Raw genomic sequence first — 517,283 nt, forward strand, 5'->3', positions numbered from 1 at the left:
GGCACATGGCCTTCAGGGGTGCTTGGTGGTCACCCTGACCTGACTACTTTGCTGGGTCCTGCCCTGGCCCCTCTCCAAGCCTCAGCCTCCTCTCCTGCAACAGATAAAGTGGGTCAACAGGGGCCAAAGTCCCGCTACTCTTCCCTGCCTCCCCAGGAGCCTGGTTTGCTGTGGGAGCTTCAGGCACTGACGGCCCCCTGCACGCCCGCCTGGGATGGGCTTCAGGTTCACGTCCGAGCTCAGGGACCCTGATTTTCACAGGTGACCACAAGTGCCTTCCCCTGGGTGTCCCGCCGACCACGCACTTTAACAACCATTCAGGGGCCGTCAAACCTGCTTCCCCTTGGGACCTCTCCATGTGCCAGGGCCGTGGGACCCATCAGCCTTCAAGTGCTGCCACCTAGGGGCTAATCAAGAAGCTGCCAAGGCTCAGGTCTGAGCCCTTTGGACATGCTGTAATCAAACATTTATTGAGCACTTTCTGAGCCCGGGCACCAGGCCAAGCCCTCTGCACAGCTCTCCACACCGGATCCCCATGACAACCCCAGGAAGTAGCACTATACAAGCCCCACTGTACACATGAGGAGCCGGCTCAGAGAGGGGAGGTGACTTGTCCGAGTTCACACAGCAACTCCTGGGACTGGAAGCAGCTCTGACGCACAGCTGCACTTCCACCATGACACCTGAGTGCCTCCCAAACGCCTCCATTGCAGCGCTGGCTGGGAGTCTGTGAGGAGCCGTGGGGAAAAGGTCCAACAGAGGACTCCGGACCACGCCCCACCATGGAGGGCTGCCTGGAGGAGGGTGGGCTGACCCCTGGCCTAGACCAGCCAGACCCTGGGCGCGCAGGCATGGCCTTCTCACTCGCCAGCTCCGCCCAGAAGCCACAGGCGGCCCCGCTCCCAAGCCCAGAATGCCACGGGGCACTGTGGCAGCAGAGGGGCAGCGGAGGGCAGTCCAGGCCAGGCCAGACACTCCAAGTGGATTTCTGCCCACAAGGCTCCAGGCGCTGGCTTGAGGCCAACCCACAGGTGCAGACACCATGGGTCCCTCGGTCACTCGGAGGCCTGGATATAGACAGGCACAGCGAGCATGGCACAAGGGCCCTCGGCCCCGGCCTGCAGTTCGGCCAGTGCCAGGTTGGAGCCCAGGCCCTCAGGGTGCCCAGGCACCACCAGCTCAGGGTCCCCGCCTACCGTGCCACCCACCACGATGGACAGCACCGCGTCTGGCTCCGCAAAGGGCGTCTTCCCTGGGGCAGCCTCGGCCACCGGCCCAGTCCCGGCATCCTTCAGCTCCTCCAGCCCCAGCGTGTCGGGCAACGAGGTCCCCACTTTGTGTCCACTGGCACCACCGCCGCCGCCGCTGCTGCTGCTGCTGCGGGGTGCTGCCCTCCTCCGGGGAGGCCGCCGGGCTTGCATGTCCTTGTCCTTTGGGGGGCCCAGGCGGCAACGATGGTCCTTGAGGTATTTGTGGCGGGAAAAGCCCTTGGCGCAGCCGGCACAGCGGAACTTGTAGTTGCCAGTGTGGGCGCGCTGGTGCTCAGCGAGGTGGGCGCGGCGGCTGAAGGACTTGCTGCACATGGCGCATTTGTGGAGTTTCATGCCTGGGGAGGGAGGGGAAGTCGATGGGAGGCTCCCAGACCCTCACCCTGCAATGGTGGCCTGCGCTGGGAATACCATCCAATCTCCTGCACCGCTGGCCGGGCTCCCCTCCACCCATCCCCGACCTGCTCCTCGCCACACTGTCTGTGCCAGCCACACTCACTCTCCTCAAAGGCGCCACGCTGGCTGCTGCCCCGGGGCCTTTGCACTTGCTGTGTCTCTCTGCCTAGAACAGCCTGCCTGAGCTCTAAACCTTGGCTGACTTTGCCAGGTCACCATCATCTCTCACTCCGGCCTGCTGCCTCCCCTGTGCCCTCGGGCCATTCCCCACAGGGCAGCTAGAAAGGTCTTGCTAAAGCCCACAAATGGTCGTGACCCTCCTGCTCCACACGCATCAGTGAAACCCAAGTTTCCTGTGAAGCCTGTTGCTAATCATCCCCCTCACCTCTCCGCCCCAACTCCTCTCTCCCCCTGCACTGTGCTCCACCTCCCTTCCACTTTTCCTGTCTCAAACACCCCCGGCCTCCCCCTGCTAGCACGTGCAGCTCCCTCTGCCGAGAAAACTATTTCCTGGCCCAGAACTCAGCTCTCGTGTCACCTCCTCCGGGAGCCCTCTCTGATAGCCTCGCTTTCATTCTCTGTCCCATCACCCTGTTTCCACCCTTGCACCCAGCATACAGGGCTACTATGTATCTGCTTATGCACCATCTGGTTTTGTTCTCTCCCCAGGGGCAGCCCCACTGTCTGATGCGTGGAGCTTCTCAAGACTTGCTCTGCCAACGGCTCGTGGCTCCTCCGCGGCCATGGTGCAGTCACCCCCAGCCCACACTCACCAGGGGCCAGCCACCTTTCAAAAGCCTTCCAGCTCCTTAGCCTCCTGGGAATGGAGGCTCAGAGAAGGGCAGCGACTTGCCTGAGGCCATCCAGCAGGAGGGCAGCAAGGCCAAGACTCAGCCCCAGTGGCCGGGTTTGGAAAGCAGTAGAAGATGGCCCAAGTCCTTGGGCCCCTGCACCCATGTGGGAGACCTGGAAGCAGCTCTGGGCTCCTGACTTCAGCCTGGCCCAGCTCCAGCCGCTGCGGCCATGTAGGGAATGAACTAGTGGATGCAAGTCCTCTCTCTGTCTCTCTCTGCCTCTGTTACTTTGCCTTTCAAATAAATAAAATAAATCTTAAAAAAAAAAAAAAAAAAAAGGAAAGGAAAATTTCCTTCTATCCAGAGTACAGGAAAGTGGGGAGTGCTAGGAGACCCCTGCCCGGCCAAGGAATCCTCCGGCCACACCTTGGCGCCAGCTGGAACCTGATCCCCTGCACTCCGGATCTGCATCCCTTAATACCAGGCACCACGGATGGTCAGCTGCCCCCTCGGCCTGGGCGGCCGCGTCTGCTCCATTGCTGTGCGCCCCAGCTGGCTCCAGCCACACGAGTGCTAGTCTGCCGGCCAGCTGGGATGCTCCAGGCAGGGACCGGACGCCTCGGGGGTGTGTCTGCCCACCCCAGGGAGCCTGAGCTGAGCTCTTACCAGAGTGGGACAGGATGTGAGCCTTCAGCTTGTCAGGCCGGTTGAACTCCTTACTGCAGCCAGTGTGAGTCCTGGAATCCAAAGCCACCGGTCAGGGGCAGTCACCACACTCAGGACCCCCGCGCTGGCCCCTCCGCTCGGCAGCAGGGTGGGGAGAGAGGCGGGCAGGGGCCAGGCCAGGATGACGGGAGAGAGGCCTTTTGCTCTCGGGCCCGACGTCCTTCTGTGCCACCCACCCTGGCAGTCCTCCTGGAGCCCCGCCCCCAGCCCCCTCCCCAGCCCCTCGGTGCGGCCTCTACTCACGAGAACGGACACTTGTATTTCTTGAAGGGCTCGTGGATCAACATGTGCCTCTTCAGTTTGTCCTTGCGGTTGAACGCGGACTCACACACCGAGCACTTGTAGGGCTTCTCTCCTGCAGGAGACACAGTCAGGGAGGGCGGGGGTCCCCTGAGAGCGAATCACGGGGTCCCCAGGGCCCCTGGCACAGCAGCTCCTCTAGGGAAGTGTTGGGGGTGCAGAAATAGTCTGTCTCGTTGCTTGTGAGTTTTTAAAGAATTATTTGAAAGACAGAGAGAGAAAGAAATCTTCCACCCACTGGCTCATGCTCCAGATGCCCACAACAGCTGGGGCTAGGAACGGACGCAGGTATCTGGGGAGTGGACCAGTGGATAGATCAGGCTTCTCTCTGTCTCTCCCTCTCTCTCTGTTGCTCTGCCTTTCAAATAAGTAAATCATCTTAAAAAAAAAAAAAGTAAAAGTTTATCATTATCCAATTTTGTCGGTAGGAAGTTCAGAGGTGCGCTGTGACTTGCTCGTGGTCTACAGCCTGCGGCTGGGGGAGCGCAGACCCTGGCCTGGCAGTTCTCCAGAGACTGCTAAGCTACACCAGGTCTTCCTGCTGCTGAACCATCCTGGGGGCTGCGGGAGGAAGGGCAGCTCCGACCTGCTGGGGCCCAGGGCCGCCTGAGTAGGCCTCCAGAAACCCAGGGAGGGACCTGCACAGCTCCTGTGCGGCCACCGCCTGCCCTTCGGAGAAGGCAATTCCAGGGCAGATCTGGTTTCCTGCCTCTGTTTCCCCTCTATTCTCCCTGCGGGATGAGTACAGGACTCTTGAAAAATGCCAACCCAGTCGGTTACAGGAGTCTGGTCCTTACCACGGAATGTTACGCAGCTATTAAAAAGGTGAAGGTCAATTTGTGTCCCCTGACTTGGAGACTTCTCAGACAGACTGCTGGGGGCGGGGGAGCTGGCGTGGCGCAGCGGGGTAAGCTCCTGCCTGCAACCAGCATTCCGTTTCGGAGCCACAGTTCACGTCCTGGCTGCTGCACTTCCGATCCAGCTCTCTCATGTGCCTGGGAAAGCAGGGGATGATGGCCCAAGTACTGGGGCCCCTGTCACCCACACAGGAGACACAGATGCAGCTCCTGGCTCCTGGTGTCACCTGGCCTAGACCTGGCTGTTGCGACCATCTGTGACATTACCAGCAGGTGGAAGAACTCCCTGTCACCCTGCCTTTCAAATAAATAAATCTAAAAAAAAAAAAAAAAAAAAACCTGCCAGGGGGAAAAGAAAGATGTAGAACAGCTTGAACAGCTTGCCAGTCCTGTTTTTGTTAGGCAAACATCATCCCCACACACCCCGACCCCTGCGGCAAAGCCCTGGCCACGTGCGTTTGTGTAAACCCCAAAGAGGCAGGCAGGAGGGTGGGGAGTGGGGACACCAAACTGTCACTAGCAGCGAGGCTGTGCGGGGCTAACGTCTCACCCTACGCTCTGTGCTGCTTCCATTTTTACAGTAAGTACATAGCACTTCTGAATAAGTTTTAAAAACTAGAGAAATTTGGTAATGTTTATCAAAATTACCATCCATAGGCTTTGCTTATTTCTTACAGTGATAAAATAGGCCTGAAGTACAGACACCTGTTTTGCACAGCTTCAAATGTCCAGTTCAGTGGCACAGAGAGCAGCGTTTTGGGCCCCCATCACCACCATCTGCCCCCAGAGCGGTTTCCCGCAGACCGACTCAGGAGACTGCAGCCCAGCAGTCGCGCGGTTAGGAATATGCACTACAGATAACGCTCCCCGGAGCCTGCCAAGGAACCTGCAGAGCACTGTGTGCACAAACCAAAGCAGAAAATGAATTCAGGGAACAGAGGAATACTATGCAGCTGTGAAAAAGAATGTGCTGTGAGGGAACCTCTTCAAAGCACACCAGCTGCTCCTTTGTGCTGAAGTAAGCAACTATGTCATCCAGGTGCGAAATAAAGCTAGACTAACCCGGACAGACCACTAACAAAAGTTACCCTTGGGGAGGGGAATCAGAAGTATTTTGAAAGGGCTGGTGCTGTGGTGTGGTGGGTAAAGCCACCACCTGCAACGCTACCATACCATGTGAGAGCCAGATTGAGTCCTGGCTGCTCCAGTTTTTTTTTTTTTTTAAGATTTTTTTTTTATTATTTACTTGAAAGTCAGAGTTACACAGAGAGAGAAGGAGAAGCACAGAGAGAGAGAGAGAGAGAGAGAGAGGTCTTCCATCTGCTGGTTCACTCCCCAGATGGCCATAACAGCCAGAGCTGCGCCGATCTGAAGCCAGGCGCTTCTTCTGGGTCTCCCACATGGGAGCAGGAGCCCAAGGGCTTGGGCCATCTTCTACTGCTTTCCCAAGCCATAGCAGAGAGCTGGATCGGAAGTGGAGCAGCCGGGACTAGAACCGGCGCCCATATGGGATACCGGCACCGAAGGCAGTAGCTTTTCCCGCTACGCCACAGTGCCGGCCCCTGCTCCAGTTCTGATCCAGCTCCCTGCTAATATGCCTGGGAAAGCAGCAGAAAATAGCACAAGCCCTTGGGCCCCCGCACCCACGTGGGAGACCCAGATAGAGTTCAAGAATCCTGGTCATTGCAGCTATTTGGGAAGTAAACCAGTAGATGGAAGACCTCTCTCTCTCTCTTTCTCACTCACTCAGCCTTTTAATTAAACAAATACATCTTTTAAAAATACTAGTTTGCAAACTACCAATTATAAGTTACAATCTGTTGGTGGCTGTTTTAAAAATTAAAATTGAAGGGTGAGCACCACAGCGTGGTGGATTAAGCCACCACCTGCAACATCAGCATCCGACATCAGAGTGCCTGGTTCAAGTTCTGGCTGCTCCATTTCTGATCCAACTCCCTGGAAACAGCAAATGAGGACCCAAATATTTGAGGGCCCTGCTACTCCTGTGGGACATCCAGCTGGAAATCTTGGCTCCTGGCTTCAGCGTGGCCTAACCCTACCTACTACGGCCATTTGGGAAGTGATTCTCTATCACTCTGCCTCTCAAATAAATAATAAATCTTTTAAAAAAATCAAAATTGTGGGGCCGGCAATATGGTATAACAGGTTAAGCCTCTGCCTGCAGGGCTGGCATCCCATACGGGAACTGGTTCCACTTCTGACCCAGCTCTCTGCTAATGCGCCTGGGAAAGTGGTGGAAGATGGCCCAAGTGCCCAGGCCCCTGTTCCCATGTGGGAACCCATGTGACACCTGGAGGAAGCACCTGGCTCCTGGCTTCAGCCTCGTCCAGCCCTGGCCGTTTTGGCCATTTGAGGGGTGAACCAGCAGATGGAAAATCTCTCCCTTTTTCCTCTTTTCTCTGTAACTCTGCCTTTCAAATAAATTTAAAAATTAAATTAAATTAAAATTGAACAGGACAGCATTGAAAATATTGCTTTTGTTAAACTTTTATTTCAATACGCTCTGTGTATATATATATATATATTTCCTGGGTTGCAATATGAAATATTTTTAATCACAGTTAAAAAATTAAAAAATACTATTCATCTGAGAGGAGGGAGGATTTGTTTTAATTAAGTATGCTTTTGTTGTATCAAGAATTTCCTCAATATTTAGATACTCTTCAATGAAAAAAAAAGTTCATTAAAAGTTTTAATTGATAAAAAGCATTTAAAGGTAAAACGTCAAAGTGTTTCAACTGAGGAGCCAAGGAAACAGGGTTTGGTACAGGTGCGAATCCAGGGCCCAGGGTGGTCCGAGGGTGCCGAGTGCCGAGGGCACAGTCCAGAGCCCCCCCACCTGCCTCCAGCTGTTCATCTCTGCTTGGAGGTGGTGGGGACCCCACGTGGGGGAGGGAGGCAGGGGAGCAGGAGGCCGGGAAGGAGAGGAGCAGAGGTGGGCGGGCACTGGGGAGCGTGGCAGGAGAGGGCCAGGCAGAACGCCAGAGAAAGGAGGCGGCGAGGGCTGGTACCCACCTGAGTGGATGTGAGCGTGCAGTTTGAGGTAGTGCTCCCGCCGGAAGAATTTCTTGCACACCTGGCACTTGAACCTGCCCCCACTGCCATGGGTGGGCAGGTGGCGCCGCAGGTACCGTTCGCAGGGAAACACCTAGGGGACGAGACGCAGCTGCTTTCAGCTCGGGCTCACCAGGCACCCCTTCCCTCGTCACCTTCTGAGCGTAAGGGGTCCCTGGTTTCCAGCCCCTTTCTGTCCACCAGGGCCAGCGCCACCGCGTCAGCCAGCCTAAACGTCCTGTTCCGAGCTCCTGCCCAGGACAGTGTTCTCACACACAGGGCCTTGCTCTCTCAGCCTGGCAAACTCCTCCTCCTCCTCCTTCGAGGCCCAACTCAGGTGTCACTGCTTCTGGGAAGCCTTCCCTGATGCCCAGGTGCTCTGCCAGCCAAGGCAAGCTCTGCCTCTGGCTGTCCACCCGGCCACTGTGAAAGTCAGCATTGGCCCACAGGTTACAGCTCTCTACTTACGCCGGAGACTCCAGAGGGCAGAGGGGGCTCTTACCCCCAGCACAGGGCCTGAGTCGAATGACTGACAAGCAAAGGAATAAAGGGAAAAAAATGGAGACATCACTAAAGAAATGAGTGGGAAGGTATTAAAACGCTGGAAAACACAGGGGCCAACATCTCTTTCCCACCCACGCAGCACAGAGAAGCGATAAAGGGCGCAGACCCAGCCACCCCACGTCCTGGCCCCATCATTTCCCAGCTGGGCCATCTTTCTGTGCCTTGATTTCCCCGCCTGTAGAACAGGGATAGTAACAGCCCACCTACCCTCGGGGGCGAAATGAGTCAATTCAGGTAAAAATGCTCACATTCGATTTGTGGCACCTCTTACTCAGACCACAAATTCCAAAGTCCAAAACGAGGCTGTATAATTGGAAACATCTAGAATGATGCCCAAGTGAAGCCAGGGCTGTCTCGGAAAGTGTGCCACATCAGGTTGCAAGAAAACCAGGAGCTGAACACACGAGCGAGACGTGAGCAGCACAATCTAGGCTGCAGGGGACGCCAGGGGACCCATGGCCCCTTTTCTGCCACAGATAAATTAAAACAACAAAGAAAGGTGGCGGGGAGTCTGGAGATCAGTGGGACTTTCATGGTGTCAATCAATTGCACCCTGCAGACAGGATTTAAATGAACTTGACACAAATGACGAGGCTTCATGACGATGGAATATGGAACACTTCCTGGATGGCAGATGATATTGGGAACAGGCTTTTGGGAGCGCCTTTGGGGCCATGGAAAAGAACCCAAATAACAGGGACAATGACGCACAGGGAAGCAAGGAGGCCGCTCATCGGCCCCCGGGCAGCCACTGAGCCCTGCACGCCCTGTGTGGGAGCGGAGGGAGGGAGCAGGCGTGCACCCCGAGGCCCTGGGAGAGGGGCGGCACCCACCTTCTGGCAGTGCGGGCAGGGGAAGTTGTGAGTGGCCGTCTGCAGGTGGTGCTCCAGGGCCCCGGGGGTGGAGTACCTGTTGACGCACTTGACACACCTGGGGGGAAGGAGCAGGGCAGGTGAGGGAGGAGACCCAGCAGCCAGGGAACTGTGCCCCCCACCACACCCCCAGTGCCCAGGCCCAACCCTGCAGGCAAAATCCTATTTAATTCATTCTCTAATCTGTCCCCTTGGCTCACTTGCCACTACCTCCATCCTCATCACCATCATCACTCATCCGACATGTGCGGTAACCCCGACACTGGCCTCTCTGTCAGCATCTGCCCACTGTGGTCCATCCACCACTGGGCAGCCAGCGGAGACTTTGAAAATAAAACCGGGGAGGGGGAGCGGGGGAGGGGGAGGCAGGTAAAGCTGCCGCATGCAGTGCGGCATCCCACATGGTCACCAGTTCGAGTCCCAGCTGCTCCACTTGCTATCTAGCTCTCTGTTATGGCCTGGGAAAGCAGCAGAAGATGGCCCACATCCTTGGGCCCCTGCACCCATGTGAGAGACCTGGAAGAAGCTCCTGGCTCCTGGCTTTGGATTGGCGCAGCTCCGGCCATTGCAGCCATTTGGGGAGTGAACCAGTGCATGGAAGACCCCTTTAGAGCTCTCTGCTTCTGCCTCTCTGTAACTCTTTCAAATAAATAAATAACTCTTGAAAGAGAGAGAGAGAGAGAGAGAGAGAGAGAGGGAGAGAGAGGGAGAGAGGGAGGAAGAATAAAGAAAAGAAAACCAGGAGCCTCCGCTGTGGTGCAACAGGCTAAGCTGCTGCCTGTGATGCCGGCATCCCATATGGGTACTGGATGGAGGCCCTGCTGCTCCACTTCCAATCCAGCTCCCTGCTAATGGGCCTGGGAAAGCAGCAGAGGATGAGCCAAGTGCTTGGGCCTCTGCACCCACGAGGGAGACCCGGATGAAACTCCAGGTTCTTGGCTTTGTCCTAGCTCAGCTCTGGCTGTTGCTACCATTTGGGGAGTGAACCAGAAGATGGAAGATCTCTCTCTCTCTCTCTCTGTAACTCTGCCTCTCAAAAAAATAAATAATAATAAGTAAATAAATCTTGAAAAGAAAAGAAAACGGGGGTGGGCATACAGCGTGCAGCTGAGATGCCGTCACCCATGCTGGAGTGCCTGGGTTTAAGCCCGGGTTCTGACTCCTGACTCTGGCTTCCTGCTATTGTGCACCCTGCGGGGCAGCAGGTGATGGCCCCACGGCAGACCAGGACTGAGTTCCAGGTTCCCAGCTTCGGCCTGGCCCAGCCTCAGCTGTTACGGACACTTGGGATATGAACCAGTAAATGGAAGATCTGTCTGTTTCTCTGCCTCTGAATGAAAATCTAAAAAAGTTTTCAAAAAACGAAAACCAGTCACACTGTTGCTTACAGCTCCCCAGCAGGAGTGCCAGGCCTCTACCTGAGCCTCGCAGACCTCATCTGCCCCCACCCCCCACCTCACCCTCTGCCACCTGGGCCTCCTGCCACTCCTTGACACACTGAGCTCATCCCACTTCAGCACCCTTGCACTGTGTTCCAGTACCTGGAACACTCTTCCCTAGGTCGCCCAGGCAGTAACCTCTCTTCCTGTCTCAGCTCAGATGCCACCTCCTCAGAGAGGCCCTCCTCGGCCATCTCAGGTTGTCCCCAGGGCCAACCTCTATCGAGTCACCCGGTTCTATCTTCTTCTGAGCACTTATTCTCTGGAATCATGTATTTGCTCACTTGGCTATGATCTGTCTCCCCCAGTAGTGAAGGGTCACATCTTTCCTGACCACAGCTTGGTCGGAGCACTGGTGGGAATCCGTTACAGGAAGGAGATCTGGGCCCGGCTGCCTCCTGTGATCCTACATCCTCAGCTACAGAGTGGAACAGGACTCCCAATGGACCGCCTTTCATTCATACGTAAGATGATCACCGAGCCAGAGGACACTCCTGTACCAGATGCGGTCTTTCTTCTCACCGCTGTGACGGCAAAAGCGCCTTTAAAACAGCAGTTCCAGGCCAGGAGCCACTAGGAAGGGAGAGAAGGGGACCATCTCCAACAAGGGACAGGAGAGGACAGTCACGGGTAGGCGGGTGAATCGTGCTGAACACAGAAACACGAGCCCTGTTTGAACCCAGGAAACCTCGGGCAGGCTGCACCTGCGGCACCACACTAGGACACCCACACACTAAAAGCCCCAGAGGGCAGGAGAGGAAGAGGAGTCGGGTGGGAGGGCGGCCCTCCCACGGTGGGGTGAGGCAGGACAGATCTCCCGGGTTTCAAGGGGACGAGGAGACAGGTTGCGTGGTGCAGCAGTTTAGCAATAGCCATGAAAATTAAAAAGCCCTGCCAGTGACGCCACCTTAACCAGGTCACCCAAAAGGTGGCGTCCCCAGCGATGGGACAGGTCAACACCATGTGTCTCCCGAGCTGGGGCACAGAGCAGGATACCGCGTCACCTCTGATGATCCCGCCCCAGGCGAAACCAGGCCATGCCAACCCCAGGACGCGCTCTGTAACTCGTCTGTACTCGTCAGTAACGCCAAGGTCGCGACACACAAAGGCGGCATGAGGAAGTGTTCCCACATAAAGGAGGCCAACCTGAATGCGACATGTGGCCCGGGGGTGGCTCCTGGGCCAGGGAAAGCAGGTTCCACTTTTTCTGTAAAGGATGGTATTGGGAAAACCAGAGACTTGTGAGTAGGGCCTGCAGATGAGCTAACAGAACTGTCCTGCTGTCACCTCCTGATCTTGAGAACCCCACAGTGCTTACGTAAAAGGTTACTCTTGCTTCAGGAAATGCACACTGAGCGGGCACCGTGTCTGCAGGTCCCTCTCAGTCGGCTGCGGCACGGTGCTACAGCCGGGAAATCTGGGTGAAGGGCACCTGTGGGAATTCTCTGTCCCATCTGTGGAACTTCTCTGGAAGTCTGGAATTATGCTCAAATAAAAAGTTTAGAAAGAACACTTCTGGGGGCCGCTGCTGTGGTGTGGTGGATAAAGCTGCCACTGGCAGCACTGGCACCCCTTATAGGTGTCAGTTCGAGTCCCAGCTGCTACACTTCCAACCCAGCTTCCTGCTAATGCATCTGGGAAAGCAGCAGAAGATGGCCCAAGTCCTTGGGTCCCGATACCCACATGGGAGACCTGGAAGAAGCTCCTGGATCCTGGCTTTGGTCTGGCTCATCTCCAGCTGCTGTGGCCATTTGGAGTGTGAACCAGTGGATGGAAGACCTCTCTCTCTCTCTTTGTCTCTCCCTCACTCTAATTCTGACTTCCAAATAAATAAACAAAATCTTTAAAAAGCTTTACAAAAAGAAAGAATACTTCTAGATCAAGACTGCTGGTGATATGAGGAAGTGAGTCAGGGTGGATGGAGACCCCACGTGCACAGAGCGGTTATTTTGTGAAGTGGGTTATTAATCTTTTTCAGGACCCCCTTGGGTCTCTGACCCACAAAATCACTTCTAGGAACTGGCAAATGAGCAAAGATGCATGCCTGAAGTTGTTCCCTGCAGTACCGTTTATAATAATGACAAACTGGAAGCAGCCCAATTATCCAGTAATCAGGGAGGTTTAAATAAATCACCGCACATCCGTGTGCAACAGAATCCTGTGGAGCCGCTTCCCAGAGCGAGGCGAGTCTGCGTCATGGAAACACAAACACGGCCACGCTACAGGTGTCAGAAGCGTCAGTGCCAGTGCACATGCAGCCATGAACTTGCTGTCTGCCTGTCTTGTGCAGCAAACAATGGGGTCAGGCATTTCAGCACACCCAGCAAGGGCTGGGGGTCACCCGACTCCTGATCTGTGTGTCTCAATGTCGCAGAGCCAGACCAAAGGACAGAGACCCAGAGGGTACCAGTGTTTTCTTCAGGTAACAGCATTTGGGTTTTCACGAGGGCTAAAAACCCTTTTCTCTGTATGGAAAGTGGACAATTTTCATTAAAAAAAATCAGTATTATTTTTAAAGGAAAAACAAGCTGGCACAGGAATAGCGGCACAGAGACTGCACTTCAGCGCTTTGGGAAGATGCGTGAAAGCAGGCCAGGGCGCCCCGGCCCGGGGCCTGGGTCTCTAAGATGCCACACACCTGCTCAGATGCTGCTGCGGGAGACCAATGCGCGCGTTGCTGAAGCCACAGTTATTCCGGTTCTCTACTGCACGCAGTGACACCAGTATCTAAACAGTACGATAATAATAATTGCAGCAATCACATTTATTGGGCCCCTACTATGACCCGGGCACCGAGTCTACATGGCTCGTACTTGATCTTTACAAATATTCCAATAGGGCAGGCACTAAGGTGACCCCATTGCACAGATGAGAAGATAGAGGCCAACAGTGGACAAATGCCCTGCTCAACAGAGCCCTTTCTGTTACCTACGGCATCATTCCCGCCTCAGGCTGCCCAGCTGGTATCCTGGCCCGCCTCCTACTTCTGGGCCAGGGCAGTAGCACATCACAGCAAGCACTGCCTCCCACGCATTCACGTTGGACGCTCCAGGTATTTACTTATCTGTGAATCCCAGAAGCCTCCCCCAGGATGGGAGGGGGCCCCATCAACAGAGGTGACCAGCCAATTCCCTGCAGGTACAGGTGCGCCCAGCAAAGTAGAAGCCATCCTAACACGAGAGCACTCACGAGGGAACTGGAACGAGTCCCCAAACTCTGCACCGCACACCGGGCTTTGTGAAGCAGCGGCCCCCAGATGACAGGCGGCACACGCAAGGATGCGTGAAGTCACGAAATCGATGTTGCATACACACAGCTATGGCCATCGCCAAGGGAGGGGCTGGAAGAGGGGCCGGGAGACCACCAAGGGAGAGAGACCAGACAAGGGCGACAGCAGGATCGAAGGCTCCAGGGGGAATGCCCGGAAGATCTTAAAGATGGAACGCATGCGCAGACCTGCGGGGGCCTGCTTCATTCCTGCCAGAGACGCCCTCTGCACAGCTGCCATGAAAGAACAAGGGAGAAAGGACAGCAGAAAAAACAGCCCCGCAGAAAACCTGCACGCGACAGCCGTCGGAGTACAGCTTCCACTTTAACCCAAGCGACAGGTGGTGTAATGCAAACCAATCTTGGCTGTATGATTTTCTGCTTGCATTTATGTCCTTGTTCCTTCCTTTCCCATCCTAAGAAAGCAGTATACTGTGCCGACTGTCACCTAAACTTGACAGCTAATAAGATAAAACAAAAGTCTGAATCTTTCATTTTTTTTTAGTTTAGAAAAAATATATACCGAAACTTTTTGCTCCTATGTATGAAGAAATGGTGCTTTCTCCTTTAAGATAAAGTTGAGGGCCGGCGCCGTGGCTCACTAGGCTAATCCTCTGCCTTGCGGCACCGGCACACCGGGTTCTAGTTCCGGTTGGGGCACTGGATTCTGTCCCGGTTGCCCCTCTTCCAGGCCAGCTCTCTGCTGTGGCCCGGGAGGGCAGTGGAGGATGGCCCAAGTGCTTGGGCCCTGCACCCCATGGGAGACCAGGAGAAGCACCTGGCTCCTGCCATTGGATTAGCGCGGTGCGCCGGCCGTAGTGCGCCGGCCGCGGCAGCCATTGGAGGGCGAACCAACGGCAAAGGAAGACCTTTCTCTCTCTCTCTCTCTCTCACTGTCCACTCTGCCTATCCCCCCCAAAAAAAAAAAAATAATAATAATAATAATAAAAAGATAAAGTTGAGGGGCCAGTGCTGTGGTGCAGTGGGTTAACGCCCTGGCCTGCCGTGCCAGCATCCCATATGGGTGCCAGTTTAAGACCCAGCTGCTCCTTTTCTGATCCAGCTCTCTGCTGTGGCCTGGGAAAGCAGTACAAGATGGCCCAAGCCCTTGGGCCCCTGTACCAGCGTGGGAGACCCAAAGGAAGCTCCTGGCTCCTGGTTTCAGATCAGCACAGCTCCGGCCATTGTGGTCATCTGGGGAGTGAACCAGTGGATAGAAGACCTCTCTCTCTCTCTCTGCCTCTCCTCTGTGTAACTCTGACTTTCAAATAAATAAATACATCTTTTAAAAAAATAAATAAATAAAGTTGAAGGACAAGCTAAGGAGAGCCAAGATCTTTTCCTCCACCAGTGCCAACGGCCAGAACCCACTCTGGTGACACAGACCCGAGCCTCAGGCCAGTCTCCTGTGGGGCGTCTGGTCCTGGGGCATGAGAACCCGCAAGGCCCCGGAGTGCGGGGCTCCCTGCCTCCCCACCGCCTGCCCGCCCCGGGGAGACGCTCACTTGTAGACAGTGCTGTCCTTGCGGGAGCTGTGCTGCGGCAGGAGGCTGTGGGAGTACTGGTGCACGCCCAGGTCGTACAGCGAGGGGAAGTCCTTGCCACAGAGGTGGCAGCGGTAGCTCAGCTCCTCCTGGTGGCTCTTGATGTGCTCCAGAAACGTGTCGAGCTTCGGGAAGGTCTGCGCGCAGCTGGCCACCACACACTTGTACACCTGGAGGGGAGACGTCGGGGCTGGGGAGGGGCAGCACAGCTGCTGTCCGGCAAGCCTGGCCCAGATCCTCACCCGCCTCTAAGGTGTCACTGATGGGCATCACGGGTTTTTGCCAGGTGGAGGAGGTAACCCCAACGGCACGGGCTTTGTCGTCCGAGGACACCCACCACACTGCTTCTAACTCCACAGACTGACTCCGGGCTTCCTCTCCCCGGCTGAGTCACCCACGGTGCAGACATCCACTCACGTCCTGCACTCAACCGGCTTTGTCCTCCTTCCACTTCCCCCACTAATGAGTTAAGTGGAGTCCTGAATCCCGTTAGGAAGATCCTTTGTACATTTTTATTATTTTGAAAACGGTACTTCGATTCGCAGTGTAGACTCCCAGCTGTCTACACAACATCACACACTCCTCCTTCCTAACAGGCGAACCCTGCTATCCCCCGGGGGCCACCTGCCTGATTGCACTCTCAGTCCCTTTGGCTCCCTCGCACCTGGAGTCAGCTGCTGGCCCCTTGCTTGCCAAGGATACATAGGCAGCAGTCTTTGGGGACAGCATCATTCCTGGAACAAAAAGGCAAGATCTTTCTAGGGAAAATACCTTCTGCTTTTGGCATTTGACCTGACCAGAATACAGATGTGATAGAAAGAGATACAGTGGCCACTCTGCAACCCTGAGGATGAATGGTAGCGCAGACAGCTAAAAAAAAACCCGTGAGTCCATGATAACATATCTAACCTGCTACACAAGGCCATCACTGCCTAATTATGGGCCTCTTTATGACAGGAGGGAAAGAAACCCCCTCGAGCTAGTTCTCTATTACAGTATTTGCAGCACACAAATGCGTGCCTAAGTGACAGAAACGCACTGGCTGTGGGATGAAGGATCCACAGCAGGCTTCCAGGATACATCTCCTCGCTCCCAAAAGACACAGAAAAGATGGCCCCTTTTTTGCTCGTGGGTAGTACCAGGCCTGGACCACCATGCGAGGACACAGGTGAGGCACCAACAGAGAACAATGCAGAGATAGCAGAGACCAGAGATGCAAAGACACAGGTCCCTGCTGCTGGGCTGTCAACCTCGCTCAGCACTTTAGCCAGGTGAGACAGCAAACATTCCGACTGTGCAAGCCAGCGCGGGTGAAAGCTTTCTGTGACCCGCCCCCAGGTGGTCCTACCTGAATCCCATCATCCCCCACTGGGAACCCATCCTAAGGAAAAGGATCTGACTGGCTGACTGCTGGCACCTGCCAGGAAGCACCCAAGACCTGGGTACCAGCCAGACGTCATGACTGGGGCGATCGTGGCCCCCAAGCCCGGCACCCACCTACCTGCTCGTTCTTATGCTGGGTCATGTGGGACTTGAGCTGGAAATAGGTGCTGAACTTGTTGGGACAAAACTGGCACAGGTAGGAGCTGTCGATGAGGACCACCTGCTTGGTCTCCAGCTTGTCCCCCTCATCTTCGGCTGCCGCGGGCAAGGCCTGTGGCTGTGGTGCACTGGACAGGGTCTGGCCCAAGCCTATGGAGAAAGCCAGGGAGAGAGGGCTCTAAGAGGGGCCAAGGAAGGGCAGCAGCAGCAGCAGGAGCCGTTCTGCGGGAATTCACAGAACACCTGTGCTCTGCGTGCTCCTCCGTGTCCAGCCTGCCACCGCCACGCACTCAGCGCTGACTCACGTCCAGCTGGCGTGATGCTGGCTGAGACGGCCATCACCTCAAGTCTGGTCCCCCACCCCCACCCCTGGCCTTCGTCCTAACTAGTCATTTAATTCACGGTCTTTCCTGCCCCAGGCTGCTCCTTGCTCTTCTTGTGGTGGGGAGTAGGGGGGCCCTCTGACCTCACCCCGGGAGGCCCAGGGGCCTGGCACACGGTGGGTCCTCTGTGAACACTTGCTAAAAGCATGGCGAACCTTTGGTGCTAGGTACTACAGGAGTTTCAAAAGAAATGGAGCAAACCGTTTCTTCTCTAAGGAGCTCCCAAGAACACGGAAGACACACAGCAGAGCCAGTTCCAAAGGGAAGAGCAGCTGGGAGGTGGGATAACAGTGGTCCCGTGCTGCCTGCCCAGCTAGAGACCCCCTCCGTGGGCTGGTACATGGCTGGCACTGCATGGAACTGCACAGAAAGGGCTTAGGCTCTGGTCCTGTGCTGTTCAACACAGCGGCCAAGGCCACGAGTCTCAAAAATGGAGCCATTCTAAATCCAGAAGTGCTATCAACATAGATTTGAAAAAATCAGTACACAAGCAGGAGCTTGGCGTGGTGGTTAAGATGCCCCCATCCAGGGCCAGCGCTGTGGCACAGTGGGCTAAGCCTCAGTCTGTGGTGCCGCCTCCCATATGGGCACTGGTTCTAGTCCCTGCTGCTCCTTTTCTGATCCAGCCTCTCTGCTGTGGCCTGGGAAAGCAGTGGAAGGTGAGTCAAGTCCTTGGGCCCCTGCCCTGACGTGGGAGACCTGGAAGAAGCTCCTGGCTCCTGGCTTTGGATTGACCCAGCTTCAGCCTTTTGGGGAGTGAACCAGCAGATAGAAGATTCTCTCTCTTTCTCCCTCCCTCTCTCTCTCTCTTTTTCTCTACTTCTTCTCTGTAGCTCTGACTTTCAAATAAATAAATAAATCTTTAAAAAAATTACTGCTGGGACCAGCGCTGTGGTGCAGCGGGTTAACGCCCTGGCCTGAAGCGCCGGCATCCCATATGGGCACCAGTTCTAGTCCCGGCTGCTCCTCTTCCTATCCAGCTCTCTGCTATGGCCTGGGAAAGCAGTGGAAGATGGCCCAAGTCCTTGGGCCCCTGCACCCGTGTGGGAGACCCGGAAGAAGCTCCTGGCTTCGGATCGGTGCTGCTCCGGCTGTTGTGGCCATCTGGGGAGTGAACCATCGGATGGAAGACTTCTCTCTCTCTGCCTCTGCTCTCTCTGTATAACTCTGACTTTCAAATAAATAAATAAATCTTTTTTAAAAAAAATTACTGCTTCATAGATTTTTTTAAATTATTTATTTGAAAGGCAGAGTGACATAGAGAAAGGGTAGAGGTGGAGATAGATCTTCTAAACAGTAGTTCACTTCCCAAATGGTTGCAACAGCTGGAGCTGGGCCAGGCTGAAGCCAGGAATCTGGAACTCCATCCAGCTCTCCCACACAGGTGGAATGGGGCCAGGCATTTTGGGCCATCTTCTGCTGCCTTCTCGGGCACATTAACAGGGAGTCAAATGGGACTCATAGCTCCAGCTCCTGGCTTCAGTTCCCTGCCAGTACAGATCTTGGGGGGCAGCAGGGGATGGCTCAAGCACTTGGGTCCCTGCCACCTGTATGGGAGACCCGGATGGAGTTCTAGGCTCCTGGCTTCAGACTGTGCTACCCCCAGCTGTTGTGGGCATTTGGGTAATGAACCGGCAGATGGAAGACCTCTTTCTGTCTCTGTATCTCTTTCTCTCTTTCTGGCTCTCAAATTTTTAAAAATAAAAATAAAAATTATTTCTAAGAGAGGAGCTTCAGGCTCAACAACCACCACACATACACACATAAAGATAGGTGGTGGACTAGTGATGGCTGCTGTGGGTATAGGAGCAGAGACACCGTGTATCTGTCATCCTCCCTTTCATCCTATGGCCCATTTTCTGAAGTCAACTGAAGAACGGAGATCGGGGGGTTACTCGAGGCCACACAGCCAGCAACAAAACCTGGGAACATGCAGAGGAGAGGCGAGGAGGAACTGCGTTGCCTACTTCCACCCACCTGTGTTTTCCTCATCCTCCTTCTGATTAGGGTTCAAGGCCATGACCTGAACAGTCACTGAGTTTCGAGAAACGGTGCCGCCGCTGCGCCCTGGAGGCCACACCTTGTGGGTCTGCATGTGCTTCTTGACGTTGGACTTCTGGGCGAAGGCGCGGCCGCACGCGATGCACTGGAAGGGCTTCTCCCCCGTGTGGCTGTGGGGACAGTGCCGGTCAGTGCCCTTGGCCTGCAGCTCACAGCCACCGAGACTGCAGGGAGGCATCCGCCCGACGCTGCTGGCCACCACCTGACACCACAGGGCCACATCCTCTCGCTGCAACGGGCAGCCCAGGAGGGACAGACCCTGGGCTCCTGACCAGAGTACTGAGCCGCTGAATGACCGGGCCCTGGGGCCCCTCCTACCACCAGGCAAGGCAGCTCCTCGCATTCAAGCTCATTTCAGTGGGACTCCGGCCGCTCAAACAAGAAAACCTCCTGGCTAGCACAGCACCTGAACCACTGGTTGACATTTTTCTTAAAATAAACTCACTTTTTAAAAACTTAAAATCAGGGGCTGGCACTTTGGTATAGTGTGTAAAGCCACCAACTGCAGTGCTGGCATCCCATATGGATGCCGGTTTGAGTCCTGGCTGCTCCACTTCCAATCCAGCTCTTGCTGTGGTCTGGGAAAGCAGAAGAAGATGGCCCAAGTCCTTGGGCCCCTGCATCCACGTGGGAGACCCGGAAGAAGCTCCTGACTCCTGGCTCCTACGCAGCTCCGGCTTTTGCAGCCAATTGGGGAATGAACCAGCAGATGGAAGACTCTCTCTCTCTCTCTGCCTCTCCTTCTCTCTAACTCTTACTTTCAAATACATAAATAAATAAATCTTTAAAAAAATCATTGTAAAAGGAAGCTTTCTATTGTTATTTGATATGGAAAACCACTTGTCATATCCACACAATAACCCAAAAAGTGCGGTAATTATAAAACACTGTTACTAAGATCCAGAGCTGCCCTAGGGCCTGTGTTGTGGCACGGCAGGTAAAGCTGCCACTTGTGACGCTGGCATCCTGTATGGGTACCAGTTTGTGTCTCAGAGGCTCTACTTCCGATCCAGCTCCCTGCTAACAGCCTGGGAAAGCAATGGAGGATGGCCCAAGTGCTTGGGCCCCTGCACCCACATAGGAGACCCGGATGAAGCTCCTGGCTCCAGCCTGGCCCAGTGCTGGCTGTTTTGGCTATTTGGGGAGTAAAATAGCAGATGGAAGATTCTCTCTCTCTCTCTCAAACTCTTTCAAATAAGTAATCTTTAGGAAAAGATAAAGAAAGAAAGATCTAGAGCCTCGGTGCTTGGTGGGGCCGACCCCAGCAGGTGGGCTATTTCTGTGTAGATTTGTGAGAACGCAAGCCTGGGTCCCAGCTACACCAGCCACACCCCATGTGCTCGGCAGCCACATGCAGTTGGTGGCTGCCACACTGGCCAGGCGGATGTGAACGCTGCCATCACTGAAGAGGCCTGTCACTCAACAGGCATGTAGGCTGGCGGTTCTCAGCTGAGGCCAGTCTGGCCCTGCGGGGCACACCCGGGATGCCTGCAGAGACGTCCGGCTGTCACAGCTGTGGACCAGGGCCTGCTGGCGCCTGATGGGGGCAGGTCAGGGGCGTTGCACGGCAGCTCCCCCCCACCCCCTGCAACAGCGCCAAGGTTGAGACGCCCTGGTGTAGAGAGGAGCTGTGCCCCCTTGCTCTCCCGCTCTCTGGGACCGGGGCCCAGTGAACACGCGGGCGGCGCTGCAGATGGACTAGTACCACGCTGCAGCTCTCTCCTCCGACCACCAGCAGGGCAGCACCAAGGGCGTAATCTCCTTGCAGCGTTTAGAACTTGTCCCCACCACACCCACGAGCCACCTACAGTCGTCCCGGGTGCTAGAACACGGATCAAGTCCAGCCCTCCACTTCACAGATGTAAACACTGAGGCCTGGGGGGGTGGGGTGTTCCGGGCACTCTGGGGGGCAGAAGCCTGGTGTGAGTGAGTGCGCACAGCTCGGGCAGCTCTGCTGGCAGAGCCCGGCAGAGATAGGACGAGGGCAGCCCTCCCACATCTGCAGGGACCCTCTCCGCTCAAGCACCTTTCCTGCCCGACCCTGACCTTTCCACAGCTCCCACAGGTCCCTCCCACAGCGGCAGGCCTGGACCCCAGCACGGGACAGATGGGGCCGTGGCCAGCAGCAGGCTAAGTGGGCTGAGAAGGGAGCCTCCTTCCCCTGCACACAGCCCCGCCCCATCACGCCTGGGTACCTGCGGATATGCTGCTGCAGGTCGAAGTTTTTGGTGAACGACTTGTCACAGTACGAGCACTTGAGCTTCTGAGCCTTTGGCTTTCCTGCAGCTGAAAGACAAAGCGGGAAGAGAGGGATGGTGAGGCTGGGGGCACCGCTGAGGGTGCCGCGGGCAGCCTGTGACCACTCCATCCCCGACCTGGGGCCACAGAGCCCTGACTCCGCGAAGTCTACCTCCTCGTCCAGACAGGCGAGAGGCAAAGCTGAGCTTCCAGAAATACCTGGGGAGGAAAGGGAGCAGATGCCCCGGCTGGGGGAGCAGGGCCGATCTTAAAGGCTGCCTCTCCGCTGTGCACTGCAGCTCTGTGTCTCCCAATTCCCGCCACCCTCTTCACTCTCCCCACCCAGCTGCTGTGGGAACCTTGCTAATCTTAACGGACCTCAAGTGTGGTCCCACCCCAGGACCCGTGCACCTGCAGCACCCCCTTGCCTGGAGTGCTTGCCCCCAGATACCCACAAGGCTGCTTCCCTCTCCTCCCCAGAGGGACAAGTAGCGCTGTTTTCCGGTGTCTTCCCAGTGATCCTAACCCTGTTGATGTTCTTCCTCCAAATACTGATTTATTCTCTGTTTCTCCCACTAAACTGTGAGTAACCAAGGGCAGAACAAACCAGGGACCTAGAGGCAAATGCTGGGGCCTGACACAGAGCCTTGCACACAGATGCTCAATGCCTACGCGTGGCAGGAAGGGAGGAGGAAGGGGGTGCTGGCAAGCCTCTGAACAAGTCTCACTTCCTCTCCCCTCCATTTACCCCGCCCCCACCCCATTCTTAACATCCCCAAAGGGACAGCAGATACCGATGCCTGCCCAGCTAATCCCCACCTCTCCTTCTTCATCCCTGACAAAACTCCTACCTAGAGGAGTATCAGTGTTCCTGGCTAAGGGAGACATGTCCCAGTTTCCTCTGCAGTTGGAGATGGCCATGTGACTAAGCGTTCACCAATGAGATAGAAGCAGAAGTATCGTACGAAACTTCTGAGGGATGGGAGATACCCCTTATATCCCTCCTTTCTTCCTTCTTCTTGCTACCTGGAATATGAGACTGACGACCAGAGCTCCAGCAGCCTTTTTATAGGAAGAGGCACACTCATAAGGAAGCCATGCTCCAGGCACGGTGGAACAGAAAGGCAGAAGAAACGTGGGTGCCTGGTGGCCATGCAGTCACATGATCCCCAGGCCATCCTCTGCGGGCCTCATGTTATACATGAGAGAGACACCATTCTGCCATCTAGAAGTCACTGCTATTTTAGGTCATAGAATACACACAACCACCGCAAAGGGAAATGGGAGCCGTGCGGCCTGGGCGAGGCAAATGCTGAGAAAAGCAGCCGGGTGAGGCCGGCGCCCACCTTCTGTGGCTCCACCGGCACCTTTAGCCCGTCGGCTCTTCAGCGCTGGCGGGGCCTCAAAAGAGGCCACTGCACCCCCCGTGGCGCTGGTCATGGGGGCAGCAGGGTTTGGTCCTTTTGGCTTGAACCCCTGCTTGCCGGGGCTGTACACTGGGGGTGCTGGGTACACTGGAGCCTCCACGCACTGGCTTGGCACCTGCAAGGACAGCACGGTCAGGAACGGCCCTGTGAAGCGGGAGAAGAGCTGCCCAGCCAGGAGGCCCTCACTGTGGCCCTGGGTGATCTCAGCCACGCCCCATCTGTACCACCAGCCTAACCCCGCCCCCGGTGCAGCCACCCCAGTCACTCCCAAGACCCCTTTGGACTTCACATGGACAACAGGACGGAGGCAGCTTTGGAGCCATGCGTGCGTGGGTTCGAATCCTAACTACCACTTAACCCCTGTGTAACCTGGGCCATCTTCTGTCTCAATGTGCACATCTGCAAAACGGGGCTATTTACAGACTCCCTCCCATGGGGTCGCAGTGAGGATTAAATACATTAAACAGGTAAAGGGCTGAGAGCAGTGCTGGCACACAGCAGTCACTTAAGAGCCATCAGCTGTTCCTGCTGCCATTATTTCTGCTGTTAGTGGCAGCGTGTTAGCACGAGAGCCAGGCGGTAGAGGTTCTGTACCCTCGCCAGCCACTCCGCTTCAGGACACCACCAGACGTCACAGCAGTAGGTTTGCCTGACCCACAGCTGAGAGTGAAGCCGTAAGAAATTACCAAATGCATTCTCAGCCTTTCAGACCCAGCACGGGGCTGACACCATGGCCCTGCAAAGAATCCGCTTAGCCACCCATTCATTGGTCACACATGGGTCTCCCTGGGCTCTCCTGCCCCAAATCCCACGTCCTGGCTCAGCTTTATTTTTCTCTCCTTAGGCTCACCATGATCTAAGGCGATTCTTTTACTGATTTAATTTATCCATTGCCTACCCGTTCCAAGCGGGCAGGGATTTCTGTCTGGCCTGGAGCAATGCTTGGCACAGAGCGGGCACTCATTCAGTATTTGGTGAACGAAGGAATTCACAGACGCGATTGTGGGCGCCTGGCCTGGCACTGGGGGGCGCTTCCGCTGGCTCCCGCCTGCTGGCTTTCAGCTGGGTTCCAACATCCCTCCGCACCGACCCCAGACCCGCGGGGGATGGTGGGGGGGAGTCTGCAGCCACAGCCCCTTGCCTGCACGGTTCTGAACACAGGTGAGGCTCTGCTCTGGAGAATTCTGGCTGAGATCCAGAAGGCAGAAGGGAGGCAGGGAAGGTCCTCCTGCGGCAGCTGTGGCGGGAGACGGTGGAGCAGCCATCGCGGATTTGCAGTGCTGCCTGGCTCCACTCGCCTCGGGGCCACCACCCGGGGGGCCGAGGGCCGCTGCAGCCTCAGCAACAGAAGCCTCCAGGCTCCGCACCTGCCATGTCCGGGCTCTCTGGACCAGGCCACAACACTGGACCGAGAAACCAGGGGCAGCCCCACCCCTGGCCTTGGTTCCCCCCACCCTTCTGTCAGCTTTGTAAGCACGCAACTTCCTGTAAGAGATCCCTCAGTCGGAAGCACCCAGCATGGTTTCTACTTCCCTGACCAATGAAAAGTTTTTCCCTTTCAATAAGAAGTCTTCATATGAATGAATGAATTTCCCATCGCTCAGGGCACTGCTAGAGTCTGGGATGGCCCCCAGGTTAGGCTCTCCTCCTTCACAGCCCTGCAGGGACAGTCCCATTTCACGGGGGAGCAAACTGAGGGCATGGGTCCCATTTGAGACAGCTATTCCAGCTGCACAGGCCAGCGCCTCTGCCAGTGCTCAGTGAGACTCGGTCCGTCAGAATGCACCTTCATCTGCATGGAGGACAGACGGCAGCCGCTGCCCATCTCGGCACCCACTCGCTCACTTCTGTAGGAAGCCGGCCCGGTCTCCCAGGCGAGGACACACCCGCTGCGGGCTCTCAGAACACCACATGCTCTGTGCTGGGATCTTCACCCACCCCACCCAGGCCCTCGCTGCACACAGATCCACCTGACGCCCAAGAGCTGCATGGCTGGATTCCAGGGTGAGCCTGGAGCAGTCACCTCAAGAACAGGCAGGCTGGGGGCCGGCGTCGTGGCGTGGCAGGTGAAGCCACCGCCTGTGACGCCCACATCCCGTATGGTTCGTGTCCCGGCTGCTCCACTTCCAATTCTAATGGCCTGGGAAAAGCGGAAGGTGACCCAGGTATTTGGGCCCCTGCCACCCACACGGGAGATCTGGATGAAGCTCCCAGCTGCTGGATTTGGCGTGGCTCAACCCTGGCCTTTGCTGCCATCTGGGAAGCGAACCAGGGGATGGAAGATCTCTGTCTCTTCCTCTCTCTCCATAACTCTGACTTCAAATAAATAAATAAATAAATAGGCAGGCTGTGTCAGCCATAACCCCTCTCTCCCATGCTGGTTCTCTGAATTCAGTGACCTGAGCGTGACCTTAGCTCAGAGCTCATCAGCAGGGATTGGTACACTGATGGTGGAGTGGCCCGAGTGCGTCACTCCTCCCCACACCTCGCTTTGCAGTGTGATTTTCACATCAATTTCACCATCCCCTGGATGGAAGCGGCCTGGGGACCCACTCTGGCCAAGAGAAGTGACACCGTGTCACTTACAAGCCTAAGCCTCAGAAGGCCATCAGCATCACAGCCTGCACTTTGGCAATTCTGCCGTGGCAGGATGAGAGCCACGCGGAGCACAGTCAAGTCATCCCATTGGTCCCAGCCAGGCCGCCCCAGAGCAGCCAATAGTCAGCCAGTCACCAGCCACGATCAGCAGAGTTATGTGGCTGACCACCCTAAACATGGGGACAATAAATGCTCTTTGCTTGACAGAAGTTTTATGGATATTGCTTATGTAGAACAGCTGATACTTGGCTTGGTAAAATGTAGGAGGCCCAGGCACTTGTCAGTTAAGCCAGCCCTCAGGATGCCTGCATCCCACATCTGAGTGTCCGAGTTCTGAGTCCCAGCCCTACTCCCAGCTCCAGCTTCCTGTTCATGTGCACCCTGGGGGCAGCAGGGGAGGGCTCAAGTAGCTGTGTCCCAGCCACCCACATGGGAGATGTGGATTGATCAGCCTGGCCAGCTCCGGCTGTTGAGGGCATTTAAGGAGTGAACCAGCAGATGGAAAAGCTCTCTCCGTCTCTCTGCCTCTCCAGGAAAGAAATAAAATCTAAGCATCTCTGAGCACCACCCTGCAGGCAGCGTGTGTTTCTGCTATGAGCTGGCGCTCACGCCACCTTCCCATGGCTTGTACTTGCTGTCTGCAGGTGCGACGCTTCTACCCACGTCCCCTGCTCCCAGGCAGGGCAGGAACTGGGGCTGGGTTCGCTAGCCGCGGCATCCCCTGCACAGTGTCTGGCACACAGCTGGTGCTCAGCAAATGTCCAGGTGGCCCATGATGGACACCAGCTGTCACCCCGACCCTGCCCCCCACTTCCTGCCTCTGCTCACCTCCAGGGGCGGGTAGGGCTGCATCCCCAGAGCCTGGATCTCCACAGTCCCAGCCCCGGCCAGGGGTGCTGCAGCACTGTACACCTCCACCACGCCGTTCCCACCAGGGTTGGGCCGCCCGGGAGGGCCCAGGCTCTGGGGTGGGGGGGGCGGGGGCTGTGGGGGTGGGGGCGGCGGCAGAGGCGGCGGGGGCGGAGGCGGTGGGGGTGGCTGGGTGAGGTAGCTGGGCACGGAATGCATGTTCAGGCTGCTCTGAAATCAGAAGAGAGAAGCGATCGTTAGAGCCTCTGGGTGCCAGCTGTCTGGTTCGCCAGCAAGCACACTGACCCTAGAGGGACATTCGGGCTCGCCAGCTACTCACAGGGCAGCTCAGAGGACAGGGCTGGGCGGCGGCAGGGGAACAGAGTCACGGGACAGCTCAAGGAGGTGTCCGCTTGGGGCTGCTACTCCTCTTCTCTAGGAACTCAGCAAACACGGCCCAGCTTGTGCAGGAGAGGGTTTGTGGGAGGGGACTTTAAAAGGCTCAGAGAAAAATGTGCATTTCGAAAAAAAACTAGACAGGGATTTCAAACTTTTTTGTATCCAAACAATCTTTCCATTCCATTTTCCATGAACTTTTGAAGTCCCCTTGTAGAGCAGGCCTAATGTTGCCACCTTGAGAAGGGCTGGTTGACAGCTGGCACTCGACTGGCAGCTGGGGCTGGGCCTGTAGGACATTCCTTTGTTGAAAAGGAGGCTTTGCCCTCTGGGAGCAGGGACCACACTGTCCCAGCTCAGCCGGACTGTCTGTACACATTGGGTAGCTTCTGGTGAGGGCCCGCTCCTTTACCGCGTCTGCAATCTTGTTCGCAGTGGCTGGTGAGCGGACCCCAGCCCCCAAGCAGAGAGCCCGTGCGTGTGCTGCCCTGTGCTGTTTCTGCAGCCTCTCCCCACTTCCCCAGGAGCCAGGACTTTGGAGTCCTCCGGATCCACACGAGGTGTTATTTCCCCCCGCAGGTTTTGCTCTGTGCGCCTCTGCCCCAGGGAACAACCGCATCTTTGTCTTTCTAGAGACTCACTACACATGGGGGTGATCGCGGACCCCGAGAACACAGCCACTGGCTTCCAGAAACGTATCATTAAAGACCACTGTGCAGACGGGCAGAGCGATCTGTGCGTGAATGGTTACTCCTGCGGCTCCCTAACAGCAAAGCCCGGCAGTGACCCGAAGGAAACCCCTGTGGCTGCTAAAGTGAAGACGCTGATCAGTATTCCACAAACGGCTGCTCTTCACTGTTGCTCTGTGGTTCCGTGAGTATATTCGAGAAAAAAACCTGGGGTGGCAAAATCTACTGCAGGAAGAACCCAGGGGCACAGCGAGGAGACAGAGACTTTCTGTACTGAAAAACCCCAAGGAACCACTGTGTGCTTTCTGATGTTTTTCTAACGGACATGTCTTTATTAACAAGATCACCGGGCTGTGCCTGTGAGAGCCCACGTGCTCTGGGTCCCTACTTGAATGTGGCAGCTTGCACACCTGCAGCAGAGCTGGCCAAGGGGAGGGCTGACGGCCCCTCCCACCACAGGGCACGGCCAGGGCCAGGGCCAGGCCCCGGTTTTGTGCAGGATTCTGAATCCACAGCAGTTAGCATGGAATCAAGGGCACGGGAGAAGCCGTCTGCCTCCTTACCTGCACAGGCGGGGAGCCCTGCGGCATGGACTGCTCCAGGGACGTGAAGGCCGACATGGCAGACATGAGCACGTCGTCGCTCACCAGGATGTTCCCCTGCACCAAGGTCTGGATCAGCGGGGATGGGGGCACCGTGATGTACGTGGAGATCTGGACATCAAGACAGTGAGACAGGAGGTGGGGGAGGGGCGACACGAGGCTCTGCAAAGAAGCTGAGGGCAATGTTGCAAAAGAGCCAAGTTCTGGGGTCCCACAGGCCTGGGTTCCAATCTCACCACTGCTGCTCTCTGCTGTGTGACCCTGGGCAGGTCACTCTACCTCTCTGAGCCTCCATTTAATCATCCACCAGACGAAGAGTAAGTCACTATTAGGCACATCCCCTGAGATCTGGCAGTAACACTTCTTGGTATGTGTCCTAAAGAAACATTCACACATGCACCCAGGAAGCCGACCAATCTGAGGACTGCACACAGCCTTGTCTCTAATAGTGGGAAACTACATAAACTATACAGCCACCCAAAGGAGGATGGATTAAAAAACAGTGCAAAGGAGTCATGCGATTGAGTACGACGCAGCAGGAGGCAGGCGTCCGACACAGCAATTAAGTCACCACTTGGGACAACTGCATCCGTACAGGAGTGCCCCTAGAGCCCTGGCCCCTCCACTTGCAATCCAGCTCCCTGCTAATGCACCCTGGGAGGCAGCGGATGATGGCTCAAGTACTTGGGTCCCTGCCACCCACTTGGGAGACCTGGACGGATTCCTCATTCCTGGTTTCGGCCTGGCCTAGCCCTGGCCATTCAGGCATTTGGGGAGTAAATTAGCACATGGGAGATCTCTCTCTTTGTCTCTCTGCCTTGCAAACAAGTTTTAAAAGGAAGGGAGGGCGGTAGGGAGTGAGCATCAGGTACCAGTGGCTGCTGCGCTCCGTGGCTGTAAAGGGCACGTGGCTTTGTTCCCAGTTCTCTTCGCTGACAGGCCCTTGGCATCTTCCTAGCGCACCTATCTCCACTGAACCCCTAGGCATGGAGCAGATGAAATCCCTGTTCCAGATTGCGATGTCTCTGTCCTCCCAAGCAAGGGCAGCCCAGGCAGGTGGGGAGATGCCCCAGGTTAGGCCGGGAAAGGCAGCGTGGATTCAGCTCACTTGTGTGCTGACAACGTCACACGAGTTAGGCTGTGATGGAAAGTGGGAAACACATCCGTGTCCATCCACGTCACTGGGGCAGGGGGTTTTGTGTTGGCCCCGAACTGATCACTTTTCTTTAAATAAATAAAAAAAAAGACGGAATTACTGATTTGGAAGGAAGAGTAACAGAGAGACAGGAGAGACAGGGAGACAGACAGACAAACAGTGACCTTCCATGCACTGTTTTACTCCCTGACTGGCTGCAACAGCCAGGTTGGAGCCAGAAGCCCAGAACTGCAGCTGGGTCTCCCCTGAGGCTGGCAGGGGCCCAAGTACTTGGACTACCTTCTGCTGCCTTCCCAGGTTCATTACCAGGAAGCTGAATTGGAAGCAGAGTAGCCATTGCAGCACAACGCTGGTCCCCCAACTGCTTGCATCCCCCCCACCCCAAGCAATCTTGTATTTAATGAGTACAAATTTCATAAGTACAACTTTAGGAATACAGTGATTTTTCCCACCATACCTGCCCTCCCACCCCCACTGCTATGTTTTAAAGCGATTTGGTTTTTTGCCCAGGGCTCTGAGTGGAGATTTCTCTCTCCTTCTCTCATTCATTTACTTGAAAGGCAGAGAGACTTGGAGAGAAAAATGAGCTTCCATTTGCTGGCTCACTCACCAAGTGCTGGCAATAGCCAGAAATGGGTCAAGGTGAAAGCTGAGATCCAGGAACACAACCCAGGTCCCCCAACTACTAGAGCCATTCATTTCCTGCTGCCTCCCAGGGTCTGCATTAGCAGGAAGCTGGAGTCAGGGGCTGGGCATCAAACCCAGATGGGATGCAGGAGTCTCAACTGGTACCTTACACACCAGCCCAGTGTCCACTCCTGGAGCTGCATTCTGGACTGAGAACTCTAAAAGCTCTCAGCCTGGCCCTCTGCGCTGTCCTCCACACGTGGAGACACATGTCATCTCCACCATCACCAATGCCACTTAAAGGTCCAGGGTATCCCAAATCTAGCACGTCCAGCTACACACCTGATATCCCCAAAGCCTTGAAGTTTTCCCCGCTTCGGCTGATGGCCACTCCAACTCCAGAGTCACCCTTGTCTCCTCCTTATCTCACACCCGTCGCCCAACCGATCCACACCTTCAACGACACCTTCCGAGTGTTTCTCAAATGTCACCCCTCCTTGCCACCTCCATGGCCACCACCCTGGCTTTCTCCCTTGCACTCATCAAATGATTCTCTGTACAGTAGCAGTGACCTGGCTACTGTGTACCTCAGACTATGATTTTCTCTCAGACCCCCTAGTGGCTGCCATCTCCCTCCAAGTAAAAGCCCACAGGAGGGGCCAGCGCTGTGGCGCAGCAGGTTAAAGCCCTGGCCTGAAGCGCCGGCATCCCATAAGGGCGCCAGTTTGAGATCCAGCTGATCCACTTTCGACCCAGCTCTCTTCTATGGCCTGGGAAAGCAGTAGAAGATGGCAGTCCTTGGGCCCCTGCACCCGTGTGGGAGATCTGGAAGCTCCTGGCTCCAGATCAGTGCAACTCTGGCTGTTGCAGCCATCTGGAGAGTGAACCAGCGGATGGAAGACCTCTCTCTCTCTCTCTGTCTCCCTCTCTCTCTCTAACTCTGACTTCCAAATAAATACATCTTAAAAAAAAAAAAAGCCCACAGGGCCCACATGATGTGCCAGGACCCTCCTGCTGCTTGTCTGACTTCATCACCTCCCACCCTCCTCCCCAGCCACTCTCACCTCAGGGCCTTTGCACACGCTGATCCTGCCACCTGAAACAATCTTCCAAACCAGCTGCATCACTCACTCCCTCACTCCCTCACCTCCTTGGTCTCCTCTTCACAGAGCCCTTCCACAGCACATATGCCTGGCTTTCTGCATTTAACACTGTGAGGGAAGAACATCTTCATACATTTGTTTGCATATGACTGACTGCACAAGGGTGGTGATGTGGGTCTTGTCCAGTGCCATACCCCTAGTACCAGCACACGGCAGGTGCCCAAGAAAGACTTTCTGAATGGGTGCACAGACAGATAAAGGGATGGATGAATACCTGACGATTGGCAGGAGGCGGGGCCTGCTGGACCACTGCGGGCGCTGCCGAGGGCGGCGTGTAGATGCTGTTGGTGGCCAAAGAGACTGTGGCCAGGGCCGGGGCATTCCCCGGGCACTGTTCCCGCTTGTGGGTCATAAATGCCGGCAGCGCATTGAACTGCTTCTTACACTTCCCGCACAGGAAGACATCCTCATCATCTAAGGGTTGCCAGAGTAGCGGGAGGGCGCCGCAGAGAGAGTGGAGTCGTGGGGGAAAAAAGGCAAGAATAAGTCAGAGGGCATCGCAGTGAGGAGCAGGACACCTGTGCTGACCACAGGGACGGCAAACGTGGATGGCATCTTGTGGCCTGACATGCTTCTGGGCTTCCCAGGAATTTTCAAACCACACACAGGCACCTGCGGGGAGAGCCAGCCCTGGGAAGCCAAGCGGCATAGCAGGTAGAGCCGCTGCCTGCAGTGCCGGCATCCCATGTGAGCACTGCTTCGAGACTCGGCTGCTCCACTTCCTATCCAGCTCTCTGCGATGGCCTGGGAAGGCAGCAAAACAAGGCCCAAGTCCTTGGACCCCTGCACCCACGTGGGATACCCGGAGGAAGCTCCTGGCTTCAGCCAGGCCCAGCTCTAGCTGTTGCCACCATTTGGGGAGTGAACCAGCAGGTGGAAGATCCCTGTCTCTCCCATTCTCTCTCTCATCTGTAACTGCCTTTCAAATGAATAAAGATAATTCTTTAAAAAAAAAAAAAAAGACAAAAAAAACACCTCAAAGCCAGATGTTGAGCCCTCTGTCCCTAGTCTGGTTCTCAAGGACACACAACTGCTTGTGGAATGAATACTAGACACAGACTCACAAAGGGACTTCCTTCAGTCCCTGGCCCTCTCTGGGGTCTCTTGCCCCAGTCTGTAAACTGAAGAAACCCATGCTCTGTTCTCTCCTTAGGGAGGAGGCTGGGAAATGATTTCCAGGGCAAAGGCTCCAGCGCTGCCCAGCATCTGAGCTCCTCACTGCTCCCTGCATCCTGAGCCCATCTCCCCATATCCAGTAAGTAGCAGGGAGAGGGTGTCCCTAGAACCAGGCAGAGCAAGGCGTGAGCCTAAAGATCCAGGCTGGTGACCAAGCCCTCAGGGCAGCCCCACCTGTTCCTCCCAGGGAGCCACTCACTTCACTGGGGCACCCGACAGATACCCACCCAGCGGCTGGATAGCAGCAGGTGTGCTCACGCTCTGGCCTGTGGGATCAGGGGCCGCTCCTTGGCCATCCAACAGCGACTGGACAGCCAGAACAGTCTGATTGTCCATTCCTGGAAAAGAAACACAGCCTCTGCAGATGGGTCCAGCATCCTGCTCTGGCCACACCCTCACAAACCAGACCCACCAAAACACGACCACACCAAAGCCAGGTGGCTGTGCCCAGCGACATTCTCTCCCGCCTCCACTGTAATTCAGCCCGAGGTCTAAGGTCTGGGGCTGGACATGTGGTCCCAGGATACAGGTTACACTTGCCAGCCTCCCCACCAGCTGGAGATGGACTACATCCTGGCCACACGGATGGAAGGGAAGGCATTATATGGCAGCTACTGGGAAGTTTTCTTAAGGCTGCCTGGTACAGACCCCTTTCTCTGCCCCATTTCCATTCTGCTTCCTGAAACAAGAACACAGTGGTGGAGACCCTACCCAGCATCCCTCAAGAGGACAAAAAGCTGGAAGGATCCTGAGAACCAGATAGAACACAGCCGCCTCGCCGCCCTAGACTGTTTTCCCCTGGGCTTTCACATGAAAGGAATAAGCTTCCAGGCAGGGCGGTTCCTGCAGTGGTGAAGACGCTGCCCGCGGTGACCACAGCCCGTACTGGAGTGCCTGGGTCCACGTCCCAGTGGTGACCACAGCCCGTACTGGAGTGCCTGGGTCCACGTCCCAGCGGTGACCACAGCCCGTACTGGAGTGCCTGGGTCCACGTCCCAGCTCTGCTTCCCCTGCCAGCTCCCTGCGGACGCACACTCCGGAAAGCAGCAGGCATAGCTCAAGCAGTCGGCTCCCTGCAGCCCATGTGGGAAGATCCAGATTGAGTCGTGGGTTCCTGGCTTTGGCCCCACTCAGCCCCAGCTGAAGTGAGCATTTGGGGAATGAGCCAGCAAATGGAAAATCTCTCTCCACCTCTGTGTCTCCGCCTTTCAAATAAATTTAAAAAGTCAGGGGCCAGCGCTGTGGCGTAGCAGGTAAAGCCACCATCTGCAGTGCCGGCATCCCATACGGGCGCTGGTTCAAGTCCCAGCTGCTCTACTTCCAATCCAGCTCTCTGCTATGGCCTGGGAAACAGTGGAAGATGGCTCAAGTCCTTGGGCCCCTGCTCCCACGTGGGAGACCCAGAAGAAGCTCCTGGCTCCTGGCTTCAGATCGGCGTAGCTCCAGCCGTTGCGGCCAACTGGGGAGTGAACCAGCAGATAGAAGACTTCTCTCTCTCTCTCTCTCTCTCTCTGCCTCTCCTCTCTCTGTGTAACTCTGATTTTCAAATAAATAAATAAATAAATCTTAAAAAAAACCCTGCATTTTAGCATGTGGGTACAAATATGTACATAAATATACATAGAGCATTTATTCATAATAGTAAAAAACTGGAAACAGTTCAGATATCCTTCAATGGGTGAATAAACTGTGGTATATCCATATTATGGAATACTATTCAGCAATAAAAAGGAACAATCGATTGACAGACACAACAACTTACATGAATCTTCAGGGAATTTTTTAAAAAAAAATCTTTACTTATTTATTTGAAAGGCATAGTTACAGAAAGGCAGAGGCACAAAGAGAAAGAAAAAGAGAGGTCTTCCATCTACTGGTTCACTCCCCAAATGGCCACAATGGCAAGAACTAAGCCAATCTGAAGCCAGGAACCAGGAGCCTCCCCCAGGTCTCTCAAGTAGGTGTAGCGGCCCAAAGACCTGGGCCATCCTCCACTGCTCTCCCAGGCCATAGCAGAGAGCTGCGTCAGAAGAGGAGCAGTCAGGACTTGAAATGGCGCCCACAAGAGATGCCAGCACTGCAGGCGATGGCTTCACCCACTACACCACAGTACAGGCGCATCCAGGGAATTTTTTAAAATATTTGTTTTCAGGGCCAGCGCTGTAGCACAGTGGGTTAAGCCTCTGCCTGCAGCACTGGCATCCCATATGGGTGCTGGTTCAAGTCCTGGCTGCTTCACTTCCAATCAAGCTCCCTGCTCATGGCCTGACAAAAGCAGAAGATGGCCCCAGAACTGCCCCCTGTGTGGGTGATCCAGCAGCGACTCCTGGCTCCTGCCTTTGGCCTGGCCCAGCCCCAGCTGTTGCAGCCACCTGGGGAGTGAACCAGTGGATGGAAGATCTGTCTCTCTCTCTCTCTGTAACTCTGCCTTTCAAATAAATAAATAAATCTTTAAAAATAAATTATATATATATATATTTACTTTATTTGCAAGTCAGAAAAACACAGAGACAGAGAGATCTTCTATCCACTGGTTCACTCCTCACATGCCCTCAACAGCCAGGATTGGACCAGGCCAAAGCCAGGAGCCAGGAACTCTATCTGGGTTTCCCATGTGGGTGTTGGGACCCAAGGACATGAGCCATGACGTGCTGTCTTGCGGGAGGTGCATTAGCAGCAAGCTATATTGAAATGGAGGAGCCAGGACTCCAACGAGGCTCTGATATGGGAAGTGGGCATCCAAACAGGGACTTTGCTACTGCAGCCGACGCCTGCCATCTACAAGATCACATACTCGCCTTCATGTCACGTTCCTGGAATGACGAATTTTAGAAACAGAGACTAGAGGAGTGGCCGCCAGGCCCCAGGAAAGACGGGAGAGGGAAGGGACTGTGCTGTGTCCCGACTGGGAGAGAAGTGCTGCAGGTCTGGGGTAGGCAGGATACAGGATGCGAGGGGTCCCCCTGAATTACTCACAGCTGCACGTGGGTCCACAAGGAGAAAAGGGATTTCAGAAAAGGGTAGTTTTCCAAAAACTCAGCCTAAAACTGGACTCCAATGAAACGGTCATGCCCCACCCCACATCTGTTCCTTTTGTAGTAACCCTAACCTGGAAGAACCACTCGATGGTCCCCTCAACCTACTGCTCCCCTCCTCCCATCTCTGGGCCCCCCATAAGTGTATCCCACTCTGCCTCCCAGATGCATCTCTAAGCCACTGCCTTTGTACCCCCACAGCTGTCCCCTGTCCCAGATCCCCACCAGTTCTCAGCGGGACAAGCCAGCCCCCGCCCCCGCCCCCGCCCGGGTCTATCCCTGGAGCTGCCAGGGTGAACTTTATAAAACATAGATCAGATTCTGCCGCTCCCCCGCTGCGAGAAAACCTTTTCTGAGCTCCATGATGATACCAAGGTAAAGTTCAGCGGCTCCATCAAACCCGCGGAGGCCCCACCGCTCACTGCTCAGAGAGAACTTCTGTGCATCCCAGGGGACCGCGCTCCCGCCAGGGCATTGCAAACAGTTCCCACCACCTGGGTCAACGTGACGCCCCCTTCCCCGACACCTCCCCCTCCACCCCCCCCCCCCCCGCCCGCTGCCCTCTGCTTGCCCGGCACCCTCACACGGACCTAGGAACTGACCTCTCACTCTGCTCCTTACTCGACACAAGAACACACTGTGGGAATGAACACCGAGGGGCCCAGCAGCCTGAAGAAAGGCCTCCCACGACCTCCTGTGCTCCCAGAGGGAATGGCCGCTGGCCCCTGCTGGCCGTCCTCAGAGCACAGGACACCAGCTGAGGTCATCGTCCACCATTTTCCTCTTTCTACAGCTCTCATTTCTATAGTTGCTTGCTCTATAATTTCTCTGTCACCAGCACGCGGGGAGCAAGGACCACGTCTGGCTCAATGAGCAGCCTTGAAAGGAACCCCTGCAAACAGAGGAGGCGCCCCCATCTCTGGGTGAGAACTGGGATCCTGGGGGCCGGCGCAGCAGGTAAAGCCACTGCCTGCAGTGCTGGCATCCCACATGGGTGCTGGTTCCAGTCCCGGCTGCTCCACTTCCGATCCAGCTCTCTGCTGTGGCCTGGGAAAGCAGTAGAAGGTGGCCCGAGTCCTTGGGCCCTTGCACCTGCGTGGGAGACCCAGAAGAAGCTCCTGGCTTTGGATCGGCCCAGCTCTGGTTGTTGTGGCCATCTGGGGAATCAACCAGTGGGTGGAAGACCTCTCTCTCTCTCTGCCTCAGCCTCTCAAATACATACATAAATCTTTTTAAAAAGAACTTCGATCCTCCAGGAAGTAGAGTGGCTAAGATCTGCTAGGGGGTGCAGGACTCACACCTCGGCAGCAGCCACGGGTCCAGCCTGCCTGCTTACAATCCAGCTAAAAGCTCATCTCACCACACCCTGTCTGCCCCTCAGCGCGTCCTCTGCGCCACTGCCCTCAGTCCCAGGCCGCCTTCCTCTCTGCAGGTGCACACGGAGCCACTCAGGGTTTGCCCACAGTCCCCTGAGCCTGATCTTGTCCAGCCTAAGACAGCAAGTCGGCAGCCAGTGTTTGCTGGCTTGGGTCTAGCCGCCAGCCAGGCACAGCACTGGTGCCCGTCGTTTCCGGATCTGAGTGTGTAGCTCGGTGCACACAGCAGGCGTCCAGTGTTTGCTGGTTTGGTCTGTGAGCTCTAGGACCCGGTTTTGCACACAGGTGGCGCCTGCTCTTCATTGATCTGAATTTAAAGCACTATGTCCCAGCACACAGGGCTCAACAGCAGTCCTCTCTGATCAGGACAGCTGGCTCAACGGCTCACGCCGCCAAGGCCCTCTGCTTCTCGCACTAGTGTCCCCCTGGGCCGACGCCCTGGTGGCGGCTGTTCCAGGCCCCGGCAGCCCGCGAACCCCCTGGGCTGTTCCCTCCAGGGCACCCCTCCCACGCCGGCCCCAGGTCCTAGCGGCTCGGCTGTTCCGGTCCTGAGCCCCCTCCCGCTGCACCAGCCCTCGCCGGCTGTTCCGGTTCCGATGCTCCCCGCCGGGCCTCAGCGCCCAAGGCTGTTCCGCTCCCCCCACCCCCGCCGCTGAGCCCCTTCGCCGCCGCTGTTCCGGTCCCGCTGCCCCCCTCCCTCGCCAGGCCTGGGCTCCCGCGGCTGTTCCCGCCCGCGCCCCTCCCGCCCCGCGGCTGTTCCGGCCCCGGCGCCCTCCACCCCGCGGCCGCCGCGCGCCCTGGGCCCAGCGCTGCGAGAGCGCGGCGGGAGGGGGCGCACCGCGGAACAGCCGCCTCCCCCGGCCCCGCCGCCGCTCACCCTCCAGGGCCTCGAAGATCGTCTGCGCCATCTTGGAGCCGCCGCCGCCGCTGCTGCCGCCACCGGAGGCGAAACAGGGCTACGCGAGCATTGTGGGAGCCGCCGCCGCCGCCGCGACGGTGGGGTCGGGGCCGCCAGGGGGCGCCCGGGAGCCGCCGCCGAGCCCCCGGCCCCGGAAACCCAGGCTGGGCTTGGGGGACCCCCAGCATTGGTGGACTTCCCCGACCTAGCGCCTGGGGACCTCTGACCCCACCTCACTTGAACCTCCAACCTTAGGCCGACCCTATATCCGCCGCGAGGAGGCACCTGCCAGCCCACCCACGCCTCATCACACACGACACTCCCCGCCATGCCGCCGCGGCCAGCCCCCCAGCCCCGCGTCGCCGCACCTCCCCGTGGCCCTCAGCTGTGCGTGATGGGAGCCCCGCTCCTCCTCCCTCCTCTCCGTGACTCGGCTGTGCCCGGCCTCAGTGCCCGAACATTTCTCGGGGTTTGCCCCCCATGCTGTTAACCCGTATTTCCCCTTCACACAGACCACCCCTTGCCTGTCAGGGCCCCTTTTTTCTGTCACATAAACCCCCAACACCCACCTCAGCCAGCCTCCCCGGGGCCCCATCCTGGTCTCCCGGGATCCTCCCGCACCCCATTCTGCTACCCCGTGTCACGCACACCCCACTCTCATCTTCATTCGTGTCCCTTCGGCTGCTCATGGACAGCCTGGAATGCACCAAGTCCTAGGACGCCTCCTATGGAGTTAGGGGTACAGGAAGAAGACAGAATCTGAAAAATGAATGGTGGCGTCTAATAGTGCTTTCCCTTTGTGAACACTGACCACTCCATTCCCGTAAGTTGCCTCATAGACCCTCTACCTGGGAACCCCCTCCTGGCCCTTTTGTGCCAGGGAACTCGCTGTCCTGCCTTGGACGCAACCCTTGTATACCCTACCGCTCCCTGCTCCCCAATCACCCCTGGCTCTATGAGCCCTGAGCAAGTGTCCTCCACAGAAAACCCATTTTAATAAAATGCCTTATTGGGGCCGGCGCGGTGGCACAGCGGGTTAACACCCTGGCTTGAAGCGCGGGCATCCCACGTGGGCGCCAGTTCTAGTCTTAGCTGCTCCTCTTCCAATCCAGCTCTCTGCTATGGCCTGGGAAGGCAGTGGAGGGTGGCCCAAGTCCTTGGACTCTGCACCCACATGGGAGACCAGGAGGAAGCACCTGGCTCCTGGCTCTGGATTGGCGCAGCTCCGGCCATTGTGGCCAACTGGGGAGTGAACCAGCAGGTGGAAGACCTCTCTCTCTCTGCCTCTCCTCTCTCTGTGTAATTCTGACTTTCAAATAAATCTTTAAAAATAAATAAATAAATAAAATGCCTTATTTATTTGATCACACAGAGTGATCTTTTCATCTGCTGGCTTACTCCCCAAAAGGCTATATAACCAGGGCTGGCCCAGGCTGAAGCCAGGAGCCTGGACATTTGTGTCTTCCACGTGGGTGACAGTGACCCAAGGATTTGGTCATCATCCACTGCTTTCCCAGGCACATTAGCAAGGAGATGGATCGGAAGCTGAGCAGCTGGGACTGGAACAGACACCCATGTAGGATTTACATGGTCGCCAACATTCCAGGTAGTGGCTTAACTTGCTGTGCCACACCAACCCCATAACTTTTTTTTAATCATTCAAGTAATTAATTAGTATATCCATATTCATTTAATCCATTTAAAATATTGGTTGAGGAGCAGTTAGTGCAGCAGTTAAGATCCCATTTGGGACACCCACATCCCATATTGGATTGGCTGCCTTCAAGTCCTGGCTCCTCCATTCCAGCTTCCTGGGAGGCAGTAGGTGGTGGCTCAAGTACTTGGGTCCCTGCCACCCACAAGACAGACCCAGATTGAGCTCCTGGCTTTGGCCTGGCTTTTATGGACATTTGGTGAATGAACCAGTGAATAGAAGACCTCTCTCTCTGTGTGTCTCTCTGCTTTTCAAGTAAAATAAGTAGGGGCTGGCGCTATGGCGTAGTGGGTTAAGTCGCCTTCTGTAGCACTGGCATACCATGAGGGTGCCAGTTTGTGTCCACTTCTGATCCAGCTCCTTGCTAATGTGCCAGTGGAGCATGGCCTAAGATCTTGGGCCCCTGTACTCATGTCGGAGACCTGAATGAGGCTCCTGGCTCCTGGCTTCAGCCTGGCCCAGCCCCAGCTGTGCGGCCATTTGGGGAGTAAACCAGCAGACGGAAGGTCTGTCTGTCTGTCTCTCTCTCTCTCTCTCTCTCTAACTATACCTTTAAAATAAATGAAAAATAAATATTTTTTAAAAAAGTTAATAAGATGTTTAAAAATACAGTACAAGTTGAGTACCTTCTGTGCGCCAGACACTCATAGATGGAGGAGATATGACCACGAATAAAAAGACCGTAATTCTTGCCTTCATAGAGTCATAGTCCATCAGAAAGATAGGCTGTAAATGAAAAAATGTTCTGTGACTTTAATTTTTTTTTCTGGGAGGATAAGCTACTTTTCTTTTCTTTTTTTCATTTTATTTGAAAGGCAGAGGGACAGAGAGATCTTCCATGCTTGGTTTCATTCCCCAAATTCTCACAGCACCCAGAGGTCAGCCAGGCTGAAGCCAGGAGCTGGGAGTTCAATCCAGGCCTTCCATAAGGGTGGTAGGGAGCTCAGGGACTGCTTAAGCCATCACCTGATGCATTAGGAAGCTGGATCAGAGCTGGAGTAGCTGGGACTTGAACCAAGCACCCTGATACGGGATGGTGGAGTCCCAAGTGGATACTTAGACCCTGCACCAGACACCTAACCCTAAAGGTACTTCAGGCAGGGAGGGTCTCTCTGAGGAAGTGGACCTGATACATGAGATGGAGTCAGCTGTGTAAAAAGGGAACAGAGACAATAGCAAGTACAAAGGCCCTGGGGCCAAAGTGAAAGGTCAGGAATTATAAAGGGGGACCGGTGTTACAGCTGGTAGGCCACTGCCTGGGATGCCGGTCTCCCACCTGGGAATACAGCCTGGCTCTGCGCGGCGATGCCTCCCCACACACAGTAAGTTCTTACCTGTTCGCTAGGCCTTCTGCACCTGCTGTCCTCGCGCTCTTCCTGAGATGTGGTTCCCAGAGCCTACCTGGAACAGGAGGAACTTGGCCTTCTGCTTCCCTGAGACGCTCTTCCTGCCTCACATTCTCTGCTGCCCTGGGCCCTCCTCTGTCATTCGGGGACAGAGCAGGAGCCCTGTGAGCAGGGGGTGCCGAGTTCACTCACAAGGCTTCCTGGGAATTGTGTGACTGAGGGGACAACCCGACAGGCTTCAGGGTCGTAGAGCCCCCCACCGGCAGGCTCCCCAGCCAGTGCCCCCTGCCCCTAACTCTCCACCCCTTATGGTCATTTCTTCATCCACCAAACTCTTATCAGTCCCCTCCCATCCCCTCAGGGTCACCTGGTTGGCCCTGAAAAGAACCTAAGGCCAGCCTAAAGACTTGGGCACTGCTGAGTAAGTCATGTAGAAACGCCAGGCACAGGGCCAGCAGAAAGGAGGGAAATTCTGAAACATTTCCACTGCCTGCCCAGTGCTCCAGCCGCGCCAGGAGAGCTAACTTCTCCGTGGGGAGGGGGAGTGATGATCAGCTCAAAGGAGACCCCCCCAGCAGCAGGCAGGGCAAAGTCAGGGCAGACGCACACACACGGCCAGGCTGCACGGGACTGTTACAGACGCCTGTTCCTGAGAACCTATGTGGATGTCACCACCCCACCCCCACCCCCACCCCCGGTATCTCAGACTGACTGTGCTCAGAGATGGGGCCTTTATTTTTATTTTTATTTTTTTATTTTTTTATTTTATTTTTGACAGGCAGAGTGGACAGTGAGAGAGACAGAGAGAAAGGTCTTCCTTTGCCGTTGGTTTACCCTCCAATGGCCGCCGCGGCCGGCGCACCGCGCTGATCCGAAGCCAGGAGCCAGGTACTTATCCTGGTGTCCCATGGGGTGCAGGGCCCAAGCACTTGGGCCATCCTCCACTGCACTCCCTGGCCACAGCAGAGAGCTGGCCTGGAAGAGGGGCAACCGGGACAGAATCCGGCGCCCCGACTGGGACTAGAACCCGGTGTGCCGGCGCCGCAAGGCGGAGGAGAGATGGGGCCTTTAAAGAGTGATTAAGACCACAAAGTTTACAGGTGGGCCCTAGACTGGTATTTTCTTTTCTAAATTAATTACTTGAAAGGCAGAGCAAGGGAGAGAGCGTTTCCATCCACTGGCTCACTCCTCAGATGACGGCAACAAGCAGGACTGGGCCAGGCCAAAACCAGGAGCCAGGAACTCCATCCAGGTCTCCCACGTGGGTAGCAGGGGGTCAGGTATGTAGGTCATCTTCTGCAGCCTCCCCTGGCACGTTAGCAGAGAGCTGGATGGGAAGAGGAGCAGTGAGGTCTTGAACCTGTGCTAATATGGGGTGCTGATGTTGCAAGCGGTAGCTTACCCTGCTGCACCTCAGTGCTGGCCCCGTGACTAGTGTTTTTCTAAGAAGGTAAGATGAGGACACACACAGAGATGGGAGCGACCATGTTGGGATACAATGAGAAGGTGGCCATTTGCAGCCAAGGAGAGAGACCTCAGGAGAAACCAAACCTGCTGATACCTTGGTCTTGGACTTGTGGCCTCCAGAATCGTTTAAATACATTCCTGTTTAACTGCGCAGTCTGTGGTATTTTGTTATGCATCCCTAGCAAGTTCATATAGTGATTAAAATCAAAGACTTTGGAGCCAGGGAGCCTGGATTCGAACCTTGGCCATTGCTTACTGAGTCTGTCATCTCTGACAGGGTACTTTGCTTTTCTGTGCCTCAGTTTCCCATGGAACCTGCCTCATAGGGTGCTAGGAAGATGCAGCGGCCCCTGAAGCATCCAGGAAACAATCGTGGTGCCCAGGAAGCAGTCCTGAGGTGCTCCTCACCTACATGTCAGTCCTCTGGGCAAAGTTGAATAAACAGAGCCTGCCCTGAGGAACTGAGGTGAAATTGTTCAAGTGTCGCCAGGCACTGAGTGTTCCCATTATGGCTTCTCTTTAGCCTGAGCACCTGTGAGGAATCCTTGCGAGAAGAAACTTACTCCCAGCGCAAGTGAAAGGTAGAACCCAGGAAGAATTTGCGGGGGTGGTTCCCAAATACCCAGTGCCAATGAGGGCCAAGTGTCAGGGCTGAGTGACTCACTCTTCAGGGTGATACTTGTACAAGTTCTGCTAGGGGCGTGGCAGGCCTCCCACGAGGGTGGCAGGGGCCCAGTACTTGGGCCATTGGCTGCTGCTCTTCCCTGGCCTTTAGCAGGGAGCTGGATCAGAGGTGGAGCAGCTGGGACTCGAACCAGTGCCCATATGGGAGGCCAGCGTTGCTGTCGACAGCTTAACCCAGTACGCCACACCACCAGCCTCCTATCTGGGATTCCTTGATCCCTGGGATACAAAAGGACTCATCAATGGTCCCAACGTCTCAAGGAAGCAGTTTTAAAAGTGCCTCTTTCCCATTCCTTGAACTGCTCTGCTCAGCTCCAAAGCCATCTTTTCTGCAGCTCCCTGGCTCGAGGCACGGGGTGTGCAGAGGCTCAGATCACACCAGGCTGAAGCGTCCAATCCCTGCGCGTCTCGGCTGACTGCGAGCAGATTGCATTTCAAGACTCTTCACTGTGGACATGCCCTGAACTTTCACTTTCGTGCTTCCTACCTTGTGTGGTTGCTGAACTGAAACCCGCAAATGCCCTCATGTCCTAAGAGGCTTCGGCGCTCCGAGATTCATATCTTTGTGTTAGCAGTTACCAGCTTAATAATCAGCCTGATCACTACTCAAGTGTTTAAGTATCACAGAGCTTTTAAGAGAATACTTTTGTGTATTATCTAGAATAGTCACTGTTTTCAGTGACAAATTAGACTACCATTATTTAAAAAAGAAAAGAAAAGAAAAGAAAAGAAAATTCAGTTCCAGTGATAAAATACACCCAATATTCTCTTCTTCTCCGACTTTTGACAACAATATTGCAGGTAGATACGACATGGCCAGAATACCAGAGGTGGCCCTCACAAGTCACAGCCACCACTCCATATGTAGCAGTCACCCAACAGGAACCTCACACAGTAACATAGTATGTAAATGTCACCCATCCATGGCACAAGTGCTTGGGCCCTGCACCCACATGGGAGACCTGGAAGAGGCTCCTGGCTCCTGGCTTCGGATCAGCGCAGCTCCAGCCGTGGCGGCCATCTGGGGAGTGAACCGACATAAGGAAGACCTTTCTGTCTCTCCCTCTCACTGTCTGTAACTCTACCTGATAGATAGATAGATAGATAGATAGATAGATAGATAGATAGATAGATAGGAGGCAGGGGCTGATCTCGCGAGGTCGTCTGTCGCCGGCCTTGGGAAGGAGTTTGTACTTTAAGTGGAAGCCGTTGAGGGTGCCGTGGGATTTGCGCTCCGAGAAGATCTCTGTGATAAGGACTGCACGGTCGGAATTGTCCTGTGTAAAGACGAAACCCGGTCTTCCCGGTGTCACCACCTAAAAGTCACCCATCCCAGCTCTGAGGAGGGTGGCTCCTCTCCCAGCAAACGCCCTTTCTGCCAAGTCCACAGGTGACACGCCTCCCTCCGAACCCGAGGCGAGGGTGGACACACCCCTAAGGAAACTGCCTTATGATTGGACAAACCCAGGCGTGTGACTTTCTTGAGACGTCAGAGCCCACTGGGATTGGTTAGAAGCTCTTCCTTCGCTCCCAATCAGACAGGTATTCCGAAGTGCGAGAGAAGTCTCATTCGCTTCGTAGACGGTTGCGTTCTGTGATTGGCTTTCCTTGTGTGTGTGACAGCCGATTCAGCCTATGGGAGCAAAGCCGAGGCGGCGCTGCCCAGGCACTTTGGGCAGTGCAGCAGGAACCAGGGGCTGTCAGTGCGAGTCCAGCTCCGTCCCTCAACCTCGCGCGCGTCCCGCGCTATGGCCGCCCCGCCGCAGCTGCAGGCTCTGCTCCTGGCCGTCAACACGCTGCTGCGAAAGCGCCGCTACCATGCTGCTTTGGCTGTGCTTAAGGGCTTCCGGAACGGGGCCGTGTAAGTGGGACGTCGGGCCGGCAGGGGCCGAGGGGCGGGCCTGGCATGGGTCGGAGGTGCCAGTTCGAGGCCTGGCGCCGCCGCACTGGGCGCCCTTGAGCAGCGCTCGCATGCTCCTAGGTCTCACTGTGCACCATCCGTGCAGCGGGAGCTGGGTTTTGGGTACCGGGCACCTTGCCCGGTCTGATCTGGGGCTTCCACCGTGCTGTTTCTGGGTCCTCCGTGTTTTACAACCGAGCCTCTCCGTGCCAGCTGCTGTATTCCTTCATTTGGGTCTGGTTGACGCCGCTTCATGGTGTACCCTTGGCCCTGTCAGGCCTCCATGGCCACCTCTGCATAGCTGGGAAACTGGACTCTGACTCTGGCCTCCAGCAGGCAGGTGGACGCCTCTTGCCTAGGCTCCCCACATGCCGCTGTCCATGGGCTTCCATCCTGCGTCTCACGCCTCATCTGTAGGACTCCAGCGCTAAGTCCCCATGTGGCACCGGTATGTCTGGGCGTGACAATAGTTGTAAAAGAAGCTGGGGAAACTGATCTCACCCTGGCCTTCATACCTGCAGGACGGGAAGTCTGGGGGTCTTTTTGCCTGGGTGATGCCTGGAAGGGGGCTTGGCCTCCTTTAAACCTCAAGCAAGCATTGATTGAGGACCCAGTGTGCCAGAGCTGGGGACAGAGCCACCCAAGCCTGAGAAGGCCCCGTGTCTCCCTGCAGCCAGCATCCTCATGGCAGCAGGGCTCAGTGGTGAAGATGTGGACTGCCCACTGCCTCCCACCTGGGAGGCCTTGGGGTCGTCATTTCACCTCAACTTCTGTGGCATGGGCAGGACGAGAACACTGATGCTATCAGATGATTGGCAATGTGTGCGAGATGTTTAGCACAGCACCTGTGTGTGTTTAACCGTTGGCTGTGTTCCTATGTCACATTCACCTGATGTCCACCTGGATTACCCCCTCACCTTTTTTAAAAAATATTTTTTAATTTATTTGAAAGGCAGAGTTACAGAGAGAGGAGAGAGAGACAATCTTCCAACTGCTAGTTTACTCCCCAAATGGCTGCAACAGCCAGGGCTGGGCCAGACTAAAGCCAGGAGCTTCTTCTAGGTCTCCTCTGTGGGTGCAGGGGCCCAAGGACTTGGGCTATCTTCCACTGCTTTCCCAGGCCATGGCAGAGAGCTGGATCGGAAGTGGAGCGGCTGGGTCTCAAACCGGCGCCCACTGTCTCAAAGCAGTGGGTCTCAAAGCCGGCACCGCAGGCTGAGGCTTGACTTGCTACACCACAGCACCAGCCCCACTCCCTCACCTCTTTGAGGACTCTGCTTAAGGGTCATTTCCTCACTGAGACCCTCCCTGAACGCTCCACCTGATGTTTCTCTGTAGTGTTGTCAGCATCTGACACTAAGCAGTTCAGTTATATATCTTGTTTTTATAATGCGTCTCTTTCACTACAAAGTGAGCCTCATGAGGACAGAAATTTCTCTGCTTTGTTGCTCAGTGTATCCCCAGTACCTAGCATATAATAGGCTCTCAAATAGTTGTTGAATGTATTAGGAAGTGTGCATGGTGGGAGTTGCCATTGTTCCATTTTCTGGATGACTAGACTGTGGCTCAGAGAAGTAAACTCATTTGCTCAGGGTCACGTCCCTTGGCCTGGGTTGGAGCCAGGATTCAAACCCAGGGCTGCCCAATCCCAAGGCCGAGCTGTTGGCTTCCATGGACACTCAGAGTCAGGTAGAAGCTGGTTCCGGCTGAGTCTGACCAGATCCTATCAGCCACTCCTGGTGTGAGCAGGGTGCGGTGGACCCTGAGATTATTACATCAGCGGCCCCTTTGCCGGGTATTCACAGGGCAAAGTAAGAGGGAATAGGAGCCACATAATCCTGCCGCCAGCGGGCATTGCCCAATGTTGACTTTGTACACCCGTCCCCACTCCAGCTCTCCCTGCACCTCCCGTGGGCCTTCCAGGCCGGGGCAGGCGCTTTCTGCAGTCAGGCCCTTGGGCTGCAATCCCAGTTGCTTCATTTTAAAAGCTGAGCGGTCCTTCGCTTCTGGCCTCGGTTTCCTCTCCTGCACAATATAAGCGACAGGCATCCATGCAGAGGTGCTCTCGGGCAGTGTTCCCATTGCTGGCTAGTGCTGAGACGCTGTGCTCGTCTCTGTGGATCTCGAGTTCAAGAGGAGAGACTGACAACTAACCGACTATACCACGGGTGGGTATTTGGCTTGGGACGCCCACATCCCACGTTGAAGTTCCTGGGCTCAAGACTTGGTTCCTCTTCCGATTCCAGCGTCCTGCAAATGTGCACCCTGGGAGGCAGCAGGTGGTGGTTCAAGTACCTGGGCTCCTGCCACCCGTGTGGGAGATCTGGGTGGAGTTCCAGGCTCCTGGCTTTGGCCTGGCCCCGCCCTGGTTGTTGTGGGCGTTTGGGGAGTAAACCAATGGATGGAAGATCCCTCTCTGTCTGTCTCTGTCTCTCTTCATTCCAAATAAAAATTAAATAGTTAAAAAACTGTAAACCATCATGACAATACCAGGTGATCAGGATGCTTCACAGAGGAGGTGATGGTGACATTTTTGAAGGAGGTGATGGTGACGTTTTTGAAGGAGGTGATGGTGACATTTTTGAAGGAGGTGATGGTGATATTTTTGAAGGCTGCTTGGAGTTTGTCAGAGAGAAAAGGGCATCCAAGGTAAGGCAATGGCTTGAACAAAAGCCCAGAGGTGGAATAGAATATGCTGACTGTGATCTGCTCAGGGAGACCAACATGGATGACTGAGATACATGACCTTTGTAAAAAAAAATTTTTAGATTTATTCATTTATTTGAGAGGCAGAGTTACAGAGAGAGGGAGAAAGGGAAAGACAGAGAGAGAGAGATCTTCCATCTGTTAGTTCACTCCCCAAATGTCTGCAACAGCTGGAGCTGGGCCGATCTGAAGCTAAGAGCTAGGAGCTTCTTCCAGGTCTCCCACATGGGTGCAGGGGTCCAAGCACTTGGGCCATCCTCCACTGCTTTCCCAGGCCGTTAGGGAGCTGGATCAGAAGTGGAGCAGCTGGGACTTGAACCAGTGCCCACATGCGATGCAGTTGCCACAGGCAGAGGCTTAACCTACTATGCCACAGCGCAGACTACAAACTTTGTATATTTTAAGTTACTTTGATATTCACCTCTACATATTTTATTTGTTTATTTGAAAGACAGAGTTATGAGGCCGGCGCCGCAGCTCACTAGGCTAATCCTCTGCCTTGCGGCGCCGGCACACCGGATTCTAGTCCCGGTCGGGGCGCTGGATTCTGTCCCGGTTGCCCCTCTTCCAGGCCAGCTCTCTGCTGTGGCCCGGGAAGGCAGTGGAGGATGGCCCAAGTGCTTGGGCCCTGCACCCCATGGGAGACCAGGGTAAGTACCTGACTCCTGCCATCGGATCAGCGCAGTGCGCTGGCCGCAGCGCGCCAGCTACGGCGGCCATTGGAGGGTGAACCAATGGCAAAAGGAAGACCTTTCTCTCTATCTCTCTCTCTCTCACTGTCCACACTGCCTGTCAAAAAATTAAAAAGAAAGAAAGAAAGAAAGAAAGAAAGAAAGAAAGAAAGAAAGAAAGAAAGAAAGAAAGAGTTATGAGAGAGGCAGAGAGAGAAAGATCTTCCATCTGCTGGTTCACTCCCCAAATGGCTGTAATGGCTGGGGCTGGGCCAGGCCCCAACCAGGAGCCAGGAACTCCATCAAACCACCTCTAAGTATTTTAATATGCATTTATAAAAATAAGAGCATTCTCCCATGTGGCTAAATTATGCTGACTGCATTGAATAAATTAATGCTAATTCTATAATAGTGGCTGTCACCTGGTCGGGAGTCACATTGTCCCCGTCGTCCCACGAAGGTGCTCTACAGGTAGTTTGTTCAGGCCGAGGCTCTCCGGAACATCGCGCTGCACTGTGATGATGTCCTGCAAGTCCTGTCTAATCCAGGCATCCCGTTTCCCAGGAGTGATGCTGTGAACAGGAGAGTGACCTGCTCCCGTCTGAGTGTGAGGGCTTCAGGGAGGGGCTTGGCAGGGGTAGGGAGTTTGGGGTACTGTTCAGAGTGCGTCTGGGGTAGAAGGAAGGCCCTTTTTTTTTTTTTTTTTTTTGACAGGTAGAGTTAGACAGTGAGAGAGAGAGAGACAGATAGAAAGGTTTTCCTTCTGTTGGTTCACCCCCCAAATGGCCACTATAGCCAGAGCTATGCTGATCCGAAGCCAGGAGCCAGGTGCTTCCTCCTGGTTTCCCACGCGGGTGCAGGGGCCCAAGCACTTGGGCCATCTTCCACTGCTTTCCCAGGCCACAGTAGAGAGCTGGATCAGAAGAGGAGCAGCCAAGACGTGAACCCGTGCCCATATGGGACGCCAGCGCTGCAGCAGAGGCTTAGCCCACCATACCACAGTGCCGACCCCTCCTGTTTAAATTAGCTAACACATTTACTAAAGACAGAAAAGGTTAACCGGCGCCTCGGCTCAATAGGTTAATCCTCCACCTAGCGGCGCCGGCACACGGGGTTCTAGTCCCGGTCAGGGTGCCAGATTCTTTCCCGGTTGCCCCTCTTCCAGGCCAGCTCTCTGCTGTGGCCCGGGAGTGCAGTGGAGGATGGCCCAAGTGCTTGGGCCCTGCACCCCATGGGAAACCAGGAGAAGCACCTGGCTCCTGGCTTCGGATCAGCATAGCTCTGGCTATAGTGGCCATTTGGGGGGTGAACCAATGGAAGGAAGACGTTTCTATCTGTCTCTCTCTCTCATTGTCCATTCTGCCTGTCAAAAAAAAAAAAAAAAAAGGTTAGATGCTAAAGCTTCCTGCCTGCCTCATCGCTGTCACAGTCCCCTCACCTGGAGGCCACCTCTTATTCATTCTCACGTGTCTTCCTGCAGAAACAGGAACCATGCAAATACCTATACTCCTCCCTATATTTAGTTTTCAGATTTTTATTTATTAGAGAGAGTTCTCCCAACTGCTGGTTCACTCCCCAAATGCTCACAACAGCCAGAACTGACCCAGACTGAAGCCGGGAGTCGGCACTGGTTGGAGTCCTGACTGTTCTGCTTCTGATCTGGCGTCCCTGCTAATTCTCCTGGGAAGGCATTGATGGATACGCCTACACCCACCTGGGAGACCAAATGGAGTTCCAGGCTCCTGGCTTCAACCTGGCCCAGCCCCAGCTGTTGAGGCCATTTGGGGAGTGAGCCAGCAGAGAGAAGATCTCTCTTTTTCTCTCTATCAATCACTCTGTCTTTCAAATAAATAAGTCTTTTAAAAATGTTTAATGACTTTAAAAGCAATGCACAGGCTGGTGCTGTTGCTCACTAGGCTAATCCTCTGCCTGCGGCACCGGCACACTGGGTTCTAGTCCCGGTTGAGGTGCTGGATTCTGTCCCAATTGCCCCTCTTCCAGGCCAGCGCTCTGCTGTGGCCCGGGAAGGCAGTGGAGGATGGCCCAAGTGCTTGGGCCCTGCACCCCATGGGAGACCAGGAGAAGCACCTGACTCCTGGCTTCGGATCAGCACGGTGCACCAGCCGCAGTGTGCCGGCCACAGCGGCTATTGGGGGGTGAACCAATGGAAAAGGAAGACCTTTCTCTCTGTCTCTCTCTCACTGTCCACTCTGCCTATCCAAGAAAAAAAGCAACGCACAGATAATTTTGGCATTGTAGAAAAGTTGTGGTCTTGTAGGCCGGAGGACCCTGTTAATAAACTGCGCTGTAGTATATCCCCCCAGCCTGGTGTTCTCATGCACTTTACAAAGTCAAGGTCCTCCTAGGTAGAATATTTGGAGAGAGGTACATTTTGAATAGATAGAAGGAAATACGTGTTACTTAGTGACTGTTTTAAGAATTCCCACCTCTGCCTCTGGCCCAGCTCCCTGCTAATGCTCCTGGGAGCTACCAGATGACGGCTCAAGTACTTGGGACCCTGCCACCCATGTGGGAGACCTGGATGGAATTCCTGGATCCTGGCTTTGGCCTGATCCAGACCTGGTTATTACAACCATTTGGGGAGCAAACCAGTGGATATAAAATCTCTCTCTCCCCCTCTCTCTGTCACTCTGCCTTTCAAATAAAATAAAGAAATAAAAAGACAACAACAAAAAGATGGACCAAACTAAAGGTAGAACCTCCCAGAAATTACTTTCCTTCGTGGATCATTTAGGACTATACTGGAAATCAGTCATCAGTCATCTATTGAGCACATACCGTATGTCAAATACCGTGCAGGGCACCAGGGACTGTGCAGGGGAGAAGCCAGACTCCCAGAGGCCACAGCAGCGAGTGAGCCGTGAGACTGGGAGTGAAAAGTGATGAACACATCACCTGGAGCATCCCAGCTGGGACCAGGGAGCTGAGGGAAAGGAGGCTGGGCAAGGAGTAGGCACAGGGGACTCAGGCACAGGGAGCGGTCTGGGCCAAGGTCGGGAGGTAGAGAGGAAGCTGGTGGTCAGAGGAACCCCAGGAAGGCCAGGGGAGCCGGAGCAGGATTCAAGGGGCACAGGGAGAGGTGAGCAGGGGCCAAGTCCTGTAGCACAATTTTTTCTTTTAGATTTATTTACTAGAAAGGCAGAGAGAGAGAGAGAGAAACAGAGACATCTTTCATCCGCTGGTTCACTCCCCAGATTGCTGCAACAGCTGGGTCTGGGCCAGGCCAGTGCCGGGAGTTTCTTCCTGGTCTCCTGTGTGGGTGCAGAGGCCCAAGCAGTTGCGCCATTCTCTGCTGCTTTCTCAAGAGCATTAGCAAGGAACTGGATCGGCAATGGAGCAGCTGGGCCTCAAACCGGTGCCCATATGTGATGCTGGCATCGCAGGAGGAGGCTTAACTTGCTCTGTCACAATACTGGCCCCAAGTGGTTTTGTTTGTTTGTTTTTTTGACAGGCAGAGTGGACAGTGAGAGAGAGAGACAGAGAGAAAGGTCTTCCTTTGCCGTTGGTTCACCCTCCAATGGCCACAGCCTGGAAGAGGGGCAACCGGGACAGAATCCGGCGCTCTGACCAGGACTAGAACCCCGTGTGCCGGCGCCGCAAGGTGGAGGATTAGCCTAGTGAGCCGCAGCGCCGGCCGTGTTTGTGTTCTTGAAAAGATTTATGTATTTATTTTATCTATTTGAAAGGGAGAGTTGAGGGGTGGAGAACAGACAGAGAACGAGGTCTTCCATCTGCTGGTTCACTCCCCAAATGGCCTCAATGGCCAGAGTGAGGCCAGGCAAAAGCCAGGAGCCTGGAGGTTTTTCCCAACCATGGGTGCAGGGCCCAAGCACTTGGGCCATCCTCCACTGCTTTCTCAGCAGGGAGCTGGATTGGAAGTGGGGCAGCCAGGACTTGAATCCATGTGGGATGCTGGCATCGCAGGTGGCGGCTTAACTGGCTATGCCACACACACCGGCCCCAAATTTATGATTTTAGAAGGAGAATCTGCCTGCAGGGGGACCATCAGACGGAGCCAAGGGAGCAACTCCACAAAGCCAGTTGAGCAGGAATGGTGGTGACCTCTTACCCACGTCATCTCCTACCGCTGAATCACAACCAGCGCCCCAAGACTTCACCTCCCTTTTACAGATGGAGAAATGGAGGCTCCGCAGAGTGACAAGCCCGAGGCTGCACCACCAGGAAATTTAGAGCTGGAATTTGAATTGAGAGCCAACTGCGAAGCCAGCATTACTTCTCCAAAAGTGGTGTTGGCGCGAGGGGCGGGAACAAGGGGCTGCAGGGAGCAGCCAGGGCAGGGGGAACTGAGCGCCGCGATGCCCTGGTAACTGCCTTCCTCTGTTCCTACAGCTATGGAGTCAAAATCCGGGCCCCTCACGCGCTGGTCATGACCTTTCTCTTCAGGAGCGGCAGGTACGTGCCCTCTCGGGATGCCCTGCCAACTGGGACAGAATGGGGTCAGCTCCCAGGGCCGGGGTGGTTGCAGTAGCTCTGTGGCTGGATCTAGCCTGTCCCCATCACACCTCTGACCCATTGCCTCTGCCTAGAATATGCCCCTGGCTCCCCAGAGTCCTTCCAAAGATGCCCAGCTGCCCAGCCCGGCCTTCTGCAGCCTCGCCTGGGCCGTATCCGTGCAGGGTGCACCCCCGGCTGCCCGTGGCACCCTACAGAACCTGCCGCCAGCCCACACACGTGCCCCTGCAGTGCTCAGGCACCGCCCCTTCCAGGAATGCCCTTTCCTCTCCCCCCTGCTTTTATTTCCCTCCTGGCACCCACACCTGTTCTCTGAAGAGCTCATTGTCTGGGAAGCTGTCCCTGACCTCTAACACTGCTCAAGGCACTTCTGGGAAAATGTCTTCTCATGGAAACAGGTGTGGAGACGCACCTAGGGCTTAGAGGAGTGGCACTCGGCCAGAGTTAACCTTCAAGATTTTCCCTTTTGTTCTTGGTTCTAGTATTCATTTTGGTTTTTAGTGCTCTGAATTTTTTTTTAAAGATTTATTTATTTGTTTGAAAGGCAGAGTTACAGAGAGGTTGAGGCAAAGAGAGAGAGAGAGAGAGGTCTTCCATCTACTGATTCACTCCCCAGATGGCTGCAATGGCCCGAGCTGTGCCAATATGAAGCCAGGAGCTTCTTCTGGGTCTCCCACACAGGTGCAGGGGCCCAAGGACTTGGGTCATCTTCTACTACTTTCCCAGGTCATAGCAGAAAGCTGGATCAGAAATGGAGCAGCAGGGACTCGAACTGGCTCCCAAATGGGATGCCGGCACAGCAGGCGGTGGCTTTACCCTCTATGCCACCACTGTGCCGGCCCCTGAATTTTTTTTTTTTTTAATCAACTCATTCATTCAGGACAGCAAGGAACAAAACAAGCCAGCACTCTCGGTCCTCCCAGAGCTTATGGTCTTGCATGGGGTAGTGGAAAAGAAACAGAAGGAAGGTGTGTGGTGCCTTGGAAGGTAATAGACACAGCAAAAGGCAAAACAGGAGCAGGGATATTAGGGGAGGGGAGTGGAGGTGGGGGAGGTGGGGAGGGCTGCAGAGTTCAGTGGGCGTGGTCTCTGGGGGGGTGACATTGAAGTGAAGCACTGTGGGGGGGGGGAGTGCAGGAATGCCGGGTGCAAGGGTCCTGAGGTGGGATCCTGCCTGGTGGGTGTGAGGAGGCTGGAGCAGAGGAGTTAAAGGGGAAGGCAGACAGAGGGGAGACTCAGGGCAGTACCTGGGATTCGTCCTGCCCAGATTAAGCTGTGACGGAGTCTGGCTTTTCCTTTAAGGGAAGCAGGAAATCATAAGGAGGTGCCCGTGTCTGACTTTGCTTTTAACAGTGTGAAGGTCAAGAATTTAGGAACAGGTTGGTGTGGTGAGGGGAGCACACGGGCAGAAGTAGGTGTGCAGTAAGTGGGGTGTTGTGACAGTGGATTAAGCTTGCGACACTGGAGTCCCATATCAGGGTGCTGGGTCAGTTCACAGCTAATGTGCCTGGAGGGTATCTGCATTTCAAATAAATAAATAAATCTTAAAAAAAAAAAAAGACTCAGGTGAGCAATAGTAGTGGCTGGGACCTTGCTGGTGGCCGTGGGGTGAGGAGTGTGGCCAGTCCCTGGGACCCCTTTGAAGGCAGGGTCCTTAGTGACATTGACAAGCTCAGGAGTTCACAGGGAAGTCTAGCATTCTTGCAGAGAACTGAGGGGCGAGACCCAGGCCGCCACCTGGTGGACTGCCACAGGGCCGGGTGGCCCCCAGACTTCCGGAGGGCACTTGGGTTTGCCTTCTCCTTGCTGCCCCCTAGTGGTCTTGAAAACATCAACTGAATCACCTGCTGTGCTCACCTCTCAGGATAAAGACAAAACTCAGCATGACTCCACTTCCGCCCCCACCCCCCATCTTTCTCTGTGACAGTGTCCTTTGTTGTCCAGGTCCCATCTGTCCCCGGGCCCCCGGGTCCTTCACGGGTGCTGAGTACCCTCTTGACTTCATCGACTCCTCTTCATTCTGCAGATCCCAGGACCGTCTCTTGTTAAATGAAAAATTTGGCCCTTATAGTTATTTATTTCCTTAATTTTTATTTATTTGAAAGGCAGAGAAATAGAGAGGGTGAGGGCAGGGGGAGAGACAGAGAATCTCCCACTTGCTGGTTCACTCTCCAAATGCCTACAACAGCCCAGGCTGAAGTCAGAGCCTGGAACTCAATCCAGGTCTCCCATGCGAGGAGCAGGGACCCAAGCATTTGGGCTGCCACCTGCTGCCTCTCAGGGTGTGCTTCAGCAGGAAGCTAGAATTAGAAGTGGAGCTTGTTCTAGAGCCAGGCACGCCAGTGTGGGATGAGGGCATCCCAAGCAGTGTCGTAGCCGCTGAGCCATATACCCGCCCTGTGATTAGTTCACGTTCCCTTCTCCCTCAGATCCTCCGCCCCGTGAGGGCAGCAAGCAGATTTGTTTTTTCTCCAAATTGAATCCCAGATCCAGCACACAACAGGGACTCACTTACTCATTCCTTCACATATTCACTCAAAATATATATATATATATATATATTTATTGAGCACCTACTGTGTTCCAGGCCCCATTCTGGACCCTGAGGATGAACCAGCCAGATCTAGGCACTACTCTGTGGCAGCTTCCACTGGGTGGGGCAGGGGTAGGGAAAGACAGTGCCGGAGCATCTGCATGACAGGTGGTGACGAGGGCTGCAAAGGGAACGAGAAGCAGGGTAAGGGGACGGGATGTGATGGGCATTCTTCTGTGTGGAGAGGTCAGGGAAGGGTTCTTTGAGGAGGTGGCATTCAGTCAAGGTCCAAATGTGGTCAGCGGGCAGCCCTGAGGACAAAGTGGACAGAGGCTGCGAGCTCTTTGCCTGGTGCAGCGGGCCTGCACTCATGGGGGCTCCCTATGTTTGTGCAGCCTCCGGGAGAAGCTACGGGCCATCCTGCAGGCCACGTACACCCATTCCCGGAACCTGGCCTGCTTTGTGTTCGCCTACAAGGGTCTCTGTGCCCTGCAGTCCCGCATGCAGGGCAAGACCCACCAGGTGCACTCATTCCTGGCTGCCTTCATCGGGGGCTTCCTGATATTTGGAGACAACAATAACATCAACAGCCAGGTAAAGCTCGCTGACGTGGGCTGGGGGCTTGGACGCGGTTCAAGTAGAGATGGGGGGGGGGATGAAGACAATGAGCCCCTGGCTGTCTGCCATGCCTGAGCTCCCTGATCCACCAGGCCCTGTGTGACCCTGGGAAATTCACTTCCTCCCTCCTTTTCCCCTTGGTAAACCAAGCAGCTTGTTGGAATTCCATGGCTCCTGTAACATGTGTGCTGCTCTCTGGCATAAAAATTTAAAATTTTCTTTTCCTTTTTTTTTTTTTTTTTTTTTTTTTGACAGTACAGTTATAGACAGTGAGAGAGAGAGACAGAGAGAAAGGTCTTCCTTCTGCTGGTTCACCCCCCAAATGGCTGCCACGGCCGGCGCTGCGCCGATCTGAAGCCAGGAACCAGGTGCTTTCTCCCAGTTTCCCATGCAGGTGCAGGGCCCAAGCACTTGGGCCATCCTCCACTGCCTTCCCAGGCCACAGCAGAGAGCTGGACTGGAAGAGGAGCAACCGGGACTAGAACCGGCGCCCATATGGGATGCCGGCACCACAGGTGGAGGATTAACCAAGTGAGCCAGGGCGCCGGCCCCTTCTTTTCTTTTTTCTTTAAAAAAAAAAAAAAACTTTATTTTCACTTTATCTGAAAGGCAGAGAGACAGAGAGAGGTCTTCCATCTGCTGGTTCACTCCCCAAATACCTTCAACAGTTGGGACTGGGTCAGGCTGAAACCAGGAGCTTGGAATTCCATCTGCGTCTCCCACATGGGTGGACCGTAGTACCTGAACACACTACTTCCCAGGTATACATTAGCAGGAAGCTTGATCAGGAGTGGAGGATCCAGGACTTACTCTGATATGGGAGCACATGTCCCCCGGGCAGCTTAACCACCACACCACCCATGTACCCCAAAGACTTAAAATAAAACCTAACAACTCTCTGTAGTGAAATGTAGATAAAATGACCTTAAAGTAAGAGTTTCATAAAATAGTACACTCAAAAGCTTGTCTCTAATCCTGTGACTCACCCTTTGACTGGGTTCAAATTCCATTTTTTTTTTAATTTTTAAATTTTTTTAAAGATTTATTTTATTTATTTGAAAGACAGAGTTACAGAGAGAGGTAGAGACAGAGACAGAGAGAGAGAGAGAGAGAGAGAGAGAGAGGTCTTCCATCTGCTGGTTCACTCCCCAAATGACCACAAGGCCAGAGCTGAGCTGATCTGAAGCCAAGCTTATTCCGGGTTTCCCATGCGCATTCAGGGGCCAAGGACTTGGGCCATCTTCCAATGCTTTCCCAGGCCATGGTAGAGAGCTCGATCGAAAGTGGAGCAGCCAGGACATGAACCGGCACCCATATGGGATGCTGGCACTGCAGGCCGCAGCTTTATTTAACCCACGGCACCACAGTGCCAGCCCCACCCTTTTTTTTTTTTTTTTAAGATTTATTTATTTACTTGAAAGTCAGTTCCACAGAAAGAGAAATAGAGGCAGAGAGAGGTCTTCCATCTGCTGGTCCACTCCCCAGCTGGCCACAATGGCCAGAGCTGTGCTGATCTGAAGTGTGGTTCCCCCATGCGGGTGCAGGGGCCCAAGGACTTGGGCCATCTTCTACTGCTTCCCAGGCCATAGCAGAGAGCTGGATTGGAAGTGGAGCAGCTGGGACTTGGATGGTACCCATATGGGATGCTGGCACTGCAGGCGGTGGCTTTACCCACTATGCCACAATACCAGCCCCTCAAATTCCTTTTTTTGTGAAATGGTGATGAGTGATGAAGCTAATGCTAGTTGCTATTTTTTTAACATCCTTTTGAAAAGTGAAAAGCTGGTAATCCCTCTGTTTGTCTCCACCAAATTCCTTAAATATTGTTAAATTACACCAATAATTTTTATTTTCATGTTTTAAAATATGCACACAAGGGGCACAGTAGGTTACGCCTCCACCTGCAGCACCTGCATCCCATATAGGTGCCAGTTCTAGTCCCGGCTGCTCCATTTCTGATCCAGCTCTCTCCTATGGCCTGGGAAAGCAGTAGAGGATGGCCCAGGTCCTTGGGCCCCTGCACCGATGTGGGAAATTCAGAAGTTCCTGGCTCCTGGATTGGCTGAATTGGCTCAGCTCTGGCTGTTGTGGCCGTTTGGGGAGTGAACCAGCAGATGGAAGACCTCTCTCTCTGTCTCTCCCTTTCTCTGTCTGTAACTCTACCTCTCAAATAAATAAATAAAATCTTTTTTAAAAAATGCACACAGGGGCCCGTGCTGTGGCTCAGTGGGTTAAAGCCTTGGCCTGAAGTGCCGGCATCCCATATGGATGCCAGTTCGAGTCCCAGCTGCTTCACTTCCGATCCAGCTCTCTGCTGTGGCCTGGGAAAGCAGCAGAAGATGGCCCAAGTCCTTGGGCCCCTGCACCCATGTGGGAGATCCCAGAAGAAGCTCCTGGCTCCTGGCTTTGGATCGGCACAGCTCCGGTCATTACAGCCATCTGAGGAGTGAACCAGTGGATGGAAGACCTCTGTCTCTCTGTTTCTACCTCTCTCTGTAACTCTGTCTTTCAAATAAATAAAATAAATCTATTTTTAAAAATGCACACAAATTAAACAGTTTATCAAAATTCGCAGGATGCAGTGAAAGCAATATTTGGGGTATCCATAGCATTGAATGCATGTACTAGTGGAAGAAGATCTAAATCAATCAGAGCTTTCACCTTAGGAAATTTTTTTTTAAAGATTTCTTTCTTTATTTGAAAGGCAGCGTTAGAGAGAAGGAGGCACAGAGAGAGATCTTCCATCCACTGTCATTCCCTACACTGTTGAGGCTCGGCCAGACCTAAGCCAGGAGCTTCATCTGGGTCTCCCACATGGGTACAAGGGCCCAAATACTTGGCCCGTTGGCTGCTGCTTTTCCAGGTTCATTATCAGGGAGCTGAACTAGAAGTGGAGCAGTCAGGACTCGAACCAGTGCCTGTATGGGATGCCAGCACTGCAGGCAGTGCCTTAACCCAGACCACTTTAGAAGAGGAAGAGCAAACTAAATCCACAGGAAGCAGAAGCAGCAATAAAAATCAGAGCAGAAATATATGAAATTGGAAACAGGAAATCAAAAGAAAGTCAGCTAAAGGAAAAGCTGGTTTCTTGAAAAGACAATGAAATCGATAAGCCTCTAGTAGCTCCCTAAGAAGAAAGGGGAGGATTTACCACCTTCACAAATGAAATGGGGCCATCGCTACAGATCCCCTGGGCACTAGAAAGATAATAAAGAAACGCTGTAAGCAACCATGTGGTCACAAACTTGATAACCTACATCCTTGAAAGACAGTCTGCCAAAGTCATCTAAGAAGGCAACAATCTGAATAGTAGACTGTCCACCAGGTAGGCACATCGGTAGGTGCTCGGAGATACGCTGAAGTCAGATAGTAAGTGAACAGGACAGTCCCCAGCCCAGCCCAACTCTCAAGCCACGGTCAGAGCCAGTGACTGGGGCAGCCGTTGTGGCTCAGCAGATGGAGCCACCGCTTTGCAATGCCTGCATCCCATATCTGAGTGCCTGGCTCAGGTTCCGGCTGCTCTGCTTCCCGGCCAGCTTCCTGCTAATGCGTCCCAGGGAGCAGCAGATCCTGGCCCAAGTGGCAAGCCCCTGTCACTCATGTGGGAGACCAGGATGGAGTTCCTGACTCCTGGCTTCAGACTGGTCCAGCCCTGGCTGTTGTATCCATTTGGGGAGTGAGCCAATGGATGAAAAACCTCTCCTCTCTGTCTGTCTGTCTCTCTAGCTCTTTCTTTCAAATAAGTAAATGCACCTAAAAAAGGAAAAGAGAAACTGCCAAACTTTTCCAGAGTGACTGTACCATTTTATGTTCCCACCAGGAATTTACAGGTGATCTGGTTTCTACCCACCCTAGCCAGAATTTGATTTATCACATTATTTACTTTAGCTATTCTGATAGATCTATGTACAGTGCAGTGCTAGCTCACTGCGGTTTTAATTTGCATTTTCCTGATGGCTAATGATGTTGAACGTCTTTTCATGCGCCTTTTTGCCATCTGTGTAACCTCTTTAGTGAAATGTCTCTGTGTATCTTTTGCCCATTTTCTTTTTTTTTTTTTTTTATTTTTTAAGGAAAACAAATTTCCCAAGTACAACTTTCGGAATAAAGTTATTCTTCCCACCATATCAGCCCTCCCACCTACACTCCCACCCTCCTCCTCCTCCCTCTCTCCTTGCCAGTCCTATTCTCCATTAAGATTCATTTTCAATTAACTGTACACAGAAGGCCAATTCTATACTAAGTAAAGATTTCAACAATTTGCACACACACACAAACTGAGAACTAGTTTTGCAGTTAACTCTGAGTACAATTCACTGAGGACAGAGGTCCTGCATGGGGAGTTAGTACACAGTGATTTTTGTTGTTAACTTAACAATTAATACTCTTATTATGACGTCAGTGACCACCTAAGGCTCTTGAAATGAGCCTTTTAAGTCCACAATCTCTGTCAGTATTTGGACAAGGCCATAAACAAAGTAGAAGTTTTCTCCTCCCTTTAGATTAAAGTATATTCTTCTTTGATGGCCACTTCTTTTCACTGGGGTCTCACTCATAGAGATCCTTCATGTAGGACATTTTTTGCCACAGTGTCTTGGCTTTCCATGCCTGAAATGCTCTCATGGGCCTTTCCGCCAAACCAAGAGGCCTTAAGGGCTGATTTTGAGATCACAGTGTTACTTAAAACAACTGTCATTCTATGAGTCTGCTATGTGCTTTTGCCCATTTTCTAATGGGATTTTTTTTTTTACTATTGAGTTTTGAGAAATTTATTTTAAAAGATTTTTTTTTTGACAGGCAGAGTGGACAGAGAGAGAGACAGAGAGAAAAGTCTTCCTTTTTGCCGTTGGTTCACCCTCCAATGGCCGCCATGGCTGGTGCGCTGCGGCCGGCGCACTGCACTGATCCGAAGGCAGGAGCCAGGTGCTTCTCCTGGTCTCCCATGGGGTGCAGGGCCCAAGCACTTGGGCCATCCTCCACTGCCTTCCCGGGCCACAGCAGAGAGCTGGCCTGGAAGAGGGGCAACCGGGAAAGAATCTGGCGCCCCGACCGGGACTAGAATCCAGTGTGCCAGCGCCGCTAGGTGGAGGATTAGCCTATTGAGCCACAGCGCCGGCCAGATTTTTTTATTTATTTGGAAGGCAGAGTTACAGAGAGAGAGATATCTTCCATCTGCTGATTCACTTCCCTAATGGCCACAACGGCTGGAGCTGGGCCCATCTGAAGTCAGGAGCCAGGAACTTCTTCCAGGTCTCTCACATGGGAGCAGGGGCCCAGGCACTTGGGCCATTCTTCGCTGCTTTCCCAGGCCATTAGCAGGGAGCTAGATCGGAAGAGGAGCAGCTGGGACTCAAACAAGCACCCATATGGGATGCCAGCACCGCAGTTGGTGGCTTTCCTGCCATGCCATAGCTACGGCACCGGTACCCAAGAATATTTTTTTAAGGTGTATTTATTTGTTTGAAAGACAGAGTGACAGAGAGGGAGAAAGAGAAGGAAAGGGAGAGATCTTCCATCCTCTGCTTCACTCCCTAAATGGCCACAACAGCTGGGGCTGGGCTAGGCTGAAACCAGGAGACTGGAACTCCATTCAGGTCTTCCACGTGGGTGGCAGGGTCCAAGCACTTGGGCCATTGTCCACTGCCTTCCCAGGCACAGTAGCAGGCAGCTGGTTTGGAAATGGAGCATCTGGCCGGCGCCATGGCTCACTAGGCTAATCCTCCACCTTGCAGCACCGGCACACCGGGTTCTAGTCCCGGTCGGGGTATGGGATTCTGTCCCGGTTGCCCCTCTTCCAGGCCAGCTCTCTGCTGTGGCCCGGGAAGGCAGTGGAGGATGGCCCAAGTGCTTGGGCCCTGCACCCCATGGGAGACCAGGATAAGTACCTGGCTCCTGCCATCAGATCAGCGCAGTACGCCGGCCGCGGCAGCCATTGGAGGGTGAACCAACGGCAAAAGGAAGACCTTTCTCTCTGTCTCTCTCTCACTGTCCACTCTGCCTGTCAAAAAAAAAAAAAAAAAAAAAAAAAAGGAAATGGAGCAGCTGGGTCTCAAACCAGCACTCTGAGGTGGGATGCAGGTGTTGCAAGCTGTGGCCTAACTCACTGCATCTCAACGCTGCCCCCTTGAGAATGTTTTGAAATATTCCAGATCCCAACACTGTCAGATACAGGTTTGTAAATATCTCCTCCAGGTCTCTCGCTTTTCTTTCCCTTCTCTTCATGTGGGCTTCCACAGAGAAAAATTGTAAGTTTTTGATGAATTTTTTTCCTTTTATGGATATATTGTTGGTGTCAGATTACTTTTTGCTTTGAACCACATAACTGTATTTTTTTAATTTCTAAAGAAAAAGTAAAATAAAGCACATAAGTAGGAATATTAAAATGTCCACTATATCCCACTTGCAATCATCTTTTTTTTTTCAAGACTTATTTCTATATTTATTTGAAAGGCAGACTGATAAGGATAGACAGAGATCTTCTATCTGGTTCACTCTCCAAGTGCCCACAGCAGCCAGGGCTGGACTAGCCAAAGCCAGGATCCAGGAACTCCACCCAGGTCTTCTAGGTGAGTGGCAGGGGCCCAAGTCCTTGGGCCATTATCTGCTGCCCTCCCAGGCACATTAGCAGGAAGCTGGGTCAGAGCTGAGCAGCCAGGATTTGAACCAGGACTCTGATATGGCATGTGGATGTCCCAGGCAGCAGCTTAACCCACTGCGCCACGAGGCCCTCTCCTCACTTCCATTCATCTGGTACGTCAACTTAGGAAAACCCTGAGCCGGCGCACAGTGGTCGCCCCAGGGCACAGGAGAAGCAGGAAGAAAGTTACCAGTAGCCGGGCCCTCCAGTAATCCCCGCTGTTCTCTCCCTGCAGATCAACATGTACCTGACGTCACGGGTCCTGTTTGCGCTGTGCCGCCTGGGCGTGGAGAAGGGCTACATCCCTGAGCTCAAGTGGGACCCGTTTCCGCTGCACACCGCGGTGGTCTGGGGGCTGGTGCTGTGGCTCTTTGAGTATCACAGGTCCACACTGCAGCCCTCGCTGCAGTCCTCCATGACCTACCTGTACGACGACAGCAACGTGTGGCACGACATCTCAGACTTCCTCATCTACAACAAGAGCCGCCCCTCCAAGTGACGCAGCCCGAGGTGCTGGCGGGGGCTCCTCCGCCCCACAGGCTCCAGGCAGTGGCGAGCTGTGGCTCGAGGTCTGGCTCTACCAACAAACCTTCCCAGAGAATTCTGACTTCTCAGAACCACGGCCTCACACTCCGCCTCGTGTTACCCGAGGGCTCCACTCGCCCGGGCAGAAGCACTGGTCTGCAAGTCCTGGGAGGTACTCGAGTGGCGGAGCAGGGGGCCAAATCGGGCCGAGGAGGCTCAGGCTTGGTTCCCACTGTGCTGCTAGGATCAGGGCAAAGCCACTCCCGCCTCTGGGCTCCTGGGCTCATCAAGCTCAGAGGAGGGCCCTGAGACCCCTTTCTGGTGGGTGCCTTCTTTCTCCACTGTTCTTATGTCATGGAGGGTGCTTTGCTGGTAGACCGTGGGTTACAGCTGCTTGTGAAAAACATGGCACTCCTCACTCAGGTGTTGTTTTCCTGCAGAATTTCTAGAGCCCCACTGTCCAATAGAAACACGTGAGCTGTACATGCAATTGGGATTTTTCTAGAAGCCACTTTAAAAAGGGTAGGAGGCAGCAGGTGACATAAAACTTAATTATAGGTTTTAACCCAGCATTTTAAAATGTCATCATTTTAACAGATAATCAGCATAAAAAAATTAAAGAGATATTTTACATTCTTGTTTCTGCTAAGTCTTCAAAATCAGAAGTGTGTTTTTACCTCCAGCACACCTCAGTTTGGACAGGTGCTCATAGCCACATGTGGCCAGTGGCCACCACGTTGGGCAATAAAGACTTGGAGGACTTCCGTCCTCACAGGAGATTCTAGTGGACAGTGCAGATTCGGAGCTAGGGCGCATGGGTTGGAGCGCCGACACCACCAGTGAGTAGCCTTGGGGCACGTTCTCAGCCTCCCCAACCCTTGGAGTCTCAGAAAATGAAAATAATTATTACAGCACCTGTTGGCCACACTGGACTCGTGCAGCCATAGCTGCTGCTCTTCTGCCGATTACTTCCACCTAGCGAGTTCTTCCTCCCCCTGGGCGCTTTCCGTGCCGTGTTTTTAATCCATGTCGTGACCTTGCAAGCATTTCTCATCCCTGTCTCACAAAAGTGGGAACTGAGGGTCAGAGAGGGAAGGTAACTTGCCCAAGGTCATACAGTGAACATGATAGCCAAATCAGGATTTGAACCCAGGCATATCTGATTTTAAAGCCCGTTTTTTCTTTTTCTTTTTTTTTTTTTTTTTGGTTTGTTTTTTTCAGTGCCTTGCTTTAAATGGAGAAAGCTAAGCCGTGTTATGGTGTTATGCAAATGTTTGCTAGTTATAGGATCTGGGCTGGAGAGGAGTGGGTGCACACTCGTGCCTCCAGGGACCTGTGGTGGTATAAATGGAAATATTCAGGGTGCTACACAGCAGGGTGTGATGGGGACGTGTGTGCCAATCTGATGTTTCTATTCAACCATCCCAGGACATTAAACAAGTCTCCAAGAAAATTCTGGTCCGTGACTTACCAACGTGAGACCCTTGGTCTAGTAGGAATACTTATTAATAGTCTTAGCGCACTGATCTCTTTTTATATCTCAGATGTTACTGATAGAATCGTGCATGTGAGTCACTGGAGATCTTACCAAGGTGTAGATTCTGATTCAGGGGGCCTGTGGTGGGTGGGGCCTGGCAGTCTGTTTGCATTTCTCTGCCCTGCTCCCAGGTGATGCGCTGAGGCTGGTCTGAGCCACACCTTGAGTAAGGAGGTGCTGGGGAGGATGTGGGGCCAACCACTATCCCATGTGACGCATGAGTCACAGAGCTGATAGGTAACTGAGGGGAGATTTTGTCTGATGTTGCAAGCTGTGTTCTCAGCCACAATGTTTGCCTGTAGGCTCAGAGTGGGCGACTTTGAAGATCTTTCGCTCAGTCTGTGGAGTTTGAGCTCTTGAGGTTTTGCGTTTGAGGGGAAATTTGGTTGTATGGCAGACAATGGGCGTGCCCTCCGCTTCCCCGCCATAACTCACCACTACAGCACACACCAGCCGGCTGCCGCCCTGTGTCCTGCAGCATGCAGACTCGCCCCTTGCCGTGGCCCCCGCGTCGCACCCTGCAGTGGGCCTGAAGTGCTGGGAATTTAACACGGCCCCCAGCCCTCAGCTGGGATAACTCAGAGACGCGCCACCCTGCTGATACCCAGAGCACCCCAGCAGACTTGAGCTTCTGTTGCCTACCACACCCTCCCCCTCCCTTCCTCACGCCCCAACCAGTGTGTCCTGGGCCCACTTGCATTCGAATCCTTGACTTAGGGTCTGCTACTGGGGAACCCAAACTACAACTGGCCTCCGGTACTGCAGGTAGACATGGCGGTTAGGGACGTTGGCTCTGGAGCCAGAGTGGCTGGGCTGGAGCCCTGGCCCCTCCGTTTCCCTGGACAAGCGACGTCACCATCCTGCGTTCTGGTAGTAATAGCAGCAGCCACCCAGGAGTGTCTGCAGAATTCAAGGGTGTGACACAGATAAAGTGAATGCTGTGGTCCCTTCTCGTACTGCATGGTGCAGAGGGCTGTGTGGTCTCAGAGCCGAGCGTGCCCTGCCGTGAGCCTGTCCTGCCCACCTGCTGAAGGTGCCGCCTTAGCCGCCTGCCTCCCGAAGTCGCACGGTGCCGCCGGGGGTTGGCGCCTCCACCGCCGACTGTCTCTGCTCTCTAAGAATAGGTTTCCCTCACAGATGGCATCTCTCTGGATGCTGCCAGAGCAGCTGGTGCCTCCAACTGCACACTCCAGGGAGGAAGGCGGGGTGGTCCTTGCTAGGAGCGGCTCTGGCTTCCAGCAGACCTGGGGAGGGCCCTGCTTGGCTCCTTCTGAGCTGAGCCTCCGTTTCCCAAGCTCTGTCAAGAAGCCCTGGGCTAAATGCCTCTCTGAAATAGCACAGTGGCTTTGCTATTGTTTTCATTTATCTATTTTCATTTTATTTGAAGGGCAGAGAGACAGAGAATCTTCCAACTGCTGGTTCATTCCCCAAATGTCCACAACAGCCAGGTTTGGGCCAGGTCAAAACCAGGAGCCTGAAACTCAATCCAAACCTACCATGTGGGTGGCAGGGACCCAAGAACCAGAGCCATCACCTGCTGCCTCCCAGGGTGCACATTAGCAGAGAGCTAGATTGGGAGCAAAGGAGCTAGAACTCAAACCCGGGCACTCTAGTATGGGATACAGTTGGCCCAAGTGGCAATTTAACCACCAAGCCAAATGCCTATCCCCCAGCTTTGTGGTTTAACCTGTGTGTTTATGTATTTTTAGAAGTAATTTCCCTACTTTTTTTTTTTAAAGGTTCATTTGTTTATTTGAAAGGCAGAGTTACTGAGAGATCTTCCATCTATTGATTCACTACCCAAATAGCTCTAACAGCTAGGGCTGGGCCAGGCCAAAGCAAGGAGCCTAAAGCTCCCGTCTGATCGCCCACAGGAGTGGCAGGGGCCCAAGCACTTGGGCCATCACCCACTGCTTTCTCAGGCACATTAGCAGAGAGCTGGATTGGAAGTGGAGTAGCCAGGACTTGAACTGGTGCTCACGTGGGATGTGGGTATCACAGGCATCAGCTCAACCCACTGTGCCACAACGCCAGCCCCTTAACCTGTGTATGTTAAGCACTTGCTATATGAAATCTTTTGACAAGTAGGGCTACAAGTCATTTTTAATCGATAATACATACAGAGGTCAGAATTCCAACAGTATAAAAATTGTACATGCGCTTCCAGAGGTGGCTATGCATGGAACCCATCTTTGTCTTACAAGAAACTTTGACCTTGCAATGTCCTTTCAATAATTTGGCATTTCCTCCTTCTTTCTGTTTGGTTTCTCTGCTGAACAAGCCAACCCAGAGTGGGTACCCTCCCCTACCAATGACCTTGCAGGATCCGTATGAAGATAAACCTCCCTAGGTTTCCAGAGCCTGGAAAGAGACCAATGCCCAAGGCTTAGGCCCCTGGAGTTTCAAGTGAAAAGGGAAGGCTGACACTGAAGTTAATTTGGGGCCCTTCTGCTGCTCCACTCCCAAATTATCACTCGTTAAGTGAACCCATGTGGGAGTGATGATTCACAGCCAAGTCGTCAAGAACTGCCGAGTCTGCTCGCTGCTCCGGCCTTGCACATCCGGGGCCCAGACGGGGTTGCGGCCGAGTTCACACCCTGTGTGAGTGCAGCCGCGTTTGTAAGAACCAGGCCTTGAACAGACACCTTCCTAGAACAGAGCACTGTGTGCCCGCCTCCCAGAAGGAACCCACATGCCCACAATCGGTGACCTCAGAGGGGTTGCGCTCTTGGACCAATTAAAGGGTATTTATAAGCGAGCCTTTCTTCTCTCCCTGTGACTTGCTACAGCCGCACGGGCACAGAGTGTGTCTCACTGCAACCTCCAAGAGCATGCGGGGCAAGTGGGGTGACGTTCAGCAGGAGCTGCCCTGCTGTGAGTGGGCCCGGGGGGGGGGGGGGCGCCGAGCTCTCTCCACGGATTGCTGTGAGAAAGGGCTTCCTGCCGGGAGCGCGCCGTGTGCTCAGAGCTGCTGCAGATGTCACAATTTAATGAGACAGAAACCAGGCAGCCTTGAAACTCAGGTCCCAGGGTCTGTGTCAGAAGCCTTTGCCTCTGAGGCGCGTGCTATGGCGTAGTGGGGTGAGCTGCGGCCTGGGAACACCTGTACCCTATATCTGGGTCCCGGCTGCTCCATTTGAGATCTAGCTCCCAGCTCATGTGCCTGGAGAAGCAGCAGAAGATGGTCTGTCTGCTCGGGCCCCTGCCACCCACATGGCAGACTCTCAGGGTTTCCAGGCTCCTGGCTTCGGCCTGACCCGGCCTTGGCTGTTGGAGGCATTTGGGGCATGTACCAGCAGATGGAAGATTCTCTCTCTCTCTCTCTCTCAAATAATGAAGCCTTGCCTCCTTTCTCTTCCAGGCGTCTCCCCTCCAGCCTCTCCCCTTGGGCAAGCTGGCTGTAAGCTGGCGGGAGGGCTCAGGGCCAGCCCACACGAGCTCTTTGAAGACTCTCCTCTTCAGAGTGACTTTTTTATGAGTGTGTCATGAACTTCTTTGGCATCCATCCTTCTCAGAATCTGTTCCAAAACCCATTAGATAAAATACATGGGATTACAAAAGAGACTAATTATATGGGACTTTGAAATAGTTATCAAAATATTTTTAAAATTTGTGATTTAATAATGTGTTCTTTTTTTTCCCACACATTAAATAACAAGATCTGGTGGCAGGACCAAAGCTGTTAGGGTGTTAAAGGCTTGACACGCATGAAGATTATCTCCATACCTGGAGCAGCTGTGACACCAAATGAAAATAGCTGTATGTGTCTTGGTGCCAGAGCCCCGGGTGCTGCTAATGGTCCTCGGCCTTGTTGCCTGTTCCCCCTCCCCACTAAGATTTATTGATTGATTTGAAAGGGAGAGTGTCACAGAGAGGGAGAGAGAGCTTTCATCCATTGGTTTATTCTCCATATGCCAACAACAGCTAGAGCTGGGCAAGGCTGAAACCAGGAGTCACGAATCCCATCTAGGTCTCCCACGTGGGTGGCAGGGGTCTAGGCCCTTGGGATATCATCTGCCTTCCAAGCAGGTTAGCAGAGAGCTGGATTGGAACCAGCATTCTAATACAGGGGATGCAAGGGGCCGGTGCTGTGGCGTAGCAGGTAAAGCCACCGTCTGCAGTGCTGGCATCCTGTATGGGCACTAGTTTGAGTACTGGCTGCTCCACTTCTAATCCAGCTCTCTGCTATGGCCTGGGAAAGCAGGAGAAGATGGCCCAAGTCCTTGGACCCCTGCACCTTGTGGGATACCTGGGAAAAGCTCCTGGCTCTGGCCATTGCTACAATTTAGGGAGTGAACCAACAAATGGAAGACCTTTCTCTCTGTCTCTGCCTCTCTGTAACTCTGCCTTTCAAATAAATAAATAAATGTTTAAAAAAAAATAGGGAGTGTGAGTGGCTAGTGTCCTAAGCAGCAGCTTAACTCAAAGTTGAAAGCAAGGTTTAATTTTAGTGTGAAACCAGTGAAAAAAGAAGCATAATCTTTTCCTGTCTAATTCTGTGCATTCATGGATCCCAGATTCAAGGCTCTGCTTGAGCATGGCCTTCCAGCCCCACCACACAGCTGCTCTCACGATTTACCAGCTCTAAGTGCAGGAACAATAAAAACAATAATTCATGGGGCTGGCGCTGTGGCGCAGCGGGTTAACGCCTTCCTGAAGCTCCAGCATCCCATTTGGGTGCCAGTTCAAGACCCGGCTGCTCCACTTCTGATCCAGCTCTCTGTTATGGCCTGGGATAGCAGTACAAGATGGCCCAAGGCATTGGGCCCCTGCACATGGATGGGAGATCCGGAAGAAGCTCCTGGCTTCGGATCGGCACAGCTCCAGCCGTTGCGGCCAATTGGGGAGTGAACCATTGGATGGAAGATGTCTCTCTCTCTGCCTCTCCTCTCTCTGTGTAACTCTAACTTTCAAATAAATAAATAAATCTTTAAAAAGAAAAAATTGGCCGGCGCCGCGACTCGCTAGGCTAATCCTCCGCCTGTGGCGCCAGCACCCTGGGTTCTAGTCCCGGTTGGGGCGCTGGATTCTGTCCCGGTTGCTCCTCTTCTGGTCCAGCTCTCTGCTGTGGCCCGGGACATGTGGACATGTGGAGGATGGCCCAGGTGCTTGGGCCCTACACCCGCATGCGAGACCAGGAGGAAGCACCTGGCTCCTGGCTTCGGATCAGTGCAGCTCGCCGGCCACAACCTGCCCGCCGTAGCGGCCACTGGGGGGTGAAAAAGGAAGACCTTTCTCTCTCTCTCTCTCTCTGTCTCTCTCTCTGTCTAACTTTGCCTGTCAAAAAAGAAAAAAAGAGGGCGCCGGATTCTGTCCCGGTTGCTCCTCTTCCAGGCTAGCTCTTTGCTGTGGCCAGGGAGGGCAGTGGAGGATGGCCCAAGTCCTTGGGCCCTGCACCCGCATGGGAGACCAGGAGAAGCACCTGGCTCCTGCCATCGGATCAGCGCAATGCGCTGGCCACAGCACACCGGCCACAGCAGCCATTGGAGGGTGAACCAATGGCAAAGGAAGACCTTTCTCTCTGTCTCTCTCTCACTGTCCTCACTGTCCACTCTACCTGTAAAAAAAAAAAAAAATCCCTGTATGCCAGTAGGATATGACATCTTGACTTGCAAAAAAAAAAAAAAAAAAGTTCATGTTGGCTGAGTCCTTAAATTTTTATTTGTTTATTTTTATTTAAAAGGCAGAGGAACAGAGAGAGATCTTCTATCTGGTAGTTTACTCCCCAAATGCCCTCAACAGCTGGGGTTGTGCCAAACCGAAGCCAGGGGCCAGGAACTTCATCTGGGTCTCCCAAGTGGGTGGCAGGGACCCAAGTACTTGAGCCATCTCTCCTGGCTCCCAGAATGCACATTAGCAGGGAGCTGGATCAGAAGCAGAGGAGCTGGGACTTGAACCAGGCACTTTGATAAGGGATGCAGGTATCCCAAACAGTGACTTCACTACTGAGCCAAATGGCCACTCCTGGCCAAGTCCTTACTAAGTGCTAAGTGATGCTGGAGGCCAGGATTTAGCAATGAAAGAAGCCAGTTCCTATTCACGTGGGCTACAGCCTGGGGAAGGGAGACTGACCAGTGGTATGCGAGTGATTCCGGAGTGTGATAGATTCTGGGATGCAGACACCACTGGGCAGTACTGTAGGGTGTCTGGGGAGGTGAGAGCAGAGGCTCTGAGATGGTAGGGTTGACTGTGAGTCCTGAATAATGAGGGGAGAACCACACAAAGCTATGGAAGGAGGGTGTCCCAGGTGGATCCTGAAGGCGTACGGGCTCTGAGGAGGGAATGGCTGGAAGGTTCCAAGGAGGTTCCCAGGAGGTGCAGGGGTGGGTTGCCAGACACGGGGCTGAGTAGCAGGCTGAGCCCCTTAACCAGGCTTCCGGGGCCAGGGCAGAAGGTTTGGGTTTTATGTAAGCGAGGTGGGCAGGCGGGCAGGGAAGTGCTGGATCTTTGAGAAGATCCTCTGGAGATCAGAGTGTAGGGGTCAGGCCTGCAGCATGGGCCCCAGTGAAGAAGCCACAGGTGGCCCATGTGAGAGACCATGACAGTCTGGGTGGAGGGGCGTTGGCAGAGGTAAAGAGGGCAGATTTGGGGGTATACTTAGGAGTGAGGTACAGTGACCCAGGGAATTGGAAGTGGGGTTGAGGGAAAGCAGTACAGTGACTAAATGCCATGTTTCCCATCTTTAGGCCTTGCCCCCAGCTAAGAAGCAGGCCCTGGTCTTGCCCACCCAGCCCCCCCACCTCCTCAGCCCCCCACTGCCCTCTTTGGCCCCTTTGGGGCCAGCCGCCTGCCCACTGGGCCCCTGGCATGCCGGGCTTTCCAGCTGGCCCTGATTGTTGTTACTCCCCGGGGAGTCATGGGAACACACTCCCCCTGCCCCCTCCACCCCGCTCTTCCCAGACAGGGCCAGGCCCTAACAATGCCCCCTCAGCCAGCCAGTGGCCTGGACACAATGCCCCTGTTTCGGTTCATTGCCAGCTCCAGGAGGCCTGCTGGGTTTCCTGGCCTGTTTGGCATATATATAACTCCGGCTTCCAGCAGGGAGTGTTTTGTTGTTGTTGTTGTTGTTTTAAAAAAAAAAAAAAAAGGGATCTCTGGCTCCTCCTCTCTGAATATCTTAATATATTATACAATGTCTTTCTCTTCCCATCCTGAGTCCCCCGCCCCCTGCTCCCCGCTCCCCGCCTGCATTTGCCATGTGCCTGTCAACCGGAGGACCAAATGCAGGTCAGCAGGTGTCAGCGAGAAAAGAAAGAAAAGCTGATCACTGCACCATGGCCAAGGCTGAATAGCACGAGGCTACTGCAGGGACTTCCCGCACTTTCCGTCCACCCTGCTCATCCCCTCCAAGGTGCCGTCAGAGATGTCATACCCTGTCATCTTGAGTCCCTAAGGAAGAAAAGAGCCACTGGCTTAAAAACGGACATTGCCTTGATTGCAGGCTGCAGGAATGTTACAACCGGGGGAAGAACGTCTTTGAATCAACGGAATATAGGGTCGTCTCATCTACACACTTCGTTGCTCTCCCAACATGTATTTTGTCCCGTGAGCTGAAAACTTTCCCACTCAGCACCCTAAGAGCAGTTGTTCTGATCTGTGGATGATCAGGCTTCATTCTAAATAGCAGCCGATCGTCACTCAGCACTCTGTGCGCCAGGCACTGCCCTATGCGCTTGAATACTCAGTGTGCCAAAACCCGAGCAGATAAACACCGTGATCATTATCATCACCATTTTACAGATGGAAACACAGAGCCCTCAGCTCAAAGGCCTCGTGGCCACGATGGCTGGCTTTCCCCTCCGCATGGAAAAGCAGGTTCCTCCTCAGAAATTTGGGTGATGCAGAGAGAGGAAGTTGCACCAGGCAAGCCTTGGAGGAAGCAGAGGGCCCCAGAGGGGCGGGGGGAGGGAGACTTACTTATCTCCCCGAGACCTATCCAATCACATTGGACCTTGGACCCCCTGGCCCCAACCCCACGGGACATATGGACAGCCTGGTGGCCAAGGACTTGGCCAAGGCCACCCAGCCTGGCTGTTGGCTGGCACTCAGCCCCGTGTCTTAGGTTTCACTGTGCACGCCCGCTAGCTTTCCCTATTCTTCTGTCTCCACATCTTTGGTGACCTGCAGAGCAGAGGGGCTGTGCTGCTACCAGCTGGTTCCTTGGCAGTCACAGTGTCAGAAACAGCGTGACCAATAGTAGTGCACGTTTATCGGGAGGTTGCTGTGTGCCAGGCACTGGACCTGAGGGGTCGCCACCTCAGATACCTGGAATGGCAGGACAAGTGCAGTCCCTGAGTGAGAGCCAGGGGGACTGTGGCGGCCTGACAGTTACTACCAGATACTACTGCTTTTTAAATGTATCTTTCCATACATTTTAATGTATTTTTGAGATATATATATTAAAGATTTATATTTTATTTATTTGAAAGGTAGAGAGAGTTATAGAGAGAGAGGGAGAGACAGAGAGATCTTCTATCCACTGGTTCACTCCCCAAATGGCCGCAACGGCTAGGGCTGGGCCTGATAAAAGCCAAGAGCCAGGGAGCTTCTTCTGGGTCCCCTAGTGGGTGCAGGGGCCCAAGCACTTGGGCCATCTTCAGCTGCTTCTTCAGGCCATTAACAGGGAGCTGGATCAGAAGTGGAGCAGCTGGGCTTGAACTGGCACCCACACGGGATGCTGGTATCTCGGACAGCAGCTTTATCACAGAGCTGGCCCCGAGATAATATATTGTTAGTTTACACTACAGTCAAAGGCTTAATGGCTATACTAAATAAGGAGGACATTACTGTTTTAAAAGAAAGCCAAGAAGGTGGGTGTTGTGACACAGTGGGTTGGGCTGCCAATTCGGAAGCCTGCATCCCATATCTGAGTGCCTGGGATCAAGCCCTGCCATGGCTTCTGATTGGGCTTCCTGCTAATGCACCTGGGAAGGCAGTGGGTGATGGCAAAAGTGTTGTATTCCTTCCACCTGTGTGAGACCCAGGAGTTCCTGGCTCTTGGCTTTGGCCTGGCCCAGCCTTGGTTGTTGCAGCCATTTAGGGAGTGAACCAGCAGATGGAAGCGCTCCCTCTTTCTGTCTCTCCGCCTTTCAAATAAATAAGTAATTTTTTTAAAACTTAAAAATGCATTTTAAAAAACAAAAATGTTCTCACTTATTCTCCAGATGAGGCAATCCACACCGCTCAAGCCAGTTGCTTCCCTAGGTCCTATAAGCAGGAAGTCTCAGGGTTGGGGTCTGCCTGACCCCAAAGACTCACCACTATGGTGGACTGCCTCCTGATGGGTGAGAGGCCTGTTGAGACACAGTGAGACCTGGCACAGCGACAGAACATCTCCAGGGACAGTAAACTGTCAGTCACTGTAGCGTCGAGGGCTCATTCGAGAGGAACGAGGAGTTGTAGATGCAAAACTCCCCGCCTCCCTCTGCCAGCACTGAACAATGGATGTCTCTGTGCCCCTTAATAAAATCAAGTCAGCACAGAATAATTTCTCTCAATTATGCATTTCTTATAATGAAGAGATACTCATGTTTGGAGATTTGTTTTAGAAGCTAAGAGTGTATGGTTAGGGAAGATGCTGTATGCGGAATAAATGGCTTTCAGTGACTTGTATCGCTTATCAGACTTCTTTTTTTATTTTTATTTATTTTAAATTATTTATTTATTTATTTATTTGACAGGTAGAGTTACAGACAGTGAGAGAGAGAGAGAGAGAAAGGTCTTCCTTCCGTTGGTTCACTCCCCAAATGGCCGCTACGGCTGGCGCCGTGCTGATCAAAAGCCAGGAGCCAGGTGCTTCCTCCTGGTCTCCCATGGGAGTGCAGGGGCCCAAGCACTTGCACCATCCTCCACTGCCCTCCTGGACCACAGCAGAGAGCTGGACTGGAAGAGGAGCAACTGGGACTAGAACCCAGCACCCATATGGAATGCCGGCGCCGCAGGCGGAGGATTAACCAAGTGAGCCACGGCGCCGCCCCATTTGTCAGACTTCTTAACAAGCATATTGTGTAGGTATATAGACGTCATTCTGTACTTTCCCACTGGACTGTGAGCTGCTTATAACTGTCTCCCATGCACCCAGCACACAGTCAGACACATCCTAGGTGCTCAGTAAGTATCTGGATTGAAGGAGTGAGGCTCAGAGGAGCGAATCTCCGTGCCAGGATTCCTGTGTACCCACGTGACTTAGCAGCCTGTGTTCCACTGCGCTGCCTCTTGGAAGGAACCAGGGAAAGGCTGTTTCCAGGCAGGGGATCATGGGCCCAGGAGCTTCCAGCCCCTTGCACTCCCAGAGGAGGGGGTTGGCGGAGGTGCTGACAACTGTGAACACCTGTCACTAAGCCGGACTCCATCATCAGATCTTTTGGAAGCCGCACTCTATCGTCACAACAGCCCTGAGCCCGGCTCTTGGATGGCAAGTATGGAGGGCAGGCCCCGGCTTCTGCAGTAGAGCAGGCTGAGTGCCCATCTCAGTTCTGCTGTGTGACCTTGAGTCCTGAGCGCCCCTCTCTGAGTCTCCCCCTTCCTGTATCACGTGGATAAACAAGCTTCACTCGCAGGATTATCGGGTTGAAAGGAGAGGGTGGAAGTGGCTGCCTGGTGACTGTGAGTGTTTCGGAAGCCTGTCAGCCTAAGGAGGACTGTTGACATTGAGAACGGCCTTATCGGGATCTGCCAGGCTCAGGGCCGAGGGACCCCATCCATCAGGCTTGTCTGCTTTTAAGTGGGCATTAATAGATCCAGAGAGCTCTTATCTCCTCCTTGGCTTCATGCTGGGAATTACGGGCTTCACTCCTTTTTGCTGCAGTAGGACACAAGGGATTGTGGGAAGGAAGGCATTTATTTCTCCCTCAGGTATGTAGTTGAATACGTTGGGGAAGGCAGGCACTTGGAAAACCATTGGCCTTGGCCTTACCAAACCTTTTTATCTAATTGGTAAGATCGTGATTTCCTCATCCTAAAATAAGAAGAAAAATAGCTCTTCCCTCTCCAGCAATTAGCATGCTGCTTACCTGTAGCAGGTACTCAGTATTTGTTGAACGACTATTGGGTATGAGAGGGTTTTCCCAGAAGGGTTATGCCTGGGGCAGGCATGGCGGCACCGCAGTGTAAGCCACACTCTGGATGCCTGCATCCCACACTGGAGTGCTTGGGTCAAGAATCAGCCACTCTGCTTCCAATCCCGCTTCTTGCTCATGCACCTGGAAGGCAGCGGGGGATGGCTCAAGTACTTGACTCCTTCCACTCATGAAGGACACCTGGGTGGAGTTCCTGACTCCTGGGTTCAGCCTGGTCCAGCCCTGACTGTTGCAAGCACATGGCGGGTGACGCAGTGGATGGAAGATCTCTTACTCAAATAAATTAATCTTTTAAAAAAAAGAGTCTTGATCATTGGGACCCTTTGGGAAGGTGTGGAGCAAGGAAACTGTCCACCGGAAGTGGGAATGTGCCAGCTGCCTGTGCTGTCCGTGCCTGGCTTGGCGATTTCGAATGAGATCTAGCGCTGAGCTTCTGCATGGGGGACCCTGGGGATGGCAGCACAGGGGACAGGCGGATGCCACGCCAGGAACCCGGCGGAGGCCAGTCTATCGCTGACTGGCTGCACCACCACCTCCCCCTGAACGTGCGGCCTCTTCGAGTACGGACACATTGCAGGATCTGCAATAGCATTTCACCAACCGCTTATCAGAGGGAGGAGAAATGCCTGCCCCTTTCCCAAACACCACTTTATTACAAAACATGTGCAAACCCGTATTCCCTCCGGCTCGTGGCAACCCTGGAAGGGGCCAGGGCAGGGTCTGCGGGCCCAGTTCCCAGACGAAGAAACCAAGGCCCAGAAGCATCCCCAGGAGCTGTGCTTTGAGGCGGCACCACGCATTTTGGTTAAACCAAGTTGTTCTCACCAGTGAGCACACACCTGTGAGCGCCCCTGGCATGAGGGTGTGTGTTGGGGTGGGGGAGGGTACTTGGTAAAATATAAACCCCTGGCTATTCAGAGACTCTAAACTGGCAGGGCCAGGGAGGCCGGGGTGCTTCTGAAGCCGGGGCACAAGGTCGACTCCGAGAACGCTGGTGGCCCCTGTCCTTTCAGAACCTCTCCCAGCGCCGGCTCGTGGACCAGTCCGAGCTGGGAGTAGCAATCACTGCAGCTCCCAGGCGGGGAGAGGAGGCAACTGCAGGAACAGAGGCCGCAGCCGGCAGTGGAAGAAGTGAGTAACTGACTCCGGAGGGCTCCCTGGAAGAAGTGGTATTTGACTCTTGTTTGTGTCCTAGCTACTTTTTGCTTGTGGGCCACGCTCACCAGGCAGCAGGCAAACTCGACAGTTAGGACGTCTTTCACATCTCTGTCCCCAGTGCAGACACAAGGCCAAATCGGCCGAGCTGAGCAGTGGGAGGTGCTGATGGAGGTGTCTCAGGGCCTCGGGATTAGATGTTTTCCCACGCCCGGCAGCCTCGCCTCTTCCCTTTGTGAGGTCTCTCATGGCCGAAACCTCCTCATGCTATAAACAGCTGCTACCTCTCTGTCCGCCGCCGCCCCTTACGGCCCCAGCCAGGGCCGCCACTAAGGAGGGGACCACAGAGGCAGCGCAAGCCGCAGCCGCGCGGCAACAGAACTGAGGCCCCCCGCACTTCCTGGTAGCCCCCTCGGCTGGGGCTCGGCGAGGAGTTTGAGGCAATGGCCTAGGTGGGGGCCGCCGAGGACAGGAGATGGGGCTGCATCTCTGGAGGGTGCACAGAGGAGGCGGCGGCGGTGTCTGCAGACCTGGGCTGAGGGTGGAGGGGCCCTAGCTTGAGGGTCTGGGGGCGGGTCACCAGGGCTGTGCTGACCGGAAAACGCGCAGGACCGAGGCCCCGCGGCCTAAGCCTCAGGAAAGAGGAATCAGCAGAACGGGGTGTGTCAGGGCGGGGCGGGGTCCCAGTCCGCACGCCTCCGGCGCGGACGCCCGTGCTGGGGGTGGGGAGTGCGAGCTCGCTGGGCACCGCCCCGACAAAGCCTGCGCGAGCCCCGCCCTGCGATTGGCCGCGCCACTCCGCGCCGCCGCCCCGTCCCGCCCTCCGCCGCCGGCCGTGCTCGATGCAGCCAATGGGCGCCGCCGCCGCCGCTTCCGTCACAGCGCGGACAGCCAATGGTGGCGGCTCTCGGCGGCTCGTGGCTCTTTCGCGGCAAAAAGGATTTGGCGCGTAAAAGTGGCCGGGACTTTGCAGGCAGCGGCGGCCGGGGGCGGAGCGGGATCAAGCCCTCGCCGGGGCCTGTCGCCATGGGCCCGCGCCGCCGCCGCCGCCTGCCACCTGGGCCACGCGGGCCGTGAGCGCCATGGCCGTGGCCCCCGCGGGCGGCCCGTGCGCGCCGGCGCTGGAGGCCCTGCTCGGGGCCGGCGCGCTGCGGCTGCTGGACTCCTCGCAGATCGTCATCATCTCCGCGGCGCAGGACGCCAGCGCCCCGCCGGCCCCCGCCGGCCCCGCCGCGGGCTCTCACGACCCCGACCTGCTGCTCTTCGCCACGCCGCAGGCGCCCCGACCCACACCCAGCGCGCCGCGTCCGGCGCTCGGCCGCCCGCCGGTACGGACTCCGGAGACGCCGGGCCGAAAGCCTGCCTGACGGCCCCGCGCGCACCCGGGCGGGTGCGGTGTTTGGCTCGCAGGCGGCGGGGGCGGGGGAGGGGTGGACTGAGGCGCCCGGGCTGGGCGGTCCAGAGCCTGGGTTGGGCCTCCGGGCCCCGCCCCGGGGTGCGTGGTGACCTCGGGCGGGTCCCTGTTGGCTCCTCAGGGCTGTGGGCCTGAGCGATAATAGCCCACGTGTATTCAGTTGGCGCTTACTGTGTGCCAGCCTGTGGCAGATTTCTCGCCAGCTAAATAAAACTCACAACCCCGCCGTGAGCTCGGAGTTGTCACCATGGCCGTCTGGGGGAGCCCGGAGAGGGAAAGTGACTCGCCCCTGGTCTCAGGGCTGCAGGTGGTCGGGCTGGGGTTTGAGGCCTGCCGGCTTGAGACCAGAATTAGGGGCGGGGCAGTGGGCAAGGCTGCCTAGGGAGGCGAGGCGGGCTGGGGACACTCCTGGGGCTTGACCCTTGGAGGGGGCAGCATGGAGGAGACCCTCCTTCCGGCCCCGTGCTTGACCGCCAGGTGCAGTCTGGCCCTGCAGGCCTCTGGGGACAGGCTCCCGGCTGGGAGGCCTTCTCCGCAGGGGCGGGGTGGCCGGGCCAGCTGCTGATCCCCTCCATCTGCCACCCTCCACCCTCCCAGACCCTGGTTGCCATGGAGCCTCATTAATCAGGCAGGCAGACCCCGAGCCTCTGTGGAAGGGCTGGGTGGGCTGGGCCTCTGGGAGCTGGCTGCCAGGAGAAAGGACGCCAACCAGGGAGGTCCCTTGGAAAGTCCTCCCCGATGAGCGAGCAGCGCGGTGCTCGGGACTGGCTCTTGTAGGGGAGCCCAGAGAGGCTGAGTTCCGGTGGGAGAAGGGAGTGGAGGTCTGGAGCCCGGACCTGTGGGCCGCGGGACAGGGTGTGGGGACCAGTTTGACGGGCACAGGGTGTGGGTGAAGGTGGGGCGGGCGGGCAGGCAGGCAGGGGCTGGCCGGGCTGGATGGGGTCTCAGCAGGGGGCTTGGAGCAGTGGGAGGGGCCAGGACTAGGAGTTCGAAGCTGCTCTACTGCTGATGGAAGTGTGGGTGGCAGCTGGTCCCCGAGGCGTCCTGCGAGGGCCCCTCAACCCCATTGGCACTGTGCCCAGTGCTGCCTTCCTTCCGGAATCACCAAGATGCTAATAATAATAACAATAGTGGCCGCCATTGTTTTGAGGATGTTTTGTATGCCAGGCTCTGTGCCAAGCACTTTACCCAATTAACTCATTTAACCCTGTCAGCAGCCTTCCCTGCACAGGTGGGAGGCTGAGGCCTCGAGGTGTTAGGACCTTCCCCACTCCGCTTGGTGAGTGGCGGGGCAGTGGATCTACCAAGCTGATGGAGGGTGAAGAAAGCCCTGGAAGGTCTTGGGGACCCTCCTCCTGAGAGCGGGGAGGGGGGGGGAAGGGTGTCCCAGGGGTGGGTCACCTGGCCTGTCTCCTGTCCCCCAGGGGCCAGCTTGGAAGCTGGGCAGGTGACAAGTGCTTAGCAGGCCCAGTACTGAAGAGACCTAACAGCCGGTGGGTGCTGAGCTGGGGGAGCGGAGTTCCAGGTGAGGGCTGTGGGCTCAGGGCTCAGAGGGGAGGCGTGGCATAGGGAGAAACGCCCTCCGCTCTGCCCCCAGGGCGTCAGGAGCCCGAGCGTGCTGAGTTAGTAAGTGCCCAGGAGTAAGTGCCCAGGAGGTGCTGGCATGGGCCACTATGGAGTTCTGCCCACCCAGGCCTTAGTGCCAGGAGGTGTTTTTGGGTGTGGGTGTGTGGGGAAGGGGACTGGCTCAGAAAGGCCCAGCATTTGTCCTCCACTTGCTGTACTGATATTTTTTTGGGAATTGTCCTTGAAATAAACTACAGACTTTGCTTCTTTACCAGTGACCATTCACTGAGCACCTGCTGTATACAAGGTTGTATACAGTTCAGCTGTTCCCCTTGACTCTGCCCCTCTAGCCACACCCCATTGTCAATGGCCATTGAAAAGTCCACGTTTTCCACTTTAATACATGTTTATCATAGAAAATGGCCAGCCTGTGAGGAGGTTCAGGGGTTCATTCAGCAGCCACTTGGTGAAGCCCAGTGCCCACCAGAGGTGGAAGCAGCAGGTGTGGGGGCAGGGGCAGCCGGGGCTGTGGCTTGGAGGTACAGACGTGTCACGAGCGAGGCTCCACAGAAGGTCGTGTGGAGAGGATTTGGCAGACGAGCATCAGGAGAGGTTTTTGTTTTAAGATTTATTTTGGGGCCGGCGCCGCGGCTCACTAGGCTAATCCTCCGCCTTTGGTGCCAGCGCACCGGGTTCTAGTCCTGGTCGGGGCGCCGGATTCTGTCCCGGTTGCCCCTCTTCCAGGCCAGCTCTCTGCTGTGGCCAGGGAGTGCAGTGGAGGATGGCCCAAGTGCTTGGGCCCTGCACCCCATGGGAGACCAGGAGAAACACCTGGCTCCTGCCTTCGGATCAGCGTGGTGCGCTGGCCGCGGCGGCCATTGGAGGGTGAACCAATGGCAAAGGAAGACCTTTCTCTCTCTCTCTCTCTCTCTCACTGTCCACTCTGCCTGTCAAAAAAAACAAAAAAAAAAGATTTATTTTAGCTTTTTGAAAGTTACAGAGAAACAGCGGTCTTCCATCCACTGGTTCACTCTCCAAATGACTGCAATGGCCAGAGCTGAGCTGATTCAGAGCCAAGAGCCAGGAGCTGCTTCTGGGTCTCCCAAGCAGATCCAGGGGCCCAAAGACTTGGGCCATCTTCTGCTTTCCCAGGCCTGGCAGAGAGCTGGATTGGAAGTGGGGCAGCTGGGTCTCAAACCGGTGCATGGGATGCTGGCGCTGCAGGCCAGGGCTTTAACCCACTGTGTCACAGCGCTGGCCCCAGGCGAAGCTCTCGAGCAGGGCAGTGACGTGATAGGACATGATGGCAGGCGGAGAAAGGACGCCAGCGTGAGCGTGGACGTGAACCAGCCAGGGAGTGGCTGCGGTGTGTGTTCCGGGCACCTGGATGTGAGGAAGGAAGCAGGCAGGGATTGAGGTCCCAGGTCAGAGGCTGGTGGAGAGTGAGGTCTGGTCTTGGTCAGGGCACATTTGAGTTGTCTGGCACAGTGGGGACAGTCACCACCCTCGAGCGTCTGTACTGAGCCAGAGGGCATGGAGGTGCAGAGTCGAAGTCCCAGCTCTGCCACTTCCTAGCTGGATGACCTTGGACATCCTTGAGCTTCAGTTGTCTTATCTGTCAAATGGGGCTTTTGTACTGACCGTCCGCAGGCTGGACAGGGCTAATGTACGCCACGTGCTTGCGAGCACCAGCTGCTGCCACGGTTCAGTCCTCAGAGGCCCGAGACAGGTGGCTTACCCGAGGGACTGTGCTCAGTGACTTAGAGCGAGGATCGTGCATCACACGGCTCCTGTGGGTCAGGAGTGCAGCACGCTTAGCCGGACACTTCTGCCTCAGGGTGTCTCGAGGTTGCAGCCGAAATGTGGGCCCTGGCTGTAAAATGGTGGAGCTGGGACTTGAACTCCGGTCTTCTGCCTTTTTGTGTCTGTCCTGTGGCAGGATTGTAATCGACCCACCCCCAGCCTGTGTCCCCTGGGATCTCCTGTACTCACAGTTGGGCATCTAGGTAAAGCCAAGACGGGCACCAAGCTCCCAGCCAGGTCTCCTTGGCCTCCCTCCTGGTTACTGGGCATCCTCCCATTGTTTTTGCTGCAGGTGAAGCGGAGACTGGACCTGGAAACTGACCATCAATACCTGGCTGAAAGCAGTGTGCCCGTCCGGGGCAGAGGCCGCCACCCGGGGAAAGGTACCCATGGAGCTTGGGGTTGGCAGGCCCTCTGACCAGGCCCAGGGTGAGGGTGTGGACAAACTCTGTGGCAGACTGAAGGCTGGCTGGTCAGGTCTGGGTCTGAGCCAGGCCTTGGGGGTCTGCCTGGCATGGCTTCCTCAGACCCTGGGGGCTGGGGAGTTCCCTGGCTGGAAAAGGAATGCGGTGGCTGGCAGGCAGCAGCCACTGGGCCTCTCTGCCTGGCCTGGCTGAGGGGGAGGAACCATCTGCGGGCCCCCACCCCCATTCCTGCTGCTTTGCATTGCCAGGGAGGCAAGCCTAGCTGGGGGGTGGGTAGTGGGTGCTGAGGGCCCTTGCCTGGTCTCCCCAGGTGTGAAATCCCCTGGGGAGAAGTCACGCTATGAGACCTCGCTGAACCTGACCACCAAACGCTTCCTGGAGCTGCTGAGCCGCTCAGCTGATGGCGTTGTTGACCTGAACTGGGCGGCCGAGGTGCTGAAGGTGCAGAAACGGCGCATCTACGACATCACCAACGTCCTTGAGGGCATCCAGCTCATTGCCAAGAAGTCCAAGAACCACATCCAGTGGCTGTAGGTACCAGTCTAGTGGGACAGCAGAAATACCTGGCCGTGGCAGCCCAGAGGAGCTGGTAGCAGCTCCACTGAGGCTCTCTGCACCCTCCTCTCGCAGTGAGGGGAGCGCTCAGAGCAGCGGTGGCTTCCCCAAGATGGCAGATGCTGGAGAGCGCACGGATCCTCCATAGGCAGCGCAGTGCAGCTCTGCGTGCTGTTCACCCACGTCGTCTCCATCCGGATCAGGGTGAAGAGCATGTCCGAGTCCCAGAAAGATCCCCGGGGCCCCTTCCAGTCTTTGCCCCTCCTCCTACCGCCAGGTCACCAGTGTTTGGCTTTGGTTGCCATGGGTGAGGTGTTTAGTACCCTTGCTCTTTTTATTTTTTTTAAAGATTTGTCTGAAAGAGAGCGTGTGCTTCCATCTGCTAGTTCGCTCTCCAGGTGGCTTTGGCCAGGGCTGGGCCATCTTCCACCACTTTGCCCAATCTGTTAGCAGGGAGCTGGATTTGAAGTGGAGCACCCAGGACACATGGGGTGCTGGCGTTGCAGGTGGAGGCTCTACCACTGTGCCACAGTGCTGTTCCCTAGGTTTATTTTATTTGAAAAGCAGAGTGACAGAGATGGAAGAGACATTTTCTAAGATTTTATTTATTTGAAAGAGTTATGCAGAGAGAGAGGTCTTCCATCTGCTGATTCACTCCCCAATTGGCCACAACAGTCAGAGCTGCGCCAATCCGAAGCCAGGAGCTTCTGGGCCCCCCTCGTGGGTGCAGGGGCCCAAGGACTTGGGCCATCTTCCACTGCTTTTCCAGGCCATAGCAGAGAGCTGGATCGGAAGCGGAGCAGCCGGGACTGGAACTGGCGCCCATATGGGATGGCGTCACTGCAGGCAACAGCTTTACCCACTATGCCACAGTGCTGGCCCCTCCTGCCCGTTCCTATTTTATTTCCCCCTCACCTCTTTTCCCCAGGCGTCCTGCTAACTCTCTGACACGTCTGCCTTTTCAGCCTGTGGCAGGTCATCCCATTTCACAGCATTTTTCCCTTTTCATGGACTGTGTGTCAAGTGCTCTGTGTGTGTCTGATGCATTCTTGTCCTTATACAACTTGTCATGTTCCGTAGTGGCTCCATCTGCTTATCCGGCCCCCGAGGAGGGACCTATGTGCGTTTGCAGACATCGAGGCCAGGCTTTAAACCCACACAGGCTGATCTGGAGCCCCCCTGAGGAGCCAGACCCAGAGAGGGGCAAGGGCTTGGCTGGGTCTCAGAACAGGCAGCAGCAGACCTGGTCCAAGAGCTGTTAACCCTTGTGGTCCTCCCCACAGAGGCAGCCACACCACGGTGGGCATCGGCGGACGGCTTGAAGGGCTAACACAGGACCTCCGGCAGCTGGAGGAGAGCGAGCAGCAGCTGGACCACCTGATGCACCTCTGTGCCACACAGCTGCGGCTGCTTTCTGAGGACTCTGACAGCCAGCGATATCCTTGGCTGGAAGCTGTGGGCCCCCCACGAGTGGCACTGGAGAGGCCACCCTGGGCCCTGGGAGAGCACCCGGGTTGTGGGTGCAGGTCCTGGCTCAGCACGTGCTGTGTCACTAGGCCAGTTACTTAACCTTTCAGCGCTTAGCTTCATCTATAAAGGACGTAATGTCCAACTCTGAAATCCGATTACGAAAGAAAGGCAGGTGTTAACAGTAACCATTGTGGCTTCAAAGGTACAGGCAATTTATTTTTCATTTTTGTAAGGAATTTCCTTAAAATAGGACTTCTTTTTAGTGGATACCCAAATTGTGCTTCTAAGTTTTGACTCCAAAATCATGGTTCAAAATAAGTTGGCCAGTAGCGGCCTGGAGTTGCACTGAGCGTTTTCCTAGGAGTCATCATTGCAGGCAGCCGCCATCATCCCCTTGGGATTGGAGGAGCTGAATGGTCCCATTGTACGGGAGTGGAAGCTGAGGCTCGGGGCAGGGAAGGGAGATCTTGAAAGTACCACATGCCAGGCCCTAGGTAGGGGGTTGAGCGGTGAGGACAGCAGAGAACAGGCAGCCACAGGCCTGCCTATGAGCTGTCTGGGTGAGTGGCCCCCAGAGGCAGAGGCCGTGTGTAGTCCTTGACTCCTCCAACCCTGGCCTACGTGACCTGCCAGGACCTTCGGAGCATTGTGGATCCTGCAGAGCAGATGGTCATGGTGATCAAGGCTCCTCCTGAGACCCAGCTCCAAGCTGTGGACTCCGCAGAGGTGAGACCAAGACAGGCTGGGCTGGGCTGTGATCGCCCGGGCCTGCGTTTACCCCGCCTGCCACCTCTACCCAGACCTTTCAGATCTCCCTTAAGAGCAAACAAGGCCCCATCGATGTTTTCCTGTGCCCTGAGGAGAGTGCGGGCGCGATCAGTCCTGGGAAGACCCCGACCCAGGGCGTGGCATCTGGGGAGGAAGACAGGACAGCTGACTCTGCCACCTTGGTTCCACCTTCGTCATCTCCTCCCTCATCCCCTGCTCTGGATCCCAGCCAGTCCCTTCTCAGCCTGGAGCAAGGTAGTTGAGGGGTGCGGGGTAGGGTGAGGTAGGGCAGAGCCCCCTCGTGAGCGTGCAGGCAGCCCCTGTGATGTTCCCCTGTCTTCCCAGAACCGCTGCTATCCCGCATGGGTGGCCTCCGAGCCCCCGTGGATGAGGACCGCCTGTCCCCACTGGTGGCAGCTGACTCGCTCCTGGAGCACGTGCGGGAGGACTTCTCCAGCCTCCTCCCCGAGGAGTTCATCAGCCTTTCCCCTCCCCATGAGACCCTCGACTACCACTTCGGCCTCGAGGAGGGGGAGGGCATTAGAGACCTCTTTGACTGTGACTTTGGGGATCTCACCCCGCTGGATTTCTGAGGAGGCTTCGGGGGGAGGTATCTCCTGAGATGCCCACCCTGGCTGTCTCTGCAGCCCCGGAGCCCCTTGCCTCTGGCCGTCCTCCCAGCCTGATTGGAAATGTTTAATTTATTCCCCTCTCCTATCTCCAGGGGCTTCTCGCTCTGGGATCTGGCTGTCGCCAGGAAGGGGGGATTCTGTTTGCAGTGTGTGTGTGCTTATCCCTGACACCCCCCACGTGTGTACCTGGGGTGCGTGTGGTGTGAGCGTGCATGTGTGCGTGGACCGGGGAATGAAGGTGAACACATCTGTGCGTGTACTGCAGACGCACCCCAGTGTGTCCACGTGTGTGGCGTGCGTCCGTGTGTGCGCGTGAGGGGGCTCGAACTGCACTTTCGGTCTCCTTGCTCCAGGGGCCCCACGAGGCCCAGGGCAGCCCCCTGCCCACAGCATCCTGTGTGCTGAGCGGGCCAGGTGGGAGCCCTTGGCTGTGAGGGTACAGGACAGTGAGCACTTCTGTCTTAAGGGTTTCCTGACCGAAGCTTTAATGGAGCGTTATTTATTTATCAAGGCCTCCTGGGTAGCCTGGGAATGGGCAAAGGGTCGGAGGGAGGAAGGCCTGCAGAGCTGACTCCCTGTCCCTGAGCAGAGACGGGGCCCTGAGCTGTTCTCACCCCGCCCGGAAGGAGCTGAGGCCTGAGCGATTTATTTATTGGGAAAAGGAGGGAGGGAGACAGACTGACTGACAGCCAGCCAGCCGTGAGTGATGGAGGGGGTGGCTCCTCCCCAGAGTCACTGCAGGTCCCCAGCCGTCCCCCAGGTTGGCCGTGAGCAGGGAGAGGGGAGTGAGGGATCTTCCCTGAGGGTGGGCAGGAGGGGTGAGTGAGGGGCCTCTCGTGTGGTCAGCTGGCTGCTCCGTCCCACCCTCCATCTGCACTTTGACTTGTTTCCTAACAGCTCTGTTCTCTCCTGCTTTGGTTTTAATAAATATTTTGATGACGTTTGGGCTGGGTCTGGGGACTCTGTACTGGGAGCAAGTCTGGCTGGGAAATGCCGTTCCCCACGTCCCTTCCTCGCCCTGCCCCGGTCAGTCTCGTTTGAGCCTCATGACTCCAAGAAAGGTGGGCATCTTCCTCCTAGCTAAAGATGGGTCCAGTAGAGAATCTTGTCCTGAGAAGTGACAAACCGCAGGGGGTAAGTGGACTCCTCCTTCGCCTGCCCCCAGGCAACTCACCAGTTGGCTGTGTTCATTCTGGGTAGTTGTGGGCCTTGTAAACATGCAGCAAAGAGGTCTTCCATCTGCTGGTTCACTCCTCCAAATGGCCACAACAGCCAGGTGTGAATGACTTCCCTTGGAGTCTCAGAGGCTGGTGAAGATTCGCACAGATGAGATCTGGGAGAGCTTCCTGGAAGGGGGGGGGGTGCTGGAATTGAGAACTGCAGGATGAGTGGGAGCTAATCTGAGTCACTCCAAGCAAAGGCCCTGGGGCGGGAGGGGCAGGGATCCTGAAACAAGGGATGGAGAGGGAAGTGGAGTGCTGTGCTTCTCTTGGTGGTGGGGGGGGGGCAAGGAGCTACTAGGCCCTCAGGGTCCTGTGCACTTGAACGCCCCATCTGCCTGCTGGGCGGAGACAGGAGGTGAATTCGAGGGTGGGGCCAGGATGTCCGAGGCCTTGGCCAGGTGGCGTCCAGTGGACCAGCTTTCTCTGAGCCAGTCCCAACAGGTTTTCCCAGAGGTCAAGCCCCTTGGGGGTGTGGCCCACTTGGTGTCACTCATGCTTCTGCAGTTTGCAATGTTTATCCCATAGTAGTCTGGGGCTCTCCCTCCGGGTGGGCATGCACAGCCCCTCGCTGTGGGCCTTCAGGGGAAATCATCTGCGTGGGTTGGTCCTGACCGCGTGGTGGCTGCAGCTCTGAGAGCCTCCTAGGGCACTGTCCCAGCCTGGGGGTGGGGGGCTTGCTGGGGCCGGGGTCCAAGCTGGCGCTGCTCCGGCCTAGCAGGAGGGGGTGGGGCCGGGGGTGTGGCCCTGGCCAAGCCAGCGCCAATGGGCGGGCTCCCGCAGCCCTCCGAGCCGAGCCGACCAGCGCCGGGAGGGAGCGAGGGAGCGTAGCCCAGCCAGAGGCGAGCGGCTGGTGGCGCCATGGCATGCGCGGGGCTGCTCACCGTGTGCCTGCTCCGGCCGCCAGCCCCCCGGGCCCCGCGCCCACCGGAGCCCGCGCCGGACAATAGGCCCGCTGGACATGCTCTCTTCCAGGACGTGAGTGGGGTGCGGGCTGGCTCGCGGGGTCTCTGCCAGTGTGTGTGTGGCTCTCTGCGTCTGTCGGTGTCAGTGTCTCCCACTCCGGGTCCCTTGAGGCCGTGCCCCTGCACCCCTGCCTGTCTGCCCCTCTGTCCCTCTATTGTGTCCCCACTTCTGTCCCTGCTGCCCCCATCCCAGACCCACCCTGTCTCTCTGATGGGGGTGGGGGGGACTGCAGCCCCTGACGGCAGGAGCAGTCTTGATGCCAGCCCAGTGGTAGACCCCGGCTGGGCTGCCCCAAGCCAGGGGGCATGGACACAGGAGGAGCCCCTCGTGACCCAGTGTCCCCCCCCTCCCCACTGCGCGTCCCGCAGGCCTGAGGCCGGGGCAGCCGAGTCCTACAGTTGGTAGGGGCGCCCACGCATGTCCTGTGGCCTGGGTACCCCTCCTGTGGGGCAGCAGGTAGCCCTGCAGTCCCCCAGGCACCAGTGTGGAGCAGCCTGGCTGGGCTTCGGCTGCACTCTGTACCCTTGGGCTGAGTACCTCAACCCCCGCCTGCCCCCACTCCAGCACCCCTCTTTGGGAGAAGCCACACCCCTGCCCCCTCCCCACTGCCCCCAGTAGTGACTCAGCAGCTTGACCGAGTCCTCCTGGCTGGAAGGGACCTGCCTCTTCCCCCTTCCCAGATGGAAAAACTGAGGCCTGGGGGGGGGGTCTGTCCTGGGTCACCCGTGGAGGCAGGGACACCACAGGATGTGGCCCCAGATGCCCTCAAGGCCATCGTAACGCCCCTGCCCCCGAGTATCTCCGGCTTCCCCACCCAGGCCACACTGGGCTGCTGTGTGACCCTGACCAGGGACAGGCTTCCAAGAGGGTTCCTTCCTGAGCACCCAGCAGGAGGGGCTGGCATTCGGGAGCTGGAGCTGAGGCTCTTGTCCAGGCTTTGGCCTCCCCCTGCTTGCCCGGCCAGCAAGGGCTGCCTGCGGCGACCTGGGGTCTAGTCCCGGGGACCTGTCTTGGTTCTGCTCTTTGCTGCTGGTGCTGTTCCTCTTCAACTCATTGATAAAATCCGCTCCCTTCCACCCTGCGCCCCCTTTGCATGAGTGCACACCCTCCTGTGCTCCTGCCTTTGCCTCAGACCCTCACAGCCACTTTCTAGGGAGGCGCACCCCTAAGGGGTGAACCCCAGGCTGCTCCCTCCATGGCTAGTGGGCCGCTTCCTGCGTGGCGGTCCTCAGTAAGCACAGGGAAACAGCCCGGAGAGGACAGAGACCATGGCCACACAGCAGAGCTAGGGATTCGAGTCTGGGACAGCTGCCCAGACTCCCTGAGCCGCATCTTGGCCATCTCCCCACACTCCCTCAAGCTGGGACGGTGCCATGGTCCAATGCATCAACTGGGACTTGGGCCAGCCTCTAGTTGTGGGAAGTGGATGTGCAGGAGCTGGCCCGGAGAACCCCCGCGGCCCCCGTGAAGCTGGGCCCTGCGGGGGAAGCGAGCAAGTGGTGTGACCTGCTGGGCGCTCTTCCTGTGCAGGCACAGCTCCTGCAGGGCTGAGCGGAGCAGGGGGCTGGGCCCAGGTTGGGCAGAGAAAAGACCAGGGGTGCAGCAAGGGGGCCCTCTTACCTCCCAGGCCCACTCACAGCTCCCACCCTGCCTTTGTCCTCCAGGTGTTCCGCAGAGCCGACAAGAACGGTGAGTCTGGCTTCCCCTGGGTCCCACCGTTGGGCAGGGTGGGGGGCTTCAGGCCCTGGGAGAGTTGGGGGTTTGTGGGAGCACAGTCTAGGATGGAGGCAAATCTGGGGAGGACCTGAAACGAGAGAGCCAATCAGCAGCCTCCCCAAGGAGGCGAGTGTGGTCTGGCCGTGCTGAAGGCCTGTGGGAGCGATGCTCATGCAGTGCCTGGCACAGTGACCTCGTGTTGTCCTCACAACCACCATCTGGTGGGAATTCTTCACCTCATGCCACAGAGGAGCAGAGGCTCAGAGAGGTAGAGCAGATGGCCTGACGCCACACAGCCTTAGGTTGGTGGGCCTTGAACCCAGGTCCGCGTGACACAGGGTTCCAGATTCCCCGTTTGAGGCACTTGGAAGGGTGGGAAAATGGAGACAAGGCTGTGGGGGACGTCACTCAGATGTCCGTTTCCACCTGACCCACATTCGGGCCCAGGGAAGGCCTGGAGGACCAAAGTCAGGTCTTCCTGTCCTGGGTCCGGGGCGGCTTCAGAAGCTGGCCTGAGAAAGCCTGGAAGCGAAAGCAGGGCCCCCCGGGGAGCCCCCACCGTGCCCGATGGGCCCGTGGAGGCTCGCACTCAGTCCCTCCACGGCGGAGTCCTGTCCCCACCCCTGTCCCTTCTCATGTCTCTTCACGCTGGGGCTGACCACTGTCCCAGACTGCACGGGGACGTCTGCTGAGAGACCAAACCCCCGGTGTCCTTGGCCGTCCCCTTTGACCACTCAGCCTCTGCTGACGGAGCCCAGCTTCCCTGGCCGGCTGCTTCCGAAGAGGCCCCGACAGCCAGGAGGGTTCCCTGCGCCTCCCTGTGGCTTCTCCGTGAAGGTCCGGGGCCAGCCCGGATGGATGTGCACCGAGCCTCGGCCCCAAGTGGCGTGTGGGCCCTGCCGTGCTGTCCCAGCCCGTTCGGTTCTCCGTCTGGCGAGCCTTTGTGGCGTCCCTGCCCAGGGCTGCACAGGAACTGCCCTGCCCCTTGGGTTCCTGCAAAGTGGGCCTGTTCCCTTCAGAGGGTACCGTTGGGTGCAGCCCCCTTGTCCCCGGAGGGTCTGGGCCCCTACTCAGAATCCTATCCCCGCTTAGGGGGCGGGGCCTGGGCCAGGAGGGCCTGACTCGCTCCCTGTGCCCTGCTCCCACCCTGGCCGCAGACGACGGGAAGCTCTCGTTTGAGGAATTCCAGAATTACTTTGCCGACGGGGTCCTCAGCGCGGGGGAGCTGCGGGAGCTCTTCAGTGGCATTGATGGGCGTCCTGCCGCGTGAGTGCGCGAGAGGGGGCTGAGCCGTGGGAGGACCGCGCCGTGGGAGGCCAAGCATCCCGACCCTGCCGCGTCCCCTCTGCCGCCGTTCCTGTTGGAGGATGCGGGCAGGGAGACGGGGAGGGGGGGCGCCAGGGCTCCGTGCCAATATTACCCATGTTCCTCCCCCTCCCCAGCTCCAGTCTTGCCCACTACACTGCCTCCAGCTGGGACCCCAAAATAGCCAGGCCTGAGTCACCACCCAGTGGCTCAGCCCCCCTTCCCCCATCCTGCAGGGACCAGAGGATGCCTGGGGACAGCTGGGCCCTGCCTGCTTTCCTCCCCACCCCCAGGGCTGCAGGTGCATGTGCACGCACAGACCTCCCCACGGGTGCCCCCCCTGCACGCTCGGCACGAGCGCGCCCTCCTCCCGCGCTTCCTCATTCTGGTGCACAGCCAGGCACGGCTGTGCCTGCCTCACTTCCCTCCGTCTCCGTAGGATCAGTCCCAGGCTCTGGGCCGGCGTTCAAGCCTCCTGAGACTTGGGCTAAAGCCTTTACAGTGCTCCCCCTCCCTCACCCACCAGACTTCTCCATTAAATTTATCCCTCAAGGCCAGCACCTCCTCCAGGAAGCCCTCCCTGACCTACCAGGCAGTAACCTATGCCTTCCCAGGATGCCTTTCTTCCTGCCTGTCCTTCCCAGCTCTGACCACTCCTCTCTGGCCTAAGTTCACATCTGTCTCCTCTGGCCTGAGACCCCCTTGAAGCCCCATAGCGGGTCTGTGCCTTTGTCCTCCCAGACCACTCGCTGGGGCCTAGTCCTCTGCCCACTGACCAGCTTGGCTGGGGTGGAGTGGAAGTCATGTCCTTGTCGGCTCAGTGGGGAGCTGGTAGGGCAGGGGATTGGCCCGAGTCTAGGGTCTGAAGGGCGCTTCTCTTTTCCTTGCAGCAACGTAGAAACGGAGAAACTGTGTGGTGAGTAGTCCTGTTGGGAGCTTTTGTGTCCAGGGGCCCCTGGCAACCGGGAGTGGCGAGGGCAGGTGTTCCGATGGGACAGCCTGGGCCAGGCTCAGGGGCCCAGGCCTGATTCCTGAGGGACCCCAGGCGGCCGCAGGGCAGGTTGGGCGGGTGGGTGGGAGGCTCAGGAAGGCCCTGAGCACTCCCTCCGCCCGCAGACTACTTCTCGGAACACCTGGGTGTCTACCGGCCTGTGCTGGCCGCGCTGGAGTCGCTCAACCGGGCCGTGCTCACCGCCATGGACACCACCAAGCTGGTGAGCAGAGGGGCTCCTGGCAGGGCGTGCAGAGTGAGGCGGGCGTGGCCGCTGCGCCGTGGCTGGGGCTGGGGAGCTGGAAGCCCGCGTTCCGAGGCTGGCTCTCTCCCCCCTCACTCTGGGCCTCGGTTTTCTCATGTGAACCAGAGGCAGTAGCAGAGCCTGCCACCGCGCATGCGTCGTGTTGGTCCCAGCAGCCAACGGCAGGGTTTTTGTTTTATTCTCTGCCCTGCTCCCAGCACCCAGGCCAGCGCCTGGCACACAGCAGGCTTCAGGGCGGGAGCTGCATGGGTGTGTGTGTGTGTGTGTGTGTGTGTGTGCAGTACTCACACGTGTCTGTAGGTGGCGCCCGCCGCAGCACGGGAGGAGGCAGCCGCGCTCCGTTCGTGCCCACATGTGTGTGCCTGTGTGGTTCCAGGCCCTTGTGTGGTGGCTTCAATAAGTCAACTGCCTTTGATGGTTCCTTTTAAGAAATAGCTCCACCCCCACTTACCCCACAGCTCCTACAAGGAGGGGAGCAGTGGGGAGGCCCAGGACTGTGCTCCATCCCACTTTTTATGGAAGGGGAAACTGAGGTTCTCAGTGGAATCACTGGGCAGGGGCAGGGCTTGTCCTAGCTGCGTGCAGGCGAGATCTAGTCCCCACCAAAGGTCTGCTTCCAAGGGGCCTGGCAGCGTGGCCACATGGTGGGGATGAGGGACACCAAGTGGGGGCATGCCTGCCTTGTTGCCGTGGAAATGGGGCTCCAGGGGTTTGGCTGGACTGGCGTTCCAGGACCTGGAAGTGGTTGCCGGAGACAACTGCTGGTGCTGCTGAGTGGGGGCGTGGCCTGTCCCCAAAGAGGACCCTGCCGGCTCCAAACGCTTGCCCATTCTTTTATCGGGTGCTCCAGGGGTGAGGCGCTGCGGCACCCGCCCGGCCCAGCGCCTGCAGCACCCCCTCCAGTCCAGACTCAGTCAAAGACTTCGTGCACCAGCCTGGGGCCACACTCCTGGTACATGGCCCGGGTCATCCAGCGGCGTCGGAACGAGTGCAGGGAGGCCACCATGGAGCCGCCTGTCCACACCGCGGTGCCCCGGCCAGGCCTGGCCACCAGGCGGGGCCTCAGGGCTGCGTAGCCGTGTCGCCGGCACTGCGCCTCCAGCTCCGCGTCCAGGCGCTCGGGGAAGCCAGGGAACAGCGTGGAGCCGCCAGCCAGGACCACCGTGCGGGCCAGCTGCGTGCGCAGCGTGGCCGGCACCTTCTGCAGGGCCCGGAAGGTCAGCGTGGGCAGCCCCGGCGCCGTCTGGCCCAGCAGGCATGGCTGGAAGATGGGCTCGGGGCAGCGGAAGCGCTCGCTGCCCAGGCTGAGGGAGCGCCCGTCGCCCACGCAGACGCTGGCCGGCCGCTGGCGGCCCGGGTCCCGGAGGTCAGCCTCGAAGTCCAGCGACACGTAGCAGCAGCGCTTCTTGAGCTGTGTGACCGCCTTGCGGGGCAGCGCCCCCGGCTGCAGGTTGGGGCTGGCCGCCACCAGCATGTCCCGCAGGTAGCGCGACAGCGTGCTGCCCGCCACGTCCAGCCGGAAGGTGGCCTCGTGCCACGAGTGGCCCGCGTAGATGGGCGTGGCGTGGCACACGCCCGCGCCCGCCTCCACCGCCAGCCCGCTGAGCGCGCCGGCCGAGCAGAGCGCCAGCAGCGCCGTGCTGGCCACGTGGCACGCGGGCACCGCCAGGGCCTCGAACAGCAGCTCGGCCGCCCTCTCGCGGCCCGCGGGCGGCGCCGACGGCGACTCGCTCACCAGCACGGGCCACTGCTCGGGGCACACGCGCAGTCTGCCCACCAGCAGGCGCTCCCACAGCCCCTCCAGCGCCTCCCAGTCCACGACCACGCCGTGCTTGATGGGGTGCGCGCGCGCCACCCCGCCGGCCAGCTCGCAGCCCGGCGCGCCAGGGCGCACCGGCCGGTCCCAGCTGGGCACCAGGCTGGAGCTCTTGAGCACGACGCGCGGGTGGCCCTCGCCCGCGAAGCCCGCCTTGGTGAAGCCCGAGCCGTGATCCACCACCACGGCTATGCGGCCGGGCGAGGGCGGCCGGCGGGCCCCGCGGCTCCTGGACGCCTGTGTCATCTTCGAGGCTCGGCCGTGCTCTTCGGCCTGGGGCCCTGCTCCCCGGAGGCCCCGCCTTTCACCGCCTGGCTCCGCCTCCCGAGCCCAAGTCCAAGTCCCGCCTCTTCTGGGCCGGCTCAGCCGTGGGCCCCGCCCCAGCGCCGCGCGCCGCTGCTTCCTGGGCTCCTCGCCGGCCGTGAGACCTGGCTCGCGTGGAAGGCGACAGGGCCCGCCGAATCCGTTCAGAGGCTGAGACACCGCCAGGAGGGCCGGAGCTGCGGCAGCGGGAGGGCCTGTGGCCAGGCCGTCCGGACGTGATTCTCGCCCTGGGGACCCAGCAGCCTCGTTCCGCTCGCCTGGACTTGGAGGATGAAGGTCCTGGTCCCGCGCTCGAGGAGGGATGGGAGAAGGAAGAACGTGGATTGGACGCATTGTGACCTCAGTCCTCGGCCCCTCCCCACGGAAGCTCCCGGCACCCTTCCTCTCCCGGCAGCTGTGTGGGCAAAGGGGGGTCCCACACAAACAGGCTGGTTCCTTCCCAAAGCGCTCTGCATTGTCCAGTGGGCCCTGCACCTTCGAGGCCTTCGACTCCCTGTGCAGCCCCAAGCAGTCCTCTCCCTCTGAGCTGTCTTCCTCCATCCCCTTGCACAAGGAGGAGGCCGCGTCTCGTGTCTGTGGGCGCACACTTTTTGGGACCACTTTGGTGGCCATTAGGAGGATGTAAGCTAAAGTGTGGGGTTTTTATTTATCTTTTAAAGATTAATTACTAGAAAGAGAGAGGCCTTCAAACCTACTGGTTCACTCCCCAAATGGCCGCAATGGCCAGGGCTGCGCTGATCCGAAGCCAGGAGCCTCCTCTGGGTCTCCCACACGGGTTCAGGGGCCCGAGAACTTGGGCCATCTTGTACTGCTTTCCCGGGCCACAGCAGAGAGCTGGACTGGAAGTGGAGCAGCCGGGACTCGAACCAGTGCCCATATGGGATGTTGGCACTGCAGGCGCCAGCCCCTGAAGTGTGGGTTTTATTGCAAGGCTCTGTATTGGACACCAAAGGCAAGGGCACAGTCAGGTGTCAGGAGCTAGGTCTGATCACAAGGCTGTGGGGAGCCAGGAGGTGCCCTGGCGATGCAGTGCAGCCCCAGGGAGGGCACTGGCGGGACTTACTTGGGCCGGTCCCGGGAGGCTCATTGCACGAGGAACCTGGGGGAGGTGAGAAGGCACAGTTCTGAGAATCCGCGGGTCAGGCCCCCGGACAAGGGCAGTGGATCGCATTGTGGGTGACACAGGCGTGCCTTCTGTAGGTTCTGAGGGGGCCGTGTGAAGCTGGTCACCAGTGGGGGGCTGGGGAGGAACCACTGGATCTTGCCCCCAGGAACTGTGCCAGGCGCCTCTCGAATGACTTAGCGAGCATCACCCTGGAGGCCGCGTGTGGCCATAGCCACCTGGAGGCCCAAGGGGGAGGAGTGAGGCTGGGCCTGCAGAGCGCCCTGGGCACTTCCTTGGGAGGGGGCAGCAGCGTGGGGCTCTAGAGCAGGGAGTGTGCTGCCCCGGACGGACGCGGGCAGGGCCGGAGGGGGCGAGGCCCAGGGGCGCCAACTCTCCTGGGCGAGCTCTAGACCCTGACCCTCCCCGCTTCCCCGGGATGGTGTCTGTTGGCTGGGGCCCTCCCTCTGCCTGCGCCGGGTGTCTTTGTTGTGGGCTTGCCCTGCCCGCCACCCTTGGGCCTGCAGCCCTGGCGCGGTAGCTTTGCCCGGCGCCCACCCCTCTCCGGCAGAGCTGGCAGCGGCCGCGTTGCTCTGAGCTCTTTATTGGGCCGGGTCTCTGGGCAGGGGGCTGCGCCGGCGGCTCAGGGCCGTGGGCGAGGGCAGCGGCGCCGCTTGCGTGGCCGTTCCTCGCCGGGCGCCGCGCTGGAGGCGGGCGGGCTGGCGTCGGGCCGCGGCCCGCTGCCGGGGGCCTTGGGCCCGCCCGCCGCGCGGCGCCCGTCTTCGCGCAGCCTTGCGTCCAGCAGTAGCAGCACCACCAGGATTTTTTTCATCTCTCTCTCGCGTGTGCCTTCGCGCCGCTCGGTGCCGTCGCCCGCTCCCCGCAGCATGGGCGCCGCCGCGGGGAAGCCCACCGAGCCGCGCGGCACGTCTTCCCCGGGCTGCGCTCCTGGGCCCGCGGCCGCCGCCTCGGCTCTCTGCTGCCGCTTGTCCAAGTGGAGAAGCAGCAGGATCTTGGCCTGGGGGAGGGGCAGGGCATGAGGGGAAGCACCCTGTACGGCTGCGCCCGCCTCCCGGGGACCCTCAACCACCTGGTCTTATCTCCCAGGACCTGTCTTCCCTGGCGGAAGTGGGTGGGGGTCCACCCTTCCCTGCTTGGCGCCAGGGACCCTCACCCAACCTGCCCACCGCGGCAGACCCCGGCCCAGCCCCGCTGGCTTACTGAGAGCCCACCCTCCCAGCCTTCACCTACCCCTCCTGGTCCTGGGCCTCTGCTCCTTTGAGGAGGGGGGAAGGGCTGGGGCGGTAGGGGGTTCCCCGTGCTACAGCCCCCAGTAGCTGGCAACCAGGGCTGACTCCCTGGCTGGCCTGAGGCACATCTGCCCAGGGTTGGAAGCCTGGGCACCTTCTGGCTCCCCGAATCCCTGGCCTGCTCCTGGGCCCAGTGCCCACCCCCCAGCACTCACACCCGGTTTCTTGCCCTTGAGGTGGCTGAAGAACTGTTTCCTCCCGGCCTCGTCCGCGTCAGGCGGGATCTCCTCGCAGGCCTGCGTGGGCGCTTTGGCCCGCTTCTGGGAACTGCTGTTTCCCATGGCAGTGCTGGTCACCACTGGGGGCCACGGCCCAGGCCACCTCTGCCCTGCCCGCCGGGGACCCTGGCCTAGCCTTGGCCTGGAGGCCACATTGTGACCTCATGGTTGACCTCACCACTCCAGGCACCCACTGGCAAGTCTGGGTTCTGTTTACTCTGTGACTTCTGGCCTTGGTTTCTCATCAAAGCTGGACTTGGGATCGCAGACGAGGGCCTCGGTGGGGAGTAGAGAGGAAATTCTGTGGTGTGGGCCTGGCTTCTGGCCTCCACTGACCCAAGTCTTCTCATCTGTGGAATGGGCTCAGCCGTGCTTCCTGGAAGTTGCTGCAAGGGTTAAGGGCAATTTCGTGTAGCAGTGCCTGGCGCACAGCGGGTGCTTGTGTCAGCTGGGCATTTTGGTTGCAACTAGGGGAAACCCGTCAGCCATTTTAAGAACCAAAAAGGGAACGTATGAGAGGACCTCCCGGGGACACATGCTACTGGCCTGTCGCAGCAGGGAGGCCCCAGCCCTCTCCGTCCCTGTCTTCCACCGGAAGCCTGGCCCAGGAGCTTCCCACCTGGTGCCTGAGCCGAGGCAAGTCGTGTGCCGGCCCAGGTTGCCTGTGCCAGTGGGCAGGGTCCTTGTTGGTGTCATTTCTGACAGCAGTGACGACAGCTCTAAGGGGTGGAGGACTTGTGTGCCAGGTGCTGGGCTGAGCCCCAAGTAGGACGTCCCTGACGCAGCCACTCAACGGCTCCGTGTCATGAGTGTTAACGTTCTTATAGATGGGGAAACTGAGGCACACGGAAGTGAAGGTAGCGCGGGAGTTTCTGAGAGTCCTGAGGTGGTCAGCTCCCTGACCTCTGCCCACCTTGGGGGGTGAGCGGTAATTCTTGTTGGGGCCAATGCTGGTGTGATGTGTGTGTGTGGGCAGCAGTCCTGGGTCTTGTAGCTGCGGCTCCTAGTACAAAGTTTATTGCATGGATGAATGAACAAGGATGTAGGTTCTGAGTCTGGGACCAGCTGGTAGGTGTGGGGTCACATGACACCGTGTGCCACACCCTGCCCTCGGATGGCCTGTGCGCACTGCCCTCCGCCCCACCCAGCCTAGCTGTGCGGGGGGCTCACTGGCCATAGCAATCCTGAAGGCGGTAGCCCCAGTGGGGAAGGGGCCTCGTGGTCCAGAAAGCCAGCTGGCCAGCGGCCTCTTGAGAGCCGGCCTCACACCTGCGAGCAAGGAAGGTCGCGGTGCCCGCTTGTGCCAGGTCTGCCTGCCCCCGTGCTCTGACGGCCACGAGGGAGCGAGCAGGAGGGCGGCTCCCCGCCCAGGCTGGGCGATGCCACAGCCCCTGTGCCCCGCAGGAGTACGAGCAGGCCTCCAAAGTGGACCAGTTCGTGACGCGCTTCCTGCTGCGAGAGACGGCGAGCCAGCTGCAGGCCCTGCAGAGCTCCCTGGAGGGGGCATCCGACACGCTGGAGGCCCAGGCCCGCGACCTGCGGTACGTGAGGGCCCTGCCAGCCCGGGTCCCACGCAGGAGTGCCTGCTGTCCCCACACTGCAGTGCCCTAGGCTTTCCCAAGCGGATGAAGCAAGCATGATTTTTTATTATTTATTTGAAAGGCACGGGGCAGAGACAGAGAACCTGCTTGTTCACTCTCCCAGTGGCCGAAGTGACGGGCTGGGCCAGGCCGAAGCCAGGCGCTTCTGCTGGGTCCCCCGTGTGGGTGTCAGAGAGCCCAAGGACTTGGGCCATCTCCCACTGCATCCCTAGGTGCAAAACCAGGGAGCTGGATTGGAAGTGGAGCAGCCTGGACTTGAACCGGTGCCCACATGGGATCGTGGCACTTTGCCACAATGCCGGCCCCTGAACTCCAGCATCTTGGAACTCACCTTCGTGGGCAGGGAGACCCTGAGGGACCGAGGGTGGCGGGCTCTGGGGCTGGGTGGTGGGGAGGTGGGCTGAGCCACCCCTTCCCTAGGTCAGATGAAGAGAGTGCTGAAGTGCAGAGCAGGCCCCGCGGCAGCCGGCGGGCAGGGCGCAGGGCCCTGAGAATTGTCCCTCGGTCGCCTACCTGGTCTCCTGGCTGCTCGGACACAGGTGTGCCTGCGGCGGGGTGGGTGTGGCATCCCCTGCACCCCAGGGCCTGCTCCTCCTGTTGGGCCGAGGGGGCTCCCGGCCCAACAGGCCCACGCCTGACCCCGCCGGGTTCCTCAGGACGCAGCTCGGAGGCCGAGTCGCAGTGGCGGCTCCAGGTCAGCCGTCTCCAGGAGCTCATCGATCAGCTTGAGTGCAAGGTGAGTGCTGTGCGACCGCTCCCAGGCCAGGCATGCGGGGGGGGGGGGGGCAGGGCAGGGGGGGCGGCCCGGCCTGGCCCACACTCGGTGTCTTTCACAGGCCCCCCGGCTGGAACCCCTGCAGGAAGAGGACCTGGCCAAGGGGCCTGGCCCGGTGAGGCAGGTGGCTGGGTGTCAGGGACGGGGGTGGGGTGGGGTGGGGGGGCTCCAAGGGCCCCCTGCAGTGCATGCCTGCCTCTCCCCCGTCCCGCTCCCCGCCTGGCTGGTGTTGGGTTTTGGGGTCACTGCCCCTCTGAGCCTCCATTCCCCATCTGTGTTGCTCAAAATCAGGTCTGGGCCAGTACAGATGGAAGCTGGTGGGGACAAACCACAGAAGAGGGGGACGATGGCTGGATCGTGGCAGCCACTTTAGAGATGGGGCGAGGAGGATGGAGTCAGAGATGTTGGGGGCCAGGTGGCGGCGGGAAGGGTGGGGTGCTCCTGCAGGCCGCACCTAGCCCCTCACCCTGCGCTGCGCCCGCTAACTGGAGCCTCTCTTGCCAGCACATCCTGGTGGCCCAGAGGCAGGTGCAGGTGGCAGAGGAGGCCCTGAAGGACTTCCACCGGGCCCTGTGCTGCTACATGGACTTCACGGGGGCCCAGAGCCGTTGTCTGCAGTGAGTGCCCAGCTGGCTGGTGGTGAGGGGGGCGCAGAGAAGGGGCTGGCGCTGGGCGTCCCGGGCTGGGGGCAGCACCACAGCAGCCCCGGGCCGGCCCGGCCATCTCTCTGGCCCTGCAGTGTGTCCGCCCAGAAGATGCTGGAGCAGGCCTCCTTCACCCTGTATGAGTTCTGGCAGGACGAGGCCTCCTGGAGAAGGTACGAGACGCCCACCAGGCAGCACGCCGCGAGCACGGGCCCTGCGGGGAACCCGGCCGCCCTCACTGCCTGCTCTCCCAGGGGCCAGGCGAGGTGCTGGGGTCCAGCACTCAGTCCTGCTGTCTCGTGCCACACCTGACGCCTCACTGTACCCCAGTGCAGTGGACACTGATGTACCCCTTTCTCATGGGAGAAATGGGCTCAGAGCCGGCGCGAGGAAGGCCCTGGGGTGGGAGTCCAGGGGCGGGGCGGGGCGGGAGGGGCCTGAGCCGGGGCTTCGGGCTCAGCCGGCTTCCCCGGGCGCCCTCCCCAGGCACCAGCAGGCCCCCTGCAGCAAGGCCTTCCAGCGCATCCTCATCGACCACCTGCGGGCTCCAGACACCCTCACCACCGTGTCCTTCCCAGGTGTGCTGCAGCCCCAGTGCCCGCCGCAGCCCGGGGCCCCGGAGGGCAGTGGGCCTGAGATGGCTGACGCCCACCTCCTGTCCTGCAGCCTCCTGGTGGGTCATGAATAACAACTGAACCCGACCTGCAAAAGCCAAGGGCCCTGCCTGCCTCCCCGGGAGCTTCTGAACGGGTCAACTCGGCACCCAGCCCGGGCCCGGCCAGCTGCTGGAGGCCTGAGCCCAGGGACCAGGGACCGGGCTGCTTGCTTCCTTTCTCCATCCGCGGATTCTGTTTGTAGCTTCGGCCTCCAGGGCACGCTGACTTGCACCCGGCTCAGGAGGCGTGGACTCTGGTCCCTCTGCCCCTGCCTTGCTGTGTGACCCAGGGCAGTCCCTTCCCACTTGGGCTGCCTAGCGGGTGTCCTGTTTCCTTCCTGCTGTCTTGGGACCAGGCTTCTGCTCTTCCCCAAGCAGCAGCAGAACCAGGGCTGATGCTCAGGGAACCCCGACCCCTGGAACCTCGTGCCCTGAGGCCGGGCCGGATCGGTCTGCAGCGTGGGGTAAGGACCTGGGCGTGCCCACCACCCTCCTGGGCTGGCTCCAGACTCTTCCAGCACCCATGCCTGCACCAGGCACCTGAGGAGGATCCTGGGTTGGTTTGCATGTCATCTGCATATCATCTGCATGTTCTCACCCCGTCCATTCTCAGGGCACTAGGGGAAGCCCCAAGGTGACCTTGTCAAGTAGCAATAATTTGGGCCCAGAGATGCCTGCTGCCCACAGAGACCTCTGAACCCTGGCCTGGACTCCAACTCAGAGGCAATAAAGGCAGTGGTCACCTCTGCGTCGCGTCCTCTTCCTGGGCAGGGCCGGAAGCTTTTCTTGAGCAATCAGCGACTCCCGTCTCGAGCCCCCATGCCGGCAGGGTGGTGGCCGGCGTAGCGAGGGCAGCCTCGTGGTGACACGGTCTCCCAGGCCTGCCAGAGGTCTGAGCTTCACCACACACTCGGCCTCCTCCGGGTCCTGGACACTGGGCAGAGTCCTGTCCCCTCACCCAACCTCCTGAGAACAACGGCCGAGTCAGGTGTAGCGGGGGAAGGGACCTACCAGGCACCTCCACAGGTAGTGCCGAGCTGTGTGCCTCCATGGAAGCACAGGTGGCACCAAGCCTGGGCTGGGGTGCAGGGTCAGCAAGTTTCCAGGCGCTGAAGGGGAGGAGAGCTTGCCCTGTGGACAGGGGGAGGCCGACGGGGCGGCTGAGGCCAGGGTACGGTGAGAGGGAGTTGGGGTGAAGCTGGGGACGTAGGGCCCTGAAGGGTGACTGGCAGTGGGCTGGGCAGTAAGTGCCCTGGTGGTAGGCCTCCAGCAGGGTCTTATTTCTTAATTGTTTGAAAGGCAGAGAGCACCCTACAACTGGGCTGGGCCAGGTCAAGGCCAGGAGCTGGAAATTCCATCCAGGTCCCTCACGGAGTGTCAGGGTGCACATTGGCACAAGGCTGGGATCGGGAGCAGAGCCAGGGGCTGGTACTGTGGTGTACTGGGTAAAGATGCCACCTGAACTGCCAACCTCCCATGTTCTGAGTCCCGGGCCCCTGCACCCACATGGGAGACATGGATGAAGCTCATGGCTCCTGGCTTGACTTGCCATTTGGGGAGTAAACCAGCGGATGGAAGACCTCTCTCTCTCTAAACTGCCTTTCAAAGAGCGGGGGGGGGGGGGGGCTGGTGCTGTGGTGTAGTGGGCCAAGCCTCCACCTGCAGCGGCGGCATCCCATGTGGGCCCCAGTTCATGTCCCAGCTGCTCCTCTTCCAATCCAGCTCTTGGCTATGACCTGGGAAAGCATTAGAAGATGGCCCAAATGCCTGGGCCCCTGCACCTATGTGAGACCTGGAAGAAGCTCCTGGCTTCGGACTGGCCCAGCTCTGGCCATTGCAGCCATCTGGGGAGTGAACCAATGGATGGAAGACCTCTCTGTCTCTCCCTCTCCCTGCCTGTAATTCCAACTCTCCTACCTCTCGAGTAAATAAATCTTAGCAAAAAAAAAAAAAAAAAAAAAAAGGCAAAGCAGAGCTGGGGCTTGAGCCTATGCACTCAGATGTGGGATGTTTTCCACCCCTCCTTTCATGTGAGAGCCAGAGACTGGAGTCAGAGAGACACAGACAGAAAGCCCCCATCCTCTGGGTCACTCCCTAAATGCTTACGACAGCTGAGGCTGGGCCAGACTAAAAGCCAGGAGCCGGGAACTTGCGCCATCATCCACTGCCTCCCAGGCCGCACGGTCAGGAAGCTGGATGGGAAGTGCAGCAGCTGGGATTGGCACTGACGCTGTAGCCCCAGCCCCAGCCCCAGCCCCAGCCCCAGCCCCAGCCCCCAGCGCTCCCCACTCTACACAAAGATGCTGGCACTCCTCGCGCTCAGTGCGAGGTGCCTGGCGGGCTCACCTGCTCCGTCCCTTGCCGGGCTTGGGGCTGCTGGGAAGATGCTGCGGGGGTGGGGGGCAGTCCGTCCTGCAGGGCCTCCTGGAGAGAGATCTGGTGTGAGCTCTCCAGGCAGACACGATTGTGGGGGGCAGGCGGGGTCCACAAGGGCACAACTGAGGAGTGTGGGGACACAGAGGGTGTCCCCAAGCCGGTGCCACGTGCCCATCTCCTCTCAGGAGCCCCACCCTGGGCTGACCCCAGTCCCCAGGTACCAGCCCCCTCTCACCCGCAACAGCAGCAGCTTCCCCGGGGTTCTCATCTGCACTCTGACCCCCTCCCACCCACTCTAACAATGCTGTCACGGCGACCACTAACCACACCTTTCACTGGCACCCACTCTTCAGCTCCAAGTTGCACTCGCATTAACAATGAGTGCCACCACCTACCTGTGCAGCCCCTCCCTGGCCCGTCCACTACTGAAGCCCCTCTCAGCCCTCCAGGGGTGGTCTGGCAGCCTCTCCCAATCCCTGCCCTGGGTCATTCTTCAACTGTCACCAAGCACCTGTTTGGTGGCAGGTGCTGGGGATGAAGAAAACATCCCAGGCTGCTGACAGCACCCAGGTCAAGTGCAGAGTCCAGAAGCCAAAAGAGCTCCAAGCTCCTTGGCCAGCTGCCGCGCCGACCCTTTCACCTACTCCCTGCACCTGCCTCCTCACACCTGCACCCGTGACTCACCTGCACACTCAAGCCTGTCCTGGGGGCCTGGCTCAGTGCCAGGCAGGTGCTGGGGAGAGCAGCAGGCTGAATGGAGGCCAAATATGCACACTGGGCCCCCTGGCCCAGCCACTGCGAAGGCGAGATGAAAGGACTGAGAGCTAAGTGTGTCTTTGGGACTTCCTCAGAAGAGCCCACTTGAGCAAGACCGTAGGCCCACAAAGGAGGGAGTCCTCAGTGACTTGCAGATGGACAGATGGCCAGAGCAATGCTAGGATGGCAGATCAGGCTGCACAAGGTGGAGCTCACTTGGGAGGCTCCCCAGAAGCCCCGGGAGAACGCTCGGGGCAGAGAAAGACGGTGCACCAGGGGAAGGCCACAGCAGCAGGCCCCGCTCCGTCCACAAGAGGGCGCTAGCACCAGGCAGTGACACTGACCCAGGCTTGGCGGGCTGTCTGGGTTTCCCCAATCTCCTGAGGGATGAACGCTGGGAGCATCAGTCCCCTTGAAACACCAGGGTGGAGACAAGCCTGATCATTTATTTCCCCTTCTGAGACACCCATCGATGGCTTCACCTGCACCCTCCCTCTGCCAACCTCCCAGAAGGAATGGCCCTTTCCCACTTTCCAGCTTTCGTTGTGACAAGGAGTCCCAGCAACACGTGTCATCTTTAGATGACTAATGGCGCCCTGAGCATTCCAGTGACTGTTTTCATTTTTGCCTTGCCACGCCCCGGCTCTGCCAGTTGCTTCCTCCTCCAGCACTTCCCTCCGAGGTCCCCCATGCCTGGAGCCCCCATCAGCTGATTTCTGTTCCTGCTAACCCGGCTCACCGTGGCCTGTGCCTGGAATGCTCTTTCCCAGACAGCTCATCCTAAGGTGGATACTGCCGCATGGGAAGCCGGGAGCGCCTGAGCGTATTCTCCCAGACCCCGGGAGCTGCTACAAGCCCGGCATGATCTTCACCTCTGAGCCCCGAGGGCGAGCAGACCTAAGGCCAGTCTCTGGCAATTCCTTTTCTCAAGCAGGGGCGCAGAGGGCCCCAGCTCAGACAGGTGGGTTCTACCAGGCCAAAGCCCTGCGCCTGCGGGGAGGGAGCCCCGGGGGTTCGCCCACTCGCCTCTGGATTCCAACTCCAAGTTCCTGGGATTCCTCTGCAGGTTTCCTCCTCGGTACCCAGCTACTTCTGTGGTTTCAGCTTCGTTTTTCCTGGCCCTCAGGGAGTTCCTGTGTGTCCTCTGTGACCTCAGCACTGCAGCTCCAACATTCATTACAATTTAGCTGGCACCTGAGAGCTGTGCGGTGCCGCTTCTGCGCCGCGGTGCTGTCGGGCTGGCTCAGCGGGGCGGGCGGACTGAGGCCTGCATCCAGCGGCAGACGGAGGCCCTCCTTGTCTTCCAGGGCCAGGGCACAGGTCAGCCCTGCTCCCTACTCCACACCTGAGCCAGGCCTCTCTCGCCTTCTAGGGGCCTGGGAAGCTGGGGGTCCCAACAGGTCTCTGAGGCAGGGCTGCTCCAGGCAGAGCCCACGATGGTGCAGGTAACAGGAGTGAGGCCTCAGCCCCAGGAGCCAGCCCGTCACAGATGGCTGCGACTCCACACGGGTGCACACCCGTGTCTGCACCCACGACAAGGCCATGGACAGCACTCCCCAGAGGCTGCTGGGGGCTACTGGGAAAGCAATGTGGACATGGTGCCAGGGTGCCGGAAGTGTTCAGCAACAGAAACCCCACTTTGGAAAGTTCACCGCAGACGCTGACTTCCTAAGTCATGCCGTGACTGCCCAACAGGAGGCGAGTTCAGAAAACCATCCAGCCATTATGCAAATAAGGCAGCAGGGACAGCACTCAGGAGTTAACATCAGTGTAAAATGGACACGCAGCTAGAGTTCTGGCTGTTGCTGGTGCTCGAGCACAGGCCCCAGGGTGGGCACGAGCGGCGGGGCAGAGGCCCGGCTCCAGGCCCCAGCAGCTTCCTGTGCCCAGAATCGCCGCCGTCACAGCAGCCCCAGGCCACGAGCACCGCTGTGGGCACGAGGAAGGGACACAGGTGGCCAGCCGGCATGCGGCGTGTGTGCCCCCGCCCAGCCCAGCCCAGCAGAGGCAGAAAAGGAATATAGCCTTTTATTGACTACTTTAAGTAGAACAAACTAAATACATATTTAACAGTTTTGGTTCGTTTATACAGTACATTAAATAAGTTATGCAGAGAGCTGAGTAACGAAAGTTCTATCAGAGTAAAATGACAAAGCACAGAAAACCCAGACGGCCGCGTCCTGCAGGGCTGGACACCCCCCGCCACTTCGCAGACCGCGTGGAGGCCTCCCTCTAGGTCCATTGTAGGCTTTCTTCAGGGCAGCCGGAAAGCCCGGGAAGTGGACCGGACGCCTCTTAGCCAAGCAGCTCTGCCAGCTGCTTGTCTGCCAACTCCAAGGCAGGGACAGGGCTGTCCCTAGCAGACACCAGCCACACATGCCCTATTTGGTATAAGCATCAGCGAGTATCCACTGGGCAGCCGTAGGCCTGACCAGATGGGGTGTGCAGGAGCCAAGGACGACGACGCGGGGGACACGAGGCCCGCCCTCGGGCCTCCCCACCCCCACCCCCGGCCGAGATGGAAAGGTCACTGCACTGGTGTCTTTGGAAATGCGCACGTCCACGCGTGTGGGCAGAGGCAGGAGGGGACGTTTTGGTTTCTCGAGGACAGACACCCAGGGGTGGAAGGCCCCCCCTGAGCAGCTCGGCCAGGCCCCAGGCCAAGGCGGGCAGCTCTCCTTCCTGCCAGCCGCCATCTGGCCCTTGTCAGAATAGCCCAGGTCCTTCTGGCTTTCCTCACATTTGGTTCAAGCATGCCACCACCTGGTTCTCTGCAAACAGCTAAAAATCATCGAAGAAAGTTGGCGGTGGTTACTGACCCGGAGCCCAGCTGGGAACCTTGGTTCTACTCCAGTTCTGAAGAAAGCCTCTGAGAGGTGTCCTATTTTCAATGGTTTCTCCAACCCATAATCCTTTCCGCGGACTCCAGGACAAGTGGCCAACTGGCCATTTTCCCGGCGTTCGTTCTGAAACACTCGCCACCGCCGCACGATGCCAGAGCGGCTGCTGCTGACGCCTCACAGAGCTACTGGGGGCCACGTCAATGCTGGGACAGCGTGGGACAAAACGTACACAGTCTGTTTGTAAGCATCTGGCCCAGATGGGCAAAGACGTCCACCTGTGCAGGGCGGCGCGGGCCTGTGCTGGGTGGATGTGTCCTGTTTCTGGACCTACAGCCTGGGGGACAGCGACAGCTTGGCTCGGAATGGTCCAAGAACAGACCCCCACCCCACCCTGTGCATCACCTGACCATCTGCTGGAGCGTCGGCCGCAGAGCTGGGGCCACTGTTGGGGAGCAGGTGCAGGCACGCAGGAAAACAGAGGACGAGCGAAGACAGCTCCCGCGTTGGCCACCTTTGATTCCTGCCGTCACCCCTCACTTGGGAGAAGACTGGAGGGTCCCGGCAGGCGGCGGTGAGCCCAGCATCGTGTGCAGACATGGCAGCAGGCGGGCAGTCAGGTTTGCTTTTGGGTTCCAGACCAACGTCAGGAAGCCTGCGACTGACCTGACACTCCCTGGACCACGAGGCAGCCTTTGCCTTTCCTGTCCACCAAACACTAACTGGAGAGGCTGGGCCTCGGGGCAGAGGGGGAGCCCGAGTGTCCATTTCCAACCCGGAACCTAGGGTGGCGTCAGCAGGAACCAAATATCGAGCAGGGAACCTGGACTCCCTCTTGACCCCCTAGCTAACGGGGGAAAGGATTCTTAAATCAGAAGAGGAAGTCTTGGACAGACGGCCTGTGATGTCTATGTGAACTCTGGCAGAATCAACCCAGCAAAGGCTCTGAGAGCAGAATCATGGTGCGGACCAGCACCCTGCTGTGTAGACTGGCACGAAACCGTGCTGGAATGGCTGCCCAGGCAAGCGCCAGACCTGCACGCTGCACGCAGACCGCAGCTGCAGAAGCTGACCTTGGGCTCTGGTACCGACTGCTGGGTTGTGTCTGGCGCTTTATTCCATCCATTAAAGCCTGAGCTCCCCCGGCTGTCTTGTGGCTACTCAAGACGGAAAACCTGCGTAGGTTAAGTCTAGGCTGAGAGCAGAGCCCCTGTAAGCCACCCTCTCACTGTACCAACGCGGGGCTCCACAAGATGTCTGGGAGACACCCCGCGTCTTAGGGCAACGTGGGTGGGCCCCACTGCGGGGCTGACTCCGCCCTGTTCGTCAGGCTGCCTCATCAACTGCTGGAGTTCACCCGGAGTCCACGTGCCCCGCTGCGAAGGAACACACTGTTATTTTGCTGTTCTCTCTCTGGGGATAGCTTACTTTATATGCAATGAAATTTTGAAACCTAGGTATTCTGAAGGTTCTTGTTCCAAGTTTCTTTCTAAGACTGAAAATCCTTGTTGAGAAGTCACCATGAGTGCGGAGCTGGCGGCTCGCGGGGCAGAGGGGTGCTGGGCCCTTGGGCTCTGGGCCCTGAGACTCTGAAGGGGAACAGATAGGAGGCATCCTGTTTGTCAGACAGCCAGGTAAGCAGCTGGGACACTCCTTGAAGACAGGAAGAAGAACTGATCAGGCTTTCCAGTAATGGCTCTCGTGTTTCACAAAACCTTTCTGAGTTCAAAGAGGGGAGGAACCCAACAGGTAACGTAAGAGAAGGAAGCTGAGACTGCTTGCCTGGTAATAAGCCATTGCAGTAGGTCTAATGACACGGAAATGTGAGGCCTGAAGGAATCTTTCAGGTGCGGTAGGGCCATGTAGATGAGACTGGGTGTGGCACATCCTACAGACACCGCAGTTCGTCCAGCAGGACCACCAAAGCAGGGCCCCAGGGCAGGCGATGCCCGAGGTCTGGGAGGTAAAGAGAAGCGGATCGAGAGGACAGGCGGAGGGGGAGGATCTGAATTTCCAAGGTGATGGGCTTGGGAATCTGGCGATGCTAGTGGCCGACATGCTCGGAGACAGCAGGCTCCTGCAGGCGTCTCCTCGCGGAGCCTGGTTCACGCACTGGAAACAGCACTTGGCACAAGCAAAATTAACTGAGAGAAAAAAATAGGTCCCAAGGTAAAGTGGCCAGTCAGGTGGCAAACTCTTGTCCAGAATCATCTGTGGTGCTTGGGGAAAAGGTACTCATTCTTTATTTGGGTGTCATTATTGAAATGGTGACTTCTTTCCTGTCATCTGAGTTTCCGGTCAAGTCTGCAAAGCAGGGCAGAGGAGGGCGTCCCGAGGGCCATGTTTTGCCTACTCAGGTCCCAGAAGGCCAACCTGTGTCACCTGCAAACAGTGGAAAGGGAGGCGAGGGGCCGCCTCCGTGCCTGCTGCGCCAGCTCAGCTGGGCCAGCACGTCCGACAGTCTGAGACTCAGGAGCGGGGGAGCTGGTGGCCCACACGGCATGCTGGCTATGCCAACTTCAGGCAGGGGAGGAACGAATCGGGGAATCCACGGAGGTGTAGGCCAGCTTGGGCCAGCTGCCTGTGTGCAGCTACAACGGCACGCTCGTCCCATCAAGTCCCAAGGGGTGGGGAGTGCTTGCCCCACGCTTGGACTTGTTCCTGTTCCCTCATCTTCTCCTGCTGGTGACCCCACAGCTCCACGCCTGGCGCAAGGGCCACCAGGCAGGCGGGCTCTGGGGCTCAGAGCCCATTGCTGTCAATGGCTGTCACGGAGGCAGGTGTCGAGGAGCGCGAGGTGGTTGCCGAGGTCTTGTCCAGGGCCGGGCTGGGCACGCTGCAGTCAGCAGAGCGGGCCGAGGAGCCCCGGGCCCCGGGCAGCAGCTGCCGGCTCTGGCTGTGGGGGCTCTGGCTGTGCAGGCTCTGGCCGCAGAGGCGGTGGTGCCGCTCCCAGTCCTTGTGCTGGCAGAAAGAGCCACAGTACCGCGCGATGTTGCAGCCGCTGCACGTCTCGCTGGCTTTGCGGCCGCAGTTCCAGCAGTTCTGCAAGACACGGCATTGGTTAGTGGCGGCGGGGACTGCGGGGCAGGCCAGTCACTCGCCACTACTGCCCGCTGGTCCTACCTCTGCTGCCATCTGTTGAACTGGGGGACACCCAGCCCCCTGCCCTGAGTCTTTCATCTATAGAACAGGAAAATACCAACCAGGGAGGGCTGGGGTGTGGTGTGTGCGTGTATGGTAGGCAGGGAGATGAGGGGAGTGGGTGAAAAGAGCCTGCCTGGCCCACCTCAGCCACAGACTCCACTTTCCCACTGGTATTTCAGTCCTGAGGCATCAAACTGTTCCAGGCTCACCCAAGCCAACGACTAAGAGACCACACGCCCAGGGATATGTCAGGATATGCTCTTGCAACTCCTGATGGATGAGGGGTGCCTCCGTTTCCCTTTCTTCCTTCTTTCTAACAGTGCTGAACTTTTAACGGTGTTTTAAGGGAGTACTGGGAAAACTGGATCATTTCCAAAATGTTCCAGTCAGGGAACGGGACGGGGACCAGAGTGGAGGCAGCTGCCATTTTCCCTCTGCCCTCGCTTCCTCTCACCAGCGTCTCAGCACGGATGGGCTGAGCACAGGAATATTTTTGGCATGCTTGAAGGGCCACTCAGAACTCAGGACCCTGGAAGTCCAGGTCAGGGAGTTTTGTTTGTTTTTAAACTGATTCTTTTTCTTTTTTTCTTTCTTTTTTTTTTTTGACAGGCAGAGTTAGACAGAGAGAGACAGAGAGAGAGAAAGGTCTTCCTTCCGTTGGTTCACCCCACAAATGGCCTCTACGGCCGGTGCGCTGTGCTGATCTGAAGCCAGTAGCCAGGTGTTTCTCCTGGTCTCCCACGCAGGTGCAGGGCCCAAGCACTTGGGCCATCCTCCACTGCCTTCCCGGGCCACAGCAGAGAGCTGGACTGGAGGAGGGGCAACCGGGACAGAATCCGGCGCCCCAACCGGGACTAGAAGCTGGGGTGGCGGCGCCGCAGGCAAAGGATTAGCCAAGTGAGCTGTGGCGCCGGCCTTTAAACAGATTCTTGTACTTTCCTAGAGGGAAGCAAGTGCTACTAGAGCTTGGACAAAACCACCAGAGGAGAGGGTACCACGGAGGACGCACTAATTAATACAGTGGAAGACCCGAGCCAGGGGAGGCTTGGTGTGAGTTGCAAGGAACAGCCCTGAAACCAGCAGAGGAAAGGGGCAAGGCCCTGCTTAGACAGCTGTCCCAGGTCCCAGGCACACAGAGGACACGTGTGCATGCATGCAGCCCCTCCCCACCGCGACAGCTCCATTAGGCTCCCATCAGCGTGTAAGCCCTGAGTTTCTGCACCCCAGGTCTCCAGGACCCACTGGGAAGAGGAGCGCCTTGAGCACTGACCACGTGAAGCTGTCAAAAGAAACCAGCAACCAGCTGCTGCTGCCCCTCGTCTTTCCTTCCCACCCCGCATGGACTCTGCAGGGGCAGAAGCAGCTGTGAGGCAGGCTGCAGCCCCACTGAGGGGAGCCAGAGTGCTGGGTTCCTCTGTAAAACACAGGACTAAAGAAGGCATCGGGGCCACCTCACCACTTTGTGGGCTATTCAGAAGGGAAATAGAGTCAGGGATGGACTTGCTTAAAGCTTTGCTTAGCAGCTGTGCAAAGTCTGGGCCCCAGACCTCTGGACACCCCAAAACTCAGTGCCCATGCTTAAAAATTCAAGAGCATGAGACAAGATTCCCAATGCAACAGGCATTTCAGGAAACACACTCTGGGGATTGGCACAAATTGACCCAACCAACATCGGAGGACCAAAAAGGAAACAAAAGTGACTCGGGTTCCATGAATAGTCTGCAAGCAAACCGCTTTGCTGACAATTTCATGCTCTGGAGTCTGCCAGGCTGCCTGTAAACGAGGCTGTGGGCGGGGCTGGTGGGGAGGAACTCGGCCGCTGCCCACGCAGGGCTGCCACCAGCACCATGGAGCCCCTCTCCTCTCCAGGCTGTGTGGCATCCCAGAAATGGGTCTGGGCATTAAACCCCGAGCAGGAGCTTATTCCATGATTTAGAAAATACACTAAAACAAATGAACAGCCTCCCGCAGGGCACGACCAGTGCACTCGCACCAGCACAACCAGGGCGACAAGAAGGCCTCTGCTTGCCGTCTTTGGCTTCTCCCTGACTTCCGTGGGTTTTCTGGGCAAGATAAGACAAGTGTTTATCACTGCAGTCACCCTTCAAAGCAGTGTCTCCGCAGCTGGAACATTAGACGTGGCCAAGTTAATAGAGCTCCTGGCCACAAGTCAGAGAGACGACTGCGAAGTTTCCCGTGGCCAGCAGGGGTCATCTGTTTATGCCAATGTTCTTCCAAGTGTGGCCCAGGGCCCACCTGGAGAGCACCTGAAGCTTGTCAAACTCACTGTGACCCAGCCCAGGTCTCTGACCTTTTTGTAAACCTCCCCATATGTCACTGTCAATTGCTGGGCTGTTGTATTTGCCAAGAAAACCAAGCTGTGGACAGAGAGTCCTATGTGGCCAAGCTAAGGGGCTCTCACGTTTTCCCTCCACCCCTTTGGATGGAGCCATTTCTTCAGAGAAGTGGCTGCTCTGTGTGACTGGGCCCTGCGCCAGGCTGGAAGTGGTTGACAACAGTGCACTGCAGTGTAAGAGCACTTCCACAACCATGAGTTCACCTCATCTCCCCACGAACTATCAGATCAACAGGAGAGGGGCTGTTATACCCATTTATTTATTTATTTATTTTTATTTTTTTTGACAGGCAGAGTGGACAGTGAGAGAGAGAGACAGAGAGAAAGGTCTTCCTTTGCCGTTGGTTCACCCTTCAATGGCCATCGCGGTGTGGCCGGTGCACTGTGCTGATCCGAAGGCAGGAGCCAGGTGCTTCTCCTGGTCTCCCATGGGGTACAGGGCCCAAGCACTTGGGCCACCCTCCACTGCACTCCCTGGCCACAGCAGAGAGCTGGCCTGGAAGAGGGGCAACCGGGACAGAATCCGGCGCCCCGACAGGGACTAGAACCCGGTGTGCCGGCGCCGCAAGGCGGAGGATTAGCCTAGTGAGCTGCGGCGCCGGCCTCTGTTATACCCATTGTACAGAGACTGAGGGGAAACTGGAAGAACTTCAGGTTCTAACCCCAGTACTAGGCTCCTTCCCATTAACACAGGGCCTCTCAACTCTGTGGAGCTCCCAGGAACATCTTGTGGATGCTGTGGAGGGAGTCAGCCATGCTGGTACAGCGTACTCTCACCCAAGGCAGTCTCTGTTCCATCCCTGTTTGGGAAAGCGAGTCTGCTGGGACAGGTGTGTACCTCACCTCAGGCCACTTCCTGCATAATTTAAAGTTGTATTTCCCTAAAAGCACAGTCCTATAAATGGAGCTGGGAACTAACCCTATGCAGCCCAGGTCTGGAACTCATGCTCCAAGCCAAGGGCTACACTCCTTCTTTGGAGAGCAGCTTGAAGACAAACACAGACCTGAGCAAACATCACGGCTCAACCTGGCCAGTGCTGTGGCTCACTAGGCTAATCCTCTGCCTGCGGCGCCGCCACCCCGGGTACTAGTCCCAGTTGGAGCGCCAGATTCTGTCCTGGTTGCTCCTCTTCCAATCCAGCTCCCTGCTGTGGCCCGGGAAGGCAGTGGAGGATGGCCCAAGTGCTTGGGCCCTGCACCCACATGGGAGACCAGAAGAAGCACCTGGCTCCTGGCTTCGGATCAATGCAGTGCACCAGCCATTTTGGGGAGTGAACCAACGGAAGGAATACCTTTCTCTCTGTCTCTGTCTCACTGTCTAAATCAGCCTATGAAAACAAACAAAAAAACACAACCCTAAAGAAAAAGCAGTTGGGGTTTGCTGAGCGGGAGGAGGGGGGCCTCCTTTCTCACATTTCAGTGTCCTTGCTGGTGTGATACAGTTGAGAACTGTGCTATTTCTGAAGGCCACTTGCATTCTCACACTGCCATAGGCAAAGGCTCCCTCACAGTGCCACGTGTGGAACTGCTATTTTAAAACGGATCATATGGGTGTCGGTCTGTGTCTTGGCTGCTCTACTTCTGATCCAGCTCTTTGCTATGGCCTGGGAAAGCAGTGGAAGATGGCCCAGGTCCTTGAGCCCCTGCACCCTCACAGTAGACCAGGAAGAAGCTCTTGGCTCCTGGTTTTAGATCAGTGCAGCTCCAGTTATTATGGCCAACTGGGCAGTGAACCAGCAGACGGAGGACCTGCCCCCCTGCCTTTCCTTCTCTTTCTGTGTAACCCCCTTTTTTTTTCCTGAAAATGGACCATTTGAACATTGTGAAAATACAATTTCTGTTCAAAAAAAAAAAAAAAAAAAAAAGTAAGTTCCTTAATTTCAAGAGAATGTCGTAGAGAGCTATACCTGTTTATAAAAACTGGATAATTTCTTGTTTTTAAAAACTGAAAGATAACTAAAATTGAAGTACAGAAAAATGTCCTTCAATTCTCCAGGACTATCTCAATGTTTTGCACGCACGTTTTTCTTTAAGTCTCATCATTTCTGTGCTCACTGTGGTGCACAAGTCTGCTGTACTGAGGCAACAGGAAGTCCTAGGCCAGGTCTCCCTGCCCTGCCACTTCTGACCGTAAGAGTATCCTGTGGCCAGGTGCCACAGGACCCAGCATGCTCTTCCCCCACTGAGGCTGCACGACAGGTAAAGTCCCCCCGCCACGTCGCTGCTTCCTAGCAGTCAGTCAGCAGGATGTACCCACCCCACAGCACAGTGACAACAAGAAAACACACACTGAGCTGGCTGCCTGGCACGTGGTAACCCACTCAGCACTGCACACCATTCTCAGGCAGTCACACAGTCTTTAGGGTGAGATTTGAAAACAAACCAACATAATGAGCACATATATAATATAATGTATAATACACACACACACACACACACACCCCACACACACGCACAAGTACATATAACAATAATGAGTCTTACATAGTGACAGTGTGCATAGTCCCAGAGTGACAGGATAGAAAGCAGCCGCTAGTTCAGGAGTGAACTGCTTCTCACTGTCCAGCGCATGAGAGGAAAATCGTGGGTGTAGCACCCACAGCTGCCCTGGCCCCAGCCCCAGCCCCCGGCCCCCTGAGCTCTGACCTCGGTGGACTCTTCCTGCTCATTGATGACCAGGAACGCATCCTCCGCAGCCTGCCGCTTGACATCCGCTATGGTTTGCTCCATTCGGGCTCTCTCCGTGGCAATCACTTCAAAGGCTTTTTGCTCAGCCTCGGCGACAGCCTTTTGTACTTCTGACATGGCCTGAATCTTCACCTTATTCACAGCTTCTTCTAGAAGAAAGTGACAGTAAAATCAACTGGCCGAGAACTCCTTTCCCTCCCAACCCACAGATTTTCTGAGAAGGGTCAGAGCTGAAAAAAGATGCGTTTCCTAGAAACGCACAGGATCACGTGTTCATTCACTCAACCATCTGTGGAGTGCGGCAGGCTGGGCACTGTGCTGGCTGGAGCTGTACAGGCGACTGGACATCGTCTGTGCACCTGTGACTGAGCAAGCGTAACAGTGCTTTAGGTGCCACCACCTAAACTCCAACACCGAGACAAGAGTGCCAAGGAGAAAAGTGGTCCCCTATGGAGGGCCGGGGAGGGATCAGGAAACATGTACGAAGCGATGGTGTGTGGAGGTCTGGAAAGCCCTGCATGCCAGGACTCTGGACTCAGCAGGAGCAGGTGGCACCAAGAAGGGGATAAACCAGGAGGATGCGGCTAGCACCGATGGGTCTGCTGTGGAGGGGCTAGAGAAGAGCAGAACCATGCATGGACCTTGGCGACACGAGGACACAAGGGCTGGCAGGGACACCCGGCAGAAGGCAGCGATACCTCCAGGTCATGCAGGTACCTGTGACCATGGGCAGGAAGCAACCTGAGACTAAACTCAGTGGAGAATTAGGAGCTGAAGACACAATGTAGGCAGCTAGCAGAGTCAGATTTCTAATCCCTGTGGTCACAATTCCGCCAGCTAGCTCCTGATCACTCCTGCCCATCCATGGCTACCACCTCATGTGGTCTCCCTGGAGGGGAGACTCCAAATAGCATGCTCTATGCAGCTCAGTGAACCTCAGCCCAGTGAGAACGTGCACGGCCTCTCACATAAACCCACAGGACTGGCCAGCCCAGAAGCCTCATGAACTCCCCAACAGCTCAGCTCGTCACATGAGCTGGGCTCAGAGGTTCCAGGCAGGTTCCAGGACCCTGAGTCAGCACTGCCCCTCTCACTGCTCCAGAGGCTAAGGATTCCAGGCTTCCCTACCCAATGCCCACACAGACCCACCGCAGACCACTGGAACCATCTTCCATGGGCTGCTCTGTGGCCATCAAGAAGGTGTTAAATGCCTGTGAGCAAGCCAATAACCACAATAACCATGCTCTCAGGTAATTTCTATCCTCTCAGTTTAAGCAGGAAGCAGCAAGAATCAGTTTGGAAACTATCTTACTGGATATCACCTAAGGTAACAGATGGCACCATAGCAAAGTGGTAATGCTTAACTCCCAATGAAGAAATATTTGTATTTGTATTTCTCAGAGCGTAATTTGCTCAAAGCTGAATGAATGTGAGCTAGGAAGAAAGGAAGCTGGTGTTTGCAGAGGAAGAGTGATGTGAGGTTTTTTTTTGTTCCCTCCATTTCCTATTCTGCCAGAATAGTCGGTCACCACTCTTCTCTATTCCTGAAGTCAGTCAATCTACCAAGGGCGGTCACGGCTAAGCCGGAGAGTGGCAGTGGAAGGAAGAACCAAGGGGTGTGAGAGCTGCACCTCGAGCAGACCTCAGCAGCCGTGGCAGCAGTGTGAGCACAGTGTGCACAGGTCCAAAGTAAGGAGCTCAGGCAGAGGTGAATTTAGCTAATGGCCCAAAAACAGCACAGATCAAACAGGCAAAGAGGAGCTGGTCGCCTCCTGCATCAGTATGAACCGGAGGGAGCTGCTGCAAGCTCCTGGCCTGTCCAGCAACAGGACAGGTGTCCAGGAGGTGTGTGGGGCAAGTGAGAGGAGGAGCCGCAGGAGCCTGGAGCTGTCAGGAGCAAGTTATGAGACACAGATGTGGCCACCACCCCTCTCCCAATCTGTGCTCTCCAATCGTGCATACGAGTGAGTGTTCCCCACCCACGAGCAGACACATACCCGTTTTTTTCCAAAACTCCACCGGTACGTAACCTGTTCCCGGCCTGCTGCTGAATTCCCGCTGAGAATCTGCAGGAGAGAAAAGGAGCGCACTGTCAGATGCCGCCTGAGATCAGGTTTATTTTATGCAACATATATTTTAAAGAAAAGATTATTTATTTGAAAGCAGAGTTACAAAGAGAAGGAAAGAAAGAGGTCTTTCACCTGTTGGTTCATTCCCCAAATGGCAGCAATAACCAGGGCTGGGCCAGGCCAAAGCCAGGAGCCAGGAGCTTCTTCCAGGTCTCTCGTATGAATGCAGGAAGCCAAGGACTCAGCTACCCCCACTGCTTTCTCAGGTATATTAACAGGGAGCTGGACTGAAAGGGGAGCAGCTGGGACTTGAATGGGCACCCATATGGGATGCCGGTATCATAGGCTGTGACTTATCACACTGTACCACAACACAAGCCCCCTATGCAACAATTTTTTAAAGATCCTTTTTTTTTTTTGGACAGGCAGAGTGAGAGACACTGAGAAAGGTCTTCCTTTTGCCATTGGTTCACCCTCCAATGGCTGCCACGGCCGGCGCACCGCACTGATCCAAAGGCATGAGCCAGGTGCATATTCTAGTCTCCCATGGGGTGCAGGGCCCAAACACTTGGGCCATCCTCCACTGCACTCCCAGGCCACAGCAGAGAGCTGGCCTGGAAGAGGGGCAACCGGGACAGAATCCAGCGCCCTGACTGGGACTAGAACCTGGTGTGCCGGCGCTGCAGGAGGAGGATTAGCCTATTGAGCCGCGGCGCCGGCCTAAAAATCCATTTTAACTGACATGGCAATTGTGTAAATTTAATTTTTATTTGAATGGGAGAGAGACACAAAGAGAGAGATCTTCCATCCACTGGTTCACTCCCCAAATGCCTGCAACAACTGGGGCAGGGTTGGGTTGAAGCCAGGAGCCCAGAATCAATCCAAATCTTCCTTGCTGGTGGCAGGGACCCAAGTTCTTGAGCCACCACCTGTTGCTTCTTAGGGTACGCATGAACAGGAAGCTGGAATCAGAAGCAGAGCCAGGACTCAAACCCAGGCACTCCAGTGTGGGACAGGCAAACCAACTTGTGCCTTAACTTCATCATCAAATGCCTGTTCCTTCTGCAACAATCTCACTCACCACTTAAAGATTCCAGCGTGTATGTTCACTTAGTGTGACAAAACACTCTCATAAAGGCTAAAACGCATGCATCAAGCACTAATATTTGGAAGCAGTAAGGTTAAGTGGTCTTCGCTTCCTACTTTTACCTTATCCAGACATAATTTTGTCCCTAAACATGTATATGTTATTAAGGCCCTCCCCCAAATCTAAGCTCACAGATATTTATGTACACGTATGTATGTATGTGCATGTTCTCAGCACACATAGGTGGGAAATATAATTTTTGCTTCCTGGCAACTCTTAAGCCCTGTATGTGACTTAAGGTGGTTTCTTGAGTTTCTTCAGGGGCAGACGTTTGGACCTACAGTAAAGCTATCTGAGTGCCTGGGTGTGACACCTGCCTCTGACACCTGACCCTAGCCTCCTGGTAGCCTTCCTGCAGATCCTGGTAGGCAATGATGACAGTACAAGCAACTGGGTTCGTGCTATCAAAGTGGGAGACAAGGATTGACTTCCTGGCTCCCAACTTAGTTCTGGTCTAGCTCTGGCTATTGTAGGCATTTGGAGAGTGAACCACTGGATGGAGGCTTTCTCTCTGATTCTCACCTCCACTGCCTTTCAGATGAATAAACGATACCTAATAGTATTGGGTTTTAAAAGAGTGTATCACTCCACAACAACAAAACAAACAACCCAGTTAAGAGATGGGCAAAGGACCTAAATAGACATTTTTCAAAAGAGGAAATCCAAATGGCCAACAGACACATGAAAAAATGTTCAGGATCACTAGCTGTCAGGGAATCGCAATTCAAAACCACAATGAGGTTTAACTTCAACCCAGTTAGAATGGCTTTCATGCAGAAATCAACAAACAACAAATATCGGCGAGAATGTGGGGAAAAAGGTACCCTGATCCAGTGTTGTTGGTGGGAATGTAAATGGGTAAAATTATGGAAAAAAGGGAAAAAAGGGAAGGAAAAAAGGGAAGGAAGGAAAGAAGGAAGGAAGGAATCCGGTCATTTGCAACAAAATGTATGAATCTGAAAAACATGAGACTTTGTGAAATAAGCCAATCCCAAAGGGACAAATATCATATGTTCCTGATCTGTGAGAACAAATAGAGTACCTATAAGGAAATCTGTAGAAGTGAAATTGACACTTAGAGAAGGGATGACTTGAGCTGCCCTTGTCTTGACTGTCAAGAAAGTTTTTTTTTCTTCACACTATTTGTTGAACTCTTTACTTAACACAGAGTTAATCCTATGTGTATAAAGTCAACTGAAAATAGATACCAGTAAAAAATAAGAGTGGGAATAAGAGAGGGAGGAATAAGTTTGTAACTATAAAACTGTATAGTTCTGCAGACACTCTTACTGACTTACTTCTAAGGGAGTACAGTTTAAAAACTTGTCATGGGATTCCAAATCCCATTAAGCTTGGTGGTATTAAGTGCTAAAGTGAATATATAGATAAGATTGAGTGTTAAAGGGATCATATAAATAGTATCAAGTGCCTGGTAATAATAGATAGAATTAAAAAGGAGAGAATGTTTCAACATGGGAAGTGGTCCACACAACAGACTCATATAATGACAATCACTTTAAGTAATATTTTGACCTCAGAATCAGCCCTTAAGGCTTACTGGTCTGGCTGAAAAGCACATGAGAGCATTTCAGGCATGGAAAGCCAAGATAGTGTGGCTTTCATGTTCTACATGAAGGATCTCTGTGAGTGAGATCCCAGAAGTGGCCATCAAAGAAGAATGTACTTTTCTCTAAAGGGGGGAGAGAATTTCTACTTTGCTTATGGCCTTTCCAAATACTGATGGAGTTCGTAGACTCAAAAGGCTTCTACAGCCTAGGCAGCTCATTTCAAGAGCCTCGGGTGGTCACTGAAGTCATACATAGAGTGTTAATTGTTAAATTAATTAATAATAGGAATCACTCTCCATGCAGAACTTCTGTCCTTGATGAGTTATATTATGAGAGTTAACTGTAAAATCCGTTCTCAAACAGTTTGTGTGTGTGTGTGCAAATTGCTGAAATCTTTATATGGCTGGGAGGGCTGATATGGTGGGAAGAATAACTATATTCCTCAAATTGCACTTAGGAAATTTGTATTCCTTAAAAATCAATTTAAAAAATTGTATCAAATACATATAAAATGTATCATTTTAAAATATATAGCTCAATAGCAGTACATTCACAGTAGTGTTGCAACCATTACCACTACCGAGCTCCAGAACGTTTTTATAACCACAAAACAGACCCATGGACAGCGTAGTGAACTTAACATTTGATGGCAGATGTCCTTTACATGAGTCTTTGCAGTCCAGGAAGGGCCACCACTATGGCCAACATGGGGAAAACAGATAAGGTTCCTGATTTATGTGGCTACCTGTCAACCATTTAGAAATGTTAAGTGTGGTGAGATTCATGAAATAAATACAGGGAAAGACGTAGGGCTAGAATAGCTAAAAGAACACAACCTAAGCAGCAGGCTAATTTCAACTGAGGCTTAAAAAAGAGAAGAGAAAGAGTCTGAGTATGTTGATAAGCCACCACCTGGCAATCAATGGCAGAATAAACATCTGCTTACTCATGAGCACTTGGGGAAGCCTGGACCAGCCAGGACAAAGCCATCACACTTTGTCTTCATATGCCCTGTGCATGTCCTCCACATGTACCAAGTGTGAGGGGAGATGCACTGAAAGCCTCACCTTACTCAGGATGGCCTGGGGTTAAGGATATTTTCTGTGTTTTTCCAAAAGCTAGAATTCTTGTTTTTATATCTCTAACACCAAAAGAGACATAATTTAGAACTTTCAGCTGGATCAGTGTGGAAACTCTCAAAAGTGATTACAACCAAATCAAAGGGGTCAGAAATGGGAGGACTAATGGTATAGGGGTCATGCAGGGGAATTCTTAATTCTTGGAGGAAGCACTTAAGGGTGAGCATCACAGTGGCTGAGGGAGACTGCACCAACCTTCCTAGCCATCTGCAGAGGAAAGTAAATGTGGAAAAACATAAAGAACAGGCAAACCCAGGTGAAGGGCACGTGCTGCTCTTTCAACATTTCTATATGTTCAAAAAACCTCAAAATACAAAAGTGGGAAAAATTATCTTTAAATAGGAGCCCATAGTGGAGAGTGGGAACAGGATTTCACACATTACTTTCATGTTTTGTTTTGCTTGAACTTTTTATAGGGGCCCAAGCACTTGGGCCATCTTCTATTGCTATCTCAGGCCAGAGCAGAGAGCTGGATTGGAAGAGGAGCAGCCGAGACTAGAACCAGTGCCCATTTGTGATGCTGGCTCGTGCTATTAATTATTATTATTTTTGTTTGACAGATAGTTAGACAGTGAGAGAGATAGAAAGGTTTTCCTTCTGTTGGGTCACCCCCCAAATGGCTGCTACGGCCAGAGCTACACTGATCCGAAGCCAGGAGCCAGGTGCTTCTTCCTGGTCTCCCATGTGGGTGCAGGCGCCCAAACACTTGGGCCATCCTCTACTGCTATTTACTAAAATCTGCAAGATCTGGGCCAGTCCAGTGTACCCTGGATGCTTTCTAGGCCACCTCTGCACTGTTGCTGGGGCTTTCTACCATTATCTCAGGGATTTGCTTCTTGCATGTTCTAAAAAACTGATTTGGTAAGGGCCAGCACTATGGCACAGTGGGTTAAGCCGTCTGTGGTGCCAGCAGGCCATAAGGGTGCCAGTTCAAGTCCCAGCTGCTCTACCTCTGATCCAGATCCTTGCTAATGCACCTGAGAAAGCAGTGGAAGATGGCCCAAGTGCTTGAGCCCCTGCATCCATGCAGGAGATTGGAGGAAAGATCCTGGCCCTCGCTTTGGCTTGACCCAGCCATTGCATCCTTTTGGGAAGTAAACCAGCAGAACCTCTCTCTGTAACTTTGCTTTTCAAGTAAATTCATAAAGTTTTTAAAAAAGCAGCAGATGTGCCCGGAAGGGCAGTGGAGGATGGCCCAAGTGCTTGGGCCCCTGCACCCACATGGGAAGAAGCACCTGGCTCCTAGCAGTGCCAGCTATGGCGGCCATTTGGGGAGTGAACTAACGGAAGGGAAGACCTTTCTCTCTGTCTCTCTCTGTCTGTAACTCTACCTGTCAAATAAATTAATTTAAAAAAAAATCTTAAAAAAGAAAAAAAAAAATAAAAAGCAGAAGATGACTTTGCCACCCACACTGGAAACCTGAGTGAAGCTCCTGGCTTCTGGGTATGGTCTGGCTGAGTCCCAGCCACTGCAGAGAGGCAGAGCCACTGAGAGAGAGAGGGAGAAACAGAAAGAAAGGTCTTCCATCCACTGGTTTGCTTCTGAGATGGCTGCAGTACCTGGAGTTGAGCCAATCAGAAGCCAGGAGCCATGAACTCCTTCCAGGTTTCCCACAAGGGCACAGCGGCCCAAGCACTTGGGTCATCTTCTACTGCCTTCCCAGGAATCAGCAGAGAGCTGGACCAGAAGAGCAGCAGCCAGGACATGTACTGGTGCCCACATGGGACTCCAGAGTCGTAGATGGAGGCTTAGCCTACTATGTGCCACAGCCCTAGACCAGAAATAAATCTTTTTAAAACAACCCTGCCTTCTAACTTTCAATTATGGTAACTGATGAAAAAAGTCTGTTTCTTTTGCTGGGTAGTTTACTCAGTAGACTAATTCAGTCCACTACTGCTCTACTTTTTGCAATTATGACAACAATCTACGTGAGTGCTTGCTCATGAGCTGGGTGACTTCTAATTTTCTTATTGTGGAGTCAGTGTTGTGGTGCAACAGGTTAAGTCACCACCTGCAATGCTGGCATCCCTTATGGATGCTGGTTTGAATCCTGGCTGCTCCATTTCTTCTTCTTTTTACAATTAATTAATTTTATTTATTTGAAAGGCAGAGTTAAAGAGAGGCAGAGACAGACAGAGAGGTCTTCCATCCACTGGTTCACTCCCCAAATTGCTACAATAAACGGGGCTGGGCTGGGCTGAAGCCAGGAGCTTCTTCTGGGTGTACCACGTGGGTGAGGGGGCACAGGCACATGACCCATCCTCTGCTGCTGGGATGGGGATGGTTTAGGTGTTGGGCCCCTGCGCCCATGTGGGAGACCTAGAAGAAGCTCCTGGCTCCTGGCTTTAGCTTGGCCCAGCACTGGCTATTGAAGCAATTTGGGGAGTGAACCAGGGGATGGAAGACCTCTCTCTCTCTGTAACACTACCTTTCAAATAAATAAATAAAAAAAAAAAAAGAAAAAGAAAAAGAAAAAGAAAACACTGCATAGGATGCCCACATTTCATATCCGAGTGCTAGGGTTTGCATCCTGGCTCTGCTGCTGAATCTAGCTTCCTACCTGTTAATACGCACCCTGGGAGTAGCAGGTGACAGTGGCTCACAGGGTTGGGTCCTTGCCATTCACTAAGGTGATCTGATTGAATTCTGTTTTTGGCTTTGGCTCCCTGTTTTGGTCTGACCTAGCCCTGGCTGTTGCAGACATTTGGGAAGTGAACTAGCGGATGGGAGATCTCTTATTCTTTGCTTTTCAAATTAATAAAAATGAAGAAAGAAATAAATGATGCTATCCAGACCTGCAGCTAGAACTCTCTAATGCTGTACTTGCCAAACCAGGGGGAACCATTCTCCTGTCTTCTGTGGTATTCTTGCTTTTCCTTATAGTTTTAATTTCTTCACGCATCTTTAAATACCAACATATGGGCTGGCCACGTGGCGTGGTAGGTTAAACCTCTGGCTGTGGTGTCAGCATCCCACACTGGTGCCAGCTTGTGTCCCACATGCACCACTTCCAATCACGCTCCCTGCTAATGCCCTTCGAGAGCACTGGAGGTGGCCCAAGTGCTTGGGCCCCTGCCACCGTGTGGGAGACCCGGAAGGAACTCTTGGATTCTGGTTTTGGGGAGGCCCAGCTCTGGTTGTTGTGGCCATTTGGGGAGTAAACTGGGGGATGTAAGACCTCTCATCTCTCCCTCTCTGTAATTCTGCCTCTCAAATAAATAAATATTTTAAAAAATCAATACGGGGGTGCTGCAAACAGTTTGTGAGAATGCCATTTGGGGAGTAAACTGGGGGATATAAGACCTCTCATCTCTCCCTCTCTGTAATTCTGCCTCTCAAATAAATAAATATTTTAAAAAATCAATACAGGGGTGCTGCAAACAGTTTGTGAGAATGGAATTAAATAAGTTTAATTCAAAAGAATTTGAAATCCATGGATATAAGCACATCCTGGTAACAGCTCCTCATATCTGGGTTCACATTCTGAATAGCATGTTGGATAGAAATCACGTTATTCCTATACCCTATAACAAACATGTACCATGAGAGCAATGAACATAAGATAAATGTGTATATACATAAATTTATAATATATACCAATAAATAGTGTTTTATTTTACACCCTCAGAAGACTCACAGAAGGTTCAGTTTAGCTTTTCCAGCTAAACTGAGAATGACAATATAATTTATCATCTTTGTTGTCTTCATTTTTGAGAGTGAGGGAGGAACTAATAATAATTATGACAAGACACAGGCATAAACTTGGTTGGACTTTCCCAAGAGAATCACAGAAGCTAAAGCTTTAAGCAGAGGAGGAGAAAAGTGGAGCGTGGGCACACAAAGGTTCAAATTAGACACCAGCAAGTCCACAATCTGGGCCAGAGAAGGGCTCATGTCTGCAGCCCATTCAGCCTCTGCTGTCTGCACCTACACACAGGCACTCACCAGCAATGGTGACCTTTAGATTCTAGGTAGTTACAGGAAATGTCTACAAGGCTCGGATGGTGAGGGACACCTGAAGATCTGCTTTGTCTGCTTAGGAAGTGTTCATAAAAGGAACTGTGCAACTCTAACAACCTGTAGTTGGCTCAAGAGCTCCAGCTGTGGGTGGGTTAATGCACTGTTAATATAGTGCACACAAACAGTTGACTACCAGTATCTGTACACACTACATTAACTCTGGCTTTGCTTAGTTTTTTCTCGCAGTCTTAATAGCAGCCATCTTCTATGGAACATGCTAAGTCTGCCTGGTAAACATTTGGGAACTTTAAGTGGGTGGGTAGGGAAGAGTCTGACAGTAGATGACAGTAGAGGCACACTCAGTTTTGCCTTTGGATAGGGTATTGTTGCTGGGTAAATGTGAGCCATTTCTGTGAGAATTGTTGTGGCTTCCTTGAAGTATCCTGGTTTCAGAGAGTAGCTGCTCATGTCTCTGTTGCTACAGGCTGGGAGGAGGATAGCTGGGATGATCAGCTTGGTACAGCAAAACCTATTGTATCATGCCACCAGCATGTGGTTGAACTGTGTTATTTTCCTGGATGGGAAAAAGAGGAGGTGACCACGTTTAGGCATACTGTGAAGGATAAAAGTGATGACATGAGAGTACTGAGTACATTCATCACATAGGGGCCTTCCGGAACTCCATAATCTAGCACCATCTTCCTTGTAATTAAAATAGAAAGACCCCTCCTTGCTGTTATCAGGTAGAATACAAAGACTGATGTTTCATGTGTGCCTCCTTCAAGACCACCCTCTTACCATTGTTGAGAGAATCTGTGCTCCCAGGGCTGTGCTGCCTGGAGACCAATTCTGTGCCCGTTTTCCTCATCTCTGTGTTTTCATTGTACCGTCTTTTCCAGTAGTTGAGTTCTTCACGGTCAGATTCCTGACAGCGCCGCAGAACCGCCATGGAGCGCCTTGTTTTCTCTACCATTTCCATAATGCAATTCAGTGCCTGAACAGGGCAAGTCAGGCAGATAGTGGGTAAGGAAATTCAAACAATGAACACTAAACATCAAGTATAGGGAAACACAAACTAAGGATGCAGGTTCAAGAATTTTATAGGCTTAGGGACGCAACTTTACAGTTTCTTTTAAAACACATATATTTAAACATATACAAAATTTAATTATTCATTTCTTAAGCTCTCAAGATAATGCTTTCTAGAGTCAAGGTTGCAGCAATGACATGATCTCTATAAAACAGTCTTATAAAGCCATGGTAAATCTGTCTAAATATCACTACAGCAGCTGATAAAGCTGCAAATTTTGTAATAATACAATCAAAGAAATATAGACTAGGAACAATTATCACTCAGGAAAGAAAGGTTGCTATGTGCGTATTTCTATATTCATGCTGAAAGAGGTGAAGCAATTTGCCAACCTCACAAAGACAGGAAGTGGCAAAGTTCAGACCTAAAGTCACAAACCTTTGTTTCTAACCATCACAATTCATGACTTTCCTTGGTTGATGACATGAAGTGATCATGCCACCAAAATAAAAGTTGGGAGTGCCTCTGAGGCTCTGGGAATGGTAGATACTTCAGTTTCTATTATAAGCAAAAGATGACTCAGCTCTGGCTATACTCATTTCAAGCTTACATGCTCTAGTTACTGTTACAAGTAATAAAGAGGGAAATCAGCATCTGTGAGGTTCTTACGTGGTCAAGGTGCTTCCATTCATCAGCCCATTCCCTTTCTGTCAGGCGGTGATCCACCAATTCATCTTGATAGCCTCCATTTAGACCTATCAGAAATTAAGAGATTAAAGATAGCAGGAAGAATATAACTGAACTGCTAGGGCCGCCGCTGTGGTGCACCAGGTTAATCCACTGCCCGTGGCGCTGGTATCCCATATGGGCACCAGTTCTAGTCCCGGTTGCACCTCTTCAAGTCCAACTCTCTGCTCTGGCCTGGGAAGGCAGTGGAGGATGTGGGGCAAGGCCAATGCTCCACAATCAAAACTAGAGTGTGGGTGTGTACTGGTACAACTACTTGCACAGCTGATTATTACCAATGTTTTCTTTTATTAATGATTTATTTATTTATTTGAAAGGCAGGTGAATGAGTGAGAATGACTGACTGACCTTCCATCTGCTGGATTACTCACCAAATGGCTGCAAAAACCAGGACTGGGCCAGGTTGGAGCCAGGAACTCCATTTGGGTCTCCCATATGGGTGGCAGGGGCCGCTGACAGATGCATCCCATATGGCCGCCAGTTCGAAACCCGGCTGCTCCACTTCCAATTCAGCTCTCTGCTATGGAAGATGGCCCAAGGCCTTGTGCCCCTGAACCCACATGGGAAACCAAGAAGCAGCTCCTGGCTCCGGATTGGTCGTTGTAGCCATCTGGAGAGTGAACCACCTCTCCCTCTGCCTCTGCTCAATACATATATAAATCACACACACACACACACGTGTGTGTGTATATACATATATTTAAATAATATATATTTCTCTGCTTTATGCCTCAAAACAATTGTGAGACAATCAGCAATTATTTAGTATTTCCTACTAAATACCAGTCCCTAATCTAAGTACTACAAGTCGTCTCTAAGAAGCTGCTTTTGTAGCATTTAATAGTTAGTCATATAATCAGTGAAACAGGAAAGCTGGGAATCCAAGTCTAGATAGTCTGGCTCCTGGCTTTGGTGTGGACCAGCACTGGCCATTGTGGCCATTTGGGAAGTGAATCGGCAAATGGAAGACCCCTCTTTCTGTACCTCTGCCTTTCAAATAAATAAATCTTTAAATTTTTGTTTTGTTTTGAGAGATAGTGAGACAGAGAGATCCATGAATTGGTTCACACCAGGGTTAAAGCCAGGAACCAATCCAAGACTCCCACTTCAGCGGCAGGGCCGCAACTACGTGAGCCATTACCACTGCCTCTTAGGGTCTTAGGCACTCTGATACAATACAAGTATGTCTCACCTGGTTAAGTCAAGTGCCTGCCTCTCCATGAACTTTTTAAAGCCTTCATAATTTCTAAAATTTGTGGTTTTTTTTAAAGTATATATATTAAAATAAACAAAACAGTCATTCAGTCATTTGAAAGGCAGAAGGAGAGATCTTCCATTCATTGGTTCAACCCCTCAAATGCCCCAAACAGCCACTTTGGGCCAGGCTAAAGCCAGGAGCAAGGATCCCATAGGGGTCTTTCCTGTGGGTGGCAGCAACTCAGTACTAGAATCCAAACATTTGCTGCCTACCTCCCAGGTGCATTGACAGGAAGCTGGTTAGGAAGCAGAAGGAGAGACAGAGGTGGGATTTGATCCCACTTGTTCTGATATGGGTATTCCAAATGACAGCTTTACCTGCTGTACCATAATAACTGCCAAATTTGTTCAGTTTCCATCTCATCTAACATTTATTTTTACATGTAATATTGTTTGATCTCATCAATAGGGAAAAAACAATGATGCTGTTATTTAATTTTTCATGAAACAGGAAGGAAATCCAAGCATTCAGCATGAATTTAAAGCGTTGCCATGCTGCGAACATCACTTACTAAGATTGTGGTGCCGTTCACGAACTTCTCGATGCTCCAGCATCTTACTGGGTTCTCGGTACAGGTGTGAAGTTGCAATATCCTCTAAGGTGTAGTGCTGCAGAGGAGGAGGAGTCGGATGGAACTGGCCCCCAGGGTTCATAAGTGGCACAGAGAGGGCAGGACTGTGCCGGGGAGCAGGACTGATGGTACACACTCTCTTGGCAGGAGGCTCAGGAGGAATTGGATCTCTTTCAAAGTTGTTCTCTTCCCTCCTGTTGAACCAGAAGTGCACATCTGAGCCTGACAACAAGTGTTCACTCAAGCATCCCCTGAGCACTACTTTATGTTCCATATTCTGCTACATAAAGACTGGAAGAAAACATGTACATGTGGCATGGCTTGAACTGTCTTCAGGTGCTAGGCAATCATGTCAACTGCAGATAACCACGCAGAAACCTCTAACCTTCAGGAAACAAAGTAAAGAGTAAGGAGACGACTGCATTTCCAGTATGAGAGGCATACATACAGAGGGGATTCCTGTGTTCAGAATTTTTTTTGTTTCATTTTAATTATTCAGAACTTTATTCTCATAAATATATTATGAGTAAGATATATTATTAACATCAAAGCATTCAGCTTCTACCTGGAGTCATTTTATTATGAAGGATCATGTTTACCAGTAATGTTTTAAGATCAAATTTGTTACCATGGAGGTGTTATAGGAAAGAAACAATTCCTTACACAGGATAAAAAAAGGCTCACTAATCCACTTGTGACTTGAGATTTTCAGCCATTCCACTTCAACTGTAATACATTTTCCACCATTGGAAAATATAACTTCCTTAATAACCCAAAGAATGCTGTGGTAACCACTTGTGAAATACCTATTTGGTCTTCCCAGCATAAATCCTAATGTCCTGGGACTCTTCAAAGTGGTAAACCTATTTTTGTATACAAGTGAACAAGCTGGTGGCTGGCAGCAACAAAGTAGTTTTAGGATGGGGGTGAGTAGAAAGATGAAGGTCTGGGCTTTCATACCTGCCTTCAACCTTAAGGACAGAAGATGAGCTGAAGGTTAGGCCAATCACCACCGACTAACAATTTAAGCAATCATTCAACCGGGCCTCCACAGAAACCTGAAAGGACAGAGTCTCGAGAACCTGCACACGGAGGGCATGGGAGCTACACGCCCCTTCTCCCACATCTTGCTGCATTGTACTCTGGTATCTTGTGAGACATCTTTTGGAATAAACCAGTAAACATAAGTGCAGTGAAGACTATAAGCCACTCTAATCAATGAATGGAGCCTGAAGACGGTGTTGGGGGAGTGCTATTTTATAGCCAGGTGATCTGAAGCACAGGAAAAAGCACCTATGAGGGTTGGTAACTGGCAGATCAAGGGAGGGGATAAGGTAGAGCTTTGGGGACTGAAGTCTCAATCCAGAATCTGATGCTATCTACATGTAGGCAGTGTCAGAACTAAATTAAACTGCAGGAGTTCCAGCTGGCATCTGTTGCCGAACTGACTGCTTGCTTGCTTTATGTGTGGACAAAAAACCCACCCCCATTTGGTCACACAAGTCTTCTGTGTTGACTGTTCAGAGAATTTTCTTATACTCCCAGAAGCAGAGGGGATCCATACAACTCTAGAATTTCTCACCATGGGTATGCAGACCCACCTGAAGGGTTTTTGAAAGATACTCATGTCTGGGAGATAGTCTTACTCCCTCTACTACTTCATACTGGGAAAAAGCAAAGCAAACCTTGGAAAGCCTGAAACATCGATTAGCTATCTGTAAGCATAGAAATCAAATTCCTGTTCACACACAAAGGAGAAGGTCACAGTGGTTCAAGAAAAGCAAGAACAAAGTCCTTCCTGCTCACCTCTCTGGACTGGGTCTCTTCCCGTTTCCATGCACCTCCATGAGCAGCTCAGAGGAGTCTGCCGGGGATGCGATACTGGTGTTGAGCAGAAGGTGTTCATGCTGAGCCAGGTACTGGGACGGGGTCTGCTTGGCGGCCCGGGCGCAGTGTAGCAGTTCCCGCTGCAGCAGGGGCAGGTTGGCCTTGAAGAGAAGGGGCAGTTTTCCCAGGGTTGTGCCCCATGCAGCCAGGATCAGCATCTCACAGGGCTTTCACAGAGTTAAGTCACATGAAACCAAAGCCCTGCTCTCCCTGTAGCTCTGATTCTCCAAAGTTCTTCATTATGTAGAGAGTCGCCTATGATACTGTACTAGAATTGCTATTGGACTCCTGTCTTCCCTAAAAAGCTGATGTAAACCTCCTTAAAGAAGGGGGTCATATGTCAGTAATGACGTGTAGAGCACAATTTGAATACATGTATTTTCAGAGACTGCCTACCAGGCAGTAAGAGCAATCTCACTCTTTCCTCCATCATTACAAATGCTGGTTTCTCTCTCTGGGATCCCTTCCTGTTCTTCAGAGTGCTGCCATGGAATTCCAACAGATTCTTGTGGAACACAGAGTTCTACAAAGGATTACTAGGAGAGAGATACCCTGTAAAGGGTAATTAACTATGGAGTGATACTCTTCCTTCAGAAAACTTTCAATGGGGACTAACCCTATGAAAAACCATATGCATTTTTAAAAAAAGATTTATTTATTTGAAAGGCAGAGTTACAGAGAGAAAGAGACAAAGAGAGGTCTTCTACCTGCTGGTTCATTCCCCAAATGGCTGCAATGGCCATGCTTGAAATCAGGGGTCAGGAGCTTCATTTGGGTCTCCCGTGTGGGTACAGGGGCCCAAGCACTCAGGACACCCTCCGCTGCTTTTCTAAATACATCAGCAGAGAGGTGGATCAGAAGTAGAGCAGCTGGGACTCGAACCAGCACCCATAAGGGCTGCTGGCACTGCAGATGGTGGCTTAATCCACTACACCACAATACTGGACCCCATGCCTCTTTTAAACTTCAGAATTCTAAATCCTTCATAAACAGATATTACTTTACCTGTATTGTTTTCATTAAAGAGGTAAGAATTTTGTTTTTTACCCAAACTTAAAAATATTTCAGGCTGAGCCTATAATAAAAGCTTTTATCCAAAAGGATGATGAACAAGTGAAAGGAGTTTTAATACAAACAAGTAGTCATCCCCTCAGAGAGGTTATCTTAGCAGGCACCATAACTAATGACTGCTTTAAAGCAGAAATAAATTGACAACACCTTGAATTCCAGCCAAAAAGCTGCCATAACAACCTACTTCATGCTGTTTCCCAAAATAACAGTGTCAAGAATAGGAAATCTGACAATATAAAACCCTTAAGTTTGTTCCGTAAGTTCAATCTTCCTGCAACTGCAAAAATGTAAATTAAAAAAAAAATACCATGTCAGATCTTTACATTTGTGACATATTGTTCTATCATGAATAATAAAATAATAATAAAAGCTAATTATTTCCCACTAATACAAATCTCACAAATCTTTCTTGACTCTAGAGGCATCGAGAAATAGCTGTCTACTAGCTCTGACACAGGAAGACCCAGACAGAACATACAGAGCTGTGTCACAAGCTGAGAAAGGCGCACAGACTGCTCTGGGCCACTGAGGCTTGCAATCTGATCACAATGGAGCCATAGGGCACTCTGTGTACCTCAGGCCTCTGCGTTTTCCTCTGGGTCTGCTATGCTACAAGATAGTTTTGTTGAGTCAATAGGCAAAATTAAAGATTTTATATGGTAAATGTTAATAAAATAGGAAACAAATTTTCACAAATACCATATCAGCAGAATCCTAAACCCAACTGAATCTAATCCTTCTGTATGATAACATTTAGCTTAGAATTCCCTGTCACCAGCATGATTACAGACATTGTCTGTAACGCTGACCTTAGCTGCACAAAACCATCTGATAGGTTGGACCCGAGACACAGTTTGTTCAACCTGGTCTACAACAGACCAGTATCTGCCTCTAGTCTTTCAATGTCTTTGAACTGTTTTCCAACCCTATAACGCACAGATAAGTGGTAGTAATGCAGAATATCTGCTGCCTAGGGACATACAAATTATCTTTACCTGTGTTTGCAGGATCATAAAGGCATCTGTAAATGTGCCTTGTATTTAATTTACCTTTGAGCTGGTTGTGACATTTTATTGATTCCCTTACTGACCATGAATTCAACAAAATCTCTGAAATGTACTAATTTTTTAAATCTGTTTGAGTCATAATGTTATCTGGTTTTGAAACTTATCATTTAAGTAAAGGAGACAACAGCAATTTTACAGTCGAAAGCATGGCAGTTACTGCCTTTATCAAATGATCAAAGTCAACAGCCCCCATGCTATCCTCCTGATAGCACAGTGATACTCTTACCTACCACTCAGGTGCAAAAAGCACCACCTGATTCTAATCAAGAGGAAGCTTTAGGAAAAAACAAAGGGAGGGACATTCCATAAAATAAAAATCTCACACTTTTCAAGATCATGAAAAGCTAAGAGATTTTTTCAGATTAAAGCAGGCTAAAGAGACATGACAATTAAATACAACACGTGATCCTGAATTACATCCAGGACTATGTTTCCCTTAACAACACAAGCATTTCTGTTGTGGTAAAAGGACACAAGTAGAAAACCTGGTGAAACATGGGCAAGGTTTATAAAGAACTGTGTTGTATGAATTTCCTGATAATTGTATATTTAGATATACCTGGTTTGTAGCTTATTCTCCAATTTTTTTTTTGGAAAAATAAATTGAAAGAGAATGATAATGTAAATGTGGCTGAAATATTAACATATGCAGAATCTGAGAGAAGGTTATGCAAGGATCTTATTGTACCACTTTGCAGTTTACCTGTGAGCATGAAGCTATTTCAAAGATAAGGGTATTAAAGCGTGCATACTCTATAAAATATAACACTTCATTACTTATCAGGTAAGGACAAGTTAGAATGGTGTTTCCAAAGCTATGTTCCAGAGAACATTAATTCCAGGAGGCAGTATTAGAATCTAGCATAACTGGGGCTTATGGAGATGTAAAACTGCTCTCCTGTCTTCTTTTTCTGGCCCCAGGCACTTTGGCAGCCTTAGTATATAGTGCAGACATGGCCAAGTCCAAGAACCACACCACAAAACATCAGTCCCAAATATGGCACAGAAATGGCACCAAGAAACCCCAATCCCAAAGACACAAATCTCTTAAAGGGGTGGACCCCAAGTTCCTAAGGAAAATGCATTTTGCCAAGAAGCACAACAAGTAGGGCCTGAAGAAGATGAAGGCCAACAGCACCAAGGCTAACACTGCATGGTGCTGAAGCTATTAAGGCCCTTGTCAAGCCTAAGGAAGCTAAGTCCATGATACTAAAGGGTGTTTGCTGCAAACACGAGCCCACATTGCCCAGGGTCTTAGACTGTCCTAGCTAAAGAACACCACGAAGGCCAAGACCGATCCAAGATTCAAATCAAGGCCCAGACCAAGGCTCAAATCAAGCCCAAGGCCTGCACCTGCAATCCCAGTTCCAGCTCAGGCTACTCTCAAAGGTGCGCAGCCCACCATGAAGTTTACATAACAGTATTTGCCTGCCAGTGGAAAGACAAAAGGTATGACTCCTGCATGCTGTCTGTATGGGGCTAGTGCCCGCCTGTGCTGTTTCTACGAATAAAGATGAGACAGGGCAAAAACAAACTAACAAAAAAGCTATCCTCCCACCTCCTCTCCTGCTCAGGAGGTGTGGAATGTCTACCCTGATCTGGCTCTGTCAATGCATTTGCAGACAGGACTCATACTTCAATGTATCTATATAGCAGGCTAGTTTTTAAGTTGGTAATTTTTTATGGTCTATGAATGATGTTATAAACATCCAAAAGGCCCTTAGCAGAAAAAAATGTTTTCCCACCCCCATTAGGGTAAAGTGCAAACTGCACAGGCCCTTCCTTTATGCAGGCCTCCTCTCAAGTACACCTAACCCTGCTGGCCATAGTCAGAAGATTGAGTGGCCAGTTACTTCTTCTGTTGGGAACCCAGTCTCCCCCAACCCTATGCCCTATGCCCCATGCCCCACCCCCAGCACCTCCAACTCCCTCCTCTACTTGCTCCTTCTGTATGCAGTGGCTTCACACAACTTAGATTCCTGTACCTCTCAATAAAGCATGAAGCTGATCCGCAGATTTCACTCACACCTTTTTGGCAGACCCAAATAATCAAAAAAGGAAAGCCTGGCCAATTGCCTTGATTTAGATCCTAGAACGGGTATCAGTAGATCTAGAGAAAATGAAGATAAGTTAAACTCAGTAGCTATCTCTTAGAATTACCTTGAGAAATGGAATCACAAAAGGACGAAGAGGAAAGTTTGTGGCCTCTTGGAGCTTACAATGGAATTCTTCAATTGTCACTGTTGAGTTCTGAAAAGACAAATAACATTGTTTACTTTCAAAACCGGACACTATGTCATAGCGCTGAACCCTTTCCTATCACAAGGGGGAAAAAATGCCAGAGGACTCTTACTAACTCAATCCTCCCTCAAAGGTGAATGAAATTCTATTTCCTTTATAAAGCTAAACTCCTTTGCTTGGTGGCCTGGGCCAGAGCAGGGCACTGCCTTCCTCACCTCTCATGAAGAGAGGCACTGAGGTCCACCTCCTATTGGAGGATTCATCAACGGCCCATTAGGAGGCCGGCGCGTGGTTCAATAGGCTAATCCTCCACCTTGAGGCGCCGGCACACCGGATTCTAGTCCCGGTCGGGGCACTGGATTCTGTCCCGGTTGCTCCTCTTCCAGGCCAGCTCTCTGCTATGGCCCGGGAGGGCAGTGGAGGATGGCCCAAGTGCTTGGGCCCTGCACCTGAATGGGAGACCAGGAGAAGCACCTGGCTCCTGCCTTCGGATCAGCACAGCACGCCGGCCGTGGCGGCCAGTGGAGGGTGAACCAACAGCAAAAGGAAGACCTTTCTCTCTGTCTCTCTCTCTCACTGTCCACTCTGCCTGTCCAAAAAAAAAAAAAAGGCCCATTAGGGCCAGGGCCAGAGAATCAAGTTTACAATGTTTTCTGTAGAACAGATCCTAACTCAGCCCAAAATGCCAACTTAATAGTATTTCCTATCCACCTGAAGCTACCTTTCCCATGGTTTCTAAATGGAAGCTAAAACCAAACAAAAAGAGCAATCGGTGTTATCTACCTTTAAACGACCTAGTAGCCTTTCAGAACAATTCCAAACGGGCAAATTCCCCTAAGCAAGTTTTAATCACTCTCAGAAGTTATTAGCACTTCTATTGTATCTTCTCAAGCGTCTACCCTTTGCTTTACTTTTATTTGAAATGCAGAGTTAGAGAGGAAAGATCTTCCATCTGCTGGTTCACTCCCCAGATGGCTGCAACAAGAGTCCGGCCTTTAAACAAGGAATGAATCTCAGCTCCTCTGCTAAGAGGAATAAACAAAAACATTTGCTTCAAAGTTCACAAAAGATGTTTCTTTTTGTTTAAAATATTAATTTTATCTAATTCAGAGAGAAAAAAAGAGGAAGTGAGACCAGAGACCAAGTCAACTTCCCATGTACTGGTTCACTCTGCAAATGTTCAAGCTAATGTTCAGGGAGGGCAAAACTGGAATCCAGGAAATCAATCCAGCCCTGCATGGGTGGCAGCAATCAATTACTTGAGCATCACTTGGTGCCCCCCAGTGTACTCAACAGCAGAAACTGGAATTGAGAATGGAGCTATGACTCAAACCTATGACTTAGATATAGATATAAGATCTCAAATAGCACTTTAACCACTGTGTCTGCTTCTAGACTGAGACATCTTCTAAGGAAGTAGCTCTTCAATTTTTTTGGTCCCAGATTCCATGTAAGTTATACATATTGTATCAATCGATATTCACTGTATTAAATATAAAAACTGAAAATTTAAAAAATTAACCCATTTCAAAATAACCCATTATATATGGGACACTATTTTACAGTGTTGCAATTCCATAATAGCTAGTCAATTAAAAGACAGTTGGAATCCACCACTTCTGCATTAATCTGTCACAAAATCCCACGGTATGTCCCTAGAATATTCTACCATACATGCTTGAGAGAATAAGAGGAAAATAAAGGCAAGTAACATCTTACTTTTTCTATGAAAACGGTTTGGATGTTTTGGACACCTAGAAAGGATATTAGGGGCATTCCGGGGGTCTCTGGATTGCACATCAAGAAGGGTGTTCTTGTGATGCATCTTTTTAACACATATGGAGACAGATGTGCAGGAAGGAGTACAGGATGCTGTTACTGGAGGTACATCTTGAAAAATCTAATTTATAAACATTGGGAATTGGCAGTACTTTCCTTATAAACACTGAGAGTAATATCCTTTTTGGCTGTTAATATCAGAAAACCATTCCTTTCTATCACAGGCTCACCATGCTCAATACAGAAAGAAAAACTATGTGTTATCTTGAAAATTCTATAGAAACTACATATGCATAAGGAGTAGAGCAATGAAATACAATTGATAAAATTTACTTAAACCATGAAACTTGTAGTTTCATAAATTATTATTATTTTGAAAATTAAGCTTGCTGGTATTCTAATCTGCATGGTAGGGAAACTATGTCTTAGTGCTGAATACATTAAATTAGAAAGCCTAGAATTAACTTGGTTGGACCCCAGAAAGCTTGTTGAAACCAATTTTTAAGACAAATTCAGGGGGCTGGCGCTGTGGCACCCCGGCCTGCAATGCCATCATCCCATATGGGTGCCGGTTCAAGTCCCAGCTGCTCCACTTCCCATCCAGCTCTCTGCTATGGCCTGCGAAAGCAGTGGAGGATGGCCCAAGTCCTTGGGCCCCTGCACCTGCGTGGGAGACCTGGAAGAAGCTCCTGGATCCTGGCTTCATTGTGGTCACTTGGGGAGTGAACCAGTGGAATGGAAGACCTCTCTCTGGCTGTACCTCTCTCTAATTCTTTCAAATCTGATCCAGATCCCTACTAATGGCCCAAGTACCTGGGCCCCCTAGCACCCATCTGGGAGAACTGGATCGAGTTTTAGGCTCCTGGCTTTGGCCTGGCCCAGCCCTGGCTGCAGGAGCCATTTGGGGAGTGAACTAGCAGATGGAAGAAAAACAAAAAAAAACCAAAAAACAACTAAAGCTGCTTCCTGGAACTTTATCAGTACCTTCAGCAATAAGGTAAGCATAGTTTTGCTTCTTGATAAAGATTACCATAAAATCTACAATCCAGCAGAGTTTAGATCCAAGCCACCTACGCAGGTAGCTGCCAACAGCAGAAATTCCATACTTACCACTAGTGCTAGAACAAGAGTCCGCACCTTCTCCCCAATCTCTGGGGAGATATCATTCCCAAACTGTTGCAGGGTGGTAAGAAAGCGTTTGAGCTTGCTGAGCTGCCGAGCACCACAAGTGGCTGGCAACTGTTGATTAGTCAGGGCAGATGATGTGGAAGAAGCGGGACCATTGCTGTATCTCTGTGGTGGTGACGGGGCACCATTCAGGGTTGGAGGAGAATGGTTGATTCCATTGCTTACTAAAAGAAAGTCAAAATAAAAGATCCAGTTTAACTAAAAAGCAGGAGGACCTCTGCTCTCTCATTTGAATTTTGTAAATCACCAAGTTAAAAAAAGAGCAACAAAAACTCCATTTCTGTTTTGAACAAGATTGCTATCAGACAAACTGTCAAAAACAAAATAAAGATAACAATATAACAATGTTAAAACAAAAGTGTTCTTCAGCCTAGAGAAGGCACTTGTCACTCCAGGGTGCCACGGGCAGTGCTGGGCAGCTCTGACAAAAACTGCCTTCAACAGGCAGAGCTTGAGCTGTCTGTCCACTGTGGACAGTCTTGCCCATTTTTTATTACATCTTCTTCCATTTCAGGGTCTTAACCCACATTATCGAAGACTATAGATTTAATGACCATTCAGAAACTCAAGTTCATCAGAGTCAGTTTATATGCTGCTAAATTAATACTGCTAATTTCTTGGTCGTTCAATAAAGCACTAAGTTCCATGAGCTGGGGCTGTAGCATAGCAGGTAAAGCCACTGCCTACAGTGCTGGCATCCCATATGGGTGCCGGTTTGAGCTCTGGTTACTCCACTTGCAGACAATGGGGAGTGAACCAATGGATGGAAGACCTTTCTCTCTGTCTGCCTCTCCTTCTCTTTGTGTAACTGTGACTTTTCAGTAAAATAAATCTTTTAAAAAATTCTAATACATGTGGCTAATTATGGTATACCTACTTCTTTAATTTTTAAATATATTTAATCTATTGATTTGAGAGGTGGTGGGGAGGGAGATGGGGAGAGGGAGATGGGGAGAGGGAGAGGGAGAGGGAGAGGGAGATGGGGAGAGGGAGATGGGGAGAGGGAGAGGGAGAGGGAGAGGGAGAGGGAGAGGGAGAGGGAGAGGGAGAGGGAGAGGGAGAGGGAGAGGGAGAGGGAGAGGGAGAGGGAGAGGGAGAGGGAGAGGGAGAGGGAGAGGGAGAGGGAGAGGGAGAGGGAGAGGGAGAGGGAGAGGGAGAGGGAGAGGGAGAGGGAGAGGGAGAGGGAGAGGGAGAGGGAGAGGGAGAGGGAGAGGGAGAGGGAGAGGGAGAGGGAGAGGGAGAGGGAGAGGGAGAGGGAGAGGGAGAGGGAGAGGGAGAGACCTCCTATCCACTGGTTCACTTCCCAAATGCCCACAACAACTGGAACTTGACCAGGATGAAGGTGCAAGCGAGGAACTCCATTCAGGTCTCCAGTAAGAATCACAGGAACTTTATACTTGAGCCATCATCTACTGTCTCCAATCAGCAGAAAGCTGTAATCAGCAACAGAGTGGTTGGGAGCAGAGCTGTGGCACAGCAGGTTGAGCCTCCACCTGAGGGAGTCCATATCCTATGTTATTGCCAGTTCAATTCCTGGCTGTTCCACTTCTGATTCAGCTCCTGGCTAATGACCTGGGAACACTGTAGAGGACAGCCCAAGAGTTTGGACCCCTGCACCCATGTGGGAAATCTGGAAGAAGTTCCTGACTTCAGATGGATCCAGCTCCTGGAGTTGTGGCCATTTTGGGGAGTGAACCAGCAGAGCGAAAACCTTTCTCTCTGTAACCCTGCCAATCAAATAAATAAATAGATCTTTAAAAGAGAGAGAGAGAGATGGCACCTGAATCTAGTCACTATGACATGGGAAGTAGGCGTCCCAAGTACAGTTTTAACTGCTATGATAAACACCATCCCTCCTGTTGTTCTTAATAGTCCTTTCTTGGTAGTTTCAACCTGGAAAATAATCAGGAAGCTATGTTCTTGCTTGCATTAAGTAAAACCTCCTTTGTCATTCAACATTGAAATAAAATTACCTAGTATCTAGGTGTAGAACAGTTTTCATTTAATCATATTCAGGCTTGAAAATCTAAGAAAGTAAAACAGTATCTAAAAAAAGCGGGGAGGGTGTTTGGCCTGGCAGCTAAGGTGCCCTCAACCATACAAGCTCCACTGCTGATTCTAGCATCCGTTTAAATTTGTACACCAGGAGTCAGTAGGCATCAATCAACTATTGATGATTCCTTGACTCCCACAAGAAGGAATGGATTAAAATACTGGTCCTGGTTTTAGCCTGGCTCAGCCCTGGCTGTCGCTGGCATTTAGGGAGTGAAACAACAGATGGGAGCTTTCTGTCTATCATTTCTCACAAATAATTTATGTTAAATATATAGAAATAGGACACAATTCAAATACTGAACAAGGTGTAAAGAGTACAATCATTAAATTTTCACCTAGATTAGAAAGCTGACAGTTATTTGTATTCTGCCTAACATAATCTTATCAATTTCCCATTTCTGTTCTGCTTTCTCTAAGCCAGTCAGTGTCATATGACTACCTGTTCCTTGCTCCTAGGCCAACCTTTCATGGAACTTTATCTGGCAAAGTCGTCTTCATTCTATACAAAGGGAATGGATGAAAGAATATAATTAAGATAAGTTTGGGGTGGGCATGAGACACACCAGGTTATGACAATGCTTGGGGCCCTAGCATCCCATGTGGAAATGTCAATTTAAGCCCTGGCAAATCTACTTCTGTTTTTTTAAAGCAATTATTTTTTTTAAAAGACTTCTTTTATTATTTTTTTTTTATTTGACAGAGTTAGACAGTGAGAAAGAGAGACAGAGAGAAAGGTATTCCTTCGGTTGGTTCACCCCACAAATGGCCACCGCGGCTGGTGCTATGCAGATCCAAAGCCAGGAGCCAGGAGCTCCGCCCACCCGGTCTCCCAAGCGGGGGCAGGGGCCCAAGCACTTGGGCCATCTTCCACTGCCTTCCCAGGCCACAGCAGAGAGCTGGACTGGAAGAGTAGCAACCTAGGCTAAAAGCGGCGTCCATATGGGATGCTGGTGCTGCAGGCGGAGGATTAGCCTATTGAGCGACGGTGCCAGCCCTATTTTACTTATTTGAAAGAGCTACAGAGAGAAGTAGAGACAGAGAGAGGAATTCCATCTGCTGGTTCACTCCCAAATGGCCACAATGCCTACTGCTGATCCGATCTGGAGCCAGGAGCTGGGAGCCAGGAGCTTCTTCTGGGTCTCTCACATGGATGCTAGGGCCCAAGGGCTTGGGTTGTCTTCCACTGCTTTCCCGGGCACATTAGCAGGGAACTGGATTAGAAGTGGAGCTGCTTGGCCGGTGGCGCGGCTCAATAGGCTAATCCTCTTGGGGCACCAACACCCCGGGTTCTAGTCCCTGTCACTCCTGTTCCTGTCCAGCTCTCTGAATGGGAGACCAGGAGAAGCACCTGGCTCCTGGCTTTGGATCAGTGCGGTGTGCCGGCCACAGCGGTCATTGGGAGGTGAACCAACGGAAAACGAAGACCTTTCTTTCTGTCTCTCTCTCACTGTCCACTCTGCCTGTCAAAAATAAATAAATAAATAAATAAATAAATAAATAAAAGTAAAGTGGAGCTGCTGGAACTCAAACCAGGATGTCAGCACTACAGGTTGGGGCTTTAGCCCGCTGAGCCACAACACTGGCCCGGTCACTCTGCTGCTGATCCAGCTTCCTGCTAATGTACCAAGGAAGGCAGCAGATGATGGCCCAAGTACCTGGAACTCTGTCACCCACAAGGGACAGCCTGGTGGAGTTCTGGGCTTGTGGCTTTGTCCTGGCTCAGCCCAGGCTATTATGGGCAGTCGACTGAATCAGCAGATGGAAGACTTTTCTCTCCCTCTTATGGCATCTGCCTTTCAATAAACAAATAAATCAATGACACCTACAAAACAAAGCTTATTGTTGATAGAAATTTGTAATCTATACATTGTTTTCCTAATATGCATGTTTCACAAACTAAGTGAATGTTTCAGCTCAGGCACTGCCCATATATAAGCACTTTATCTGAATATGCTGGAACTGCATCTCCAGGGAGGCCCATGGGGATTTTATCAACCATCCTTGTGTTGCCTATGTACATGGTTCATGGCCCACTTCTGCTCCTGATTCTAGCTTCCTCCTAGTGTGCACCACAGGAGGCAGCAAGGCATACCTTGTATGGGTCAAGTGTTTTTGTCTCTGTCACCCACACAGGATACTAAGACTGAACCTCCAATTCCTGACTTTGGCATAGTACAGCCTGGGATGTCATGGAGAAAAAACCAGGAGATAGGAACTCTGTGTTTCTTTCTTGTCCTGCCTCTCAAATTACTTAATTTTTTTTTCTATGAACTTGTCCCTCAACAAGTGTGTGTGTGTGTGTGTGTGTGTGTGTGGTTGTCTAAGTTTTAAATTGGCATCTTTTTAGAATATGTACACCAGACAGGGTAAGTGAAAATTCAGCAGCAGTGCATACTGGAAAGACAGTTTTCAAAAGTAGTTATGCCAGTGGTACCATTTTGGTGGAGTGGATTAAGTTATCACCTGCAAGCCAGATCTCATATGGGTACTGGTTTGTGTCCTGGCTGCTCCATTTTTCATCCAGCTCTCTGGTAATATGCCCAGGAAAGAAATGGAAGATGGTCTGGGTGCTTGGGCTCCTGTCACCAACTGGGAGGTCTGGATGACACTCCTGACTCCAGCCTGGAGCAGCGCTGGGTGTTGGGACCATGTGTGGAGTGAACCAGTAGAGGGATACTGTGCCCTCTTGAAACTTCATCTTGAAGTCCCAACCCCTTGTACCTTACAATGTACTTGCAGGCAGAGACTTTAAAGAACCCAGGTTAAATGAGCTCAAATGAGTGGTCCTATTCCAAACTCATTAATGCCTTTCTAAGTAGAGGAAGACACTGGTGATGTATGTAGGGTAAGGAAAAAGGCTTAAGAAACCAACACCTTCCACTTCAATTTCTAAACTGCAGAACTGAGAGAAAATAAGTGTTACCCATTCTGTGCTCTTTTGTTATGGTATTCTTAGGACAGTACATTCTATTTTGTTAAGACATTTCCATGATAGCCATAGAACAGTTTTAGAAGTAGTTTTATAATTCTATGAAATATAAGTTTTCTAAAAAAATTTTTGACAGGAAGAGTTAGTGAGAGAGAGAGACAGAGAGAAAGGTCTTCCTTTTTCCGTTGATTCATCCCCCATGTGGCCGCTACGGCCGGCGTGCTGTGCTGATCCGAAGCCAGGAGCCAGGTGCTTCCTCCTGGTTTCCCATGCAGGTGCAGGGCCCAAGCACTTGGGCCATCCTCCACTGCCCTCCCGGGCCACAGCATAGAGCTGGACTGGAAGAGGGGCAACCGGGACAGAATCCGGCGCCCCAACCGGGACTAGAACCCGGTGTGCTGGCGCCATAGGTGGAGGATTAGCCTAGTGAGCCGCGGCGCCAGCCAAAAAAAAATATACTTTTTAAAATACGTATTTATTTATTGTGAAAGTCAGAGCTACAGAGAGAGGATGAGAGAGAGAGAGAGAGAGAGAGAGAGAGAGAGAGATCTTCCATCTGTTAGTTTACTCCCTAGAGATGTTCACAATAGCTGGTGCTGTGCCAGGTCAAAGCCAGGAGCCAGGAGCTTCAGCCAGGTCTCTTATGTGGATAGCAGGGGCCCAATCACTTGGGCCATCTTCTGTGCTTTTTCTCAAGCCATTAGCAGGGAGCTGGATTTGAGTGGAGCAACCACGACTCAAACTGGTGCCCATATGAGATTCTGGTGTCGCAGGCAGCAGCTTTACCTGCTATGCCACAATACCAACCCCTAAGAAACGAATTTTGAATCTTATAAATCAGTACAGAAATTCAAAATGACATTGTTCGAGTCTAAGAAATAATAGCCGCTAAATACCATGAAAATAAACTTCTAAATAGGTAAGTACTATTCTCAGATAGAAAATAGCGATTTCTTAATATTTATTTTATTTCTTTGGGAGGCAGAGAAAAATACTGGGTGAGTGTGTGAACTCCTATCTGCTAGTTTACTCCCACAGAAGACCACATCAGCCAGAACGCTGCGGGGGGGGGGGGGGGCACGCTGCACACTACAACTCAATCCAGGTCTATAAATGGTTAGCAGGACACAACCACTTGAGCCATCCCCGTTATGTCCAAGGGTGTCCATTAGGAGGAAATCAGAACCTAGAGTATAGCCTGGACTCGAACCCAGATCCTCTGATGTGGAATTGAAGGTGTCTTAAGTGGTATCTTAACTACTGCCACCACTTACCCGGGCAGTAAAAATAAGAAACAACCAGATACATTTATGTTCATCTATCCATATATTTTAATAGCATTTCAAAATGAATAGCGTATCTGCAAGACTTAAGAGAAGTCAGTCACCTAGATTCAAATGGCAACCTGAGCCACAAACCAAAGCAATTAAGAGCTCTCACATGCTGTAGGAGTAAAGGACATCGGCCGCGGTCCTCCAGGATTGACCGGTGGGAGGGGTGGCATGGCAGGAGGTGAGGATCTTGACTGTATCTTCACTTCCACAGGCGACCCAGGCATTGCTGGCACCCTTTTCTCAGGACCAACTACAGAGAATAAAAGAAACAAAGGTCATGCTTTTTTATAACAGAATAAAAATAGCGACAAACTGAAATACCTACATACTGTTCTAGAATAATGACAAGTTAAGCAGACGTTTAGTATAACAAGCTGAGTGGCAGTCCCCAAAATACGTCCATATCCTAACATCTGGGATTGTGGCTGTTACCTTATATAGGAAAATGGTGTCTGAAGACATAACTAGGGGAGGTTCTCCACAGGAGCGATCACATTGGATTATCTGTGTAGGCTTTAAATCCAAAGTGAATGTAAGTGTCATCCTTAACGAAGAAAAGAAGAGAATCATTGAGAGAGACCAACACTTGGTGACAGATGCAGTCACTAAAGTGATGCTTCTCCAAACCAAGGAATGCCGCTGATAGCCCCGCCAGGGCCTCCCCACTGAGCTCTCCAGAAAGACTCAGCACCTTTATTTGGACTTCTGAATGACTAAACTGTGAGAAAATAAACTTCTATTGTCTTCAGCCACCCAGTCTGTGATACTTTGTTTTGTCAACCTGACACTAGAACAAAGGGACAGGTCAAGGGGTATATGAATTAACAGTTAACAGTTTAGATGGTGGCTGAGAAAGGTTAAAAATTGCAAAGGCTTTTCCTTATTAATGCAGCATATCAGATAGGGGGGAAAAAATCTAACCTGTAGACCTGAACTGCATGGCACAGAAACAGAAATGTAATTAGTTGTTTATAAATTACTTATCATGATGAAATACTGTATCTTTATGTCTCAACTCTCAAAAGAGATGAAGTCAATCTCTAACATCATGCATAGAAATTTCATTTATGATGTATATTGTTCAAAGCGATGAAAAGTAGAACTGATTCTAAATTAAACATAGCTACTTCAGCTACAGGATCAACGACAAGCAGCAGGTTGATAATACTAAACAGCAACAAAATTCCAGGAGGAAAAATTAGATCAAACCTAACTAATGATATTAGAATTAGGTCTGCATTAACATGAGTAAGACTTCATACTGAAGAGTGATTTTTTAATTAATTTGTTTACTTGAAAGTTACAGAAGAGTAGGGAAGAAACAATCTTCTTTGTATCTGCTAATCCACTGGTTTATTCCCTAGATAGGCCCCACACCAAGCGCTGGGCCGGCCCAAGCTAGGAGCCAGGAGCTTCATCTGGGTCTCCCACGAGGGTGGCAGGGGCCCAAACACTGATCTATCTCCCACTCCTTTTCCTTGGCTACCACCAAGGAGCTGGATTGGAAATGGAGCAACCAGGACACAAAGTGGTGCCCATATGGGATGTTGGCATCAAAGGAGGAGGCCTAACCTTCTAGGGCACAACAACAGCCATTCTTCCCCATCAAAGGCAAAATGTTACACATTTTGGTTACTAATAAAACCAGGACCACCACAAGAGTTACAGAGAGGCAGAGGCAGAGGCAAGAGAGAGAGAGAGAGACAGACAGACAGACAGACACAACATTCTATCTGCTGATTCACTCCCCAGACAGCCGCAACGGCTAGAGCTGCACCAATCCAAAGCCAAGAGCCAGGATATTCTTCCAGGTTTCCCATATGGGTGCAGGGGCCCAAGGACTTGGGTCATCTTCTGCTTTCCCAGGCCATAGCAGAGAGCTGGATCAGAAGTGGAGCATCCAGAACCCAAATGGACACCCACAGGGGATGCTGGCACTACAGTGCCACAGCGCCGGCCCCCCAACAATCTCTTTTAAAGTGAGCTCTGTTCCTTTTAGTAAGGCAACGTTTTCTATGTAACCAGTACACATTTGGAGCCAGTGCTGTGATGCAGTGGATTAAGCCACTGGCTTTCCATATGGGCACAGGTTAGAGTCCCAGTTGCTCCACTTCTTATCCCACTCCCTGCTATTGTGCCTGACAAAGGAGCAGGAGATGGCTCAAGTACTTGGGCCCTTCCATTCACACAGGATATCTGGGTGAAGCCCAAGGCTCCCGACTTCAGCCTAGCCCAGCCCTGGCAGTTTTCACGGTTTGGGGGTGAACCAGCAGGTGAAGATTGATTGACAGATCTCTTTCTCTCTAACTCTGCATTTCAAATAAATAAAATAAGTCTTTTTTTTTTATTTTTTATTTTTTTGACAGGCAGAGTGGACAGTGAGAGAGAGAGACAGAGAGAAAGGTCTTCCTTTGCCGTTGGTTCACCCTCCAATGGCCGCCGCGGCCGGCGCGCTGCGGCCGGCGCACCGCGCTGATCCGATGGCAGGAGCCAGGAGCCAGGTGCTTTTCCTGGTCTCCCATGGGGTGCAGGGCCCAAGCACTTGGGCCATCCTCCACTGCACTCCCTGGCCACAGCAGAGGGCTGGCCTGGAAGAGGGGCAACCGGGACAGAATCCGGCGCCCCGACCGGGACTAGAACCCGGTGTGCCGGCGCCGCAAGGCGGAGGATTAGCCTAGTGAGCCGCGGCGCCGGCCTTAAAATAAGTCTTTAAAAATAAATAGTGGGGCTGGCGCTGTGGCATAGCCGATAAAGCCACCTCCTACAGTGTTGGCATCCCATATGGCTGTTCCACCTCCAATCCAGCTGTCTGCTATGGCCTGAGAAAGCAGCAGAAGATGGCCCAAGTGCTTGGGCCCCTGCACCCGCATAGGAGATCTCAAAGAAGCAGATGGAAGACCTCTCTCTCTCTCTCTCTCTTACTCTACCTACAAATAAAATAAAAATAAGTTAATAGTATACATTCCTTCTATAATAACTACTGAAATAAATTTAAAGTATAAGACATGGGTAGCAAAGGTTCAAATGAGAATGCTAAGTCAATCTTTTTTCTCTGAAACCATAGCTAACAAGAAAATGCACACAAAAGTGTTCATAGTCCTGGTAATAAGACACATCTTTGCTTATTCACAGGACTGATGAGAAAAATATCCCCAAATATTATTTTTATGTTTCAGTTTATAGTGACCACATTTTACAAAAAGACCTAAGAGTAAAGAAATTGAATTCAATGACACAACATTCCCAAGTTACAAATCTCTGACAAAACCATGTAGGCAGCACTGCCAGTCCTTCTCAGTTCCTCTGTTCAGGACATTGTCTTTGTGAGGGTTATGGTCACCCTGTCTGATCAGTAGACTAATATGCTGGTGCGCTTGCCTTTTTCTCCCTGGCAGTATTGTCTCAATGCCCTTCAGAACAGTTGACATGCTTCCAGCTCTTCCATCTGGGCCCAGCTTTCTGGGGGGCGGTGGAGAAGGGAAGGAAGAAATTGACAGTTGTCTCGCACTGCTCTCTGCTGTGCACAGCGTGCCACAACCTGGGGAAAGCCTTTTCTCAGACCACCTGCCTTACCAGCAAGGGCGCCAAAGGCCTGAGGAAGGCTTAGGAGTGACATGTGTTTTAGCATTCAGCACTTGGCAGTATCCAAAAGTTGCATCAGACAAAATGCAAACCAATAACTGCATGGTCTTACCAACCAAAACCTTAAGTAGTGAGCGAAACCCAACCCTGAGTTTTGTATATAGACTGACAAAACTTATCTCTGGTTCATTACCCACACAACTGTAACACAAGTGTCAATTCTCGTGTTTCAAAAATTACACCAGGAAGATATGCAGATTGAGAGATCAGGTGCAAATCCTCATTCTATTACTCACAACTGACACAAATGCTAGCAAATCATGTCATGTCTCTGGGGCTGGTTTTCAATATACATAAAATGAGTGGTAAGACCTACCAGAGGAGGAAAGTTGTAAGATTTGATGTAATACCTAGAAGAGTGCTAGACATAAAGAAGGTGCTTTGTACATAATAATTATTAGAAAACAGGAACCTTAGTGTCAAAATCTGGGTTTACAATTCAACCCAGAACATGAACATGGCTGGCGCTGCGGTTCAATAGGCTAATCCTCTGCCTTGCAGCGCCGGCACACCAGGTTCTAGTCCCAGTCGGGGCGCTGGGTTCTGTCCCAGTTGACCCTCTTCCAGGCCAGCTCTCTGCTCTGGCCTGGGAGGGCAGTGGAGGATGGCCCAAGTCCTTGGGCCCCTGCACACGCATGAGAGACCAGGAGGAAGCACCTGGCTCCTGGCTTAGGATCAGCACGGCGCGCCGGCTGCAGCGCACCGGCTGTGGCGGCCATTGGAGGGTGAACCAACAGCAAAGGAAGACCTTTCTCTCTGTCTCTCTCTCTGTCCACTCTGCCTGTCAAAAAATTTAAAAAAATAAAAAAAAGAACATGAACATGTGCAACTTAACATTAACATCATTTTCTATGAAAATGGGTATATTATCAACAATTTATCCATCTAATCTTAAAGACAGTGGGTGAAATGATCCCAAAGCTAACAGTTTAAAAAGCACCCAGCACAATGTACCACGTTATTTTGCTGGATGCTGGGAAGCAGAAGCACACTTCATGGTGAGAGATCTATCCTAGGTGGTCTACAACACTAGAAAAAAAGCAGTTGCTCAGTTAGTTGATGGGTAAGGAGTACATTCCAAAGCAGGAATTAACAATGTTTTCTCTAATTTATCTGAGAGGCAGAGAGCTCCTACCCCCTGGTTCAGTCTCTAAATGCCCACAATGGCTGGGCCTAGGTCAAAGTCAGGAGCTGGGAACGCAATCCAGGTCTCTTATATGGGTGGCAGGAACCCAGCACCACTTCCTCCCAAGGAGCATACTGGCAGGAATTTGGAGTCAAGACCCTGGAATTGAATCCAAGCACTCTGGTGGTATCCTAACTCCCATCTTAACTACTAAGCCAAAAGCCCACCCCTGGAGTAGGCATTTTAACCCACTGTGTGGGAGTCAGACTAAGGCTGGAGTAAACCCCTGTGGGAAGATGGCTGTGACATGCCTTTATATCACCAATATTATGGTGATTGTATTTCTGAGTTTTTACAAATTGATATGTTACATTCTACCTGAGACACTGAAAGACCCAACCACATCCTGAGCTCTTTTCAATACCAGAGATTCTTAGGTAAAGATCAGTAAGAAATTCCTTTTCCTCAAGTGTGACTTGAGCCCATAAAAATCACTACTTGGACAAAAAATCAGCCATAAAGTATTTGATACAGAAAATTAAAATAATTCTTAGTTCTGTCACAAAGGTTCAGCTCAATTCTGAGGGCAAATTCTCAGTAACTGACAATTTAGTTCACTGGCATTTGTTATTTCATTATTGTGAATACAGCCATGTGCTACATGCATAAGGACATTTCAGGCAACATGAACTACACAGATGAAGATGACGGTCCCAAGAATATAAGGCTGATGAAAAATTCTTTAAGAAAATCCCACAAAATGTTGTCTATCGATTCATAACATTGTCGTAACACATCAGTCAAATATCTGTGGCTATCCTCGTGTATACAAACCAACTGCACCGACAGTTATATAAAAAAATATGGCCCTCATAAAATTATGCCCTATTCAATATACTTGATGATAATAAATGACTTATGTTGCTGCTCCATGTATATACTACAGTATACTTTTTACTGTTATGAGTGTACTGCTTCGTAACCTGCTGCACCATAGCACCGGGCCCCTATAGTCTTTCAATTGCATCAAGAGGCCATGCTGATCCCCATGATGTACACTACAACAAAATGGTCCAATGATGCATTTCCCAGAATGTATCTCTTGCATTAAGAGGAGCTTGAACGTATATGGGCGCACAGGTTAAAATTCAAGACTCAGATGCTACCATATGCATTTCTAAAATCACAGGGGTTTCAAAATCAGCCATGTAAAGCCAAACAACTTGAAGAACCAGTGGGACAAAGTACATCTGAATAATTTTACTTCTTCACTGACATGAAGACTCAAACATGAAAATAAAGAGTAGAACCATTCTGTAGCTCCAAAAGAATACTGAACATACTACAGGGCTGCTTGAGAAGATACCTCTATGATAAACAGCTCATAACAAGGCCTTGGCAAGTTATTCTGAATTGCTTCAATTTTTTTTAAGATTTATTTATTTTTATTTGAAAGTTAGTAAAACAGAGAGAGGAGAGGCAGAGAGAAAGAGAGATAGGTCTTCATACGCTGGTTCACTCCCCAATGGACTGCAATGGCTGGAGCTGAGCGGATCCGAAGCCAGGAGCTTCCCCCAGGTCTCCCATGTGGGTGCAGGGGCCCAAGCACTTGGGCCATCTTCCACTGCCCTCAGCGGAGAGCTGGATGGGAAGTGGAGCAGCCAGGACTCGAACCGGTGCACACATAGGATGCTGGCACTTCAGGCCAGGGCGTTAACCCACTGCGCCACAGCACCGGCCCCTCTTCAATTTTTTATAAAGTACTTTGAAGCTGGCAAAGGAAAAGTAAGGAGCGGAAGCAAAATGACACAAGGACATGAGGGGAAAGGCAACTCCCAAACTGGAAAGAAAGCAAACTCAGATGTGGAAGGGGCAGCACATAAGCCAGATGTGTCACTGGGGATAACACAACTAAGGGTTATTGTGTGGGGTCATGATGGATAGACCAAGGGCTGATACACAGAAGACACTCTACATGTTTTATTTGAATCAGATTAAAAATCTGTAAGACCATCCTTTTATTTGGAATTAGAGATGTTTATGCTGAGTTTTGGGTAGAAAGACATGGTCAAATGATTCAGTTTATCATCACTGAAAGAAATAAGGAGAGGCTGCCAAGTTGTGGCACCGGGGCCAATGTTGCAGCATAGTGAGTAAAGGTGACACCTGAGATGCTGGCATCCCATATGGGTGCCGGTGTGTGTTCTGGCTATTCCATTTCCAATCCTGCTCCGTGCTAATGACCTGGAAAAAGCAGTGGGAGATGGTCCAGGTACTTGGGCCCCTGCCAACCACGTGGGAGACCCGAATAAAGCTCCTGGCTCTTGGCTTTGACATGCCCCATCACTGGCTGTTATGGCCATCTGGGCAGTGAACCAGTGGACAGAAGATTCTCTCTCTCTCTCTCTGTGTATGTGAAACTCTGACTTTAAAAATAAACAAATGTATATGCCTGTACTTTAAGTGAAATAATATAGATGCATAAGTTTAGGAATACTGATCATTCCAAACAGGCTAGACAGGGAAGTAGTTATTAAATCTGTTTATTAAAACAAACCACACACCTAACTAAAGAACTGGAAGAACTTAAAGAGAATTATTTGGGGAATACAGGAAAAGAAGTAGAGAATTCTTTTCTATATAAAAACATACATTAACATGTTTCAAAAATAAATATGATGTAAAAATATATACTCCTATTCCTATATACCTTACTCAATAGGTAGCCATTTTAATAGGTTTCTTGGTTATGCTTTATTCTTTCTCTGTACACTCATGAGCAAATATAGAAATTCTTCTTTCCCATGATGACACAAGAAAAGTATAATTACCTCAAAATGAGTGCCTCAAATAATGGCATCTCTGTGGCCATGCCTTTGGCAAATGTATCAAGAAGTGACATCTATTTCCCCACTCCCAGAACACAGCCAAATCCTCTGAATAACTCTGGCCAATGTGGTTTGACTGAAGTGACAAAGTGTCACTTTTAAGCTTGGTCCTGGAACCCTACCTCTGTGATAAAAATAAATCAAGACTGTTCTGGAGAATGAGATAAGAAGCAAGGTAAGTTGTACCAGCTAAAGCCATCCTAAACCAACCCAAACATGTGACAGCCTAACCTAAGTCGAGTTACTTCAGTGAACTATGAGTTAAGTTAGTAAAACCAAAAGCTGAAGAACCACCCAAGTGACTCAGTCTATGTAACAAAGTGGAAGAGAGTTAAGTTTTGACAGACTGTTATGCAGGAATAGACAGCTGATCTATATACTGCATGGAAACATTGCTGCTTGAACTTTTTATTGGTTTTTACTTTTACTGTGTTTTATAATATAACAATACGTCCTGCAAGTCTTAATTATTCATTTTCTTAAAACTATTGCATGATATCCCATTTTGAAGATGCGTCAGTTTATTGATTGTTCTGTATTTGCCAGGATGTGGGGAAGTTCAGAAATAAAACACAGCAATCTGTCTTAGGGAAAAACATATAACCTTAAAAATGTGCACAGTACTGAGGAAACAGAGAAGTAGACACACTATCATGTATAATGGCTAGGGAAGACGACTTTGCTGTGAGGACAAATTGGTTCTACAGGCAGCACAGGATTGTCTGAACACTGCCCCCAAAGTTGGGATCAGAGCCAAGGGAAAAATCAAGTAAAGAGTCCCTGGACCATAGTCCCTCTTCAATCACTGTCAAGGATAGGTAAACATTCTGAATGTGTAATTGTTAGATGAGAAACATTTCCAGAATCAGCCACTCTAATTTGCTAAAGCTAGATCACTGTTACGGCCTTATATAGTTGGCCAAACTGAATATGGACATGGTATATGCCTAAGGATGAGCATTTCCCATCATTATGGCTCTGTCACAAACCTGACAACATATCCAACTTTCCAATAACACACACACTTCATATGCAGACACAGGCAGGAAGAAATGTTTACAATGACAAGTTATCATCCAACAAAAATGAAAACATAAGGACTCAAGCAAAGAAAATATTTTACAAAGGACCTTAAAGATAGCTCAATTAAAGCAAAATTAATGCTTTAACATACTCAAAGTAGTTATTGAAAAAGCAATTTTTTTCTAGACCATGTTTATTAGTATAATGGAAAATTAATTTATCTAATACATTCCTAGAGCCTAGGAATCAGCAAACTTTTCCTGCAAAGAACAAGACAGCAAATATTTTTGGCAGTGTAAGCCATATGGTCTCTGTCACAATTATTAAACTCTGCTGTTGAAGCACACTGTAGACAATGCACAAACTAACGGGTTTGGCTATATCCCAAAAGAACTTTATTTACAGAAACAGAAAGTGAAAAACAGTTTACTGATCCCTGCATGGCAGATTAAAGAGCTGAAAGAATTCAAGTGTTTAATTCTTAGTTTACTTCTATGCCTAAAAAATTTTATTTATTTTACAATAGGCACTTAGGTGGTAAATGTGTAAAATTTTGATTTCTTAATAGTGGGTATAAAGAAATCTTTACTAACTGATATCTAAGGAAAATAAAACACAAAAAATTATTTAAAGACATAATACTGACCACATGAAGTCACAGCTGAGGCACTGCAAAGGCATACAGAGCTGATTGTTTCAGTGAAGGTTGTTGAGGTAAAGGCCTAAGACCAAAACCTTCTACTTTATCTTAAGCCCAGCAATGGCCCCAGCAACACTGAGCATCTCCAGTGGAATTATTTTATCTGGGTATCTCCAGTCTGACATCTTGATGGATGAACAGGGACTCAGCTGACTCAAACAGCCCCCACATAAGGAGGTAAGATAAAACACACGCTAAAGAAACCTGTACTTACAGGTGGTGGACTTCTGTGGTATAGTGGGTTAAGTCACTGCTCAGGTCGCTGATATCCCATGATCAGGTGCCTGGGACTGTGTCCCATTTACACTTCTGATCTAGCTCTTTGCTAATGTAGCAGCGAATGTAGTAGGCAGCACATAATAGTCCAAGAACTTGAAATCCTGCCACCCACAAGGAAATTCTGGATTGAGTTGCAGGCTCCAGGATTCTATTGGCCCAGCTTTGGCTGTTGTGGGCATTTGGGGAGTGAACCAGCTGATGAAGATCCCTCCCTCTCCTTATTTCTATGTCACTCTTTCAAAATAAACTTTTCAGGGACTGGCACTGTAGCATAGTGGGCTAAGCTTCTGCCTGCGGCGCCAGTATCCTATATGGGCTCCAGTTTGTATCCTGTCTGCTCCTCTTCCTATCCATCTCTTTGCTATGGCCTGGGAAAGCAGTAGAAGACAGGCCCAGTGCTTGGGCCCCTGCACCCAAGAGGGAGACCCGGAGGAGGCTCCTGGTTCAGATCAGCCCAGTTCACAACGATGCAGCCATTTGGGGAATGACCAGTGGATGGAAGATCTCTCTAATTCTACTTCTAAAATAAAAAAAATAAAATTTAAATAAAAATTAAAAAAAATTATCGAAAACATCATGGCTTTCTTTGAACAACACATGGCTAATATTCATGCAAAAAAAGAAATAAATCTATACTTATGCACACATCAGAAAGTGACATCTCAGGGCTGGCACTGTGGCTAGTGGGTTAAGGCACTGCCTGCAGAACTGACATCCCATATGGGCGCCAGTTCCTGTCCCAGCTGCTCCTCTTCCAATCTAGCTCCCTGCTAATGGGCCTGGGAAAGCAGAAGATGGCCCAAACGTTTGGGCCCCTGAACCCACAATGGAGACCCAAAAGAAGTTCCCAGCTCCTAGCTTAGGCCTGGTGCAGCCCTGGATGTTGTGACCATTTGTGGAGTAAACCAGCAGATGGAAGATCTTTCTCTTTCTTTAACTCTACCTTTCAATTAAATCAGTCAGTCAAGCTTTGGGGTTTAAAAAAGTGACATCTCTGCATTTCATTGTGTCCTTTACCTCTGCAATAGAGTCCCATGAACTCTTGGTTTGTCCTATTTATCTTCCCCAGTCCAGCAAACAAAAATAGGATGCCAATCATATGAAAGAACTGCAAACTAATAATACACATTTAAAAGACAGAATATACAGAAAATTAATAACACTAGTTGGGAGGAGGAATGGAGGTAATTGTAAGTTTGGCACTTTTTTCTTTTTTAAAGATGTATTTTTTTATTTTTTAAAGAGCTGGGGGGGGGGGGCAGGAAGAAAGACATCTTCCACCCACTGGTTCACTCCTCAGTTGGCTTCAACGGCCAGTGCTGGGCCCTTCAGAAATAAGAAACCAAGAGCTTTATCCAATTCTCCCACATGGTGACAGGTTTACAAACACTTGGGCTATCTTCCACTGTTAATCCCAGGCCATTAGTAGGGAGGTGGATGGGACTAGGGCAGTCGGGACACAAATGGGAGACCACAGGAACAGCAAGGACTCAAACCAGCACCCATATGGGATGCTGGCACTGCAGGTGACGGCTTTACCCACTACGCCACAGCGCCAGCCCCCCAAAGTTTGTTTTAAGATTTATTTATTTGAGTTTTATCCAGGTCTCCCATGTGGGGGCAGGGGACCAAGCACTTAGGTCATCTTCTTCTGCTTTCCCAGGTGCATTAGCAGGGAGCTGGATCAGAAGTGGAAAAGCTGGGACTCAGACTGGTGCTCAAAGGGATGGAAGGTGGCAGCTTGGTCAGCTGTCCCACAGTGCCACTCCCCCAAGGTTTTTAGCCTTAATATTTGTTTATTGGTCAAGTTTTTTTTTTTTTAATAGAAAGAAAAGTACGTTTATTTTTGGAGGGAACAAAGGCAGGAAGACTAACCAAATTACAGTGATACTGATGACATTAATCACAACAGAAACAATCGCAACAAAAGGAAGAATACAGGGGCCAGCACTGTGTCGTAGTAGGTTAATCCTCCGCCTGCAGCGCTGGCATCCCATATGAGTGCCAGTTCATGACGCTGCTGCTCCTTTTCCCACTAACCTTTCTACTTACAGCCTGGGACATCAGTAGATGATGGCCCAAGTGCTTGGGCCCCTGCACCCATGTGGGAGACCCAGAAGAAGCTCCTGGTTTTGGATCAGCCCAGCTCCAGCCTTAGTGGCCCTTTGGGGAATTTCTCTCAGACTGTCCCTCTCAAATATATTATACTATAAATACAATATAATTCTCTCTTCATAAAAAGGAGATAGAAATTGTCTGGAGAAGAAAGCATTCATTCTTCTCTCAGCTTTCTTATTTTATAATAGTTTTATTATTTCCTTCTAATTTTTATCTTATTCATTTATTTGAAAGGCAGAGTGACAGAGAAGTAGTGGGGAAGGAGGGAGAGGGAAGAGAGAGATGGAGGTATTTTCCATCGGCAGATTCACTCTTCAAATATCTACAACAATCTGGACTGGGCTAGTCCAAAACCATGAGGCTGAAATCCATCCAGGTCCCCAGTACAGGTACCCCAGTACCTGTACTATTATCCGTTGCCTTCCCAATTGCATTAGCAGGAAGATGGATTAAAAGTAGAACAGCTGAGACTTGAACTGACCATCTGAAACAGGATGTGGACATCTCAGTAAGTGGCTTAACATGCTGCACCGCAACACCAGTCCCCATTTATTTTTTTATTCATTTCTTTTCTTCTCTTTTTTTTAAAAAAGGAGAGGAGAGAGATAAATTTTCCATCTGGTTTACCCCACAGGTTAAACAAGCACTTGGGACACCTGCATGCCATCAGAGCGCCTGTGTGAGTTCCAGCTACTCTGCTTCTGATCCAGCTCCCTGTTAATTAATGTGTCTTGGAAGCACAGGCTGATGGTTCAAGGACTTGTGACCCTGCCTCTCACACTGGAGACCAAGATGGAGTTTCTAGTTCCTGGCCCTGGCAGAGCCCAGCCTTGGTTATTGTGGGCCTTTCAGAAGTGAACAGTGGGTAGAAGATCTGTCTCTCCCTCGTCACTCTGCCTTCCATATAGATACAAATCGTTAAAAACTTTAATTAAAAAAAATAAGATATGCTGTAATTGCCTGCCAACATCAAAACTCTGTTGATAACCTGAATGCAAATTAAAAGGAACAGTAACACAGCTGGCCTAATCATGTAAATAGGGGAAGTGTAAGGTGGATTATTGCTTCCCAGCCCTAGTAAATGTTTATTTGGAATACAGTTCTTTCCTCCAACTGCACACCATCTGTTTCAAATCTCCATGAAGTTAATATTTCTCACATGAGAAGAAATGACTTATATTTGAAAGCATCTCACCTTCTCATGGATGCTACCCCACCTACCACAATCCCAACCTCAACCTTGATTATACTGTACTGGTTTAAAGAAATGGAGCCAAAGTCAAGAACCCAGAGTATCTGATACTGCCAGGAAATAAGCTAACTCTCACCTTCCTGGTCAAATATAACCTTTCTCTCGTTTTTTTTTTTTTTTTTTTTTTTTTTTTTTTTTTTTTTTTTTTTTTTTTTTTTTTTGTGGGAACAAGAAGATTTCTCCAGTTACTGGCTTTCCTAAGAGTTAAACTCAAGTCTGTTTTAGCTATTGATTCATTTGTGAGACAAGAGTCAACACATCACTAAGTCCTAATAATCTGCCTCTGAAGTCTATCACATTATCACTTCTCCCATCTCCCATGTTGCACTTTAGCCACTGTTGGCTGTTACCTAGACCACTGCGACTCCTCCTACCTACCTTTTTTCCTTGGACTCCTTTACTGTACCTGACTCCTGACTATTCATCTCTGATCTATACATCTATTAGCACCCTAGCACTGATAGAAAACCTAAAATATACTTTGCCGCAAAACTATTTAAACTAATCTAATGGGTTGCTATGGCTCTAATAACAAAACACAAATTCTTCCCCTGGATTCAATGCCATCATCTAGCCACCAGTTCTTAAAGAATGGTCTGGGGGCTGATGTTTGGAGGTTCTGGAGACTCTACGGGATGTATGTAGAGAGAAGTGAACAGGTCCAAAAAACTTAAATAATTATGGAATGAGAAGTTATTTACCTTTCCTACTCTCCCGATTTTCCTGACCATATAGTTAGTGTCTTTTCCAGAGACCACAGGATGAATGAGACTGAATCCAAGTAAGATGTAGAATACAACTATCTTCTATTAAACCAGTCATGAGAGAATTATAAAACTGCCAGGGCCAGCACCGTAGTGCAGTAGATAAAGCTGCCGCCTGCAGTGCCAGCATCCCATATGGGTGCCAGTTCAAGTCCCGGCTGCTCCACTTCCAATCCAGCTCTCTGCTATGGCCTGGGAAAACAGCATAAGATGGCCCAAATGCCTTGGTTCCTGCACCCGCATGGGAGACCCAGAAGAAGCACATGGCTCCTGGCTTCAGATTGGCCCAGCTCCTGCCACTGTGGCTACTTGGGGAATCAACCAGCCTCAGACTCTGTAGCTCTACGGTTCAATAAATAAATCTTTTTAAAAAATTATAAAACTGTAAAATTGTGCCACTCTTACCAAATGTATGCTCTGAAAATACTTTCACTGGAAGCCAGAACTTTGGCTGCAGTGGGTAAGGCCATTCCCTACAGCGCCAGCATCCCATATTGGTGCTGGTTTGAGACCCGGCTGCTTCACTTCCAATCCATCTCTGCTAATGCACCTGAGAAAACGGGAGAAGACAGTCCAAGTAATTGGGCCCCTGCACTCATGTGGGAGACTTGGAGGAAGCCCCTGGCTCCTGGCTTCAGATCAGCTCAGCTCTGATAATTGTGGAATAAACCGGCAGATCAAAGATCTGTCTCTGGCTTCTCTATCTCTTTCTCCCTGTAACTCATTCAAATAAATACATAAATACTTTTGCTAATACTTTATTTATATTAATGTGTAATAGGTTTAATGTTTTTAAAAAGAGTATTTTAAAATCTATTTTTAATTTCAAATAAGGGGATATGTATATGTATATCACACAAGAAACATTCTTTCAGAACCTTAATATTTTTAAGATTGCAAAGGGATCCTAAAACCAAGAAGACATACCATAGTAGAGTGCCTGGTATTCAGTTCTGGCTCTGCTTACGTCGGCTCAAGCACTTGGGTCCCTGACACCAATGTGGGAGACCTGGATTGGGTTCCAGGCTCACAGCTTCACCCAAGCACAGTACTGCTGTTGTGGGCATTTGAGCAGTGAACCAGCAGATTAAAGAGCTCTGTTTGCCTTCCAAATAAAAAATAAATGAATAGGGGCTGGTGCTGTGGCGCAGTAGGTTAATCCTCTGCCTGTGGCGCCGGCATCCCATATGGGCACCGGTTCTAGTCCCGGCTGCTCCTCTTCCAATCCAGCTCTCTGTTACAGCCTGGGAAAGCAGAAGAAGATGACCCAAGTCCTTGGGCCCCTGCACCCCTGTGGGAAACCCAGAAGAAGCTCCTGGTTTCTGGCTTTGGATCAGTGCAGCTCCGGCTGTTGCGGCCATTTGGGGAATGAACCAGCGGAATGAAGACCTTTCTGTCTTTCCCTCTCACTGTTTGTAACTCTACCTCTCAAACAAATAAATAAAAATCTTAAAAAAATTTAAAAATAAAAAATGAATAAACGATTTTTTAAAGTGTGTTTTAAAAGCATGATTTGCAGTAGTAGGTATAAGCAGGATATAGTTATTCTAATTTTAAGACTATTCATCATAAAAACTGATACAATTTTGTGACACAAGGGAGGCAAAGCAAATAGCTATGAAATCTATCAGTAACCCTTTTAGAAAAAAACACCCCTAATAAATGTACAAATATAGGTAATATTAATGAGTCATTAAGCATATAATGAGACGGTATAAAGTTATATAAATCAGGATTCCATTAACATTAACATAAAGAAGCCAAATGTTTATGCTTTTAAATTGCTGAGGAATATCACGGACTAATGCAAATATCTTATCTTTTGTTTGTAACTTTCTCAACAAGCTTTTCCAACTCAAAGATGCTGTATTTATCCACATCTATTCTCCCCCATAAACAGCTGTTACACTTCAGACCAAAAAAAAAATAAATTTTAAAAGACTTAAGTTTTGCTATTTTAATTATATCCCATTAAGGAAAAATAAGTTTGTCTAGCACAAATGCATGTGTCCAGTCCCATCTTTCAATTAGTAAGGTAGCCAACAAGTTAATTATAATTAAAAAAAAAAAAAAACACCACTTTTTAGATCATATTACCATACTAAGTTAAACTGAATGCTACCACTATTTTCCTGTTCATAGTTAAGGTATTTATCATTTTAAAAGCAAAGTTCATTTTTGAAAGAATATAAAAATAATAAATAAAAAACGTGTCATGGCACAGCAGGTTAGGCTTCCACCTGCTGATACTAGCATCCTTCTGCACTTATGTGGAGAACAAGATGAAGCTCCTGGCTCCGGCTTGGTCCAGCCCTGGATGTTATGGCCCTTTGAGAAGTGAACACATCCATCACCTTAAATGACTTATTTTAAATTTTATTAATTCACTAAGGTTAATTGTTGTGCACCAGTTCAAGTCCTGGCTGCTCCACTTCTGATTCAGCTCCCTGCTAAAGCACCTGGAAAAGCAATCAAAGATGGTTCAAGCCCTTGCGACTTGCACAGATGTGGGAACCCCAGAAGTTCCTGACTGCTGGCTTCAGCCAGGCCAAGCCCTGGTCTTTGAAGACATTTGGGGAGTGAGCCAGCAGATGGAAGACTTCTCTATGTCTCTGTCTCTCTAACTCAGCTTTTCAAAAAAAAAAAACAAAAAAAAAAAACAAACAAACAAAAAAAAAAACTACCTGAGGGTTTGATCGTTTTTGTAGGTAGGCCAATTCAAACGTGCTCCTGAATTATGTCAACAAATGTGCAACCAAATAAACTTTAAGGGAAAAAACATAAATACGCACTGAATACTGGTTATTTAGAGAAAGCCTCTTGTGAATTCATGTGTAATGTAAAGACTATTTTTGCAACTTACCATAAATTCACGTCTTCCAAGCATACATTTTTGCAAAGGTTTTCTTAACATGGAGCTGTGCTGTCCACTACAATACACATTAGCCTAAGCGCTACTGAGCACTTGTAATCTGCCTAGTCTAGAGTGACATGTACAGTAAGTGAACTAACACCAAGTTTGTAAAGAACTGGTACTGAGAAAAGGAATGTAGAAGCTTGTAACTGCATAATGAATATTCCAAACTACCTGTGTGACTCCTACGTGTAGCTGCATTATATTTCAATTGGAAAGCTCTGGTGTGGGGTACGATGAAGTGGAAGGAAAAAGCATGGCCTCTGGATTCAGAATGACTGGAATCAATTCGAGGTTCTGCTATTTTTCTAGCTCTTTGATAACAGGAATGATTCCTCCTCAAAATCTGTTTCCTTGCTTGTCTGTTTTTATTTATTTTTACTTGAAAGGCAGGCAGAGAGAAACAGGGAAAAATCTTACATCTACTGTTTCACTCCCCAAATACCCACAACAGCTGGGGTTGGCTATGACAAAGCCAGAAGCCCAGACAGAACTCAGTCCAGGTGTCCCACATGGGTGGCAGGGACCCCAATACTTAAGCCACTACCTCTCATAAGCTGCCTCTCATGATGTGCATTAGCAGGAAAGTGGATTGGAAGCAGAGTACCTGGGATTTCAACAAGGCCCTTGGATATGGGATGTGGGCATACCAAGCAGCAACTTGACAACTGTACCACATTCCTACCCCAACACAAGCCAGACATGAAGGAGCAAGAAGTATAACAAATGGAATATCAATGGTAATTTTTGGCTAAAATGTATATATTTGGTCATTTATTTCTGTACTTCTATTCTAATTATAGAAAATGCCTCAAGGGGGCCAGCACTGCAGCACAGTGGGTTAAAGCACTGGCCTGCAGTGTCCGCATCCCATATGGGCATCAGTTTAAGTCCCAGCTGCTCCACTTCTGATCTAGCTCCCTGCTGACAAGCCTGGGAAAGCAGTGGAGGATAGCCCAAAGTCCTTGGGCCCCAGAACCCACGTGGGAGACCTGGAAGAAGCTCTTGGCGCCAGATTGGCTCAGCTCCAGCTGAAGCAGACATTTGGAAGTGAATCAGCAGATGGAAGTCCTCTCTCTGCCTTTTAAATAAATAAATGAGGGGAGGAGTGGGGAGTGAAGAGGGGAAGGGAAGGGAAGAGAAGGGGAGGGGAGGGGAGGGGAGGGGAGGGGAGGGGAGGGGAGGGAAGGGGAGGGAAGGGGAGGCGAGGGGAGGGGAGGGGAGGGGAGGGAAGGGGAGGGAAGGGGAGGCGAGGGGAGGGGAGGGGAGGGGAGGGAAGGGGAGGGGAGGGGAGGGGAGGGGAGGGAAGGGGAGACGAGGGGAGGGAAGGGGAGGCGAGGGGAGGGGAGGCGAGGCGAGGGGAGGCGAGGGGAGGGGAGGGGAGGGGAGGGGAGGGGAGGGGAGGGGAGGGGAGGGGAGGGAAGGGGAGACGAGGGGAGGGAAGGGGAGGCGAGGGGAGGGGAGGCGAGGGGAGGCGAGGGGAGGGGAGGGAAGGGGAGGCGAGGGGAGGCGAGGGGAGGGGAGGGGAGGGGAGGGAAGGGGAGGGGAGGGGAGGGGAGGGAGGGAGATAGGTAGGTAGGAATCAGCTCTGTGTCACAGTGGTTATAACTAAGCCTTTCTTCTAAAGTTAACTTTGTTTTTAAAGTTATTTATTGGGGCTAGTACTGGGTACATCAAGTTAAATCACCAGTGGTGAAGCCAGCATCCCATATGTGTACCAGTTTGAGTCCTAACTGCTCCACTTCCAATCCAGTTCTCTGCTAATACTGCCAATGCACCTGGGAAAGCGGCGGAAGATTGCTAAAGTGCATAGGCCCCTGGCTTCAGCCTGGCCCAGCCCTGGCTTTTGCAGCCATCTGGGGAGTGAATCAGCAGATGGAAGATATTTTTCACCGTCTCTCCTTCTGTAACTCTGATTTTTAAGACAGAGCACCAAGGAGAGAGGGAGGATCAGGCCAAAACCAGGAGCCTGAAACTCCATCTAGGTTTCCCACATGGGTTGCAGGGGTCTGAGGAGTAACAAAGCATAATAAAATAGGATTCTGAGAGAAAATAATAATGTATTTCTAGTTCAAATCATAAGGCTTTTGACATAATCTATATGCTTATTCACTCCCATTAGTTCTAGTATTTGATAACTTATGTGCAAGGAAGAAAAAGCACAAAAATTAATGTATCTGAAATACCTACATTCAATTAGTGGAGTTAAAAAAAATTTTTTTGTTGGGGCCAAGACTTGGCTAGGAGCCGGCACTGTGGTGGGGCAGGTAAAGCCGCCCCTTGCAATGCCATATGGGTGCCAGTTCTAGTCTCAGCTGCTCAGCTGCTCCACTTTCCATCTAGCTCTCTGCTGTGGCCTGGGAAAGCAGTACAAGATGGCCCAAGTCCTTGGTGCCTGCACACACGTGAGAGACCCAAAAGAAGCTCCTGGCTTCAGATCTGTATAGCTTAGGCCATTGTGGCCAACTAGGGAGTGAACTAGCAGATGAAGACCTCTCTCTCTCTGCTTCTCCTTCTCTCTTCCATGTAACTGACTTTGAAATAAATGAATAAATGTTCAAAAAAAATTAGATTCACCCCCTTTAAAAAAAATCATTTGTTAAGAAGTAAAACATCCAAACCATTTGACTGTGGCCTCACTCCTGAAAATTTGTCCCTAGGAAAACAACTCAAAGAAAAAAGCAATTTATTCCACAGAGGAACAATTAATTAAATGGTGGGACAACACATCAATGAGGACTGTGAAGGAATTAAAAATGATAATCATGCAGATCATTTAACACTTGGAGGAAATGCATGCAATACAAAGGAAGGTGTTGGAGAAGCCACCTACAAAAGCAGCATATGTGGTATGATTACAATTATTTAGTAAAAATTGATATATATGGTCATAATATGAAAATGAACATGAAAATGGAACTTATGGCATACATGATAGGAATCAAAGGTAAATGTCAGTTTCCTTGAATCCTTTTGGAACACTGCTTATAAAATATTTTCATTTACTTTTTCACTAAATTTGCTATCCTACAGAAGAATTATTCGATACTAGTTGGGCTGCCAAGGATTCCTAAGGTGATAGTCTTTCTTCATATATAGGCAGCATGGTATATAGTTACAGTGACCCCCAAAATTTTAACAAGTAATTAGGGTTGAGGAAACAATGGGACAGGGTGTTTGACATCGCAAGCATGACAGAAAAACCAAAGTTTAGAGCTCAGTGTTGTGGTATAATGGGTTAAGCTGGCCCTTGTGATGCCAGCAATTCCATATGGGAATTGGTTTGAGTCCCAGTTTGAGTCCTCATTGCCCTACTTCTGATCCAGCTCCCTGCTAATGCACCTATTACATGAACAGTGAATCCATGTACACTTTAAAGGCTTCTGCAACCAAATCCAGGAGTGTCTACCTATAAGATCCCAAATCATCTTCTAAGACTTCACTCAGCCCACCTTCTAAACATACATTGCAGCTCACTGGCTTGCCAATTTTAAGGCTAACTTTTCATTCTGGGTTTGAGAACAGGGAACAGATGGTCTACAGAGCATAAACTCTTGCAAGGACTAATTTTTACCACTCACATGTGGTTAAAACCCAGATTTATAGCTCCAGATTAGTGAGCAACAGAAACCCTTATGATGCTGTGACAATTATTCAGTGTGACAGCTGTTTGTACCACTACCAAATGTGAGTTTTAAAATATAGACTAACACCTCTGGTTCTCTGATTAAAACAAAGCAAAACAAAACAAAAAAACTAGAATTTGAATCACAGGTACGCTGTTGCATGTTAAAAACAAAATGTCTAGAAAAAATTATTTTAATATGAATTAATACGTACTGGTTAACCAACAAAGAAAATCTTGGGTGTGTATTTTTTTAAAAGATTTTTTTTTTTTTAATTTCAAAGTCAGAGTTACAGAGACAAAGGAAGAAACAGAGAGATCTTCCATCTGCAGGCTCACTCCCCAGATGGCTGCAAAGGTCAAGGCTGGGTCAGGACAAAACAAGGAGCCAGGAGCCTCATCCGGATCTCCAAAGGTGGTGGGAGGGCCCCAAACACTAGGGCCATCTTGTGCTGCTTTTCCCAGGTCACTAGCAATGTCATCTGCACACTGCAAGTTAAGCCCTACCTACATGGTGTCCTACCAAGTTCTGCTATTTCCATTAGCTGCTGGATAATGAAGAGTATCAAGAAACTTCTGCTGACATGTCAAGGTTCAAATGTATCATGTTAATCTTTGTTTCAGAAGAAACCTGCCTGTCTCTGTGCCTTAAGTTGTAAGCTCCTGGAGAACTGGGGCCATGTTGGTATAGATTACTACTATATTCTCAAAGTCCAGTGACCAGAACACAGAACACAATACTTTCTTATCTCTTTAATACAGTCAACACTTAGACTTTTTTAAAATGGTGTTTAATCCAAGTTTTTTTTTTTTACAATTACAAAATATCTGAGGCAAAATACTATAGTTATTTTTATTTTTTAAGACTTTATTTTATTTATTTGAGAGGCAGAGTTTAGACCACGAGAGAAAGAGACTGAGAGAAAGGTCTTTCGTCAGTTTACTCCCCAACAACGGGAGCTGGGCTGATCTGAAGCCAAGAGCCAGGAGCCAGGAGCCAGGAGCTTCTTCCTGGTCTCCCACATGGGTGCAGGAGCCCAAGCACTTGGACCATCCTCTGCTGCTTTCAACAGTGAACTAGATTGGAAGTGGAGCAGTTAGGACTCAATCTGCAACTCAAACTGCTGCCCATATGGGATGCACTGTAGGCAGATGCTTAACCTACTATCCCACAGTGCCAGCCCCTAAAACAATCCTAAAAAAAAAAAAAAAAAAAAACCCACACACACACACACACAAAAAAAAGGACAAAGTTGAGGGATAAATTATTTGAAGTCCAGACTCAATGTCATGTAATTTTCAATAAAGGTGTCAATTTAATTTAATTAAAGAAAAGGTTTAACAAATACTACTTGAAAAGTATATCCAAGTGGGGGGAAAAAAAAACCCTCAATGTTCTCTTGCTCCATGCATGCACAATGATTCATGATGGATCACAGACTAACATGCAGAATCACAAAATTTAAAAAAAAAAAAAACTAACTTCTTCACTTCATGTGTAAGCAAAGCATTCTTAAACAGGTCAGAAAAAGCACAAATAACAAAATGTTTAAAGTTAATATATGAGGCTGGCGCCGCGGCTCAATAGGCTAATCCTCCACCTGCGGTGCCAGCACCCCGGGTTCTAGTCCCGGTCGGGGCGCCGGATTCTGTCCCGGTTGCCCCTCTTCCAGTCCAGCTCTCTGCTGTGGCCCGGGAGTGTAGTGGAGGATGGCCCAAGTGCTTGGGCCCTGCACCCATATGGGAGACCAGGAGGAGGCACCTGGCTCCTGGATTCTGATTGGTGCAGCACACCGGCCGCACCGGCCATTGGGGGGTGAACCAACGGAAAAGGAAGACCTTTCTCTCTCTCTCTCTCTCACTGTCCACTCTGCCTGTCCAAAAAAATAAATAAAGTTAATAAATGATGGGCAAGTACTGTGGTGTAGGGGGTTAAATCACAGCCTGCAACACCAGCATCCCATGTGTGGTGCTGATTCAATTCCTGGCTGCCCCACTTCTAACCCAGATCCCTGCTAATGTGCCTCGGCAAGCAACTGGTCCAATTATTTGGGCCCCTGCATCCATGTGAGAGACCAGGAAGAAGCTCCTGGCTTCCACCTTTGACCAGGCCCAGTACTGGCCATTGTGGTCATTTAGAGATGAGCCAGTAGATGGAAGATCTTTCTTTTTGTAACCCCACCTTTCAAATACATAAATAAAAATCTCTTGGGGCCGGCACTGCGACGTAGTGGGTAAAGCCATTGTTTGCAGTGCCAGTATCCCATTTAAGCACTGGTTTGAGGCCTGACTGCTCTACTTCCAATCCAGCTCTCTGCTATGGCCTGGGAAAGCAGTGGAAGATGGCCCAAGTCCTTGGGCTCCTGCACGTGCATGGGAAACCCAGAAGATCTTAGCTCCTGGCTTTGGATTGGCACAGCTCTGGCAGTTGCAGCCATTTGGGGAGTAAACCAACAGATGGAAGAACTGTTTAACTCTGCCTTTCAAATAAAATAAATCTTTTTCTAAAATCTCAAAAAAATTAATGAAATTTTATGAAAATTAAATATTTCTGATCAAATAATATTATGAATCACAGACAAGGAAAATATTTGCACTCCTTAGATCTGACAAGACTCATCTAGAATGTAAAAGGACTCTTTAACAAGTTAACAATAAAAATGCAAAATAACCTAAAATTTGAATATATAAGCAGGGACTATTCGGATGAAATAAAATGACATATCTAAAGGATGACCTATCAAAGTCCAATACATACATGTGGCTAACATCTTTAGTCATCAATGACACATACATTAAAAGCACAATGGGTTACCATCTAAAATTCATTAAAATAACCAAATTAAAAAACATTGAATCTTAGGGTTAGGATTGGGAACCAGCGAGCAAAGCTGCTGCTAGCAGCACTGGCATCCCATGTGGCACCCATTTGAGTCCTGGCTGTTCTGCTTCTGACCCAGCTCCCTGCAAACATGCCTGGGAAAAGCAGCAAAGGATGGCCCAAGTCCTTGGCTCTTGACCACTTGTGGGATAACAGGAAGAAGCTCCTGGCTCCTGGCTTTGGCCTGGCACAGCCCCGGCTGCTGTGGCCATTCAGGAAGTGAACCAGTGGATGGAAAACCTCTAACATTGCCTTTCAAATAAATAAAATAAATCTTTGGAGGAAAAAAAAAATCACTAAATCTTGAGAATGTGGACCACCTAAAACTCTCATATACTGCTGATGGAAGTGCAAAAAGATACAACCACTTTGGAGAGCAGTTTTAACAGTTTCATATTTAGTTAAACATCCATCTAACCAATGACTGCGTAATTCCACCCCAGGTAAAACTACAATATACATTCACAAAGATTACTACACAGAGAGGTCGGTCTTCCATCCACTGATTTACTCCCCAAATGGACACAATCACCGGAGATGGGCTGATCTGAAGCCAGAAGCCTGGTGTTTCCTCCAGGTCTCCCATGCAAGTACAGGGGTCCAAGGGCTTGGGCCATCTTCCACTACCTTCCAGTCCATAGCAGAGAGCTGGATCAGAAGAGGAATAGCCAGGACTCAAACCAGCACCCATATGACGGCTTTACCCTTCAGACCACAACGCAGGACCCAGAAACCTTATTCTTAGTGGCCCCAAACTGGAAATAATCCTAATGATCATCAACAGGTAAATGAATAAACTATGGTACTTCCATAAAATAGAATGCTACCACATTATAAAGAACACCAGCAATCCATACAGTTAAGTTACATGTAGGAAATTAAAAAAATGAACAAGTCATATACAAGAGCATACAATATACTTCCATTTACATGAAATGCAAATATAGTGGAGAACTGAGATAATTGTTGTAGGAGGTGGACAGGAACTTTTTGGTAATTACAACTTTTTGAAATTTTCTAGTAGAGGATGGTACACACATGTACGCAATTATTTTAAAAATTGGGTTGAGGGGGCCAGTGCTGTGGCTCACTTGGTTAATCCTCCACCTGCGGCACCGGCATCCCATATGGGTGCCGGGTACTAGTCCCGGTTGCTCCTCTTCCAGTCCAGCTCGCTGCTGTGGCCCGGAAGGACAGTGGAGGATGGCCCAAGTGCTTGGGCCCCTGTACCTGCATGGAGACCAGGACGAAGCACCTGGCTCATGGCTTCGGATTGGTGCAGCGCCAGCTGTAGCGGCCATTTGGGAAGTGAACCAACAGAAGGAAGACCTTTCTCTCTGTTTCTAACTCTATCAAAATTAAAAAAAAAAAAAACAACCACCTGGGTTGACCATACAGATGAGCATTTGATTTTATTTATATATGTCTAAAATCATTGCAAAAGGACGCCACCACTCATTCCATGGCTCTTCTCTCTGGTCACTTTCTGCATGTAGGTGTTATGATATTTTCTGAACATGTGGAAAGCACTCAAGCTATCTCTGAACATCAGGTTCTCTACAATAGCTATGAAGGGGTCTTTCAGACACACTGTACACAGTTTATGCCATCTTTCAAAATCCCTGCAGTGTTTCATTCTGAAGGCTGAGTTGATAATCAGACTGGCACTCTTGCATCCTGACTGACCAGCGTTCACATCTAATCAATAGCAGATGTGGGAATGGTGCCAGGTTGGGCCTAATGCCAAAGTAACAATTTTTCTCCTATTCAAGAGCAAATGCCCTTCTTAAGCTCCAAGTCATCCAAACAGAGAGAATGACATCTGGAAATACACTGCAATGCCATGTGTTTGGCCCCTGTGGGTGATAACTGTAGGCGCTGCAAAGAGAGGATTGTGCCAGCCTTGTAGGACACCACAGAATATAGCAACTTGACAACTTTGCAACATGGCGAAAGTACTGAAAGCTCTAAGAGAAAAGCAGCAGCAAATGGGTGCAAGCAAAAATTCATTTAAGAAAGCTGTGCCACAGTGGGTTAAGCCACCACCTGTAGTGCAGCATCCCATATGGGCACCAGTTTGAGTCCTGGTTGCTCCACTCAAATCTAGGTCCCTGCTAATGGCCTAGGAAAAGAGAGGAAGATGGCCCAAGTGCACTCACTTGGGACACCTGAAGGAAACTTCTGGATCTGGGTTTGTTTTTGGCCTAGCCCAGCCACAGCCATTGCAGCCATTTGGGGAATGAACCGGTAGATGGAAGATCTCTCTACCTCTCTCTGTCTCTGTCTCTCTCCTTCTCTCTGTGTAACTCTTTCAAGTGAATAGATAAATTAAAAAAAAAAAAAAAAAAAAGTTTGGCCGGCACCGCGGCTCACTAGGCTAATCCTCCGCCTTGCGGCACCGGCACACTGGGTTCTAGTCCCCGTCGGGGTGCCGGATTCTGTCCCGGTTGCTCCTCTTCCAGGCCAGCTCTCTGCTGTGGCCAGGGAGTGCAGTGGAGGATGGCCCAAGTACTTGGGCCCTGCACCCGCATGGGAGACCAGGAGAAGTACCTAGCTCCTACCATCGGATCAGTGCAGCGCACCGGCCATGTTGGTCATTGGAGGGTGAACCAACGGCAAAGGAAGACCTTTCTCTCTGTCTCTCTCTCACTGTCCACTCTGCCTGTCAAAAAAAAAAAAAAAAAAAAGTTTATGGAAAAATGGAATCCAAAGTTCATTAAAAAAAAAAAAAAAGCCCACATCCTACCTTAAGAATGCCCTGGTTTTCAGCTCTTGAATCCCGATTCCTGCTAATGTAGTCCCTGGGAGGCGGCAGTGGTGGCACAAGTTAACTGGCTTCCTGCCACATACATGGGAGATCTAGATTGAGTTCCTAGCTCCTGGCTTTTGCCCTGGCCCAGATCTGGCCACAATTTTTAATGAAAAAAAATTATCTTGATTATGGTTCTTTTCTCTTTATTTATTTTATTTGAAATGCAGAGCTACAGGGGGCGGGGGAAAGAGGTGAAGGAGGGTGATCGGATCTTCCATCCACTGGTTCACTCCCCTCCCCAGATGGCTGAAATGGCTGGAACTGCGGTGATCGGAAGCCAGGAGCTTCTTCTGGGTCTCCCACGCAGGTGCAGGGGCCCAAGGAGTTAGGCCATCTTCTGCTACATTCCAGACCATAGCAGAGAGCTGGATCAGGAATGGAGCAGGGGCACAGTGGGTTAAAGCCCTGGCCTGAAGCACTGGCATCCTATATGGGTGCCGGTTCTAGTCCCGGCTGCTCCTCTTCCAATCTAGCTCTCTGCTATGGCCTGGGGAAGCAGTAGAAGATGGCCTGAGTCCCTGGGCCCCTGGGCCCCTGCACCTGTGTGGGAGACCCAGAAGAAGCTCCTGGCTCCTGGTTTCAGATTGGCGCAGCTCCGGCCATTGCAGCCATCTGGGAAGTGAACCAACGGATGGAAGATCTCTCTCTCTTTGTATCCACCTCTTTCTGTAAATCTTAAAAAAAAAAAAAAAAAGAGGAGGGTGGAGCAGCTGGGACTCAAACTGACACCCAAGTGGGATACTGGCACTGCAGGTGGCAGCTTTACCTGCCATGCCATGGCGCCAGCCGGCTACTTTTTAAATAATAGTACTCCCCCAAGGAAACTATACACAATGTAAATTAATTCAATCATATGAATTATTCTAGAAAACACTACAAAATTTTATGGCTGTGGAAAAAAATAGGTATAAATACTAAAGCTCAGGGATATTGGAGTATGCCCAAGGTCATACAGCTAAGGAGAAGCGACACCTTTGCTTGACTCCAGCGTCCCTAACTATAGCAAAAGAAATCTAAATTGAGTGAGGCTGAAACAATGAATTTTCATGTTTCAATGAAACTTATACATTATGACCAAGAATTTAATAAGAGAAAAGAAATGAACACTGATCTTAACTCGGTATCTTCATATTCTTCTATAGGTCCTGTCTTTCTTTACAAATACTGAAGGTAAATGTAGAAAGTCTATAGTCACAGAAGACCTAACAGCAGACTGAAATATAGAAGTCTTATGTAGGAATCCATTTGTGTATTCAACCACTAAAGAGCTGGCAAATGAATGACCTTCAGGAGTGGCCATGGGACGCCTTAGTGAATAATAATAAACCATGATTTCGAGGACAGTAGCTCAGGGCCAGTGCCGGGTGTGGTGGGTAAAGCCACTGCATGCAGTGCTGGCATCCAATGTGCATTCAGATTCGAGTTGCGGCTGCTCACTTCCAATCCAGCTCCTGGCTAATGGCTTGGCAAAGTAGCAGAGGATGGTCCAAGTGCTTGGGCTCCTGAACTCAACATGGGACACCTGGAAGAAGCTCCCGGCTCAAATATCTTGCTTTCATTCATGTTCTCTCTAAATCTGCCCTTCAAATAAATCTTTAAAAAAAGAAAATGACTCCAAACCAAGACCACCCTTCTCTTGCCAATGCAACTGCTCAAAAGTCTATGATTCAGGGGCCGGCGCTGTGGCGCAGCAGGTTAAAGCCCCAGTCTGCAGCTTTGGCATCTCATATGGGCTACCGTTTTGAGTCCCAGCTGTTCCACTTCCGATCTAGCTCCCTGCTAATGTGCCTGGGAAAGCAGAAGATGGCCCAAGTACTTGGGCCCCTGCACCCAGGTGGGAGACCCAAAGGTTCTCTTGGCTTTAGATCAGCTCACCTTTGGCCATTGTGGCCATCTGGGGAGCGAACCAGTGGATGGAAGACTCTCTGTCTATACCTTCTCTATGTAACTCTTTCAAATAAATAAAATACGCCTTTTTTTTTAAAAAGGAATGATACAGAATTTCATTCCTTCATGATTTGCAAAAGTTCGAGTTTTTTATTTTTATTTTTTAAGGAACTACTAGGTATAGACACAAGGATGAGGGGCCAACAGCCATCACAGCTCATAGAAAGAATTATTTTAAAAGGGTACCCTGAAACATACCAGGTATTTTACTGTATTTTCCAAAACAGACTGAAGGCCAGAGATAGAACAAAGCCAGCTAGAAAAAAAAAAAAGTATCTAGCAAATATTTCAATGACACAATTGCACCCACTCAATTCATCTATTATGATAGCTTAATCTTTTTTATTTTTATTTATTTATTTATTTATTTTTGACAGAGTGGACAGTGAGAGACAGAGAGAAAGGTCTTCCTTTTGCCGTTGGTTCACTCTCCAGTGGCCACTGCGGCTGGCGCGCTGCAGCCGGCACACCGCACTGATTCGAAGCCAGGAGCCAGGTGCTTCTCCTGATCTCCTATGCGAGTGCAGGGCCCAAGCACTTGGGCCATGCTCCACTGCACTCCCGGGCCACAGCAGAGAGCTGGCTTGGAAGAGGGGCAACCGGGACAGAATCCGGCGCCCCGACCGGGACTAGAACCCGGTGTGCCGGCGCCGCTAGGTGGAGGATTAGCCTATTGAGCCGCGTCGCCGGACTGATAGCTTAAACTATAAAACTGGTATAAGGAAGATGGACTAAACATGACAATATACAAACTGAGAAAGATACCTCCTGAACAATTCTACCCAATCCAGATTAAAATTCCCAGCAATAAAGCACACTGGTAAGTTTGAAGTGGTTTAACTTGTACTCTTCCCAAGAATCCTGTGATTCTTCACAAGTGTGAGCAGAAAAACGGATATGCTGTATGTAGCAAGAGGCTGCAGCTACAGCTTGTAGATGCCGAGCTGTTCACACTGTGATCAGGAATAGAGCTGCAGGCCCTGCTGGTGCCCTCCTCAAGGCTGTCTTAGCTTTCTGAGATGTGTCCAGATAACTGAGGGAGGGTCTTTCTGTTGGACAGCACCTTCTGGATTCAAGCAGTAGAAAAAGACTTTAAGAAAAAAAGATTTTAAAAAAAGATTTTATTTACTTATATATTTATTTAAAAGAGTTACAGAAAGAGAGGGAGAGACAGAGAAGTGTTCCATCCACTGGTTCACTTGCCAAATGGCCGCAATGGAGCCGGGCCAAGCACAAGCCAGGAGTCAGGAACTGCTTCCAGGTGTCCCATGTGGGTGCAGGTGCCCAAGCACTTGGACCATCTTCCACTGCTTCCTCAGGCCACAGTAAGGGAGCTGGATTGGAAATGAAGCAGAACTGGCGCCCATATGGGATGCCGGTGCCACAGGTAGACGCTTAGCTTACTACACCATAGTGCCAGCCTCCAAAAAACTTTCTTATCTGGAAACTAAAATATTGATAGGATGTTGATATCTCAGTTTTCGTTTCTATTAAAATAGGAAAGGGAAAAAAAATAACCCACAACCCTACCACCTGGCCTTTATTTCCTTTCCCTGGGGGCCTGTTATGAGAATGAAAGGCTTTGAAAATTAAAAGCACAATGCAAATATAAGGCTATATTACAGTGGGGACTCAATCCAAACAAAATAAATGGAAGGTAGATGGGTGCTTTGGCACCATGTCTACCATTAGCGCAAACTCCCGAAGTTCTTACATCTATGTTGACATTCAGAGGGGTCCTTCCAAAGACATTAAACAGGCAGAACAGTGATTAAAACAGGTTATGATCTCGGCTAAAATACCCTGCTTTCTCCGTCCCAGGCACCTTAGAGACTTTTAAAAAAAAATTATTTATTTGAAAAGTAGATTTACAGAAGGAGAGACACAGAGATCTTCCATCCGCTGGCTCACTGCCCAAATGGCTGAAACAGAAAGGGCAGTGTCAGGCCAAAGCTAGGAACCAGAAGCTTCTTTACTGTCTCCCACATGGGTGCACGTGCCCAAACACTTGGGCCATCTTCCTGTGTTTTCCCAGGCACATCAGAAGGGAACTGGACCAGAAGTGGAGCAGTCCGTGCTCAAACCTGCGCCCATACAGGATGCCAGGCCATGGCTTAACCCACTGCACCACAGCACTGGCCCCAGGAACTTCTAATTTAGGTTCAACTCAAACATCTCTTTATCAATTCTCCCTGATACACTCTGAAACAACTGAACCCTTGGAATTCTACTTCAGAATTAAGGCACTCTCACAGCCCCACAAAAACGCCTCTACAGTAGTATCATTGGTGACAGTGTGCCACAGGGGATCAGTTTCCGTGCCTGCCTCTCAGAGTTCCTTCAGCTCTTTGCTTCTTTATAACCGGAGCTCCAAGTACACCTCGTACACAGTATAGGTTCTCCTTCCCTAACTCCAGTACAACTAACTGTAATACTTCTTTTTAAAGATTTATTTTACTTATTTGAAAGATAAAGTTACAGAGGGAAAGGGAGAGGAAAAGGGAGGGAAGGTGGAAGAGGAGGGAGGGAGTGAACCAGTGGATGGAAGACATTTCTGTCTCCCCCTCTCTGTAACTCTACTTTTCAAATAAATAAAATAAAAAATAAAAAAAAAAAAAAGGGAAGGGCACTTGGTCTCACAGTTAAGATGCCCTTGTTTAAAAATAAAAATGTCAAAGCAGACAATGAGCGCTGCAGTTACGGCAACTATATCCTGTATCAGAGTGCCTAAGCTGATGCCAGGCTCTGGCACCTGAATCCAGTCTTCTGCTAAAGCAGATCTAGATCTGGTTGGTGGTGGTGATGTGGCTCAAGTAACGGGGTTCCTGCCACCCACATGGCAGACCTGGATTATATTCCCACTCCAACCTTCAGTCCTGGGTGCTGCAGGTACTGGAGGGGTGAACCACCAGATGGGAATTCTCTCCCTCTCAAATAAATTAATTAATTAAGAGAAATAACATACCAATTTTAGAGAAGTGATAATATATCTTTTTTTAAAATACAAAGACAGAATGACTGCTTCACATACTGCTGACTAGAAAATAAATGTTTCAGAACATTGGCTTCAGGTGAAGTACCATATCTTGAAAGAGAAAAATAACATAGCTACCTCGCATAAGCAGTCTGCCTGTGCAAACACCATATGGCCTGCTAATTTAATCAGAAACCCAGAATTTACTTTTTCATTCTGGATATAAAAATGAAAATGAAGTTGTAAGAGATGCTTTAGAAACTATTCGGCTACCTTCAAATATCTAATAAAACACGGTACCCAACTTTATTCATCTAATCTCCTTTATAGTATCGTTTATTACATTTCTTTCCATTATATTTTGGGGGGGAGGGAATATCTCTTCCAATCAGGTCTCCTATATGGGGGTTAGGGACCCAAATACTTCCCAGGGTCTGCATTAGCAGGAAGCTGAAAGCAGGAACTGAGACCTGAGCCCAAGCATGCCAATATGGGAGGTGGGCATCCCAAGCACTGCTTACCCTGCTGTGCCCACCTCCAGCCACACTGTGAAAGCACAAATACTTCATTGGCCATATTATTTAAAATAAACACATAGATCAATTTAATTTTTTAATGCTTGACTGTGCTTCTTAGACCAATCATTCTTTGCATCATAGACACCCCAAGTTCAAATCCTCTGCCTCAGTCCATCATACCTACACCAAAATTCAGACCTTCACCATCTAAATAACACGAAAACCCTCAAAGACATGATTATATTATGTTATATAAAAGTGTTGTATTTTGAAATTGTGATAATATGAAAACAATAAGTTACATGGGAAAATGAGGCTACAAATTAGAATATATATTTGCTATTAATCAAAATGTGTAAATATATCAATAAATAAAAATGAATATAAAGGAAAATTTTAAATAAGTTTTTAAAAATTAAAGTCACCACTGCTTAAAAATTAAACAAAATTATCTGTAAGAAGTGTCGCTCCCCCTCTTCATGGAGGAACGACACAGGACCCTGCGCTGTTCTTTTGTCTGCTCGGCCCTCCCCGGGTTTGCTGCTGGTTCTTCCTGGGTTGGCTGCCGACCCTTCCACCTCCGTGGAAGGGCGGTTCCCCCTAGCCACTTTCCCCACTTCCGCGGGGGAGCGGCACACCGCCGGCCGGCTCTCTTGGGGGCTGCACAGGTGTTCCTTCAGATACATGTTCCTCTTAGATGTTCCTGGTGCATGTTGTCTCTCTCCTCCTTTATAGTCCTCTTCCGCCAATCCCAACTCGGCTGCCCACACGCCGAGTACGCTGCTCTCCTCCAATCAGGAGCAAGTCCTACAGTTTATTGGTTGAACTGGAGGCAGCTGTGTAGAAGCTGTTTTCTCCTCTCCCAGCGCCATATTGTGGGAGAGCAGATGCATAGAATAAGTCTTAATTCCAGTAACTTAGTCTAGTCCGAGTTGCTCCCCACAAGAAGTTTAATCCTATCACTTACAGAATGAAGCCTATTCTAAAAAGATATTTTATAATGTAGATATTAGTTATTTCTCCGGTATTTTTTTTTTAAAGATTCATATACTGAGGCTGGCACTGTGGCATAGTAGGCTAAACCTCCACCTGTCACAGTGGCATCCCATATGGGCACCGGTTTGTGCCCTGGCTGCTCCTCTTCTGATCCAGTTCTCTGCTGTGGCCTGGGAAGGCAGTAGAAGATGACCTAAGTGTTTGGGCCCCTGTTATCTACATGGGAGACCCAGAAGAAGCCCCTGCTTCAGATCAGCTGTCTCTGTTTCTCTCTCTGTTTGTAGCTCTACCTCTCAAAATAAAATAAAATAGGGGCCAGCGCTGTGGCGTAGCAGTAAAGCCACCTCCTGCAGGGCCAGCATCCTATACGGGCGCCAGTTCGAGTCGCGGCTGCTCCACTTCTGATCCAGCTCTCTGCTATGGCCTGGGAAGGCAGTGGAGGATGGCCGAAGTCCTTGGGCCCCTTGGACTCATGTGGGAGACTTGGAAGAGGCTCCTGTCTCCTGGCTTTGGATCAGCACAGATCCAGCCATTGCGGCCATTTAAGGAGTGAACCCGCGGATGGAAGACCTCTCTGCCTCTGCCTCTCTGTCACTCTGCCTTTCAAATAAATACATAAATCTTAAAAATAAACAAATAAAAAGATGTATTTATCTGAAAGAGTGACAAAGAAAGGGAAACACACACACATATACAATCTTTTTTAAATTAGATTCTTCGTTTTTATTGACAATTTTATGTATTTATGGGGTATAATGTAATATTTCAATACATGTATAGATTTTAATGATCAAATTAGGATAATTATCATCCATCACTTCATATATTCAAGTTTTTTTTTTGTGGTATGAACATTAAAAAATCTTTATTAACTATTGTTAACTATTGTTACCCAGCACACACAGATCTTCTATCTGCTGGTTCATTCCCCAAATGTCCACAACAAGCTATGGCCAGGCCAGGCTGAAGCCAGGTGACAGGAATTCCATTGGGACCCCTACATAGACGGCAGGGACTCAAAATACTTGAGACATCATCTGCTGTTTCTCCCAGGAGCATTAGCAGGAAGCTGGATTGGAAGCACAGAGCAGCTGGGACTTGACCCACACACTCCAGTATGGGATGTGGGCATCCTTGGTGCTGGCTTAACCTGCTCTGGTGCAATGTCCTTAACCTCATACTCATACTCTCCACCCCCTCCAGGCTTTCATTCAGATACAAAGAATTGTCACTTCAGGAGACACTTCTCTCGATTGACTATACTAGCTTGAAAGCCTTTGCTGGGTGTGTGTTTTCTAACCACATGATGGCAACAAAGGTAGCAACCTTATTTTAGCTAAAATGAAATCAAGTTAGTGCAAGATTGAGTATTAAGTATCAACAGCTTCATTCTACTGTCTCAACTTCTTTGGCTCATGACCCTCCTGCCTGTTTTTAGTGTGGTCTTTTAATCTATCTCATTTTATATATGACAAAACCATTGATACTAATGGTGTGAAATGTAAAACAAAGACTGTACTTCTGTAAACCTTACTCCAAATTATTTGGCCAATCATTTGGTGATTTTTCTGCCTATGTTCAAAATTATAAAAATGCATTGTTTAGTCAGGTTGGTGCCCCACAAGAATTACCATCCTCCAACTTCATCATAGTCATAGTATTTACTCAAAAGGTGAGAGACATACAGGCCACAGAGTACTGAACTCTACATCCATCGTCTCCTTGCATTCTCAATATCCTCACCTTTCAGTGGGGACCCTCCTTAACCTGCACCTTCTTAAACCTGTTCCCCTTCTCCCTAGCATTTTCATCTTGGTAACACTGTGACATTATAAATATTCATACAGTACAAAAATATAAGGTAAGAAACACAAAAGGAAAGAGAAATACAGAACAGGACAAGAAGGTCCAACATGTATCTAGCACAGATAAAAGAGTAAATGAAGAGTGTGGAAGGCCAACCTTCAAAGAGGACACAGATGAGAATTTTCCAAAAGTGAATAAAGACCTGAATCCTCAAATTAAAGTAGTACACACTCTCCTGAGCACCACTAATAAATCCACAACTCACATAATCATGCGACAGCAGAACACCAAAGGTAAATAAAAAAACTGTAAATTCAATCAGAGAGGGGAAAAATACATGGCTGAAAAAAGAAAAGGCAGCTTTCCTGAGAGCAGACTTCACATTTCCAAGACAATGAAAGTCACCACTGGGCAACAGTTAGCCATTATTCAAGTAAAAGTGAAACAAAGATATTTTCAGGTTAACAAGAAGAGTTTGCAACTCAGTTTCTCCAAAAATTAACAGATGTACTTTGGCAGAAAGAAAATTAACTGAGAAGGGAAAAACTGTAATAAAGATGCACGCAGAGAAGGTAATTGGATAAATAAACTGGTAAAACTTAAGGATCAGCTGTAAAAATAATGACAGTAATTACTAGGGTAGAGTGAGTACAAAACAAAGTGGAAACAAATTCCTAGACAATAGTAATATATTGAAAAGGGAAGTTGCTGAATTTGAAATGCTCTGAAGTCTCTGTACTTAAAAATAGAGAAAGATGTGAGAATTAACATTTTAACCTGTTATCTGAGGTATATATAATAAAATGTTGATGGTAAACATCTAAATAATGGAAAATATATATATATATATATATTTTTTTTTTTTTGACAGGCAGAGTGGACAGTGAGAGAGAGAGACAGAGAGAAAGGTCTTCCTTTGCCTTTGGTTCACCCTCCAATGGCTGCCGCCGCTGGCGCACTGCGACCAGTGCACCGCGCTAATCCGATGGCAGGAGCCAGGTGCTTCTCCTGGTCTCCCATGGGGTGCAGGACCCAAGTACTCGGGCCATCCTCCACTGCACTGCCTGGCCACAGCAGAGAGCTGGCTTGGAAGAGGGGCAACCGGGACAGAATCTGGTGCCCCGACTGGGACTAGAACCCGGTGTGCCAGCGCCGCAAGGCGGAGGATTAGCCTAGTGAGCCGCGGCACCGGCCCGGAAAATATCTATCTTTAAAATCACCCACTATTCTTGAGACCAGCAAGCATCTCATTGGAGTGCTGGTTTGAGTTCTGGCTGCTCTACTTCCAATCCAGTATCCTGCTAATGCACCTGAGAAGGCAGTGAAAGATCCAGTTACTTGGGCCACTGCCTGCCACTCATGTGGGAGACGTGGATGGAGTTCTAGGCTTATTAAAAAGAAACAAGGAAAATGATGGAAATACCTTAATAAAATTATACTAAAGTGTTTGAACTTGATAACAAAAATGTTTGAAGGGCAAAAAATTTCACTGACAAATCACCAATTCTCCTGCCCCTCCTCAAGAGACAATTTAAAAGATGTGGTGTTAGGTAATTTTATTCATTCTCCAAAATAAAAATGGAAAAGAACACTTCCAGAGATCAGTCACACCAAGTCTGTCATCCTCCCCAGCTTTAGACATTGTTGAAAAATGGGACTGGACCTGCGGAAGAAAGAAGAGGGAAACGGAAAGGGAAAAAGACATTTCTCCAACAGAAACATCCTTAAGTTTTACCTAAAGTATATTTATGAGATTAGCACAGAATTTATGATATAAGCATAAAGAAGACAACCTTAAAAACTGAAATTGTTACTTTTAATGTAAGAATTATTACATAACTTACTTTCAAATTTTATGCTTTAAAATTGTGTTGCTCAGTTAAAGGCTTGGCAGCAAACTCCATGACCTCTCTCCCTCTTGATTTCCTAAGCTGTTAACTTGCAAAGACTACCAAGAAATTCTTCATGGGTAGGTACTGACATTGTCAAGGTCACAATATAATTCAACAGGAACCAATAACAACCAAGGGCCATTCTTATAATTTTTTTTTTAATATTAATTTGAAAGGAAAGAGATCTCTTCCAACTACTGGTTCACTCCCCCAAAAGTCTGCAAAGTCCAGAGCTAAGCCAATCCGCAGCTTCTTCCAGGATACTCAAGTGGGCCCAGGAGCCCAAGCACTTTGGCCATCTTCCACTGCTTACCCAGGCACATCAGCAGCAAGCTGGATTGGAAGTGGAGCAGCTGGGACTGGAATCACACCCATATGACCCCCATCCTTATAATTCTTCAGGGTCTTAAGCTGAGTACTAAAATTATCTGTTTACAATCTTGATTTAGAACAACAACCAAAATCGAACACTTACTTTTTGTTTACTGAAAAAAAAAAAAAATAAGCAAAACTTTCTTGCTGTGGTATTTATCCTAATAAGTAGCACTATTTGTGCAGAACAATAAAAAAAAAAACCTAGAGTTTAATTAATACTGGTTGCATTTTTTCCCAGAAAACACTGCCATTGTAAACTAGGCCCCTTTCCTAATATATTACCCTTTCAAATTAAATTCAAATAACCAAAAACACAAGTGATGAAAGTTTTTCTGACCCCCTATTCCCCACCCAAAGGGCCTACTGGGTCATCATTTGCTCAAATATTATAGGTTTGGTATGAAAAATTTAAAGCAATGACACTAGCATTTGCCATAAAAGCCATCCACAGACTAAAAGCTTTACTACTCAGAAAGAGATTCATCTTCAGACATTTAGAAGATTTAGTATTCCACTCTGGTTTTTCTACATTTAATATTTAGATAGGAGGTGGAAAGAGGGTGTAATTAGTTTTGCTTGTAAAACGTTCATCACAGTTGTAATGCCAACCGAGCAATACAGCCTATTGGGGGTCTAATAGATTTCAGGGTATTATAGTTTGAGTAACAGAGGTGGGGGTTGTGGTGGAAATCAATAAATGGCTACTACTTCTTTGCACAGACCCATATGGAAGTAATCAAGCGCAAGGGTGGCAGCTGGGGCCAATAACAGTCACCTGCAGTTGAGGGACATGGGGGTTTCAGATGGGTTTTTAATGCTAATTTCCTACAGAAACAATGAGCTAGAAAGAGCAGAGTAACAGACGAGGCCGGATGAAGAGAGACCAGCCAGAACAATGGCTGCACCTGGTGCTGGGAGCAGAGGGACAGAGCCGGCACGCGCCCGCCGGCAGCAGAGGGCACATCTGTCACCCTCAGAGTGGCCCAGCCCCCAGCTCTTCCAGCAGGGTGAGTAATGCAAGGTCCCTAAACATGAACAGCTTGCCACACAGCAACAGGTTTGAGTTTTTTAAGGCTGCTGAATTCTCTACGCACACTGTTCTCCCATGACTAGGGATTAGTTAAGGAAGCAGAATTGGTTTGCTATCAGTCTGAAGTGAGACATGTCAAAAATATGCAATAAACACCTTCTAATGTCTCTTAAATGTTTGGGGGAACTAAGAAAAATCACATGGAAAGAGAAATCTTACTGAGTATTCATGAAGCAAGTATGATTCCAGTTACTTCCTAATTTAATCCATTTAACTCATTTTTATTCCCATTTTATGGTAGAGAAAACTGAGGGTTACAGGTGAACGTTAAAAGAGCTCTAGGTTACAAAGCCTAAGCTAAAGCCTACATCCAATATTTTCACCTGTCCTAAATAACTCCAGAACTAAATTATTTACTTCAGCACTCTGACAGGCAAATATAGATAATACTCATATAAACATACATATTCCATACAGGATTGCACCCCATCTCGCCAGACATTTCTGACTAGCTGCTAAAGACTGAAGGATAACAGAATTTCCACTAGCTGTTGCTTTAAACAAAGCCCAGAGTTGCTTTTGCAGGTTTTGGCATGCTTTATGAAAAAGTAAATCTGTATGTATTCTAAATTCCCCAGCATAAATCTGTGTCACCATATAGTGCTTAAAAGATAAATACTGTTTGGAAAGCCCATCAGCCAGTGAAAATATAAAACCAGTTAAAATAAGTTGTTCTTCTGGAAGATACAGTTACCACTAATTCCTTTATTTACTGACTTTTAACTTAGAAAATTGAACAACTCACACACTCCATCATAGTAGAAATCTTATAAATTAGAGCTTCCCTGGTATGGAAATCACAAATTTAAAAGGGAGGAGATATTTAAGTATATAGCTAAATATCCCAGAAGCAAATAATTGCTCTAGCAACAGTTAGGTTACTTCAAAACACAGCAGAAATGAACACTGGATAACTATCTGACCACGTCTAATTCAAGGCACTGAGGTCAATGGAAAGTGAACCTTTCCATCCATCCACAATGCTCCTTCCAAACACAAGGAGTCCAAATCCTTCATGCCCTTCTACAATGTTGTGAAATGTTAACTCCTTCATGAAGATTCTCTGATTCTCTCAAGTTAGCTGGTACTAATTTCCAATCTTACCTACCACTTGTATGCATTCACAGATACTTAGATTTTCTCTGCTTTATAAGATTTTACTTTCTTTATTGTTTATTGTATTATCACACTAAACAGACAATAAAAAAAAAAAAGTTTGCAAAAGCAATGTCCTGGAAACTCAACACAATTCTACGCCAAGTTTAGCCACCAAGTAGGGCATTCAATTCTGGGCCAAGCACATTGCTTACTCCATTATCCTTTCCTCTACAATCAGGTAAAGCCAACGCCTGCAGTGCCAGCATCCCATTCAAGTCCCAGCTGTTCCTCTTCTGATCCAGCTCTCTGCTATGGCCTGGGAAAGCAGAAGATGGCCCAAGTCTTTGGGCCCCTGTACCCATGTGGGAAGACCCAGAGGAAGCTCCTGGCTCCTGGCTTCAGATCAGCGCTGCTCCAGCTGTTGCGACCAATTTGGGAATGAACCAGTGGATGGAAGACCTATCTCTCTCTCTGCCTCTCCTCTCTCTGTGTAACTCTTTCAAATAAATAAATAAATCTAAAAAAAACTTTTTCTGGCTAACTTAACATTGCCCCTAGGTCATCACTAGAGACTGAGGAACATCTCTAGCACTGAGTAGCCTTAAAATGACCATCAAATAATCCAACCAATCTTTCAGATCCACTTGGATTTTTCCAATTATGTACAAAATATATTCATTCAAACTTATTTATATGTTTCAAAGATGCTATTTAAATATCTTTACCCTCATCTCTGCTTTATTACATTATTGTATTATATCTATGTTCAGTCCAACATGGTCCCCTCTATGAAAAAGCCCTTGGGTCCCTTCTGGAATCCAACCTGGGAGTTTTCTCCTTTCACAGTAATAAAACTTCTCCACGTACTTCTGTTGTTCCTGCAGCATTCAACTCAGATACCTCGATAACAGACAACTACTCTCCAGAACTGTTTGATCTTAGCAGGGCTTTCAATCAACTACTTTTAGGCATAGTTGGTGGATCTTCACATTAAATGCACCAAAACCATTTCTTGTGTTTTTTGACAGTCTAGTATCTACAGTGTTGCTAGCATGGTATGAAATTCCTTTTAGGCCCCCCACAGTAGACCTCAGCATATACTACACTTCAGCTTTAAGTCTTTCTCTGCCACTCATGCCTACAAACAGTTCTCCTAGGGTGCAATGTGAAGAGTCTGCTCACTGAATGAGCACAATGTAAATTCAGTACAAACACTGTGTCCTATAAGACTCAGACAAGCCAGAAAGACGCTAAACAATCAATGCACCTGTCAAATCAGAAGCTGCCAGATTCTTACTAAATCATGAAATCTTTATTAGGTAAACTTGAAAAGTCCCCTACATCTCAAGAAATCTGGATAATAAAGGAAGAAACTGAAAGGACTCATCGTACTCTTAAAACAGTCACCCAGCAGAAAAGGTTAAAAACTCTAAACAGAATTTGAATCTGTTAAAAACTAATTAAAAATTTAAAGTAAATGAATAAAAACTTTAAAAAATAAAGAAAAGTATTATTTTAAAAGTTCCTATTAGAGAGTACAGAGAATTTTCAGGGGGAGAGGGGACAGTATAAACAATGTTGTCACAAAGCTGCACAATCAAGTACCTCACTCCTAATCTGCTGGCTTTTTAAAAGTTCTTTTGTTATACAGTTCTATTTGCATTACAATATTTAGAATGATTCAAAGCTATTTATAATCTGTAGTGGGGCTTCATAGATAGTATATTACATTTGTAACTGAACAGATTATCAGGAAGATGGGTACAGTGAGAAGAAGGGTACCCTGAAAACTAGAGATACAAACACTTATTATGAGGCCAGGAGTTGGCCTTGAAAATGCAAAGGAACCTGCTCTAGCAGAAAAATATACAACTAGGAACTTTTGAAATTAAGTTGTAGGCCTTCTGTGTGTTAGACAAATTCCCACAGTAATAACATGAGTGAAGCATTACACAAAAATGGATATCAAAGAGAACAGTAGCGTGCTTGAGGTCATAGAATTGGTTTAAAAAAAAAAAAAAAAAAAAGCCATCCAGTAAGTAGAACTCCTAAACTCATGTTCTTCCCTGGTGTCTAGATTTGGAGGCCTCAAAAACATGAACATACAGAAAAAGCAAATAGTTAAAACACGGATCACAAACCAACTAGCAGTACATAACACAGCAAAACTACCCCAAACTCAGAATTCAAGTCAAAATTATTAATGCTACTTATTTATATGTAAGAAGTAAATAGAAAACAGCATAGGAGCAAAATGTAATGGGAAAAAGGGGCTACATATTTCTAAAATGCAGATAGTTTTACTGCAGTCTATTTTAGTTATAATTTGTTTAAATACATTGAAATAAACCCTGACAACAGAAAGGGGTGTTCTCTGAACGATCTCCTCAATACTGCCTGTTTCTATTATGCATGATGAAGGAGACAGGGGTTCCCTCAAAACATCACAGGATACAATGTGAAATACCTTACAGAAATATTTGTGAGACTTACAGAATTCGTATATCTAATCATCAACTAGTTTCCATTCCAAAAAGACTGACATTCAAATATAAAGGGGGAAACTGGAAAATTAGATACAAACAAGAACGAAGCATCAAAACAGTTAAAGATGAACTCTTACATCTAGTATTAAAAAATTAAGAACCATTCACATTATAATAATTGGAGATAAGTAAAAGTCAGAGAATTGTGCACTTTACCCTCGAAATTTAAATGCACTTACCTGGAATGGCCAGATTATGAGAGTCCAGATTCTTATTACACCAAATTTATTTAAAATAGATGTTAAAAAGCTCCTCTATTCCTCCTCCTGATCTTCAAAGCCCAATCCAAGACCAGCCTTCCTCCTGCTTTCATTAGCTGGACATGTGTCAGCTCTCTCACATCTGCGATTTCTCACTGACTAGAGCTGCCTGTCCCATTCCAGGGAAACACAGATGGATCCCAGATGGGAAGGTCCTGCTAAACAGACCAGCTCTTCACCTTGCCAGAATCCCCAGATACAGTGAGTCTTTTGCGCCCTCCCTCCTGTTTCCTCTCTCTCTACTATCCTTCCAATGCTCCCTGTTACCAGGGTTCTTTGCCAGCTGATGTCACTAAGTACACACCTCCCAGTGGCTCCTGGCCAATCTAACATTAACTTGTTAAATACGTGTAATTTGTTTATGGCTGACAATGAACAGCAAGGATATTGTGCAAAACCTATCTGTGCAAGTCCCTAGTGCAAAAACAACAGAGACTCACGTTTTTGAGAACATTCGATTGTTTAGCAATTATCATTTAGAGCCCTACATATTATCTGTTTTTTGCTATTGTTTAATAGCTTCTGTTTTTAACCCAATTTTAAATCTCACATGACAAATTCCTTCTTAAATTGTATTATAAAAAATCTGCTTTAAACAAATAATTGGTTAAAAAATATAAAGGTGAAAATAAATTTGTTGAATATAAACAGAAATGTATGTCAGTGATTCACACACGCTGGCTTTTCAGATCCAGACTTGGTAGCACTGCAAAACTGGCACGTGACTAAAATACCTCAATGCAGGCAACATGGTTCTGGTGCTTGTAAAGATTATAAATGAAAAATGGGGCCACAATGGAAAAAATGTTCTAAACCAAAGCAAGTATGAATGTGAGAAATAATGATGTTTAACTTTTAAAGAACAGGTTCTTTCAACAATGACAGCAAAAATTCAAACAATTTTTTTGTAGATAATTAGGATGAGAATCCAGAGAGCACAGAAGTGTATAAAGTAAGAGTTTAATCTTTAGTAACCCCAAGAATAAGCATATAATAGCTACTCAGTCAATTGCTGCTGAATGAAAATTGATTATTGAAAAGTGATCCTATGGGGCCCATGTTGTAGCTTAGCACATAAAACCACTGCCTGCGAGGCTGGCATCCCATATAGGTGCCAATTCAAGACCCAGCTGCTCTACTTCTAGTACAGGTCCCTGCTAATATGCCTGGGAAGGCAGAGGATAGCCCAAGTGCTTGGGCCCCTGCACCCTTGTGGAAGACCCAGAAGAAACTCCTGACTTACGTCTTCTATCTGGCCCAACCCTGGCCGTTGTGGTCATCTGGGGAGTGAACCATTGGATGGAAGACCTCTCTCTCCTTCTCTCTTTCTTGCTCTGTTTAACTCTGACTTTCAAATACATAAATAAATCTTTTTTTAAGTGATACTACACTACAGTTATACAAAATGTTACCACTAGGGTAAACTAGGTGAAGAAGCAACCAGACCTCTCTGTGCATTTTTTGTTTCAATTTTCTGTGAAAGCATATTTTAAAATGAGTTGGGGATGGGGAGCATTTGGCTGTGGCACAGTGGGTTAAAGACCCAGGTTGCAGCACCGGCATCCCATATAGGCGCCAGTTTGAGTCCCAGCTGCTCCACTTCCAATCTAGTTCTCTGCTATGGCCTGGGAAAGCAGTAGAAAATGGCCCAAGTCGGCCGGCGCCCCAGCTCAACAGGCTAATCCTCCACCTAGTGGCGCCGGCACACCGGGTTCTAGTCCCGGTCGGGGCACCGGATTCTGTCCCGGTTGCCCCTCTTCCAGGCCAGCTCTCTGCTATGGCCTGGGAGTGCAGTGGAGGATGGCCCAAGTGCTTGGGCCCTGCACCCCATGGGAGACCAGGAGAAGCACCTGGCTCCTGCCTTCAGATCAGCGCAGTGAGCCGGCCGCAGCACGCCGGCCTCGGCGGCCACTGGAGGGTGAACCAACGTCAAAAGGAAGACCTTTCTCTCTGTCTCTCTCTCACTGTCCACTCTGCCTGTCAAAAAAATAAAAAAAAAGGAAAAAGAAAAAGAAAAGAAAATGGCCCAAGTCCTAGGGCCCCTGTGCCCGTGTTGAAGACTCAGAAGAAACTCCTAGCTCCTGTATTTCAGCTCAGTTCTGGCCATTGTGGTCATCCGGAGAGCGAACTGATGGAATGGAAGACCTTTCTCTCTCTCTCTCTCTCTCTCTCTCTCTGGCTCTACCTCTCTCTGTAATTCTTTCAAATAAATAAAATAATTCTTTTAAAGAAAAAAAAAGACACTGCTAGGGATGTCCACATTCTTCTTAGGTCACATTTTATTATAAAATCTATGAAAAGATTCCCCATATATATAATCAAACAGTTTATAACTCACATACGTGGGATACAGAAGGAAAAATTATGTCTAGGGCAATTTGATCAATCTGTTTCAGGACTTCAGTTCAATCCACTGGCGGTGGTAGCAATAGTAATAAGAGCATAGCAGGTTGAATTCTACATGGGTATCCGGTAAATGTCAAAACTATTCTGATTTCCTTGAACCATCACAAAGATCATGTATTACAGGGCCTATAAGCTAGGTGTTAGCATCTGTATGTTACAACTATGGGAAATAGGGCTATCAAGTGTCAGCACCAGATAGCCTGGATCCACAACCAGAGCACTATACTCAATTTTCAAGTAGGAAAATGAATCCTACTGCTGGTTGCCATGGACCATTCACTCAGAAGGAAGCCATCTAGTATGTCGTAAATAAGTCGTCCTGACTGCAGACACAGCCACTTGGGATTATGTCACACAGAAACTGTGAGATAATGATTATTAATTACAAAGATAAAAAAAAAAAAGCTGGTTCCTTCAATTCTAGTATCCAGATAATGTGTGTTAAATACCATTTCCCAATAAACGCAAGCAAGGGTCTTTAAAAAAAAAAAAAAAACAAAAAACAAAAAAACAAAAAACAAAACAAAAAAAAAAACCAAACCTGGATCCCAGATATGGAGCAGGAAATGTACAGGCCTTTTATCAAAGAGCAATGAGGCTATCAAAGACTCCTAGGATTGTATCCAAAATACTTGAGAGTTTCCACTCTACTTCCAAGGACTTGGGCCATCTTCTGATGAAGTTGAGATAATTTGAGCATTAACAACAAAAACTTCAATGGGGGTATGTGTATGGCACAATTAAAATGTCAGTGGGAATACCCATATCCCAGAAAGACCTGCCTGGGTTCAAGTTCCAATTCTGACTCTGATGTTTGTTTCCTGCCAATGCACACTCTGGGAGGCAGGAGGTGATGGTTCAACTACTTTCCTTCTTGACATCCATGTGGGAACCTGGGATTGAGTTCTAGGCTCCTGGCTTCAGTATGGCCCAGCCCTAGCTGTTGCAATTGGGAGTGAACCAATTTTATAACCCTCACCAGTCACCCTTTATAAAAACTATCAAAGGAGGAAAAAAACATCATAAAGAAGGGCATTTGGCACAGGGGTTGAGACACCACTTGGGGAGCCAGCATCCCATATGGGAGTACCTAGTTCAAGCGCAGGCCCCTCAGCTGGCATCCTGAATCCTGCTAATGCACACCCTGGGAGGCAGCAGGTAACAGCTCAAGTACTTCAGTGCCTGCCACCTACATGGGCGACTGTAATGAGTTTCAACTTAACCCAGCCTGTTTCGTAATAGGCATTTGGGCAGTGAACTGTGAATGGAAGATCTCTCTGTATCTGTGTCACTCTGCCTTTCAAATAAAATGAAAATAATTAATTTGTTTTAAAAATGACAAAAATGTTTATTCTATTATAAACTCACTGCAAATCTTCAGGGAAAAGAAAAAGTGCCAACTATCAGTAGATAAGGCATGTCAGGAGTTTGCATACTCATACAAGTAACTTCTCCCTCAGATAAGCAATTAAAATTCAGTATCATTATGAAACAATTATTGTTAAGTGTCTACCACATGGTTGGCTTGCACAAAGATACAGGCCTTGTGGACACTTAACAAAACATCCTCCTACAGTAATGTTTTCATTATTTAAATTGGCACAAGGCAGATTATGATAACAGATTTATTTATTGACTAAGTCTAATCTCACATTTCCTCAGTTGGCATCAATATGATATCTACTATTTACGTTTGCTTCAACACTAGATATTTATTCAAAAGTCTTCCATATTTGATGTTCTTCCACAGATTTCTGAGTTTAAAAATTCATTTTTATGGGAGATTGTTAAAAAAGATAAGCTGTCCTAATGAGAACTAAAATAATTTCACTTATAAATCCCACTAATGAGCCAAAGAAATTAAGATCCAAAATAACCTCCTAGTATTGCTCTAAAATTGATCAAGTTACCACCTTTTCTGGCACATGGCTTTTCTACTTTAATGTTCTAAAGGTTTCAGCTCATTCAAAATACACTTGAGAGGTGAGTGTTTAGCCTACTAGTTATGACATCAGATTAAAATGCCTTCATCTTGGCCGGTGCCGTGGCTCAATAGGCTAATCCTCCACCTGCGGCGCCGGCACACCGGGTTCTAGTGCCGGTCGAGGCGCCGGATTCTATCCTGGTTGCTCCTCTTCCAGGCCAGCTCTCTGTTGTGGCCCAGGAGTGCAGTGGAGGATGGCCCAAGCCCTTGGGCCCTGCACCTGCATGGGAGACCAAGAGAAGCACCTGGCTCCTGGCTTCGGATCAGTGCAGTGCGCCGGCTGCAGCGGCCACTTCTCTCTCTCTCTCACTGTCCACTCTACCTGTCCGGAAGAAAAAAAAAAAAGTCTTCATCTCGTACCATACCAGAGTGCCTGATTTTAAGTCCTGGCTTCACTTCCAATTCTAGCTTCCTACTACCTAACAAGCATTCTGGGAAAGGGCTGGTTAATGATTCAAGTGGTTGGGTCCCTGCCACCCATATGAAAGACCTGGACTGAGCTCCTGGTTCCACCCTGGCCACTGAGGACATTTCTAGAGTGAACCAGTGGATGGCGTTCTCTGCTATTTGCCTTTGAAATAACTAACAGAAATAAAAATACACCTCAAAATATCATTCTTTTTAAGAAATATTGCTTCCTGAGGTTTAAACATCTACTATTTCAAAAAGATTTTTAACTGTACATATCAAAAATGCAGAAAATATGGATAATATCCTTCAAAGGAAAGCAAACCATAAACTAAACTTTACAAGTCCAAGGACCACTTGTCTACCCTGCTTACTATCCTACTCATTCATTCAACAAATATTTATCATACATCTACCACATGGCTGATTATGTTCCAAGCAATGAAAATCCACCGACAAATGAAACACAAAATTCCTGTCCTGTTTGGAATGTACTTTATAGCATGGGTAGGGAAATAATAAATGAGTAAAATGAAAAGAATGTTAGAAGATGATAAATTAGTCAAGCGGAATGGGATATTCAGGGTGCGTTTTATTAATTTATTTAAGATTATTTATGTGAGGGGCCAGGACTGTGGCATAGCGGGTAATGTCACCGCCTGCAGTGCCAGCATCCCACATGGGCACTGGTTCAAGTCCCAGCTGCTCCACTTCGATCCAGCTCTCTGCTATGGCCTGAGATAGCAGACTATGGCTCAAGTTCTTGGGTCCCTGAACCCATATGGGAGACCCGGAAGAAGCTCCTGTCTCTGGCTTTGGATTTGGCGCAGCTCCAGCCGTTGTAGCCAATTGGGGAGTGGAACAGTGGATGGAAGACCTCTCTCTCTCCTCTCTCTGTGTAACTCTGACTTTCAAATAAATCAATCTTTAAAAAAAGAAAAGAAAGGGGCCGGCGCCATGGCTCAATAGGCTAATCCTCCGCCTTGTGGCGCCAGCACACTGGGTTCTAGTCCTGGTCGGGGCGCTGGATTCTGTCCCGGTTGCCCCTCTTCCAGGCCAGCTCTCTGCTATGGCCTGGGAAGGCAGTAGAGGATGGCCCAAGTGCTTGGGCCCTGCACCCCATGGGAGACCAGGATAAGTCCCTGGCTCCTGCCATTGGATCAGCGCGGTGCGCCGGTCGTAGCGCGGCGGCCATTGGAGGGTGAACCAACGGCAAAGGAAGACCTTTCTCTCTGTCTCTCTCTCTCACTAACTCTGCCTGTAAAAAACAAAACAAAACAAAACAAAACAAAAGAGAAAAGAAAAGAGAAAAGAAAAGAAAAGAAAAGAAAAGAAAAGAAAAGAAAAGAAAAGAAAAGAAAAGAAAAGAAAAGAAAAAAAGAAAGAAAGAAAGAGAAAAGAATGGAAAAGAACATGGGGGGGGGGGGGAGCTGTGGCACAGTGGGTTAAAGCCCTGGTCTGAAGCGCCAGCAATCCCATATGGGCGCCTGCTCTAGTCCTGGCTGCTCCTCTTCAGATCCAGCTCTCTTCTCTGGCCTGGGAAAGCAGTAGAAGATGGCCCAATCCCTTGGGCCCTTGCACCCACGTGGGAGACCGGAAAAAGTTCCTGGCTCCTGGCTTCGGATGGGTGCAGCTCCGGCCGCTGCGGCCATCTGGGGAGTGAACCAGTGGATGGAAGACCCCTCTCTCTCTCTCTCTGTTTCTACCTCTCTAACTTTTTCAAATAAATAAAATCTTAAAAAAAAAAATGCACCAAGCTAAATAAGGCAGATCAACTTTATCAAATTCAGAATTAATGTAAATGAATTTAGCTGAGTTGCAGAATATAAATCAATACACCAAAGTGAACTACATTTCTACAAAGCAGTAATGATCAAAAATTCAAATACACAATTATAACAGTTTCAAGAATTGTGAAATACTCATAAAATATAATAAGATCCCTGTACATGGAAATATCAAAACACTACTTAAGGGGCCAGCACTGTGGGGCAGCAGGTTAACACCCTGGCCTGAAGCGCCAGCATCCCATATGGGCGCCGTTTCGAGTCCCAGCTACTCCATTCCCAATCCAGCTCTCTGCTATGACCTGGGATAGCATTGGAAGATGGCCCAAGTCCTTGGGCCCCTGCACCCGCGTGAGAGACCTGGGAGAAGCTCCTGGCTTCGGATCGGCACAGCTCCAGCCGTTGCGGCCATCTGGGGAGTAAAAGAGCAGATAGAAGACCCCTCTCTCTCTGCATAACTCTGACTTTCAAGGAAATAAATAAATCTTTAAAAAAAATTTAATGAAGATCTAAATACATGGAGAGATATATTGTCCACAAATCAAAAGACTCATTGTTGTCAGTTCTCCCCACAGAATCAGAAGCCTGAGCATACTTTTATCTTTGTAGGTACTGCCAACTTGATTCAAAAACTTACTTGGAAAGGCAAAGAACCTAGGCTACCCAAAACAACTTTGAAGCATAACACAGTTAGAAAAGTAACACTATCTCATTTCAAGTTATGGTAATTCAAAACAGTGTAGTACATATAAGCATAGGATAAGACTAACATTCCAATGGAATAGAGTGCAGAAACAGACCCACACATACACAGATAACTGAGTTTTGATAAAGGTACAAAGGCAATCCAGTGGAGAAATACTCTTTTTCCACTGGAAGTGGAACAAATGTACAATCATACAAAAAAATGAACTCTGATCCACACCTCAAAAGATACACAAAATGACCTACAAATGGATAGTAGATCTAAATATAAATCCCAAAACTAAACAAATTCATGAGCAGGTGTTGTGGCACAGTGAGTTAAGCCACTGCCTGGGATGCCTGCATCTCATAACGGAGAGCTGATTTGAGTCCCAGCTACTCTGCTTCGGATTCAGCTTCCTGCTAATGTATATTCTGGAAGGCAGCTCAAATGCTCAGACCTGTATCACCCACGAGAGACCTGGATGGAGCTTCGAACTCCTGACTTCAGCCTAAACCAGCCCTTGCCATTGCAGGCATTTGGGAAGTGAATCAGAGGATGGCAAACCTGGACCTCTGTCTGTCTCTCCCTATGTTGCTCTGTTTTTTGAATAAATAATTTTTTTAAATTTCAGAAGTTGTACTTACGAAATTTACATTCCTTAAATAAAAAGTTTCTTTGGAGAGAAGAAAAACTACAAAAAGTCTAAAAGGAAGCATAAAAGAAAATCTTTATGACTTCAGATTAAGCAGATATCTTTTTTTTAAAAGATTATTTATTTATTTGAAAGAGTTACACACAGAGAGAGGAGAGGCAGGCAGGCAGGCAGGGAGGGAGGGAGGGAGGGAGGGAGGGAGGGAGGGAGGGAGAGGTCTTCCATCCGTTGGTTCACTCCCCAGTTGGCAGCAATGGCCTGGAGCTGCGCTGATCCAAAGCCAGAAACCAGGCGCTGGGAGCCTCTTCCTAGTTTCCCACGCAGGTGCAGGGGCCCAAGGGATTGGGCCATCTTCCACTGCTTTCCCCAGGCCATAGCAGAGAGCTAGATTGGAAGTGGAGCAGCCAGGTCTTGAACTGGCCCCCAATGTGGGATGCCGGTGCTTCAGGCCAGGGTGTTAACCCGCTGAGCCACAGTGCCAACCCCAGGCAAAGATTTCTTAGATGCAACAACAAAAGTGCTGTCCAGTCCGTAAAAGAAAAAGACAATAAACTGAACTTCATCCTGGCCTGGCCCAACCCAGCCCTGGCCCTAGCCATTGTGGCCATTTGGGGAGTGAACCAGTAGATGGACGCTCTCTATCTCTCTTTCCCCCCCTTTTCTGTTCACTGCCTTTCAAATAAAATAAGCAAACCTTAAAATAATAATAACAATAACAATAACACTGGAGGAAAGCCAGAACAAAAAGTGAAGAAGGGGCAGCATTGTAGCATGGTGGGTTAAACAGCCACTTTTGATGCTGGTATCCTGTATCTAAGAACTGGTTCAAATTTCAGCTGCTCTACTTCCAATCTAGCTTCCTGTTAATGCATCTGGGAAGGAGTGGTTGATGGTTCCAATACTCAGGCTCCTGCCACCTATGTGGGAGACCAGAACAGAATTTCTGGCTCCTGACTTCAGCCTCACCCAGCCCTGGCTGTTGCAGCCATTTGAAAAGTGAGCCAATGGGTGAAAGATTCCCACCAATCCCCCAGCCCTACTCCCTCTCTTTCTCCATCACTGTGCCTTTCAAATACATAAATGAATAAACCTTAAAACATAAAAGAGGGGCCAACGCTGTGGCATAGTAGGTAAAGCCACCACATACAGAACTGGTATCCCATATTGGCACTGGCTCAAGTCCCAGCTGCTCCATTTTCAATCCAGCTCTCTGCTATGGCCTGGGAAAGCAGTAGAAGATGGCTCAAGTCCTTGGGCCCCTGCACCCGTGTGGGAGACTGGAAGAATCTCCTGGCTCCTGGCTTCGGATCGGCGCTGCTCCCGCTGTTGCACCCATCTGGTTAGTGAACCAGTGGATGGAAGATTTTTCTCTGTCTCTGCCTCTCTGTAACTCTTTCAAATAAATAAATAAATCTTTAAAAAAAAAAAAAGTATGTGAAAAGGAAGGAGTACATATTATATAATCCCATTTATATGAAATACAAATGTGATATATATGTATATAACTCTTAAAAACATAAACTGATAGGCTGGCGCCGCAGCTCACTAGGCTAATCCTCTGCCTTGCGGCGCCGGCACACCGGGTTCTAGTCCCGGTCAGGGCACCAGATTCTGCCCCGGTTGCCCCTCTTCCAGGCCAGCTCTCTGCTGTGGCCAGGGAGTGCAGTGGAGGATGGCCCAAGTGCTTGGGCCCTGCACCCCATGGGAGACCAGGAGAAGCACCTGGCTCCTGCCTTCGGATAGGCGCGGTGCGCCGGCCGCAGCGCACCGGCCGCGGCAGCCACTGGAGGGTGAACCAACGGCAAAAGGAAGACCTTTCTCTCTGTCTGTCTCTCTCACTGTCCACTCTGCCTGACAAAAAAAAAAAAAAAAAAAAAAAAAAACACTGATCTTAAAGTAACTGAACAAGGACCAATGTTCACTTGGGACAGGCTAGGGGGAACATGGGAAGGAATGATTACCTTAAGGCACAAAGGAGATATGCACATGTCAAAATTTATCAAACTCTACACTTCATAGTCTACTTGTAGGCAATTATGCCTCTACTTTTTTTAAACCTCTATGTTTTTTTTTAATCATGAAAAAAAACAAAAGCATATGTAAGGGAGGGCCACAGTTGTGGTGTAGAAGCTTAAGCTACCACCTGTTTTGCTGGCATCTCATGTGGACACCAATTTGAATCCGGACTGCTCCACTTGCAATTCAGTTCCCTACTAACACACCTCAGAAAGCAGCAAAAGATGGACCAAGTGCCTGGGACCCTGTAGTTTTGTGAGAGACCAGGATGGAATTCCAGGCTCCTGGCTTTGGCCTGAGCTAACCCAGGCATAGCAGCCATTTGGGAAGTGAACCAGAGGATGGAAGATTGATCAATCAATCCCTCTCTCTCTCTGTAACTGCCTTTTGAGTAAATTCATTTTTAAAAAAGAAAAGTGAGGCCAGTGCTATGGCATAGTGGGTAAAGCCTATGACGCAGACTCCACTTTTGATCCAGCTTCCTGCTAATGTATCTGAGAGAACAGCAGAGAAGAGCAGCTCCTGGCTTCAGCCTGGCACAGCCCTGGCCATTGCAGCCAATTGGGGAATGAACCAGCAGTTGAAGATTGGTCGATCTCTCCTCCTCTCTCTATAACCCTTTCAAACAAATAAAATCTTTTTAAAAAATCAAGAATTAAAAAAAAAAACTGAAAAGGGAACAAAGTGATAAAAGATTTAAGAAAGCATTAAGCAAAACCACTGTTTAATGGGGGGTGGGGAGTGTAGGTCCCGAAGGATTCCATGCAGCTGGATGTGAGAAAACAGTAAAAGGAGCCAAGCAGACATCATCTACAAGCAGTGAGAAACATGGGGCTGAAACACAAAGAGCACTCCCTCCTTGAGAAACTGCAAAGACAGCACACAAGGCAGAGGACGGTGCCAGGTACCTCATTCATCTATAACACACTATTTATGGCACATTTCCCCTTGGCCTATCAGCTTTTTGAAATGCAAGAGTCAGACTGCTTTTCTGGCTTATTTCACTGATAAATACAACTGAAACAAGATGCAGACAAAGCCTACATCCCCTCACAGGTCCTGTCCAGACCATCAAATCTGCTTGCTTTGAAACAGTATTTTTCAAGACTCTACCACACCTTGTATAATTCATCTTGGTTTTCAAGGAAACAGTTTGGCAGAAGATATCTGAAATGGTCTTAATTTCCAGATTGCGTAAAGAAAGAAAACCACATATAAACTATATGGTGCGTTATAAATGATAACATAAATAGTCCAAGGAAAAAGAGCTGATAGATCATTCACATTGGTGTCTCAGAGATCCATCGATTACCCCTTTGCCCACCCACTTCTAGTTTTAACTCAAAAGCCATCTTATCAATAAAATTTTCCTAAGTCACCATTTCATTGTACTCCCCAGACAGAATTATACTCTTCTGCATGCAAAACTATACTTGAACAGTTAACACTTATTTCCTTAAGCTACTAGAGGTTAAGTGCTGTCCTACTCACCTCAAAGTCTCAAAAGCATTCTGTACACCATAGGTGCTAAAACAGGGGAAAGAGGTGTTTAATGGCCTAAGGCCAAAGGTGATGAGATCTAGGGAGGTCTGGAGACCAAACCAAATCCCCAGAGTCCTGGTTTCCTTTCATTAAGTCTGGAAACTGCAACACTCTGGGACTGTGAGGACAGGTTCACTATATTATTCTGTCTACTTTGTGTGTATTCAAAATTCTCCACAATAAATTTTAAAGGGGGTGGGGTTAGGTGAAGATATGATTAAACCCTTCTTGTTCTTACTTTTCTACCTTTGAACTTTTCTTTTCCTTTTAACTTGATCTTTGCCAGCCTCCCCTCTTTGTTGTCAACAGGTCCACTGGGTCATTAGCCATTTAACAAATGGTGGTTTGGAGGATAAAAGACAGACCCTTTGCACAGGCAGTGGAATTCCAAACGCTAGACTCTTGGCTCCACAATGTCTGATTCAGAAGAACTGCTGGGAGCTATTAGCTTAGCTCGCCCACCCAGGCATGTAAGACTCCTAGAGTCCCTCTGACACCACTCCCATATGCCTCTCATTTCTGCCTACACAGCTTTGTGATTTGTGTACTTTCATTTAGGATAGGAACAGATCAGGCCCACTGTGACCACAGAAGTTATTAGTAAAACTCAAGGATAAAGAATCCAGAGAAGAGCAGTTTGAAATGTGGAATTGCAAAAGATCAGAATGCTTTTCTAGTGGAACAATTATTCAATAAAACACATCTCAAAATCCCCTAACACAAGATGAGGACATACAAGAGCATGTGAGACACACTGTGGCCTCAATGGGAGTAACTGCCATTTTGAAACCAACTCTTGTGCTTTCCCACTTGAGCCTTTGCTATTATAATCCTGCAGGGCATGCATGTGAACCTGATAGTCTCTCACATGAAAGGGGCTGCACACATTTGTGTCTTCCCACAACATCAAATTTACTTGTCAAACACACAAGGTTGGTCAATAACTCACATCACAAGTGGGGGGGGGGGGGGCGATGTCCACTCACTAGGCACATGGATGTTAGGATTATCAAGGCTGTGGTCCCTCTAGACTGACTTGCTTACAGCATCACTTGGGTAGAATGCTTTGCAGCAGCTGTCAAAGGTGGGTACCTGAACACTAGAGGTCAAGCATCAGCCTGGTGCACAGAGTCAAAGTTCTTGCTCTGCTTTTATAGGCCACTTTGGGTGGAACTGTTTCCTTTAGTCCATGAGTCTCTGTGCCATTTTGATATATCCCTTAGGTCAGTGTTGGCACTGAGCTCTGGTTATGTGTGTGTTCAACTGATAAGTCCCTCATTCATGTCATCTGACTTGCTAGGCTCATCCACTTTGTATTTTAAAATGGAGTCGATCTGGTCAACTATGTTCACATTCCATACAAATCCCCTACTTGGAATTGTAGCCAAGATCACCTGCTTACATTTTTCTTCATTCCTCCAGCTTAGATAGTCAAATCATGTCTTCCTTCAACAAATGTTCACTGAAATGCACCCTGACAATGCACTGCAGACTGACACTTTGTGGGTAAATTTGTGATCTCAATTCAACACTGTTATTCTACTTAGAAGCCATCTTTATTTTCTTGGAAGACCCACAGCACTTTTTATAGTGCTTCTAACAAGTGGTTTGAGGATGACCATGAAACTTAAAAGCTGGTCTAGGGGCCGGTGCTGTGGCACACTGGGTTAAAACCCTGACCTGAAGTGCCAGCATCCCATATGGGCACCAGTTCGAGTCCCTGCTGCTGCTCTTCCGATCCAGCTCTCTGCTGTGGCCTGGGATAGCAGCAGAAGATGGACCAAGTCCTTGGGTCCCTGCACCCACATGGGAGGCCCAGAAGAAGCTCTTGGCTCCGGATGGGCGCAGCTCCAGCCGTTGCGGCCATCTGGGGAGTGGATCGAAGACCTCTCTCTGTGTCTCCACCGCTCTCTTTCGAATAGGGGGGGAAAAAAAACCTGGTCTAATCTGTTTTTCTGGACTCTTATGTGGAATGCTGAGTGGGTCTCCTCACGCTCTTTTTCACGACAGTGAAACACAAAGTCTTAACCTTTTGCCATAAGTAAAATCAACCATAAGAGGATTCAGACACTGAGCAAGATAGAGAAGCAAACACTTCATTAACTGACACCATAGAGCTGTTGCACAGATCAACCTCAAACCCCTTCTACTGTAGCACATCTGGGACTTTTCTAGTCTACAAACCAGTGTACGATTGTCATTTGCACTGCTCTGAGTTTTCAGTTATCTGATACCAGTTATCTGATACCATATCATTCCAAATGATATGGGATGCCTACTTTCTCTTCAATACTGGCCTACAAACTTTCATTTATCTTGGTATCCTTACAAAATGGTTTTCTCCATCTAATTTTCCTTCCTTCTACATAATACATAGAAAGCATTTTATTACCTATGTAAAACTGTTCAAGTATATGACATTAGCAATAAAGCAGTCAGGGGTTCGAGCAGTGGTTAATAGGCTGCTAAGGAGGAGGTTGGAATTGTGGAGCAGCAGGTTTCAGCTGCTGAACGTGTTGAAGGCATTCCCACATGGGAGTGCTGCCAGTTAAAGTCCCCACTGCTCTGCATCAAATCTAGCTCCTGAGTAATGTGCCTGGGAAAGCAGTGGAAGATGGCCCAAGTACTTGGGAGAGTTCCAGGCTCCTGGCTTTGACTTGACCCAGCACAGGCGATTGTAGCCATCTGGGGAGTGAACCAGTAGATTGAAGATGATATAGATATAGATATAGATATAGATATAGATATAGATATAGATATAGATATAGATATAGATATAGATAGATATCTGTAACTGCTTTCAAGTAAACAAATCAAAGAAGAAGTACAAGGAGGAAGAAGAAGAAGAAGGGTGAACAAAGAAGCCACAGTTGCTTAAAAAGTCTGGATCCCATATTGGAGTGCCTAAGTTCAATTCTGGGCTCTGTTCCCAATTCTAGCTCCCTGCTAATGCATACCCCAGGAGGCAGCAGATGATGGCTCCAGTACTTAAATCCCTGTTACCCACATGGGAGACCCAGATGGAGTGTCTGGCTTCAGCCTGTTGTAGGCACTTGGGGAGTGAATCAGCAGACAGTGGAGTGAAGCAATGACAACTGGTCAAGTAGTTGGGTTTCCACCAAGCACATAGGAGATTTGGATTGCATTGCTAGCTCCCAGCTTCACAGAGGACACTGCAGGCATTTGGTGAATGAATCAGTAGATGGGACCTCTCTCCCTCTCTTTTGAGCCCTTAACCAGACCATGGAAGTGCAATTTCCCAAGAAGAAAAAAAGAAAAAGGCTTGGTCCACTGCTGCCTTGCAGCATGTAAAGCACCCATTTGTGTGATCCTGGCATTCCATCAGAGTGCTGGCTTGAGTCCCAGCACTCCACTTCTGATCCAACTTCCTGCTAATGTGCCTGGAGAGGCAGTGGAAGATGGTACAAGTACTTGGACCCCTGCAACCTATATGGGAGACCAGGACAAGGTTCCTGGCTCTGGCTTCTGCATGGCCCAGACCAGGCTACTGTGGCCATTTGGGGAATGAACAAGCAGATGGAAAGTCTCCCACTGTCTCTCCCTCTGTTGCTCTGCCTTTCAAATAAATAACACTAAATCTTTAATCAGAAAAAAAAAAAAAAAGAAAGAAAAAAAAAAAAGAGCTACAGAAAGAGAGGAATCAGGGGCTGGCGCTGTGGCATAGCAGGTAAAGCTGCTACCTGCAGTGCCGGCTTCCCATCTGGGCGCCGGTTCGTGTCCTGGCTGTTCCACTTCTGATCTGCTATGGCCTGGGAAAGCAGTAGAAGATGGCCCAAGTCCTTGGGCCCCTGCACCCATGTGGGAAACCCCGGAAGAGGCTCCTGGCTCCAGATTGGCACAGTTCTAGCCATAGTGGTCATCTGGGGAGTGAACCAATGGAAAGAAGACCTTTCTCTCTGCATGTGTAAAACTGACTTTCAAATAAATAAATAAATATTTTTTAAAGGGGTGGGGGGGGACCGAACCGGCACTCATATGGGATGCTGGCACTGCAGACTGGGGCTTTAACCCACTAGGCCACAGCGCTGGCCCTCAGGCAGTTTTTCAAACCTTTCAATTGAAGTCTTTTTCTTAATCATATTTGGAGATTTTTTAAAAGTGCTTTTAATTTATATATTTGAAAGGCAGAGAAAGAGAGCGAGCACTCTTACTCACTGGTTCACTCCCTAAAAGCCTTCAAAGGTCAGAGTTGGTCTATGGCAAAAGCCTAGAGTTGCAAACCCAATCCAGGTCTCCCAAGTGAATAGCAGAGAGCTACCTACTTGATCCATCCATCACCTGCTGCCACCCAGAGTCTGAAGTGGCAGGAAGCCAGTCAGGAATGGAACCCAGGTATTCTGATATGGGATGCCAGTGTCTTAACTGCTACTCTTTTTTTAACTGCTACTCTTTTTTTTTTTTAATTTGTTATGCTTTGTTTTAAAAGATTTATTTTGCTTTCAAATATATAAATAAATCTTTTAAAAATTAATTCATTGGGCCTGGCACTGTGGCATAGCAGGTAAAGCCATGCCTGCAGCACTGACATCTCATATGGGCGCCAGTTCAAGTTCCGGTTGCTCCACTTCAATCCAGCTTGCTGCTAATGGACTGGGAAAGCCGTGCAAGATGGTCCAAGTGCACCCACATGGGAGACTCAGAAGAGGTTCCTGGATTTGGTCTGGCACAGCTCAGGCCACTACAACCATTTGAGAAATGAACAAACAGATGGAAAATATCTTTCTCTTCCTCCCTAACTCTACCTTTCAAATAAAAAAAAAAAGGTGTATTTATTTAAGATTTTTTTATTTGAAAGTCAGAGTTACATAGAAGGAGAAGGAGAGGCAGAGAGAAAGAAGTCTTCCATCCACTGGTTCACTCTCCAAATAGCCACAATGGTCAGGGCTGTGTCAATCCAAAGCCAAGAGCCTGAAGCTTCTTCTGGGTCTCCCAAGTGGGTGCAGAGGCTCAAGGACTTGGGCCATCTTCTACTGCTTTTCCAGGCCATATCAGAGATCTGGATCAGAAGTGGAGCAGCTGAGACTCAAACTTGTACCCATATGGGATGCTGGCACTGCAGGCGGTGGCTTTACCCACTATGCCACAGCGCCAGCCCCAATAAATATTTTTTGAAAAATGTATTCATTGGATGCTGGCACTGTGGCATAGTAGATTAAGCCTCCACCTGTGGTACCAGCATTCTATATGGGTACCAGTTCGAATCTCAGCCACTCCACTTCCAATCCAGCTCCCTGCTGATGGCTTGGGAAAGCCGTGGAAGATGGCCCATGTCCTTGGGCCCCTAACCTGTGTGGAACACCTGGAGGAAACTCCTGGCTCCCGGCGTCAGAACGGCCCAGCTCCAGATTTTGCAGCCATTTGAGGAGTGAATTAGTGGATGGAAAATCTCTGTCTCTCCCTCTCTCTTACTGTAACTGCCTCTCAAATAAATTAGTAATCTTTTTTTAAAATTTATATACTTGAAAGAGTTTGACAAAGGGAGAGAGAGAGAGAGCGAGAGCGCAAGAGAGAGAGAGAGCACTTCCATCTGCTGGTTCACTCCCCAAATGGCTCCAACAACCAGGGCTGGCTAGACTGAAGCCAGGAGCTTCATTCATCCAGGTCTCCCATGTGGGTGGTAGAAGCCCAAGAAGCTGGGCCACCTTCGCTGCTTTTCTAAGCACATGAGCAGGGAGTTGAATCAGAAGAAAAACAGCCAGAACTCGAACTAGTGCTCAGATGGGATTCTGGCACTGCAGGTGGAGGCTTAACCACTGTGCCACAACGCCGACATCCTTAAGTGCTAATCTAAAAGCCCACTTTTGGGGATTTCTGAGCCCCCTCAAACACTATCCATGTATTTGTTTTTGTTTTCAACTCACCCCTCTCAAATGCTGCCCACATGTATCACTTAAACAGAGGTGCACAAATATGATAGGGCAAACTCTTAGCTCCTGATAACTAAGCCTCTAACCCTAATGCCTCTGGTGTAGACTTTACCATGCCCCAGTCTCTCTCCCTTAGCTGCCAGTGCCTCTTGTCTCCACTGTGGAGATTACAAGACAAATCCTTCCTAAAGAGTAACTCATTCAATTAAGGGAGTACTACAAGGGTCAGGGCAGCTCTGTAGGACTTCAGATCACAAGACAGAATTCAATCATCACCTCTATAGTTAACATCCTAATGCTGGACTCTATTCTGAAATAAGTATTTCACAGGAACATCAAGGCCTGATCAAACAAAGTAATAACCAATCTACCTGTAGACCACAGAAGGGTCAGAGCCCACTCTGCCATCATAGCATTTCAGGAACACACCAAACTCCTATTGTTCACCAACCCAAGAAATTCCATGAACTGATTCCCATTGCTCAACTCCACCTTTAATTCATAAGATTCACCACCCTTAGAACCTCGGGAAGTTGGGGAATTGAGTGATAGCTGCCCAGCTTCTTGTCCTGTGCTTTGCAAAATAAACTACTTTCTTCTACCACAGTGGTGTCAGTGATTGACTTTCTGCACAGCAGGCAAGAGGACTCAGGCTTTTGGAGATCTATGACAGGTTCATTTTTTCGTTTGCAGTACCAGATGAGCTAATATCATGGACACAACTGGTTCCTCCCCTCAGTAAAATTGGCTCACTACCTACTTTGCTTTTGTTCTGTAAAATATAACTGGCTTTAACCTACTGGATTTCACTATTGGTTTCTGAAATAATTTTCAGAAATTAAGGTTACTTTTAAGTTTAACCCAATTCCCCAGGGAGCAAAACACTGGCACTGAGGAAGTTTACTTTCTCCAAGTCTTTGCTTTCACATCTATGGAGTAGTTAAGAACAACAGTCATCAGGTTATTCTAATGTCAAGAAGTCTAGAACTGTAGTCCCTGTCTCCATTCTATTCCTCAATGTGGAGGACTATGACCCTTATGTTACTCTTTGTTGCCTAATTAAAGGCCCTTTTTGCTTACTTCCCACTTCTCCAGAAAGTCTATCATAAACTATATGCACATGTCACTACATACAACTGTCCTTACCAGGAACTCTCAGGTAATACAACAGGCTTGCAAATAACCTCAAGTGACTAAAAACAAAAATAAAAAATAAATAAGACCTCAAAGTATTTTTATCAGTGCCAATCCAAAAACTAAACACACAAGTAGCCAAACTCACACCTTTTTTGTTCACTTTTACTGTTACTGTCCTAACTAGAACAACACCTGTGCCAAGTAAAACGTGTACTCAGGTGTATGTGACTGGAGAGAGTCGAAAAGCAATCAATTAACTCTTCTCCTAAATCTCACCAGCTGTGTTTTCCTGATGACAAAGAATCTGTCCACCTGCTCCCACATATGGCACAGCTGCAGTTAAAGTAAAACACCTGGTTCCACATAGTCATTCCATGCTGCTTGTTAGAACAATGCTAGCTGCAGAGCAGGCAAGCCCAGGTCAGTAAGATTTTCATCTTACTACACAGATTAAACCAACGCCATTTTACCAAATAGAATGCTAAGATATACCTTTCATCCTTAAAACACAAATACAACAATTTGCAGGTGTGACAATAATGTCAAAGAACTGTAATAAAGTATGACAACACTAGATTACAAACTTGGTTGTCTTATCCACTTCCCAAACCTCTTAACTTACAATATTTATAAGAAGATAATCCACTATCATTACCCAGTAGTCAGGGCTTCTTATTAAAAACTAAAAATGGTAGTGGGTCAGGGCAGGCATTTGGCCAAGTGATTACACTGCCTGCATCCCATATCAGAGTACTGGGATCTACACCCAGCTCCAGCTCCTGACAACAGCTTCCTGTTAAAGCGACCCTGGAAGGCAGTGGTGGTGACTCAAGTGGGTTCCTACCACCCACGTCTAAGACCTGGATCGAGTTCCCGGCTCCAAGCATCACACTTGGCTCTCCTACCACCCACCACCACTAGCGTGGGAATTTGGGGAATGAATCAGTAAATGGGAGCTCTCTTTATCTGTGTGTCTGTCTGTATCTGTCTCTCAAAAAAAAATTAGGGTCTAGGCAAGTGTTGTGGCACAGATTAAGCCACTGCCTGTGACACCAAAATCCCATAGGGGCACAGGTTCAAGTCCCAGCTGCTCCACTTTTGATCCAGCTCCCTGCTAACGTACCTGGGAAAACAGCAAGAAATGGCCCAATTGCTTGGGTCCCTGCCAAGCTCCTGGCTCCTGCCTGGTCCAGCCCTGGCTGTTGCAGCCATTTTGATAGCAAGCCAATGGATGGAAGATATCTCTGTCTCTGCCTTTCAAATAAATAAATAAATAAATATGAAAAAAAAAAGGTAGGGGGTCCACTGCTATAGCATAGTGGGTAAAGCCACCACGTGTAGTGCCAGCATCTGATATGGGCGCCGGTTCAAGTCACAGCTGCTCCACTTCTGATCCGGCTCTCTGTTCTGGCCTGGGAAGCAGTACAAAATGGACCAAGCCCTTGGATCCCTGCACTCACGTGGGAGACCCAGAATGAGCTCCAGGCTTGTGGCTTCAGATTGGCCTAGCTCCAGCCGTTGCAGCCATTTGGGGAATAAGCCAGAGGATGGAAGACCTCTCTCTCTCTCTCTCTCTGCTTCTGCCTCTCTATAATTCTGCCTTTCAAATAAATAAATACATCTTAAAAAAAAAAAAACCAATAGATCTATGAATTAAAAAGGTAGCGTCAATACCAGTAAATATGTTGAATTAATGAATAATAATATCAGTATGTGAGAAATAAGAATTTCTTCATACTTACAAAACCTTGTGAGGGAAATTTCTTTTTTATTCTCCCCAGGGAGTTTCAAATCAACCTTTACTTAAACCCTCAGAACAACTTTCTCCCCATTAAGGAATATTCATCAATATTGTTAAATTAAAATCAGTGTTTATTTATTGAGAAAATAAACAAAAACAGTAATAAGGTGATAAACATTTAATGTCACAGATTAGTATAAAGGTTGAAAAGTTACATTTTTTAGAATATTTTGTAACTTAGGGAGAATGGTGTGATACATTGGAAATTAAAGATGTCCTGGGAGTAAAGATACAAAAGCTTGTCTATCAAAAGCTAACAAGGCCAGCGCCGCGGCTCACTAGGCTAATCCTCCGCCTTGCGGCGCCGGCACACCGGGTTCTAGTCCCCGTTGGGGCGCCGGATTCTGTCCCGGTTGCCCCTCTTCCAGGCCAGCTCTCTGCTGTGGCCAGGGAGTGCAGTGGAGGATGGCCCAAGTGCTTGGGCCCTGCACCCCATGGGAGACCAGGAAAAGCACCTGGCTCCTGGCTCCTGCCATCGGATCAGCGCGGTGCGCCGGCCGCAACGCGCCAGCCGCGGCGGCCATTGGAGGGTGAACCAACGGCAAAGGAAGACCTTTCTCTCTGTCTCTCTCTCTCTCACTGTCCACTCTGTCAAAAAAAAAAAAAAAAAAAAAAAAAAGCTAACAAAGCACCATCAGATACATAAAACAAAAGGTAATCCAACGAAAGATCTGAACCAGACATCAGCATCCCTCTCTTACAGCATTAACTCATCTCTCTAATACTTTCTCAGACATCTCCACTTACCACTTGTACCACAACTGTCATATATCAACATAGTTTTTCTTCATTGTACTCTTTATCAAGACTTGGCTAGGGGCCGACACTGTGGCATAGCAGGTAAAGCTGCTGTATGCAGCACTGGCATCCCATATGGGCACAGGTTTGAGTCCTGGCTGCTCCACTTCAGATCCAGCTCTCTGCTATGGCCTGGGAAAGCAGTACAAGATGGCCCAAGTCCTTGGGCCCCTGCACCCACGTGGGAGACCCAGAAGAAGCTCCTGGCTCCTGGCTTTGGATCAGTGCAGCTCCAGCCATCACAGCCAATTGGGGAGTAAACCAGCGGATGGAAGACCCCTCCCTCTGCCTCTGCTTCTCTACGTAACTCTTTCAAATAAACAAATCTTTAAAAGAAGAAAAGACTTGGCTGGTCTGTCAGGTTTAGACACTCTAGGGCAGTGATTCTCAAAATACTTCAGACAATTAATAAAAGAACTACTTAGAAAGCATGATGAAAATGAGGATTCCTGGCCCCTACACCAGATCTCCAGGATTTAAATCGGGACAAGAGGGTAGGGGTGGCAGATGATGCATTTAATAAGTTTCTCAGATGCTTGGGGGACACACCACAGTGTATGTTGCATATAGTTTTTTCTGTTCTAAATCATTATTTTAAAATAAACCATTTACCAGCTGAATTCACCTTCATTACTCTGAAATCCTGAGACACAGACAACTTCATTTCCTGTTTGGTCTGCTGTGTGTCCTGCTCAAGAGCCGACATCAATACCTCCCCTAGCATACCTGCCTAGTCTTACTGCCTGGCCCAGAGCAAGCCTCATGCATGCTTTTTCCCCCACAGTAGCAGTTCCATTTCTTTTTCCTTCTAATAAAAATATTAGCAGCATGAGAATCTGCTGAGTGAATCACTAGGAGTATTAAAAAAAGAAATGCAATAATCTGTCACACGAGTTAGTAGACAACAGTGGAAATAATCACCAAAATGTCTTTATGGCAGTGATGAGCTGAAAACTGGCAAGGCTTCTAGAGACTCAAGCCTGCAGAGCTTGGGCTACTGAAGCTTTTCTTCCTCTCTGTCATCAACAGCACAAAGGCCCTATTTTCATCTCCAGCACAGTTCTGTCTAGTTGCAGAACTTTACAGGATCTTTCATTGCTTTTTCTGCTGTGACACAGATGGAGAAACATCATGTCCAGCCTCTGCAGGTACAAACACATCTGCAAGAGCCAATGGCTCCAAAATGGACGACTTTGCACTTTCTAAGAGAGGGAAAAGAGTTTGGACAGAGCTTGGCAATCTAAAGAAGCAGTTAATCATGCACCTGCCTTTTTTACCGAGTTCTCTGAAATGAAAGGTGCAATCACTTTAAAGGCATCTCACTAAACACTGAGTAAATCAATACTGAATATTGCTGTCTTTGATAAAACCCATTCTAAGCTACTTAAAACAACAGAAGAGATAAATGTCTTTGCTACTGTACAAAGCAAAGACCTGATAGAGTAGTTTTGTGGACTTCCCATTTGACAAGAAATTATAGACTATGCAAAATATTAGGTATAAATTTATCAAAAACACAATACATTTTCATATTATAGATGTATAAATGCCCACAAAAGTTTAGAAATGCAAATAAAACCTTCAGTGATGAGGTGAAAGGTAATTTTTACACTTTACTCTTTTTGCTAGAATTTTAAAGAATGTCTTTAGATAACCAGTATCAAAGCAGAATATTATAAGAATTCTATCATTCATTAAGAAACTACTGGGGCCAGCGCTGTGGCATATCAGATAAAGCCACCACCTGCAGTGCTGGCATCCCATATGGGCACCAGTTTGAGTCCCGGCTGCCCCACTTCCAATTCCGCTCTCTGCTGATGTGCCTGGGAAAGCAGCAGAAGATGGCCCCAAGTTCATGGGCCCCTGCACCCACGAGGGGGACCCCTGCACCCACATGGGAGACCCAGAGGAAGCTCCTGGCCCCTGGCTGTGGATTGGCCCATCTCAGGCCATTGCAGCCATCTGGGGAGTGAACAAGCAGATGGAAGACCTTTCTCTCTCTCTGCCTCTGGCTCTCTGTAATTCTGCCTTTCAAATAAGTCAAAATAAATAAATAAATAAATAAATGATACTGCTATCTGATCAGACCCACTCCTGACTTGAGTCAGCTCATTATCATCTCAGCTTCTGTTTCCTCAACTTTAAAATGGAGATGGTGGGGTAAGTGTGTGGCACAATGCATTAAGCCTCCACTTGGGATGCCCACATCCCATATCAGAGTTCCAGTTTGAGTCCCAGCTACTATGCTTCCAATCCAGCTTTCCACCAATGCACACCCTGGGAGGCAGTAGATGATGACTCAAGTGCTTGGATCCCTGCCACCCAGGTGGGAGACGGGTGGAGTTCCTGGCTCCTGGCTTCAGCTTGGCCCAGACCTAGCTGATGTGGGCATTTGGGGAGTGAACAAGAGGATGTCAGATACCTACTATCTCTCTCTCGCTGCCTTTCAAGTAGATGAAAATATAAATGAACATTAAAAATAAAAAGAGGGGCTGGCGGTATGGCACAGCAGGTTAAACAGCCTCTTGAGATGCTGGGATCCCATATCAGAGTGCTGGTTCAAGTCCTGGCTGCTCTGCTTTCAATCCAGCTTCCTGCTAACGTGCCTGGGAAAGCAGTGGAAGATGACCCAATCATGTGGGAGATCTGAGTGGAGTTCGTGGATCCCTCTTCGGCCAGGCCCAGCCCATCACTGCAGCCATTTGGAGAGTGAACAAGCAGGTCGAAGATCTCGGTCTCTCCCTGTCTGTCACTCGCCTTTCAAATAAATAAAATAAAACTCAGAAAGAAAGAATGGTGGACTAAGAGGCATCTGCACAAAGTCTAGTAACTTGGTCACACATCCTTCCAAGAAGTATCCAGGACCCTTCTCAATAAATTCTTACTATTTCTTTGTCAAATGTCTCACAAAAACAGAAGGAAAATCCACACAATCCAAATTCCACTTAATGAACTTAACAAACGTTCAAATGAAGAGAACTCTTCAGTTCCCTCTACAACCCTCTGAAAGCCATGAGGTGCAATCTCATTCACTCACCATGTTATTTTTTTTTCTTTTTCTTCTTTTTTTTTTTTTTTGACAGAGTGGACAGTGAGAGAGAGAGAGAGACAGGGAGGGAGGGAGGTCGGTCTTCCTTTGCCGTTGGTTCACCCTCCAATGGCCACTGCGGCCGGCGCGCTGCGGCCGGTGCACCGCGCTGATCCAATGGCAGGAGCCAGGTACTTATCCTGGTCTCCCATGGGGTGCAGGGCCCAAGCACTTGGGCCATCTTCCACTGCACTCCCTGGCCACAGCAGAGAGCTGGCCTGGAAGAGGGGCAACCGGGACAGAATCCGGCGCCCCGACCAGGACTAGAACTTGGTGTGCTGGCGCCGCAAGGCGGAGGATTAGCCTATTGAGCGGCGGCGCCAGCCCTTCCTTTTTTTTTTTAAGATTGATTTATTTATTTGAAAGTCAGAGCTACACAGAGAGAAGAAAGGCAGAGAGAGAGAGAGAGAGAGAGAGAGAGAGAGGTCCTCCATGTGCTGGTTCACCCCCCAATCAGCCGCAACAGCTGGAGCTGTGCCAATCTGAAGCCAGGAGCCTCCTTCAGGTCTCCTACGTTGGTGCAGGGGCCCAAGGACTTGGGCCATCTTGTACTGCTTTCCCAGGCCACAGCAGAGAGCTGGATCAGAAAATGAGCAGCCGGGAGTCAAGCTGGCGGCCATATAGGATGCTGGCACTGCAAGTGGCCGCTTCACCTCCTATAACACAGCACCAGCCCCTCTACTGCCTTCTTAACACCTTAACATGTGCTGTATCAAATTCTTGATGTCTCACCAGATCCCAACCCTACTTGGGCCTCCTACTCAGCGATCCCCTCTCAGTTTCTAAAAATCAGGACGCTGGCAACCAAACCAGTAATCTTGGCCTCATTTTTAACCTCCTCCTATATTCAACTCATTGTCAAATACCTTCAAAATATCCAGAATCCAATTATTTCTCCCTACCTCCAATGTTAACACTCTAAACCAAACTACCAACCTCCCATTCTTGGCCTAACACAACTTCTTCCACCTTTGCCTCACTGGAGTGTTCCTTCCAGAAGCAGAGTGATCTCTTTAAAATGAAAGGGGACAATGTCATTCCTCTGCTCAAAACCCTCCAATGGCTTCTCAAGTTCTTCAGAAAATCCAAAATCCTTACCACGATTCCTAGGTCCCCTTCCTGAGAGCAGCTCCTGTTTCAGCCACACTAGCCTCCCTGCTGTTCAGTGAACACAGAAACACAGAAAGCACGCTCTCACTCAGGGTCCAGCTTGCTGTTCCCTTTCCTTGGACTGCTCCTCCTCAACATGTGCACATGGCTAGCTCACTTCTGATCTTTGTTCAAATGCCACTTGATCCAAAAGTCTTCCTTAAACACTTTATCTGACAGAATTTCCCCATCACCCTCCTCTCTCTACACAGCATACCTTCCTCAAAAACCTTATTATTACCTGAATATGTGCACATACAATATATGTTTTCACATTAAAATTCAAGGTCAACAGTGAGTATCTGGCCTAAGGGTTAAGACACCCATGTCCCATATCAGAATAGTTGGGTTTGATTCCCAGCTTTGGCTCCTGACTCCAGGTTCTTACTAATGCAGACCTTGGGAGACAGCAGTGACAGTTCAAGTAACGGGGTTCCTGCCACCCATGTAGAAGACCTAGACTGCATTCTCAGATTCCAGCTTTAGCCTCAGCCCAGCCTGTCATCTGGGGAGTGAACCAGTAGGTGAAGGCTTGCGCGCGTGCACACTCTCTCTCAAATAAATATTGAAAAGCAAAGAGACAGTCTAGTTACGTAAGCATGACACTTAGTGTGGATTCATTAAGCTGCACACTTATCACCAGTCCTTTTTATCTGTTTAACAAAACAGTTTACATGGGGCCTGCCCATGTGGTCACCAGTTGGGAGTCCTGGCTGCTCCACTTCCAATCCAACAGCCTGTTAATGTGCCTGGAAAAGAGTGGAAGACTGCCCACTGACAGCTCCCTGCTAACATGCCTGGGAAATCAGCACAAGATAGCCCAAATCAGGCCCAGTGCTGTGGCGCAATAGGATAATCCTCTGCCTACAGCACCAAGCATCCCATATGGGCACCAGTTCTACTTCTGGCTGCTCCACTTCTGATCCAACTCTATGCTATGGCCTGGGTAAGCAGTGGAAGATGGCCCAAATACTTGGGACCCTGCACCAGCATGGAAACCTAGAAGAAGCTCCTAGCTTTGCATCGACACAGCTCTGGCCATTGTGGCCATTTGGGGACTGAACCAGTGGATGGAAGACCTCTTTCTCTGTAACTCTGCCTCTCAAATAAACAAATCTTTATACAAACAAAAATGATTCAGCAGCTACCTCAAATTCACTTCAAAACTCAATATATTGACTATAATACTAGGGCACTTAAAAAGTATGTGAAAAATGAAAGTAAAGCATATTTATTGGGGGCTGGAGCTGTGCCAAAGTAGGTTAAAACCCTGGCCTGCGATGCCAGCATCCCATACAGGTGCTGGTTCAAGTACAAGCTGTTCCTCTTCCGATCAAGATCTCTGCATTGGCCTGGGAGAGCAGTGGAAGGTGGCTAAAGTCCTTGGGTCCCTGAACCCACATGGGAGACTTGGAAGAAGCTCCTGGCTTCAGATTAGCTCAGCTCCAACCATTGTGGCCATTTGGGGAGTGAACCAGTGGATGGAAGATCTATCTCTCTCTTAGTCTCTACCTCTCTCTTTCAAATAAAAAGTAAAATATTTAAAAAAATATTTATTTTGGTACAGAAGTTGAAATCCATGCATACTTTTTTTTTAAATAAAGATTTATTTATTCGAAAGGCAGAATTAGAGTGGCAGAGAGAGAGAGAGAGACACCAATTGATCCTCCACCTGTGGCTCACTCCCTAGATGACTGCAATGCTTGGCTGGGCCAGGTGGATGTTAGGAATCAGGAACCCCATGAGGGTCTCCCATGTGGGCAACAGGGACCCAAGCACTTGGACCATCCTCTGCTGCCTTTCCAGACACACCAGCAGGGAGCTAGATTGGAAGTGTAGCAGCCAGTATTGGAACTGGTGCCTATATTAGATGCCACAGGCAGTGGCTTAACCCACTATGCCACAACACTGGCTCCTCCCCATACATTTTTCATAATATACATTCTCCATAATCCTTTTGAAAGCCCCCACGAAGGGACCAGCGCTGTGGCCACAGCAGGTTAAGCCACTGCTGGCAGTGCCAGCATCCTACATGGGCACTGGTTCAAATCCTGGCTATTCCACTCCCAATCCAGCTCCCTTCTAATGTGCCTAGGAAATCAGCAAAAGATGGCCCAAGTGCTTGGGCCCCTGTACCCACGTGGGAGAATAATTTAAAAAGAGAAAAAAATAATTTAAAAAGGGAAAAAACAGTAACTTTATAGTAAAGAAATGTAGCAGACATCACCTTAAACAAGTTATCAAAATCATCATTAGTTGACAAATGGATACTAGGTGCTTCCTGATATAATGCACTGAGGACATTCTGTGGTGTTTCTGGCAAAAACACATAATCTGAACCCATTCATGAGGGAGACAAATTCAAATTGAGGGATATTCTAGAAAATTGACCTATACTGTTCAAAAATTGAAGTCTCTTCTAGATTGAAGAATTAGAAACATGAAGATTAAGGGGCCAGTACTATGGTGCAGCTGGTTAAGCTGCTTCTTGCAGCACAGGGATCCCACATGAGAGCTGGTTTGAGATTTGGCTGTTCCACTTCCCATCCAGATCCCTGCTAATATGCCTAGAAAAGCAGCAGATGATGGCCAGGTTTGGGCCCCTGCACCCACATGGGCAACCCAGATGGAGTTTCAAGCTCCTGGCTTGGGCCTGACCCAGCCTGGGCTGTTTTGGCCATTTCGAGAGTGAACCAGTAGACAGAAGATCTCCCTCTCCCTCTCTCTCTAATTGCCTTTCAAATAAATAAATGAACATTTTTTTCTAAAAAAAAAAAAAAAGGAGAAAAAAATTAAATATAACATACGATTCTACATTAACTCCTAGTAGAAAAACTTTTTCCTTTAAAGAACATTATTAGAATGGATACCAAACTCTGAATAAGGTCTGTTTGCTAGGCAATAATATCACATCAAAGCTGTCTGTATTTTCTGATTTAGGTAAGCATAATGTGATAATGTTCTTTTTTTTTTTTTCTAAATGGGAAGGATGACTGAAAAGGCACAGAGCAGCATTCTTTTGTTTGTTTTTGTTTTTGACAGAGTTAGTGAGAGAAAGAGACAGAGAGAAAGGTCTTCCTTCTGTTGGTTCATCCCCCAAATGGCTGCTATGGCCAGAGCTATGCTGATCCAAAGCCAGGAGCCAGGTGCCTCTTCCTGGTCTCCCATGCAGGTGCAGGGGTCCAAGCACTTGGGCCATCCTCCACTGCCCTCCAGAGCCACAACAGAGAGCTGGACTGGAAGAGGGGCAGCCAGGACCAGAACCCTGTGCCCAAATGTGATGCCGGCGCCGCAGGCAGAGGATTAACCAAGTGAGCCATGGCGCTGGCCCCTGTGATAATGTTCTTTTACAGAAAATATACACTGATACATTTATGATGAAGAAGCACCAAATCTGTAATTTACTCTAAATTTGGTTCAGAAAACAAGTATGTATATATAAAGAACACACAAAATAGAATACAATGTTTGACATCTGGAGAATTAAAGTAAACTGTATACAGAAATTTTTTTTCCTTTAAAGATTTTATTTTATTTATTTGAAGGCTGGCGCCGCGGCTCACTAGGCTTATCCTCCGCCTTGCGGCACCGGCACACCGAGTTCTAGTCCCGGTTGGGGCGCCGGATTCTGTCCCGGTTGCCCTTCTTCCAGGCCAGCTCTCTGCTGTGGCCAGGGAGTGCAGTGGAGGATGGCCCAAGTGCTTGGGCCCTGCACCCCATGGGAAACCAGGATAAGTACCTGGCTCCTGCCATCGGATCAGCCGCGGCGGCCATTGGAGGGTGAACCAACGGCAAAGGAAGACCTTTCTCTCTGTCTCTCTCTCTCTCACTGTCCACTCTGCCTGTAAAATAAAATAAATAAATAAATAAATAAGATTTTATTTATTTGAGTGGCTTGCCACTGTGGTGTAACAGGCTAAGCTACCACCTGCAGGGCCCAGCACCCCATATGGACACTATTGAGTCCTGGCTGCTCCTCTTCCAATCCAACTCCCTGCTAATGTACCTGGGAAAGCAGCAGCAAATGGCCCAACTGCTTGGGACCCTGCCACCCACGTGAGAGATCTGGATGAAGCTCCTGGTTCCTAGTTCAGCCTGACCCACTCCCGGCTGTTGCGGCCATCTGGGGAGTGAACCAACGGATGGAAGATCTCTTTCTCTATCTCTCCTTTTCTTTGTCACTCTGCCTTCTAAAAAAAAAAAAAATCAATCTTTTATAAAAAAAAAAAAAAAAAAGAATTTATTATAATCCAGAGAGGGAGAGACAGAGAGAAAGAGACATTCCATTTGCTGGTTCACTCTTCAAATGGCTTCAAAAGCAGGGCCTGGGCTAGCCCAAAGCCAGGAGCCGAACTCCATCTTGGTCTCTCACATGGAGTGGCAAGGACCCAAGTACTTGGACCTTCCTCAGTTTACAGGAATTTTAACATATACCATTTTTAAGTTTGAACTTATATCAACATACTTTTTAAAAGGACAGAAAGTTTTAAAAAATCTTTTATTTAATTTTTATTCATTTGGAAGGCAAAGAGACAGAGACAGGTATTCCACTGCTACTTTATCCCCCAAATGCTGGCAACATCTGTGGCCAGGCCAAGCAGAAGCCAGGAGCTAGAACTCCATCCGGGTCTCCCACATGGCTGTCAGGAACCCAACCTCTGAGCTGTATCAACTGCTGCCTCCCAGGGTAGGCATTAGCAGGAAGCTGGAATTGAAAGGGAACCAATACTCAGATTCATGTATGAAATGCAGATATCTCAAGCAGCATCTTAACCTCCGTGCCAAACACCCTCCAAAAAGTTTTTTAAATAATACAGATCATAATCTTGAATATGTGATATTTTTCTAAAGCATCTTACAGTATATTTGTATGTTAATATTTTTAAGAATGGCTACAAGTATAGTTTCAGATACAGAGATATATCACATGATATTTCAATAATGACAGACTACAAACATAATACTATAAATCACGTAAACAAAAGAGAAAACATATATATCATATACCTAAGTGTGTAGTAGGCTGTATCATCTAGGACTGTGTAAATACACTCTTAATGATGTTCATGACAAAACTGGCCTATAACGCATTGTACAGTGATACTTTACTGTTCTGGGTCAGACCAATCCACCAAGGGAAAATTCAGCAGGGAACTCAAAGCAGTTGGGGAAAACTGAAGGAGCTAAGACCATCACCTCCTCCCCCACTTCTCCCTCACCATGCAGAACTTCCCTTTCTCCTTCATAAAGATGCCTTGCTTTCTGTCTGCCTCCTCCCCTCAAGGCTGGCTCCCTTCTCTACATGGAAACAAAATAAAGATATGATCACTAGGCTGGTGCCGTGGCTCAATAGGCTAATCCTCCACCTGCGGCACCTGGCACACCGAGTTCTAGTCCCAGTCAGGGCGCCGGATTCTGTCCCGGTTGCTCCTCTTCCAGTCCAGCTCTCTGATGTGGCCCGGGAGTGCAGAGGAGGATAGCCCAAGCCCTTGGGCCCTGCACCTACATGGGAGACCAGGAGAAGCACCTGGCTTCTGGTTTCGGATCAGTGCAGTGTGCCGGCTGTAGCGCGCTGGCCACAGCAACCACTGAGGGGTGAACCAACGGAAAAAGGAAGACCTTTCTCTCTGTCTCTCTCTCTCTCACTGTCCACTCTGCCTGTCAAAAGAAAAAAAAAAAAAAAGACATGATCACTTTCTCAAAATCAAGAACAAGAAAACTGTCACATTGGGGAGGGGGAAGTCACTGATATGTTAGCTTTCATTTGAGGGAAAGGGGAAATATGGAAGGGTGAGTAGGATAAGGAGACGGCAAGCTAGCTAAAAACTACAAATAATTTAGGGGAAAAACTGGTTATGGTTAGTGAAGCTCTAGGGATAGAAGGCCAAACTGAATAAATATGTGTTGTTTGTATGTCTATTCTCATGTGGCTTGGAAAAATTAAAAGCAGGCAGGACCTCTGCAGGGTTGGCTGAGTTAACAAAGGAATAAGGGAAACATTTGTGAGAGAGGAAAAGGTCAAAGCAGTGTGTCAAGGGAGCTGTGCTATGCCTGGTATTAACATTTCACTTGAGCTGCAGGGAGGTCAGATTACATATTTGTCTCCATCAGCTAATTTAATTAAAAGGTCTAGCCAACTCCAAAGCTATAAATTCAGAAGGATACCTAGCTCTGGGTTATTCCAAATTCTGCTTTGATTTCTGCCTTTCATTACTGCAATACAAAATTGAGGGGCAAAAGTAATCTGAAAGAGTCACAGTGCTGAGTTTCACTGCACAGTCCATATACAACATTTGATGATCCATATTTGACAGCTCCTCATAGAGCAAAGCAAAATTAGCACGGACATTTCTTGGGATTTTGATGTTCACTGCCATCATCTGCCTCACTGCTAAGATGAGAAAACATATGGGATGAATTGGTAAAGGCTGTTGAGAGTTTCTGTTGCTTTTTTTTTTTCCTTTTTAAATTCATCTCTAAGGCCAATTTAGGATACCCCTGAGCAAGATCCAATACAACCATCTTTTTAAATCATCCCACTTCCTATGACACTTTTAAGAGTTGTTAGGGGGAGGAAAAGTTGTTTTAAAAAAAAAAAAAAAGATGATGGGAAATCAAGTATGTCAGGGAGCTCTGGACTCCTCTGGAGCATAGTTCTAAAGACTTCCAGTCACTCTAGTCAAAAAGTAGCCATGTCATGGCAAGAAACAGTGGGTTTTGGACATTGATCTCAATGTATAATGAATGAACTTGACACCAATATGGAATCAGGTTTGAAGAGTGTGCTTACTATTTATTCTACAACCTTCAGCAATTCACTGAACTTCTCTAGCCCTTAGTTCTTCATCAGAAAAAGTGGTTCTAAGAATTACATGAGATGAGTGATAGAGGTGAAAAGACACCAAGCATGAAAACGCAGCAGACTTTTTTTTTAAAGAATTCAACTGGACTAAAAAATCATATTTGGTTGACATATCTGCTACTGACTCATTCAGAAAGCTTAATTTATGGTATCCCAACCTCTGTAATTTCAGTCTCAAGGCCTTCAAGAGGCCTGAGACAGAAACCACACAGAAGTAAAAGCAACTTAACCAGCCATAATAAAACCCAGAAACAAGATCTGTCACAGGTACATACACCAGTTCATACTGCACATGTGCCCTATCAGCACAGCAGTACTGAGGCCCTCTCCTTGATAACCTTACCAAAAAATAAACAATAACCAGTGGAGATGGGAGTCTACCAGTTCATGCACCCATGTCCCACAAGGGTGCCTGAGTTCAGTTATCAGCTCAAGCTCCTGAACCCAGCTTCTTGCTAAACCAGAGCTTGGGAAGCAGCAGTGATAGCTGGAAGAGTTGGGTCCCTGACACACACACAGATCTGAACTGTACTCCTGGCTCTGCCCTAGGCCCATCCCTGCCCACTGTGGGCATGTGGAGAGTGAACCAGCAGAGAGAAACTTTCTCTGTGTCTCTGTTCATTTAAAAAAGGGGGAAGGGGGAGGGGGAAGGCAGTGTGGTATATCCCATATCAGAGGGCCAATTCAAGCCCTGGTTGGTCTGCTTACAATCCAACTCCCTGTTCTTGTACCTGGGAAAGCAGCAGAAGATGGCCCCAAATTTTTGGGTCCCTGCCACCTACATGGGAGGCCTAGATGCAGTTCTTGGCTCCTGGCTTCCATGTGACCCAGTCCCTGCTGTTGTGGGCATTCGGAGAGTGAACCAGGGGATGGAAAGTCTCTCTCTCTCTTGCTCTACCTTTCAAATAGTAAGTTAACTTTTTTTTCTTAAATATTTATTTATTTATTTGAGAGGCAGAGTTACAGAGAGGCAGAAGCAGCGAGAGAGAGAAAGAGAGAGAGGTCTTCCGTCCACTGGTTCACTCCCCAGATGACTACAACGGCCAGAGCTGTGCCGATCTGATGCCAGGAGTTTCTTCCCAATCTCCCCTGCAGGTGCAGAAGCCCAAGGACTTGGGCCATCTTCTACTGCTTTTCCAGGCCATAGAAGAGAGCAGGATCAGAAGCGGAGCAGCCAGGAATGGAACCATTGCCTATATGGAATGCTGGCACTTCAGGTAGCAGCTTTACCCACTATGCCACAGAGCCGGCCCCAGGAAATTAACTTTTTTTTTTTTTTTTTTGGACAGGCAGAGTGGACAGTGAGAGAGAGAGACAGAGAAAAAGGTCTTCCTTTGCAACGGCCCTCCAATGGCCGCCGCGCTGCAGCCGGCACACCGTGCTGATCTGATGGCAGAAGCCAGGGACTTATCCTAGTCTCCCATGGGGTGCAGGGCCCAAGCACTTGGGCCATCCTCCACTGCACTCCCTGGCCACAGCAGAGAGCTAGCCTGGAAGAGGGGCAACCGGGACAGAATCCGGCGCCCCGAGCGGGACTAGAACCTGGTGTGCCGGCGCCGCAAGGCAGAGGATTAGCCTAGTGAGCCGCGGTGCAGGCTAAGGAAATTTAACTTTTTAAAAATAATTTTTTTAAAGATTTGAAAGGCAGAATTACAGAGGGAGAGGGGAAAGGGAGGGGGTAGAGAGAGAGGGAGAGGGGGAGAAAGAGAGAGAAAGAGATAAGAGGGGTCTTCCATCTGCTTGTTCACTCCCCAGATGGCTGCAATGGCCAAAGCTGGGCCAATCCAAAGCTAGGAGCTTCTTCTGGGTCCCCCATGCAAAACAGGGGTCCAATAACAATTTTTAAAAATGGCAAGAGGAGGGACCAGCCCTGTGGCACAGCAGGTAAAGCTGCTGCCTGCATTGCATCTTGTATGGACACTGGTTCAAGTCCTGTTGCACCACTTCCAATCCAGCTCTCTGCTATTGCCTGAGAAAGCAATGGAAGATGACCCAAGTCCTTGGGCCCCTGCATCCGCATGGGAGACCTGGAAGAAGCTCCTGGCTCCTAGCTTTGGATGGGCTCAGCTCTGGCCGTTGCGGCCGTTTAGGGACTGAACCAGCAGATGGAAGTCTCTTCTTTTTCTCCGGCTCTCCGTAACTCTGCCTTTCAAATAAATAAATAAATCTTAAAAAAAAAAAAAAAAAAAAGGAGAGAAGGGCAGAGTCTTCCTCATTAGCCTTTAAGCTTTCAGGGATCTGAAATAAGAGACGGTTCAAAAAGTTAATGGGAAATACGCATTATCTTTTAATTCCACTTTTCTACAAACTTTTAAACACGCTACTGTTGATAATTCAGCTATCACTTTCTATAATGAGGTTCAAAACAATACTCTAAGGGCCAATGTTGTGTTACAGTATAAGAGTGTTGATTTAAAGTCACAGGTACTCCACTTCTGATCCAGTTTCTTGCTACTGCACATGGGAAAACAGAAGATAGCCCAAGTGTTTGGGGATCTGCCATCCACATGAGGGACCCAGAGTCCCAGGCTCCTGTCTTGGGCCTGGCTCAGATTCAGTTCTTGGAGACATTTGGAGAGTGAACCAAAGTATGAAAAATCTCCACCTCTCTCTCTCTCTTATTCTCTGTTGCTTTGCCTTTCAAATAAATAAATCAATGAATCTTTGAAAAAAAAAAAATTCTAAGACTAAGGAATGAGGATAAAACTGACAGGCAATAAACTCTACTCCCCCACCACTCTCTATTTTCCTTACTCTGAAAGAGCTATAAACTTAGTGAATTAAAAAAATTAAAAATTGTTTAAAAGAGCTTAGTAAATTAACTCACTTTGATCCTAATGTTGCATTCATTCATTATACATTATTCATTAAATTCAAATAACTGATCATAAAACCTGGATTCATAGATCTTACACAACAGACTTAACATAAGCTTAAAGTCAATCTGTGCTTATTTCTGAGAGGCAGAGAGAAAGCATGCTCCTATCTGCTGGTTCTCTAAGAAAATGCTCGTAATGGGCATGGCTGGGCCAGATCAAAGCCAAGAGCCAGGAACTCAATCCAGGTCACCCAGGAGGTTGTAGGGACTTCCTTGAGTCATCACCCATCAATACCTCCCAGAAACTGCATTATCAGGAAGCTGGAATCAGGAGCCAGAGCCAGGCATAGAACCCCAATAGAACTCCAATATGGAATGCAAGTGTCTTAGCTGCTAGGCTGAACATCCACTTCTGCTTTGATTTTTCCTCCTGCTTATTTTTAAATTTACCTGTATATGGGAAATCCAGTTGGTTCCAAGCAAGTATAAATTTATAGATAAGTCAGTGAAGAAAAAAAATCACTTCAAGTATCCAAGACACGATTCAATTTAATTAACTCCAAACTCAAACAACCATAGTCAAAGGATAACTTCGTTACTAACAGAAACACTTAGTGCAGATGTTGTGGCAAAGCAGGTTAAACTACCATTTGGGACATTTACATCCTATATGAGAGTACTGGTTCAAGTCTAGAACACCATTTCCAATTCAGCTCCCTGCTAACGCACCTGGGAAGCAGCAGATGATAGCTCAAGTATTTGAGTCCCTGCCACCCACATGGGAACTCAGGAAACCTGGGTGGAGTTCCCTGCTCCTGGCTTCAGCCTGGCCCAGCCCTGGCTGTTATGGTCATTTGAGGGAGCGAACCTGAAGATGGAAGATCTCTCTGTCTCTCCCTCTTTCTGTGTCACCTGACCTTTCCAATAAATAAATCTTCATTAAAAAAAAAAAAAAAAAAAACAGAAAAATATACACCATTCTACACATGAGTACTGAAACACAAGTTCTAAATTAACACGAAGACAGTATTTAATAATGGATTTTGTAGCAATATTACTCTCAAAGCCTTCATCTAACTTCATTCAACTCTGCAAAGGGGCATAGATATGGGGGATGATGGAGGAGTGAAGAATATTAGACAATGTCTCCCCCTTGAAAGAAAAGAAACAAGGAAAAGGTAACTATAAGCATTGCTTCTCTCCCCCTTAACTCCAACACCAGTCATTACTGCTATGAGGTAGGAATTACCTCATTTATCTTTAAGCCTTTAAGTGAAATAAACACATTACTTTCAGGTTAAAACAAAAAAACTTCCCTGTAGAATTGGGTCTCAAATCCAAAGCCTGACTTCAAGCTCTGCTTTTTCTGTTATGCCAAACAAGCTGCCTCATGTATGGACATCTCCCCAGCTTTTAAACGAAATTAGTCTACTTAGTGCAATTTAACTAGTCCTGATTACATGACCATTAAGAACACTGCCTGCCTGGAAGCACATAAGACCATTCGCCTCAAAAGTAACTGGGGCTAGATTATGGTGCCTTTAGTTCTACTCCAATTTTTGGTTCTTATCCACCAGCAGGGTTGTGGGAAGGACTAAATACAACCATGTGGCACAGCAGGCAGGACCTCAGGAGAGGACAAGACCTTACCTTCCATTGTCAGTATGCCTACCGGGGAGAGCCTCTCTCCTCCCCATCTGTTTTGCTGCTTTTAAACTGGTTATGCACCAAGGACTCAGTCAATCATATGAGTAAGCTTTGACTGAAAAATCCTATGGACAAGGTTAGAAGCTTCAGTTAGGGTCCCAGCAGGAGAGATGGCATATTCCAAGGAAGGTTTAATAGGGGAACTAAAACAAGGTTAAGGAACAAAACACTTTTTGAGTCTTAAAAGGAGTGAGGTAGAGGACCACCTCCAGAGAAGCAGTGACCTGGAATCAAGGCAGAGTCAGCTAGGGACACCAATAGGAAGGGAGCAAGGAAACAAAGTCGTCACCCTAGAGGGGAACGAAGCCTATGGATACAGGACCTGGAGGTAAGTCAGCTCACCAGGGCAGAGAATACAGGGAGGACAGGTGGAGAGGCGCCTGGCAGAACACAGGCAAGTCTTTCTGGTACACTTTCGCCTGTCTTCTGTAACCTAATAGGTAAATGCTAGATAAAGAAAAGGTTCCTGAACACAGACTAATTCTCATGCCTTTTGAATAGTTATGCATAGGACTTACCTACTATAAAAGATTTGTAACCAAGTTTCTCATGAATAAATATGGTCATTTACCATCCCTCAACTGTTTGGACTTCCTTGAAGGGCCAATGACTTACATACCTTTCCACACTTACTGACCTCCCACTCACCTTCCCAGGCAAAGTAAAATGACAAAAATGCAGATTATATCACAACCCACAAGGAGTTTATAGTCTAGCTTATATTCTTAGATAATGAGGTAGACAGAAGGAGGTAAGTGCCACAGAGCACAGAGCAGCAGTGCTGTGAAAAGCTCTGAACAGGCTTCCTTGCCATCTGGCCCCTGCCTGGCACAACTCCTGCCAGAACTGTTATTCTATGAACGAGGTATATCAGCTTCACTCAGGTCTCTCGTAGGTCCAGAATGTGGAAATACTCACCAAGCCCTCAACAGCCTCCCAGTTTGCAGACTCTATACCCTTACGCAGTAAGATTCACCCCCCCCTCCTCCTGGAAAAAGCCTCTCTTCCCCATCAAGGCCTAATTCATGTCACCTCCTTACCTAAACCTTACTTAGACCCTCAAAGAACAATTAATTGCACCTCCTCTGCATTCCCAAAAGCCTTGCTTAAAGCACTTAAAAGTGCTTTATCATTGCTCTCTTATCCTTCAGGGTCCCTACTAGACTGAGATTCTAAGTCATTCTGGTAAGCTCAGCTACTAACAGCACCCACAACAGTATGTCAAGCACTGTTTAAGCTATTTACATATAACATGTCATATTAACACATACAGGCACTAGTCGGCAAATGAGGTAGAAAACCTCATGATCTCAATTTACAGATGAGGAAAATGAAGTGCACTGAATGGCTAAGCAACGTGCCCAAAGCCTCAAAGCTTAGAAGAATCGGACCCCAGGATTTCAACCTACGTACAACTGCAAGAAATTAATTTTAGAAGTTTAGAATTTCAACCTAAACCACTGCACTCACTCTACTGAACAGATTCCTTTTTTTTTTCCCCCGGAGTAACAGGCCTAATGAGTTGAAGGGATGGTACCACTACAGGATCACTGATCTCTATCCCAAGAGGTAGTCATAAAATGAGATAAGGCAAGAAAATGTTGGAACTTCTAACACTTATTTTAGTTCACTCTTCTGTAATACAGCGTATTATGTATAGGCACACTGTAACTGTAATTTGAAACATCCACATGTTGTATGTACATATGCAATCCTATTTACTGATGGAATAAACACTAAAATACTTGAGGACACAGTTCTAAACGACTTCCCCAGGGACTCGGATTCAAGGACTAAAGCACTGAACCTAGGACCAAGTTCCTTCCTACATTCTCTCCCCAGCACATCAGTTAAAAACATTAGCCCATCAAGGCCATGGGTAAGCTTTGGAGGCAAAACCCTGGTCTTACTCATCTGTGTCTTGCAAGCCCTAGGTCAGCACAGAGCCCAGTGTTTAGCAATACGTGAACCTCACTGCTCCTTGAGAACCTCGCTGAAAAAAGCCCTCTCATTACCACTCCATTTTAATGCAACTTACTATTTGCTTCCAGATTAAAACAAGAAGCATACTAAGCACACTGCCTAGGAATATAATAGAGAATCTCACAGGAAAACTAAAAAAAAAAAAAAAAAAAAAACTTAGTTATGTAACAGAAGCCAAAGTTGTACTTTCAGGCATATTTTAAACTGAAGACTACAGTAAAGAGATTTGGACATAAATTTAAGTTCAGGTAAAAGGTCCTTTTCACAATATTTACAGTGTGCACTTTTGTCAGACCTAAGGGATCACCTGCTTGCCCCTCCATGGCTCCAAGAGGAATGGATCAAGCCATCCAGAGCAGCAAGAGCAGACTTAATTAAATATGAACAGGCATTCGCTGAGTGCATCTACTTTTTTTGTATTTCTTCAATCCAACACTTAATGGATGCCAAACAAAAGAGAAGAAAGCTACGCAAAGCCCAGCTTTTATGAGTTGTGCAGAGCTAGAACATAACCTGTCCTCAGTTTCATCCTCTGCAAAATGGGCATACTCAAATGCACTGATTTAGGTTGTCCCAGATTTAGGATTCCTTTCACTGAGCTGAGCCTCTAGCCTCTCCCAACTAAACTCAAAGCCCCAGTTCTTGTTTGCTGCCCATCTTCCCAGAGCATAAAATGATCCATTTTACTTAAGAGATGTTTTAATAAATATTAAATGAATAGAGTACAAAATGCCTGGTGCTCACCAAATGTTGGCTACTACTGCTATTATAACGAGAAACAATTAAAATTTTATTGTTCTTATTAAGATACCACCCCTCCCCCCAAGGATCTCAATTCTAGGAGAAACACCAGATCAAAACTGGAATGGCGAAAAGGAGGTAAGAACAATTGGATCCCAGAGCAAGCCCAACCGCCGACAAAATAAAATCCAAAACGCACAAGCAGAGCCCGATTTCGGACTTTTTCGAGTGAGGCGCACCCCGGAGAGATGAGTAAACCGCGATAACAATAACAACAATTTTCACGCTCGCATGTGTGCCAGGGGCTGTGAGGAGCCTTCTCCTGGCCCAGTGAGCCCAGGCTCCACGGCGGACGAACGGAACGCTCACTGCATCTCCATTTTCCGGACGGGGGAACTGAGGCCCCGGGGGAGGCAAGGTCACGGACCCTCCCTGGGGAAGCCGGGGCGCGAACCCGGGCAGTCCGACCCCTCGAGCCTGCGCTCAACAGGCCGTCCGAGGGGCCATCCTCGCCTCCCGCAACACCCACCACCACACGCTGAACACCGGGCGGGTGTAACGCTGAGGAGCCGGGCTCGGTGGCCCCTGCGCCAGGAGAACAAAACAATACTTGTCCGCCGGCAAGTACACGGACGCCGGCCCGGCCCGGGCTCCGAGGCCGCGGGGCCCACGGCCGCACTCGCACCGCGAGCCCGAGCCCTCCGCGCCACAGGAAGCGCCGGCGAGGCCCGGCCCGCCGCGTGACCTTGGATCTGCCGCCCTGCCTCGGGCCTCAGTTTCCCCGTGCCGGTCTCGCGCCGGGGGGCCCTCCGGGGAGCCTCGCGCCTGTGGCGCTACAGGCCCCTCACACGCCCCCCTCAGCCGCCCGCCTTCCCGCGCCGCTTACGCTGAAAGGCCGCTCCAGGAACGCCCACCATCGCCGAGCGCCACCGGCCGCACGCCGCTCGCCTCGGCCAGCGGCCCGGGTGCCTCGCAGGCGCGGACGCGGGACCTGCAGCCTCCGAGCTCTCAACCCCACCGCTCGTGCCGCCGCCGCCGCCGCCGCCGTTAGGCCGCGCGCCGCACCGCCCCCCAGCTGGCTCCACCCCACCCGCCAGGCACACCCCCGCTGCACGCTCTCGCCCGCCAGACCAACGCACGCGGAAGCCCGGCCCCACGACCAGCTCTCTAAGCCCCGCCCCCTGACCCGACCCGCCCCTTCCGCGCGAACCTACCACCCTATCCCCGCGCATCCTGCTTCTCAGACCCGCCCCCCACTGCGTCACGCGCGCCCGTCACGAGCGCGACCCACCTGGTCCCCCTGATGTGGCAGGGGCAGCCGAACAGGCCCCGGGGCGGAGCCCTGGGGGCGGGGCTTCGGAGGAGGCGACGACGCCTCACCTGAGTTCCGCAGGTGCAGACCTAATCGCTCTTGCACAAGCCGTTTTTAAAATGACTTCTTTTTGTCCTACAGTGTTCTACATGTATAAAATATCCTAATATCTTTAATTTTATAACAGACGTAACTTTTTTTAAATTTATATTTATTTGAAGATTTATTTACTCTGAGAGGGAGAGAAAGAGATCTTCCATCCTGCTAGATCACTCCCCAAATGGCGGCAAAGTCCGGGCAGAAGCCAGGAGCCTGGAACTCCATCTGGGTCTCTCAGGAGGGTGGCAGGGCTCCAAGCATTTGGGCCATCTTCCGCTGCTTTCCCAGGTGCATCAGCAGGGAGCTGGATGGGAAGTGAAGCAGCTGGGACTCGAACCGGTGCCCATATGTGCTGGTGTCACAGGCAACTGCTTTTGGCCCGGAACAAGGTTATTTTTACCTTGCTTATCTTTTACAAGCAAAAGACTGGATAGATAAAATATTTTAAACTTATTCACAAAGAATCAATATTCAGAATAAAGAACTACAACAAAAAAACTGAATTTAATAGCGAATGACTAAACAGTACACAGTAATCTGCTTATAAACACTAAAAAATCCTCCACTTCTCTAATAATCAGGGAAACAAGAATGTTACCGTATTTCATGCACTAGATAGGGAATTCCACTTGTGGATATTCATCCCAAAGAAATACTAGTTAATGTGTACAAAAAGCCACATGGGCAAGAAGTTTATTTCAGAGTTATAAGAAGAACAAAAATTGGAACTTGAATGTGGAGCCCTAGTGAAATAAACTATTGAGAATAGAACACAATAGTTAAGACATACCTAAGTCTATTTATGTTGGTAATAAAAGATTGCACAGGAATATCATTAACAGAAGAAGCAAACTGCAGTTCCTTTGTTTCAATATTTCAATATCATCCCATTTATGGCAACTAAACAACAGAAAAGTGTATATGTTTGTGTGTGTACATAACTGCACCAAAAAATGTTTACAAAATAACTGATGACATACTGGGAGGAGAAAAGTATTAGAATAGGAGGAAGGAGAACTTTTCTTTTCCAGTACTATATTAGATATTCATTTTTTTAACTAGATGTATTTATTTGAAAGTTACAGAGAGAGGGTGAGACAGAAAGCAAGGTCTTCCATCGGCTGTTTCACTCCCCAAATGGCCACAATATCTGGAGCTGGGCTGATCGGAAGCCAGGAGCCCGAGTTTTGTCAGAGTCTCCCACATGGGTATGGGGGCACAAGCACTTGGGCCATCTTCCACCGCCTTTCCCAAGCACATTAGCAGGGAACTGGATTGGAAGTTTAACAGCCGGACACAAACTGGTGCCCATATGGGACGCCAGTGTCACAGGCAGTGGCTTCACCTGCTATGCCACAATGCCGGACCCATATTTTAGATATTTCATACCAAGAATATGGGATGCATTTATATATTACTTGTGTAATTGAAAACAAGTTTTCAAGGCAGAACACAGAAAGAACATACAGGCAAATATTTAAAATAAACAAAGACATGAGCAATGATGAAAGTCCTGCCTCTTACATTTTGAGCAGCTCCAGCCTCCTCAGGGCAACATGGAAAAGGGCCCCGAGCTAAGCCTGAAACTCTAAGAGAAATGCAGCTGAAATGTCCAGCTGAAACGTCAATTATTTTGTGGGAATATGTTTGGGAATATTTATATTTGTATATTTGTATTTATATTCCCATATTTATGGGAATATTTATCATGCATGATAAAATAATCTTCAAAACACTTTTAAAATAAGATTTTATACCAGGTAGAATGAATACATGTCATAGTTTACTCAACTCATTAACACGGAAACCAGTAAGATGGAAAGACTGGCTCCAAGGAGAATTTGAGGAAGGACATTTATATAACCAACCTATAAAACCATGTACCTCTTCTTCATGGTCCACACCACTTTCATTTTGCATGCCTCCCCCATTCTTGAAGTACTTCTAAGTATCTGTCTTCCTCTTTAATTCTCAAACTCCATAAAAATGCTTTGTTTGTTCACCATCAGAAGTATCTCCAGTGCCTAGGTTAGCGTTCACACTCTGTACATATCTATCGAGTAATCCCCAGGCTGTGGGAATACAAAGGAGTCTCCTGCTAGCTCCCTTCCCCTTGATCCACATCCCACGCACTTTGGAGTCATAGAAGGATCTTCAGGAAAAGAGCGAACGCGTTCATTCATTCACTCACTCACTCATTGAACAAGCACCTATCCTGTGCTGGGACACAATGGTCATGTCTTCATGCAATAGTTTATGAAAATAGACAATAAACAAATAAGGAAAAATAGACCTTAATATAAAAATAAAAGTAAGGGAGAGAGCAAAATAGGACAAGAGGTGCAGAGACTGTCATTTTACAGTGACGGGGCAGGGAAGGCGTCTGGAGGAGTTGCAAGTGAGCTGAGACAAGCCTTGGGAATCCCTGGGGGAACTGTGCTCTGGGCAGGGGAAACAGCAAAGGCAGAGGCCCTGAGGAAACCCACATCCTGTGCCTGAGGCACAAGGGGCCTGCTAGAGCTGCTAGGATGAGAGGAAGCCTGGCAGTGAATGGGCCAGGGAGACAGGACAGACACTGCAGGAAAAGTGTGTGCATTTCATTCTAAAACCAGCCAGACGTCTTGGAGGTCTTGGAGCACAAGATTTGACTGCTATGATTACATTCTGAAAATCAGCCTAGGGGAAGACTGGCTAGTAGAGTTAAAGAACCCTTACAGAAGTGGGTGGGGCTGCACATGGGTTAAGCTGCCGCTTGGGATGCCTGCATCCTGTGCTGGAATCCTGGCTGCTCTCTTCAGATCTAGCTTCTTAAAATCGCTTCCATAGAGACAGCAGTTGGGTCAAGTGCTTGGGCCCCCACCACCCATGTAGGAAATCCTAGATGGAGTTCCTGGCTCCTAGATATGGCTTGGCCCACCACTGGATATTGTGGGCATTTGGGGAATAAACAGGCAGATGGAAGATCTCTCCCTCTCTCTGTCTCTCCTTCTCTGTCACTCTGCATTTCAAATTAATAGGTAAATCTTTAAATAAAAAAAAAAAAAAGGAGGAGCGCTGACTGTGGCACAGCTGGTTAAAGTACTGCCTGTGTTCCCGGCATCCTGTGTAGATGGAACACCAGTTTGAGTCCCAGCTGCTTTGCTTCCAATGCAGCTCCCTGCTAATGTGTATGAAAAGGCAGTGGAAGACGGCCCAAGTGCTGGGGCCCCTGCCACTCTCGTGGGAGACCCAGATGGAGTTCCTGGCATCTGGCTTCAGCCAGGCTCAGCCTTAGTTGTTAAAGGCATTTGGGGAGTGAATCAGTGGATGGAAAAATCTCTGTCTCTCCTTCTCTCTCATTGTGCCCTTCAAATAAATAATTAATTCTTTTTGAAAAATGTCAAGGACAGGGCTGGATGCTTTCTAAAAGAAATTGAGTTTGGATTTGCAAAAGTTCCGTTTCCCAGTGAAGAAACACAGGCTTGGAGAGGCTTGGAGCCCTCATAGCGTCTGCCTGAGTCTAAAGCTTAGTCTCAGGTGACAGAATTTCATTCTGGGATCCTTTTCACAACTTTCTATTACAGTCGAAGGTTCTAAATGACCTAAAGAAATTGGCTGGGGCTTTGACTATTTTTTGTCCAGGCCTAAGGATTGTTTTCCTGTAACTAGTGATGAGGAGGATAAAGATGGGTGTCATGGAGAAGGGCTCGCTGCCTGCCATCTGCTCTGGCCATGCCCCTTCCGCTAATGAAGGATAAACAGGAAGCCAGGACAGATGACAGTCAGTGAGGGGAAGCGACTTAAAGGTATATGGCTCTTGTTGAGTAAATAAGAGCCTGAAATACCCAAGGCACTTTATAAGGCCTATCTGTGTGCCAGAAAACATTCGACATGGTTGCAAATTTTCTTTCTTTCTTTCTTTTTTTTTTTTTTTTAAGATTTATCCATCTATACATTCAGAAGACAGAATTACAAAAAGAGAGACAGAAAGAGATCTTCCATCCACTGGCTTACTCACCAAGTGCTTAAAACAGCCAGGGCTGAGCCAGGCCAAAGCCAGAAGCCAGGAACTCCATTGACTGCCTTCCCAGGCACATTAGCAGGGAGCTGGACTGGAAGTAGAGCAGCCGAGGTTCAAGTAGGTGCTCGATATAGGATGCCAGCATTGCAAAACATGCCTTAACCTGCTGCCCCACAACGCCAACGCCTTGGAACATCCTAACAATGGGTATTAACACTGTTTTAAAATATTTTTGAAGCCAATATTATTCCACCATGAATAAGTGAATTCTCAAAACTCTGACTTGCTCCTGAGGAGAAGCAGATCCCACCCAAAGCAGTGCACACCTCACCCCTGCAGGTAATGACACAGAGGCTTGCTCCTCTCAACTCCCGTCCCAGCCATCATCCAGGGCTTCTCCCTTAAATGCCGCTGGATCCATGCCTTCTTCATACTCATTTCCACCATTCAGGATGAGGATCTCAACACCTTCTTTTTGGAGTCTCTTTAAACAGTTTATTGGGGCTGGCGCTGTGGCACAGCAGGTTAAAGCCCCAGCCTGCATTGCCGGCATCCCATATGGGCGCCAGTTCTAGTCCCGGCTGCACCTCTTCAGATCCAGCTCTCTGCTGTGGCCTGGGAAAGCAGTAGAAGATGGCCCAAGTGCTTGGGCCTCTGCACCCACGTGGGAGACCCGGAAGAAGCTCCTGGCTCCTGGCTTCAGATCAGCACAGCTCCGGCCACACCAGGGAGTGAACGATCAGATGGAAAACCGACCTCTCTCTCTCTCTCTTTGCCTCTCCTCTCTCTGTGTAACTGACTTTCAAATAAATAAATCTTTAAAATAAAATAAAATCCCACGTAGGGGCTAGCATTGTGGCTTAGCTGGTTAAACTGCCACCAGCAATGCCAACATCCTAAAAGGGCTCCAGTTTGAGTTTTGGCTGCTCTACTTCTGATCCAGCTCCCTGCTAAAACCAGTGGAAGACGACCCAAGTGCTTGGGCTCCTACCAGCTACGTGGGAGACTCGGTTGGAGTTCCTGGCTTCTGGCTTTGGCCTGGCCTAGCCTTGGCCATTTTGGCCATTTGAGGAGTAAAGCAGAGGATGGGAGGCCTCTGTTTTCCTCTCTCTCCCTGTAACTCTCTACCTTTCAGATACATAAACCTTTACCGGGCTTCCCGCAGCTGGACGCTCTCGTGGTATTCCAGGCGGTTCCAGGCTGTGCCCATTCCACCCGCCCTGACCCTCACCATCCGCTTGCTCTGTCTTGCCGGGTAGCCACAGACAGACACACTTGACAAGAGCTGCAAGGATTGAAGGTTTCCTATGTGCCAGGTGCTGCATTCAAGCCCCAATATAGCTCAAAGCCCCGCTCTGTTGAATGCTAACATATGATCCCTTTTAACAGAAGAGAGGTCAGCGTCTCCTAGAGGTTAAGCGACATCCCAGGACACACAACTGGCTGGCTTCAGAGCCCTTGTTTTGTGTGTGTATGTGTGTGTGTTTTGACAGGTAGAGTTATAGACAATGAGAGAGAGACAAAGAGAAAAGTCCAGGCCGATGCTGCAGCTCACTAGGCTAATCCTCCACCTAGCGGCGCCGGCACACTGGGTTCTAGTCCTGGTTGAGGCGCCGGATTCTGTCCTGGTTGCCCCTCTTCCAGGCCAGCTCTCTGCTGTGGCCAGGGAGTGCAGTGGAGGATGGCCCAGGTGCTTGGGCCCTGCACCCCACGGGAGACCAGGAGAAGCACCTGGCTCCTGCCATCGGATCAGCGCGGTGCACCGGCCGCAACGCGCTGGCCGCGGTGGCCATTGGAGGGTGAACCAACGGCAAAGGAAGACCTTTCTCTCTGTCTCTCTCACTATCCACTCTGCCTGTAAAAAAAAAAAAAAAAAAGTCCTCCTTCCATTGGTTCACCCCCAAATGGCCACTACGGTGGGAGCTACGCCGATCCAAAGCCAGGAGCCAGGTACTTCCTTCTGGTCTCCCATGCAGGTGCAGGACCCAAGCACTTGGGCCATCCTCCACTGCCTTCCCAGGCCATAGCAGAGAGCTGGACAAGAAGAGGAGCAACCGGGACTAGAACCGGAGCCCATATCAGATGCCGGCACCACAGGTGGAGGATTAACCAAGTGAGCCACGGTGCCGGCCCCTTGTTTTGTTTTTTTTAAGATTTATTTATTTGAAAGGCAGAGTCACAGAGAGGCAGAGGCAGAGAGAGAGAAGTCTTCCATCCGCTGGTTCACTGCCCAGATGGCCACAACGGCTAGAGAAGGGCCAATCTGAATCCAGGAGCCAGGAGCTTCCTCTGGGTCTCCCATGTGGGAGCAGGGGCCTAAGCACTTGGGCCATCTTCTAGTGCTTTCCCAGGCCATCACAGAGAGCTGGATCAGAAGTGGAGCAGCTGGGTCTCGAACCAGCACCCATATGGGATGCTGGCACTGCAGGCGGCGGCTTTACCTGCTACACCACAGCGCCGGCCCCCAGAGCTCTTGTTTTCACCTCAGCTGTCCATACTTGGCCTTCTCCAAATCCCATGAACCCTCTGGTCCCTGAACCTGCTCCCTGGATCTAAAGATAAATGAGCCTCAAAATGCTAGTTAGGGGCTGGCATTGTGTCCTAGTGGGTAAAACCGCTGCTTGCAGCGCTGACATCCTGTATAGGCTCCAGATCGAGTCCCGATGCGCCATTTCCAATCCAGCTCCCAGTTAATGCACCTGGGAAAGCAGCAGAGGATGGCCCAAGTCTTGGGGCCCCTGCTCCCATGTGGGAGACTTGGAAGAAGCTCCTGGCTTCTGGTTTCAGCCTTGCCTAGCCCTGAGGGTTGCAGCCCATTTGGGGAGTGAACCAGCAGATGGAAGATTCTCTCTCTCCTCCTTTTTCTGTAACTTTTGCCTTTGAAATAAATAAATTTCACCAAAAAAAAAAATTCTAGTTAACTGTTGTTAGGTTCCTCTAAGGCAATTCTCCAGAAGTCCTGGTACTTCCAGACGATTGAAGTTCCCTTGTGCTGAACACAGACCCAAAAACCCCACTGGAGCACAGACCTAAATCTTCTGTATAGGGGCTGACATTGCAGCACATCTGGTTAAGCCACCACCTGGAACGCCGTCATCCTGTATCAGAGTGTCAGTTCAAGTCCAATCTTTTGATCCAACTCCTTGGTAATGTGCCTGGGAAGGCAACAAATAATGGCCCAAGTATTTGGATCCCTGTCAACCACATGTAAGAGCGCGATAGAATTCCTGTCTCTCAGTTCGGCCTAGTCCAGGCCTGGCTGTTTTAGACATTTTGAGGAATTAACTAGTATATGGAAGATCTGTCTTTCCGCTCTGTCACTCTGGGTTTCAAATAAATATCTAAAAATATTTTAAAAAAAGAAATCAACAGCCGGCGCCGCGGCTCACTAGGCTAATCCTCCGCCTAGCGGCGCCGGCACACCGGGTTCTAGTCCCGGTCGGGGCGCCGGATTCTGTCCCGGTTGCCCCTCTTCCAGGCCAGCTCTCTGCTGTGGCCAGGGAGTGCAGTGGAGGATGGCCCAGGTCCTTGGGCCCTGCACCCCATGGGAGACCAGGAAAAGCACCTGGATCCTGGCTCCTGCCATCGGATCAGCGCGGTGCGCCGGCTGCAGCGGCGGCCATTGGAGGGTGAACCAACGGCAAAGGAAGACCTTTCTCTCTGTCTCTCTCTCTCTCACTGTCCACTCTGCCTGTCAAAAAAATAAAATAAAATAAAATAAAATAAAATAAAATAAAATAAAATAAAATAAAAAAGAAATCAACTATTCGAAGAAAATACAAGGTCAATCAACTGAAGACAGAATTCAGTAAGCTAAATAAACAAAGAATAAAAGCTAAAAGGGCCAGTGCTGTGGCACAGTGGGTTAATGCCCTGGCCTAAAGTGTCGGCATCCCATAGGGGCGCCAATTCGAGACCCGGCTTCTCCACTTCCGATCCACTCTCTACTATGGCCTGGGAAAACAGTAGAAGATGGTCCAAGTCCTTGGGCCCCTGCACTCATGTGGGAGACCCGGAAGAAGCTCCTGAGTCCTGGCTTCGGATCGGCACAGCTCCAGCTGTTGCGGCCGTTTGGGGAGTGAACCAGCGGATAGAAGACCTCTCTCTCTCTATGCCTCTCCTCTCTCTGTGTGTAACTCTTAACTTTCAAATAAATAAATAAGTCTTTTTTAAAAATCTAAAAACATTGGGGCCAGCGCTGTGGCGCAGTAAATTAATACTCTGCCTGCAGCGCCGGCATCCCATTTGGGCGCTGGTTCTAGTCCTGGCTGCTCCTCTCCCAATCCAGCTCTCTGCTATGGCCTGGGAAAGCAGCAGAAGATGGCCCAAGTCCTTGGGCCCCTGCACCCACATGGGAGACCAGAAGAAGCTCCTTGCTCCTGGCTTCGGATCAGCCTAGCTCCGGCCATTGCAGCCATTTGGGGAGTGAACCAGCGGACGGAAGACCTTTCTCTCTGTCTCTCCCTCTCATTGTAACTCTACCTCTCAAATAGTAAATAAATAAAATCTTTTTTAAAAAAAATCTAAAAAAATATGCAATTACCTGAAAACTTGTGTTAAAATCTGTGTTATGCAATACAGCTTGTGGTTCTTTATTAGCAGGCAACTTTCCCTGTTTATGGCTGTGTTTTGGACCCTTGGATGTTTTGTAATGAGAGTGTGGTCATTCGCTGCCTACAACCCTGTGAGAGCTCATACTTAGGAGTGTAACAATGCCACCACCAGGAAAAGACTCTACTAAAGCTAACCCAGTGCTCGTTCAAGGAGCCAGCACCTCCTCTACTAACGTATGCTGGAGATGAAGCTTACATAATGCTCCTAGGGCATCCTTTACAGAAACCCAAACCAGAAATGCCCCAACCTTGTGATATGTCTGCATAATGGATGCGGCATATTAATGACAATGAATAAAACTATTGCTAAACAGAGAACAGAGGGGACTCTCCCTAAATGTCAAGTGAAAGAATCCAGACACAAAAGAGTATATACTTTCCACTTATATTCAAAGTCCTTAGACTAAACAAAGCCAATCCATGCTATTAGAAGTCGGGATCCTGGGGCCACATTGTGGCACAGTGGATAAAGCTGCTGCCCGTGACACCAGGCTTCCCATATGGGTGCTGGTTTGAGACCTGGGTGCTTTCACTTCTGATGCAGCTCCCTGCTAATAATGCACCTGGGAAAGCAGCAGAAAAGGGCCAAGTGCTTGGGCCCCTGCACCCATGTGGGAGACCTGGAGGAGGATCCTAGCTCCTGGCTTTCCCCTGGCCCAACCAGCCCCAGGCTTTGCAGCCTGTTTGGAAGTGAACCAGCAGATGGAAGATCTCTCTCTCTCTCTCTCTCTCTGACGCTGGCTTTCAAATAAATTTAAAAATAAATAAATCTTGGAGCCGGCACTGTGGCACAATGGGTTAAACCCCTAGCCTGAAGCGCTGGCATCCCATATGGGCGCCGGTTCTAGTCATAGCTACTCCTCTTCCGATTCAGCTCTCTGCTACGGCCTGGGAAAACAGTAGAAGATGGCCCAAGTCCTTGGGCCCCTGCACCCGCGTGGGAGACCCTGAAGAGACTCCTGGCTCTTGGCCTTGGATCGGCGCAGCTCCAGCGGTTGCGGCCATCTGGGGAGTGAACAAGCGGATGGAAGACCTCTCTCTCTCTGTCTCTACCTCTCTCTGTAACTCTTTCAAATAAATAAAATAAATCTTTTTAAAAAAAATAAATAAATCTTAAAAAAGAAAGAAAGAAGTTAAACACCTTTAAGATTCTTCAATGTCCTTAATATAAAAGTGGCCTCCACGATATTTCAAATCCTGTGTCCTCTCGTGCAGACCTCTGTCCTCCGTCCCACCTCTTTCCTACCTTCCCCACCAGCAGCAGAGTTCTCCACTCCCTTCTCATCCATCGTTCCTTCAGCCTGTTCCCGGGCAGGGTGCACTGGGCTCCAGGATGCAGAGTGGGACAGGAATGGGAGTTGGAAGCCCGAGGCTAAGGAAGGCATATGAAAGGTTTCCAGTCCGCCCCCTTGAGGACTCTGATTTGCCTTTTATCTCCTGTAAACAAAGGGTCACAAGGGAGAGAGGAATTTACTGAAAGACGGAGTGAGACTATCTCACTCATTCAGAGCTACCCAGACCTCATTCCCGGGATACTGCATCCCTGGGGCACTCAGAAGGTAGTCACCTACAGCTCCCTGGCTATCAACTCTGCTCGCCTGTGGGGCAGTGGTGAAGAGACACTTTGGGAGGCCAGTACCTGGGTTCAAGTCTGACTCCCCATCTCATTCCATCTGCTATTGCTCAGCCTGGGAGGCAGCAGGTGATGGCTCAAGTACTTGGATCCCTGCCACCCATGTGGGAGAAAGAGAAGTGTTTTGGGCTTCTGGCTTCAGCCTGGTCTAACCTTGGTTGTTGTGAGCATTTGGGGAGAGAACCAGCAGATGAAGATATCTCTCTCTCTCTCTCTCTCTCTCTCTCTCTAATATCCTGCCTTTAAAGTAGATGAAAATAATTAAAATGAACATTATAATTGCCACCAAGCAATGTGGAAACCAGGTCATTCTGGCTAGTCCACAATGACAGCAGTAAGTAAGTGAAACTACGATAAATACTCTGAGGAAAATAAGGCAGGAAAGAGGCAAGGGGCAAAGAAAATCTCTTCTCTTTTTAAAAAAGATTTATTTAGTTAGTTGAAAGGCAGAGTCAGAGAGAGAGGGAGACAGAGACAGCGATTCTCCAGTTGCTGGCTCACTCTCCAAATGGCCACAGGAGCCACAGTTGGGCCAGGCTAAAGCCAGGAGCCGGGAACACCATTCTGGTCTCCCAGGTGGGTGCCAGGGGTCCTTGTCCTTGAACCTTATGCTGCTGCTTTTTTTTTTTTTTTTTTTTTTTTGACAGGCAGAGTGGACAGTGAGAGAGAGAGACAGAGAGAAAGGTCTTCCTTTTCAGTTGGTTCACCCTCTAATGGCCGCTGCGGCCGGCGCACCGCGCTGATCCGATGGCAGGAGCCAGGAGCCAGGTGCTTTTCCTGGTCTCCCATGGGGTGCAGGGCCCAAGGACCTGGGCCATCCTCCACTGCACTCCCTGGCCACAGCAGAGAGCTGGCCTGGAAGAGGAGCAACTGTGGCCGGAATCCGGGGCCCTGACCGGGACTAGAACCGGAGGTGCAGGCGCCGCAGGCAGAGGATTAGCGTATTGAGCCGCAGCGCAGGCATGCTGCTGCTTTCTCTAGTGCATTAGCAGAGAGCTGGATTGGGAATGGAGCAACTGAGACTTAAACTGGTGCTCCTATGAGATGCTGGCACTGCAGGTGGCCATCCAACACTGACCCCAGGTCCCACAGGAAATCCTGAGAGAGGTAGAACTGCACCCCTGAAAGCTGAACAAGGAGCGAGCCCTGCCAGCAGCTGGAGAGAGAATGAGTGATTCCTGACAGGGGCAGCAGGAGCAAAGGCCGTAAGGCAGAAGCATCCGGGGCAAGAAAGGACATTGCTTTTGTGCAATGGTTAAGTCCCTGCTTGGGATGCCTGCATCTCATATCAGGTGCCTGGTTTTAGTCCAGGCTCTTTCCTTTCAGCCTCTGGTTTCCGGCGCATGCACACCTTGGGAGGCAGCAGATGATAAGCCAAGTACTTGGGTCCCTGCCACTTATGAGAGAGACCTGGATGGGGTTCTTTGCTCCTGGCTTTGGTCTGACCCATTCCCGGATGTTGCAGGCATTTGGGGAATACATCAGCAGCAGATAGGAGGTCTCCGTCTCTTCTCTAGTGTGTGTGCGTGTCTTTCAAATAAAATGAAATAAACTGATTAAAAATTAAGAAAGCAGGGCTGGCATTGTGGTACAGCAGGTCAAGTCGCCACCTGTGATGCTTTCATCCCACATGAGCGCCAAGTAGAGTTCTGTCTGCTCCACTTCTGATCCAGCTCCCTGCTAAAGTGCCTGAGAAAGAAGCTGCTGATGGCCCATATAGAGGATGCCCCAAGTACTTGGATCCCTGGCACCCACATGGGAGACCCCGATGGAGTTCCTGGCTTCTGGGTTTGGTCTAGTCCAGCCCTGACTGTTGTGACCATTTGGGGAGTTTACCAGCAGATGCAAAATCTCTCTTCTCTGTCTCTGTCTCCATCTAACTCTGCCTTTTAAACATATGATAAATCTGTTAAAAAAAAATAAAAAGGACATCAGTGTATAGCTGGAGACTGAGCAAAGGAATTAGGACCAGATAATCCAGAGATTCCTAGGCCATAGCAAGATATTTGAAAACGATTTTCATTATTTATTTGAAAGGCAAAATTAGAGAGGGAGAAATGGAGAGAGAGAGATCTGCCATCTTCTGGTTCACTCCCTCAATGGCCCAAAGCCAGGAGTTTCATCTGGGTCTCCCATGTGGGTGCAGGGGCCCAAGCACTTGGGCCATCTTCCACTGCTTTCTCAAGCACATTAGTAGGGAGCTGGGTCAGAGTGGAGCAGCCAGGACTTGAACTGGTACCCATAGGAATGCTGGTGCTACAGGTGGCAGCTTAATCTGCTATGTTCCAACATCAACCCTGCTCTTTGACTGCATTCTAAGTGAACTTCAGAGACACTAGACAGTTTCGAACAAAACTTCTTAAGCCTCCTAGAGTGAAAATTGTGCTCACAGAAGCAAAGGTGAGAAGCTGCTGGGGTGATCCAGACGGACACCACGGTGGCAGGGACCAGGATGTTGGCAGTGGAGATGCTGGAAAGGGGGTGAATTACAGATGTATTTTGAAGGTGGATCGATAGGGTTTGCTGATGGCTTGTTTCTGGGGTGCAAGAAAGAGAAGAGGGACTGGCACTGTGATGTTGCAGGTAAAGCCGCCGCCTGCAGTGCTGGCATCCCATATGGGTGCCGGTTCTAGTCCTGGCTTCTCCACTTCTGATCCAGCTCTCTGCTATGGCCTGGAAAAGCAGTAGAAAATGGCCTAAGTCCTTGGGCCCCTGCACCCATGTGGGAGACCTGGAGGAAGAGCCTGGCTTCGGGCTGGCTCAGCTCCAGCTGTTGCGGCCATTTGGGGAATGAACCAGCGGTTGGAAGACCTCTCTCACTCTAAAAACGAAAGAGAAAAGAGGAAGAAAGGAAGGAAGGAAGGAAGGAAGGAAGGAAGGAAGGAAGGAAGGAAGGAAGGAAGGGGGAGGGAAGGAGGGAGGGAGGGAGGGAGGGAGGGAGGGAGGGAGGGGAAAGAGTCAAAGATAACACCATGGTTTTGGGCCCAACAGCTGGAAGGATGCAGCAGCCACCTAGTGAGGGGCACAGCTCTAAGTGAACACAGGCATCTTGTGGGCAGAAGCAAGAGTCAGGTTTGGGGATGTTAACTTGAAGATATCAATAGACAGTCACATGCCGATGTAGCTGTTGCTGATACAGAGCTGAAATGAATGCACGATTGTTACAGAACACGCCCAAAACTGATCAGAGGAATTGCTGTAGAAGCCCCAAACTTAGGTCCACTCACTCGCAAGGCGCGAGCCACTCACTGACAGCAGGGAGGGGGACGGAAGCAGGTGCTTGCTGGCAGGTGCAGTTATTGCCTACTTCCCAGGCTCCATCAGGGCTTTATAGACCCACGTTGGGGTTGAGAGGCAGGCATCCAGTTCTCGTCCTGCCCCTGATTGGTCCACAGTGCTCATGGTTCTCCTTTGACTGGTCAGTGATATCATGCACTTTGCAGAATTTTGGTGATGGCAAAGTCAGGCAGTGGTGACTTCTTGCTTGGGGTCTGAGGTTCCTGGAGACGCCCCTCAAGCCTGAACAGCAAGATCTTATCTACAGGGGAGCTAAAGGATCTCATGAGTCTTGTGTTCAGGGATACTGTGGGGCTGGCTGCACTACACCTTCACCTTGGTGAGTTCATTTTAATAAAAACAGGGCAAGGAAACTTTAATCTAAGAGAGGGAGGCTGGGAGGCCGTGGGAGACTAGGACCTGATAGTATCTAACACCTGCATCAAAGGCTCGGTTTCAGGATGTGTATAACCTGAAATAGTCTGAATGTGACCCACTCTGCCTCCCACAGCCTCTGGTGCAGCTGAGCCTTGGCCTTTGACAAGCTGCCAACTCTCCCTCCCCTCCCCTCTGGGCCTCCCATCTGGCGCACCTTTCCCAGGTGTCAGCTGGGCTGGAAACCACCCAGGCCCAGACTTGTTGTGTGACCTTAAACTGCCCCTGGCTGCAGGTGATCTCCCTCCCTTATTCGCCTCCTGGCAGCACTGGCTCCTGCTGGTGCTTGGGACAAAGTTGGGTGGGTGCAGTTGTTTGCGTTACAACAGGGACAATTGGAGACAATTGTTCCCATTCCCTCACTGCTCCAGGGCACAGCTCCACACCTGTTCTCCACCTTCCTGCCCAGGTGCAGGCCTGAAGAGAACAAAAGAACACCCACTCCCCAAGGTCATTGCCAGGATGGGGGAAGGGAGAGAGGCTACAGCTGAGAGAGCCCTATTCCAGAAAGAGAGACCGACTTAGGGGTATTAGAAGGTTTGAATCAGCACCACCCATGAGAACTTTCTGCAAGGATCTGTAGCTGTCTCCAGGGCTTGTGGCTGTTGGACACTTAAAGTGGTCCTAAAGTTCCAATTTTTTAAAAAATTTTAATAAATGTAAATATAAGCAGCCACATGTGCCTAGTGATGGCTGTTTTTTTTTTTTAAGATTTATTTATTTTATTTGAAAGTCAGAATTACAGAGAGAGAGGGAGAGGCAGAGAGAGACATTCTATCACTAGTTCACCCCCAAGATGACCACAATGGCCGGGACTAGGCCATACTGAAGCCAGAAACCAGGAGTTTCAGCTGGGTCTCCCAGGTGAGTGCAGGGGACTAAGTACTTGGGCCATCTTCTACTGCTTTTTCCAGGTCTTTAGCAGAGAGTTGGATTGGAAGTGGAGTGTCCAAAACTCAAAACTGACCCCCATATGGGATACCTGTGTCGCACGAAGTGGCTTTACCTTCTAATTCACACCGCCAGCCCCTGATGGCTGTTTTGAACAGCACAGGTTTTAATAGTCCGCTCTGAAAGATGAATGATAATGACAAAATGTTTAAGTAATAACAGTTGGCTTAAGACATTGCGTGGGATACCCACATCCTACACTGGAGTCTCTGGGTTCAAGCCCAAGCTCTGCTTCTGATTCAACTTCCTGCAGAGGTGCACCTAGAGACAGCAGACAATTCCTTAAGTAGCTGGGTCCCTGCCACCCACATGGAAGACCTGAAATGGGTTCCCGGCTGCTGGCTTCAGCCTGGCCCAGTCTTAGCTATGCAGGTGTTGGGGTTAGTGAACTCTGTCTGCTTTTCAAATAAATAAATAATGGTTACAAAGTAATAACATCTATCATTTGTTGAGTGCTCACTTTCTTTTTTTTTTTTTTTTTTTTTTTTTTTTTTTTTTTTGACAGGCAGAGTGGACAGTGAGAGAGAGAGACAGAGAGAGAAAGGTCTTCCTTTTTGCCGTTGGTTCACCCTCCAATGGCCGCCGCTGCAGCCGGCGCACCGCGCTGATCCTGGCAGGAGCCAGGAGCCAGGTGCTTTTCCTGGTCTCCCATGGGGTGCAGGGCCCAAGCACCTGGGCCATCCTCCACTGCACTCCCTGGCCATAGCAGAGAGCTGGCCTGGAAGAGGGGCAACCGGGACAGAATCCGGCGCCCCAACCGGGACTAGAACCCGGTGTGCCGGCGCCGCAAGGTGGAGGATTAGCCTATTGAGCCACGGCGCCGGCCCTCACTTTCTTTTTTAAAGATTTATTTATTTATTTGAAAGGCAGAGTTATATATAGAGAGATGTTCCATTTGATGGTTCACTCCCCAAATAGCTGCAATGGCTGGGACTGGGCAAGGCCAAAGCCAGGAGCCAGGAGCTTCTTCCAGGTCTCTCACGTGGGTACAGGGGCCCAAGCACTTGGGCTATTCTCTGCTGCTTCCCAGGCACATTATCAGGGAGCTGGATCAAAAGTGGAACAGCTTGGCCGGCGCCGCGGCTCACCAGGCTAATCCTCCGCCTTGCAGCACCGGCACACCGGGTTCTAGTCCTGGTCAGGGCGCCGGATTCTGTCCCGGTTGCCCCTCTTCCAGGCCAGCTCTCTGCTGTGGCCAGGGAGTGCAGTGGAGGATGGCCCAAGTGCTTGGGCCCTGCACCCCATGGGAGACCAGGAGAAGTACCTGGCTCCTGCCATCGGGTCAGCGCGGTGCGCCGGCTGCAGCGCGCCAGCCGCGGCGGCCATTGGAGGGTGAACCAACGGCAAAAGGAAGACCTTTCTCTCTGTCTCTCTCTCTCACTGTCCACTCTGCCTGTCAAAAAATAAAAAATAAAAATAAAAAATTAAAAGTGGAACAGCTGGGACTCAAACCTGTGCCCACAAGGGACGCTGGCACCACAGTCACTGGCATTACGCACTAAGCCACAGCACCAGCCCCAAGCATACACGTTATGTTGCAGACATTGCATGCATCTCCTTTACTCCTCACAACTACGATGTCATGGAAAAAAAAAAAGTGCTATCTCCATTTCACAGAGAAGGAAACTGAGGATCAGAGTGGTGAAATCAGAAGGCCAAGGTCTCTGAATAAGGAAGTGCTGAAGGCTGAAAGGGAACACCCAAATCACATTTCAACCCCACTCAAGTAAATAAACCCAAAGCCAGCAGCTTTGAATCCGCCCAGCCCCTCTACAAATGGATGGAGTGTACAAACTGCTGAGGAACGCCAATCAGCCTCTGATTTGGGGGACAAAAGCTCGGACTCTGATTGCATCCTGAGTCTCTCTGGGCTGCGGGTGGATGGGGGTGGAGGCTGAGTGACACAGAGGGACCTGGCGGAGGGGGGCGGCGGGGTGGGGGTGGAGCCGGCCAGCTGGTGTCAGCCACCCAGGACATCAGCTGGCTGGCGGGCTGGCGGGCTGACACAATGGGCGGGGGCCTGGTCAGAACCCTTCTCACTTCTGTGCCCAGCCCTCTCCCGCGCCCTGGCCAGCTGCTCTAGGCACCTTCTCCGGCTTGTGAGGGACAGCAGAGGATGCTGGGAAGGTCTGTCTGGAATGAACTCCAGTGGGGGTGTGGTGGGGGCGCAGGATGTGGGAGCTTAGGAGCTTTTTGTGAAGGTCTCCTTGGTGCCAGACATGGCGCTGCAGGATTTGCATATGTCCTTCCGTTCCCTCCTCCCAAAGTCCCCTTGGTAATAGTAATAATAATTATGATCAACAATAGGGATCCAATGGCTCATGCTGAGCCCGCCAGGCTGGAGCTGGAGGAGTTAGCTCAGTTAATCCTCATGACCGCCTTGGGAGTCCAGGACTTTTATTACAGCCTTTGCCAAATGAGGAGCCTCAGGCTGAGAGCGGTTAAGGGACTTCCCAGCGTTAGGGGAAAAGGTGACTGCACCACCTGAGGCTCCCACCCCTGCCTTCTACCGACAGCTTTGCCCTGCGAAAGTCTTGTGAAACTTCAACTTTCAGTTCAACCAGGAGAGTTTTGTTGGAACCCAGCCACGCTTGCAGTGTACACATTGTCTGTGGCTCACGTTGTGCATGGCTGATTGCTAAGACAGCAGACAGAGGGACCGCGGACCACATGGCTGGCACAGCCTATGTTTTAGCCTGTCCCCCCCCCCCCCACTGCACTTGGTCCCTTACTCAGGAGTTGGCTCCGTGGGAGGGAGGCTGAGAACCCAAATGCTCAGTTCCCCTAAAGATACCCCTCTCTCTGGAGTCCTGATTGGCAGCTCTCACCCTGTGGCTGGTCATTTTCCATCCTGTCTGCTCAAGTGTGACACGGTCCATTCCCTCAAATATGCCTGGAGCAGGAACTGTGTGCCCAGCATGGGACTAGGCACAAGGTACAAGGTGGATGTGAGCCTCGTCTGCAGACATCACAATCACCTAGCACATTTGTAAATATAAGCAGTACAGAGTCCTGTGAGCACGTGTGGGGCTTACAGAGCACCTGAGAGGGGAGCCAAATCCATCTGCCCTTCAGGGAGTGCTTCCTGGAAGAGGTGACGACAATATTTGAGATCTGAGAAATGAGGAGGTTCCTTGTTCTAGCCCCCCCCCCCCCCTTGAGACTCCTTTCCCACTCCTAGGAGCCTTGATCACATCTCAGGGGAAAAATAGTTTTTATTTAATTCTTCAAAAGGTTTTATTTACTTATTTGAGATGTAGAGCTACATACAGAGAGAGGGAAAGACACAGAGAGAGGTCTTCCATCTGCTGGTTCACTCCCCACTTGGCTGTAATGGCCAGAGCCGTGTTGATCTGAAGCCAGGAGTGAGAAGCTTCTGGGTCTCCCACGCCGGTGCAGGGGCCCAAGGACTTGGGCCATCTTCTACTGCTTTCCCAGGCCAGAGCAGAGAGCTGGATCGGAAGAGGAGCAGCCAGGACATGAACCAGCCTCAGGGGAGAATTACTTTCTGGGGAAAGAGGCACAGTTGCTCCCCCCGCCTCTGTGGACTGCAGCAAGCTGGAGAAGGCAGGTGGCTGGGTCAGCAGTCGCTGCTTTAAAAGGGAGCACACAGTTCCTTCGTGTGACACTTACAGCTGTTTGTTCTTCCCCAGTTCACCCCCTCACCAACAGCCTTCCAATTAGGTGTGGAGCACCCACTTTACGCCAGGCACCATCCTAGGTCCTGGGGATACAGCAGTGCACGAGACAGATAACGATCCCTGCCTGCGGCAGGCAGCGAGCCCAGGAGGTGAAGCGCCAACCAGGACACCTGCATTCCAGGTCTGAGCGCCTGGCTTCCAGCTGCGGCTCTGCTCTTTCTTCCTGCTTCCTGCTAACACACACCCTGGGAGGCCACAGGGGGCTCCAGTACTTAGGTCCTTGTCACCGCCGTGGGAGACCAGACTGAGTTCCAGGCTTCTGGCTTTGGCCCAGCCCGGGCCTGGCTGCTGTGTATATTTAAGTGAAGCAACAAATCAAAGACCTCTGTCTGTGTATGTCTCTCTGTCTTTCAAATAAGTAAAATATAAAAGCTTTCTAAAATAAGGGGCCAACATTGTGGTGTAGCCAGTTAAGCCACAGCTTGCAACGCCAACATCCCATACAGGAACATCAGTTCAAGTCCTGGCTGCTCTGCTTCCAATCCAGCTCCTTGCTAATGTACCTGGGAAAGCAGCAAAAGATGGCCCAAGTACTGGAGCTTCTTCCACCCACATGGGAGACCCGGATGGAGTTCTAGGTTCCTGATTTCAGCCTGGTCCAGCCCCAGCTGTTGTGGCTGTTTCAGGGGTGAACCAGTGGATGGAAAATCTCTACCCCTCCCCCCCATCACTCTGCCTTTCAAACAAATAAAATATATCTTTAAAAAATAAATAAAAATCAAAATTCCTGCCCTGGCAGAGTGTCTTCTGCTGGGGATCAGGAGATGATGCATCTGCTGCAGCTAAAGGGCGATAAACACCACGGGGAAAATAAGCAGGTGGCAGACGGAGGTCAGGGAAGACCTGACTGGGAAGGGGACCCGCGGGAAGCCTGCCACGCTGGGACACCGAGACACCATGAAATTCCAATCCATCGGACTGTGAAGTCATGACATTCTGAGTAATGGAATTCTGGGGCCGTGGAATGCTGATCAATATTTCTCTGGTGCCATAACATTCTAATCAATAGAATTCTCTGGTTGTGAAATTCGAATAGCACTCTGAAGGCTGGAAATTCTAACCAATCAGGACATTTTCCCAGGAAAGGAAGCAGCTGGGGAGCCAACACATCGGTGATCAGTGGGAGCCAACCAGGAAATGCACTTACAAGGGCCCTGTGGCAGGAGGGTGGCAGGGTGGGAGCTGGAACCTGCCCCGGATCAGCCCCGCAATGGGCGAGAGCTGGGGCAGGTGTTTTGGTTCAGTGGGTTAAGCCACCCTCTTGGGACTCCCATATCTCATATGTGAGTGATATTCTTAATTATTTCCATTTCATTTTTTATTATTTAATGGTAGAGCACTGCATTTATTCATTCATATTTGTATTTATTTTTTTATTTGAAAGGCAGAGAGATACAGAAACAGAAATCTCCCAACCACAGGTTCACTCCCCCAATGCTTACCATTAGTTTCTCCCTCCCTCCCTCCCTCTCCCTCTGTTTCCCTCTTTTCCTCTTTCTCCCTTCCTTCCTTCCTTCCTTCCTTCCTTCCTTCCTTCCTTCCTTCCTTCCTTCCTTCCTTCCTTCCTTCCTTCCTTCCTTTTAGATTTAAAGCAAGATTTCTTAGAGTCAGAGACCTCCAGCCAGAGTACCATGGAGAGGGCTTCTAAGAGAGGCAAAACCCAGAGCCTGGTGGTAGTGGGGTTTTTAAGCACAATTTTGGGAAAGAAAAAAAAAAACTTATCAGCTTGACATTCAGTTACAAGGCTGGAACAGAACCCATCAAAAGACCTGATCTGCAATCTTTTTACCCTGTTTGGCTTGCTCATAAAACAAAAAAGCCACCCAGAAGGGTGGGATATATAATTTGTTTCCATTAGTTTCCTACGGTTTCTTAAAATCGGGGGCTACAAACGCTGACAGTATCCAGGCTGAAGCCAGGAGCCTGGAACTCAGTCCACGTCTCCCACATGGGTGCTGGGACCCATGTGCTTGAGCCATCACTGACGCCTCTCGGGGTGCGCGTGAGCGGGATCTGGATCAGCAGAGCTGCGCCTCCTCCCGAGCGGTGTCTTAATGGCTGCCCCCTAGTTCCATCTTACAGTCGAAGAAACAGGCTTGGAAAAATTGCCTGCACACACTAGGCAAAGCCACACACAAGGGGCAGTACGGGGAGGCATGGGCTTGCACACAGCTATCAAGCACTTGAAATCCGGTGCTGGTGCAGTAGAGGAGCTGAACTGCTCGGTGTGCTTCATTACAAACACGTGCACGGGGCCAAGGGCGACTGTGGCAGGTGGTACAGCTCTAGAGGCCATTCAAGGAATTTGGATGTGGAGCTCGCAGACTCTGCTAGTTGCAGAATAAGAGCTTTGGAGTCTCAGGGATCTGGATTCAAATCTGCCCACCCGCTGTGCGGCACTGGGAAGTTAATTAACCTGTCTGAGTGCTCATCTGAGTAAGAAGACTTCTTACTGCATGGGCTTCATTCAGTTCCACTTAGAGGTCCTGGGACACCGCTTCCGCTCCCCACGTCACCTTTTCTGCTCACAGGGTCACATCAGGCTGAGTCACTCCATTCCGGCCCCTCTGCCTTCTCCCTTCATTTCGCATCTGGGGAGCCTTCAGCTCCCAGAGGATTTAACTCTCCCACAATGCTGCAGGCGGCAGCAGGCAGGGCAAGGTCTAGTTCCAGGTCTCTCTCTTCTCCAGGCTCCACCAGGCCACAAAGTGACCTTGGACAAATTCCCTAACCTGTCTGAGCTGGATTTTCACTTCTTCAAACTAGAAAGGGAAAATTCTGAGGTCACAGCGCTCTGGAGAGAATGACAAGATTAAGGAAGCCAACCTGTGCTGGGCACACTGATAAGCTTGCTCTCAAGGTCAGTTGTTAATGTTGCTGTCTTTTGATTGTTGAACTTGAATAATAACTATTCCCAATTATTCCAGCCCTGGCCCCTTTCCCTTGCCTGAAAGAACTCTTTGAAGCTTGAGCCCCAATTCCAGGACTCAAACAGGTCCCTGTTTCCTTCTCTGAGGACCTGGCGTCTGAGCTGATTACAGGAAGGAGGCGGTGGGGACCTGGGGCAGGGGACAGGAGCTGATGCCGGGAGTCTGCAGGGCTGGAGGCCCGGGCCACCCCCTGCTGGGGACATATGCACAGCAAGCCCAGACTTGACTCTTTCTGGAGCCTACTAAGCTGCTGGTGCCTGAGCAAGAACTTAACTGCCCTGGGGCTGGCTCGGCCAGAGAGGCGGCTTTGGAGGCCCAGGAAAGCAGGGTGAATGTCACATAGCATCTGCAACCAGGGCCGGTACCACTGAGGAAGCGCAGAGATGGCCTGGCAGTGATGGCCCTGAGGATCCCCCACAAGGCACTCAAGGACTGGCCAGCACGGCCTGTGGGCACCAGGTCAGACGAGAAGCTCCTGTGGTGGATATTTGGCCCAGCAGTGAAGATGTGATTTGGGGACCAGCATTGTAGTACAGTGGGTTAAGCCATTACTTGTGATGCCAGCATCCCACAAGAGACATGATTCAAATACTAGGTGGTCCACTTCCAATCTAGCCTCCTGCTAATGTGCCTAGGAAGGCAGCAGAAGATGGGATAAATATTTGGACCCCTGGTACCCATGTGGGAGATCAGGATAGAATTCTTGGCAGAGAATTATTATGGTCATTTGGGGAGAGAGCCAGTGGATGGAAGATACCCCTCTCTCTCTCTCTCTCTCTCTCACTGTTCTGCCTTACAAATAAGTAATGAAATAATTCTTTAAAAAAAAAAAAAGATGCTGCTTGGGATGCCTTTATCTCATATGTGGGTGCCTGGGTTCCAGTCTCAGCCCCATTTCTGATTCCAGCTCCCTGCTAATGCACACCCTGCGATAGAGCAGGTGATGGTCTGGGTCCTATACCATCCTCTTGGGAGACCTGGATTAAGTTTTGGCTCCTGGCTTTGGCCTGATCCAACATCCCATATGAGCGCCAGTTCATGTCCTGGTTGCTCCACTTTTGATCCAGCTCCCAGTTAATGCATCTGGGAAAGCAGCAGAAGATGGCCCAAGTGCTTGGACCCCTGCCACCCACATGGCAGAACTGGAAGAAGCTCTTGGGGCTTCTGCCTGACCCAGCCTGGCTGTTGCAGCCATCTGGGGAGTAAACCAACAGATAGAAGATAATATCTCTCCCTCTAATCCTGCCTTTCAAGTAAATAAAATAAATCTTTAAAAAGAAGAGCAGACAGTAGGAAAGATGATCTGAGGAGGCAGAGGATGCCAAAGACTGTGCACTGGTTTTGAGTTTTGCCTGTGCTGGGTTCGAATCCTAAGTTTCCCACATTCACAGCTCTGCAGCCCTGCAGACCAATGCTATCACCGGCTGTGTGTCTTTGGACCAGTCCCAGGACCTGCTTACCTGAGCCATGTTCCTACAGAAAGCCAACCTATCCCTGGGACTCTGTGTGCCCAGCACATGGCCAGCTCCCAGTAACCACGAGTTACTTGAACTCTCTGCTTTGTAGGGCCCAGGTCAGAAGAAGGTTACATGACAGCCAGGACTTGTTTCATCTGTGTGGTCAGAGTCCCACTGCTGCCCTGAGTGGGGGACCCTGGGGACTCCACTTCCTTCTCTGGATTAAGAAAGTCTCCTGGATCTATATTCCTTCACCCAGATTCTGACCTCCCAACTTTCTGGCCAAATTCCTTTCTATCCACAAACATCCAGGCGATTGCTACTCCTTCATGCTGGATCTGCTACTCCACCCTGCTCCTGGTGGTAAACTTGGGGCTCAGGCAAGTGAAGCGGATTGTTCAATGCCACACCGACCCAATGGGCCACGGACACAGGTCTGACCTAGCTTCTCCCTTTAGCTTTGGCATTTTTTGTCCCTTCCTTCCTTCCTTCCTTCCTTCCTTCCTTCCTTCCTTCCTTCCTTCCTTCCTTTCTGTTTTCTTTTTTCTTTTTTTCTTTTTGGACAGGCAGAGTGGACAGTGAGAGAGAGAGACAGAGAGAAAGGTCTTCCTTTTTCCGTTGGTTCACCCCACAGTGGCCGCTATGGCTGGCGCGCTGCGGCTGGTGCACTGAGGCTGGTGCACCGCGCTGATCCGAAGCCAGGAGCCAGGTGCTTCTCCTGGTCTCCCATGCATGTGCAGGGCCCAAGGACCTGGACCATCCTCCACTGCCTTCCCGGGCCACAGCAGAGAGCTGGACTGGAAGAGGAGCAACCGGGACAGAATCTGATGCCCTGACCGGGACTAGAACCCGGGGTGCTGGCGCCACAGGCAGAGGATTAGCCTATTCAGCCGCTGCGCCGGCCTGGCATTTCTTTCAATATAGAAAAATGCACAAGATTATATCCGCTTATTTCTGGCATTAAAAAAAAAAAAGCTCACTTCTCTCTGCATCTCTTCCTCTCTTAACTCTGCCTTTAAAATAAATACAATCTAAAAAAAGCCCACTTCATACAACTATTTTGATGACTGGTATTCACAAATCAAAAACTACAAAACTAAGCTAACAAGTGATGAAGAGGATGTGGAAAAGTCAAAACCTTGAGCTCTGCTGGTGGCGAGGATGTCCAACGGTGCAGCCACTGTGGGACATGGCATGGGGATCTCTCACAAAATTATCCATGGGGCCGGAGTTACGGCGCAGCAGGTCATCGAGCTGCCTATCTGTGGACCGCCAGCTCTAGCCCACGTCCCAGCTGCTCTGTGTCTGATCCAGCTCCTTGCTGAAGCACCTGGGAAGGCACTGGAAGGCAGATCGGGAACTTGGGCCCCTGCCACCTATGTGGGAGACCCACATGCGGTCCCTGGCTCCTGGTTTCCACCTGGCTCAGCACTTACTGTTGTGGGCATTTGGGGAGTGAACAAGCAGATGGAAGATAGTGCCCTCTTCCCTCCTCCCTCTCTCTCTCTGTCTCTCACCCTACCTTTCAAATAAATAAATATTTTTAAAAAAATGCAATTATAGGAAAGTTTTCAAAAATCATGTGTGTACCTATTTCCCCAAGCAATCAAACATGGACACTTTAATTTTGTTACTTTGATTTCCTTTTGTTTTCCTTTTCAACAAAAGTGAGGAAACATTGCAGCTTCCACTGGGGCCCTCTGTCTATTTGTCATCTACCCCACTGCCCTGTCTCTCCCAGGGAAGCTGTGTTTCCATAAATCCACACATGTGTTTTATTTTTAAAAATATTTAGTTATTTATTTGAAAGGCAGAGTGACAGAGGGAGAGGAAGAAACCAAGAGAAAGTCAGAGGTATCTTCCATCTGCTGGCTCACTCGCCAAATGCCTGCAACAACCAGGCCAAAGCCAGGAGCCAGGAACTCCATCCTGTTCTCCCACATGGATGGCAGGGGCCTAAGCACTTGGTTCATCTTCTACTGTCTTCCCAAGATCATTAGCAGGGAGCTGGATCGGAAGCAGCTTGAACTGGAGCTCTGAAGTGGAGTGCCAGTGTCACAAATAGCAGCTTAACCCTTGTGCCACAATGCCAGTTCCTTTAGATCAACTTGTCAGCTTCCACATCTAAGTGAGAATATGCAGGATTAGTCTTTCTGTGCAGGACTGATTTCATATAACATATGTCCTCCAGTTCCATCCAGATTTCAGGTGAGACTATATATATATATATATATATATATATATATATATATATATATAATTTATTTGAAAGGCAGAGTTACAGAAAGAGAGGAAGCCACAGAGAGAGAGACAGAGAGATCTTCCATCTGTTGGTTCACTCCCCAAATGGCCACAACGGCCTGAGCTGGGCCAAGCCAAAGTCAAGAGCTTCCTCTGGTCTGGTCTTTCACGTGGGTGCAGGGGCCCAAGCACTTAGGGCATCCTCTGCTGCTTTCCCAGGTGCATTAGCAGGGAGCAGAATTGGGAGTGGAGCAGCCAGGGCTCAAACGGGGCCTGTATGGGATGCTGGAGTGGCAGGCAGCAGCTTTAACCATTATGCCACAACACCAGCTCCCGGGTAAGTCTCTTGTAAGACAGAAACCGGTTGGTTTTGGGCAGAGTCTGTGATACAACAGTTCAGGGTTGGTGGACATCTGAGAAGAAGTCCTTGAAACATGGAATGTCTGGTGAAACAAGTATTTGCTCAGTGAGCACACAATTTATCCAAACAAATGGCTGTGCAGGAATCTCCTGTGGCAACAGTGGCGTTAATGATGGGTTACAGTTTCGTCTTTCCAAACAAGAATTCCTCGGGACAGTCTACTCACGCTGACACAAGGGGGCTCAGTTCTCAGACTCAGTAGTTGAGTAACGTTGAGAATCAGGGTCTTGCTTTCCATGTGCATCCAATCTCCCACTGCTGGGCGCTTGGGTTTTTCCCCGTGTCTCACTGTGCCACGCAGTACCGCAAGGACATCTTGGGCGAGTGTGTATTTCTCTCGAAGGGGAACTGTTAGGTGGTGAGATGTGAGCATCTGCACTTTTCCTAGAGTCCTGTATTCTTCTCAACCCACCTCCTGCCTCCCAGGGAGGGAAACCCCCCTCCGCAGCCACCAGAGCAGACGGCAGGAACTGCCAGGCTTTTGCCCACACCGGCTGCCTGCCCACCCGCCTGCCCTCCCTTGTTCTGGCAGATTAACGGTGACCTGTGACCCTGGCAGGCTGGCCACTCTCCCGGCCAATTTCAGCCTGTCGAAAGGAATCCCAGGGGTGGTCAGGGCCCAGGGATGTGTTGGCCAGATGGGCCTGGGAGGTCTCGCGTTGGCTTATCCCAGGAGGCAGAGCAGGTGGGCAGCCCCCAGCACCCCCTCCCCCCATTTTCCCCATTATGCATCACTGGGCTGGAGCTGGAGCCAGATGGTGGGGATGGGGCGGCCTTGCAGCTTGTGGTCTGACAAAGGATCCTGTGTACTGTCTCTCCCCCAGCGCTGACCAGCTAGTCTCTGGCTGCCCAGTCACCCTCAGACCTGGTTTGGCTTGCCCCGGGTAGCCTTTGTGCTGAGACTGCCCCTTCTCCCATCCCATTAATGCTCCTGGAGAGCCTTGAACTTGGAAATGCATTTATCATCAAACTGAGGATGGGGATGGGCAGGTGTGACCAAGGCAGCGTGGCCCCATGGTTACAAGGATGGAATAAGATCAAATGCAATGGGTGTGGTAGAGATGCAGTGCCCTGGTGCCTGCCGCTCAGGGAAGCCTCATCGAAGGTCCCCGTGACTAATACTGCTAGGGCGGTCGCTTGCAGAAGAGTCTCCTGGTTAGAACAGGCTTGGGAGTCAGCCTGAGTCCACCCAGATCTGCCCCTGAGTGAGCCAGTTGGCAGATCACCTAAGCTCTCAGTTTCCCCACCTGAAATGGAGCCAATCAAATCCTTACAGAGAACAGTCCTGAGGGTGTGTGAGATAAGGAAGGCATCTAACACACAGTAAGCATTCAGTATATGAATCTCATTAGCATCCTCTTCTAGAAAGAGCTTTCAGGTTCCTGGAGAGAAGAGAGCCCCAGGGTGGGGCGGGCAGGGGCCCAGGGCAGTCAGGTCCCAGGCTGCTTCAGGCCTGGAATCCTCCCCGGGTACAACTGTGCCATGTCTTGATGGTGTCCTGATGTGCTTCTGTTTCTTTATCTGTTGCATGGGTCAAGTGACAGCAGCGCACTCTCAGGGATGCTGGGGACAATAAGTAAGTTACCCCCCGAAAGTTTACGGACCAGGGCTGGTCTTGTGGCACAGTAGGTTATGGATGCTGGTTCAAGTCCTGGCTGCTCCACTTCTGATCCTGCTAATGCACCTGGGAAAGCAGTGGAAGATGGCCCAAGTGCTTGGGCCCCTGTACCCATGTGGGAGACCCAGATGAAGCTCCTAGTGCCTGTCTTCATGCTGGTCCAGCTGTGGCTGTTGCGGCCATTTGGGGAGTGAACCAGTGGATGGAAGATCTCTCTCTCTGCAACTCTGCCTTTCAAATAAATAAAATTTTCTTAAAGAAAGTTTGTGGACCATGATCACTAATTAGTAGCTGGGCAGGGGTTTGGTGCAGTTCCTGAGATGCCACATTAGAGCCCCTGTGCCGTCTCAGAGTGCCTGGGATCCATGCTTGGCTCCACTCCAGTCCCAGCTTCCGGCAGGTGCACACCCTGGGAGGCAGCAAGTGATGACTCTGCCACCCACATGGGAGACCTGGACTGAATTTGGGCTCCTGGCTTTGGCCCTGCCTGGCCCAGGCCCAACTACTGTAGGCATTTGGGGAGTGAACCAACAAATGGAACCCTTCTCTGTCTGTGTTAGCTGAGGTAAGAGGCGGTGCCTAGGGATGGTTTCTGCCTGGGGGACTCACGGGAGGGGCTTTGGAGGGTCTCCAAGTCAGAAGGGCCTTGGGACACAGCTGAGGAGGAGGAAAGGGAAGATTGTGGGGGGGGGGCACACAGGCCCTGGGTTCCTTTTTTGGATTGGGGGGAGGGTCCTTACCATCGCCCGGGAGGCTGAAGCTCAAGTCTGCTCTGAGAGGCATTGGACTGGAGCGCGTGGGAGCCACAGCAGGTTGGGGAGGGGGCGCAGCCAGGCCAGCATGCCCGCACGCGGGGCTGCCTCCAGGGATACCCTCCCTGCACACAGAGCCCGGGCCGCTCAACTGGCTCCTCGGTGCCAAGCGAAGTCTATTAATATCCAAGTAATGAGGTAATTACTGTGATTTGGAAAAATTACTAGTGAACGCTTTTGAGGGAATTTCAGAGCAGAGAGAGCAGGGGAGGCAAACATCTGCAGAGGGCTGCAGCGCGAGCCGGGGTCCCCGGGAGCGGCGTGGCGCATGTGCGGAGGACGTGGGCGCGCGTGACGGGGCAGGGAGCATGTGTGTGTCACGGGGCGGGATTTCCAGGCCCAGGAACCCCTTACTTGGGATGGTGCAAAGCAACAGATCGGGGTGGGGGAGTAGAGGAGGAGGACAAAGCCTTTCAGAGGCCAGCCTGACGGACGCCCGCCCACAGTCACCCCAGCCCTAAGTCCAGAGGCTGGGCGGAACTCAAGGTAGCTGGGCCGAGGACCTGACCAGCACGCCCGTCAGGCTCCTGCAGGCTCCGGGATATGCTGTGGCCGCTGGGTGGAGTGACACCTGTGTCCTTTGGAGTCCTGGTGTTTGGGCCTCTGCCACCCACGTGGAGACAGGGATGGACTTCCAGGCTCCTGGCTTCAGGAGACGGCCAGTCTCTCTCTCTGTCTCTTCTCTGTCACTCTGCCTTTCAAATACAAATAAATAAATAAATCTTTTTTTAAAAAATAAAACTCTGGGGTGGGCCCTGTTATGTATTTCTGTTAGGCTGTCACAAAACATACCAAACACCGGAGTAAGGGAAAGGGTTTATTGCGGAAAACCAGCATACTGGAGGGAAGGGGCAAAGAAGGGAAAAAGGGAGGAGAGTATAAGAGAGAGAGAGAGCAGAGGAGCTAGCGAGGAGAAAAGAGAGAGAGCAGAGAGGAGAGCAGATGAGAGGAGCCAAGAGAGCCACGTGTTCAGGAACAGGCCCTTTTAAAACTTTGCCGGAGGGCGGGCAGGGAAGCAGGAATAGCCAATCCCATTAGGTTGAGGATGGAGTTTGGCACAGGTATTTGGGCCATGTGGCTACCTGGCTTTCAGCAATGGCAGCAGGAACCGGGGCATTAGGATGTAAATCAGGGTGTAGATCGTGCCATAGAGCCATAGATAACACTGCACCAGTTTCCTAGCAGGCCCTGGCTGCGAAGGATGTGCATTGGCAGGAAGTTGGACTGGAAGCAGAATAGACGGGATTTGAACCAGGCCCTTCAATGTGGGATTTGGGTGTTCCAAGCAGTGACTTAACTGCAGTGTCAAATGCTTGCCCCTGTTTGGTTTTGTTTTTCCTTTTTAAACTAATTGATTTATTTGAGACAGACAGAACTCCCATCTATTGGTTCACTCTGCAAATACCTGTAATGGCTGTGGTTGGGTTGGGCTAGAACCTGGAGATGGAAACTCAACCCAGGTCTCCCACATGGGCAGGACAGCCCGCACCTGAGCCATCCCCTGCACGGAATTGGGAGCTGGAGCTGGGCACTGAACCCAGGCATTCTAATATGGGAGACAGGTACCCCAACATTTTTTTTTTGGACAGGCAGAGTGGACAGTGAGAGAGAGAGACAGAAAGAAAGGTCTTCCTTTGCCATTGGTTCACCCTCCAATGGCCACCGCAGCTGGCGCGCTGCAGCTGGCACACCGCGCTGATCCGAAGGCAGGAGCCAGCTACTTATCCTGGTCTCCCATGGGGTGCAGGGCCCAAGCACTCGGGCCATCCTCCACTGCACTCCCTGGCCACAGCAGAGAGCTGGCCTGGAAGAGGGGCAACCGGGACAGAATCCAGCGCCCCGACCAGGACTAGAACCCAGCCTGCCTCACTGAGCTCTTACTATGTGTGAGGCATAAGGCAAAGCATGCCCTGGTCCACTGTCTCATTTAAATGTTGTTCTGATCCTCCAGGTACTGTCACTACCCCACAGATGATACAATTAAGGCCCCAGGAGCTAGGATCAAGAGCCCAATATCACAAAGTAAGTGGCACAAAAATGTAAAGAAAGCAGCAGCAGAATTTGGAATCCTGGCTCTTCATCAGAGAGGTGGGGCCAGCGTAGTGACATAAAAGGTTAAGCCACCCCATAGGGGCACCAGGTGCAGACCCAGCTCCTTGCTAATGCGCTTGGGAAAGCAGCAGAAGACAGCCCAAGTACTTAGGCCTCTGACACCCACGTGGGAGACCCGGATGAAGCTCCTGGTTCCTAGTTTTGGCCTGACCCAGCCCAGGCTGTTGCAGTCAGTTGAGGAGTAAAGTAGCGGATGGAAGTTCAATCCCTCTCTCCCCCTCCTCTGTTATTCTTCTTTCAAATAAAAAATAAATCTTAAAAATCCACATAGGTACACTCTAGATCGGCGGGGACTTGCACAAGGGTGCTTCCCTGGTTCCTGCTAACCTGTGATGCATGCCCACTCTGTGTCCTTGACCCTAGGATAGGACGAGGTACAGAGCAAACCTGCAGTGACAGGCAGCCTACAGAAGCCAGAGAAGGGGTTAAAAGGCAGGGAGGCCTCTCCTGGGCCAGGCACTCACACTGGCCAGTTTCATTCTCCCAGAGCCCTGGGTATTTTGTTCTCTTCATTTCATAGGTGAGGAAAATGAGACTCACAGGGCCAGGGGCCTGTTGGAGGTCACACAGTGAGTCAGGGCCTGTGGCCCGGTCAGCCTGATCTCCAAGCTTTCCATCGCCCCAATCTGTGACTTGGGGGTGGGGGTGCAGAGTGGATGGGATCAAATAATGTGGCTGATTTAACAACGGTAATAACAACAATAACCACTGGGGCAGGCGTCTGGCACACTGGTCCAGCTTTGGCTGTTGTGGGCGTTTGAGCTGACAGAAGGATCGCTCATGTATCTCTGTCTCTGTTGCTGTCTCTCTCTGATTCTGTCCTTCAAATAAAATGAAAATAAAATTTTTTTACATATCATCCCCATCTGTGAAATGGATGTGTAATCTTCACATGGAGAACGGAAGAGAGTGTTCCAAAGCTGACAATCTCAGGAGCCCTAGTCAGTCTTTCTTCCCCCAAGCCTGGGATGTCCCGCCTGCTGGCACCCTGCAGCCCTGACTCTCTTCTGCCCCCTGCTGGCAGCTCTCGATGCGGCATGGACCTGGATGTGGACTGCGTGGCCTCCAGCTTCAGCCTGTCTCCTCTCCCGCCAACGCTCAGGGGATCCACGCTGGGCTGGGGAGGAAGGGCCCTCTCTTGGGCCTTTGGTTCCTCCTTCGTGAAATGCTAGGTTACAATTATTAATTATTAATCCTTGACAATTATTCCAAGTTTATCTCTGCCAAGGTTAACACCTTCCTGGCCCCTCATGGTCTCCGGAGCCCCAGCTCCTGCCCCTGAGTTCCGGTTCTCATCCCTGCCTGAGCACCACTGAAGCCCAGCCTGAACCATCACCATCCCGGCTCAGATGTAGTTTCTTGCCCTTGGGCTAGAATTAGAGGCCCAGGGTGTACCTGGTGTAAGAGGAAAAACTCTTGAGGGGCGGGCGCTGTGATGTGGCGGGTAAAGCTGCCACCTGCAGTGCTGGCATCCCATATGGGTGCTTCACTTCGGATCCAGCTCCCTGCTAATGGCATGAGAAAGCAGTAAAAGACGGTCCAAGTGTCTGGGCCCCTGCACCCGCGTGGGAGACCCGGAAGATGCTCCTGGCTTTGGTCCCCCTCCCCTGCAATTCTTTCAATTAAATGAATAGATTTTGGGGGGGGGGCAGGCAGAGTGAACAGTGAGAGAGACAGAGAGAAAGGTCTTCCTTTTCTGTTGGTTCACCCCCCAATGGCCGCTGCGGCCGGCACGCAGGTGCTTCTCTTGGTCTCCCATGTGGGCGCAGGGCCCAAGCACTTGGGCCATCCTCCACTGCACTCCCTGGAGCTGGACAGGAAGAGGAGTAACCGGGACAGAATCCAGTGCCCTGACCGGGACTAGAACCCAGGGTGCCGGCGCCGTAGGCAGAGGATTAGCCTAGTGAGCCGCAGCGCCAGGCCAAATGAATAGATCTTAAAAGAAAGAAAAAACTCTCCCTTAATCATCTCAACCCCACCAGTAAACACTCTACTTCCTGAACTGCTCTCTCTACCACGCTCGCTCCCTCCTCTTCCGTTTGGTACTTGCTCCAGAGCAGTCTTTGTCTCCATTTTCTTCCTTTGCTACACTCATTTCCTAACTTTTTTTTTTTTTTCTTTAAAGGTTTATTTATTTACTTGAAAGGCAGAGTGACAGCCAGAGAGACAGACAGAAATCTTCCAACCACTAGCTCACTCCCCAAATGGCTGACTCAGCTGGGGCTGGTCTAGGCCAAAGCCAAGAGCCTGGAACTCCATCCAGGTCTCCCACATGGGTGGCAAGGACCCAAGTACATGGGCCATCACCTGCTGCTTTCCCAGGTGCATTCGCAGGGGGAGCTGGATCAGCACAGCAGCTGGGACTTGAACCTGCACTCTGATACAGGAGGTTTTCTCCCAAGGCTGGGGAACGTCTGGCCCATGGGCTGTTTCAGACATGTGAAATCATTTGTCTGGCCCTGCCAAGGCAACCACAGGCAGCATGCAAAATTCAATAAATCTCTACCAGACTCATTTTAAAAATATTTATTTTATCTGCAAGGTAGAGTTAGAGAGACAGAGAAATCTTCCATCAGCTAGTTCACTCCCCGAATGGCCTCAACAGCTGGGGCTGGGCCAGGTTGAAGCCAGCAGCCAGAAGCTTTATCCGGTTCTCCCACATGGGTGCAAGGGCCCAAGCACTTGGACCATCTTCCACTGCTTTCCCAGGCCATAGCAGAGAGCTGGATTGGAAGTGGAGCAGCCGGGACTCAAATCAGAATAACAGGCTAATTTTTAAGTTGAAAATTTAGTATGGCTCATGGATGATGTTATAAATATCCAAAAGACCCTGGGCAGGAAAAGGCCCCCACCCCAGTATCTTTTTTTTTTTTTTTTTTTAAAGATTTTCATTTATTTAATCGAGAGGTAGAATTACAGACAGTGAGAGGGAGAGACAGACAGAAAGGTCTTCCATCTCCTAGTTCACTCCCCAGATGGCCACAACAGCCTGAGCTGCACCAATCCAAAGCCAGGAGCCAGGAGCTTCCTCTGGATCTCCTCTATGGATGCAGGGGCCCAGGGACCCGGGCCATCTTCCACTGCTCTCCCAGGCCATAGCAGAGAGCTGGATTGGAAGTAGAGCAGCTAGGACACGAATTGGCACCCAGATGGGATGCTTGCGCTGCAGGTGGTGGCTTTACCTGCTGCATCACAGCACGAGCACCATGGCTCCATTTGCAATCCAGCTTCCTGCTTATGCACATCCTGGGAGGTAGCAGGTGATGCTTCAAGTACCTGGGTCCTTGAAGTCCATGTAGGAGACTCAGATGGTGTTCCAGGCTCTTGGCTTTGGCCTGCTGCAGTCCCCAGCTGTTGTAAGCATTTCGGAAGTAAAGTGGTACATGAGAGCTCTCTTTCTGTCTCTGTTTCTATCTCTTCCTTTCAGATAAATAAAACATTACTTAGGGGCCCGGTGCTGTGGCATAGCAGGTAAAGCCACTGCCTACAGTGCCAGCATCCCCTGTGGGTGCTGGTTCCAGTGCCAGCTGCTCCACTTCCAACCCAGCTCTCCACTATGGCCTGGGAAAGCAGTAGAAGATGGCCCATGTCTTTGGGCCCCTGCACCTGCATGGGAGACCCGGAAGAGGCTCCTGGCTCCTGGCTTTGGATTGACCCAGCTCTGGCTGTTGCAGCCATTTGGGAAATGAACCAGCAGGGGGAAGACCTCTCTCTCTCTCTCTCCTCTGTGTGTGTGTGTGTGCCTGCCTTTCAAACAAATAAATAAATCTTTAAAAATTAATTTCAAGTGTATATATAAAGGAAATAATTTGTTTTGTTACCTGGGCTCTGCTCTTTGTTAGCTGTGTGGCCTTGGACAGCTCACTTCCCTCTCTGAGCCCTGGTTTCCTTCTCTGCAAAGCGGGGAAGATGATGATGATAACTCATGCCTCGCAAGGCTGCAAAGCAGAGTAAAAGGCAGCACACCAGGGACAGGACGAGCCTGGTTTGGTTTCCATCTCGCAGGGCACCTCGGTCTCAGGCCTTGGACGCCTCCCATTCTCTACTTAGATCCAGGCCTCTCCCAGGAGGGCAGGGCGGTGTCCTCGGGAGCTTTGGTGCCCACCTGGGCACGTTACTGTACGTCTTTGAGCCTCAGTTTCTCATCTGTCTAATGGGATAATCACAGGATCTACTTCCTGGGATTGTCTTGAGGGCTAAACAAGAGGAGCCACAGAAGGCGCTCATAAGCACGCAGGCACATTGACTGTCATTAGTTCTGTCCTTACTGGCTCTGAGAGACCAGAGTACAGGGACCCCTGGCCCCTGCCCTGGCGCCTGTGCAGAGGGAACTCTCTGGCCAACCGGGCCCCCAGACCCTGCAGAGCCTGTGGGCTGGGCAGCTCCCTTCTCTCTTTCCTTTTCCCTTCCCTGTGTCCTATCCCTTGGGAGTGAGCCGGTTTCGTCTGGGAGCTGAGCCTGGGGTTTGGTGGGGAGCCAGGCCTGTGCGTGTGTGTGGGAGGCTGATTTCTGAGCCACAACAGAGAGGCATCAGCTGACCACAGTGGAGGAGCAGAGCGTTCTTCAAGTTACAGGGCTCTGGGGGTGGCTGACAGGGGCAAGGGGATCAACTCTGTCTGTATTATGTGATCACAGACACTCACAAACACAACACACATGGACGCGTGCACATACACATCGCCGTCACACACACAGATGTGTGCACGTACACATTACTGTCACACACACGAGTGCACATACACATCGCCGTCACACACACACAGTGCCTACACATACACATCACTGCACCATCACACACATACACAGAGACACATGCACATCACTGTTTCCTCTGGCTCTGCTGCTTTCTTTTCTTCTAGCCATTCGGCGCACACCACCCTTCTCCCTCCCCACTCCCACGGCATCCACAGAGGGCAGCCACCCCGCCCCCTCCTCCCTGGGACTCTTTCTCATCAAGTTGGTCTGGGCCTCATTAAGTGGCTTTTAAGCAGGGCAAGACGTGGGGGGACTTTCAAGGACCTGGTTCCAGGCTCTGGTCCCGGGAAAGGAGCCCTACTTCCCCCTGTCTCTTGCCTCCTCCTGCTCTCTCCTCCCTGTCCCTGTCTACCAATGGAGTGAAGCTTCTAGAAGCCAAGTAGGATTTAGTTCTTATTTATCACAAGTGTTTACTCCAAAGTTTCCTTTCTTAGAAGCTTATTTAAAAAAATATTTATTTTATTTGAATTGGCACCCATATAGGATGCTAGTGCTGCAGGCTATGGATTAACCCTCTGCAATAAAGAACTGGCCCCCTCCCCCCAAATAAATTTTTTTAAAAGATTTACTTTATGTATTTGAAAGACAGAGTTACAGAGCAGAGAGAGAGGTCTTCCATCCGATGGTTCATTCCCCAGATGGCCGCAACTGCTAGAGCTGCGCTGATCCCAAGCCAGGAGCCAGGAGCTTCTTCCAGGTCTCCCATGTTGGTGCAGGCGCCCAAGGACTTGGGCCATCTTCCATTATTATCATAGGCCATAGCAGAGAGCTGGATTGGAAGAGGAGCAGCCGGGACTAGAACTGGCGCCCATATGGGATGGCAGTGCTTCAGGCCAGGGCTTTAACCCACTGCGCCACAGAGCTGGTCCCATGCCCAAATAAATTTTAAAAACCTTTTATTTATCTTCACTTTGAAAGAGAGAGACGTCCTCTACTTGCTGGTTCACTCCCCAAATGCTCTCAACAGCCATGGCTGGGCCAGGCCAAAACCAGGAGCCAGGAACTCTATCAGGGCCTCCCACATAGGTGGCAGAAGTCCAAGGACTTGAGCTATTTATCATCTGCTCCTTCCCAGGACACATTTGCAGGAAGATAGGTGGGAAGTGGAATATCTGGGACTCAAACTGGCCCTCTGATATGGAATGTGGTGTCACCACTGTGCCACCACGCCTGCCACAACACAGTAAGAATCCAAATTCATGAAACAGAATGCAGCGCCCATGTTCCTAACCACTATGGAATCCTGCCTCCCAGTGGACTGTATGCTCTGTGAGCTGAGACCCTGTCTGTCTTGTTTAAACTGAATTCCTATGCCTCGCTCTATGGGACACACATAGTAGATATTTAATAAATATTTGTTACATAGACGAATGAATGAATGAACGGTCACAGCATCACCTTCTGCTATGTGTGCTGCCGAAACGGGGAGTAGGTGGGCTGTGAGCTTGGTGCCACCTGGTGCAGGACGTGAGGGAAGTCGGTTCCTAGTGCTGAGGTGAGTACTCCTCATTAATTCCTTTTCATTTTATTTGAAAGGTAGAGAGAGAAAGCAAGAGACAGACTGGGCCGGTGCTGTGGCATAGTGGGTAAAGCTGCTGCCTGCAGTGCCGGCATCCCATATGGGTGCTGGTTCTAGTCCTGGCTGCTCCTTTTCTGATCCAGATCTCTGCTATGGCCTGGGAAAGCAGTGGAAGATGGCCCAAGTCCTTGGGCCCCTTAATCTGTGTTAGAGACCCAGACGAAGCTCCTGGCTCCTGGCTTCAGATCAGCCAGCTCTGGCTGTTGCTGCCACTTGGGGAGTGAACCAGCAGATGGAAGACCCTTGTCTCTAACTCTCCTTCTCTCTGTCTGTAACTCTGCCTTTCAAATAAATAAACAAATCTTAAAAAAAAAAAAAAAAAAGACAGAGACACAAGAGACCTTCCATTTGGGTTTACTCCCAAATGCCCACAATAACTGAGGCTCAACCAGGCCAAGTCAGGAGCATGGAACTGCATCTGGGTCTTCCATGCAGGTGGCAAGGAAACAAAGCCCTCAGCAGTCATGGCTACTTCCCAGGATGTGCATTAGCAGGAAGCCGCTAATCACTTATTTGAAAGGGAGAGAGAGAGAGAGAGAGAGAGAGATCTTCCATCCACCGGTTCACTCCCCAGATGGCTGGGCCAGGCCAAAAACCAAGAGCCAGAAGCTTCTTCAGAGCGTCCCACATAGGTGGCAGGGGTGCACGCACTTGGGCCACCTTGCATTGCCTTCCCAGGTGCATTAGCAGAGAGCTGGATTGGAAGTGGAGCAGCTGGGACTCAAACCAGTGCCCATATGGACTGCTGGTGTTGCAGGTGGTGGCTTTACCCACTGTGCCACAACACTGGCCCCTGTGGGGCATTTTAATTATCCAACAATCCCACCTAAAAAGGAGGACAGAGACAGGGGCAGATAAGAGGTGGGGTTTCTCTGATAACAACCTTAACTTTGTATTTGGCAAATGTCTAGCAGAGTGGTTCAGGGACCAATCCCTGGTGTCAAATAGGCTTAGGTCTGAGTCCAGCTCTGCTCTGCTACTAAGTGTGTGACCAGGGCCAATTAGACCTTGGAAACCCAAGTTTTCCCTTCTGTATAATGGGGGTGTTCTTGATAGGAGCTACCCCGTGAGGCTACTATAAAGATAAGACAACACACAGAAAATGCCCAACGCTAGGCCTGGCCGATAGCAAGCATACGACAAATGAAAGCGATCTATGGATGGCATAGGAATTCACAGCGTACAATGCGTTCCACATTGATATATCCTTACAAAGATTCCGTGAGGTAGGGATTATTATGATCCCATTTCACAGATGAGAGAATCGAGGCATAGAAAGGTGAGGTGACAAGACCAAGGTCCACTAGGAGCTAGCAGAGTGTCTGCGCCAGGATGGGAAGCCAGCCTTCCAGACCCCCAGACTTAGAGCCCCACTTTGCAGCCTTCTCACACCTCTCATGATTCCGGATTCTTCCCCAGGCCTGTGCACAGAGTAGGGCGTTTATCTCTTAAACTCCTCCCCAGCTTTCAAGCGTCTGACCCCCTCTACCCGCGCAGGCCCGCGTGGAGTCCGAGGTGCGCTTCTACAGGGTGGGCGGGGCCTTGGCCTCCAGAAACCACGCCCACAAGCCAAAGCCCGGATCCTCAAATGGGACAACTGCCCCTTCCCAGGCTCCCCCAATAGGAACTCTGCAGTCAAAGCCCCCGGAGTCCCGGCCCTCTACCAAACGCAGCCGTGCCCCAACGCTCTCCGTCTGGCACCCAGTATCCACGGTTCTGCGCCTTTTTCTCGCGCTCCAAGTCAGTGCTCCTGGACGGCCACGGAAAAGGCTTCTTCCGAGGGCTCCCCAGGGCCCTGCCCCCAAGACGAAACCGCGCCCCTCCGCGGCCCCGCCCCGCCCCCGTGGGGCCCACCCTCCACGTGGTCCCACTCCAGCTCCTCGGGCTTGGGGCCCCGCCCCAGCCTCCCTCGCGCGTCCTGGCTCCGCCCTTGGCGTTGGCCACACCCCCGAGGCGGCCCCGCCCCGAGGCTCCACCCCCGGGGCCGGGGTAGGGTGGCGGCTGGCCCAGCCGGGCCCCCGCTGCCCTCCGCCCTGGGCGCCGGGTCGGAGTGGGCCGGGCAGGCGGGCCGGGGCTCGGTTGCGACCCGGGGGCTCGGTGGCGAAGATGGCGTCCGGCAGGCGCGCCCCGCGAACCGGACTGCTGGAGCTTCGTGCCGGGACGGGCGCGGGGGCAGGCGGAGAGCGCTGGCAGCGGGTGCTGGTCAGTCTGGCGGAGGACGCGCTGACCGTGAGCCCCGCCGACGGCGAGCCAGGCCCCGAGCCCGGCGCTGCGCGGGAGCCGGAGTCCGCACAGCTCAACGGCGCCGCTGAGCCGGGCGCGGCGCCCCCGCAGTTGCCCGAGGCGCTGCTGCTCCAGCGGCGCCGCGTGACGGTGCGCAAGGCCGACGCGGGCGGGCTGGGCATCAGCATCAAAGGTGGGCGCGGGCGCCTATGCGGGGCAGCGGGGCGCGCTGTCTGTGGGGACGCTGAGGGCGCAGGGGCCGCGGGGCTGGTTGCGCGCCGCGGATGTGGAGTTGGCGGCCCCTGTCGGGGGGCTTGGGTGCGTGTGAGGAAACCTCCCAGGGCACTGGGGGGCTCCAAGGTCGCAGGGGTTTCTGGGGCTATGGGTGGACACGGAAGGCACAGGTGTGGATGAGGTCGGCGGCACACTAGGACTCAGGGGAGGGGAGTTCTGTGTTCGAGCACAGGGGTATGAGAGGGGACTAGCAAGGGCGCCAGAGGCCGGAGGTCCCTAGGAGGTCAGAGGTGGGAGAATGGGGGGTTGAGGCTCTGGGCTACTGGAAAGACATTCAGCGGAAGCCCCTGAGACCCTCTCAAGGTCGTGGAGGGTGTGCTACCGGCCGGAGTTCCTGGCTGAGATCACAGACAGGGTCCAGCAGGTTCCTGGACACCAGCGACCCCAGGAAGGCTGTGTTCCTGGGTGAGGAGCCCAACACCTGGGGTTTGCATCCAGGTCCGGTCCTCTGCACTTTGCCTTGCACAGGTGGAGAGGGTGGGCACCGTTGCCTCTTCTCCCAGGAGCTCTCAGCTTCCGATCAGGACAAACTTCTTTAGAGTACAGGTAGTTTGTGAGTTCAAGATCAGCCGTGTGAACTCGGACAGTCACTTCCCGCCTCTGTCCTCAGTGTCCCCAGCTGTAGTGTGAGAGTGAGGATCTGTGTCTGTGAACGCAGGCTCTCCCTGCCAGCACACAGTAGGTGCCTGGCAATGAGCTGCTGTTGCATGAGAGGAACAGTGGAGGCCAGGAGACTCCCAAAGCCGCAGTGCCTGGTGCGGGAATCCCTCAGGCCTCCAGCTGCCAGCTCACCGTTCCTGCCTGGTTGCTTCTCAGGGTCCCGTCCCCTACAGAGTGCGTTGGGAAAGGGTGTCAGCCCTTGTATCACCTTGAACATGCGCTCTTCCCACCCTGGCTCTCCCTGCTGCTGGCTCTGTTCACTGGGGCCTCTGGACCCTTTGGCTGGGGTGAGGGGGTGGGGCTGGAGGCAAATACCACGCTGTCACCGGGTGCCAGGTGCTGTGCCAGCCACTTCATCCGGGCAACAAGTGGTAAAGGTAGGCAGTAAATCCCAGTGGTTTTTTTTTTTTTTTTTTTTTTAGATTTATTTTATTTGAAAGGCAGAGGGAGAGACCGAGAGAAGAGACAGATTGATCTTCCATGCCCTGGTTCACTCCCTAAATGGCCACAATGGTCAGCACTGGGCAAGGCCAGAGCCAGGAACCAGGAACTCCATCCTGGTCTCCCACATGGGTGGCAGAAGTCCAAGGCCTTAAAAAGCCCTGTTTTGCAGGCGAAGAGACTGATATTCAGAAAGGTATAGTGACTTTCCCAGAATCACACCATTCTGTGAGTGGCAGAGCTGGGATCTGAAACCAAGCCATTGTTCTCCAGGGAGTGCCCAGGGCAGCTTTCCTGTGGAAGAGCAAACTCCCAGGAAGCCAACAAAAGGGGCGTAGAAGAGGGAAATGAGGAAGTCAGGGGGTGGTCCCAGTTTTACCCCAGACTTCAGCCTGGGGTGGGGCAACAGGAACACCCAGTGGGTCAGAGCAGGAAAGAACTTGAGAGTTTGGATAGGATTCCATTTTGCAGATGGCAAACTGAGACACAGCAAGGAGACAGGACTTTCCAAGGTCACACACAGTTACTCTCAGGTTCCATACTTCCAGGTGGGGGTGAGGCTACTTTTAGGAGACTTCAGGGGAAAGCACCAGTTCCATCCAAGGCCTCGGGGATGGAGACCAGGTGCCTGTTGCCATGGTAACCTCCCTCTAGGGTCCAGCTGGATCCCAGGCAGTCATGAATGATTGTAGCTTCCAGCTGCCTGGTTTAGGTGGGGGAGGGCAGGTGTAAATAGAACCCCTTCCTTCCCAGGCCCCATGTGCTGTGCACTGCCGTGAGCGAGCAGTTGTGCCTGTGGGGGGGGGCAGGAGAGGTGTTCCAGTCCCAGGTCTGCCATTAGGCAGCTTGTGTGACCTTGGAACCAGGATCTCCCTCTCTGGGCCACTAGTTGCTCATCTTCAGGACTCCTGGGTTAGGCCAGAAGTGTGAAATCTGGGGGCCTGACCCGCACAGTCCACTGTAGGTTTAACAGGGCTGTTTCTGGAGCCAGCAGCCTTAGGTTCAAAATCTGGCTGTGCCCCTTCATGGATGAGTGACCTTGGACAAGGGGCTTCCGTTTCCCTTTGGGCATCTGAGCCTAGCTGTGTGGCGGGTGTTGGGAGGATGCAGTGAGACAACTGAGGAAGCATTTAGCTCCCTACTTGGCCCATGGTATGTGGAACTAATAGGAACTGATTACGTTTCTTGTTTATAAAAGGCATTTGAGAACTTAGCAATAAAGTATTCAGTAGAGCACATTTGCTTCTTTTGTATCAGAGATCCAGTTCAGATAGACTTTTGCAATCTCTAGATTCTAGCAGGGGTGGGGAGCCTTTTTTTCTGCCAAGGGCCATGTGGATATTTATAACATCATTTGCAGGCCATGCAAAATTATCAACTTAAAAATCAGCCTGCTATAGATTTATTGGATTCTGAGTCCTGCCTGTGGTTGCCTGGCAGGGCCAGACCAAATGATTTTGAGGGCCTTATATGGCCTGTGGGCCTGTCACTCCCCACCCCTGCTCTAAGGCCTTGGGTTCCAGCCTGGATCCTGGACTGTAAAACTTTAGGATTGTCAGCGAGGTGCCCTGGAGCCCTAGCAATAGCTAACTGTTAGTTTAATTGCGGGTAGGGAGGTGTCATTGTGGGAAAATTGCTTAAATTCAAAATATTTTTAAAAAGTTAAAAAGCTTTGAACTTCAAGTTATTAACTTTGCAAGTTACTCAAAGCATTTAACCAGCAGACCCAGCTGCCAAACTCTAGCATTGTGAATTTAACACTGACAGTCTCACCAGTATCCCAGACTTCTTTTTCTTCTTAAAGATCTGTTTTATTTATTTGAAAAGCAGAGTTACAGAGAGAGAGAGAGAGAGCGAGAGAGCAAGAGCGTGTGCAAGAACTAGCTTCCATTCTCTGGTTCACTCCCCAAATGGCTGCAAGTGCTAGGGATGGGCCAAACCGAAGCCAGGAGCTTCATCCAGGTCTCCCAAATAGGCGACAGGAGTCCAAGCACTTGGGCCATCTTCCACTACTCTCCCAGGCGCATTGTCAGGGAGCTGGATTGGAAGTGGAATAGCCTGGGAACTGTAACTGCTGCCCACATGGGATGCTGGCGTTGCAGGCAACAGCTTTACCTTCTATGCCACAGCACAGGCCCCAGTATCCCACACCAGCTTTACCTTCTATGCCGCAGCACAGCCCCCAGTATCCCAAACTGCTACGGCTCCCTTCTGAGATTCTCTTTATTCTTCCATTTCCCTATTGCAGCCCTGGGTGGGCACTGAGGGAGGCCTTCAGAAATAACCTCACCCTGGTCTGACTCCCTGCCTGTTTCTTCCTCCTTCTGTGCCTGTGCAGGAGGCCGGGAGAACAAGATGCCCATCCTCATTTCCAAGATCTTCAAGGGACTGGCGGCGGACCAGACAGAGGCCCTGTTTGTGGGGGATGCCATCCTGTCGGTAAACGGGGAAGACTTGTCCTCTGCCACCCACGATGAAGCAGTGCAGGCCCTGAAGAAGACGGGCAAGGAGGTGGTGCTGGAGGGTAAGCCCTGGAGCGCAGGGCCCAGGGGGCTGGGCGGGGGGCGGTGTCCAGCTTCTTCCCTATCTCCTCCGGGCCTCAAGTGTACCCAGCCCCGCACTGGAGCCTGGCTGGTGAGTGGGGACTTGGGAGACAGCGTGGGGTAGAGGAAGAGCTGGCACAGAGCTACGCTGAACTGGTTTGCATTTCCTCTCTCCTATTCGCTAGCAATGGGCCTGGGACTACACTTCTCCTTCCCCTGAGCCTCAGTTTACTCTTCTGTAAAATGAGGTTGCAACTCCTGCCTTTCTGGGTCGTTGTGAGTAGGTCAAAGGTACATGGTAGGATGTGTCACCCAATGAGTGACTCAGGAAAGAGAGGCGTGGGGCAGCTAAGAGTCTTCTTTATTTTTAGATATTTATTTACTTTGAAAGAGTTACAGAGAAAGAGCGAGACAGCGAGAGCCATCTTCCACTGCTAGTTCACTCCCCAGATGGCTGCAATGGCTAGGGCTGGGCCAGGCTGCAGTCAGGGTCCAGGAGTTCATCCGGGTCTCCCACATAGATGGCAGGGGTCCAAACACTTGGGACGTCTCCCACTGCTTTTCCCTGGCTGTTAGCAGGGAGCTGGATTGAGAGTGGAGCGTGAATTGGCACCCATATGGGATGCTGGTGTTACAGATGGTGGCTTTACCCACTATATCACAATGCTGGCCCCTAAGATTCTTTTTTTTTTTTTTTTAAACATAGATCTGACTTTTGGATTTATTTATTTATTTATTTTTTACAGGCAGAGTGGACAGTGAGAGAGAGACAGAGAGAAAGGTCTTCCTTTTGCCGTTGGTTCACCCTCCAATGGCTGCCGTGGCTGGCACACCACGCTGATCTGATGGCAGGAGCCAGGTGTTTATCCTGGTCTCCCATGGGGTGCAGGGCCCAAGTACTCAGGCCATCCTTCACTGCATTCCCTGGCCACAGCAGAGAGCTGGCCTGGAAGAGGGGCAACCGGGACAGAATCCGGTACCCCAACCGGGACTAGAACCCGGTGTGCTGACGCCACAAGGCGGAGGATTAGCCTACTGAGCCCGGCGCCGGCCCTGGATTTATTTTATTTTCCTTCTCTCTAATGAATTTTTTAAAGACTTTATTTATTTATTTATTTTGACAGGCAGGGTGGACAGTGAGAGAGACAGAGAAAGGTCTTCCTTTTTCCGTTGGTTCACCCCCCAATGGCCACTGTGGCCGGCGCTGCGGCTGGCGCACCACGCTGATCTGAAGCCAGGAGCCAGGTGCTTCTCCTGGTCTCCCATGGGGTGCAGGGCCCAAGGACTTGGGCCATCCTCCACTGCACTCCCAGGCCACAGCAGAGAGCTGGCCTGGAAGAGGGGCAACCAGGACAGAATCCGGCGTCCCGACCGGGACTAGAACCCGGGGTGCTGGCGCCACAGGCAGAGGATTAGCCTATTGAGCGCAGCGCCAACCAAGATTCTTTTTTAAAAATTTATTTTAGGGCCAACACTGCAGCACAGTGGGTTGGGCTGCAGCCTGTAGCACCAGCATCCTATGGCCCAGTCCCAGTTGTTGCAGCCATCTGGGGAGTTAACCAGCAGATGGAAGATCTCTGTTTCTCCCTCTCTGTCTCTGAAACTCTGCCTTTCAAATAAATAAAATACATCTTTAAAAATTATTTTCAGTTTTTTTTTGAATTTGAAAGAGAGCAGAGATAGAGACAGGTAGAGATATTCTAGCTGTTGATTCACTCCCTGAATTCCTGCAGCAGCCAGGGCTGGGCCAGGCCAAGCCAGGAGCCCAGGACTCTGTCTGGGTCTCTCATGGGGGTGGCAGGGATCCCAAGTCACTGAGCCATCACTGCTGCCCCCCAGAGAGTGTATGAGCAGGATGCTGGAATCAAGAGTGGAGCTGGGACTCGAACCCAGCACCCTGCTGTGGGATGTGGACGTCCAAGCAGCGACTTAACCTCTGCATCACATGCTCACCACTAAGAGTCTTCCATGAGGGCCTTGGGGAGCTCTCGTCTCTAGGTTCTAATAATACCCAGGGGCCCTAACACCCCGAGACCCATTTCCTTTAGGGAGAAGACTTGGCCATTTTGGAGCAGGGTGTGGAATCCTTCTGGCGAGGGTCTGAGATGAATTCTGGTGGGGGAACCTCAGTTGAATGGCTTTCCCCACTGTCCCTGCACCATGTGGCCTTGGTAGAGACCCTTGCTTTCTCTGGGCCTCAGTTTCCCCACTGCTGTGGTTGCTGTGTGTCCACTTCTGCGCCATCTCTCCCGATGTCTGCTCTGCTCCGCCCTTCCCTCAAACGCCACTCTGTTGGCTCCGGAGGCCCGCGGGGGCCTGAGGAATGTGTCTTTGGCTCATGGCCCAGAACAGACACAGAGAGGTGGCGGGGGCTGATGGCGTGTCACAGCCAGCAAAGCTGCAGAGCCGAGTCCCAGGCCCAAGTCCTGCTGCGTTGCCTTGGTTTCCCCTAAGAGGTCTCCAAGAGGCCCGCAGACACAGACGCTGGGCCCTGGGTGATCTTTGGCTTTCTTATGACCAACCCTCAATTCCCACTCAATTTTGTTTTATTTTTACATTTTGGACATATTGAAATGCCACTGATGTTTTTATTTGTACTTAAAAATGCTGACTTGAGAATATTGGCCCCTGAAAACTTACTATATCAGTCATATTTTAACATAAAGTTAAATAGCACAGGGGCTGGCATTGTGGTGTAGCAGGTTGAGCTGCTGCCTATAGCACTGGCATCCCATATAAGCGCAGGTTCAATTCCTGGCAGCTCCACTTCTGATCCAGTTCCCTGCTAATGCTCCTGGGAAAGCAACAGAGGATGGTCCAAGTCCTTGGGCCCCTGTACCCACGTGGGAAACCTGGAAGAAGCCCTTGGCTCCTGGCTTCGGCCTGGCCCAGCCCTGGCCGTCGTAGCCATTTGGGGAGTGAACCAGCAGATGGAAGACCTTTTTCTCTGTCTCTCCTCCTCTCTTTCTGTAACTCTGCCTTTCAAATAAATAAAAAATAAATCTTAAAAAAAGTTACATAGCATCACACATAAATGGTATGGATATGAGACTTTTCCCCCAGATGCATCTTGTTATTTATGGCCAGCAATGTGATTTGAAGTGGTTGACATTCATCAGACTGAGTCTGGGGCTGGGGTTGTGGCTCAGCTGGTTAAGCTGCTGTCTGGTGTCCCGTATCAGGGTGCCAGTTTGAATCCCCGCTGTTCCGCTTCTGATCCATCTCTGCCTGGGACAGCAGCAGAAGGTGACCCCAGCACTCAGGCCCCTGCCATCCACATAGGAGACCTGGAGGGAATTCCAGGCTCCTGGCTTTGGCCTGGCCCGCTCCAGCTGTTGCAGCCATTTGTGGAGTGGACCGGGGATGGAAGATCTCCCTCTTCCTCTCTCTCTCTCCTTCTCTCCCTCTCTCCCTCTGTGTGTGTGTGTCTGTGTCTCTCCCTTCCTTTCTTTCTCTCTTACTCTGCCTTTCAAATAAATAAATAAATATATATATATTTTTAAAATTAGTTTCTTCTGTGTGAGAGTTCAGACCATGCATAGTAAGACTCCTGCCTGAGACCCGATTCTGGTCTGCAGTGAGGCCCCTCACCCTCCTGTCTTCAGGTCAGAGCGCCCTGGTGCTTAGGCTGTGCGTGATCCTGAGAGTGGGGCGTCTGAATGTCTGCTGCTTGAAGCCCCTTCTGGTGTTGGGGCCAACTCCCTAGCTCTGTTCCCTCCTCACTGAGCGGAGAAGTAGTCGTAGATGCCCCCTACATGCTTGGCATGGGTGAGACCCCCATCCTGAAGGGCCCACCATGGGGCAGGGCAGACCCTGGGGGAGTCTGTGTTGTAAGAAGCACTGCCTCCATGCGTGATTTACCAGCCGGATCCTGTGTGCTGTGATGACTGCTGGGCCTTGGGTAATGCCTCCTTGCGACCTCAGTCTCCCTCCCCGTGGACGAGACTGCGGCGTATCTCCCGTTTAGAGCGTCAGCTCCCCTGGCAGCTGCTGGGAGCTGCATGCTGGGAAGGCCTGGGAGGCCTTGTCTGGGCTCAGCAGGAAGAAGGTGGAATTGATTGGTGATACCTGCCACAGGTGCAGTAGAGGGGAAAGTCGCATGCTGCCCCAGGACTGGGGTCTCCACTCTCGTGTTCTCTGAGACTCTTCCCAGGGCAAGGTCACTCCTTGCTACGTTCTGCCCCAGGCCTGGATAAAAGGAAGGGGGTCATGGCTTTCTTGTTGATTTTTTTTTCTGGCTCTTTTTTTAGTAGAAGTCTCTTTTGAGCTGTTGTCATGGCCCCAGTAGTCTTAGAGAAGGTGGGAATCCCACCTCAAGCAGCTCAGAGGATGGGGGTGCGGGTAGGGGGTTGGTTGCCCAAGGCCCTGGAGAATCGCTGCATTGTAGGAGTGAGCTCAGAAGGCCGGGTGTCAGGAGACAGCTGGGGTGCTGGGTTGTGCTGGCCCTTGGGACTTTGGGGCGTTTGTGGAGAAAGTCAGGGCCCAGCAGTTTCCCCAGCCTGGAGCCAGGGGTCCCTGGGGTGCAGTTGCTGGCTGTATCGTTCAGAACTTCCAAATCTACTCCTTAGGATACCTTTAGGGAGCCGTGGAAGCATGGCTTGTCCTTTGGATGTGAACTTGGCAAAGCAGCTGGGCATCCTTCCTGGGTGTTTGGATCAGTGGTACAGAATGCCCTGAACATGTCCTGGAAGAACAGATGTTAGCGAACGCCAGGCGCCAGCCAGAGCCCAATTTCCCTGGTGTGAGCTGCGGGCTCAGCTGGGCCTCGGCAGCGCGGCCCTTTCTTCGGGAACTTCTGTGCTAGCTCAGGGGTCTGTAAAACGCCCTGGACTTGGTCTCGACACAGAGATGTGTTTGTGACCACAGTCTGGGCCCAAGCCTGCAGCTAACACGCCTCTGTCTACCAGGTAGAGAGGCGCATTGGGCCCTGTAGACCAGGCCTGGGGGAAGAAGAGGGACAGCCATGAGGAAAATGTCCTTCTCTCCTCCCACCTTCAGTGTGGTTGGCAAGACAGTGACAATAGTGAGCATGTCACGCACTAAAAAATAATGTTTGGGGCAGGCATTCGGCACAGCAGTTAAATCCCCTGCATTCCACATCAGAGTGCCTGGGTTCCGGTCCTGCCTCTGCTTCTGATTCTAGCTACCTCCTAATGTGCACCCTGGGAGGCAGCAGGTGGTGGCTCAAGTCATGGGGTCCCCTGCTACTCACACAGGACACCTGGACTGAGTTTTGGGCTTTGGGGAGTGAACCAGTCAATAGAAGTTCTCTCTTTCTGTGTCTGTCCCTCTCTGTTTGCCACTCTGCCTTTCCAATGAATAAATCTTAAAAAGGAAAATGACAGAGGCATTGAGCAGTATGCATATAAATATGCATGATAAAAAGAGGCATCGAGTAACAGATACTGCTGTCATTCCCATTTTACAGGCAAGATTATCCAGGTTATTAAGAATTAGTTACTTACTTTAAGTCGGGCAGCTAACAAATTGGCAAAGTCAGAATCTGAACCACGCTGTGCTGGCAGAGGCCACTGTTGTCTCAGCCTTTTTGCTGCCTTGCTTAGTTGTTTGCAGGATTGAAGAATAGTGCGTGTGAAGTGCCAAGGCCAGTGCCCGTAGTAGGTACTTGATCATTGGCTTTATTTGCTGTTGATGAGACCATGCATTTGAAGTGCCTGGTACAGTGTCTTCCGCGTGGTACGTATTCAATAAGTATCAGCCTTTCCCACCTTATCGTCATCATCATCACCATTTTCTCCGGGAAACTGGAGGCTCTCTGAGGGGCGCGACCACGTGCTGTTTGTCTCTGAGCTCCCGGGCCTGGCAGTGCCCCAGCAAATGGCAGATCTTGGGGGGTGTTGGGGGAGGGTTGGTAGGGTGTGCTGCTGACTCCTGCATGGCTAAGGTGGGGCTGTGGCTCACACTGGCTCTGATGGACTCCCGAGCTTCTCTGTGGTGTGTCCTTAGAACTTTAAAGGCCGGCTTCCAGCCAGCTCCTTGCCTGGGAGATGGATGCTGCCAGGTGTCCTGCTGGTGATTTGGCTCCATGTGTCACCACGTCAAAGCGGAATGTCATTGCTGTTCATGGGTGCAGCTGATCTGGGGCCATGTTGTTCAGCTTGGCTGAGTAATGCCTCGGACCGGAGGTGCCTGAGGGACTCCTGTACCCAGGACCAGAGGCGTGAATGGAGCCCCGCCCTGTGGAGACCTGCTGTTCTTTTTTGTTTTTATTTGTTTGAAGGCCAGAGAGAGAGATAGCGTTCTTTCACCTGCTGGTTCACTCCCCAAATGCCCACACAGCCAAAACCAGTAGCCAGGAACTTCAGTCTGGGTCTTCCAAGTGGATGACAGGGACCCAAGTACTTGAACCATCACTTGCTGCTTTGCAGGGTGTGTGTTAGCAAGAAGCTGGAACTGGAAACAGAGCCGGGGCTCCAACCCAGGCACGGAGATATGGGACAAGGGCAGAGTGGCCACCCTGGGACCTCTTGTAGCCAATGTCCTCAAGGACATTGATTGCCTGCACACACATAGCAGTTGGGACCTTGTGACTCCCCACAGACTGAACTTGGCTTCATCTAGCCCTGGCCCGTTCCCCAGACCTTGATTAAAATGCCATTTGGGCCTCTGGAGGCAGGCTCTGGCTCTGCTCAGCAGTGAGCCCTGGCTGCTGCTGCTGCTAGTGGAAGCAGTCACCATGATGACCAGGATGAGGGGCGCTGTTTACCGGGCACTGCGGTGTGCTGGTGCTCTGTGCTCTGTGCCTTCCACGTGTTATTTCACTGAATCCTCGGTGCCACCCCTCATGAATCGGGTTATTACACATCCCCTTGTACAGATGAGAACACTGGAACCAGAGACGTGAAGTCACTTGCCTGATGTCACACAGTGGCAGAGATAAGCATTTGAGCCCAGATCTCTCAGTAGGCAAATCCCTGGTTCTTGAATGTTTGTACTGTACTGCAAGTTGTGTCACCCCCCCCTTTAAAAAAAAAAGATTTATTTATTTGAAAGGCAGAGCAAGAGCGACAGCGACAGCGAGAGAGAGAGAGAGAGAGAGAGTGAGCTGATTTCTTCCATCTGCTGGCTCACTTTCCAAATGGCTGCAACAGAAGCCAGGAGCCTGGAACTCCATCCAGGTCTCCCGCGTGGGTGCAGGGGCCCAGACACTTGGGCCATCCTCTGCTGCTTTCCCAGATGCATCAGCAGGGAGCTGGCTGGGAAGTGGAGCAGCCAGGACTGGAAGCAGTGTCACAAGCTGGGGCTCAACCTGCTGCACCACAGTATTGGCCCTACGTCACCCTCCTAAGACTCGGTTTCTTCCTGCACTAAACAAGGATGTCAGTCCATCTTATTGAATTGGTGAGATTAGGTCAAGGTGTTTCAGAGAGTTGAGCGGGGTGCTTGGTGTTTATTAGGCGCCTAATAGGTGCTGCTTTCTCTGATTAGTAAGATCCCAGTCCCTGAGTCTAAGCTTCCTGAGGTCAGGGCTTCATCTCTGAATCCTGGTGTGGGCAGCTTGGAATGGTGTGGCTTATTTTTGAAAAAAAGAAACTGGATTTTTTAAAAAAGATTTATTTGAAAGCCAGAGTTACAGAGATGGGAAGAAACAAAGAGATCTTGTATCTGCTGGTTCACTCCCCAGCTAGCCACAAAGGGCTGTGCCAGGCTGAAGCCAGAAGCCTGGGACTCCATCCAGCTCTCCCACATGGGTGCAGGGACCCAAGTACATGGGCTGTCATCCTCTGCTTTCCCAGGTGCATTAGCAGGGAGCTGGATTGGAAGTGGAGCAGCTGGGACTTGAACTGGCACTTGTATGGAATGCTGGCTTAACCCACTGTGGGTAAAGCCACCTCCTGAGTGCCGGCATCCCATATGGGCGCTGGTTTGAGTCCCAGCTGCTCCACTTCCCATCCAGCTTGCTGCTATGGCCTGGGAAAGCAGAAGAAGATGGCCCAAGTCCTTGGGCCCCTGCACCTATGTGGGAGACCCAAAAGAAGCTCCTGGCTCCTGGCTTCAGATATGCGCAGTTCGGGGCTTTGTAGCCATCTGGGGAGTGAACCAGCAAATGGAAGACCTCTCTTTCTCTGCCTGTCCTTCTCTCTCTCTCTGTAATTCTGACTTTCAAATAAATAAATAGATATTAAAAAAATAAACATAAAAAGGGATATATATTCTTTCAACAAAGCCCACAACAGGAACGTATGAAGTGATCACCTCTTAGGGAAAACCCCTGTGGGTGCTTTCACACATGTCCTTCCAGAGAGTCTTCGTGTTTGCTTTTGTTTTTATTTTTTTAAGATTTATTTATTATTTATTTGAAAGGCAGAGTTCCAGAGAGGCAGAGAAGTCTTCCATCCTCTGGTTCACTCCCCAGATGGCTGCAATGGCCAGAGCTGGGCCGATCCAAAGCCAGGGGCCAGGAGCTTCCTCCAGGTCTCCCACGTGGGTGCGGGGACCCAAGGACTTGAGGACTTGGACCATCTTCCACTGCTTTCCCAGGCCATAGCAGAGAGCTGGATCGGAAGTGGAGCAGTCGGGACTAGAACTGGTGCCCATGTGGGATGCGGGCACTGCAGGGTGGTGGCTTACCTGCTGTGCCAATGACCTACTGCACCACAGCACCAGCTCCTCCGTATTTGTTTTTATCATGCAGTAAGCTGAGGGTGTGCTCGCATCACTTTTGCTCCGCGGCAGAGCTGGAGAACCTGGGGCCCCGTTTGCCTCTGCCTCAGCTTCCCTAAGAAGGAACCCCTCCCCCACCGCCATGTCACTGCTTTATCCAGCTCCTGGGCCAGGGGCTTGGCTGGGGAGGGTGTAGATGCCAGCTGGGCCTACCCTTGGCGTCTCAAAAATGCTGGCCACAGGGCCATGGTCAGCTCCCAGCTCTGGTCCACTGCCTTCGGCCAGCGCCGCCCTGCCTGGTCGGGTGAGTCAGGCAGAAATCAGATCGGGGAGGAGGCCTCAGAGCTGGGCTATTTATGGCCATACTCTGGGGCCCCCAGAACCCTGCCCCCACTCTGGGCCAAGCCACTTGGTTTGTGAAATCCAAGTGCTGTTCCTGGCACCAGCTGGCGTGCTGTCCATTTTTAGCGCGTTGCTGTGGGAAAGGAGAAGGCGGACCCAGTCCTTGGACGGCCGGGGCAGCAGGGCGGGAGCAGCTTCTCCGGCTTCCCAGTGGACAAATGTTTGTTTGCTGAGCACGTAGCATGTGAGGTCCCTGCTGGGTTCTGGGGACACAGCCATGAGTCAGATGAGGTCCCTGCCCTTGCTGTGTTCCCAGCCTGGTGGGAGACATGCACATCACACAGCTGGTCACGCGGGAGTGGGGTTTTAGGGATTGCAGAGCGGTGGGTGTGATGAATCCAGACTGCGCATCTGGGAAGGCTTCCTAGAAGGGGTGATATCTGAGCTGGGCTGGGTCCTGGGCTGTGACACCTTCTTGCTGTTAACCTGTTCTGCCCTGGCCTGGCCTTTATTTCTCCATTCCAAGAACACTGATTCTGGGTTCAAATCAAACCCAGCCTTTGTCCTCTAGGAGCTCCCGGTTTGCTCAGGGAGACAGCCCCAGCCCATAAAATTCTGACGGAGTTTTGAGACGTGAGGGCAGGGGAGGCTGATAGCTAAGAAATGCCTTTTTTTTTTTTTTTTAACCTTTCATTTATTTGTTTTCATTTTATTTGAGGGAAAGAAAAAGATATCCTCCATCCACCTGCTGGACTGTTCTGCAAATGTCCACAACAGTCAGGACTGGGCCAGGCCTAAGCCAGGAGCCAGAAACTCAATCTGGGTCCCTCTTGGGGAACCCGAGTGTTAGAGCCATCATCCTCTGCCTCCCAGGGTGCACACAACAGGAAGCTGGATCAGAGGCGGCAGAACAGGGACTTGAACCAGGCACTCTGATGTGGGGTGCAGGTGTCCCAAGCAGTGCCCCAACTGCTGCACCAAACACCTACCCCAAGAAACACCGATTTCTAATATTTGCCGTGTGTCACCCATCATTCTGTTTAATCGTAACATTTCTCTGAGATCAGCATTGTTATTCCTCTCGTATTGTCTGGTGGATTCGGGCCTTTGCGGAGGTGAATTACCTTGTCCACAATCACACAACCAGACAGGGCTGGAGCTGGAATTCAAATCCAAGAGCACCTGACTCCTAACCATGTGTAAGGGCATTCCGTGGGGTGGGAACTGCCCTTCTGAAGGTGCGGAAGTGTGGGTGTGCCAATGGCTTCTGAGAGCTGTGGCAGTCAGTGTGAGATCAGGGGAGCGCTTGGGGGTGAAGCCCAGGAGGTGGGCCGGGCCCAGGTCCTGGAGGGCCTGGAAGCCGGGGTGACAGGTGCAGGGTAGCAGGAGCAGGGGGGTGTTGGGGGCACAGCAGCATTTGCACCACTGGGGGCTGGAGCAATCGGGACACCTGTAACTGCAGTAACAGGAACCCAACAAGAGGTTTACACCCTGAAGAAAATGCATTGTCTGCCGGGCAGCGTGGCCCCAGGGTAGGTTAGTTTTGGGGCTCAGTCCTCCTGTTTTACTGTCCTGACTGTGTGGATCCCATCCCCGTGGCTGTCAGTGTTCTAGCACAAGCTCCCTCCCAGGGAGAGAAGAGTAGAGAAAGGGAGCGTGCTTTCTTCCCTTTCATGTCTCAGCCAGAATTGTGTCACCTGCCCCCCTCCCCTTCTTTTGAAGATTTATTTATTCACTTGCAAGTCAGAGTTACAGAGAGAGAGAAATAGCTTCCTTCTGCTGGTTCACTCTACAAGTAGCTGCAACAGAGGGCTAGGCCAGGCTGAAGCCAGGAGCCAGGAACTTCATCTGGGTCTCCCACATAGGTGCAGGGGCCTAAGCGCTTGGGCCATCTTCCACTGCTTTTCCTAGGCCATTAGCAGGGAGCTGGATCAGAAGGGCAACAGCTGGAATTTGAACCGGTGCCCATGTGGGATGCTGGCATCACTGGCAATGGTTTTACCTGCTATACCACAACACCACCAGCCCCCTCCGTTTTGGAAAGATGTATGTATTTATTTATTTGAAAGGTAGAGAGACAGAAAAACAAAAATATCTTCCATCTGCTGGTGCACTCCCCAAATGGCCGCAACAGCCAGGGCTGGGCCAGGCTGAAGCCAGGAGGCAGAACTCCATCCAGGTCTCCCGCGTGAGTGGCAGGAACTCAAGTACTTGGGCTGTCTTGCACTGCTTCCCAGGTGCATTAGTAGGGAGCTGGGTCAGAAGCAGACTAGCTGGGACTTGAACTGGAATTCTGATAGGGCATGTGGGCATCCCAAGTGGTGGCTTAAGCCACGGCACCACAGCGCCTGCCCCACCTTCCGCTTTCCAAATGAACCGCAAGAAAGAAGTATGATCGTTCGCTTTGATCAATCAGGATTCAGCCCCTAGGCTGGAGAGAAGTTTGAGCCTCCAGGGCTCAGGGTTCTGCTAGAAAGGGGTGGGGGTGATTTTTGACCGCCAGGTGGGCTGAGATAGGCCTCTCCTCCTCCTCGGAGACTGGCAGAGTACCTGGGGGAGTCACTGACACGGTGATGCTGCCTCGTTTTCTGTCTTCTCCCCCAGACTTCAGACCTCCAAAACTGAGTTTGCTTCCTGAAAACCCAGCATAACCTATCCTCCAACCCCAGAAGTGTTTGTAACTCCCTCTCTTATTCACCCTGTTTGCCTTGAATCCTATCTGAGCCCTAGGGGTGTCTCCTGAGATAGAAATAGCTTCTTATCTGCTTCTTCCAGGGAGATGGGCCAAGAACTGCTTCCTGTGCTGTCTACTGACAGACAGCTGGGCTGTGACTGCAAATGTCAGATAGCCAGCGTGCCACATGTCACAGAGCAGGTGTGCTTGGAAGGAGAGGAGGGAGGGCTGCCCCAGGTCTAGCAGGCGTCAGGCAGCCTCAGTGGAGGAGCAGAGGGGATGGCCTACCTGGGGAAGACAGGGCAATGTGGGGACAAGCCTATTTTTCTTCTTAAAATTTATTTATTTATTTGAAAGGCAGAGTTACAGAGAGGCAGAGGCAGAGGCAGAGGGAGAGGTCTTCCATCCACTGGTTCACTCCCCCAAATGGCTGCAATGGCCAGAGCTGGGCCGGTCTGAAGCCAGGAGCCAGGAGCTTCTTGTAGGTCTCCCACAAGGGCTCAGGGGCCCAAGGAGTTGGGCTATCTTCACTGCTTTCCCAGGCCATAGCAGAGAGCTGGATCAAAAGTGGAGCAGCCGGGTCTGGAACTGGTGCCCGGTCACCGTATGGGATGCCGGCATTGCAGATGGCTGCTTTACCCGCTATGCCACAGCACCAGCCCCTGGGGCAAGTCGTTTAAGCACCTCACTGTATACACCCTGTGCCTAGTAACTCATGTTAGAGATGGAGCAGCCCCCCTCGGGGCGAGTGTGGCAGACACTGTTGATGGCCTGCCCCCCATCCTTGTCTCTTTCTTTGCCAACAGAAGGCTGGTTTTATTGCCTGTAAAAAGAACTCCACCCCAGAGGCTGAATAATGATTGGTCTAATTCAAGAATATTCCCTCCTTCTGATGGTTGGGTTAGCTGGGCATACAGCCCAGGTCTGACCAGTAAAATTCAAGGAAGCATCTACTGGGGGTGTCTCTGATAGAAGGAGGTGTGAGCAGAAAACCCTTTTGGCTCTTTTTCCCTCCTCCCTTTGTGTTTTGTCGCGTAAGAAGTGCTTGGCCTGAGCCATGGCAGCCACCTTGTGGTCATGAGGAGAAAGCCACAAGAAAAGCAGAGGGTCTACCTAGTTTGCCTTCCTCCAGACTACCTGTAAAGTGAAACTGCAAATATCTTTTTTTTTATAAAAAGATTTATTTATTTATTTATTTTTTTACAGGCAGAGTTAGACAGTGAGAGAGAGAGACAGAGAGAAAGGTCTTCCTTCTGTTGGTTCACCCCCCAAATAGCCGCTACAGCCGGCATGCTGCGCCAGTCCAAAGCCAGGAGCCAGGTGCTTCCTCCTGGTCTCCCATGCGGATGCAGGGGCCCAAGCACTTGGGCCATCGTCCACTGCCTTCCCGGGTCACAGCAGAGAGCTGGACTGGAAGAGGAGCAACCGGGACAGAATCTGGCACCCCGACTGGGACTAGAACCCAGGGTGCCGGTGCTGCAGGCGGAGGATTAGCCTAGTGAGCTGCAGCGCTGGTCAAGATATATTTATTTAAAAAGCAGAGCAGCAAGGGAGAAAAAGAGAGAGAGCAAGAGAACTCCCATCCACTGGTTTACCCTTCAAATGCCCACAGTGGCTGAGGTTGGGCCAAGGTTGGGTTGCAGCTGGAATAAGAACTGGGAATGCAGTTCAGGTCTCCCACATCATGGGAACCCAGTTACTTGAACTGTTACCACTGCCTCCCAAGGGCTGCAGCTGCAGGAAGCTGAAGTCAGAGAGCCAGAGGTGGGCATCAAACCTAGGTTATTCCAGAGTGGGATGCCAGTGTCTCAACTGCTGAGCTGAACACCTGCTCCAGTGGCTTCCAGTTGCCATTTCTTTCTAGACAGGCAGGCAACCCCAGCCCCATCTTCAGGGCCCCAGGCAAGACTCCTTTTTAAAAAATTAATTTATTTATTTGAAAGAGTTGAGAGAGAGAGAGAGAAAGAGAGATATCGATCTTCCATCTGCTGCTTCACTCCCCAAAGGGCTGCAATGGCCAGGGCTGGGCCAGGGGCTTCTTCTGGGTCCCCCACGTGGGTGCAGGGGCCCAAACACTTGGACTATCTGCTGCTGCTTTCCCAGGCACTTTAGCAGGGAGCTGGATCAGAAGAGGAGCAGCTGGGACTTGAACTGCTGCCCATATAGGATGCTGACATCTCAGGTGTCAGCTTTACCTGCTATACTACAACACTGGCTCCTGTTAAGACCTTTTGATTGCAAATATAGAACCCCATTGGGTTTATAGACCAACTTTCTGAAGGACAAATGCTAGAACCTGGAATCTTAGCAGGTGCCTGGCACATCTTCCCCTGTTTCTCAGCTGATCTCCTCTTACAGACTAGCTTTCTCCTCTTCTCTGTCCCCACAGCAGACACAACCCCTACAGCATTCAAGCCAGCATTAGGACTCCATGTGTTCTCAGCCTGCTTGGCCTGGTGTGACTCAGGTTTCCACCCCTGGTCCAGCTGGCACAGCAAGGAAGGCAGGGTCATATATTGGAGCATGACTTTGGGGCCATTTGGATGCAGCAGGGTTAGAATTGTCATTGCCTTGCTAAAGGCCAAAACTGTTCACTTTCCCACCAATACAAAATCCAAGAGTTCTCAAGCTCCTTATATAAAATGACATAGTATTTGCATTATAATCTATGAACATCCTCTCCTATACTTTATCCCCAGATTATTTATAATACCTAATACAATGTAATTGCTATGTAAATAGTTGTTGTAAGGGTTGACATTGTGGCACAGCTGGTTAAGTCACCGCCTGCGATGCTGGCTTCCCATATGAGCCTCAGTTCAAGTCCCAGCTGTTCCACTTGCGGTCCAGCTCCCTGCTACTGCGCCTGGGAAAGCAGTGGAAGACAGCTCAAGTATTTGGGCCTCTGCCACCCATGTGGGAGAGTCAGATGATGCTTCTGGCTTCTGGCTTTGTCCTGGCCCTTCGATGGCTGTTGTAGCCGCTTGGAGAATGAACAGATGGAAGCTCTCTCCCTGTCTATTTCTGTCACTCTGCCTTTCACACAAATAAAAGGAATAGTGACAAAAAAGTCTGCACATATTCAGTATAGACATACTTTTTTAAAGGCTTACTTATTTGTTTGAAAGGCAGAATTAAAGAGAGGCAGAGGCAGAGGCAGAGAGAGAGAGAGAGAGAGAGAGAGGTCTTGAATCTGCTGGTTCACTCCCCAAATGGCCACAATGGCTGGAGCTGGGCCGATCTGAAGCCAGGAGCCAGGAGCTTCTTCCTGATCTCCCATGTGGGTGCAGGGCCGAGGGACTTGGGCCATCTTCCATTGCTTTCCCAGGCCGTTAGCAGGGAGCTGGATCAGATGTGGGGCAGCTGGGACTTGGAACCGGCACCCATATGGGATGCTGGCCCCCAGACATAATTTTCTAAAAGATAACTTTGGTCCATAACTGGCTGCATCTCTGGATGCAGAACCCCAGGATCCAGGGGACTGCCTGGACTGGGTTAGAATATAGTCACGCCGGCGCCGCGGCTCACTAGGCTAATCCTCCGCCTAGCGGCGCCGGCACACCGGGTTCTAGTCCCGGTTGGGGCTCCGGATTCTGTCCCGGTTGCCCCTCTTCCAGGCCAGCTCTCTGCTGTGGCCAGGGAGTGCAGTGGAGGATGGCCCAAGTGCTTGGGCCCTGCACCCCATGGGAGACCAGGAAAAGCACCTGGCTCCTGCCATCGGATCAGCGCGGTGCGCCGGCCGCGGCGGCCATTGGAAGGTGAACCAACGGCAAAAGGAAGACCTTTCTCTCTGTCTCTCTCTCTCACTGTCCACTCTGCCTGTCAAAAAAAAAAAAAAAAAAAAAAAGGAATATAGTCACATGGCCATACTTCACTGCAGGAAAGATTGGGAAATGTCCTTGTCTGAGGTCGCCACGAGCCTTATACCCCGGGAGAGGTGAGAGGATGGATACTGGCCAGCACCCAGCCTTAGCTGCTCCACTGCCCTGTCAGAGGCTTGGGCTCAGAAGAAGGTAGCGCAGTCGGGCATACGCTGAACTCTTAATGAGTAGTGCCACCGGGGGTGTGTGCTGCATGGGAGCCCCTGTCACAGTGGTAACTGTCCACCTCTCTTCTGACCAGTCAAGTACATGAAGGAGGTCTCACCTTATTTCAAGAATTCTGCTGGTGGGACCTCAGTTGGCTGGGACTCACCTCCTGCCTCACCCCTTCAGCGGCAGCCTTCGTCCCCCGGGCCCCAAACCCGGAACCTCAGCGAGGCCAAACATGTGCCCCTGAAGATGGCCTATGTGTCAAGGAGGTGCACCCCCTCGGACCCGGAGCACAGGTAAGGCTGGGGGGGGCGGGGAGTTAGGCTGACGCTCTGGTGCTCTGTGATGAGACCAAAGCAAGGCGCTTCTGTGTGCACAAGTGACAAGCGCAATGCCACAACACAGTGGGTACTTACAAAACAGGTTGAGGGGCTGTGGTGTGGTACAGCGGGGTTAAGCTGCCACCTATGCTGTGGGCATCTCATTTGAGCACCGGTTCAAGTCCTGGCTGCTCCACTTCTGAACCAGCTCCCTGCTGACGTTCCTGGGAAAGCAGCAGAAGATGGCCCAAGTGCTTGGGCCTCTGCACCCATGTGGAGACCCAGATGAAGATCCTAGCTCCTGGGTTCAGTCTAGCCCAGTTCTGGCCATTGTGGTCATTTGGGTCATTTTCTCCCTCTCCTCTCTCCCCTCCCCCTCCCTCTCCAGTAAATAAATAAATCTAACAAAACAAAAAAGGGAGACAGGCTTAATGGGTGTGGGAGTGAAGTTATGGGCCTGACGCTGTGCGTTGCTGTTCACTTTGTCTTAGCTGCTTCTCTGTTGCTATGATACAGTACCTGAGACGAGATCCCTCCTAAAGGATACACACGGGGCACGTGGTTCTGTCTGTCTGCTCAGCATCTGGGATGGCCTCCCTGCTGCCTCAGCACACGCTGGAAGGCATCACAGCGCATGGCACACGTGTGTGAGCTCAGGTCGCTGCCTCCAGTGCCATCCGGTCCGGAGGGCCCTCCCTCCAGTCTCATCCAACCTTCCTTACTTCCGAAAGGCCTCGCCCCCACATACCAGCACCAGGTGTTAAGTTTCCAGCACGTGAACTTGGTCTGGGAGGAGCCCTGGGTTCCAGTCCTGCTCCTCCTTGGAGCAGTCCCTTTGCCACACGGACCTCCAGATTCTCCACTCTGAGGCACGGGGTTTGGGCTCAGTGAGCTCCTCAGGTCTCTGCCGACTCTGCCGAGGTTCCCAGAGCCTGGCAACACTCACGTCAGGCCGGGGAAGTCGCCACCTCCACCGAGCGGCCTCCCACAGCTCACTGATGAGAAGACGGGTGCTAGCTGCCACGAACCGTGTGCTCCCCGTGTGCCAGGCTTCTCATGCTCGCTTCCACTTAACTCACCCTGCAAGGAAAGTCCCGCAGTTCACCTCCGTTTTACTAGACGAGGACAGAGGAAGGGAATGAGCTACCCGAGGGCACACACCAGGAGTGCGGGCGCTGGCCTCACTGCAGGTGGCCCTCTGTGCTTTAGAAGCCACAGGGTGGATGAGTGGCTGCCGTGGCCAAGTGCAGTGTATGTTGGGCCCAGTGGGCTGTGCGGTGCTGCAGGTGGTGTGCTGTGGCACATGGGTAATCTCTTGCTACTGTGGGTCCTCCTTACAGCCTAGGTTCAAGGCCAGGCACGTGCCCAGCATCGGCTGGGTGGGCTGGCTAATGTTCAGCACCCAAGTCTCTTGGCTCTCTCTGGGCCACACATACAGCCCCTTCCACTACTGCCACGAGGCAGGGACCAGCGAGTCACAGGTCACTTACAGGCACTTCACTGCAGGACCTTCTGTGGTGGGTGCAGGTGATGTGGTGCTGGGCCCTCCCGAGACTCAGAGCTTAGGTTCCGCCCCCTCCAATCCCAGGCACCACTGAAAGCAAGTACATGTCTCTGTGTTTTATGTGTGTGCACATGTAGTTGACATGTAAGTGCAAGTATGTGTTTCTGTGAGCATTTGCATGTGTCTGGATGCAGATTTGTACATACCAGGGCTTCAAAAAGTCCTTGGAAAATTCATATAATGAAAAAACTGTGGATGTATTTCTATTTTTAAACAAAAGTAAACAGGTTTATTTATTATTAATTTGGGAGACAGAGAGCTCCCATCTATTGCTTCTTTCCTTGCTGCCCACGGTGGCTCGGGCTGGGCTGGGTTGAAACCCAGATCCAGGAGCTCAGTCCAGGACTCCCATGTGAGTGGCATGAACCCGCCTATTTGAGCCATCACTGCTGCCTTCCAGGGTCAGCTGGATGCTGGAGTCAGGAGCCAGAGCTGGGTGTGGAACCCAGGCACTCCAATATGGGTCTCCGGTGTCTTAACCAGTGTCTTAATCTCCAGAAAAGTGCTCACCCCAAAATAAACTTCTCTTTTATTTATTTTTTCATGAACTTTTTGAAGTAGGTGTTTTTGTGTGTTAATATGTTAGCATTAGTGTACATATACCCATGAGTATGTATGGCATGCATGTGTGTTTGAACATGTGCATGCTTGTGTAATTTACATGGGTGACCTGGAAATAATTCGGGTTCCATATGACCCCTTATCAGTATAATATCCTGGTCAAAGGAACAAAGTTTGGCAACCAAAATATAACAAGACTCTTAAACTTTTACTTTTTTAAAAAAATAATTTATTTATTTGAAAGGCAGAGTTACAGAGGGGCAGAGGCAGAGAGAGAGAGAGAGAGAGAGAGAGAGAGAGAGAGTCTTCCATCTGCTGATTCACTCTCCAAATGGCCACAGTGGCCAGAGCTGGCCTGATCGGAAGCCAGGACCCATGAACTTCTTCTGGGCCTTCCATGTGGGTGCAGTGGCTCAAGGACTTGAGCCATCTTCTACTGCTTTCCCAGGCCATTAACAAGGAAGTGGATCAGAAGTGGAGCAGCTGAGACTTAAACTGGTGCACATATGGGATGCTAACACTGCAGGTGGTAGCTTTACCCTCTATACCACAGGGCTGGCCCCTACTTTTTCTTTATATTTATTTATTTATTTGAAAAGCAGTGTTTCAGAGACAGAGAGGGAGATATAACGAGATCTCCCATCTGCTGGTTCACTCTAATAGCCACAACTGCTGGAACTGGGCCAGGCTGAAGCCAGGGGCCTAGAACTTCATATAGGTCTCACACGTAGGTAACAGGGGCCCAAGCACTTGAGCCATCTTCCACTGCTTTCCCAGGCACGTTAGCAGGAACTGGAAGGGAAGTGGAACAGCCAGACTTGAACCTGCATTCATATGGGATGCCAGCATACCAGTTAGTGGCTTAACCTGCTACACCACAACACCAGCTCCTAAACTTTTACTTTGTGTTAGGATTGTATTGGGCTGCAAGTATAGAACCCCTAAGAAGCTGTGGGTTAAGTAAATGAAGGGTTTATTTTCCTACATGCTTAAAAAGAAGTCCATGGGCCGACACTGTGATGTAGTGGTAAAGCTGCCGCCTGCAGTGCGACATCCTATATGGGCACTGGTTCAAGTCCCGGCTGCTCCACTTCAGATCCAGCTCTCTGCTACTGCCTGGAAAAGCAATGGAAGATATCCCAAGTCCTTGGGCCCCTGCACCTGCATGGGAGACCTGGAGGAGGCTCCTGGCTTTGAATTGGCCCAGCTCCGGCCGTTGCGGCCATCTGGGGAGTGAACCAGCGGATGGAAAACCTTTCTCTCTTTCTCTCTCTGTCTCTGCCTCTCTGTAACTCTACCTTTCAAACAAAAAAATACATCTTTAAACAAACAAACAACGCCCGCCTCCAAAAAAAAAAAATAACAAAAAGAAGTCCAGGGGTCAGCTGTATAGGCTGCGATGAGCTTCCTCCTTCGTCCTCTGCCTTTTTATTACTGATTTCCTCTTTCCTAGAGTAGTCTGGTAGCTGTACCTCCAAGAATAGTGTCCATATTCCAGACAAGAAGGAGCAAAAGGCAAAGGGACATTTCCCCTGGCATTTTGTTTATCTCTTGCTGTAAGCAAGAAAACGGGCGAGTGCTGTGTCCTAGGACGAAGCAGATGCTAGCTCAAGTGCTTGGGTTTCTGCCACTCATGTGGGAGACCTGGAGGGAGTGCCTGGCTTCTGGTTTGAACGTGGCCTATCCCTGGCTATTGTGGGCATTTGGGGATAGAACCAGTAGATGCCTGTCTCTCTCCCTCCACCAAATAAACAAACTTAAGAGATGAACACGTGTGAAGAAAAGAACTGGGGCTCGTGTTGTGGTGCAGCAGTTAGGCTGCTGCTTGTGCTGCTTGGCATCCCGTGTGAGTGCCAGCTGGAGAGCCGGCTGCTCCGCTTCTGATCCAGCTCCCTCCTGCTGATGTGCCTGGGAAGCAGTGGAAGGCGGCCCAAGTGTCAGGGCCCCTGCCACCCAGGTGGGAGACCTAAGTGGAGTTCTTAGCGTCTGACTCCCTCCTGGCCCCAGAACGGGACGAGTCTCTCCCCCCACCAGTAGCTCTGCCTTTTAAAAACACAAATAAATCTTTTTTAAAGAGAAAATAATTCTTATTTTCTCACAGTTCTGTAATGGGGACTATTTCGGCCAGTTCTCTCTGTGCTGTTTGCTGGGGCATAAAGCCCAAGATGCTGCTTCCCCACCTGCCTGGTACCTCTGTTGGGATGGTTGGAACAGCTAGGGGCTGAATGAGCATTTTTTCTTTTTTCTTTTTGAAAACAGTTTTATATTTGAAAGGTAGAGTTACGGGGCGGGGGGAGGAGGAGGAGAGAGAGAGAGAGAACGGAATGCTTCCACTCACTGGGTCACTCCCCAAATGGCCACAACATCCAGGGCTGGGGGCCAGGCCGGGTCTTTCGTGTGGGTGGCAGGAACCCTAGTCCTTGAGCCCTCACCTGCTGCCTCCCAGGTGTATTAGCAAGAAGTTGGAGCTGATGCATGGAATTGGGGGAACTTGAACCAGGCGCTCTGATTTGGGATGTGGGTGCCCCTAGCTGACACAGGTGCACCACAGTGCTGGCGCCCAGGACAGGGATCCTTTCTCTCTTTCTCCTGCTGTTTCCCCGAAACCCTTCCTCCTGCCTTTGCCTACATGGTGCTGGCCTGTCCTTTCTCCCTACTCCTTTGCCCCAGAGATGTGTCACGCAGACCAGGCAACTCAAGCCTCTTCCATCCTCTCCCCAACTCCTTGTGAGTGAATTACTTTGCTTCTGTGCTTTGGAGCGGTTCCAGCGAGAGAATCCTCCATAGAAACCAGAGAAAAGGGCAGGATCACAAATGCTCGTACAGTAATCATTCGGGCTCCTAACCAGTGTGTGTGCCCTATGTGTATGTGGGAGTGTGCACGTGCGGCAGGAGTCTCCTATCCTCGGCCCCCACGAGGCCTTGGTAACTCGACAGGAGCCCCAGCAGCTGGTGTTGTCCTGAGTCTCTCATGGACATCTTTTTTGGCTTCTCCTGGTTTGGCAACGGGTGGAGTTTTGGGGGCAGATTTCAGGGCAGGTGCAGCCCTGTGGCTAGGCCATTCCCTCCCCCCCCGCCCCAATTTGTGCCTGCAGGTACCTAGAGATCTGTTCAGCAGATGGCCAAGACACCATCTTCCTGAGAGCCAAGGATGAGGCTAGTGCGAGGTCGTGGGCCGGTGCCATCCAAGCCCAGATCAACGCTCTGCTGCCCTGGGTCAAGGACGAGCTCCAGGCACTGCTGGCAGCTTCCAGTCCAGCTGGGAGCCAGGACATCAAGCAGATTGGCTGGCTGACTGAGCAGGTGCCTGCTGGGCTGGGGACCGACCCATCCCTCCCTCTCCCGCTCCCTCAGTACCCTTGTCATCTTACCCCTCTGTAGCCCCCACCCCTCCTCACTGCTGTTTGTCCCTTGCAGCTGCCCAGCGGGGGCACAGCCCCAACCCTGGCCTTGCTGACAGAAAAGGAGCTGCTCCTCTACGGTGGTCTCCCCCAGACCCGGGAGGCCCTGAGCCGGCCGGCCCGTACTGCCCCGCTCATCGCCACGAGGTATCCAAGGGCAGAGCTCTGGGGGAGATGCTCTGGCTGGGCCCCAGAAGCTGGGGACGCCAGCCGTGTTCTGCCCAGGGTTAGTCCCCAGGTGACCTTTGCCCCGGCTGGGCCTCAGTTTCTTCATCTGTGAAATCAGAGTTTGGAACAGGAGGAAGTGAGGTCCCTCCTCCACTGACCCTCACAGCCGATGCTGCGTGGCCTGGGGCACTTGGAGCTGCCCCCAGCAATCTCAGCCTCAGGAAGAATGCAGTCTAGCAGGGGAAGCAGACCAGGGCTGACTGTTAGGTGCAGGGCTGGAGGAGCCTCTGAGCACGGAACGGCCTGGCCAGCAAGGCGGGACTTTGCTAGATGGAAAGCATCTCGTGCAGAGAGCACTTCAGGGTCCCGGTGCAGAGGCATGGAGGGCTGCAGCCTGGTCACGGAGCTCCGAGCGCACTCTCACCACTGCGCGGACTTGTGTGGGGAACTGGCAGCACAGAGACGGAGACCTGGCAGGGCCTGATCTCCCAGAGATCGCCTGGTTAAGGACTGCGAGGCGCCCCCCCCCCCCCCCCAGCAGAGCTGCGGCAGGCAGTGTGCAAGGGCAGGGACCCGGGGACTCAGGCGGTTTCAACAGAATGCCCAAGGCTGCCACGTGGCACAGGCGTGGGGAGGCTGCCTTCCCGAAGGAGAGAGCCTGGTGCTGGGGGAGAGGGAGGTGGGCGGAGGCAGCAGATGGAGAAGAAAGGCAGCATTCGCACTGGAAAACACAGGGGTGGTGAAATTAACAGGGCCAGGGCTTGCCAGATGGGCAGGGTGAGGGAGGTGTCCAGGATGGATGGGAGGTTTGCAGCTTGTGTCTGGGGGTGGGGGATGGGCAGGTGCTGAGTCAGGTCCTCATAGGAAGCTTGTGGACTCGTGGGTCTGCAGCTCAGGCCGGGATGTGGGAGACTGGGCGTCAGCAGCGGCTCCAAGTGAGGATATCAGAGAGAGAAGAGGTGGAGTGAGGAGCAGAGAGACCTGCGGGCCAGGACTCAGAGAGGGGCAGTGAGCTTCCCAAGTCCACACAGCAGGTGAGAGGCTGCGGGTCAGGGCCCCTTGTCGCCTGTGTCTCTTAACTCGGGCTGGACTCTGGCCCACGTGAAGGGAGCCTGCTGCTGCCCGGGAGGGCCGAGTGGGCCACGGATGGCCTACCTGATCAAGGGCTGTGTTAGTTTAGGCAACAGGTTGTTTCCTGAGCAGCTGCTGTGTGCCAGGCCTGGTCTCCATTACTGTGAATACCGTGGTGAACAAAACAGAAACGTTTCTATCCTAGCTGACAAAGTAGTGAGAGTCACAGTCAAGACACAACCAAAACATGGAAACACCAAGTACGGCTTCCGGTGCCCTGATGGAAAGTGAGGCTAGTGAGTGACAAGCGTGCTGTGAGACCAGGGAAGGCTTCTCAGAGGAGGTGACACTTGAGCGAAGATCTGAGGGAAGCGAGGGAGTGGACCACGCAGCCTCTGGGGGAAGATGGCCAGGGAGGGAGGGAACGCATGTGCAGAGGTGGCGAGGCAGGTGTGTGCTTGGTGTGTGCGAGGACGCCAGTTGGGCTGCATGGAGGGAGCAAGGGCGAGCGTGGCGCGAGAGGTGCCCTCTGGGTTGGTCAGTGCCCCCTGACGCATTAGATGGTAACGCATTCACAGCGCCTCACTTTGCCCTCTGCCCCGCAGGCTGGTGCACTCAGGCCCCTCGAAGGGCTCCGTGCCCTACGATGCAGAGCTCTCCTTTGCCCTGCGCACGGGCACACGCCACGGGGTGGACACGCACCTGTTCAGCGTGGAGTCACCGCAGGAGCTGGCTGCCTGGACCCGCCAGCTGGTGGACGGCTGTCACCGGGCTGCCGAGGGTGTGCAGGAGGTGTCTACAGGTGCGCTCGGTGGGTCTAGGCGTGCCCCCGCAGTCATAAGGCTCCCGTCCCCAGGGGCAGGCAGGCGTCCTTCTTCAGGGTGCTGCAGGAGTGGGTAGAGCGTGGCTTGTTGCCCCTGCCAGTGCCCCTGGGGAGTCTGCCGGTGAGCCCGTGAGGGGCTCACGGGGATAAAATGCAGGCCTTCCAGCTAAAACTGAATTTCACATCACGAATGCTGTCTTTGGCTGTCTGAGTTGTCCCTTGCTTATATAAAATTTAAATTCAACTGGGCTATTCCACAGGTTTCCAAGGGCTCTAAGACCACGCCTGGTAGGTCCTTGGTGCCTTTGCCAGGAGTGGTGCTCCTGTCTGTGACACATTTTAATCTCCTTCTTGCTCCTCATGGTACTGCTGCAAGTGGGACTAGAAGTGGGTACAGCTTCTATTTCCTTGGTTTTTTTTTTTTTTTTTTTTTAAGATTTTATATATTTATTTGAGAGGTAGAGTTATAGAGAGAGGGAGAGACAGAGAGAAAAGTCTTTCATCTGCTGGTTCACTCCCCAAATGGCCACAATGGCCGGAGCTAAGCCGATCTGAAGCCAGGAGCCAGGAGCTTCTTTAGGGTCTCCCACGTGGGTGCAGGGGCACAAGGACTTGGGCCATCTTCTACTGCTTTCCCAGGCCACAGCAGAGAGCTGGATTGGAAGAGGAGCAGCTGGGAGTAGAATTGGCACCCACTTAGGATAACAGCGCTGCAGGTTGGGTCTTCGCCCACTAGACCACAGCGCTGGCCCCTTCTTGCTTTTTTTTTTTTAACATTTATTTTTTCTTGTTTTTAAAAAGATTTATTTGTTTATTTGAAAGTTACAGAGAGGTACGAAGAGAGAGAGAGAGAGAGAGAGAGAGAGAGAGAGAGAGAGAAATATTTATCTGCGGATTCAGTCCCTAGATGACTGAAATGGCCAGGGCTGAGCCAGTCTGAAGCCAGGAGAAGGAGCTTCATCTGGGTCCCTCACATGTATGACAGGAGCCCAAAATACTTGGGCCATCCCCTGCGCTTTTCCCAGGCCATTAACAGGGAGCAGGATCAGAAGTGGAGCAGTCAGAATATATGGAATGCCAGCGTCGCAGGCAGAGGCTGTACCTGCTATGCCACCGTGCCAGCCCCTATGGGCCCTATTTCTGTATGTTAGGGTGGGGTGACTGTGCGTGGTGGGTGGACAGCGGTCGTGACCGGCCGTGAACTTCCCATCATGGGGACCGCAGGTGGGAGCAGGGCTTGTGGTCTCTGAGGTGCCGGCTGTCCTTGTACCCACGCGCCCCCTGCCCCTGCAGCCTGCACGTGGAATGGCCGCCCCTGCAACCTCTCTGTGCACATTGACAAGGGCTTCACGCTGTGGGCGGCTGAGCCTGGCGCCGCCCGAGCCGTGCTGCTCCGACAGCCCTTCGAGAAGCTGCAGATGTCCTCAGATGACGGTGCCAGTCTCCTCTTCCTGGACTTCGGTGGTGCTGAAGGCGAGATCGTGAGTGGAGGGGCTCCCCCTGCAGCCTGGGGAGGAGGAGGGCTCTGCTGTCCCGGAGGCCGGGCCCGGACAGGGCCTCTGAGGTTTCTCTCCTTCTCCCTGCAGCAGCTGGACCTGCACTCGTGTCCCAAAACCATGGTCTTCATCATCCACTCCTTCCTCTCGGCCAAAGTCACCCGCCTGGGGCTGCTGGCCTAGAAGTCGCCGGATGCACCAGCCCTGAAGAGGGGGTGTCCACCACGTGGCCTGACCTGGCCCTCCACTGACCACTCACCCCAGGGCTGCGGGGAGGGAGAGGGGAGGAGCGAGGTGCTCAGAGAGCCAGCCCTTGAGGGAGCCTGGACTGGTCTGGGGACGGACTCACTGGACCCTGCCTGTGCTGGGGTGGCCTGCCCGCTGCCCCCTCCACCAGTGCCTTTTGCAGAGAGAGATTTTACGTACATAGAAGCCATTCCGAGCCTGGGACCTGCCCCTGTGGGGATCCTGACTCCGCACAGCAGCTGAACTGCCAGGCCTCCAGCAAGTCCCCGAGTTGCTCCCAGAGGCCCCTTCCGAAGTCGGAGTCCCCCGGGGTCAGTGGCAGGAGAAAGAACGGAAGCCTTTTTGCTCATTGTCCCCTCCGTCCCACCACCTTGGGGTCTCTGGTTTCTCTCTTCATTCTCTCTCTCTCTCTCTCTCTCTCTCGTTCTTGGATAAATAAACACCTGCAAGCACATAAGCAGCCTGTTCCGGTGTCTGTGGTTTGTGCGCGACCTCTGGGCCCTGTGCTGGCTCCCGCGGTCCAAGACGGCCCAGGCCAAGGACTGGAGCCCCTCCCCCGGGCAAGAGCAGACCTTCAACCGAGGGCCCCAAAGGCGTGCACTGGTTGTTCTGAGGCGTGACTGCCTGGAGCAGTGTTTGTTGTCTCGCTGGCTCTGGGGGTCGGGAGTTATTACCAGCCAGTAGAAGTGTGGTGTGACTCGTAGATATAATTAAAGTTTTCTGGATGTTTGACCTGGTGGTTGAGCTGTCTGTGTCCCACATCAGAGTATCTTGGGCTTGATTCCTGGCTCTGGCTCCTGACTCCTGCTTCCTGCTAATGCAGACCCTGGGAGGCAGTGGTAATTGCCCAAGTAATTGGATTCTTGCTACCTACATGGGAGACCTGAATTCCATTCCTGGCTCCTGGCTTTGGCCCTAGCCCAATCCTGGCCATTGTCTGTGCTTGGGAAGTAAACCTGTGGATGGGAACTCTGTCTATCTCTCTGCCTCTCAAGTAAATAAAATTTAAAAAAATAAAAATTTCCAGTAGCTATATTTACAAATAAATTTTTAAAAAGTGAAAATTATGTGAACATTTATTTTTAAAAAGATTTATTTATTTATTTATTTGGGAAACAGAGTTACAGACACACACACACACACACAGAGACAGAGAGAAAAGTCTTCCACCTGCTGGTTCATTCCCCAAATGGCCACAATGGCTGGATCCAAAGCCAGAAGCCAGGAGCTTCTTCCGGGTTTCCCACACAGGTGCAGGGGCTCAAGCACTTGGGCCATCTTCCACTGCTTTCCCAGGCCACAGCAGAGAGCTGGATCAGAAGTGGAGCAGCCGGGACTAGCACTGGTGCCCATATGGGATGCTGGCACTACAGTGGGAGGTGTAACCTACTATGCCATGGTGCCAGTCCTGATGTGAATATTTAACCCAATATATCCAAAACATCATCACTTCAACACATAATATAAAAATTTATTTTTTTAAAGATAACACAGAATATAAAAATTTATTAATGAGATGTTTAATATTTCTAATATTCCTTTTTTTTACTAAATTTTTGAAATCCAGTATATTTTTTAAGGATTTATTTTATTTATTTGAAAGGTAAGAGTTAGAGACAGATCTTCCATCCACTGGTTCACTCCCCAAATGGTTGCAAAACCCAGGACTGGGCCAGGCCGAAGCCAGGTGTCTGGAGCTTCATCCAGGTCTCCTATGTGGGTGCAGGGGCCCAAGCACTTGGGCCATCCTCCACTGATTTCCCAGGCACATTAGCAGGAAGCTGGATTGGAAGTAGAGCAGCTGGGGCTCAAACTGGTGCCCACATGGGATGCAGGTGTCAAAGGCGGCAGTTGGCTTTACCTGCTACGCCACAGCACCGGCCCTCCAGTGTGTATTTTATACCTACAGCACTTCTCTATTCAGGTGCCAAATTTTCATTAGAGATCCTTTATATGCATTTAGATTTATAACATTTACAGTTAAAAAAAAAAAGGAGCACCATATAGCATGTTGTTCTGAACATCCTAAAGTCTTTCAATAACTAAATTGTTGGTCAGATTTTTAATTTTAATCAATTAAAACTACAGTTCACTCACACTAGCTGTGTATCAAGTGCTTGGTAGCCACATGTGGCTAGCACTATGACGATGGACTAACAGTTCCAACTGAGCCTCCACGTGAGGATCTTGGTGCATGAGTTCTGTAGTGTGCCAGAACCCCAGCAGGTTCTAGAATATGGGTACTGGAGACCTGGGGAGAGGCAGTGGAGCAGAGACATTCTGATTTTGCTCTCATCTCCCTCCATGGGCTCATCTGTCTGCTTCCCGCTGTTCATCTGAGAAGGATTTGTATGTGCCTGCTCTGTGCTAGTCCATGGGACTGGAGGTGATGCAGCTGAGAGCAAGACAAGAAATTCATCAGAAGTTTCCACAATAATGGGAACCAAAGAATCCTGTAGAATACTTCATTGTTACGGAGAATTGACTTTGAGAAGTTCCACTTGTCCTTGTCCTGGCCAGATCCTGTCTGTAGAGTGCTGGGCAGATCTTTGAGATCCTGTCCTGCCATTGCCATGTATCGATGGGATCCCAGCACTCGTGGGATCCGAGTTCTCGCCCATTTTTCCTTCAGCACTAGCTCCTCTTCTGCACGGTTAGATATTTCCAGTTATATTCTAGGTGTGCATTCTACTGCAAAACAACAAAGCAGCACACAGGGAGAAGCAAAATCAGCCTCCACAATCAAATGGGTGATTCCACTCGGGCAGACACGTGGAGATGGCAGACAGGCTGATGGGCGGTGGTGTGCTCCGGAAACCTAGAGGAGGTTTCTGTCAGGAGACACTGAAGCGGGTGTCCATCTGAAGATGAAAGCCTCACCCAGCTGCAGCTGCAACGATGGGTGGAAAGCCCAATGCCAACCTCAGCAGGTCCCTGGAGTGCAAAAAAGGGTAAATGTGCACAGGCATATTTACGTCATCTTGTCTATACTCATTGGCCCAAACAAGTCATGGTGATGTTCTCCAGAGACATGGGCAATGGGATTATTCCTGATCTGTTTGCACTGCTCTCGCAAGAATATCTAACCTGAGTGACCTATAACTACAATGATTTATTTCTCGCAATTCTGGAGGTTAAGAGGTCCAAGATAATAGTGCCAGCAGAATTCACATCTGGGGAGAACTCCGTTTCCGGTTCATAGGCAGTGTCTTCTCACTGTGTTCTCACATAGTAGAAGGTGTGAAGGGTGTCTCTGGGCCTCATTTATTTTTAAAATAATTTTTAAAAAGGTTATTTGTAAGTCAGGGTTACACAGAAAGAGGAGAGAGAGAGAGAGAGGAGAGAGAGAGAGAGAGAGAGAGAGAGAGAGAGAGGTGTTCACTCCCCAATTGGCTGCAATTGCTGGAGCTGAGCTGATCTGAAGCTGATCTGATCCAAAGCCAGGAGCGTCTTCTGGGTCTCCCGCATGGATGCAATGCAGGTCACCGATACACCAGAAATAACCGCTTAACCATGGGCAGCTTGCAACACAGTCAGATTGACACCTAGCAGTAGCCATCAGGCTCTACACTGTTTCTCAGAGTTTCCCAGCAGGATTGAAACCCAGGTGCATGCAAGAAACCTGCTTGAGATCTGTTTATTAGTTCTCTACCCTCCCCATCTTTCTCCTTGCTACCCTAATCTGTGTTTCCTGAAAACTTTTTTTTTTTTTTTTAAGATTTCAGAGAGGTAGAGAGAGAGAGAGAGAGAGAGAGAGGTCTTCCATCCGCTGGTTCACTCCCCAGATGGCTGCAATGGCCGGAGTTGCGCCAATCCAAAGCCAGGAGCCAGGAGCCAGGAGCTTCTTCCAGGTCTCCCACGCGGGTGCAAGGGCCCAAGGACTTGGGCCATCTTCTATTGCTTTCCCAGGCCACAGCAGAGAGCTGGATTGGAAGAGGAGCAGCTGGGACTAGAACTGGTGCCCATATGGGATGCCTGCGTTCCAGGCCAGGGCTTTAACGCACTGCGCCACAGCGCTGGCCCCCTGAGAATAATATATATATATATATTTTTTGACAGGCAGAGTGGACAGTGAGAGAGACAGAGAGAAAGGTCTTCCTTTTTCCATTGGTTCACCCCCCAATGGCCGCTGCAGCCGGCCAGGAGCCAGGTGCTTCTCCTGGTCTCCCATGCAGGTGCAGGGTCCAAGGACTTGGGCCATCCTCCACTGCCTTCCTGGGCCATAGCAGAGAGCTGGACTGGAAGAGGAGCGACCGGGACAGAATCCGGCACCTCGACTGGGACTAGAACCCGGTGTGCCGGCGCCGCAGGTGGCGGATTAGCCTATTGACCCATGGGAACCCAGATTAAGACAGAAAGGATCCATAAGCTGTACTTTGGAAATTTATGTTCATTAAATAAATAAAAAAAAGACAGAAAGGAATCACGTATTCATTCAACAAATATTTAGGCTATTGTAATGGCTTTTGATGAGATAATGGTGGCCAATGGTGTTAGGCCGTCACAAAACACACCAAACACCTGAATAAGGGGGAGGCTTTATTGGGGAAAACCCAGCAGACTGGAGAGAAGGGGCTAAGAGGGCAAAAAAGAGAGGAGAGAGGAGCTAGTGAGGAGAGAAGAGAGAGAGACGAGAGGGGGAGAGAGGAGAACAGAGAGTGCAGAGAAGAGCAAGTGAGAGAGCAGGAACAGGTCCTTTTAAAACTTTGCCGCAGGGTGGGCAGGGAAGCAGGAGCAGTGAATCCCATTAGGATGGGGGTGGAGCTTGACACCAGTGGTTGGACCATGTGGCCACCTGGCTTCCAGCAATGGCGGCCGGGGCTACAGCCTAGGATGGTGTCAGGGTGTAGATCGCGCCATAGGTAAAACTGCGCAATTTTCCTAACAAATGGGAAGTTGGGTAATTTGAAACCTTGTGGAATTAGAGCTGGCAATACTTGTGGAGGCTGAGGGAGGGGACACAAAACTGACTCTTGTTCCCCCTAGAGAAACTGGGAGGATGGCTGGGTTGCTCACTGAGATGAGGCAGGCTAGCAGGGATAGGTTTTGAGCGCCGATTTTGTGTGGAAATAAAGAGTAATGAGAAATAGTTATTAGATGCCCAAGGGGAACTGCCACGTGAGGAACTGGGCCGAGAGCCTGGACCTCCAGGGAGGTCCAGGCTAGAGATGTGAATGGGGAAGTCATTAACTGTGTCCAGTAGAACTAGAGTGTGAGATACACATGTGATTCAAAATTTCTTAGCCGAGGTGTGTGTTTGGCACAGGAGTTAAGACACCTGATTTGGGACGCTTGCAACCCATATGGGAGTGCCGGGAGTGGAGTCCCAACTTTGCCTCCAATTCAGCTTCCTGCTTAATGTGCATTCTGGCAGGCACTCAATGATGGCCCAAGTACTTGGGTCCCTGCCACCCATATGGGAGACCCGGATGGAGTTCCTGTCTCCTGGCTTCCACCTGGCCTAGTCCCAGCTGTTGCAGGCATTTAGGGAATGAACTATTGGATGACAGACCTCTCTCTCCCTCTCTCTCTTTTCTTCTCTCTCTCTCTCTCTTTTTCCTCTTCTCTTTCAAATAAATAAAAATTAAAGAAAATTTAGAATTTCCTAGAACCCACGTTAAAAAAGTAAAAACAGGTGAAATTAACTCAAGTGATATATTTATTTGATTCACTATATCCCGAATATTATTACAACACGTAATCAACACAAAATGGATGAGATAGTTTACATTTTTATTCAATATCTGGTGTGTATTTCACATTTTCAGCATATTTAATTCGCATTCACCACTCTTCAACAAGCCCACGTCGGCGATGGATACCATAAAAGGTCAGCGAACCTACGAAGTTTTTGAAAGCCGGAAGTTTTGAGTCCACCCGGACCGTATAGAGGGGGCACTTCCGTTGGGACATCTCGGACGGAAGTCGCGGCGGAACGATCCTGCTGTGGTGTGCACGCGGCGGGGGGGACTGTGGAGGGTGGTGGATCGCGATGGCCGAGTGAACTTCCGCCGCGGGAGCTGCGCCCCACGCTGTGAGAGGTGAGGGCGTTCTGGCGGTGGTGGCTGCGCGTCTGCCAGTGGCTGTGGCAGGGTCCGCTGGTGCACTCGTCCCTGGCAGTGCGCGGGCCTCTAGGGGAGGGTGGTGCGGTCCTTTGGTTGCGGGCTTGGAGTCGGACTGTTGGGTTATACCCCAGTCCCGCAGCCTACTCCTTTTTGGCGGTGGGAAAGTCACCCTCTTCCCTTCTGCGCGCGCTGGCTTCATCACTCGCGAAGTGGGGATGACGGTGGAACCTGCCTCACAGGGTTGCTTTGAGGATGCCGTGGTCCACGCGAAGCGCTTGGCAGCGCGTCCAGCGCTTTGTTTTCATCCCGTAAAATAGGCTGTTGCCCCATCGTCATTGCCATCGCTAAAATTGATTTTTTAAAGAATATTCTTATTCGAGAGCGAGAAAGAGGGCTCGCATCAGCAGGTTCACTTCCCAAAAGCTTGCGGGGGCCGGGGCTGGGCCTGGCTCAGCCCAAAATTAATGTTTGAGCTTCCACAGCGGCTCCTCCAGGGTGCTATGCAGAGCACCTTGCTTGCATTACCGCGTGTGAGCCTCAGCACGGAGCTGGAAACACAGGCGCCGATGTCCCCGTTTCACACTTGCAGGAATGGAGGCTGACAGAGCTTAGGACAGGTGCCCAGGGTTTCCTGACTGGGCCGCAGGGGGCCAGATTCTGACCCCAGGGAGCAAGCTGTCAATCAGGGTGCTCTGATAGCCCCGTGAACGGAGGTGTGCCCTGTGAACGGCTGGTTTCGGAACGCTTTCTGTGTGCCGAGTTGGGGTTTAGCACCTGTAGTTCTCACAGCAACTCTGGGGAACAGGTCCTACTTTTATTCTTATTTTACAGGTGTGGAGTTGATGGCCAAGAGACAGGAATTTGGCCAAAGTTCACCCAGTGATTAAGGTGCAGAAGTGGGTGATTTCAAAGCTCGCACTGAAAGTCTGTTGTTCCCTGGTTGCTTGAGAGGACGATAGCGTTATTCCTGCCCGGAGTGCTGGTAGCAGATACACCAGGGGATCTTGGAAAGATAACGGGCCATTTGCTCATTGTGCACACACAGCACTTGGCGTAAACCATTTACTAGTACTGCCAAGGAGTTCTGGATCCGGGAGCTGCCGAGGGTGTAGAAATGAATGGGATTTCTTTCCCATTTCATGAACGGCAGAAGTGTACGCAGTAACTAACAATGAGGTGTGCTGAGTCTTGTGATGCAAAGTTAGAAGAGAGCTTTGGGATTCTGCAGAAAAATCCCAATCTAGACTTGGAGGTTGGTGGTCAGGGCAGCCTTCCAGGAGGAAGCAGAGACCCAAAGGTGGCATAGGAGTTGGCGAGGCCACCAGAGGGAGGATATACCAGCCGGAGAGAAGAATGTGTGGAGAAGCCTGTGAACCACTAAGGGTGGATATGAAGAGCTTGGTGTGGCTGGAGTGAGGCAGTCAGGCTGTCAGTAAGGGTCCATTAAGAATATTAGTGGGGACTGCCGCTGTGATGTAGCGGGTAAAGCCGCTGCCTGCAGTGCTGACATCCCATATGGACACCAGTTCCAGTCCCAGCTGCTCCTCTTCTGATCCAGCTCTCTGCTGTGGGCTGGGAAAGCAGTAGAAGATGGCCCAAGTCCTTGGGCCCCTGCACCTGTGTGGGAGACCTGGAGGAGGCTCCTGGCTACAGATTGGAGCAGCTCCGGGTGTTGTGGCCAATTGGGGAGTGAACCAGCGGATGGAGGACCTCTCTGCCTCTTCTCTCTCTGTGTAACTCTGACTTTCAAATAAATAAATAAATCTTTAAGAAAAAAAAAAAGAATATTAGTGAAAAGTCTGTCTCCATCTCCTGTACCTTAGTCACCTAAGTCCCTTCCTGGGACGCAGCTACTGTTTCTTAGGCAGCCTGGAGATTGTGTGTGATCATAGATGTGTGCCTCAGTATCCCTGCCCTCTTTCCCCACACACTCAAGTGTAGCATACTAGGTGTTGATCACTTCGCTTCCTCACCTTTGTCAGGTGTAGGTAGATTCAACTTCACTGCCTAGCAGGTGCATCTTACTCCATTGCATGGATGTATCAGAATTTATTTAATCCCTTATGATAACATATAGATCTTTTACATTCCCTTGCTATTAGAAACATGGCAGCATTGATTATCTTTATAGCGTACACTGGTCATTTTGCAAATGAGTATATCTGTAGGATAAACACCTCGGAACAGACTGTTTGGTCAAAGGGTTTGTGTGTTTGTAATTTTGATGGAAAGTGACACATTGTCGTCTATAAAGGTTGCGCCATTTCCCATAACCTAGTGAGAAGGGTGGGGATGGGGAATGTGAGGGCAGTAGTTTGAGACTTTGAAGGAAGGTGGAAGGAGCCACTGATCAGGCACTCAGTGCCCGGCATTACATGTTTTGTTTTTGAAGGACCTTGAAGGGAGATGCATGCTGTCAGACAGTAAGTAGTTTTTACAGTAGCAGGGGGCAGTGGAGCAAGGTGGCCATGGGACCCAGATGTGCAGTCAGACGGGTGCTCATTTGAGTCCTGACTCTACTGCTTACTGGCTGTAGGAGCTCAGGTGAGTTCCTCAGCCTTGCTTTGCCTACTTCCTCGTCTGTAAATGGAGAGAACAATGTTCCCTGTTGTCTAGGTTCAGAAGGTTGCTGTGGAGATTTAGTGAGGCAGTATGCTTAGCGCTCTGCAACCATTCTGGCCCAATGTGCTGTTTTTGTTATTTTTTTAAAAGATTTTATTTATTTATTTGACTGAGTTACAGACAGTGTGTGAGAGAGAGATAGAGAAAGGTCTTCCTTCCGTTGGTTCACTCCCCAAGTGGCTGCAATGGCCAGAGCTGCACCAATCCGAAGCCAGGATCCAGGTGCTTCCTTCTGGTCTCCCATGTGGGTGCAGGGGCCCAAGCACTTGGGCCATCCTCCACTGCACTCCCGGGCCACAGCAGAGAGCTGGACTGGAAGAAAGGCAGCTGGGACTAGAACCGGCACCCATATGGGATGCCGGCGCCGCAGGCAGACGATTAACTTAGTGCACCATGGCGCCTGCCCCCTGTTTTGTTACTTGTGTCAGGGTTTCCCATCCTACTTCTTGCACTCCTTGGTTTTGAAAACAGACTACTTGCTCGCATCTCATCTCTGCCACTCCTCGCGTGATCTTGGGCATGTCATCTCCAGTTTTGCACCTGTAAGATAATGTAAATTATTAAGAGTGCTTCCTTCATGGGCTTTTTTTTTTTTTTTTAACAGGCAGAGTTGATAGTGAGAGAGAGACAGAGAGAAAGGTCTTCCTTTGCCGTTGGTTCACCCTCCAATGGCCGCCGCGGCCGGCGTACCGCGCTGATCCGATGGTAGGAGCCAGGTACTTCTCCTGGTCTCCCATGGGGTGCAGGGCCCAAGCACTTGGGCCATCCTCCACTGCACTCCCTGGCCACAGCAGAGAGCTGGCCTGGAAGAGGGGCAACCGGGACAGAATCCGGAGCCCCGACCGGGACTAGAACCCGGTGTGCCGGCGCCGCAAGGCGGAGGATTAGCCTAGTGAGCCATGACGCGGGCTGTTTCATGGGCTTTTGTAGGGAATAAATACATGAATGTGTCTAAAGTGCTCCGAGCAGTGCCCTGTACGTGGTAGTCAGTAAATGTTGGTGTCTGTCACTCTCTTGCAGGCTTTGGGCTGCTCAGCGCCATGCAGCCTCTACGATGTGTGCTCCGAGTGCAGCGGGCCCTGCACTGGGGGCCGTGGGCCTCTGTGTCCAGGCTGCTGCTGAGCACCTGCAGGGCGCACAGCCGTCTCCACGGCACTGCGTGTCCAGGTGCAGAGAGGCAGGAGGATGGGGTTCGGAAGGACTTCAGCTCCAGACTGGCCGCCGGGCCCACCTTTCAGCATTTTTTGAGGAATGCTTCAGCTTCTGAAGAGAAGCCATCTTTTCCAGAAGCGGAAGATCCGCCACCCTATCTCACAGCGGACGAACTTCGAGGACGGCAGAGGAAAGGTTGGTTTTACTTTCTTCTTCTTCTTCTTCTTCTTTTTTTTGATAGGCAGAGTGGACAGTGAGAGAGAGAGAGAGAGAGACAGAGAGAAAGGTCTTCCTTTACTGTTGGTTCACCCTCCAGTGGCTGCTGCGGCTGGCGCACCACACTGATCCGAAGCCAGGAGCCCAGTGCCTCTCCTGGTCTCCCATGGGGTGCAGGGCCCAAGCACTTGGGCCATCCTCCACTGCACTCCCGGGCCACAGCAGAGAGCTGGCCTGGAAGAGGGGCAACCGGGACAGAATCCGGTGCCCTGACCGGGACTAGAACCCGGTGTGCTGGTGGCGCAGGTGAAGGATTAGCCTAGTGAGCCGCGGCGCCGGCCAACTTTAATCTTTGTTTTGGGTTTCTGCCTTGCTCTTTTCTGCCATTTATAACCTGGGTTAGCAGTGTGGGAAGGCGCTTAGATATGTGGAATCATGGAACTACCAAGGAACATTAACATAAAGAAACTCACAGTGTCGGCGCACGTGACTAGGGGGCAGAAGTCCTGGGAGTCCTCTCTCTGCTTCTTCGGTTGCCTTTGGAAACCCTATAATCTCTTCTAATTTGTAGATGATCTTATGTGGTAAAACTGCCTTCATAATGGTACTGTAGAAATTTATTCTTTCAACAGATTTATTGATTGGGGCTGGTGCTGTGGCATAGCGGGTGAAGCCCTGCCTACAGTGCTGGCATCCCATATGGGCGCCGGTTCCAGTCCCGGCTGTTCCTCTTCTGATCCAACTCCCTGCTATGGCCTGGGAAAGCAGTAGAAGATGGCCCAAGTGCTTGGGCCCCTGCACCCATGTGGGGGTCCTGGAAGAAACTCCTGGCTCCTAGCTCCTAGCTCTGCAGATCACGGCTTTTACCCAGTGAGACACAGTGCTGGTCCCCAGGTTTTTTATATAGTAAGTTATATAAATGTCTTCATAGCTACATTGCTTCTACTACCTTTTTCTCCAGAATAAATGTCTAGGAGTTTAAATTCGTAAGTCAAGAAGTGTCTTGCTTGGGATTTTGTTGTCCTTTATAATTTATTGTTCCCTTTCTGACATAAGTGTTGGTGTTTTATTTTTTTAGACAGGGAAAGTAAGGCAAGGACAATTAAAAAAAATCTGAGGCATGCCTGCTTTTTATTTTTTAAAGATTTATTTACTTATTTGAAATGCAGAGTTAGAGAGAAAGAGAGCGAGCTATCTTCCATCTGCTGTTCACTCCCCAGATGGCCACAATGACCAGGACTGGGCCAGGCTGAAGCCAGGAGCTTCTTCCTGGTCTCCCATGTGGGTGCGGTGGTCCAAGGACTTGGGCCATTTCCACTGCTTTCCCAAGTGCATTAGCAGGGAGCTGGATCAGAAGTGGAGCAGCCAGTCTCGAACCGGTGCTCTTTTGGGATGCTGGCGTCACAAGCGAGGCTTTACCCGCTATGCCACAGTGCCAGCCCCACGTGCCTGCTTTTTTTTGTTTGCTGTCTTTCTCTTTTCTTTTTTTAAAAATTAATTAATTAATTAATTTGGAAGGCAGAGTGATACAGAGAGGAGAGAGAGAGTGAGTGAGCAAATCTCCCATCTGCTGATTCTTTCCCCAAATGGGTGCAGGGGTGGGGCTGAGCCAGGCTGAAGTCAGGAGCCTGGAACTCTATCCAGGTCTCTCACACGGGTTACAGGGACCCAAGCACTTGGGCCTTCTGCCTTCCCAGGTTTATAGCAGGGAGCTGGATCAGAAATGGAGTAGCCTGAACTTGATGGCAGTGTCACAGGTGGCAGCTTAATCCTCTGTGCAGTGACACGCTCTGCCTGCTTGCTTTTTTTAAAAATTGGCTTTCATGTGGTTCTTTGTCACTCAGCTTTTAACTCCATTTGGAATTTATTTGTTTGAAATGTCTTAGATTAAATCCTGCTGGTGGGGTCAGGGGTTGATTTGTTACATAGTTTGAAGTTTGATCCAGATCATAGTTACATAGTGTGAAATTCATGTTCTTAAAATTCTGTGCAAAATTTGTGTTTTACTTCATAATGCAGCCATGCTTGCTTTCATTGGTGGTGTTAAGTTATTGTAGGAAGATGCCTCATTTTTTTTTTTTTTAAGATTTATTTTGTTTGAAAGTCAGAGTTACGCAGAGAGAGAGAGAGAGAGGAGAGGCAGAGAGAGAGAGAGGAGAGGCAGAGAGAGGTCTTCCATCCGATGGTTCACTCCCCAGATGGCCGCAACAGCTGGAGCTGCACTGATCCAAAGCCAGGAGCCAGGAGCTTCTTCTGGGTCTCCCACACGGGTGCAGGGGCCCAAGGACTTGGGCCAAGGACTTGGGCCATCTTCTACTGCTTTCCCAGGCCATAGCAGAGAGCTGGGTTGGAAGAGGAGCAGCAGGGACTAGAATCGGCACCCATATGGGATGCTGGTGCTTCAGGCCAGGCATTAACCCGCTGCGCCACAGTGCCGGCCTCGAAGATGCCTCATTTTTATTTTTTGGCTTTAACATACCCTTTGGCCATTACTGCTACTTCTGGAGACTGGACAACCTCTCTGGTTTAAGAAGGTGTGTAATATGTAGAATTGAACTCATTTTAACCTGAGGTTGATAAACACTATCAATGGTCCTTTTCTGATTGTTGTTATAACCATGTTTCCTTGTTTTTCAGGGGCTTCTTTTTCCCGTAATTTACATGAAATGCCTTATAAATTATTGTGTGTAGATCGTATATTATTTCTTTTGTTCTAAAAGATGGAAATTAATCTGGCAACATATCTGGCAGTTGTTGGCACTTTAGGATTGAGGCAACAGGGGGCTGAGTGGCTAACCAGTTGCCCTGGGCACTCCTGGGGCACTTGGGAAGGAGACCCTCTGAGACGCGTGGGCCCTGTTGTCTACTTACCCTCTCGTTGCAGTCTACCTGGAGACCTATGGCTGCCAGATGAACGTGAATGACACAGAGATAGCCTGGTCCATCCTGCAGAAGAGTGGCTACCTTCGGACCAGCGACCTGCAAGAGGTACCTGCATTTCCTCCTCTCCGTGGTCCCGAGGCTCTGTAGGAGCCCGCACTTGTGCCAGTTCTCAGACGCAGCTTCAGGCACAGGTGCGGCCTGGGGAGGCAGAGTTCCTTCGAGTGAAGTGTGCACTATGGGACTGAGGTGAACTCTCTCTGAGCTCTTCTTGAAACTTATGAGGTTGCTCACCTTCAGTCAAGGAGCTCAGGTAAAAATTGGCCTGAGGAGGGCAGATGAGAGTTGGGATTTAATGGGCGTCGAGTTTTAGAGTGTGAAGATGAGGTAGTTCTGGAGAAAGATGGTGGTAATTGTTGTTTGACAGTGTGAATGTTCTAAACAGAATTATACAGTTACTAGTTGACGTGATGAATTTTATGTTGTGTATATTTTATCACAATAATTAAAAAGTAAGGGCTGCAAGGCTGATTTCAGAGGTCATGATTTTGCTTTTTCTCCTTGCTCTCCGTTCAGGCTGATGTGATCCTGCTTGTCACCTGCTCAATCAGGTACTGGTCAGTTCCTTCCTAGGGAGCAAGTGCCTCTTGTGTAGTAATGCTGGGCGTACGGTGCTCTGCCGGCCACCAAGGAGGTGAGCTGGGGCCCCGGGTCAGTAGGACTTAGCTGTCCTGCAGTGCACGTGGTCTCGACGTCCGCTGAGCACATGCCGTGCGCGTTCCTTGTGAGCATGGTTCACGTGCGTTGTTGAAAGGAATGTTCACAACAGCCCTACGAGGTTGGCATTCTTATCAAACTCGTTTTCTAGATGTGGCGATCGAGACAGTGCTGAGTCACCGTCACCAGCTGTTGGCATGTGTGTATGAGGTAGCTGCCGAGACTGGGGCGCAGCTGCCGGCTGGGAAGGACTTCTGCACGGCGGCGGTGGCGGCGGTGGCCTCCATCTTCCTTCTTTTGGTTCTGCATACAAGGCATGCTGGAGTGAATGCTCCCCCGCTGGCTGTACCAGCAGTTAATTAATCCAGCATTGTTGTTCTGAGCCCTCTGCCGCTGTTATCAAGTGAGGTGCTTTGGGAGACAGAGAAATTCATCCTTCCTTCATGGAGCCTGGCTTTAAGGAGCTTAGCCTGATAAGGGCACACATAGCCCTAACCTCTGGCAGAGGGTGGTAGGTAAACAAATCAAACCATGAGAAGGAGAAATTGCTAAGTACAGGGAAAGGTATAGTAAAATTGGAAGGGCATTGAAGCGGGGACAGACTCTGCAGCGGAGGGGAGCTGGGGCAGGCTTTGTGAAGTGGATTGTTGCTGAGGAGACGTGCAGGAAGGCATCAATCTGAGAAAGGTGGATTACTGCAAGTGGCGGCTCTTCACCCGGCACCCACCTACGTTCCCGGAGTCTGAAGCGCGCACAGGTGTTCATTTAAAGGGTTGGAAGGGATTTTTATTTTCTTTCCATTGTTTTTCTCTCTGATTGCTCAGTAGTTTATTTTCGTTCCGTTTTGTCCTTCGTTCTTTGCAGGGAGAAGGCTGAGCAGACCATCTGGAACCGCCTACGTCAGCTGAAAGCCCTGAAGACAAAGCGGCTGCGTTCCCGGGGGCCTCTGAGGATTGGGATTCTAGGTACCCGGTAATTTGCAGATTTTGTCAGCTTCGGGACTCGCACTTACCGTGGCTTTTGATGTAAAGTTTCCAGTAGAGTCTGGTGGATTCCGTCAGAGGGTGAAGAAATTTTGCACATCCCATGCAACTCAGAGACTGCAGGGTTAAATGAGATAAAGCTCATAAAGGGGCTTTTCCTAGTTCCTTGTAGGTGCTCAGGAGGTGGCGTATCCCTCCTGGCATCTAATGCAGCTCACGAGTCAGAGCGTTACAGACAGCAGAGTGGACTCTGGCTGGCGACGGGTGTGAGTTTACGGGCAGCACCCTGCGTCTGCACTCGGGAACCACATCCACAGAAGGCTCGCTCTGCGCCGCCCAGTGTGGCAGCCGCCAGTAAGTGTCATTAAAATTAAGCTTCACTGGGGCTGGCGCTGTGGTGCATTGGGTAAAGCCGCTGCCTACAGTGCCGACATCCCATATGGGCACTGGTTCGAGTCCCGCCTGCTCCACTTGTGATCTAGCTCTCTGCTACAGCCTGGGAAAGCAGTAGAAGATGGCCCGAGTCCTTGGGCCCCTGCATCCCTATGGGAGACCCAAAAGAAGCTCTTGGCTTCTGGCTTTGGATTGGCACATCTCTGGCCGTTGCAGCCATCTTGGAGTGAACCAGTGGATGGAAGACCTCTGTCTCTCCTTTCTCTGAGTAACTCTGACTTCCAGCCGGCGCCGCGGCTCACTAGGCTAATCCTCCGCCTTGCGGCGCCGGTACACTGGGTTCTAGTCCCGGTCGGGGCGCCGGATTCTGTCCCGGTTGCCCCTCTTCCAGGCCAGCTCTCTGCTGTGGCCAGGGAGTGCAGTGGAGGATGGCCCAAGTGCTTGGGCCCTGCACCCCATGGGAGACCAGGATAAGTACCTGGCTCCTGCCATCGGATTAGCGTGGTGCGCCGGCTGTTGGAGGGTGAATCAATGGCAAAGAAAGACCTTTCTCTCTGTCTCTCTCTCTCACTGTCCACTCTGCCTGTCAAAAACAAAAACAAAAACAAAAACCTGACTTCCAAATAAATAAATAAATTAATTAATTAAAAAAATTAAACTTCACTTCCATCACATTTGCTACATTTCATCTGCTCATAGCCACTACCAGTTTGGACAGCACAGCCAATTGTTTCTCTCCATTATTAGAACATTCTGTTTTCCAATTCTGAATGAGATGGCTGGGAACTGTATTTCAGAGATAAACATTCTGTATCCCTCATGTCCCAGAATTGAGTTAATATATTTCACCTTGTGGAAAATGTATTGAACTTTGTGTCCAGTATGGAATGCTTAAGTGAGTCCCCTTGATTTGGAGTCAACGTGACCTGGAATTGGAAGCAAAGCTGTGATTCAAACGCTGGTACATTGATAACAGGATGTCAGCATCTCATATGTTGTCTTTTTTTTTTTTTTCTTTTAAGATTTATTTATTTATTTATTTGAAAGGCACAGTTACAGAGAGGCAGAGACAGAGAGAAAGAGAAGTCTTCCATCCATTGGTTCACTCCCTAGATGGCTGCAAGGCTAGAGCAGTACTGATCCAAAGCCAGGAGCCAAGAACAACTTCTGGGTCTCCCATGTGGGTACAGGGACCCAAGGACTTGGGCCATCTTCCACTGCTTTCCCAGGCCACAGCAGAGAGCTGGATCAGAAGTGGAACAGCCGGGACTCGAACCGGTGCCCATTTGGGATGCCGCTACTGCAGGCAGCGGCTTTACTTGCTATGCCACAGTGCTGGCCCCCGTGTGTTGTCGTGAACACTGTGTAAAATGAACACTTCAGTAATTTTCAGTTGAACGAAATTATTCATGTCTTGAAAAATTTTTGGGTGATGGTTTAATTTTTCTGAGGATTTAATTGAACTGCTGTGAAACCCCTTTCCATAGTTTTCTTATATCGGAAGAGGCAGGTTCCAGTGCTCTGAGTGTTGGTTAGTATGAAGGATGACACTGAACTCTGAGAAAGTGCCAGGTCCCTAATCCAAGCTGAAACACTGTGCTGAGAAGAGGCCATGAAAGCAGGTGAGTTTGAACACGTGCTTGTTCTGCTTCCAGGCTGCATGGCCGAGAGGCTGAAGGAGGAGATCCTCAACAGGGAGAAGATGGTGGATCTTTTGGCTGGTCCAGATGCCTATCGGGATCTTCCCCGCCTGCTGGCGGTCACCGAGTCTGGCCAGCAGGCTGCCAACGTGCTGCTCTCTTTAGATGAGACCTATGCCGATGTCATGCCAGTCCAGGCGAGCCCCGGTGCCACTTCTGCCTTTGTGTGAGTAACTGCCCGAGAGATGGGGTGTGAGCCTCTCATTCTCAGTTGTAAACTAACATTGATTTCCTTACTTTTTAAAAAAACATAGATTTGTTTATTTGAAATACAGAGGATAGAGAAGGAGAGACAAAGAGCGTCCATCTGCTGATTCCATCCCTAAATGACCACAATGGCCAAGGCTGGGTCAGGCCAAACCCACGTGGGTTCAGGGGCCCAAGCACTTGGACCATCCTCTGCTGCTTTCCCAGGCCATCGACAGGGAGCTGGATTGGAAGTGGAGCAGCTGGGACTTGAACTAGCACCTATATGGGATGCTGGTGCTGCAGATAACAGCTTAATCCGCCGTGCCTCAGTGCTGGCCTTTAGATACTAATTTTTAAAGATAAAAAAAAGTTTCCCTTAGTGTTTTGTGGATCTTAGGTTGGTCCATTGTGAGCCTGGAAGCAGGAGGATTCAGAGCCAAAGGATAAACACAAGGCAGCTGTGACCTGCCCCCTGAGTTGTGCCAGGACACCCTGCTCCTGTTACTGAGTTCCTGTATTTTCTTCCCCAGGTCAATCATGAGAGGCTGTGACAACATGTGCAGCTACTGCATTGTTCCTTTCACACGTGGCCGGGAGAGGAGTCGGCCTGTCGCCTCCATTCTAGAGGAAGTGAGGCAGCTTTCTGAGCAGGTACAAAGTTCTCCAGGCTTTCCCTCTGTGAGCATGTTTGTGGGAGGCTGAGGATAGCCTTTGTAGTTTGCAGTCCATGTTGTCCATGTAGTTGTACACATTCATGATGATGCTTGTTCAGAAAGAAATACCTGGGTGTATATCTTTGGTTCTAGAAATTATGGGCAGATCCACTGTGAGATGGAGAGAGATGAATATAGAATCAGGTGATTTAATGTGAATTCTGTCTCCATTTTTCTGTGGCTCACTGTGTAGGCATTAGTTGTCTGTGAAATAGTTTTCCCATTTATAGAAAGAGAATAAAATAAAGCCTTCCTTGTAGGGTTATTGGAAAGATAAAAGAGATTTACAATTTTTTTTTGTTTGATTTTATTTGAAAGGCAGAGAGACAGTCAGATCTTCCATCTGCTGGTTTACTCCCGAGATCCTCACAAAAGCTAGAACTGAGCTGGGCTAAAGCCAGGAGCCAGGAATGTCATTTGGGTCTCCCACATGGGTGACTAGGCCCCAAGTACTTGAGCATGACCTGCTACCTCCTAGAGTATGCATTAGCAGGAGAGTGGAACTTGGAAGCAGAGTTGAGACTTGAACCCAGGCACTCTGGTATGGGATACTGGTGTCCCAAGTAATGTCTTAACCACTGCACCCACCAATGCCCACCCCCAGGAAATATTTTTTAAAATGTTTGTTTATTTATTTGAAAGGCAAAGTGACCGAGGGAGAGACAGAGAAAGGGAGAGATGTCTTCCATTGCTGGTTTACTCCCTAAATGGCAGCAACAACCATGTCTGGGACAGGCCAAAGCTGGGAGCCAGAAACTCCATCCTGGTCTCCCACATGGGTGACAGGGACGCAGATACTTGGGCCGTCTTCTGCTGCCTTCCCAGCAGGTGTATTAGCTGGATGTTGAATTGGAAGTGGAGCAGCTGGGACCTGAACCAGCACTCAGATATGGGATGCCAGTGTTGCAAGTGTCAGCTTAACCTGCTGTGCTACCACTCCAGCCCCTTGAGGAAAAGTTTTTTTTTTTTTTAATTAATTAATTAATTTGAAATGTGGACTGAGAGATATCTTCCGTATGCTGGTACACTTCTCAAATGGCCACAATGGCCAAAACTGGGCTGATCTGAAGCCAGGAGCTTCTTCCTGGGTGCAGGGGCCCAAGGACTTGGGCCATCTTCTACTGCTTTCCCAGGCCATAGCAGAGAGCTGGATTGGAAGTGGAGCAGCTGGGACTAGAACCAGCACCCATATGGGATGCCAATACTGCAGACGGTTGCTTTACCCACTGTGCCACAGCGCCAGTCCCAAGGAATAGTGTTGTTGTTGTTGTTGTTTTTTTAAACAAGCAGAGTGGACAGTGAGAGAGAGACAAAGAGAAAGGTCTTCCTTTGCCGTTGGTTCACCCTCCAATGGCCGCCGCGGCCGGCACACTGCGCTGATCCGAAGGCAGGAGCCAGGTGCTTCTCCTGGTCTCCCATGGGGTGCAGGGCCCAAGGACTTGGGCCATCCTCCACTGCCTTCCCGGGCCACAGCAGAGAGCTGGCCTGGAAGAGGAGCAACCGGGCAGAATCCGGCGACTCGACCAGGACTAGAACCCGGTGTGCCGGTGCTGCAGGCGGAGGATTAGCCTAGTGAGCCATGGCACCGGCCAAGGAATAGTTTTTAAAATAACTTGTACGTAGTGAATTTTCAGGGAATCATGTATTTGTCTGTAGTTTCTTGGGAAACCTCCCAAATCAAGTTCTTTTTCTCCGTGAGCCAGTTGGCTAGTTGAGGGACAGGGAATAGATGAGGGGAGTGAATTGGATCAGAAGCCAGATGGGAGAGATTTGCTTCTCTTTCTCCTGTTGGGAGCCGGTGCCTCCGTCTTTGAAGAGGCCTCTCCCCCGCCCCTGCCTGAATCTTCTAGCCCTTCTAGAAGTGGGTGGGGATACGGTGCTGCTCTTCCGGGGGATCTCCTGCTTCCTTACGTGTCGGACTTCAGAACCAGGAGGGTAGGCAGGGCTGGCTGCTGCTCTGATTCTACGTCAGCAGCTTCCCTTTGTCCTCATATTCTACCAGGGTGTCTTCTTTCCTACCCCCAGGGGTCAGTCCTAACCCCAACTTGATCCTTGGTGCTCACCGGCCTGTGACATACTCTTCATACCTCATTTTCCCAAGTGTTTCCTGGTCTGTCCTCTGCCCTTCAGCTAACCACAGTAGTAAAACTCATCCCTTGACATTCTGTTTGAATAGACTGAGTTGGTGACAGAAACTCCCTTGCCTTTTCAATAACATTAGTTCTTAGCAAGATTAATAAAAATGACTAAATACCATCTAAAATAAAAATGACTAAATACCATCTAAATGACTAAATACCATCAAGCCATTCATACTCAGATTTCCTCAGTTGTCCCGTAAATCTTTCTGCACTTAGATTTTTAAAAAAGATTTATTATATTTATTTGAAAGAGTTAAAGAGAGAGAGAGAGAGAAAGGGAGGGAGGGAGGGAGAGAGGGAGAGACAGAGAAAGAGGTTTTCCATCCACTGGTTCACTCCCCAGATGGCTACGGTGGCTGGGCTGGGCCAGGCTGAAGCCAGGAGTTATTTTCCAGGTCTCCCGTGGGTCCAAGGGTCCAAGCACTTGCGTCGTCCTCCGATGCTTTCCCAGGAGCATCAGCAGAGAGCTGGATCAGAAGCAGAGCAGCTGGGACTATTTGAACTGGTGGGATGCTGGTGATGCAGACGGTGACTTAACATGCTATGCCATGGCACTGGCCCCTGCATTTGGATTTTTTAAAGATTTGTTTATTTATTTGAAAGGGAGAGGAGAGAGAGAGAGATCATCCATCTGCCTTTTCACTCCCCAAATGACTGCAATAGTTGGTGCTGGACCATTCCAAAGCCAGGATCCAGGAGCTCCCTCAGGGTCTCCCAGGGGTTAGCAGGAGCCCAAGTACAAGTACCTGGGCCATCTTTTTTTTTTTTTTTTACAGGCAGAGTTGATAGTGAGAGAGAGACAGAGAGAAAGGTCTTCCTTTTGCCGTTGGTTCACCCTCCAATGGCCGCCATGGCTGGTGCGCTGCAGCCAGCGCACCGTGCTGATCCGAAGGCAGGAGCCAGGTGCTTCTCCTGGTCTCCCATGGGGTGCAGGGCCCAAGGACTTGGGCCATCCTCCACTGCCTTCCCGGGCCACAGCAGAGAGCTGGCCTGGAAGAGGGGCAACCGGGACAGAATCCGGCGCCCCGACCGGGACTAGAACCCGGTGTGCCGGTGCCGCTAGGTGGAGGATTAGCCTATTGAGCCGCGGTGCCGGCTTGGGCCATCTTACACTGCTTTCCCAGGTGCACTAGCAGGAGCTGGATGGGAAGCAGAGCGGCAGGTACTCGAACTAGCACTCTAATATGGGATGCTGGCATTGCAGGCAGTGGCCTAACCTGTTGTATCACAATACCAGTCCCTACAGTTTTTTTTTTTTTTATTTAAAAAAAGGTTATTATTACCACAGTCAAGCAAAATGTTATCTATTTTTCCTATTTGCATAGCTGATAACTTTAGATTTTATACCCAATTCACTCATTCTGAATATGTAATTTATTCTTCCTGAAAGTACCTAGGACAGCAAAGAACCAAAATGCACACCATTATATAGAGAAAGTGCAAAGTTTAAAAGGAGAATATGTGTGCAGTAACCTTATTCCCTTCCTACCCCCCAATTAAAGGCATATAATGGCACTTCACTCCTGCGTGACCTAGATTGTCTGCAGAAAGTATTAAAATGAAATACACTTTAAAAAATGACTTTTAATAGATGTCCAAAAAAGCTCCTTAGTGTTTGAAAATAAATGCTTGAACAAAGGACAATTTTATATCAGTCAAGTTTGAAGAGCCCTGTACTGCAGCATTCTGTAAAGTAAATAAGACAGAAAGCTGGTACAGGGCTTATTGACAAAGGCAGAATTTCTTCAGGCAGGTAGGCAGGGAGGCGGTGGTTCTTGTTCAGGCGTCTTTATGGCCGTTTCTTAGGTTGGCAAAACATACTGTGGAGGTGCCTCAAAGCAGGGTGCACAGCAGTCTCCAGCACATTTCTGTTGATTCATTTATCATAATTCCAAACACAGTAGATTAGATAAGCCTTAAAAGTGATGAACAGGCTGGTGCCGTGGCTTACTAGGCTAATCCTCTGCATGCGGCGCCAGCACCCCGGCTTCTAGTCCCAGTTAGGGCGCTGGTTCTATCCCAGTTGCTCCTCTTCCTGTCCAGCTCTCTGCTGTAGCCCGGGAAGGCAGTGGAGGATGGCCCAAGTGCTTGGACCCTGCACGTGTATGGGAGACCAGGAGGAAGCACCTGGCTCCTGGCTTCGGATCAGCGCGGTGCGCCAGATACAGCTGCCATTGGAGGGTGAACCAACGGTAAAGGAAGACCTTTCTCCCTGTCTCTCTCTCTCACTGTCCACTCTGCCTGTCAAAAAAACAAAAACAAAAACAAAAACCACATTTATTTTTATTTATTTGAAAGGCAGAATGTCAGAGAGAGAGAAAGAGAAGTGAGATCTTTCATTTGTTGATTCACTCCCCAAATAACTGCAATGGCCAGGGCTGGGCCAGGCCAAAGCCAGCACCTAGAATGCCATCTAGGTTTCCCACCTGGTGGCAGGAAACCAAGGTTGCCATTTATTTTTCCTAAAATCAACTTTATTTTGGAATAACTTTAAATTTATAGAAAAGTTACAAATGTATTACATAGTTTCCTCTGATGTTGACATCTTAGGTGACTTTGTTATATTGGTCAGAATTAAGAAATTGATACTGGAACATTACTGTTAACCCAAACCTTGCCAATTTTCCTGCTAGTGTCCTTTTTATTTTCCAGGATCCAATCCAGGGTCCCATTGCATTTAGTATACTATGGTTTTTAGACTAACGATGTGTCACAGTTTTTGAAATCAGCAGTTTTTATGGAGATGCGAGTAATGACAGCTAAATACATTGCATAGTCCTGGGCTGTAATTCTGATCAGGTAAAAACATCAAATATAATGCAAATTTTTTTTTCAGTTGATAGCATTTGACTTATGGAATGTGGATTAGATAATTGTATTTTTTTTAAAAGATTTTATTTATTTATTTGAGAGAGAGAGTTACAGACAGTGAGAGGGAGAGACAGAAGGGTCTTTCATCCGCTGGTTCACTCCCCAGGCGGCCACAATGGCCAGAGCTGTGCTGATCCAAAGCCAGCGGCCAGGCACTTCTTCTGGGTCTCTCACACAGGTGCAGGGGCCCAAGGACTTGGGCCATCTTCTACTGCTTTCCCAGGCACAGCAGAGAGCTGGATCAGAAGGGGAGCAGCTGGGACTAGAACCAGTGCCCATATAGGGTGCCGGCGCCACAGGCCGAGGATTAACCTACGTTGCCATGGCACCAGCCCCTAGATAATTGCATTGTGTCAGTATTTTTTTATTTTGATAATTGTCATTATGTAAGAGAATGTTCTTATTTTTAGGAAATATGTACTGAAGTATTTATGGGTAAAAGAATATGCTGCCTGCAACTTATTCTCAGAAGGTTTAAAAAAATTGTGTGTGTGTATGTGGGTGTGTAGGGAGAGTGTATACACAAGTGTAAAAGTGAATGATAAACGGGGCAAAGTGCAAACTGATGAAGCTGAGCAGGCAATGTATGAGAATCCTTTTACTACTGCTGTTTTTCTGTAAGTCTGCAATTATGTCAAAGTTATAAAAAATAACCTTTAAAGTGAATTAAAAAAAAAAGATGTATTTATTTGAAAAGCAGAATGACAGAATAGGAGAAAGAGAGATCTTCTATCACTGGTTCACTCCTTAAATGGTTGAAATGACTTGGGCTGGGCCAGGAGCCAGGAATTCCATTGGAGTCTCCCATTTGGGTGTAGGGGCCCAAGTACATAGGTCATCTTCTGCTTTCCCAGGCACATTAGCAGGGAGCTGGATCAGAAGTGGAACAGCTGGGACTTGAGCTGGTGCCCTTTTGGAATGCTGGTGTTCCAGGTGACAGCTTAACCTGCTGTACCACAGTGCTGACTCCTATAGCAAACTTTTTTTTGTTTGTTTGTTTTTTTGACAGGCAGAGTTAGACAGTGAGAGAGAGAGAGAGAAAGGTCTTCCTTTTTCCGTTGGTTTACCCCCCAAAATGGCTGCCACGGCCAGCGCGTTTCGCTGATCCGAAGCCAGGAGCCATGTGCTTCCTCCTGGTCTCCCATGTGGGTGCAGGGCCCAAGGACTTGGGCCATCCTCCACTGCACTCCCGGGCCACAGCAGAGAGCTGGACTGGAAGAGGAACAACCGGGACAGAATCCGGCCAGGCCGAAGTCAGGATCTTGGAACTCCATTGGGGTTTCCCACATGGGTGACAGGGGCCCAAGTACTTGGCTCATCAGCCACTAACTTCCAAAGCACAGAAGCTGGAAGCTGGATTGGACGCATGGAGTAGCTGGGACTCAGACCATGGTACTCCAATATGGGATGTAGGCATCCCAAGCAGTGGCTCAAACTGCTGTACCCTGATATGCACCTCTCAGCTAATTTTAGTCATTTGGCATGAAGCCACTCAACAAGTTTTTAACTTGCTTTCAATGTGTTTTCCCTTTTTCAGGGACTGAAAGAAGTGACACTGCTTGGTCAGAATGTTAATAGTTTCCGAGACAATTCAGAGATCCAGTTCAACAATGCAGTGCCTACCAACCTCAGCCGTGGCTTCACCACCAACTATAAAACCAAGCAGGGGGGCCTTCGTTTTGCCCATCTCCTGGATCAGGTCTCCAGGATAGACCCTGAAATGAGGATTCGATTCACCTCTCCACACCCCAAGGATTTTCCTGATGAGGTGAGTGACAGAAATATCCTAAGTTGGATGGTCCCAAGTAGAGCTACAGCAGAGACCTTGAATCTGGCATGAGGGATCCTGTGGTGTTTTGCTGGCTCACCCTCTGGATCTGCTCACTGTTTAGAGGGATTTCATTTCCATCATGGTTGGATGGAGACAGAACTGATACTGAATGGAACTCCTGGTGGGATCATGAGGAGGGCTCTGCTGAGAGAGCTTTTATTATAAGATGGACGGTAGTGATGGTGGTGGTGGCGGTCATGGTGGTGTGGGGAAGCAGTGTGATGTGGGGGACAGCACACTATAGCTTCAGACAAATCTGAGTTCAAATCCTGGTTTTTCCTACTTTTCCAGTAGTTGTATGACCTTTTCAACTTGTCATCTTCATCTGCAGATGGGGTTAATGCCTCCTGCTTTAAGTTGTGTAGTGGATAAAAATGCCATAAACGTTCACTGTGTGTGGTGTTGAGTAGGTAGCCCAACACAATTCCTTTCTTTGGGAAGTTATTTATTGGGATGAAATGTCTATCTTTTGGCCCCCATTGCCAACTTCTAATTGAGTTATAAAAATTTTTATTTATTTATTTTTTTAAGATTTATTTATTTGAAAGGCAGAATGCCACATAGGGAAAGACAGAGAGAAAGAGGTATCTTCTGTCTGCTGGTTCACTCCCCAAATGGCTGTAACAGCTGTTTCTGGTCCAGGCTGAAGCTAGGAGCCTGGAACTTCATCCGCGTCTCCCACGTGGGTGGCAGAGGCTCAGGCACTTGGGCCATCTTCCACTGCCTTCCCAGATGCATTAGCATGGAGCTGGATGGGAAGCAGAGCACCAGGACTCAAACTGGCATTCTAGTGTGGGGTGCTGACATCACAAGTGGAAGCTTAACCTGCTCTACAGAAACGCTGGTCCCTCTTCATGTATTCGTGATACAAATCCTTTGTAACATGTTTTCAGATATTTTCTCCTAGTTTTCATTTCTTGATTTTTTTTAAAAGAGTTTATGTATTTGAGGGGTAGAGTTACAGAGAGAGGAAGAGAAAGAGAAAGACCTTCCATCTGATGGTTCACTCTCCAGTGACCACCATGGCCAGAGCAGGGCAGATCTGAAACCAGGAGCCAGGAGCTTCTTTTGGGTCTCCCATGTAGGTGCAGAGGCCCCAGCATGTGGGCCATCTTCTGCTGCTTTCCCAGGCCAGAGCAGAGAGCTGGATCGGGATGTGGAGCAGCTGGTACACAAACGCACTCATATGGGATGCTGGTGCTGCAGGCAGAGGCTTAACCATAGCACCAGCCCCAATGGTGTCTTTTAAAGGTGGCGTGTTTCCTCTGAGCTAGATGTCAGAAATTGCTTTTTTTTTTTACTTGCCTACTGATCCTTGTGTCAGCACCGCCTATAAACAGCCCCGTGACTCAAATCTGACCTCTCTTCCTGGTTCTTCCCTCCAACTTTCTGAAGGTAGAGATGCCATTTGTTGACATCTTTGGGGCAGATAGAAGGCAGCCTCAGCCAAAATGAGGGATTTGGGTAACTTAGTGTTTATTTTGATGAACCTTTTAATTATTTGAAGTCAACCTTGTAGGAGAAGCAATGAGAGTGAAATTCCTTTCTGTAAGATTGGTGAGACTTAGATGACTCGTAATGTGTTCTATTAATCAGGTCCTGCAGCTGATTGGTGAGAGAGACAACATCTGTAAACAGATCCACCTGCCGGCCCAGAGTGGAAGCAGCCGTGTATTGGAGGCCATGCGGAGGGGGTTAGTCTTGCTTTGAGGGGGGCATCGCACACTCCCCACGTTTCCTCAGTGACCCAGCAGTGTGCTGCTGAGAGGGTAGCACAGTGCATGACACATGGTGGCTCATCAGTAAATGTGATTGTAAGAGCAGGCATAGGGACAATGGGACTTGTTTGTGTTCACTCCTCAACCGGGAGCAATCTGGCCCTGCACACTAAAACTAAGGACTGGGTCACTCATTTTCCTGCACTGTGTGGCAACCCTGAGATTTTATTCCTTTGACTTGTAACAGTAAAGTCTACTAGTTGTTGGAAATTAGAGCCCTGTTCCCAAGTATTGGCACGATAAGGTGAGGAGAGAATAGAGCAAGGCAAATAGTCAAGCAGAGAACTAGTGCTTTGCCTTGTTTTCCGTGGTAGCAAAGGGTTGAAGAGAAACTTCCATGTTCGATCTGTCTTGACTTAATAAATAAAAGGCTATTTGAAGTAGCCATGTCCTTGTGTAGAGATTTGTAGGCTGTAGTTTAGAGGGCTTGGATGAAGGGGCTCATTTGGATGTTCGACCATGTGGATGAGAAGGGGTTACATGCAGGAATTCACGGAATTCTATTTTTATAGCATTCCTTTAAAGAAAACGATCTGATCGCAGTCTCCTCTGTTGTTTATTGCAGGTACTCTCGAGAAGCTTATGTGGAGTTAGTTCACCATATCAGAGAGTCCATTCCAGGTATGGTCTGCAGAGCACCTTACTCTCCTGTGGCCCACGGTCTCCTGGGACACGTTCAGGCTGACCTGCAAGCCTCTGGCAGTTCACTGTGACACTGTTTGATGCTTCTGCTCCTCTTCATTTCTCTCTCTGTTGTCCTTCGTTTTCTTTCTGGTTTTTTGTTTTGTTTTGTTTTGGTCCTGCTAAATCAGCTGATGACCTCAAGGCTAAAGACATTTCTTTTTCTTTTTTTTTTTAAATAGCATTTTTTTTTTTTTTTTTTGACAGGCAGAGTTAAGACAGTGAGAGAGAGAGACAGAGAAAGGTCTTCCTTCCGTTGGTCCAACCTCCAAATGGCCTCTATGGCCAGCGCTGCCCCGATCCGAAGCCAGGAGCCAGGTGCCCCCCCCCCCTGCCCCCTGGTCTCTCATGCGGGTGCAGGGCCCAAGCACTTGGGCCATCTTCCACTGCCTTCCCAGGCCACAGCAGAGAGCTGGACTGGAAGAGGAGCAACTGGGACAGAATCTGGCACCCCAACTGGGACTAGAACCCTCAGTGCCAGTGCCGCAGGCAGAGGATTAGCCTAGTGAACCGTGGCGCTGGCCTAAATAGCATATTTTTTTTTTTAAGATTTATTTATTTGAGAGGCAGAATTACAGACAGAGGAGAGACAGAGAGAGAGGTCTTCCATCCGCTGGTTCATTCCCCAAATGTTTGCGACAGCTAGAGCTGGGCTGATTTGAAACCAGGAGCCAGGAGCTTCTTCTGGGTCTCCTATGTGGATGCAGGGGCTCAAGCACTTGGACCATCTTCTACTGCTTTCCCAGGCCATTAGTAGGGAGCTGGGAGGGAAGTGGAACAGCTGGGACTTGAACCAATGCCCATATGGTATGCCAGCACTGCAGGTGGAGGCTTAACCCACTAAGCCACAGCACAGGCCCTGAGATTTCTTCTTTAAAAAATTTATTTCTTTTTTTTTTTTTTAGAAAAAAAGATTTATTTATTTAATTGAATGGCATTGTTACAGAGAGGAAGAGGCAGAGAGAGAAATCCTCCATCTGCTGGTTCACTCTCCAAATGACTACAACGGCCAGAGCTTGGCTGATCTGTAGCTAAAAGCCAGGAGCTTCCTCCAGGTCTTCCATGTGGGTGCAGGGACCCAAGCACTTGGGCCATCCTCTGCTCCTTTTCCAGGCGCATCAGCAGGGAGCTGAATCAGAAGTGGAGCAGCTGAGACCCACATCAGTACCCATACTGGATGCTGTTGCCACAGGCGGAAGATTTCTTTTTTTTGGGGGGTGGGGTGGGGTAGGGAGGATGAAAGAAAGCTTTGTTGCTAACAGTAAACTTGGAGGATACAGTCTTAAAATTGGGAGGTGTAAAGGCAGCAATGGCATCAACAACTTCTTGAATAATTTCCATGTGAAGTGTTGATGCCCTCTTATCAATGGCTTGCCAGATTTTTTAAAAAATGTTTTTTAAGGTGAACAAATTTCATGTATTTCATAGATATAGATCTAAGGTTTGCCTTTTATAGTCTTTTCTGAGTTTATGGGGGAGACCTTATTCCTTCTCATAAACTAACAGTTATGATTTATATTAGTTTTGCTTTGGGGGCAATCAATATCTTTAAATATATATATTTTTTCTAACTAGCGTTGTCACAACGTAGTGTAAATTTTAGAAATAATAGTTTCTTTCTGTTATCTTAACCCTTACTCTGTTTTTGCTTTCCTGATAATAAGCTTGCTCTAGTCTTTCGGTTTAGATTTGGTTGAGAGCGTCTGCATTTCCCCCCAGATTTCTAGTTGTTGTAAGTTGTGTTATGCACGATACTTCAGTTTTGATGGGGCTGCACAGTGTGGCTTTGGGTTGAGCACACTGTGAGGGCTGTGTGCTGGCAGAGAAGACCCTTCACTTCTCTGGACTGCAGCTCCCTCACCTGCAAAGTGGACTGAATCATATTCAACTCACAGGTTGTTGGGATTATTGAATAGATTGGATTAAGTAGATGGTAGAGTGTTCAGTGAGTGGTAGTTTAATAAGTGTTTAGTGTTTAGTAAGTGTTCAGTGAGTGGTAGTTACTGCTGCCACTGTCTTCAGTGAACATTGAGTTAAATGAAGGTCAGAGTATGTGTTTTACCCTATAAATATGTATAAATGTCATGTGTCAAAAAATAGAAAATACATTAGAAAGTATATTGGGAGCCGGCGCCGCGGCTCACTAGGTTAATCCTCCGCCTTGGCACACCGGGTTCTAGTCCCGGTCGAGGCGCCGGATTCTGTCCCGGTTGCCCCTCTTCCAGGCCAGCTCTCTGCTGTGGCCCGGGAGTGCAGTGGAGGATGGCCCAGGTGCTTGGGCCCTGCACCCCATGGGAGACCAGGTAAGTACCTGGCTCCTGCCATCGGGTCAGCGCAGTCCGCTGGCCACAGCGCGCCAGCCGTGGCAGCCATTGGAGGGTGAACCAACGGCAAAAGGAAGACCTTTCTCTCTGTCTCTCTCTCTCTCTCACTATCCACTCTGCCTGTCAAAATAAAAAATAAATAAAAATAAAAAAAGAGAAAGTATATTGGTGCAGGTGCTACAAAATTTTCAGTAGTAAAAACAGGCCCACTTTGAAGGCGTGAGCTCCTGCTGTGTCTCTCAGTCCAGCACTTGAAGTGAAAATGCCTTTCAAATGCTGGGAACACTCTGGGCAGAGCAGCCAGCTGTGGCACAGAGCACTGGGAGCAAGCAGCCCTCCCCTCTTGTGTGGTAGTGACTGTTTGCTTTACCTGCACGGGGCTGAGTAGCCGCAGTAAGGGCCTTGCCATTGCTGTGCCTCCCTCTGTAGAGGTACTCCACAGCCACCTGTCGTCATTTGTTGTGTGTCACAGGTGTGAGCCTCAGCAGCGACTTCATTGCTGGCTTTTGTGGGGAGACCGAGGAAGATCACCTGCAGACAGTGTCTTTGCTTCGGGAAGTTCAGTACAACATAGGCTTCCTCTTTGCCTACAGCATGAGACAGGTGAGCCCTGGGATGTGGAAGGACTGATGTCATTCCTGACCTACTTGGGGTTGACTGCAGACCACTGGGCAGAAAAAGAGGGTAGCAGCAAGACAGTCTTGGGAAAGCTCAGAAGCTTACCATTCACTTCTTTTTTGTCGTAAGATTACTTACTTATTTGAAAGGCAGAGCTATAGAGAGGGAGAGACAGAAGACAGAGAGAAGTGGGGATAATATTAGTACCAACCTCATAGGTTGTTTTGAGGATTAGATTTTATACACACAGACACACACACATACACATCCATGTAGCACTGACATTGGTGCCTCATATATAGTAAGTGCACATTAAAGGTAACTTGTTAATTACACCACAGAGTGGAGGGGCCGGCCCTGTGGTGTAGCAGGTCAAGCTGCCACCTATAGTGCCTTCATCACATGTGAGCACCGGTTTGAGTCCCGGCTGTTCCACTTCCTATCCAACTCTCTGCTGTGACCTGGGAAGGCAGTAGAAGATGGCCCAAGTCCTTGGGCCTCTGCAGCTATGTGGGAGACCCAGAAGAAGCTCCTGGCTCCTGGTTCCAGATCAGCACAGCTCCCGCGATTGCAGCCAATTAGGGAGTGAACCAGAGGATGGAAGGCCTTTGCCTCTCTCTCTGCCTCGCCTCTCTCTGTGTAACTCTGCCTTTCAAATAAATAAATGAATCTTAAAAAAAAAAAAAAAAAAAAAGAATAGTTAAAAAAAAAAAAAGAGTTACAGAGAGGGAGAGTCAGAGAAATCTTTCATCTGCTGGTTCATTCCTCAAATAGCTGCAGCAGCCATTGGTGGGCCAGGCTGAAGCCAGGGGCCTGGAATTCCATCTGGATCTCCCTTGTGGGTACAGGGGCCCAAGGGCTTGGGCCGTTTTCTGTTGCTTTCTCAGGCACATTGGCAGGGAGCTGGATTGGAGGCAGAGCAGCTGGACTTGAACCAGCGCACCATATAGGATGCCGGTGTTGTGGGCAGAGGCTTAGCCTGCTGTGCCATGCTAGCTCCTCAGTTAACATTTTTTAGAGAACATTATATAAAGAGCTGTAATTCCTGTTCGTTGCTTCATAACATTCCATTGTGAAGATAAACCATAAATTGCTTCACATTACATTTAGGCTGCATTGTGCCTTGTGTTTTTATAAGCAGTGTTGATGAGTAACCTAACATGAATCACTTAATACATTGCTTAGGAAAAATATCAAGAGTAATTTTGAGTCTGATTTTCATGTGCTAAATTTAGAATTTAGCCCTAAAGAATGTACCTCCATTACTTTTTCTCTTGGAATGCTCCCAGAGCCAGAGGACTTTCTTGGTTCTGGCTTGAGGTTTTGTACATGTGCCAATAACGTGCAGGGAGAATGAACATGTTCCCTTCTTGTGTCTTGAGAATGGATCTCGTAAGTTCTTGCTGACCTCCATCTTTCTTTTTATCTTAACAGAAGACACGAGCTTATCATAGGCTGAAGGATGATGTTCCTGAAGAAGTAAAATTAAGGCGTTTGGAGGAACTTATCACTGTTTTCCGAGAAGAAGCTACAAAAGTCAACAGGAGCTCTGTGGGTCGTACCGAGCTGGTCCTGGTAGAGGGGGTGAGCACAAATGTATATGTATATATTTTGTCTTTTTTTTTCAAAGCTTTATTTATTTATTTGAAAGGTAGAATTACAGACAGGGAGAGGGAGAGACAAAGAGAAAGGTCTTCCATGTGCTGGTTCACTCCCCAAATTGCTGCAATGGCCGCAACTGGGCTGAGCTGAAGCCAGGAGCCAGGAGCCAGGAGTTCCTTCAGGGTCTCCCATGTGGGTGCAGGGGCCCAAACACTTGGGCCATCATCTGATGCTTTTCCAGGTCATAGCAGAGAGCTGGATTGGAAGCAGGGAAGCCAGGAGTAGAACCAGCACCCATATGGGAAGCCGATCTGAAGCCAGGAGCCAGGGGCTTCTTCCAGTTCTCCCACACAGGTGCAGGGGCCTAAGGACTTGGACCATCTTCTGCTGCTTTCCCAGGCCATAACAGAGAGCTGGATTGGAAGTGGAGCAGCCAGAACTTGAACCAGTGCCCATTTGGGATGCCAGCATTGCAGGCGGTGGCTTTACCCGCTATGCCACAGTGCTGGCCCAGTTTTTTTTTTTTTTTTTTTTTTTAATTTTTAAAGGAAGAGTTATGGAGAATGGAGATACCGAGAGAGAAGTAGAGTAGCCGGGACTCGAACCAGTGCCCATATCTGTCTGCTGGCATCTTTACCATTGCCTTAATCTACTGTGTCAGGGTGCTTGCCCTTCTTTCAGCTCTTGAAAAATGCTGTGCTACTTCCTTCTGGCCTCCATAGCTTCTAATAAGAAATCCTCTCATTGGAATTTTTTAGTTGATTTCTTGCTGTCTTCAAGATTTTTTTCTGTTTAATGTTCAGAATTTTGGCTGTGATGTGCCTTGGTGTGCATTTCCTCCGTTAGGAGTTTATGTCTTTTGCCAAATTTGAGAAGTGTTCAGCCAGTTCTTTAGTCCTCCGTCAGCATCCCCTCTCTTTCCTCCTCTTCTGAGATGATGATGACAGGTTGGGTGCTTTGTTACTGTTTCACGGGTGCCCGGGCTCTGTTCAGTCTTTATTTATTTATTTATAGTTTGTATTCTCCATGTTGCTTGGGTCAGTAATTTTTGTTGTTGACTGATCTTTTTTTTCAGCCTTTTGTTTGTTTTATGTGTAATGTTCATAGTTTTTAGCTGTTGGTAGGAGCATTGGGGAAAAGTTTGTCTACTCCATCTTTCTGGAAGCAGTATTTTTATATATTGTTAGAATCAACTTGACTGCTTTTTTTCAGTCTTTTTTGTTGTACTTTCTTAGAAATGTGCGTCTCAGGAAGTTTGGGGTTCCTGCAGGCCTCTGATCAAGTCCGGGAACCTAGCCATCAGAGCTAGGACGGGTGGATGGGTTAAAGGCTGAGGCTAGGAACTGACCTTTTGTGCAGTGCTGTTGGAGCCAGTGGAGAGGAGGAGGAGAGATGCGGCCCCTTCTGTAGCTCTTCCCACGTCCTGATTTGAGAAGGAGAGTCCTGCTGCTTGCCTCAGGATGTGCAGCATCAAAGCAACCAGCTCTCTGGTGTTTGCATGTTAGGGCTGTAGTAGTAACAGGAATCTGCTCAAGCTGTTCAGTCTAAGCCAAGAAAAGAATTTCTCTGTTATACAAGGCTTCAGTGGTGTCATAGGACCCAAGGGTAGGAATACAGTTAAGGGTCAGGAAAGGACTGCCCCCAGCCTGCTATGCCCTTGGGACTCAGACTCCCTTGTCTCCCCCCAGACCAGCTTTTCCTGCTGCTTCATCTGTGTGGGAGGGTACAGCAGTCCTGTAGTTCCCGTGTTCAGCTATTCCCAACCAAAACTGTGTTTCTCAGCCCCAATTCAGCTTCCCTGGAGAGAACCTGATCAGCTCAGCCTGTGTCAGGGAATCCCCCTGTCCTCTAGTCAGCCTTGGCCGGAGGGAAGTACTTGGGCCATGCATTTCCCAAGTGCATTAGCAGGTTGCTGGATCGGAAATGGAGCAGCTGGGACTTGAACCCATCTGGGTTAATCCACTACACCACAATGCCAGCCCCTGGTTTCTTTACTTACATCTTCTTCTCCTTTTCTTACTGGGTTCTTGTTTGCCTTGGACAGTTTGTTTCATGTTTGAGCCTCCTTGTAATAGCTGGCTTAATGTCTGGGTAGGCTGATGCCCTTATTGCTATCCCTTTTTGGTCTGTTTCTGTGTTTCGTACTTTTCCATCCGATGCTGAACAGTGTAACGGGCATTTCTGAGTGTTCGGATTCTGTTACTGGGCTTTGGCTGCTGAGTGTCCGGAGGAACCCGTGAGGACTGTCTGTCTGTGGGTCGGGTGTGTGGCAGTTCCCCTGTCGCTCTCTCTGCCTGACTGCACATGCAGGACAGGGCTCAGCACAGACTCAGGGAACCCCACATGTATTTCTAGAGCTCTTTTTCTGCTTCTCTCGCTCTCTAGAGTTTGCGTCACAATTTCTAGCTCCATCAGCTCCCTGCAGTCTGACTTCTCTCACTGCAGAGAGCCCCTGCTCTGCTGGAGCGTCCCTGTCTGCTGGGGCTTCTGGTGGGAAGCAGAGCTGCTGGGGAGGCTTGCTCGTTGGTTTCCCTCCTCTCACTTCAGTCTTACACAATCTGTTGTCTCAAATCTGAAAAGCAGTTTTATACATTCTGCCCAGTTTCCTGGTTATTTAAGCCTGGGGGGTAAATTTCATTCTGTCGCTTCGTCATAGCTGCAAGAGAAAAACGCCCAGAATAGCCTCAAAGTTAACTTTGTGAAAGTGGTTTTAGTATCTGCCTGGCCCCATGTTGTGTTGGAGACTCTGGCTTCAGGTCTGCCTATTCGAGACATGAAGGTAACCGAGGCAGGACAACCCCACGACGTTCCTGGGAGACTACTACGAGATGGTGTGCGGTGGAAGTTGGCTTGCCAGCCACATCACCTGCAACTCCCCGACTGCTGGCTGTTGGAGGTTCTTTCCAGCAGAGAGCAGCTCTGCAGAGACTCACTGATTGATGGCTTCTTTACAAAACAGCCAGCAGGACTTGCTGAGAGGTTCTGTTGTGTGCTGTGCACTGCCATTGTGGGTGAAGCCGCTGTGAACACTGGAGCCGTGCAGTGATTCTTGGTGAGGGAGTGCTGTGTGACTAAGACCCTTGGCAATCAGACAGAAGGCACTTTCCCTGCCTCCCGGAAGTTATGACTGATGGATTCGAAACTCTTCCCTCTTCTTGCTGCAGCTCAGTAAACGCTCTGCCAGTGACCTGTGCGGCCGGAACGATGGGAACCTGAAAGTGATCTTCCCTGACGTGGAGATGGAGGATGTCGCTAGCCCTGGGCTCAGGGTCAGAGCCCAGCCTGGGGATTATGTGCTGGTGAAGGTAAGGTGTCCTCTTGGGCTTTTGGCTGGCACTCTGAAATAAGTGTTGCTTTGGATAATTTGGGGCAATAATGTTTTTTCCTAAAGAAATCTTTTAGTAAAACAAAAATCTGAACTTGCCCCAGGAACCCCAACTTCCCTGTGCTCCAGCTTCCTGGGTCTTTCCCTGGACTGGCAGGGCCAGGTGCATGGCCGAGGGATTCCCCTGCCTTCCTTCCCTTCTTTGACTGGGGATAGCCCACTTTTCTTTCATCCTTCCTTCCTCTCTTCTGCTGCACTGCCACAGGTCTGCCATTGCCAAGACAGCTCTCCCTCTGGTTCTCAAGTCCACTTGGCCCAGAACCAGAGGCTGCAGGACAGGTACTGGGCTGGGCCTGAGCACACCGAGCTCTGGAGCATCCCCAGAAGGGGGGACGCAGGGGGAGCTTCTCTTCCGGAGGCTGGGCGTGGTGTGTGTCCTCTCGGTCCTGTCGTGCCTTCCCCTTCCCTACTTTTGGCCTTGCTCTGGCCTCCGTCCTGGGTCACGGAGCCGTGGCCTGCAACTTGCGGTGAGGGGGGCTCATTCCTCTGGCATGTCACTTCTGTGAACTCACCTGGAGATCACACCCCACCCAGATGCTCTCTTCTGTGGGAACTGTCCTCCGTGCTCTGTGCATCAGGCAGAAGCTTCCGGTACTGCCAGTTTGCTAGTTGCAGACTTTGATCCCATTCCCTCTGCCTGTGTCTTGTCAGGGGATTGTCTTATTAGGTGCTATCTAGGAATTCTCAAGGGAGTGGTCCCTGCCAGCCAGCAGTGGGCTCATCAGTCCTTCAGAGGTTTCTCCATTTGTTTGTTCATCCTCTGCCCCCACCTCTCCCCTTAACTCCCCTCTCCTCCCATCCCCGTCCTTTCTTTCTTTTTTTGGGCACTACCTTGTTTTGTCTTCTAGTGTAAGTTTGTTTCTCTCAGTTTGAATTGCTTTTTATACTTCTTTCTACTCTTGTAGCTGTAGGTTACTTGAAAAAATGGGCTGGGATGTAGTGTGAGTGTGGTCTTCATTGTAAAATGGAAGAATTCCACTTGGCCAGAAAGATAGAAAGGTGACACTGTGTTACTCAAGATGCTCCTGACTTCAGCCCCTCTGGGAGGCTTGGGGGAGGATCGAAAGGGAGGGCTCTGTTGCTCTTTCTGCTGTTTTCATGTTTTCTCTACCCAGAGCCTTTGGGCTCTGGTAGGCCCACACCCTCAGCTCTGGGTCTTACCACACACACCCTCACCTCAGGGCCTCAGCTCTGGCCCTGGTGACCTGGTGACTGCATTTGCAATCCAGCAGCCAAGCACTGTTGGGAGCAAGGCCTGCAGTTGCTCTGTGTTACATGGGTTGGATTAGATGGTGGGGACAGAAAAGTCCAGCACGGTGGCTTTAGTGAGGTGGAGCTCTGTTTCTGCGGAGGAATCTGGGTGTAGAAGTCGTGGAGTGGTGGTTGCGTTGGCCCTGCAGTCAGCTGGCTCTTCTGTTGGCTCTGCTGTAGGCCTTCGTTTCTGCGGGCTCCTCATGATTCACAGTGGCTAGTCAAGCGCTAGGCGCCATGTCTGTGCTTTGAGAGGGAGAGGGGAGAAACGTGGTGAAGGGCCTGCCCTCCTCCACTTGCGCTGAGTGCTGGACCTCACAAGACTGTGATAAATGGGGTCACTCATGCACGACTGTTTGCCCAACTGAAAACTGCCACTTTGGGAGTCAGCATTGTGGTACAGGGAGTTTAGCCTCCACCTGCAGCATTGCCCTCCCGTATGGGCACCGGTGCGAGTCCCGACTGCTCCACTTCCAATCCAGCTCCCTGCTGATACGCCTGGGAAAGCATCAGAGGATGGCTCAAGTACTTGGGCCCCTGCACCTACGTGGGAGACTCAGATGAAGGTCCTAGCTTTGTCCTGGCCCTGCCCCAGCTGTTGCTGCCATCTGGGAGTGAAACAGCAGATAGAAGATCTCTCTGAGTGTCTGTCTATTTCTGTCTCTCTGCAACTCTGCCTTTCAAACAAATACAATAATAAATCTTTAAAAACACAAACTACAACTTTATCACCAAGGAAGAAGAGAAGAGATGTTGGGAGATGTGGTTTCTGCCACACAAACCAACTGTACTTGTTTCAAGTTTATGACCATAAAGTTCAAAGGGATGCTCAGACATTCTGATCCATCTAAATTTCCCCAGTAAATTGACTTTCCCACTCTATTTAATCTCCACTCACATGTATAATCCCTTGTCTTTGACATCTTTGCCTCATATTTCTATTTTTTTAAAATTTCTTTTATTTATCTGAAGGGCAGAGTTACAGGGAGAGGGAGAGAAATAGAGAGAGGTCTTCCATCAGCTGGTTCATTCCCCAAACGGCTACAACAGGCAGGGTTGGGCCAGGCTGAAGCCAGGAGATGGGAGCTTCATCCGTGTCTCCCACGTGGTGCAGGCGCCCAAGGACTTGAGCCATCTTCTGCTGCTTTCCCAGTTGCATCAATGGAGCTGGATTGGAAATGGAGTAGCTTGGACTCAAACTGGGACCCATATAGGATGCCAGCGCTGCAGGTAGCAGCTTTACACAATTACACCACAACTCTGGTCCCTACCTCATAGTTTTGTTTTGTTTTTTTTTTTTTTTAAGATTTATTTATTTATTTGAAAGGCACAGTTATAGTGAGAGAGAGAAAGAGAGGAGAAAGATCTTCCATCCACTGGTTCCCTCCCTAAATGGCTGCAAAGACCAGGGCTGGGCCAGACCTAAGCCAGGGGCCAGGAGCTGCTTCCAGGTCTCATGCAGATACAGGGGCCCAAGCACCTGGGCCATCCTCCACTGCTTTCCTAGGCCTCTAGCAGAGAGCTGGATCAGAAGTGGAGCAGCCAAGACTCGAACCAGTGCCCTTATGGGATGTCGGCATGTGCCGCAGCGCCAGCCCCAACCTGCCTCGTATTTCATAGGGAAAATAGATGCACTTGGATGAAACCTCAGGTTTCCACCTGGCCCCTCGCATCAGTGCCTACACATGCTCTCTGTTCAGGAACTGTGTCGGTGGTGTCTGTATCCTCCAGTGCCAGTGCTGTTCCCTGCGCCCTCACAGCCCTTCCCGTCCTCTCAAGAGATTTGCATTTGTGTCCTTCCCCTCTTGCATCTTAGAAGAAATGTCTCCCACTTTCCCCCAGTTTTCTTCCTTTCAAGCCTTCCCCATCTTGGGAAATGGCACCACTTAGTTGCTCAAGCCCCAAACAGAAGAACCATCCCAGGTGCTCGCTCCTGTCCTCTGCCATCAGCAGTCTGTCTCGGCCTGGCCTGTAGAGTGTCTCGGACCTGCCCCTTCCGTTCTGTCTCTGATCCACTATTGTTTCTTGCTTGGCAGGTTGCTTCAGCCTCCTCTATAGTCTTTGGCCCCTTCCTCCCTCCCTCCTTCCCTCCCTCCCTCATCCTCTCCTTCCCTCCCTCCCTTCCTGTCGTATTTTTAAATTTATTTTATTTATTTGAAAAGCAGTTATGGAGAGAGAGAGAGAGAAGTCTCCCATCTGCTGGTTCACTCCCCTAATGGCTGCAATTGAGCCAGGCTAAAGCTAGGAGCCAGGAGGTTCTTCTGGGTCTCCCACGTAGTACTTAGTCCATCATTTGCTGCTTTCTCAGGTACATTAGCAGGGAGCTGGATCAGAAGTGGTGCAGCTGGGACTTGACCTGGTGTCTGTATGGGATGCTGGCACTACAGGCAGTAGCTTAACTCGCTATGCCACAACACGGGCTCTGGTTTCTGTATTTTTTAAGTGAGTTGTTATATTGACATTTATCATCAATGCAGAGAATGTGAGTTCTAGGGCCAGTGCTGTGGCATAGTGGGTAAAGCCGCCACCTGCAGTGCTGGCATCCCATATGGGTGCCAATTTGAGTCCTGGCTGCTTTACTTATGATCCAGCTCTCTGCTATGGCCTGAGAGAGCAATGGAAGATGGTCCAAGTCCTTGGGCCCTTGCACCCGTGTGGGAGAACCAGAAGAAGCTGCTGGCTCCTGGCTTTAGATCAGATCAGCTCTGGCTGTCATGGCCAACTGGGGAGTGAACCAGCAGATGGAAGACCTCTCCTTCTCTCTCTCTATAACTCTGACTTTAAAATAAATAGATAATTTTTTTAAAGAAAATGTGGGTTACCTGAGAAATCACAGAGTGATCCTACAGCAGTCACCCAGATGAAGGAACAGAACAGAACAGCTTCAGGACCCCCGAAGTCTCTTTGTGTGTCCACTCGCTCCCCTTCCCTGTTTCAGGGTTAACAACTACTGGCTTCTACCGCATAGTTTAGTTTTGCCTGTGTTTTTTTTTTTAACCTGCTGCGTACAATTATATGTGTTTACCGTGTGATTTGGTGAGTGTTGCCTGTTGTAAGATGGAATCATGCAGTGGTATGTGGTTGGGTGCTGCCTTCCTGCAACTCTTGTGTGGCTCCTCCGTGATTGTGTTTACCCACAGTATGGGAAAGCACCACGATTCATTCGTCACACTGTCCTGGCCAGTTTGGTTGCCCAGGGTGGCACTGTTACAGGTGATACTGCTCTGGGCATTCCTGCATGTGTTTAGGTGCACATGTGTATTCATTTCTCTTGAGTCTGTGACTTGGACTGCCAGGTTACAGGGCGTGTGAAATAGAAAAGCCCAAGTGATTCTGTCATTGCCCACTCCCACCAGCAGTGCTTAAGGATCCACAGAAGTTTCAGATTCTTTTTTTTTTTTTTAATATTTATTTATTTATTTGAAAAAGTTACATAGAGAAGGAGAGGCAGAGAGAAAGAGGTCTTCCATCCACTGGTTCATTCCCCAAGTAGCTGCAACAGCCAGAGCTGAGCTGATCCAAAGCCAGGAGCCAGGAGCTTTTTCCGGGTCTCCCTTGTGGGTACAGGGGCCCAAGCACTTGGGCCATCTTCGAGTGCTTTCCCAGGACATAGCAGAGAGCTAGATCGGAATTGGAGCAACCGGGACTCGAACCGGAGCGCATATGGGATGCCAGCCCCGCAGGTGGCGGCTCTACCCACTACACCACAGCGCCAGCCCAGAAGTTTCAGATTCTCTGCTTTCATTCTTGGACCCCTGTAGTCGGTCTGCCCCACAGCAGTCATTGTGCCCCCCACCCCTCTTTTTTTCCTTTTTAAGAAGAAAGACTGGCCGGCACCGTGGCTCAATAGGCTAATCCTCCAACTGCGGCACCGGCACCCCGGGTTCTAGTCCTGGTTGGGGCGCTGGATGCTGTCCTGGTTGCCCCTCTTCCAGGGCAGCTCTCTGCTGTGGCCCGGGAAGGCAGTGGAGGATGGCCCAAGTCCTTGGGCCCTGCACCCCATGGGAGACCAGGAGAAGCACCTGGCTCCTGGCTTCGGATCAGCATGGTGCACTGGCCGCAGCATGCCGGCCGCAGCAGCCATTGGAGGGTGAACCAACAGCAAAAGGAAGACCTTTCTCTCTGTCTCTCTCTCTCACTGTCCACTCTGCCTGTCCAAAAAAAAAAAAAAAAAAAGAAGAATAGAGACTTAGGTTTCTTTTCTTTTTAAGATTGATTGATTTATTTATCAGAGTTACAGAAAGGCAGAAGCAGAGTGAGAGAGAATCTTCCATCCTCTTTTCACTCCCCAAATGGTTGTGACAGCTGGAGCTGGGCCAATCCAGAGCCAGAGCTTCTTCTGGGTCTCCTATGTGGCTGCAGGGGCCCAAGGACTTGGGCCATCTTCTACTGCAGTCCCAGGCCATAGGAGAGAGCTGGATGAGAAGTGGAGCAGCTGGGTCTTGTATCGGTGCCCATATGGGATGCTGGCACTGCAGGTGGTAGTTTTACCTGCTGTGCCACAGGTATGGCCTTTTTTTTTTTTTTAAGGATTTATATTTATTTGAAAGACAAAGTTTATATATAGAGAGATCTTTTATCTGCTGGTTCACTCCCCAGATGGCTACCATGGGTGGAGCTGGGCCGATGTGAAGCCAGGAGCCAGGAGCTTCTTCCCGGTCTCCCACGCAGGCACAGGGGTCCAAGACTCATTAACAGGGAGCTGGATTGGAAGTAGAGCCAACAGGATTTGAACTGCAGGTTGGGGCTTTAACCCACTGCACCACAGTGCCAGCTCCCACTGTGCTCTTTCTCAATCAAGTTGTTTGCGCCTGTGCCCTGACCTTTCTCATTGGCCCCAGCATGTGCTGCAGGGAGCTCTCGCCGTCCGTGACCGGCCCCAGCCACCACGCAGCCTCATGTCCCTGCTTCTCTCCAGGCCTCCAGGCTGTGACCTGTTCTCAGGGACTGTGTGCATGCTGTTCTTGCTTGGGAGGCTCCTAGACTGTGCCCGGCTGCGTTCTTCCTCCGATGTCACCTTTCAGAGGCACCTTTCCAGGACAGTGTGGCTCTGAAGCAGCTTCTCTGCCTGATTGGCATCACTGTGTGCCATATTAACTCCTTCATCTCCCCAAGACTTCCCAGCCTGACATCATCTCCCCTTGTTTACATATTATGTCGTATGCTGAAGGCTTCTGTTTTATTCATCTCTGCATCTTCATATCTCAAGTAGTTTCTGTATGTAATAAGCACTCAGTAAATATTACAGGTGCGCTGGCTTGTTTTCATGGTCAGAAATGGGATCTCTGGTAACTTTGGGGTCATATCCTTTTAACTCAGAGAGGGAAGAGAAACTTTCTTGCTAGATTTGGCTGTAAGTATCCTAAGGGGGATCTGACTGGACCTGCCTGGATCAGGGCTCGCCCTAGGGTTGGGGGGCAGGGGCTCTGATGGGCAGGTCACACCTGAGCCTCAGGATTGGAGCAGGGCAGGTGGCATCTCCCGAGGACAAAGGAGAAGTGGCTGTTTGGGATTGGCCTAATTTGGGCTCCTTAACTCATACGCATTGTTCTCCCATTGGGTGTCTTCCTCCCAGGATTGGGGCGCTCAGGAACCATGCAGTTCCTGGCCCCTCCTCTGCAGTCTGGTACCGCCCTGGTTTCCTTACCGCTCTGACTGGCTTGCTTTCAGATCACTTCCGCCAGCTCTCAGACACTGAAGGGCCACGGTCTCTGCAGGACCACGCTGAAGGACTCCTCGGCACAACGCTGACCACGTGGGTGCCGCCGGGGTGGGCAGTCCTTCCCGACAGGCAGGGAGCCGTGACTGTCTCTGACCAGGGAGGTAATGGCCTGGGGGACACGCTGTGCGTGCTAGAGCACCTTATATCCCGTGGAAAACGCATCTCCTGCTATGTGAACAGCTTTTCCAGTCATTAAACTCACCTAAGTGGAAACACTCCTTTGTCTCTACTTTCACTGCACTGTTGCCTTGGGTACTGTGTTTTGGGTTTCTCAGCGCCGTCTCTGCTGCAGACACTGCTCACCTGTCTGCTCGTCTCCCCTGCATCCCAGGAGGCAGACACCGAGGAGGGAAAGGTGTGGAGAGCCCTTTGCTCAGGAAAAACTGCTCTGTGTTTGACTAATATTTTCATTTAATGTGCTGACTCAGCTGCCCATCACCTCATTTTATTCTGTATATTTTGCAAAAGGATTTCCTCTTGTCCAGCCTGTTGGTTCACTCTCCGCCTTTGGATGTGGGAGAACCTGGTGCCTTAGAAAGTGTCGTTGCCCATTAATAGGCTCTGAGCAGTGGTTTCCCGCCCACTGTCTACCACAGTTATTTTGTTCTGTAGGCATCATGGGAAAAAAACCAAGAGATGACAGCACGGGATATTTGGAGCCAGGGCACTCTCAAGGCACTCTCAAGTCCCTGCTCTGTTGCTTAAAAGCTGTGTGAACTTCAGTAGTTGCTTTATTCTCAGTGCCTCATGTAGGACATGGCAGTATTTTTTTTAATTGCTCTTGCTTTATTTTTTTTTTTTTTAAGATTTATTTATTTGAAAGTTTCAGAGAGAGGTAGAATCGGGGTGGGGGGAGTGAGGGAGGGGGAGAGAGAGGTCTTCCATCCACTGGTTCACTCCCCAGATGGCCTGCAATGGCCTGAGCTGTGCCGATCCAAAGCCAGGAGCCAGGTGCTTCTTCCTGGTCTCCCAGGTGGATGCAGGGGCCCAAGGACCTGGACCATCCCCAACTGCCCTCCCAGGCCATTAGCAGAGAGCTGGATCGGAAGAGGAGAAGCCTGGACTAGAACCGGCGCCCATATGGGATGCTGGTGCTTCAGGCCAGGGCTTTAACCCGCTGCACGCCAGTGCCGGCCCCGACATGGCAGTATTAATAAAATCCTTAGGTCATATAGAGTTCAGCGAGGTTATCCATGGGGAGGATTCACCATAGAACATTGTAAGCACTCACCAAATGGGAGTGATCTGTGAAAGATTTTGCTTCTAAAAAAGATTATGTATTAGGATATACTGAGGCTTATATTTAAAAAGTAAAAAAACAATTTTAAGGAACATTTTTATTAGAGAGGTGGAGGCACATGTGCGCACATACTCTCTCTCTCTCACACACACACACACACACACGGGGGGGGGGGGCATTCCAGTTCCTTGATTTACTCCCCAAATACTCACAAACAGCCAGGGCTGGGCCAGGAGCTTGGAACTCAATCCAGGTCCCCCATGAGTGGCCAGGACCCAACTACTTGAGCTAATACCTGTTAGCTGTCAGAGTTTGCGTGAGTAGGCAGCCAGAATCAGGAGCAGAGCCAGGTACTAGGGTACTGGATGGAGGATCCCTAGTGGTGTCTTAGCTGCTGCACCAGACGCCCACGCTTGCTGAGAGTGTCATTGTGTGTCTCACCACGGTCTCCATCAGCTCTGTGTGACAGCCTGTGGGCGCCTCCTCCTCGGGTGCCAGTTTAGCCCTGCGTGATGATATCTGCCCTCAGAGCCATCTTCTGAACAGAACGTCACTATGGCTCTTCATCCCGCTTCTTGTTTTTACTGGGGATCGGGGCTTACATGATCAACACTGGTCAGCCTGGCCAGCCACTTCATCTGCCGTCTGTGTGAGCAGCCTCTGCAGAAGAAATCAGGATCAAGAAATCAGGAAGGGTCTTAGCCACGTCACCACGCCAGCCATGTCTGTCATCGCTGAACACTCACTGTGTGTCACCTGTCATGCAGGACACCCAACCTGCTAGGGAGAGTAACTTACTTGCTGTTTTCTTTTCCCATAAAAAAAAAGCCCGCTTCTAGAAACAGGTGTGGAATTGAACTTGCTGGGGAGCCAGGTGTGCCCTGATCACTAGCTTGCTCCTTCTCCACCGATGTAAGGAATACATTCCTGGCTCCGTTACGTGTGTTTTTCATGTCTAGAAACAAAAATGTTTCTAGAATTCTAGAACTGTGAGTGCCCTTGTCATGTTGTAAGCCTCACCCAACAAGCCTCCTGCCACCAGATGCCAGACCTGCACAAAACACAGGCCTTTCCCATCCCAAGAGGAGACGCTTAGAGGCTCGTGCGGAGCTGTGACTGAGCACCTGCAGGAGGAAAGCCCCACTGCTGTTGACCTCCATCCAGTCCAGCGGTGTCCCTCACTGTGTCACGAAGATGTCAGCAGACACCGGAGTCGGCTGTCAAGTGGCCCACTCACCCCGGATCAGGATGCGGGCTTCATCTGCTTTTGGGGTGTTCGAGCAGGATGTCACAGGAGTTTGGTGAGTACCATGCTGTGGGGGCTGGGTATTGCTGAGAGCAGGATTCAAAGCCAGATTCTCTGATGTGGGCTGGTGACGTCGTGGCTGGTAGGCAATTGCCCATCCCTGGAGGTTTTTAAGTAAGAAAAATAGATGTTTTATAAACGGGTCATAGATTGCTGGCTGCAAGCCAGACCAGTAGCTCTGATGAATGAACGATGTTGGCATGGACTAGAATGGAAAGGGAGGGGCTGGCATTGTGGCGTAGTGGGTAGAGCCGATGCCTGTGCTGCTGGCCTCCCATACGGGCATTGGTTCGAGTCCTGGATGCTCCCCTTGCAATTCAGCTCCCTGCTAATGTGCTGGGAAAGCAGCAGAAGATGGCCCAAGTGCTTGGGCCCCTGTACCCACGTGGCAGACTCAGAAGCTCCAGGCTCCTGGCTTTGGTCTGGCATAGCCTTGGCCAGCCCTGGTTGTTGTGGCCATTTGGGAAGTGAACCAGAGACTGGAAGATATCTGTCTGCTTCTTCCTCTCTCTGTAACTCTGTCTTTCAAAAAAAAAAAAAAAAAAAAAAATCTGTAAAAAAAAGGGCGGGGGGTGATAGAAAAGGAGAGAAACTGGGGGCCTGGAGAGATGCACTGCGGGTAGAATCAGCAGGACTTGGTCTGTCGATGAGAGAGATGGAGGTATCGAGGTGACTCCCAAGTGTCTGGGAAAGCTGGGTGGGCTGTGCTGTTATTTACCATAGTGGTATCTACTATTGCAAATACCGGCCTGGGGAGACCAAGACTTTAGGTTTGAGTAAATAGCTAAAGGTTATAGTGTGATTTGGCCTTCATTTTGTGGTACACTGCCCCTGCTGTAAGGCAGGCCCAGTCTCTGGCCCTCCTTCTCCTACCTGGTCTTTTGTGTCCAGAATTTGAGCTCTTCTAGTGACAGAGCAGGTGTACTGTGCAGACACTGGAGGGCAGATGGTCTCTACCTGGGAGAGAGATAGCCGTTGTATTCCCAGCATCCCTCTTGTCTGCATTCTGAGTTCTCTGCGTTTACTGGTTTGCATTGACTGACTTGGTTTTCTACTCACAGCCTCCTAGCTGAGCCTGTAGTCACTGGCCTGGCACCTGGATCATTTGCTGCCTGGTTCACGATGTCACACACCTGCTTCTACCTGCCGTGCCCTTTTCAGCTTCAGTCTTTGGACTGTGCCCCTCATTGTTGAACATGGGAAGTTGGAGTCTAGACCCTGTGTGATTTTCACGTAGGGGCTGGCCTTGTGGCACAGGGGGTTAAACCCCTGCTGTGGTGTCGGCATTCCATAGTAGAGCACCAGTTCCAGTTCTGGTTGCTCCACCACTTGCACCACTTCCTGCAAGTGCTGCTGGGAAAGCAGCACAAGTATTTTGATCCAAGTACCTGGGTGCCTGTCACCCACGCGGGAGAACTTAATGGAGTTCCTGCTCCTTCTTTTCAGCCTGGCCCAGCCCTGGCTGTTGTGGCCATTTAGGGAGTAAATCTTCCAATGGATGGAAGATCTCCCTCCCTCCGTCTGTCTGTTACTATATATATATATATATATATTTTTTTTTTTTTTTTTAAATTTATTTGAAAGGCAGAGTTACAGAGAGAGGCAAAGACACAGAGAGAGGTCTTCCTTCACTCCCCAGATGGCCGCAATGGCCGGAGCTGCGCCGATCTGAAGCCAGGAGCCAGGAGCTTCTTCTGGGTCTCCCATGTAGGTGCAGGGACCCAAGGTCTTGGGCCGTCCTCAGCTGCTTTCCCAGGCACGTTAGCAGGGAGCTGGACCACAAATGGAACAGCCAGTACTGGAACGGGCGCCCATATGAGTTGCAGGCACTGCAGGCTGGGGTATGAACCCTCTGTGCCACAATGCTGGGCTCCCAAGAAGAAAAGTCTGAATCATTGTCATGGTGGTCCGGGGACCTAGCACATTAGGTAAGTTCATCATTCATGTGGTGGATTTCTGTGTGCAAAGCAAGAAGTTCTCTGACTAGCAATAAGCATATGAAGACATTCCTGTCCACGGGAACTGAAGACAAGTGAGACAAGTTTTGCATGAAAAAAGTTCATTTATTAAAGAGCTGATTACAGAAATGCCAACATCCCTGACTTTTTGCCTGTCTGTGATGGTAATTGGCAAAAGTCAGAAGGGTACTTGACATTCTAAGAATGCTACTTCTACTTGGTTCCTTGCTGCATGCCCAGTGTTTCACAGGAAAGTTTCACAGGCGGTTTTTGCTTTCATCCTGGGACACTGCCTGGCTCTGAGTGTGCTGGGTTCAGTTTGCCGCCTGAAGATCATTCTGTGGGGAGACAGAGAACAACCAGTTAGGCACACACACACGGGTCAGCCGGCTGCCGGCACAGGCTGGGTAGGCCTGTGCACCCCACCCGCCTGAGCTCAGTGCTGGCTTCATAGGTGGGGCATGGAGCAAGTCAGGCCTTTGGGAGTCTCAGGCTAATTCCGGGTGGCCGTTGTTTGAGCTGTTGGGGAAAGAATTGGTAGCTGGGGCCTTCCATGCAGAGCCTCCCAGACTCCATCCAGAAATAGCAGAGCCGAGTGACTGAATCTCGAGTCATCGTCGACCCTGACTCAGGTCACTCCCTGCTGTTGAGCGCCATCCCTGGATTCCAGGCCGCTTCGTCTTATTGTTGTTGCACGAAGCAGTGCGGCTGGGCCCCCGTCGCTTGCAGCTGCAGCGCTGCCGGCCTTCATCTGCTCTAACCCCTTGATTCAAGGCTGACTTGAGGGCTTACGTAGTGTGTCCCAGGCCACCCACGGCTGCAGAGTGTGGGAGCTGGAGGTGGGGGACTGGCACCTGCCGGTGTTAGCCCAGTGCACGCTGTAGTCACGGATTTGGCCGCAGAAACACACAGAAACCTGGGGTTACGTCAAGGTAAGGATGTGCAGCCTGTGAAGTGTGAGCCTGGATGAAAGACATGGCCACTTCCTGGGCAGGTTGCAAGGTCATGGAGCAGATCTCGCTGGACTGCAGCATCTCAGGGCCCTGGGCATGCCGAACCTCTTTACGAGGCTGGCACGCCCCTCACTGCGCCACCTGGCTCTTCTGACACCTTAGCTTCCCTCCCCGCTCCATCTGCAACCTTTAATCTTCCACTTGTGACAGAATTGAATAAAAATCTGACTTGTAGCTGCTTTTCAGGAAGCACATCCTCCTTCAGATGTTGTCTGGGTTCAGAGTTAGACAAGCAGAAAGGTCGTCTGAGGATGGGCGGCAAGGAGAGGCTCCAGCAAGGCAGAAGGTGGGGGTGGGGGTGGGGGTGCAGGCACAGAGGTTTCCATGGAAACCATATTCAGGTTTCCATATTCAGCTAAGTGGGAGAGTCCTCACAGTGACAGTGGGACAGATCATCGATCAGCTAGGGGCTCGTTGTCTCAGGTGGGATTTTATGGTGATTGAGAGGGACAGGGTAACGGTTCTGCCTGGGCAGGAGTGGGGAGATCTGGTGGAGCTTGTCGGGCACCCAGGACAGACCATGGTGCCCGGTCCCACCGGACCCGTTCACTTCTCCACAGGTGCAAGCACAGAGCGAGCGTCGATGCAAAAGGAAAATAATCGTGTTTCTCTCTTACCGATTGAGTCACGTTAACCTTGGCATTGTTCAGAGGATTTGAGGTTACTCCTGCTGGTATATTCCATGCTTTCAAAATTTCTGAAAAAAGAAGGACTATCTTAGGCCAACAAATTGCAGACAGTAATTGGGCCGGCGTCTACTGGAGGGATCTCTGGGCAGTAGGTGGCTTCAGGAGAAATCTGGCCCTTGTCTGTTTCACACAGTGAACAGACTCCTAGCCTGGGGGGGCAAGGAAGACAAGACTTCAGAACCAGGAAGAAACTTGGCTAGGATTCTATGCCAAGTCAGAGGGTGGCTGTCTGTTCTGTCTACCTGAGGCCCTCATAAGAGGTAGCCATTCTGAACCCCCTAGGAAAGAAACATGTGCCGATGGCAGGTGACACCATCGTCCTTGTTGGTCATGAGCATTGTGACCTCAGCTGCCTGAATTTCTCCAAGTTGCAGTGTCTGACTGGCGACTGGGTCTGTGTTTCCTCCTGGCGTGCCGGGGTTGGCCCTGATGACACTGAGTGGTCTGGCTTTCTTTAGGGGCTGTAGAAGAGGCATTCTGATTTCGTTTTCACTTCTTTCTTTCTTCTTTTTTCTTTTCTTGCTATCTCTAGATGCTATTGCCCCCCTCTACAGACAGAAAAGTACCCATGGCGCAGCTCGGGGTGGGTGATCTGGGGCTCGGGGCTGCCAAGGCCTCTGCAGCCTGGCGCACACCCTGACTCTCCTAGGGGTTCAGGTTATTACTTGCACATACCAATAAGGACAGACCAGAACTTCTTCTCTTGTCCTTTCATCACATTTCGCACCTCGTCTGTCTGCAAGAAGCGAGAGGGGCCTTTTCATCAATACCTTCTGGTAGTTACCCTGCCGGTCTCAGAGCCTCCTACCCGCAAGGGGTTTCTGTAACAAAGTGTGGCTGGGCAAGGCCAGTGGGGACGTGGGCCTCCTGCATCCCCTGGGGCTTTGCAAAGACTTCCTCTGGTTGTGCTGCCTCAAGTGGCTCCCTGAACAGAGGTTCACTGGGTTCCTGGTATGTGTGAGACACTGCTACAGGGACAGTGGCACAGCTCCCTGGCCTTGAGGCTGGGGTGCTGCTGACTCCTGTGCGGTAGACGTGAGGCCCTCCCTGGTCTCGTCTCTCCTCCCTTTCCCTCACTCACGTGGCCAAGGATTTGCTCAAGTGGCTTCTGCTGAGCACAGAGCCTGGCCCGTCAGTGTTGCCCAGCCTCATGGGATGCAGGGAGCACTGGGCTGTGGCGGTGCCCAGGGTCTGCCTCCTGAGCGACTGCTCGTGATCTCAGGGCTGGCATGGGGAACCTGGTTCCAAATCCGTAGCCATGAGGTTGTTTGCTTCTGGGTGTTCGTTGTATGGCTCCCAGACTTCTAATACTTTTTGCCTATTTTTGTGTTTCTATGCCCCTATTGGGCACACACTGGGTATCAGTTCCTGGAGTTTAGTGCTTTGTCCCTCATCCCTACTTCATGTTGCATTGCAGAGCTGGGTGCATAGTAGGTGCTCATTAAACACGAACTGAGGTATGAACAGGCTTAAGCATGAGGTTGGCTGGTGAACCTTCTGTTCTCCATCATCTCTGTGGTGGACCGTGGGCCCTGGGCCCTGCCCTCACCTCTCCCAGTCTCTCTGCTGAGCCACCACGTGCTTGTATCATAGAACATTCCTACTCCATGGAAGCCTTGTCATTCTTCCAGGGCATCCCCAGGCCTGCTGGAGTATCTGGCTCCCTGGAAACCTCCAAGCACAGACTTGGAGCCCTTCTCTGGTCGCTGACTGTGTAACTAACTCTGCAGTGGGCTTGGGCAGCTCCCAAAGAGAGCTGGGGTTTGGGACCGCAGTCCTACTCCTCACTGCGTCTGGGGTGTGAGACACACGCCCTTCTTTCCAGAGTCCCCATGTCACCGAGCGCCTGGCATGAACGTCATTTTTCGCCAGTCACAGGTAAATAAACCATAAACCACAGCAACTTACAGCCTCAGGCGGTGTCACCTTGAAATCAGATCTGTCAAGAAAGAAAGCACAGACAGCCGTTAGGTTCAGGGAAGGTTGCTTCTCGCTTGTGGAGCTGCAGTGCTGTCCCGGTGGCTTCTCGGCGTAAGTCAGCCGCTTAGCAGTCAGAGGCGCACAGGGCAAACGTAAGGCGGGCAACGGCGTGGGAGTTGCCTACTGAGTTCCCCGTCGTCCCCCCCCGCGCCTCCCAAGAGCCGTGTGTGGCGCTGAGCTCATGCACTTTGGGTTGGTTTGGGTTCGTACTGCCTCTCAGGCTGCGGGAGGGTCGTGTCGTCACGGACAGTACCTTACAAGTTTGACCTCTGATATCAGCTTGTCGTTTGAAATCTTGCTGTCATGCCAGATGGTCAATTTCTGAGTGAACACAAGGGGGCGTGGGTGAGACACAGTACCTTGACTCTCTTCAGCCAACACGGCCAGTGGGGTCCATAGCTGTGCACCTGCGAGCTCTCCCGTCATGGGGCGGAGGCCCCAGGCTGCCTGGCTGGGCTTCTTGTCCTGAGGACTTTGGTGGAGCACGGCTCCTCGCACTGCCTCCTCCCCACTCGGCCGTGACCCGTTTCTCAGCACTCACCGATTCCCCGGTGGCGAAGCTCTCGCCATCCTTCTTTATGTTGCTCCAGTAGGTGACCTGGGAAGTGTCGTTGCTCTGGTACCCCCGGCGGATTCTGGTGATGCTTGCCTCCAGGTTGTCGATCTGTTGTGAGGAAGTCTTGGGTTAGAGCTGGGGAACAAGGCTGCACCCTGGGGCCCTCGAGGGCTGTGCCCGTCTTCCAGTGTTGGCCCTCGAGTCTGAGCTGGGCGCGGAGCTGGCAGGGTCTGTGTCTGCCCATTTTCCTTTCTTGGAGGGTGGCTGGGCACGTGACATGTGGAGTTCCATGTTTCTGTCACAGCCAATCCTGTTTGTGGCCAGGCAGCGCTAGGCTGATGATTTGGGGACACCGTGCACAGGACACACGGGCTGTTGCTTCCCAGAGAGCCCGGCACAGGGAGAGCAGTGCCTGTTCGCGTCGTCCCTCCCTTCTGTGAGGTTTCGGGCTGGCGTCGGAGCACCTTGCACGCCGCTACACGCCCTGCCTGCTCCCACTGAGGCTGTTGGCAGAGTCACCCCGCACTCAGGCCCTCTGTGAAGCGGGTAAGACCGCCAGCATCCTCAGAGCGCCCTCGGTCGGTGGAGTGACAGCTGGCTGTGAGCCTGGCGCTCAGGGAGCCTCCACACGTTCCCGCTTGCAGGACCCGTAAGGGACCGGTATCGCCCTCGTTCGGCGTCTTTATCTCTGGAAGGGCGACCAGGATCCCCCGGCTTGGCCACACTGGCGCTCGGGTCAGCGGTGAGGAAGCCCCGCTCCCCACACTCACCTTGAAGGTGCTCTGCTTAGCAATGTGCTCCGCTGGCGCGTCGAGCAGCGTGCGCGACAGGGTTAGGGAGACGTTGGCGCTCTTAGGGTGTGGAGGGAGCAGTCTTCCGCGCACGGGCACTGCCTTGTTGTCAAAGAGGGCCTCTGCCTGCAGAGACACAAGCAGGACCACCGCGGGCATCCCGTGAGACTGACACATGCCTCCTGGCTTTGGGGGCTTAGCTGGGAAGGTGCAGGGTGAGGTGCGTGTTGCCGCAGCAGGGGACCTCCTGGCCTCCACGTTGAGTGAGTGTGGGCAGTGGCGGGGTTGGGGAGACTGGCGAGCAGGAGTGTGGGCGGAAGAGGAATCGCCGCTCGGCGCAGCGTGGCGCAGGGTGCCTGACCTTTCATTTTCCCCAGGAAGCCACAGTGCTTGTTGTCCAGGTGAATTCTCCTGTTCCTATGCTGTCCCCAGTAGGGTGTGTGTGTCGGTGTGGGCGTGTGTGCACAGATGTGTGTGCCCTGCACGGCTCACACCCCTTCCTGTTCCCTGCCTCCTCTCCCAGTCCGGAAGAAACCGGTTCCATCCTCATTCTCACATGTCAAAGGCCAGGTTCTCAAGAGCTCGTGTCACAGATACTCTGCCTTCCACTCATTAGCTCCTTTTCTTTCATACGCATTTCCCCCTCTGCTTATGCAATGCAAACCCCGCGTGGCAGGAGTTAGAAGACGCAGGGAGGTGAGGGGACACAGTACCCTGGCATTTCCGCACGTGTGCACGCGTTCTGCATTTCAGTTTGCTTTCACCTTGGAAATCTCACCAGTGCCTGCACGAGCATATCCGTATAGCACCGCAGACTGTAAGCCTGGGGTTGATCTCAAACTTGGCTTTGGTATTTCCTTCTTGTTTGTTTCAGCCTTTCCCCTGATCTCACCACGAGTCATGTCTGTCTGTGCTTAGGATGGATTCCTGGAAGCAAAGCTACCCGAGCCTAAAACATTGCCTTTCTCAGCTCCATCTGCAGCCTGGGTTTTGTCTTCCTGGTGGCGAAGAGGGGCATGGGTGAGTGAGCACCCTTGGTTGCTTCTGTGCTGTCCCTGTAGTGTCTGGACATGGGCTTTGCGGATCTGGTGCCTGAGGTGTGGTGGTCACTGTCGGGAGTGCCTCTGAGGGCATCGTACGTGGGATGTAAATGGAGCAGAACCCATGGCAGACTCTGGGTAGGCGCTGGGAGTGTGGGGAAGCCTAGAGGATCCCCCACTGAGGGAAAGGTGCGGGATGACGGCTGGGCTGTCCTCGGCATTGTGCCGCTTCAGGGATGCCTTTAGCTCCTGGCCCAGAAGCCGGCCCTGCGGCAGAGAACACTCACGCAGTAGAAGATTGAGAGGCCTTCGGGGGAGAAGTGGGCCGCCCTCACATGGTACCGGAACAGGCCGGTGGCTGCAGGGGAGAGGAGAGGCAGGGCGAGCACAGTGAGGTGAGGCGCTGCCGGCTGCTGTGTCCGGCGTGTCCCTGTGCCACCCTCCACCACGGGTCGGTCACGCTCTCACTCTCCAGGTCCTAGGCAGAAAGTGGGTACCCTCAGCTGACTTCTCACGCGTCTGGAAGGAGGACTCAGGCCCTCCCGAGACGTGCCAGTGCCCCACGGGGAAGCTGAGCCCTGTGTTTCGTCTACCCTGGGGCTCAGCAGGGGCTCCATCCCCTGCCTCAGCTGTCTCGGCTGGTCCTCTCCTCCCTTTTAGTTGGTGCGTGTCTGCGAACAGGGAGGGATTGCCTGATTCTGGGCTGCCAGGCACTAGAGCCTAGGACAGGCCCTCACTCAGCTTCCACACTTGGGTGTGCTTTGCCCACAGAGGGTGCTGGGGGCTCTTTGTCCTGTTCCCTTCCTGGGGAGCAGTGGAAATGGCCTGGAGGAGACAGTTAGTTGAGGCATTTGCTGCCCCGAGGGTGCTTGGGAAGGGTGCTGGGGGCTGGGAAGTGGGCAAGCTGTGGCTTGTCACCCGATGGGATCCCTTAAGGGGCCTGGGCCCTCTGTCCCCGGATGTGGCGTGGGCGGCCCTGGGGGTGGGTGTTGCTACTCACAGTTCTTGCAGTCATTGAAGCCACTGAGAACGATGACACAGGAGTCCGCTTCTTTCACCTGGGAGGTCAGCAGGGGTCGGCTTTGCTGAGGACACCCCCTTGGCCTGCCCTCCTTCCCCTTTTCCTGTCTGTTCTCTCGGCTTCCTCATTGGAGACCATTCCTTCTCCAGCCAGAGGCACTGTCGGGCCTGCTAGTCCCTGGGGTTGGGACTCCAGCTGGCCCGGGCCTCTGTGGCATCAGGCTGGACCCAAGGGCAGGACCCTTCGCACCCTCCCGCGCCCAGTGCCACAGACCTCCCCGGGCCCCTCTGCCCTCCTGGGACTTACATTCTGATTCAACTCCACTGACAGCAGTTTAGTGACCACGTCACCCAGGGGCACAGGGACAGGCACAGGCAAAACATCTGTGATCCTGAGAAAGACACGTGTGGGGAGTGCATGAGTCCTGTGTTTTGCGGACTTCTCAGGCCTCAGGCAAAGCCCTGCTGCCCAGGAGACAGCCACAGTGAAGTCTGAGCTCTTCCCGTCTCATCGCCAGCTGTTATGGAAGACACCAGGGCCCCTGGAAACACGACCCGCGCACAGGACGGCTGGGCCTGCTGTGTGGCCCGCAGGAATTCTCATTCCCAAGAGCAGGGCGCAGGCTCACTCGTCTGACCTCGCTCACTGTAGGTGGGTACGGAAGCCAAGACCCGGGTCAGGGACTGGGTAAATTATGGTGCCACCTGGTAAGGGAGGACTGGGGAGTGACTGCAGAAGAGGCCGTCTGTACGCGGCTGAACCGTGTCCCGGCCACTTTCTGTAGGTGAAGCCAAGTACAGGAAGGCGGGCGGCAGCTCTGCGTCTTCCTGAGTGTGAACATTTTACGAGCGTGTGCAACGGGCAAGCAGAGGGGACTGGAGGCATTGGTTGCTTCCGGGGAGGGTGAGTGGTCAGTGGGCTGGCGCAGGTGCGAGGGATACTCTGGGCTCCACGGCCCTTCTGTGTTCTCTGTGTTCTGTCCAGGTGACTGCTGCTCACGCAGAGAAAGAGTGGATGACCGCAGTACAGCGAGCAGGCAGAAGGCGGGCGCGCGAGGAGGCCCCTCCCAGCCGCCACCCCACCACCGGCCTCTGTGTACTGCTGCTTCTCAGCGCTGCGCTGGGCGGAGTCGGCCCCGGGGCCGCCCTGGGTGCAGGGTGGGCGCTCTGACCCGTAGGCTGGCTGGAAACGGGCTCACGTACGTTTCTACGATCTGAAGGGTCACTTTGTTGACCTGGATGTCTTTGTTCTGGACCTGGAGGTTGACGCACTGGGTGTCATTTGTGGAAATGCCAATAGTCAGGGTCACGTTTGCGTACACGTGGAATCCCACCAGGCTGATGACGGGTCCGGCAAGGCTGTGGAGAGCAGGACACGGGTGAGCGGGGAGCCTGAGCTAGCCACAGGCCCTTTGCAGTTTGGGCGCATGTGTTTGTGAAAAGGCGTCAGGGAGGGGATGTTTGGTGCTCTCCAGTGGACATGGCCTGTGGCCGGCCGCCCCGCGCGTGCTTGGCAGTCAGACGGCAGGACACAGAACCCTCCCCCCAGCAGCATTGCACGTCCTCTGTTGTGGCCCCAAGCCATCCATTTTAGGTTCTTTTTTTGTGCCCAGCACTGGGGCTTCCTGTCATGTGGGCAGCAGCAGAAGGAACCCCACCACGGGGTTCTGGACTGGACAGCTGGGTCTTCCTGGCACGGGTGACAGCAGTGTCATAGACTGCCTGGGTTTGAGCCCTGTTCCTGCAGGGTGAGTTTGAGTGAGGTTTGGACTGCTCTCGTCCGTCGAGGCTGGACACAGGTTCTGTGTGTTGGTAGACAGGTATGAGAGAGGGGGGTTGGCACTGCACAGCCATCCTCCCCCAAGTGGGGGCACCCTGGCTCTCTGATGTCTTCCTGTGTGCCCTGAGCTCACGTGTTGGCCTGTTCCTTCCTTGTGTGATGACCAAGGACCACCTCTAATGCTGGCGTGGGCCGATCCTCTCTGGGGTGTCCAGAGCATCAGGACAGTCCCCTTTGCGTGAGTGCAGTGGCAGCGTCACAGTGGGCCATGTTCTCAGCAGTGTCGGCCCTCACTGCCCTCGTGTGGGCTTGGGCAGATTTCCCCCTGAACATCTCTGCTGACGTGGTTAGAGGATGGGGCTCCTCCAGGCCCTTCTCCTGCCTGGCCCTTGCTGTGGGTGCTGTCGCTGTGCCCTTGTTCTTCCAGGGGACCGTGGACACCAAACCTCCCAGCCCCAGTCCAGGGTGACCCAGGGGGCTGCCATGGAAACAGACTTACCCTTTCCCGCCTATGACAGTAGTGGTTGTGGCAAGGATGTGGATCCCATCTTTGGCCGTGGTTGAGTTCATGCTGTCCACAGTCACCTCCTGAACCTGTAGTCTGCAAAGGGACAGCATCGGGAGCCTGCCCTGGTGCCAGCATTCAGCCTGGATCTCAGGGGACTCACGTGGGAAGCAGCCAGGTAAGACTCTACCTGCCACTGCCCATTTCCTGGGTCCCCAGCCCCATCCCTGCCCATATGTATAAGCTCAAGGAACCCGGAACATGTCCCCCACCCCATCCCCTGGGCACGGGTTCAGCTGGAGCTGGTGAATGGCTTCGTGAAAAGGGGTTGCCCCTCTTGCTGGGGTTGTCAGCTTGGAGCTCTCCTGCTGCCAGGCATGGCGGGCTGAGGGGAGCGCTTACCCCAGCAGCAGCTCGTTCAGGTCCAGGCCTCCCAGCAGGCCCGAGAGGGCGTTGCTGACATCTGGCGGCAGGGCCTTGTTCACCACGTTCTTGGTGGACTCCTTGAGCTCTGTGACTTTGCCCACCACGTCGTCCAGCGGCTGCTGGAGACTGGAGAGCCCGGTGCCGTCGAGGAGCCCCTTGAGAGTCCCTTTGCCTTTTTTGCCAGACAGCAGGCCGCCCAGCCCCTCATCTCCCAGCGGCAGCAGGCCGCCCAGCAGGTCCAGGCCTTGGGAGTTGCCGCTGCCTCCCTTGCCTAGAATGTCGCCGAGGCCACCGCCTCCCATGCTCAGGAGGGAACCGAGGTCCAGCGCAGAGAGCAGGTTGGAGGTGCTCAGCGTGGATACCAAGGTGCCCAGCACACCAACCAGGTTGACCTGCTCACACTTGAACAGCTTCTCGATCTCCGCGGGCAGGGTGTTGTTGAGATCTGGAAAGGGCAAAGCGACAGCTTCCTGCTGCGGGCTGTCAGCGGACCCTCCCCTGCCCGGGAGCCCAGCCCTGTGAAGCATGGGGCCCACAAGAGGTGCGTGTAGTGGCCCCCACCCCTGCTGCTGCCGCCACCCCACCGGCAGCCTTGCGTTAGAGCAAGAGGCCCGGCCCCTTGTTAAGAGCTCACGCTCACTAGTGCTTGCTGAGGCCGGCCTGGCGCTGAGTGCCTTACATCTGAAGCCATCCTGGCATGGAGCAAAGGGACCTCGATTGGTTTTTGAGCCCAGCAGGGTAGGGCACGCTTCTGGTGTATCCCTTTGGGGCCGAGTGGCCTGAGGCAGGTCTCTCCCCTTGGAGCCCCAGTCTCTGCCCCTGTCCAAGGAGTGCTTGTTGGAACCTGGTGCATGGGGTGTGTGGAGAATGATAAAGGAGGTGACTGCAGCCGGCGCCGCGGCTCACTAGGCTAATCCTCCGCCTTGCAGCGCCGGCACACCGGGTTCTAGTCCCGGTCGGGGCGCCGGATTCTGTCCCGGTTGCCCCTCTTCCAGGCCAGCTCTCTGCTGTGTCCAGGGAGTGCAGTGGAGGATGGCCCAAGTGCTTGGGCCCTGCACCCCATGGGAGACCAGGAGAAGCACCTGGCTCCTGCCTTCGGATCAGCGCGGTGCGCCGGCCGCGGTGGCCATTGGAGGGTGAACCAACGGCAAAGGAAGACCTTTCTCTCTGTCTCTCTGTCTCTCTCTCTCTCTCTGTCCACTCTGCCTGTAAAAAAATAAATAAATAAAAATAAATAAAAGTAAAAAAAGGAGATGACTGCAGATTGCAGGTGCTGAACAAAGCATAAGGTGGGGTGGGGGGGTGGGGGGAAGTAGTGGAGGAGCCAACAGTGGACGCTCGTATCCCCGTGTGTGATTCCCTGTTCCTGAGAAGGAACAGGGGAGACTTGGCTTCATCTACACGGATGCATCGCCTCCCAGACTGGAGCCCGAGGGACCAGGAAAGCAGGCCACCTCCCAGAGACTTCGCAACAGGTAGTGACTTGTGTCATAAATGACAAAGAGATCTCTGGGGAAAAACAGTGGAGTAGAGACCTCCTGGGAGGGGGGGGAGGGGGAGGGAGAGGGAGGAAGAGGGGAGGGAGAGGGGAGGGAGAGGGGAGGGAGAGGCTGCAGCAGGCAAGGTGGGGACCTGCTGTCCAGTGAGCCGTTGTACGCCTTGAGTGAGGTGGTGGGCACAGGGGTATATGCTCGGTTTATCCTTCATGTTTTTAATTCTGAAAACGAAACTAACAGCACCAGCACCAGGTTCATTGAGTGCTGGCATGAGGCTGTTATTTTGGTCACTGGCTGGACCTGTCTGTCTTTGGAGGTTTTGTAACAAGCTGAGCAGTCTGCCTTGGGGCAAGGAATGTGGTCACTCAACAGGTGCCATGTCCCTATCTGTCGCCCTGTCCTGTAATCTGTTAGGCTGGGCCCTGACCGCGGACAGCAGCCAGGGGACTGGGCGGGCTTTCCTGCAGGCCTCCACTTGCCAGGGGCCCCTCCCCTCTTCCCGTTCTGTAAATGGGAGTCACCTCTCGGCCTCTGCGGGATTTTGGGAGAGCGAGGATCCTTCGTCTCTTAGAGGAAGGTGAGACTCAGGGAGAGAGTGAAGCAGGACTTTGCAGAGAGCAAGGCTGGTCACAGGGTGCAGCGGTGGGGCCTGGATTTGCCATGTCCTGGCTCCTGATAAAGCAGGGTGAGGTTCTAAGCCCCTGTGGGGCTTGGAGCACCAGGACCCACAGTGAAAAGCGGGGAGGTCTCCTGGCACAGCCTCCAGGTGAGAAGCATCAGACCGGAAGTGGGTTGTTAGACAGTCTGCAGGTTCTGAGAGCTGCCTTCTCGGAGGTGGCTTAGTCCAGTCCTAGCCTATGTGAGGGGCTTGGAGCTGATCAGAAAGCAGGGCCCCAGAGCCACGGAGGCAGTGCTGCCCCTGAGTGTGTGGGAGGGGCGGGCCCGGGAATCCGTTCTCTCTCTAAGCTCCCAATGTGATGGTGGAGCCACCTCATGTTTGGGGGCCACTTGTTCAGAAGGTGGAGCTAAGCCCTCCGGCTTAGACATAAGAAGCCGTGGGGCTGGCATCGTGGCTCGGTGGGTTAAGCTGCCACCTGCAGTGCCGGCATCCTATATTGAAGCACTGGTTCAAGTCCCAGCTGCTCCACTTTCAATCCAGCTCCCTACTAATGCACTTGGGAAAGCAGCGGAGGATGGCCCTGCCACCTGTGTAGGAGGCCCAGATGGAGTTCCAGGCTCCTGGTTTGGGGCCTGGCTCAGCCCTGGCCATTATAGCCATTTTAGGAATAAACCAGTGGAGGGAAGATTGATTTCTCTCTCTTTCCCCCTTCCCTCCTTCATTTTACCTTTTAAATAAAATAAGTAAATCCTTAAAATAAAAACCTGAGCAGCTGCATGAGAGAGTAGACAGATGAAAGACGTGTAGGAAAACAGTGCTTACTTACAGTCATTGAGTCTGCTTTTGGACAGGAAGTACTCGGCCACGGGTATGCACTTGCCGCTGCCGCTGGGGGCTGAACGCTTTTTGGATAGAAAGTCTCTTTGTGTTGGGGGGCGTCGTCTAGGGCCTAGTCTGAGTGGCAGGGCTTCGAGGGCACTGATCGGGATGGGCAAGGTAGCTACAGGAAGATTGCTTATCCCTGGGGCTTCTTCCAGCAGGTCCTGTGCACTGGCCTGCAGGCCCAGCGTGAGCACCAGGGCCCAGAGCGTCAGCATCCTAGTGGTTGACACCTGCAAAGAAGGCTTCGTCAGACACCACGTTCCCCGTGGGGCCCAGAGCTGCTGTGTGTGTGTGTGCAGGGTGGTACCCTGGCTGGCGCTGGAGGGCACCACTCCCGGGCAGCTGGAGGCAAGTGCAGCAGCACCTGGTAGTGAGGGTCCCGTCCAAGGCCCCTCTCTGCTGCTTTCCCAGCCCCGCGTGAATGTGCCAGCCCCTGCCCGCAGCGTCCCCTCTCGGGCTGCCCATCCTCCTGCCATCCTCCTCAGGAAGAGCTCTTTGGTGCCATCTTAGTCACCTGCTCGCGAACTGGAGAGCTTTGAATCACACAGCTGCGACCTCGGGTCTCTCGGCCCTGGGATGATCCCAGACACCTGCTCAGTGAGCAGCTGGCATGCACTGTGCAGTCTGCAGCATCTCCTGTAATTCTGCCCACAAACCCAGGCTTTCTGTTACATCCTCACCCTCTTGCCTTAGCAAAGACACCTCTGGATGACTTTCAGCGGTCACATCCCTGCGTGGGTTCCTGTTCCCTCACCACCGCGATCCCCGAAGTCTGTGCCTTGCCCACAGTAGGGGCGCCCTGGAGGCTGGGTGTCCTTCGCAGTTCCCTGCACGGACCCCACAGACTCTGTCTCCTCACCCCTTCGCCTTTTGTCTGCATCAGGGTTTGTGACGTCGGGGTCATGGGTGTTTGCTCTTGTCATGCGCACACATTAACAGAAGCAATCCCTATGCCATCTGCCAGCCCCCAGTAGGGCAACCATGGCAGACAGAAGTGCCTGGCAGGACACACTCTGAAGCCAGCGGCCCCGTTCATCTTTGAATATAAATGAGGCTTTTTGGAAAAAAATGCAACCTCGTCAGAATTTCATCAGTCTTCTCATTTTACCCTCATCTGCGAGAAATTTGAACTAAGCATCTCACATGATACCGGCGCACAGTTTAAGGAAAAACCAAAATCTCTGGGAGAATCAGTAATCAGTTATCCTGTGTCTTAGGCCTCCCCACCCCTGCAGGCAGGTGGCCTGTGTGTGCCGGACCAGATAATGCGTCAGCCCCAGCGAGGGGTCCCGGCAGGCACTGTCCCCTGCTTGTTCCAGGATCAGTTTCCACTCTCGTGCATGCCACGCAGTGAGTTCTTACCTGGCACAGAGTGGACGGGACAAAGTTTTCAGAAGCTGCCACTCCTTCTGCTCTTGCCTCTGGGCTGCTGGTGCTGAGGCTGTGTCTCATTTTTATAGACCCGCATCTCGTGGAGAGGCCGTCAGATGTGCTGATAAGGGTGGCGTGACCCAGGCTGCCTTCCAAGATCAGCACCTGCCATTGTTCCCTCATTTCTCTGTGTCCCCCTGGATGGCGTGCAGAGGGCTTGGCGCTTCTCAGGAACAGGCAGGTGGGAGGGCTCTGTCCCGCCCCCATTGCTACCTTCTTGGGCTGGGAGCCACGAAGGTGCTGGCGGAGCCTGGATGGGGCCCTGGGCACTCAGCGCTAAGTGGCCACCCCATGTCCTGACCCCAGGGGCAGCTGGGCGGGCCTTGCTTGGGTCCTGGAGTCAGAAAGTCCTGGGTTCAGGTCCTGGTTGTGCCGCTCGGCGGCTTTGGGACCTCTGGCTATCACCTGACCTCTCTGGAGTGCCAGTGTCCCCGTTCACTGACCTGGTAACAGATGTGCCAGGCTCCGAGGGCACACCTGAGGCAGACCCCACTCCGCCTCTGGTTGCGGGGAGCGCCCAGGCTTCTGAGGGGGGCAGACACTCGTGAAGTCATTCAACACGCATGATGATTTATCGGAGGGAGGGCGAGTGACAGAAGGGGGTGCTCTGTGGGAAAGGAGCTTAGTTCTGCGAGTGCACACGGGAGCCGGGGCGCTCCCGGGAACTGGCGTCCGAGGATGAGCAGGTGTTGTGGAGGTGGTCTGGGTCCGGCCTGCGGACAGCCGTCCCAGGCAGAGAGGTGCTCATAGGCCATGGTGAGTTTGGGGCATTCAGTTCCCGGGAACAGGTGTCTGGGGAGAAGGGGAGAAGCACGTGAGCAGCTTGGTGCAGAAGGGGCAGAAAATAAATTCCGAATGACGAGTTTGGGTCAAGGCCTGGTTCAGATCTGCCCGAAGTCACTGGATGAGATCCTTGTCTGTTTTTTACGTTTTTGTTTCTAAATTATTTAAGGTTTAAGGTTAGTGCTATAGAGAGAGGGAGAGGCAGAAAGAATCCTCCATCCGCTGGTTCACTCCCCAGGTAGCTGCTGTGGTCAGTGCTGGGCCAGGCTGAAGCCAGGAGCCAGGAGCTTCATCCGGGTCTTCCACATGAGTGACAGGGGCCCAAGCACTTGGGCCATCTTGCACTGCTTTCCTAGGTCATTCACAGGACTTGGATGGTTATCCATTTGGGATGCCAGCGCCGCAGGTGGTGTCTTTACAGTGCCGGCCCTATCTGTTGGCTTTGATTAACCCCCAAGACACATGACAATATCATGCCTTCCTGCAGAACCAAGCGCTTCAACCGTTCCCCTGTGCTGACCCTGCCTGCCGTCTCAGGGTGCAGGGTCCCAGGACCCAGCTGGGCCGGGCAGAGGTGGCCCAGTGAGGCTCTCCTGGAGGTCCTCAAAGCATCTTGGTTAACTGAGGGCTCTGAAAAGTCCCACAGCCAAGGACCTGTGGGTCCTCACTCTTTCCTGTTCCCACTGGGCCAGGCACTGTTCCTGGGTGGCACTGGACAGCATATTTGGCATTGCTGGTTCCAGCCCGAATGGGACTGATCTTCCGGGGAAGAGAGCGATGCTCCCAAACTGTCCCAGGAATGCAGGCACCGTCAGGGATCTGGCTCTGAGGGGAAGGCAGCTGGTGTGGGAGCCTGGGAGGAGCATCTGGAAGGTTCTCTGGAGAGTCCTTGGACAGCCATGGGCCTGGCCCTGCCCTTTATCCTGAACCTGGCTGTCCCTGTAGACATCATTAGCACCCTGGCAGGGCTGTTCACAGTTTTCTCCTGGATCCTCCCCTCGCCAGCTCCCAGAAGCTGCACTAATGAGTAAGGGTTGGGGGCGGGGGGCCCAGGAAGGTGGCTCAGGTTTGAGAAGCACTGAGTTCTAGAGAGAAGGTCATGACCCCTGGGGTCTGGAGCTGGCCTGGGATTTGAACTCAGACCCTCGTACCAGGTCCTGTGCTGGTTTTTCCTTTCTCAAAATGAAAGGTGACGTTGTCTTTGGCCTCTTGGCATCATTCATGCATGCATGCATTCATTCATTCAGCAAACACCTCCCAGCCCTTTCTTTGTGCCAGGCATGGTGGTTGGCAGTGGGGACCCGGGCAGTGGACAGGAGGTGCCACGACCTCCCATGTGGAGCTCAGCCGTTAACAAGGACTGTCACAGTAGGACCGTCACAGTAGCTTCATTACTGATAGTAAACACGGATGAGGAAGGAAAAGCAAACGTGATGGGCAGAGGGGATGGGGTCCTCTGGACAGGATGTGTGGGTGTGGCCTCTCTACCCAGCCACGCAGAGCCCTGGGGGGCCGGCAGTGGATGCAGGGGCACTGGGACGTCCAAAGAAGCTGGAGTGGGGAGAGCCGGCTCGTCCGAGGGTGGGAGGAAGGGGGCTCTGCCAAGGGCTCAGGAGCTCCCCTGGGAGGCAGGGAGTGCAGCGGGAAGAACGGCGGGGATCCAGACAGCGCCACGTGAGGGGCTGTGCCGCTGTACACCGCAGGGGAGAAGCTGTGCACGGGGGCCTCCTTTGTGTTACCTGGGCCCGGCTGTGGTGGCGTCTGGGTGTGTTTTCAAGGTGACTGAGCAAGGTTTTATTTTTATTTTATTTTTTAAAAGATCTATTTGTTTGAAAGACACACACACAGAAGGCAGGAGAGGGAACAGATCTATCTGATGGCTGCAATGGCCGGGACTGGGCCAGGCCTAAGCCAGAAGCCAGGAACTCCATCTCGGTCTCCTGCCTGGGTGGCAGGGGCCCAAGTACTTAGGGCACCTTCTGCTGCCTTCCTCAGCAAATTAGCAGGGAGCTGGATCAGAAGCAGAGCAACTGGGACTCAAACTGGCGTTCCACATGGGATGCCGGCATCGCAAGCAGCGGATTAGTCTACTGCGCCCCAACACCAGCCCTGGCCAGGGTTTTAAACTTGGGAGTCACGCAGTTGGCTCAGTGCCTGTCCTTTCTGGAGCTGCCCCTGGAATGACCTTGAACGGCGTTGGTTGCCTGCCGTGGCTGCCGTTCCAGTCTCTAGGCCAGGCTCCTTCTCAGCCGTGGTCTCATCTGGTGGACCCCGGGTTCCAGAGGCTGTGTCTGGGTCCCAGCTTTCGTCTGTTTCTGGGGAGGGCTCAGTCACCTGTTCCCCTGCAGTCTGGGGTCTGTGACTTGGCCTGGTGTGGGCTGTCATGGTGTTTGGTGCAGTCGCAGCTTTCTAGGCAAGAGTCTGGGTGAGGGGGCCGATGTGGACTCGGGGGTGGTCGTGTGCGGCTTCCGTCCCTGCAGGCCGGGAGTGGGGCTGGGTCCCTGCCTTCGGGTAGGCCCAGCGCTTGCTGCTTGCCTCAGGCTGCAGGGCCCTGTCCGGCCCCACTGAGTTTCATCCTCAAACCTCAGCTACACTTCTGTTTGCCAACGGTCCCATCTGGGGCCCTGCCGAAATGTCAGCTGCGTGGATCCTGGCATCAAATGACCGCTGACCTTTTCTCAGAGGGCAGAACTTGGATTTGATACACGACGATAAGTAGAAGACAAAACCCAACTGTCCCAGGTCTTATTTTCCTTGGACATTTGAGGGAAATTGAATCATCTTTTAGGGGAAACTTGTGCCACCTGTTGGTGGGCGGGCTCCTTGATTTTGATGCCCCTGATGGTTCTCTGCACCCAAAGAATGAACCGACCCCAGGTGTCGGGAAGGGCACATCCGGGAGGCGGCCTCTGATGGCCCTCAGGGGCCTCCTGCTTCTTTGTCTGTGTCTTGGTCCATCCTGGGAGGCGGGGCCGCCATTGAATTCTGCTAATCCAGATGGGCGTGGAGTGTTCCTTGCAGGGTGGTTCATCAGCCCAGCACAAGGGCCTGTCTGTTCTGAAGCCCTAAGTGATTTGACCTGCTGACTCTGACGGGAGAGTCCTTTCAAGGCTGGCCAAGGCTTGCCTGGGGTCACAGCTGTCACTGGGAAGGCAGCTGCCCATGGCTAATGGCCTGTTTGTGAAGACATCGCCGCGGGTCAGGTTGAGCTGAGTGCGTTCTATTGACACAGACTTCACGAGTCTGACCTTTCGTGGGTGTGTCTTCACACACACACGTGCCCTGTGCACGTTTATACTACAGCTTCTCCTGTGCTCGTCTGCGTCTCTCTAGTCCTCTGGAACTCAGTCATGTCCGGCCTTCGTGCCTCAGCGCCCTGCTGTCCTTGGTCTCAGATCTTAGGCAGTGACAGGATTTCACAGGGGCCTCCCCCAGAGCCCTCCCCATGGGTCCTCCGACGTTAACACGCAGAATTTGGTGCTAATGTTCACCTCTTAGAGACGTATATTTCAAGAAATTCTCTTTTTTCCCCTCCAAAGATTTATTTTTTGGAAAGGTCGAGTTAGAGAGAGAGAGGAGAGAGACAGATCTTTCATCCTCTGGTTCACTCCCCACATGGCTGCAATGACCAGGGCTGGGCCAGGCTGAAGCCAGGAGCCAAGAGTTTCATCCAGGTTTCCCACATGAGTGCGGAGGCCCAGTACTGGGGCCATCTTCTCTTATTTTCCTAGGTGCATTAGCTGAGAGCTGGATCAGAAGTGGAGCAGCTGGGACTTGAACCAGTGCCCATATGGGATGCCGACACCGCAGATATCCACTGAACCTGCTACATCACAACGGAGACCCCCATTTCATGAAATTCTTGATTAGCCTTGTGATTTATAAGAGGCAATGAACCAGTGGTTTGGGGCTGGGGTTGTGGCAGAGCAGGTAAGCCACTGCCTGCGATGCTGGCATCCCATATGGGCACTGGTTCATGTCCTTGGCATCACCAATTCAACTGCCTGCTAATGGCCTGGGAAAAACAGCAGAAGAAGGTCAAATTCCTTGGGCCCCTGCACCCCTATGGGAGACCTGTAAGCTGCTGGTGTCTGGCTTTGGCCTGGTCCAGCCTTGATCACTGTGGCTCGCTCTCGCTCTCTCTCTCTCTCTCTCTCTCTCTGTTTCCCTCCCTACTCCGTAACTCTGACTTTCAAATGAAACATTTTTAAGGGCCCAGTGGTTTAGGAGAAGGCAGAGTTTGTGTTCTCATGTTTGGTGCCCAACAGACTTGGGTGTGCAGCCTGTCCAGCTGCCTGCTGGCGGAGTGGCCCTGGCACACTGTCCACCTCTTCTGTGCCTTAGTTTTCTCATCCATGCAGTAGGGATGGGTTTGTCCCTTTGGGACTTGCCGCGAGGCGAGGTGATTCGCACCGTGCCTGGCGCACGTGCGGGTTCTGCAGATGACTCCTGCTGTGCCAGCAGTCGGGTGCTTGGCTTCCACTGCTTCCTGCGAGCCTGCGGCCTCGTTCCCACCTACTACGTGTGCCGAGCTTCCCGTGGGCACCCTCTTCTACATCCTGTAGTAGGTGTCACCAGGGTGGCGTTCACCTGTGGACCCAGTTGGGCACTCATGAAGGGGAGGATTATTTTTAAAAATTTTTTATTTTTTTGACAGGCAGAGTGGACAGTGAGAGAGACAGACAGAGAGAAAGGTCTTCCTTTGCCGTTGGTTCACCCTCCAATGGCCGCCGCGGCCGGCACGCTGCGGCGGGTGTACCGCGCTGATCCAATGGCAGGAGCCAGGTGCTTCTCCTGGTCTCCCATGGCCACAGCAGAGAGCTGGCCTGGAAGAGGAGCAACCAGGACAGAATCCGGCGCCCCAACCGGGACTAGAACCTGGTGTGCCGGTGCCGCAAGGTGGAGGATTAGCCTAGTGAGCCATGGCGCCGGCTGGGAGGATTATTGATGCCAGGGATGGAGGGGACGTACCAGGGCGATTGCAGCGGGGCTTGAGTCAGAGGCCTGTGGCCACCATGACCACACCTCCGCTGCCGGCAGCGCGTGCATGAGGTGAGGAGGGTGGCTAAGTGCCTCCCTTGCAGAAGCGACGGGGCCATGGCCCAGGACTTGCCACGTGTCGTTCCGTCTCCTCGTCCACGAGCTGCTGGAAGCCGGGGACACGTCCCGCTTGTCTTGTACCCTCTGTGTGGAGCTCTGGTTGTTTCTCTGGGCTCCGTCTGTCTGTCACGTAGACTGGCCGCTCCCTTCCTGCTTCTCGTTCGTGGGTAGAGGGACAGCTGGTACGTGGCAGGGCCTCCCTTCCTCACCCCTCCTCTCTCCCATCCAGAAGGCCACGGGGCAGACCCCTGGGCTTCCCCGGGGTGGTCAGTGTGGCCCGCCCGCAGCAGGTCCTCCTGCCGTGTTACAATAAGCAGAGGCTGGCTTTCCTCCCGGAGCGCTGCGGGTCTGTGGCTCTGTCGCCGCGGCTCAATCTCTTTTCTCCTAAAGACGTGTGATGCCATTCAGGCCGCACCACAGCTCCCTACTGCCCGCAGAGCGCCGCCCTCTCAGGCTGTCCCCCAGTGTCTCTGGTCCGCCCAGCTTGTTCCCCCCTTGGGGCCTCTACGCCTGCTGCCGTCACTGCCCACTCGCACTTCCTGCAGCTTCTCTGCTGAGCGGCCTCGCAGGCCTCCGACCCGAGCCAGGCTGCCCTGCCCTGCTCTCTCCCGGACCCTGCAGGTCCTCGGCAGGCTTTGTAGCCCCGTGTCCTTCAGTTGGCTCAGTAGTTTCGGGTCACTTTCCTCACGCGCTCTCTGAGGGCAGAAGCCATCTGGCTCTGTCTGGCGTATCGGATTCAGCCCGTGCCTACTGTGTATTTTTTGAATGGATGAGGACATTTTTCCTCCTAATGATAAAATCAACCACATTCACCATAGAAAGTTTGGAAGAAATTTTAAGTAGAAAATAAAAATCACCTGCACTCCCATCATCCAAACTTGCCTGGCAACCACAGCCAGCATTTTGTTCATTTTATGTATATTCAGATATGAGGTCATAGTCTAAATAGGTTTGGGTCCTGGCTTTTTTTTTTTTTTAAAGATTTATTTATTCATTTGAAAGGCAGAGTTACAGAGAGGGAGAGGCCGAGGCAGGGAGAGTCTTCCATCCACTGGTTCATTCCCCATTGTGGCCGCAATGGTGGATCTGGGCCAATTTGAAGCCAGGAGCCAGGAGCTTCTCTCGGGTCTCCTACATGGGTTCAGGGGCCCAAGGATTTGGGTCATCTATTCCTCTCCCGGGTGCATTAGCAGGGAGCTGGATCAGAAGTGGAGCAGCCGGGACTTGAACCAGCGCCCATATGGAATGCCAGTGCTGCAGGCGGCGGCTTTACCTGCTACACCACAGTTCCAACCCCCCAAATACAGAGTTTTTTTAAACATTCTGTGCCAGGGACATAAAACAGCCACACAGCCGCAAAATCAAATTACCTTTTTGTTTTTCACTATCTATCATTTAAGTAAGATGAATCAAAGTGTTCAGTGTAGAACTCAAAGTAGTAACGTTCATGGAGTCACTTATCCCAGATGCCGTAAAGACTTAGTATAAAGTCAGCGTACCATTGTATGGCGCCACAAAGGAAAAGCCTGCTAGTGTTGAGAACAGTTCTCCTTTTGAGTGGACACACAACAACGGAACACGTTTTTGCAGTGGCGTGTGATGTGCACGTGTGCAGCAGGCAAGGATCAGATCACGGTCAATGGCACGGCCATCACAACCAGCACTTGTCACTGCCTCCTGTAGGAACATTCGGAATCCTCAGAGGTGATCTCTTTCTTTTTTTATTCACTTTATTTGAGGGGCAGAGGTGGAGACAGAGACCTCCCAATTACTGGTTCATTTCCCAAATGGCTGCATCCATCAGGGCTAGGCCAGGCCAAAGCCAGGAGCCAGGAACGCCAACTGGGAAGCTGGGATTCAAACCAGCGCTCTGATGTGGGACGCAGTGTTAGAAGTGGTGGCTCACCTGCTGCACCACGCTGGCCCCTGGGTCTGTGTTGTGAAAGCTCACCCTGGCTGTCACAGGAGTCTAGGCTGGAAGCTGGAGTGGAGGCGGGGGGGTGAAGCTGCGGGCCTTGCCCAGGGTGGTGCTGCCGGCAGCTCTGGGGTGGGAGGTATGTAGAAAGTCAGACCCCGGGCCGGCTGTGGGACCAGGTGTGGAAGAACAGAGGCATTCCACGCTTTGGCCTGGGCCACTTCTTGGAGGATGTCCTGGGTGGGAGGAGTGAGAGCCTTCCGGGGTCTCCCTTAGGGTCTCTTTTTTCTAAGGAAAATCCCCCTCATTCTTCAGCATTATCGCAGCTGTCAAGGCACAGGTCCTCCGTTCCCTTTGCTGATGGCAGGAGGCTCCCGCATGGCGACTTCCCTCCCCGGTGGCTCGGGGCCTTTACTCCAAGGAGCATAGAGGCTCCTGAGAGCAGAACTTGGGGCAGAGCCCCCGCACCCTGCCACGTTCCAGTCGGAGTGGTTCTGCTGTCTTCCGGTCTATCTGCCAGGTTTGTGTGCGCTTTACCCTGAGGACATGGCCTTCCTTGGTCTCAGGGAGTGATGTGGTGGGAAAGGCTAAGCCCAGAGCGGGGAGCAGGGGCTGGTGCTCTGCTGCCTGGGGGGCGGTCCTGGGGTGTGAGGCACTGTGGGTGGCACCCCTGTGTGTGTGAAGGTCTCACAGAGGCCGGTTCTGTGAGCTCTGAAGTGAGGGGTCCCTGCTGGGGCTGTGGGAGGAGAATGAGGAGCTTCAATGGCTGCTGGGAGAGGCCAGCTTATGCCTGGACAGGTCACGTGCCTGGCGGAAGGCCAAGGCCTGTCCAGCCCCCGTCATGGTCCCAGAAGTCTCCATCTGTTATAGGCATTGAGAGCCCCGACTGGGATTGGAAAGAACCCCCAACTGCTCAGTCCAGGCTCTCGTTGCCCCACATGGGAGGGTAGGTAGAGGCGAAGCCAAGAGCAGGGGGTATTGAAAGACAAAGGGATAGCGCACACTCAGACGTGGCTGGGGTCACCGTAGGGCGGGGCCTGGTGGGAGACCTATGGAGTCAGGATGGGGTGAGGTGTAGCGTGGAGCAGGGTGGAGCAGGGTGGGCTGTGAGGCTTTTCTTCTGCTCCTGCTTGGGCTCGAGCAGAGCACACAGGGGGTTTGTTCCGGGTCCCACCCACCTACTGAGGCCTGCACCAGACCCCGGAGAGCCCTCAGGGTCCTGCCTGGGTCTGGGCCGCCTGGTGCGGAAGGGCTCTTCCAGGCCCTTCCAAGGGCCAGCTGGGGCTACTCACTCACGCCTGAGACAGAGGTTGACACAGGCCTCCCCCTGCCAGTGGTGGGCATTTCATCACGGTGAGTCCAAAGGTTCCCCTTGTCTGCCCTGGCCGGGCCAGGAGCGACAGGTGCCCAGGTGTGGGAGGGACCTCGTGCGTCGTTATCTCTGTACTCCTGCAGCCAGGCCTTGGCCACGCGTCCGCCTGTGAGGCCCTCTGGTGCTGGGCCTGCTCTACTCACTGCCCTGTCCTGCCTGGCCATGTGGGCTAGGGAGTCTGGGGAGTGGGGTTTTCCCCACCACGAGGGCCGTGCTCTGGGGCGTGTGCACATCACTCCGCTGCCCGCTGCCAGGGGCCAGCAGGGTGAGAAAACCCTCATGTAAATCTCGCAGCCCCCGACCCCACCCCGCCATCCGGGGCCCCTTCGCAGACTCAGTGCCCGACTCCTGCTCAGGGAGGAAGCATCTTTATTGGTGGAATCGGGCGTTCCCTTCTCAGACCCCCAGGTCTGTGGCGGCGGGGGCTGGGGCTGGGGCAGGGACTGGGCCGTCAGCACCGGCTACTCCGGAACGGTCAGCAGCAGGAAACCCTGGGGGTGGAAGCAGAGACACTCCCCATCTGAACCTGGCACCCACCGAGCCTGCCCTCTCCAGGCTACTCGTCCTCGGCGTGGTCCGGGACGGCAGAGTCAGGGGCCCGCTGGATGAGGGTGGTGAGCCAGGGCCGTGACTGGTTCAGGTTTGGCTGTGCCCTGAGCCGACGGGCCCACCTTGCCGGGACCTGCGGCCTCACTTCTGGAGGGTCCCCTATAGTGGGTCCCTCAGCCCCTCTGGCATATGTCAGGGTCTCCCCTCTGCCAGGCCCCCCTGGCCTGAAGCTGGCGTTACAGGATGCACCTGCTGCTGTCCCCTCCCGCCCCTTCTTCACAGCAACTTCTGGTGCTTGAAAGCGGGTTCCTCATGTTTCCTGAGCGCAGGGACTGGGAGTGTCCTGGGTCTCGGCTCGGGCGGAAGCCGAGGGTCCTGAAGCTTGCTTTCTGGGGTCAGGTAGGGCTGGGTGAGATCCGTGGGCCTAACAGTTCTGTGTTTGCAGCTCGGGGTGGGGGGGGCGGGAGGGAGTGTCTCTATCCCCTTTTCGCAGACTGGGACAGCAGGTTTAGCAAGGCGCAGTGGTTCTCTCTGCCTCTGCCCTTCCTGTTCTGCCCTTTAAGGTGGGAGACAAGGAAAGGAAAGGGCCCTCCCCGCTGAGCCTGCCTCTCAGAGTCCCCTGCAGTGGGAGGGGAAGGCAGCCGAGTGGGCAGGGCCATGCTGCCGGCTGCTCAGAGGCAGCGGTGGCCTGGGGCCCTCGGTGCCGCCTCCTCTGGACTCTGGGTGGGAGCGTGGCAGTGGGTGGTCTGTCTGCTCTCTGCCGCATCTTACCTCCCAGACGGCAGGGGCCGGAGGCAGAGCACCCGAGGTCTGGGGGCTGTGTGACCTGGGCTTTGACGTCAGGTGAAGCCCGGTTGGAATCCTGCTCTGGCCGCTCTGAGGCCGAGTTCCCTCACTTGTAAAATGGGAGGACCAGGGGTCGGAGTTGGGGTGCAGCAGGTTAAGCCGCTGCCTGTGATGCCAGCATCTCATATTGGAGTGCCTGTTTGAGTGCTGGCTGCTCTGCTTCCCATCCAGCTCCCTGCTAATGCACCTGGGACAGCAGCAGAGGATGGCCCTGCCACCCATGTGGGAGACCCGGATGTGGCTCCTGGCTTCACAGCCTGGCCCAGCCCCAGCCATTGCAGCTATTTGGGGAGTGAACCAGCAGATGGAATATCTATGTCTCCTTCTCCCTTTCTCTCTGTCACTCTGACTTTCAAGTAAACAAAACAAATCTTTAAAAAACTGGGAGGGAGCCGGCGCCGTGGCTCAATAGGCTAATCCTCCACCTTGCGGCGCCGGCACACCGGGTTCTAGTCCCGGTCGGGGCGCCGGATTCTGTCCCGGTTGCCCCTCTTCCAGGCCAGCTCTCTGCTATGGCCAGGGAGTGCAGTGGAGGATGGCCCAGGTGCTTGGGCCCTGCACCCCATGGGAGACCAGGAAAAGCACCTGGCTCCTGGCTCCTGCCATCGGATCAGCGCGGTGCGCCGGCCGCGGCGGCCATTGGAGGGTGAACCAACGGCAAAAGGAAGACCTTTCTCTCTGTCTCTCTCTCTCACTGTCCACTCTGCCTGTCAAAAAAAAAAAAAAAAAAAAAAAAAAAAAAAAAAAAAAAAACTGGGAGGGAAAATGGCACCAGCTTCATGGTGCTAACTGCAGGCCCCTGTGGAAGGCGTGGCCTGACTGCCCAAGGGGTCCAGGTAGCCAACTCCCTCGTCCGTGAGTGGGGGTCTGCACCCAGGCTGGCTCTGGGCAGGAGGTGAGACAGGGAGGCAGAGGCCTTGGCACGCGGCAGTGCTGCTGCTCCCCGCAGGACGGGCTCCCACCCGCACGTGTCTCGGGAAGCGCCTTTCCCTGGCACCTACCTGGGAGAGCACCGCCTGGGCCTGCTCGAAGGAGACGCCCTTGATGTTGGGCAGCGGGAGGCCTTGGTCTCTGAGCCGCTCTGCAAGAAGGGAGGGCGGAGGACTTGGGGACTCTTTGAGGACAGGGCGGGGCTGGGCCAGCTGCCCAGAACAGGAAAGGGACTGGTGTGCCCCCTTCCCTTCCTCTTGCTCAGGGGGTCCCTGAGGTGCAAGCAGCTCCCAGCGGGGAGCCGGCCTCTAACAGGCTCCTCTGTACCCCTGTCTGGGCCGTCTCCCCAGGGGACCTCCTTCCTGGCGGCACTGTGAGGGGGTTCAGTTTGTGGAAGGTTTCCTAGGACGCTCTTGACGAGTTTGGTTTTTCTTAATGGAGGAAAATGGCTGAGAACATCCCAGGATGTGTCCGCGTGTGGGCAGACGTGGAAGCAGTGGACATTTGATTGTATCAATACCCACTGCTAGGTCAGAGCAGGAGAATATTCCAGATTTATACTTACTGATCAAATACATGGTAAAGAATGCCTAAAGCAGGTTTCTGGTAAGTTGGTGAATTGGAGAGCTGATCACTTTGTAGTTTGCGTTTCAGTGGATTAACCACTGGGTGGGTTGGTTTCCAGCAAACTGAATTTCCACGATTTTCCCTCGAGGCCCGGCCTGGGCCTCTGCTGCCCCCTGCTGGCCTGATGTGTCATTCCAGGGTGCAGGAAAAGAGCTGCCTCTGGGCTCCCATCACCCTCAGACCTGGCTGAGGCCTCTTCCTGGCCCCTGCTTTGCATCTGAGCCCGCCTCACCGCTAGCTGGGCCAAGAACAGCCCCTCATGGGCCACCCCACCCGGATTTCAATCACTGGCTCAAGCTCGCGTCCCTCGGCTGTGCCCAGGGGCACTCCCAAGCCCACCCGAAGGGGGATAGGCAGAAGCAGCTGTCCGGGGCACCCCCAGGCCATGTTTGCCGCTGCACCCAGGACCCGTGGGCACAACAGAGAAGGAAAGAGGCTCACGGTTGTGGCGGGGCAGAAACGTCCTGCTCAGGAGCTCTGCAAGCGGAGCCCGTAGCTGTGTCTCCTGCAACACGGAAGGAGGACAGCACGGTCACAGGGCTGTGCGGGCAGGTTCTGACCACAGGAAGGGGGTCCCCTGGGCAGGTGCCCACAGGGGCGAGGAGTTCTGGGGGCGCCACTTGTGAACTGGACCCACTTTGGGGGCGAAGGGCCTGGGAACCTCGGGAGCTTGAACGAGAGACACTGCCACCCACTTGGCACCCTGAGGGCCAGCCTGGGCAAGAGGAAGCCCGTGCAATGTGGCCCCCAGGGCCCGCGCCTCGCAGGGACCAAGCCCCCAAGGGGCTCTCTAATGGGGCAGGGGTTGTGTCATTGCCTCTGTCACTGTGCTGGGGCGTGAGTGCCTCCAAGGTAGGGACACAAGGTTAGACACGAAGTAGGTACTTAGTGGCCGGTGCTGTGGCACAGAGAATTAAGCCACTGCCTGCAGTGCTGGCATCCCATATGGGTGTCAGTTTGAGTCCCTGCTGCTCCACTTCCCATCCAGCTCCCTGCTAATGAGACTGGGGAAACAGCCGAAGATGGTCCAAGTGTTAGGACTTGCTAGGCCGTTTGGGGCAGACATAGTTAACGTCACACCTGGCAAACCAAATCCTAGTTAGGAATGACCCTGAGGATGTTGTGACAAAGTTTTAATGGCCTAAGTTTTATTCCCCCTCAGGGGGCATCTTAGGGGGCATCAGACCAGTCCTGGGCCCCGGGGCTGATGAGAGCACACATAGCAGTTGATAACACCCATCACCCATCGGGGGTGTCCTGCACGGTCAGGGCCACCTCTTGCTGTGGACGTGGGGTTTTGCACACGACTAAAAAGGCAAGCGTCTGTCCCGGGGGCTGAGCTTTCTCCCGACCCAGCTTGCTGTTCCAGCGGACTTCTTACCTGCCCCCCCCCCCCCCATCTTTTCTCTGCTATCCTGTTTTTGGTGAAACTCTCCTTGGCCGGTTGCCCCTTTGTCTTATCGGGGCTGAAAGCTCCAATAACCTACGCCATGTGCTTGGGCCCCTGCCGCTATTGTGGGAGACCCGGATGGAGTCCAGGCTCCTGCTTTGGCTGTTGTGGCCATCTGGGTGCTCAGAAAACACTTGCTAAGTGTAGGAAAGGATGTAGTGGGCAAGTGTGAGCCCCAGAGGCTTCCTCCCCCACCCCACGCCCCGCCCCAGGGGGCTGTGGGGGCTTCAGGGCACAGTGAGGTCAGGGATACCGACCCGGCCAGGTCAGGACCTCAGAGAGGCCAAGGCTGAGGGCAGGGACTCACCTGCCCCCCGAGGCCCGTGGGGAAAGTGCCCAGGATGACTGCGATGCTGGCGGGGAGAGGAGATGGCACTTTAGGCTGGGACAGCCGCTCGGGGTGCAGAGCCCTGCGCCCCTCCCTCACACCCGCCCACCACCCGCTCTGTCCGGTGGCCGTCTTGTCTGTTCCCAACATCCCAAACCCAAGACGTTACCTGTTTGGAGCGAACTGGAGCTTTAGTTCCTGATTCTGGGAGGCAAACACAGGCTCGGAAAGGAGTTGCTGTGAGGAGGCGGAGTTAGGTCGGCAGGGCAGGGGGTTTCTGCTCCAGCCGGGGGGATGCTCACCCCCCGCCCCAAGGCACACGGGCTGGGGGGGTGGCATCTGGTCCCTGCCCCCATCCCATGATGCTGTGGGCTGCAGCCGCTGCGTGCCTGGAGAGCAGACCTTGCACAAGTGTGCCTGGCTGTGGGTGTGCTGGGCGCAGGGGAGGCCAGTGGAGCCCCAGCCTTTTGGGATGAGCATCCCTGGGCCCAGAGTCACCCTTGCTGGAGGCCCTAGGACCCCTGGCCTTGAGAGGGTGCCGCTGGGCCTCCACCAGTCATAGTCGTAGATGTGGGTCACCGCCAGCCAAACAGGACCTGATTCTTGGCCACGGGATCAGGCAACTACGCCCCCAGTACCCTGCTGACCCCTGGATGCCACCTGTGTCACCATGGTGGGTGACCCTCCTGCCCCCTTACCCTAGGCAGGTACCCTCCCAGTTTCCAAGTCTGTGGAATGCGCAGGAGGAGTCCCAAGGGGCTCAGGGTAAAGTTGAAACCTGGGGGAGGGGTGCATCTCCCATGGGAGGTAGGGGGACACAGCCAGGCACACTGAGGCCGGCCGGGAACCCTGCTGTCTCAGCACTTCCTCCCGGGCTCTCCGTGCAGCGTCCAGGGCAGACAGACCCAAGTACCCAGTGTGGCTTGAGCCCAGGGGCCGGAGGGCAAACACATGGCCCGCCGACTGGGCCCTTGGGGAGCACTGGGGTGACCTGGGCGGAACCGGCATTCAAGTGCTTGAACGTTGTAGTGGCCGGCACGGCTGTCAGGGCGTGGACTGATTGAAGGTGAGGAAGAAACACCAGTGCCCCCCATGACCCTGCCTTGGAGGGGCCCCTGCAGGGAAGCAAATGAGCCCCCTTCACGGCTCACTCACCCAGAAAACCGAGACCGAAGAGGTGTTGCTAGGCCCTGGCAGCACCAGCGAGCCCGGCTGCACGACCGTGAACTTGTGGCCATCAAAGTGGACGCTGGGAGGATGAGGGGTGCTGATGGTCAGCCCCACGCCCCCTCTCCACTGATGAGAGGCCTGCACAAGGTCCTAGGGGACGAGGTGCGGGCGGGGAGTCAGGGCTCTGGGTTTTCACCCTGGCTCTGCGGCCATTTGCTGTGCAGCCCTGGGGAGGTTGCTTCCCCACCCTGAGCTGCTTCAAGGTGGGGTTACTGCCTGCTGTCCTGAGCACACGTGGCAGGTAAGAGCAGAGCGACTGGGGACGAGAGTCCAGCTCTGCTACCTGCAGCTGCGTGGCCCGAGGCAAGCCTCTGACTCGTCCCGTGTCTCAGTTTTCACACTGAAACAGGCGTACTAGTTGCACCTGTTCCATAGAGGCGCAGTGAGGGTTTAATGAGTCGGTTATTTGAAGCGCCTAGAGGAAGGCGGGTCAGCGGTGGTGCTTGCCGGGGGTGGGGGGCGGGGAGGTGTGCTCTGGGAGGCTCTGGAGAGGGAGCGTTGAGCAGGTTTGAACCCTGGTTCTGCCACTTCCTGGGTAGTGCGGGCTTGGGCAAGGGGATTCACCTGCTGGGTGCTGTGTTTGAATTTGCTCACCCGTAAGAGGGGGTGACGGTGCGGGGCTGGTGTCACTGTCCACTGTCTTCTCCGTGAGCCGGGCACAGCAGTGACAGCCACACAGCCCTGGCCCCCGGGGCTGTGCAGGGAGCTCAGTGCCTTCACGGCACCGTCTCACCGGATCTTTACGACACCCGCAAAGCAGGTGCGGGGACGTTTGGAGCCCACAGCAGGAAACTCTGGTCCAGTGGAACACACCCAGGCGGCCTCCCGGCCCAGTCACATCACCCGCAGCCCGCGGTCTCCCCGGGCCAAGCGCTGGAGGAGGGGTCAGTGACACCCCACACCCACCTCGGACCCAGGCTCCAGCTCGCTCGGTGACAGCAGCTGCAGGAGGCCGGCCGCCTGGAAAGGAACAAAGTGTGCATCGGCCGTCAGAACCCGCAGGTCTGCGCTGGCAGGAGACGGAGGGGCAGCTGGATGTGCTGCTCACACGCCGGCCTGTTACAGCACGGGAGGGGCCGTTCAGCTGCCTTCTCTTTGTGGTCTACCTGGAAAAGTTCACCTTTTATTCTTGCATGATTTTTCTCCCAGCATTTTATCCTGGAGTTTCTATATATACAGCAAAACTGAAAGAACATTATAGAGAACATATGTGGTTGCTCACCACCCAGATTCGTCTGTTAACATTTTTATTTTTCTTTCTTTTTTTTTAAAGAATATTTATTTATTTATTTGAGAGGTAGAATTACAGAGGGGGAGAGGGGAGAGGGGAGAGGGGAGAGGATCTTCCATCCACTGGTTCACTCCCCAAATGACCACACTGGCCGGAGCTGCGCCTATCCGGAGCCAGGAGCCAGGAGCTTCTTCCAGGTCTCCCACGTGGAATCGATTTACCTTACATATGTCAGCACTTAGAATTCCTCTCAGTGTGTAACAGCCTTGAATAAAAATACATGCACTCTTGGGGCAGGCACTGTGGCGCAGCAGGTGAAACGCCCTGGCCTGAACCGGTTCAAGACCTGGCTGCTCCACTTCCGATCCAGCTCTCTGCTGTGGCCTGGGAAAGCAGTGGAAGATGGCCCAAGTGTGTGGGCCCCTGCACCCATGTGGGAGACCCAGAAGAAGCTCCTGGCTCCTGGCATTGGATCGGTGCAGCTCTGGCTGTTGTGGCCAACTGGGGAGTGAACCAGCAGATGGAAGACCTCTCTCTCTCTCTCTCTCTGCCTCTCCTTCTCTCTCTGTGTAACTCTACCTTTCAAATAAATAAATACATTTAAAAAAAATAAGAAGGCCGGCACCGCGGCTCAATAGGCTAATCCTCCGCCTAGCGGCGCCAGCACACCGGGTTCTAGTCCTGGTTGGGGCGCCGGATTCTGTCCCGGTTGCCCCTCTTCCAGGCCAGCTCTCTGCTGTAGCCCAGGAGTGCAAATGGAGGATGGTCCAAGTGCTTGGGCCCTGCACCCCATGGGAGACCAGGAGAAGCACCTGGCTCCTGGCTTCGGATCAGCGCGGTGTGCCGCGGTGCAGCGGCCATTGGGGAGTGAACCAACGGAAGAGAAAGACCTTTCTCTCTCTCTCTCTCACTGTCCACTCTGCCTGTCAAAAAAAAAAAAAAAAAAAAAAAAAAAAAAAGGAGGAACAACAAAGAGGTATGGGTGTTCAGGAAAGTCTCCCCAGGTGAGGGCATTTCTGTGTCGGGTTCTAAAGGTTGGGTAGGAGCTCTCCAGGTGGGGTCCACCCAGAAAGGACCTTTCCCCACCTGCACCCTGGCCTCTCCACGTGAGAGACAGTGGTGACGTTCTGTCCCACACCCCCTTCCTCGAGCACTCACTGTGGAGTCCTGGGGGTCCGCGTGGGTGTCCTCGCTGGAGTAGAGGCAGGACAGGATGTCATTGTAGACGTCCACCCAGAAGACCAGGTCTGCCACGCTGCCCTGGCTTAACCTCGGCATGGGCTGGGGGACGGGGCGGTCAGGCCTTGGGGCTCTCTCTGGCCCGGGGCTGCAGCGGGTCACGAGCTCCCGAGAAAGAAGGGGGATGGAGCTCAGTGGGGGCAGCTCCCCAGCTAGCGCTGGCCTCGAGTGGCTGGCCGCGTCCACCCTCCCAGCAGGGCCTCACCACTCGGCTCGCCGTGCCCACCCTCCCGCCAGGGCCTCACCACTCGGCTCGCCGTGCCCACCCTCCCGCCAGGGCCTCACCACTCGGCTCGCCGTGCCCACCCTCCCGCCAGGGCCTCACCACTCGGCTCGCCGTGCCCACCCTCCCGCCAGGGCCTCACCACTCGGCTCGCCGTGCCCACCCTCCCGCCAGGGCCTCACAGCAGCGCTGCCGGATGCGCAGTGCACCTGCAGCACGTGTCGGTTGCGGAGACTGAGGCCCAGAGGGGACGTGACTCACTGAGATCAGGTGAGAGGCAGACAGGGCCACATTCCCGCCCCCTCCATCCTGCCCACCCTCCTCCTGTCACTCCCCGGGACAGCAGCCGGGCAGACACGGCCGGCCGTGCTTTCTCGCAGCTCTGTGCCTGCCCCAGGCCCTCTGGTCAGAGCCTGGCCTGGCTCGCTGCCCGTGCAGCGCCCTGGCCTCTCGCCCTCCGGGCCCCCTGAGCCGCCCCTTCTCCTCCTTGGCTGCCTCCTTCCTCCGTCGCTTTTCTCCTGTCCAGAGAAGCCCAACCCCCCTCCCCCAGCAGCCCTGACAGTGGGCACGGCACACACAGGGTGCCTGCAGCTGCAGCAGGGGCCGGCTCACCAGGGCGCGCATCAGGATGGCCTCCTCCGTGAACTCCGTGGATGTGATGTAATACTGGAAGTCGTCCTGGCCCCAGCCGGTCGGGGCTGCAGGGGGGACATGAGACGGGCTCAACCTGCACTTCTCCCTCCCAGCTTATGTAATGTTGTCATTGTATTAAAGGCCACACACACACACAGATCTTCCATCTGCCGGCTCACTCCCAAATCCCCACAACAGCTGGGGCAGGACCAGGCTGAAGCCGGGAGCTAGGTGCTCTATCTGGCCCTCCCACATGGGTGGCAGGGACCCATGTCCTTGTGCCATTGCCTGTGCTTCCTGGGTGCTCATGAGCAGGATGCAGGATTGGAAGTGGAGTGGCCAGGACGTGGGTCAGGCCCTCTGATACACGAAGGAGTCCCAAGCACTTCACCACTGTACCAAATACCAGGCTCTCTCTGCTTAGCAAGAGGTTCCTTGAGCACCAGGCTTGTGCTTCTTGTAACAGCGAACGTTCACGGAGCGACAACTTTGTGCCAGGTTATGTGTATTATCACAACAGTGCAACTCTGTGGGCCTATGATTAGTCCCGTTTTACAGACTGGGAAACTGAGGCTCAGGGTGGGAAACAACTTAGCAAGGTCACAAGCTACATCATCCCTCCCGCCACTGCACTGAAAGCCAGCTACCCGTGGGCAGGGTGCGTCTGTCCTGTTCCCCTGTATTCCCAGGGCCTAGAACAGCGCCTGGCTCCAAGCAGGGGGAGGGCAGGCCAGTCCCGCCCTGGCCAGCAGCAACGTACGCAGAGTGCTGTGTAGGAGGTCTGCCAGCAGCAAGTTGAGCAGGCTCGTGGCCTCGGGACACACCTGCAGGGAAGGCAGGAGGGGCCTCAGCGGGGTCAGGGTGAGGTTGCTGCCTCTGGGGTCCCCTCTCTCCCAGGAGGCCGGGCAACTCACCATCTTCTGTAGGAGGAAGGGCAGTGTCTCGTCCAGGACTCCCGACACCAGCTCCAGAAGCTTGTTCACCATGAGGGAGTCCGTCCTGGAGGAAGGGGACAGGCCGTGGGGTCTGACGCCCGGGGGGGAGCCGCGGCCGGTGCAGCGCACAGGCCCAGAGCAGCCGCTTCCTTCCGTTTCCCCGCTGGCCTCTGCGCCCCCTCTTCTCCGTCGCCCCTCCTTTCCATTTCTGTCTCTCTCTACCTGCTGCTTGCCCTCTTGCTTTCTCTGACTTTCTCCTCTCTCTCGCTTTCTAAAAATTGTATTTACTGGGGCCAGCGCTGTGGTGCAGCAGGTTAATCCTTCACCCTGCAGTGCCGGCATCCCATATGGGCCCCGGTTCTAGTCCCGGCTGCTCCTCTTCCGATCCAGCTCTCTGCTATGGCCTGGGAAAGCAGTGAAAGATGGCCCAAGTGTGTGGGCCCCTGTACCCACGTGGGAGACCCGGAAGAAGCTCCTGGCTCCTGGCTTTGGATCGGCCCAGCTCTGGCCATTGTAACCATTTGGGAAGTGAACCAGCAGATGAAGACCTTTCTCTCTGTCTCTCCCTTTCACTGTCTGTAACACTACCTCTCAAATAAATAAATAAAATCTTTAAAGACATTATTCACTTAGCAATTGAGATGGAGATCCCATCCACTGGTTCCGTCTCCAAAGGCCTGCAATGGCCAAAGCCAGGGGCCCAGGAATCAGAGCAGGTCTCCCGCATGGGCGGCAGGGACGCAAGCACTTGAGCGGCACCTGTTGCCTCCCAGGCAGTGCATCAGCAGGAAGCTGGGATTGGGAGCAGAGCCAGGCCTTGAACCAGGCCCTCTGCTGTGGGACGTGGACATTCCGAGTGGCATCTGAGCCTCTGGGCCAAACGCCCGCCCCTCCCCTCCCTCTCTGCGTTTCTCCCTGATTCTCTCTGCTTCTGTTTGTGAGCGGAGTCTGGGGTTTCCGAGCAGGGAGAGGTCACGCAACGCTTCCTGGAGGAGGTTTAGTGCTGGGTGCATGTGAGAATGACAGCTGGTGCCACCTTCCGTGGCAGACTCTGCACTGCATGGCTCACACGGCCAGCCCCCCCCCCCTCCCCCCCGCCAGCCCTGCGCTGGCTCCCTCCTGTGAGCGATCTCATTTTAATCGAGAGGAACTGAGGCTCCCAGACGTAGGTTAGCTTGGCTGGGGCTCTGTTGTTAGGAAGGAAGCAGCCAAGCTGAGGCTTGCACCTGCATGGATGAACGTGTTCAGTGGTGACATCCAGCGTGAGGTGGGACGTGCTGATGGTAACAAGGGCGGTCAGTGCCCCTGGAGAGGACTCTGGCCCCGGTGAGATTCAGCGAAGGATCCGTGTGGGAAGGGCTGGCATCCAGGCCAGCCACGGGGACGGGAACGTGGGGGCACGGGTACTCACTGCTCCAGGACCTCGATGCTCAGGTACCCAGGGGGCGAGTGGCACTCCTCCAAGGCCACCTCGGTCCTGTTCTCGCTCTGTTCCAGCCGTACTCCGATGCGAATGTTCTTAATGACCTTGAGCCACAGGACCCTGTGTGGGCAGTGTGTCTGGGTTGGCTCCAACCCCAGGCTCCAGGCTGAGGCCAGAGATGGCCAAGCTGGTAGCCGGCAGCTGCCTGGCAGCTCAAATGAGAAACCGAGAGACTTGGTTAAGAAGAGGGAAACCTGGAAGACCTAACAACACAGGCCTGCGTCCCCACAGGTGGTGAACTTGGGCTCAGGTGCCCTTGAGATGGCCGCTCGTGCTCCAGTACAGGGTAGTGAGTGTTTAACGCCAAGCAGAGTACTGTCCTGGGTCCTGGGCCCTATCAGAGAGGTTTCTCGGGGCCGGCACTGTGGTGCAGTGGGCTAAGCCTCCGCCTGCAATGCCAGCATCCCTGTTGGGTACTGGTTCGAGTCCTGGCTACCTCACTTCCTACCCAGCTCCCTGCTAATGCCCCTGGGAAAGCAGGGAAGGATGACCCAAGTCCTTGGGCCCCTGCACCCATGTGGGAGACCTGGAGGAAGCTCCTGGCTCCCGGCTGCTGTGGCCATTTGAGGAGTGCACCAGCAGGTGGAAGAACTCTCCCTCTCTGTTTCTTCCTTTCTATCTATAACCCTGACTTTCAAATAAACACATAAATTAAAAAAGGGAGCGATCTGCTCTCTGGGCGCAGCTCGCTAGTTAGACTGGGAAAGGCGTATTTGTGAGGACGGCAGCAGTGGATATGTCGTCAAGGCGGCAGCGAGAACTCCAGCTGCGCGTGCACTGGGCGGCGCGCTCCTCTGTGGGCTGCGTGCTTGCAGCCCCGGGTCCTCACGGTTAGCCAGCGTTCAGGATTCTGCTGGTGAACTCTCACATCAGGACGGAGCTTGGCTTATACCCATTTTATAGATGAAGAGACCGAGGCCCAGGGAATAGATGCCCCTTGCTCAAGGACTCCAAGGCGAGCTTGGTGCAGACCATCTCGAAGCCCTACCCCTGCCCGCCTTCGGTGCCCCTGCCTTCATTCAGACGGGACGCACAGCCCCTGGCTGTTACCTGAGCCTTTGCGGCTGACTCCCTGCGTGATTCCAGATGGGCCCCTCTCCCACTGTGTGCCTCGGTTTCCCCTTCAGTCAAAACAGTTCTAGACACGCCCAGGTGGGAAGGATGACGTTATCCTTCAGGCTGGCGTGTGTCCAACACAGCTCTTGCTGGCTGTGCTGGCTGTGCCGGCTGCCCGGGCCCAGGTGCGCGGGGACTTACCCCTGGAGCGAGAGGTACAGTTTGCAACGCAGCGTCACCTGCATCAGGCTGTCACTCAGGATGTGCAGGGTGACCTCGGGTCCCCTGGCATCTTCTACGACCAACCTGTGAGAGGCGCAGGGGGTGTGGGTGGCTCGGTGGGGCCCCTGTGACTGAGCTGGTATGCACCAGCCGGAAGCTGCATCAGAAGCAGAGTCAGGCCTGGCACCCAGGCACTCCGATATGGGATGTGAGCCTCCCAGGGGGCATCTCCACTGTTGCACTAAATGCTGCTTCTCTCGATTGTTTGAATTTAATTTACTTGAAAGGCCATCATGTGGTCTCCCATGGGGGTGCAGGGGCCCAAGTATTTGGGCCATCATGCTTTGCTGGAGCTGGATTGGAAGTGGAGCAGCCAGCACTCAAACAGGTGCTACAACACGGGATCCTGGTGTCATGGCGGTGGCTTAGCCCGCTGCACCCGCCCCCGCCTTGATTTTTAGGTGTTGACGATTCATTACAAATATTTCGGGGTAGACATTCAGCCAAGCAGTTCAGATGTCTGCAGCCCACATCAGAGTACTTGAGTTTGATTCCCGGCTCTGGCTCCTGACTCCTGATACCTGCTAATGCACACCCTGGGAGGCAGCAATTATGGCCCAGGTCCTGGTCCCTGCCACCCACATGGGAGACCTGGATGAAGCTCCTGGCTCCTGGCTTCAACCTGGCCCAGCTCCAGCTGTTGTGAGCATCTGCGGGAGCGAACCAGTAGCTCTGCCTCTCCCCCTCTGTCTCTGTCTCTTTGCCTCTTAAATAAATACATTAAAAGCAAACACTGCTATGCAAGTTTATAACATCCAGGCATTGCTGAAACGTGGAGGGCGGCAGAGGTGCCAGGCTGAGATCCCCGGCCTGGGCGTGGAAGGTGTCAGTGGCTTGGCCAGGCAGAGGGACCATGCACTTGCAGGTGCTCCGAGGGCGCATGGCCCTGTCCGAGGGGAGAGGAAAGGCCCGAGGTGGCCCCGCGGGCACTCACCTGCCTGCCTGGAGCAGCTGGCTTGGCAGAGGGCCACTCCTCCCGGAGAGGAGGTCCCCGACGAGCGACAGGTCCAGGCCACCGTGCCTGTGGGATAGGCGCTCTTTGACGAAGGGGAGGTGATCCAGGGCGGCGGCCCCTTTCCCCGGGGGCCCCGTCACGGGCATCTTGGCCAGGCGGTGCAGGATCTGATTCTCCGAGAGCAGATCGGAGATTTCTGCGGACACAGACGCCTCCTCAGGGAGGGGTGGGTTCCCCCGTCCTGCCCCACCGGTCCCTGCCTGGAGGCACTGGAGCCCCGCGCAGCAGCAGGTCCTCCTTAGGGATTCGGCGGGGCTCTGGGGACAGGAGCACGGTGGCGCCTGCCCTCCGCGGTGCGGTCAGTTGGGGAAGCGGTGAGTGGGGCTGGAGTGAGGGGGCTGAGCGTCTGCTTCAGACAGGTGGTCAAGGAGGCCCTCTCTGTGGAGGGGGCGTTTGAACTGAGACCTGAATGAAGCGGAAGAATTCATTATGGAGAGGTCTGGGGAGAGAGCGAGGTAGGCAGGCGGGCGAACAGCGCACGAAAGGCCCTGAGGTGGTTACCAGACTGGCGAGTTTTTAAAGCAAAGATCAGTGAAGCCGGAGTGTGGGGAACAGGGAAGGAGCTGGACGGACAACAAGCAGCTCGGCCAGGTTAGGGAGAGGGGCCGGCGTGGTAGCGTAGCAGGTGAAGCCGCTGCCTGGGTGCCGACATCCCAGATGGCCGCCAGTTCGAGTCCTGGCTGCTCCACTTCTGATCCAGCTCCCTGCTAATGTGCCTGGGAAAGCAGCAGAGGATGGCCCAAGTGCGTGGGCCCCTACACCCATGTAGGAGACCCGGATGGAGCTCCTGACTCCTGGTTTTGGCCTGGCTCAGCCCTGGCTGTTGTGGGCATTTGGGGAGTAAAGCACAGGAGGGAAGACTCTCTCTCTCTCTCTCTCTCTCTCTCTCTCTCTCTCTCTCTCTCTCCTTCTCCCTTTGTAACTGTGCCTTTCAAATAACTACCTAAATAAACCTTTTTTGAAAAATAGTTAAGGAGAAAGGAGGACAGACGGGACAAGAGGCACTGAGCACTGGACCAGAGGCTCCGCCCGGGGCTGTGGCAGCCTTGGGACAGAGGTTGCTTCTGCCTGGGGCACTCAGGAGGGGCTTTCGGGGGGAGTGGGCCTCCCCTTGTTGACAGGAAGGTCTCTGAGGCAGGAGGAAGAGCAAGAACGAAGGAGGCCCTGAGAAGTCCCAAGGGGTGGGCACTGGGGAGCCAGGGCAGGTGCCAAAGCAGGGGAGGCTCAGCCCTGGGCAAGGCAGGTGCATTCCGGGCTGGAAGGGGTGTCCAGAGGAGCAGCCTTGAACGGGAGACAGTGCCATGTCTGCCCCCTGGCTTTCCCCCGGGTTCCCACCTCCCGCCGCTTGCCCCTTGAGCCTTACCTGTCTCCACCTGGTCTTTGCTGATCCGTAAGAACAGGCTGTGGGCCTCTCCTTGGGTGTGGGGCAGCTGCCAGCATAGCAGTGAGCCCCAGAGCAGCAGCAGCATCCTGTCCGGGACCTGGGGACACAGATGTCCTCAGAGGGCCTCACCGCCTGCTGTCTCCCTGCTCTGCCTTCTAGAACCCTCGCTCCCGCTTTTGCCGCTGCCCCCAGCCTGGAATGCAGCCCGCCCTCCCCACACCCCGCACAGCGCGGGCAGAGCCACGGCCCCTGGAGGGCCCACGCTGACTTTGGCACCAGGTGGGCAGCCCTTCACTGAGTCCTCACCACCATGGCCTGGGATCATTGACGCCAGGCCCATTTTACAGATGATGAAACTGAGGCTCAAAGGGAGAAAGGAGTTGCCCCTGGTGACAGTGAGTGGCAGAGCTGGGATTTGAACCCAGGCTTGCCCGGCGCTCAGAACCTGTGGACCACATCACATCACTGCAGATCCTCACAAAATACTGGGGAGAGGCCCATGGTGGCCTCGGGTCCTCACCTCTCCCAGAATGCGGCCACTGGGATCTCGCTGGACTCTGTGTCCAGCTTCCCAGGAAGACACTTTAGTGCCCTGAGCCGGGGTGGGGGGCCAGCCCTGGGCGGGGAGCCCGGCCTCCTGCTCCGGGCTCTCCGTGGAGGTGGGGCTGTGGGCAGGGCTGGCCAGGGGCTTCTGGCCAAACTCACAGGACCCATGGGGAGGGGTGGCGCCTGGGGCAGGCTCAGGGGAGGTGGGCGGGGTCCTATGGTTTTGGAGCGGGGCCCTTCTCTTTGGAACCACATCAGAGCTGCTGGCCTGGGGCAGGCCCCAGTTCTTGGCTGCTAATGACAAGATGTGGAACCAGGGCAGGTGAGGGGCAGGCGTGGGGAGGCGGGGCAGACAGCTGCGGCCGTCCCCCACGCCTGTTCTTCAGCCGTGATCTCTGCTGCGGTATGGTTATGGAGGCCAGGACCCCTGCGGGCCCGGCTCTGGCCCCCATGTTGTTCAAGTCGCTGTGACTGTCGCATCTGAGCTCATGTCTCTGAACCCCAGGTCTGTGGGAGGGAGCGGGAGGTTTCCCAGAGCGACCCCCGTAGATGCCAGGGCAGGACCAGGCAGGTAGGCTCCAAACAGTTGGGAATTTTGGTTTCCACTTTGTGGGTAAGAAGGCTGAGGCTCGGGGCAGGTGTGTGGCGCAGGGGCTAAGATGCCGCCTGGGACACCCACATCCGTCAGAGCGCCTGGCTTCCAGGCGTGGCTGCAGTTCAGATCTCAGGAGCCTCCGGGAGGCAGCAAGTGATGGTCCAGTACTTGTATCCCTGCGCACATGTGGGAGGCCTGGATTGACGTCCAGGCTCCTGGCTTCGGCCTGGCCCAGCCCTGGCTCTTTGGGTATTTGGGGAGTGAACCAGCAGATGGAAGATCTCTCCCAGTCTGCCTCTCTTGCCTTTCAAATAAATAAGACAAGTAAACTTGAAAAAGCAAGCAAGCTGAGACCCAGAGAGGCTCAGTGGCTTGCTCAAGGTTACACAGCCCATCTCGGGTGAAGCTGGAATTCGCACTCAGGGCCAGGAGTGAGAGGGAAGTTCCATGCTACCATGCAGGGCCAAGCCTTGGGTCCTCACTCCCGTCCCGGCTGCTGGGCGAAGGTCCCCTAATGAGGAGGAGGGGTCCTGACGCCCCCACTGCGAGTGGCCCAGTTCGCTGTGCCAGCAGCCTTAGGGTGCGGCCATCCCCGAGGTGGACCTGACGCATCTCTAGGCGGCGTTGATGTTTCGTGAGGTTTCCCCGTGATTAATTCTTCCCCTTGCACAGCTCAAGGACGTGGTCAGGGCGGGGGTTCACCCTGTTCAGCCCCAGACCCGGGGCAGGGGCTGATGGAGGGAGGTCAGGCCCCACGACAGCTTGGGAGATGTAGGGCGGCGTTAGCTGGGTCGCAAGAACCTGCTTTGACGCATGTCAAATGCAAACGGCAATGCTGATCTGATGACAGCATATATGTACATATGTAAATTTAGTTATTTTAAAAAAGATTTGTTTTATTTATTTGAAAGACACAGTTACAGAGAGAGGTAGAATCAGAGAGAGAGAGAGAGAGAGAGAGGTCTTCCATCCGCTGGTTCATTCCGCAACTGGCTGCAACAGCCGGAGCTGTGCCAATCTGAAGCCAGGAGCCAGGGGATCCTTCTGGGTCTCCCACGTGGGTGCAGGGGCCCAAGGACTTGGGCCATCTTCTACTGCTTTCCCAGGCCACAGCAGAGAGCTGGATTGGAAGAGGAGCAGTAGGGACTTGAACTGGCATCCATATGGGATGCTGGCACTGCAGGTGGTGGCTTTACCCACTATGCCACGGAGCCAGCCCTGTAAATTTAATTATTTATTTTATCTTATTTGAAAGGTAGGAAGGGAGACAGGGGAAGAGAGAGGGAGAGGGAGAGGGAGAGGGAGAGGGAGAGTTGTAGAAATATCTTCCATCCACTGGTTCACATTCCAAATGTCCGCAGTAGCCACGTCTGAGTCAGGCTGAAGCCAGGAGCCTGGAATTTCATGCTACTTTTCCACGTGGGTGGCAAGGACTCACGTACTTGGGCTGTTACTTGCTACTTCTCAGGTTGTGCCACAGCAGGGGGCTGGATTGGAAGCGGAGGAGCCGGGACTTGAACCAGGCACCCCAAGTGCTGTCCTAACCTCTGTGCCAAGTGCCCACCCAGCAGCATATGTGAAGTAGGCTGTTGCTATTCCTGAACCCCAGAGTCGGACGCTGTGGACTCGCTGGGCCGGAGGATGCTGTAAGGGCTGGCGCGTCACCCTCGTCTCTGCTGACCAGGTCTCGGCATTACTGCCCAGCGCCGTGCTCCCGCTGCTCGGGCAGAGAGGGGCCTGGGAGGCGCCGGACTGAAGGGAAACTTGGAGGGCTCCCTCCCTGCAAACGCTGGCCTCCTTGCTCCCTGTTCACTTCCCCGCCCGCTCTCTGCCGGGGTTTCCTGGGAAACATTCTGTTCATGAAGCCCTGCGAGCCTCCATTCATCTGTGTAAAATGGGACGCTAACCCCGCAGGACGGGAGTAGCCCCTGCTGGGACCTGAGCAGCCCTTCGGGAACAGGGCTTGGTGTTACTGTTATTGGAGGAAAACTGGGTGCATGTCCCGCTGTGGAACTGGTGCGAGGCTCAGGCATGGTGGGCGAGGCCCGGCCGCCCGGCCCAGGCCTGGCTGTGGTGTGACGAGGGTCATCATTTGTGGGGGGGGGGGAACTTTATGCCACGTCACCGCTGCTTTGTCTTTGCTCCGAGACTCCCAGGGGAGCAGAGGTTTGCGGCCCGGCTCAGAAGGAGGCTGGCCCAGGAGAAAAGTCCCTCTCCTTCTCTTGGGAGATGGCGACCGCACGAGGAGCAGGGATTCGGGGGCTGTGGTGTGGGGCGTGGGCATGGGGCCGAGCTGGCAGAGCTCTGTCCAGGTGCTGAGTGCAGAGGCTGTGCCGCAGGTCCTGGAGGTTGCTGAGTCGCTCAGGCGGTGCCCGGGAGGAGCAGGGTTTGGGCCCCCAGAAACAAGCCCCGAGACCAGGACGCTGGAGCGGATCCCAGGACACTGGCAGGGGAGTGGGAGGAGAAGCAGCTGTCACTGTGGGCACCTGGCGCAGTCCTGCTGGCCACTCCCACTGTGGGCGGTGTGAGCCAGGGTGGGCGGAAACCCAGGGTTGTTCCCTGCCCCAGGAAGCCCCAGAGGGCGTGGTTGGTTAGCCCCCCGGGGATCCACGGCCAAAGCTGTTTAGGACCCTGCGTCCCAGCAAGGCCGAGGTCGCAGAGCGGCTCACTCCCACAAGGTCACACGTGTGGGACAGAGATCTCTCTATGGGACCAGGTGGGACCGAGGCCGGGAGGTCCTGCTCCTTCCGCTGGACCCCTCAGAAGCCCCCGGCCCCACAGATCCTTGCACAGCTCCAGGGCACCTCCCCAAGGTGGCCAGAGGTAAGATGGACTTTTTCGCTTCCAGTGTGAGGGGTTAGGACAGCCCTGGGGGACAAGATGCAGAAAACCAGTGAGGAGGGATGTGCCACCCAGTCCTTAGCCTGACACTGGTGCAGGGCCTTGTCCTGGCCCCCACCCCGCCGCTTCCAAGTCCCTCTGGCCTGAGCCAGGTCTTGCGGATAGAAGCTCCTCCCCGCTGCCTCCTGGCTGGCATCTCGTGTGTGCTCTGAATCTGAGAGACGCCTTTTTCCGAAACACCCGCCCTCATGTCTTCCTCTGGGGCCCCCTCGTGTCCCTGAAGGGCCCTGGGCACTGGGCGCCTGCAGCTTGGAGTACAGGGGCCCGTGTTCTGAACCTGGACAGGGAAACCGAGGAGCCACTGCGAGTGGCGCACTGTGTGGGTGGGGAGGGCCTCACACCCCGGAGGCCAGGGAACAGTGCGGGCGGTGACACTGTCTGTGCCCCACAGCCCGGAAACGTGGGAGCTACAATGCCCCCCATTCCAAGGGAGGGAACTGAGGCCCACAGGGAAGCCACGCGGTGGGGTCTGGAAGCACCGAGGGCCAGGCTGGGTCATTTGCCTCTGTCATTCAGAGCCCTGGGGCCACCACACTGCCAAGGTCAACAAGACCCACATCTCCTGCACAACACAGATGCTCTTGAGGCCGACACGGAGGGCGGGAAGAAGTGATCTGACTCTGGAAGCGTGGGGGAGGGGTCGGGACTGAGCCTAGGTCAGACGTGGCCCGGCCCAGATGAGGTGGAGACGGCTAATCCCCGAGCTTCCCAGAGCAGTGACGCCGTTGCTTGGACAAACATGTAGTCTGGAGGCAGATGGCACAGAGAGAGTTTATTGCCTGCAGAGGGGGCGGGCTCCAGAGCCTGCGTCTGCACACCCAGCAGGGACCCAGCCTTCCCCAGGCCACACAGGGCAGCTTCTACCAGGAGACCGGGGTGACCACGAGGGCGTTCTGGAACGGGGAGAGAAAAGACAAACGAGTTATTATGATTATTATTTTTTAGCTTCCTGCTTTGTTGGATTTGGAGCTGGTTTTGTTCCACAATGTGACTGCTGGCATTCAGGGAGTTATGACCTTGAAGTCGCTCATTCTTGGAAGGCTGAAGGAGGAGGGTGTGCGTGCGGGCAGCAGCGCCGCGCAGGGGCCAACGGTGCACGGGTAAAGCCTCCATCTGCAGCGGGTGGGATCCCCGCACCCGCCCGCCGTCACCAAACTCGCCCGCAAGTTTTGTAAGATGCGGATTCCTGGCTGGGTCCATTGCCTCCCAGGCAGCGGGGTTTTATCCGGGCCCGGCTTGCCCTAGAGTCCCTCAGCGTTTAACTGCGGCCCTCCCAGCTGCCACAGGCTGAGGGAGTCTCACGGCCCGTGCCCCGCAGCCTGCACGCTCACGACCTGGCTTCTGCCTCTGGCTCGTCCTCCAGCGCCTTGCCCTGCCTCACATCTGTGCTCCTGGTCGCTCCCCCACTAGACTTTAAACCAGACGACGTCCTAGAGAGACCCCCGCGTGCTTGCTGAGGATGAAGGCGCGAGCCAGGACGCTGGGCAGCGGAACCCTTTCATCCGAAGTGCCTGCCTGGCCGGAACTTGGGCACTGTGGCCATGGGAGGGGGTAGGCCATTCACCTGTGGATTTTACTGTAGAGAATTTCATTTGAAAGGCAGAGAGATAGAGAAAGAAAGAGAGAAAGAGAGAGAGAGGGAGAGAGAGAGACAGAGATCCCTAATTGCCTGCAACAGTTGGAGCTGGGCCAGGCTGTAGGTGGGAGTCCAGACTCCATCGGGGTCTCCCGTAAGAGTGGCAGACCCAGCTCCCTGAGCTGTCAGCGCTGCCTCCCAGGGAGCTCATCGCAGGGGGCTGGAATGGCAAGCAGCGCTGGGACTTGGAGCCACGCCCTCTGCCGTGGGGCGAAGGTGTCCAGGTAGCGTCTTAGCTGCATTGCCGAATTGCTTGCCCTCCGTGGGTTTTCTTAATCGCCAATAATTCTGGTCTTTTTTTTTTTTTTTAATATGTGGTTATTTATTTGAAAGTCAGAGTTATGTATAGAGGAGAGAGAGAGAGAGAGAGAGAGAGAGAGAGGTCTTCCATCCATTGACTCATTCTCTGGACGGCTGCAGCAGCCAGGGCTGGGCCAGGTTGGATCTCTCCCCGTCTAGAGTAAAACTAGAAACTCCAAGCGGGCAGGCTGTCTGGTCTGTTGTGCTCACTGCTGCAGTCTGCGCCTGCGCACAGTAGGTGCTCAGACATGTCTGCTGATGGAGGGCACCTCGCTGCCATCATCTCTCCGGGCACGTGCTGGGTGTGTGATGTGGGCAATGGGCTTTGCCATCTCTGGCCTCAGTTCCTCCATGTGTAAAGTGGGGATCACGACAGGACCCACTGCATGGGGTGGGGGCCGTGTGAGGCCTGAGCAGGATGCCGCTTCCCCTGTGTTGGGGAGAGCGCTGGGGGTGCCAGGGTGAGTCGTTCGCTGGACAGGGATTTCTGGAACACCTGCTGTGTACCTCTGCACTTGTCCCAGGTGGCCACCAGGCTCACTCCCTCACCTCCTCCCAGAGGCCTTTGTCACTCCCCTCAGGCTGCCGTGCGGCCTGTGGAGCCCAGGCCAGCTGAGCTCCTGGTACCCGTGTCTACCCTACCACTGCAAAGGCAGGGCTGTTTTCTATTTGTTCAGCTCTGTGCAGAGGCGGGCCTGGCAGGCAGCAGGCCCTCAGGAAAGTGATACCCACGTGAGTGAATGACGAGTGGGGCTAGGGGGTCACCCCCCAGGGTGCGGCAACCTCCTGGCTTGCAGAGGAGGTGTGTGTGTGTGTGTGTGTGTGTGTGTGTGTGTGGAGGGGAGGGGAGGGACTTGTCCCGGCTTCCCCTGAGTGACAGCTGTCAGGGCCGGACCCACCCCAGCCGCAGCTGTGCCCGCCCAGCTGCCACTCACCTTGGTCAGAGACCACACGACTTCTGGAAATCCCAAGGCCTTCATCATGGACATCGTGAGCCCAGGTCTTAATTTGCCTGAAACAGCAGGGCAGGGGCTGAGGCAGGTGGCCTGGTGCTGGCCCGGGCAGCTTGCGCGTGCGCAGTGGACGGTCACTTGTTGGTGGCCCCAGCGTCCATCCAACCTCATCTCCCCACCCCTTGCCCCAGCACAGCCCTGGCTGCTTGCCAGGCATGCACGCCTCACACATCCTCGCACACTCCTGTCAAGAGCCCTCCCTGGCTCCCGTGGGCCACAGCAGGGGATTCTGTGCTCGGAGAGCCCCTGTTCCGATAAAGAAATGAAAAAGGCGAGGCTGGTACAGGTGAGCGACCCTCCTCAGCCCCGGGGCCTGGGGCTCAGAGCAGCCCCACCTCCTCGTGGGCTTGCTCTGCTCGTCACACAAGCGACAGTGGCTGAGAAACGCTGGGCACCCGCTCAGCCCCTTCCAGAGGTCCCCTGTCTGCCTCCAGCGAACGGCCTCTTTTCTTCCCAGTTTGCAGATGGACAAGCTGAGGCTCAGGACTAGAGTCTGTCCAAGGCCAGTCAGCCAGCAAGAGGGGAGCAGGGCTGCACCCAGGTCTGCCTGGGGTGTGTTCTATCTGTCCGTTCACACCTCTGCCTCCTCCCTGGGCACTGCCTGGCTACTCTTTACCGACGGCACTGCTGGCACCAATGAGGGAATTGGACTGGGAGGTCAGAGCGGGAGAGGGCATGTCCAGATAGACGGGTGACTGGGAAGGCTTTCTGGAGGAAGCAGAATTTGACCGGGCTCTGTAGGACGAGTGGAAATGGATGGAAAGGGCCCCAGGTGGAGATGCAGGCCCGAGAGGTACAGCGAGGCGCGGGGAGGGGACGGCCGGGCGGACGCGCGGGGCAGACGCGGGGGCCAATGGCGGAGGACGCACCGTTCTGGGTCGGCAGCAGCACAGCGGCCAGGATGTCGGTGACGACGTCTTTCAGGAGCTCGGGCTGTGAGAGAGAAGGGGCTCCAGGACCCGGGCCAAGCGCCCCAGGCCTCCCCAGCCCCCTGCGGGCACGGCTCCTCCCGAGGCGAGGGCAGTTGGTGGAGATGCTGGAACCCCAGGCTGGTCGCAGGGTGGGCAGGGCACACGTGCAGCCCCCCCGCCAGGGGCGGGGTTGGGAGTGGGGTTGGGGCTCCGCTGCTCTGCCCCAGCCCGGCCTGCCCGCGGTCGCCTGAGCTCCTGACTTCTCAAGGGAAGCCTCGAGCCCCGATCTTCACACAGAAGTGTCTCATTTTAAAATATGGGTTAAAAAATTCAGAAGGCAAGACAAAAACCTAAAGACCGGAAACCATGGCAGGGGACAGGATTCTGGGTCAGTGCGACTCAGATGGGGAAACTGAGGACCAGGGGCACAAGTGACGAGGTGAGGCCACCTGAGCAAGATGGGGTGGGGAGCAGAGCGGCCTTGGGCTCACGGGAAGAAGGCGAGCCAGCCACCGTGTGTTCTCCATGTGCCTGACGCACAGCAGGTGCTCAGTGTGTGCCCGGCTAGGAGCCTGATGTTGGCTGGCAATGCTGGGGGTAGGGGGAGGGGACGGATTCCTGCAGGGACCTTGTTCAAAGCAAAGCCTGGAGGAGGTCCCTTCGGAATGGGCCCTTCTGGGGCCCCCTCCCTACCGTGCCCCCAGGCACAGTTGGTTAAATACTCACATTGAACAGCTGAATGCCCGAATTCATCAGGTGGATCCGGTCAGAACTGCAGGGTAAGATGCCCACAAGCATGGCCCCTTGAAGTTCCATCCATCGTCCACCCACCCATCTGTCCACCCCCATCTGCCCATCCACCCACCCATCCACCCACGCATCCACACATCCATCCCCAGTGCGTCCATCCGTCCATCCCCCACCAGTCCATTGTCTATCCATCCATGCATCCCTCCATTCACCCACCCAGCTGTCCATCAGTCTTCGTGGGGATTTACACGTTTACCTAATTCCTTTAAAGCTGAGCACAAATCGGTCCCCACTGTTGTAAAACAGAGCTTCCGAAAAGGCTTCCTGCAGCAAGAGAGGCCCGCGGCCCGTCTAAGAGGGTGCAGCAGGTGCGGGGTGAGGGGTTCTGGGGTCCAACTGACATGGTCTGAATCTCAGCCACTTTGTGACCTTCGGAAAGGGCCTGGCCTCTGGAGCCTCACTTCCCTCGTCTGTTGAGTGGGCTAGTACTTGTACCCACTCCCTGTCCAGCAGATGGCAGCGTGGGCCTGTTGTGGGGGCTGCTGGTGTGAAAGGCATCCCCTGAAATGGTGTGGGGACAGCCTGCACTGCCGCACAGAGCCAGACTGGATGGGCAGGTGGACGCTGCCCCCTGCTGGCAGCCAGCTGCCATGCACACAGCCTGGTCCGCCCGTGGGCCCCGCCTCGTCCCTAGTGGACTCAGCAGGTGCTGCCCTTGGGCCCCTCCAGGGGCGGCTGCTGAGTGTGGCCATGAGGGGCTCTGTGTACAGTGCTCCCCTCCCAGGCGTGTCCACCCTCACTCCGCACCCCCGGGTTCCACCCAGTGGAAGCTGACATCTGCACTGCTGGGGTTCCTGACGAAGGCAGCGGAGAAGTTCCCCGCCCCCGCCCCCCTGCTGTGTGGTTTGCATGCCGGTCCCCCCACCAGTGCGCACGCGCATGCCCCAGCTCAGAAAATTTACATATTTCATTTCCTGGCCATACAGATTGCTTCAGGCATGGGCCCATGACCCAAGCTCACCCAATGGGAAGTCAGCCCTGAGACTTTAACTGGAACTGTGGGAAAAGAGAGGTTCATCCTGCTGGAATCCCCTAGATTTTAGGATTTGGAATTGATGTCACTTGGGGCCCTTCCAGGAGTGGCCAGCCTGCCTGGGGAGGACGGTAGCACAGAGTAAAATCCAAGAGGGAGGATGACATTGTGCAGCACCTGGCTCCAGCGATGCCTGAAGTCCACACCTGCTGGACTTTTCAGTTCTCTGACCTGACACAGCTCCTTTTGTTTGAACTCACAGGGTCCGGGCTGGGCCCCTGAAACTGCTGAGTCGCCTGCCGCCCCCGACCTCTGTGTTTAGCAGAGCAGGAGGGGTGAACAAGAGCAGGGAAGAGGAGGGTCCCGAGGCTGCTGCCAAGGTCCCAGACGATGGAACTCACGATGCCCAGGGTGAAGAGTGGGTGGTGGGCTTTCTCGGTGGCGAACACCTCCAGCTGGATCACTTGGGCCACCCTGGCCTCGTCCTGGCTCAGCAGGATCTCAGGGCTCTTCTGAGTTCGGATCTTCACCATCTGCGTGGCCTCCAGCTGACTCGCGGCCTGGAAGGACAGCAGGCCCCACGTGGCCTCCCAAGCGTCTCCCAGGGCCCACGCCGCCCCTGGGGCCCGGCCCCTGCCCTCCTCCCTGTCTGCCTCCAGCCACCTGGTTCTTCTTGCCAGTGCTGTCACCGCCTGGCAGCATGGGGTCTTGGGCTCCCTGGGGGCAGCCCCGCTCTCCTCCCAGCCCGCGTCAGGGCCCAGGAGCGCTCCCCTCGCCCTCCGTCCTCTGTCACTGCACTTGGAATGGAAATACTATGTTTGATGACTTGATGCGGGTCCACCTGCCTGGCTGGGCTGAGCTCTCCGTGGAGCTGGGGGCCTGCTTTGCATCCTGCGGTGGTGGGAGGGAAGAGTCTATGCCCCTTCCACAGTCTACGCCCCAGGGGCCCGCGGAGGGACCAACCTTTGCATTGAAGGCACTGATGCTCGACTTCAGCTGGCGGGCCAGCTTGGGGAGCTGCGGGCAGAATGAGCGGGACCAGGTCAGCTGCAAGGGTTGGAGGGAGCGGGGAAGGGGCATGCAGGACCCAGCGAGGCTGTCTCATGGGCGGAAACCAGCCAGGGTCAGCTTCTGTGCTGGGGGGGTCCCCGCTGGCCTGCAGGCTGGGGGCTGTTGGCGGCTATGGGTCTGCAGGCAGCTCCCTGCTCCCCCGAGTATGTTGGATGTTGACTATGGTGGGGGTGACCCCGCCCCATTCCCCCCAGGCCCCTCCCCCTCTCTGTCGTCTGTGAGCTGAGCCCTCCCCCAGTGCTGGGCCAGCCCGTCCCCCATCATTTGCTCTGGAGGTCATGGTGCACTCCAGCTGCTGCTGTGCTGGGTTCCTAGGGAATCAGAGGCTGGGTCGCAGTCCAGGCTCAGTGGGGAAGGGGGCCCTGCCCGATGGGTGATGTCTGCCCCAGGTCCCATGGCGGTGAGCAGTGCCTGACTGCTGTCCCGGGAGACTGGGTATCTAAGGTGCCGTGGCTACACAGGCCCAGTGTCTGCGCAGGGAACAGGAGCGTGGGCTTCCAGAGGACGGGCACCAGGCTGGGTGTGATGGGGGAGGGTGGGTGGTGGTCAGCTTAAGCGTCAGACGTGAGGGTGGGGGGTGGGGCAGGGGTCTGGGAGCGGAGGGAGTAACCCATGACCGCAACACTGGAGTGGGGCCTGACAGGACTCCTGTCCCTGCCTCCCCGTGGTTCAGGACGTCCGACGACGCAGCTAAGGTGGCCCCATCCTCTGCCCCACGCCCGGGCTCACCACGTAGTCCAGCAGGACCAGGAACTCCTCCGGCGGGAGCAAGGACGCCACGGCGGCGTTCACCAGGTCGTACTTCACGATGAGGCGGACGGGGATGCTGTCCAGGGTGGGCACGGTCAGGAAACCTGCAGAGCCGTTGAACCACTTGCTCACCTTCCCTTCCGAGTTCACCAGGCTGGCCTGAGGTGACACAGAGCAGGGCTGAGAACTCCAAGTGCAGCTCGCCCAGTAGCAACCTAGGGGGAAATGGAGCCATCCCACCTGTTTCCCCTCTTGCACTTGTTGCCGGGAAGCTCAGTACCTTGCTGTAGGCAGTGAGTTATCTCAGGTGCCTGCTATGCATCTCTCAGATCAGTCCTGGCTTTTTATTTATTTTAAAAATATTTTTTATTATTTATTTGAGCGAGCAAGCAAGCTCCCATCCTCTGGTTTACTCCCCAAATGCCTGCTGGGTTGAATCTGGGAACAGGAAACTCAGTCCAGTCTCCCGCGTGGGTGGCAGGGGTCCAACTACGTGAGCCCTCCCCACTGCCTCCCAGGGCTGCACGAGCAGGAAGAAGCGGGAGTCAGGAGCGGGAGCCGAGCAGCAAATTCAGGTGCTCTGGGTGGAATGGCGGCGTCTCGGATGTCGGGCCGCGTGTCGGCCCCTGATCTTACACTTTTTAACCCACATATCTCATTTCGCACTTCTGGTTCGATGATACCTGGTGAAGGGCTAATTCGGAGCTGCAGCAGAACGGGTGGGGATTTCCATGCTGCCATTCCCCCAGGGCCCATGGAGACTGGTCCCGGGTCCACACGGCCCTGTCTGGCCTGGCTCTGTGCACAGCCCAGCCCAGCAGGCGTGTGTGGCCCGTGTGTCACGCAGAGTGGGCAGATACGCAGCGTGTGGGGAGCAACTCGGACTAGACTAAGTTACTGGAATTAAGACTTATTCTATGCATCTGCTCTCCCACAATATGGCGCTGGGAGAGGAGTAAACAACTTTTACACAGCTGCCTCCAGTTCGACCAGTAACCTGCAGGAGCTGATCCTGCTCCTGATTGGAGGAGAGCAGCATGTTCGGCGTGTGGGTAGCAGAGTTGGGATTGGTGGAAGAGGACTATAAAGGAGGAGAGAGACAACATGCACCAGGAACACCTGAGGAACATCTGAGCAGCCCCCGAGAGAGCCGGCCGGTGGTGTGCCGCTCCCCCGTGGAAGTGGGGAAAGTGGCAGGGGGCACCGCCCTTCCACGGAGGTGGAAGGGACGGTAGCCAACCCGGGAAGGGCCAAGCAGACAAAAGAACAACGCAGGGTCTAGTGTCGTTCCTCCGTGAAGAGGGGGAGCGACATAATGGTGCCGTGACTCAGATAGGAAGCCTAGGAGACATAATGGTGCCGTGACTCGGATAGGAAACCTAGGCAGGGTTTAGTGTCATTCCTCCGCAAAGAGGGGGAGCGACATAATGGTGCCGTGACTCGGATAGGAAACCTAGGCAGGGTTTAGTGTCATTCCTGCACGAAGAGAGGGAGCGACATAATGGTGCTGTGACTCAGATAGGAAACCTAGGAGGGAAGAAGCGGGAAGAAGTGGGAAAATACCGGAGAGAGAGATTAGAGAGAGCCTAGGGAAAAGCCGGACGGAAAAAGTGCCGGAAGAAGTTAGGATTGAAAGTGAAAGTGAAAGCCAGAAGAAACATAGACTCGGATACGGACTACGGGGGGAAGCTGAGAGAAATCTCTAAGGTTGAAAGTGAAAGTGAAAGCTAGAAGAAACTTAGACTTGGATACAGACTGTGGGGAGAAGCCAGGAGAAATGAGAGGGGAATATTGTTGGAAGAAAAGTTAGGAAACATACCAGGTAGAGAAAAATATGTTAGGGAAAATGAAGCCGCGGGGGCAGGCCAAAGCGGAGACGTAAGCTAGCTTGGGATTCGTCAAGTCAGCCCGGGGAACAAAAGGCGAAAATCTAAAACCAGAGGCGGAGATGTAAGCTAGGTTGGAATCCGTCCGATTAGCCCGGGGAGCAAAAGATGGGAAGCCAAACCGGGAGTGGAGACGTAAGCTAGGTTGGATTTCGCCAGGTTAGCCCGGGGAACTTAGACTGAAAACTAAACCAACCGAGAAGTGGAAACATGAGCCTAGGCCGTGATTCGCGGAAGTCGCTGAGCACAGAGGGAGCGCCCGGGGCTTGAGTGGATAGGGAACGCGGGGCTGGCGCAGAGGCCATGGTGCGGGCGCGAAGGGCACAGAGACCGCGGAGCGCGCGCGAAGCCGGGAAGCCGCGCAGATAAGAGAAGCGCGGGCTGAAGCGGCGCAGAGCCGGAAAGCCTCCTCGGGGCGGTCGCCGGGAAGCCGCGGGGATAAGAGAAACAGAAGTATAGAAGTAAAATGAGAGAAATAGGAATGCTGGCAGATAGAAGTAAAATAAGAGAAATAGGAATGCCTGGAGATAGAGAAATAGAGAAAAATAAGTCTCCCCACAACACGGCAATGAGAGGGCTTGGATTTGGTCTGCCTGATTAGGCGATAAGCACCAGCAGGCAGCTCGAGCAGAGTATGAGCTGCAGGTCACTGAAGATAGGCACGAATCAACATCAATAAGTCTCCCCACAATACGGCAGTGAGAAGGCTTGGATTCGGTTTGCCTGATTGGTAGGGCTTGTAAGCACCTGCAGGCAGTTCTAGCAGAGCAGAGCATGCGCTGCAGGGCACCGAACACAGGCATGCATCAGCGCCTAAAAACCTCCTCACAACATGGCAAAGAGAGGACCCGGATTCGGTTTGCCTGATTGGTAGGGCTTGTAAGCACCTGTGGGCAACTCTAGCAAGCAGAGCAGAGTGTGTGCCGTGGGGCACCGAAGACAGGCGCGTATCAATGCCAAAAATAAAAAGAAAGGGGGAACTGTGGGGAGCAACTCGGACTAGACTAAGTTACTGGAATTAAGACTTATTCTATGCATCTGCTCCCCCACAATATGGCGCTTGAGAGGAGAAACAACTTTTACACAGCTGCCTCCAGTTCAACCAGTAACCTGCAGGAGCTGATCCTGTTCCTGATTGGAGGAGAGCAGCGTACTCGGCGTGTGGGTAGCAGAGTTGGGATTGGTGGAAGAGGACTATAAAGGAGGAGAGAGACAACATGCACCAGGAACATCTAAGGGGAACATCCGGATAACATCTGAGCAGCCCCGGAGAGAGCCGGCCGGCGGTGTGCCGCTCCCCCGTGGAAGTGGGGAAAGTGGCAGGGGGCACCGCCCTTCCACGGAGGTGGAAGGGACGGTAGCCAACCCGGGAAGGACCAGCAGCAAACCCGGGAAGGGCCGAGCAGACAAAAGAACAGCGCAGGGTCCTGTGTCGTTCCTCCGTGAAGAGGGGGAGCGACAGCGGTGCTTCCTGTGTGCCAGGCCCTGTGTGAGCTCATCCCATTCGCTCCTCAGCGATCATTATTATTTATACTTTACAGACGTGGGAGACGGAGGCTCAGAGAGGTGAAGAAACTGCCCAAGGTCACAGAGCCAGCAGGTCGTGGGGCTGGGAGGGAAGCTTGGGTCTGTGTGGTGCTGAGTGACGCGCCTGCACCCGGAGCTCACGTCACCAGGTACGCACAGCCACCCAGTGTGCACACAGGAGGAGAGCACACTCAGGTGGCCAAGAGGGGCCGGGTGTCCCCACTTGTCTCCCGCGGTCCTGGGACACTCACCACCAGGTTGAACTGGATGACATCACCGTCGATGGCGGGAGACAGAAGGTCAAACTGCAGGCTCCCAGGGTTGAGTGCCACCGGCGCTGCTCGGGGAGAGGACGGTTCTGTGAGGGTGGGGGGCGGCGCTGGGCGGGGTGGGGTGGGGTGGGGGGGTGGCTAGGTCTGGGTCTGGGAGTCCCTGCTTAGCCACCAGGTGGCGCTGGCATCTCCTCTGCAACCCTCCCCTGCTGTGAATGGCTGAGCTGGGGGCAGGGGCACCTGGGAAGAGCAGAGGAGAGGAGCCAGAGACGCGCCTCACGTTCAGCCCCAGTGGCTTTTGCTGGTGTCTTGGCCTCTGAGTCTGTTTCCTCCTCTTACAATTGAGGGTTTGGGGAATTCTTGCACCACAATTCTTGCGGACCCCAAATCCGAGTGACAGCGCCTGGAGCCAGGAGGATCTGGGTCACGCCTCCCCCCATCACTCATGCCCTCTGGGAGCCTGGACATGTGACTTAACTGAGCTTCTGTGTCCTCTCATGGGAGGCGGGTGACGGCCGCTTCACAGATTGTTAGCCGAGCCAGCGAGCCCGTGTCTGTAACACCGGGCCCAGGGCTTGGCCACAGCAGGTGCACCCTGTGCGCATCTCCCAGCTCCCACCCCGCTGCTCCTGTTGGCCCTTTGAATGCGCCTCTTCAGACCCCAGATCAGTAGGTGGCAGACTTTTCTTCATCCTGGGCAGTTTCCGCTCTGAGAAGTCTAAGTCGGGCAGATTTCTGAGGTGGGGGGAGCCACTGTCCCCCCATCTCTGCTGCCCTCAGGAGGGAGAAAGGACCTCTTTCTTGGGCTCACGCCTCCTCTCTTTCCTTGTTCTCTCTTTCCTAATAGCGTGCAGTGGTCACTATCATCCATCCACCCATCCATCTACTTGTCACCCACTCATCCATCCATCTGTCCGTCTATCTGTCCATCCATCACTCGTTTGTCAGTCATTCTCTAAGACAGGCAGAGCACTTGCTTTGTGCTTGGAACTTTCCCCTAGACTTTAATTCTCACCAAGAATTCTAAGAGGTAGAGATGTAGAAGCCCCATCTTAGAGATGAGGAAACTGAAGCTAAGGAGGTTGGCGTAACTTTCCCGAAGCCAAGGAGGGAATTGGTGGCAGAGCTGGGATTTGAACCTGGCTTCATCTGGAGCACCTGCTGGCCTCACCCAGAACCTTGCACACGGAAGGGGCTCGCGGAGTCACAGCTGTGGCAAATTCCTGCCTGCTCTTCCTGGACAGGGGTCAGCTACAGCCCTAGTTGCTGCTCAGGCCTGGCCGGGGAGGCCTCTGCTGGGTGGAGGTAGGGTGTGGAAGAGGTGGGAGAGAGAGAGAGAGAGAAGGGCACGCACCTGTCACCAGGCGCAGGAGGTCCGCATACATGTCGTCGAAGGCCGCCTCGATCACGGGACACAGCTGCAGCAGTGCAAGGGCAGGGGCCATGTCAGCAAGGCCAGAGCCCAGCCCGCGGTGCCCACCCTCCCGTGTCCTGCGGCCCTGACCCAGCCAGCCAGGCTTGCGCGTAGGGACTGGAGGACTCATGGCGGATCCACACCCTCGCCATCCCTGCTGCTCCCTGGGGCCTTCCACGATGGTTCGTCCGTTGCTCTGTGCCCAGCCGGTTCCCCCCCTCATCCCCTCGGTCCTGCTCACGGAACTTCACGTTCTCCCTGAGGGAACTGGAGAGCCTGCTCAGGCCCTCCCTGAGTCTGGGCGGAGTCCAGGTCACCACCTGCAGCCTCCGGGCAGAGGCCAGCAAGCCAGCCCCCAGGCTCTGGAACCATCTCTGTGCCCCTCGGGGCAGTTCTGGCCCCCACGTGCCCTTCGCCCGCCCAGCACGTGCTTCCTCAGATTGCTGTGGGCTCCCAGCAGGTGGGGAGACACGTGGAAGTTTCTGGGGACGTTGATAGTTGCCGCAGCTTGGGGGGTGCCTGGCCAGTGGGCGGAGGCCAGCGGGGCTGCTACACCTCCCGCACACACAGCACAGCCCCCGTGTCGCCTGTCCCGCTAGGAAGGACACTCAATGCTCGAGTCCCTCGGCCATGGGACCACGGTGCCAGGCCCCTGCACCCACGTGGGAGACCTAGAAGAAGCCCCTGGCTCCTGGCTTCGGATTGGCCCAGCTCTGGCTGTTGCAGCCATTTGGGAAGCGAAGCAGCGGATGGAAGATCCTATCTCTCTGTCACTCTGCCTTTCAAATAAATAAAATAAATCTTAAAAATGAATTCCCATCTTTAAATAGAAAAATAAAATTCTTCAAAGAAAAATATACAAGTAAAGCCCGAGTTTAGAAAATTACTCCCTTTCAGATTCCTTTTTGAAAACTCCCCAGATACGGGCTTTTACTAACAGGCGGGGGTCTCGAAACTCCAATGCTAACAAGCCCACCGCTGTCACAGCTCTGGTCCCACGCATTCATTCATCCCTCCCCCCCATCTCTCCTCACCCTCTTCTGACCGGTCCTGGAGCAGGCAGCTTGCACAGGACCGCATCAGTATCGCCTCTTAAGTCAACCTCTGCAAATCTCATTAGTTTTGATGATTCACTTACTGTGGCCTGGTCTCTTGAATACGTAGCTATTCTGTTAGAACAACAGCGTTGCCTCTGACGGAATGTCACACTCGTAAGCTTTACTAGTGCAGAAACAGCAGTTGAAAAACCTGAACCCTGACTTCATAAAAAACCAAGCGCACGACTCTGTGTTGTCCGCGTGGTGCTTAGTTTCACAAACAGAGGCAGAATGTTTTATTGGATTTGTCTCGGAGGTGAGGGAGACAATCTGGAGAAAAGTGGAAACTTGGGTTGTTTAACTCAATAAAACTCCTGGGAGTAGCTTAGTAAGTCATTCCGTGTGCGGCAGCCCCGGCAATAATTGAGAATACTGAGTGGTGGCATAGGCACAGCCAGCACTCCCTGGCTGAGACGTGGTGCAGCCACCTGAAAATTGGCACACAGAGTGGAAAGCCACACAGCAGACAGAACAGCTGCGGATTAAAGCAGCTGGGCCATGGGCATTTCTCCCCAGTCGTTTGCTATTGTCTCATCTTTTCGATTTGGCAAGGCCCCGGCGTAACTGGGTGACAGGCCTGAGGAGGGTGGCCCACTGCTGTGAGCATGTCATCGGCCAGCGTGGGGGACTCCAACCTGCAAGCTCTCAGTTCACTGTGTCCTGTAAGAGGCAAATATAGGGCCGGCACTGTGGCGCAGTGGGTTAAAGCCTTGGCCTGCAATGCTGCCATTCCACACGGGTGCCAGTTCGAGTCTCGGCTCCTCCACTTTCTATCCAGCTCTCTGCTATGGCCTGGGAAAGCAGTGGAAGACGGCCCAAGTGCTTTGACCCCTGCACCTGCATGGGAGACCAGGAATAAGCTCCTGGCTTCCAATGGGCACAGATCCTGCCATTGTGGCCATCTGGGGAGTGAACCAGCAGATGGAATACCTCTCTCTCTCTCTCTCTCTCTCTCTTGCTCTCTCTCTGGCTCTACATCTCTCTGTAACTCTGGCTTTCAAATAAATAAAAAGTAAGTCTTTTTTAAAAAAGAGGCAAATACAGTGAGGTGCACCTGCTTCCTCACGCCAGGATGGGCGACAGCCCTTAAAAGGGCCCAGCCAGCTTGGTGTGAGACAGAGACAGTGTTACACTCAGGTCGCGCTCATTTTCCAGGGCCACTTGTTAAACTTTCGGGAACTTCTGAGCTGGGTGCTAAACCCAGCCATCATCAGGAGTCAACACACTCAGTGCTGCCACGTTGTTTGCTGTGTTGACTCTGGGAGTCCTGATCGCGAGCGCGCTGCTGCCCAGCTGCTGCCAGCTGATCCTGGGTGCTCAAGTGGAATTGAGTTCCTGCCACCCACGTGGGAGAGCTGGATTGAGTTCCTGGCTTCCAGGGAATGGGAGGGCACTAGCTCTCCCTCTCTCACATGAACAATTCAAAAATAAATTTAGGGGCCAACACTGTGACTCAGCAGCTTAAACTACCACCTGCGACCCCGGCATCTTACATGGGCGCCAGTTTGAGGCCTGGCTGTTCCATTTCTGAGCCAACTACTGCTAATGTGCCTGGGAAAGCAGACGATGGCCCAAGTGCTTGGGCCCCTGCACCCATGTGGGAGACCCAGATGAAGCTCCTGGCTCCTGGCTTTGGTCTGGCACAGCCCTGGCCATTGTGGCCATCTTGGGGGGTGAATCAGCAGATAGAAGATTTCTGTCTCCCCTTCTCTCTGTGACTCTGCCTTTCAAATAAACCAAATAAATCTTGCAGCAACCCTGCAAAGCAAGCTTGACCTCAACCATCTGCCCTTGTGGATGGCTCCATCTGTGGCTCTTCGCTGCGGAGCCGCCAGTCCTGTGGCACCAGCTTGCAGTTCCGCCCCTTCCCCACAGAGGGCGCAGTCTGCACAGGCCACAGCGGCCCTGAGTTCACTCACCTCCTCTCTCACCATATCCGGCAGGGCTGGCATCAGGAGGTCCGTGACCTTTTTCGCTAAGGGGTTGACCAGGAAGGAGAGTCTTCGGGAGAAGAGGGGGTGTGAGGGTTAGGAAGGACCAGAGAGGATCGCTCCTGCCCCTGTCTACAGAGGGGAGATGGAGGCCAGGGAGGAAGGAGCGTGCTCAGGGTCGCGAGCCGTTGGCGGTAGGGCTGGGAGTCGGCCCTGAGTCGGGTATGGACGGGGCAGGGAGTGCTCGGGGATCCCGCGCTGGGTGTTGCCATGGAAATCTGTGCTGATACTGGGGTGATGGGAGCTGGTACTTCTCCCCAGTGGTAGCTTTGGGATCCGCAAGGAGGGAAGGCCTACACTTCCAGGAATGGAGAGGCCTACTTCCGGGGAAGAAAGTCCTTGTCAAGGTCCCTGCGGTGCCTAAAGGTCAACCAATGAGGATCAGACCCGCCTCAACCTTTAACCCCCATGCCCTGAATCTATAAAAGGAGCTCTCCCAATCTCTGACGCGCGACTTCCCTGGCCCCCGCTCTGTTGCTCTGTTGGGACCGGGGAACCTCGCCCGGGAGCGGAACCCCAATAAAAGCCTGTGAATTGATTGATTCGTCTGCCTGGGAAGATTTGTTGAGCGCCGGACACCTTACACCCATCTTCCTGCCGGAGGGCAGTGAGACAGGCGCAGCCCACTCACTGTTGCCCACGTTAATCCTCCACTGCTGCCTGCCCTTTGCCAATGAGGAAGGTGCGACCTGGGGAGGTGTCCTGTCCAGCATCACCCAGATGGTCAGCAAAGAAGCTGCGTGTGCCCGACTCCAGAGCCCTGTCCCCTGCCCCGTGGCTCCACCCAAGCTCGCCCGGCGGGGGGGGGCGGGGAGCAGGGAGCAGGGTTTGCGGCTCCTGCCTTCCTCTAAATGTGCCTCCGGCACCTGCCTGAACCCCACCATTGCTTCCCACCCCTGGGGTCTTGGACTTCCTTAGGCACCATAGGTGCCCGAGAAGGGGCCCCAGATCTAGGACCAGAAGGGAAAAGTCCTTTCTTTCTCTGGGCCTCAGTGCCCTCCATCTGTAAATGTGTGAGACCACGGCCTGGTGTCCCTGCCCGGCACGGCGGACTCACTTGTTGAGCAGGCTGATGCGCAGGCTCCTGTGGCTACTGGAGCAGTCGCTAACGACGAGGCGGGTGGGGGTCCCCTTGCTGGCCTGCACTTGGATGACGGCTTGGGCCTCGGTCTCCATGTGCATCTGCACGATGGTCTTGATCAAGGGCCTGGGGCAGGGACAGAGGGACGTGAGCACACCGCAGCCGGCGCTGGAGAGCACCTGCTGCCCGCCTCTGTCTGCCAGCTTCCTCGCCAAACTCCTCAGTCGGTCTCCTGGCTGCTTGCTACTCCTCCCCCGGCACGTCCCAGCACGTCCCAAACCCCAGTTTGGGGTCCTCCCCTGGTCCACGTCCCTTCTGGAGCCCCGTAGCTTCCAAGCCAATAGCCAGACCCCTGCTCAGCTGTCCTGCTGGCTTCTCCAGCTCGGCAAGCAGCACCCTGAGCTGGGAGCGTCTCCCAAACCTGCCCCGCTCGCGGCCTCCCCTGCCGTGGTCTCCAGCCACTCCTGGATTCTGCCGGTCATGCAGGCAGAAGCCTTGCAGTCATGCCTGACACACGCTGTCTCTCTCCATTCAACTCACCAGGAAATCCTGTTGTCTCCACCAGCGTCCCGAACATACCCAGGTCCCAAGCACTTCTGCCCACCCCAGCCGGGCCTAAGCCGACACCACCTCCCCCTGGCTCGCTCCACCAGCTTCTGGATGGCTTCCTGCCCCTCAGCAGCCAGAGGCGTGAAGACTTGTCGCGTCCCCTGCTGCTCAGAGCCCTCTGTGGCTCCCATCTGCCTCACTTGGTAGAGCCAAGTCCTCACCATGGCCCGCGAGGCCGTGTCTGAGCTGGCCTTGGCCATCGCCCGAGCTAGTCTCCCGCTGTTCCCTCCCTCTCCCTCCCTTCGGTTTGCCATGCTTGAGCAAGGCAAGCATGCCCCTGCCTCAGGGCCTTTGCATTTGCTATTCTCGCCGCATGGGGGAGGGCGTGGGCCCACACCTGGCAGAGGGGACACTCACGTGTTGAAGCCGGCCACCATGTCCAGGGGGATCGTGACCACCATCTCCTGGTAGTCCTCTGAGGGATACACCTGTAGCTGGCGGATGTTAGCCGAGGTGACCTTGAGCCTGCGTGGGGTTCAGGTGGGATGAGGACAGGCCCTAGGATCAACTGGGTGCCATCTCCACACCTCTCCCACTTTCCTGTTGTCCCCACCCCAGGTGCCTGGAGAGACCTGGGTCCCCAGCCTGGCGCCTGGCTCCTCTCCACCGCCCACCACGCTGCTGCTTCCTTGGCTTTGGGGAGAGGGTGTCTGACTCCTTGGGCAGACCCAATCCTGCCTGCCTCTTACTCCTTGCTTGGGGTTCGAGCTCCAGCCGTTCTGACCAGCAGCTGCCCTCTATGCCTTTGTCCAGACGGCTTCAGCATCCTGGGGGCCATCTTCTTGGTCCCAGGTTCAAGGTCGCCTCCTCTCCTCACTCTGCCGGTCCAGCAGACCCTCCTCCAGGCTTGCCCTCTTGGGGTTTCTGGACCAACGTCTTAGGGTCCTGGCTAGCTACTCTGGGAGCTTCCCGAGGAAGGGGTGTGGTTTGGCCCAGGTCTCATGGTCAGGAGCGGGGTGGGCATGGGTCACCGTTGGCTGCTGCCCGGGCGGGTGGGGTCCTCCGCACTCACCAGACGATGTAGCTCATGACCGAGTTCACCAGGCTGCCCAGGAGGCCGGCCGGCTGGTTCTGCATGGTGCTGAGCAGCGGGAGCTGCTGGAGGATGACCGTGGCATTGTGCTTCTCCAGCTCCTGTGTCAGTCCTGCAGGCAGAGCGCAGGCGTGAGGGACCAGGGGCAGGGGCTGGCGGGACCGCCTGGCCGTGGCCGGGGGGGGGGGGGCTCCAGGCCCGGGGCGGGGGTCGCTCAGGCTCCTCTGGCTTGACATAGGCCAGGGTTTGACCGTGTCCGCTGTGGCGGAGGCCGGGACTAGCCAGCCACCTCCACGGTGTAGATGCACCTGGACGAGGGTGGTCCTGAGGGATCATTTTCACACGAAGCGGGAGTCCAGTCACCCCCAGCCACTCCACGCAGCACCCAGCATCGTCCGCCGGCCAGCAGCAAACACTGCGAGCCGAGGGGCAGGGGTGCAGCAGGTCCCACGGGGCCTCCTGCTCACCCTGCACCCCACCCACGGCCTCCAAGCGTGCCGTGCACAGAGCCTCAGGGCTGAGCCAAGGAAGGAAAGACTTGCGAGCCTGGGGGCAGGGACCTCGAGTCAGAAGCCCTGGGCTCCAGCCCTGCCAGAGTCGGTGCCTGTTTGGTTGGTGCGCCAGCCTCCCGGCTCCCTCGGCTCCCGGGCAGGATGAGCCCCACAAGTGGCCCTGCTGTCGCCGGGGCTCTGAGTCACGGCCTCTCTGCCACACCCGTACCCCTCTGCCCGCTGGGATGATGGAGCTGGGCCCCGTGACCATTCTTCTTTGCCAGCTGGCACAAAGGCAAGCCCTTTCTGTCGAGGCTCGGTGAGACAGAGGGGAGACAGGGGGTCCTCCGAGGGCCCTGCAATGTCACTGCCCAGTGGCCCAGGACCATGAGGCAGCAGCGTTCCCGGGGCTATGATGGGTTCTGTGGGTGCCCGGCTGTGCCTTGGGGCTGTGATGGGTTCTGTGGGTGCCCGGCTGCTTTCAGGGGGCTTCCCAGCAATGGCACTCAGAGAGCAAACCGTAAGCCCCAGAGAATGTCACTGGCTCCCAGGAGATGGCTCTCTGCCCACCGGCCAGCTCCGGCCTGGGACAACCCGGGGGGCTTCTGCACCGTCCTGTGGCTTTCAGCCCACGCTCTCCAGCGAGCTCTGCAGCGGAGCCTCTGCCTCTGCGTTTGCTCTGCCCTTGGATACTCCCCTCCATTCCTGCTGTATCCTCGAGAAGTCCCTCCATCCTCCCTCTTAGCCAGAGAGAGAGAGAGAGAGAGAGAGAGAGAGAGGGAGGGAGGGAGGGAGAAGGAGAGGAGATCTTCCACCTGCTGGATCACTCCCCAAGTGCCTGCAACAGCTGGGCCTGGGCCAGGATGAAGCCCCGGAGCCCAGAACTCAACCCAGGTCTCCCACATGGGTGGCAGGGACCCAAGTACTTGAGCCATCACCAGCTGCCTCCCAGGCACAGCGGCAGGAAGCTGGAATGGGAGTGCAGCCAGGACTTGAACCAGAGACATCAACATGGCATTGCGGGAGTCCGAAGCCGTATCTTCACCACTACACCTGCCCCCTGCCAGCAATTCTTTCCGCTGCATTTTCCTGTTTGCGTCACTGGGTGGTGTCTGTGTCCGGAGCTCCAGGCCCTCATGTTAAGTGGTTTGGAAAGGCACCCCATGGGCCGCCCCGCACCTGGCTCATCCCCTCAACCCCCTCCAAAGCCCGCTTGCAAATACCTCCTTGGCTCATGGAGGAGTCCCAGCTGTGGCTGCTCAGCCCCAGGCCCCTCTCGCTGGACTTCCCCGTGCTCCACACTCCCAGTGTGGGCCTAGGGCCCCTGCCTCCCCAGCCACCTCCCAGAGGTCTCTGTGCCCTGCCTGCACTTGGGGATGCACCCTCTGTCTGGAGAGCCCTTCAGTCCTGTGGGACGTGGCCCTGCCTCCAGCCCTGGCCCGTCCCCTTAGACCCCGAAGGTCTGGGACCCCAGAGCTGAGTCGCCCCCTCCCAGGGGTCCATAAAGCAGTGGCTCTCCAATGCGGTGGATTTGTCCCCGGGAGACACTGGCAATGTCCCGGACACTTTTGGAGGTCACAGCTGGACTGGGGATGCGGCTAGCGTCCTGCAGTGTACCCCTTCCCCACTGACCAAGCTGACTGGGGCCACAGGGTGAGTGGGGCAGGGGCTGAGCAGCCCGGCCCGGGGATGGGACACAGCGCTGGTCAGTCCCTTCCCCCCGGGGATGGCCAGCGGCCTGGGAGGGAGCCCCTCTCATTTGTCTGCAGAAGAGGAAGCCAGGGCTCGGGTTCTTGCCCCGAGCCACAGAGCTGGGGAGTGAGGAAGCCAGGCCACAGATGCCCAGGCCGGGTGCAGACTCCCGGCGGGCGCTGGGAGCACAAAGGTGGGCGCGTGCTCGCTCTGCAGAGGGGATTTCCAGCAAGGTGGCCAGGGGCAGGTGTGACACGTGGTGGCCACACAGCCCCTCTGCTGCCATGGAAACTCAGGCTGGGGGATCTCAGGGTCACGGACGCCTGCAGTCACAGATATCTCGACATTTCATACTCTACCCACGCACGCCCCGTCGGAGGCTCGGGACGCCAGCCACACCTCACACACCCCCAGTGCTGAAGAACGCCCCCCCCTTGGGGGGCTGCTCCACCAGCCCCTGGCCGTATGGTGCTGAGGCCCGGGAGGGGCGAGACTTACTTTCTCTGATGACTTCCGGGCCGAGGCTGAGGACCGCGGTGGGGCTGAGAGTGGCTTCGACCAAGGTGGCTGCCAGCAAGCCGCAGAGGAGGGCGCAGGCCCACGGGCCGGCCATCTTCCTGGGTTTTGTTGAGCAGTAGGTGGTAGGTGGCAGAACCTGGGGTAGGCAAAGGGGGCCTTGTGAGCCGGGCAGAGAGGCCGAGGGCAGGCTCATGGTACCCGACAGCGTCCAGGAGAGGCTGTTCAGTGGGGGTTAACTTCCAGGGGCTGGCTGTGTGGCCTTAGACCATCAACTTAACCTCTTTGTGTCTCAGGTTTCTCATCTAACAAATGGGCACAGTAACCCCTACTTCACAGAGCGGATGGGATTCAATGAGTTACTATCGAGAAAGCATTCGCACAGCACATGGTAACATGGGAAACACTTGGAAATATCAGCTGTTTTCTTACGGAAATCCCACCAGCAATGCCCAGGACAAAAATCCCTCTGCTTCTGGTCTCTCCTGCCCCATTAATCTAAAATGCCCTGTGGCGTAGCAGGCAAAGCTGCAGCCTGCAGCGCTGGCATCCCCTCTGGGTGCTGATTTGAGCCCGGGCTGCTCCACTTCCAATCAATCCAGCTCTCTGCTGTGGCCTGGGAAAGCAGTAGAAGATGGCCCAAGTGCTTGGGCCCCTGTACCCGCATGGGAGACCTGGAAGGAGCTCCTGGCTCCTGGCTTCGGATCGGCCCAACTCCGGCTGTTGCGGCCATCTGGGGAGTGAACCAGCAGATGTAAGACCTCTCTCTCTCTCTCTCTCTCTCTCTCTCTCTGTCTCTCTCTCTCTGTCTCTTTCTTTCTCTCTCTCTCTGCCTCTCTGTAACTCTGCCTTTCAAATTAATAAATAAATCTTAAAAAAAGAGAAAAACCCAAAAACCCCAAAAATCCCCTACAGTCCAGCTTCAGCCAACCGTGCCTCCCGCTTCTCCCCGCCACGCTTGGCCAATTCCTCCCGTTCCAATCCAAGCGGCTCGGCGCCACTGGGACCCTCTCTGCTGCTGCCTGTGTCTGTTGTGACCTGCTCCTTCCCTCTCTGACCACTGACCTCATCCTTTAACACCCCGGCCAGATTTTCACCTTCTCTGGAAAGCTCAGCCTGTCCTGCAGCCAGAGACCCTGGGCTGGCCTTGGAGGGACGGCGCCTTGGGGGCCAGGGCGGGAAAGTTGCGCCCTGCGTGGGGATGAGCGTCAGCCCTGAGGGCCCGTTCTGGGCTCTTCGGCCGGCGCCCAGGCTCTGCCCATGACGGAAGCATCGACCCACAGCCTGATCCGGACACGCAGGGGCTCTCGTTGCCGGGGATGCCCTGGCCCCCATGGGGAGTCTTTGCAGCCCGAGATTGTGTCCACTGCCTCCATCTGTCCGGAGCGCCCCGTGCACAGGCTGGGCACACAGCAGTCAGCGTGGGCAGGGGGCATCGGGGTGGCTGGGCCAGGACAGACTCTGCGGGCCCCTTCCCTCAACACCCCTTGTGGGGCTTCTGGGCAGGGGAGCTGGGCCTGACTCTCAGCCGCCGGGGGGCGCCCTGTGCCCCGCCCCCGCCCGCAGGTGTCTCCAGTTAACAGCCGTCCTGCACTCCTTCCTCATGCTTTCACCTGGGTGTGCCGGTGTCCCGTGCCCACGGCTGTCCTCTCCTGGGCCACCACGCTGGGACGAAGCCTTATATCCTGCCGGCCGGCCCGGGAGGCCACCCCTCGCACGTGGGCTGCGGTCTCAGGCCGCCCGGAGGTCTCCAAGGTAAATATTTGTGGCTCCTGGTGAACCACAGCCCTGCCCGGAGCTGCTCCAGGACTCCGGCTTCCTGGGGATTGGAGATGGGAGGGTCCAGGTTGGCTGGGGTAGGTGGCAGGGGAGCTGGACCAGGGACCCGGGCAGTCACTCTCACAGGCCAATGGCGAGAACAGTAGCCATGATGATGAATGAACACTGCCCACGTGGCAGGTGCCGCGCCGGGCTTGCATCCTGTGTGTCAGTGAGGCTGCGCCCCAGTGGTCCGTCCTTATCCTGACTCAGGAAGCCCCAGCTTCTGGGGTGGGCCCGTGGCGGAGCTGGGATTTGAACCGGAAGTCTGACTTCAGAATCTATCTGCGGTGCCCGCACAGCTGGGCACTCGGGGGCTGTCTTGGGACAGGCCTGACAGTCCTGGCTCCACCGTCTCTGTACTGTGTGGCTCAGGGCGCCTCGCACCACCTCTGTGAGCCTCAGTTTCCCTTCTGTGAAGTGGGAATCCTGGCGGCACCTACCCCCTTGGGGGTGGGGAGGGGTGCAGGGCACGTGGCCCAGGTGCAGGTCCTGCCGCGGCGTGAGTGCTCCCTTAGTGGGAGTGGTGGCTACTGCTGCTATGATTACTGCTGGCGGCCAAAGGGTGGTAGTGACGCACTGCCCCCCCCATCCCTAAACGCAGCCGTCCTCGCACTCCCCTGTGCGTGTGTCCTTCCAGTAGTCTCAGGGAATCCGGTGGAGTCCAAGGACCGAGGGGTGTGGCCGGGACCCAAGGGGGCACCCGCCAGTCACCCAGGGGGAGCTATCAGCAGTCCTGCCATCCCTGAGTGCATCTGCGGACCAGAGAAGTGAGTGACTTGTTCAAGGTCACTGACCGGGGAGGCCCGGGCCTTAACCACTGCACTGTCCATCCCCAGTGACTGCAGGTGTGCTGGGGAGGTGGTGACGCAAACTCAGCCTTGGCCTGACCTGGGGGCTGGGCCTCACTGCCTGACTCCAGTTTGGCAGCAGGCATGGGGCCGGCGCTGCAGCGTAGTGGGTAAAGCCACCAGCTGTGACATCAGCATCCCATGGAGGTGCCAGTCCTGGCTGCTCCGCTTCTGATCCGGCTCCCTGCTAATGCACCTGGGAAAGCAGCTGAAGATGGCTAAGTGCTTGGGCCCCTGCACCCACGCGGGAGACCCAGATGAAGCTCCTGGCTTCAGTCTGGCCCAGCCCTGGAGGGAGGGAAGCAGCAGATGGAAGATCTCTCTCTCTCTCTCTCTCTGCCTCTTCTCTGTAGCCCCAACTTTCAAATAATAAATAAATAAATCTTAAAAAAAGCAGCAGTCTCTGGGGTCAGAGCTGCAATGACCTTGAGTCCTGTGTGCACCTGCTGGTGGGGGGCGCAGCCAGTGTCCTGGTGTCACCCAGCCTTGGCCGCCTCTTCCTGGGGTTATCAGAGGAGCAGGGTGGAAGTGCCAGAGGCCCGTACCTGAAGGCACTGCCCGGCCAGGGAACCTCTCGAGGGAGGCCAGTGTCCCCTCCTTGCTCCCCGGGGCCATGCCCACTGCCCATGGACAATGCCCCTCTGTAGGGTGTTGGGCCAGGAGCCAGGGCCCTGGGCCATGTCAGCTCCTGCTTCCTGCCTCTGCGCCCTGGCCCACCCCAGGGTCAGCCAGCACAGCCACGGTTCAGATCCTCTGCTGCCGCCAGCAGCGTGGCTCGGAGAGGCCCGGAGCGTGACCACTATGGGGCTCGCCCGAGACGCTGGGAAGTGCTGGGATCCTCGGAGCCTCAGCCACGGGCCGCGCTGTGATCAGGGCTGGGAGCTGACGCCCTTCCGGGCCTGATTCAGAAGATGCTGCCCCCAGTCCCACAGCCCTCCCCCGCCCCGAGCCCCCAAAGCGCTAACTCCGTGCTCTTGGGGCTTGGAACTCCCTCAGGCTTGAGGGACGTCTCCTTTCCCTGCTTCCTTCCCACCATCACCCATTCACATCGTGTCCCCCTCCTTCCCACCATCACCCATTCACATCGTGTCCCCCTCCTTCCCACCATCACTCATTCACATCGTGCCTGCCTCCTTCCCACCACCACTCATTCACATCGTGTCTCCCTCCTTCCCACCATCACTCATTCACATCCTGTCCCCCTCCTTCCCACCATCACTCATTCACATCGTGTCCCCCTCCTTCCCACCGTCACTCATTCATATCCTGTCCCCCTCCTTCCCACCGTCACTCATTCACATCCTGTCCCCCTCCTTCCCACCATCACTCATTCACATCGTGTCCCCCTCCTTCCCACCATCACTCATTCACATCGTGTCCCCCTCCTTCCCACCATCACTCATTCACATCATGCCCACCTCCTTCCCACCATCACTCATTCACATCGTGTTCCCTCCTTCCCACCATCACTCATTCACATTGTGCCTGCCTCCTTCCCACCATCACTCATTCACATCCTGTCCCCCTCCTTCCCACCATCACTCATTCACATCGTGTTCCCTCCTTCCCACCGTCACTCATTCACATCGTGTTCCCTCCTTCCCACCATCACTCATTCACATTGTGCCCGCCTCCTTCCCACCATCACTCATTCACATCCTGTCCCCCTCCTTCCCACCATCACTCATTCACATCCTGTCCCCCTCCTTCCCACCGTCACTCATTCACATCGTGCCTGCCTCCTTCCCACCATCACTCATTCACATCATGCCCACCTCCTTCCCACCATCACTCATTCACATCGTGTTCCCTCCTTCCCACCATCACTCATTCACATTGTGCCCGCCTCCTTCCCACCATCACTCATTCACATCGTGCCTGCCTCCTTCCCACCATCACTCATTCACATCCTGTCCCCCTCCTTCCCACCATCACTCATTCACATCGTGTCCCCCTCCTTCCCACCATCACTCATTCACATCCTGTCCCCCTCCTTCCCACCATCACTCATTCACATCGTGTCCCCCTCCTTCCCACCATCACTCATTCACATCGTGTCCCCCTCCTTCCCACCATCACCCATTCACATCCTGTCCCCCTCCTTCCCACCATCACTCATTCACATCGTGTCCCCCTCCTTCCCACCATCACTCATTCACATCATGCCTGCCTCCTTCCCACCATCACTCATTCACATTGTGCCCACCTCCTTCCCACCATCACTCATTCACATTGTGCCCACCTCCTTCCCACCATCACTCATTCACATCGTGCCCACCTCCTTCCCACCATCACTCATTCACATCGTGTCCCCCTCCTTCCCACCATCACTCATTCACATCATGCCTGCCTCCTTCCCACCATCACTCATTCACATTGTGCCCACCTCCTTCCCACCATCACTCATTCACATCCTGTCCCCCTCCTTCCCACCATCACTCATTCATATCCTGTCCCCCTCCTTCCCATCATCACTCATTCACATCATGCCCACCTCCTTCCCACCATCACTCATTCACATTGTGCCCACCTCCTTCCCACCATCACTCATTCACATCGTGTTCCCTCCTTCCCACCATCACTCATTCATATCCTGTCCCCCTCCTTCCCACCATCACTCATTCACATCATGCCCACCTCCTTCCCACCATCACTCATTCACATTGTGCCCACCTCCTTCCCACCATCACTCATTCACATCATGCCCACCTCCTTCCCACCATCACTCATTCACATTGTGCCCACCTCCTTCCCACCATCACTCATTCACATCATGCCCACCTCCTTCCCACCATCACTCATTCACATCGTGTTCCCTCCTTCCCACCATCACTCATTCACATTGTGCCCACCTCCTTCCCACCATCACTCATTCACATCCTGTCCCCCTCCTTCCCATCATCACTCATTCACATCCTGTCCCCCTCCTTCCCACCATCACTCATTCACATCGTGTCCCCCTCCTTCCCATCATCACTCATTCACATCATGCCCACCTCCTTCCCACCATCACTCATTCACATTGTGCCCACCTCCTTCCCACCATCACTCATTCACATCCTGTCCCCCTCCTTCCCATCATCACTCATTCACATCCTGTCCCCCTCCTTCCCACCATCACTCATTCACATCGTGTCCCCCTCCTTCCCACCATCACTCATTCACATCGTGTCCCCCTCCTTCCCATCATCACTCATTCACATCGTGCCCACCTCCTTCCCACCATCACTCATTCACATCGTGTCCCCCTCCTTCCCATCATCACTCATTCACATCGTGCCCACCTCCTTCCCACCATCACTCATTCACATCGTGCCTGCCTCCTTCCCATCATCACTCATTCACATCGTGCCTGCCTCCTTCCCACCATCACCCATTCACATCCTGTCCCCCTCTTTCCCACCATCACTCATTCATACCGTGCCTGCATCCTCTCTGGTCTCCTTGACTCCACCTCTTGTCCCCCAGACCAAAATCTAACTTCCACCCAACAGCTGGAGTTAACTTTAACAAGCATTGCTCAGACCCTGTCACTCTCCCACTTACAAAAACCCCCAGAGGCCTCCACTGCTCTTACACGAGGACCCCAGTCTGCAAGACCCGGCGGGGCTGTCTGTTGTCCACTACTCCATTACCCTCTGTGCTTCCACTCCTGCCTCAGGGCCTTTGCACGTGCTGAGCCTTCTCCCAGGAGAGCTCTTCTCCCAGCCCTTCCTGACCTCCGTGCCTCACGGAGAGCCCTGTGTGCTGCACGTGGGTGGGGTCCTCACCCCCATTTCCTAGAACTGACCTGAGAGCTCAGGTATGTGGTTCACGGCACCACAGCTGCACAGGTGCCGTACCCCAAGGAGAGGGTCCTGGCCACAGGGCAAGCAGGTGGCCAAGGGCCCCTCACGCAGGGACCCTGAGCCAGACGGACGTGATCCAAGGGTCAAGAGCAACCTTTGTCCCTCCTCCTCCTCTGCCAGGGAGTGGCAGGGACAGTCTGGTCCTCTGTGTGGGGCTAAGAGGTGGTACTTCCCAGGGCCCATGTTGGGACATGGCCTGGGTTCTGGGTCCCGCCCGAGAGAAACAGGGACAGTCTGGAGAGTGGGAGTCACGGTGCGCATTGCTGCTCTCTGCTCCCTCTGGATGGAGCCAAGGCTTGTGCGTCCTTTCCCCAGGGCGTGCGTGCGAGAGAGACCTCATCCTCCCCAACAGCATCACCTGGGGCAGAGAGCAGAGGACGCCAGAGCGCCAGCGGCTGGGGGCAGCGGGCTCAGGTCCTCAACTGAAAAGGGCCTTTTTGCTGGCACCAGGCACGCAGCACCAGCGTGGCACAAGCACTGCACTCCCGTGCCACCTTCCAAGCTCCGGGGCTCAGCAGAGAAGGGGATGCGACAATCCATTAGCAATGTCTGCTGGGCACAGTAAAGAGGCTGCATGTGGACTGCGTGCCCCCTGCTTCTGTGTTAGAGATCACGGATTTGCTTGCGAGATGCGAGAGAGGTCAGGGAGCGGGGAAAAGATCTCCAGGGGACACAGCGTGAGCCCCTGTCTTCAGGGTGGCCTTGGACAAATCAGCGCCGACTGCTGCTCTCAGTTCCCCCAGCCATAGTAAGCAGGTTGGGCCCCATGGTGCGGCGGCACACGCCAGCTCAGCTGTCTCTGCACAGAGCAGAGGGGGCTCAGCGAACGTGCGGTGAGGGCTGGGATGTGGCCGAGGATGGAGGCGGCCCAGAGGGCTCACGCCCGGGGTCTGCACAGGTCCTGCCTGTCAAGGGCGCTGCCCCGAGCTTAGGACGCTCCGGCAGCACAGCCCGGGCCAGCCTGGTCCAGCCCCCGGGGGGACCAGCTGTGCTGTCAGCAACTCAGACGGGCCCCTACGAAGCAGGGAGTGAGAGCAGGCAGCGCAAGAGGAACGGGCGAGTTGGGAACAGAAGGGAGGCCTTTTCTTCTAGCAAAGACTCCAAAATGGCGCCGCTCGCTTCCTGGGGTGTGATGACACTGACTTTCGCCCTCCTCTTGATAGCTCGGAGTTTCAAAACCCTCACTCTGACTTCATGTTTGGGATCAGCAAACATGGCCTGTAAACGGCTTGCAAATGAATAAGCAAAGGTGGGGTGGCGGAGGAAGGGCCCCCCCTCCCCGCATCCCTCCGAGACGGCGCGATGGCATTGCTGATAGCAGCAACAAAAGCGCAGTCACGCCGGTCGCCCAGCCCCGGAACTGTGAGGGAAGAGAGGGAAAGTGCATTCTGGTGGGGCAGAACGAGATTAAGTTCAGTGCAAACAAAGCAGCTCCATGTGCGTGCGTGCATGCGTGCCTGCGTGCGGGGAGACGGAGACCCTCCCCCGCCCTGCGGGGCTCATAGTCAGGCCCAGGGACCAGAGCCACCTCTCCGGCTTGGGGATGTGCTAGAGAGCAGCTGACCCGGGCCGGAGCATGGACCGCAGGTGGAACAAAGGTGAACACACAGGTGGCCAGCACCTGCTCCGTGGGGCCTGGAAGGGAGTGCCCTGCCTGATTGTTCAAGGAAGGCTTCCTGGAAGGAGTGGCATTTGATCTGGGCCTGGGGTTAGGATGACAGCAAGAGGTTTGTATGGAGGGGTTGGGGGAAAGGGCATGGGGTGGTGGGGGGGAGGGCTCTCAAGGGGGAGAGGAAGGAGGGCGGAGCCTGCAGGCGGGTGGCAGACAGCGTGGGCTGAGCTGCTCCTGCCAGAACCCAGGGCTGGGCTGGGGTGGGGAGGCGGGGAGGGCAACAGGGCGAGGATGAGCGCAGACCCCACGTGGGGCTGGAGTCCTGGTGGCCTCTGCACGTCCCAGAATGCAGCAGGCCACTGCGGAGCATCCCGCGGGGAGGGGACCGTCTGTTCTGATCCCACGGCTGGGCCGCAGGTCCCTGCTTGTCTTTACCCTCTGACCCCAGCTCTTGCGGAGCCCCCCTCTCCTCTCTGCTTTCTCCATGTCTGTCTGTCTGTCTGTCTGTCTCTCTCTCGTTCCATCCGCTTCTCTCTGTCTCCTCTCTTCCTCCTCTGTCCCTGTCTTTCTCCCTCTTTCTCAGTCTCCTTCCTCTTTGTCCATCCCTTGGGTGTCACCTCAAAGGCCCGGGAGGCCACTGTGGGTCTGTGGAGAGCACAGGGATTGGCAGCTGGACACACAGACCTTGATCTGCCCCTGCTGTGCGGCTTTGGGCAAGTGTCTTCACCTCTCTGGGCCTGGCAGAGGGGCTGTGGGCCACAGCCCTTGGCACCAAGGACGCAGGAAGCACAACCATGCAGGCAGATCCTGCTCCCAGGCCTGCACTTGTTTAAGCCTGCAGGAGCCTGCTGGGAGCTGAGCGGGGAGAGCTCACTTAGTGCAGAGCCAGGCCCCGGGGTCGGGGGGCACTTCCTGTTCGGCTTCGGTCCTCGTTGCAGCCCCTGCTGTTACCCACGGTGTCGACTGTGAGTGCAGGGAGCAGACCCAGCCACAGGCTGTCCAGGGCGCTGGAGAGCCCTCCCTTCGGAGCGGCCGCCTCTCCTTAGCAGCAGGTGCAGCCGTGCTGGGGGTCCTGGCGGCAGCTGAGTCCCTCAGGGTGGGAGCCGCAGTTTGCAGGAGTGTTGAGGGTTAGCCGCACCGTCCCACATATGTATCCTGGGAGACAGACTCCCAGGCAGCCTCCAGCACCCCCCCCCCCGTCCCGTCCAGCTCAGCAGGGTGGGGAGGTCCCAGCAGTGGCCCCACAGCCTGAGACCCCGCTGTGGGCAGCCTTGGCTGGTGTCAGGGGTCCGTGCCCCCGTATCTGACTCATTTTCTGCAGCGGGGCTGGTGGCAGAGACAGATGCCATCAGCATGCGGGTCCGTGAGTCAGTCGACACACAAGCACGCCATGCCCTCTGTTCGTAGACACGGTTCTGGATGCCTTTGACACGGCAGGAAGGAAACAGAGCAGCCCTGCCCACCTGCCATGCCCAGCCTCCCCGGAGAGACAGAGAACGAGCTGGAAGCAAAGAAATAGTGTGCCCACCTGGAAGGCCACTCCCACAGCCAGGCCAGCCTGTGAGGGTGCAGAGGCTCGAGGCCCGCGAAGTGAGCGCCCTTCCCCCACACCCAGCACACACGCGTGCAAGCACACACATGCAACGAGCACACACTCACACCCCAACTGGCTCTCCCTGCACACATGCACACACACCTCAGACACGCACATAATGCACACACGCACCTCATACACACATGCAATGTACACACACACACACCCTCATACACACACACCCACCTCAACACACAACACACATGGACCCCTTCATACACACACTCACCCTCGTACACATACAACAAACACACAGACCCCCTCATACACACACACACCTCATACACACACAACACACACACGGACACCCTCATATACACACAACACACACACCCTCATACACACACACACACGAACCCCCTCACACACACACCCACTTCAACACACAACACACATGGACCCCTTCATACACACACTCACCCTCGTACACATACAACAAACACACGGACCCCCTCATATACACACACACTCTCATACACACACAACACACACACACCCTCATACACACACACACGCACACACGAACCCCCTCACACACACACACACCTCATACACACACAACACACACACACCCTCATACACACACAACACACACGGACCCTTCATATACACACACACACCTCATACATACACAATGCACATACACACCTCATATACACACATGCAACGTACAGATACACACACCCTCATACACACACAACACATACATGGACCTCCTCATACACACACAAACCCTCATACACACACACATACACGCACGCACGACACCCCAGGTGGCCCCCCCACAACGCACACATGCACATATGCACAGTCCAGGAGGCTCTTCCCGCACACACACACACACACACACACACACACCACTCTACACACACACAGCACACTCCCCGCTCAGCTTGCACACATTTGGCTGGGAACATAATCTGGGGGTCTAAGGTGGTGTCGGGAGGAGCAGGAGCCGCCCCCTCTCTGCTACGGCCCGGGAGTGCACTGGAGGATGGCCCAGGTCCTTGGGCCCTGCACCCACATGGGAGACCAGGAGGAAGCACTTGGCTTCTGGCTTCAGATCAGCACAGCGCACCGACCGTAGTGGCCATTTGGGGGGTGAACCAACGGAAGGAAGACCTTTCTCTCTGTCTCTGTCTCTCTCTCACTGTCTAACTCTGCCTGTCAAAAAAAAATAATAAAAAAATAAAAACAAAACAGAACAGAATCAAACCAGATGCGCCTTTGTCACCTCCGAGTATACGGGAGCCGGAGCCCGCGTCTCTTACCGTGTGGGCAGCTGTGTCCGCCGGCTGGCCAAAGCCCAGACGAAATGAGCTCTCCCACCCCCACGGCCTCCTGGGGCCAAGCAGGGGTGCCTCCCCAAGGTCACCCCAGGGTCGGGTTTCTGTGCTAACATTGACTTAGTCATGCAGTCACCAGGCTGCCCAGGTGAGGGGCCCAGGCCCTGGGGACAGGGAGGGGCTACCAGGGTGCAGGTGAGGCCCCTGCAGTGGCTCTCGCTGCCCCGCCCCCAGCCCACCCAGCTCCCTTCAGCCCCCTCTGTGCCCACATTTCCAGCAGAGTGCGCCTGGCTTCACATGTGTTTGTGCTCAGTCGGTGCCCGAGTCCTCAGCCAGGTGACGTCCCTGGAAGCCCTTCACCCACTCCCTTCTTCCCCCCACCCAGGCATCCTCATTTTGGTTCACTCCGCAGATAACTACAACGGTCAGTCCTGGGCCAGGCTGAAGCCAGGAGACAGGAGCTCCACCCGGGTCTCCCTCATGGGTGGCCCTCCGCGCCAGCTCAACCTGCCGCAGCCCACACTCTGTGTACCCCTCTGTCCCCCCATCTCCCTTCCACGGCGCTGCCTGTCTGCCCGCCCCTCCATCTGCCCACCTCACCGGCCGCTGCACGGCTGTGCCCCGCCCCCGGGCACCTCGGCACGTGCTTCTGCCTGTGGGTGCCTGGAGTCCTAGATCGCGGCTGGGCTCTCAGCCAGCGGGCCAAGAGGTGGCTTTCTCCGGTCCTCTGCATCCGGGTTCATCTGACCCCAGCCACCTGCTCACCCCTGCCCAAGTTCAGCCCTGAGGAAGCCCACAGAGCAGGACTTGGAGGGACCCCACCCCCACGCCGGCCTCTGCCTTCGTCTGGTTTGAATGGGGAGGGAAGGCAGCCGTACAAGCAGCGATGATGCTGACGCTCGCTGCAGACTCGGCGCCGCGGCCGCTCCCACCGCCAAGGGAGGTGAGAGGATTTGCTGAGGATGAAGGTTTGTGGCTCGGGCAAGTGTGCGCCTGGGCCGTGGGCTGTGCTGGGGTAACACCCGGAATGGAGAGGAGTAGAATGGCTGTAAGACATGACCACAAAGTCGCTGGGGCTCTGGCTTCCAGAGGGTGCCCGCTGAGTGCCAGCTCCTGTGCACACCACTTCCTGTCCACACCAATGGCACAGGGGTACTACCGTGCCCCCCTGCTCTTGCGGTGATGAAATGGGGCTCAAGTAATCAGCTGCAGAGGCTTCCCGAGGAAACAGCCGACACCAGCGATGAGAACTGGTGACGCTTCTTGAACCCTGATCACGCGCCGGCCCTGTGGTACGCCACACAGCACATAAGCAGGCAGGAGTGTGGGGGCCCCTTGTGGACTGCTGGGGGAAAGAGCGTGCGTGGCCACCGGCCATTCCAAGGCTTCCGGACTCTACCACGTTTCCAAGGTCAGTGGCTGCGCCTGCCAATCGCAGGGTTACAGTCAACTGTTGAAGTGAAGCGCGCCTTCCGTGGCGGTGCTTGGTTAACTTCTGGTGTCCCACTGCCGAATGCCTCAGTGCAGCTCACTTTACAAACACACCCATTCAGCAAGATAGTCCCCGTGCTGGGCGCGAGGCGCACCTTCACAAGTTAGTACACATATGAATTGGGGCCAGCGCTGTGGCTTAGCTGCTAGAGCCTCCGCATCCCCTGTGGGCGCTGGTTACTGGCTGCTCCACTTCCACTTCAGGGGTCTCAACACTTCCAATCCAGCTCTCTGCTATGGTCTGGGAAAGCAGTAGAAGATGGCCCAAGGCCTTGGGCCCCTGCACCCATGTGGGAGACCCGGGAGAATATCCTGGCTCCTGGCTTCAGATCAGTGCAGCTCCGGCTACTGCAGCCAATTGGGAAGTGAACCAGCAGATGGAAGACCTGGCTGTCTCTCTTTTCTCTGTCTCTCTCTATCTCTTTCTGTCTCTTTCTCTGTTTGTCTCTCATTCTCTCTCTGTGTAACTCTTTCAAATAAATAAATCGATCTTTAAAAAATACAAACATATGAATCATACAAAGTACATTCTTTTTTTTTAAACTTTTATTTAATGAATATAAATTTCCAAAGTACAGCTTATGGATTACAATGGCTTCCCCCCATAACGTCCCTCCCACCCGCAACCCTCCCCTTTCCCACTCCCTCTCCCCTTCCATTTACATCAAGATTCATTTTCGATTCTCTTTATATACAGAAGATCAGTTTAGCATACATTAAGTAAAGATTTCAACAGTTTGCTCCCACACAGAAACATAAAGTGAAAAATACTGTTTGAGTACTAGTTATAGCATTAAATCACAATGTACAGCACACTAAGGACAGAGATCCTACATGAGGAGTAAGTGCACAGTGACTCCTGTTGTTGACTTAACAAATTGACACTCTTGTTTATGGCCTCAGTAATCACCCTAGGCTCTTGTCATGAGCTGCCAAGGCTATGGAAGCCCCCCGAGTTCACCGACTCTGATAATATTTAGACAAGGCCATGGTCAAAGTGGAAGTTCTCTCCTCTCTTCAGAGAAAGGTACCTCCTTCTTTGATGACTCATTCTTTCCACTGGGATCCATGGGGAGCAACCCGGACTGGACTGAGCTACTGGAATTAAGACTTATTCTATGCATCTGCTCTCCCACAATATGGCGCTGGGAGAGGAGAAAACAGCTTCTACGCAGCTGCCTCTTGCCAACTTGAGTGATGACCTCCAGGAGCTGATCCTGTTCCTGATTGGAGGAGAGCAGCGTACTCGGCGTGTGGGCAGCCGAGTTAGGATTGGCGGAGGAGGACTATAAAGGAGGAGAGAGACAGCATGCATCAGGGAACATCTATCTGAAGGAACACCTGTGCAGCCCCCGAGAGAGCCGGCCAGCGGTGTGCCGCTCCCCCGCGGAAGTGGGGAAGGTGGCAGGGGGAACCACCCTTCCACGGAGGTGGAAGGGACGGTAGCCAACCCGGGAAGAACCAGCAGCAAACCCGGGGAGGGCCGAGAAGATGAAAGAACAACGCAGAATCCTGTGTCGTTCCTCCACGAAGACGGGGAGCGACATAATGGTGCCGTGACTCGGATATGAAGCCTAGGCAGGGCTTAGTGCCACTCCTCCGCGAAGAGGGGGAGCGACAGGATCTCACTCGCGGAGATTTTTTTTTTTCCCCAGAGTGTCTTGGCTTTCCATGCCTGAAATACTCTCATGGGCTTTTCAGCCGGATCCGCATGCCTTAAGGGCTGATTCTGAGGGAGAATGCTGTTTAGGACATCTGCCATTCTATGGGTCTGCTGTGTATCTCACTTCCCATGTTGGATCATTCTCTACCTTTTTGATTCTATCAGCTAGTATGTGCAGACACTAGTCTTGTTTATGTGCTCCCTTTGGCTCTTAGTCCTATCATTATGATCAATTGTGAACAGAAATTGATCACTGGGACTAGTGAGATGGCATTGGTACATGCCACCTTGATGGGATTGAATTGGAATCCCCTGGTATGTTTCTAACTCTACTGTTTGAGGTAAGTCAGCTTGAGCATGTCCCAAATTGCACATCTCTTCCCTCTACAAAGTACATGCTTACAACACAGTGGAAGTAAACCAGAAATCAGCAATGGAAAGACAATTGGAAAATACCAAAATATTTCAACATGAAGCACAGTATTCCTTTAAAAATTTTAAAAAGCAATTTATTAATTTTATTGTTATTCAAAAGCCCTTGCTTTTTTAAGATTTATTTTATTTAAAAGGCAGAATTACAGAAAAGAGAGGGAGAGACGGAGAGAGCTCGTCCATCTGTTGGTTCACTCCCCAAATGGCCACAACAACCAGAGCTGGCGCAAGCCAAACCCAGGAGCCGGGGGCTTCATCCTGGTCTCCCACATGGGTGGCAGGGGTCTGAACACTTGGGCCATCCTCTGCTGCTTTCCCAGGTGCATTAGCAGGGAGCTGGATCTGAAGTGGAGCAGCCAGAAGTCGAGTGGCTTTACCTGCTCTGCCTCAATGCCGGCCCCCGTTCAGTGCTGTGTATGTAAGGAAAGCATTGGCCCATCCAGTTCTTGCCTGAATTCTAGTTTCCATGGAGCCGCCACTGCCAAGACGCAATGAGCAAGCATGTTTTGAGTCCTCCCCCAGGACTGTAACCAGTGCTCTGTGCTGTGATGCTTCAGGGTTGGGCAGGGAGCAGGGTTGCCAAGGAAACCCATCACGGGCCCCTGGAAACCCACTGCTCCCGGGTGGTGCTGGCCTGCCCGAGGTACGGGCTGCGCGGGGCTGAGTGCCGAGGTTCTGCCCGCGGCCCCTGTAACGCCTGTTGTCATCACAACCCCTAGGAGGTTGCACCCTATGCTGGAGATCGGTGCCCTGGTGTTGACCTGGCTAACGCCTTTCTCTCAATCCCCTGTGGGACAGGGATCCAGATCGTGTCCTACTGCACAACCGTTGGGAGCTTTGGGGCTGCATGGCCTGCATGCCGGCCCCTGGGGCCACAGGCCCCTGCCCCGGGCGCACGCTCACCCGAGTTCTAGGAGGTGGCTGCAAGACACGGCCCCTCCAAAGGGCAGTGTTTGCTTACTGTTGAGCCCCTACGCGTGATCCTGCAAATGGCTCTCACGGGCTGTATACAAACCCCACCCGCAAAATCAGACAGGCTCCAGGGAGCTCAGTCAGCAAGCTGTGACTGCATTCACAGTCAGGCCCTGCCCCGCCCCCAGGGACTGGTGGGCTCCACCAAGTAGCCAGATGACCAGAGGGGGCTGGGAAAGCCTGAGGGGGGGGCGGGGCTGGCCTCTCCTGTGGCCACACGGGGCAGGATCCAAGGACACGCCCACTGACGGTGCTGTTGGGCTCCGAAAGGCTTTGCTGAATAAAGGCAGAAGGGCCACCGGGCACGGCTGCCGTCTGGCTAGCGTATGGCCACCTTCTGACTGGGACTGATACGGGCTAGGCAGGCAGCTCGAGTGGGATCTGCTGCGCCGGAGGTAGCTGGGAGCCACTACTCCCCACCCACGTGTAATTCTCTCCTACTTGTCAATCAAAACACCCCCTTTCCAGGGATGCTTTTGCCCCATCTGGAGGGAAGATGCCTTGGAACTGTGGAAATTAAGCTCCACGCGGAGTTTTACGGAAGTATCATAAAACTCCCAGGTGGCTTTATGCCTGCAAAGGCACCCCCCAACCTCACACAGAGGCCGACAACTGGGGGAGACCAGGACTGGGGGGAGGTGGTGGGGTGCTTGCTCTCATTCCCCTCCCCCGCCCCGCATCTGGGCCCCTGCCCACTCCTGATGGCATCTTTCGTGTGTGTGTGTGTGTGTGTGCACGCGCGCATGTGTGTGCGCGTGTTCACTCTCTCCCCTTTCAAATCAATTTACCTTACATAGGTCAGCACCGAGAATTCCTCTCTTAGTGAGTAACAGCCTCGAATAAAAATACACGCACCCCAGTCCTCCTCAGTGGGCCTGGACCCACCCTGCCCCATGGGCTGAACTCGCGTGGTGGTGACGGCCTCGTGGCTCACGGCCACCAACAGATGTGGCTACATTTCTGCCGAGTCCTGGGCTGTTGCCCACGGCCTCGCCAGCAGGCCAGCAGAACAGCACCTGCATGACTGGACCAGCTCAATGTCCCCACGTGAGGACAAGGACGGTGACAAATCTCTGCCGTGCACGTGGGCACTCACAGCAAGAGACCCCACAAGAAGCAGTGTGCAGGCGGACGTTTGGTGCGGTGGTTAAGATGCTGCTTGGAAAGCCCGCATCGCCTATCGGAGTCTCTGGGTTCGAGTCCCAGCTTCTCTGCTTTTGAGCCAGCTTCCCGCTAAAGCACACTGTAGGAGACAGCAGGTGATGGCTCTAGTACTTGGGTCCCTGTCACCTGGTGGGAGACAGGGTTAGGTTCCTGGCCCAGGTGTGGCTGTTGCAAGCATTTGGGAAATGCATCAGTGGATGCAAGATCTCTCTCTCTCTCTCAGCCTTGCAAAGAAAACGACAAAAATAAATAAATAAAGCAGAGTGTGAACAGAGCTCTTGTGCCAATCCCGCCTGTGCCCAGCAGGTGGCGATAGTCACCCACTTGGTACATCAATGGACACAGCACCAAGTCCCCTGGCAGTGAGAGAAGGCAAGGTCCGGGGGACAATTGCGGAAGACACCGGGGCTAAGGACACAGCGGGACTTTAATTGTCCGAAGAGGAGAAACGGGACACATCAGCTGCGGGCGAGGGGCTGCCCCGGTCTGGCCTCTGCCCTGGACACTGTTGGGCCTTGTGGCCCTCAACACCTATTCAGGCCACAGTGCTGTCGTGCCGGTGGGACCAGTGGACCCTGAAGCCGCCCCAGCTGCTGATGTGAAGAACCCTATGGACGTCACTCAGACGTGCAGCGTGGAATGCAGTGGCTCTCCCTGCACCCTGTCCCCCGCAGCCCACAGGCCCTGAGTGATGGTGCAACGGACTCAAGCGGCAATGGCCGAGATGGCATTGGCACCGCCTGTGGGGGGGCGGGGCTGCCCTGATGGAGCTGGACACTGGCCCCAGTGGCCCCACAGCCTGTGTTGGGAGCATTAGGCTTAGTGGGGGAGGACGCAGACCCCGTGGCTGCCTTCAGAGTGCCCATCTCAGGGGGTGGTTCCGGCGGTCCTGATCCCACACAGGGAGGGGGGGACACAGGATCCTTTGATTGACACATTAAAGCTGTGCAGGCTGTGACCGCCCCTCCCGGCCAGGACAGCACAGGCTGAAAGCACTGAGGGATTGGGCTCAAGGGCCACAGAGCCCAACGAGGCGAGGTGGTGGTCTCGGGGCTGGGACGGCCACCTGGATTGCAGTACCCGGATAGCAACGCCTCTGGCCACCAAGGACAGGAAGCGGGCACAGCGGGAGGACAGCAACTTCCTCTCTTACCATGCAGTCGGCACAGGAAGCACTGAACCCCGCTCCCCGGTGTCGCCCCCTAGAGGCCGTGTGACCCGGCGAGGGTTGAGGTGCACCCCTGGGAAAGCGCGTCTTGTGGGCATGACCTGGTCCCCACCTGGTCACACGGACCGGGCCTTGGGCCCAGAGCATGGCCTCAGCGAGAGATAAGGGGGCAGGTGGCCAGCACCGGGCTTATCTCCTTGTGTGGGGACACGGTTCCCAGACTCCCTGTGTGCACCTTTGTTCTGCTTAAGCGCCAAGGTCAACGGCCCCGAGGCATGCCCTCAGCTCTGGGTGTCTCAGACACCATGGCTCAGGGATCAGACCGCACCCCTCCCCCACAACCACAGCCCCGCTGGCCTCTGGACGGAGGCGCCTGTCACTCAGAGCCCATCCCTCGAAGCCCGCTCTGCACCTTCTCCGTGTAAGGGAAGCGCCTGGCTGGCTACGACTCCCACATCAAGCTGTGGTGGGCGGTGGACGGCAGTGTGCTGAGCGCGCCCAGGGGACGGGTCACAGAGGGACAGAGGCTCCCTCCGTGCCTGTGGGATTTGTGGAGGGCGCCTTTCCTCACTCAGCCAGAATGCTCAGAGCTGTTAGAAAACAAGATTGCAGAAAAAAATAAGATAAAATATATAAATAAATAAAACATAAATCTATAAATATAAACATAAATAAAATATATAAGATAAAATATATAAATATAAAATTAAAAAGTAAGATAAAAATAGGGGCCAACGCTGTGGCGTAGTGGGCTAAGCCTCCACCTGCAGTGCTGGCTCGTTCAAGTCCCAGCTGCTCCTCTTCCAATCCAGCTCTCTGCTGTGGCCTGGGAAAGCAGTAGAAGACGGCCCAAGTCCTTGGGCCCCTGCACCAGCATGGGAGACTTGGAAGAAGCCCCTGGCTCCTAGCTTTGGATCGGCGCAGCTCTAGCCATTGCGGCCATTTGGGGAGTGAACCAGCAGATGGAGGACCTCTCTCTGTCTCTGTAACCCTGCTTTTCAAATAAACAAAATAATAATGTCTTTCCTGCTTCCTGTCTGTGCATGTGCTCTGCCGCCACGGTACCATCTGCCATGAGGTGACGCCACCACCCAGGGGCTCCCCCAGGGCCGGTGCTACATGGTGTAGACATCCAGCCTCTTACACTGCCGAAAGAAAACCTCTTTTCTCTGTAAGTACCCAGCCTCCATGATTTCATTATAGTAATGGAAATCAGGCAAATGCATTGAGCTTTAAAAATCTCCAGATGGGGCCAGCACTGTGCATAGTGGGCTAAGCCTCCACCTGTGGCATCGGCATCCCCTATGGGTGCCGGTTCATGTCCCGGCTGCTTCTCTTCTGATCCAGCTCTCTGCTGTGGCCTGGGAAAGCAGCGGAAGATGGTCTAAGTGCTTGGGCCCCTGCACTCGCCTGGGAGACCTGGAGAAAGCCCCAGGCTTCCCTTCCTTATGGGATGCCAGCATTGCAGGCAGCAGCCTTACCCGCTGCACCACAGTGGCTCCTGCCCACGTCTTAGGGGACCCACAGCACCTCCCAACACCGTCACTGCAGGAGCCAAGCTCCCAGGACATGAGCCTCGAGGACACCGCGCACCGATGCCCTGTGCCCCAGATCTCTCCTCTCGCTTGTCTTTAGTCTATTGTTTGTTCCGCTGCAGCTTTACTGTTGCCGTATTACACAATCCTCTCTGATTGGTTCTGACAGATATCTGGGGGGGGAGGGGAGGCTGTTCGCACTGGGTGACTCAGAGCCACCTGGGGAGGGGGTTGTCCTGGAAACCAACAGGCAGGCGACATAATGACCGTTCCCTGGGAATGAGGGCTGGGGGTTGCTTTAGCCCCCCAGCCCCCACTCCCCAGCTCCTGGGGGCTACTGACTTTCACCAAGATGGTGAGCTTCGGGTTTTCAAGGGGTGCAAACAGCACCCAGAGACGGGCAGGGGGTGGGCGGAGTGGGGTGCAGGCGGGAACACAGTCCAGCGCCTTGGGCACGGGCAGCAGGCCCGGTGCCTGTGGTCCCAGCTGTGCTTGGGGCCTCACGCAGGGGGACTCTCAGTGTCACCCCCATGCCTGGGTTTTCCCCGAGCGCAGTCAGTGCCCGTTTCTGGTTTCCTGTTGAGGGGCGGGGGGTTCCTCCTGCATTCAGGTTGCTGTCGCGGTCGACAGCCACGGCGCCTGCCCGGCCGCTTGCTGAGAGTTCACTTCTCATCCTCCCTTCGGAGACCTGCGGTGAGAGGGGGGGATGCTCGCCCTCCCAGAGTGCACCGCGGCCCCCACAGCAAACCTTCCTGCAGCCTGAGCCCCGGGAGGCTCCCTGGGCGAGGTCGCCAGTGGGCAGACAGAGGTTGGACGGCAGCTGGGGCGTGGCTCCATCCTTGCTGTATTGCTCTCGGAATCAGAAAGAGTTGAGAAACACTAAGTGGTGTCTGCTTATTCTCACAAGGTCGATGGGGTCTCCCAGTGAGCGGGGACGGGGTTTTCTGTGAAGCCTGGGATGTTTCCAGTCCTTTGTGGGCCTTTTTGTCGCTCTGTGGCTCCCCCCTCCCTGCCAGGCCTTGGTGTGCACATCTGTGGAATGGGGGCGTTGGGCTGGCCCTCCGAGGTTCTCCCGCAAAGGCCGCGTCTGGGTTTCGTCTCTGAGGCACCGACGTCCCCAGCCCGGGGAGGGGCACTCTGCTCTCCTTTGTCCCTGGTTCTCCCCGCGTCCTGTCTGTGCACACAGCCGCGACTCCCTGGCCTGCCTCCTTGTCCAAGTCCTGCACACCGGCTTGCTCCCGAAGTGGGAGGGCACCGGGGCTCCTCTCCGGTACAGCGCCCTGTCCTTCTCCCTGCCTGGCTGTCGCAAACCTCTGGCAGCGAGCGCTCTACCCTGGCTTGTTCTCCCGCTCTGCTTCCTTTTTGTCATGTTTACCCTTATCTCAGACGGCAGAGGTCAGGCGAGAGGCACAGGTGCCCAGTGAGCCAAAGAGCCGTGGGAGACGACTCGCCTCCCCCACTCACCCCTGCAGGCCCACCTCACCCGGGCTCCTGGAGCGCTGTCATTGCCTGGAATATGGCACCCTGCCGACCGCCTCGTCTACCCTCCCCCAGGGCCGCAGGGCGGCTGCTCTGACTGCACACCCCTCTGTGCGTCTCCCTGGGCTGCGGGGGACTGCCACGGTCTGCAGAGGCCAGCCAAGCCAGGGCCCTTCCAACCTCGTGACGGCGAAGAATGACAAAGCCCCCGATGCAGCAGAGCACTTTTATTTGTGAGCGATGAGATGTTACACCTGCTGGGGGGCGGGGGAGGGGCAGAGAGGAGGGCAGAGGTGCAGGTTCCTTGGAGAGGAGCTTGTCACTTTCCATCACGTGGGCCCACCTTCTGGGAGCCCGGGAAGCTGAGTGGGAGGGGATGGGCTCAGCAGCAAGGAACAGCTCTGTTGGGAGAAGACCCCGGTCAGGAGGGACCCCCGAGGGGATGACTCGAACAGGCGCCAGTTCATCATTAAACCACGCCCCCAGGAGGAAGCTGAGGCCCTGAGCTGGGGGCTTGTCCTAGCCACAAGGGTGGCCCAGGCCCGGGTTGTGTGTGTCTGTGGCTCTGTGTATCTGTGTGGCCCTGTGTGTGGTGAGCCTGCTGCATGGGTGAGTGTGTGTGTGTTTCTGTGGGGACGCACTGCTGTCCCTCCACCCCCGTCAGCTTTGCTGTGGACTTCTCTGTGCATCTGTGTGTGTGTCTTTTCCTTTGGATGCTACCGTCCTACCCCCTGCTGCCCTGTCCCAGGGGAAGAACAGCGGGGTCCCCCAGTCCTGGGGAGTGGGGAGCACCACTCACTGGCTTAGCAGAGACCAGGGCTCTACTGGGAAGGCTTAGAGTTGAGCGACAAATTCTAGTTTGTTGATCAGCATGTCTGTAAGAGCAACAACAAAAGGTTGGAGTCACGGTCCCCATGTAAAGGGTTCTGGGATAGCCCCCCTCCCACCACCCCCAGGTGAGGGCAGGGCATGGGTGTCTGAGCCCCAGCCGTGCTCACGCAGGCCTGGGAGGGGCCAGGCTGTGTTCCACCAACCAGTCCGGGTGTCAGGGTGGGTGGGGGAGACAGGCTCTGTACCTCAAAATCTCCAAACCATTCAGGGCATCAGAGAAGTCCAAAGCAGGGGGCCTGAGCTCAGGGGGAGCCAGCTGTCCGGGGGCCGTGGGGGCACAGCCCTGGGGGGAGGTTCAGGAAGGGCCTGGGAACGGGCACTCACGGGCAATGTCGTGTACCAGGCTGACGTCCAAGTGGCTCAGGACCCCGTTCACCAGCGGGCACACCTGACCCGGGGCAGGGAGGGAGTTAGGTAGTGGGCCGTCTTAGGAGGCCCTGTGGGCGGCACTATCCCCTTAATCCCTGGGGAGACTCTGCTTGGCGCGGGGCGACCCCTCAGGGTAGTGAGCCTCAGACCCCACACAAGCCCCGTGATTGGCTGGGGGCCGGGGGAGGAGTGAGGGGGTGGGTGGGGGAGGGGTGAGGGGAGTGGTGAGGCTCTGGTCACGGGAGGTGCCCCCGCTTCACCAGAAGCCTGCTTGGCCATGACTGTGGCCGAGGTGGGCCGGACAGGGAGCGTCTCCGGCCCACGGGTCTCAGCTCAAGTCTGGATACGCACGGGGCCTGCCCCAGAGCAGAAGCCAACGAATGCATTTGAAGGAAGGAAAGAAGGAAAATGGGCAGAAGGGGCCGCAGACGGACAGACGGACGGATGGGTGAGACTTGCTCCCCGCCCCGCCGGCTCAGCCCAGGCTCTGTCTCTCGGCCTAGGAAGCTCTGGGACCCAGGCCCAGGGGTCGCATCTCTGCCCACTCACCTGGCCCTGAATCAGCCCAGGGAGGACTCTAGTCAGGAGCCCCGTCAGGTTGTTCAAGAAGCTTTGAAGGGGCAGAGGAGCCATTCTGGAAGAGAGGAGCCGCAGGGCTGCACAGGGGCCTGGAGTTGGTCTGGAGAACCCCCCAGTCTCGGCACCCGACGTGAAGCCGGCCTGGGCTCCCCATGCCCGTCCCCACCCCCAGGTGCAGGCCGACAGCAAGGGCCCTCCCTGTCTCAGGCAGTGACGCTCCTGCCGCAGCGCACACGCAGGAATGCATGGCACAAACAGTGCCGGATGTGCGGGTGTCGGCCCAGACGGCAGACCCCACAAGTGAACACACAGGGCTGAGTGGAGGGCTGTGGTGGGGCTGAGAGGACGCGGATGAAGCACGAGACCCATGTTCAGTAAACGCCACGATGTGGCCACTTCAGGCCGTTGTGTCTGACTCAGTCTCCCCGAGTGACAGGTGGCTGGATAAATGACCTAGTCAGCTCCTGTGTCTACTTCTCTCCTTGCCGGGGCAAAGCGCTTCGTTCCTATGATTGTGGGAGATTCTGTCAGCAACCCCGGTGGAGCTCCACATATCAGCTCGGTAAGCTGAGGCCCAGACAAGCATGATCCAAACTCACACAGGAAGCCCTCTGTCTCTCTCCACCACCTCCCCTGCCCCGCTGCCCCGGAACAGAGGGGACCTCAACTCAGATAGTGAGCTGTCTAATTCAATATAAAATTGGTCAGCCTTGATCGGTGACTTTTACCCATCCGTTTGCCTATCCATCTATCTGTCCATATACTATCTGTCCATCTTTTTCTCCATTCATCTATTTGTCTATCCATCTTTCCACCTGTCCATCCACCCATCCATCTATCCATCTATCCATCCACCCACCCATCCACCCATCCACCCACCCATCCACCCATCTACCCACCCATCCATCCATCCATATATCTATCCCTTTCTTCCTCCTTCTCTCCCTTCCATCCACCTCCTTACCTTTCCATCATCTCCCTCATTCTCCCGTTGGTCTGTCTGTCCAGCCACCCATCCATCATCCCATCCTGTTGTCTCTGGGCACAAGAAGGTGCCCCCTGGTCTTACCCATTTAGGAGGGAGATCTCCAGGCTGCCAGGAGGGTGGGTGCAGTCACCAATGACCAGGTGGCTCCTGCCCTGGCTGTCCTTGGCGACTATGAGCTCGGCCGTGATGTTGAGCTGCACAGCCAGCTTCAGCAGATTCCTGACCAGGGGCCTGCGGAGGAGGCAGCCGCGCTGGCATCGGGCCCCCACGCTCCAGGCAGACAGCGCTGCCCCTTGGCTGACACGCCAGCCTCGCCTCACCCCACCGGGCTCACCATTGTACTTGGCTTATTTCCCGGTGGGGGAAATCAGATGCACTTCCCAGGTGACCCAGCGTCACTCAGCACAGCAGCAAGTCTGTTGGACTCCCACACCCAGCCCTTGGCTGCCTGCGGCCATCAAGGTCCCCCGTGGGAAGCCATGCCCGTGCCCCCGGGGAACCACTCACGTGTTCACTCTGAGGATCAGGCCCAGGGGGATGGTGACGTAGAGGCGGTGGCCAGCGGGGCTCTGAACAAGGCCAAGTTCCAGCAGCCGGGGGTTCGTGATCTTGATACTGCTCAGGGGGCAACGTTGGAGGAGCAGCATCAGCTCCTCCATCCCAAACCCAGATGCCACCTTGCACCCCACCTTGCCCAGAGGGGACCTGCCTGCCTGGGACGGGGTACAAAAAGCCACATGGGTTCTGAGCCACACGCCCATCTTTCAGTGAGATCCACACACACAGACACATGCAAACACACATGCACACACACACACACGGCCCTCTCCCCACCTCAAGTCCACGAGTTATTCCAGGACAGCTCTGTGTCTGCCCTCAGTTTGTCTGCTATGTCCCAGCTCAGAGGCTGACAAAGGAAATGCGTACTCCGTATCGGTTGCCCCTGTGGCTTGATGGGGGGTGGGCAGGTGGCTATGTGGGTGGGTGGATGGAGGCGCGTGGCGGGGGGGATATGGGAGGAGGGATGGCTGAGTGAGCGATGGAGCAGTCAGAGGCTGAGGAGGTGAAGGCTCGGTGGCTGGAGCAAATCCGGCACAGACATTCGCGGGTGGGAATCACCCCTGCGGTGCCCTTCAGTGGCCAGCTGGTCCCCAGGGTTTGTTCTGGGGACCGAGGGGCAGGAAGTCAGGGGGAGTGCAAAAAGCGTGGAAGTCAGCCCTCCCCGAGCCAGCCCTCCCGGCACTCTGCGGGTGCCGGGATCTCCACCTGACAGGTGGAGAACCAAGCCCAGAGATGCTGCATGTGCTGCCTGCGGTCGTCCGGTCGCCAGGCCGGTGTGTGGTGCCTTTGGAAATCAAACCCAAGGCAGGGAGCAAACGTCTGGCAGGGGGCGGGGGCGGTTCTTGGAAAAGGCTTTGATCTGACCAAGGGCCCAGGCCTTTCCAGCCCGGGCCCCGAGCTCCCCGTGAGTGTTTCTGGCTTGGTGAGCTCCCAGGTGTCCCGTGGGGAACAGCGTCTGAGTTCCTCACCCTTCCTCGCGGTGATGGTGCAGTTGAGGGGGGCAGGGAGCACCCTCTCGCTTGTATTAAAAGGCTGCCTGTGTTCCAAGGGATTACCCAGGTCGGGAGGAACGTGTGACCAGAGTGGAGTGGAAAAGGCCTTGACTTTGGACTTCAGGGAGGGAGGGCTACGGGAGCACAGGCCCCGCTCTGTGAACTGCAGATTATTAAACAGATTCCAAGGGCTGCCATGAGAATTGAAGATGACGCTGGAACTTCAGAGCTGGTGCCCCAGCCCGACTCCAGAAGGGGCTCCGGGTTGAGTCCCAGCCCACCCCCCCGCCACTTCCAGGACTCTTCCTGAGGCTGGGGGTCCCTGGTGGGACCAAGCCCTATTTCAGGTCCACTCACTCAATGATGTTGTTCAGCCCAGGAATCAGTGAAGTCACTGTCCCCAGGAGGTTCCCAAGCAGGCCGCCGGAAGCGCCTCCAGTCTTCAGGATGTCCAGGAGAGGAAGGTTTTCCAGAGTGCCGCCTAGATCCCCAGTGAGCAGGCCGCTGCTGAGCGCTGCAAATGGGTACAAGTGTCTCTGGCGGTCAGATCCCACAAGTCCAGACCCTCAGACCCTCTGCTCTGTTCCTCCCTGCCTGTCCCCCCATTGCACGGGCAGACAGGTAGCGGCGTGTATCCACACAGGCATGCACAACAGACATATGAAGGAGACCGTCAGAGACTCACCATTGGTCAAGCTTCCAGCAAGATTTGTGGGATCTATGGGCAGGGCTGGGCTCACCGGCAAGGGCAGGGCCTGTTCCAGGGGCAAGGACAGCGTCTGGTCCAGGGGCAAGGACAGGGACTGTTCCAGGGGCAAGGCGAGGTTTGGGCTCACCGGTAAGGTCAGGGTCTGGTCCAGGGGCAAGGTGAGGTTTGGGCTCACCGGTAAGGTCAGGGTCTGGTCCAGGGCCAAGGTGAGGTTTGGGCTCACCGGTAAGGTCAGGGTCTGGTCCAGGGGCAGGGTGAGGTTTGGGCTCACAGGTAAGGTCAGGGACTGTTCCAGGGGCAAGGTGAGGTTTGGGCTCACCGGTAAGGTCAGGGTCTGGTCCAGGGCCAAGGTGAGGTTTGGGCTCACCGGTAAGGTCAGGGTCTGGTCCAGGGGCAGGGTGAGGTTTGGGCTCACAGGCAAGGTCAGGGTCTTGTCCAGGGACAAGGTGAGGTTTGGGCTCACCGGTAAGGTCAGGGTCTGGTCCAGGGCCAAGGTGAGGTTTGGGCTCACCGGTAAGGTCAGGGTCTGGTCCAGGGGCAGGGTGAGGTTTGGGCTCACAGGTAAGGTCAGGGTCTTGTCCAGGGACAAGGTGAGGTTTGGACTCACAGGGAAGGGCAGGGCCTGTTCCAATGGCAAGGTCAGGGTCTGGTCCAGGGGCAGGGTGAGGTTTGGGCTCACAGGTAAGGTCAGGGTCTGGTCCAGGGGCAGGGTGAGGTTTGGACTCACAGGTAAGGTCAGGGTCTGGTCCAGGGGCAAGGTGAGGTTTGGGCTCACAGGTAAGGTCAGGGTCTGGTCCAGGGGCAAGGTGAGGTTTGGGCTCACAGGTAAGGTCAGGGTCTGGTCCAGGGGCAAGGTGAGGTTTGGGCTCACAGGTAAGGTCAGGGTCTTGTCCAGGGACAAGGTGAGGTTTGGACTCACAGGGAAGGGCAGGGCCTGTTCCAATGGCAAGGTCAGGGTCTGGTCCAGGGGCAGGGTGAGGTTTGGGCTCACAGGTAAGGTCAGGGTCTGGTCCAGGGGCAGGGTGAGGTTTGGACTCACAGGTAAGGTCAGGGTCTGGTCCAGGGGCAAGGTGAGGTTTGGGCTCACAGGTAAGGTCAGGGTCTGGTCCAGGGGCAAGGTGAGGTTTGGGCTCACAGGTAAGGTCAGGGTCTTGTCCAGGGACAAGGTGAGGTTTGGACTCACAGGGAAGGGCAGGGCCTGTTCCAATGGCAAGGTCAGGGTCTGGTCCAGGGGCAGGGTGAGGTTTGGGCTCACAGGTAAGGTCAGGGTCTGGTCCAGGGGCAGGGTGAGGTTTGGACTCACAGGTAAGGTCAGGGTCTGGTCCAGGGGCAAGGTGAGGTTTGGGCTCACAGGTAAGGTCAGGGTCTGGTCCAGGGGCAGGGTGAGGTTTGGGCTCACAGGTAAGGTCAGGGTCTGGTCCAGGGGCAAGGTGAGGTTTGGGCTCACAGGTAAGGTCAGGGTCTGGTCCAGGGGCAGGGTGAGGTTTGGACTCACTGGCAAGGGCAGGGATTGGTCCAGGGGCAAGGTGTTGACTGGACTCACAGGCAAGGACTGGACTTGGGTCAGGGGCAAAGATGGGGCTTTGTTCAGTGACAAAGGCAGGGTCTGGCCCTGAAGCAGGGGTAGGCCTTCTAGCCGGACCACGGTGTGCGCCAGCAGCCCCCAGAAGGCAATGAGGCCTCCGAAGCGAGACATCTTCTCCCCTGGGCTCTGTGGACAGAATGAGGGGTCCAGGGCAGCACAAACATCAGAGGGGCTCACCCACTGTCTGCCCTGTTCCCTGGGTTGGCCTCCTATGTCTCTGCCCCCCCGTGCACCCAGGAACAGCACACACTGTCGCGCTTGCTCTGGGTGGCCTCAGGCTGCCTGCTGTATGCTCAGGCACCAGCCACGCCTTCACCATGTCCTGAGATACACTTCATCCCCTGCATCCCACGGGTGAGCGTGGGTCACCTCCTCCCAGCCCACGCACACGGAAGGGAGTGAGTGAACCAGGTCTGCTCGACCTGGAGGCCTCTGTGGACAGCAGGGACCGCCAGCCTTTCCCAGGCTTGCTCCCGATGGCTTGGGCCGTGGCCCCGTCCCTACTCCCAGACAGAGCGGACACAAACAAGGCTTCAGCACCCACATGGTTTTGCCACCACCATGTTGAGGGCTTTGGTCTGGGTTCAGGCCACCATGGTGCGTGGACTCCCTCATAAGTGTTCAGGTCACAGGCCCACAGCCGCCTCTTATACGGACCTGTGCTGTGGAAATCTTGGCCATTTAAGAACTCATTGTGGGGCTGGTGCTCTGGCGCAGTGGGTTAAAGCACCAGCTTGCAGAGCTGGCATTCTCTATGGGCGTCGGTTCGAGTCCCGTCTGCTCCTCCTCTGATCCAGCTCCCTGCTAGTGCATCTGGGAGAACAGTGGAAGATGGCCCAAGTGCTTGGGCCCCTGTACCCATGTGGGAGGCCTGGAAGAAGCCCTTGCCCCCTGGCTTCAGATTGGCCCAACTCTAGTCATTGAGGCCATTTAGGGAGCAAACCAACGGATGGAAGACCTCTCTCTCTCTCTGTCTCTACCTCTCTCTGTAACTCTGTCTTTCAAATAAATTAAGTAATTTTTTAAAAAGAACTCATTGTATGTGACAAAGCAAGGGATTAGAGAGGGCTAGTGACTCTCTCAAGGTCACACAGCGATTGGTGGCAGAGCTGCAGTTGGAAGAAGGTCCCCCGGGCCCTCCCCAGCTCCGCACATGAACACACACCTTCCTCTTCTTCAGACTGCCATGGGGAACCTGAGGCAATCCATGAGGCTTGGCTATCTTTGGAATCTGATACCGCCAATCCTCCCTGGGTCTACTTGGCAGTCTCAGGAGGGTTGGCAGGCAGATCTGGGACCCGCGCTCGGCAGACCACCAGCTGCTTAATGCAGAGTGCATCAGCGGCCGCACTTGGCCAGAGCGCTGCACGCTGTGGCTGTGACAGAGAGGTCTGTGGGTCCACAGAGCCCATGTGGCCTCCCTGGGAGAGGGAACGTTGATCAGGGGCCTCTGAATCTCTTTGGGGGCAACAGACCCTTTATGACCCCGATGGAAGCTGAAGACCTCAGTTCCAGAAAAATGCACCAAAGGCACACGGTTGGGTCGTCAGTGTTGGGAGGTTTGTGGATGATCTGGATCCACATTGGCAACCCCAGGTTCAAAGTCCTGCTTCAGAGACTTCGGATTAGGGCTCGCACAGCACTCGTTTCTGCACTGGTTCATCATCTAGGAAAGCAGAGCAAGTGGCCGCCCCACAGCCTGAACAAGGCCTGTCCGTGTCTCCGGCAAGGCTCCCAGCGCGTGACCCTCCCCGCGATCAGCCCCTGCCCGCCCCAGCGCAGGGCAGCGGAGGGGCCGGGATGGGCAGGTCTCACCTGGGCTCGGAGGTCTCAGCAGCTGTCCTGGTCTCCTCCTCCCTCTCCTCCTTGCTCTGCCCAGGCGTCGGCCTCTTTTATAGCACGGAATCAGGAAATGTACCTTGGGATGATGCCTTTCCAGATAATTCAGCATTCTGCAATCTGGTGATACCTTTCAGGGCTCTCCAAAGTAAATAATTGCCAATCACATTAGCAGGTGGGTCCGTGAAGCTATTTGGTCGACAAATTAAACAGAGGAAAACTTGAGATGGGATGTTACTCAAGACTTCGTGGTTTGGGAGCGAGGCTGTGGTTGGGGACCCACGCTCCCAGGTGGCCCGGGAGGTGGCGCGTGGGACACTGGGAGAGGCAGCCGCTCGGAGCCCAGGGAGGGACCTCGGTCTTGTCTCTTGGCCGTTGTCCTTTTCTCAGCTGATAATCAGAGGACACCTGCTCCCTGGTGTCGGAAGAGCCCATGTGTGTCTGGCCTCCCTGGAGTGGGGTGCCCCTGGGCACTGGGGCAGGGGTCTCCCTGGGTGCAGGACTCTCCTGGGACCATGGGGGGAGGGGCGTTGCTCCCTGCTTACGAGGAGGAAGTTGAGGCCTGGAGGAGACGGTGCCCAAAGACACATGGGGGGGCCGGTGCCGCGGCTCAATAGGCTAATCCTCCACCTAGCGGCGCCGGCACACAGGGTTCTAGTCCCGGTCGGGGTGCCAGATTCTTTCCCAGTTGCCCCTCTTCCAGGCCAGCTCTCTGCTGTGGCCAGGGAGTGCAGTGGAGGATGGCCCAAGGGCTTGGGCCCTGCACCCTATGGGAGACCAGGAGAAGCACCTGGTTCCTGCCTTTGGATCAGTGCGGTGCACCGGCTGCAGTGCGCCAGCCGTGGCGGCCATTGGAGGGTGAACCAACGGCAAAAGGAAGACCTTTCTCTCTCTCTCTCTCACTATCCACTCTGCCTGTCAAAAAAAAAAAAAAAAAAAAGACACATGGGGATGTGGCCGAGCTGTACCCCATGAGGACAGTAAGAGCCACGGCAGCTGCGCACACCTGTGGAGCCATTGCTGTGTGCCAGGTCTGATGGAGATTTTCTCTCTTTTAAAAAAAAAGTCGGGGTGGTGCTGTGGCACAGCAGATTAAAGCCCTGGCCTGAAGCACCAGCATCCCATATGGGCACTGGTTCTAGTCCTGGCTGCTCCACTTCCGATCCAGCTCTCTGCTATGGCCTGGGAAAGCAGTAAAAGATGGCCCAAGTCCTTGGGCCCCTGCACCCACATGGGAGACCTAGAAGAAGCTCCTGGCTCATGGCTTCGGATCAGTGCAGCTCTGGCTGTTGTAGCCATCTAGGGAGTGAACCAGCAGATGGAAGACCTCTCTGGCTCTACCTCTCTCTGTAACTCTGTCTTTCAAGTAAACAAAATAAATATTTTTTAAAAATTTATTTTTTATTTATTTTAGACTACCTAAAAGAGAAAGAGAAAGAGAAAGAAATACCACTCATGCCCTGGTTCTCTGCCGGGGCTGGGCCAGGTTGGAGCCAGGAGGAGCCTCAGTGGACCTTATTCTGGGTCTCCCACGTGGGTGGTCGGGATGCAGACCAGAGTCACCATCTGCTACCTTCCAGGGTGTGCAGATCAGGCAGCAGGATTGAAGCAGAGGAGCCGGCACTCCCCCAGGCACTGAGATACGGGATGCCAGCGTCCCCGTGGGAACTTAGCGGGGTACGGGGGCCACGCCCAAGATTTCACAAGTGTTCACAGCCTCATGCGAGGTAGGAATGTGTTTTCACCAGGGGGACACTGAGGCTCGGGTGTGCGGTGGCCCTGCTGGCCCCGGGGCCCACACGCGCGCTCTGCTCCTTCCTGGGCCTCTGAGCTGAGGTGGAAGCCCCCCGACGCCCCCAACCTGTGGATTTTCTGCTTCCCATCCTCACATCTTGGAGAAGACTTCCTGGCTGCCTCCCCCCAAGGCTCCTGTGGCTCCAAGTCTCCGCTCAGGCTGCCTCCACGCTTTCCTGAGGGAGACAGCCCAGCGTTTGTCTTCACCACTTTGAAGACCAAAGGGAGACAGGGGAGTGAGCCCTTGGCCTGGTGGGTAAGACCCCCGCCCCACACTGGAGTGCCTGCTCGGCCCCCAGCTCTGCTTGTGACCCAGCTTCCTGCAATGCTCCCCCTGGGAGGCAGTGACGTTGACCCAAGTAGTTGGGTCCCTGGCACCCACACGGGAGACCTGGATTGAATTCCCGGCTTCTGGCTTCAGCCCTCTGGCTGTTGTGGGCATCTGGGGAGTGAACCAGCAGCTGCGAGCTCTCTGTCTCTCTGCCTGTCAGATAGATACTCTTTTAAAAAAGAAGATGTGCACATTGACACATCGGCACATGGGGACTGGGGACCAGAGAGGGGCTCTGGATCCCAGGGCCACACAGTAAGTGGGCAGTGGAGTCGAGTGAGCCCTCCTGGCCGTGTCCACTCCGTTGCTCGGTCATCCAGGGTGGGGCCTTCCATTCATGCCAGGTTTCCCCTGGCCCTGCTCCACAGCCTGTGAGAGCCGGGGGTGCCACCGCAGGACTGGCCAGTAGCTGTTTCTTTTAATATTAATTAAAAATTGTTTTGATTACTGTGTAATAGCCATACACTTTCATGGGGTCCTGTGCGATGTGGCAACACATGTATACAGCATGAACTAATCAGGCGATTCTCTTCTCCTTTCAGAGCCAAGCAGCTCCTCTCTTCCAGGTCCTTGCACAGCACGTGACACGTGGCTGTGAGACGCAGTGCTGCGGAACAGAACGCCGCCCCTGCTTCCTTTCTCGGAGACTTCTTCCGCGGCTGCCGCTGTGGTACCGCCGGTTACTCCGCCTCTTGCCACGCCGGCTGCCCGTACAAGAGCTCTGCTTTGAGTTCCAGCTGCTGCATGTCCAACCCAGCTCCTGGATAATGCACTTGGGAAGACAGCAGGTGGTGGCTCAAGTGCTTGGGCCCCTGAAAGCCATGTGGAAGACCACAGTGGAGTTCCTGGCTCCTGGTTTCAGCCCGGACCAGTGCTGGCTGTTACAGCCACTTGAGGAGTGAACCAGCGGATGGAAGATCTCTCAATCTCTGTCTCTCTCTCTCACAACCACCTGCCTTTCGAATACATAACTCTTTAAAAAAAAGACTTTTGGTTTTTAAAAATTATTTATTAGAAAGAGAGAGAGAGAGAGAGAGATACTATCTGCTGGTTCACTCTCCAAATGCCTACGATGGCTGGGCCATGGGTGGAGCTTGGGAACTCAGTCCAGGTCTCCCACGTCCATGGCAGGGACCCAGTTCCTTGAGCCATCACTGCTACCTTCCCACTGTCCAAATTAGCAGGAGCGGACTTGGGAGCCAGAAGCAGGGGTCGCGTCTGGTGCTCCCCGTGTTGATATGGGACACGCATGTCCTAGCAGGTGTCTTAACCCCAGGCCTAATGCCCGTCTTTGAACTTGTCCCTTGCCCCTGACTGTGCTTTGCTATCTGCTATCTGACCTCTCCCTCCTGCTCCCCTGACCCATCTAAGTCTCCAGTAACCACTATTTAATTTTAAGTTCGGATCAACTGTTTTTACCCCACTCCACCCCCTATATGAGAGAGAACAGGCAGCAGCTGTCTTTCTGGGTCTGCTTATTTCACTGAACACATGGCGTCTAGTTCTGCCCAAGTGCTGCAAGCATCAGGATTTCACTCCTGTAATGGCTGAGTGATGCTCCATTGTGGAGACACACGCGCTTTCTCACTCACTGATGGCTGATCCCACGTGTTGGGGTGGTGGCTTTGAGCCGGTGATCCACTCAAGGCCTTCGCTGGCTCTCTCCACTGCTTGCATGTGACAGTCATCCTCCAAGAGCCCCACTTTTTGTTAATCTTCATATACTTCCTGTGAGTTGGGGCTTCGCGTCTCCATTTAGACATCTTCCTCCTCCTTCTCATCTTCACCCCCCCCCCCGTCCTCCTCCTCCTCCTCGCCGTCCCTTAGGAGACGAGTTCCATCTGTAGTGATGCCGTGGGGGCAGAGACTGGGAGGCAGCGGTGTGCGCGGGGCCACCTCGGCCGGGAGGAGGTGAAGTGAGGCGGCCACATGGGCTTGCACGCGAGGGGCAGACGTGCGTGGCGGCCGTCAGTCTTCCCTGGAGCCCTGGGCTCCAAGCCCGGCTCAGCCCCTTACCAGCTGCTGGACTCGGAGCAAGACGCTTCATTTCTCCCCTGCCTTTGTTTCCCCCAAATTCTGATTTTAAAAAGTTTCAAGGGAAGAACACTCTCAGCCGACATTCCCGTGCGCGGGCCGCCCTTGGTGGCTACAGGCCCCGCGGGACGCGGCGGTCTCTGCAGATTCTCCCCCGCCTCCCGCTTTGAGCCTGGGTCTGCTCGCCTGTCACCTGGAGCTCCCCGCACCCACCCCCGGGAGCGTGTGGACGGTTAGCACCCCGGAGGCCACTGTGGCTGGTGCAGCCAGAGACCTGGGAGGGACAGGCACGGGGGTGGACCGAGCAGCCCGGCACTGGGGGCTGACCTGGGGCCGGCACTGCCCCTGTCAGGGACTCCAGGCTCATCAGAGGGACCCATTGTTGAGCAAGCTCTTCCGGGAGAAGATGCGGTGCCTCCCGCTCTCTGAACCTGAACACGAAAAGAAAACAGAACTGGAGAAACCCAAGGAGGCCCCTTGAGGAAGCCCCGAGGGAGCCCAGGGGGCGTCAGGAGGCAGTGACAAAAGCCGCCTTCACCAGCCCTCCTGTGTTTGCCCTTTCCCTCGGGAGCAGAAGGAAGCCACGAACTGCAGCTGTCACCGGAGACAGCCTCGTCTGCGCGGGCGGCCGTGCAGGGTTGCAAGTTCCCGGTGAAGCGTTTCGGATTAGGGCGGCGCGAAGCCCTCTTGGCCGCGTCTCATCTCTGGGCTGTTGACACTTCCCGGTGTGAGCTGGTCAGCCGGCTGAGCTCACGTATCCTCGCCTCCACTTGCTGCGCACGCACACGTGTGTACGTGTGTGTATGTGTGCGTACATGTGTGTGTGTGTGTGTGTGTAAGGGGGAGCAGGCCACCACAGGGGTTTGCAGCGGTTACGCCGTGGGCTGCAGGATCTGCCCATGTGGCCCAGGGCAGGTGCCGTTACCTGTCTGAGCCTCGGTGGGCTCATGTGTTACATGGAGTTGCTGGGAGGCAGTGACGAGGGGCTGAGCTTAAGCTCCGAGCACCAAGCCTGGTACACACCAAGCGCTTAATAGGTGTGCGCTGCTGGTGTTGGCATGTGCCCCTTGATCTCTCAGGAGGCCTTCCCGACCCTTGGCTGAGCAGGGTGGGGATCAGTTCTGAATAATCCATGGCCGACAGCCCAATAATGGAGAGCGAACGAGATGATGGGTGTGGGGAGCAGCTCGGACTGGACTAAGTTACTGGAATTAAGACTTATTCTATGCATCTGCTCTCCCACAATATGGCGCTGGGAGAGAAGAAAACAGCTTTTACACAGCTGCCTCCAGTTCAACCAATAAACTGTAGGACTTGCTCCTGATTGGAGGAGAGCAGCGTACTCGGCGTGTGGGCAGCCGAGTTAGGATTGGCGGAGGAGGACTATAAAGGAGGAGAGAGATGGCATGCACCAGGAACATCTAAGGGGAACATCTAAGGGAACACCTGTGCAGCCCCCAAGAGAGCCGGCCGGCGGCGTGCCGCTCCCCTGCGGAAGTGGGGAATGTGGCCAGGGGGAACTGCCCTTCCACGGAGGTGGAAGGGGTAGTAGCCAACCCGGGAAGAACCAGCAGCAAACCCGGGGAGGGCCGAGCAGACAGAAAGAACAGCGCAGGGTCCTGTGTCGTTCCTCCACGAAGAGGGGGAGCGACAATGGGTAGCAAGCCTTCCCCCAGGGCCTAGAACAGATGGCAAATATTTTAACATTTGTGAAATTCTTTTTTTTTTTAAAGATTTATTTATTTGAAAGTCAGAGTTACGCGGAGATGTTAAATTCTTACACGTACAAATGCATACAAGGGAACAGTTCCAGAGACAGTGCCTGTCCTGTTTCTCAGAATCCCGCCCACTCCCTCCCCCCCCCAGGTGTCTGTCTCTGACCCCAGGGCGGGGGGATTGGCTTTGAGCTCCCTGCACCCTGGAGACGCAGCTCTCGCTCTTTGTGCTTGGCCTCTGCCAGCCAGGGTGACCTCTGGGCCTGCACGGCCCCGTGTGGCCTGGTACAGCCCGATGCGGCTCAGTGTGGCCCGGTGTGGCCCCATGCAACCCAATGTGGCCCTGTGTGGCTCAGTGTGGCCTGGTGCGGCTCGGTGTGGCCCGGTGTGACCGGCCTTCATTCTCGTTACTACGGGCACTCCAGTGGGTGTGTAGCCCACGGATATTTACTCATTCTATTTGTTCATTCTTTTTAAAAAGTTTATTGTTTTAAAGGTGTATTTGAGAGGTGGCGCAGGGCGGGGGAGAGCTCCCAGACGCTGGTTCACTCCCTAGATGTCCGTGACAGCTGAGATTGGGCCAGGGACAAAGCTGGGAGCGGGGACACAGTTCAGGTCTCCCACGTGGCAGGCGAGAACTCAGTTACCTCGGCCATCACCACTGCCTCTGGGGCGGGGTGGGGGTGGGGAGTCAGGGGCGGAGCCGGGGGTGGAGCCCGGCACTGATAGGGGGCATGAGTGTCTTGGCCCCGATATTTCTCTCTTCCCATTGGCACTTGGTGGGCATCTCGTTTGGGCTGTTGCGAGCCTTGCTGCTGGTCTCCTGGCGCACGTGTGCCTGAACTGTGAGGGCTGGGGTGTGGAGCAGACGCGTGCTCAGCCTCAGGTGCTGCCCAGAGTGAGCAGCCGTCCCTCTCCCTCCAGCAGGGCGGGAGGGCCCTGTCGCTCAGATCCTGCGAGCTGTCTCTTCCCATTTTGCGGATGGGAACAGCAAAGGATGAAGCATTTTGTTCCAAACCCTGTTAGGGAGTCCTGAGGCCCGGTTTCATTTGCGCGTGTGACCACAGAGACCTGGGCCAGCCCTCCGCTGGGCCTTGGGGGCTCCTGGCTTACAGCAGGTGAGCGCCACACCCTCAAGGAACTTCTACAGTCAGACGGAGCCAAATTTGGACTCACAGCTGTTTGGCACCAATGTTTTTGCATTTCCACTCTGTGACCCTTTTTCTACACCTCCAGCAATATTCTTGGCACATGGTAGGTACTCAAGAGAAACGGGTTGAATGAATGAATGAATGAATGGGAAGTCTCAACAGGCCCCTCCCCACATGGGGGAGCAAGCCGTGGCAGGACTTCCGGGTGCAAAGGCGGGCCGAGGGTCTCTGCTGCCATTTCAGAGCCGACGGCAAACCTCGGCATGCTTCCTCCTGTGGTGGAAGCACCAGCGACTAGGATGCCCGGGCCTAACGGTGGGTGCAGGCAGAGGGGACCTGAGCTACAGTTTATTGCAGGAGAGGATAGGATGTCCACAGGGCCTGGGGTCAAGGTTCCCAGAGGCCGCAAAGCCCCACGGTGGGAGACTTAAGGTCCCAAACTGTAGCATCTCCCTGTGGCCAACAGTAGGCAGCTGGACGGCCCTCCAGCCTGGAGTGCGTTGCATGGATTCACAGTTGGTCAAGTTCATGAGCAGGAGCCTGTTCTGGAAGGAAAGAGGCACCATCAGTCACCGGGGACCCTCCCTGCCCGCCCCCGTCCACAGCGAGGGGAGCACTCCTGTATCCCCGGCGACCGAGGGCGGGTGCCAGGGGCACCTCCGTCACAGCTCTTGCCAGGTGACACCTGATTGTCCACTTCTCCATGTCCTCTGAGCCCTAGGCTGTGATCCTGTGTGGGCAGGGACTGTGCCCGTTCGTCTGCAACTGGGGTGGGGGTGGTTGCAGGGTTGGGGTGGGGCCCGGGGTCCCTGCTGGGTTGAGTGACGCTCTGAGGGGAGGCGCTGGGGGGAGGTTCCATGACTCAGCAGGGCACAGTCCCCTCCACTGCCCCGGCTCTCTCAGGGGACCGCGGTGGCCATGGTAACACAGTCAGCTGTCACGTGCCCTCACGGTGTGCGCGCACACTCCCCGGGAACTGGAGGTCCCCTCTCGGCCCCGTGCCACTCCAGGGCAGTCTTCCTGGGCGGCCCAGGCACTCACCCGTGAGGCTCTTCAACAGCTTCACGTCCAGTTGCCGCAAGATCTCGCCGACCAGGGGACACACCTGGGCCGCGGGAGAGAAGAGCGGGGCCCTGTGGCCGGAAGCTCCAGCCTCGCTGGGTCTCCAGCAGCACCAGCTACACACCAGGCGCCATGCTTTGTCCCCCCGAATCCTCACGGCAGCTGCCTGAGACAGGGAGAGCCACGGCTCCCATGCTGCAGGTGGGCACACTGAGGCTGGGGGAGGCTGAGTCTCCTTGCCCAAGGACAGGTGGGCAAAACTGACATTGTTAATTGAGATTCTTCAACTTTGCCAAATTGCCAAGCGGTATGCCTGGCCCTCAGACTCAAGGATGCCCAAGGCACACTTTTTTTTCTCAGTCTTACCTGATTTTCTACCAGGTGTGGGATGATCTTTTCCAGGTTCTCTTCAAGGTTGTGGACAATATGCTTTGTCTTTGGTGGGATAGCCCTAGAGAGAGGAAGATGTGTGGAGCACCCGCGCCCAGCCGTCCAGGCAGCACCAACGCCTGCCCCAACGGGCTGAGGACACCTTCAGCTTCTTCCCAAAAACTGATTAATTAAATTTGAGACAGAGAGAAAGAAAGAGAGAGAGCCGGCGCCGCGGCTCACTAGGCTAATCCTCCGCCTAGCGGCACCGGCACACCGGGTTCTAGTCCCGGTCGGGGCGCCAGATTCTGTCCCGGTTGCCCCTCTTCCAGGCCAGCTCTCTGCTGTGGCCAGGGAGTGCAGTGGAGGATGGCCCAGGTGCTTGGGCCCTGCACCCCATGGGAGACCAGGAAAAGCACCTGGCTCCTGGCTCCTGCCATCGGATCAGCGCGGTGCGCCGGCCGCAGCGCGCCGGCCGCGGTGGCCATTGGAGGGTGAACCAACGGCAAAAAGGAAGACCTTTCTCTCTGTCTCTCTCTCTCACTGTCCACTCCGCCTGTCAAAAAAAAAAAAAAAAAAAAAAAAAAAAAAAAAAAAAAAAAGAAAGAGAGAGAGAGAGAGAGAGAGAGAGAAGGCTTGCGTCTGTTGATTCATTCCCCGAATGCCCGTAACGGAAAGGGCTGGACCAGACTGAAGCCAGAGGTCAGGAACTCCATGTGGGCTCAAGATGTGATGCGGAACACAGGCCAGGCCAGGAGCACCATCTCTGTGGTGTCTGGGCAGAGGGGAGACAGGCCAGGAGCGCCGTCTGTGTTGAGTCTGGGCAGAGGGGAGACAGGCCAGGAGCGCCGTCTGTGTTGAGTCTGGGCAGAGGGGAGACAGGCCAGGAGCGCCGTCTGTGTTGAGTCCAGGCAGAGGGGAGACCCGGGCGGGAAGCAGGCATTGCCACTGCCTCCAGGGTGTACACGGGCAGGATGCTGGAGCTGGAAGCAGAGCTGGACCTTGGCCCCGGGCACTCTGATTCGGGTTGTGGGGGTCCCCAGTGGCATCTTAACAGCCCCCTGCCCCTTGCAGATTGCGTGTCTCACTCTGCCCTGGGGGAATTCCCAGGCCTGTCCCAGGCCACACAGCGGCCGTGGGTCTTCCCACTGTGGGTGTCTGGAGCCCCAGGAGCCATGGGCTTTCCCGCTGTGAGCATCGGGTACAATCTAGGCACTCAGGATACGTCTGAAGACCACGTGAGCAGACGTGCACTAAGGTGCTCGTGGCTCCCAGCATTGTGGATTCGGGGATAAGCCAGCCCCAAAGCTTGCCCTCGCGGAGCTCACAGCACAGGCTGACGGGATTGGCCAGCCCTGCCACAGAGCTTCGTGAAACCCCGCAGCCCCAGCACCAGGCGTGGGTCCTGGCATGTTGGGAAACGCGGAACGCGTGAGTGATGAGAAGCTGCTTTGGAGAAGACACGAAGGGCGTCCCAGGCCAGAGGGCCAGCCTGTGCAAAGGCACGGCGGTGTGAAAGGCCAGGGCATGTTGCAGCCAGGCGGGAGGGCAGTGGGCTGCAGAGTCGGGCAGGGCGAGGGCAGGTGGGTCCCTACGCGGTGTCTCCGGACGGCTTGGCAGCAGGGGCTGGGGGCACGAGCTGCCTCAGGGCGGAGAATGGAGGGAAGGGGGCGAGGCCAAAGTGAGACCAGGCCAGGAGGAGGCTCCTGCGGTGGTCCAGGGAAGGACCATGAGTGGGAGTGGTGCTGGGGCACAGGAGAGAGAGGGGGCAACGAGGGCCACGAGGCTGGGCACCAAGGTCTGGCTTCTGGGAAGGGTGGCAGCGCCATCGCTGGGAGGGGACACAGGAAGAGGAGTGGATCCCGGGATCTGTTTGGGCCTCGTCCCGGGGCGGGGGCAGGGGGAAAGGTAGGGCCCAGCACTGGGGCATGGCCTTACTGGGTCAGGACCTGCACATGGTCCCCGCCGGGCTCCACACAGCACTTGCCCATCACGAGGTCCCTCCGGCCAAACTCGTCCTTCTCCAGCCAGAACTCCACCACGAGGTTCACACACGCGAGCATCGTGACAATGGTGTTAGCCATGGGCCTGCGGGGACAGGGGCCGGAGGATGAGCGGAAGCAGCCCGCCTGCTGCTGGGGCGGCCCTGGCACCCCGATTCATGCCCCTCCCCACAGGCCAGGCCCGGCTAGACCCTGAAGCCGGTGATGAACAGGAAAGCTGCTGGGAGCCAGAGCGGCCTTTACACGCCCTTGCAATCATGGAACCGGGAGTCACTCTGTGTTCCATGAGGGCTTCCCATCCGCATCTGCGGGGATGGCGGACACAGAGGGCTCTTCCGAGGGGGGAATGGTGAGCGGAGGCTGGGCAGGAATTGCGAGTGGTTCTTCCCCCAGTCAAGCCCAGTGCAGTGAGCTGTGTTGGGTCTGAATGAGCTCTGGGGCTGCTCCTCCCGTCTCAGTTCAGAGAGGTGAAGCGCCCTGCTCGAGGTCACACAGCAAGGGGGTGGGGGGGGGTGGAGGTCAGGGTTTGCATTCGGAAGGATTTGGGGACAGACAGCCCTGGGTTTCCCAGGCTGCCAGATTGTCCCCCAGCTCCCGGGTTCCCCGGGGAGGAGGCCCGTGCCGCTCGGACTCACAGGCCCAACTCGATGTCAGACTGCAGCGAGATGTTTGCTGAGAACCAGTCGTCGTGGAAAGACGTCTGGATCCCACCGTAGTCCAGCTGAACGTGGGCAATGCCAATGCTGCATGGGAGGAAAGAGCAGAGGCCCGCAGGGGTGAGGGAGCCGAGAAACGGCCCGGGGTCGGCGACAGGGGGCCACCAGTGCCACGTGTGCTACAGGCAGGTGCAGCAGCCTGGGCTGGGGCTGCCCCAGAGTGCCCCTGACGCTGCCTGCTCCTCCGTCTCGTGCAGCCCAGGCCAGCTGTGGATGGTGCTGACGTCAGGCCGGGCCACCCCGCTCAGACACCCGCACCCCATCTGCCCAGGAGCCGTGGCTAACTTCCCTCCACCCCTCACCCCTGCATTCCACGTGCTCTGGCTCTGCTCACAAATTGTACTTGGAGTCTGGCCATTTCCAAGTTTTGTGGCTGGGCCTAGGTCACCGACCTCCCGCCCCGGGGTGCTGCAGCTCCTTCCCAGGCTCCCTGCCATGGCCTTGGCCTCAGCACAGACTAAGCCCGAGGGGCCCAGCACTCGCCTTGCCCTCAACCTTCTCCACCACTTTCTCATGGCTCTTAGAACAAAATCCAGATGCCGCAAGACCTGCAGGGTGAGGTCCCCCCGCCCCTGCACCCTGCCTCTGCAGCCTCATCTCCTCCCACATGGACTTCTTTCCCTTCCTCAAATGCACCAAACTCTTCCCTACCCCAGGGCCTTGGCACTCACTGCTCCGTCTGCCCAGTGCTTTCCCCACGCCCTCCAGGTCTCTTTCTCTTTCCAAGTTTCCACGTAAAGACCACCTCTTTAGAAAGGTCTTTCTGAGCAGCCACACAGACACACACACCCCTTCTCTTGTTCAATCTGTCTTCGTTACTTGCCCCTTCACCTGAACTTGTTTACTTCCTAGCCAGGATGCCATATCTAAAAAGGCAGTGACCATGTGTGTTGTTCACAGCTGAATTGCCAGTACCTGGCTCAAGTCCCGGCACAGGGAGGTGCCCCGTCAGCACCTGTACCGTTTGTTGAAGGGGTGAACGGAGGGGCGTAATTGCAGCTGCTCGTCTCATAGGAAAACCCTGCTGGCGACCACTGTGCTGTTAGCACGCAGAGGATGGGACAGGCGTCAGTGAGGAGAGAGCTCCAGGGCAGAGCAGGCTAGAGCCCTGCAGGGGCTGGGGGGGCTGGGGAGCCGCCGTGCACGGTCAGAGAGGAAGCAGTCACGTGGCGGGCGGGCGCGGGAGAGTCACGGCGGTCAGGGTTATGTGGCCACCTGTACAGCAGATGGGAAGCTCCTGACAGCTCCCAGAGGCCAGCAAACTGTCGCCCCCATGTCACTGGGGAGACCCAAGGCCGACGCTCAGCGCACCCACACTCTGCCCAGAGCCGCCACCTGGCAATAGAGTGGAGAACCTGGACGTCTGACTCTGGTCCCGGGTGTGCTTGGCACCCGATGTTTATCCTGGCTGCCCTTTGGGGGAAAGTGTGTACCCATTTCACAGGTAAGTCCAGCGCGGTCAAGCAGTGTCTCCAGGGTTGGTGGCAGAGCCAGGATTGAAACACAGCTGTGACTCCTGAGCGGGCACGTTCACTGGCCCTGCTCTGCCACCTCCCAGGAGCAAGGCACTGGAGTCCCCGGTCTCGGTCCTGGGCCCCCACCTTCTCTTCTTTCCATCCCCCTCCCTTCCCTCTTCACGGCCTTGCACCTCCAGAGCCCGGCAAAGGCTCCCAGGGTGAGGGCTGGGGTTCAGGGTCTCACCTGATCTCTTGCTGCTGCTGGGCGCTCCTGCCGCCGATGAGCCAGCCCACCATCCCCGGGCCCCCTTGCCCGGACACATTCAGGCTGTCCAGCAGGGGCATGTTCTGGATGCGGCCCTCGACGTTGCTGTTCATGAGGCCCTGGGCGATAACTGGAAACGGACAAGGGACCAGTGGGGGCACCCTCTGCCCACCGCGTGACTGGTGCCTGTCAGCTCCTCCCCTACTCAGACCCACATCCTTCCCCTGTGCAAGAGCACTGTGGGAAATGAAACAGCAAACAAACCTACACCTGCAGAGGGGCCGGCCAGCAGCGGCTGCTCAGGGCGGGGTGGGGGCAGCTGATTGAGAAGAGTCCCCCGGGGCCGTGTCTCCGAGCTGGGAACACAGAGCTGACATACAAGCCGCAGACAGCAGCAGATGTCGGGGAAGAGACCAACAGGCCGGTGAACAGGGAGAGGAGGAACGCAGGCCACTCCCGCCCTGCTCTGGGGATAGGCTCCAGCACCAGGGGCGTGTCCCCAAGGAGGGGAGCCATAACAGCTTCGGGCCTGCACCCGTCCTGCCTCTCTGGGCTGCACACCTTCCGCCCAGGTTGGGGCCAGCTCTTAGGAAGCTCAGAGGTCCCCACAGCAGGCATTGATGTCCCTGACTTGCCCCATTGTGGTCGGATCCCGAGTGGGGCGCCCTGGGCCACTGCAGAGCAGCGGAGGCCACGGCTGCGCCCCTCCTGGCCCCAGCCCTCCTGATGGGGCCCCCTGATTCTGTTGCCTGCAAATGAGAGAGCGTGTCTGCATCGCAAACCTGGCCTCAAAGCCTGGCTCTCGCCTCCCTGAGCCTCCCTCAGCAGCAGGGGCAGGGATAAGGGCCAAGTCACGGGGCCTAGTGAGGAACGCTGACTGTCCCAGCAGCTGCTGACTGGTCACTGACTGGTGTCTGGCTCCAAAGACCCAAGTCCACTTTCGGTCTAATGGGAGAGACCTAAAAGGGTGTTTCAGTTTGTGGAAAGCAGAATTCAAAAATAACTTTATTTGGGGGCTGGCATTGTGGCTGAGCAGGTTAAAGCTGTGGTCTGCTGTGCCAGCATCCCATATGGCGCTTTCAATTCCTGGCTGCACCACTTCCGATCCAGCTCCCCACTGATGCACCTAAGAAGGCAGTGGAGGATGGCCCAGGTGTTTGGACCTCCACACCCACATAGCAGACCTGGAAGAAGCTCCTGGTTTTTGGTTTTGGCCTGGCCCAGCCCCAGCTGTTGCAACCATTTGGGGAGAGAACAGCGGTTGGAAGCTCTCTGTGTGTGTGTGTGTGTCTCTCTCTCTCCTACTCTTTCTCTGTAACTGTCTCCCAAATAGATAAATCTTTGCTTATTTTCGTGGAGAAAAATTTGAAATCTGTCTAGTTTTATCATAATACTTGCTTTCCATGAACTTTTTGAAGATCTCCCTGAAGTGTGGACTTCAATTTTTTTTGCACCTAAATCACCTTATCACTTCATTCTACTTTCAACAAAACTTTTTAAGTACCCACATGAGCTAAGCAAATAGTTTCAAAGACTACAGGTATGCCTGGGGCTCTTAGCAGTACATGGTTAACGATGGGAACTTATGAGCAGCGGACACTATCCACCCATCCACCCATCCATCATCCATCCACCCATACATCCACCCACCCATTATCCATCCACCCATCCATCATCCACCCATCTATCCCCCCATCCACCCCCCCATCCATCCCCCCATCCATCCATTCATCCTCTCTTCCAGGCCCATGGCACCACTGGCCATGGTCCACCGCTTCCCTGCCACACTGGCCCGAGAGCGAAACCGTGAGGTACACAGAGCTGTGAAATGCATAAGCCCAGTGCGGATGGCAGCTTTGGGCTGCAGAGGGAGCCGGCCGTGCAGCTTGCCTCCCTCTGACTCTCAGCTGTGGAAATGATAAGGTCTTGGCTGTTTGAGCCCCGCTGAGCCGGGCTCGCTGCTACGTGCACCCCTGCACCCTAACACATGTGTGGGGAGTGGCTACGGTGAGGAACACGCTTGCAGCTCAAGAAGAATCTCACACATATTTTCTCTCACTGACGTCTGAAAAGCAGCCTCAGGAACTAGCATTTTAACTGCACCCATTGTACAGATGCGGATAGCTGAGCCCACGGCTACACACAATATAATTAACAACTTAAATGAGAGGGATCCTTTTATGGCAAGCCTGCAATGCCAGGTTTCCGTGTAAAAAGATGAAGATCCCATCCCCCACATCTCTGGCCTACAAGGCTTTATGGAAGAGATTTATTAAACTTTTTAAAAGAACGACTGTGGAAGAAGAGAGGGAAAGTAAAAGGAATTCATTCCATGAGGCTAGCATGGCTTACCTAGCCCCAGGGTAGCACAAGGAAAGAAAGTTAAATAGTAGTTTAAGAATTTGCTGAGATCCTTACATAATTAGCTAATAAACATACAGTCCATTATTAAAAATGGGTTTATTCTAGAAATACTAAGATGGCTCAAAGCAGCATGGCCTGCAGATGGATTAAAATCCTAAATAAGAAAGGCAAAAGTATAAAGCTCTTAGAGGACACAAAGCAGGCTATCACCGGGTGGGGCGAGGCCTCAAGATTCTCCCAACACAGCCATGAACTAGCAGTGACTTAGAAGACATTGTCTCTCCACCAACACAGGGCAGGGCAATCAGGGAGAAATACAGGGGCCCCCAGCCCTGCCTGGGCAGACCAACCAGGCACAGATGGAAATACTGGAGGCAAAGGCAAAGGGCATCTGCATTGAGTACGTGCGTGCTCTCGTGCCGCCATGCCCCAGGCAGTGCAGCAGCACTTAGCTGGAGCAGGCGAGAGAAGCAATCTGGAGACGATTTTGAATCTTCAGGAGGATTGTGTAGGTTGCCTGCAAAGATTTCACTGTTTTCTAAGAGACGTGAGCACCTGCGGAGTTTTGTACCTACAGGGGCCGGGGTCCTGGAGCCAATTCCCACAGGACCCAAGGGCTGAATGGAATGGCAGTGATTTAAGTGATTCTGATGCTAAGAATATATTGATACTCAAACCAAAGAGGATGAAAAATAAAATAGGAGAGCAAACTGAAAAATGGATAACAGGGAATTCAAAGGGATCATGGGGCCAGCATTGCTGCCCCACTTCTGATCCAGCTCTCTGCTGTGGCCTGGGAAAGCAGTAGAAGATGGCCCAAGTCCTTGGGCCCCTGCACCCATGTAGGAGACCTGGAAGAAGCTCCTGGCTCCTGGCTCCTGGCTTCGGATTGGCCCAGCTCTGGCCATTGTGGCCATCTGAGGAGTGAATCAACACATGGAAGACCTCTCTCTCTCTCTCTCTCTCTCTCTCTCTCTGCCTCTGTCTCTCTGTAACTCTGCCTTTCAAATAAATAAATTAATCTTAAAAAAAGAAAAAAGCAAAAGAGTTGAAATGGTCAAAACATTTCGATGAGATGCTCAGAGTTCCCACTAAGCAGACGGGGTCAGGCTAAGACGTTAGCTGTCTCTCAGCTACACATGAGATTGGCAAAAAGTAAGAAGACGGTGGTACAGGCTGAGTCATGTCCCTGTCTCTCCCCGGTGTGACTGGAGTTGGAGACAGGGCCTTCAGGGAGGTCATTAAGGTTAAATGAGGTCATAGGAGTGGACCCTCATCTGATGGCTAGCACTGGTGCCCACAGGGAGAGGAGGAGACACAGGGACCTCTTTCTCCGGGTACACAGAGGCCAGGCGGTGTAGGGGAGTGTTGAGAGCACAGCCGTCTGTCAGCCAGCAAGGAGGCCCCACCAGAAACAAATCTGCAGGCACCTTGACCTTGACCTTGGTCCTTCAACCTCTAGAACTGTGAGCAAATAAGTGTCTGCCACTGAAGCCCCCAGCCATGACCTCTTGCCAGGGCAGCCAGAGCAGGCTGGTGCAGACAGGCCCTCCCCAGCGTTGAGGAAGAGGGGCCGCAGGTGTGGGCCACGGGTAGCCGGGCACGGCCATTCTGGAGAGGATTCTGGCAGTTTGGGCTGAATGGAGTTTATTCTGCCCACAGCCTGCCCTCGTCCTTCTGAGTAGATCCCAGAGGAATTCTCCCACAGACTGTGACATGGACACGGCAAAGGTGTTCATCTCAGCACAGTTTACAGCAGCGAGAGTAGGGATGGCTTCGGTGTCCAACTCTAGGGGAGGTGACCGGAGGTGCACGCAGCTTAAGGAAGTCTCTGCTCCGGCTGAAGCAGCGTAGATGTCAACAGCAGTGTTGAGAGAAAACATTCAGAACCAGGATGAGAGGCACACGGCATCGCTCAATGCACCACACGCACGCATCCAACACATGCAGTGACCGGGCAGTGGGAGAGGGACCAGGAATACAGGGGGGAGTCGCACAAATAAAGCAGAGGAGGGGCCTCGCGGGGATGCAGGCTTGTGACCATGACGATGTGCTATGCGGTGACATAGTTAACCCTGATGTTTTGTACTTGAGGTCCAAGAAAGGAAAAAAGAAAAGGGGCAAAGTGACCGAGCACAGTCACCCAGCAGGTCGGGGGTGGGAGCCCAGAGGATACCGTACCTTCCCCACCCACCCGGCCGACAGCAGGCAGACAGGGCTATGCTTACTTCTTGCCAGGGTGGATCTGCTGTCTGTGTGGGCCTTGGCCAGGCCAGGCCACAGCTGCATACGCAGGGCCGAGGGCCAGGCCAGCAATCCAAGGAGGAAGAGGGGCCTCCAGAGCATACGCATCTCGGGTTCCGGCACCTGCAGGTGCTGAGAAGGGTCAGACCGGGCCTGGGCAGTTGGCTGTGAGGGTAGCCACCTGGAAAGGTGGGCTCATGGTTTTCTGCAGGAAGATGACACCAGAGTTAGCCCCCGGCATGCTGTGTGGAGCCGCGACTGGCTCTGGCAGCTGCCACCAGGGTTTGCCCACGCGGCATGAGCAGCAGGTGGAACTGTGGGCGGGGGAGGCAGGGCTCCAGGGGGCGGTCTTGTTGCTTGGAGACACTGAGCAGGGCCCACTGTTGGGTCATCCAGCAGGTCCTGGTGACTCTGGTGAATGGATGAATGAACAAATGAGTGAGGACGGCTAACCCTAGGCTCTCCAATTGGCCTAGGACTTTCTGAAGGGCAAGCTCAACCTCAATCCCTACGATGATGCTTGCTTGGCAGGAACCGAGGGCTAATGAATGGTGGTTGAGGGACTGCAGGGATGAGTGAGTGAGGGTGCCTGAGCCCGGGATTCCCACCAAACGAGGAGCTCCCGGAGGTCCAGGCGTGCGGCTACGGAATCATCACGTCTCCGGCGTCTCCGTGTTGGCCGTGGGGCAGGTACGCATCCGTGTTTGTTGATAACACGAGTGTGTGAAGGAAAGGTGGAGGGTGGACGGAACTTTCTGATAAGATGTAGAGGGGAACAGAGGTGCTTGAAGCCCAGGTTCGCCCTGGAGTTCTGGGCTTGGGGGTCAGAGGGAATTCACCCCAAGACCCTGTCCTTACCGGCTTGAGAGCGGCTCTGCGAACCACCCCGTTGTCCCAGCCCCAGCCTTGACGTCACCCTGGGCTCCCCTTCCCTCATCTCCCACAGCCCATCTGTCAGAAAACCCACGGCGGCTTCCAGAGTCTGACCACGCCCGCCAGCTCCTCGGCCACCACCATCGCGGCCTGAGTGACCGGCAGGTGCCCAGCTTCTGCGCTTGCCTCCTTTGCACACGGCAGCCCAAGCCGTCACTCCGCGTTCCCCATCGTGCATAGAAAAGCGGCTCAACCCCAGCCGTGCCCCCCGGGGGCCCCAACCCTCCCCCACCCCAGAGCCTCAACTCCCACCTCTGGCTTCCGCACCAGCTCCACTGCAGCCGCGCAGGCTGGAGTCTGGACTCTTCAATGCCACCGCTGTGCTCTGAGACAAAGGCCTCTGTCCCTGTCCTGTGCCGCTTCCTGGGCTCGAGGGGATGCCCAGGGTCCCTCTTGGACAAGGGCCAGGACAACGCCCTCTGCTTTTGTTAAGAGCCCGTGCTGGCGCCCAGCTTCAGGGTGTTGGTTTTCCGTCATTTCAGGTCCTTTCTCAGGGTTCATGACCCCTCGGGGATGTTTGTAGAATCTCAGTTTCTTCCAGATGCGCCTCGCGAGCCTTCCTGGTCTTGTGTAACCGCTTGGAATTTGTTAGTTTTTGTCAATAAAACTGGAGAAGAGTGGGCACGGCCGGGAGCACAGGGCTGTTGTCCTTGGCCTTGGACGTCTGGGCACAGAGGTGGGCGCAGCCGTGGGTCCCGCCTCATTTCAGGCCCCAGAGCTGAACGGAAGGACGGTACGGAGGGGGTAGATGGGCAGGGGGCTGCGTGCCCATTCAGAGCGATGAGGCAGCCGTGCTCAGGAGGCAAGCGCCGGGTCTGCAGCCAAGGACGTGTGGAGCCCGGTGGCTCACAGATCAGGGCTTGGGTCCGTCTCAGTCTCTTCTTCCTCTCTCTTTTTTTCTTAAGATTTATTTATTTGAGAGGTAGAGTTACAGACAGAGGATAAGAGACAGAGAGAAAGAGCTCCCAACTGCTGGTTCACTCCCCAAATGGCCACAATGGCCGTAGCTGAGCTGATCTGAAGCCAGGAGCTTCTTCCGGGTCTCCCACGCAGGTGCAGGGGCCCAAGAACTTGGGCCATCTTCTGTTGCTTTCCCAGATAGATTAGCAGAGAGCTGGACTCAAACCAGTACCCATATAGGATGCCAGCACCACAGGCAGAGGCTTACCTTACTATACAATAGCGCTGGCCTTTATTTTTTTTGAAGATTAACTTATGGCCAGTGCCACGGCTCAATAGGCTAATCCTCCACCTTGTGGCGCTGGCACACCAGGTTCTAGTCCCAGTCAGGGCGCCGGGTTCTGTCCTGGTTGCCCCTCTTCCAGTCCAGCTCTCTGCTGTGGCCCGGGAGTGCAGTGGAGGATGGCCCAAGTGCTTGGGCCCTGCACCAGCATGGGAGACCAGGAGAAGCACCTGGCTCCCGGCTTCGGATCAGCGCAGTGCACCAGCCACAGCGTACCAGCCATAGCAGCCACTGGAGAAAAAGATTAACTTATTTATTTGGAGAGCAGAGGTGCACTGGAGGGAGGGAGGAGAGAGAGAGAGAGATCTTCCACGGGCTGAATACCCCCCCCCCCCCGCCCCCACACACACACCACATGGCTGCAATGGCTGGGCTTGGCCAGGCTGAAGCCAGGATCCTGGCACTCCATCCTGGTCTCCCACGTTGGGGAGAGGGGCTCGAGCCCTTGGGCCATCTTCGGCTGCCTTCTTGGTGGAGTCAGTTCCCCGGGAGGGTGAGAGAACAGTGCAGACCCCAGAGCTGCAATGAGGGAGCCAAGCCCGATCAGAGCTCACAAATCATGGTGTTCTGCTCCCCCGCGTCTTTGTCATCAATCTGAGCCTCTGCCTCGCTTCCCTCTCCCAGCCAGCTTCCCCCAGAACTGGCTTTTCCTTTTCGGGGCATTTTGGAAAGGCGATGCAAACGTTGGTTTGTCTTCATGAAAAAGGCAGATGATGAGACGATGCTGCTCATAGTCCTGGGGTCCCGTGGACCCCCTGAGCCCTGCCCTTTGGCACCACAGGGCAACTGTGGCCTTCTGGGTAACTGGCTCTCAAGGAGTCTGGCTTGGGCGAAGCTGATTTATCCACTCATGCAACCTGTGTTCACTGAGAGCCGGCCAGGTCCCAGCCCAGGCATCTGGCTCTCCAGGCATTTAGGTGCAGCGAGGGGTCGGCATACTCAAAAGAAAGATCCAGTCGGGGAGCTCCAGACAAGCGCGGTGTGCACTTGGGAGCCCACTTGAGAGCAGGGCTGGGGAGGGGCTCCCCGGAAGCCGACATCTGCACCCAGTGCGGGCAAGCAGGTGTGCCGGGCAGAGGGAACCGGAAAGGCCTCACTGGGCTGGGGACTAAAGGAAGACAGGTTAGGCTGGATCCACCAGGTGAGAGGTCGGCGCCCTGAGGCCCTGCTCGGCTCTGCGGGCGGCCCAGCAGGTTGGGCACACAGGCGCCCGCCCCTGGTGGCTGGCACCGGGGGCTCCATGGCTGCTCCAGCCCCTCCCCCGGACCACCACCCCTGACTCCTCCAGTGGAGGGGGCGAAGCCTCACTCTGACTCCAGGGCGGGCGCTGCATGCAGCGATAGCGCCCACTGGGGGTGGCGCAGGGGGTTCAGTCCAAGTGTGGGGAGCAGAGGCCCGTTATTCATTTAGATCACTCCTGGCTTCCGTTACGTATTCCTATGGTTATTTTTCATTTTTCGCACACCTTGGCTTCCTCTCTGCTTCCTACCGGTTTCTCAGAGGGGCCACATCTTTCTTTGTCCCTCCTCTCTCAGTTTTTGGATCCCAGCCCTCCTTTTACCAATTTTTGGTGATACGTGTCACCCCAAATTTGTTCATTTTGCTTTAAGTGATCCTAAATTCTTTTAAAAAATATTTATTTATTTATTTGAGAGGCAGAACTACAGGCAGAGAAAGGGGGAGACAGAGAGAGAGAGAGAGGTTTTCCATCTGCTGGCTCACTCCCCAAATGCCTGCAATGGCAGGAGCTGAGCTGATCCGAAGCCAGGAGCCAGGAGCTTCCTCAGGGTCTCCCACGTGGGTTCAGGGGCTCAAGCACCTGGGCCATCCTCCACTGCTTTCCCAGGCCACAGCAGAGAGCTGGATTGGAAGTGCAGCAGCCGGGACTCAAATTGGCTCTCATATGGGATGTCAGCACTGCAGGTGGTGGCTTTACCCACCACGCCAGAGCACCGGCCCCTAATCCTAAAATCCTGAAAATGGCTGTGAAGTTCCATTTCTGCATCTGGATCTGGGGATTGGGGAATTGTCCTTAGCAGGGGTTGTGTGAGTGGAGAGGGATGTCCCGCTCCTGCTGTGCAGTGTGTAGCACTGTGGGACTTATATCTCTATGTGGGACCATGGTGTGTTTTTTTTTTTTTGACAGGCAGAGTGGACAGTGAGAGTGGACAGTTGGTTCACCCTCCAATAGCCACTGCAGTCAGCGAGCTGTGGCCAGTGCACCGCGCTGATCCAAAGCCAGGAGCCAGGTGCTTCTCCTGGTCTCCCATGGGGTACAGGGCCCAAGCACTTGGGCCAGCCTCCACTGCACTCCCTGGCCACAGCAGAGAGCTGGCCTGGAAGAGGAGCAACCGGGACAGAATCCGGCGCCCCGACCGGGACTGGAACCTGGGGTGCCGGCGCCGCAGGCGGAGGATTAGCCTAGTGAGCCGCGGCGCTGGCCTTGGGGACCGTAGGTTTTACTGGGCATTTCCTTGGGCCCAACAACAATCAGCACAGACAGAACCCCTGTGTTTACTGAACCGGCATTCCAGGCCCCAGATAATAAGGAACTGAAGAGAGATTTTGCAGGGTGCTGAGAGCTTTGAAGGAAATGAGATGGAACAGTGAGAGGCTGCCTGGCGGGGAGCGGGGAAGGAGGGGCCCCTTTACAAAGGTTGGGCGTGGAGCTTTGCAGGTGTTGATAGGAGCCACGAGGAGATGGGGCAGCGGGGTGTTCCAGGCAGCACGTTCCAGCTCTGAAGTTGGAGTGAGCTGAGCTGAACATCACTGTGGGAAGAACCGGAATGCCAGTGTGACCAGAAGGAAGAGCGGTGGGGTCTGGGGTCTGACACCTGCCCCGGCACAGATCAAGTGCATCCTCGCAGGCCTTCGTGGATAAGCTATTCCATTTCCAGGGACCTGAGATTAATTAGCGACTGCCGGATAGTCTGGTGGGCCAGGGTTCTGACGGCCAGCCCATTCCTGCTGTCTGTTACATCTTGTTACCGTCAGGAAGTTCAGGCATCCCAGCCTTACTGAGTGAAGGCCTCTGTTTCCGGCAGCCTCCACAGTAAACTTTTGAAGCCGTTTCCAGCTGTGTGACCTTATGGGAGACCCAAGGGCTTTGGTGAATGTACCCATCCACGGGGGAAGTGGGCGCATTCCTTGGCCTAACATCCCTAGAGTAAGTTGCCACATACGGTCCCCATGTGTGCTGACAGAGATGGGGGAAATGGCCGTTGTTTGGGAGTCTGCAGGTGACTTTTCCCTTGCTTCTTGTCCCCTGGGAGCATGCTGAGCTGTGAACCTCAGTATGGGTCTATTGGCAGCAAGGGGAGGTTGGGGTGAGTTTTGAGGGAATGGGCCTCTCCCTGTCAAAAGACTGCTGAGCCTGCAGCTGCCACGGAGCAGGCGAGGCGGGGAAGGCCGTGTCCTCAGAGCAGGCGGGAAGGGTACTTTTGTTGGCAATAGAAGCTCAGGGTGACTCTGGGATTCAAGGTCTGAATTCTCCCAGATGTGCGCATTCCGAGTCTCAGAGCCCCAGTCCTTTCCAGCAAATGTCTTGACTTTTCTGGGGTGGCGTGCTGAGTCTGTAGATTCAATTCCAAGGTAATTATGTGACCCTGGAATTAAACTGAATTTCTATTTTCTGTGAATCAGCCTCGTGACCATAAGAACCAATTCCTTTATTACCACCACATAAACACACCGGCTGTGTTCCATGGAGATGCGCTTCCACAAGGACTCCAGATCGCTTGGAGACAGCCGTGCCATCCCGCTGTAGACACCAGGAATGCCAGATGGTTGAGTGTGGCAGCCACCGTTTCCTTTAGAAGTGGCTTCAAGCAGTGCTCTCTGAGGTCTGATCACAGTGCTACTTGGCTCGCTCGCGATGCCCCTGTGTTCCATGCGTCACCATCCTTGGGTTCTTGGAACAGCTCTTGGTACCAAGTACTGTTCTGATCAGGGTCTGATTGAGAAAAAGGAAAGCACACACTTATTTTAAGGAATAATTAACATGAGAAAATTGTCAATTAATATTGAAGGACTGAAAAAGTGAAGGAATCACACCGAGCGGCCGTGGAGATGGGAACCGCCACGAGTGCTCTTGGCTCTAGGACTGCAGTGCAAAGAGAAGACTTGGGGGCTGGGAGAGCCTTCCAGAGTCAGGGAGGAACCTGGGGAAACTGAGACTGTGCAGCTGATTCTGGCCTCAGGGTCTTGCAGGAGGGGTCCTATGGAACTGGACACCAGACATCAAAGAGGGGGATTTTCCTGGTGGGCGTGGTTTGCAGAAGGGGCCTGATAACGCTGCTCTGGGAGCACTAAAAGGAAAGCAGTGGCGGGCATTTGCGCAGCAGTGACGATGTTGCTTGGGACACTTGCATCCCATGTTTGAGGGCTTAGGTTTGAGTCCTGGTTCCACTTGCGATTTCAGCTTCCTACTAACGTGTGCTCTTGGAGGCACCCGGTGATGGCTCAAATACTTAGGTTCTTGACATCCATGTGGGAGACCCAGATTGAATTCTGGACTCCTGGCCTCACCCTGGCCCAGTTGCAGCAGCTATGGTAGGCATTTAGGGAATAAACCAATGGAAGAAAAATCTCTCTCTCTCTCTCGTGCGTGCTCTCTCTCTCTCTTCTCTGTCTCCCTCCCCCTAGCCCTTCAAATAAAAATACATGGATAATTAAAAATTATTTATTTATTTGAAAGTCAGAGTTACACGGGGGATGGAGGGAGAGAGAGAGAGGTCTTCTATCTGCTGGTTCACTCCCCAGTTGGCTGCCACAGCTGGAGCTATGCTGATCCAAAGCCAGGAGCCTGGAGCTTCTTCCTGGTCTCCCACGCGGGTGCAGGGGCCCAAGGACTTGGTCCATCTTCCACTGCTTTCCCAGGCCACAGCAGAGAGCTGAATCGGAAGTGGAGCAGCCAGGTCTTGAACTGACACCCATATGGGATGCTGGTGCTTCAGGCCAGGGCATTAATCTGCTGTGCCACAGTGCTGGCCCCAAATAATTAAAAAATTTTAAAAGGAAAAACAATGTATAAACTCAAACCACCTTTCCCTGATTCAGTGAGAAGCCATTGTAGGGTGACACCTAGAGGAAGAGGCAGTAAACAAAGTTTTCTCTTCTTCTGCCTTGAAATCACTCATCGCAACACCTGTTGGCCGACCCTCACAAGCAGTGAAGAATCTGTGTGATTTGCAGGATTCCAGGCCCAGCCTCAAAAAATGGAGTGCAGAAAGATGTATTTAGAACCCAGAGGCAAAAGCTGCCTAACCAACAACCTGCTTGAAAGAGTAAGTGATGGATGCTGTGACAGGTGTAGACAAGTGCCAGGCATAAGTCAAGTTTTTTTTTTAAAGCAGCAATGAAGAAGAAAAGGAGGAGGAGTAGATGGGGAGTAATTGGAGTCCTTTTCAAAGGTGCTGACTGTGACATGACTCGAGGAGTGTGGGCGCTGGGCAAGGGTTCCCTGGTGCTGGACACTAAGGAAGACGTGTGTGATGTAGAGAAAGTTATTTTCAGGAGTAAGGGAAAATCAGTTATGAAAAAATTGAGCAGTAGATGAAGGTGAGGAAGTAGAGGCAGTGAATAACCACATGTCTTGAGAGGTTTGGTGATATGGGAAAGAAAACAGGAGTTCCAGGGCCAAGACAAGCCTTGTAGACTGTTCCTGCCTAGGGACACTCAGGGGATGAGACTAACACCCTCACTGCCCAGTGAGGAGGCTGTGGCCAAGAAGACAGAACTACCCAAGGTCACAGGATCAGAAAACATCAGAGCAAGATGGGAAGTGGTGCTCCTTAGCTTTGTGGAGAGTTCAAATGTCTCTGAGGAAACGGAGGAGTTGACCCAGGCATCCTCCCCCACCTTTTGCCACCACGACTCGAGCTACCAAGTCTCTGATGCCCGTGGCCTCCACCACACAGCACTGTGTAGGCAGGACAGGCTGCAAATCATTTATTGGAAGATTATGTGGAATCAGCATGTGGGTTCTGGTGAGGATTTGCGGAGAGAGCCTCCATTCCCAGGGAAGTGGGGGGTCCTTGGGCCCAGTGGCTGAATCATCAACGTGATCTGAGCAGTTGGAGACCTGGAGACCAAGGACATCCGATGGAGATCAGCGAGCAGGACCCGCGTCTGTGTGAGAGAATCCAGCTGTTAGTCCACTTCGCACCTCTGCAGCACAGAGGCGCCCACGCTGGTGCTGCTGTCTGCTGTCCATGGTGCTGAACCACCCATCGCCTATCCCTGAGTTACATTTTCTCTCTCATACTCAGGACTCCCTCTCATCAATTAAGATGGATTGACTTAGTTACAGCGCCACTATCCAGTATGGTAGCCACTAGTCACATGTGTTACTAGAATGTGATATGCAGCTGGTCGGAACTGAAATATGCTCTCAGGATACAATACACATCAGATCAAAGACGTAGCACAAAAATAGGATGTAAAGTGTTTCATAATTTTTATGTCAATTGCTTGTATATATTGGGTAAATAAAATATATGACTAAAAACATCATTTGCTTTTCTTTTTAAAAATGTCTTTGCTAGAAAGGGCAAAGTTACGTGAGTGTCTCATGTTCTATTTCTATTGCACAGCACTGGGTTAGAGTATTACATAACTGAATTCACCAACCCAAGGATGTGGGGTCTAGTGTGTACTGCCCACTAGTTCCTTATGCACCCTCGTCATGGCTGCACCCTCCTTTCAATGGCTCAGTCCATCACACACACCCTCGTCCTCAGAAAGTATGTGTGCAGCTCCCTACACTTCTATACTGACTGCTCAGAAGGGAGGGGTGTCTCCACCCCCACACCCTGTGGCCTGACCCCTAGAGCATCTCTGCATTGTCCCGAGTGCCAGATCCTCCTCACACCAGTGTGCTTGTCATGCTGCAGCCCATGGCTTTCCCCATGATGAAACCCAGTCATCCTGCAGTACCCAGCTGAAATCACGGTTCCTCCATGAAGCCTTTGGCAAAGCTGCTGGGCTTCACCTCCCATTGCCATAGACCCTCCACCAGAACATCTTACTGCACGTGATATTGCCTGTTCATTTGTTTTATCCCCTCCTAGACTGGGGACTCTGGAGTTCAGGTGCCATATAAATGATTCATCTTTGTAGTTCTGGCACCTGGTATTTGTCTCTCTCTCTTTTTTTTAGATTGGTTTATTTATTTGAAAGGCAGAGTTATGGAGAGGCAGAGGCAGAGAGAGAGAGAGAGAGAGAGAGAGAGAGAGAGAGAGGTCTTCCATCTGCTGGTTCGTTCCCCAGATGGCCGCAATGGCTGGAGCTGCACCGATCTGAAGCCAAGATCCAGGAGCTTCTTCTGGGTCTCCCACATGGGTGCAGGGGCCCAAAGACTTGGGCCATCCTCTACTGCTTTCCCAGAGTACAGCAGAGAGCTGGATCAGAAGTGGAGCAGCCTGGGCTAGAACCAGTGCCCATCTGGGATGCTGGCTCTGCAGGCGAAGGATTAGCCTACTGCACCACAGCACCGCCCTTAGAAGGCATTTTTACAAGGATGCTATTTTCAGAGAAAAGGAGAGGATTGTGTAAAATGAAATGTCATTATTGACTCATTTCTCATATATTTGCCACTATTCTGTGCTGAACACCCTCTGCTCATGTGTCACTATCTCAAATCTAACAAAACAGCACTCATAATATTCACTGCTATCTGACTTCCTACTTGTTTCTTTTCTGTCTCCCCCACTATATGTAGATGGTAAGAGGCAAATACCGGGGTCGGTGCTGAGGCATGGTGGGTGAAGTCCTTAGGCCCCTGCACCTGTGTGGGAGACCTGGAGGAACCTCCTGGATCCTGGCTTTGGATTGGCCCAATTCCGGCTGTTGCAGCCATTTGGGAAGTGAACCAGCAGATGGAAGACCTTTTTCTCTGTCTCACCTGCTCACTGTCTGTAACTCTACATCTCAAGTAAATAAATAAAATTTAAAAATAAATAAAAATAAAAAGGGGCCGGCGCTGTGGCACAGTAGGTTAATCCTTCCCCTGCAGAGACGGCATCCCAGATGTGCGCTGGTTCGAGACCCAGCTGCTCCACTTCCAATCCAGCTCTTTGCTATGGCCTGGCAAAGCAGTGGAAGATGACCAAGTCCTTGGGCCCTTGCACCCACGTGGGAGACCTGGAAGAAGCTCCTGGCTCCTGGCTTCAGATGGGCACAGCTCCGGCTGTTGCGGCCATTTGGGGAGTAAACCAGCAACTGGATGGCCTCTCTCTCTCTGCCTCTTCTCTCTCTATGTAACTCAGACTTTCTAATAAATAAATAAATCTTTTAAAAAATAAAAATAAATAAAAATGCCTTCTATAACTGTGTTCCTGCCATAATCCAGCCGACTTAAACAATTTTTTTTTACTTTAAAAAGGAAACTCGCTTGCTTCTGTCTCTGGGCCTTTGCACTGGCCACCCCCTGGCTTGCGCTGCTTCCCTCTTGGGTCTTGGGACATCGTCTTCTGCCTTGTCATTCGGGACTCAGCTGAAAGCTCTCTTTCTTCAGGAGCCTCTGTCTGGCTCTATTATTAACCTGATGGCGCCTGTCCTGCCTCCACCCCGTCCCCTTCCTCGCATGCTCCTGGCTGGGTTTCTCCTCATCAAACCCACCACCCTCTGGAGCTGAGTTGGCTGTGGGTCACTCCCTCCTTCACTGTCCATTTGCCCAGGCAGCTCCAGATCAGACTCCCAGTCCGTCCCACCCCCTGCCGCAGCCCAGCATCTAGAACAGTGCCTCCCATGGAGCAGCTGCTTGCTTACTCTTTATGAATGAATGAGTGAGTGAGTGACACACTGATAGTGACCCTAACGTGAATGGGATGTGCTGCACGGCTCACCAGTGTAGGACAGACGGGGCTCCTTCACTCTGCGGCCCCCGCGCTACTGTCCTGGGAGCTGTCCTCTCTCAGCACCGTGCCTGGAATGCAGAAGAGAGCCTGCAGTCGTGGGAGTGGGAGAGGATCAGAGGCCGAAGGAGCAGGGCAGGGCTGGGGGGTTGGGCAAAGGCCTGGAGACAGACGGCTGGGGCTGGGAGCTCTGTCACTGGCTGCCACGGGCGGTCTCGCTGACGGAGCTGCACTTAGGCAATGCGGGGACGGACGTGGAGTCCCTCTGGCTCTGGCTCTGCCACTCTCTTCCGCGGGAGCACGGCAGGCATTCTTACCCGCTCCGGGTCTGTTTCCTCTTCTCCGACACACGGGGACAGTGATAATACCTACTTCCCAGGGTGGTTACGTGTGCTGGTTGAGCTAATGCTTGTCAAGCCTTCCCAGGGTCTGGGAAGCAAAGCACTGGGTCAGCACGTAGCTGCCATTGGTATTTTTAGCTGAGTAATCTTGGACAATTCCTGGGCCTTGGTTCCTTTATCCATAGGCTGGGAATGGCCACTTCCTCCCAAGCTAATTGCTTACGAGTGAGACAGTGGAGGAAGCTGGCATTACAGCAGGCAAGGTTCCCGTTTGCCTGGCCACCTGCCCCAAAGAGGAGGTTCTCCAGCAGGGTGAGGGTGTCGGTGCAGCTGCCAGCTCACACTTCCTATGGGTGAGCATGGGACGCAGGCCCTGGGAGTTTAAAGGCTCATTCTATCAACTGCCTCAAGCTCCCCATCATCATACACGGTGAGCTCCTTATCAATGGAGGTTCGTGAGCAGAGGCCAGAAAACTGCTGGCGAGGAGAACCACTTAAGGGAGCTTTAGAAACCCCAGCCCCTGAGATTCAACCTTGCATTCATGGGGCCGGCACTGTGGTGTACTGGGCTAAACCTCCGCCTACAGTGCCAACACCCATATGGGCACAGGTTCCTGTCCCAGCGGCTCCTCTTCCAATCCAGATCTCTACGAATGGCTTGGGAAGGCAGTGGAAGATAGCCCAAGTAAGCGCTTGGGCCCCTGCATCTGTGTGGGAGACCTGGAGGAAGCTCCTGGCTCCTGGCTTTGGGCCAGCTCAGCTCTGGCTTTTGAGGCCATCTGGGGGTGAACCAGTGGATTGAAGACCGACCTCTCTGTCTCTCCCTCTCTCTGTAACTCTACCTCTCAAATAAATAAATAAATAAATAATCTTTAAAAAGAACAAATCTTGCGTTTGTTCCTTTGGGTTCTGACAGATATGGGACGCTTGGAGCAGAGACGACTGGAAGGAGACGGTTTTCTTTATGGGCTAAAACCAAGCTGATTCTCTGCTCTTAATGCAACATGGAGTATTTACGAGGAGGGTAATCGGGCTGGTTTGATCATAGCTCAGCATCTCTAGGTTTTTGGGACCAAAATAGGATTAGTTAGTGGTGGGGGTCAGGGTCTACTCAAGCACCGAGCTTCACCCTGGCCTTGGCACCGGGGCCTCCCCCATCAAAGGTCAGCTGAGGTATTGGGAGCTGCTTTGCAAGGGTCGTGGTGGGGGGAGGCTCGGGAGAGGAGTGGGAGGGGTGAGGGAGGGGTGAGGGAGGGGTGGCAGCCTCCTCCCGGAGTGCTCCTGGCCCTTTGCACCTCCATGACCTACTGATTTCATTGACCAAGCGCTGATCCAGGTTGTAGAGCCAGCTGTTGATCAGAGGACACATCTGCAAGACAGGGAGACAGGCAGGGTTGGAGGAAGGCTCTGCGTGGAGCCTGCGGCAGGTGACCGCAGCAGGTTCCCCTGAGCCAGCCCAGCCAGAGGGACTGGGGACAGACTGCCCTGGGTCAGCTCAGCCACGTGGCAGCTGGGGGACTCGGGCAAACCAGTGGCCCTCTCTGGAACGCTTTGTTGAACCTGGAACACAGGGGCACCTGAGAACCTCGAGTATGAGATTGTTTGAAGCGTGATATTAAGACAGTTAGCACAGTGCCTGTGTGCGTCTTGAGGGCGGCTGTGCGTTCTGTGACCACCCACGCCCATCTTACAGAGCAGGAACCGAGCTTGGGCAGACCCAGCCCTGTGGTCACGCAGGTGCTGATTTTGACTTAAAGAGCTGAGCGATGGCTGTCGGGTGCCTGGCGGCAGAGGTGGGGCTCCCCGTGCGCCGCTTTGTATCCAGACTCTCCTTCCTGTCACCTCCTCCCACTCGCCACCCCCTCCCACTGCAGCAAGAAGCTCCAACCCCCCGCACGTGGGCTTGGCTCAAAAACGGAAGGGACCTGGGTTCCGCACTCACTGTTTCTTCCAAATCGGGGGCGATCAGGTGTCTCAGAGCTCTCTTCGCGAAACTCTCAATGCGCATCGCTAAGGGATGGTCTCTAAGCATAGGAGGTAGGACGCTGGCAAAACAGATTAAGTTCACATCACTGCTTGGCCCCGTGACCCGGAATCACTTAACAGCTACTCTGCAGGTCGTCAGCAAGCTAGGACGCGGCCCTGCCCTGCTGCTCTGGCCTGCTTCCTTTTGCCTCCATAAAGTGATCTTGCCGTTTCCAGCACCTCACCCTCCTCAATGCTACTGGAGTCGTCAGGGCTTACGGCTTCACTCTGTCAAGAGCTTGCATGGAAAGCACCTGGCCTGAGCGCTGGCTTGCAGCCTGGAGCCCAGGTTCCCAGCAGAGAAAGGCCTGGGGAGGGGCTCCTCGCTGTTCTCCAGGAGGGGGCGCTGTGCCTGGCCTGTTCTACCAGGGGAGGAAATGCTAGGACCAGATGTGCAAGGGTTCAGAAAGGATTCCACACCTTCCCAGGTCTCTCCGGAAACCTGGACAGCTGAACTGAGTCAGAATAATGGACTCACGAGTGGAGACGACAGGGTATAAAGCCCCCGCCTCAATTCAGAAAATCTTGGAAAATGCTAAATTTGGAAGAAAGCGATAAAACCGCAGGTAATAAAAGGGCAACGCCTCTGAGGACACCGCCCTAAAGGGGGGACGTCACAGAATGGGAAGGACTGGGCCAGAGCCAGCTCGAGATGTGCCCCTCCCCGGGGCGGGGGGCAGCTCTGCAGACGGGTGTCTGGGGAGTGGCTTGGCGAAACCCAGAAGTCTTAGAGCTGTGGCTGCCTTGTGAGTGACCTTAGACGCCTATGGTCAGGAAATCATTCTTTTTAGTAAATCTTCTTAAGCCAAATTGTTCGGGGGTTATTTATGGTAGCAGAAGATTTAGAAGTAACTTCCACGCCCACAGAGAGGCAGGGGATCTTGCTCACTTCCTTCTCGGTATTCCCGGGGCACTTCTGCTCAAGTCACCGACACCATCATCCCCACAATACAATTTCAAAGAAACAGAGCATTCACCTCCCAGAGGCCTCCTGCTAACCCGCGGGGCAGGGAGGGAGAAGGTGGGCAGCTCACAAGAATTCTGTCTGTATCCGCACGGCCTCGGGCGATACACTGCAGTCCTTGGAGGTGAGTCGGTCTCTGCCGTCTGAGCCCTTCTTCAGAGCCAGCTGCACGTGGATGTCTGACCTTATCTCGGTTGTGATGGTGTCGAGGATCAAGAAGCTATTGGGGAGGGGAGCGTAAGGCTGGGGGAGAGAACCTCGGCGCCTGCTGTGCCCCCACCTGCTTCTAGAATCAGGGTCCCCGTGCCTGCACTGAACCCTCTAAACCACTCCACTGAGAGCACGTCCTGTCAAATTTATTTTTATTTGAAAGGCAGAGTGGGAGAAAAAGAGTGAGGGAGGTTGGCTCCCCACTGGTTCAGTCCCCAAGAGCCTGCAACAGACAGGGCTGGTCCAGCCATTGCCAAACGCCAGGAGCTCCATCCGGGTCTCCCAGGTACGTGGAGGGACCCAAGTACTTGCAGCACCACCTGCCTCCCTGCACGCGCGTTAGCAGGAACCTGGGAGGCAAGCAGGGCGTGGACTCAAGCCAGACGCTCCAGTACGCCATGCAGGTGGCCCCACTGCCAAGCCACACAGCCACTCCTAGTCAGTCCTTCCTTTTCCAAAGGCTGGGCCGAGCCTACGAACAGGTTTGGCCTCTCCAGGTCATGTGTCTGGCCTGTGGCCAAGGCAGAGGGGCGTGCATTCGGGCTGTATAATGACACCCACTACCCCTGGCTGTGGGGACACTTAGGAAGGGAGAAGTCAGGTCTAAGGTACCCGGCAGAATGGGGCAGGAGGTGACAGCTATATGGGACCTTGGACAGTTCTCTCCTCAGCGTTTCCAACTCCATGGCCATGAGGCCTGGGCTTGAGACGGGAATGAAGGAGGATGATGAGGACCTGGCTGCACAGGGAGCGGGGGAGGCTGTGGAGAGCTGAGGGGCACCTGCCCTCCCTGGAAACACAGGCACAGACCACCCAGGAAACACCCGCGGCGACCTCCCAGCTGGGCTGCCAGAGCGCGTTCTGTGTTCTGGTCTTGAGCCATGCTCCATCACAGCTCGTGAAGTCCAAACAGATGGAAGCGGGCTCTCGGGGCACAAGAGCAGGGAGACCTGTGGACCGAGGGGCCTCCTCCCCGAGAGGGGCCCAGGTCTGAAGCAGCCAAGGTTCTGCAGGCTCCTAATTCTGCATGCAGGGTGCCCCAGGGCTGGAGAGGGCAAGGGGGTTGCCCCGGACCACACAAGACTGTTGCTGAGTTCACTATGGGTCTGACTGCTTCTCACAGCCCCGCCCGCCTGCGCCAGCCCCTCCCACCCGTACCACCCTGGGTGTTGCCCCGGCCTTGCGGCTTACTTACTTCACAATCATAGTGAAGGCCAGTGGGATGGTCAGGGTGACCTCCCTGCTCCCAGGCTTGCGGTCCAGGGACAGCTGAAGGAGGCGAGGCTCTTGCAGGAGCACCCTGGGTGGAGACAGCACACAGCAGGGGGAGGGTGTGGTTCTGGCTGCAGGTGGACCTCGCCCTGCTCCTTGTGGGGCAGAGCAGGTGCATTCACGATGCCACCTGCACAGTTCCCGTGGTTCCCACAAGGGGACACAGCCCTGAGCGAAAAGAAGCTCTCACCACCATGCATGTCCGCATGCTCCTGCCCAGCCCTTGCCTAGCACCAAGCAGACAGGAATAAACGGATACGCGAAAGAGCCAGATGGAGCTCTGGGCTCCTGGCTTTGGCCCGGCTCGACTCTGGCTGGTGTGGGCATTTGGGGAGTGAACCATGGATGGAAGAGCTCCCTCTCTCGTCCTTTCAAATAAATAAATATAAAATTTTTGAAATAATAAAAAAGAAAAAGACAGGGTCAGACAGCAGACAGAACAGGTATGAGGTCCTGAGGGTGGCACCTGTGTCTGAGCAGGGCCAGTGTGGCTGCTGGGCAGTGAGGGCAGAAGGGAACGGGGAGGTGGGAGGTCGCTGGGGCTGGATGGTGTGGAGCCTCGTTGGCCAATGGCCAGGACTTCGGGGTTGGCTCTGAGAGCAGTGAGAGGCCATCAGGAGGTGGGGGCAAAGGAGTTAAAGAATCTGCTCTGATTTTTTGTTTTAAGATTTAGTTATTTATTTGAAAGGCAGAGAGAGAGAGAGAGAGAGAGTTTCTATCCTCTGCTTTACTCCCAGTATAGCCGCAATGGCCGGCACTGGACCCGGCTTAACTCCACATGGGTGGCAGGGGTCCAAGCACTTGGGTCATCATCTGCTACTTACATTAGCAGGGAGCTGGGTCGGAAGTGGAGCAGCCAGGACTTGAACCAGCGCCCATATGGGATGCTGGCGTTGCAAGTGGCAGCTTTACCTGCTACGCCACAGCGCCAGCCCCCTGACTTACTTCTTAGATTCTTCTGGATGCTGGCAGAATGGAATGGAGGAGGGGGCCACCTGGGGCTTGAAGCAGGACGGTCCGGGGCTATAGGTCGGGGGGTGGGGGGAGCAATGGCGGGGGCTCGAGCCACAGGGGGCCTGGGTCTGTGTTGCAAGCAGAGTAGTTGATTTGCTGATAGGCTGGGTATGTGTTTGGGTAGAGAGAGAGAAAGAGGGAGATGGAGAGGAAGGAGAGAGACAGAGAGGATCCAAGGACAATGTCAAGATTTTTGGTCAGAGCCACTGTTGGGTGCCGTGCCCTTCGCTAAGATGCAGCGGGCTGGGGAGCAGCTGAGACAGGGGACGCAGGCCGAGTCGCGGAGGAGTTTCCGACACGCGAGCAAGACCAGGGACCCGGGTCTTCCACACCCACCCAGGGTCCGTCTTTTTTGTTTTTTGTGGTGTGTGTGTGTGTGTGTGTGTGTGTGTGTGTGTGTTTACAGGCAGAGTGGACAGTGAGAGAGAGAGACAGAGAGAAAGGTCTTCCTTTTTGAGGTTGGTTCACCCTCCAATGGCCGCCGCGGCCGGCACACCGCGCTGATCCGATGGCAGGAGCCAGGTGCTTCTCCTGGTCTCCCATGGGGTGCAGGGCCCAAGCACTTGGGCCATCCTCCACTGCACTCCCTGGCCACAGCAGAGAGCTGGCCTGGAAGAGGGGCAACCGGGACAGAATCCGGCGCCCCAACCGGGACTAGAACCCGGTGTGCCGGCGCCGCTAGGGGGAGGATTATCCTAGTGAGCCGCGGCGCCGGCCCCGGCGGTCTGTCTAACGTATGACATCGCCTCTGTTGATGACCACATGATTGTCACTGCTATTTCTGCTGTTTTGTTGCCTTCGCTGGGACTGGGGAGCGGTGCTGAGCACGTGCACGCTGCAGCCGAGGGGCAGAGGTCGGGGTTCCCATTTACCAGGGGCAAGGGTGAGGCCGAGAGAGCGGAAGAGGTTGGCGTGCTTGGAGCTGCGGGTCTCTTCCCAGGCTAGGGCACCGAGTACCTCTGTGTCCCCTGCAGCACCGCCCCAGTTTCCTGTCTCTCCCTGGGGTGGGAATTTCTCCCAGCCAGGGGGTCTCAGGCCATCGGAGCTGGAAGGGCCCTCAGCTGAGGGTCTCTGCGAAGTCAGGAAGCACGGAGCGAGCCCGGCAGCCCCCTGCCCAGCCCTCCAGGCCACTCACTCGGCATCTCTGTTATCCCTGTGTGGGTGAACGGGGATTGCCCAGAAAGTCAATGTGTATTTGAAGAAGTTGCCCAGCAGAGTCGGCAGGTCTCCCGTCTGCAGCCTGGTGAGCAGGCCCTCCTGGAGCAGTCCTTGAGCCAGAGCTGCAGAGAAGGCAGGGACCCCCAGACCCCAGTCAGACCCCCAGATCCCAGTCAGACCCCCAGACGCCCGAGACCCCCCAGGTGCAGGCTTGACCTCTGGGCACGCCCCACCCACGCATTTGTTCTTCGTGCCTCTCTTCTTTCTGGCCTGTTTGGTGCTGGGCCAAGTTCTAGGGTCGATCATCCAGCAAATGTTGGGAGGGGTCTGCAGTGTGCCAGGGCTGGGCCAGAGCTGGGCGTGCCCTGGGGAGGGCAGATGGAGACCCCTGCTCCCCTGGCGCTGCAGCCTGGTAGGGATGGGGGTGACAGATGGTAACACCGTGAGGAAGGGGACGTGCAGGATCGGGACTGCTTCCAAGTCTCCAGTGGCCAGTCAGGTGCGCACTGGCCAATCAGAGAGGGCACTGGTCAAGGCTATGGGCTCTGCAGGCTGGGCGAGGTGTCACCCTTAGGTTTTGCTTGGTGGGGAGGTTGGGGTCCTGGGGGCGAGGCTGGGGAGGTCAGGGCAGGCCTTTCCACTCAGGTGAGCCATGAGCAGGGCCTGGCCGGGAAGGAGGCAGCCTTGGTGAGGGCGAGAGTGCTCCAGGCAGAGGGGACCGCAAAGGCACATGCTTGACGCGTTGGCGAGGCTGCTGGGGCAAGATGGGAGTGGGCGCGGGTGGCGAGACAGGTGCGCGGGGCGGGGGCCTGTGCGTGCGGGCCCCTTGATGGTGACCCTTAGGTGAAGCAGGGCAAGGAGACAGGAAAGCGGGGAGGCCGGGGAAAGAGAACTACATGGAGCCCCGCCCGGGACAGTGAATGATTGGCAGGGTGAACCGTGTCCTGGGCACCAGGCTTGTGAGAACAGAAGCGGCCCTGGCTCCTGGCCCGGCCTTCGAGGGCAGTCCTAGGGGCTGTGACCGGCCAGGCCTGGCCCGAGGCAGGGCGGTCTCACCGTCAGTGAGCTGGGGAGAAAATGCAGGCGGGTCTCCTTGAGCAGACGCCAAGGCCAGCAGGCCGCAGGGGAGCAGGAGGGCGGAGACCACCAGCATCTTGGGCCCCTGCGGGGGAGCAGGAGAGAGACAGGTCTTCCAGAGCTTGGGTGCAGCGGCCACAGGGCTCACTTCATTTCACCTACACCCATTTTACAGACAGGGCCGCGAGGTGCAAGAGGGGACGTGCTTTTTCCTCCCGTACAGAGCAAAAAAGGGAGGGTCCCTGAGTTGAATCACTTGCCCCAGGCTGCACCACCCAGATTCACGCCCTGGAGAGCCGGCCATGCGGGCTTTTGCCATGTGGCTCCCGCTTTCCCGGCAGGGCTGCTCCCTACACAGGGAGAGGCTGTGGAGCGTCAGGAACACGAGTGGCCTCTCCCTGCAGGCCACTCTGGCTGGAGGCCTCTGACTTCAATAAATCTTGCTTAAAAAAAAAAAAAAAAAAGGAAGTCTCTGAAGCCCTTGCCCTCCCACCAGCTGCGGGGCTGTGGGATGTGGGCCCCTGTCTTCACCACGTGCCCATGTTGTGCGGGCTGCACGCTGCCCATCTGAACACGAGCACACGTGGAATTTGCCACGGCTTCAGGGACAGACAGGTCTGGGCTGGGGTCCCCGCTCTGCTGCCTGCCTGCTGGGGAAACTGGGCCACCTGGGTCTGTGGAGCCCCGGCTCCCTCACCAGGGAGCTGCAGGTGCCGCAGCCTCACCCCTGCCTCTCAGCTTCTTCCTAGGCACTTAGCACAGCACCCTTGCAGTGGTCAGTTTTCCACATGCACTTAGCACAGCACCCTTTGTGTGTGGCCAATTGCTATCATGTTACTGAATCTTATTTGCTAATTCTAAGGATTCATCTTTGTGAGTTGGCAGGGAAGGGCCCTCTAGGAGCAGGAGCAAAGCCAAAACAGCTCTCCTTGAGTCAAAAATAAGTCTAGGCCACAGGTGTCTTCCTTCCTGTCTGGGAAAAGATTCAGAGTCTCGGCAATTTTTCTCACAATGTCCAGCACCTAAAAAAAAATTACAAGGCATGAATGCTTAAAAAAAAAAAAAAAAAAAAAAAAAGACCGGGGCCGGTGCTGTGGTGCAGTGGGTTAACACCCTGGCCTGAAGTGCTGGCATCCCATATGGGTGCCAGTTCGAGACCTGGTTGCTCCACTCCTGATCCAGCTCTCTGCTGTGGCCTGGGAAAGCAGTAGAAGATGGCCCAAGTCCTTGGGCCCCTGCACCCATGTGGGAGATCTGGAAGAAGCTCCTGGCTCCTGGCTTCGGATCTGTGCAGCTCCAGCCATTGCGGCCAATTGGAGAGTGAACCATCAGATGGAGGATCTCTCTCTCTCTCTCTCTCTCTCTCTCTCTGCTTCTTCTTTCTCTGTGTAACTCTAATTTTCAAATAAATAAATATTTAAAGAAAAAAAGGCCAATGAACGGAGACCAACAGACTCAGATATATAATAATATAGTGGACCCAGCGGCTTAAAATTCAAATACTGGGCAGACAGCCGGGCAAGCTAAACCCACAGAGTGTAATAAGGAGGCACAAGCCCTTTGGTGTCTTGGGGCACTACCTATGGGGGACCCCAGGTAACCAGGGTCAGTTTAGGGCCACTCTGAGAGTCTGCATGAAGATACAGGGGTTTGGGGATGGGAGAGGAGCGTGGAGGACTCACGTGGACTAACTCCTACTCCCCACGTCCGTTTTGCAGGCAGGAAATCGAGGCTCAGTGCAGAGTGAGGCCAGAATCCCACTCTCTGCCTTCTAGCTGTGTGTACTGAACTCTATCCTGCGTTCACAGGTCACTCTGCGTATCCAACAATGAAAGGCAATTCTGGACTCCTAATCCTTCCCTGGTCCCGACACTGCCCTGGGTAGAAGGCAACTAGCGGAGCCAGGAGGGGAGAAGGTCACCAGGGAAGCCTTTGGACGCTGACCCCTGGGGACACACAAAGCCCTGGGGACAGCCCCGCCCTCTGAGACAAGCGCCGACACAGCAAGGGAACGGAAGCCGGGGGTGGGGGGCTTGCACGTTCCCCCCTCCTTCTTTATAGAATCCTTTCACATCTGCGAACAGAAATGTGCCTCACAAAGAACCCGTCATCCCCAAGTTCTTTGCAATCAGGCCCGGCCCAGGAGAACCAAGTGGAGTCGTTCTGAACAGCTCCTTAAAGAGCCTGACCCAGCTAGGGGGGTTACGCTTTTGTGCTCCTCACCTGTACCTTCCAGATTAGATATAAGACATGATGGATGGAGCTCAGCAACAATTTTCTTAGCATGAGGATGAAAGCCACAGCCCAGGGGTGGCAGAGGGACAAGCTGGCAGGATCCACAGCTCACCTGTGGATTTCTCATCATGTCAAAGCTGTCGTTTTTGATGTTTTGCCCTAGAACCAAACCAACTCCTAACAGACCGTGTTTGTCAAGAGTAGAGTTTGACTCAACATCTGATGGAAAGGGAGGCTGGAGTGAGATTGTCGGGTGTCTGTGCCTACCTGGCTGTCTCTGGTGTCCTGTGGGTTGCTCCAGTCCGCTGCTTGGATGCTGATGGGCTGTGCGACCAGGTGAGCTTTATAAATGCTGAGTGATCTCCCCAGGGGGCAGATGTGGCCCTGCTGATGGGGAGCCGGGGAGCTGAGGAAACATCCTCCATGACCGCATGTCCAGCTGGTGCCTCCAGATCAAACAGCCCTGCCTGGAGGGCCCGGGGCAGGTCAACAACGTGTGTGAGGCTGTCCCTGGCGCGCATCAGGAGTTGGCGAGGCAGGCAGTGTGTGGCGCACGCCAGAAGGGCCGTGGGTGCAGCTCTCGCACCCACCACCTTGCCCTGAGCCCATTTCCTCATCCATACAGCTGAGTGGGGGCCCGGGGGCTCTGAGTGGGACGCCACGGCCGGCTGACCTTGGCCATGGCTCCGCTTCCCCTTCTGCAGCAACAGTAGCCTCAATGGGCATCGTTTTCCAAGAGCTGAGCGAGTCCCCGTGCCCGTGCCGTAGGAGTGAGTCCGAGCTCTACCTTACAGAGGAGAAACCAAGACTTAGAGAGGACACTTTCTGCCGAGGTCCCGGTGCTAAGTCTGCAGCAGCATCGCACGTGGTTCTGGTTCTGCCTTGTGCCGCAGCTGGGGCCAGCCAAGAGGGGACAGAGCGTCCTCCCGGGTGGGGCTGGCTGTCCCCTTGTCTCACGGAGGCTGTCAGGGGCCCATGGCACCTGCTGTCTGTCATGGGCTCCCACTCCAGCAGGAGAGCAGTGCTGGCCTTGCCCCAGGCCGGGGGACTCCCAGGGGATCTTGGCTGGTGAGGAAGTTGTGAGTACTCTGCCCGCCCCCCTCCCCAGACCCCGAGTCTGGGATTAGGGCCTCATTGCAAGGTTTCAGGGGCTGCCCTGGCCCTCCCAGCCCCCACCCCTGCCCCATGCCACAGGAAGCCCCCTTCCACCCTTTCCCCCTTGTGACACTGCAGGGTCTTGGGAGCAGAGAGCAAGCCTTCACCAGACAGCGACTGCTGCCGCCTTGGGCTTGGATTCTCTGCCTCCACACTGTGACAGGGAAGTTTCTAGCACTTGTAAGTTGCCCCGTCTAAGGATCTTGGTATAGCAACAGAAACAGACTGAGACAGCACGGATTTCAGATGTCTCAAACAATGCATGCTCACATGGGGCTAGTGTGGCGCAGCCGGTTAATCCACCATCTGCAACGCCGGCATCCCATGTGAGTGCAGGTTCGAGTCCCGGCTGCTCCACTTCTGATCCAGCTTCCTGTTACCGAGCCTCGGAAAGCAGCAGAAGATGCCCCAAGGGCGTGGGCCCCTGCACCCACATGGGAGACCCGGAGAAGCTCCTGGCTCCTGGCTTCGATTGAAGGAAAAAACAGCCCTGGACCGGGCAGAGACGGGACAGGCGCGTCGCTGCGGTCAGCAACAGGTCTCTCTGTGGCGCGCTCTGAAGGGACAGCGGGGACAGCTGAGTGCTGTGCTTTTCTGGGCAGAGACTGGGCAGTGCCAGAGAAGCTCTCACCAATCAGCCCCAAACGCAGCCTGAGCCCACTGCCGCCCACTCACTGTTCCCCTGCAGTGCCCGGCTCCCTGCTGCCTCAGGGCCTTTGCTCAAGCTGCCCTGATGGCCCCCCTGGAAGACAGCGAAGGCCTTGCAAATCCAAGTTCAGTATGAATGAACGGGAGGGAGTGTGTGTGCGGTGCCCAAGATGCACCGGTCCCCGCCTTCCTGGTGGTGCACACACGGCAGGCAGGGAGGCGAGCCCCTGACCTCCACGGGGAAGGTCTGCACTGGGCTCTCAGCTCTGGCTTCAGCCTGGTTGCAGGCCTTCGGGGAGTGCCCCAGCGGAGAGGAGCGCTCTGTGTGTCCATCTCCCCCTTAGAACATGCAGTGAATGGTTTGCTCCAGGCTCGCCTGCACACCCACCCAGCGGAAGTGAGTCTGTCTTGGAGCCCAGAGCCCGACACTGGCCACTGGCCAGCCCTTGTTCTGAGGTCTGGCGTCTGCCTCTGCCGGGGCAGCCCTCAGGGGCACGCCTGCCCCCTGATGCTGTCTCCCCAGCTCACCTCGCCTCGTTTCCCCTGCTGCAAGCCCTGCGACACTGAGCCCCAGCACCCAGCCTGCAGACCCAGGGCCACGCCCACTACTGTGGCCTGACTTCGCGCCCCGATGTTCGCTGCCTCCCACGTATGTGGTGCTGGAAGGCTCCTCTCGCTCGGTCCGGGAGCGCGTGGATGTCCGGACAGTTCCGGGCCAGCCACCAGCACCTCACTGCACGCTCCCTCCTTGTCCTCCCCTTGTCCTCGTGCAGAGCCGGCCGAGGGAGCCAGCAGGGGAGGCCGAAAGGGCAGGTGGATCAAGGGCTCGATGAAGTGGAAGGGCAGGCTCGCAGCCTCCCCCATAGAAGGCTCTTGTGCTGCTGTTTTTTAACATAAGCTTGATTGTTTTAAGGGCAGTATTGGGTTCACAAGCACAGTACAGAGACTTCCCATATGCCCCCGGGCCTCCCCACCCTCCCCTGTCAGCACCGCTCTCCAGTGTGCTGCATCTGCCACAGCCGGCAAGGCCCTGTGGGTGCCTCATGGTCACCGACGGGCGGGGCTCACACACCGGCTCTCTCGCGGCACCCAGGCTGTGGGTGTGATGACACGCGTCTGCCGCTGCTGTGGGTGCCAGCGCGCTTCCCTGCAGCACCCACCTTCCATGCCCCTGCTCGTCCCTCCTGTGCCCACCCCTGCAGCCACTGATCTGCACCAGCCCCATAGCTGAGCCTCCCACACAATGCCACGTGGCTGCACTTGCTGGCTTCCCGAGGGCCGCTTGCACGAGCTGACGAGCGCTCACAGCCCTTCCGGTCTCCTCGGCTGGCTGGCACCTGCTTCTCAGCACCGAATAACACCCCCTCATCCACGTGTCCATGGTGTGCCACCCACTTGATGGCTCCTGAGCTTTCACAGTTATGAACACAGCTGTACGTCCACGGCAGGCTTCAGCTTGGACATACTTTTTTTTAAAAAAAGATTTATTTTTTTGAAAGGCAGAGTTACAGAGAGGCAGAAGCAGAGAGAGAGAGAGAGAGAGAAAGAGAGAGAGAGGTCTTCCATCCACTGTTTCACTCTCCAGATGGCCGCAATGGCCATAGCTGTGCCAATTCAAAGCCAGGAGCCAGGAGCTTCTTCCGGGTCTTCCACGCAGGTGCAGGGGCCCAGGACTTGAGCCATCTTCTATTGCTTTCCCAGACCATAGCAGAGAGCCGGATCAGAAGTTGGGCAGCTGGGACTAGAATTGGTGACCATTTGGGTTGTGGGCACATTAGGCAGCAGCTTTACTGGCTACACCAGAGTACTGGCCCCTTGGGCATAATTTTTTAAAATGTATTTATTTATTTGAAAGGTGCTTACAGAGAGAGGGAGAGACGAAGACGGAGACTGACCAATCTTCCACCTGCTGGTTCACTCCTCAAATGGCCACAATGACCAGGGCCGGGCCAGGTCAAAGCCTGGAACCTGGACCTTTATCTTGGTCTCCCACGTGGGTGCAGGGGCCCAAGCACTTGGGCCATCTTCTGCTGCTGTCTCAGGCATACTAGCAGGGAGCTGGATCAGAAGTGGAGCAGCCGGGACTCGAACCTTTGCCATCTGGGATGTGGGCATCACAGGCGGCAGTTTTACCTGCTGCGCCACAGCGCCGGTCCCTGGACATAAATGTTGACTCATGAGGGCAGATAGCGAGACCTGCGACTGTGGGGCCATAAGGCTGCTGGCCAGCTTGCTCGCGGTGGCGACAGCCAAGGCCACAGCTTCCAGAGCTGCTCAGCCGCTCCCCGTGCAGCCGCACCGCAGGCCTCCGGTTGACAGACCGGGCTGGAGGGGGCAGTTAGCAGCCCAGCAATGGCCGCGCTGGCTCTGCCCTGCTGCAGACAGGGACCAAAGAGAAGCACTCGCTCCCTCTTCTGAAACAGAGCGAGGGCTCGCTCCTCCCCGCACCGCTGTCTCCCTCCTGGTTGAGTGGGTGCAGGCCCGGGGCCCTCTGCTCTGCCCCCTCCCCGGCCTGGTCTGGGGGCCCCCAGGTGGCCAGGGGGCCACGAGGGAGCCGTGGGAAGGGCTCCTCTGGCCAGCCGTCTCTCGGGAGCATCCGTTCCCCAGACGCCACCTATCTCCAGGTCCAGGGCTCACCTCCCCTTCCCCAGCGACCTCTCTGCGGCTGCATTTCGCATCTCTCAGCTGCCCAACCTCTGCCTTTGTCTCCTTCTAGACACCTGATTCATCCCTGACCTGGCACACAGCCTGAAACTGCCCAGTGGGAGGGCCTCTCCCCAGCTCTGAAACCCGCTGTGGCTCCCTAGTGCCTCACCCGATGGTCCTGTGTGCAGTCTACAGGTCGGCCAGTCAACGCCGCCACTGGCCCGCCTTTCCCCTCTCACTCTGTCCAAGCGGAGACAGACATCTCTACAGATCTCTATACCTACAGCTATCTATATCTATATCTGTATCTGTATCTGTATCGAGGGAAACCTCTGTGTTCATTTCTTTGATGGCAAATATTGATAAACGGAATCCACACAAGTGGAAGCTCTCTAGGGCCTCGTTTTTCGAGAGCTGCCAAACGGAAAGACCTCTGGACCTGTGGGCTCAGCAGCTCCATCCTCTCGTCCCCAGGGAGATGTTCAAGGTCCTGCTCTCCACTTGGTCCCGCACCCGCAGGCGGCGGCAGCCTCGCCTGATTCCCACCCCAGCCTTTGGTCACTTCTGCCTGGAATGCTCTCCTCTCCCTTCCCTGACGACCTTCAGTCTTGTCAGTTCAATCAGTGCCTTCTCCAGGAAGCCCTCCGTGACCGCACCCACTTCCACGTTGAGTCGGAAGCCCCACCTCTGGGCTGTTCTCTGCACTTGCCAGCCTCGCTGTCGGCCACTCTGTACCAGGAGGCTGTGTGCCTTTGCCGTGGCAGGAGCAGGTCCAGCGCCCATGGCAGGCTGGCGCCGAGCAGAGAACATTCTGGCCAAGCTGAGCTCCAGCCATCCACGACCCAGCCCTGCTTGGCGAGATCCACGGCCACCTTCCCAAGAACACAGAGAAATGAGAGTCGCCCCTAACAGAGGCGCTGGTCAAGTTTCCGTGTCTCCTTTCAGGCTGTTTTTCCAATCTGCTTTTTGCAATGCTGTGACTCCAACCAAACTCAATTCTAAAATCTGTATTTTCACCCGGCTGGAAACCACAAGCATTTATCTCTTTCTCTCTCTTGAATGCTCAGAAAACAGTCTATTGAATCCCTGTTACAACTGATTCCCTAATTGGGCACCTTTGGCCTTTCCAACGGAATGGACTTCATTTCACGGCCATGCAGAGTAAATATTGAAAATAAAAGTGTCCATTTACTGACAAAGATACGGTGAAATACGAACGCTCCGCCACTGTTATGTCAACACCGAGATCCGGCGCGCTCCGGGCTCCAGGCGCAGAGCTAACAATCCACGCCCCGCTCCCCGGCCTGAGCTGTTATTGCGCAACCAGCAGAGGGAGCACGTGAACCCGTTTCACCAGAGAGGCCCTGGGGACTGCCCGCGCGGCACTGGGTGCCCCAGCCTCCGCAGGACTTGGTGTCCTTCCTTCCCACACAGCCCCTAGCGTCGCCCTCTTCCCCAAGACTCTTCATGGGTGGCACTGCCTCCCGGAAGCCCTCATCTAACCCCTGCGGTCTGGCCAGAGAGGGCCAACAGCCAGAACTGGTCATGGGAGCATCGGCTCGTGCAGGCAGCCACAGCCTCACTTCCGGGTCAGTGGCCAGTGCAGCCAGGGGGCCTTGCTCTGCCGGCTCCCTGGGCACCACCACGGGCGCCCTGCTGTGCCGGGCATCTGGGCCTGGTTGGCAGAACCCCAGGCAGGACTCCCCTGGTCCCCAGTCCTGCAGGGGGCATAGCTTGCAGGTTCCCCCAGGTCGCCACTCCAAGCAGACGCCTGGCTGGTCCAGGTAGTGGCAGGCGAGGGCATCCACTCATTCCTCATTGGCCAGGGCCTGCGCTTTGCCCACCCCTTCCCTGGGCTCGGGGGCGTGCGCGGATTAGGAAAGCGAGACTCCCACAGGTTCCGAGCGACAGCGGAACACGCAGTTGGAACTCAGGGCTACCTGGCTCTAAAAGCAGAGCATCTCCCTGTCCCTCCAAAGAGCTGGGGCAGTCGCCGCCCACTTCTCAGAACACACAATAGCACAGCGAGGGTTTCCTGCCTGAGAGAGCTCAGGGCTCCCTGCAGGTGCACCCAGCGGGCCTGGCCTGGCTGCTGCATCCCACCCATGGCCGAGGGTGTGGGCTTCCCAGGACCTCCTGGGATTCCTTGTGCGTCATTACCAGGCAGACCTGCAGGGACCCCTGTCTGCTAGAAAGCGGCTTTGGGGCACAGCTCCCTGCCGGTGAGGGAGGGCAGCGGGCAGACCATGCAGAGCCGGAGGACCCCAAGGACGCCCCTACCAGCCCCCACTTCCTGGAACTCATTTTCATTGTATCTGGAAGGTAGAGAGACAGAGACATGGATGGGGAGAGAGAGAGGTTTTCTACCTGCTGGTTCCTGCCTAAACGGCCACAGTAGCCAGGGCTGGGCCAGGAGCCCGGAGCTCAGTCCGGATCCCCCACAGGGGCCCCCAGCATTGGAACATCCTTAGCGTAGTCCTGGAGGAGAACCACACTGACCCTACAGACAGGGGCTGCTGGGTTTCTGCGGCTGCGCAGCAGAGAGTGGCCTTAGGAGTGGCTGCCCGGAGGAGGCCCTGCCTCGGCCCCTCCCCACTGCCCCCACGCTCACTGTCGAAGAAAGGCCTTGGAGGTGGGGCATCTTTCACAGATGGCTCCTTCCATAGCCCCTGTCTCGGTGTGGAACATTGACGTCAGAGGTCAGGCGGCCCTGGGGTGCACAGCCCAGCCTCTGCGTGTGCTCCTAGACGATGGTCTTTTTGAAACGTTTCACGGCAGGACCCCGCTAACCCTTAGCTCGTTGCGCACAAGCAAGGTAAGTGTGAATTTTAGACCTGATCCAGGGCACCACGCTTAGGGTGGGGGGATAGTCCACAGGGGGCTTTTGAGTCACCAGTCTGTCTAATCCTGCCTTCTACCACCCCACCCTTCCCTGTCTTGCTCCCCGATGTAGCTCCAGTTATACCACAGGCCTGCCTGGCTCAGTGTTTGTATAAGCAGAGGTGGTTTCTGCTCCCCCAGAGCTCACGTGCGCCCGGGCTGTTACCATGGAGCATGAGCTGGAGTGCCACCAAGGGCAGCCCGGCATCCCTCCCTGTGATGACAGAGGTGGGGGCAGGCCACACTCTAGAGGGAGGGGCGTGGCCCAGGAAGGTGCATGCGTCCAGCAAGGTGTCCCCTCCTGCCCAGAAATGACGCTCCCCCAAGGAGAGACCTGGCAGAGCAGGCAGTTCTGAAATGAGGCGGGATATGCTCTGGTGGCCCTGCTTGCCGGGGTGCTGGCCTGGGCCCCCAGGGGAGCAGGGTCCTCGCGGCTGCATGTGGCACTGTCCCGTGCTCACAGGTACCCCCCCCCCCCGCCGGCATACACATCTGGTGTAGCCGGTGCAAAGGTGTGTTAGAGTCTGAAAAAGCCCACTGCCCGAGGGACGACTCCAAGAGACTTTTCTCTCATGCAACCAGCAAAGGGTTAAAGATTTATTGATTATCCAGCATGCTGGGGCTGTCTGATCATACATGAACAGAGCAGCCCCGAATAACCAAAGGTTAGGGTTTATAAAGGCAAAAACTGCAAAACCGGGAAGGGGGGAATACATGGTTGCTATGCACGGTTGCTAAAATCAAGAGAGTACATAAAATCAAAAGAGAATATATGGTTACTGGGGTCAACATAACCCAAAACCTAAGTGAAATTAATATTTATCATAATCTTGACAATACCATTTACAATATTACAATTAGCAATTAGGACTTGACATTAATGTAAGACACAGACAAATCACATCTTTATTATTAGCCCAGGTAACCCAGGTGCAACCTTTCTACTTTTAAGTTTGAGCAATCATGCTAGGGGGGTTTTGTGCGTTGCCAAGGGTGATGTAGTGCACTGCTATTGTCCGACTATTTGAGATCATAGTTTCAGACCAGAGTCTCACGGTGGGGGGGTGCTTTCTCAGAATGGAGTCTCAAGTGCTCCAAAATGGAGTCCCTACTGTCAAGGTGCTACTTCACTCTGTCTTATTTTTACAGCTGTACCAGGAAGGTTTAAACCTGTAAGCTTAAGCTTAACTTTTTACACCCGCACACATACAATTTTAACTCTTCAGGTGCTGTGATGCGCATCTCCACATGGAGGCAGAGCAGCCTGGAGCCCGTGGGGGGCCGCGGGAGCAGAGCAGTGCGAGGAGAGGCTGGGTTTGCAGGCCAGAGCGGTGACTCATGTGTGTTCATATAGTTTAAATGTCTGCTCCCCCCTTTCCGGTGCTGTTTGCCGTGTTGCAGGGCTTGGACGAGCCTTCGTCAATCCAAGGGGTGAAGCCATATGCCGGCCAGCAGAAAGAGGACACGGTGTCTCAGGCTGCTTTCTTCTTTCCGGCTCACTAGGCTAATCCTTCGCCTTGCGGCGCCGGTACACCGGGTTCTAGTTCCGGTCAGGGCACCGGATTCTGTCCCGGTTGCCCCTCTTCCAGGCCAGCTCTCTGCTGTGGCCTGGGAAGGCAGTGGAGGATGGCCCAAGTGCTTGGGCCCTGCACCCCATGGGAGACCAGGAGAAGCACCTGGCTCCTGGCTTCGGATCAGTGCGGTGCGCCAGCCGCGGCGGCCATTGGAGGGTGAACCAACGGCAAAGGAAGACCTTTCTCTCTGTCTCTCTTTCTCACTGTCCACTCTGCCTGTCAAAAAACAAAAAAATTTTAAAAAAGGATTTATTTATTTATCTGAAAGGCAGAGATCCAGAGAGAGAGAGAGAGAGAAGGAGGAGAGGGAGAGAAGAGAGAGATCTTCCATCTGCTGGTTCATTCCCCTAATGGTTGCAACAGCTAGAGCTTGGTCAGACAGAAGCCAGAAGCCAGGAACTCCATTAGGGTCTCCCACATGAGTGGCAGGAGCCCAAGTACTTGCGCCTCCCCTGCTGTCTCCCAGGGTCTGCGTTAGGAAGCTGGAATGGGGAGCGGAGGCAGGACTGGAACCAGGGCTCCAACATGAGCTGGAGGTGTGTCCCAAGCAGTGCCTGAACTACGTTGCCAAATGGCCACCCCTCCACACCAGCTTCCTAAACAGGGGCGTCCAACTCCAGCAGCCCAGACTGGGGCCTCTGAAGTGCTGGAGACCCCGCTGCCCAGCGCTGTTGGAGGACTCACCCTGACCGTGGGCAGCACCAGTGGCCTTGACTGTGACCTCAGAATGAATGTACACAGGTGAGCAGGGCACACCCAGAGCACGGGAGCCGCCCGGGTTCTGCTCTGCACGTGGGCTGTGGGCATCCCTCGGGGTGGGTCGCTGTCTGTCAGATAGGTGGACAAAAGCCTGAGGGTCTCCAGTGTGCAGATCTGGAAACCGCAGCCCGAGGTCACCGGGGTGGTGACAGAGCCAGGGCTCTGACGTTTGCCACCACCCCCTGGCTACTCTGCAGGCCTCCAGTGGAGGGGCGCTCCGGCCCTCCCCTGGGATACGGCTCTGGGGCCTGGAGAAGGAGCCAGGAGCAGGGAGCAGGTGCGCAGCTAGGGATCCAGGACGCGGGGTGGGCTGACACAGGGGTGGGCAGACGCTGGAGAGACTGAGGACAGACAGAGCTGGGGAGGGCAGGGCAGGCTTTGCCCTGGAGGCCTGAGGAGGCCATGTGCATTCACACCAGGCACCTGGGCGGGAGTGTGGCTTCCCGAAACTGCTCCAAATGCGTGCGTGTCTGTGTGTCCCTGGCGCGTCATTCTGTGCATGTCGAAGGGTGCGTGTGGCTGCTGTGGGCTTACACGCGTGCCCACGTGGTCTCTGCGGGAGACGTCTGCTCCCTGTGTGTGTCTGCAGAGTTCTCATCTAGACAGAGCCCCTGGGAAGTCAGCTCTCACTTCTTTTAAAAAAAGATTTATTTTATTTAAATTTGAAAAGCAGAGTGACAAAGGGAGAGAGAGAGTGAGAGAGAGCTGCCATCTGCTGGTTCATTCTCCAAATGACAGCAACAGCCCACGCTGGGCCAGGCTGAAGCCAGGAGCCTGGAGCTCCATCCAGGTGTCCCACTGGGGTGGCAGGGACCCAAGGACTTGGGCCATCTGCTGCCTTCAAAGGCACATCAGCGGGAAGCTGGGATGGAAGTGAATTTGGGATGGCAGCGTCACAGGCGGTGGCATCACGTTAGCACCGAGCCACCCCGACAGCCTTCCCCTGCGCTAACCGGCCTCGTGGCCAGCGAGCGAGCTGTGGGTGGGAGATGACCACACACCCATCCAGCCCCACGCCGCCCATCGCAGCGCGCAGTCCATACTTCTCGCCTGCAATCTGCACCGACCTCACGAGCTGTGTGACCAGAATCGCACACAGAAGTGGGGCCGTGTGACCTCCAAGGCCAGGCCGTGAGAATCAGCAGCTTTCGCTCTCACCACCCTATTATTATTATTATTATTATTATTATTATTATTATCATCAAGCAGTCATCGGGAGCAGCCCTGTGACTCCCTGGCCGAGCGCCCCAGCAGGGCTCTGAGTCGGCTCTGAGGCCAGCTCGGTGTCCCGGCCAACACCACGGCTGGCAGAACCTCACACATATTTTCTCTCACTGACATCTGAAAAGCAGCCTCAGGAACTAGCATTTTAACTGCACCCATTGTACAGATGCGGATAGCTGAGCCCACGGCTACACAGCAATATAATTAACAACCTAAATGAGAGGGATCCCTTTATGGCAAGCCCTGCGATGCCAGGTTTCGGTGTGAAAAGATGAAGATCCCATCCCCCACATCTCTGGCCTACAAGGCTTTATGGAAGAGATTTATTAAACTTTTTTAAAAGAAGTGACTGTGGAAGAAAAGAGGGAAAGTAAAAGGAATTCATTCCACAAGGCTAGCATGGCTTACCTAGCCCCAGGGTAGCACAAGGAAAGAAAGTTAAATAGTAGTTTAAGAATTTGCTGAGATCCTTACATAATTAGCTAATAAACATACAGTACATTATTAAAAATGGGTTTATTCTAGAAATACTAAGATGGCTCAAAGCAGCATGGCCTGCAGATGGATTAAAATCCTAAATAAGAAAGGCAAAAGTATAAAGCTCTTAGAGAACACAAAGCAGGCTATCACCTGGTGGGGCGAGGCCTCAAGATTCTCCCAACACAGCCATGAACTAGCAGTGACTTAGAAGACATTGTCTCTCCACCAACACAGGGCAGGGCAATCAGGGAGAAATGCAGGGGCCCCCAGCCCTGCCTGGGCAGACCAACCAGGCACAGATGGAAATACTGGAGGCAAAGGCAAAGGGCATCTGCATTGAGTACGTGCGTGCTCTCGTGCCGCCATGCCCCCGGCAGTGCAGCAGCACTTAGCTGGAGCAGGCGAGAGAAGCCATCTGGAGACGATTTTGAATCTTCAGGAGGATTGTGTAGGTTGCCCGCAAAGACTTCGCCGTTTTTTAAGAGACGTGAGCACCTGCAGAGTTTTGCACTTACAGGGGCCGGGGTCCTGGAGCCAATTCCCACAGGACCCAAGGGCTGAATGGAATGGCAGTGATTTAAGTGATTCTGATGCTAAGAATATATTGATACTCAAATCAAAGAGGATGAAAAATAAAATAGGAGAGCAAACTGAAAATGGATAACAGGGAATTCAAAGGGATCATGGGGCCAGCATTGCTGCCCCACTTCTGATCCAGCTCTCTGCTGTGGCCTGGGAAAGCAGTAGAAGATGGCCCAAGTCCTTGGGCCCCTGCACCCATGTAGGAGACCTGGAAGAAGCTCCTGGCTCCTGGCTCCTGGCTTCGGATTGGCCCAGCTCTGGCCATTGTGGCCATCTGAGGAGTGAATCAACACATGGAAGACCTCTCTCTCTCTCTCTCTCTCTCTCTCTGCCTCTGTCTCTGTCTCTAACTCTGCCTTTCAAATAAATAAATAAATCTTAAAAAAAGAAAAAAGCAAAAGAGTTGAAATGGTCAAAACATTTCGATGAGATGCTCAGAGTTCCCACTAAGCAGACGGGGTCAGGCTAAGACGTTAGCTGTCTCTCAGCTACACATGAGATTGGCAAAAAGTAAGAAGACGGTGGTACAGGCTGAGTCATGTCCCTGTCTCTCCCCGGTGTGACTGGAGTTGGAGACAGGGCCTTCAGGGAGGTCATTAAGGTTAAATGAGGTCATAGGAGCGGACCCTCATCTGATGGCTAGCACTGGTGCCCACAGGGAGAGGAGGAGACACAGGGACCTCTTTCTCCGGGTACACAGAGGCCAGGCGGTGTAGGGGAGTGTTGAGAGCACAGCCGTCTGTCAGCCAGCAAGGAGGCCCCACCAGAAACAAATCTGCAGGCACCTTGACCTTGACCTTGGTCCTTCAACCTCCAGAACTGTGAGCAAATAAGTGTCTGCCACTGAAGCCCCCAGCCTGTGACCTCTTGCCAGGGCAGCCAGAGCAGGCTGATGTGGACAGACCCTCCCCAGCATTGAGGAAGAGGGGCCGCAGGTGTGGGCCACGGGTAGCCGGGCACGGCCATTCTGGAGAGGATTCTGGCAGTTTGGGCTGAATGGAGTTTATTCTGCCCACAGCCCTGCCCTCGTCCTTCTGAGTAGATCCCAGAGGAATTCTCCCACAGACTGTGACATGGACACGGCAAAGGTGTTCATCTCAGCACAGTTTACAGCAGCGAGAGTAGGGATGGCCTCGGTGTCCAGCTCTAGGGGAGGTGACCGGAGGTGCACGCAGCTTAAGGAAGTCTCTGCTCCGGCTGAAGCAGCGTAGATGTCAACGGCAGTGTTGAGAGAAAACATTCAGAACCAGGATGAGAGGCACACGGCATCGCTCAATGCACCACACGCACGCATCCAACACATGCAGCGACCGCGCAGTGGGAGAGGGACCAGGAATACAGGGGGGAGTCGCACAAATAAAGCAGAGGAGGGGCCTCGCGGGGATGCAGGCTTGTGACCATGATGATGCGCTATGCGGTGACATAGTTAACCCCGATGTTTTGCACTTGAGGTCCAAGAAAGGAAAGAAGAAAAGGGGCAAAGTGACCGAGCACAGTCACCCAGCAGGTCGGGGGTGGGAGCCCAGAGGATACCGTACCTTCCCCACCCACCCGACCGACAGCAGGCAGACAGGGCTGTGCTTACTTCTTGCCAGGGTGGATCTGCTGTCTGTGTGGGCCTTGGCCAGGCCAGGCCACGGCTGCATACGCAGGGCCGAGGGCCAGGCCAGCAATCCAAGGAGGAAGAGGGGCCTCCAGAGCATACGCATCTCGGGTTCCGGCACCTGCAGGTGTTGAGAAGGGTCAGACTGGGCCTGGGCAGTTGGCTGTGAGGGTAGCCACCTGGAAAGGTGGGCTCATGGTTTTCTGCAGGAAGATGACACCAGAGTTAGCCCCCGGCATGCTGTGTGAAGCCGCGACTGGCTCTGGCAGCTGCCACCAGGGTTTGCCCATGAGCAGCAGGTGGAACTGTGGGCGGGGGAGGCAGGGCTCCAGGGGGCGGTCTTGTTGCTTGGAGACACTGAGCAGGGCCCACTGTTGGGTCATCCAGCAGGTCCTGGTGACTCTGGTAAATGGATGAATGAACAAATGAGTGAGGACGGCTAACCCTAGGCTCTCCAATTGGCCTAGGACTTTCTGAAGGGCAAGCTCAACCTCAATCCCTACGACGATGCTTGCTTGGCAGGAACCGAGGGCTAATGAATGGTGGTTGAGGGACTGCAGGGATGAGTGAGTGAGGGTGGCTGAGCCCGGGATTCCCACCAAACGAGGAGCTCCCGGAGGTCCAGGCGTGTGGCTACGGAATCATCACGTCTCCGGCGTCTCCGTGTTGGCCGCGGGGCAGGTACGCATCCGTGTTTGTTGATAACACAAGTGTGTGAAGGAAAGGTGGAGGGTGGACGGATCTTTCTGATAAGATTTAGAGGGGAACAGAGGTGCCTGAAGCCCTGGTTCGCCCTGGAGTTCTGGGCTTGGGGGTCAGAGGGAATTCACTCCAAGACCCTGTCCTTACCGGCTTGAGAGCGGCTCTGCGAACCACCCCGTTGTCCCAGCCCCAGCCTTGGCATCACCCTGGGCTCCCCTTCCCTCATCTCCCACAGCCCATCTGTCAGAAAACCCACAGCGGCTTCCAGAGTCTGACCACGCCCACCAGCTCCTCGGCCACCACCGCTGCGGCCTGAGTGACCGGCAGGTGCCCAGCTTCTGCACTTGCCTCCTTTGCACACGGCAGCCCAAGCCGTCCCTCTGCGTTCCCCATCGTGCATAGAAAAGCGGCTCAACCCCAGCCGTGCCCCCCGGGGGCCCCAGCCCTCCCCCACCCCGGGACCTCACCTCCCACCTCTGGCTTCCACACCAGCTCCACTGCAGCCGCGCAGGCTGGAGTCTGGACTCTTCAATGCCACCGCTGTGCTCTGAGACAAAGGCCTCTGTCCCTGTCCTGTGCCGCTTCCTGGGCTTGAGGGGATGCGCAGGGTCCCTCTTGGGCAAGGGCCAGGACAACGCCCTCTGCTTTTGTAAGAGCCCGCGCTGGCGCCCAGCTTCAGGGTGTTGGTTTTCCGTCATTTCAGGTCCTTTCTCAGGGTTCATGACCCCTCGGGGATGTTTGTAGAATCTCAGTTTCTTCCAGATGCGCCTCGCGAGCCTTCCTGGTGTTGTGTAACCGCTTGGAATTTGTTAGTTTTTGTCAATAAAACTGGAAAAGAGTGGGCACGGCCAGGAGCACAGGGCTGTTGTCCTTGGCCTTGGACGTCTGGGCACAGAGGTGGGCGCAGCCGTGGGTCCCGCCTCATCTCAGGCCCCAGAGCTGAACGGAAGGACGGTACGGAGGGGGTAGATGGGCAGGGGGCTGCGTGCCCATTCAGAACGATGAGGCAGCTGTGCTCAGGGGGCAAGCGTCGGGTCTGCAGCCAAGGACGTGTGCAGCCCGGTGGCTCACGGATCAGGGCTTGGGTCCGCCTCGTCTCTTCTTCCTCTCTCTCTCTTTTTTTCTTAAGATTTATTTATTTGAGAGGTAGAGTTACAGACAGAGAATAAGAGACAGAGAGAAAGAGCTCCCATCTGCTGGTTCACTCCCCAAATGGCCACAATGGCCGGAGTTCTTCCGGGTCTCCCACACAGGTGCAGGGGCCCAAGAACTTGGGCCATCTTCTGTTGCTTTCCCAGATACATTAGCAGAGAGCTGGACTCAAACCAGTACCCATATAGGATGCCAGCACCACAGGCAGAGGCTTACCTTACCATACAATAGCGCTGGCCTTTATTTTTTTTTTTGAAGATTAACTTATGGCCGGTGCCACGGCTCAATAGGCTAATCCTCTGCCTTGCGGCGCTGGCACACCGGGTTCTAGTCCCAGTCAGGGCACCGGGTTCTGTCCTGGTTGCCCCTCTTTCAGTCCAGCTCTCTGCTGTGGCCTGAGAGTGCAGTGGAGGATGGCCCAAGTGCTTGGGCCCTGCACCAGCATGGGAGACCAGGAGAAGCACCTGGCTCCTGGCTTTGGATCAGCACGGTGCACCAGCCACAGCATGTGCCAGCCATTGTGGCCATTGGAGAAAAAGATTAACTTATTTATTTGGAAAGCAGAGGTGCACTGGAGGGAGGGAGGAGAGAGAGAGAGAGATCTTCCACGGGCTGAATCCCCCCCCCCCCCCATGGCTGCAATGGCTGGGCTTGGCCAGGCTGAAGCCAGGAGCCTGGAGCTCCATCCTGGTCTCCCACGTTGGGGAGAGGGGCCCAAGCCCTTGGGCCATCTTCGGCTGCCTTCTTGGTGGAGTCAGTTCCCCGGGTGGGTGAGAGAACAGTGCAGACCCCAGAGCTGCAGTGAGGGAGCCAGGCCCGGTCAGAGCTCACAAATCATGGTGTTCTGCTCCCCCGCGTCTTTGTCATCAATCTGAGCCTCTGCCCCGCTTCCCTCTCCCAGCCAGCTTCCCCCAGAACTGGCTTTTCCTTTTCGGGGCATTTTGGAAAGGCGATGCAAACTTTGGTTTGTCTTCATGAAAAAGGCAGATGATGAGACGATGCTGCTCATAGTCCTGGGGTCCCGTGGACCCCCTGAGCCCTGCCCTTTGGCACCACAGGGCAACTGTGGCCTTCTGGGTAACTGGCTCTCAAGGAGTCTGGCTTGGGCGAAGCCAATCGATTTATCCACTCATGCAACCTGTGTTCACTGAGAGCCGGCCAGGTCCCAGCCCAGGCATCTGGCTCTCCAGGCATTTAGGTGCAGCGAGGGGTCGGCACACTCAAAAGAAAGATCCAGTCGGGGAGCTCCAGACAAGCACGGTGTGCACTTGGGAGCCCACTTGAGAGCAGGGCTGGGGAGGGGCTCCCCGGAAGCCGACATCTGCACCCAGTGCGGGCAAGCAGGTGTGCCGGGCAGAGGGAACCGGAAAGGCCTCACTGGGCTGGGGACTAAAGGAAGACAGGTTAGGCTGGATCCACCAGGTGAGAGGTCGGTGCCCTGAGGCCCTGCTCGGCTCTGCGGGCGGCCCAGCAGGTTGGGCACACAGGCGCCCCTGGTGGCTGGCACCGGGGGCTCCATGGCTGCTCCAGCCCCTCCCCCGGACCACCACCCCTGACTCCTCCAGTGGAGGGGGCGAAGCCTCACTCTGACTCCAGGGCGGGCGCTGCATGCAGCGATAGCGCCCACTGGGGGTGGCGCAAGGGGTTCAGTCCAAGTGTGGGGAGCAGAGGCCCGTTATTCATTTAGATCACTCCTGGCTTCCGTTACGTATTCCTATGGTTATTTTTCATTTTTCGCACACCTTGGCTTCCTCTCTGCTTCCTACCGGTTTCTCAGAGGGGCCACATCTTTCTTTGTCCCTCCTCTCTCAGTTTTTGGATCCCAGCCCTCCTTTTACCAATTTTTGGTGATACGTGTCACCCCAAATTTGTTCATTTTGCTTTAAGTGATCCTAAATTCTTTTTTTAAAAAAATATTTATTTATTTATTTGAGAGGCAGAGCTACAGGCAGAGAAAGGGGGAGACAGAGAGAGAGAGAGAGGTTTTCCATCTGCTGGCTCACTCCCCAAATGCCTGCAATGGCAGGAGCTGAGCTGATCCGAAGCCAGGAGCCAGGAGCTTCCTCAGGGTCTCCCACATGGGTTCAGGGGCTCAAGCACCTGGGCCATCCTCCACTGCTTTCCCAGGCCATAACAGAGAGCTGGATTGGAAGTAGAGCAGCCGGGACTCAAATTGGCTCTCATATGGGATGTCAGCACTGCAGGTGGTGGCTTTACCCACCACGCCAGAGCACCGGCCCCTAATCCTAAATTCTTATAGTTGCTGAAAATGGCTGTGAAGTTCCATTTCTGCATCTGGATCTGGGGATTGGGGAACTGTCCTTAGCAGGGGTCGTGTGAGTGGAGAGGGATGTCCCCCTCCTGCTGTGCAGTGTGTAGCACTGTGGGACTTGCATCTCTATGTGGGACCATGGTGTGTTTTTTTTTTTTTTTTGACAGGCAGAGTGGACAGTGAGAGTGGACAGTTGGTTCACCCTCCAATAGCCACTGCAGCCAGCGAGCTGTGGCCGGTGCACCGCGCTGATCCAAAGCCAGGAGCCACGTGCTTCTCCTGGTCTCCCATGGGGTGCAGGGCCCAAGCACTTGGGCCAGCCTCCACTGCACTCCCGGGCCACAGCAGAGAGCTGGCCTGGAAGAGGAGCAACCGGGACAGAATCCGGCGCCCCGACCGGAACTAGAACCTGGGGTGCCGGCACCGCAGGCGGAGGATTAGCCTATTGAGCCGCGGCGCTGGCCTTGGGGACCATAGGTTTTACTGGGCATTTCCTTGGGCCCAACAGCAATCAGCACAGAAAAAACCCCTGTGTTTACTGAACCGGCATTCCAGGCCACAGATAATGAGGAACTGAAGAGAGATTTTGCAGGGTGCTGAGAGCTATGAAGGAAATGAGATGGAACAGTGAGAAGCTGCCTGGTGGGGAGCGGGGAAGGAGGGGCCCCTTTACAAAGGTTGGGCGTGGAGCTTTGCAGGTGTTGATAGGAGCCACGAGGAGATGGGGCAGCGGGGTGTTCCAGGCGGCACGTTCCAGCTCTGAAGCTGGAGTGAGCTGAGCTGAACATCACTGTGGGAAGAACCGGAATGCCAGTGTGACCAGAAGGAAGAGCGGTGGGGTCTGGGGTCTGACACCTGCCCCAGCACAGATCAAGTGCGTCCTCGCAGGCCTTCGTGGATAAGCTATTCCATTTCCAGGGACCTGAGATTAATTAGCGACTGCCGGATAGTCTGGTGGGCCAGGGTTCTGACGGCCAGCCCATTCCTGCTGTCTGTTACATCTTGTTACCGTCAGGAAGTTCAGGCATCCCAGCCTTACTGAGTGAAGGCCTCTGTTTCCGGCAGCCTCCACAGTAAACTTTTGAAGCCGTTTCCAGCTGTGTGACCTTATGGGAGACCCAAGGGCTTTGGTGAATGTACCCATCCACGGGGGAAGTGGGCGCATTCCTTGGCCTAACATCCCTAGAGTAAGTTGCCACATACGGTCCCCATGTGTGCTGACAGAGATGGGGGGAATGGCCGTTGTTTGGGAGTCTGCAGGTGACTTTTCCCTTGCTTCTTGTCCCCTGGGAGCATGCTGAGCTGTGAACCTCAGTATGGGTCTATTGGCGGCAAGGGGAGGTTGGGGTGAGTTTTGAGGGAATGGGCCTCTCCCTGCCAAAAGGCTCCTGAGCCTGCAGCTGCCACGGAGCAGGCGAGGCGGGGAAGGCCGTGTCCTCAGAGCAGGCGGGAAGGGTACTTTTGTTGGCAATAGAAGCTCGGGGTGACTCTGGGATTCAAGGTTTGAATTCTCCCAGATGTGCGCATTCCAAGTCTCAGAGCCCCAATCCTTTCTAGCAAATGTCTTGACTTTTCTGGGGTGGCGTGCTGAGTCTGTAGATTCAGTTCCAAGGTAATTATGTGACCCTGGAATTAAACTGAATTTCTATTTTCTGGGAATCAGCCTCGCGGCCATAAGAACCAATTCCTTTATTACCACCACAGAAACACACCGGCTGTGTTCCATGGAGATGCACTTCCACAAGGACTCCAGATCGCTTGGAGACAGCCACGCCATCCCGCTGTAGACACCAGGAATGCCAGATGGTTGAGTGTGGCAGCCACCGTTTCCTTTAGAAGTGGCTTCAAGCAGTGCTCTCTGAGGTCTGATCACAGTGCTACTTGGCTCGCTCGCGATGCCCCTGTGTTCCATGCATCACCATCCTTGGGTTCTTGGAACAGCTCTTGGTACCAAGTACTGTACTGATCAGGGTCTGACTGAGAAAAAGGAAAGCACACACTTATTTTGAGGAATAATTAACATGAGGAAATTGTCAATTAATATTGAAGGACTGAAAAAGTGAAGGAATCACACCGAGCGGCCGTGAGATGGGAACCGCCACGAGTGCTCTTGGCTCTAGGACTGCAGTGCAAAGAGAAGACTTGGGGGCTGGGAGAGCCTTCCAGAGTCAGGGAGGAACCTGGGGAAACTGAGACTGTGCAGCTGATTCTGGCCTCAGGGTCTTGCAGGAGGGGTCCTATGGACTGGACACCAGACATCAAAGAGGGGGTTTTCCTGGTGGGCGTGGTTTGCAGAAGGGGCCTGATAAGGCTGCTTTGGGAGCACTAAAAGGAAAGCAGTGGCGGGCATTTGCGCAGCAGTGACGATGTTGCTTGGGACGCTTGCATCCCATGTTTGAGGGCTTAGGTTTGAGTCCTGGTTCCACTTCCGGTTTCAGCTTCCTACTAACGTGTGCTCTTGGAGGCACCCGGTGATGGCTCAAATACTTAGGTTCTCGACATCCATGTGGGAGACCCAGATTGAATTCTGGACTCCTGGCCTCACCCTGGCCCAGTTCCAGCAGCTATGGTAGGCATTTAGGGAATAAACCAATGGAAGAAAAATCTCTCTCTCTCTCTCTCTCTCTCTCTCATGTGTGTGCTCTCTCTCTCTCTCTTTCTCCTCTCTGTCTCCCTCCCCCTAGCCCTTCAAATAAAAATACATGAATAATTAAAAATTATTTATTTATTTGAAAGTCAGAGTTACACGGGGGGTGTGTGTGGGGGGGAGAGAGAGAGAGAGAAAGAGAGAGGTCTTCCATCTGCTGGTTCACTCCCCAATTGGCTGCCACAGCTGGAGCTATGCTGATCCAAAGCCAGGAGCCTGGAGCTTCTTCCTGGTCTCCCATGTGGGTGCAGGGGCCCAAGGACTTGGTCCATCTTCCACTGCTTTCCCAGGCCACAGCAGAGAGCTGGATCGGAAGTGGAGCAGCCAGGTCTTGAACCGACACCCAGCATCATCTTTGGTGCTGGTGCTTCAGGCCAGGGCATTAACCTGCTGCACCACAGTGCTGGCCCCAAATAATTAAAAAAATTTAAAAGAAGAAATAATGTATAAACTCAAACCACCTTTCCCTGATTCAGTGAGAAGCCATTGTAGGGTGACACCTAGAGGAAGAGGCAGTAAACAAAGCTTTCTCTTCTTCTGCCTTGAAATCACTCATCGCAACACCTGTTGGCCGACCCTCACAAGCAGTGAAGAATTTGTGTGATTTGCAGGATTCCAGGCCCAGCCTCACAAAATGGAGTGCAGAAAGATGTATTTAGAACCCAGAGGCAAAAGCTGCCTAACCAACAACCTGCTTGAAAGAGTAAGTGATGGATGTTGTGACAGGTGTAGACAAGTGCCAGGCATAAGTCAATTTTTTTTTTTAAAGCAGCAATGAAGAAGAAAAGGAGGAGGAGTAGATGGGGAGTAATTGGAGTCCTTTTCAAAGGTGCTGACTGTGACATGACTCGAGGAGTGTGGGCGCTGGGCAAGGGTTCCCTGGTGCTGGACACTAAGGAAGACGTGTGTGATGTAGAGAAAGTTATTTTCAGGAGTAAGGGAAAATCAGTTATGAAAAAAATTGAGCAGTAGATGAAGGTGAGGAAGTAGAGGCAGTGAATAACCACATGTCTTGAGAGGTTTGGTGATATGGGAAAGAAAACAGGAGTTCCGGGGCCAAGACAAGCCTTGTAGACTGTTCCTGCCTAGGGACACTCAGGGGATGAGACTAACACCCTCACTGCCCAGTGAGGAGGCTGTGGCCAAGAAGACAGAACTACCCAAGGTCACAGGATCAGAAAACATCAGAGCAAGATGGGAAGTGGTGCTCCTTAGCTTTGTGGAGAGTTCAAATGTCTCTGAGGAAACGGAGGAGTTGATCCAGGCATCCTCCCCCACCTTTTGCCACCACGACTCGAGCTACCAAGTCTCTGATGCCCGTGGCCTCCACCACACAGCACTGTGTAGGCAGGACAGGCTGCAAATCATTTATTGGAAGATTATGTGGAATCAGCATGTGGGTTCTGGTGAGGATTTGCGGAGAGAGCCTCCATTCCCAGGGAAGTGGGGGGTCCTTGGGCCCAGTGGCTGAATCATCAATGTGATCTGAGCGTTGGAGACCTGGAGACCAAGGACATCCGATGGAGATCAGCGAGCAGGACCCGCGTCTGTGTGAGAGAATCCAGCTGTTAGTCCACTTCGCACCTCTGCAGCACAGAGGCGCCCACGCTGGTGCCGCTGTCTGCTGTCCATGGTGCTGAACCACCCATCGCCTATCCCTGAGTTACATTTTCTCTCTCATACTCAGGACTCCCTCTCATCAATTAACATGGATTGACTTAGTTACAGCACCACTATCCAGTATGATAGCCACTAGTCACATGTGTTACTAGAATGTGATATGCAGCTGGTCGGAACTGAAATATGCTCTCAGGATACAATACACATCAGATCAAAGACGTAGCACAAAAATAGGATGTAAAGTGTTTCATAATTTTTATGTCAATTGCTTGTATATATTGGGTAAATAAAATATATGACTAAAAACATCATTTGCTTTTCTTTTTAAAAATGTCTTTGCTAGAAAGGGCAAAGTTACGTGAGTGTCTCATGTTCTATTTCTATTGCACAGCACTGGGTTAGAGTATTACATAACTGAATTCACCAACCCAAGGATGTGGGGTCTAGTGTGTACTGCCCACTAGTTCCTTATGCACCCTCGTCATGGCTGCACCCTCCTTTCAATGGCTCAGTCCATCACACACACCCTCGTCCTCAGAAAGTATGTGTGCAGCTCCCTACACTTCTATACTTCTCAGAAGGGAGGGGTGTCTCCACCCCCACACCCTGTGGCCTGACCCCTAGAGCATCTCTGCATTGTCCCGAGTGCCAGATCCTCCTCACACCAGTGTGCTTGTCATGCTGCAGCCCATGGCTTTCCCCATGATGAAACCCAGTCATCCTGCAGTACCCAGCTGAAATCACGGTTCCTCCATGAAGCCCTTGGCAAAGCTGCTGGGCTTCACCTCCCATTGCCATAGACCCTCCACCAGAACATCTTACTGCACGTGATATTGCCTGTTCATTTGTTTTATCCCCTCCTAGACTGGGGACTCTGGAGTTCAGGTGCCATATAAATGATTCATCTTTGTAGTTCTGGCACCTGGTATTTGTCTCTCTCTCTTTTTTTTTAGATTGGTTTATTTATTTGAAAGGCAGAGTTATGGAGAGGCAGAGAGAGAGAGAGAGAGAGAGAGAGAGGTCTTCCATCTGCTGGTTCGTTCCCCAGATGGCCGCAATGGCTGGAGCTGCACCGATCTGAAGCCAAGATCCAGGAGCTTCTTCTGGGTCTCCCACATGGGTGCAGGGGCCCAAAGACTTGGGCCATCCTCTACTGCTTTCCCAGAGTACAGCAGAGAGCTGGATCAGAAGTGGAGCAGCCTGGGCTAGAACCAGTGCCCATCTGGGATGCTGGCTCTGCAGGCGAAGGATTAGCCTACTGCACCACAGCACCGCCCTTAGAAGGCATTTTTACAAGGATGCTATTTTCAGAGAAAAGGAGAGGATTGTGTAAAATGAAATGTCATTATTGACTCATTTCTCATATATTTGCCACTATTCTGTGCTGAACACCCTCTGCTCATGTGTCACTATCTCAAATCTAACCAAACAGCACTCATAATATTCACTGCTATCTGACTTCCTACTTGTTTCTTTTCTGTCTCCCCCACTATATGTAGATGGTAAGAGGCAAATACCGGGGTCGGTGCTGAGGCATGGTGGGTGAAGTCCTTAGGCCCCTGCACCTGTGTGGGAGACCTGGAGGAACCTCCTGGATCCTGGCTTTGGATTGGCCCAATTCCGGCTGTTGCAGCCATTTGGGAAGTGAACCAGCAGATGGAAGACCTTTCTCTCTGTCTCACCTGCTCACTGTCTGTAACTCTACATCTCAAGTAAATAAATAAAATTTAAAAATAAATAAAAATAAAAAGGGGCCGGCGCTGTGGCACAGTAGGTTAATCCTTCCCCTGCAGAGACGGCATCCCAGATGTGCGCTGGTTCGAGACCCAGCTGCTCCACTTCCAATCCAGCTCTTTGCTATGGCCTGGCAAAGCAGTGGAAGATGACCAAGTCCTTGGGCCCTTGCACCCACGTGGGAGACCTGGAAGAAGCTCCTGGCTCCTGGCTTCAGATGGGCACAGCTCCGGCTGTTGCGGCCATTTGGGGAGTAAACCAGCAACTGGATGGCCTCTCTCTCTCTGCCTCTTCTCTCTCTATGTAACTCAGACTTTCTAATAAATAAATAAATCTTTTAAAAAATAAAAATAAATAAAAATGCCTTCTATAACTGTGTTCCTGCCATAATCCAGCCGACTTAAACAATTTTTTTTTACTTTAAAAAGGAAACTCGCTTGCTTCTGTCTCTGGGCCTTTGCACTGGCCACCCCCTGGCTTGCGCTGCTTCCCTCTTGGGTCTTGGGACATCGTCTTCTGCCTTGTCATTCAGGACTCAGCTGAAAGCTCTCTTTCTTCAGGAGCCTCTGTCTGGCTCTATTATTAACCTGATGGCGCCTGTCCTGCCTCCACCCCGTCCCCTTCCTCGCATGCTCCTGGCTGGGTTTCTCCTCATCAAACCCTCCACCCTCTGGAGCTGAGTTGGCTGTGGGTCACTCCCTCCTTCACTGTCCATTTGCCCAGGCAGCTCCAGGAGATCAGACTCCCAGTCCGTCCCACCCCCTGCCGCAGCCCAGCATCTAGAACAGTGCCTCCCATGGAGCAGCTGCTTGCTTACTCTTTATGAATGAGTGAGTGAGTGACACACTGATAGTGACCCTAACGCGAATGGGATGTGCTGCACGGCTCACCAGTGTAGGACAGACGGGGCTCCTTCACTCTGCGGCCCCCGCGCTACTGTCCTGGGAGCTGTCCTCTCTCAGCACCGTGCCTGGAATGCAGAAGAGAGCCTGCAGTCGTGGGAGTGGAGGAGGATCAGAGGCCGAAGGAGCAGGGCAGGGCTGGGGGGTTGGACAAAGGCCTGGAGACAGACGGCTGGGGCTGGGAGCTCTGTCACTGGCTGCCACGGGCGGTCTCGCTGACGGAGCTGCACTTAGGCAATGCGGGGACGGACGTGGAGTCCCTCTGGCTCTGGCTCTGCCACTCTCTTCCGCGGGAGCACGGCAGGCATTCTTACCCGCTCCGGGTCTGTTTCCTCTTCTCCGACACACGGGGACAGTGATAATACCTACTTCCCAGGGTGGTTACGTGTGCTGGTTGAGCTAACGCTTGTCAAGCCTTCCCAGGGTCTGGGAAGCAAAGCACTGGGTTAGCACGTAGCTGCCATTGGTATTTCTAGCTGAGTAATCTTGGACAATTCCTGGGCCTTGGTTCCTTTATCCATAGGCTGGGAATGGCCACTTCCTCCCAAGCTAATTGCTTACGAGTGAGACAGTGGAGGAAGCTGGCATTACAGCAGGCAAGGTTCCCGTTTGCCTGGCCACCTGCCCCAAAGAGGAGGTTCTCCAGCAGGGTGAGGGTGTCGGTGCAGCTGCCAGCTCACACTTCCTATGGGTGAGCATGGGACGCAGGCCCTGGGAGTTTAAAGGCTCATTCTATCAACTGCCTCAAGCTCCCCATCATCATACGCGGTGAGCTCCTTATCAATGGAGGTTCGTGAGCAGAGGCCAGAAAACTGCTGGCGAGGAGAACCACTTAAGGGAGCTTTAGAACCCCCAGCCCCTGAGATTCAACCTTGCATTCATGGGGCCGGCACTGTGGTGTACTGGGTTAAACCTCCGCCTACAGTGCCAACACCCATATGGGCACAGGTTCCTGTCCCAGCGGCTCCTCTTCCAATCCAGATCTCTACGAATGGCTTGGGAAGGCAGTGGAAGATAGCCCAAGTAAGCGCTTGGGCCCCTGCATCTGTGTGGGAGACCTGGAGGAAGCTCCTGGCTCCTGGCTTTGGGCCAGCTCAGCTCTGGCTTTTGAGGCCATCTGGGGGTGAACCAGTGGATTGAAGACCGACCTCTCTGTCTCTCCCTCTCTCTGTAACTCTACCTCTCAAATAAATAAATAAATAAATAATCTTTAAAAAGAACAAATCTTGCGTTTGTTCCTTTGGGTTCTGACAGATATGGGACGCTTGGAGCAGAGACGACTGGAAGGAGACGGTTTTCTTTATGGGCTAAAACCAAGCTGATTCTCTGCTCTTAATGCAACATGGAGTATTTACGAGGAGGGTAATCGGGCTGGTTTGATCATAGCTCAGCATCTCTAGGTTTTTGGGACCAAAATAGGATTAGTTAGTGGTGGGGGTCAGGGTCTACTCGAGCACCGAGCTTCACCCTGGCCTTGGCACCGGGGCCTCCCCCATCAAAGGTCAGCTGAGGTATTGGGAGCTGCTTTAAGGGTCGTGGTGGGGGGAGGCTCGGGAGAGGAGTGGGAGGGGTGAGGGAGGGGTGGCAGCCTCCTCCCGGAGTGCTCCTGGCCCTTTGCACCTCCATGACCTACTGATTTCATTGACCAAGCGCTGATCCAGGTTGTAGAGCCAGCTGTTGATCAGAGGACACATCTGCAAGACAGGGAGACAGGCAGGGTTGGAGGAAGGCTCTGCGTGGAGCCTGCGGCAGGTGACCGCAGCAGGTTCCCCTGAGCCAGCCCAGCCAGAGGGACTGGGGACAGACTGCCCTGGGTCAGCTCAGCCACGTGGCAGCTGGGGGACTCGGGCAAACCAGTGGCCCTCTCTGGAACGCTTTGTTGAACCTGGAACACAGGGGCACCTGAGAACCTCGAGTATGAGATTGTTTGAAGCGTGATATTAAGACAGTTAGCACAGTGCCTGTGTGCGTCTTGAGGGCGGCTGTGCGTTCTGTGACCACCCACGCCCATCTTACAGAGCAGGAACCGAGCTTGGGCAGACCCAGCCCTGTGGTCACGCAGGTGCTGATTTTGACTTAAAGAGCTGAGCGATGACTGTCGGGTGCCTGGCGGCAGAGGTGGGGCTCCCCGTGCGCCGCTTTGTATCCAGACCCTCCTTCCTGTCACCTCCTCCCACTCGCCACCCCCTCCCACTGCAGCAAGAAGCTCCAACCCCCCGCACGTGGGCTTGGCTCAAAAACGGAAGGGACCTGGGTTCCGCACTCACTGTTTCTTCCAAATTGCGGGCGATCAGGTGTCTCAGAGTTCTCTCAGCAAAACTCTCAATGTGCATCGCTGAGGGATGGTCTCTAAGCATAGGAGGTAGGACGCTGGCAAAACAGATTAAGTTCTCCACATCACTGCTTGGCCCCGTGACCCGGAATCACTTAACAGCTACTCTGCAGGTCGTCAGCAAGCTAGGACGCGGCCCTGCCCTGCTGCTCTGGCCTGCTTCCTTTTGCCTCCATAAAGTGATCTTGCCGTTTCCAGCACCTCGCCCTCCTCAACGCTACTGGAGTCATCAGGGCTTACGGCTTCACTCTGTCAAGAGCTTGCATGGAAAGCGCCTGAGCGCTGGCTTGCAGCCTGGAGCCCAGGTTCCCAGCAGAGAAAGGCCTGGGGAGGGGCTCCTCGCTGTTCTCCAGGAGGGGGCGCTGTGCCTGGCCTGTTCTACCAGGGGAGGAAATGCTAGGACCAGATATGCAAGGGTTCAGAAAGGATTCCACACCTTCCCAGGTCTCTCTGGAAACCTGGACAGCTGAGCTGCGTCAGAATAATGGACTCACGAGTGGAGACGACAGGGTATAAAGCGAATGGGTGTTGGCCCCCGCCTCAATTCAGAAAATCTTGGAAAATGCTAAATTTGGAAGAAAGCGATAAAACCGCAGTTAATAAAAGGGCAACGCCTCTGAGGACACCGCCCTAAAGGGGGGACGTCACAGAATGGGAAGGACTGGGCCAGAGCCAGCTCGAGATGTGCCCCTCCCCGGGGCGGGGGGCAGCTCTGCAGACGGGTGTCTGGGGAGTGGCTTGGCGAAACCCAGAAGTCTTAGAGCTGTGGCTGCCTTGTGAGTGACCTTAGACGCCTATGGTCAGAAAATCATTCTTTTTAGTAAATCTTCTTAAGCCAAAGTGTTCAGGGGTTATTTATGGTAGCAGAAGATTTAGAAGTAACTTCCACGCCCACAGAGAGGCAGGGGATCTTGCTCACTTCCTTCTCGGTATTCCCGGGGCACTTCTGCTCAAGTCACCGACACCATCATCCCCACAATACAATTTCAAAGGAACAGAGAATTCACCTCCCAGAGGCCTCCTGCTAACCCGCGGGGCAGGGAGGGAGAAGGTGGGCAGCTCACAAGAATTTTGTCTGTATCCACACGGCCTCGGGCGATACACTACAGTCCTCGGAGGTGAGTCGGTCTCTGCCGTCTGAGCCCTTCTCCAGAGCCAGCTGCACGTGGATGTCTGACCTTATCTCGGTTGTGATGGTGTCGAGGATCAAGAAGCTATTGGGGAGGGGAGCGTAAGGCTGGGGGAGAGAACCTCGGCGCCTGCTGTGCCCCCACCTGCTTCTAGAATCAGGGTCCCCGTGTCTGCACCGAACCCTCTAAACCACTCCACTGAGAGCACGTCCTGTCAAATTTATTTTTATTTGAAAGGCAGAGTGGGAGAAAAAGAGTGAGGGAGGTTGGCTCCCCACTGGTTCAGTCCCCAAGAGCCTGCAACAGACAGGGCTGGTCCAGCCATTGCCAAACGCCAGGAGCTCCATCCGGGTCTCCCAGGTACGTGGAGGGACCCAAGTACTTGCAGCACCACCTGCCTCCCTGCACGCGCGTTAGCAGGAACCTGGGAGGCAAGCAGGGCGTGGACTCAAGCCAGACGCTCCAGTACGCCATGCAGGTGGCCCCACTGCCGAGCCACACAGCCACTCCTAGTCAGTCCTTCCTTTTCCAAAGGCTGGGCCGAGCCTACGAACAGGTTTGGCCTCTCCAGGTCATGTGTCTGGCCTGTGGCCAAGGCAGAGGGGCGTGCATTCGGGCTGTATAATGACACCCACTACCCCTGGCTGTGGGGACACTTAGGAAGGGAGAAGTCAGGTCTAAGGTACCCGGCAGAATGGGTGGAGGGGGCAGCTATATGGGACCTTGGACAGTTCTCTCCTCAGCGTTTCCAACTCCATGGCCATGAGGCCTGGGCTTGAGACGGGAATGAGGGAGGATGATGAGGACCTGGCTGCACAGGGAGCGGGGGAGGCTGTGGAGAGCTGAGGGGCACCTGCCCTCCCTGGAAACACAGGCACAGACCACCCAGGAAACACCCGCGGCGACCTCCCAGCTGGGCTGCCAGAGCGCATTCTGTGTTCTGGTCTTGAGCCATGCTCCATCACAGCCGAGTGGGCTCATGAGGTAGGTTCAAACAGAGGGAAGCGGGCTCTCGGGGCACAAGAGCAGGGAGACCTGTGGACCGAGGGGCCTCCTCCCCGAGAGGGGCCCAGGTCTGAAGCAGCCAAGGTTCTGCAGGCTCCTAATTCTGCATGCAGGGTGCCCCGGGGCTGGAGAGGGCAAGGGGGTTGCCCCGGACCACACAAGACTGTTGCTGAGTTCACTATGGGTCTGGCTGCTTCTCACAGCCCCGCCCGCCTGCGCCAGCCCCTCCCACCCGTACCACCCTGGGTGTTGCCCCGGCCTTGCGGCTTACTTACTTCACAATCATAGTGAAGGCCAGTGGGATGGTCAGGGTGACCTCCCTGCTCCCAGGCTTGCGGTCCAGGGACAGCTGAAGGAGACGAGGCTCTTGCAGGAGCGCCCTGGGTGGAGACAGCACACAGCAGGGGGAGGGTGTGGCTCTGGCTGCAGGTGGACCTCGCCCTGCTCCTTGTGGGGCAGAGCAGGTGCATTCACGATGCCACCTGCACAGTTCCCGTGGTTCCCGCAAGGGGACACAGCCCTGAGCGAAAAGAAGCTCTCGCCACCATGCATGTCCGCATGCTCCTGCCCAGCCCTTGCCTAGCACCAAGCAGACGGGAATAAACGGATACGCGAAAGAGCCAGATGGAGCTCTGGGCTCCTGGCTTTGGCCCGGCTCGACTCTGGCTGGTGTGGGCATTTGGGGAGTGAACCATGGATGGAAGAGCTCCCTCTCTCGTCCTTTCAAATGAATAAATATAAAATTTTTGAAATAATAAAAAAGAAAAAGACAGGGTCAGACAGCAGACAGAACAGGTATGAGGTCCTGAGGGTGGCACCTGTGTCTGAGCAGGGCCAGTGTGGCTGCTGGGCAGTGAGGGCAGAAGGGAACGGGGAGGTGGGAGGTTGCTGGGGCTGGATGGTGTGGAGCCTCGTTGGCCAATGGCCAGGACTTCGGGGTTGGCTCTGAGAGCAGTGAGAGGCCATCAGGAGGTGGGGGCAAAGGAGTTAAAGAATCTGCTCTGATTTTTTTTTTAAGATTTAGTTATTTATTTGAAAGGCAGAGAGAGAGAGAGTTTCTATCCTCTGCTTTACTCCCAGTGTAGCCGCAATGGCCGGCACTGGACCCGGCTTAACTCCACATGGGTGGCAGGGGTCCAAGCACTTGGGTCATCATCTGCTACTTACATTAGCAGGGAGCTGGGTCGGAAGTGGAGCAGCCAGGACTTGAACCAGCGCCCATATGGGATGCTGGCGTTGCAAGTGGCAGCTTTACCTGCTACGCCACAGCGCCAGCCCCCTGACTTACTTCTTAGATTCTTCTGGATGCTGGCAGAATGGAATGGAGGAGGGGGCCACCTGGGGCTTGAAGCAGGACGGTCCGGGGCTATAGGTCGGGGGGTGGGGGGAGCAATGGCGGGGGCTCAAGCCACAGGGGGCAGAGATGGTGGGTAGATGCCTGGGTCTGTGTTGCAAGCAGAGTAGTTGATTTGCTGATAGGCTGGGTATGTGTTTGGGTAGAGAGAGAGAAAGAGGGAGATGGAGAGGAAGGAGAAAGACAGAGAGGATCCAAGGACAATGTCAAGATTTTTGGTCAGAGCCACTGTTGGGTGCAGTGCCCTTAGCTAAGATGCAGCGGGCTGGGGAGCAGCTGAGACAGGGGACGAAGGCGGAGTCACAGAGGAGTTTCCGACACGCGAGCGAGACCAGGGACCCGGGTCTTCCACACCCACCCAGGGTCCGTCTTTTTTGTTTTTTTGTGGTGTGTGTGTGTGTGTGTGTTTACAGGCAGAGTGGACAGTGAGAGAGAGAGACAGAGAGAAAGGTCTTCCTTTGCCGTTGGTTCACCCTCCAATGGCCGCCGCGGCCGGCACACCGCGCTGATCTGAAGGCAGGAGCCAGGTGCTTCTCCTGGTCTCCCATGGGGTGCAGGGCCCAAGCACTTGGGCCATCCTCCACTGCACTCCCTGGCCACAGCAGAGAGCTGGCCTGGAAGAGGGGCAACTGGGACAGAATCCGGCACCCCGACCGGGACTAGAACCCGGAGTGCAGGCGCCACTAGGTGGAGGATTAGCCTAGTGAGCCGCGGCGCCGGCCCCGGCGGTCTGTCTAACGTATGACATCACCTCTGTTGATGACCACATGATTGTCACTGCTATTTCTGCTGTTTTGTTGCCTTCGCTGGGACTGGGGAGCGGTGCTGAGCACGTGCACGCTGCAGCCAAGGGGCAGAGGTCGGGGTTCCCATTTACCAGGGGCAAGGGTGAGGCCGAGAGAGCGGAAGAGGTTGGCGTGCTTGGAGCTGCGGGTCTCTTCCCAGGCTAGGGCACCGAGTACCTCTGTGTCCCCTGCAGCACCGCCCCAGTTTCCTGTCTCTCCCTGGGGTGGGAATTTCTCCCAGCCAGGGGGTCTCAGGCCATCGGAGCTGGAAGGGCCCTCAGCTGAGGGTCTCTGCGAAGTCAGGAAGCACGGAGCGAGCCTGGCAGCCCCCTGCCCAGCCCTCCAGGCCACTCACTCAGCATCTCTGTTATCCCTGTGTGGGTGAACGGGGATTGCCCGGAAAGCCAATGTGTATTTGAAGAAGTTGCCCAGCAGAGTCGGCAGGTCTCCCGTCTGCAGCCTGGTGAGCAGGCCCTCCTGGAGCAGTCCTTGAGCCAGAGCTGCAGAGAAGGCAGGGACCCCCAGACCCCAGTCAGACCCCCAGATCCCAGTCAGACCCCCAGACGCCCGAGACCCCCCAGGTGCAGGCTTGACCTCTGGGCACGCCCCACCCACGCATTTGTTCTTCGTGCCTCTCTTCTTTCTGGCCTGCTTGGTGCTGGGCCAAGTTCTAGGGTCGATCATCCAGCAAATGTTGGGAGGGGTCTGCAGTGTGCCAGGGCTGGGCCAGGGCTGGGCGTGCCCCGGGGAGGGCAGACGGAGACCCCTGCTCCCCTGGCGCTGCAGCCTGGTAGGGATGGGGGTGACAGATGGTAACGCCGGGAGGAAGGGGACGTGCAGGATCAGGACTGCTTCCCAAGTCTCTAGTGGCCAGTCAGGTGCGCAGTGGCCAATCAGAGAGGGCACTGGTCAAGGCTATGGGCTCTGCAGACTGGGCGAGGTGTCACCCTTAGGTTTTGCTTGGTGGGGAGGTTGGGGTCCTGGGGGCGAGGCTGGGGAGGTCAGGGCAGGCCTTTCCACTCAGGTGAGCCATGAGCAGGGCCTGGCCGGGAAGGAGGCAGCCTTGGTGAGGGCGAGAGTGCTCCAGGCAGAGGGGACCGCAAAGGCACATGCTTGACGCGTTGGCGAGGCCGCTGGGGTAAGATGGGAGTGGGCGCGGGTGGCGAGACAGGTGCGCGGGGCGGGGGCCGGTGCGTGCGGGCCCCTTGATGGTGACCCTTAGTGAAGCAGGGCAAGGAGACAGGAAAGCCGGGAGGCCGGGGAAAGAGAACTACATGGAGCCCCGCCCGGGACAGTGAATGATTGGCAGGGTGAACCGTGTCCTGGGCACCAGGCTTGTGAGAACAGAAGCGGCCCTGGCTCCTGGCCCGGCCTTCGAGGGCAGTCCTAGGGGCTGTGACCGGCCAGGCCTGGCCCGAGGCAGGGCGGTCTCACCGTCAGTGAGCTGGGGAGAAAATGCAGGCGGGTCTCCTTGAGCAGACGCCAAGGCCAGCAGGCCGCAGGGGAGCAGGAGGGCGGAGACCACCAGCATCTTGGGCCCCTGCGGGGGAGCAGGATAGAGAGAGACAGGTCTTCCAGAGCTTGGGTGCAGCGGCCACAGGGCTCACTTCATTTCACCTACACCCATTTTACAGACGGTGTCGTGAGGTGCAAGAGGGGACGTGCTTTTTCCTCCCGTACAGAGCAAAAAAGGGAGGGTCCCTGAGTTGAATCACTTGCCCCAGGCTGCACCACCCAGATTCATGCCCTGGAGAGCCGGCCATGCGGGCTTTTGCCACGTGGCTCCCGCCTTCCCGGCAGGGCTGCTCCCTACACAGGGAGAGGCTGTGGAGCGTCAGGAACACGAGTGGCCTCTCCCTGCAGGCCACTCTGGCTGGAGGCTTCTGACTTCAATAAATCTTGCTTAAAAAAAAAAAAAGGAAGTCTCTGAAGCCCTTGCCCTCCCACCAGCTGCGGGGCTGTGGGATGTGGGCCCCTGTCTTCACCACGTGCCCATGTTGTGCGGGCTGCACGCTGCCCATCTGAACATGAGCACACGTGGAATTTGCCACGGCTTCAGGGACAGACAGGTCTGGGCTGGGGTCCCCGCTCTGCTGCCTGCCTGCTGGGGAAACTGGGCCACCTGGGTCTGTGGAGCCCCGGCTCCCTCACCAGGGAGCTGCAGGTGCCGCAGCCTCACCCCTGCCTCTCAGCTTCTTCCTAGGCACTTAGCACAGCACCCTTGCAGTGGTCAGTTTTCCACATGCACTTAGCACAGCACCCTTTGTGTGTGGCCAATTGCTATCATGTTACTGAATCTTATTTGCTAATTCTAAGGATTCATCTTTGTGAGTTGGCAGGGAAGGGCCATCTAGGAGCAGGAGCAAAGCCAAAACAGCTCTCCTCGAGTCAAAAATAAGTCTAGGCCACAGGTGTCTTCCTTCCTGTCTGGGAAAAGATTCAGAGTCTCGGCAATTTTTCTCACAATGTCCAGCACCTAAAAAAAAATTACAAGGCATGAATGCTTAAAAAAAAAAAAAAAAAAAGACCGGGGCCGGTGCTGTGGTGCAGTGGGTTAACACCCTGGCCTGAAGTGCTGGCATCCCATATGGGTGCCAGTTCGAGACCTGGTTGCTCCACTCCTGATCCAGCTCTCTGCTGTGGCCTGGGAAAGCAGTAGAAGATGGCCCAAGTCCTTGGGCCCCTGCACCCATGTGGGGGATCTGGAAGAAGCTCCTGGCTCCTGGCTTCGGATCTGTGCAGCTCCAGCCATTGCGGCCAATTGGAGAGTGAACCATCAGATGGAGGATCTCTCTCTCTCTCTCTCTCTGCTTCTCCTTTCTCTGTGTAACTCTAATTTTCAAATAAATAAATATTTAAAGAAAAAAAGGCCAATGAACAGAGACCAACAGACTCAGATATATAATAATATAGTGGACCCAGCGGCTTAAAATTCAAATACTAGGCAGACAGCCGGGCAAGCTAAACCCACAGAGTGTAATAAGGAGGCACAAGCCCTTTGGTGTCTTGGGGCACTACCTATGGGGGACCCCAGGTAACCAGAGTCAGTTTAGTGCCACTCTGAGAGTCTGCATGAAGATACAGGGGTTCGGGGATGGGAGAGGAGCGTGGAGGACTCACGTGGACTAACTCCTACCCCCCATGTCCGTTTTGCAGGCAGGAAATCGAGGCTCAGTGCAGAGTGAGGCCAGAATCCCACTCTCTGCCTTCTAGCTGTGTGTACTGAACTCTATCCTGCGTTCACAGGTCACTCTGCGTATCCAACAATGAAAGGCAATTCTGGACTCCTAATCCTTCCCTGGTCCCGACACTGCCCTGGGTAGAAGGCAACTAGCGGAGCCAGGAGGGGAGAAGGTCACCAGGGAAGCCTTTGGACGCTGACCCCTGGGGACACACAAAGCCCTGGGGACAGCCCCGCCCTCTGAGACAAGCGCCGACACAGCAAGGGAACGGAAGCCGGGGGTGGGGGGCTTGCACGTTCCCCCCTCCTTCTTTATAGAATCCTTTCACATCTGCTAACAGAAATGTGCCTCACAAAGAACCCGTCATCCCCAAGTTCTTTGCAATCAGGCCCGGCCCAGGAGAACCAAGTGGAGTCGTTCTGAACAGCTCCTTAAAGAGCCTGACCCAGCTAGGGGGGTTACGCTTTTGTGCTCCTCACCTGTACCTTCCAGATTAGATATAAGACATGATGGATGGAGCTCAGCAACAATTTTCTTAGCATGAGGATGAAAGCCACAGCCCAGGGGTGGCAGAGGGACAAGCTGGCAGGATCCACAGCTCACCTGTGGATTTCTCATCATGTCAAAGCTGTCGTTTTTGATGTTTTGCCCTAGAACCAAACCAACTCCTAACAGACCGTGTTTGTCAAGAGTAGAGTTTGACTCAACATCTGATGGAAAGGGAGGCTGGAGTGAGATTGTCGGGTGTCTGTGCCTACCTGGCTGTCTCTGGTGTCCTGTGGGTTGCTCCAGTCCGCTGCTTGGATGCTGATGGGCTGTGCGACCAGGTGAGCTTTATAAATGCTGAGTGATCTCCCCAGGGGGTTGATGTGGCCCTGCTGATGGGGAGCCGGGGAGCTGAGGAAACACCCTCCATGACCGCATGTCCAGCTGGTGCCTCCAGATCAAACAGCCCTGCCTGGAGGGCCCGGGGCAGGTCAACAACGTGTGTGAGGCTGTCCCTGGCGCGCATCAGGAGTTGGCGAGGCAGGCAGTGTGTGGCGCACGCCAGAAGGGCCGTGGGTGCAGCTCTCGCACCCACCACCTTGCCCTGAGCCCATTTCCTCATCCATACAGCTGAGTGGGGGCCCGGGGGCTCTGAGTGGGACGCCACGGCCGGCTGACCTTGGCCATGGCTCCGCTTCCCCTTCTGCAGCAACAGTAGCCTCAATGGGCATCGTTTTCCAAGAGCTGAGCGAGTCCCCGTGCCCGTGCCGTAGGAGTGAGTCCGAGCTCTACCTTACAGAGGAGAAACCAAGACTTAGAGAGGACACTTTCTGCCGAGGTCCCGGTGCTAAGTCTGCAGCAGCATCGCACGTTGTTCTGGTTCTGCCTTGTGCCGCAGCTGGGGCCAGCCAAGAGGGGACAGAGCGTCCTCCCGGGTGGGGCTGGCTGTCCCCTTGTCTCACGGAGGCTGTCAGGGGCCCATGGCACCTGCTGTCTGTCACGGGCTCCCACTCCAGCAGGAGAGCAGTGCTGGCCTTGCCCCAGGCCGGGGGACTCCCAGGGGATCTTGGCTGGTGAGGAAGTTGTGAGTACTCTGCCCGCCCCCCTCCCCAGACCCCGAGTCTGGGATTAGGGCCTCATTGCAAGGTTTCAGGGGCTGCCCTGGCCCTCCCAGCCCCCACCCCTGCCCCATGCCACAGGAAGCCCCCTTCCACCCTTTCCCCCTTGTGACACTGCAGGGTCTTGGGAGCAGAGAGCAAGCCTTCACCAGACAGCGACTGCTGCCGCCTTGGGCTTGGATTCTCTGCCTCCACACTGTGACAGGGAAGTTTCTAGCACTTGTAAGTTGCCCCGTCTAAGGATCTTGGTATAGCAACAGAAACAGACTGAGACAGCAAGGATTTCAGATGTCTCAAACAATGCATGCTCACATGGGGCTAGTGTGGCGCAGCCAGTTAATCCACCATCTGCAATGCTGGCATCCCATGTGAGTGCAGGTTCGAGTCCCGGCTGCTCCACTTCTGATCCAGCTTCCTGTTACCGAGCCTCGGAAAGCAGCAGAAGATGCCCCAAGGGCGTGGGCCCCTGCACCCACATGGGAGACCCGGAGAAGCTCCTGGCTCCTGGCTTCGAATGAAGGAAGAAACAGCCCTGGACCGGGCAGAGACGGGACAGGCGCGTCGCTGCGGTCAGCAACAGGTCTCTCTGTGGCCGCGCTCTGAAGGGACAGCGGGGACAGCTGAGTGCTGTGCTTTTCCGGGCAGAGACTGGGCAGTGCCAGAGAAGCTCTCACCAATCAGCCCCAAACGCAGCCTGAGCCCACTGCCGCCCACTCACTGTTCCCCTGCAGTGCCCGGCTCCCTGCTGCCTCAGGGCCTTTGCTCAAGCTGCCCTGATGGTCCCCCTGGAAGACAGCGAAGGCCCTGCAAATCCAAGTTCAGTATGAATGAACGGGAGGGAGTGTGTGTGCGGTGCCCAAGATGCACCAGTCCCCGCCTTCCTGGTGGTGCACACACGGCAGGCAGGGAGGCGAGCCCCTGACCTCCACGGGGAAGGTCTGCACTGGGCTCTCAGCTCTGGCTTCAGCCTGGTTGCAGGCCTTCGGGGAGTGCCCCAGCGGAGAGGAGCGCTCTGTGTGTCCATCTCCCCCTTAGAACATGCAGTGAATGGTTTGCTCCAGGCTCGCCTGCACACCCACCCAGCGGAAGTGAGTCTGTCTTGGAGCCCAGAGCCCGACACTGGCCACTGGCCAGCCCTTGTTCTGAGGTCTGGCGTCTGCCTCTGCCGGGGCAGCCCTCAGGGGCACGCCTGCCCCCTGATGCTGTCTCCCCAGCTCACCTCGCCTCGTTTCCCCTGCTGCAAGCCCTGCGACACTGAGCCCCAGCACCCAGCCTGCAGACCCAGGGCCACGCCCACTACTGTGGCCTGACTTCGCGCCCCGATGTTCGCTGCCTCCCACGTATGTGGCGCTGGAAGGCTCCTCTCGCTCGGTCCGGGAGCGCGTGGATGTCCGGACAGTTCCGGGCCAGCCACCAGCACCTCACTGCACGCTCCCTCCTTGTCCTCCCCTTGTCCTCGTGCAGAGCCGGTCGAGGGAGCCAGCAGGGGAGGCCGAAAGGGCAGGCGGATCAAGGGCTCGATGAAGTGGAAGGGCAGGCTCGCAGCCTCCCCCATAGAAGGCTCTTTTATTGCTGTTTTTTAACATAAGCTTGATTGTTTTAAGGGCAGTATTGGGTTCACAAGCACAGTACAGAGACTTCCCATATGCCCCCGGGCCTCCCCACCCTCCCCTGTCAGCACCGCTCTCCAGTGTGCTGCATCTGCCACAGCCGGCAAAGCCCTGTGGGTGCCTCGTGGTCACCGATGGGCGGGGCTCACACACCGGCTCTCTCGCGGCGCCCAGGCTGTGGGTGTGATGACACGCGTCTGCCGCTGCTGTGGGTGCCAGCGCGCTTCCCTGCAGCACCCACCCTCCGTGCCCACCCCTGCAGCCACTGATCTGCACCAGCCCCATAGCTGAGCCTCCTGCACAATGCCACGTGGCGGCACTTGCTGGCTTCCCGAGGGCCGCTTGCATGAGCTGACGAGCACTCACAGCCCTTCCGGTCCCCTCGGCTGGCTGGCACCTGCTTCTCAGTACCGAATAACACCCCCTGGTCCACGTGTCCGTGGTGTGCCACCCACTTGATGGCTCCTGAGCTTTCACAGTTATGAACACAGCTGTACGTCCACAGCAGGTTTCAGCTTGGACATACTTTTTTTTTAAAAAAAGATTTATTTATTTATTTGAAAGGCAGAGTTACAGAGAGGCAGAGGCAGAGAGAGAGAGAGAAAGAAAGAGAGAGAGAGAGAGAGAAAGAGAGAGAGAGGTCTTCCATCCACTGTTTCACTCTCCAGATGGCCGCAATGGCCATAGCTGTGCCAATTCAAAGCCAGGAGCCAGGAGCTTCTTCCGGGTCTTCCACGCAGGTTCAGGGGCCCAGGACTTGAGCCATCTTCTATTGCTTTCCCAGACCATAGTAGAGAGCCGGATCAGAAGTTGGGCAGCTGGGACTAGAATTGGTGACCATTTGGGTTGTGGGCACATTAGGCAGCAGCTTTACTGGCTACACCAGAGCACTGGCCCCTTGTGCATAATTTTTTAAATGTATTTATTTATTTGAAAGGTGCTTACAGAGAGAGGGAGAGACGAAGACGGAGACTGACCGATCTTCCATCTGCTGGTTCACTCCTCAAATGGCCACAATGACCAGGGCCGGGCCAGGTCAAAGCCTGGAACCTGGACCTTTATCTTGGTCTCCCACGTGGGTGCAGGGGCCCAAGCACTTGGGCCATCTTCTGCTGCTGTCTCAGGCATACTAGCAGGGAGCTGGATCAGAAGTGGAGCAGCCGGGACTCGAACCTTTGCCATCTGGGATGTGGGCATCACAGGCGGCAGTTTTACCTGCTGCACCACAGCGCCGGTCCCTGGACATAAATGTTGACTCATGAGGGCAGATAGCGAGGCCTGCGACTGCGGGGCCATAGGCTGCTGGCCAGCTTGCTCGCGGTGGCGACAGCCAAGGCCACAGCTTCTAGAGCAGCTCAGCCGCTCCCCGTGCAGCCGCACCGCAGGCCTCCGGTTGACAGACCGGGCTGGAGGGGGCAGTTAGCAGCCCAGCAATGGCCGCGCTGGCTCTGCCCTGCTGCAGACAGGGACCAAAGAGAAGCACTCGCTCCCTCTTCTGAAACAGAGCGAGGGCTCGCTCCTCCCCGCACCGCTGTCTCCCTCCTGGTTGAGTGGGTGCAGGCCCGGGGCCCTCTGCTCTGCCCCCTCCCCGGCCTGGTCTGGGGGCCCCCAGGTGGCCAGGGGGCCACGAGGGAGCCGTGGGAAGGGCTCCTCTGGCCAGCCGTCTCTCGGGAGCATCCGTTCCCCAGACGCCACCTATCTCCAGGTCCAGGGCTCACCTCCCCTTCCCCAGCGACCTCTCTGCGGCTGCATTTCGCATCTCTCAGCTGCCCAACCTCTGCCTTTGTCTCCTTCTAGACACCTGATTCATCCCTGACCTGGCACACAGCCTGAAACTGCCCAGTGGGAGGGCCTCTCCCCAGCTCTGAAACCCGCTGTGGCTCCCTAGTGCCTCACCCGATGGTCCTGTGTGCAGTCTGCAGGTCGGCCAGTCAACGCCGCCACTGGCCCGCCTTTCCCCTCTCACTCTGTCCAAGCGGAGACAGACATCTCTACAGATCTCTATACCTACAGCTATCTATATCTATATCTATATCTGTATCTGTATCGAGGGAAACCTCTGTGTTCATTTCTTTGATGGCAAATATTGATAAACGGAATCCACACAAGTGGAAGCTCTCTAGGGCCTCGTTTTTCGAGAGCTGCCAAACGGAAAGACCTCTGGACCTGTGGGCTCAGCAGCTCCATCCTCTCGTCCCCAGGGAGATGTTCAAGGTCCTGCTCTCCACTTGGTCCCGCACCCGCAGGCGGCGGCAGCCTCGCCTGATTCCCACCCCAGCCTTTGGTCACTTCTGCCTGGAATGCTCTCCTCTCCCTTCCCTGACGACCTTCAGTCTTGTCAGTTCAATCAGTGCCTTCTCCAGGAAGCCCTCCGTGACCACACCCACTTCCACGTTGAGTCGGAAGCCCCACCTCTGGGCTGTTCTCTGCACTTGCCAGCCTCGCTGTCGGCCACTCTGTACCAGGAGGCTGTGTGCCTTTGCCGTGGCAGGAGCAGGTCCAGCGCCCATGGCAGGCTGGCGCCGAGCAGAGAACATTCCGGCCAAGCTGAGCTCCAGCCATCCACGACCCAGCCCTGCTTGGCGAGATCCGCGGCCACCTTCCCAAGAACACAGAGAAATGAGAGTCGCCCCTAACAGAGGCACTGGTCAAGTTTCCGTGTCTCCTTTCAGGCTGTTTTTCCAATCTGCTTTTTGCAATGCTGTGACTCCAACCAAACTCAATTCTAAAATCTGTATTTTCACCCGGCTGGAAACCACAAGCATTTATCTCTTTCTCTCTCTTGAATGCTCAGAAAACAGTCTATTGAATCCCTGTTACAACTGATTCCCTAATTGGGCACCTTTGGCCTTTCCAACGGAATGGACTTCATTTCACGGCCATGCAGAGTAAATATTGAAAATAAAAGTGTCCATTTACTGACAAAGATACGGTGAAATACGAACGCTCCGCCACTGTTATGTCAACACCGAGATCCGGCGCGCTCCGGGCTCCAGGCGCAGAGCTAACAATCCACGCCCCGCTCCCCGGCCTGAGCTGTTATTGCGCAACCAGCAGAGGGAGCACGTGAACCCGTTTCACCAGAGAGGCCCTGGGGACTGCCCGCGCGGCACTGGGTGCCCCAGCCTCCGCAGGACTTGGTGTCCTTCCTTCCCACACAGCCCCTAGCGTCGCCCTCTTCCCCAAGACTCTTCATGGGTGGCACTGCCTCCCGGAAGCCCTCATCTAACCCCTGCGGTCTGGCCAGAGAGGGCCAACAGCCAGAACTGGTCATGGGAGCATCGGCTCGTGCAGGCAGCCACAGCCTCACTTCCGGGTCAGTGGCCAGTGCAGCCAGGGGGCCTTGCTCTGCCGGCTCCCTGGGCACCACCACGGGCGCCCTGCTGTGCCGGGCATCTGGGCCTGGTTGGCAGAACCCCAGGCAGGACTCCCCTGGTCCCCAGTCCTGCAGGGGGCATAGCTTGCAGGTTCCCCCAGGTCGCCACTCCAAGCAGACGCCTGGCTGGTCCAGGTAGTGGCAGGCGAGGGCATCCACTCATTCCTCATTGGCCAGGGCCTGCGCTTTGCCCACCCCTTCCCTGGGCTCGGGGGCGTGCGCGGATTAGGAAAGCGAGACTCCCACAGGTTCCGAGCGACAGCGGAACACGCAGTTGGAACTCAGGGCTACCTGGCTCTAAAAGCAGAGCATCTCCCTGTCCCTCCAAAGAGCTGGGGCAGTCGCCGCCCACTTCTCAGAACACACAATAGCACAGCGAGGGTTTCCTGCCTGAGAGAGCTCAGGGCTCCCTGCAGGTGCACCCAGCGGGCCTGGCCTGGCTGCTGCATCCCACCCATGGCCGAGGGTGTGGGCTTCCCAGGACCTCCTGGGATTCCTTGTGCATCATTACCAGGCAGACCTGCAGGGACCCCTGTCTGCTAGAAAGCGGCTTTGGGGCACAGCTCCCTGCCGGTGAGGGAGGGCAGCGGGCAGACCATGCAGAGCCGGAGGACCCCAAGGACGCCCCTACCAGCCCCCACTTCCTGGAACTCATTTTCATTGTATCTGGAAGGTAGAGAGACAGAGACATGGATGGGGAGAGAGAGAGGTTTTCTACCTGCTGGTTCCTGCCTAAACGGCCACAGTAGCCAGGGCTGGGCCAGGAGCCCGGAGCTCAGTCCGGATCCCCCACAGGGGCCCCCAGCATTGGAACATCCTTAGCGTAGTCCTGGAGGAGAACCACACTGACCCTACAGACAGGGGCTGCTGGGTTTCTGCGGCTGCGCAGCAGAGAGTGGCCTTAGGAGTGGCTGCCCGGAGGAGGCCCTGCCTCGGCCCCTCCCCACTGCCCCCACGCTCACTGTCGAAGAAAGGCCTTGGAGGTGGGGCATCTTTCACAGATGGCTCCTTCCATAGCCCCTGTCTCGGTGTGGAACATTGACGTTAGAGGTCAGGCGGCCCTGGGGTGCACAGCCCAGCCTCTGCGTGTGCTCCTAGACGATGGTCTTTTTGAAACGTTTCACGGCAGGACCCCGCTAACCCTTAGCTCGTTGCGCACAAGCAAGGTAAGTGTGAATTTTAGACCTGATCCAGGGCACCACGCTTAGGGTGGGGGGATAGTCCACAGGGGGCTTTTGAGTCACCAGTGTGTCTAATCCTGCCTTCTACCACCCCACCCTTCCCTGTCTTGCTCCCCGATGTAGCTCCAGTTATACCACAGGCCTGCCTGGCTCAGTGTTTGTATAAGCAGAGGTGGTTTCTGCTCCCCCAGAGCTCACGTGCGCCCGGGCTGTTACCATGGAGCATGAGCTGGAGTGCCACCAAGGGCAGCCCGGCATCCCTCCCTGTGATGACAGAGGTGGGGGCAGGCCACACTCTAGAGGGAGGGGCGTGGCCCAGGAAGGTGCATGCGTCCAGCAAGGTGTCCCCTCCTGCCCAGAAATGAAGCTCCCCCAAGGAGAGACCTGGCAGAGCAGGCAGTTCTGAAATGAGGCGGGATATGCTCTGGTGGCCCTGCTTGCCGGGGTGCTGGCCTGGGCCCCCAGGGGAGCAGGGTCCTCGCGGCTGCATGTGGCACTGTCCCGTGCTCACAGGTACCCCCCCCCCGCCGGCATACACATCTGGTGTAGCCGGTGCAAAGGTGTGTTAGAGTCTGAAAAAGCCCACTGCCCGAGGGACGACTCCAAGAGACTTTTCTCTCATGCAACCAGCAAAGGGTTAAAGATTTATTGATTATCCAGCATGCTGGGGCTGTCTGATCATACATGAACAGAGCAGCCCCGAATAACCAAAGGTTAGGGTTTATAAAGGCAAAAACTGCAAAACCGGGAAGGGGGGAATACATGGTTGCTATGCACGGTTGCTAAAATCAAGAGAGTACATAAAATCAAAAGAGAATATATGGTTACTGGGGTCAACATAACCCAAAACCTAAGTGAAGTTAATATTTATCATAATCTTGACAATACCAGTTACAATATTACAATTAGCAATTAGGACTTGACATTAATGTAAGACACAGACAAATCACATCTTTATTATTAGCCCAGGTAACCCAGGTGCAACCTTTCTACTTTTAAGTTTGAGCAATCATGCTAGGGGGGTTTTGTGCGTTGCCAAGGGTGATGTAGTGCACTGCTATTGTCCGACTATTTGAGATCATAGTTTCAGACCAGAGTCTCACGGTGGGGGGGTGCTTTCTCAGAATGGAGTCTCAAGTGCTCCAAAATGGAGTCCCTACTGTCAAGGTGCTACTTCACTCTGTCTTATTTTTACAGCTGTACCAGGAAGGTTTAAACCTGTAAGCTTAAGCTTAACTTTTTACACCCGCACATATACAATTTTAACTCTTCAGGTGCTGTGATGCGCATCTCCACATGGAGGCAGAGCAGCCTGGAGCCCGTGGGGGGCCGCGGGAGCAGAGCAGTGCGAGGAGAGGCTGGGTTTGCAGGCCAGAGCGGTGACTCATGTGTGTTCATATAGTTTAAATGTCTGCTCCCCCCTTTCCGGTGCTGTTTGCCATGTAGCAGGGCTTGGACGAGCCTTCATCAATCCAAGGGGTGAAGCCATATGCCGGCCAGCAGAAAGAGGACACGGTGTCTCAGGCTGCTTTCTTCTTTCCGGCTCACTAGGCTAATCCTTCGCCTTGCGGCGCCGGTACACTGGGTTCTAGTTCCGGTCGGGGCACCGGATTCTGTCCAGGTTGCCCCTCTTCCAGGCCAGCTCTCTGCTGTGGCCTGGGAAGGCAGTGGAGGATGGCCCAAGTGCTTGGGCCCTGCACCCCATGGGAGACCAGGAGAAGCACCTGGCTCCTGGCTTCGGATAAGTGCGGTGCGCCAGCTGCGGCGGCCATTGGAGGGTGAACCAACGGCAAAGGAAGACCTTTCTCTCTGTCTCTCTTTCTCACTGTCCACTCTGCCTGTCAAAAAACAAAAAAATTTTAAAAAAGGATTTATTTATTTATCTGAAAGGCAGAGATCCAGAGAGAGAGAGAGAGAAGGAGGAGAGGGAGAGAAGAGAGAGATCTTCCATCTGCTGGTTCATTCCCCTAATGGTTGCAACAGCTAGAGCTTGGTCAGACAGAAGCCAGAAGCCAGGAACTCCATTAGGGTCTCCCACATGAGTGGCAGGAGCCCAAGTACCTGCGCCTCCCCTGCTGTCTCCCAGGGTCTGCGTTAGGAAGCTGGAATGGGGAGCGGAGGCAGGACTGGAACCAGGCGCTCCAACATGAGCTGGAGGTGTGTCCCAAGCAGTGCCTGAACTACATTGCCAAATGGCCACCCCTCCACACCAGCTTCCTAAACAGGGGCGTCCAACTCCAGCAGCCCAGACTGGGGCCTCTGAAGTGCTGGAGACCCCGCTGCCCAGCGCTGTTGGAGGACTCACCCTGACCGTGGGCAGCACCAGTGGCCTTGACTGTGACCTCAGAATGAATGTACACAGGTGAGCAGGGCACACCCAGAGCACGGGAGCCGCCCGGGTTCTGCTCTGCACGTGGGCTGTGGGCATCCCTCGGGGTGGGTCGCTGTCTGTCAGATAGGTGGACAAAAGCCTGAGGGTCTCCAGTGTGCAGATCTGGAAACCGCAGCCCGAGGTCACCGGGGTGGTGACAGAGCCAGGGCTCTGACGTTTGCCATCACCCCCTGGCTACTCTGCAGGCCTCCAGTGGAGGGGCGCTCCGGCCCTCCCCTGGGATACGGCTCTGGGGCCTGGAGAAGGAGCCAGGAGCAGGGAGCAGGTGCGCAGCTAGGGATCCAGGACGCGGGGTGGGCTGACACAGGGGTGGGCAGACGCTGGAGAGACTGAGGACAGACAGAGCTGGGGAGGGCAGGGCAGGCTTTGCCCTGGAGGCCTGAGGAGGCCATGTGCGTTCGCACCAGGCACCTGGGCGGGAGTGTGGCTTCCCGAAACTGCTCCAAATGCGTGCGTGTCTGTGTGTCCCTGGCACGTCATTCTGTGCATGTCGAAGGGTGCGTGTGGCTGCTGTGGGCTTACACGCGTGCCCACGTGGTCTCTGCGGGAGACGTCTGCTCCCTGTGTGTGTCTGCAGAGTTCTCATCTAGACAGAGCCCCTGGGAAGTCAGCTCTCGCTTCTTTTAAAAAAAGATTTATTTTATTTAAATTTGAAAAGCAGAGTGACA

The 517,283-nt window shown here is 53.2% G+C and overlaps 15 protein-coding genes and 4 long non-coding RNA genes across 38 annotated transcripts; 7 read left to right on the top strand and 12 right to left on the bottom strand.

Moving 5' to 3' along the window:
• Nucleotides 1-451: 451 nt before the first annotated feature.
• ZNF341 (zinc finger protein 341) lies at nucleotides 452-37,468 on the bottom strand. 2 transcript variants are annotated; one of them, XM_051846161.3, is made up of 15 exons: nucleotides 37,298-37,468; nucleotides 32,237-32,347; nucleotides 31,048-31,247; nucleotides 27,849-27,998; nucleotides 26,180-26,431; nucleotides 22,673-22,868; nucleotides 21,284-21,374; nucleotides 19,005-19,198; nucleotides 16,604-16,794; nucleotides 15,064-15,272; nucleotides 8,814-8,910; nucleotides 7,378-7,510; nucleotides 3,428-3,539; nucleotides 3,125-3,195; nucleotides 452-1,606 (listed from the first exon to the last, which is right to left on the bottom strand). In XM_051846161.3, the coding sequence occupies exons 1-15, from the start codon at nucleotides 37,326-37,328 to the stop codon at nucleotides 1,056-1,058; spliced, it is 2,589 nt and encodes an 862-aa protein (XP_051702121.3). In that variant the 5' UTR covers nucleotides 37,329-37,468; the 3' UTR covers nucleotides 452-1,055. The 2 variants fall into 2 exon arrangements, with proteins under 2 accessions (XP_051702121.3, XP_089164237.1); XM_089308111.1 differs by lacking the exons at nucleotides 31,048-31,247; nucleotides 37,298-37,468.
• A 6,760-nt stretch (nucleotides 37,469-44,228) lies between these two features.
• PXMP4 (peroxisomal membrane protein 4) lies at nucleotides 44,229-64,066 on the top strand. The gene is made up of 4 exons (XM_002710800.6): nucleotides 44,229-44,390; nucleotides 52,178-52,240; nucleotides 55,229-55,427; nucleotides 62,324-64,066. The coding sequence occupies exons 1-4, from the start codon at nucleotides 44,278-44,280 to the stop codon at nucleotides 62,585-62,587; spliced, it is 639 nt and encodes a 212-aa protein (XP_002710846.1). The 5' UTR covers nucleotides 44,229-44,277; the 3' UTR covers nucleotides 62,588-64,066.
• A 2,689-nt stretch (nucleotides 64,067-66,755) lies between these two features.
• On the top strand, nucleotides 66,756-67,664 carry LOC149123376 (uncharacterized). Its single transcript, XR_016216625.1, has 2 exons — nucleotides 66,756-66,894; nucleotides 67,512-67,664. It is a non-coding gene; the product is annotated as an uncharacterized LOC149123376 (long non-coding RNA).
• A 9,680-nt stretch (nucleotides 67,665-77,344) lies between these two features.
• Nucleotides 77,345-85,959, top strand: E2F1 (E2F transcription factor 1). Its single transcript, XM_008256105.5, has 7 exons — nucleotides 77,345-77,711; nucleotides 81,459-81,549; nucleotides 81,902-82,121; nucleotides 83,430-83,582; nucleotides 84,228-84,342; nucleotides 84,417-84,639; nucleotides 84,730-85,959. Exons 1-7 carry the CDS (start codon nucleotides 77,466-77,468, stop codon nucleotides 84,975-84,977), a joined length of 1,296 nt encoding a protein of 431 aa, XP_008254327.4. The 5' UTR covers nucleotides 77,345-77,465; the 3' UTR covers nucleotides 84,978-85,959.
• Nucleotides 85,960-87,011: 1,052 nt separating this feature from the next.
• Nucleotides 87,012-105,796, top strand: NECAB3 (N-terminal EF-hand calcium binding protein 3). 2 transcript variants are annotated; one of them, XM_017341677.4, is made up of 13 exons: nucleotides 87,012-87,214; nucleotides 88,867-88,891; nucleotides 90,076-90,184; nucleotides 91,114-91,139; nucleotides 91,340-91,437; nucleotides 97,654-97,790; nucleotides 98,271-98,389; nucleotides 98,507-98,586; nucleotides 98,687-98,749; nucleotides 99,130-99,242; nucleotides 99,365-99,442; nucleotides 99,756-99,847; nucleotides 99,936-105,796. In XM_017341677.4, exons 1-13 carry the CDS (start codon nucleotides 87,098-87,100, stop codon nucleotides 99,962-99,964), a joined length of 1,086 nt encoding a protein of 361 aa, XP_017197166.1. In that variant the 5' UTR covers nucleotides 87,012-87,097; the 3' UTR covers nucleotides 99,965-105,796. The 2 variants fall into 2 exon arrangements, with proteins under 2 accessions (XP_017197166.1, XP_002710847.1); XM_002710801.6 differs by having other exon boundaries at nucleotides 87,013-87,214; nucleotides 98,687-98,740.
• Nucleotides 91,456-94,233, bottom strand: ACTL10 (actin like 10). The gene has a single exon (XM_051840253.3). The coding sequence runs from the start codon at nucleotides 94,229-94,231 to the stop codon at nucleotides 92,390-92,392; it is 1,842 nt and encodes a 613-aa protein (XP_051696213.2). The 5' UTR covers nucleotides 94,232-94,233; the 3' UTR covers nucleotides 91,456-92,389.
• C11H20orf144 (chromosome 11 C20orf144 homolog) lies at nucleotides 95,349-97,636 on the bottom strand. Its single transcript, XM_051840254.3, has 2 exons — nucleotides 96,187-97,636; nucleotides 95,349-95,739 (listed from the first exon to the last, which is right to left on the bottom strand). The coding sequence occupies exons 1-2, from the start codon at nucleotides 96,310-96,312 to the stop codon at nucleotides 95,365-95,367; spliced, it is 501 nt and encodes a 166-aa protein (XP_051696214.1). The 5' UTR covers nucleotides 96,313-97,636; the 3' UTR covers nucleotides 95,349-95,364.
• CBFA2T2 (CBFA2/RUNX1 partner transcriptional co-repressor 2) lies at nucleotides 105,071-235,562 on the bottom strand. 5 transcript variants are annotated; one of them, XM_089308114.1, is made up of 11 exons: nucleotides 235,377-235,562; nucleotides 143,232-143,375; nucleotides 136,730-136,971; nucleotides 133,760-133,849; nucleotides 129,381-129,562; nucleotides 127,515-127,768; nucleotides 125,668-125,753; nucleotides 124,767-124,962; nucleotides 116,082-116,150; nucleotides 114,043-114,230; nucleotides 105,071-108,938 (listed from the first exon to the last, which is right to left on the bottom strand). In XM_089308114.1, exons 1-11 carry the CDS (start codon nucleotides 235,513-235,515, stop codon nucleotides 108,639-108,641), a joined length of 1,890 nt encoding a protein of 629 aa, XP_089164240.1. In that variant the 5' UTR covers nucleotides 235,516-235,562; the 3' UTR covers nucleotides 105,071-108,638. The 5 variants fall into 5 exon arrangements, with proteins under 5 accessions (XP_089164240.1, XP_089164239.1, XP_051702124.1 ...); XM_089308113.1 differs by having other exon boundaries at nucleotides 114,043-114,233; nucleotides 235,377-235,561; XM_051846164.3 differs by lacking the exon at nucleotides 235,377-235,562 and adding an exon at nucleotides 224,993-225,206.
• A 28,486-nt stretch (nucleotides 235,563-264,048) lies between these two features.
• SNTA1 (syntrophin alpha 1) lies at nucleotides 264,049-294,240 on the top strand (the record flags this gene model as incomplete). The annotated part of the gene is given in 8 exon segments (NM_001082333.1): nucleotides 264,049-264,467; nucleotides 268,008-268,193; nucleotides 283,976-284,180; nucleotides 289,425-289,632; nucleotides 289,747-289,877; nucleotides 291,575-291,771; nucleotides 293,086-293,273; nucleotides 293,379-294,240. Coding segments are annotated over 8 exon segments (1,518 nt in total). The 5' UTR covers nucleotides 264,049-264,157.
• A 4,081-nt stretch (nucleotides 294,241-298,321) lies between these two features.
• LOC149123377 (uncharacterized) lies at nucleotides 298,322-299,376 on the top strand. The gene is made up of 2 exons (XR_016216626.1): nucleotides 298,322-298,396; nucleotides 299,303-299,376. It is a non-coding gene; the product is annotated as an uncharacterized LOC149123377 (long non-coding RNA).
• A 49-nt stretch (nucleotides 299,377-299,425) lies between these two features.
• CDK5RAP1 (CDK5RAP1 mitochondrial tRNA methylthiotransferase) lies at nucleotides 299,426-335,583 on the top strand. Of its 8 annotated transcripts, none has more exons than XM_002710831.6 (14): nucleotides 299,426-299,575; nucleotides 303,242-303,568; nucleotides 306,474-306,577; nucleotides 307,046-307,080; nucleotides 308,051-308,151; nucleotides 310,218-310,428; nucleotides 310,982-311,102; nucleotides 317,714-317,944; nucleotides 319,604-319,701; nucleotides 320,351-320,406; nucleotides 323,263-323,393; nucleotides 324,843-324,992; nucleotides 328,175-328,315; nucleotides 335,317-335,583. In XM_002710831.6, exons 2-14 carry the CDS (start codon nucleotides 303,262-303,264, stop codon nucleotides 335,395-335,397), a joined length of 1,767 nt encoding a protein of 588 aa, XP_002710877.4. In that variant the 5' UTR covers nucleotides 299,426-299,575; nucleotides 303,242-303,261; the 3' UTR covers nucleotides 335,398-335,583. The 8 variants fall into 8 exon arrangements, with proteins under 8 accessions (XP_002710877.4, XP_089164243.1, XP_089164242.1 ...); XM_089308120.1 differs by having other exon boundaries at nucleotides 299,451-299,575; nucleotides 307,046-307,943; XM_089308119.1 differs by having other exon boundaries at nucleotides 299,451-299,575; nucleotides 308,051-308,158.
• Nucleotides 335,584-339,956: 4,373 nt separating this feature from the next.
• LOC103348202 (vomeromodulin) lies at nucleotides 339,957-355,080 on the bottom strand. The gene is made up of 13 exons (XM_089309031.1): nucleotides 352,614-355,080; nucleotides 349,649-350,117; nucleotides 349,241-349,342; nucleotides 348,165-348,353; nucleotides 347,269-347,353; nucleotides 346,942-346,999; nucleotides 346,229-346,299; nucleotides 344,635-345,318; nucleotides 344,096-344,218; nucleotides 343,808-343,875; nucleotides 343,483-343,513; nucleotides 342,250-342,310; nucleotides 339,957-341,582 (listed from the first exon to the last, which is right to left on the bottom strand). The coding sequence occupies exons 1-13, from the start codon at nucleotides 353,143-353,145 to the stop codon at nucleotides 341,317-341,319; spliced, it is 2,739 nt and encodes a 912-aa protein (XP_089165157.1). The 5' UTR covers nucleotides 353,146-355,080; the 3' UTR covers nucleotides 339,957-341,316.
• An 8,543-nt stretch (nucleotides 355,081-363,623) lies between these two features.
• Nucleotides 363,624-379,023, bottom strand: LOC103348203 (uncharacterized). Its single transcript, XM_089309032.1, has 16 exons — nucleotides 379,018-379,023; nucleotides 378,691-378,808; nucleotides 377,247-377,463; nucleotides 376,232-376,336; nucleotides 374,903-375,034; nucleotides 373,471-373,555; nucleotides 373,317-373,380; nucleotides 372,536-372,621; nucleotides 371,620-371,805; nucleotides 370,137-370,190; nucleotides 369,156-369,320; nucleotides 368,170-368,237; nucleotides 367,980-368,025; nucleotides 366,664-366,727; nucleotides 365,667-365,746; nucleotides 363,624-363,761 (listed from the first exon to the last, which is right to left on the bottom strand). Exons 1-16 carry the CDS (start codon nucleotides 379,021-379,023, stop codon nucleotides 363,732-363,734), a joined length of 1,506 nt encoding a protein of 501 aa, XP_089165158.1. The 3' UTR covers nucleotides 363,624-363,731.
• Nucleotides 379,024-383,505: 4,482 nt separating this feature from the next.
• On the bottom strand, nucleotides 383,506-414,958 carry LOC103348193 (BPI fold-containing family B member 1). 2 transcript variants are annotated; one of them, XM_051845083.3, is made up of 16 exons: nucleotides 414,821-414,958; nucleotides 403,809-403,965; nucleotides 401,107-401,239; nucleotides 400,452-400,559; nucleotides 399,462-399,611; nucleotides 398,333-398,414; nucleotides 395,257-395,320; nucleotides 393,882-393,967; nucleotides 390,197-390,376; nucleotides 389,360-389,413; nucleotides 388,798-388,956; nucleotides 387,620-387,687; nucleotides 387,340-387,385; nucleotides 386,572-386,635; nucleotides 385,625-385,701; nucleotides 383,506-383,646 (listed from the first exon to the last, which is right to left on the bottom strand). In XM_051845083.3, the coding sequence occupies exons 2-16, from the start codon at nucleotides 403,921-403,923 to the stop codon at nucleotides 383,614-383,616; spliced, it is 1,419 nt and encodes a 472-aa protein (XP_051701043.3). In that variant the 5' UTR covers nucleotides 403,924-403,965; nucleotides 414,821-414,958; the 3' UTR covers nucleotides 383,506-383,613. The 2 variants fall into 2 exon arrangements, with proteins under 2 accessions (XP_051701043.3, XP_089163294.1); XM_089307168.1 differs by lacking the exon at nucleotides 414,821-414,958 and adding an exon at nucleotides 405,440-405,587.
• A 9,993-nt stretch (nucleotides 414,959-424,951) lies between these two features.
• LOC100349066 (BPI fold-containing family A member 1) lies at nucleotides 424,952-433,351 on the bottom strand. 3 transcript variants are annotated; one of them, XM_089307170.1, is made up of 11 exons: nucleotides 433,229-433,347; nucleotides 432,071-432,226; nucleotides 431,372-431,539; nucleotides 429,805-429,874; nucleotides 429,477-429,633; nucleotides 428,074-428,181; nucleotides 427,648-427,797; nucleotides 426,549-426,633; nucleotides 425,955-426,018; nucleotides 425,539-425,614; nucleotides 424,952-425,140 (listed from the first exon to the last, which is right to left on the bottom strand). In XM_089307170.1, exons 2-10 carry the CDS (start codon nucleotides 432,092-432,094, stop codon nucleotides 425,574-425,576), a joined length of 867 nt encoding a protein of 288 aa, XP_089163296.1. In that variant the 5' UTR covers nucleotides 432,095-432,226; nucleotides 433,229-433,347; the 3' UTR covers nucleotides 424,952-425,140; nucleotides 425,539-425,573. The 3 variants fall into 3 exon arrangements, with proteins under 3 accessions (XP_089163296.1, XP_089163295.1, XP_089163297.1); XM_089307169.1 differs by having other exon boundaries at nucleotides 429,805-429,898; XM_089307171.1 differs by lacking the exon at nucleotides 432,071-432,226 and having other exon boundaries at nucleotides 429,805-429,898; nucleotides 433,229-433,351.
• A 5,922-nt stretch (nucleotides 433,352-439,273) lies between these two features.
• Nucleotides 439,274-451,026, bottom strand: BPIFA3 (BPI fold containing family A member 3). 4 transcript variants are annotated; one of them, XM_070051413.2, is made up of 7 exons: nucleotides 450,742-451,026; nucleotides 446,129-446,279; nucleotides 444,347-444,454; nucleotides 443,647-443,796; nucleotides 441,706-441,790; nucleotides 441,319-441,382; nucleotides 439,274-440,817 (listed from the first exon to the last, which is right to left on the bottom strand). In XM_070051413.2, the coding sequence occupies exons 1-7, from the start codon at nucleotides 450,863-450,865 to the stop codon at nucleotides 440,804-440,806; spliced, it is 696 nt and encodes a 231-aa protein (XP_069907514.2). In that variant the 5' UTR covers nucleotides 450,866-451,026; the 3' UTR covers nucleotides 439,274-440,803. The 4 variants fall into 4 exon arrangements, with proteins under 4 accessions (XP_069907514.2, XP_069907513.2, XP_089163298.1 ...); XM_070051412.2 differs by having other exon boundaries at nucleotides 439,283-440,822; nucleotides 450,742-451,024; XM_089307172.1 differs by lacking the exon at nucleotides 450,742-451,026 and adding an exon at nucleotides 446,418-446,578 and having other exon boundaries at nucleotides 439,284-440,822.
• A 14,158-nt stretch (nucleotides 451,027-465,184) lies between these two features.
• Nucleotides 465,185-469,925, bottom strand: LOC138844257 (latherin-like). Its single transcript, XM_070051562.2, has 5 exons — nucleotides 469,829-469,925; nucleotides 468,750-468,894; nucleotides 467,546-467,623; nucleotides 466,524-466,628; nucleotides 465,185-465,338 (listed from the first exon to the last, which is right to left on the bottom strand). The coding sequence occupies exons 1-5, from the start codon at nucleotides 469,923-469,925 to the stop codon at nucleotides 465,185-465,187; spliced, it is 579 nt and encodes a 192-aa protein (XP_069907663.2).
• A 10,174-nt stretch (nucleotides 469,926-480,099) lies between these two features.
• Nucleotides 480,100-486,918, bottom strand: LOC149123378 (uncharacterized). The gene is made up of 3 exons (XR_016215877.1): nucleotides 486,805-486,918; nucleotides 485,618-485,756; nucleotides 480,100-481,203 (listed from the first exon to the last, which is right to left on the bottom strand). It is a non-coding gene; the product is annotated as an uncharacterized LOC149123378 (long non-coding RNA).
• A 9,736-nt stretch (nucleotides 486,919-496,654) lies between these two features.
• LOC149123379 (uncharacterized) lies at nucleotides 496,655-499,304 on the bottom strand. Its single transcript, XR_016217096.1, has 3 exons — nucleotides 498,932-499,304; nucleotides 498,298-498,358; nucleotides 496,655-496,732 (listed from the first exon to the last, which is right to left on the bottom strand). It is a non-coding gene; the product is annotated as an uncharacterized LOC149123379 (long non-coding RNA).
• Between the last annotated feature and the right edge of the window lie 17,979 nt (nucleotides 499,305-517,283).

The sequence above is a fragment of the Oryctolagus cuniculus genome, chromosome 11, assembly GCF_051225735.1.
Source record: "Oryctolagus cuniculus isolate XC-2025 breed Fujian yellow rabbit chromosome 11, ASM5122573v1, whole genome shotgun sequence".
Lineage (NCBI taxonomy): Eukaryota > Metazoa > Chordata > Mammalia > Lagomorpha > Leporidae > Oryctolagus > Oryctolagus cuniculus.

Excerpts from the sequence above, each read along its gene's own strand:
- ZNF341 (XM_051846161.3), bottom strand. The coding sequence starts at position 37,328 with ATGGCGCAGACGATCTTCGAGGCCCTGGAGG. Across the intron at positions 32,348-37,297 it reads GATCTTCGAGGCCCTGGAGG|GAATGGACAATCAGACTGTT; the intron begins GTGAGCGGCGGC and ends TTTCTTTTCCAG. Across the intron at positions 1,607-3,124 it reads TCACATCCTGTCCCACTCTG|GCATGAAACTCCACAAATGC; the intron begins GTAAGAGCTCAG and ends CTCCCTCCCCAG.
- PXMP4 (XM_002710800.6), top strand. The coding sequence starts at position 44,278 with ATGGCCGCCCCGCCGCAGCTGCAGGCTCTGCTCCTGGCCGTCAACACG. Across the intron at positions 52,241-55,228 it reads TTTCTCTTCAGGAGCGGCAG|CCTCCGGGAGAAGCTACGGG; the intron begins GTACGTGCCCTC and ends ATGTTTGTGCAG. Across the intron at positions 55,428-62,323 it reads ACAATAACATCAACAGCCAG|ATCAACATGTACCTGACGTC; the intron begins GTAAAGCTCGCT and ends CTCTCCCTGCAG.
- E2F1 (XM_008256105.5), top strand. The coding sequence starts at position 77,466 with ATGGCCGTGGCCCCCGCGGGCGGCCCGTGCGCGCCGGCGCTGGAGGCC. Across the intron at positions 81,550-81,901 it reads AGGCCGCCACCCGGGGAAAG|GTGTGAAATCCCCTGGGGAG; the intron begins GTACCCATGGAG and ends TGGTCTCCCCAG. Across the intron at positions 82,122-83,429 it reads AAGAACCACATCCAGTGGCT|AGGCAGCCACACCACGGTGG; the intron begins GTAGGTACCAGT and ends TCCTCCCCACAG.
- NECAB3 (XM_017341677.4), top strand. The coding sequence starts at position 87,098 with ATGGCATGCGCGGGGCTGCTCACCGTGTGCCTGCTCCGGCCGCCAGCC. Across the intron at positions 88,892-90,075 it reads CCGCAGAGCCGACAAGAACG|ACGACGGGAAGCTCTCGTTT; the intron begins GTGAGTCTGGCT and ends CCCTGGCCGCAG. Across the intron at positions 98,390-98,506 it reads TCCTGGCTGCTCGGACACAG|GACGCAGCTCGGAGGCCGAG; the intron begins GTGTGCCTGCGG and ends CGGGTTCCTCAG.
- ACTL10 (XM_051840253.3), bottom strand. The coding sequence starts at position 94,231 with ATGGCCACCAAAGTGGTCCCAAAAAGTGTGCGCCCACAGACACGAGAC.
- C11H20orf144 (XM_051840254.3), bottom strand. The coding sequence starts at position 96,312 with ATGGGAAACAGCAGTTCCCAGAAGCGGGCCAAAGCGCCCACGCAGGCC. Across the intron at positions 95,740-96,186 it reads TCAAGGGCAAGAAACCGGGT|GCCAAGATCCTGCTGCTTCT; the intron begins GTGAGTGCTGGG and ends CCCCTCCCCCAG.
- CBFA2T2 (XM_089308113.1), bottom strand. The coding sequence starts at position 235,515 with ATGCCTTCCTTAGCCTCGGGCTTCCAACTCCCATTCCTGTCCCACTCT. Across the intron at positions 129,563-133,759 it reads TTGTGATTCCATTTCTCAAG|GCCAACCTGCCCCTGCTGCA; the intron begins GTAATTCTAAGA and ends CTTCTCTTCAAG. Across the intron at positions 108,939-114,042 it reads AGCAGGAAGAGTCCACCGAG|AACTGCTGGAACTGCGGCCG; the intron begins GTCAGAGCTCAG and ends CGTGTCTTGCAG.
- CDK5RAP1 (XM_002710831.6), top strand. The coding sequence starts at position 303,262 with ATGCAGCCTCTACGATGTGTGCTCCGAGTGCAGCGGGCCCTGCACTGG. Across the intron at positions 307,081-308,050 it reads CTTGTCACCTGCTCAATCAG|GGAGAAGGCTGAGCAGACCA; the intron begins GTACTGGTCAGT and ends CGTTCTTTGCAG. Across the intron at positions 319,702-320,350 it reads TTGGAGGCCATGCGGAGGGG|GTACTCTCGAGAAGCTTATG; the intron begins GTTAGTCTTGCT and ends TGTTTATTGCAG.
- LOC103348202 (XM_089309031.1), bottom strand. The coding sequence starts at position 353,145 with ATGGCAGGAGGATGGGCAGCCCGAGAGGGGACGCTGCGGGCAGGGGCT. Across the intron at positions 343,876-344,095 it reads GCTTCGCCACCGGGGAATCG|AAATTGACCATCTGGCATGA; the intron begins GTGAGTGCTGAG and ends GTGTTCACTCAG. Across the intron at positions 341,583-342,249 it reads GTTCTGGTCTGTCCTTATTG|AAATTTTGAAAGCATGGAAT; the intron begins GTATGTGCAAGT and ends TTCTTTTTTCAG.
- LOC103348203 (XM_089309032.1), bottom strand. Across the intron at positions 370,191-371,619 it reads CGGACCCCCAGGACTCCACA|GCGGCCGGCCTCCTGCAGCT; the intron begins GTGAGTGCTCGA and ends GTTCCTTTCCAG. Across the intron at positions 368,026-368,169 it reads CTCCAGTTCGCTCCAAACAG|CATCGCAGTCATCCTGGGCA; the intron begins GTAACGTCTTGG and ends TCTCCCCGCCAG.
- LOC103348193 (XM_051845083.3), bottom strand. The coding sequence starts at position 403,923 with ATGGCCGGCCCGTGGGCCTGCGCCCTCCTCTGCGGCTTGCTGGCAGCC. Across the intron at positions 399,612-400,451 it reads ATGGTGGCCGGCTTCAACAC|GCCCTTGATCAAGACCATCG; the intron begins GTGAGTGTCCCC and ends TCCCTGCCCCAG. Across the intron at positions 388,957-389,359 it reads TCAGTGCCTTCAATGCAAAG|GCCGCGAGTCAGCTGGAGGC; the intron begins GTTGGTCCCTCC and ends CTGTCCTTCCAG.
- LOC100349066 (XM_089307169.1), bottom strand. The coding sequence starts at position 432,094 with ATGGCCAAGATTTCCACAGCACAG. Across the intron at positions 431,540-432,070 it reads CCAAGATTTCCACAGCACAG|AGCCCAGGGGAGAAGATGTC; the intron begins GTCCGTATAAGA and ends TTCTGTCCACAG. Across the intron at positions 426,634-427,647 it reads GAGATCTCCCTCCTAAATGG|AATGGCTCCTCTGCCCCTTC; the intron begins GTAAGACCAGGG and ends CCTCTCTTCCAG.
- BPIFA3 (XM_070051412.2), bottom strand. The coding sequence starts at position 450,865 with ATGCGTATGCTCTGGAGGCCCCTCTTCCTCCTTGGATTGCTGGCCTGG. Across the intron at positions 443,797-444,346 it reads TCTGACATCGAGTTGGGCCT|GCCCATGGCTAACACCATTG; the intron begins GTGAGTCCGAGC and ends CTGTCCCCGCAG. Across the intron at positions 441,791-443,646 it reads CATGTGCAGGTCCTGACCCA|GGCTATCCCACCAAAGACAA; the intron begins GTAAGGCCATGC and ends TCCTCTCTCTAG.
- LOC138844257 (XM_070051562.2), bottom strand. The coding sequence starts at position 469,925 with ATGCTGGTGGTCTCCGCCCTCCTGCTCCCCTGCGGCCTGCTGGCCTTG. Across the intron at positions 468,895-469,828 it reads TTCTCCCCAGCTCACTGACG|CTCTGGCTCAAGGACTGCTC; the intron begins GTGAGACCGCCC and ends CCTTCTCTGCAG. Across the intron at positions 467,624-468,749 it reads AGGGATAACAGAGATGCCGA|CCCCGGACCGTCCTGCTTCA; the intron begins GTGAGTGGCCTG and ends CCCGACCTATAG.